General features: G+C 43.9%; 17 protein-coding genes and 1 pseudogene across 54 annotated transcripts; 7 read left to right on the top strand and 11 right to left on the bottom strand.

Annotated features, from left to right (window-relative positions):
• Positions 1-1387: 1387 nt before the first annotated feature.
• Positions 1388-11147, top strand: TMIE (transmembrane inner ear). Of its 3 annotated transcripts, XM_081286890.1 has the most exons (5): positions 2190-2272; positions 3656-3824; positions 6046-6163; positions 9395-9544; positions 9839-11147. In XM_081286890.1, exons 2-5 carry the CDS (start codon positions 3756-3758, stop codon positions 9937-9939), a joined length of 438 nt encoding a protein of 145 aa, XP_081143016.1. In that variant the 5' UTR covers positions 2190-2272; positions 3656-3755; the 3' UTR covers positions 9940-11147. The 3 variants fall into 3 exon arrangements, with proteins under 3 accessions (XP_081143015.1, XP_081143016.1, XP_081143017.1); XM_081286889.1 differs by lacking the exon at positions 3656-3824 and having other exon boundaries at positions 1388-2272; positions 9839-11142; XM_081286891.1 differs by lacking the exons at positions 2190-2272; positions 3656-3824 and adding an exon at positions 3980-4319.
• Positions 11148-12355: 1208 nt separating this feature from the next.
• Positions 12356-16921, bottom strand: PRSS50 (serine protease 50; the record flags this gene model as incomplete). Its single annotated transcript, XM_081283220.1, has 6 exons — positions 12356-12606; positions 13044-13249; positions 13735-14168; positions 14987-15350; positions 16511-16672; positions 16750-16921. The coding sequence occupies 6 exons, from the start codon at positions 16919-16921 to the stop codon at positions 12370-12372; spliced, it is 1575 nt and encodes a 524-aa protein (XP_081139346.1). The 3' UTR covers positions 12356-12369.
• Positions 16922-18637: 1716 nt separating this feature from the next.
• Positions 18638-30823, bottom strand: LOC308643317 (serine protease 46-like; the record flags this gene model as incomplete). The annotated part of the gene is made up of 5 exons (XM_081283214.1): positions 18638-18901; positions 28868-29031; positions 29849-30108; positions 30213-30390; positions 30796-30823. The coding sequence occupies 5 exons, from the start codon at positions 30821-30823 to the stop codon at positions 18638-18640; spliced, it is 894 nt and encodes a 297-aa protein (XP_081139340.1).
• Positions 30824-37501: 6678 nt separating this feature from the next.
• LOC308643316 (ubiquitin-conjugating enzyme E2 variant 1-like) lies at positions 37502-39119 on the bottom strand (the record flags this gene model as incomplete). Its single annotated transcript, XM_081283213.1, has 2 exons — positions 37502-38431; positions 39086-39119. 2 exons carry the CDS (start codon positions 39117-39119, stop codon positions 38100-38102), a joined length of 366 nt encoding a protein of 121 aa, XP_081139339.1. The 3' UTR covers positions 37502-38099.
• A 1312-nt stretch (positions 39120-40431) lies between these two features.
• LOC308643315 (putative serine protease 45) lies at positions 40432-45789 on the bottom strand (the record flags this gene model as incomplete). The annotated part of the gene is made up of 5 exons (XM_081283212.1): positions 40432-40665; positions 40946-41109; positions 41873-42147; positions 42648-42804; positions 45696-45789. The coding sequence occupies 5 exons, from the start codon at positions 45787-45789 to the stop codon at positions 40432-40434; spliced, it is 924 nt and encodes a 307-aa protein (XP_081139338.1).
• A 6264-nt stretch (positions 45790-52053) lies between these two features.
• LOC308645091 (serine protease 43-like) lies at positions 52054-57839 on the bottom strand. 2 transcript variants are annotated; one of them, XM_081287059.1, is made up of 5 exons: positions 57705-57835; positions 57190-57349; positions 55678-55940; positions 54784-54935; positions 52054-52946 (listed from the first exon to the last, which is right to left on the bottom strand). In XM_081287059.1, the coding sequence occupies exons 2-5, from the start codon at positions 57330-57332 to the stop codon at positions 52716-52718; spliced, it is 789 nt and encodes a 262-aa protein (XP_081143185.1). In that variant the 5' UTR covers positions 57333-57349; positions 57705-57835; the 3' UTR covers positions 52054-52715. The 2 variants fall into 2 exon arrangements, with proteins under 2 accessions (XP_081143185.1, XP_081143184.1); XM_081287058.1 differs by having other exon boundaries at positions 57190-57839.
• A 37016-nt stretch (positions 57840-94855) lies between these two features.
• On the bottom strand, positions 94856-103608 carry LOC308643314 (serine protease 42-like). The gene is made up of 5 exons (XM_081283211.1): positions 101628-103608; positions 101370-101526; positions 100682-101057; positions 99779-100105; positions 94856-98225 (listed from the first exon to the last, which is right to left on the bottom strand). Exons 1-5 carry the CDS (start codon positions 101902-101904, stop codon positions 97989-97991), a joined length of 1374 nt encoding a protein of 457 aa, XP_081139337.1. The 5' UTR covers positions 101905-103608; the 3' UTR covers positions 94856-97988.
• A 14884-nt stretch (positions 103609-118492) lies between these two features.
• On the bottom strand, positions 118493-123638 carry MYL3 (myosin light chain 3). The gene is made up of 7 exons (XM_081283057.1): positions 123436-123638; positions 121076-121103; positions 120815-120964; positions 120017-120190; positions 118967-119044; positions 118825-118864; positions 118493-118704 (listed from the first exon to the last, which is right to left on the bottom strand). Exons 1-6 carry the CDS (start codon positions 123568-123570, stop codon positions 118836-118838), a joined length of 594 nt encoding a protein of 197 aa, XP_081139183.1. The 5' UTR covers positions 123571-123638; the 3' UTR covers positions 118493-118704; positions 118825-118835.
• A 17312-nt stretch (positions 123639-140950) lies between these two features.
• On the top strand, positions 140951-161776 carry PTH1R (parathyroid hormone 1 receptor). Of its 4 annotated transcripts, none has more exons than XM_081288570.1 (16): positions 140951-141440; positions 142480-142599; positions 148008-148072; positions 152884-152986; positions 154186-154320; positions 155878-155988; positions 156091-156242; positions 156368-156462; positions 156648-156843; positions 157205-157358; positions 159068-159128; positions 159473-159539; positions 159812-159906; positions 160515-160656; positions 160746-160787; positions 161258-161776. In XM_081288570.1, the coding sequence occupies exons 1-16, from the start codon at positions 141407-141409 to the stop codon at positions 161642-161644; spliced, it is 1959 nt and encodes a 652-aa protein (XP_081144696.1). In that variant the 5' UTR covers positions 140951-141406; the 3' UTR covers positions 161645-161776. The 4 variants fall into 4 exon arrangements, with proteins under 4 accessions (XP_081144696.1, XP_081144697.1, XP_081144698.1 ...); XM_081288571.1 differs by having other exon boundaries at positions 140953-141440; positions 156091-156209; XM_081288572.1 differs by lacking the exon at positions 148008-148072 and having other exon boundaries at positions 140953-141440.
• A 12524-nt stretch (positions 161777-174300) lies between these two features.
• Positions 174301-226226, bottom strand: CCDC12 (coiled-coil domain containing 12). The gene is made up of 7 exons (XM_081285248.1): positions 226070-226226; positions 196120-196187; positions 179916-179995; positions 178555-178616; positions 178299-178333; positions 177454-177530; positions 174301-177362 (listed from the first exon to the last, which is right to left on the bottom strand). Exons 1-7 carry the CDS (start codon positions 226163-226165, stop codon positions 177280-177282), a joined length of 501 nt encoding a protein of 166 aa, XP_081141374.1. The 5' UTR covers positions 226166-226226; the 3' UTR covers positions 174301-177279.
• A 320-nt stretch (positions 226227-226546) lies between these two features.
• On the top strand, positions 226547-258877 carry NBEAL2 (neurobeachin like 2). 3 transcript variants are annotated; one of them, XM_081285236.1, is made up of 54 exons: positions 226579-228767; positions 236285-236373; positions 236441-236569; positions 236679-236760; positions 236856-236980; positions 237162-237244; positions 239640-239725; positions 239823-240105; positions 240253-240359; positions 240831-240911; positions 242364-242447; positions 242853-242951; positions 243394-243995; positions 244079-244211; positions 244298-244417; positions 244646-244967; positions 245128-245210; positions 245319-245411; positions 245621-245795; positions 245919-246052; positions 246400-246559; positions 246883-246985; positions 247104-247257; positions 247353-247511; positions 247677-247836; positions 248000-248085; positions 248255-248770; positions 249336-249514; positions 249607-249766; positions 250151-250288; positions 250385-250735; positions 250821-250970; positions 251100-251257; positions 251392-251516; positions 251596-251731; positions 252231-252391; positions 252478-252794; positions 252911-253006; positions 253354-253478; positions 253566-253706; positions 253852-253982; positions 254098-254207; positions 254312-254429; positions 254656-254753; positions 254829-254945; positions 256609-256698; positions 256784-256893; positions 257050-257222; positions 257339-257433; positions 257639-257743; positions 257828-257986; positions 258083-258231; positions 258558-258693; positions 258768-258877. In XM_081285236.1, the coding sequence occupies exons 1-54, from the start codon at positions 228717-228719 to the stop codon at positions 258867-258869; spliced, it is 8229 nt and encodes a 2742-aa protein (XP_081141362.1). In that variant the 5' UTR covers positions 226579-228716; the 3' UTR covers positions 258870-258877. The 3 variants fall into 3 exon arrangements, 2 of the variants coding, with proteins under 2 accessions (XP_081141362.1, XP_081141363.1); XM_081285237.1 differs by lacking the exon at positions 240831-240911 and having other exon boundaries at positions 226580-228767; XR_014020941.1 differs by lacking the exons at positions 256609-256698; positions 256784-256893; positions 257050-257222; ... (4 more) ...; positions 258558-258693; positions 258768-258877 and having other exon boundaries at positions 226547-228767; positions 254098-254215; positions 254829-254869.
• An 844-nt stretch (positions 258878-259721) lies between these two features.
• On the top strand, positions 259722-262773 carry LOC308643313 (death domain-containing membrane protein NRADD-like; annotated as a pseudogene). The gene is made up of 2 exons: positions 259722-259780; positions 262079-262773. The product of its transcript is annotated as a death domain-containing membrane protein NRADD-like (transcript).
• Positions 262774-265791: 3018 nt separating this feature from the next.
• On the bottom strand, positions 265792-390781 carry SETD2 (SET domain containing 2, histone lysine methyltransferase). Of its 5 annotated transcripts, none has more exons than XM_081285238.1 (21): positions 390452-390769; positions 351740-351755; positions 345312-349675; positions 343430-343561; positions 341430-341558; positions 336396-336519; positions 334851-334928; positions 332588-332685; positions 329003-329129; positions 320591-320725; positions 319729-319848; positions 317685-318347; positions 300957-301005; positions 298505-298688; positions 293528-294197; positions 289854-289988; positions 286942-287081; positions 282433-282544; positions 269689-269769; positions 266966-267067; positions 265792-266631 (listed from the first exon to the last, which is right to left on the bottom strand). In XM_081285238.1, exons 1-21 carry the CDS (start codon positions 390520-390522, stop codon positions 266470-266472), a joined length of 7692 nt encoding a protein of 2563 aa, XP_081141364.1. In that variant the 5' UTR covers positions 390523-390769; the 3' UTR covers positions 265792-266469. The 5 variants fall into 5 exon arrangements, 2 of the variants coding, with proteins under 2 accessions (XP_081141364.1, XP_081141365.1); XM_081285239.1 differs by having other exon boundaries at positions 266623-266757; positions 390452-390770; XR_014020944.1 differs by lacking the exon at positions 265792-266631 and adding an exon at positions 274333-274385 and having other exon boundaries at positions 267011-267067; positions 390452-390771.
• A 118-nt stretch (positions 390782-390899) lies between these two features.
• On the top strand, positions 390900-491058 carry LOC308644299 (uncharacterized protein; the record flags this gene model as incomplete). 18 transcript variants are annotated; one of them, XR_014020953.1, is made up of 6 exons in its annotated part: positions 390921-391038; positions 427089-427161; positions 467004-467104; positions 472763-472859; positions 474376-474414; positions 477577-478175. XR_014020953.1 is itself a non-coding variant. In XM_081285251.1 (4 exons), the coding sequence occupies exons 1-4, from the start codon at positions 390938-390940 to the stop codon at positions 490640-490642; spliced, it is 378 nt and encodes a 125-aa protein (XP_081141377.1). In that variant the 5' UTR covers positions 390921-390937. The 18 variants fall into 18 exon arrangements, 5 of the variants coding, with proteins under 5 accessions (XP_081141379.1, XP_081141377.1, XP_081141378.1 ...); XR_014020950.1 differs by lacking the exon at positions 427089-427161 and having other exon boundaries at positions 390920-391038; XR_014020947.1 differs by lacking the exons at positions 474376-474414; positions 477577-478175 and adding an exon at positions 482018-482153.
• Positions 430933-491126, bottom strand: KIF9 (kinesin family member 9). Of its 5 annotated transcripts, XM_081285241.1 has the most exons (22): positions 490956-491067; positions 489762-490197; positions 481920-482017; positions 479883-480048; positions 478234-478340; positions 475094-475318; positions 463414-463497; positions 463211-463303; positions 462278-462425; positions 461179-461243; positions 457225-457302; positions 451565-451633; positions 450986-451090; positions 449545-449600; positions 448599-448689; positions 447280-447413; positions 445005-445199; positions 442999-443213; positions 440821-440997; positions 440389-440504; positions 439720-439824; positions 430933-431060 (listed from the first exon to the last, which is right to left on the bottom strand). In XM_081285241.1, the coding sequence occupies exons 2-22, from the start codon at positions 489796-489798 to the stop codon at positions 431010-431012; spliced, it is 2415 nt and encodes an 804-aa protein (XP_081141367.1). In that variant the 5' UTR covers positions 489799-490197; positions 490956-491067; the 3' UTR covers positions 430933-431009. The 5 variants fall into 5 exon arrangements, with proteins under 5 accessions (XP_081141367.1, XP_081141370.1, XP_081141368.1 ...); XM_081285244.1 differs by lacking the exon at positions 489762-490197 and having other exon boundaries at positions 481920-482013; positions 490956-491126; XM_081285242.1 differs by lacking the exon at positions 489762-490197 and having other exon boundaries at positions 490956-491076.
• Positions 483212-484451, top strand: LOC308644227 (zinc transporter ZIP1-like). Its single transcript, XM_081285086.1, has one exon. It carries the CDS (start codon positions 483270-483272, stop codon positions 484242-484244), a length of 975 nt encoding a protein of 324 aa, XP_081141212.1. The 5' UTR covers positions 483212-483269; the 3' UTR covers positions 484245-484451.
• A 152-nt stretch (positions 491127-491278) lies between the features above and the next one.
• KLHL18 (kelch like family member 18) lies at positions 491279-544757 on the top strand. Of its 4 annotated transcripts, XR_014020945.1 has the most exons (12): positions 491365-491572; positions 520314-520444; positions 523011-523151; positions 525289-525487; positions 528401-528561; positions 529855-529991; positions 531500-531737; positions 535250-535354; positions 537694-537805; positions 538682-539628; positions 543108-543398; positions 544423-544757. XR_014020945.1 is itself a non-coding variant. In XM_081285245.1 (10 exons), exons 1-10 carry the CDS (start codon positions 491444-491446, stop codon positions 539066-539068), a joined length of 1740 nt encoding a protein of 579 aa, XP_081141371.1. In that variant the 5' UTR covers positions 491279-491443; the 3' UTR covers positions 539069-542261. The 4 variants fall into 4 exon arrangements, 3 of the variants coding, with proteins under 3 accessions (XP_081141371.1, XP_081141372.1, XP_081141373.1); XM_081285245.1 differs by lacking the exons at positions 543108-543398; positions 544423-544757 and having other exon boundaries at positions 491279-491572; positions 538682-542261; XM_081285246.1 differs by lacking the exons at positions 543108-543398; positions 544423-544757 and having other exon boundaries at positions 491279-491572; positions 531515-531737; positions 538682-542260.
• An 8301-nt stretch (positions 544758-553058) lies between these two features.
• On the bottom strand, positions 553059-556460 carry LOC308645517 (15 kDa protein B-like). The gene is made up of 4 exons (XM_081287718.1): positions 556221-556460; positions 555360-555461; positions 554176-554265; positions 553059-553707 (listed from the first exon to the last, which is right to left on the bottom strand). Exons 1-4 carry the CDS (start codon positions 556392-556394, stop codon positions 553579-553581), a joined length of 495 nt encoding a protein of 164 aa, XP_081143844.1. The 5' UTR covers positions 556395-556460; the 3' UTR covers positions 553059-553578.
• Between the last annotated feature and the right edge of the window lie 15524 nt (positions 556461-571984).

Below are 571984 nucleotides of genomic sequence, written 5' to 3'. Positions count from 1 at the left end.
AAAAGAAAGAATGGGGCTGGAATTGTGGCTCAGTGGTAGAGCACTTGCCTGGATTTGATCCTCAGCACCACATATTAAAAAACAAAAAAAGATCCATTTACAACTAAAAAAAATTTTTTTAAAGAAATTTAAAAAAAGAGCTGAGGATGTGACTTGATGATCTAGTGTTACTGGGTTCAATTCCCAGTACAACCCCTGCCCCCTCCCAAAAGCTTTGGAACAAAGGCTTATGAGATAACACACTGTGATAACACAGGTTCCAGACCCTGCAGAGAAGTGGAATCTACAAGGAACAGTGACATCTCTGGGAACAGCAGGACCACACATGATTGTATTCCTGTTCAGATTTCTTTACTGGCTTGCCCTACTTCCTGATGGACAGAGAAAACTGTTAACACCTCTCCCTGAACTGCAAATGCAAATGGGAACCCTGTAAACTGCAGAGAGCTGTGTGTCCCACCAAGGAGAGTGGATTCAGGAGTTCATGTCATCCTGCGATGGGTCTTGCCCTCCATATTTCACAGATGAGGAAACAGAGGCAGGGAAGAGTAATGGTTTGCCCAGTGCCACAGACAGGCTCACTTAATCCGGACCCAATTCAGCGTCTCTGAACCCATGCCCCAAGGGTGACCTCCTTGGCTGACTTTCCCTAGCCTGGCCTGTGGCTGATGGCCTGAAGAAGTGGGGGCCAGAGAGCTGTCACCAGTAATTTGGGCTTCAGAGGAATTCCTGTTTGTTTTGGCCAGGGTTTGCCTGATTTGGGTGGAGTAGCCCAGCCCACTCTGTCCCCCAGACTTTTCACCCATTGTTAAGGGTCTCCTCAATAGGTCCCCTGGGCCAGCTGTCCATTTTCCTGCCTGTCCTGTCATCTACAAGTCCTGATATACATATGTCTGCTGATATACATATCTCTGCTCCCTGCTGAAACTTGTCTTGGAGAATTGGAAACAACCAAAACATCCAAGCATTGGTTGAACCAGGAATTGTTTGGTTTTTATATGGTACACCATATAAGTGACAGCAATAACTCTAATACTAGCATCCTCCATCTATGGCACCCCTAGAGTGAAGCCCCAAGAGGCTCTGGGTGCACATAGTCCCCAGTTGTGAGGGCAGGCCTTGCTGAGGGGAACCAGCCCCCTCTCTCCCCTGGCCTAGGCAGGTCTGCACTGGTGTCCTTGATGATAAGAGATCTGAGCTGCTTCTCCTAGAACCAAGTAGGCAGGAGATAAATAGTAATGGAAAGAAAAAGGAGGAAGGGTGAGGAGGAATCTCCCCACTCCAGGACTCCCTACTCCTCTCCCCCAGGACTCCACAGCTCCTCAGAACCTCCCTCTACCACTGAGTTGTCAGGGCCCAGTGTGGGATCAGAACCAGAGTGCAGTGTGGGCTAACTTCAGTGGGGGGTCAAGGTCAAGGTTTAAAGTCAGAGTCAAGGATCTAGCTGGGGCAGAAGCTGTAAGTCAACCATGGTTAGACAATGGCCCTCCAGCCCTTCCAGGGGTAGCCCACCCTAACTTGTGGGATATAAGGTACTGATTCCTTCCAGAACCTTCCATTGCACCAGCAGCTGGTGGCTCTGACCATGCCATCCCCTGCTCTCCATTCTCTCCTCCAGCTCTGGTGTCCAGGGTGACCAGAGCTGCCTCTGGGCAGGAAGCCAGCCCAGAAAGCCCAGGACATCCCTGAGTGCCTGTCACCATGGCAACATGCCCGCTATGCCCCCCCTAACCCAAGTCCAGTATGGTTTTTTTTTTTTTTTCAAATCAAGAACGTCAGAATGGGAAGGGCCTAGTAGATCAGCAGATTCCTGTCCCTTCCCCTGTCCAGATGGAGAAACTGAGGCCAAATGGGAAAGGGAGGGAACACCTGTTGATTAAGGATGGGCTCCCAGCCTGTTCTCCTCCCTCTCCCCTTCCCCTACACCCGCCACCTCAGGGTCGGGTTGTGGGGTCTGGAGTCTGGTCTCCCCCTCCCTCCTCTCCCCTCCCCTTCACAATGACGGTGCCGGCTGCCGCCCAGGAACCTGATGCCGACGATGAATAAATGATGCCCGGGGTGGCCAGAGCTCGCCGCCAAGGTCCCCAAGCGCCGGCTGTCCAGGGGGCGGTCACCGGGCATCTCCGCGCTGCCACTCGCTCCCGGATCTGCAGCGGAGCACGCGCGGCGGGAGGAGATGGCGGGGCGGCGGCGAGACGCGGGGCCCCTCTGGGCGATGGGCGGCGCCGCGCTGGGCTTTTGCCTCTCGGGGGTCGCCGGGCAGCTGGTGGAGGTGAGGCACAGCATCGCGGAGGGCACGGGTGGCTGTCACCGTGCAGGGATGGGGTGCGGGGTGGTGATTTTATCCATCTCTCTTGCCCTAGGAGACCTGGCCTAATGGGTGGACAGCCCCACCCCGATGGCTGCCAGACTTTGAGGGAGACTCAGCCCTCACTCGGGGGCCCTGGTCTGACGGGAGGTCACTGGCCTCTGATTTCCTGAACATCAGTCTGATAGGGGAGTCTCACTCTAATCTGGGGGATTCCTAATCCAGCTGGGGACACAGCCCTGCCCAGTGTCACAGGGAACACAGCCCTATCTTCCCATCTGTGAACTCCTGGTGTGGGGGGGTGCATGCACCTGGCCCTAGGTTTCCTTGACCTCTAGTCTGGTGGGGCGATTCAGACCCTGAATTTAGGGTATTCTAAAGGAAACAGCCTCTGCTTTAGAGATCCTCCAGGGACTCTTGGGGGAGGCATAGGCTTGAGAAGGAGATGAAGGCATTCCAAGCTGGAGGGTGGTGGCAGCAGGATGAGGAGACCCTCTGTGAGCAGCCATGTACCACCCTAAGCTCAAGAAGGAAGGGGCAGGTAGTGCCCAGGAACTTGGGGATCAGACTGGGTCCTGGTGATAATGGGGAGCTACAGAAGGTTTTGAGGGAGAGCAGGTCATGATGAATTATGGTTTGGAAATAAATTAGAACATATTATGGGAGAGCTGAGAGCACTTGCTGAGATAGCCCAGGAAGAGGAAAGGGGATGGCTGGGGGTGGTTGGTTCAGGAGTCTGGCTGGAGTCTGCAGCCTCTCTGGTCTCCTCTGTACCCCATTCCTGCAGAGCTTGGAAGGGGAGCCAGAAAGGGAGATGGCAAAGCAGATCTAGAATTCTGGAGCTTGAGGCCAGATAGAGAAGACCCAAGATTAGGGAGAGCTAACTCATAGCCAGGGAGGAGGCTAGGGATGGAGCCTGTGCAGACGGGGAAGCCTGGAGGGGACAGAAAGATCAAACACCGGAGGCTGAGAGAGGCCCCTGGGGAAGGACCTGAGGAGGGTGTTAGGGGACAAGATGGGATAGGAAGGACAGGATAGGGATCTGAAAGGACCCGACCTGAATTGGATGATGGTGGGGGGGCATGGGGACAGAGATATGCACCCAGAGCAGCCTGTACCTGCTGCTGATTAGGAGGTATGACCAAGAAGCCTGCTAGAGTCGAGTGTCAGCTCCAGTGTCTCTGTAAGAGGAGCCAGGCTGGCTTGAGCTCCATAAAGCACACCAGGGCCCCTTATCAGCTACCCTAAAGCCCCAGTATCGAAATTGAGCTGGCCAGGGTACAGGCAGAAGGCTGGGGCAGGGCTCAAGTCAGTTCTGAAACAAGGACTCTTCTCCCCCACCTCTAGGAACTCTTCTAACCACTCATCAAAGGAAATTGCATTTGGAATCCATCTGCCTACAACCCAAGCAAAGCCTAGCCTATCCCTCCAGGGAAGCACTTGAGAGATGGGCAGGGCTGAAGTCTATGTCACCACCCACCCCAGCCCTGCAGGCATCACCTCATCAGGCTGGGAGGTGATGAGGGCCTTCAAGCTTCAATTCAGACCCTCAGTAGGGCTTGCCCTGTGGCGATGCCTGGCTATTACCTGCTACCCTCTGCCCAAGACCCCAGTGCAGAGAGTGTAAGCCCAGATCCACCCACATCAAGGCTGGGGTGAGGATATGTGGGAGTTGAGCTCTTCGCTGCCTTGACTCAGAATCTGGGAACTTGACTCTGGCCTTCTGGGTCCTCCAGTCATAGAGCCCAGCCAAGTCAACACATCAGACCTTAGATGCTGGGAACACTGCCATTGCCAAGACCCTGACCCTGATGCCACAGAGATGAGCCTGACCACACCCACACGTGCTCCAGCCACACACGTGCCCTGTACCCACACATGGTCTCCAATTCAAGCATGTGTCTGACCTCATACCTACATCCAGGGGATGATGTGGAGGCGTGGCATCTTCTTGTCATCTTTACCATCAGGTTAGGTAGAGACTTCTGGAACTACCCCACACCAATTACAGGTAGAGAAACTGAGGGCCAGAGGAAAGACAGCCCCCACCTCAGTTCAACCTGGCAAGGGAAAAAAAAAAAAACAACAGGGATCAGGTACAATCTCAGGCCCACAACCTCTGGGTTACCAGAGGATCACAGCCTGCTGATCCTCTCCAAGTGGCTCCCACCCATGCCAAAGGGTGGTGTTCATTAGGCGAGGGAGTACTTGGTTAATGGTAGGTGCCCAATCCACATTTGTGGTTGGGGTTGGGGGAAGAGTCGATGGGTGGTTGAGTGATAGATTGTCTTTCCTTCCCAGAGAACCCAAAGGGACTCCTCAAGTCTGTCTTTATTGGGTTAATCAGGGGACAATATATCACACAGATGTCCCAGAGTCCTCTCTCCCTCTAAGCCATGATCCTTACTCTTGCCCCTCAGCCAAACTGTTGGCAGAGATATGGTCATATATATCCCTTTCTAGTCGGGACAGGTTTTGCTCAGATTGCACAGGGCAGGGCTGTGTTCCCTGGTCACCCAGGACAGAGTCCTATCCCTTTAAGATGCCCAGAGCAGGGTCATCATTAGACACACTGGACAAGGTCATGCCCCCTTAAGATTACACCCAGGGCAGGGTCATATCCTGTAAACACACTGGACAAATTCATATCCCTCAAGACACCCAAGACAGGTCCATGTCCCCTAGACACAAAGGACAAGGTCACATCCCTCAAGACGTTCAGGGCAGGGCCATGTCTTCTAGATATCAAGGACAAAGTCATATCCCTTTAAAACACCCAAGAGAGAACCATGTCCCCTAGACACCCAGGACAAGGTCATGTACCCTCAAGACACCCAGGTGAGGGCCATATCCCCTAGACACACAGGACAAGGTTATGTCCCTTTAAGTCACCTAGGGCAGGGCCATGTCCCCTAGATACCCAGGACAAGATCATGTACCCTCAAGATACCCAGGGCAGGGTCATGTTCCTTAGACACCTGGAAAAGGATCACGTCCACCTGTACTCTGGGATAAGACTGTGTCCTCTAGAAACCCAGGGTAGGGTAGTGTCCCCTAGACCGTAGGGCAGTCATGTCCCCAGACCCTCGGTGCAGGGTGCTGTCACACTGAGAAGATGGGAGGTGACTGGCTGTATTCTGCTAAGCGGTGCTTACATCTTTTGGCCTCCAGGTGTCACTACTGCATTACAGACAATTTACATATCTAGTCCTGTCTGGTGAGCCTTCTGGTTAGTGACTCCCAGTAGCACAGGCAACTGTATGGGGACACCTAGTGGGGACCCTGGTGAGGTGGCAGAGCAGTAGAGAGCCCTGACTCAGCTCCACTGGGAAGACAGGAGAAGGAAGCCAATTCAAAGTGAAATACAGGCCTGGCCTAGGCTCTGGCCTTGGTCCTGAGACCCCAGCTGCCTGTGGGAGGCCTCCAGCTGGATAGTAGGAGGTGCCTGAAGAGGCCTTGAACCTGGCAAGGACAGGCTGGCTGCATTTGTTCCTTTAGGCCTTGGTTTCCCCAAGCATCAACCACCCTCCCACTCCAAGAGCCAGGCACCATAGCCTGGGACTCTGTTCAGTTGTTCTAAGTATGGAATTTCCCACGGTCTAAGGTATTGATGGTGAATATCTAAGACACCTGATTTTAGGGGCTTCTGATATGCATGGGCTGACACCTGGGCCTCTCTTGGCCCCATGCAGTCTATGACTTCTGCCTGGCTCACTCCTCTCTCTCCTGACCCGCAGCCCAGCACGGCACCCCCCAAGCCCAAACCACCCCCACTGACCAAGGAGACGGTGGTGTTCTGGGACATGCGCCTGTGGCACGTGGTGGGCATCTTTTCACTCTTCGTACTGTGCATCAGTGAGTAGCTGCTCCCTGCCCTCTCTACCACAGCACAGTAGGAGCACAGCTTCCCCTGCCCCAGCACCCCAGCCCCTCCAGCACCACCCCTCAGGCTCAGAGCAGCAATTCCGGGCAGTGCAAGCAAGCCAGGCACCCACAGGAGGCCCGGCGTGGTTTCTGGCACCTCCTGATCCACACAAAGTCCCCATGGAGGGCTGACGGGCCAGTGGTGACCCAAAGATTTCTGCTGGACCCAGGGAGGCAGCCACACAGCAATTACGATAATTACAGGGAGCTCCAGTGAATCGAGGACGTGTCATTTTCCCCTATGGCTGGCCTCCTGATGCTTTTCCTGCAGTTTGGCCAGCTTAAAGGGCCCACACCCAGGGGCCCCAGCAAGGCCAACCTCCACAAGAGGTTCCCCAGACGCCTAGCAGATGTGGATCCCAAACTTCAAATCCTGCCTGGTCAAATACCATTTCCCGGAATGACTCACACCCGCCCATCTCTAGTCAAAGCAGGAGACCCTTTCCTCTCCTGGGGTCTGGGCACTTCTTGATGCAAAGTCACAGCCAGAGAGGCTTGGCATGCTCCCTTCAGTCCTTCTCCTGGAATGAGGGTCTGGAACTTGGGAAGGTGGGCAGCAAATTGCATGAAATGCAGGCCAGGTGGGAGAGTGTGCCAGGCACAAAGCAGAATCTGACAGAGGTTCCCAAAGAGCCGATGCATGGGGTAGCAGGTATTTGCAAACAGTAGAGGGAGAGGAAGCCCCCTCCCCCTGCAGACTCATAGAGGAGGGTCCTCTGAGTTGCAGACCAGAGGGAGGCCTGGTGGGTGTTTGCCAGGTGGAACAGCTGGAAAGGCATTCCATGCAGAGGAGATGGTATGAGCAGAGGCTTGTGGAAGCATGGACCCATGCCGGGTCTCAGATAACCCCTATGGGACATCTACTGAGTGCACCCTGGGTGAAGAGACTAAAGCTGCATTTAAGTTCTAGTCAGAGCTTTCCCCAAAGGAGGTCTCTGGAGGGCAGGAGACCATGGAGAGCCCATCCAGATGTGAGGGGCTTCGAGGAAGGCATGACATCTGATTTGCATCTGCTTCTCCTGGCACCAAAATTACCCTCCCGAGAGCAAATATTCTTTCCTCCCTGATCTGAGCAAGCGGCTGCATGTTGCTCCCAGCTGGGCTGAGGATCAGTCAGGCAGCTTAGTAGAGACACCATAGACCAACAGGTGTGCCTGCAGCCTGAGCCCAGGTATCCAGAGAGGGAGACCAAACTTAGCACAAAGAGGCATCTGCCTTGAGGAGGCCCAGGAACAGTAGGTGCAGGTGGAGGGAGCCGCTCTGGGATGCCCCAGAGGGCAGGATAAGAGAACTGTGGAGCCTGGTGAAAAGAAAGTTGTGCAACATCACACTCAAAGAGGCACTAGGACATCAACCACACAGATATCCCCCCCCCCCCGCCAAGCCCAGGTCCTAGAAAGGGTGAGGGAGAGTCCCGAAGGCCCCTGAGCAGAAGATCAGCACATGTTACCCTCCGCTATATAGCTCTCGTGAGTGGTGAGGAAATATCTTCCCTGCTTTCTAGTCTCCTTAGGCCCAGGCAGCTGTTAATGGAGCATGACCTCTAGAACCCCAGAGGGAGAGAGGGTTCTCCCTAGCCCCTAAAATTGTATCCCAAATCCCTGCCTGGGCCCTGGAACTCAACCCAGAGTTCTTCTTCTTTTAAGAGAAGCACCAGACCCAAGCTGGGTGGGGCAGGCCTGGAGAGAAGAGCAGGGTGTGAGGTCCACTTGCCTGCCAGCAACTGGCTGCCAAGTTCCCTCTGAAGCCCCGGCTCCCAGAGCCTGGAACCAGCCTCCATGGAGCCAGAGTGGGGTTGGTCCTGAGGGGTGCCTGGTGGGGTGGCTAGGAAAGGTAGACCAAGCCAGTAGAGTTAAGATGGGGAACCAACAGAGCATGCCCAAAGGGGTCTGAAGAAGACAAGAGCATGGCTCTTTGGGTAGCTCTTTGGGTAAAAAAGTTCTGCTGTCTGCTCAGGTCTACCCATGGAGACCCACTGAGGAGGCCCTCATGCCACAGTTCCTCACCTCCAGTGTATGCCTGGATATTATTGAGCCCCCAATCCATTCATTCAGGAGCCCAGTCCTGTCCCCAGAAACAGACTTTAGGACCATCCCATTTGTTCATCCATTTTGGTTTTTTCCTCTCTCATTCTGTGAGGCTGGGTGAGACCAGCGAGACCACAATATTTAGCTGAAGGGACACTGCCTTGGTTGCACAAGATGACCCCAGAAGGTATTCCAGCCCAGGTTACATAGGTCTGATCCATTTCTCCAAAATGGGCCTGGCTTGTCCTGCCTGGGCCCTTCTATCCCACCCCCACCCCCAGGAGTCTGCCAGGAAGTTCTGTCTGGTCATCTGATTTATAATAGGAACCATTTCCATCCCCTCCCCTGGGGCTGGGGCCAAGGTGGTCAGACTGTGGGGGCCTTACAAAAATAAACTCAGTCCAGCTAGGTCCTGGCAGCCCTCGCCTGCCCTGCCCATCACTAGACAGGCCAGCTCCATGCCCTGACCCAACTGGCGTGGGTGCAGCTGCCCTCAGCCGGAAAACCACTCCTGGAATAACTTGGTCTAAGGTGAACGCCCTGGGCAGGGTCTGGGCCCTCTTACCAGTTCCCTTTCCAGCCAGCAGGGGCCCCACTTCTCCTCAGCGAGGCTGAGGAGGACGCAGCCATGTCCTCAGTGTCTGAGAGAATTCTGGCTCGGCTCTCAGAAGCCTGGGGAGGAAAACCTAGTAGGCACAGGAGGCAGCCCCAAGGCCTGGGATGCAGAGGCAGGATGGGCCATGGCTTGAGTCTCCGTGTAGCCCTGACTTCTCTTCAGCACTCTGTCTAGCCAGAAAGACCCCCAGAACAGACCAACTGCGTAATTTATGGGATCAATACAAAATGAAGTAGCCAAAGCTTCTTGTTCAAAAGTTAAGAATTTGCCGATAGAGCATCAAGCCAAGCATGGGCATTTCTAAGCATGGGCCTCATGTAACTGCATGAAGTCAGCTCTGCTCTGGAGGCCACCTGGGAACCCTGGGCTCTACTGGGCTATTATCATGACGCTGAGCCTCCTGCTAGAGTCTCCTGGGTTAAGACAAGCAAAGGTAGATGGAGGCTGGCCAAAGTTTGGGTACCCCTCTTGGACGTCTGAGGCTCCGCCCCCACCAGGCCTGTTCTCTCCTCCCTACAGTTATCACCTTGTGCTGTGTCTTCAATTGCCGTGTACCACGGACCCGGAAGGAGATTGAAGCCAGGTACCTGCAGCGAAAGGCAGCCAAGATGTACACGGACAAGCTGGAGACGGTGCCGCCCCTCAATGAGCTCACAGAAATCCCTGGAGGTGAGTAGGCCCCAGCCCAGGCCCAGTTGCTACCCCCATCTCCTCAGTGCTCCTGCCTGGAGTCACCCTGACTTCCCTCCACCCACAGTAGGCTCAGGGAGGGGGAGCTGCCCTCTCCCAGAGCACAGAAATTGTTCAGATTGAGATGACTAAAACAAAGAGACCATTCCACAACAGGAGAGGTTCCAAAGGAAGAAGGAAGGACAGGGTGGGGGGAAGGAGGCCCTGGCCCTTCTTCTCAAAGGCGCCCAAGGCCTGGCCTCCCACTGCCACCCCACCTGTTCCCACCTACAGAGGAGAAGAAAAAGAAGAAGAAGGACAGTGTGGACACAGTGGCCATCAAGGTCGAGGAGGATGAGAAGAAAGAGGCCAAGAAGAAGAAAGGAGAGAAATGAGGAGGGTATCCTGGCAGGCCTTGGAGCGCATGCCCAAGTCAGGACCCCTGCATCTTAAAACGCGGAGCTCATACATGGACCACAGAGTCTGTGATCAGATGGGGAAGCTGAGGTCATGGCCACATTCTCATGGCCCAACAGGAGCAGGGATGAGACAACACAGGTGTGGGAACTCCCATCCTGCAGTCCACTCCTTTTCCCCCATCCACAGGGGCACTCTCAGTGGGCTACTGTCCTGCAGATGCAGAGTGGCCTCACTGCTCTCTTTACCTAGCCTGGCCTTTGTCCCCACCCTTTCTGCCAGGGGTAGCGGTGGCTATGAAGAAGTAAAGGGACGTGAGGTTTATTTCCAGGAGGGGACAGCTGAACTGAATGGGTGGGGGAGTGGCTGACTGAGGGCAGGGGGTGGCACTACTGGGGGAGGTGCAGAGCCAGGCAGCAGCCTCCGGGCAAGCAAACTGCCCCAAGCCCGGTAGGGTCCTGACCTGGGGGACTTAGGTGGCCCAGAAGCAGAACCACCCCAGCCCAGCAGATACCAACCTCAGGACCATGGGATCCACTGGTTTTCCACGTGATGGAAATGAGGCTGTTAAGAGGCTCCGTGAAGCCCAGGGGTTCAGCCCCCTCCAGGCTGGGGACTGCAGGGTGGGACAGAGGTGCAGGGGGCTGACTGAGGCCAGTGGGCCAGAGAGCAGGGAAGAAAGCTGGAGCCTCAGCCTAGGGAACCAGGGAACCTGTGAGAAGACCAAGTGGACACTAAGCTATTGTGGGACCCCTTCTTTGCCTATCCATGGTAGGAGGTTTGGGGGCCCCAGGCAATCACAACGAGGTATAACCAGCCTTCCATCTGCCGAGTAGAGCAGCACCCAGCCTCCTCTTTGACCTCGCCCCACTAGAGGAAACATCTCTGACCAGAACACAAGGACCCAAACACCACCTGAGGACTAACTCCTGGGGAAGAGGAGGCACAGATGGCAGCAAACATCAGACTGAGGCTCTCAGAGATGAGCCTGGAGACTAAGGAGACACCCGAGGAGGTTTTGGAGCTGGGCAGCCTGCAGAGAAAGCAGACAGCAGCGATCTGTAAATAAAGCTAAGCGCCTTCTCAGTTGCAGGCTGGCACACTGCCTCCTTCGACGGCCCCTCAGGAGGCCCCTTCCGTGGGGCACCTATGCAGAGGGTGAAAATAGTAGATGGCTCAGGCCAGGCTGAAGTTCCTCCTTAACCCTTCTCCCAGACTGAATCAAGGTGAGATAAAGATGGCCCAGAGGCCAAGGGGGAAGCTGCAGCCACCCAAGCCCACCCCCTTGGGACTGGTGAGGGGAGGTGTTTGCTCCGCCAGGTGCTGGGTTGACAAGGATGCCCCAGTGCTGCTCCACTACACCCTCAGGGCTTTCAATAGGCCTCTGATGGTCTGAGCTTATGCTAGAGAGTCACAGGTCCACGCTCCTGGTCTGGACCAGGTCATCATCCTACAAGGAGGAGAGCAATCCAGGCTGATACAAGTAAGGTGCATGGGGTCTCAGGAGCAGTGAGGGGACAGAGATGGCAGAAGGCTCCCGGGAAGCTGAGCACTCTGCCACCAGATGGCTACATTTAGCTAGCCTCTGCCTTCAGGGCTCAGCTTGTGGGCTTCTCATACATAGGGCTAGCAATGGTCATTCTCCTCATATGGGCCAGGCTGCCCCTGTATGGCAAGGCAATGGAAATCCAGAGGCAGGCATCACTCAAAGTCCCACAGAGCAGCAGCTGGTGAAGCCTGGGGGTCGTGCATTAGCCCTATCTCTGACCTGGGCCTTCTGCCAATCCTTTATGAAAAGGCATGGCATGCTGAAGGGGATAACATCTGATCCCATGGGCACTGGCCCCTGTCTCGAGGCAGGGGACAGGGCTGGAGGGTCAATGCACTATGGGTCTTTAGAACAATGTAAGGGTGTGTTTGGCCAGAAAACAGCCAAAGCCAAGGAGAGCCTGACTCCCACTGCTGTATCACAGGATGAACACCTTCACCTCCAGCCCAGGCAGAGATGCACCCTCACACTAGAGGGGGTACCTAAAGCCCAGTTTTAGCCTGGGCAATGCATTTTTAGGCTTTCCATTGTTTAACCCCAATATCACTGCTCCTGCCCACTTTCTTCGGGGCCACCCTCAAACCTTGGAAGGCAGATCCCTGCGGGCTCTGCACTTGTCAGTACCAATTTCCCAGAGTCTTCAACCCCATACCATCCAGCCCACCTGTGTCCCACTAGAGCAGGCGCAAGATAAGGCCCTCGGAGGCCAGGGAAGAAGAGACATGGAAAAGTGTTTAATAGAGCACCTGTCTCTACTCCACCTTGGGGACTGACAGCTGCACCTGTCCAGGACATTGGGGACATAGAGGGGAGGAAGGGGGCTGGGTGAGGGGGGTGCACCCAGGGGAGCCACGGAGTGTCACAGAGTGGCAAGGAGGCTGAGGGGCAGTGGCAGAACCAGCAGCAGGGCTCTGGAAGGGGCGGGCAGGGCCAGGGACTTCCCCATGAGGCTGTCCCAGATCCAGGCCTGGTAGGCGGAGACTTTCAGGAAGATGGGTGGGGCCTCGCTCTTATTGCAGCCGGGGCCCCAGCTCGTCATTCCCACCAGGTACCACGTGCCCTCCAAAGAGCAGACCAAGGGTTCGCCAGTTGTCTCCTGCAGGGAGGAGTAGAAGGGGGAAGTAAAAAGGGTCAGGGAGGCCAGGCAATGATTGAGAGAGACGGGACCCAGCTCTGGGTCTCGCATACCAGGTCCTCTCCTCAGCCCCCACCAGTGCAACACAGCTGAGAAGTGTTCCAGACTGAGGAACCCTCCTCAAAGGTTTTCATCCCTCACCTCTTAAACACCTGCTATCCACCTCCCCACTCCCCACCCCCTTCTCTCATCTCCATCCCCATCGACCAGGTCCTCCATCTCCATCCTCCACCTGTCCTCCATCCCCCTCCCCCCTACCATCTTCTCATACCCCTTCCCTTCTCCCTGATCACCCTTCCCCTCCTCTCTCTTCTCTGTGCCCCTCAGGTCCTGCCCCCCAACCCCAAGCCTCCTGCCAGTGCCCCTGGGGAGGTTGAGCAAGGGGCAGAGGTGCTCACATAGCAGAAATTCTCTCTGCTGCCATCCTTGACACAAATCATCTGGGAGTTGATGATTTGAACCAGAGAGGGGATTCTGGAGAAGCTGTGGTAGAAGGCATCGCACTCCTTGCTGTTCAGAATGACAACTTCCTTCTCCTGAATTGTCTGGAACTGGGGCCCCGAACCTGTGGGACAGGCCGCTTTCAGGCTGGGTTGCTTTGTTGCTGCCCATTACAACCAGCTCTGTCTCCATCCTCTCTTGGCTCCTTCCCATCCCTTCCCCCTAGTCTTTTCTGTTTGGCACACAGTAGGCACTGAGATTTCCCTGGGCACAGCCCAGCTGCCCCTCTAGCTAGCACTTCCCAAGAGTAGCCAGACCCAGAGACCCTGGAACAGGCTGATCCCACAATCTGGCCTGGCTCCCTGCAGAATCCAGCCCAAGTCCATTAAGAAAGTTCTGTTTACTTTCTGAAATAGAAAAGAACTAGGCCTGAGGGTTCAAAGGCAAACAGCATCCATTGAGGCCCAAGTGGCGGTGATACATTCACTGCCTAGACTCTCAAAGGGGAAGGACACATCAGAAATGAGAACCCAAAGGAAAGTCCCTGGGGCAGTGGGCTCCTTTGAGAAGGTGCCCAAGAAATGTTCATCTGTGGTCTGTACCCAGGTCCTCTCTCACACCCCACCATGGTCTAGGGAGCTGACTCACCATTAGCCTGGGGAGAGCCCCAGCCCGTCACAGTGCAGAGGGAACTTTCCTCCAGCGCATAGTCCAGGCCAGGCAGGCAGATGGGCCTGACATACTTGTTGTACTTGAGCTTCTTCTGAAGCTTGAGGAGGCCAATGTTGTTAGCTTGGCCAATCCAGGACCAGTACCGCTTGGACCGGAACCTTCTGTGCACAATGACCTGGAGCACCAGGATGTTGGAGCTACTGGGCGCAATCTGGTCAATCCACGGACTCCCCACCATCACTGTATAGTTATCATGCCTACAGGAACCATGAAGGGAGCCTGCCATCAGCTCCAGGTACCAGCCCCAGCCTCTAGCCCTGCCACTCTTGCCTTCTGAGCAAATCCAGGCAGGCTGCACACCTGCTTTGAGCCCCCTGAGACCACTCCTCACAACAGATATGAGGAAGGTACTGGGAACATTTTATGGAAGAGAAAACAGGCCCAAAGAAGCCCAGTGATTTGATCAAGGCTGCCCAGCCTAGAAGTGGTAGAGCTGGGATGTGGACCCCGTTTTCTCTGCTTCCAGACTCTGAACTCTTTCCAATACCTATACTGCAGCCTGGCAGGTGACACAGACCCTGTGTAACTGGCTTGGCTTGGCTCCAGGCTGCCTTCTCTGGCACACCCCTTGGAGTCCCTATGATGACCCTGAGACCTGGAGCACGTGTGTCCACTGGTCAGTCTTCACAGAATAGATGGTACCCCCAGGCTGCTCTCCTGGTCCCAGGACCCCAACATACCCACTCTTTCGTCTCCATACCAGCCACACTCCCCTGTGAGTATCTATCCCCTTGCCTGTCTTCCCACTAACTGGGAGGAATGATTCATCGCCTCTCTGCCTCCAGGGCCTGGCTCAGAGGAGTGTCCACTGGTTGATGGAAGGGAGGATCGAACAAGTGGGAGCAAATTGTGGGGGGTGAAAGACCTAGGACCTTCTTCCCATGGAGGAGAGGTAGGAAGCCAGAAAAATGGCCCCTGAGCCTCTATTCCCTGAGGAATGACTGTACAGGAATAAGGGCCCAGGTGAGGGGACACTCCAAAGACTGGCCCCTAGAAAAGATTCTGCAGGACTCAACCCTCACTTGATTGGAACCAGGGTGAGTGAGGGTGAGGCTGGAACTGTGGGTTCCACAAAGAACACTGTCCCCACTAACAAACTGACCAGGCAGATGACCAGGTCCCCAGCACTCCAGTGCCTCTCGACCCACCCGCCTGGGCCCCAACTCACTGAGTCAGGCAGTGGGCCACGGCCAGGACCCATCGGGAGGCAATGAGGGTGCCCGAACAGACATGTATACCATTGGCCCTCACACTGACCATCCATGGCCACCGCCGAGTCATGGCCTCTGGGTCCCTGAGGGTGGGGTCCTGTTCATAGGAGAAGCCACAGACTGAGGAGAAAGAGAGAGCCTGATGAGGAATAGACTTCCCAGCCCCAGCCCGTGCACCTGCCCTCCCCACCACCTCCCCAGGCTCTGACCCACAGTTCTCCTTTTCATATCTCACCTTGGAATAAATGCTATCCATGACGGACTGGGTCTCCAGCCTCAGTACTGCCCAGTTAACCCTCTTCCTGTTCCCGTAGCCAGGTCCTAGAGCACCCCAGCCAACCAGCCTGTTGTACCTCTCAGCCCCAGGCAAATCCTTCAAAATTTATTTGTGTTTCTGCCCACCTTCACCCTTCCTCTACTTTGGCCAAGATGAACCCTCTTCCCTTCTCTGGGGACCCCCTGTTGTGATTCATCCAAAGAAAGGTGAGTAATCCAACAGAAAAACAGGCAGTGTGCATGAAGAGGCACAGCCTGAGGAGCAAAGCCCAGGGGTACAGGAGCACAGGAGCTGCTCAGCCTCTTGATGCCCAAGGAAATGCAGACTGAAGGCACAATGAGGTTCTGCTCACTGCACATGCGCCTGGCAAAAATTAGATATCTGAAACGTTGAGTGTCCCTCAGGATCATTTCCCTAGAATGCTCCCCTACTGCAGGTGGGAGAGCCAATTGCTGCAGCTTATACTTTGGAAAAGTTGTTTTGTTTTAAATTGAAATGAACATATCCAGCATCCAGGAGTCCCACTCCAAATAGATCAGTGGATTGTGAAATCAAGGTAAATGGGCCAGGACCAGCATTTTTATTAAATATGATTTATTTGCAGCACTGGGGATGGAACCCAGGGCTTTGCACATGCTAGTCAAGGCTGCTCCACTGAGTTCCACCCCCCAGTCCTGAGCAGCATTCCTAAAGGATAACACAGGAAAATGACTGTGGGCATGCACTGGACAGAATACTGCATGGTCTCTTTTGGGAGACTTTCTGAGGTGGTTGAAGTGAATGCTCTTAGCCCCAGTTTAAGTATTTCACACATTGTTCTCAGCTAAAGACCACTGCTCAGGGGAACATCTACACGCGTGTCCTGGGACTCCACGGGAAGGCTCACACAGTTCCCCGACCCAAGCTGTGCTTGCAGGCCACTGAGGTCCAGGCTGGGAGCCCAAGTCAGGGTCAGGCTGGGACAGGACTTGGAGCAAGGGTGGGCACCTGCCCCACAGCCAGCTGGTGGCATGGAACCTGGGTGCCTTGCCCCACAGCACCAGCAGGGAGACCTGTGAGGACAGGACCAAAGGTTTGGCCACAGTACTTTCTCAACAAATACTTGCGGAGGAGGTCATTCTGCTCCACTCCTCCTGGTCTCTTCCTCCCCTGTCCCTTGGGCCCCATGGGCCAAAGTTGACCAGCGGGAGCGCACAGTACTCACTCGGCGGCAGCACCTGGGGTTGGGTGCTGGAAGCCGTCGTGCTCTGCGGTGGAAGTTGAGACACGTTCGTGGGGTTGGGGGTGCTGGAGGTGCTGGGGGTGCCCGGGTCGCTCAAGGCACTGGAGAATGGCGCCCCTGGCGGCTCCTCTGCACGTGAGCAGCCTGCGGGGGGAGAGCGGGTGAGAGGCGGCAGGGCGGCCCGCGGCCCGGGGAGCCAGGGGAGACGGAGGTCCCCTCACCCGCCAGTTGCGGCGACAGCAGCTGAAGCAGCAGGAGCAGGAGCAGCGCGCGGAGGTCCTGGGGTTCCTGACAGCCCGCCGCCGTCCACCACCAGGGCTGCATCCCGGATGGCAGCGACGCTCCACGGGCTCCTCTTGCGATGGCGCCCCCAGTCGGCTCGGCAGACACCATCCCCGCGCCGCGACGCACCCCAGGGATCCCTGCCCTGGCTCCCAGTTTTCACCTCCGCCCTCCTCAGACCCTCGCCTGCCTTCCTTGCAGTGCTAGGTTAGAGTCACTCCACCTGACTTCTTGGTGTCCATTGAGATAGAATGCACATCCCTGGGGGTGGCGTCCAGAAGCTCCAAAAGTCTACTTTCCCTCCTGCCTGGTAATTAATTGCAGGGGGCCTTTGCCCTAGGGCAGCACGATTAAGCAGATCCATATGGTTTAAATAGTGATTTTTAAACTGCATCCTTTTTAGCAACTCTTATCTCCTCAGCAAGACTCCTACTTCACAGATTCACCTGTAGAGGAAAGTGACCCAAGTAAAGAGTCCTTCCACAGAAGAGTGACTTTGGCCATTAGATCACAGTGGGAGCACCGTCACTTTGTTGGAATCTGGTAAAGGTTTGGTGGTTCAGTGATGCAGATGGGTAATACCTTTTAAGTAATGCTGGGGATCCCAGAAGCTTTGGTTCAAAGCTATGGGGAAACTCCAGACTAATAGAAGACAAGGTGAAAGCTTGGACTTTCAAGCCAGGACTTTCTACATGTGTCAGGGCCTGCAGACATGGGAGGCACCTGAGCAGCCCGTGCATTGTTCCTGAGGTAGGATAGAAGATCTAAGGACAAGTAGAAAGGGAAGGAAAGAGGGACCGTAGCTTTAAATCTAAAAGCCCCATGAACACCCACCTTCACTCCCCAGGCCTATGCCTCTATTCACATGTCCTGAAATTCCTTTCTATGCTATAAGTCAAGAACCTGTCAGGGCTGAGTGAGGTCCCTTTTTCCCTTCTGGAGACCTCCTCGGATCCCACACTGGTGACACTTCAATCTGAAAAGACAGCGAATGCCCTCTGGTTCCCTGAGGGGAAAGGTGGCTGGCTATTCTGCATGTGAGGCCAGCAGGGTTTGAAGGGCCCCTGCTACCCCACAGGGCACAGGGCTCTCTCCTCTCCTGCTGGCTAGTTTGAGCCAGTTTCCTGCTCTCTGGAGTCTGATGGAGGTTGCTGAAGCAGCTCAGAAACGCACACAATCACTTAACATATTCATCCTACCACACACTCTTCTGTCATCACCCACCCCTGCCAGGGAGGGAGGACCTGGTCAGGTTGTGCAGACCTGTAGGGGGACATAAGGAGTGGGAGAGGCCGGTGGGTTCCAGAGCACTGTCCACAAGCACAGGGGTGTGATCTGGCCACTGTTTCTGGGGAAGAAGCCAGCCTTCATAGGAAGGCCTAAGAGAAAATTCTTCCTATTGACCCAGGGGAGGGCCTCAGGATGGAGGGGTGCTGGGGTGACTAAGCAGTGGTTCCGGCTCCTATGTGGCAGAGGAGGAAACTGCAGCCAAAAGAGGGGAACCATCATGCCAAAGTCACACATTCCAGCATAAGACAGACACGGGATGAGGCTTTCAGGAAAGGCACAGTTTGATAGAGGACAACCAGGCCTGCTACTGGTGAGGAAGGTTCTAGAGGACTCTGGTCAAAGGCAAGAAGAGGCAAACTCAGTGGCTCCAAGTTCAAGAGCATCTTCATTGAACAGCTTTAAAGAAATAGTAGGTCTAGGATTCTTCCCCAAAGTCAATGATGATGTCTTATTCAACTTTTGGTCTCCACTTCTTCCCCAGGGCAGAGTAGAGAAGAGAGAGAGCAGCCGCAGGAGTCTTTATCCTAGAAACACCACTCACAGGAGCCACAGGGAGCCCAAGGAGACCAGCAGGATACAGCCAGTGAGGAAGGGAAAGCTCAGGATGGTTGCGCCATCTCTGATGGTGCTGGCGAACCTCAGGCCAACAACCTGCTTATTGATCCAGCGGGTAAAGTGTGGGGTGCTGGTGTAGATGCCAGGGTAGCGATGGCGCCCACCACATCGATAGCTCCAGCTCACTATCCCCATCTGGATCCAGGTGTTGTTCAATTTGCAAACAAGGGAGCTGCCGGAGTTCTCCTGCAGAGGAAAGAAAAAGAGGCCTGAGATGGTAGCAAGAGGCCCCCTGAGCATGAACTGGAGTAGGCTTGTGCTGTCCCCCAGGATGCAACTTGGCTATGAACCTGCTCTAGGACACATGAGCTCAGCACTGGCCTCTCCATTATCCTTTAGCTTTATCCTGCTAACTCTCTGATCATAACCCCCAGGAGTTTCCCCTTAAGCTCTGGTGGGCCTCCAAAGTGTCCTCATTGACTTTCTTTCCTACAATCCTGCTCACAGAATGAGCTCTTTGAAATGCAAACCCGCTCCCCTCTTTTGTGCAAAAATGGGTGCACAGATAAGGATAATGTTACAAGGATGTATGTCAAAAGATAAGGCCTGTAATTTCTGGTAATGGTGGGTTTCCTAAGATTTTTTAAAATTTTCTTTACATTCTACTATAATGTTGAAAAAAAAACAGCTCTTTTTTTTTAATGTAATGCATACCAAGATTTACTGGACTTAATCTAAAGAAGACTGCATAAAACACTTAAGGAAAAAATAATAAAGATCTGCCTAAGAATATAACAGAAGACCTGCATTAGTGCACAGATATGCCACTCTTCACAGATGAGACAAATGAATGTAAAAAATTGTCAACTCAGAATCTGATTTCTTGTAATATAGAGGACAAGATACCCTAATGGACTTTCTTGCTGGATATCACTAAAACAGTGAGATTTTAAAAAAATGATTATTTTATGCATGTGAGGCCAGCAGGGTTTGAAGGGCCCCTGCTACCTCACAGGGCACAGGGCTCTCTCCTCTCCTGTTGGCTAGTTTGATACATGAATGAGCTGAAAAGAAAGTGAAAACTCTTCAGAGCCCAAAACCCAGAGGGGTCAGTAGAGCCCAGAAGATGGCTTTTGCCCCAAACCCAGTGAGGCTGCACTTCAGTTTCATAGCCTTGTTCTTGGATGCAAGAAAGGCATAAAAGAGAGCCAGGAGGGGTACCTAGGAGGAGAGCTCTTGCAAAAAGCTACACCTCCACAAAGGATTACAGCCTCAGAGGAAGCATGAACTGGAAACTGCTTCTCAGGTGAATGTGGAACTCGGGTTCACACCGTCTGAATGATTCAAAAAACCTAGCTGAGAGGGGATGTCACTAAAAGTCGTTCTGGGCTGGTCATACTCTCAGGCACCTGGCAGAAACAAACAGATTCTGTCGGGAGGAAACTACTCTTCAAGCCACCCCTCAAATAACAGCCTACAGAAGTTCCTGGCTCCTCCAAATACTGCCTAGCACACAAGGAAGCTGAGGCCGGGAGAGCCCTCACCAGCAAGCAGAAAAGCCCAGGCAGTGGGACCCTTCCAGTTGAGACCCAGGAACCGCCACACAGAAGCTGCACACGTCTCTAAGCTGCTGTTTCTTAGGCAATGTGGTTGGTGAATAGATGGTGGTGGTTTTATTCTTTCTTCTCCACACATATTTTAGAAATTTTTTTTTGTTTATATTCTATACAGAGTAACAACAATTAAAAATGATATGTCAATTCTTACGTTAATCCCTAAAAATTAAGCAATTTCAATTGAAATAATAGCAGGAATTTTTTAGAAACTTGACATGTCTGATTCTAAAATGATATTGAAGGATAGTAGTCCATAAAAGACAAAATTTATTTATTTATTTATTTAAATGTGGTGCTGAGGTTGGAACCCAGTGCCCCACACATACAAGGCAAGTGCTCAACCACTGAGCCACAACCCCAGCCTCAGACAGATTTTTTTTCAAAGTTTCTCATTATAGAAACTGGGTAGGATTGTCGTGTAAACATAAAAATATACCCATGGGCCAATGGAGACCCCACAACCTGATGCGCAGGCCTGAGGGGACTTGACGTATATTACAGAAGGTATCATGTCTACTGGAAAGAAGGACTCTGCCGTAGATGGCAGAGAAATTGGCTCATCAGATAGAGAAGGAAAACGAAGTTGGATCCTCCAAAACATGCTCTGGAGGAATTAAAACTCTAAATGTGAAAAATGAAATCGATGAAGCTGAAACATGGGGCCAAGCATGGTGGCGCAGGCCTGTACTCCCAGGGACTCAGGAGACTGAGGCAGGAAGATAGAAAATTGGAGGCTAGACTTGGTATCTTAGCCAGGCCCTCAGCAACTTGGCAAGATCCTGTCTCAAAATAAAAAATAAAAGAGCTGGCAATGTGGCTCAGTGGTAAAGCTCCCCTGGCTTCAATCCCTAGTACCAAAAACAAAAAACAAAGAAAAACCATATGGGGCCTTATCTTGAGGTGAATTATATATAGATATATAGATATATATATATAATTTGGTGCAGGAAAGACACTATATATATGAATGAAGGCTATCTTTGGTGAAGGACACCAAATATCATGGAAGATAGATGATGGATTAAGATGGGGTATTTGCTCTCTGACAACCAGAGGTCAATATCTGGCATATCTAAGGAACTTAAAAATGTCCAGTTGGGAAGAGAGCTACAGGAGAGACAGGGCTCTCGCTGCCAGGAGATACATCTCCCTGGCCTCTGGGTGAGGCAGGGTTCACATCAGAGGAAGGAGATGGGGGTACACGAAGAAGAAATCATTTCTTGAATCAATTAGGACTTTTAATAGGACAGGTATTTAGTAGCTGAGAGTAACTAAAAACTATGAACTCTGCTCAAAATGATGATTGGATGAGAAAGGAAGATTTGACTGTCACTGGGCATGTTGAGGGGGGACTATGATGATTTCAAAGAATAAAACCATTTTCAATGTGAATATACTAACAAATTGAGATTCCTCAAGAAATTAGAAGAGGTGATATGTAGCACAATATCATTTGTGCAAACGATATTGAGCAACAGTATTGTTCAAAGATTCAGACGTCTTCAAGGATGTGTATTGAATATATCTGAGTAGAGAGCCTTTTGAGAGGAAGCTGAAGGAGAAAATCAAGCCTGTAATCATCAAGCCTCCAATTACAGTATGGGGGGTCCTTGCCTGACTGTATGATCCCCTGGACGCTAGGGGCCCAGAGAAAGAGTGAAACCCAGAGAGAATAGTAGAGAGACAGACAGATGGGTGGACATTGTATGTGAATAACCTCCTACCATAGCAAAATAAAACCAGAACTCAGTTAACAAATTATGAACAACCCCATCAGAGGAAAATAAGTTTCAAAAGTATTAAATTACAAACATAATTAAAATCTATAATTAGAATATTGAAACACAAGAACACTACATATTGCAAAGCCACGGGCCTAAAGTGAACAAAGTTTAGCTCTTGTGTAAAATGCATTTTTAAAATTAGAGCATTATCTTTATACAGAGTATTTAGGTTCCTTTTGACTGGAATTTGATTTCAGTCCCCATTCCCCCTCCTCTTCCCTCTTCTCCTCCCTCCCCTAAAATATGTTTAACAAAACAACATATTACCCAAGAATGACTCCTCAAAGAAAGACATGTCTATGTGTTTGTTTTTTTGTTTAATTATTGCGGTGCTAGTACTAGAACCCAGGGCCTTACATATGCTGGGAAAATGTTCTACCACTGAGTTATACCCCTATTCCTTTTCATTGCATGGTCGATAAGTTGTCCAGGTTGGCCTTGAACTTGAGATCCTCCTGCCTCAGCCTCCTGAGTTGCTGGGTCTATGCAGTTTCCCAATCAACTTCTATCCAATATCCAAGGAGATATCCAATTTATTTCATTTCAAATGCTCCTGAACATGGGCAAATATTTTTCAAGTGAAGCTTACATAGCCCTGATACTTTAACTCAAAAAAAAAAAGAGGAATAATTATTTCCTTTATCCACCTTAAAGAAGAGCCAGCTCACTGGAGTAGGGAAAAAAAAAGGTTCTATAGATCATTTGGCATGGATTGATGGACTGTGCTTCTCGGGGCTGCTTGTTTGCTGAGGCCTGACATTATCTCAGGGTCCAGCACACAGTGTCTATTGGATATAGTAAATTAAACCCAGCTATTAGGCTTTTTAGGATGTCAGAAACCTTTTTTTTAATTGATTGTTCAAAACATTACAGAGCTCATGATATATGTCAGAAACCTTAAATGGTCTTACCAAGTGCAATATTAGCTAAGTTAAAGCTGAAAACCTATGCTGTTGTTTCATTGAGACTTCTGGGAATACTTTAAATATTGCCTTAATGTAACAAGAATATGTTTATGCATTTGTTTCTTTATGCATTTTTTCAAATATTAAAACTCTATTTTTATAGCACATATTAGCATATAAGTTTTATTCCAGCCAGGTGAGGTGGCACAAGCCTGTAATCCCAGCAACCCAGGAGGCTGAGGCAGGAGGATTGCAAGTTTGAGGCCAAATTCAGCAACTTAGCAAGGTCCTAAGCAACTTACTGAAACCCTGTCTCAAAATAAAAAGTGCTAGGTATATAGCTCAGTGATTTAGCACCCCTGAGTTTAATACCCAGTACCAAAAAGAAAAAAGAAAAAAAAAAAAGCCTTTATTCCAAGAGGCATTTTTTTTATTTGTAAAAAAAAAAAAAGTTTCCACATAAAGAACAGTATTAGAGGACTAGAGGACTTCTGTCTTTTATGTCCAGGATAATAAGGACTTCAAAGCCAAAAAGTTTAATTCTTAAAATACGTTCTAAAAATGACATTATGAATCTAAATTCAACAGATGAATGAAACTCAAGTACATCATGACCAAGAAAGGGCGATCTTGGAACACAAGGTCAGTGGCGTGATGAATGTGCCCAGAACCTGGGGTTAGAGCAAACAGTCATCTTGAAGGCTGCAGAAAATGTGTTGATAGAGCAGAACATTTACTCCTGAAATAAAGCACCACAGCACAACAGAGAGGAACCGCCCTCTCCTCAACAGATTATATGTCAAATTAGACTATGAAATGCTTTTTGGTAAGGTGTGAGAACACTTCCGTGAAGGTCAGTGATGAGCAAAAGCAAATCTGTGATTCCAGGAGGTTTGGGGGAGAGGTACCCAAAGCAATGAAAAAAGTAAAAAACATAGAAACGTGAAATCACGACTAAATTGCAGGCCCAGAAAGCTCTAGAGGGTCCATTGAAAACTCAAATGTGATTAGAGTTCAGCCAGTTGGGCTCCAGAGTGTTTTTAACAAGGAGGTGTGGGAGCCAGGGTCTAGGAGATGGAAATGGCAGGATGGTTCTGGCTTCATTAAGAACCAGCTATGGACACTGATGTTAATTCACTTTTGAATGTGCGTTTATGTGTTAAAATATAAGATGGCATATTAATCAGCTTTTTGTTACCACAATGAAATACTTGACACAGATTACACCTGAAGAAAATGTGCTTTTTTTTTTTTTAAGCTCACAGTTCTAGAGATTCAAAAGCATGGTGTCTGCATTGACTTAGTTCTGGTGAGGGCCATGGCCAATGGCAGATGGCAATGGTGGAAGTGTATGTCAGGCCAGTGATTACCTCTCAAGCCAGGAAGCAGAAACAGAACCAAGGCTGGTTTGTTCCTCTTTTAACAATCTCTTCAAAGAACTCAAGGGGTTGCATGAGAATTACCTTCCAAAAGAATGTGTTCAATGACCTAAGATCCTGCCATCAGGTCTCACCTCTCAAAGTTTTCACTATCTCCCAATAGCTCCATGCTGTGAACCAAGCCCCCCCAACAGGATGGACCTTGGGGGAACACGGAGTATATCTAAACCACAGTAGGTGACCAGTAGCAGAATGAAATATACATATGTACTTTCTAAACCCCTGAAGAAGTGGATCAGAGGGGGAAAAAATCAACCCAAAATTCAGGATGGGGACAAAACCATAAAACAATCTTCCTGATAAATAGATTAAAGGACAGTCCTCAGGTATTTTGGAAAAAATAGCACCCACTTTTATAAATGCAAGCAACCTACCTAAAATTAAATGACAATGACTCATGGAAGACAACAAAGGTTCTGGAATAGAGTTCTGGACATTGCAATTAGGCAAGAAAAAGAATGAAGAGGCACACATATTGAAAAAAGGAGGCAAATTCAGCATTATTTGCAGATATGTCTCTGGGCCTACAAAATTAATGAAAATCAACTAGATCCAGGAAGGTTGTTCATTACCAAGTAAATACACAAAAAAATTAATACAAAAAATGCAATGAAAAAACATATTGCTCACAATAAGGACATAATATATAATAACTAGAAATAAACTTAAGAAGCAGTTTGCAATAAGTATATGAAAAAGCTATAAACTCTTGCTTTTGGGACATATAGAAAAAAAGTAAAATAAAAAGATAGTTTGCCCTCAATTGATCTATTAATTTCCACAAAAAGTTTCCAAGTGATTTTCTTTTTTATGTTATTCTAAGATTGTTTAATTAGAATGAATATCCAGGTAAGTTCTTTTTTTGTTTGTTTGTTTATCAGGGATTGAAAGCAGGGGAACTTAACCACTGAGCCACATTCTCAGGCCTTTTTTGTATTTTATTTAGAGACAGGGTGTCTCATTGAGTCACTTAGAGCCTAAGTTGCTGAGATTGGCTTTGAACTCGTGATTCTCCTGTCTCAGCCTCCTGAGCCACTGGAATTACAGGCATGCATCAGGGCAACCGACCCAGGTAAATTCTTTAAATGAAGAATAATGAGGGAATCTCTGCCATACCGCAAACAAAAATAATTACAGTATTTTTAAAAAATTGGTGGTGGAATATGGATGAGGCTAAAGGGAAAGAAATGATCAAAATGAGATGTGAATCTAGAATATAATAAAGGGAGCATTTCTAAATTTTACCTAAAAACACTAATGTTCAATGAAAGATGTTTATATAAACTGGCTATCCATTTGGAGAAAAATAAAGCTGGATTCCTTCTCTCAATCTTCCAGATAAATAAAAATTAAAGTATTTAAAGAGATAAATTAGAACGTAATGAAAAAAATGATTACAAAAGGTATTTCTGAGAACAGAAAAAAATAAACTCATCAAAGGAAAAAATGATAAGTAAAAATAAAAATTTATATAATTCCATGGGGGAAAGCCCACATTGAACAAAAAGGGTAAAATATTGTAGAGCATTTTACAAAGGTTGAAACTTCCAGTGCCCAGAGTTTTTTGGTAGCTTTTAATTTTGAAATAATTTGAGACTTACAGAAAAGTCACAAATACACTCTTTTCCCCCTGGTTCACTAATTGTCAATATTTTACCAATATTTGTTTTATAGTGTCTATTCATACGTACATATACATATTCACATAAATATAAATGTTTATGAAGCACTTGAAATTAAGTTGGAAAAAACATGGCTCTTTTGCCATTAATTACTATAGAATATAATATCCAGAGTTTATATAACTCAATAGAAACAAAAGGAATTCAATATAAGAACAGGGGGAAAAGGCAGGTAAAAGTAAAATGGTATGTTGGACAAAGTGATTATTTTATTTGAACTCCCTTTGTCCCTTTAAATTTTATTTAGAAGGAGAGTTTTTTTCCCTGATCCCAGGTGGGTAAAACCAGAAATGTTTGCTCATTATGATTAATGTGATCCTAAGAGCTATGATTATATCATCACATAAACATCTCAATTCGGAAATCAGAACTTCCATTTCCATGTAATAATCACAATGTTGGACTCGATGTAAAGTAAAACTGCTATCTGGGGCTTTGGCCAGAGGGAGGGAGAAGTAAACACTGTGCTCTCCTTTCCCCACCTTCAGCTCCCCTCCTCCCATCCAGTCCTGCTAACCTTGTCTTCTGAACCTGCCAAGGTTAAAGCATCAGGAGAAAGACCTATCATAACCCGAGTCCAACCCTCCCCCCCACCCCCTCACCCATATGATGTAGCCATATAAAAGAAATACTATTCAGTAATTAAGGAGACGAGAATATATTTAAATATATGGACATGGAAAGAAATCCAAGATATATTGCAAGTGAAAATTTAAAAGTTGGGGAATAAAAACTATATACTTAGGTTTTGTTAAAAGTCAAATCCAGGGGCTGGGGTTGTGGCTCAGTGGTAGAGTTCAATCCTCAGCACCACATAAAAATAAATAAATGAAATAAAGGTATTGTGTCCAACTACAACTAAAAAAAAAAGTCAAAACTAGAAAAAAAAACTTATTTAAGATATTTGTGTACAGAGAGTATTATTAAGGATATAAACTAAATAATCTTAAGTTAATAAGTTAATTTTATTTAAGTTAATTAATTAAAGTTAATTTTAAGTTAATTAATTTTCTAGGTAGTTTGATTATAGGAGAGTCTAATTTACATTCATGTGTTTCTTTTTTTAGAAATAAAATGTATGCATTTCTTTCCAAATCACAAAACAAATTTTAAAATAAAAGTGGAGTTGATGGAATCACAACAGTACAAAAATTAAGAGATATATTCAAAGTTCAAATCAAGGGTAATTTCACAATCATAATTACATCAAACACAGAACAAGAATAATTGAACTTTTTTGTTCAAGACAGTATAAAAAAACAACCAAATCACACCCAAGAAAAGCAGACAAATTAATAGAAATGGAAAATAATGAAATGAACATTAAAAAATATAAGTCAAGAAGGTTTGGTATGTTCCACCTAACTGATACTACTATAGAAATAATTTTATGACTACTAGGAATTTATAGAAATCAAAAAAGGCTACATATCAAGATTCATAGCACAAAGCTAAAGCAGTATTTTGAGATAAATTTATAGCCTCGGATACTTGTATTAGAAAGGAAGAAAGAAAGGCCAAAAGTAAATTATTTAGATTAACTCACAAAGTTAGCCCCTGGATCTATAAAAGATTGATGAGAGAGCTTACAGTCAATGCAGGAAATGTTTTTTGGTTTTGCTTTGTTTTGTTTTAGTGACTGCCACTTGGAGAATTGGTAGTCCATGTGAGGAAATAAATGAAAATAGTTCCCTACCCTCCACCATTCACAAGTAATGCCACATGCATTCAAACTGTGGAAACTGAAATTTCCAAACTTTTTGGAACAAAATATAGAATGGAACTCGGGAAAAGGAAGGATTTCTTAAATAAGACACAAAAAAACATAAGCCAGAAAGGTAAATATGATAAAGTTGGCTATCATAGAATCTAAATGGCTTCTCAGCAAAGGACAGCATTAAAAGTGAAAAGACAAATGGAAAGCTAGGCGAAGGTATTTGCTATACATAAAATTAGCATCCAGAATATAAAGCTAAAAAGACAAGAAGAAGCATGTACAAAGTATATGGATAAGCAATTATTAGAAGAGGAATCATGAAGAGTGAATACACAGAAAAATATACAACCACACTAGGAATTGCAGACATGCACAATTGGGGAACCATTTCTCATCCATCATAATGGAAAACACTTTACAGTCTGATAATACCCAAAGCTGGCAAAGATATGGAGCAATGTGACTCAAACACTGCTGAAAGATTATGTATCCTATTCTTTCCAAAGAACCGCTTTGGAAAATAATTTGGCAATCAGAATTAAGATGAAAGTTAATACAACCTATGACCTTCCATGCAAGATGGCAAGATGCATCTCATTGAGAAATTTTGGACTAAATGAGGAGAGTTTGTGATATGAAAGTATTGGAAACCCCCTCAATCTCTTTAAAAAGAAAATGAATAAATTGTGGCCTATTCACAAAAGAGAATACTCTAAAGCTGTTAATTAATGACTTAGGGCTACATTGATCAAGATGGATACACCTCAAAACAATAACTGATTAGAAGATGCCACTCACCGAAGCATGATTTCAGAATGAAGCCATTTATGCAAATCGAACTCTGTAAGCACTTGGCCCAGATCTGGGCATGTGGCTAATGTTCAGAAGCATTAAAATGACCTGAGAAGTACTACCATTATTGCCATCATTGTGGTCGGGGCACCCCAATTTATGGATGGGAAACTGAGGCTCAGTGGAAGGAGGTTTCTATTGAGTCTTCCAGGGCCAGGTGGTGAGGAAGGCTTGACCCCAGAAAACCTCCTCCCTGCCCCATCCACACATTCCACACCTGGCAAGTGTCTGAGCCCAATTCTGAGCTGGCACACAGCATGTCATCCCCAATGAACTGCTTCTGGTCCTTGGAAAGGAGGAACTGGTACCGTTGATTGCAGAAATCATTGTGTATGATCCTGACAGCCACCTCCTGAAGACTATAGGGGGACTTTTGGGCCACTGAGAAGAGAGAGAGAGATCTTGCTTTGTCACCGCCTCAGCTTTTTGGAATATTTCCAGCTCAGAGTTGTCCATGTACACTACTAAGAAGCAGGCCATTTCCTGGGTTGGCAATTTACAAAGGCCTCCGCTTAGAGCCTGATTATTGAAAAGTTCCCAGCTCATAAAGAGCTGGGACATCATTAATGGACATCATTACCCTAGGTACATGTATGATTGCACAAATGGTGTCACTCTACTTTGGGAAAAACCAGAAAAGTCAAAAATTGTGCTCCATTTGTCTACAATGATTTGCAGAGCATTCTGCTGCTCTGTGGCCACCTGATCAGGTGGCACACTCTTGAGCTCAGGTGAGACGCTCCTGAAAGGCAGAACCCCATGAAGGCTCCCAGATATTCAACTTCAGAGAGGACTAACAGGGGTCAGATCTCTGGGAATTTTGGGTGCCTCAAGGTAGTCAGAGCACATATGACTAAAAAGGCCTCCTCAAGGCCTCAAGACCTCCTGAAATCAGGGATCTGAAGACCTGTAGACACAGAACCCCATTCACAGCCAATAATTAACTTCCTTCCATGCTGCAGGGTCAGGACATTATATTGGATTTCGACTGAGGTTCACGCAGGCCCTTGTCTTTTTTGCACTAGAATACTGTGTATGTCTATGTTTCGAGGAGTCGGTGACAGTATGTGGCATAGTAGATGATCAGAAAATGTTAGCAGAAGGTGACTGAATGAATAAAGAAATGAACAAATGAGCCTGTGTTGGGGTTGTGCTCTGCAGGGACAGGTGTCTTGGGACTTCTCTCACCTGCACTCACCTTCATCCTTTAGGCGTCCCCACCCAATGGTCCAGCACATGGAGCCGATGATCAGCTTGAAATGGACAGAAGGGAGGCAGACAGGCTGGACAAGGGGGGACCAGTTGACAGCATCTTTGAGCTTCATGAGGGCAATGTCCTGGGACATAACATTGCTGTAATTTTCATGGATCACAATGCGAGAGACCAGTAACTGGGTGGTGGCATCTGGGCGTTGCTGGACTCCTACTTTCACAGAGTACTTTGTGGGGTCCTTAGATCTGCAGGGCCGGGGTAGGAGGCAGATCGCTGCAGCAAGGCCATGCAAGGTCAGTGAGACTGGGGCTAAGCACAAGGCCACCCAGCCAGACCCCCTGTGACTGACCTCTGCAGGCAGTGTGCAGCTGTGAGGACCCACTGTTGGTGGATGAGGGAGCCACTGCAGATGTACACTCCCAGGAACAGGATGCTCACTTGCCATGGCCACTTGCCCACCTCCACCAGCCTTCCTTTCTCCACCCTGCAGGAAATGTTGGTTTGACCGCAAGTCTGGAACCAGGCCCCTAAAGAAAGAAGTGGAGAGGGGGCAGCGAAGGGCAACCCTCACACCCCTGGATGCAGCTGACTGGGAAAAAAAAAAACAGCTACTGCCACATGCACATGTAGGGAGGGACCTTTCCCATCACCTCAACCAAAGACCAAAATGCTCCACATTATAAAGAAAACCCCTGAACAGTGGGAACTAGACAATGCTTTCAGGGCTTCTTATGAGCCATCACCCCAGGACTCATACATGTCCACATTTCATATGAATAGATGACTGGGGGACTTAAGGGGGAGAAAGACTCATCAGAGGGGTATGCTGTCAACCAGGGGGTAGGTGGTGGGGTACCAGTGAGCAGGGTTGCCTGTCAGTTGTGGCCAAAAAGAAATGGATAGTAATATTGTATTGTAAAACTCCAGCTCACCTTGACCTGGACTACAACCTGGAGGCATGGTCCTTGGGACCATGCAAGAGAGTGAACAGAGACTCTGAACCGAGGGTTTTGAAACTGTCCCGTGACAGAGGTGATGCCCCTCTAGAGAACTCTCAGGGCAAAGATGCCAATAGAGATAGCCCAGTTTCTATTGTTCAGTAGGAGGCTCTGTGCCAGCCACAGAGCTATTCAGTTCTTAACCTTGAGTTTTAGACACTAGCTCCTTGGGGTGCGGGGAGGGAAGATAGAAAGATATGGGCTCAAGCTGATAATCATAAGCTGCTCATACTCATGACCTTGGCTCTATTTGCCTTGAAGAAACTTTTCCACAATAATCCTTTAAATAAAAAAAACTTGTATAATAAACATGCTGAGCTTGCTTGTGGTCGGTCTTACTCCCTTCAGAGGTTGGCTGAACCACCAATCCCCAGCTTTTTCTCTATTTATGTGTCTGTTTGTCTCTTCTCCATCCCCTCACTGCTCGGTCTGGTTATCTCCCTGGAATTAAAGGCCATGCCTGCAGCACTGGCCTATTCCCTTCTTGCTTCTCACTGGCCCCAAGGGGGAGAAGAAGCTGCACTTAACTAGAAATGAGATTGAGGTTTTAAACAGGACTTGCCTGGGCTGATGTTTTTATTTGTTCTTTTTAGGTATAAATGACAGTAGAGTGTATTTTGACATATCGAACATACATGGATCATAACTTCCCATTCTTGTGGTTGTACCTGATGTGGAGTTATGCTGGCTGTGTATTCATATAGGAACACAGGAAAGTTATGTCCCATTCATTAATTCATTCATTCTACTGTCTTTCCTATTCCCGTCTCCCTGGACTGATTTTAAATAACTGAACTTCATAAAGGGTAAGAAAGGGAGAAGGTTTGGAGACACTGATTACAGAAAAATGAAAAGGTTTCTTATTATAGGCTGCTGTCAAGACTGGCTTGGTCAGTGAAATATTACACACCATCACGGACGTCTCACAGAGGCAGGGTGGGACACACTGCACACTCACAAACTGTCGTGGCCTCAGAAAGTCTATTTCCCTGGCCACATGGTATGCAGAGCTGAGCAGAACCACAGGACCCTGCAGCCTCCGCCGAAGCTTGGTTAGCCTCACCTGGAGGAGTCCCAGGTGGTGGAAGGGACAATAATAAACAGACTAGGCTAATAACAAAAGTGACCTGTGCATTTTTAGTGGAAATGTCTACTAGCCCTGCCCCACTGAAATCCCTCAGGGGGGGTCACAAACTGCTATGCTTTGGTGTAATTTGAATGTCCCCTCAATATGTAAAGACTTGGTCCTCACAGTGGCCCTATGGGAGGTGCTGTGGGTCTTTAAGAGGTGGGGCCTTGTGGGAGGTCCTTTGGTCACTGGGGTGTGTTCTCAAAGGAGTCTGAGAGACCCCCACCTGACTCTCTTCTCTCTTTCTCTGCTTCTTGGCTTGAGATGTGAGCACTCACTACTGGGACACTAGCTCCTGGAACAGTCATCTGTCACTCTTGCCAGAGTACAAAGCAATTCTGCCCATCCCACCCTGACAGACCTTGGATTTTGAACCTCCAAAACTTCAAGCTAATTCAACCTCTTCACTTCCTAAGTAGGTCATCTCAGGTATTTCCCTGCAGTAACTCAAAGCTAACTAATACATAGGCCATTGATGTTTGGACTCCTTCATACGGTGTGTACCAGGCTCTTGTCACTAAGGTACATAGACAGTTCCCTTGCCACAGACTTCCACAGTTGGATGCTTTTACCCTTAACCTTCCATAGGAATCTACAGGCACTCCATGAGCCCCCAAGACCACTCCACAGAGTACTGTCTTATCTTACCTGCTTAATGCTCCATTCTTGTCCATGTCCCTTTCCACTGGCTGACCTATTTTCTGTCTCCCACAGGAGAAGCCATGTTTCTGGTCCTTTTCCTACACTATGGTGGTTTTTGACTATACCTATTTTGTCTCCAATTACAGCCTGCCCCAATCAAGACTGCTTCACGTTGGGAGGAAGGTGAGGGCTTCCAGAAGGTTGCTGGTTTCTTTCTCATAAAGTTAAGGCCCAGAGAGCCAGAGTTCTGCAGGAAGAACTTCACCACTTACACAGTGACAGCTCTAGGTAGCAGAGCTGGCCTTTTCCCCAATGCTCCCTGCCCTCAGTAGGCTCCTAGGTCTCAACAAACACCCCCTCCTTAGAACTCTTGTCCAGTACTGAGCTGACCTCCACCTCCATCCCCAAATCCTTATGCAGAATTTGTAGGATCTGGCCTGGAGATGGATGCCAGCACCAAGGACAGAAGACAAATCTGGTGGAGCCATGATGGATTACTTGGGAGTATAAGATGTTACAAATCAAGTTGGTCCCAGGCATAAAACTGCCAGTCCATACATGGCAGAAAGTTACTCAAACAGATCCCATGACAAACCTTGTCCTCCACCTCTCCTTGGAGGTCCAGAGTCAGAAAGAGCAAGGTCACTTTTAAGCAGGACTATGTCATTTCTCACACTCACACTGGTCAACAGAAGGCATGTATTGGCCTTGTCACCTCCATCTCCATAAAGTCAGCCAGCAGACTAAAGTGGTAGTCTCTTAGGATAAGAGTCCAGAAGTTTTCTGTCACTTGTGGTCAAACTTTTCACTTCCAAAGAATCTTTTGAATTCCGGTGTCACCTGAATCCTGGTATTGAATCCTGGCTCCGCCACTCTCAAGCCACAAAGGTCTCTCTCTGGGCCTGGGTTCCCTTCTGTGGAATGGTGTCCCCAGGACACGGGTACTGCCTTATGAGCCATCTCACCAGTGCCGATCTAGAGTAAGTGGACACTCCCTGGGCACCCTGCCATTGTCACAGGTCCTGGTCCTACCAAACAAGCTCATCTGTTCCATGGGTATTCATCTCTTCCTCCATTTTTTTTCCCTTATGTGCTCATGGTCACCCTAAAAGTAGGAACTGGCCCAACATCATATCATATGGCAGGTCCCCATGAGGTCACAGCCCACACCCATCCTCTCAGTCTGCTGAGGATGTACACCTCAGGATATAGACCTAGCAAGGCCCTCCAGGCACGAGGACAACTGACATAGGTGCCCAGGCAGACAGACCTCTTCGGCCTCCATCCACACCCTGAAGCCCTACCTTCCACAAAGGGCAGATTCTCAAGTCGGGCAGAGAACAATGCAGGTCTGATATAACCCCGAAGATTCCCTGGCCCACATGCCATGGCAAGCCGATGTTTGGCCCTTACTGTTTCTTTTGATGGAAAGTGGGGACAAGGAAGGCGGGGCATCCCCATTGTGTGAGGATTCTAGAATTCATGGTTTATTCAGGACAGCAGAACATGGGTTTCTGCCCCAAGGTTGGGCTTATCCAGCTGCAGTAGCGGCGAGACTCTGAGAAGGAGACTGCAAGGCCCTACCAGGGCCATGAGATGATGTTGCTGTCAGGAACCTTCCTGGAATGGTACTGCTGGTGCCCAACACTGAGCCCAGACAGAGCCCCTAACGCAGCTCTCAGCATGACTCTGCTGCCCAGCCTTGGCCTTGACAATACTTGGGAAAGAGCTCTCTACTGGGGCCCAAGCTCAAGACCTTGCTGGTCTCTCCCTTATCCTTTAGCATTATCCTGCAACTCTCTGACCATTACTCTCAGTAGCTTCCCCTTAAGCCCTGGTGGGCCTCCAAAGTGTCCTCATTGACCTTCTTTCCTACAATCCTGCTCATAGAGCGAGCTCTTTGAAATGCAAACCAGTTCCCCTCTTTTTGTGCAAAACTGGTTGCACAAAAAAGAATAATGTTACAAGGACATATGTCAAAAGATAAGGTCTATAATTTCTGGTAAAGGTTGGTTTCCTGGGATTTTTTTTAAAAACTTTCTTTGCATTCTACTATAATGTTGGAGAAAATAGCTCATTTTTTTTAATGTCATGCAAATTTTCTGGATATAATTAATCTAAAGACGAGTTGGGCAAAGAGGTGGGAAACCAGACTAAAGCAATAAAAATAAAAGAAAATTTGAAATAGTCAAAGTCAAAGATTGGTCACCTATGCAATTTGTCAGGGGGCTGGAGATATAGCTCATTTGGTGGAGTGCTTGCCTTGCATGCACAAGGCCCTGGGTTCAATCCTCAGCACCACACACACACACACAAAAAAAAGATTCTAAGCAAAATGGCAACAAATTGAATGCCTAGGATTTTAGGCATTCAAATTTACCTAGGATTACTATTGACCTAGTAGTGTAATTCAGTATGTGAATAAATAAGAACCATAAAATCATGTTAATAGTCCACTGTTGCATCGGCAGGACCCAAGATAGTCTCTGGCACACAGAAGATTCTATTGAATAAATATCTGTGGGCTGGATGAACAAATGAAGTAAAGGCCATCCTGGGTACTCCCAGTATTATCACTGCTATTTTGAATTGTGCTGGAGTTTCAGGCAATAACATAACAAAAAGAAATGAATGGTTTGATTTTCAGAAAGGACAAATAGAACCTGTTACCATTTGAGTTGATTTGATTACTCCCAAATAAGTGAAGAGAACTGCCAGGAGCCATCTGTGCTGTAGGTAAACTGAGCAATGTTGGAGCCAATAGGTAGGAAAGCTTGGTATCAGGAACTCCCAATAGGAAACAGCTGCCTTGAGAATGCCTAGTTCCTGTGGCGTCCTACCAAGCTCACTGCTCAAATTCTAATAGCTCCTGGAGATGGGTGTGGCTTGCCAAAATGCCAATCAACCTGTCTACTATGAGACCACAGGGAGAAGCAAGCACCAAAACAGGACTCCTTCCACTGAAACCTTACCCCTGCCTTTGATGTGCTCCCCCTTAAATAATTGGAGCCTTTTTCAGTTTTCACTTCCAGCTCCTATCAGGACTGGAAGACCCATCAGGCGCTCTGTTTTAAATCTAATTCCTACCTCTTGTCTTTATTTCTTCCTGATTATTTCAGACTTTTTATTTTCCCAGGCAGCTCATATCTCCTGGGCAGAAACCTTCTCTGTTGGGGTGCTGGTCACCTGGATAGAGAGATACCAACTACAAAACTACTGAATTGAAAAGATAGTTTTAGGGGCTGGGATTGTGGCTCAGTGGTAGAGCGCTCGCCTAGCACCTGCGAAGCCCCAGGTTGGATCCTCAGCACCACATAAAAATAATTAAAGATATTGTGTCCACCAGCACTGCAAAAAAGATAATAAAACAGTTCTGCAAGTCAACCAGAAATCAAGATCACTACCTCTAAAAATCCACCAATAGCTTTATAATACCTGACATGTAGAATTGTGCAAAAGGTAATGAGAACAGATATCATTTACAATACAACCAAAATTTGCAATGTACTTAGAAGTAAACTTAATACTTACCCAGATATCCATGAATAAAACTCTAAAACTGCTGAAAAGATAAAAAAGAGCTAAACTAATGGATAAATATATCTCTGGTTAGAAATGATATATATCTCTGTAGAAATGAGAGTTCTCCCCAAAATACTATGTATATTTAATTCCAAACAAATACTAATAGTATATTTTTGAGAAGTGTTCTGCAATTTCATTTTTCTCCACCTTTTTTTAATTGACACATTATGATTATACATATTGATGGGATTTGTTGTTACATATTCATGCATGCACATGCTACAATGATATAATTTGGCCAATATTATCCCCGAGCACTTCCCTCTGCTATATTCCCCACCTCCCACACCTTGGTCCCTTTGATTTTCATAAATCTTCCTATCTTTCTTTTCCTTTTTCCTAAGTATGTACATATGAGAGAAAACATGAACCTTGACCTTCTCAGTTTCATTTATTTTGCTTGTTGTAATGGTCTTTAGTGCTTGCAAATGACATAATTTCATTTTTCTTTATGATTAAATAAAACTTCATTGTGTATATGTACCACATTTTCTTTATCCATTTATCTGTCGATGAAAACCTAGACTGGTTTCATAGTTTTATAGAGTATTCTTTTTTTTTTTTCAGAACACCATGAATTGCCTTTATTTGTTTGCATCAGGTCTCAGCACAGCGGTCCTGAACAGGAAAATTGGGAGGTGCAGCAACATGCCTGGAGGCCAGGCCCCGCCAACGCTGGGAGCTGCTGTGCACACCAGCTTCTCCTCAGTCCCTGCTGAGCACCTGGGAGGCAGCGGCACCAAAACCAGTATCTGCGCTGGGTCCAGGTTCCTCTAGTTCCAGTTGTCAGATTCCACACTGGGCCCGCGGGGATGGCAGGCGCGCCCCACAGGGAGCCCTGTTCACCCTTCTTCACGTCTGAGAGCCACGTCATTACAGGAAAGGGAACAGTCCAGAGGGGCCCTGTGTGCTCACGGGCGTCTCCAGGAGGCCTCCTGCAGGTCTAAACAGAGGGACCCTGAGGGCCGGCAGGCTACCTCACCCTGAGGACTGCCCTGTCCACCTTACAAAGACCTGGGCCAAAGATGCATCGGGTGAGGGTGACAGCAGAGTGGCAGGACCCAGGACCCAAAGCTCATTTCCCGGGCTGGTGGAAAGTGGTCAAACGTGGTTCCAAATGTGGAGGAGGAGGTCAAAGATTTCCAACCTGACCTGATGGCTTCTGGCCAAGCCAGGGGGGAGGTGGAGAGTGCCGGGTGGTGAAGGTGGACAAGGGAGTTGAGGAGGAGGGAAAAAGCAGCACCCCCTCGATCAGGGTGGGGGAGGAGGAAAGCCCAGAATTTCAAAGGGGGCGGAGGGTTACAATCTATGCTTCGGCCAAGGACAGGAGTGGAGGAGAGTGGGGCAGGACAATGGCTTGGAAGGGGCGTCATTTAAGACTTAAGAAAGTAACCAGGGTGCAGGCAAAGCACCCCACACCCAGCAGCAGTCCCCAGGGTGTGACCTGAAATCTTTGCTCTACTCTAGCAAGCCTCTGCTGGAGGGCTGTCCCAGGGCTGGCAGGGCAAGGGGGGAGAAGGCAGAGCCCCCAGGCCAAATCATCAGCAGCAAGGTGATTGTGTGATGTGTCTTTTCACAGTTGAGTTAGATGTGCCCCACCGGTCAGGATGGGAATCAATTTAAATAGACTCTCTTGATCTCAGAAGTTCAACTACACAGACAGTGGTTACACTTGACAGGATGATTTGTTATAGCACAACTTATATATTTCAAATAGACAAAAAATTAGTATCATTTACAGTATCTTAAGATAAATTGCCTTCGAAGGGGAGCTTCCTTTCCAGTACTTTGAGGTCTACAAGATGCATCTAGAAAATTTACTACGGTGGAGAATGAAGACTGCTTAAATCGAATGGGGGAGGGCTGGTGGCGTTGCTTTTGATTAATTGCTGTAACACTGTCCTTCCGGAGGCTGGGGGAGTTTCATATTTTCTTTAGACATCATTAAGCGCCGCAGCTCTTGCAGAACAACTTTGATGCTATATGAATTCTGCCACTTTGCTAGCACTGATATGGCTCTTGGGTCCACCACTCCATTAGAACTATTAACTCCATTCATATTAATTTTTGTTACAAATCTTACAAAGGGGGTTGCTTCTGGGTATTTTGGTCCACATTCTATTTTAAGGCTGTATATTCGGTTTTCATAAATTGTCCGAGCCCGTGGTGGCTGCCATCTTGCGTCGCTGTCGCTCGAAGGCCGGCCCCTTCTTCCTATAGGGTATTCTTAATTGTGCCACTATAAACATGGATATGCATGTGTCACTGTAGTATGATGACTTGAATTCTTTAGGATAAATACTGAGGAGTGGTTTAGCTGTATCACAGGGTAGTTCAATGCCTACTCTTTTGAGGAGACTCCATTACTGATTTCCATAGAGGTTGTGCTAATTTTTATAATCCCACCTACGATGTAAAAGTGTACCTTTTTCTCCACATCCTCTCCAGCATTTATTATTCATATTCGTGGTGACTGCCATTCTGACTAGTGAGAGATGAAATGAAATCTCAGTGTAGTTTTGATTTGCATTTGCCTAATTTTTATATATTTATATATATATATATATATATATATATATATACATATATATATATATATATTTTATATTTTTGTTTACCTTTTGTATTTCTTCCTTTGAGAAGTATCTAATTCATTTGTCCATTTATTAATTGGGTTGATTTTTTCATGTAAAGTTTTTGGAGTTCTTTATTTCATCTAGATATTAATATTCTGTCAGAAGAATAGCTAGTGAAGATTTTCTCCCATTCTGTAACAATTCTTCCCAATTATTAACATTGCTGTGCAGAAGCTTTTTAATTTGATGCCATCCCATTTATTAACTCTTGGCATTGTTTCCTGAGGTTTACGGGTTCTACTGAGAGAGTCGTTGCCTGTGTACATGCTGGAATGTTGACCCTACGTTTTCTTCTAGGAATTGCATAGTTTCTGATCTAATTTCTAGGTCTTTGATCCATTTTGAGTTGATGTTTTGTGCAGGGTGAGAGATAAGGGTCTAATTTCATTCTTCTACATATAATCAGTTTTCCCAGCCATTAATATTTTTAATGGATGTTGGCAAGCTGATTCTAGAGTTTATAATGGAAAAATAGATATTTTATTTAAAAGAAAGAGGAGAATTGTTGCTACAATTTAAGAAAATACAACATAGCTGATGGAAACAGTACAGTTTTAGTCCAGGGGCATATAGGTCAGTAGGAAAATAATAAGAGTTCAAAAATAAATGCATAAATATATTGGGATTTCATTATAAGTGTGGAAATTCAAATCAGTAGGAAAAGGATGGACTATACAAAAAAAATGGTGACAACAAAATCAGTTCTTGGGTTAGAAACAGAGTTAGGTCCCTACCTCACACCATATAGAAAAAGAAATTCTATGATTATTATGATTACTTCTGGGGGCAGAAAACAGAACCAGTGGGGGCCAGATGAGAAAAGAGGAATCTTTATATATAACTCTGAATTTTAAAAATAAATCACAACAAGAATGTATTTATATATTGCTTGAAATATTTTTTTAATAAGAAAAGAACATAGAAGGAAATACATCAAAATGAGAAGAGTATGTATCTCTGTGTGGTGGGACTGGGGAAGGTTTCCTTTCTCTGGGCTTCACTGTATTTCCTAGCTTTCTATGATGAACATATAATACTTTTACAATTAGTTTAAAGAAAACAGGAAGCTGTGTTCAGAGTACTCTCTGTGGATCATTCCTACTGTCAGCCTATAAGGCATGTTTTGACTCTTCCCTTACAGTAATAATACCCACTGTACAGATGAAAGAATGGAGGTTGCAGATCCAGGTCCTTTTCCTATGCTCCAACACTGGAGAGAGACAGCTTCCCATTTGGGAGCTCCCTAGCAGAATTAATTCCAAGAGGCCCTGACCTCCCACCTACTCCCAACCCCCAGGGATGCTCCAGTGAACAGAAAAAAGAACCAGCTCACTTTGCATTAAATTTAAACCCTACTATCTTTGTCCCAGATTCCAGAACCCTCTGGATCATACTCCCCCTTTTTCTCACCCAGGGCTTAGTCATTCACCACGCCCTTCCATGCTGGGATGCCAAAGCAGGACCCAGTTTCCCAGGGGCCACTCTTTCCCTACCCTTGAATATGGACATGTGACCTTGGACCAACCCCCCATCTGTTGCCATCCAGCAGAGGCAAAGCAGGCAGAGGAAGGGGTGAAGTCAGGGGCCCATCAGAGGCCACAGCAGCCAGGACAGGAATAGGAGCCAGGAGGAGCTGCAAGGACCAGTCAGAGTTCCATGGCTCAGTTGCTTCTTGATCCATTGGCTATATTTGGTGACGCGAGCGAACACTCCTGGATTCCGTGTTTGGGTGCAGGCCTTCTCCCAGGACAACACCCCAGCCAGGACCCATCGGCCGTTGACTTCGCAAGCCAATGGTCCCCCAGAATCTCCCTGTAGAGAAGAGAGGAGTGAAGGAGGCTCCTGAACCCCAGGAAACCCAGAGTACCCGCCCTCTGAGTTCTATTTGAGAGCCGTTCTTGCTAATTGGGGCCTCCTTGGGCTCCTCAGTTAGGAACCCAACTCAGAATAGCAGCCAATGTCAAAGTTTCAGGTGAAGGAAGGTGAGAGTAGATCCTGAGAGGGAACTAAGCAAGCCCTATCCCAGGGAACTGGCCCCCACCCAGGAGTTACTAGCAGGAGAGCTGCCAGAACCTGCACCTCCCAAACTCACAGAGCACAAGTTATCTCCATAGTTGGTGGCACAGACCAGATCTCCCTGGACAAGGCGGGAAATTCGGGGGATAACGGAAAGCTTGCGATAAATCTTGTTACATCTCTTGTTGTCCATGATGAACACCTCGGCCTCCTGCAGCTCTGTGGTCAGCGTGGAGTTGGCTGTGGAGGAGCTCAGTTGGGTGAGCAACAACCCTTCACATCACTCAACCTTGACCTCTGCCCAAGATGTTGTCACCTCCAATCTTGAGGCTCAGTCAAGCCATGCCCTGTCACATTTCCATCCCCTCCTTCACTCGGTCCTTCCCCTTGCAGTGTCTACCCTAAGTATAGACCCCTTACCTTCTCAGACTTTGGTTAGGGATTCTCTTCTCTGAACCAAGCTAGCCCTCATTCAAGTTCCAGGGTGGCCACTTATAAGTTGGGACCCCAACCATGTGCCATTACTCTCCAGACTGATAGGTTTGTACCAGCTATTCCCTCTGTCCCCTGACTAACACTTGCTCCTCCTTCAGACATCTCAAGCAGTCCCTCTGCCCAGAGCTCAGCCCAGATCTCCCCAGGTTTTTGTCAGCCTGCTCTCCCTGATTCCATCGCCACACACCATGCACACCACATACTGCTGTGACTCCCTTCCGGGCAGGGCATGCATTTCCAATGGCAGGGGCTGGGTGTGTGTCAGATGCCCAAAGTGTGCCAAGTGAGTGAACGAGGGAGGGAGTGAACTTATGAACCCCTGACCCTGAGTTTCTGTAAGAGGCAGATGATTACACCCAGTCTAGAGAGTGCAACCTGAATGAAGTGGCCATGGAAACCATGACAATGGTCACCATAGGAGACATGGTCCTAACCCATTTAAAGAACTAAGGACCAGAGGTGACAGTCACTTTGACCTCATGCCCCCACCCAACTCCATCCCGCTCACCTAAAAAGCGCTGTTTGACCTGGCCCCAGCCAGTCACCCAGCACTGTGTGCCAATCTTCAGGTTAAAGTTGGGTTCTGGGAGACAGATGGGCTGAACATACTTGCTGAAGGTGACGGGAGTGAGGAGTTGGAGAAGGGCGATATCACCCACGACAAATGTTCGACCCCAGAACTTGGGGTGCACAATGATGTCCCTCACAGGGATCCAGGTGACCTTTTCGTATCTCACTGGGTTCAGCTTGGAAGTACCAAGTACCACTGTGTAGTTTTTGGAGCTGCAGGAGATACAGAGCCCCACTTGGCAGATATCAGTTTCCCAGACTAGTATGTCCCTACCTCTTCCAAGGACCCTCTCCCTTATCAGAAGTCCTGCCTGACTTGCTGTGCTCACTCCACCTTGCCTAATCTACCCTGGAGGTCTCAGAGAGAGGGATCTGCCTGCCTCGTCCTTCTTTATTCAAGTTGACTGAAGATGGCCTGTTCTCTGTGGCATGCTGCAGGTTTGTGGGTATAGATGCCCACATAAATGTATTCCTGTGGGAGGGGGGTTCTGGGTTTTCCTACTTCCCAGCTTAGAATATAATCTTTGTTGCTTGAGATTCCTGCCCCAGTCAGTCCCTGGCTGCCTCTCAGATCCTGAGTATGACACATTCCTGTGCTGGCCACCACTTCCCACTCTTTCCCACCCCCCTCCTTCCACAAAGAAATAAGGAAACTGGGCTGGGTCCATTGTAGCTCTGAATCTCCAGGCCCTAGACCCATAGACAACACTCACCCTTTGATGCAATGGGCAGCAGTCACCACCCATTTGGAGTCAATGAGGGACCCTCCACACACATGCTCACTGTCTATCCGGAGGCTCACCTCCCAGGGCCAATGGCGGGGCTGGTCCGAATCCTGTGTCCACCAGGGTTCACCACAAAGTTCAGAAACTAGCATATCAGAGAGACACAGTGACCACATAGAGGAGGATAAGAATGACCAGAACCAAGAAGCCCTCCAAGGCCAATTTGCATAATGCTGTAAAGTCAGGGGCTTCTTCCCATTTCAGAGAGGGAGACTGAGGGTGAGAGGCAAGTGGCCTGCCCAAAGGCAGTAAGCTAGACAAAGTGACAATGACTGATACAAGCATCAAGAAAGGGACATAGAGAGTTCACAGCAGGAGAGAGATACTGAGATTCAGGAGAGCAACCAGCGCAGGACTTCAAAACAAGGGAGAAACAGAGAAGGAATCCTAAGCAGAGAAATGCATATCCTGAAAAGCTACAAGTTTGCTGCAGTCTTTACACCAAGCAGCCTGGAGCCCACCGAGGTCCCCACTCACAGTTCACACACTAGTTTAATCAGCCAAGATATGTGACTGTGTGAATGAATGTTTGAATGAACACAGATGCAGGAATTCTAAATAAAATATTAGCCAACATCATATTTTGAAAAACAACACTCCTTGATCACATAGGGATTGTCCCTGGAGTGCAAGGATGGTTCCACCCTTGGACAAGTTCCAATGCTTTCTCCACATGAACAATTCTAATGATCTGGAGGGAGAGAGATTTTGTGCTTTTCTCAAGAGACAGAAAAAAAAGGGTGTTTAAACATTCAATGTGTACTTACGACTTGAAAAAAAAACAAAGGAAATTTATAACTTTTGATATGTCAAATACCTATAGGAAACATCGTATACTGTTGAAGAAAGACCAAAAAAAAAAAAAATCTACACTATCAGAAGCCAGGATAAGGAGACTCTGTGAGAAGGGGCAGAGGAAGTAATTTTTGAGAGCCTAAAGGGGATGTCCTGTTCTGCCTTTTAACCTGGCTGGTTGAGGACATAGGTGTGTTCATGGTGATAATTCCTAGATCCAGTCACACTTTGTGCATTTTATTGTATGTACATAATACCTTGCATGAAATCATTTACTTTTAAAATCACTACTATTTCTTTACGCCAGCACCATCACCAAGAAAATACACTCAAAACACATTTTCAGTAGCAAAAAAATTACAAGTACATAGAAATTAACCTAATACCACATAAGACTTGTGCAGTGATAAATTTAAAACTCTAATAAAGGACACAGAAAATAATCAACATAAATGGAGAGATGGTCCTTTCTGTGAAAGAGAATGACTAAGTATTTTAGATATAATTTTCCCAGAATTAATCTATAATTCATTTTCTAAGTTAGAATTGTTAAGACACTTGATAAACTTGTTCTAAAATTGACATAGAAAAATAAAGGTCTGGAAAGAATTCAATCCTTGAAAAATCCCAGTAAAGAAGGGCCTCTGTGCTGGCAGATATTAAGACCCACATGAAAGCCAAAACAACAGGAATGGTATAGTGCTGACACATGGACAGACAGATGGACCAACTCAGGAACTTGATGTAAATGAACAGATCACCATAATCAATGCATAAAGAACCATTGAGTAGGTGGTGTGAAAACTAGCTTACGATGAATGAACTAAGAAAAGATTCCTCATTAATTGCGCTTGAAGACCTAAAGGTAAAGGTAAAACTGTGAAGTTAACAGACTATGTGCCATGGGTGGGAAAGAGTCCTTAAAGCCCCAAAATACAAACCAAGCTGGGCTAGTGGTGCACATCTGTCTCCCTGCTAACTGGGAGGCTGAGCAAGAGGATTGCAAGTTCAAAGCCAACCTGGGCAACTTAGCAATACTCCTTTTCAAAATAAAAATAAAAAGGGGTAGGGATGTAGCTTCATGGTAAAGCACCTCTGAGTTCAATCCCTGGTCTCACACACACACACACACACACACACACACACACACACACACTCCACCAACCATAAAACATAAAACTAACTTGATTACATCAAAATCAAGAAGTTTGGGGGCTGGGGTTGTGGCTCAATGGTAGAGTGCTTGCCTAGCAGGTGTGAGGCACTGGGTTTGAGCCTCAGCTCCACATGAAAATAAGTAAATAAAATAAAAATATTGTGTTTATCTACAACTAAAAATATATTTTTTAAAAAGAGTGGTAGGTCTGGGGCAATATGAACAACTTCATACATTGCTTATTTCCAAATGAAGACATTTTTAATGGGGCTAAATGAGGAAACATGGGGCCAGGGTTGTGGCTCAGGGGTGGAGCACTTGCCTAGCATGCCTGAGGCACTGGATTTGATCCTTGGCACCACATTAAAAATAAACGAACAATAAACAAAAAATACACATGACAGCAATATGTATTGTTATAAGAACACACAAAGAACACATGGAACGTATCAGAAAAAAGTTGGAGAAGGTGAGGAGAAAGGGAATAGGAGTGGCAAATGGGCAGAGCAATTTAATCAATTTAATTTAATCAACCAACCAAACAATCAATAATGAATCAGAGTAGAGCCTGGCAAGACCTGAGACAATGGAGGTTCGTGAATCCAAAGGACAGGAGAAACCCAAGCCTTTGCCCCTGATATATAAGAAAAAAGATAGGAAACCCAAGAGCCAGGCTCTGCAGACAATGCCCCAGGGCCCCAGGGCCCAGGAGGCTCCAGCTGCAACTGCACAGTTTAGAACCCCAAAACACATGGAAAAGTGTAGCCTCCTGGACGTGTCCCCAGAGAGGATGCAGCCTGGTCTGAATTCAAAGACAGTCTGCATTCCCATGGAGTCCCCGTAGATTTTTCCCCTGGATTTTTAAGTCCATATATCCTGGTAGTCACAGGTTGTTCTTTGAAAAGTAGCCCTGCTAGAATATTCTGGTTCCTACCAACCCAGAAATGCTATCAATGTGATGCCCTTCCAAACACATCCCCCAAAGACCTGAAGCTTTTCCTATGGCAGGGGCCCACTGAACTCACCTGGTGTAGTTCTGTCATCTGTGAAACCTGAAGGAGAAAAGATGGCCAGAGATGAAGCAAAAGCTGGTGGCATGATGACAGCCAAGACGTGCATGTTTTCATTAATTAGTTCACTCATGTATTCTCCAAATATTCCCTCATCTCCTGCATGAGCCTAGCTTGGAGGTAGATGGTGGGAACCCATGTGTCACATAGAGCCGGCCCTCCAGGAACACTATGCCCAGCACAGGAGGCAGACCTAAGTACACAATCACTCATGTGAGATCAGAGTGACAGACCCCAGGTGTCAGGTGAGCCCCTGAAGAGGCAGTGGACAAAAGAGACTTCTGAGAGGAGGGGTTACTGGGGCTGGTTTTACAGATGACAAGGCACAGCAGAAATGAAAAAGGGATGAGATTCCTGGCATTGTGGTGTATGCTGCAGATGCCAGAGGATGAAAGCAAGACCTGTGATAGCTAGAGACAGATGATACCAGGAAAGGAGCACAGGAGCCAACCACAGAGGTCCTTGAGCACCTGGCCAAGAAGCTGGTTAAGACCCTCTGGGATGCCAATAAAGGTGTGGCAGTGCCAGGCTTGTAATATAGCCAGGAAGATAAAGGACTGAAAGCTCTAAGATCCTACTGGAGATACTGCAGAACCAGACAAGAGAGGAGCAGCTCTGGAGGAGGAAGTTGGTGTGAGACCAGACATGGAGAGCTGGATGGGAGATTTGGGACTACAGAGTAAGAGAGGCCAGTTTGTAAGGTGAGGCTACTTTGACCCCCCAAGAGTCGAGATGTTTCTAGGTCATTTGGGTGGAGACTTCAGCAAGTGGCATATTGTTTTATGAAGCATTATCACATAAAATGTCAGCTTAGAGCCCAGGGTGAGTTAGTTCACCCAGTGAGCAGTGAACAGGAAAGGAGCAGGGAACTAGAGAGAGCCTTAGGGGATACCCCTATGTCAGGGGTGAGCAGAGCTGGAGGGGGCCTGGGGCAGAGGCTGGGGAGATACAGGGTTAGTCCTGAGGTAGAGGAGAATCAGGAAGCCAAAATAAATAAAGAAAATGAAGGGAGCAGTAAAAAGGTCAGGTTAATAAAGACAAAGGAATGGGCCAAGGATAAGGTGGGATGGAAGCATGAAGCCTAACAGCTTGAGAAGAAGGTGAATTTTAGAATACTCCTTTGAGCGGTTCAGGAACATGCCTGAGTCAAACCAGCAGAATCGAGTGGAACTAGCTACTGGGGAAGAGCAGAGGATGGGGAGCAGGAGGAGAGTGTGAGGCTCCAAAGGTGCTGGAGAGAGGGTGCCCGGGAGGTCAGGACCTTAGTCACAGAGTCCAGACTGGCGGGGTGGGGTGGGGGGAAAGCAGCAGGATGCGGAGGAGTCACAAGACAGAGGTGCTGCGGCGCTGGCGGTCCCAGGAGGCTGGAGGGCAGGTGCGGACCCAGAGAGGAGGCCAGAGAGGACAGGGGTTTCAGATCACTGGGAGCCCCTGCAGAGATCCTGGGAGGGCTAATAGAGGACAAGTGGCCACTGGGCTGGTGTGGGGACAGAGAGTCCCAGATGCCAATATAGATAGCCATCCTGGCAGGACAGGGGCGAGAGGGGCGGAGGGGCGGAGGATGGACCAGAAGGCGTTGCTTTACCGGAGTTTGGCGGTAGCAGAAGCAGCAGCAGCAGGTGGCAACTCAGCAACCAGGACCTCAAGGATCCTCGCCCGGCGGCCATGAGTCCCGGGGCCACCTGACGCCTGCGGGGTTGGCTCAGGCGGGCTGGCTCAAGACAGCGTCTCTGGCGCGTGCTGTGATGCGTCTCTGACTTGTGGTGGCGCTTCAGCACGCGCGCAGCCAACGGCTCCAAAGACAACCTCGGATCCCAGGGTGGCCGGGCCCATGCAAGCATCCCAAGTGGCTCTGAGGGTATGACAGTGCCCACAGAACCTGGCTGGTGAGGGCCCGGACCAGATCCTTGGCACCTCTGCCTACACTAGAGAGTTCCACAATCACTATTGATGTGAGCATCTGGAAAGATGTTAAAAGTACAAGATGGGAGAAAAAATAGTATGACTAGGGAATTAGGGACCATCCTTTTAAGAAAGTGATACATAAGCTGGACCTAAATCAAGGAGTCCTGGGAGAAACCGAGAAAAGAAAGGCATTTTTCCTCGTTTACACACCACCAATAAGATCAGTGTCATTGAAAGAGGTGGTGGTTATGCCAGACCTTATAATAGGGCTTTTTGCAGAAATATGATGTCTTTGGGTCTGCTAGACATGGCAGGGATTGGGAGATGACCACCAAGACTGTTCTTTCCCCATAACCCAGCCTGGCACCTAAGTGTGTCCACACAGGTGAGGTGATATATGCTACTTCCATATCAACAACCAAGAGAAAGTTGCCTTTTCTCACTCTTGTTACCCCAGAGCATTGATTCTCAAAGGTCTCCAGAGCCACAGCGCTTGCCACCTGAGAACATGTTCCAAATGTACATTCTCAGGTGTGGGCTCTACCTACAAAATTGAAAACATGCAGAGAGGAAACAGAAATCAATATTTTAACAAGCCTTCTGGGTTAAAATTCACACAGATAATTACACATTGCTGTATCCATAGTGTTTTTGATAAGATTGGTTTATATAGCTGTTTAGGTTTCTGCCAATATATATAGAAACACAGTACATCAGTGTCATTATTTTACCAGTTCAAGTGAGCTACAGAAAACTTACTTGCCTTTTATATCTCTTTATACTTCTGTTTGTAAAGTCATTATTTTAAACACTTCCTTTACATCAATGTAGAACCATGTCAAACAGTGTATGAGTTTTCTTAAACCACCAAACATAATTTAGAGAACTCGAGAGAAGGAAATGTTATTTTGATTATTCCCCCCTTTCTTTCTGATGTCTCAAATTTCCTTTTATTCTTTCCTTTCTGTTTAGAGAGCTCCTGAGTTTATGGTATTCTTTTATGGTAGAATTGTAGATGACAGGTTCCCTTGGGTTTCCTCAATCTGAGAATCTTCTGATTTCCGTTTAATTGCTACAAGCTGCTTGTCGCTGTGGAGGAATGTGGCTTGACCCTTGTTTCTTCAGTACTTGAAACATTGTGCCACTTAATTCTGTCTCCGTGTTTTCCAATGAGAACTCCACTGTCATCTGAATTAGTTCACCCTGTAGGTAATTTGTTATCCTTCTATTTTTCTTTGTAGGTAGTTTCTTTAATTTTTAAAAGTTGGATTGCCATGTATCTTGTCATAAAGTTCTTTAAGTTTTTTTAAATTCTGTTTGTGTTTGTCCAACATCTTAAACCTGTATGTTTCTGTTTCTTGCCAAATTGGTCATTTACTTGTTTGGCTATTGATTCAGTGTTATCCTCTTTCTGTCTTTCACACTTTGGTAACATGAACATTAGACCTTTTTACATTCTTTCATAGGTCCTCTGTGCATTATTCTCCTCCAATCTATTTTTCAGCTTTTAGATTATACAATTTCTCTTCTCCATCTTACTGTTTACTGATAGTTTTTCCTTTTGAGCTATTCTGAACTTGGGACTCTTCATTGGATTTTTTTACTTTTGTTACAGTATTTTTCACTTATCAATGGTTCTCCTTTCTATCTTATATTCCTTAGCTAAGGTACCAGGGATTGGACGAGGGGCACTTAACCACCAAGTCACATCACCAGCCACTTTTTATATTTTATTTTGAGATAGGGTCTCACTCAGTTGCTTAGGGACTCACTAAGTTGCTGAGGCTGCCTCAGCCTTCTGAGCTGCTGGGATTTCAGGCTCATGCCACTGTGCTTAGCCAGTATTTCTATTTTTTAATTAGAAAAAGTCCCAGAATCCCACAGAAACCAATTCCAATATTCTGTGCTTTCAAGTAGTGTTCAAAAATATCAGTTTGAGCCAGACATAGTGGCACACAGGGAGCCTGAGGCAGGAGAGAACAGCCTCGACAACTTGGTGAGACCCTGTTTCAAAATAAAAAAATATATAAAGGACCGAGGATGTAACTCAGTGGCAGAGCACACTTGCATACAATTGCCAGCACTGAAAACATAAACAATCAGATTTATTCCATACATTGCATTAGGGAAGAAAGACTTCAGCTTGGAACCAAGTTCAATACCAAATACAGAATGATCTGCTGAAAAATTTTTAGCCAAGAGGCAGCGCTAGGGAGTCAGTAGATGGGAAATTACCAAAAGAAACGTGCTTAGATATGAAAAGTAGAGAATTCTTGCTAAACAGGCTCAGCAGGATTCTTTCTACAAATTGGATTCAGCAGGATTCTTTGCTAAAACTAGAGGAGGGCTCAGAGGAAACTGATTAAAGTTTGGTCAAGGAGGGAGTCTTTGTCAATTCTATATTGAAGGATCTATGAATAAATGTTGACCAACTAGATAAGAAAAGCAACTGGGCACGATGGCACACCCCTATAATCACAGAGACTTGTGAGGCTGAGGTGGGAGGATTGCAAGTTTGAGGCTAGCCTCATCAACATAGACCCTGTCTCAAAATAAAAAACACCTGGGGGGATGTGGCTAAGTGGTAGAGCACCTGTGGGTTCAATACTCAATAGGGGGTGGGGGTGAGAGCAAAGACTATTTATTCTAATCTTGCTGTAGGAAAGGAGTCATCTAGATCACTTGCTTTTTGGCAGAGAGTTGAAAACAGAAGAGCAGGAAGGCTATATTGCAGGGGAAAAAAAGAGGCTTCAAGCGTTCCCTTGTTAGAGGTTGTAAGCATGGAAGCTGTAAGGCAGGCTAACTAGAAGTGGTGCATCTTACGTGATTCTGTAAAGATATTTCACTTTCTCTGATTGGTTTTAAGTTGGAAGCAGACACAAAAATTGGTGAAATAGCTTAGGTTCTCCCCACAAAGTTTTTTTGGGGTGCGGGGTTGAGTGTGTTTGTTAATCTGTTCTTCTACCAGGCAAAGATACAGCAGTTGGTCCCCCTTTGCCCCAATTCTATTTGGCATGTAAGGACATCTAGATGTTGTCATCTATAAGAAAAGAGCCTTTACTAGATACCAAACCTGCTTGTAACTTGATCCTGAACTTCCCAGCCTCCAGAACTGTGAAAAGTAAATTCCTGTTGTTTGTAAATTAATTCCATCTATGGTTTTCTGTAGTATAGCAGTATTAGTCAATTTTCAATCTTCTCTGTTCCTATGACAAAATACCTGAAATAAATCAACTTAAAGTAAAAAAAAAATCACACAGATAAAAAATGAACCATAATACTAAGAGTGGGACTATACAATGGAGAAAAGCTACCTGCTGGCCAAGAAAACTGGATTGCTCTTGTAAAAAGAAGTTAAATTTGTTTGGCTAATCCATGAATATCCAGTGGTTTGTTGGGAGTTGGTGCTGTATTCATTAAGAGACAGTGTTTGATGTTTAAGCCTGATCTCCCAGTCCCATCCTTCCTCTGGCAACAATTGGAACTGCCACAGACTGCCCATTGAAATCTGGGGGTGAGACATGGACCCCTGGAAAGACAAAAGGCAGAAGATCAGGACAAAGCTGGTCAGCAGATCAACAGAGAAAATGGGAGACACCAGACCTTATATGAGGTCACCAAACCTGGGTACAATGTTTTGAATCTCTCACCCTACTTCATGTGGGAAATCATTTTTCTGGAAACAAACTCGGATGAGCAGCAAGGGGAAGAACTGAAAAAGGAGGAATATTTGTTATGCTCCAACTTCACTCCGGCTCCCAGTTCCATTCTCTCCTGATCACCTGCCTCTAGCAGAATCTGTGTGACTCAGTTCTAGAGGTTACTGCAGAGATGCTGGAAATGACATAAGGGACCAGGATCTGCTTAGCAAAATCACCCATAAGATGCACATCAGAGCAGGTACTGCCTTACATCTTCTATGGTTAAGAGAAAGAACTTCCTTAGCTACATGGGGGCACAGCTCTCCACAGAGGAGGTTATATATAATCAAACAACCCAAGTGAGCGAAGCTTCAGAACACACAGGACACTATCCAAACATTTATTCAGTTCACATTTAAAATCTCCACACTCAAAACTGTATCAACACAATTCAGGATGCCCCTAATGCAGCCACTAGGGCACAGAAGAAGGACTGCCGTATTAGGATACCCAATGAGACGCCAGTTCCACAGGCTACTCAGTCATAGATGGATCCACTCCGGAGCCGGCCAGCCACAGGCAATTGAGCCAGATGTGGAAGTCCCAGGCCTGACACCTCTTCAGGGACCAGGCAACTACTCTTGCATGCCATCTGACAATGACCGCTCTAGCTGGTGTAGCAAGGAACGTGGGATTGGGTTCTTTGTCTCATGAATTCAAAGAATAAAACCCACAGACACGGGGTGAGAGTAAAGTAACAGGCTTTATTAGAGTAATAGAAAAAAAAAAGTAGAGTTCCCAAAGAGAGAGGAATCCCAAAGAGGAATAATAAAGGGTGGCTATTGTCTAGGGGTTTATATAGATATGTAGGTTTAAGGAAGTCAGCCCCCTGCCCAATCCTGGATAAGACATTCGTGTCCACAAGGTATTTATGCAGGCTTTAGTCCGATCAAAATATCAATCAGGCATTTTTCCTTCTTTGGAGGGGCATGGACCCCTGTCATGTAGGTCCTGATTTAAAAACAGCTTTTTTGTAAGTTAATTAGCAAATACATACAAGTGCTCTTTGTGCTCTGCTACTTAGGAGCATCTCCCTATCCACCCCAACCGTCTCTCTTCCTCCTCACATCTCTGGTGAGACACAGTCTCAAGGAGACCCTGAAACCAGGGTTTCACCGTGATGACTTCTATCCTTTGGCACATATTCTCCAAAGTGTCCCAAGTCATCATGCTCCCCATGACAGGACTGCGGGCACTTGAGCCTCCCTTTCCAACAGGGAGAGCATGGCCCAGGCATGTTAAACTGTGGGTCTCTCGAGAGTCAAAGAGTCTCGCCAGATTTGAAGAAAGGACATTGAGAAGGAAAGGGAGGTTAGAGGAGAGGCCTAGTGGGAGACCCCACAAATAGGAAGGGAGTGGGCCCGGGTGATCATATGGTCACCAGGATTGCCTTGGAAAGCAGAAGATATATGAGCAGCATACAGACTCCCATGGAATATATACCAGAAGCCTGATTTAAAATATCATTGATCCACTTCTTAAACTGGATGATCTCTGTATAAACAGAAGGAAGGACACCGCATTTGTAACCCCAGCTCACGACACCTATCTGGATCCACGTGTTGTTAACTTCACAGGCAAGAGGGCCCCCAGAATCTCCCTGGAGAAAGAAAAACAAACAAACTGCAGGGATAGAAGAGGGTCCTCATCCGACCAGGCAGCACGCCACCCGAGGTTCTGGGGAGACAGACATGCACAGGGCTTCCTTCCCCAGGATCCCCAAAGGCACTGCCAGGCGCAGGTTCTCATATTCTCAGGGGAATATGAGATTTGACTGAAGGAGGTTGATGTGGGAACTTGAACATCCCCTGAGAAGTGCTACTCTTTCCTGGTGACCAGGGAAGAGGACACAAGACACAAAGCCAGCAGGACCTACTACCCCTGCAGTAAACTGACTCACTTTGGGTGCCCTACTCTTCCACTGCTGCTGATCCTTCCTCATGACCCTTGCCAAAACCACCCATGAGCTTGCAGCTACAGGAGAACCCCTGATGGAGAAGACAGCAGGCAGAGCCCACTACAGCTTCAGGCCAATATCAATGCCTATCAGTCAGTCCTTAAAGGAACCTTAAATATTTTGAGGATCACCTCTGCATAAAAAGGGCCAAAATTCTCATCTCTTACCCCCCCCCATTGTTCCCTGATCAAACTCACCTGTCCAATCCCCTCTGTTCATCAGCTCCACTACCTTCCAGACTGGGAAATATCCAGACCCTGCTCTTCAAGTGAAACTCGGCATGTCCTGTCCCAAACCTGCTCCACTAGCCCCACCACCAGTCACCTCCAGAGAAACCCAGGGTCTTCCTCAGCCCCTCCCTCAACACCAGCGCCCTATGATCTTCACCATTCCACCTCAAACACATGTCCTATGGCTCCTTGCTGCCCCATACCCTGCTTGGGATCCAATGGTGATCCCTAGATGATGAAAACTGCTCTTAGACTTCAGTCTAGGCACCACACAACCAAGAAAGTCATTGGCTTAAAAGGCAAATCTGATCACACTCACCCAGGCTCCCTCCCAGTCCTGCCTGAGCCAGGCTAGAATTTGGCCCTGCACCCGGGCTCACTCTACCTCCCCACCCCACCCACTCACCTCTCTGGCCACATCTGCTACCCCATTGCTCTACATGTTTAAATCATCCTTCAACTGAAGATCTGCCCCCAGACCTCTGGGACACTGTACATGCTGAGCCCTCTCCCTACATGAAGACTCTGGGCCTCTCACAGAAGTGACTGGTAGTGGGGACAGTGCAGTAGGTTTGGGAAAAGACATGTGAACTTCTACTTGAAGGGGCGGTTTGGGATGTTTCAGAGTCTTGAAGATAGCAGAGCTGGATGGATGGGGTTGGATACATGGGTTCACAGCAGGGAGAAGTCATCCAGTAAAGGTAAAGACTTTGGCTCTCTCTCTGCACAGGTGATAATGAAATTATTCAGGGTTCTTAGAACTGCTTCTTTATTCATTCCAACAATAAAGCTCTTTCCAATACATGCAAATATGCATCTGATAAGACTAGGCCCAAAAGCCCTCTCCTCAGGAACAAAGCTTGGTGGAGAGGAAAGAACATGGGCCTGGGAGTCATAGAGGTACTCTCAGGACGACCTTGAATTGATGTCCTTGGATCTCCCCTTCCCCATGTGGATAGTAGGCACTGAGTCTGTGTTGCTGGGTCGTGATGTGGGTTAACTGGGATCATTCGGGCTAGCACTCACACTGGCAGGGTGAGTGCTGCATAGGAGAGCTCAACTAGTGAAACACAATGTGAACATCACCCAGCCCACCTTCAGCACCCTAGCAGTGCCCCAGACAGTCAGGGCTGCTCCCTTTTGAAGGAACAGGCCATACCAGCTAAGAGAATCTAGGGAGTCACTCCCTGTGCACCTCCTTATCTTTCAAGGGACACTCAAAAACAGGCAGAAAGGGGCCACATACTGACCCAGCAAGGACTACGCTGCACATCATAATAGCCACAGATCATGCCTTGTCGCACCATGGTGACTGATGTTCTGAAATATCTCTGATACTTCTCATTACAAATCTTCTGGGAAATAATCTTTTGTTCAGCTTCACGAAGCTTTTTTGGCCGCACTAAAGAAACACAATATAGGAGCAAGTGGATCAGCATGACTGGGATAGGACAGGAGCCTTTGGTATACACTCTGGGTGCTCATCAGTTACCCTTCAAAAAAAAAGAGCAGAAATAATGTGCCCTTGGACACAGTAGGGAACTTGGGCCCAGTTTGAGCACTGAGAGGAAGAGAGAAGAGGCCAAATTGAGATAGAAAAGCAAAGGTGAGTCAAGGAAATAGAGAGGCAAGGCTTTATCAGCCTGAGAAATGACAACCATGGCTCCATCACTCTGAGTATCAGTGGTAATGGTGACAGGTATCCTGTACCACTACTTTACCTTCTAGGGCAGGATCTAAGACTCTCAGACAAGCAGTTCAGAAAGATAACAAGTCCAGTCTCATCCTAAATATAGGATATCCTGTACCCTCATTGATGGGGTTGCTCTGGCTTGGCCTATCTCCCTGGGAACAAGAAGCTCAACCCACTAGGTAAAGTCCTTTAAAAACTGCTCAAATTGCCTAGGGAGCTCTTGACTCTAAACTCAAACGTACCCTGGAAAGAACCCACCATACCTGTCACCCATGCCCCCAGGTCTTGACATACCAATCAAAATTCCTAAAACAGTTGTAAAGTATTCACTGTCTACCTATTCTTCACCTTCCTCCCTAACCCACCCATAGAGAATCACTTCCCTAACCCTCCCTGGAGCTTGCATACCAACCCCAAACCACCAGGCTCTGCATCCTGGTGAAAGGCTCACCATTCCTTTCCATGCGGCCCCATCCGGTCACCCAGCACAATGTCTCAGCATTCACTGTGAAAGGCCTTTCAGGCAGGCATATAGGCTGGATGTACGAGGAATAATTCACAGGAGCATCCAACAGAGCAATGGCAATGTCATTAGTCAGTAGTCGAACATTATAATATTGATGAAGAACAATGTCTTTAACTGGAATCACAACTGCGTTGTCATCAAACTCAAACAAATTATTGTGTCCCAGCATCACCGTGTATTCCCTTTGTCTGTGGGGAGAGGACATTGTCTTCACAGAGATCCAGAGGGTCTACACTCCCCATCTACACATTCCAGGTAGTTCCCAGCCTGAACCCAACTTCCTCGGCAAGCTGTCAACCACTCCCTCTCTACAAACCTTACCCCCTCCCACACCCAACCACTGTGGCCAGAGATTCTCCAAGAGTGGTTCCCCAGGCCAGTATCACCTGGAAAACTGATTAAAAAATTAAAAGTTCATATTTATCACTAATTCTAAAACAAAATTTTAAATAAACCAGCTAATTGCTATTAGAAGGCATTTCATCTAAAGTTATTTTAATATGTATCGTAAAAATAATTTCAAACTGAAATATTGCTTTACCAACAGTTAACAATGGAATATGTCTTCTCTGTAATGTCTGGAAATAAGAGCAATTTATTATGAGCTTCTACAGATATTTTTTAAATAGAGCAAACATGTTAAACTTAAAACATGAACAACCCCAATACTTTTCAGTTGATTTTTGTTGTTGTTGTTGTTGTTTTTGGTGGAACTTGGTGTTTGTTTATCACCCATCACTTATTTCTGAGAGTTTTTATTCTATGTGAATATTGTTTCATGTTTGTATGGAAAATTATAGCTAAACATTTCATTGTCCTCAGTCTGCAAAAGAACCACAGTTCTGATTTGTCCTGCTTATAGTCATTAAATCATTTCTTTTACATATATTGCTGTTACTTCTAATTTCCTTAAAGATTCAGTAAATGATGTTTTATGAATCCAGGAAATACATATATTTTTTATTTTGACCTAAATTTGTACAGTCCCACAGAGTGTCATTTTTAATTATAGATATAAAAAGAAATTTCATTGATAGCGGGGAAAACCCAAAAAATATATTCATTTGGAAAAGATCTTTAATTAAAAATTTGATATGAAAAGCACAAGGTGCAGAAGTTTTGGAAACCCTGTAATGGATTACAACAGGTAAAAGTTAAAGAGAATACACTGATATCTTATAGTGTTGTTGCTAAGTAAGATGTACACTCTTTGTTGTATATTGTTTGACAGCCCAGATGTATCTGTTTATTTACTATACAAACTTTGAAGTAAAAGTTACCAATGCTTGAGAAAAAAATCAAATGATCAGGTCTCATCCCAGATTAAATAAAAACCCTGAGGCTGTCATCCTCATTTTCTGATGAGGAGGAAACCTCAGAGATGGGGACAGGACACAGCCTGATTAGGGGCCAAAACCCAAAGACCCAAATACTCACCTACCAAAGACACAGTGGGCAGCAGTGAGCACTAACCGGTTGGTGATGAGGGAGCCTCCACATACATGTCTATTATAGGACTGCAGGCTCACCTGCCAGGGCCACTTCCTCCGTGGGGCTTCACTTCCACCAAATATCCTCATACTTCTTTGCCCACATACTGGATGATTTGGGAAAGAAGGTACTAGAAGTGAAGCCATTGTCCCCCAACCCCATGACCACGACACACAGGTTGCCTAGGTGGATCCACCTGTCACACAAGGCAGGTGGATGTCCTCTCCCTCCCATTTTCTTTTCTTTTTCTTTTTTTTTTTTTTTTTTTTTTTTTTTTTGGTGATGGTGCTGGGGATTGAACCCAGGGCCTTGTGCATGCTAGGCAAGTACTCTATTAACTGAGCTATATCCCAGCCCTCCCTCCCATTTTCAAGACAAGATCTGGCTCCATCCTCCCTAGTCTGGTTGTGTTCCCTTTCAACTCCCAGGCAGGCCTGTATAACCCTGGCACCAGAAGCTACCTGAAGGAAGCACAACTGGAAATGGATTAGAATCCCCATTGGATTGTAAGAATGGTGACACTGTGGGCTCTGAAGTAGCCCCAGATCCTGGAGCCCCTGCTGGGGCTGGAGCTACAGCAGGATGTGGAATCTTTGGGAGTTTCAGGTGTCTGGGAGGAGCTGGGGCCTCTGAGCCTGCCAAGGTCGCTGAGGACTCTTCCTGGGGTCTGTAACCCCTACCTGAGGAAGAAGAGAGCAGCAAGACAGTGCTGGCCAGTCCCCCATCACCCAACCACCACCCGCACCCACCGGGACATCACGGCCTGGCCGCACCCACTGAGGCCTCACTGAGCAGAGGCCCGAGGAGCTGAAGCCAAAACAGGAGGCCGGAGAATGCGTTGCCGCTACTGCGGTTGCTCAGGAACGCCATGGACCTTTCAGCCCTCTGTTGCGCCCCCGCGCGGTGTCGCACTCATTCTCATGCGCGGACCGCGTGCGCAGACCCCTGGGTCCCAAGGCCAGGCCCGGCTCGGCTCACTGGCCCCGCAACCCTGCAACATCCTTCACATGAGAGCGAATCTCAGCGTGTAAATCATTATTGTTTGATTAAAAACACAGCTGCAATCTTTTACATCTCTGCCCACCCACAAATGGAATTCTCTTCCCCACCCTCAATGAATCTGAGCTGGCCTTGTGACTTGCTTTGGACAACAGAATGTGATAGAAGGGAAGCTGGGCACCTCCTGAACTCAGGTGCTAAACATCCTGGTAGCTTCTGCTTTCCCCTACCTGGACACTGACCTGAGGGCACCTGCTCAGCCTAGGGAAGGATGAGAGGACTTTGAAAGAAAACTGAGGCACCCCAACCCATATACCAGGTAACCCCTCATGTTGAAAGGCCATCTGGGACATCCTGGGCCCTAATGAAGCTGCCTCGTGGATGTAGTCTTAGGAATGAGCTCAGACTAGACAGGCAGAATGGCCTAACCAACCTATGATACTATGAGAAGTACCATTGAATCCTGCTACTCACAGGAGTGAAGTTCTACAAAGCCATCATGATGCTGGATGAGCGAATACTGATCCGTTGCTGCCAGCAGCAACACAGGCCTTGGGTTACTCTGAGCTTCTGCTCAAAATGTTCTCATTGACTAGCCTTGTATCACGGGTTCCTCTGTGAAGACACCCCCATTGCTCAAATGCACAATACAGAGGACAGAGATACACACACAGAGGGAGACCAGGAATGTTCTCATCCTCCCAATTCAGTTCTTCCCAATTTATCTCTTTCACAGGGAAGTTGCACCCAGGCATCCATCCCCTTAACTCAGTGTTCTTGTAATGACCACCTCTATTCCCACCTGTGATTTACATGTTATGTGTGACCCAACATCATTGCTTAATTCATATAGAGTAATCCACATTTTTGTAGGAAAGAGTAAAAATGTTAATGATTGTCATAGCAAAACACAACTGAACCAATCAGGGTCACTCTAAGTGAATCTGGGGAATAAATAAAGACAGAAAGTACCTTTTCTTTGGGTTCAGTAACTGCTCCTCAGGGGCAGCTCCCACAAGGCGGGCAAGATAGGCAAGAAAGAGTGAGGAGCATACGCTGAACCCTTTTATTGGGGAGAAGCCATTCAGATGAGGTAAGGGGTCAGGGTTACAAAGGAACAGGTGAGTGTAACTCAACCCCCACGGGTGACACCTACACCTGGAGCCACTCTTCATTGTCTGATCGGGTAACACCCAAGTTACCAGGACCTGGCTCTGCCATGCCAGACTGAAGGCAATAATTGGTCAGAACCCAGTGCATCAGGACTTCAAGGCTTCTGCATCCAGGGCAGCTCCTGACAAATGATAACTTCACACTTGGCATTCTATTCATCCAAGGACCATGCCTGTCTTTTTCTTGGTAACAAATATGCTTATACAAAATTCCTGTCCCCTACATCAAGAAACCCCTTATATTTGCAGACACAGGGTACCCCACATGGAGACATAAACTTTCCAGAGTCAGGGACTTTATTCTGTGGCAGGGGATGTTACACTTGCCTACATATTTGTGCTTTTCCCCCTCCAGTGAAGTAACGTTGATAGGAAAAGGGGGTCAGAGCAATGAGGTGAGAGGGTAGAGAGAAAGGAGTAGGGTGACAGAGGGAGGTAAGCAGGGATCACAAAATGGCAGAGTAGGGGAAAGAGTCACCTCCCACTTGCTCTGCTGTTAGGAATTTGAACAACAGGAATATGGCTTCATAACAAGGTAGGTGTCTAAACAAACCCATTTTCAACCATTATTTATCCATCAGAAATTTGGAGAAGCCCAGAGACTCTGGTATAATGAATGCAGAATATAAGGAAATGCAATGGAACCTGGCAGACAAAAGGGTGCTGTGTCACCCCAAAGGGGCAACACAAAGAGAACATGGACAAATTTGGCACACAAAATGTGCTCCATGTTCCTCAGCTTCTAAGCAAAGACCTGAGGTGGAGATTCAGCTCAAAGAGTTTATGCTAAATCTTGTTCCTAGAGGAACCTTAGCAAATATTTTCACTTGGTCTCAGTCGGTGCTTACTGTGTGACCTAAAGTGCATCTGGCAAATCAGGATCCCCAAACAGTTGTTAAAAAAAAAGTGGATCAGGTGGATTCATTAAAGGAAGCAGAGGGGAGTGCAATCTGCTCTCCCTCCGAGCCCTGTGGTGTGCATAAATCGATAGGGGAAACTGGCCAGGTGGGTATGAATACCCTAGAGACAGGAGAGTGCAACCAATTTCTTTTTTGTGGTAACACAAATGACCAGCTGAAAAGGATCAGGGGAAACTCATCAGGTGGGTAATTACATTCAGAATCAGACACTTGAATATTCATATTTGGGTGGTGAGCAGGCTTCAGGAAACCTGCTGTGCACCACCCACCCAAAGAGGTCTGTCATGATGCCATATGATTAGAACTCTGGGGAGACACTAGAAACCCAGATGCCCAGCTGAGATCAACATCTACTCAGCCCTAGGCATGCAATAATTTAATCCCTCCAGACTACATCCCCAAAGGTCCAAAATGTCATTTAGAGCTTGACCCCAGCAGCCAGAACTTCCAAATAGATCTTTGCACCACTTCTAACCAGCAAGAGCAGTGATCTAAGACATTTGCACAAAATCCCTACAAAAGGTACCTCAGACTTCCATCCCCCTGTACTTGTGAGTAGAGAAACCGACTCTTCCTAGCTACATCAGCAGGCAGAGTGGTAAAAAGAAAAATCCCAAAAGGGAGTTGGGTTTAATACCACTCAGCTCCAAGAGACACAGCCTAAGAACTAAAGGAAAAAAGAACAGTAGGGGATAGGATGTAAATATTCAACTTCATCTAGATCCATGTAAAAATCTAAGTATTTTTAACACAGTTTCTTTTTAATTATTATTATTATTATTATGTTTTAGTTCTTTAATTAAAAATAATTGCTATATTTGATGATTGGCTCATGTACAAACATATACTCATGTTTCTGAGTTTTTTCCCTCCATTTAATAATTTCTGTTAGTATTTTGTTTTGTTTTTTTTTCTAAGAGACAGTCACTATTTTTTTGTTTATTTGTTTCTTTTTGGTATTTTTCTTTTGGTGTTTTTTGGGGGAGACTCTTTATTTTTAATTTTTTTGTTTTGTTGTTTGATGAGGGTTGGTGTAGCTGAGATGTTTAATTACTCTTATCCTCACCTATCCCCCTAATCTCTCTCTCTCTTTTCTATTTCTTCACTTCCTCCTCTGGAGGACCTTCATGCAGGATCTTGCTTCCACTTTATCTCCTCTCACCTTTTTTATTTTTAATAGTTTTTAGTTGTAAATAATACCTTTATTTATTTTTATTTTTTTATTTTTATGTGGTGCTAAGGATTGAACCTAGTGCCTCGCAAGTGCTAGGCAAGCTCTCTACAACCCCATTCCCTCTCCTCACCTTTTGAATATTCCAAACTTCCTTATGCCCTCATACCCCAACTTCTTTACTATTAGTTTCTCCTTTGATTGACCTTTTCTTTAGTGTAGGTCTTCCCTTTGCTGGTTTTCATTTTTTTTTTTCATTTTCCTCCTCATGGAATATTTTGCTGAGAATGTTCTGTAATGCAGGCTTTCTAATTGTGAATTATTTTAACTTGTGGTTATCATGGAAGGTTTCTATTTCATCTTGTAAAGACATTTACCCAACCCAGCACAAAGTAAAGAAAATGCAGCCCCATTAAAATTCCCTTATGTCAATGCAGAAGAAATAATTATCCCAGAAAATGGGTAGAAATACCAACAATGTGAAAAATCAAGGGAATGAGCCACCCCAAATAGCTCACAACACAACTGACCCCACTGATATCAAGAGAAGGAAATGCCAGAAAAAGAATTTAGAATAGTTAATTAAGATAGATAAACTGCTCACTGAAATATAAGGTGGTCTAGGGAATGAACTAGAACTATATAAGAAGTAAAATAACAATTCAATAAAGAGATGGAGATTATGAAGTAAAACCAAACAAATCCTGAAGTGATTCAGTAAATCAAATTAAAAGTTCAGTTGAAAGTATCACCAATAGATTAGACCACTCTGAAGAGATATTCTCAGGCCTTGAAGACAAACTATATCATCTTGAAAATGAAGTCAGTAATATGGAAAAGATGTTTAGTGATCATGGCCAGAGTATTCAAGAAATCAAGGATACCATTAAGAGACCAAATATAAGAATCATTGGCATAGATGAAGGCACCCAAATACAAACTAAAGGAATACACAAGATATTCAATGAAATGATATCAGAAAATATTCCAAACGTCAGCAATAAGATGGAAATCCAAACACAAGAGGTATTTAGAACTCCAAGTGGACAAGATTTTTAAAAGATCCTCTAGAAGACCCATTATAATTAAAATGCCTAATATACAGAACAAGGATAGAATTCCAAAGCCATAAGAGAAAAATGGCAGGTCACATTTAGAGGTAAGCAATTAGAATTTCTACTGATTTCTAACCCCAGACCCCCAAAGCCAGGAGGGCTTGAAATAATATATACCAAACCCTTAAAGACAACAGGTTCCAACCAGGGTTGTTATAACAACAACAACAACAGAAAAAAAACTATCCTTCCAAATTGAATATGAAAATAAAAACTTTCCATGATAAGCAGAAACTAAAAGAATCATAACTACTAAACCAGCACTATCAATGTTATTCAATGAGTTATTTCACACAGAAGAAATTAAATATAAAAATTGTAGCTAGTGTATGGATGAATCTTACTAGAATAGCCAATGGAAGAATAATGAAGTCTGAATGAAGCATCAGAAACAAATCAAAATTACAGGAAATTAAAAAAAAATCTCTCTACACTAACAATGAATGTAAATGGTCTAACCCCTTCAATCAAAAGATATCAATTATAGAAGAATACCTCAGATACAGTAGATTGTCAGTAAATCTTTGTTGAATGAAAATATCATTATCTGCCTAGTGTTATATTGACTGACTACTGCATTTGGATGTCTGAATGTGTTTCTGAAATTTGAACTATTTATGCACAGATTTAAACACGTTCTCCAATAATGATTTATTTGAACTTCATTGAATATAAGAGTCCTATTTTAAGGTATACAATATAATGCAAAAGTATTTTTTTCATCTTTCATAAAACAATTTTAATAAATTCAATCCTTCTTTTATACCCTGTGAAGAAAATGATAACATTTTTGCTGAAAAAGTAAAACTCAAACCAAAATAGAATATCTAAAAAAAAAATAAAGATATATGTTTACAGAATGGATCCAACAACAATACACAATTATATGTTTACAAGTGATTCACCTTACAGACAAAGATAGCCACAGGCTGAAAGTGAAATGATGAGAAAAGGTATGGCATGCAAATGGAGACCAAAAGCAAGCAGGAGTTGCTACTCTCGTAGCTGAAAAATAGATTCCAAGACAAAATTAATCTGAAGAAACAAAGAAAGTCACTTCAAACTAATTATAAATATTTATGCACCTAACAATGGTGTACTTACTACATGAAACAAATCTTACTCAATATAAAGAATTAAAATAACCCCAACACAAAAATACTCAAAGATTTCAACACATCTCTCTTACCAATACATAGGTCATACGGACATAAACTAACTGAAGCCACCTCAAAACTAAAAACTGGGGCTTTGGTTGTGGCTCAGAGGTAGAGTGCTCCCCTAGCACATGCGAGGCCCTGAGTTCGATCTTCAGCACCACATAAAAATAAATAAAGTTATTGTGTCCACCTACAACTAAAAAATAAATATTTTTTAAAAGACTAAAAACTGCTATTAGTCAAATGGATCTAACAGACATCTACAGAATATTTCATCCATAAACAAGTGAATTCACTTTGTTCTCAGCAGCACAAGGAACATTCTCTAAAACAGACCACATTTTAGGACACAAAGCAAGTCTTAGCAAGTACCAAAAAATAGAGAAAATTCCTTGAATCCTATCAGATCAGAATTGAATGAAACTAGAAATCAATAACAAGATAAAAAGCAGAATTATTTTCACATCTGGAGATTAAATAATATACTTTTGAATGAGAAATGGGTCATTGAAGAAATCAGGGAGGAATTAAAAGATTCTGAAGAAATTAAATATAAGAACAAATGTGAACAGGTATACAACATATTAAAATCTTTGGGATAGTATGAAGATGATTCCAAGAGGGAAGTTTATAGCACTGAGTTCCTACATTAAAATAAATAGGAAAATCTGAAATATAATATAGTGTTACACTCCAAGGCCCTAGCAAAGAAAGAATAAACTAATTCCAAAATCAGGAAAAGATGGGCAATAGTTTAGATCAGAGGTGAAATTAATAAAATTTAGGATAAGAAAAAAAATAGTATGAAAGATCAATGCAGCAAATGAAAAATTGGCTCACTGAAAAGATAAACAAGATTGAAAACCCCTTAGCCAAAGTAACCAGAAGAAAGAGAGAAAAGAACCAAATCAACAAAATTCAAGATGAAAGAGAAGATATCAGCACAAACATTTCTGAAATCCAAAGAATCATCAGAAACTATTTTGAAAATTTATATTCCAATAAATAGAAAATCCTAGAAGATATTGACAAATTTCTAGACTGACATACATAACCTGCCCGTATTGAACCATGAGGACACAGAAAACCTTAACAGAACAATACCAAACTATGACGATTTAAACAGCAATTAAAATCTTTCAACAAAGAAAAATCTGGGCCAGATAAATTCTCAGCCCAGTTCTACCAAACTTTTAATGCCAATCATCCACAAATTGTCCCATGAAATAGAAAGGGAAGGAACACTCCCAAATTTATTCTATGAAGCCAGAATTACTCTGATACCAAAATAAGACAAAGGTACATCAAGGAATCACAACCATGGGCCAATATCCTTGAGGAACATAGATGTAAAAATCCTTAATGAAATATTAGCAAACCACATTAAAGAACACATCAAGAAGATAGTATACCATCAACTGGGTTTCATATCAGGAATGCAAGGTTGGTTCAACATATGCAAATCAATAGATGTAATTCATCACATAAATAAATTAAGGACAAGAATCACATGATCAGGCTGGGGTCATAGCTCAGTGGTAAAGTGCTTGTCTAGCATGGGTGAGGCCCTGGGTTCCATCCTCAGCACAACATAAAAAGAAAAAAACAAATAAATAAAATAAAGGTTAAATTCTTCCAAAAAATCACATGGTTATCTCAATAGATGCAGAAAAATTCTTTGACAATTCCAGCACTCATTCATGTATAAAAAAAAAATAAAATAAAAGGAACTTACCTGGGTGGGGGTTGTGGCTCAGAGGTAGAGCACTCACCTAGCATGTATAAGGCACTACATTCGATCCTCAATACCACATAAAAAAAATAAATAAACAAAATAAAGGTATTGGGTCCATATACAATTAAATTAAAAAAAAAAACGGAACTTACCTCAACATTATTAAGGCTCTCTATGACAAACCCAAAGCCAAAATTATACTGAATGGAGAAAAATTAAAAGGTTTTTCTTTAAAACTGAAACAAGGCAAGGATATCTACTCTGACTACTCTTCATCAATATAGTTCTTGAAACTCTAGCCAGAGCAATCAGGCAAGAGAAGGAGATTAAAGTGATACAAATAGGAAATGAAGAAGTCAAATAATATGTTTGCTGATGACATGATCCTATATCTAGATGAACCAAAAAACTCCACCACTTTACAGAAGACTTTTAGACTGATAAACTTAGCAAAGTAGCAGGATACAAGACCAACAGACAAAAATCAATAGCTTTCCTATACTCCAATAATGAATCTGCTGAGAAAGAAATCAGGAAAACTATCTCATGCACAACAACCTCAACAAACTACTTGGGAATAAATCTGAGAAGGTGAAAGACCTATATAGTGAAAACCTATATAGACCTATATAGTGAGGAAAGAAATTAAAGACATTAGAAAATGGAAAGAACTTCCAGGTTCTTAGATAGGCAGAATCAACATTGCCAAAATGACTACATTACCAAAAGTTTTATACAGGTTCAATGCAATCCCCATCAATATACTAATGACATTCTTCACAGAACTAGAAAATACAGTCCTAAAATTTATGTGAAAGAATAAAAGACCCAGAGTAGCCAAAGCAATATTGAGTGATGCAGGAGACATCACAATATGTGGTGTAAAGTTATCCTACAGAGTTATAATACCAAAAATAGCATGGTATTAGCATCAAAACAGACATGAATCCTGATAGAATAGAAGACAGAGAAAAACCCACATAGATACAGTCCTCTGATACTCGACAAAGGTGTAAAACATATGTTAGCTCAGGGGTAAGACAGTCTTTAAACAAATGGTGCTGGGAAAGCTGGGTATCCAATATGTAGAAGAATTAAACAAGATACTTGTCTTTTAACCTGAACAAAAGTCACCTCAAAATGGATCAGACAACTAGGACATAGACCAGAACTTTGCTACTGCTAGAAGAAAACATGAGTTTAACACTCCAACATATTGGTATAGATACCAACTTCCTTAACAAAATGCCTAAAGCTCAAGAAATAAAGCCAAGAATCAATAAGTGGGATGGAATAAAATTAAAAGGGTTTTGCACAGCAAAGGAAACAAGTAAGACTGTGAAGAAACAGCCTACAGAATGGGAGAAAATCCTTGCCAGCTACTATTCCTATGATGTATAAAGAATTCAAAAAAACCTAACTCCCAAAAAAACCAAATGACCCAATCAAGAAATGGGCCAAAGAACTAAACAAACATTTCTCAAAAGAAAAAATGCAAATGGCCAAAAAATACACAAAAATATGTTCAACATCTCTAGCTCAGGAAAATGAAGATTAAAACTATATTGAAATTCCATCTCTCTCCATTTAGAATGGCAATCAAGAATACAAATAATATATGCAGGTGATGATGTGAGAAAAATAGTATACTCACATACTGTTGGTCAACTGCAAATTAATACAACCACTTTGGAAAGCAGTATACAGATTCCTCAAAGGTCTAGGAATGGAACCACTATATGATCCAGCTATCCCACTCCTTGGTATTTATCCAAAATAACTAAAATCAGCATCCTATAGTGATACAGGCACATCAATATTTTTAGCACTGCAATTCATAATATCCAAGTTGTTATGGAAGCAATGCAGATGTCTATCAACTGATGAATGGATAAAGAAAATGTGGCATATATATATACACAATGGAGTTTTACTCAGCCATAAATAAAAATGAAATTATGGCATTTGCTGGTAAATGGATGAAACCAGAGAACATGAAGCTAAGGGAAATAAACCAGATTTACAAAGTTAAGGGTTGAAATACCTAGGAATAAATCTAACCAAGGAGATAAAAGACTTCTACAATGAAAACTATAAAAATTGAACCAAGAAATTGAAGATCTCAGAAGATGAAAAGACCTTCCATAATCATGGATAAGCAGAATTAATATTGTTAAAAAAGCATATTATCAAATGCAATATACAAATACAGTGCAATCCCCATTGAAATAGCAATGATATTCTTCACATAACTAGGAAAAAAATCCTAAAATTCATGTGGAAGAATAAAAGATCCAGCATAGCCAACGCAATTTTAAGCCAAAAGAGGCATCAAATTATACTACAGAGATATAATAACCAAAAACTGGTTGGTATCGGCATAAAAATGGACACATAGACCAAAGGAACAGAATAGAAGACACAGAGATAAACCCATACAAATACAGTTATCTGATCCTTGATGAAGGTGCCAAACACATACAATGGAGAAAATGACAGCCTTTTAAACCAATGGAGCTGGGACAAGTGATCATGTATATTTAGAAGAATGAAACGAGACACTTATCTCTCACCCTGCACAAAAATCAACTCAAAGTGGATCAAAGACCTTGGAATTGGACCAGAAAGTATGCAACTCCTAGAAGAAAATATAGGGTCAACACTCCAGCTTTTAGGCACAGGCAATGACTTTCCCAATAGGACCTCCTAAAGCTCAGGAAATAATATCAAGAGTTAATAAATGGGTCAGCATTAAATTTAAAAGTTTAGAATGGGAGAAAATCTTTGCTAGCTACTCTTCTGACAGAGGATTAATATCTAGAATATATAAAGGGCTCAAAAATCTTTACATCAAAAAATCAATTAACCCAATTAATAATGGGCAAATAAAATAAAGAGACACTTCTCAAAAAAAAAGAAATTCAAAAGGCCAACAAATACATGAAAAAATGTTCAATATCACTAGCAATTAGGGAAATGCAAATCAAAACTACACTGAGATTTCATCTCATATCAGTCACAATGGTAGCCTTCAAGAATACAAATAATAATAAATGCTGGAGAGGATGTAGAGAAAAAGGAATACTTTTACATTATTGGTGGGACTATAAATTAGTACAACCACTATGGAAATTAGTATGGAGGCTCTTCAAAAACTAGGCATGGAACCTCTATATGACCCAGCTACAAAACTTCTCAGTATTTACCCTGAAAAAATAAAATCATCTTTTTATAGTGACACATACATACCTATGTTTATAGCTGCACAATTCACAATAGACAAACTATGGGACCAACCTAGGTGTCCATCAATAGATGAGTGGATAAATAAAATATGGTATATATACACATGGAATTTTACTCAGCCATAAAGAATGAAATTATGTCATTTGCAGGAAAATGGATGGAAATAGCAACAATCATGTTATATGAAATAAGTCAAACTCAAAAAGTTTAGGATCAAAAGTTTTCTCTCATATATGGAGCCTAGAGAGAAGAAAGGAAAACAATGGTGGAGGTGGATTTCCTAAAAATCAAGGGAAGATCAACAGAGAAAAAGGACCAAGGAATGGGAGGCAGCAGGGGGAGGGGAATGCTAAAGAGTGATATTGACCAAAAAATAAATAAAAATAAAGAAATTTCTTTTTATTATAAATTTTTTAAAAGAGTGATATTGGCAAAAATTATGTTATTATATTATGTGCATGAACAAATATGTGATAATTCTATCAATATTTCCAACTATAATGCACCCAAAAATATTGCCAAGGGTTGAATATTTTCTATCATATGCAGAAGCTAGAACAAACTAAGGGGGTGGGGATGGAGGGGAAGGAATCATGAACATCAAAGGGAGCTAAATGGAGTAGAGGAAGAGGATACAGGGTGAAGGAAGAGGGATGGTAAAAGGCAGGAAATGGAGAGTGAAATTGACCAAAGTATGCTACAAACACGTATGAATATCCACGAATTCCACATTTATGTATACCTATAAAGCACCAATTTCTAAAAAACAATAAGTGAATAGAAGGAATTCCAGTATAATACAGGAAGGAGACCAGGGGCGGAGAATGGTGGTGAGGGAAACAGAAATAATAGGGATGAAAATGGAGCAAATTATCTCCCATGCATGTATGATTGTGTCAAAATGAACCCATATGTTATGTATAACTATAATGTACTAAAACATTAAAACTGAAAAAATAAAGAAAAAAGAAGCTATGTAAATATTCTTGTATCCATTCATTCATCCACCCACCAAATAATTCTTGAACATACAATCTGTTCTAGGCCTGGAGCTACGGGATGGAAAGTAGAGCATGACTAGCCAGAAACCCCCGACCTTGAAATATTGGATATTTGGTGGTGGAGACAGAGAAAGGAACAGGGGCCTTTCAAAGTCTGGGGAGCCCAGAAGAAAGCAAGCTTTATTACACAGCCCAGTGCAAAAGGCAATCCTTATATTGGGTCTTAACCAAGGAAGAGAAAGAAAGGAGGGAACAAGAAGCCATACTGGCATCCCCAGCACAGGGAACAACAAAGAATAGACCCAAATACCTCTAACCATGACCTAAGACTTACTGGGTAGAGATGTAACCAGGTGGCATTTGCAGGCAGAATTTTCCAGTTCCAGCCTGCCTAAGGTAGCAGGTGGGGCCCTTGTAAGCTGCCCATTGACACCCTCTGGTAAGTGGGAGTTCTAGCAATGGACAAAGGGTGGGAGGAGGCAAAGGCTGGAGAATGATCCACAGCCAGCCACAAAGCTCACTGGGACAGTAGCCTGGCAATTGAGAAGAGCCTGTGCATGCTCTTGCTCTCTCTCTCTCTCTCTCTCTCTCTCTCTCTCTCTCTCTCTCTTTCTCTCTCTCTCTCTCTCTCACACACACACACACACACACACACACACTCTCACACTCACAGGCACATGTATACACACACACACACACACAGTGAGCCCCTCCTTCCTAGCCTCCTTCCTGTGGGTCCTCTACATGTAAGGCTCAGCCCAAAGGCCATCCTGTCTCTGTACGGCACCCCTGGGACAGGCAGCAAGGAGAGGCCTCAGGGTGTGTGAGTGTGCCACATGCCAGCCTCTGTCCCTCATGCTACTCTACTCCTGACTATAGATCTGCTAATTTCAATGATGAAACTCCAGCCTAAAGAAATGATGTCTTAATCAGTTTTACTGCTAGGATTAAAATACTTGATGAGAACAACTTAGAGGAAGAAAGATTTATTTTGGCTGATGGTTTTAGAGGTTTCAGTCCATGGTCAGCTGACTCCATTGCTTTGGGCCTGTGATGAGACAGAACAACACAGACGAAGGAAAGCTGCTCAGCTCGCGGCAGCCACAAAGGAGACAGACAGAAAGGGGCCAGGGATAAGAAATAGCTCCCAAGGGCACAACCCTAGTGAACTCCTTCCCAACAAGCTCCCAACCCTCCAGTTCCCGATAATGCCTTCAAGTTATCAATACATCGATGTTGTCAGATCTCTGATGATCCAATCATTTCCCAAAAGCTCCCCCTCTATATATTGTTGCATGGGGACAAAGCCCTCCTCATCTGAGTCTTCAAGTCTTTGGGGGATAATTCAGATACAAACCATAATAGATGATGATGTCAGAATCAGGACCACAGACCACTCTGGCTGTCACCTTCCAAAAGATTTCAATGGGGGCAGACAAAATCCTCCTCACTGGCTCTTTCAGAATTTAATGGAAACCAAGAATTTCATATTTACCTAAATGGTGACCCAGTTTTCCACAGAGGTGATATATAATCAAACACCCCAAGTGAATAGAGCTTCAGAACACACAGGGCACAGGCCAAACATTTATTCAGTTCACATCTGAAATCACCAAATTCAAAACTGTCTCAACACAACTTGGGGTGTCCCTGATGAGGCCACTAGGGTACAGAGGACAGGATGCAGACAAGGGTGCACAATGAGGCCCATTCACAGATCTTCCCTGGGGTACAGGGCAACCTACACCAGCCTCAGACAGTTGAGCCAGATGTGCAGTCTCAGGCCTCACCCTTCTGTAGGGACCTGGCAGCACCTCCTTCATTCCTTCTGAATTTTATCCCACAGGCTGGTGTGACACAGTCTCAGGAAGACCCTGAAACCAGGGCCAAGTCTGGTGTTAGTTTCACAGTGATGATATCTCTCCTTTGGCAGATGTTCTCCCAGGTGTCCCTGAGTCATCATGCTCCCCGTGGCAGGCCTGCTGGCTCTCTAGCTGGAATCTGTTCACCTTTCTTTCCATCACACAGAACACACAGGTGCCAAGGCAGGTGAGCACAGCACCAGGCTGGGACACTTTGCAGGCCACAGTCTTCCTGCCAGTCTCCACTGTGGAGCAACCCAAGGGTGAAGGATGCCAACCAGAGTTTGAAGAAAGGACATCGAGAAGGAAAGAGAGGTTGGAGGAGAGGCCTAGTGGGAGACCCACAAAAAGAAGGGGAGTGGGCCCGAGGGATCACATGGTCACCAGGATGGCCTCAGGTAGCAGAAGACATATGAGTAGCATATAGACTCCCATGTGATAAATATGAGAAGCCTGATTTACAGTGAGGTTCAACCACTTCTTAAAATAGATAACCTCTGTGTAAACCGCAGGTAGGAGATCACGACCACACACGCAGCCCCAGCTCACGACACCTATCTGGATCCACGTGTTGTTAACTTCACAGGCAAGAGGGCCCCCAGAATCTCCCTGGAGAAAGAAAAACAAACAAACTGCAGGGATAGAAGAGGTCCTCATCTGACCAGGCAGCACGCCACCCGAGGTTCTGGGGAGACAGACATGCACAGGCTTTCTTCCCCAGGATCCCCAAAGGCACTGCCAGGCGCAGGTTCTCATATTCTCAGGGGAATATGAGATTTGACTGAAGGAGGTTGATGTGGGAAGTTGAACATCCCCTGAGAAGTGCTACTCTTTCCTGGTGTCCAGGGAAGAGGACACAAGACACAAAGCCAGCAGGGCCTACTACCCCTGCAGTAAACTGACTCACTTTGGGTGCCCTACTCTTCCACTGCTGCTGACCCCTTCCTCATGACCCTTGCCAAAACCACCCATGAGCTTGCAGCTACAGGAGAACCCCTGACGGAGAAGACAGCAGGCAGAGCCCACTACAGCTTCAGGCCAATATCAATGCCTATCAGTCAGTCCTTAAAGGAACCTTAAATATTTTGAGGATCACCTCTGCATAAAAAGGGCCAAAATTCTCATCTCTTACCCCCCCCCCATTGTTCCCTGATCAAACTCACCTGTCCAACCCCCTCTGTTCATCAGCTCCACTACCTTCCAGACTGGGAAATATCCAGACCCTGCTCTTCAAGTGAAACTCGGCATGTCCTGTCCCAAACCTGCTCCACTAGCCCCACCACCAGTCACCTCCAGAGAAACCCAGGGTCTTCCTCAGCCCCTCCCTCAACACCAGCGCCCTATGATCTTCACCATTCCACCTCAAACACATGTCCTATGGCTCCTTGCTGCCCCATACCCTGCTTGGGATCCAATGGTGATCCCTAGATGATAAAAACTGCTCTTAGACTTCAGTCTAGGCACCACACAACCAAGAAAGTCACTGACTTAAAAGGCAAATCTGATCACACTCACCCAGGCTCCCTCCCAGTCCTGCCTGAGCCAGGCTAGAACTTGGCCCTGCACCCAGACTCACTCTACTCCCCACCCCACCCACTCACCTCTCTGGCCACATCTGCTACCCCATTGCTCTACATGTTTAAATCATCCTTCAACTGAAGATCTGCCCCCAGACCTCTGGGACACTGTACATGCTGAGCCCTCTCCCTACATGAAGACTCTGGGCCTCTCACAGAAGTGACTGGTAGTGGGGACAGTGCAGTAGGTTTGGGAAAAGCCAGGCTGAGTTACTCTTGGAATGTTTCAGAGTTTTGAAGGTAGCAGAGCTGATGGATAGATAGGGTTGGGTACATGGGTTCACAGCAGGGAAACATCATCCAGTAGAGGTAAAGACTTTGGCCCTCTCTCTGTACAGGTGATAATCAAAATATTCAGGGTTCTTGGAACTTCTTCTTTGTTCATTCCAACAATAAAATTCTTTCCAATACATGAAAATATGTATCTGATAAGACTAGGCCCAAATTCCTCCTCCTCAGGGACAAAGCTTGGTGGAGAGGAAAGAACATGGGCCTGGACAACCTTGAATTGATGTTGTCCTTGGATCCCCCCTTCCCCATATGGATAGTGGGCACTGTGTCTGTGTTGCTGGGTCGTGATGTGGGTTAACTGGGGATCATTTGGGCTAGCGCTCACACTGGCGGGGTGAATGCTGCACAGGAGAGCTCAACTAGTGAAACACAATGTGGACATCACCCAGCCCACCTTCAGCACCCTAGCAGTACCCCAGACAGCCAGGGCTGCTCCCTTTTGAAGGAACAGGCCATACCAGCTAAGAGAATCTAGGGGGTCACTCCCTGTGCACCTCCTTAGTTCAACTAGGAGTGAATAACTTTCTCCTGAGAATAAGAAACTTTTCAGTGGACACTCAACACACAGGCAGAAAGGGGCCACATACTGACCCAGCAAGGACTACGCCATTGCACATCATGATAGCCACAGATCATGCCTTCTCCGACTGTGTATTTAGGTACTCCAAAATAGTCCTCATACCTTTTTCTACAAATCTTCTGGGAAAGTATCTTTTGTTCAGTTTCACGAAGAATCATTGGGTGAACTAAAGAAACACAATTTAGGAGTAAGGGATCAGCACAACTGGGACAGGACAGGAGCCTTTGGTACACACTCTGGGTGCTCATCAGGGTGTTTACACACAGCTGCCCTTAAAAAAAAAATGCCTCCTGGAACCAAAAGGGAACTCAGACCCAGTGTGGACACTGAGAGGAAGCAGCAAAAGCAAAATCAAGACAGAAAAAAATAAAAAATTAAAAAGAAAAAAAAGACTAAGAAATAGGAAAAGCTTTATCATCTTGAGAAATGACAACCAAGTATCAGTGGTAATGGTGAAAGATGTTCTGAACCACTACATCGCCTTCTAGAATAAAGATTCTCAGACAGCTGGTTGGTTCACCTGTACCATCATTGACAGAGTTACTGTCTTGGCTTGACCTATGTCCCTGGGAATAAGAAGCTCAACCCACTAAGTAAAGCGTTTAAAAACCTCTTAAATTGGCTAGCAGCTCTTGACCCCAGACTTAAATGTACCCTGGAAAGAACCCACCATACCTGTCACCCATGCCTCCAGGTCCTGATATACCAATCAAAATTCCTAAAACAGTTGTAAAGTATTCACTGTCTACATATTCTCCACTCTTGTCCCTTACCCACCCACTAGAGAATCACTTCCCAACCCCAAACCACTAGGCTTCCCCGCCTCTGCATCCTGGTGAAAGGCTCACCATTCCTTTCCATGCGGCCCCATCTGGTTACCCAGCACAATGTCTCAGCATTCACTGTGAAAGGTCTTTCAGGCAGGCATATAGGCTGGATGTATGGGGAATAATTCACAGGAAAGGCCAGCAGAGCAATGGCAATGTCATTTGTCAGGTTTTTAATTTCAAAACCTTGATGAGGATAAACATCTTTAACGGGAACCATAACGGCGTTCTCATCAAATTCATTCAACTTATTGTTTCCCAGTATCACCCTGTAATGCGTTTGGCTGTGGGGAAAGGACATGGTCTTCATAGAGATCCAGAGGGTCTACATTCCCTGTCTATACATTCCAGGTGGTTCTTAGCCTGAACCCAATTTCCACTGTGAGCCATCAACCACTCCCCTCTCTACAAACTTTATCCCCTCCCACACCAAAACCACCATGGTCAGAAATTCTCCAAGTGTGGTTTCCAGGCCAGTATCCCTTGAAAAATTATTAGAAATACAAATGCTAAGGTCTCATGCCAGACTGAATAAAAATTCTGGGGCTATTACCTGCTTCTTCTGATGAGGAAGAAACCCCAGAGATGGGGACAGGACACAGCCTGATTAGGGGCTGAAACCCAAAGACCCAAATACTCACCTAAGCACGCAGTAGACAGCAGTGAGCACTAACCGATTGGTGATGAGGGAGCCTCCACATACATGTCTATTATAGGACTGCAGGCTCTCCTGCCAGGGCCACTTCCTCTGTGGGGCTTTCTTTCCACCATATATCCTCATAGTTCTATGCCCACATGCTGGATGATTTGGGAAAGAAGGTACTAAAGTGAAGCCATTGTCCCCCAACCCCATGACCACGACACACAGGTGCCCAGGTGGATCCACCTGTCACACAAGGCAGGTAGATGTCCTCTCCCTCCCACTTTCAAGACAAAATCTGGCTCCATCCTCCCTAGTCTGGTTGTGTTCCCTTTCAACTCCCAGGCAGGCCTGTATAACCCTGGCACCAGAAGCTACCTGAAGGAAGCACAACTGGAAATGGATTAGAATCCCCATTGGATTGTAAGAATGGTGACACTGTGGGCTCTGAAGTAGCCCCAGATCCTGGAGCTCCTGCTGGGGCTGGAGCTGCAGCAGGATGTGGAATCTTTGGGAGTTTCAGGTGTCTGGGAGGAGCTGGGGCCTCTGAGCCTGCCAGGGTCACTGGGGACTCTTCCTGGGGTCTATAACCCCCACCTGAAAAAGAAGAGAGCAGCAGAACAGTGCTGGCAGCTAGTCTGTGTCGCCTCCTGGGCTCCTGCCTGTGCCCCAATACCTGACCGCCACCTGCGCCCACCTGGAGAGCGAGGCCTTGGTTGCAGCACCGGCTGAGGCCCCACTGAGCAGAAGCCCAAGAAGCTGAAGCCACAACAGGAGGCCCAGGAAGGGGATGCCATCGTCACAGTAACTCAGGGACGCCATGGATCTGTCAGCTCTCTGTTGCGCCCCGTGCAGAGGCCTAGTACCTGCCCTTGTGCTTGGGAGCAAAGACTCTCCAAGCATTGCCTGCTGGGTCCCCAGGCTGGGCGGGGCCTCCTGCTGTCCTTCAGATGGGAATGAACCTCAGTGTGTCAAGAAGCCCATCGTTTTCCAATACCATACCCCCACACCTGCCCACCATAGCAGTTTTCCAACTTTCTTTTTAAGGTCTCCTTGCTAAAATAATACCAATATCAATATCAACGATATAAATATGTAGCCAAAATCCATGTACACTGACCATGCATGGAACCACAGTCCAGGTCAGATAAGGAGTTATGCCATCCCCGTGAAACCCTTCTGTGTGCCCTCTGTGAAGCTATTTCCTTCCATTTTCAAAGGTAACCATTCATCTGAACTTTATGGAATTCCTTGTGTTTCTTTCGAGTTCTTGCTTCCTTGGACAATACACTTTGGTTTGACATGACTGTTTTGTATTTTATATACCCGTACACACACTTATGACTGCACTTTTACCCTCAGTCCTTCACACCTCCTCTGTTGAAGACTCCCAGGCTGTTTGTCCCCTCAAGTCTCCCGCAGTCTGAACTTAGTATGTCCCTCTGCCTCCTCTAATTCCTGCAAATCAAGAGTGGCACTCAATCCCTGTCAACATTATAGCAGGTGTCACATTCTATCATTAGGAGACACCATGTCTAGGTGGCCTCCTTTTGTGACATTACAAGCTCTTGAGGATCATGCTTTCATGCACTAGTTCAATTGGGGATTGAAAATAGTGATTTCTTTTTTTTTTTTTTTTTTCGCTGCAAACATTTTAATGATTATTGTTGAGCATACATTTTGGAAATTTTTTACTTCAAACTGCAACATGTTAAATAAATGTTTATAATATACAAAGAAAATACAACCAAACATAAAACTTGCTTTAAGTGTGCCTTGCACCTAAGACCAGTGTTTTCCCCCCTTAATATATCTTTATTTTTGAGTTGCACAGAATTTGATCTTTATAATATGGCATTTAGGAAATAAAAATATACTCCCACCTCAAAGAAATAAAAAGGTTGTGCATGATTATATACCAAACAAAAAGAGAGAACACTGGAATACTCTGATAGTGCAGGCATCATTAAAAAGGAAAAGAAAAAGCTTGAGATGCTCATTAACTCTGTGTTTTAAGGAAGCAATATTTTTGACCAAAAGTAGCTTAAAAGCCAGCAAAACAGATCAGTGATGGCAACTGTAGTGTGTGGGGTATGAAATGACAAACTTTACACAAATACACTGTTAGAAATTTACCAGTGAACACTGAAGATCTGAGAAGCTGCTCTTTGGAACAGTCAAGTAGGACCACCTTATTCCAGTCACATAAGCCCTTGTAAAGCAACACAGTGTTCTGTGCTATGTACTTGCTGGCTGAGTTGTTAAAGGATTGGTTTTATCATTAGCAGCTAACAAACTTATTCCACATGTTCTTAAAGCCTTAATGATGGAAACAAAGGCAAATGTCATTAGCGTGGAGGATCACACACTTCTCTGCACACAAACACAAGAGGCTTCACTAGTATTTTTAAAGTCTCTGATGTCTCCCATTGCACTTCAAACTCAATTGAGATGAAAGCCTTTCTCCATTGTAGCAGCTAGCAAGCGTTCTCTCATGATCTCCTCTGAAGAATTTGAAAATAGTGATTTCATCCTTGTGTCATTTTGTGAAAAACTTTTAAAGATTTTGAGTGTTCACATATTTTAGAGGTTTCAATAATTGCAGTTATTATTGTTCTTGTGGAAGATTAGAGAACATGGCCATAATCTTTTACATCTCTGCCCACCCACAAATGGAATTCTCTTCCCCACCCTCAATGAATCTGAGCTGGCCTTGTGACTTGCTTTGGACAACAGAATGTGATAGAAGGGAAGCTGGGCACCTCCTGAACTCAGGTGCTAAACATCCTGGTAGCTTCTGCTTTCCCCTACCTGGACACTGACCTGAGGGCACCTGCTCAGCCTAGGGAAGGATGAGAGGCCTTTGAAAGAAAACTGAGGCACCCCAACCCATATACCAGGTAACCCCTCATGTTGAAAGGCCATCTGGGACATCCTGGGCCCTAATGAAGCTGCCTCGTGGATGTAGTCTTAGGAATGAGCTCAGACTAGACAGGCAGAATGGCCTAACCAATCTTTGATACTGTGAGAAGTACTGTTGAATCCTGCTACTCACAGGAATGAAGTTCTACAAAGCCATCATGATGCTGGATGAGCGAATACTGATCCGTTGCTACCAGTAGCAACACAGGCCTTGGCATGGGAGCTTCTGCTCAAAATGTTCTCATTGACCAGCCTTGTGTCTCGTGTTCCTCTGTGAAGACACCCTCACTGCATACACTCTAGGAATTCACCAGATTTGTGGCCATCAGGCTCATGCCTGATAAAGCCGCTCCAACATACCTGTTTCCTTTACAAGGCACATTACAGTCTTCTTGCACTTAGGAACACTAAGCAGTATTTCCATAATACATGTGGGGTGCTTTCAAACAGCAAAATTGCCAACAAAAGGCATAAAAGTTTAAAGAATGTGGGGAAAAAAAGATGACAAAAAGGACACTTGTTTACAAAAGCTGAAGAAAGCAACAAAAGCATCACACTCCAATCTCAGCTAGGAGCATGTGCACCATTCAAGTGTTTCCATGGCTCTGTGCACATCCACCATGACCACAAAAACACTGTATTGACTTGGGGCTTCAAAATAAACCTCAGCCAATTAGTGAATTTGAAAATAAGAATCTTTAAATAATGAGGATCAACAAGAATATATTGTGTTTCAAACCACTGAGTTTGGGGTGATCTCTCACACAGCAGTAGATCATTGACATACTTCCTGAAGCTTGAAATCTCCCAGGTAGTATGTGCTACACTGAGTTGCCTAAACACTGATATAGAGTTGTGTGCAAGGTTGATGAGCATGTCCTTGGGAGGTACACTTGTAAGGAGCAAGTGAAACAGAACCGGGCCTTAGAAGTCGAGCTATAAGGCAGTTGCAACTGATCCTACAAGAAGCCTTTCCAATTCATCCTGTATGTAGGGAAGGAGTCCAGGCCTTTCAATCTCTGCATACCAATCACTTATAGGCTGTACTGCAAAGGGATGGCATCTTTAGGGAAAGTTTCGCAGCTGAGCACACTTCTTATGAAATTGCAGCTGTGAGTCAGTATTTGCTGTCCAAGGTAGCAGATGGGCCATCACAGGATGCCCACTGATACCCTCTGGTAAGTGGGAGCTCTAGCAGTGGACAAAGGGTGGGAGGAGGCAAAGGTCTAGAGAATGATCAGCAGCCAGACACAAAGTTCACTGGGACAGTAGCCTGGCAATTGAGAAGAGCCTGGGCATATTCTTGCTCTTCTTTCTCTCTGTCTCTCTCTGTCTCTCTGTCTCTCTGTCTCTCTCTCTCTCTCACACACACACACACACACACACACACACACACTCACACAGGCACATACACACACACACAGTGAGCCCCTCCTTTCTAGCCTCCTTCCTGTGGGTCCTCTGCTCCTAAGGCCCAGCCCAAAGGCCATCCTGTCTCTGTAGGGCACCCCTGGGACAGGCAGCAAGGAGAGGTCCCAGGGTGAGTGTGCCACACACCAGCCTTTGACTCTCATGCTACCCTGCTCCAGACTATAGATCAACAAGAATTTGAAGAAAGGACATTGAGAAGGAAAGGGAGGTCAGAAGAGAGGCCTAGTGGGAGACTCAGAAATAGGAGGGGAGTGGGCCAGGGTAATCAATGAAACTAGGGCCAGTTTCAATGATGAAACTCCAGCCTAAAGAAATGATGTCTTAATCAGTTTTACTGCTAGGATTAAAATATCTGACAAAAACAACTTAGAGGAAGAAAGATTTATTTTGGCTGATGGTTTTAGAGGTTTCAATCCATGGTCAGCTGACTCCATTGCTTTGGGCCTGTGATGAGACAGAACAACACAGACGAAGGAAAGCTGCTCAGCTCGTGGCAGCCACAAAGGAGACAGACAGAAAGGGGCCAGGGATAAGAAATAGCTCCCAAGGGCACAACCCTAGTGAACTCCTTCCCCCAACAAGCTCCCAACTCCTCCAGTTCCCGATAATGCCTTCAAGTTATCAATACATTGATGTTGTCAGATCTCTGATGATCCAATCATTTCCCAAAAGCTCCCCCTCTAAATATTGTTGCATGGAGACAAAGCCCTCCTCATCTGAGTCTTCAAGTCTTTGGGGGATAATTCAGATACAAACCATAAAAGATGATGATGTCAGAATCAGGAACAGAGACCACGGGCCACTGGCTGTAACCACTCATCATTTCAAAGGGGGCAGACAAAATCCTCATTTGGGCTCTTTCAGGATTTAATGGAGACTGAGAATATCATCCTTAGTTAAATAGGGACCCAGTTCTCTACAGAGGAAGTTATATGGAAGCAAACATCCCAAGTAAGCAGAGCTTCAGAACACACAGGAAACTCTCCAACAAACATTTATTCAGTTCACATCTGAAATCTTCACACTCAAAACTGCCTCAACACAACTTGGAGTGTCCCTAATGCAGCCACTAGGGCCCTGAGGAATAGGTGCCAGTCTGGGGTACCCCATGAGGCCTGTGTGCCACAGGCTACCCACTCACAGAGCCACACTGGGTACAGGGAAACCTGTGCCAACTCCAGGCACCAAGCCAGATGCTAAAGTCCCAGGCCTCACACCTCTGCAGGGTCCTGCTAGGGCCTCCTTCACTGCCTCTGCAATCACCTTGCAGGTTGGTATGACAAAGTCTCAGGGAGACCCTGAAACTAGGGCCAGGTTCAGCTTAGCTTCACCGTGATGAATTCTCTCCTTTGGCAGATGTTCTGCAAGGTGTCCCTAAGTCACCACGCTCCCAATGGCAGGTCTGCTGGCCCTCTAGCTAGAATCAGTTCACCCGTATTCCCAGCAGGCACAGGTTGGCTGAGGCAGATGAGCAGAGCACCAGCTGGGACACTTCATAGGCCCCAGTCTCCCTGCTGTGCTCCATGTGGATCTCCTCAGGGGCGATGAATCCCAACCAGAATTTGAAGAAAGGGCATTGAGAAGGAAAGAGAGGTCAGAGGAGAGGCCTAGTGGGAGACTCAAAAACAGGAGGGGAGTGGGCCAGGGTAATCACGGGGTCACCGGGATGACTACACACAGGCTTAACATGAGGAAGTTTGCTGAGTCCAGACAGGAAGCCCGGTTCATTAGAGTAACTATCCAGTCCCTGTAGAAACTAACTTCTGTATATATACCAGGATAGCCAAGGCGACCACAGCCAATGCCCCAGCTCACAATTCCCACTTGGATCCATGTTGTATTATATTCACAGACTAGGGGGCCCCCAGAGTCTCCCTGGAGAAAGAGAAAAGAAACAAATGGCAGAAATGGATTCGATCTACATCAGAGCAGGCTGATGGTACTTCAAGTTACTGGCAAACGGGGCACACCTGTGGTATCCCCAGGCACCTGCCAGCTCCTAGTTTCTGTGAGCATGAGATTTCGGAACTGAATATTTTAACAAATAAAAATTGTCTATCTACTAAAAAATTTGTGCTCCAAAAAAACTATATAAACAAAGATAATGCACCTACTCTGGGACAGAAATGAATAAACTGCTCACCCAAGTGCATTGCATGTCACATAAAAGTGGCTCAAAACATGGAACTTCATATTATAACCTGCTTGATTCACCACCACTACCCCCCCCCCTCCGGCCAGGCAGAATCCACTACTCTCTCCTGAAGGATTATGTCAGGCTAACTCAGGAGAGTCCTGGTGGCTTGTCCTCGCACACCATTAACTTGAATAAGGGTTAATGGAGGAACTAGGGGACCACCCAGGCTCTTTTGCCTGGGGGAAAGAAAACTGTAATGCAGAGCAGCAAGGGGCCCGTGAAACTCACCCGGCAGGAGTCCTTTCCTTCATCATTATAGCCACAGACCGTCCCTTCCTTGGTAAATTGAACTTTAGTTTTTGTCCTTTTCTGAAGCAACTCATTACATTTCTGGTGACGAATAATGTTTAGCTCAGCCTCCTGAAGCTCTTCTGATGCCCTTTCTGAATCTATAGAAAGATAATTTAGGAGTGGATCTGCATGAATGAGACTAGACAGACACAGTGGTACTTACTCTGAGTCTCAATTCAGTGTGTTCACACACAGGCATCCTCTTAGGAACTGGCTATTGTCCCCAGCTGACCCTGGAGGAAATGAGGTCTAACACTGACATGAGTGTAGGATGATGTTAAGATCCAAACCAAAGCAAAAACCGACGTGATTCTGCAATCTGCATTTGGGGTAAAATTGGGGGTTCATAACCCACTTTAATCTAATGTATGAAATATGATATGTCAAGAGCTTTGTAATGTTGTGAACAATCAATTAAAAAAAAAAAAAAACCAAAGCAAAAGTAAAAACAGCCCAGGAGAGGGAAGCCAAAGTCTTGTCAGTCTGAGAAATAACAACCAAACTCTGTCACTCTAAGTATCACCAGGGTGTCCTGTGTATCTATAAAGCAACTTTACTTTCTAGAACAATATCAGATTCTCAGACACATGGTGCCCCAAAGGTACCAAAATCCCAAATGTCAAGGAATAGGAGGTCCTACAAGCCCACTGAGAGTTTCTGGCCTCTTCTCACAAACAGGAAGCTCCTTAGCTATCAAAGCAGATACTTTTGTGGAGGAACAACTAAAATTCAGACAGCTCATCAGTCCCTTACTTAAAATCTACCCTTGAAAGAACCCACCATGCTTGACACCCAAGCCCCCAACTCTTGACAAACCAACAGAAATTCACAAACAGTTGTTAAATTACTCCCTGGCAGCATCTTGTCCCCCCTCCTCCCTTACCCACCTAGTACAAAATCTACCTCCCTGTCCCTCCCTTTAGCTTGCAGACCAACACCAAGCTGCCAGGTATCCTCCTCCTGGGCCTAAGGTTGTTGTAGTCCTGCTTTACAATCTCACCTAGCTCGCTTAGCTTGCCCCATCCGGTGACCCAGCACAAGGTATCAGTTTCTACCAAGAAAGACTTTTCAGGGATGCATACAGGCTGAATGTGTGTGGAGTAATTCACAGGGAAGGCCAGCATAGCAAGTGCAATGTCATGTTCGATGATTCCAAGAGGAGAGTAATACTGGTGGATGACAATGTCTTTGACTGGGATCTCGACTGACGTTGGGGCTTGATGTTTCAGGTCTTTGTCTCCCAGCTTCACTGTGTATTCCAGATGGCTACGGAGAGATCCTGAAGGGTCTACACACACACTTCCCTTCCACACAGTCCAGGTACTTCCCAGCCTGACCCCATCCTTGCGGGCCAGCCATCTGCCACTCCCTCCCTCCAAACCACATTCCCTCCCCAACCCTTGACCACTCTAGCCAGCAGTACTCCAAGTGTGGTCACCAGAATAGTATCACCTGTCCACGTGTCAGAATCGCAAATCCTCAGGTCTCATCCAGAATAAATAAAAAACTATGGAGGCTCTCACCCCATCCCCCTTTTCAGATGAGGAAGAGGAAACTCTTGGTGGAGGACAAGACTAGCTCCAGGTCACACAGCCCGATCAGGAGCCCAAGCCTCTGGGCCCCACTCACTCACCCAAATATGCAGTGGGCTGCAGTAAGCACAAACTGATTGGAGATGAGGGAGCCTCCGCATATGTGTTGATTATTGATCTGCAGGCTCACCTGCCAGGGCCACCTTGTCCGCACGGCTGGCCTTCCACCAACTATCCTCATAGACCTGTGGCCACATGCTGGAGCAGATCAGTGAAGGGAGGGCTGAGAGTAAAACCTGAGCCAGAACCTCAAACCCGGAGGAGCAAGCCACGTCCCTCAGACCCCAGGGCAGGTCCACATCCCTGAGACTCCTTGGGGAATGGCTGTGTCCCCTCAGATCTCAAAGGCAGGCTGGGTAGCTCAGAGCCCGCACCCAGCACCCGGGGACCACAGTTCCTGCATCCTCCTCCTGGACCGCAGGGGTCCTGATCACTGGGGCCAGGCAGTCTCTGCGTCAGGGTGTGGCCGAGAAGTCACCTGATGGGAATTCAGTCGTCCTGGAGGAATCACGGTCACCTGAACTAACCACCATAACTGTGGGCCCCGTGGCCACGGGCGGGGTCAGCAGCATCTTGTCGGTGGGCGCAGGGGACTCCGAGGGGTCGTCAGGGTCGGAGGGGTCGGAGGGCGCGGAGGCCGAGCGGGCCTCGCCAAGCCGTGGCTGCAGGAGCAGGAGCCAGGCCCACAGGCCCAGGAAGCCGCCCCTGAGCGCCATGGTGCGCCAGCCCTGACGCGCCCCCTCGCGGCCGCACCGACTGCCGGTGGCGGGAAACGGCCCCGCGCCCGCGAGGCGAGGCGGTGGCGGCGACGACGGGCGAGGACCCCGCCAAGGGAGTGTGGCTTCCTGGGTTTCCCCTGCCCTCCTTCCCGCCAGGACCGAGGGGCCGGCGCTGCTAGAGTGGTCGTCCTCGAGGGAGACCGCCGACTCAGGCCGCGCTCCCGACGCCCCGCCCCGTCCACGGGGGCAACGCCGGCCGCAGGGGCGACGCCGCGCCCTCGCGTCCCGCCTCGCGCTGCGGACTCCCGCGCTGCTGGCCTGAGCCCAGGCCCCCGGGAGCGCGGCTCGGGAACCCCCCCCCCCCGTCCTTACCCTGGGTTCCCGCAGAGATCGCCACGGCCGCCCCAGCAGAGCAAGAGGCTGGGGTCCGGCTAGGGCCGCCCGCGATCGCCCGCCCCGACTCGGTGAACCCCTCCACAGAAAGGCTGCGCTTCCCACCCCCAGCCGCCCGGTTAGCCAGCCCCCGCCACCTTCTCCGTCGTGGATATCCACGAGGAAAAACGGCTCAGGATCGTTAGCAGATGGCAAATTAAAACCACACTCAACATGGCACTGCCCGCCTTTCCGATTGGCAAAACTGAGGAACGGTAACAACCCCAGACACTGACACGGATGCAGAGAGGTTGGGTCTCTCGTACGTGGTGGTACAAATGTGAAATATTCCAGCCAGTCTGGGAAACACATGGAACGGTTCCTCGTAAAACAAAATATGCAATTATATACGATCCAGTCATTATACTCCCGGGTCTCTGTAAGGATTTCTGCTCACGCACAAACCCATTAGGCTGTACAAATGTTTATAGTCGACCTCTGGAATCACCCAGTACTAGTCACCCTTGCCTCCCAAGGAGGTATGCATTCTAATCCCTGGGATCTGTGAATGTCACCCCACGTGGACAGCAGAATGTGGTTCGATTAAAACTCTTTGAGATGGAAGGACTATCTGGATTATCCAAGTGGGCCCACCATAATCAGAGGCTTTCTTAGGTGAGGAAAGCCAGAGAATCCAAGTCAGAGAAAGGTGCGATGCCAGAAGCAGAGAAGAAAGAGATTTGAGGATGTTTCACTGCTGGCTTTGAAAATAGAAGGGACCACAAGCTCACTTGAGTCTGTTCATGCTGAAAAAAAAAAAACAAACTTTCACACATGATTAACATATTCATGGGACATATATCTAGACATCAGCACAGTAAGAAAGACAAAAATCATTTTGGTACAGAAGTTTATAAAGATATTGACCTTTCTATTGTTTTAGAATCAGGACTAGATAGGGTACCCCTGTTACTTTTTGTTTTATTTCTTGAGTCAGTTTTTCCTCCTGACTATGCTATATAAAAATTATCAGCCACTAGAAGCAAGGCAGAATGTCGGGTTTTGTTTTTGCAATCCTTCCTTGTCGCGAAGATCTTCCATTAAGGCAGATTTGACCAATAGAGTTGCTTAGCAATTCTCTGATTCAGTATCATTAATTCAATATGTTCTGTTATTCTAAATAGCACAGGAATTTATAGTTTATTAACATAGGATAACAAGAGGGGCCATTTAATACATCAAGAATTCCATGGTAGAATGCAAAATTTGGCCATGATGCTTTATAGCTCCTCCTATCAAAAGATGGAGTCAGGTACCGATTATAGTTACACACACTTGTAATCCCAGTGACTTTGGAGGCTGAGGCAAGAAGATCACAAGTTCAAAGCCATCAACAATGAGGTCCTAAGCAATTTAGCAAGACCCTGTCTCAATAAAACAGAAAAGGGCTGGGCATGTACCTCCGTGGTAAAGTGCCCCTGGGTTCAATCCCCAGTAACAAAAGAGAGAGAAGAGGTTGGGGGGGGGGGGCCAGGTTGTGGTAGAAGCAGCCTTGTCAATTGGGCTATAATGCCCTGGCAAGTCCCACGGTGCTAGAGTTTGTTGTGGTGAATCAAATTGCTGTAAGGAGTTTCTGATATGTCCCAACTCAGGCCCATGGTAATAGATCTCTGCAGTTCTAGAGCAAGACCATACTCTCTGCAGTAAAGGAACTGTACACTCTGAAAAACAACTCCTGGCACTCTACTGAACCATCAAAGAAGCCATGTGCCAGATTATAGGACATTAAGTGACTAAGAGATGGATACTTCTTATCATAAAGTCATATTTAGTCAGACTTGCAAAATCATAAATTCAATTGGACAAAACAGCCATCAGTCATTCAATGGAAGTGATATATTTGGAATTGGAACATGACAGGTCTTGAAAACACAAGTAAATTACATATAAATATAGACTAGCTGGGTGAGGTGGCAAACGCCTGTAAATCCAGTGGCTCAGGAGGCTGAGGCAGGAGGATCAAGAATTCAAAGCCAGCCTCAGCAAAAGTGATGCACTAAGCAACTCAGACCCTGTCTCTAAATAAAATACAAAATAGATCTGGGGATGTGGCTCAGTGATTGAGTGCCCCTGAGTTCAATCCCTGGTACCAAAAAAAAAAAAAAAAAAAACCAAAGATATGAGCTAGATTCTCCCCTATATCACCTATTTTGTTGCACTGAAATATATACATGTAGATATTTCTCATAAAATGATCCTTGTAAAAATTGTGAATTTTATTAATGTTCCTTTAATCTACTTCTATTCAGTATTTCATGTGAGGAGCTAGTAAATAGGCATAAACACTCTGCTATAATATGATGTTGACTTAAGAAAACACGTTGTGATTGAGTCTTAAGGTCAACTATCAGGGGATATCATTTTATCCAGAACATCATTTTTACTTAAAAGGAATGGCTAATAATCAAACTAGTCATTTACACTTGAGTATTTGGCAGACATTTTCTCAAAAATAAACAAGGTTAGAATCTGAAACTTTAAGAGAAATAATTGACAATATTTGTTGTCAATTATTACAATTCAATTTTTCAAGAGAAAATTTGAATTTTGGAAAGTTTGTATTTGCTACCATGAACTCAACAACTTTCCAACAATTAAAGGCTTCTGAAAGTAGTTGCCTGGACCTCATGTTCCTGTTCGGACACCAGTTGCAGCAACCTGCACAACTGTTATTCGGAAACCAGATGAGGGGCTGTGGGGGATGAAGAAAAGAGACATAGAAAAAGCTGAGGTCAGGTGGGCACTAACCTCTGATGGAGGAGCAGTGACCCAGAGGTGGCTCAGCACGTTTATTATATCAGTTTCATCAAAAGGTTATCTGTGGGAAAGTTTCTACAAAGCAGGCAGTCTGAAGGACGCAGGATTGGTGAGACATCGGGGTTATCTTGTTATGCTTAGAATTCTCTATCCCGGAAGCTCGTGCCTGAGCTCAAGGTCTGAACTTGACAGCTCTGTGCTTTTGCAAGGAGCCTCCTCAGGTCAGCCTCACCATACCAACTGGGCCATCTTGACCTGCACCTTTGCACAGGATGTTCCCAGCCCAACACAACCACAAGGCAATTAGAGGCCATGATTCAAATCACCACTCTCCATAAACAGTGGTGGTCATATTAACGAGTGTGATTCCTTTTTATATTGTATAATGAAATGTCAAAATACAGAAAAATCTGCATAACTATGTGAACCAATATTTTCCAGTGGTTTTACAAAGTGGGTAAAAGATCCATTCAGAATGGAAGATGGACCGATGAGTTTCAACGTAATAAGTACAAAAAGTGGGGCTGTGGTTGTGGCTCAGCTGTAGAGCACTTGCCTAGCATGTGTGAGGCGCTGGGTTCGATCCTCAGCACCTCATAAAAAATAAATAAATAAAATAAAGGTATTGTGTCCAACTACAACTAATAATAAGTACAAAAAGATTTGGTACAGGGCTGGGGATGTGGCTCAAGCCGTAGCACGCTCGCCTGGCGCATGTGGCCTGGGTTCAATCCTCAGCACCACATACAAACAAAGATGTTGTGTCCGCCGAAAACTAAAAAATAAATATTAAAAAAATTCTCTCTCTCTCTCTCTCTCTCTCTCTCTCTCTCTCTCTCTAAAAAAAAAATGACAAAAAGATTTGGTACAGTGTAAGTAATAAAAGGACACAGTGGTGCACGCCTGTAATCCCAGCCTCAGTAACTTAGCAAGGCCCTATGAAACTCAGTGAGACCCAGTCTCTAAATAAAAATATAAAAGAGGGCTGGGGTTGTGGCTCAGTGATTAAACACCTCTGGGTTCAATCCCTGGTACATAAAAAAAAAAAAAAAGGACATCTACAATTACTGTTAAAAGCTTTTAAAATACTAACCTTCCTAGCTGTATATCTATGTGAAGCTGGGTTTTCTTACATACTTCAACCAAAATAATAATTAAATGCAGAAGAGAATGATATTCCAGCTGTCCTCTATTAAGCCTGACATTACAGAAATTTGAGAAACTGTAAAACAATACTATTCTGCACAACAAAGTTTTCTTTTGGAAAAATACAGCTTTTTTCATAAAAAGTTATGTTGTTTGTCTGAGTTGACTTATTATTTTTATTTTAAGTAAGTAATAAAATATATTTTAATATGTTTTAATTTCTAATGCAGTAAATACTGGGAGATATAAACACATAAACCAGACTCTAGGATCCTCAGTCATTTTTGAGAGTATAAGATAATCCTGAAATCAAAAAGTTCGAGAACTTCTTTTCTGTTGTGCTTTTTATCTCTTTACTGTGATTTTTCACACCTATCTTTATTTCCTTCCTCTGTTTTATTTGGGAATAATTTTCTTTTTCTAGCTTTTTCAAGTGGAAGGTTGGATAATGAACTTAAAATCATTGTTTTCCCAAATATACCTTTAAAGTTATAAATTTCCATCTTGAGCACTATGTTAGCTACATCCCACAAAATTTAATGTTATAATTTCTTTATAATTTGATGCAAATATTTTCTAATTTCCCTTTGATTGAAAGGGTTCTTTCAAAATATATTAATTTCCACCAGGCACAGTGGCCCATGCCTGTAATCCCAGTTTGCTAAGGCAAGAAAATCCCAAGTTCAAAGCCAGCCTCAGCAATGGCAAGGCACTAAGCCACTCAGTGAGACCCTGTCTCTAATACAAAATAGGGCTGGGGATGTGGCTCAGTGGTCAAGTGCCCCTGAGTTCAATTCCTGGTACTCCCCCCACAAAAAAGAAATATATTAATTTCTTTATATTTTGAGATATCTCTGTTATTTATTTCATTCCATTGTTGTTGGAAAACACACTCAATGATTTCAATCACTTCACCTTTATTAATACATGTTTTATGGCTCAAGATATAATCTTTCTTGGTGAATTTCTACATGAGCTTGAAAGGATAGTGCTGCTCAGGTCTTCAATATCCTTTCCCATTTAAAAAAAAAAAATTAGTTGTCGATGGACCTTTATTTTATTTATTTATTTATTTATGTGGTGCTGAGGATTGAACACAGTGCCTCACACATGCCAGGCAAGAACTCTACCACTAAGCCACAATCCCAGACCTCCTTTTTTTTTTTTTTTTTTTTTTTGTCTACTTATTCTACCAATGATTGAGACAGGTGTGTTGAAATCTCCCATTGTGATTATGAATTTGTATCTTTTTACTTTCAATGCTTCAGAGATGTTAAAACTATGTCATTAGGATTGTGTCTTCTTGAGAAATTATACCTTTCATGATTATGAAACATTCCACTTTACTTATGGCTATCTTCCTTTTCCTGAGTTCTACTTTTAATATACACGTTATAGCTTTCTTATCATTTACATTGTGTATGTTTTTCCTCTTATTTTTAACTTCATCATGCTTTATACTTCAAGTACATTCCTGGTCTTTCTTTTTGCAGTCTAAAAATCTTTGAATTAAACCATTCAGACCCTTTACAGTTAATGTAATTATTGATGTGGTTGAATTTAAATCTACCATCTTGCCATTTGTCCTCTGATTGGTTCTATATTCCATCTTTTCACTTTTCCTTCCATAGCTTGGATTAACTATTAGAATTCCATTCATTCACCACCACTGGCTTATTAGACACATCTCGTTATTTTTTAGTGGTTGCTGTAGTGTTTTTAATAGATATTTAACTTATCATAATTTACTTTTAAATAATATTACATCATTTCACTTATGATGTGATTTAAAATTTTTTTTAAAAAACAGCCTTTAATGTTTTAATGAAGTTACCATTTCTGAAGCACATCATTTCTTTGCAATGGTCTAAGATTCCCTCTGGTATCTTTTACTTCAACCTGAAAAACTTCCTTTAATGTTGCTTGAAGTCCGGGAAGGGATTTGCTGAGCTTTTGTTAATAAAAGTCTTCCTTCACTTTCATTTTTGGAAGATATTTTAACTTGATAATGGAATTCTACATTGACTTTTTCCTTTCAATATTTGAAGATGATGCTCTATTGTCTTCTGACTTGCCCTACTCATGAAGAGAGGTCTATAACATTTAATATGTCCTTTTTCTAGTTAATTTTAACTCATCACTGAGTTTTGAATAGTAATTCAATTATTAATGTTCAGTGGTGTGGTTTTCTTTGTGTTTAGCTTGCTTGGGATTCATTCATTCAGTGCTTCTTGAATGCTGACTTAGTTTTTATCAAATTTGTAAAATTCTCATTGTTTCTTCAATTTTGTTTTGTGTTTTGTTTGTTTGTTTTGCTCCCCCTATCTTCTTCTTTATTCTGAACTCTAATTGTTCATGGGTCAGATCATTTCCTATTGGCCTACAGATCAAATTACCAGACCAAATTGCTTTGTCTGTGCTTCAGAATGGTTTCTATCACCTGTGCCTTCAATTTTACTAATACTTTATTCTTTGGTGTCTAATCTGTGGTTAAACTAATCCAGTTTACTTTTCACTTCAGATGTTGTAGCTTTTAGTTCTAACAATTCCATTTGGATCTCTTTTTTAAACTTCTCCCCTAATTATGTTCATTTTTTAAAAAATTTCTTAAGCAAATTTAGTGACAGGTATTTTTAAATCTTTGCCTACTAATTTTATCATAACTGTCATTCTGTATATGTTTCTACTGACTTTTCTGTTACAGGTCATAATTTTCTGCCTTTTCACATTTCTAAAAATACTTAATGAATGCTCAACACTGTAAATGTTACATTATTGACTATTTGAATTATATCATCTGTCTTTAAAATTTGGTATCCATGTAAGTTACTTGTAGTTTACCTTCATCCATCTGGGATTTTTTTTTTTTTTTTTTTTTTTTGGTTTTGGTTTTGTCTTTGCAGTGCTGGGAATCAAACCCAGGGCTTCTGAGCATGCTAGAAAAGCTCTTTACCACTGAGCCACACCCCAGCCCCAATTGAGGCTATTTTTCAAGTTTGTTAGATGAGCCCAAAGCAGCCTTTACATTAGGGCTGTCTATATTAAGGCTTGAGCTTTGCCAGGTCTCTACTGATGGCCCAAGTACTCAGTGAGGGTCCTCCTCTCTGGTCAGATTAAACTTGAGTGTCTCCCAGTACCACATGAGTGCGGAGAATCATTCAGCTTACAGCTCTCTGACATTGGTTTTTTCCCAACCTTCTGGAAATTTCTCTTTCACTGTGTATCTCTATCCCAGGCAGCAGGGAATGGCAAACATTCTCCATACAGAACCAGATAGTAAATATTTTAGGCTTGCAGGCCACACATGGTATCACATATGGTGTCAGGGAAAGCTGGTGGAGACAGTGCCTGCATCACACATATTCTTTTTTTCTTTAATAATCCTTTTTAAAATGTGTAATTCATTTTTATTGAAGGCCTATTCAAAAATAGACTCATGAATTGGCCCCAAAACCATAGTTTGCGAATCCCTCCTCTACAGTATTCTGACCTGCCTCATCCTCTGGAACTCCAATCTCTGTCTCCTTAACTTAGTGACATTACTCAGTGCTGGATGGGTTTCCCTCCCTGTGCCATCTGAAAATTGTCCCCCACATAGGAAGCTAATATCATTACAGGTCTCGCCTCACCTGCTTCCCTGCTTCCTGGGATCATAGTCCTAGACTATCTATTGTCCTGACGTCTAAAAAGTTATTTATTTTGTCCAGTTTTCTAATTGTTTATAATAGGAAAGCCAATTCTATACTGGATGTTCCTTCATGGCCCTACCACCATTTTGAATTTTTTAAAAATTAAATAACAGAATAACACTTGTACTGATTTCTACATCTCCTGGTGTCCTGAAAATGCTCACATTATCTCCTTTTTTGTTTAAAGAACTGTCTAACCCAAAGACTGGAGTTATCCCTACTTTTTTGAAAATCCCTAATCCAGTCTGGTGATGAAGCTGGAAATCAGCATCTCCTTGGCAACTTCCTTCTCTTCCTCCCCCATCCCCTGACACCCCCCTCCCCCATCCTACTGTGGACAGTCACTTAGAAATGTAGGAAAGCAAAGAGAGGGGGGATTTGGGATTTGGACCTTTCCTTCTTTCTCATTTCTTTTTTGGCTACTCAAGACATAGGTACTTGGTAGTTTGCAGATCACATTTTTACTTTGCAACTGGTAACCCACAGAACTTAAATGTGCCTGAAAGGTAAAGGCAGATTTTAAAGCTCCTGCTGCTGACCTCTGGAAGAAGCCTGAAAGGCTACTGAGTGAAGACAGTGCCTACATCAAAGAAGTCATGAAGAACCAATGTGTGCTGAGGGTCAGTCCCTCAAAAGCATTAAGTCCTCCACTCTTCTCCTAACAGAGACAATCTAAATGGAGAGGATTTGGCTTCTTTCTCTCAACATAATGTGTTTGAATTTCATCCACGTAATTGTGTATATCAGGAGTTTCTTTTTCTTTTTTTTTTTTTTGTTTTTAAAAATGAAGAATAAAATTTTATCATTTTTTATTGTTGAGTAGTATTCCATTGTTTACCATTCAATTATTGAAAGACATTGGAGTTATTTCTAAGATTCTGGTTATTATAAATATTTATATGTAAGTTTTTGGTGGACATTGTTGCCCCATTTTTCCAGTCTGTGACTTTTATTCCCATTTTCTTAACAGTAGCTTTTGAGAGCAGATTTTAATTTTGGTGAAATCCAATACACACTTCTTTTTTTTTTTTTAACCTCACATTGTCCACACTTCTTGTGACCTATGTTAAGTTTCTTTGACTCCATGAGGACCATAGATATTTTTCTTCTAGAAATTTGATAGATTAAGGTTTTACATTTAGTTCTACAATTAATTTTGAGTTAGTTTTTCTAAACAATGCAAGGTAAAGACAAAGGCTCGTTTTTCTAGAACCATTTATTTTTTTATTTTCCATGATGCTAGTGACTGTACCCAGGGCCTTACTGGCAAGTGCTCTACCCCTGGCCTATACTCCCAGCCCTTAGCACTATTTATTAAAAAGATCATCGGTCCCCTCACTGAGTTACCTCAGGTTGAAATTCATTGGTCATATCCGTGTACCTCTATCTAGTCTCCTCCTGTGCCAATGATCTGTATTTCTGCTTTTATGCCAATACAACCTTGTCTCATTATATCTCTATAATAAGTCTTGAAATCCACTAGTTCTTCATGTTGGTTATTGTAGGTCCTTTGATTTCCATACTCATTTTAGAATCAGCTTATCCATTTCTATTAAAAAAAAACAAACAACTCCAGCCTGAAAAACATAAAGAAATTTGGAGGCATAACACTACCAAATTTCAAGACTAACTTTAAAGCTTTAGTGGCTGGGACAGTGACAAATTGGTAGAAGAGTATAAAAATGGGTTGGGAACTGAATAGAGTCTGGAAATAGGTGCTAATATACATTGTCAATTGGTAGTAAAAATAAAGGCACTTTGAACAAACATAAAAGACATGGAAAAAATATACCTGGATCCTCTTCTCATGACATAAACAAAAATTAATCTGCTGATCAGAAACCTAAAACTATAAAGCTTATAGGAGACAAACAGAAGAAAAATCTTTGCTATCACCAGTTCAGAAAGTGAACAAATTAGCTGGGTACAGTGGCACATGCTGCAGTCCCAGCAACTTAGGAGGCTGAGGCTAGAGGCTGAGAAGTCCAAAGCCAACCTCAGCAACTTAGTGAGGCCCTAAGCAACTTAGTGAGACCCTGTCCCTAAATACAAAAACTTAAAAAGGGCTGGGGACGTGGCTCAGAGATTAAGAGCCCTGGGTTCAATCCCTGGGAATGAAAGAAAGAAAAAGAGAAAGGAAAGGGAGGGAAAGGAAGAAAGGAAAGAAAGAGGAGGGGAGGGGAGAGAAGAAGAGAGGGAAGAAAGAAAAGAAAGTGAACAAATTAGACTTAGGACTTTTAAAAAAAAACAGATACAACATTCTTTCATTTTATTTTATTTATTCATTTTTATGTGGTGCCAAGGATCTAACCCAGTGCCTTACACATGCTAGGCAAGTGCTCTACCACTGAGCCACCACCCCAGTCCTGGACTTAGGACTTTAATCTGAAGAATACTTATGAATTGGCAATAAAAAGATAAGCAACCCAATTTAAATGGGCAAAAGAAAAGACACTTCACAAAAGAAGATACAAGGGGCTGGGTTTGTGGTTTAATGATAGAGCACCTGCCTAGTGTGTGTAAGGCACTGGGTTTGATTCTTAGCACCGCATGTCCACTGACAGGTAAAAAAATATTTTAAAAAGAAGAAGAAGAAGAAGAAGATACGAAAGTAATCAATGGCACATGAAAAGGTGCCCAATGTCATAAATGACAGGGAAATGCAAATTCAAACCTCAGTGAGCTACCACTTCCTCTTATTAAAACTGAGCAAATAAAAGTACTAATGAGGACATGGGTCAACTGGAGCTCTCATTTATTGCTGACAGGAGTCTAAAATGGTCCAACCAATTTGGAAAACTCTTTGGAAATTTCTAAACAAGTTAAACATGTTATCTACTCTATGGACAAGTTCCACCATCAGGTTTCTTCCCAAAAGAAGTGAAAACATGTACACCAAAAGTCTAGTGCTGGGAGCTGGGGCTGGGGCTCAGGGGTACAGCGCTTGCCTCGCATGCCTGAGGCACTGGGTTCGATCCTCAGCACCTTGTAAAAAATAAATAAATAAAATAAAGGCATGCTGTCCATGGACAACTACAAAAACAAATTTTTTAAAAGGAATGAACTAATGGTACATGTAACAATAGGGATGAATCTCAAAATACACGGAAGGTAAGAAGACAGACTCTCCGATTCCATTTGTATGAGATGGACAACATGGGAATCTAGTCTGAGAATCATCAGAACAGTGGCTCTTTCTGGGAGGAGATGACAAAAGGGCACATCTTGGAGCGATGGAAATATTCTCTATCTTGATCTGGAGGATATGGGGTGGGGTACTGTGCATTTGACTATGTACAAACTATACCTTGGTAAAGAAAATAAAAATATAGAAATACATTGAGTTAATATAATCATTTATTAACTTAAGATTTTAACCTTATCGATTTTTAAAAAATGTATAGATAAGGAAACAATGAAATGGGGAAATAGAAAAAAGAATCGAGTCTAAATAATAACTGGAAAAATCTACATTCACAACAATCCAGAAATAAAGCTCCATATATCCAACTGAGTAGCTGTAATGAGATTTTTCTATGAGTAACTGAGACTCAATATGACAGTGACTTAATGAAAAGTGAAGCTTATTTCTCTGTTGGATAAGGGCTGCAGGGTCATCCCTACAAATACCAGGAAGCCAAATTCCTTCTGAATTGCTGTCTCATACGCATAGCATGTACCTCCTATCCCAAGACAGCTGCTCAAGCTCCAGGTACCACATATACAATCAAGCCAGAAAAGAAGGGATAAATAACAAGCAATTTGGCCTCCTTTCAAAAATATTTCCCAGAATTCATAACAACACTTCTGTTTATATGTACTTAGCCATAACATGTACCATGCATGAATGTGAGGAAGATATAGAAATATGTCTTTATTTTGATCATCTATGTGCCCAGGAGGAGAGGAAGGAAAGATATCAGAGGAAATGATCATCAGTCTCTTGAGCCAGCAGATACCATAAGCACCCTGATCTATCACTTCCCTCAGCCTCAGCCCTTTGTTTTCCCTAAGGCCTGACCAACCCACTGGGGGCTCAAGGCTTTAAACATATGGGGGAGAAGCAGAAATCAGGTACAGTTTGGGATGTAACTCCCTGATCTCCCTCTCGCTTACCATCTCTCACTTCCTGCTTTCCAGAGCCAACAAAGAGCAAACTCCACTACAAAGCTCCATGCAGAAATGCTGATGGCTACGAGCAGCACCACAGCAGAACCCAACTGGCTAAAACCATCTGTCCAACACACGTGGGTGCAGGCAGGGGCCGCTCCTCTCACTCTATGATCTAACAAGAATCACAACATCTTCCTAAGTTTCCCATGAGAAACGTTCTTTGCAGGGTCCCCACACCCCAGGCCAGTACAGCAGCAGAACACACACAGCAGTCTTCAAACATTTATTGAGTTCACATCTGAAATCTCCACACTCAAAACTGCCTCAACACAACTTGGAATGTCCCCCAATGCAGCCACTAGGGCCCTGAGGAAGAGGTGCCAGTCTGGAGTGCCCCGTGGGGCCTGTGTGCCACAGGCTACCCACTCACAGAGCCACACTGGGTACAGGGAAACCTGTGCCAACTCCAGGCACCAAGCCAGATGCTAAAGTCCCAGGCCTCACACCTCTGCAGGGACCTGCTAGGGCCTCCTTCACTGCCTCTGCAATCACCTTGCAGGTTGGTGTGACAAAGTCCCAGGGAGACCCTGAAACTAGGGCCAGGTTCAGCTTCCTTCACCGTGATGAATTCTCTCCTTTGGTAGATGTTCTCCAAGGTGTCCCTGAGTCACCACGCTCCGAGTGGCAGGCCTGCTGGCCCTCTAGCTAGAATCAGTTCATCCATATTCCCAGCAGGTGGGTCAGGCATAGGTTGGTTGAGGCAGGTGAGCAGAGCACCAGGCTGGAACACCTTGCAGGCCCCAGTCCCCTGCCAGGCTCCACTGTGGGGCTCCCAGGGGCAAGTGATTCCAACCAGAATTTGAAGAAAAGGCATTGAGCTTGGCATGGTGGCTCATGCCTAAAATCCCAGCAAATCAGGAGGCTGAAGTAGGAGGATCTCCAGTTCAAAGCCAGCCTCAGCAAAAGCGGGGTGCTAAGCAACTCAGTGAGACTAAATGAAATACAAAATAAGGCTTGGGGATGTGGCTCAGTGGTCAAGTGCCCCTGAGTTCAATCCCGGTACCAAAAATAAATAAATAAAATAAAGGGCATTGAAAAGGCAAAGGAGATTGGAGGCCTAATGGGAGACCCAGAAATAGGAAGGGAATGGGCCAGGGTGATCATAGAGTCACCAGGATGCCCACAGGCAGCGTAAGACACTCCAGTAGAATGAGGAACATCACCGAATACAAAGGAACAGCCTGGTTCACCGTTGCAACCACCCACTTGCTGTAGAAGCTGAGATAAGTGTAAACTCCAGGAAAGTCTGAGTGACCACAGGCAACGCCCCAGCTCACAATCCCCACCTGGATCCATGTCTCATTAAACTCACAGCTCATGGGGCCCCCAGAGTCTCCCTGGGGAAAGATAAAGAAACAAACTGCAGGAATGGAATTGACGTCAGTGTAGGCGATCAGCACAGCAAGGTGCCAGGGAGACAGACACATAGGGCTTCCCTGGTCACCCCACAGGCCCTGCCCAGGCCAGGCTTCTGTGAACATGAGAACTGTATATGGAAATATGGAAATTGAAAAGTTATTATGGCCATTTCCCAAACCTCAGTGGTCGTTAAACATTTTGAATATCACCTCTGCACTGCAGCCCCCAAATCCTTATACTGAACTTGGAGTTTCTTTGAAACTGTTGACCTATGTAGCAAACTCCCCCTAGTCCACTCACATCCCATACATATTCCAACTCCAGCACAAGTCAACGTGTCCTGAACCAAACCTGCTCCACTAGCCCCACCACCAGTCACCTCCAGAGAAACCCAGGGTCTTCCTCAGCCCCTCCCTCAACACCAGCGCCCTATGATCTTCACCATTCCACCTCAAACACATGTCCTATGGCTCCTTGCTGCCCCATACCCTGCTTGGGATCCAATGGTGATCCCTAGATGATGAAAACTGCTCTTAGACTTCAGTCTAGGCACCACACAACCAAGAAAGTCACTGACTTAAAAGGAAAATCTGATCACACTCACCCAGGCTCCCTCCCAGTCCTGCCTGAGCCAGGCTAGAACTTGGCCCTGCACCCAGACTCACTCTACCTCCCCACCCCACCCACTCACCTCTCTGGCCACATCTGCTACCCCATTGCTCTACATGTTTAAATCATCCTTCAACTGAAGATCTGCCCCCAGACCTCTGGGACACTGTACATGCTGAGCCCTCTCCCTACATGAAGACTCTGGGCCTCTCACAGAAGTGACTGGTAGTGGGGAACAGTGGAGTAGGTTTGGGAAAAAGCCAGGCTGAGTTACTCTTGGAATGTTTCAGAGTTTTGAAGGTAGCAGAGCTGATGGATGGATGGGGTTGGGTACATGAGTTCACAGAAGGGAGAAATCATTCAGTAGAGGTAAGGACTTTGGCCCTCTCTCTGCACAGGTGATAAACAAAATATTCAGGGTTCTTGGAACTTCTTCTTTGTTCATTCCAAGGGTAAAGTTCTTTCCAATACATGCAAATATGCATCTGATAAGACTAGGCCCAAATTCTTCCTCCTCAGGGACAAAGCTTGGTGGAGAGGGAAGAACACAGGCCTGGGAGAGGTACTCCCAGGATGACCGTGAATTGATGTCCTTGGATCTCCCCTTCCCCATATGGATAGTGGGCACTGTGTCTGTGTTGCTGGGTCGTGATGTGGGTTAACTGGGATCATTTGGGCTAGCGCTCACACTGGCGGGGTAAGTGCTGCACAGGAGAGCTCAACTAGTGAAACACAATGTGGACATCACCCAGCCCACCTTCAGCACCCTAGCAGTGCCCCAGAGAGTGAGGATTGCTTCCTTTTTAAGAAACAGGCCAGACCAGCTAAGGGAATCTAGGGGGTCACTCCCTGTGCACCTCCTTAGCTCAACTAGGGGTAAATGGAGGAGGCACAAATATGAGGAAAGGGCGTGCAAACTTACCTGACAAGCATCCTTTCCTTTTTCGGTATCACCACATATCATCCCTTTCAAGACCAGATCCCTTTTAGATGACAAGGCTGTCTGTATCTTCTCATTACATTCTTGGTAAAGGATGATTTGTTGGTCCACTTCCTGTAGAATCTCTGTTGAATTTATGTCCGCTAATGAAGAAGATAAGCAGAGTGTGAATCTGTACAAGTCAATAGTAAGCCCCCTGCATCCAGTCTGACCCTGGAAGACAGTAGGACAGTTTGTATTGTCCCCATTTGACACAGGAGGGATCTGAGGCCCAAAGGTGACACAGGGAAGGGTAAAAGGCAAAACCAAGATAGGAAAAGGAAGAATATTTCAGAAGGGGGAGAGGCAAGTCCTTAGTATCCTGAGAAATGACAACCAAGCATCTGTCACTCTTGAGTTTTGATAGTAATGGTGACAGGGTGTCCTTAGCATCAGTAAATCAACTTCACATTTTAGGGGAGGATCACAGGCTCTTGGACAGGTAGCATGTCACAGGTACCAAATCCAGCCTCTTCCCATGGATAGGAAGCTGTACAGCCTCAGGTCCAGAACAGGAATCTCAGGCTCTGCATACACTTCAAGAGACAAGAAGCTCCCTATCCTAAAGACAGCTATTCTCAATGAGAAGCAGCTCTGACTGGCAGACAGTTCATCACCCCCTGGGCAGAAATCCTCTCTGGAGAGAACACCATGTATCTGGTTATCTCCTTTTGAGGAAAAAAAACAAACAAACACAAAAATCCCTCAAACCAGCTCACCATGTGCCCCCAAAATCTGCATAAGGAGCAACTCCTGGCTGAGCAACTCCAATTCCCAGGCAAAGTGACTTTCCTAAATTTCTTGATCACCCAAGCCATTCAGGACCCATTACCTTGACTGCTCTTAAACTGCAATCCCTTTACCTCCCTGTCTTTCCTTCTCTTTGGCCTTCATTTCTGTTTCAAGGATAAGACTGCTTCTCCTCTCTCCCCAGTTTGCTTCTGATCTGGAAGTCTTACCTTCTTGTTTTGTTTTGCCCCACCCAGTCACCCAGCACTTGGTCCCAGTTTGCACATGGAAAAGCTCAGAAGGGACGCAGATAGGGTGGATAGTAGAGGTAAAATTCACAGGGTAGAGGAGGCGAAGAAGGGCAATGTCATTTATAACCGTTGCAGCTGTTCTGAACTTAGGGTGGACAATGATGTTCCGGATGGGGATCACCAGACTTGTCTTTTGTGTACTGAGACGCCGATCTCCCATCTTCACGCTGTACTGCAAATGACTGTGGGAGAGAGGACATGCTCCTCACCCTGGGAAGCGTCCCTCCTGCCCTTCCCATCCCAGATGGTTCCCAGCATGACCCCAACCTTCCTCGCCACTCTCCCCAACACCCCATCTCTAGCACCAAATCGTCTCATTTTGGGTCTCCCTCCAAATCCTCTTAAGTACCTTCAGTAAAGAGAGGGCAGTACAGAAACTTTCCCCTTTCCACCAAATGTGTTTTTGTTTTACCAGTTCGCCAGGGTGGTGGGCCAAGGGTGTTGGAGGAGAGCAGGGCCGCCTGCAGGACCCCACATCTCCATCTGCCCCTCACCTTATGATGCAGTGCGCGGCGGTCAGCACCCACTGCGCGGTGATGAGAGAGCCTCCGCACACGTGCTCCTCCCTGATGCGCACGCTCACCTGCCAGGGCCACTTCCCCTCTTCGGCGTTAAAGCCTCCAACAATCTTCAGGAAGGGGCGGCCACACACTAGACCAGGATATGCAGGAAGAAGGACTGGAAGAGTCAGGTCCCACCTGCGAGCCCGTGCCCGGCGACCCCTGCGTCCCAGTGCTCCGTAGCCGGCTCACCTGGGGCGTGCTCACCCGAGGAGAACGCCAGCAGGTGCGGCAGCACCCCGATCGGGCCGTGCGTGGGAGCCACCTGGGTGCGAGTCTGCATGGACCGGGCGTCTGTGTGCGCCACCGACTCCCCTGTAGGCCCCTCCTGCCCGCTGGACCCGGAAACCTCGCCGCTCGTGGGCCCAGAGGACGTGAGGGGCACGGCGGATGCGTAGGCCTCGCCGAGCTGCAGCTGCAGGAGCAGGAGCCAGGCCAGCAGGCCCAGGCAGCCGCCCCGGGACGCCATGGTGCGCGAGCCCTGCGGCGCCCCCTCGCGGCCGGGTTGGCTGCCGATGGCGACCGTGGGGCGCACGCGGCGGCAGGCGGCGGGCTAGGACCACGACATGGGGGTGTGGCTTCCTGAGTTTCCCTCGACCTCACTCCGTCTGGACTGAGGGGCAGGCGCTGCTGGGGTGGCAGTCCTCAATGGAGACCGCTGCCTAGGGTCGCGCTCCAGACGTCCAGCCTGGATTCTTGTAGTTGACATATGGTCCCCAGGGAGGCAGTGTTGAGATGGTGGAACCTCGAAAAGGTGGGGCCTAGAGGACGTGCTTAGCTCATTGAGGGTGCTTCTCTTGGAAAGGATTAGTGTAGCTCTCATAGGACCCCAGTTAGTTCACATGATAATTTATTTTAAAAATAACCTGGCCCTGAAGTTTCTCTGGCTTCCTGTCACCATATGATTCCACCCTCTTGCACATGTTTCCCACCATGATGCAATCTGCTGTGTTGTGATATAATCGCCAGAAGGCCCTCATCAGAGCTGAGCAGATACTAGCACTATGATCTTGAACCTCCAGATCTGTGAGATGAATATCCTTCCTTTACAAAGTACCCAGCCCCCGGGTATTTTGTTATAGTAATAGAAAATAGACTAATACAGCAAGTGAAAAGACAAATGGATACCATCCCCCTTCCCTGTGACCACTCATAAGCTACTCATTTCACTCCAACTGTAGCAGGCTGCCATCCTCAGATCTAGTGCAGTGGCACAAATATTGTGCCCAGAATGATAGGCAAGCTGAAAAGATTAGTGCTCTGCAGCTCTGTCTGAGGTGACTGAATTTATTTGAAAGAAGAGGGTTAGGATTAGTTCACACTAAAGGTATTGCTTAAAACAATAGAGGTCTTATTGGTGAGCAATACAGAGCTCTGTGATACTAGCAGGGAAAAAAAAAAGTGAAATAGCAACCTGCCATTAGCTTAACAAAGTGGAAGAAACCACCAAGAAAATTTCTCCTATGCTCACATTTAGCTTTAAGGGCCTGTGCATGCACTAGGCTGCACCAAATCAGGAACAGAAAGTGGAGTCTATTTAAATGCATTTCCCAAGCCACACAGATATCTGCAAAAGGCAGAAACTTTCCTGGTTCAATGGACTGAAGTACAACCTTTCACCAAAAAGCTACTCTGACCTAGGGGTGACTCCTAGTAAGCCAGGATTAGAAATAAAATCACACTCATCCCTAATGTACTGAAAGGCTGTGCACAAGCCCAAGGCTATGTCTTCCCAGGAGCAAATGCATGGGGACCGTCTAAGCCACTAGTTCCTGGCTGAACTTGTGAGGAAATAGTAAATTCCAAAGGCTGTGAAAGCAGAATTCATGCTGCACATATATCCAATGACCAATAGTGAAAATAAAACTGACTAGAGGCAAGCATCCACCAATGAGTGGCTTACACTCACCCATAAATTAACTCGGGAATGCCAGGGTAGAACATTAAAATAAGCACAAGGAGGGGTCGGGTCTGAGCTGGGATATTAGAGACTGAAAATTGACAGGAAAATAGATAACACAGAAATATTTCACCCAAGACACTAAACAAATAAGCAAATGACCAAACAAACAACAATATAAGTCAGCAGGGAGGAGGGCAGAAATCACTGTCTGAATTTGCTACAATATATTATCTAAGATGCCTTCTTTTCCATTAAAAAATATGTGTGTGTGTGTGTGTGTGTGTGTGTGTGTGTGTGTGTGTATATATATATATTTAAAACAGGTAAAGAAATAGGAAATTTTACCAATTCACAAGGGAAATATTGCTGGTAAAGAATCTGTCTTTGAGGGGTCCAGTATACTGGGCATAGTAGATAAAGACTTCAAAACAGCTATTTCAAGTACATTAAAAGAGCAGGGTGTGGTGGCACCTGCCTGCAATCCCAGCAGCTCAGCTCTGGATGCTGAGTCAGGAGGATTCAGAGTTCAAAGCCAGCCTCAGTCACTTAGCAAGACACTAGAGCAACTTACAGAGATCCTGTCTCAAAAATATAAAAAAGGATTGGGGATGTGGCTCAATGGTTAATCATACCTGGATTCAATTCTTGGTGTAAAATATATATATATATGTTAAAAGAACTAAATAAAAGCATATTTAAATGATTAATAGAGGGGCTGGGGATGTGGCTCAAGCGGTAGCGCGCTCGCCTGGCATGCGTGCGGCCAGGGTTCGATCCTCAGCACCACATACAAAAACAAAGATGTTGTGTCCACCGAAAACTAATAAAATAAAATTAAAAATTCTTTCTTTCTTTCTCTCTCTCTCTCTCTCTCTCTCTCTCCTCTCTCTCTTTAAAAAAATTAATTAAAAATTAAAAAAATAAATGATTAATAGAAAGTATGCTAACAACAAAATCAAAGAATACATAAATGGAGAAAATTTTAAAAGAACCAATTTAAAAACCTTTATAAAACCAACTGGATGCCAGGCACAGTGGCACCTCCCTGTAATTCCAGCTGCTCTGGAGGCTGAGGCAGAATTGCAAATTCAAGGTCAGCCTCAGAAATTTAGCAAAACTCCATCTAAAGGAAAGAAGGTCAATCTGGGGATATAGCTCAATGGTAGAGCACTTGCCTAGCATGTAGGAGACCTGGATTCAATCCCCAGTACTGGGGGTGGAAATGGTGACCAGAAGGCAGTGGCAACTTATTCAAAATGCTGAAAGAAAAAACTGCCAATCCAGAATGTTATATCCAGTAAAGTTGTTTTTCAAAAATGAAGATGATGAAAGTGGAATCATTCATTACTCCCATCTTTACAAAAATACAAAGGATTAACAGAAAACATAATGAACAATTTATATCAATATGTGGACAACTTAGATGAGATGGAAAAATTCCTAGAAGCATAATCTATCAAAACTGAATCAAAAAAAAAAAATAGAAGCCAGGCTCTTGGCACACACCTGTAATCCCAGTGGCTCAGAGGATGAGGCAGGAGGATCAAGAGTTCAAAGCCAGAGCTGGGGTTATAGCTCAGCAGTAGAGTGCTTACCTCATACATGTGAGGCACTGGGTTTGATCCTCAGCACCATATAAAAATAAATATTTTTTTTAAAAGAGATCAACACCAGCCTCAGCAAAAGCAAGGTACTAAGCAACTCAGTGAAAATCTGTCTCTAAATAAAATACAAAATAGGGCTGGGGATGTGGCTCAGTGGTTGAGTGCCCCTGAGTTCAATCCCTAGTACACACCCACCCATCCCCCCAAAATAAAAACATAGAAATTCAATCTTGGTAGGTTGTTTAGGGTCCAGGAATTTATCTGTTTCTTCTGGATTATCCCATTTAGGGGCATATAATTGTTCATAATAGTCTGGTAGGGATGTAAAATGGGACAGCAGCTGTGGAAAAGTGTGGTGGCTGATCATGAAGAATTCCCATAGGCTCCAGGAGTCCCACTGCAAGGCATATACCCAGAAGAATCGAAAATAGGGATTCAATCAGACACCAGACACCTGTGTTCACCTCCCTAAAACCTGTGAATATATTACCTTACATTGTAAAGGAAGCTTTGCAGGTGTGATTAAGGATCTTGAGATGGGGATAGCACTCTGGATTATCTAGCCACTTGAGCCCTGCAAAAGGGAGATTCTTTCCTGACTCTAAGCAGAGGGAGATGTAGCTACAGAAGAAGGATCGTAGAGGTGCAATGTTGCTGACTTTGAAGGTGGAAGAAGGGGCCATGAGCCGAGGAATGCAGGTGACCTCTAGAAACTGTGAAAAGCCAGGAAACATTCTCCTTTGGACCGCCAAGAGACTCATTTTGGACTTGTGACCAAAAGAACTGTAGGAGACTAACTGTGTTGTTTTGAGCCACTAAGTAGTAATTTCTTATAGATATTGTCATACTGAAGAAAATACTGAAGCAATTAAAATAATACAATAGAGCAAACCTGTCCTGAAATGGAATGATCTGGAAGACACACAATTAAGTAAAAAATGAAAAATGATAAACGATGTGCAAAGTGTGATCCCATTTGGACAGCAGCAAACTCATGTTATATTCATAAATATGTATCTATACCTGGGACCCAGTGATTGGCAGGTGTCTTAGGTGGTTGCTGCCCAAGCAGAGATTCCTCCTTCTATAACTACTTGCCTCCCTTAGGTGCTCACAGATCTCTGAGAGGCCCAGGGTATTTCCAGATCCACCCCATCATTGCCTAATTGTAGAGATACTGTTGGGTCAGGAAGAGCAGGTGACCCAGTGTCAGCTGGGAGATTCAGGAGACATTTATGGGGACCTCAGAAGAAGAGACTTTCTCATTCTTCTCAAAAAGCTTCTATCAGAAATATCCCATCCTCCATTCTTCTGAGAGCAAATGGAAATAGATGGGCTCACTGGGGTGGTGCAGATTTTCCTGCAAGCTCACAGGGGCTAGACTATAACCATATTGATCCCCAGGAAGACACGGCACAGAGAGGTGGAATAGACATCCTGGGTTACCTACCTGCCCCCCTGGACAGCCCTGGGACAATCATCCACCTGTCTCTTTTACTCTCAGAGCCACCTGACATCAGCATTTTGTTCCTTGTGACAGAACATCTTCTGATGGACACAGACATCCACTCCATTTCCCCTTGTTGGAGCCTATGTGTGGCCCTCTGAGTCCCCACACCCACATCAAGGCTCAGTCAGGCAGTCAGGGGCCTAAGCCTCTGCCCCTGATCCTGGGGAAGCCTTTAGGCTCTTTTGAAAACTGAAACTCTCACTTTATGAGAGAAGGGAAGGAAAGGGAAGAGAAGAGATGGGAAGGGAAGAAAAAAAGGAGTGAGAAGGGAAAGAAGAGAATCAGAAAGAGAAAGGATTTGCTGGGTAGAAAGCAGGGGGGGGGATAGGAGGAGGAGAGCAGGGGAAGGAGGAGTGGGGAACAGAGGGGAGAGGCAGCTGATGAAGAGAGAGTGGGGAGGCAAGGAGGAGGAGTACCCAGGGAAAGAAAGGAAGAGGCTGAGTTATATATGAGCCGGAAGACACAAAATACATCACTTGCAGAAGATACAACCTCCTTCTAAATCAAATGCAAATGAACCACTCCCAAATTATTAATAAACTGAGAGGGTTGGGAGAAAAGATCAATGTACAAAATCAAACTTAATCCTTGAAAGCAATAACGATTTAGAGAAAAAAAAAAATCCAGCAATCAGTATGAGGCCTTGTGCCATCTAGCTGGACTTCTCTGACAGCTCTCCTTGCTCTAAAGTCCCCACCCACACTGGCCTCCTTGATAGGCCTGCCCCCAGGCCTTTGCACTGGCTCTTTCCTTTGACCCCAGATATTCATGAAAGTAATTTCCTCACCTCCTGGGTCTGTACCAGAATTTGTAAACTTTGTGTCTGTAAAAAGCCAGATGATAGTAAAAAAGGCTTTGTGAGTCAAGAGACAAAATTACAACTGTCATGGAGGTACTTATATACCAAGAGAGAAAACAAATTTCCACAAAACTTTTACTGATGGGATTCAAAATATAATAAGAACCGAGTTTTTTTGTTGTTGTTGTTGATATTGTTGTTGCTGCTGTTTTTGAAATACAAGCCTACTAAGGAGAAAATGGAATTCTTTTAGGGTAAAGAATGGAATTCTTTTTTGTTTGTTTGTCTTCTTTGCTCATAACTGTATTCCCAGCTCCTGGAACATGTCTGGCACATAGTAGGTACTCAACAAACATCTGCTGGCTGAGTGAATGAGTGGAGGGGTGAATGTTTGGAGATGGAGCCTTAATGCCTATAAGTGCTTAGACCACTGCCTGGCACACACCAGTGCTCCCTGTTAGCCACCGTTATTGTTGTGGTTGTTACACAGGCATCTGGAAGGAGAAGGCACCCAGAGTGCATAATCTTTCAGCCACAGGCCTCCCTGCCTGTTGCCTCCCTTCCCCTGCACTTTGCTCCTCCCCTGGCTCCTGGCTCCTGGTCTCCACCCTTCCCCCTGGACCCTGCGCTCCCCTCTGGTGGTCTCAGTCTTGGTCCCTACTATTGAACCAGCTCTCGGCCTCTCACTCCCCGCAGTACCTCAGCAGAGTCTCCCCCGGACACCCAAGATTCCTCGGATCTGACTGCCTTTGTCCGCTCGGTTCCAGTCTATCCCCAACCCCACCCCTTAGCTCGTACTAAGGACGCTAGACTGCCTGTGCTCCGCCTAAGTATCCCTCTTCTGGAAAGCCTTCCCTCACACTCCCCAGCCTCTGGGTGCCCGCAGTCCCCACGTGGATCCCTGACTGAGCACCATCATTCTCCTGGGACATCCCGTTCTCGCTACCCGCTCCCAACAGGGGACAAGTCCCCTTCCCCTACTTCTCCCTCCCCGCCCTATCCCTGAAGCCGGGGACTGATCTCTGGCTCCTCAGCTCCCGGGAGCCCTCTTCTGCTGCTTCCTGGAAATGTTTCTGGGGTCGGTCTACTTTCCTCACACTGGTCTCTCCCTCATCTGCACAGTCGCCCCATCCTACAGTGCAGGGAATAGTGACAGGATGAAGCAGTTCGCCAGGACCACAGGAGGCAGGAGCAGGACCTGAATCCAGAAGGAGCTGGCGCAAGGTACGCACAGCAGGCAGACGGACCCAGTTAGGGACGAGGCAGCCGCTGAGCTGGGACTGGAAACCGGAGCCCTCCTCCCTGCCATGGGCTCTGCGAGGCCGGGCGCCAGGGGCTCGCACGGAGCCTCCCGCCCCCTGGCGTGGCCAGCCGCGTCCCCATGAGGTCAGCACGGCCGGCGATTTCGGGAAAATACCAGCTTCTTATTGAAAACAGGCGGCGGTCAGGCCACGCTGCTTGCCCAGTGAAGCTGGGATGTTTGTTCCAAGAGAGTCTAGAGCGGGCACTGCCGGAGCCCATGGCAGAAGCTGGGGCCATCATACCGGGCCAAGCGTCCCGCGACTTGCGAGAGGGCTCCCGAGGCTCGGGGACCGACCTCACTCGCACACGAGGCAGCTACCGGGAGGCAGGCGTAGTGACTGCGACATCCACAGCTGCCCCCGCCAGGACAGAACTCAGGCAGCGGGCAGGCCTAAGCACACACCCGCGACACCGTTGGGCGCCCCTCCCAGGGTGGACAGCCCCAACTGGCCCACCCCGAGCGCCCAGCTCGCCCCCACCCGAGACTCGGGAAGCCCCAGGGCGCGAGCGCTGCTGCCGCCTGCATCTGGAGCGAGTTAGGGCGAGGCCCGGGGCGGCGCTGAGCTCACCCGCCTGCCCCGCTGCGGTTTCCACGCGGCGGCAAAGGCGACAGAACCCAGAAGCGCCCGAACTAGGGCGCGGCAGCTGCCCTGCCTTGTGGCGTGAGCGGGAAGACGGAGGTGTGTGTCGCTGGCCCGGGCCCAGTCAAGCTGAGCCCTTCGAACCAGTCGCCAGCATATCACTGGTGTCACGTGGGTTGTGGCTTGCAAAGGTGCCATGTGTCCCAGGGGCGAAGCACTGTGCGTGTGTGCTAAACCGGCGCGCGCACCTCCTCCAGCACATTCTCCTCATTTTGGCAGGGAAGGGCTGGTCAGGTGCACAAGGCTGGGCTTAGGCCCTGTGCCTCTGCCTGGATGCAGAAATTCTGGGTCAGCTCAGGTGTCCAGCAATACCCAGGACCCACCTCTGCTGACACACATAGACTCTTCCTGGTTACTGCCCCCACTGGACCCTGCACTCCCAACTCAAGGACTCTGTCCACCATGAGATCACACTGAGTTCTTGGACAACAGTGAGATATGGAGACATACCTGGATACAAATTCACACATGGAGGCACACCCACAAGTGAAGCATTTCTATTCTAGTAATCTGAGTTGGCAGAAAGATTGCAAAGTGGTGGCAAGTCTTGGGAAGTCCTCTTGGTAAGATGCCTCCTACCCCTGCCAGGGCCAGGGAAGGACAGGAGCTGGATGTCACTGAACCTCACATATTAGGGCCCAGCTTCTTGCAAAAGGTCCAAAGGGTGCTGCCCAGCCAAGGGGGGGGGGTGTAATATGCACAAAGTGTGGGGAGCTGGGCAGCGCCTCTGGGTATCCTGCCCACCCGGCCCATAGGTCAGTCTTTACTTTGGGCCCTCACTTCAGGGTCCTATTGTCCAAACTTTGGGTAGATGTGGCCCAGCTGCACTAGAGACCCTGGGGAGGCAGCCATGACCATCCAGCACCCAGCCTTTCTGCTTAAGCTCAAAGACTTGAGCTCTCCACCTCCACAGCCAATCCATGGATCTGAGACAACCATCTTACAGGATGGAGTCCACCGCCATTTCTCACCTGCCCCTGGGGCCCAAAGCACACAATCGCAGAGGGTTAGTGGTGCTGATCTTGCTAGGAACTCTGGTCCTTTTGTGAGCCCTTGTCTTCCACCTGCCCTAACCAGGCCACCACAAGGTACATAAACTGTGAAAGGGTGTTCATTCACAGTAGCCACAGGAGTCCTCAGCCCCCAAGATACTGGGGCAAGCTGGGTGAGGGATTTTTTAAAAAAAAAATGGAATGGCTATGGTTTGCATAACCAGAGCTTCCAAATTACTTAGCAAAACTTGTTTGCTTTTTAATTAACATGTGCTTGAAAAACAATGGTTTTAATTAAAGTGGGTGGGGAGAGAAGGGATGATGCGGGGGTAGAATATTTCAAACAGTTCCAAGACCTGGGCCAGACTTCTTAAAAATAAAGTGGGAGTCTTGCTCCAAGCCTGCTAGGAAATGAGAATCCTTGGGGGACCCCCAGGAACAGTCCCACCTGCCTCTGCCTCCTCAAGCTCCCTTACTGAGACTTTGCTCTTTTGCTGACCGCTCCACCAATCACTCATTCACTGTCCCCCAGCTGCTCTGGGGAGGCTGGTCTTTCAGAAAGCTTTCCTAGGAGCAGGTGAATAGGGTCCCACAGGCAGATAAGGGAAAGTGAAAACCTGAGCCCAGGGGGCTTGCTGGGGAAATATTGTTTCCTTGGAAGAGAGGGAAGGTATCCCATAAAACCATGGAAAAGTCAGGGACTGGTGGACAGAAGGGCAGAGCTGGACCTGGGATCCACTGGTGCCCCAGGGAGACTGGGGCAGGGGGGCTGAGCTGAGACCAGAGATATAAGGGTGGAATGGAGGGTGATCCCACAGAGGAAGAGGGGTTTGTGAAGAATTGGCCAAAGGAAGGGGAAGGTGCTCCAGGCCTCAGGGTTGCCCCTGAGAGGCTTGGGCATGGCTGCAGGCTCCCTCCCTCCAGCAGGGGGCAGTGTTGGCCCCATCATCCTATGCCGAGGAGGCACCAGTTATACTCATTAAGAACTTATGGAAAGTGAGGAGGAGAGGGTTCCTCACAGTCCAGTCACCCTTCTCCTCTTTCTGGCCTCTTGGGGCCAGAGTCAGCACCAGGGTCAGATGTCAACACAGGTTTGAGACAGCATGGACTCCTTCACCAGTGCAGATGGAGAGCTAGCTGAGAGGGGGTCTTTGAGAATTGAGGGCAGCCCCTGGGGTCGGGTCAGATGGCCCAGAACCCCCAGCTCCCAGCAGTTCAATTGAGGACCCTGTTTCTCATTAGGAGCCTCTCTGCTTCCCCCATCCCACACCCCCACATGAAACGTGCCTCCCTGTACTTAATTCATTACACCAGCCGGGTGGGAGGCCCAGAGGGTGGGGGTTATTTTTCCCCTGAGCTCAGACATTCCTTGCTTTATTATTCTCCACATTTCAAAGCAGCTGTCGCCTCCCCCAGCCGCCCCCAGCCCAAAGCTCAGAGTCCAGAAGGGGCCTCTCCTGGGCCCACAACATCAGAATCTCCAACACCTCCGATCCAGCCCAGCAGGAAAACTGAGGCCAGAGATGGAGGGGGTCTCAACCCACAGGGACATCCCCCAACAGTCTTCACTTGAATTTATCCCCACCCTGATATGGCCTCACTCACCCTCCCATCACATGCCTCCCTTGCTTCTATTCACCCGGCTCTGCTCCACTTTCCACACAGGGGAACTCAGTGGCCCTGTATGATACACAGCCAACCCTTGCTTCCCTCTCCTGGAGTGGATACTAGGGCAATTCTCGGGGTCTGTGTACTGCTCTGGGCCCTAGTACACTGAGCCCTCAATGAGTCAGTGGTCTTACAAAGGGCAAGGTCCATTCTGGAGCAAAGGATCACCCTAAAAATGGCAGGGCTGGAGAAAGCTAGTGGACCATCAAAAAGCCAGGTGAATGAAAAACAGTTCTAGGGTCTCGGTTGCAGAGAACTGGGGAGGCCCTAGCTGGGATGCTTCAACTATGCCAGAGAATTGTCTATATACAGCTGCCTCAACAGGGGATGAGATCTCTCTTGCTAGGGGCATTCAAGCAAGCAGCAACTTGGTCAAACTGGCCCTGGCAAAGAGGCTGGTACAGGTGTCTGAGGCCCCTTCCTGCCCAACTTTTAGGTCAAAGTCTGGGGCTGGCAGACACCATACCCCCTCCAGATATACAGAATTGGGAGTTCCTCCTCATTCATTCAGGGGCAGCTGGATACCTCTGGAAACACAGACCAAGGCACACAGAAGACCTAGGAGTTCAGCCAAGGTATTTTCCCACTGGCTCACAGTATCCTGACACCTGGCAGAGGACCAGGAATGTAATAAATGTGTGACCATCATGTCCTGATAAATTTAGTGGGTCTGACCGGGAGACTATTTAGAGATTTGGAACTAGAGGCAGCCTTCAGGAGAAGCTAGGAGAGGGACTGTGACCCCAAGGGCCACAAAAGCAGGAGCCCAGATGGGGCAGGCAGACTGGGGATGCTAAGTCTAGTGGTCACTCTCGACGCAACACTCTGGGACCATCTTGCCCCAGCAACCCTACAGCCAGCCGTCTCCACCTAGGAATGGGGCTTAATGACAGCATTACCATGTGCCCAGGAAAGTAAGGGTCACTCTATGATGTGGTCCTGGAGGGTTCGTGGAATCCCCAGCCATTGTGGGGGCCCAGGGCCTGCCCACACCTCTACTCTCCAGAAGGATCCCCAGGAACTCCCTTATCATGAGGAAGTCACCCTCTAGGGGATGGCCTCCACAGAGCCTGAGGTCCTAAGAGGGAGCAGACACCAGCTGACCCTCAGCTGACCCTGAGTATAGAGCTGTCCCAGCCTAGAGCCGTGGTAACTGGCCATGTCACCCTCTTGGAGGCTCCCAGCCCCTCCACTCAGCTGGGCCATGTAGCATGTTGGTCTGAGCATCCTCCTCTCTCCCTGGTCTAGAAAACACTGAACATTTGCCTTCCTGTCACAGCAGCCACCAACCCGTCCCCTGTCTTACAACTAGGGATAAGAAGCCACTGCTGTTGCCTTCCCCACCTCCAGCTATAGGTCCCAGAGGTGGGAACAGTCATGGGCAACCATCAGTTCAAGGACACTCAGAATCTCAGGGTCCCAATACTCTTTTGAGGGAAGCTGAGGCATCTTTTCCTGTGTGCCATGCCCCACATATCCCTGACCACACCTGCAACCTGCAGGAGCTCACCTTCACTGCCCTGCCCAGTCCCTGCCTCCAACTGATAAGACTAGACCTCTGGTAAAGTAATAGTCAGCCCCTGATGGCTACATTATCGATGGAGGATGGATGGATGGATGGATGGATGGATGGATGGATGGATGGTGGGTGAGTGGATTGATTCCACTTTGGCCCTAAAATGGATCTGCCCCAGTTGAGGGTCTCTATCCAATTTCCTCAAAATGTAAAGACTGACTTGTAAGGTTTTGTTTTGCCAAGTAAAGACTTAGAAAATAGTAGCTACCAGCTACCATCACCATTGTTTTGTTAACAAAAGGATATTCTTGAGACAAAAAAAAGTTGGGGGGAGGTAGGATATGATCTTGGATGAAAGACAGACCTTGATACATAAAACTGAGCTTCCTGGAAAAGACACAACATAGGACTTTTTTCTCTCATGAAAACTTTCTCAGGTATTGCGATAGGTTGGACCCAGAAGCTGGGGGACACCAAGTGCTTCCCATTCTCCACCAGAGCCAAGAACCCCTTCTGCAGCCTTTCTGGATGGCAACCCCACTCCAGAGAAGGTGCTCACAACTTCTTCCCGCTGGTTCAGGACAGGGGTGGGGATGTCATTCTGGAGCACCGTTAAAGGGTTTCTGAGCCTTTCATGGGACAGAGGGAAAGAGACAAGGATTGGGGTGATACGGCAGAGGACCTAAGGGGAAGAGAGACAGAGGCTTTCAGAGCCAGGGCACAGGAGTGGCGAGCAAAGACAGACACTTGTATTCAGCTGCACAAAGGTATGAAGATCAAGAAGTTGACCAGAGCTAAGCTTTCCCAGGAGACACCATCTCTGCCTTCTCTGGATTCCCAGTTTCCAGCTGCCCACCCCCAGCCCCACCCGCCCTCCAGAAGGGGTCCAACTCACCCATTCTCACAGAGGTCTAAGTGGATATGTGAGATACCTGGACCTGTAGACCAGAAAAGGAGAGAGTTTGAAAGACAAGGTGGAACCTTAGACTCCCCCAGCCAGGCAGGGGGCCTGTGTGACATTCCAGGCCCTTCTCTGTCCAAGAGGGAGGCTCTGGGCCCTAGATGCTAAGACTGGAGGGGGGCCTGCTGGGCGGTCGGGCCTGGGGGAACCCTGTGTGCACAGACACACACACTCCACATTCCAGTAGTGCTCCGTCAGCATTTGGGCAAACCAGGATTGTGTGGCTTTGGGAGGGCGGAGAACAAATAACCCCCAAATTTGGGAGAAGGCGGAACTGGGGCTGGTTGGAAGGGACTTAGGAGAAGCCTAGGGAGCCACTTCTGTGCCGGGTCATGGGTTCAAGGCCTGGTTCTCCTGCTACTCTCTGAGGTGACTGGGTCAGCATTCCTGAGGGTTGTGACTCTCTTCCCAGGCAGGCTCATCCTTACCCCTCCCCACATTCCCTGCCACCACCCAAGGCCTCAGGATCAACAGTACAGCACAGCAGATGTGCCCCCAAGCACCCCCTAATGTCTGCAGCACGAGGGGCTATGTATCAAATTCCTTGGGCCCCTCTTCCCCCCTCCCCAATTTCATACATTCCTCTGTCTGGACCCTTTTCCTCCACACCCTGATCTCATTTAAGGCCTTCAGCTTTCTGTCAGCCCCTCTGCTGCTGAGTGCTTTGGGTCCTATAGTCCAATTTCTCACACCTGCAGTCTGATTTTTTTTTTCTTTCTTGAAACCTAGTAAAAAAAAAAAAAAAATTATCCAATATCCAATTACTTCAAAACCCCACCAGATTTTATTCTGTTTCAACCTGAATTTCTGGCTTTCTTATACCACCCCCGTCCATACGATCTAATCCATGTCCCCCTAGTGACCTCAGAGTCCCTGGGGATGGTGTCTGGAAGAACACAGGATGTTGGAAGGCTGCCAAGAGTGATGGGTGGCCATACAGGACATCAGAGCAGCAGAGGAATGATTTGTTCTGGATCTGTCACAGGCCCAGCTCCCACAATATTTTTGTCTTTTGAGTTTAAGTTCCAGACCCCAAACCTCTGCCCTAAAAACCATTCTGAGGATCTACTGCAATATCTTTTCCCCACGATGTCACTGGACCTTCTAAGGTTCTGCAATTTCAGAGGGACTGTGGAGCTCTGTCTGGGGTTCTGAGACTTAACTCTGCCCTCAGTCCATCGCCCTCAGCCTCCTAAGGATTGGAGAGGCAGGCAGCTATTCCCGCCACCATAGAGCGAGCTCAGAGATTAGGTCCAGGCCAGATGAGCAAAGTGAGACAGAGACCTCAGATCAGACCTCAGCCTCATGGGGCATATGACCTGGCACTTGAGGCCTGGAGGGGACCACGCTGGGAGGACAAACCCTTTACCCCTTCCTATCGCGTTCCACCAGCAGCAGGGCCACAGGCTGGACCACCCTGCTTGAGGGGGGAGCTGGGACCTGTGTTTATGCAACTGTGGGGAGGCCACAGCCTGGCTGGCAGTGCCGCCCGCCCAGCACCAGGGCTGACTCAGCAGAGACCCCCAGCATGGACACACTTAGACAAGCCCGCAGACCCACAGACACGCTCACTCATGCACACACAGCGGCAAACACACATGTACAGATGCACAGACAAATGGGCACAAGTGCACTTACACACTCACAGACACACACACACACACACAAAGTGTGAACACAAGCTCATTCACAGTCATGGACACACACGCATGCTTGTAGACGGGCACATGCAGACACCCAAGAACACAGAAATGCACGTAATCTCCCTGGTCAGGCATATGGGGGATGCCGAGCAAGGAGGAGGCTCACCTGTGCAGCTGAGTGCCACCTCAGGTGAGCCTGCCTGGGAAGAGCTGCCTCCCTGTCCACCCTGGCTCAAATACCCACAGCCAATGACCCAAGTTTAGGAATGACACGTGGTCAGTACAGCCACATAGAACATGTAAAGGGCCCCAGAGGGGCAATGTGGCCATGGCAGGAATAGAGACACATTCTAAGTAGAGCTGTGCCTCAAAAAGTGGGACCAAACAGCGTGAGCCAGGGCTCATCAGATCCAGTCGTCCCGGTCCTGCCCCCACCTGTCACCTCCATCCTGTCCCCTCCTCATCTCCATAAGACTAGAGGGGTGGGGAAGGCACAGTGTCCTGGGGGTCCTCCAGGATGCTCCCTTCCACTACCAAGCCAAGGTGAGTAAGCTGATAGCTCCCAGGAACAGGGGAGTCTGCAAGATGGAGAGATCTTTGGAGTCAGGCAGGCATCCTTGACTGAGCAGGACACATGCGCCCTGGGATCTGAGATAGATGTGAACTTGAAGGTTCTTGCCTAGTGATGACTTGGAGCACCCCTACGATCCCTGCTCAGGACTTCAGCTCACAGTCAGCATCCCCAGAAAGAAAATTCTGGGACAACCCAAATCCCATCCATGCTGTAGCATGTGTCAGAATTCTTCCTCTTTAAGGCTGAATACTATTCCATCGCACATATATACTACATTTTGCTTATCTATTCATCTACTGATAGACATTAGGTTGTTTCCATCTTTGGGCTATTGTCAATAACACTACTATGAACATCAGTGTACAAATACCTATTCGAGACCCTATTTTCAATTATTTGGGGTATATACTCAGAAGTGGAATTACTGTGTCATATGGTCACTCTATTTTTTATCCTACCATGCTCTTCCATGGTTGCTGCACCATCTTGCATTCCTACCAATAATGCACAAGGGCTCCAGTTTCTCCACATCCTCACCAACATTTGAAATTTTCTACTGTTGTTGTTATTGTTGTTTTTATAGCCGCCAACCTAATGGGTGGGAAGTGGCATCACCAATAGTTTTTGTTTGTTTCTTGGTTGGTGAATTGGTACCAGGGATTGAACCCAGGGGTGCTCTACCACTGAGCTACCTCCCCAGCCCTTTTTTATTATTTTATCTAGAGACAGGTTCTTGCTGAGTTGCTTAGGGCCTCACTAAGTTGCTGAGGCTGGCTTTGAACAATCCTCCTGCCTCAGCCTTGAGAACAACTGGAATTACAGATGTGCCCCTCCAAGCCCTGCCTCACCTTGCCCTCACGATTGCTGACACTGGGCAGTTTTGCATGTGTTTATTGACCATTTACAAATCTTCTTTATAGGAATGTCATTCCAGCCTTTTGCTCAGTTTTTTTTTTAAAGAATTTTTAATATCTATTTTTTAGTTCTCGGCGGACACAACATCTTTGTTGGTATGTGGTGCTGAGGATCGAACCCGGGCCGCACGCATGCCAGGCGAGCACGCTACAGCTTGAGCCACATCCCCAGCCCTTGCTCAGTTTTTAATCAGGTTGTTTGGGTTTTTGTTAGTTGTTGTTGATTTACAGGACTCTTTTTAATTCCTGTCCTTTAAGTCTTTGTCCAACTATTACCTTCTCAGATAACCCCTGACCCCATGACCTCATTATGTCAACCACCTCCCAGCTTTCTCCCTCAGGCTCCGCCAGACGCACACTCCCCAGCCCCTTCCCTAAGTTCCTCTTCAGCTTTCCTCACTATTTGACACTGCTGTGTTCCCAGTGCCTGGGAAAGAGCCTGGCACACAGCAGGTGCACAATAAATGCTGAGGGGATAAAAGCAGGGAATTAGAGCCTCCTGTGACACACTCACCCTCTGTATACACATTCTTCACACAAACTCAATCCTGACACACTCACACACACACAGACTTCCCACACCACCCTGAGGCAGCCCAGGGACAAAGTGAGCCCCTACCCTGCCACCCATTCCCAATGTGTCTCAGGCAAGGCCATTCCCTGCGCTGGGCCTCAGCTTGCCCCCTTTTAACATGGGAAGTTCTGGGCCTAATTTTTTTAATTCCTGTTTTCTCAGACTCCCAGTGTCAGGCTCCCAGTGACAGCCTTGTGCTAGGGGCCGCAGCATGGCTGCCATCTCCAGAGGCCGGTGGGAGGGCAAGAGCAAAGGAAGGAGACTGGAACTCCTCTAGTTCAACCCTGGTCCCACCCCACTGTTGGTGGCCCTTAGAATAGACCAAAGTCAATCAGAGGGCCGCTGAGAGGAAAGAGGGTAGGAGGGATGGAGGGAAGGAGAAGCAGGAGAAGGGAAGGAAAGAGGGAGGAAGGAAAGGGGAGCGGGAGGGAAAAAGAAAGGAAAAGAAGAAAGAAGGAAAGGAGGAAGTCATTTATTTATAAGGCTCTGGATGGAGACAGAATGCAGTCACAAGGAGCACAGCCCCAGGCAGAGATGACAACCACGCAGAGATCTGAGGGCTTGTGCGGGAGCCTTGGTCCACTCCCCTCCTTCCCACAGCTCCAGGCCACTGGTGTCAGCATCTCTACAGGAGATGAGACATCCCCAGCTCGCCCTCCCTGGGCTCCCTGACAACAAAGACAGCCACAGGTTACAGAGGAGGGGCCCACGGAGGCGGCACTTGCCAACCGAGTACTGCTAGAGTGGGGAGGGGCAGCCGGAGGTGTGGAAGGGAGCAGGGGTCTCACCTGTGGGAGGCTCAGCTGGCCATGATATGCTTCACAAATGCTGGAAAGGGGAAAGTGATTAACAGTTCAGCCCTGGGCAGCCAGGTGGAGCTGGGTCCTTGGGCTCCCCCTCCCAGAACACCCGCTGCCCAGCTGTGCCCACCTTCATAGTTGATGCAGCCATTGGAGTCCTCTTGCCCAGCCATCAATTTCTCCACCTCATCCTCTGTCAGCCTCTCCCCTGGGAGGGCGGGAAGCTGAGTTAGCATCTTCCGGAAGTGTGATGGGGGAGGAGGGGACTCACCGAATCCCCCTGGATGGTGGGTCTGCCTCTCTGGAATTCCCACAGCCAGCATTGCTCACAAGGCCACGGCTACCACCCCCACCTTTGAGGTCTGAGCACAAGTGACAAGAAGGGCAGGGCCTGGGGTGGGTCCCTGGTGACTTCTCCAAGTCCAGGCACCTTGGTGTATAAATGACCATGTATACTATTCTCTGTCCCCACTAGGCTGACAGGGGCTCTCTCTATAAGAGAGGAGACCAGTCTCCCCCCCCCCCACATACACACCTTGAGGCTAATGGAAGGACTCATGGGGCAGAGCTGGACTTTGGGGGATGATTGTGAGGGGGACCAAGACACCACCTACTGCTCCACAAACAAGTCACTGCAGCTTCCCTGCTCCCCAGCCTCCCCTGGTACCTCCACCTCCCCTTACACACACACACACACACACACACACACACACACACAATCCCAGACAACAGCACAGGACTGAACACAGCAAGCACTCAATAAATGTTTGCTGCAGAAAAAAGTCAGTCTGAGGAGAAGGGGAGGGTCCCACCATCCAGGCACCTGATTTTGGGGGTGAGTGGAGATGCACAGGACCCACAGAGGCCACAGAGGATGCCCCGGGCAGTCCATCCAGGAAGCAGACATGTGACCTTGACCTTCTTGGCCATTTAGAACATTGAACACCAGCACCAAGTTGACCCCGCTGACCTCCAGCCCTGCCCTGTCCCCAGAGCTGTTCCCATCTCCCTTCAGTTCTGTGAGCGGCACCAATATGCATTCCATATTCCCTGTCTAAATGGCATTTCTGTCACCTGCCACTGAGAGACTATCTCCATTTCACAGATGAGATGCGGACCCAGCAAACGCCAGACTCAGGATGCCCCTGGAGAAGGAGCCAGGTGGGGAAGCTGCCCTCACCCAGTGTGGCCAGCACGTGGCGGAGCTCGGCACCCATGACAGTGCCGTTACCCTCCTTGTCGAAGACCCGCAGCCCCTCCACGAAGTCCTCATACGTGCCCGTGTCCTTATTCTTGGATATGTGCTGGAGCATGGGCAGGAACGTTTCAAAATCCATCATCTTGTTATTAAGCTCTGCAGAGAGATGACCCCAAGTCCCCGGTTAGAGGGATGGGATGGGGACATCCTTCTCCTGTGCCTTTTAATGAGAAGCCATCACCTTTACACAGTTCCCAAAGCATCTACACTAGTTTGCCATTTATAAAGCATGTCACCACCACAAGGCACTTTACAGTCTACCGAGAAAAGCAGTTTGTACATCCTTTGCTGTTCACAGGACAGTCTGCTTCCCTGCACAATCATAGTGGGCTCTGTCCTTGGTTAAAGTCATTTTCTTATGGACCTCACCCTCCCCACTATCTGTGTTGGGTCAGCAACAGCTGGGCCAATCAGAGGCCTTCTCTGGACCTGTGAAGGCCTGGGTTTCATTCTTCCTGGGAACGAAGTAAGCAGCCTAGGTGGTCAGTCCCCAGTGACCAGGACTGGCCAATCAACATGGGGCCAGATGGTCCAGCAAACCATCCTGCTTGTCGCCCTGCCAACACAGCCCCACATCCAGCCACCATGTCCTCATCTGAATGATGGGAGGAATGACAAGGCAGGGCCGGGAGGTTCACTGCAGCCCCACCCACTGATGGCAACCCACCCTTCAGAATCCCCTGGGACTAGCATTGTGGGCTCCTGGACAGGGTGCACTACCTTCTTGTTTTGGCTTCCCCAGGACACGGAGCACCTCGGCTTGTGTGGGGTTCTGGCCCAGCGCCCGCAGGACATCCCCACACTGCCCGTAAGTGATCTTCATCTCACCCTTGGGTGTGCGGTCAAACAGCATGAAGGCTTCCTTGAACTCTGCAGAAGAGGGCAGTGAGCTGTGGGCTCTTCAAGGGGAGCCCACCCCACTCCCCCACATCACTGCGGGACCCTCACAACAGGGAGCCCTGGGCTCAAGAGCCTGCTCACCTTCAATCTGCTCCGGCGTGAACTCGATCTGAAAAGAGGCCCCAAAGACTCAATTCCTGGCTCAAGGGGTGGGGCCAGGCCTCCTCCTGGTCACTCCTGACCAGCCCAGGCCCCAGGCCCTTTCTGTTCTAGGTTTTCCCTATTCTAACATCCCAGACTCTACCACCCAAAACCTCCTGTTGTCTACCTTGACATCCACCTCCCTCCCAACCCCTCCCTTCCTGTCCCGTATGAAGGCCTTGGGTCTGTGGGTACCAGATCCTGATGCCCGGTGGGCCGAAGTTAGAGGGTAACTAGGAGGGGGCTTCCTAGCATCCCAAGGCCTCAGCCCACTGTGGGCCTTACCTGGTACCCTGGTTCTAGACAAATGTGCCTAAAGCCACAGGTCTGACTTTGCCTGGGGCCCTGTGGGCAAGATGGTCAACATGAATGACATGGAAGTTTGGAGAAACAAAGTGGTAAAAGTGAGGCTGCAGGCACAGTGTGTCAACGTGGAATTCACACGTGTGTGTCTGAATGTGTCTACTCTTTACAGAGTCCACTGGGTCCCTCAAGGCTGGGTGCTGTCATTCACAGGGCCCCACCTATACCTGTGTCACATGTCCTGTCTGTGGGCCTCAAGGAGGCTCTCCTACTTCAGTACAGCCTGCGGCCAGGGCTGTGCTGCTGAGTATTTGCTGAAACCACTTTGAGGCCACCCTGAGGTCAGGAGGCCTCCTGGGACCCAGTGTCCCCCTCCTCACCTGATACCAGATCTATTTTTATCACTGCAGTCACTCTCCCCAAAGTCAAGGTCACATCAGGAAAGGAGCTTGGGGGAAGGGGACATGACTGGCACCTCTCTCAATGCCACTCCCTCAGAGCCCCACCAACCTCCATAGTGCATGCCAGTGCCGAGGGACACCCTATCCCTTCCACCCTGCATGGTTGTCCTTCCTGGTTTTTGCCTCAACTCAGTGTTGGGAAGAACAATTTGTCACTTCCCCTGAGAGCTCTCTCCACAAGGAAACCTGGTACAATTCGTTTCCCTGGCAAAGGCTGTGCCCTTCACTGGCCAGCTGGGTTGAGGAGAAGGGGGACACATGAGGGACCTCATCATCACCACCTCTCAGAGCCTGGTGAGCCTGGACAATTTTACCATGGGTCCCCAGGTGCTCAGAGCCTCACCAGGGGGCCTGCAGGATGCAAGCCTGGGCCCTGCAGGTGGCAGGGGGACAGGGAGCTAACTGAGGGGTGCCTGTGCACCAAACAGCTCCCAGCAGCCCCTGAAAAGGGGGCTTATCATCCCATTTCACAGTCGAGGAAACCAAACCTCTGCGTAGGAAAGGAGCTTATCTCCTAAGGCATAGCAGACTTTGGGTTTGAGCCTGTGTCTGCAGGGACAGAGGTTGGTGTCTCTGGGCAGGCTCATGGCCAGGAGGAGGATCTGTACAGATGAGGGCAGATCTTGCTGAACTTGCAGGAATGGGGAGGGCCCCTCAGGAGGCAGCTGGGGCAGCAGTGGCTGCTGGCCAGCCAAGAACGGAGAGCAGGCAGGACGCCGCGCGTGCTGCTATGCGGATGCCACAGGTGGGAGTCATGGTTCGTCCTCCAAGTTTAGACTCTGGGAGAGACTTCCCAGCCAGGAAGGGCTCCTGGGGCCACTGATCTGAGCTCCACAATCAGCTTCCTGCATCGCTTATTCAGTCTGTGCCTTGATTTCCCCACCTTCAAGCTGAGGCCCAAGAGGGCTCCATCAGCTCTGGGCTCAGAAGTCTTGATAGCGGGGCTGGGTTGTAGCTTAGTGGTTGAGCACTTGCCTCACATGCATGAGGCACTGGGTTCGATCCTCAGTACCACATAAAATAAATAAATAAAACAAAGATTTAAAAAAGAAGTCTTGATAGGGGTGATCCTGGACAGAGTCCTCACTAGCCATCGCTCTCCATTCCGTCCACCCTAGGGGGTTTGGCATGGACTTGGGACACCCCAGCCAGACAAGGCAGACCCCCTCCCCCCGTCTGGCTCTAGGATTTGAGGGCTGAAGAGGGTTAGTTGGCACCAAGGTTCCCCAAGGAAAGGGAGAGTGAGCTTCCAGAACCACTGAAAAGGTGTTTCTTTCAAACCCCAGGCCAGACTCCATTCTTAGAGTGCCCAGGTTCTCAGTAGCACCAGGGAAGTCCTACATGATATCGCCCATTTCTCCTGCTGTCACCCTCCCAATACCTGAAGCAGGCAGGGCTTGTCCGACCTCAGCATAGACATTCCCAGCTTCCGCTCAGTGCTCACTTCCAGAGCTTGGCCTGACCCTGGAGTAGATCCACTGTGGGATCTACTCATCTCCTCAGCCCCTCCTACCTCAACCCAGTACCCACACCCACCTTGATCTTGGAGGCATCGAATTCAACCTCCTTGGGGCGTTCGGGCTCGGGTGCAGGTGCAGGTGCGGGAGCTGCAGCTGCTTTAGGGGCTGCCTTGGCATCATCCTTCTTGGGCTCTGGCTTTTTGGGGGCCATGGGAGCTGCAAGCACAGAGAGGGACGTGAGAGAAGAACGCAGAGAGCAGGGTAGGTGAGTGTCCTGTGCCCAGGCCTTTATCCTGCGGTGGACACCTCATGACCCCAGCCCCTCCCCCGCCATGCACAATAGGGACAGGGCCATAAAAGGACATTGGCTCAGCTCAGGGGCTATTTTGGGGCCTGGAGAGGGCATTGTTCAGGCCCAGAAAGGGTGGGGGGAAAGGGAGGGCTCTCATTCCTCCCAATCACCTGTTGGGGAGAGGGAGGGTGAGTGGGGGCAGTCGGATGCCACTGCTCAGCACAGGCTTATGCACACCACCAGGGCCCTGCTGCCCCTCAGCAGGTCAATAAATTGAACAGGTGTAGAAAGTTGGATGGTGCATGCTGAGTACTGTTGGGGGCAGGAAGCCTGGGTTACCCCAGGACACCTCTGGAGTTAACTTCCCATCTGGGCAGGGAATCCCCTGTGTCAGTGTGTCTGTCTCTGTGTAGGGGAAGGGTCTGTGTGTGGCAGGGGGTCTCTGCACATCTGTGTGAGTCACCTGGGTGTCTCTGTGTGGTGGGATCTCTGCACACTGTGTACGTCTGGCAGGAGGCGGGGGTCTGTGTATCTGTGTTCTGTCTCGGTGGGTCTGTTTCTGGGTGTCTGTACGCATGTGTGTCTGTGTGGACCTGTGTGAGTGTGTGTGGGTGTTGCCTCTGTGTTTGTGTCGGGGTGCTTACTTGTGCCTGTGTGTGTCTGGTCATGGCAGGCAGCTGCAGCCCTGGCTATAGGTGCAAGTGTCTCCAGGCAGACCCAGTGCCAACAGAATGGCTGTCTCAAGGGCCATTTCCTCAGGCCAGTTCAACAGTCTCCCTCCTAGGTGTCTGTGCCTGGCCCTGAAGTCAGTTTCCCAGGTCTTACCCCTGGCTTCTCACTGCCCTCCCTGAGCAAGACCCAGTCTCCTACCTTTGCCTACATACCTCAGGGCTCAGCTCCCTGCCTGATCATAGTTCCCACTATGCCCTCTGCCTGGGGCCCTTGGCCCCTCCTTTGTTTGGCACTTGCAACACTCAGCCCCACCACCCCCTTTCCAGGAAGTTTTATATTTCCCTCTGCCCAGGATTTTGGTAGAGAATCGGTATCTCTGAAGGACCCCAAGATGTTGGGCAGGGTTTGTCCCAGCCCAAGACACTCATCTCAGTTCCTACCCTTCCATGCCCACTCCCAGCTCCCACCCCCCAAGGCTTATTCTAGAGTGCACAGTCCTTGGAACTAACCTTTGGTGCTCAGCCCTCAGCAAATGGCGGTGACAGAACACACCCTATTCTGGGCCACCATTTGGGGAGGTAGGGAGGCTGAGGTGGCATAAGGCCTTTCCAGAGAGAGGGGACATCTTGCAAACACATTGGGCTCTGTTCCCTGCCCAGTGTCTGTGCCTGGGGGGTAGGAAGAGGGTGTTCCTGGTTATTTTTAAGTGCCTAGAGCCTTTGATAGAAACTTCAGAGGCAGTGTCCCCACCCCCAGGCCCCGAGAGACTTCCCAAGTGTGGAGGGGGGGGGGGTAGCTCAAGCCTGAGAGGGGGACACATCAGGGCCTCTACCTGGGATACCCCACCATCTTCCTGCAGGGCCTGGGTCCCAGTCATCCTGTCACTCGGCCTTACTATGAAGGATCAACAGTCCAGGACTGGGTCCCTCTCTCCCCCACCCCCGGCTGGAGCACATTCCTGCCTTCATCTGGAGGGCAGAACACCCCACATCTGGAAATCTGACAACATCCGGGGTTGGGGGGGCAAGTTTTTCACTTTTCTTCCAGATGTTTGGCAACACTATTGAGAAAGAAGAGGTGGGGGGAGAGGGTCTGCAGAGACATCCAGAAATACCACAAAAGGAGAAGACAGCCTTAGGGGGGCTACAGAGACGGACCCCTGGGCCCCATGGCCTGTGCCTGCTCACCCTCAGGAGAGTTGAGTCTGGACATCCCACAGTGGCCCCAGCCACTCACAGGAAATCAAAAAAAAAAAAAAAAAAAAAAAACACTACCCAATTCCCTTTCATTCATCAGGGCAAAACCAAGGCCCAGGAGAGAAGACATATGCACAGGATCACCCAGACACCCTCCGCCCCCCCTGCACATTTCTTTCATCCTCACACAACTGTCATCCCTTGGAAACCACCCAATACTGACTCAGCCAGGGGTGATTGACATGAGCATCCTGGCCCAGCTTCCAGGTCTGTAGACCAGGTGGACAGGCTATCCAGCCAGAGCCTTGTAGTGCCACCCAGAGGAGGGTGGTAGGAGGGAAAGTGTGTCTTGGTCCCCTTCCTTATACACGGGACAGGCATGCTCCTGCAATGGGGACAGAGTGTACAGAGCCATCCCATTTCCTCACCAGGGCTCAGAGGGAGGCTGGGCTAGGCCTCTGTCTGAGTGACTCTTGGACTCTCCTGTGAGCTCCTGGAGCAACAGTGCCCCAGGCGTCCCCAGGGGACCACACTCAAATCAATAGCAGATGCCTGGCTCCTAGCAGGGGCTGCTAATGCCTTCCCAGGGTCTGACCCCTCTGCTTCCAGCAAGATTGGTTATCAGAAGCCAGCAGAAAGATTATGAATGGGCAGGTGGGCAGGCAGGGCCTGGCCCTGACCCCTCTCTTCCAGGTCCCAGACTGAGCTTCTAGGAATATCAGCTTAGCAAGCAAGATTCTGGCAAAGCCCAAGAGGCTTAGAGAGCTCCCCAAACTCTGATGTCTGAGCTGTGACCAAGTCAGATGCATATCCCTCTCTGGGGGCAGCCAACTTACCTCCCTCTGTCCCCAGACAAGGGGAACACAGTGAAAGATATAGGCCCTGATTTCTGAGGGCCCCATGTGTTGAGGCAGGAGAGCCCTAGCCACATGGGCTGCCTTCCAGGTTCTTCCCAGCCCACCCTCATCCACCCCCAGGGACTTTGCACAGGCTGCTCCCCTCTCCCGTCCCCATACAAATGCCTGGGACTCTGGCCTCTGCTCCTTGTCACTTTCTGGTCTCATGGAGATGTCTACTCCTATGAGGAGCCTGCCTGCTGCCTCTGCCCTGTCTCTCTCCTGACTCCGTATCCATGCACACCCTAAAATCAGCTTGTTTTTGTTCTCCTATCTCCCAGATGTGTCCTCCCTCCCATGAATGGTAACTGTCACAGCAGAAATCTTCCCTCTTGCACACACAGCCATATATCCCCAGAATCCGATACACAGTAGGCATTTAATCAAGGTTGGCTGAACAAATGTCCCAAGTTTCTCAGTTTGCCCACCTCTCAGAGAGTGATAAAAACCCCTTTCCCTTGGAGCTGGGGATGTGGCTCAAGCGGTAGTGCACTCGCCTGGCATGCGTGCGGCCCAGGTTCGATCCTCAGCACCACATACAAACAAAGATGTTGTGTCCACCGAGAACTAAAAAATAAATATTAAAAAATTCTCTCTCTCTCTCTCTCTCTCTTTAAAAAAAAAAAAAAAAAAAAAAAAAAAAAAAAAAACCCTTTCCCAAACCTACCTCTGCAGTAGGGTGAGGGGAAATGGAATCTGCCAAACAACTGACTGGAGCTCTGGTGACTGCAGAGGGCCCCTCAGGACAGTAATGCAGACAGCAGTTGCCCCCAAGACCTCCAGCCATCTCCTCCTGCCCACCCCAATTCACATTTATTCCTTATGCTACTCTCCCATCCACCGCTGAGACTCCTTAACAGCCTGAAAGGAGTAAGGGTGAGCCCCCCACACATTAACATAAGCAGAAACTTGACCATAATGGCTGGCCAGCAGGGGGCGTAGAAGGGGTGGGAACTGCTCTTTAGTTTCTGAACCCCAAACCTGGAATCTGGAAGCCCCAACACTGTCCCCAGACTCAGACCTCACAATCTAAACCCTACATTTGGAACCCAAAATCCAGAGACCAGGACTAGACTCTGAGCACTCCGACCCTGAATCCATAGTCTAGACCCCAGGGCCCAGACACCCCAGGGCCCAGGATTTCTTTTTTTTCTTTCTTTCTTTTTTCTTGCAGTGCTGGGGATTGAGTCTAGTGGCACTCTACCACTGAGCTACAACCCCAGTTATTTTTTTTTAAATTTTGAGACAGAGTCTCCTTAAATTGCCCAGATTGGTGTCAAATTTACACTCCACCTGCCTCAGCAGCCTCCAAAGTCATTGGGATCACAGGCTAATACTACTGGGCCCAGTCTGGACCCAGGATTCTAAACCTAGACCCTAGATCCAGGTCTCAAGATCCAGGACCCAGAACTTTGAACTCTAGGACTGTAACCCCAAACAAAACCCTAGACATGCACGCCTGTAATCCCAGCAGCTGGAGAGTCTGAGGCAGGAGGATTGCAAATTCAAAGCAAGCCTTAGCAACTTAGGAGGCCCTAAGCAACTTAGAAAGACCCTGTCTCTAAATAATTTTTTTTTTTCGGAAAGGATTGGAATGATGTGACTCAGTGCAGCACCTCTGTGTTCAATTCCTGGTACCAAAAAAAAAAAAAAAAAAAAAAGACCCAGAACTCAGGTCAGGGCTGGTGGCTTTCCAGAATGGCCCTGCCTGTTGCCCCGTGTGGACAAGGGTGGGGCAAAAGACAGAATAAACTCTTGGCCAACAACGGTGGTGGGTGCTTGGCAGACATCCCTGGTAGTGTTCAGGAATGTCCCTTGTCCCATCAGAGCCAGTTTGAGGAGTTTAGAGTATGGTGACACGTGGAGGGAGGGGGAGAGCGGGGAGGCCTGGTTATCCCGTGGACCCCAGAGCCAGAGGCAGGGAATGAGGGTCAGGCACCCACGTGCCCTTGTACCCCAGGCCGCAGGCTCCGCAGGCTGCCCTGGCCCGCCCCAGCCCGCCTCTCCTGGCCCATAGCCTCTGGGCTGGGACATAGTCCCACACTTCCCGGAGGAGTCGAGAACGCGGCCTGGGCCAGACCCAGAGCCTTAGAAGTAGGTCAAATGTTGCCATGCAGCAGGTCCTGGGGACCCTGTCCTGGTGCAGACAGACCGCCGGGTTGCTGCTCACCCTCAGAGACACATGCATGTAACCAGAGATGTGAAGTTGCCACCACATGCTACCCAGAGTTTTCTAGGTCCCTTCCTAGCTATACAGACCAGGCACGTGGCCCCAGTGGGGGCAAGAGCTTCTAGCAACTCTCACTAGAGGTGTCACGAGGCAGACATAAAGACCACGAGGAGATGAATATCTGCATCATCTCACAAGGCCTTGGGTGAAAGTCTGACTCCAAGGTGGACTTCCCAGAAGGGCTGTTCTGCCACCAACAGGATGTGGCCGCTTCCCGGAGGCAGAGCCCCAGGCCATGAAAGCTGGGAAAGAGCGCCTAAGGGGAAGGAGGAAGACTCCCCAGGCTCTGTGACCCAGGACAGTCCCTGTTCCTCCTGGGCCTCAGTTTCCCCATCTGTACAATGGTCAGTGGTGGGGCAATATGGATGATGGGTTCAGAGGACAGTCTCTGCCCCCACGTCCCAGCCCATCCTCACTGCCCCCACACCACACACAGACAACTCTGTCCTCGGGCAGGCCAAACACAACTCCCAGGCCCCTCCCTCTGCCCACTGTGCTGACGGGGACCAGATGCTCCAACCTTGTGGTTCTAGGGGTGGGGGTGGCAGGGCTCAGCGGGCTGGCAGGCAAGCCCTGGGTTTGGCCCAGGGACCTATAATCAGCTCCTGCCCCTCTGATCCCGGCCCAGGACTGACGCTTGGGGCTGTGGTGTCCTGGCCGGCTGTGGCCACGGCCGCTATATTTGGGAGCCCAATTCAGCATGAAGGAGGGCTGGGCGGGCAGGAGCCTCCAGGACCTAGGGCCTCATGGGGGACATTATGGGGACAGGACTTGGTCCATATGGAAGAGGGCACAGCCTCGCCTTCAGGGGGACAGTTTTTCTCAGGGTCCTGGCTTGGGGGTCACCCGCTGTGCCCTACATAGCTAGCCTAAGTGGGGGAGACAGAAAATGTGTCTGAGAAGACTGAACCTCTTATTTGCTCCAAAGAGTCAGAACATAAGTGGGGCCGTGCATCTGAGTGAATAAGAAGGACAGGGGGCTGTCGAGAATAAATGGAGCAGATAAAAGACCATTAAGGGGTCAGGCTTAGGATAGAAGGGACGAGGGGGTACCAGAATGTTTGCCAAGGCAACCAAGAAGAAGACTGGTATTGGGGTCAGAGGAAATAGAATGGGGTGTAGCCTCAAGCCCCAGCTCCCCAGGCCTGCCTGCTGGTCCAGCTTCCGGACAAGAGCCCAGCCCCTCCCCCCAGCATGGCCTGTGGCCTCCCTGACTGCCCTGGACATTCCCTGCCACTGGGCCAAACCCTGTACTCTCCCACCAGCAGTCTCCCAAAGAGCAAATATTTATTGTCCTTGGAAGAAAAAAAAGAGTCCCCTTTTAGGATCAGGGTCTGGGAGCTGCTATTGAGGTTTGCAGGGGCTCAGTAGTGGCCTGAGATGACCAGAACCCCCCCCCCCCCGGGACAGGCGGACAGAGGAGAGAGGAGAATGCTCTTTGTGAGCTGGTTTTGGAGGAGTGAGCCTGTGGCATCCCAGGCTGCTGTGCTGGAGCTCTGCCCAGCTCTGGACCCTGGGCCATGCTCTTCCCTCCCCTTGCCTCCATTTCCCCAAGGTTTCCCCAGGGTCTAAGTGTTTACAGACGCGGCTCATGAGGTGTGAATGTGTGTGTGATTGCATGGTGTGTGTGGTCTATGTGTGTGCAACCATGGGCCTGAGGGTGGGGCCACATGTGTGATTGCGTGGGAGCCTGTAGTCTTGGGTGTTTACATGTGTCACCATGGGCACGAGGCTATGACCACGCGTGGGTATAAGCATGCCTAGGTGCTCCAGGCCAGCTCTGCGTGCGTGTCTGCCCGTGAGCCTGTCGTCTGTTGGCATGGGCGGGGTGGGGGCATGTGGACACAACCTCTGTTGAATGCCCAATTCAGTCAAAAATGCAAGTAAATTTAGCAGAGGAAAAAAAAAAACCCGTCAGTCAGACGAGGAGTCTGAATTGAGTGGTTGTTTGACTGGATGGACCAACTGTCTCAGGCAAACAGTTCACGCTGGCTGGGAGGAGGAACCGGCTCTCCAGGGCCGTCATGGGGAAACTGGAGACAGCATCTTTGACCATGGCAGAGACTGAGACAGAGCAGGAGGACAGAGAGAGCTCTAGAGACATGGGGACAGACCAGGAGACAGGCGAAGAGAGGGTTATTGAGGTGGGGCAGGGACAGAGGTCATCCAGGGAAGGATGAGTCTAAGTACACGTGTGCATGCACAGGATCCTGTCACCTCTGAGCTCAGCTCCCACAGGGTATAAGGCAAATTCATTTTCACCTCTCTCTAGCTCTCAAGCCATCTGGCGGACAAGGAGTGGGTACCTGAAAAGGCTGCAGAAAGATAGACATGCACAGCCGTGACCAGGGCACAGCAATGAGAAAGAAGTTGGTACAGGGGACCCGGATGACAGTGATGGAGGTGACAAGGAGGAAACAGTGGTGATGTCAGCAGAGAGGCAGTGCTGAATGGGAGGGCCTCACTCTCCCCCTACAAACCCCACCTAGCTCTGGTGGCCCCACCAGACCCAGGGCTGTCCCTGCTCTGCCCCACCCAGCACCAGCTGTGGCCTTGCCTCAAGTGGCCACACAGAAACCCTCTGTGGTACAGGGTGTGGACTTTGCATTGAAGATGGCCCAAACACCCAGCCAGGAATAGTTAGGGTCAATTTCGGTACCTGTCCATTGGGGTATTTCTATATCTAGCTGCCCACCTGGTGTGGTTATGCCTGAAATGCACTCAGACACACACAGAGGATCCCCAGGCAGGCTAACCTGCCCCCACCGTGTGTCTGTGTCTGTCTGCAGATATCCGGCGGTCCCAGGATACTCCCCACTCCACAACTGCCAGCCCTGCCTGTCCCATTCTGCCATCCCTGAGGCCGACAAGAATCATTCATGAGTGTGTGTGCGTGTGTGCATACTCAGGAACCCTGACCCATAAGGTCAAGGGCCAGGAGCAGGATCACTCCTGCCCACATACCTCTACATACCTCCTCCCAGCTAGATAGGTGCCTTAGCATGCATGTTCACACACCTGTGCACACACCCCCATACCTTTGCATACACATACTTCTGCATGCATATGTGTATATATATATATATATATATACACACACACTTGCCTTTGCATACACATACGCGCGCGCGCACACACACACACACACACACACACACACACCCCTAATGCTCCACACCCTGGAGCTCTCAAGTATAGAAAGGACTGTTATTGGGAACAGGCACTGGGAAGAAGGAGCAAAGCTAAAGACACCCCACCAGACCTGCCTGGTGAAGGCTAAGCATGTGTGTGCAGCGAGCACGTGCATGCTTGTGTGTGTATGTGTGTGTACGTGCATGTCAAGGTGTTTGAGGCCTTTCTACTGTCTCCTCCCACACAGCTTTGGAGGCTCCCCACCATTCACAGAAGGGGAAATAGAGGCCCATGCAGAGCAGCTGGGCTGGGGAGGTCAGCGTCCCTGGGTTTGGGGCTCCCAAGTCTCCACATCTGTGTTATTCTTGGCACATCCAGGCCAGATAAGGATGGGGTCAGAGCTTGGCTCTCGTGGGAAAGCACTCTCTGGAAGGCTCCCGACCCATTCCTTTCCCATATCTTAGACCCCAGGGCAAGCAGAGGGAAGGCCAAAGGGAAAGAGGGATGGCTGGAGGGCAGGCAAGTTCTCATCAGGCCAGCCTTGAGGGCTACAGGGAGCCCACAGCAGATTCAGAGACACAGGTGCTCAGGCATGGGGTGCAAGCTCATGGGTCAGCCCAGAAACATGCAAGTGCCAGGTCAGAAAACCTCCAGGCAGATGAGAAGGAGCCAGACCAGGCACCCCGCTCTCCATAGCACGTAAACTGAAACACTGCTCTAAGAGATTCATGGAATTCTGGAGCCAGGGCTGAGGTCAGGGGCTCTCAGGTTGGGAGCTGGGTTAGGTGGAGTAACCATTTTCCAGTGACAATTTGAATGTCAGAAGACACTGAAGCACCAATGCCCCGACCTTTGCCCCCTGCCCAGGTTTCAGTGAAAGACAGAGTCATGTCAATAGGCAGACAATGGACTGACATTCTGCACAAACAAAGGGCTCATACCAGGCTGCAGATAAGCTGGGGAGGACTGGGAAATTCCTGTACCCCCCCCCCAGAGCGTTGTCTAATAATGAGCCCCACCCATCCGAAGGAGGGCTCTGCCTTCAGGAGACCTGTGAGATGCATTGAGCAGGGGATATCATAGGGCCCAGAGAAACCCCTTCCCCATCCTACCACCAACTAGCATGCCCATAGCCTCCTCCCATTGTAAATGCTATTCAGGAAAACATCATGGTTATCAGGAGCTTCTGCAAACCCAGGGCCAGAGAGAGAGCCAGAGAGAGAACATGCCAATCTTCCCACTCCCATTGTCCCACTGAGGGAACAGCCCTAGTGACAACTGGGCTGGGTTGGGCTGGGATGGGAGACTAAGGTGAATCCTCCCTGCAACCCCTGGCCTCCCAGGCATCTTGTTCCAGCTGAAGGTTGAGCTAGAATTGCTCCAGTTCTGCCCTTGAGCTGTCCGGTGATTTTCTAAGAATTCCCCATCAGGTAAAGTCAATCTCACGGGGCTCTAGAAGAAGAACTTTTCAACAGTAAAATGTCAGGGACTTGTCAGAATACTAAGGAGTCCTGAGATCCTGGGATCTGCCTTCTTATGAAGAAACAGGATCAGAGGGGAGGGCTCAGTGGTAGAATGCGCTTAGGGTTTCAGAGGACCTGGGTTTGATTCCTAGCACCACAAAAGTAATAAATCTCCTAAGAATCGGGAGTCCAAGGTCTCACCCTGCTGAGAGTTGAGGGCTGCAGACCCAGGAAACCTTCAGAAGGGAAGAACATCTGAAGGGCATTCAAGAGCTGCCTAGGCTGAGATGGGAAGAGCAAGCCAGACCCGAGCAGGGCAAGGGCAGAGGCCCACATCTCAGGGAGGACTCAAAGAATGGGAACACAGGGCAACAGGGCATATCTGCCTCACCCCGCTGGGGTCTCCATGCCTGGTCCAGCACACTGGAAGTGCAAGAGTGTTTAGGGAATGAGCAACCCGATCCAGGGAACTTCAGGAGCCACAGGAGGCAGGACTGGATTTTTAGAAGGGTTCCTCTCTCTCCCTTGCCTCTCCTTTGTCTGCTAGGTCATCATTTCCCCTCCCTCCTCTGTGGTTTTGCTTGACTTGGAAGACTGATATAGAGCCATCCTGGATCCAGCTCTGCTCATTGAGATGGAGCCACCCATGCACGGCAAAGATGTTACCTGTAGGGACAGGATGTGCTTTATGGTTTGGGAAGCCAGGGCTGCGGTTCCATACCTCTGTGTCCCCATCCTGACTCAGGAAACCAGGGAAGGAAAGGAGTGCAGTAGAGCTGGGAGATGCCTAGGCCCAGGAGAACGTGACTGATTCCAGGAAATGGGGCTTTTCACCCACTCCTGAAGGAGGCAGAGGGACCCCAGGGATATAGCAGTGGACAGAGCAGGAAGGAGTTGGACGTGTGACTTTGGGCAGCATCCTGCCTTGGCTGAGCCTGGCCAGGGGACTGCCAATATCTCTTCCAGCTTCAAGAAGGTTTCTGAACTAGGTATAGCCACCCTCCTGTTTTTGCTGGAATCTCCTACCAAGCAGTCACCTACCTGTCCCCAGCAAGGGCCCTTCAGCCTCTTTCACAGCTGACAGGAAACTCAGAGGGCATGGACCATAAGAAGGCCTGGGGACTTGGTCTATATGAGGGGGTGACCTCTGGCATGCTGATACCCTCTCTAGACATAGCCTTACACATGCACTTTTTTAAACCTTTCTGAAGTGCTACCTTTCTCTGGCCAGTTCAGCCAGTGTCCTCTGGGCCAGGCTGTGCTAGTCTGTATAGCCAGGCAGAAACAGCCCTGATCCTGGCCCCAGAGATGTTCCCAGAATCCATCTAGCTAATGTCCACTGAGGCACTCAAGTTGAGAGGAAACTGAGGCTCAGGTGTCCTTAAATGGCCCAGCATGACTAAGGACCACCCACATACAGGATACCTCCAAGCCAAACAGACCAGAGTGTCAAGACTAGGGTTCCTCATCTGAGGTCTCAGGGTCACAGACCCCAGTTAGGACCCAGTGTCTGAGTTAACCCCCTCCCCACCACCCCCTCCTTCCTGGTCCCCTCCTCCCTTCAAACCACAGGACCCAGCGGCCTCTGGAACTCGTGCCCAGGACATTGGTGATATTTTGAGTTTAAGAAAACTTTGCAGTCGGCAGGAGCTCTTAAAGGTTATAAATAGCAGCTGCGGGAGCCCATGCCGGGAGAGGCGGAAACACGTGTCAAACACGCCTGGGAGGGGGGTATTCCGAGGCCTAGACCCCCCCTCCCACACACACTAGAGACCCACCAGGCTTCTGGGCATTTTACAACCAGTGGAGCGGGAAGTCACACCCCACCAGGAAGGCGTCTGGGAAGCGAGACCCGCTTCTAGCCCCCACCAGGGTCCCCAGCGGCTGGCCAGGTTGCCCAGGACATGTGGGGCCACTGCTGAAAGGGGATCTGAGTGGGAGCTTTCTCTTACCCCTCTGCTGCCATGCAGGGATCCCCTCGGAGCTGACCAACAGGGAATCTCAGGGCTGAGAGGGCACTGCAGAGTGTCCACTCTAACCCCAGGAAGCAGCTGGAGGACCTGAGGACCAGGATGGAAAGAGGGTTAATTCAAAGTCATGGGAGAGTGGGGCAGGAGTCAAAGCCCTAAGCCACAATTCTTCCACCAAATGCTGCTGCAGCCCCCCTTCCATTCAGAGGGGACCGTCACTCACATAAAGTATGACTGGTGGACTGTAAAGGACCCAACCCTGGGATAAGCAAGCTCTAGGGCCTCATCCCTCACAATCTAACCAATCCCAGCCTTTCTGCCTCCAAAAAGATTGACTGAAGTGAGGAGAAAGAGAGGGCTAGAGAGGAAGGGGGACGCCACTTACTCCAGTGGTGTGCAAGGTTGGATGGTCAACAACCCAAGGGAGGGCATGGGATCGCAACAAGGAAGTAGGTGGTTGGGAACATTGAAGGCCCTGTGATTTGGGGATGTGCCTTTGACAGCTTAGTCTGAGGGGACCTAGTTCTGACTTAGGAGAAAACAGTGATGAAGGCCCCTGGCCACTGACGGAACATTTCGACCTCCATCACCTCCCTGAGTCTTCCCATCAGCTCCTCTGTGTGCATGAGGCAGGAATCAATACTCCAACACAGAATGTAAAAACCAAAGCCAATCTGAGCCTCCCACCCACCAACCCCAGTCCTTCCCCACTCATGCCTCACCTGCTGTCCATGGTCCCCATTAGGTCTGGGGTCGGGGGTGTGGAAGCCAGGCTTGGCGTCCAGGAGCTGTGAGCCTCAGGGAGCCCCAAAGGGTTATAGGGCTCCCAATGAATGAAAGCCTGTTGAGCTCCAAGGGGGCCCAGCCCAGGTAAACATGGCTGGGTCTGAGCAGCCATTCTCCCCCTGACTCTTTCCCCAGGACCGAGGACCAACACATGACTTCCTGTCCCCAGGGCTGAAGGCTGGCCTCGCCCCTCAAAGCCCTAGGCTGGGGCCCACTGGAGGGACACGAACTGTACTAGCAGCCCCCATGCTTAAGGGGAGAGAGGCCCTCAGGTTTTCAGATTCAAAGATCTGCCTGTATCTAAGATAGCAGTGCTTGGGCACTTTAAGGAGCCCATTAGAATCTCAAATTGCCCATCTGTTAATGTCTGATCAGAAACTGAGGCAATGGGCAGGAAGAGGTCCAGCTCACAGCCTCACAGGTCAGGGCAGAAAGAGGCCCCAGTTTCCTGCTCCCTGACCAGTGAGAATGGGGATGGTGGGAAGAGTGGGACAGGGCACATGGATTAAGGAGGAGGGAAAGGCTTCAGGAGTGAAGGGTCAGGGCTGCAGGGAAGTTTAACAGAGGCCGGGGAGCCCTTCCTCTTTTGGATCTGACTGCCCACTGACCCTTAAAATGGAAACCTGGTCCCCTACCGGCCCTGGCCACAGAATGGACAATGCATCCCAGGACGTAGGATGCCCCTGTAATACACATTTTGAAGTAACCTTGGGCAGCAGCCTTGTGAATGATCCATTCTGCTCACTGAGCCTGTTTCCCCTACCCAGAGACCAGGTATTAAACAGCTCCCTGCCTCCCTTTCTAGTTTGTGAACCAAAAGATACACTGAAAACTATAATGTGTGGTACCCTCCCCAGGACCCTGGAAGACCTGGGAAGAGGTGGCTCCTGGGGTTGGGGACCCTAGGGACATATCCCAATGGAAAAGGGGTGTTTTAGGGCCAGCCACCTCCCATGCTGGGCACTGGAGGCTAGGCCTGGAATGTGCTGAGCAGCAGCTGCCATGTGAATCATTATACCTCATCAGGCTGAGCCTGAAACTTGCAGACACAAACCAGTTCAAGCCAGGCTCAGGCAGAAGGGCCGCCTCCAGCCAGGGTCGCTGGGCCCAGGGACCCTGGGCTGAGGTTTCCAGGATTTGGTAGGGTTTCTTTCTCCTTGTCAACATCCTCATAATCAGCATCCAGCACTGGCTCTGCCACAGCCCATTCTATAGACCCTCAGAAGAATGTCATCCTGTCCATAGTCCCCAGCCTCAGTGTACAAGCAAGACATGAGCATGAGAGGCATAGTAACATGGGGGCAGACAGAGAGAGTTTCCTGTAGCTGTACACCAGAAACCCACATTCCAGTGAAAAAGGAATCAGATACAGGGGCTACAGGGGTCAGGACGAGGACTGGGATGAAATAAGTTTCCCCACATCTCTCCTAACCACTGGAGGACTTTTCTGGTCTCAGTTTTCCTGTCTAGGATGTGGGAATGAACCAGACTTAGGCCCCATCTGAATCCTCAGGGTGACTTAAACTTGAACAAAATCATACCCAATGCTGGCCTGGTATATTAAGATGTAGAAAGGGCCAGAAGGGTCAGACAGGGACACAGGGACAGACAAAAGAAGAGTTAATCCGAGACAGAGAGTTGGCAGGGCAAGAAAAGGATCACTGAGGCACATACTCACCTGAGAGACTGAGGTGTCCTGGGTGCCTGGAAGGCATACCCATGAGGGTTGTGGGGAGGGCCCAGCCCAGGGCTTCAGAACATTGCAATGCTTGGGGTCTGGGACAAAGTCCTGGGCCACTGCAGGGCTTGGTAAAAAATAATTAATTTTTCTTTTCAAGCAAAAGCTCTGACTCAGAGCTTTTCCTATCCCCAACGGCCACATCCTCACTCAGGCTTGGACCTGAGAAGCTGCTTGAGAGGGATCCATGGCCTCCCCATGGCTGACGTGAGTCTCCTGTGCAGCTTCAGGCCTGATCTGGAAGGCCTGCAGACTCCAGGTAAGTGGGGACCAAGGGAGCTTCAGGGGCCTGCGAACAGCTAAGAGAAACAAGGTTGTAGTTCCCCATGGGGTGAGCATTTGCACCCCTGTGTGATGCCATGGAGCAGACAAGGTCTGCTCTTGTGGACACATGTCTGTAGGTCTGGTATGGTGACAGTGGGGGCCATGACCATGAGATCAGTCAGAGAGGAAGCCATACCTCCAGCTGCTTTAGGAGTATTCCCTGACAGAATCTGCTGGTCCCTATGCCCCATCCTCCCTCCCTTTGCTTTCCAGAGAGGTGGGAAATCCAGGCCCCTGCTGTAAGGGGAGGGGGCTGCCATCCAGCTGCTCTGCAAGGCTCCAGTGATTCTGCTGAGTGGGGGGTGTTTATGAGCAGCTGAAATGGCTGTAAAAGTGGCACCTCGCTTCACTTATGGCCTGGCCATCCCCTCCCCTACTGGCCCCTTGCCTTGAAAATCTTCCAGAGGGGCCTGGAACCCAAGAGAGGTCTGGGGTTGAGGCCTGGGTGAAGGCTCAGTCTGAGGTCAGGGTTCAACCAGGGGTTAGGGATCAGACTGGGATAAGGATTTGGTCTGGGGTCAGGGTTCATCATGGGCGTAAAGCCCAATCTGACAGCAAGGCTAATCTTAGGATACAAGTGACTTTGGGGCCAGGGTTGGGATGAAGGATCAGAAGCGTGTGATGTCTCAGAAACAGATGTAGACGTTTTATCTCAGAGAGCTCCCAGTGAGGCCAGGCTGCAGCCCTCAGAGAGCTGAGACTCTGTCTTTCCTGTTCAAGTCTGGTGCCCACCCTGGCCCCAGGTCTGTATACCTTGGCCAGAGCCTTACTCACAGTGGCGGCTGGCTGCAGAGGCCTGTCAGCCTGGGGCTGCTGTACTAGCAAGGGGTGGAGCCAAAGCCCCTGCTCTAGTTCTGAGCTTTAGTGACTGCCATGGCTTCTCCTGCTAGGCCCCAGCTTAGGGATCATTGAGAGGGACTCGGACCCACACCCCAGTCCTAGCCAGGCTTTTCCACATCCCATTGAAACTGACCTGAAACTAACCAGAAACTGACCCTGGGGCCTTGCCTGTCAAAGAGGTTAAGGCTGGCTCTGCCAGGTGCTGGGGTGCTACCAGTTAATGTGTGACACCCCCACCCCCATGGTGGCAGTTTAACCAGAGGCCTGGGGGTGAATTAGTGGGACAGCGGCCACACACACAGCTGTGGAATGTCCAGCAGAGAACTCTGGGGTTAGGCTCATAAGTTAAGGCTAGGAAAATGTCCTTTAAGACTTAGAGCCCATCATACACTTTTCTGTAAGTCTGTCCACAGCCCACCCTGACCCTCCCAAGTGCAAACATTATTTGTTGCAAGTGTCAAGCTTTCTGGTATTAGATCTGAGAAGGATTCAGCCCCATCACCCCCTAGGTTCACCTCTTGACCTTTCTGATCCCTCCATGAATGTTCTTTTGTTATTATCAAGGGAAGACAGTGGGAGGTCAGTGGTCATAGAACTCTAAAACTCAGAGTCACTCAGACAGGGGCATAAAGCTGAGACCATCGAAACATAACTCTTAAGAACCATGAGTATTCACTCTGGACACTTGGACCTTGGTCCCCAGTCCCAAGGAGCCCACACTCCAAAGGAGGCAGAAACCACAGCTCCCCAGCAATGGAGGATATGGAGACGCAAGGAGGGAGGGGTATCAATGGATGGGGTATCAAGGGTGAGGAGCAGGATCCTGACAGAGGAAACAGTAAGGCAAAAGTGGATGGATGCAGGGAGAAGGCCAGAAGTCCAGTGGACAGTTACTGCTGGGGAGAGTCATCTTTGGAGGAAAATGTCTCAAACAGCAGAGTCCTTGAATGCCAGAACAAGACACTCTGGGCCGTAGGTACAGAAGGGGGCTGCAGCCAAAGAGATGTTTTAGGAGACAACTGTGAGCCTGATCCTGGAGAGGGGTTGGCTGAACTGGATTCTAGCAGCCTGAGGGCTTGGGCTGTAAGGCTCCTTTACATGGATAGGAGGGACCATCCTTGAGATGCAGAGCAGGTTTGGGGGCTCCCAGGAGCTCATTTCCACAGAATAGCTATGGAGAGTACCTGATGCCATGCATCTTCAGTAAAAAATTAAAAGGGCCCATTTTACAGATGAGGAAACAGGTCCAGACAACAGGACACAACAGTTGGTAAATGGGCAAGAGTAGGCTGCCACTTGGCCCATGATATTTTCCAGGGCACCATATTTAGTTTAACTTCCTCCGGACATTCCCAACCCCTTCCTCTGCCTGACCTTCCCCATCTGGTACCTAAGAGGTGGTAGGCTTGGGGTTCACGGTCCCCTCCTCTTAAAACTCAGGGGTTCCTTTCCAAGCACAAAGCACAGACCCTTTGCACTCTTCCCAACCTTCCCCATGTTGAGGGTCCCCAGGGGACTCCAGCGGGGTAGCAAGCATTTGGGGGTGGGCAGGGGGAAGGGAAGGGAAATTTGAGGGTGGGTGTCGGGACTGAATCCCAGGTTTTGAAGCCTCAAGCCACCCGGGCTGGGTGAGGCACGGAGATGGAGAGGCCCAGCCACAAGCTGAATGGGTCTAGACTTGAAGAAGGCAGGAGAGATACCCGGCAGAGAGGGAGCAGGACGTAGGCTCGAGACCCCGGCAGGGACAGCAGCAGGTCTAGGGGCCGGCAGACCTACGGACGAGGACTGGGACCTAGGATGGAGAGAGGTGGGAGAAGCAAGGGCGGGGCGGGACCGGAGGGCGTTGGCGGCCAAGCCAGGTTTGGGGCTGGCGGCCGAGCAGCCTCCCCAGGGTCCCCGACCCAGCCAGAACCAGGGCCCCAAGGGCGCTTAGATAGCGCCGCGGCCGGAGGCGCGCAGAGTACTGGGCGGCCTCCCCAGGGAATCCTCTGGTGACGAGGGCCTGCTTTGAGGCTGAGGGTTCCTATTCAACAGCCCGGGCTGGGCGATCGGGGTGGGATGGGGAAACGTGCTTTCCCGAAGGAGAAAATGAAGCGGCCGCAGCGTCCCGGGCTGGGTTCTCAGGTCCTGATGTCAGCTGCCCAGACCCTGTCCCCCACCTCCCCGACAACGGTCATCCCGCCGCTGCACGACCCCGGGTCCGGCCTCCGGAGGGCAGCTGGCTCCGCTCTGTCCCTCCGTACACCGCTTTGGAGGCGATAGAAGGGGTGGGGGAGGAGGCCCAGGGAAGGCGCGGGGGAGGGAAGAGGCGCCCGGGCCGCAAGGGAGGGGGAGCGGCAGACGCCGAGGCGAGGGACGCGCGGCGGGCGGCGGCTGCGAACAGCGGCCGGGCGGGGGGCGCTGGAGGCCAGGCCGGCCAGGGGGGGATCCCGAGAGCTCCATGAAGTTCCCCCGGGGCCGCGGACGGGGCGCTGGCTTAGGGAGGCTGTCGGGGGAGCCCCGACACCCATGGCAAGGCGGGGGCCGCGGCGGCGCGCTCGGAGTAAGTCGGGGCCGGGGGCCGGAGCTCAGGGGAGGAGGCCGGAATTAGGCAGGGGTGACTCCCGGCCTGGCCAGATGGCCAGGCTGCTCTGTCTCGGAGTCGGTCGGCGGCGCCTCCACGGAGCCCGAGGGAGCCGCCAGCCCCGCGCCGCTCAGCTCGGTGGCTTTTTTGGAAACTTGCAAATGTTTTCGTAGAGAAAGAAGGGGGAGGGGAGGGAGCGAGCGAGGGAGTGACCGAAACAGAGCTTGGGGCCGCTGGAAGACCGGAGGCCAAGGCCGGGGGAGCTGGAGACGGACTGACAGACAGGCTGACAGAGCGTCGGGGCCGCAGGCGCGCTCTTGCCGCGCGGGCGCAGGCGGGACTCGGACCGAGGATGGGGAGGGGGTGCGCGAGGCGGCGGACTGGGGATGAGGATCTGAGGGTGCCGAAGGACCCAGGGGCCGGGAGCTGGAGGTCAGAACACCGGAGGGCTCAGTGTCGTTGCAAACTTGGGATCGCGTCCCCGAGCTGCACGCCCCGCGCGGCTCAAAACTCGGCCCCTGCCCCGCCCCAATTCCCCTACTGCAGACCGCCGCGGAGCTAAAAATAACAGCCCTGTTCGCCCCCCGCAGACCGCGACCCCGACCCCTCCCCCGCCCCTCCCCCACTGGGCGTGGGGCGAAGCCACAGCTCCCAGTTTCCCCAAAGGGAAAAAAAAAGAAAGAAAGAAAGAAAGAAAAGGCGGCGCGGGAGGGGGACGAGGGGCGGGCCGGGGGCGGGGGGCCCGGCCATATGGATGTGATTTCTCCGCTCCGAGGCAGACGGGCCGCTCCGCAGCGCTCGGCGCCCGCCCGCCGCCCGCCGGCCTCAGGCTGCCTCCTCCCTCCTTCCCTCCCTCCCTCCCTCTCTCCTTTGCGCTCGCTCACTCGCTCGCCCTTGGCGCATGGGCCCCGCGCCGGGCCCCGGGGCCTCGGGCCGCCCGGACGCCGGGGTCCCCTAGGCCGGGACGTGGGCGGGGCGGCCCGGCCTGACGCTGCTCTGCACCCCCAACCACCCCCAGGGCCCGCGGCGGCTGCCCCGAGGGACGCGGCCCTAGGCGGTGGCGATGGGGGCCGCCCGGATCGCACCCGGTCTGGCGCTGCTGCTCTGCTGCCCGGTGCTCAGCTCCGCATACGCACTGGTAAGTCCCTTGCTAGCCGCCCTCCAGGACAGGAGTCTAGGAGTTGCTCTGGTATCGCTGGGGAGGGTCTATAGCACCGAGACTTGGGTGCTTCCAGTATCCTTAACTTTAGATGGGGCTCGTCTCTGACCCAGGATCCTGGGTTCCTGTTCTCTCAGGAATGTCTGGACCGTGGGTTTCATATGCCTGAAGTCTCCCTATTTCTGAAGCCAGCGTTTGGGGTCCCGGTCTGGAAATTTGTGGTTGGGGTTTCCCTGTGAGCACACATTTTAGTTGTCTCCCTGGAAGGTGACAGTGTGATCCAGCAAAAAGCTCAGTGTGATCAGAGCTTTGGCTCTGGATGTGGCGTTCCACAATCTGCTTTGAGGGCCTGTTTCCTGCGAGTTTTGCATGCAATCCTGGATAGCTGTGGATCTGAGGTCAGAATCACCCAAGCAAGCGGTAGGATTTAGGGCCCTTCTCCAGCTCTCACTATCATACCCTTACACACAAGCACAAACACATGTCCAGCTTTACCCAGAGTGGAAGCTGTTTGCCCAGGGAGGTGGGTGTGGTGTGTCATGGAGGTTCACTAAAAGAGACTGGCTTCACCATACACTCCTGCAGGAGAAATTGTTTTAGGGGGACTCTGGTAAGTGAGGAGACCCCTGGGAAAATTCTGCATTCCCCTAAGAGTGGAGACCAGGAGACAGCATGGTAGAGACAGCTGGAGAGATGGGGCTGGGGGGGGGGGGAGAGACGGACAGACAAAGGGGAGTGGGGATGAGAGCTCCCCAGTGCAAGGGGGTTAGACAGACCCAGAACAGATACAAATAGGGAGACAGTCCAGGCAGACAGCCCACCCAAGACACTAAAGGGGATCACCACCTCATCCAGGGGCCAAACTCTGGGGCAATTTCCAGGGAAGGGGAAATGTTCCATCCCCTCACTCATATCCCCCAGCAGCACCGTCCCAGGAGATCAGCCCATTTCTGAGGAAGCTGTAGGCTTGTGTGCCTGACTTTAAGGCCTCTGCTGCCCACTCCCACCAGCCCCCATCAGGGCCCAGGTTGGGGCATTTGCCTTCTCTTAGAGGCTAGAAGGCAGCAGTCTCCTCTGTCTGACTAGCAATAGCTCTGTACCTTGCAGGAGCTCTAAGATTCCTCCAGCTCTGCCTGATGTCTATGTGACCTTAGGCTATCCTTCTCTACTCCTCAATTGCCCCATCTGTAAAAAGAGGGCAATTTTTTTTTACAATTTTTTACCTAGCATTGCCCTAATCTGAGGTAGTTCTCAGCACTCCCCATTTACTGGTACTTATGCCCTCACAATATGGTTCTAGCAGACCCTCAAAGCCAAAGACTTTGCCTCATACAAGGATCTGTAGATTGGGAGACTGAGGTTAGGAGGAACTGAGCACCCTGGGCAGAGGTTCTCCAAGCACTGGCAAAACACCAAGGGACAGAGCCATTTCCCCAACCTTCCCTCAGTGAGTTCTGTGTGTGTACGTATGCATGCACAGAGTTGACAGGGTAATGAGCGAGTGGGTCCTGAGAGTATACCTGTGTGTTGGACAGAGCAGGGCCCTAAGGGACTCTGGGCATGTTCTTCATCTGAGTCTGTGGAATTGTGTGTATCTGTGTTCAGTGGCTGAAGCTGTGGCTCTGCATATGACTTGCAGAAGCACAGTTGTGTGTGTGTCATGAAAACATGTGCACCCAGGTCTAATACTGTTTTCTTATTTGTGTTTAACAAATGCTTCTGTACTTTCTACTTGCCAGATGCTGTTCTAAGCACTTTACACATATTAACTATTTTAATCGTCCCAATAACTCTCTGAGGAAAATACTATCCCTATTTTTTAACTAACCAAATTACACAACCACTGTGACCATTATTTATCTCATGCTAACTAAGTGCTAAGCCCTGTGCCTCTATATGTGTGGTGATAAGGGTCTCCAGGGCCCCATACTACTCTGTTGGGAAGCTGAAGTATATGCAAAGAATTTTCCTGGCTTTGCTGGACATAGCACATGCTTATAATCCCAGCAATTTGAGAAGCTTGAGGCAGGAAGATTGCAAGTTCAAGGCTAGCGTTGGCAACTTAGCGAGACCCTGTCTCAAAATAAAAAAGGGCTTAGACCTGTCCTAAGACTGATGATAAGATAGAAGAGATGCCCATGGAGTCTGACTGAGATATGGTTAGGGTATGAGTTTATTGGACCCGCACTGATTCAGAGCATGGGAATGTGGTCCAAAATCCAGAGATGCAGCCTACCCACCCTCCACCAAAGTCCTGTGGGCCCCCTGGGCTCAACCAGAGCCAACAAGAGGCTAGCAGCCTGCCAGCTCCCTCTCCTGAGCCTGCGGGCTACTGTTCCATCCAGATCTGTACTGGCTCCCCCAAACTCACCCACCTCAGTGTCACCCATACCTGTATGCTACCTGCCCAACCAGCATCAAGAGCAAGCCCACTTCTCCAGTGATCTTGGTTAAGGGGCCAAAGAGCTTCCAATTGGGAGAATACTAACTGCAGCCATTCTCTATTGGTCCATCTTGTTCCTTACAAGGCAAAGTAGCAGGTGGTTGAGAGGACTGAAGTTTAGAGGAAGGGATAGGTCCATAGATAGTGAAAAGGAAGCAAAGGGTGGTCTTGCCTTTGGGGATGCCTCATCATAAGGACACTCTCAGCACACATGCATGCAGAGAAGAAACAGCAGTGGGAGAGGCACATGTGCAGCATGGGGTCAGGCTTTGAGTATGAAATGTGACTCCAGATAGGTAGAACTCCGGAGGGACTGGTGTGGCCTCACAGCCTAGGAGTGCAGGATCGCTCCCAGTCTGCCCAAGGTACTTGCTTTAGACAAGAAAGAACCAAGATGTACTGAGCAATGACTGTCTCCATATTCTGAGCTAAAAACAGTCATGTATGTTCTCATTGCATCTGTCTGCCCAGCCATTTTACAGGAGAGGGCACTGAGATTTACTAGTGGGTCTGGAAGAGGTGGGATTTGAACCCAGGTCTTCAGACTTCTGCATTGAGCTCCTTCCTACAAAGCAGGGAGAGAGCTGCTCCTGGCAGGAGATCCTCACTCCCCGCAAGTGCAGCTCATGAGTTTTCTTTCTTTTTCTCTTCCTTTATTTTTTTTTAATGAAATACTTGTATTATTTTACTTTTAAAACATTTTATAATGAAGACATACATATGTTCTTTCTTATTATACAGACTAAATAAGAATCCTCCATTACCCCTTCTACTTCTGGGAAAGTCCTCCGTACCTCTTTCCCTGTGCTTCCAAACAATACCGCTTATGTACATATAAAGGAGAGAGCTTTGTCCTGTTGTTTTCTGTTTGGTTGATTGTTTTAAATAAATGGTATCAGTTTTTAGATAGGGCTCTATCATATGAATTTTACTACTTTAAGGTGTATCTTGAAGATCTTCAGTAAGAAAATATAAATCTATCTTTTTAAGTGCTGCAAAGTTTTCCAAAATGCGACATGCCTAGGAATGTTCATTTAGATTGTTTCTCTGTAGTTGTTCTGTGTGCATGTGCAAACATGTGTCTGTGTGCATCAGATAGAGAGATAGAGAGCGAGAGAGAGGTGTTCCCGACCATGCAGAAAAGCTCCTTGAAGTACCCTCTTGGGTCCCTATGTGACTACTTCCCAGCGGGATATTTCTGGATTTCCTACTGTCTTTGCCGGATCTGAGAACAAGCACATTTTTTAATCTTAATGGAAATGGCCAAATTGCTCTCTGAAAAGCTTGTGCCAGTTTATAGTCACCAAGACAAGAGTGGGAGGGCCCCCTCGCTATACCCTCCGTCTCAGGATATTAGGAGGGTCTTTTGCTGCACCTCTACACTTTATTTATCCCCCTGCCCAGGATAGAAATCAAAGCCAACAGAGAGAGGGTTAATATGAATAATTTATTGCATTCAATCATATAATAAGGTAGTTACCCCTTAGGCAGAGTAGCCTCACGTCTGCATTTTGATAGGTGAAAGTGGTGTGTCTTGTCATTTTAATTTACTGATTGCCAGTGATTTTTGAACTCTCCACTTTTTTATTATTCATCTTCTTGGAGAGCTTGCTCAGAGCCATTACCCGTCTTTCTATGGGTTATTTATCCTGTTTGTATTGATTTGTTGGAGCTTTTTATATCACCTGCCCTTAAATATATGCTCTGCCTCCCCGCTCCCCAGCTCCCAGAACTGCCTGTGGACAGAGCAGTAGGAGGGGGGCCGAGCCCTCCCGGGAACTTGGGTTTTCTTCGGAATGTTTTAATGAGGCGTCAAGCGGCTCCCCCCAGATTCCTGTTGTGGGCCTTCTGGGGACACTCCCTGGTCCAGCCGCCACATCAGGAAAGCAGCTATTTTAGAGAGAGCCCCAGAAAATATAAAAGGTAGGGTGGGATTTTTGCAGAAATTGTCTGCAGAATACCAGGTAACGAAGAGAGGATGCAAAGTTTTGCTTAAGTCCACCAAAGACATTGGCGACTTCCTGACCCTTGAGAATCCCAACTCTGTGGCTAGCCTTGTGCCCAAAGATGGGATCCCATTCTGCTAACTAGGCTGGAGGAAGGCTAGGCCATACCATCCTTCTGAGCCTTGGTTCTCCAGGCCAGGTAGAGGCTGCCTGTGAAGATCCACCATATCCTAGCAGCCAACTCCACCATCCCAGGCTCCATTCCACTGCCTGCCCCAAAGGCGGCCACGTTGGCTGGCTGGGATAAGAGGCTGTCACAGTGCCTCCCCTCCCCAACCCCTCCCAGCCCCAAACACAGGCAGCCTGTTCAGGAAGGCCTTGGAAAGGGGGAGGAAAAGTCAGCACTTGTCAGCAGTGGTGGGATGAGGAGTCCGTCCCAGCCTGCTTGGGCCAGCCAGACAGAGGGCAGTGAGGGAGCAATCCCTAGCCAGCTGGCATGGCATACGTGGAGGGGTGCCAGCACAGGTCCCAGTAGTGGACCTGGAGGAGGGGTGCAGGAAGGCCACGAGGTCACCAGAGAGTCTCCTATTAGCCAAGATTTTCTCCTGACTGCTGGGACCATTAACCTCTTCTCCATTAACACTAGGCAGGACCCAACTGTCCTCTGCCCAATTAGAGTCCACCTCCACTGCTGAATTACCTCTGTAGAGTTCGCAAAAAGAGACTTACTTGATGCAGCAAAGGATGCAATCCGAAAGGAGTCTAGAAAGATGATATGATATTGTGGCTGGTGCCAGGGGACGCATGTGGCTAGATATTTCCTCTTTTCTTTTCCTTCCTCCAGGGCTGCTGCTTCAGTGTAAAGTGCACCTTAGCTCCATTCCTGACCCTCCTCTCTTCCTGACTATTCTCTTGGCTTCAGTGTCTCAGTGTCACCTTTTGTAAAATGGGATGGGGTGCAAGGTAACAGAGATATGAGTCTGTGTTTCCATCTCCAGGGGCAGTGGCAGGTGCCACCAGACAGAGAGGCCACATCCTACACCAGGCAGATCTTTTTCCAAGGGTGAGCAAGGAAGCAAAGCACCCTTTCCCAGGGGAGGGGGCGGGGCAGGCAGGCTGATCCAGGTAAGACGATGACAGGACCCAAGAAGTCATCTTCAGGAGAACAGCAGGCAATAGAAAATGATCCTTGTGGGGCTGGGGATGTGGCTCAAGCGGTAGGGCGCTCGCCTGGCATGCGTGCGGCCCGCGTTCGATCCTCAGCACCATATACCAACAAAGATGTTGTGTCTGCCGAGAACTAAAAAAAAATAAATAAATATTAAAAATTCTCTCTCTCTCTCTCTCTCTCTCTCTCTCTCTCTCTCTCTCCTCTCTCACTCTCTCACTCTTTCTTTAAAAAAAAAGAAAAGAAAATGACCCTTGTCCAGAGGCAGCCTTGTCAGAGCTGAAGAAGAGTCCCATTTATTTCCTCCTTCATGTGTATTTGGAGGGGAGAATTATCACACGCCTGATTCTCAGACAGCAAACGTGTAGAATTTAGCAGGTTGAGAGGAAGTGAGAAGAGTAGCCCTCCTTTGGATGATGGTGTGAACTGGGCTCTCTCTAACATCACAATCACCAGCCTCAACATGCTACCCACTGCCTTGACCTCCACCCGCTCTGCCACTATCACTGCCATCTCCAGCTCTGATGCCTTCCTCAGTAGGGTCTCCCTGTGAGCTGAGTTGGAAGGAACAGCTTGCCCATGGGCACAGAATGGATGTGAGGCTGGGTATTAGGAGAGGTGATAGTGAGCACCTCGATGAAAAAGACAAAACACACCCTTGACCACATGTGCTCCGTTGCTTGGACAGCAGCTTCTGTGTTTGTAAACAATGGACCAACTTCCAGCCCCCACCTGTACCCTGCCTGAAACCTCATAAACACTGGCTGTCTTCCACCCTGTTCTGCCAGCTCAGGGCTAAGATTGGGTCATGTCACCCCTGCATGTTCACAAATTTTGTATAGGCACATATGCACACAGAAAGGCTCCATGTTGGAAGGCTGAATGGAGAAGATACCCTACCGTGGGGAGCATAGAAGCTCAGCCCCATGATGGGGAGTCACCTCTCCCCTACTCCAAGACCACAGAGGGGGTAGGGAAGATGCAGGACCCCTGGTGCAAGGGCTGGGTGGCCCCATCAGTGGTGAGTGTGGACTAAGTGACCCCTGGCAAAGACTCAGCCCCCAGTCCCTCAGTCCTTGCCCCTGAGACCAAAGATGTGCAGACTCTGGATCTAAGAGGCTGCAAGTCTGAGTCCTCCATACCTGGAGCTGAGCCAGCCAGCACTCTTCCAGTGGAGGTGACTGGTTAGGGGAAGGGAATGGCAGGCAGGGGGAATGCCAGGCTGAGAGGAGAGTCACCAGTATCAGCATTTTCGCCCTCACCCCCAAGTGATAAGGCTACCTCAGGTAGGACAGAGGCAGAAGAGGCACCCTTCAAGGTCAAACTTGAGGGGGTCTGGCAGTGACTTTCAATCCTAGTGTAAGTCCAGGCGGATCCAGAAATGCAGGGAATTATTGGGATGTTCTTATACCCCAAAAGCTAGCCAGGTGCACCTTATCTAGCACAATCTCCAAAATTCCATGACCCCAGTTCTCCCTGAGACCTCACAACTAATCTACCTGTTGTTGTGTCCCCCTGGACTCAGTCACCCACACAGTCACACCCATCACCCAGGGTCCCTGGCCTCAAGGTACCCATGTTGCCTGGGAGGGATGACTCTATGGTGCTGCTGGTAACAGTAGCAAGAATAGCAACCAGCTTTTTTGAGCCCTACCCCTGCCCAGGCTTTCCATGAAGTACCTCATTTAATCCTCACCACTGCCCTATTATTATCCTGAACTTACAGGAAAGCTGAAGCATGGGGGTTAAGCAACTTTGCCAAAAACACACAGCTAGGTGATGGAGGAGATGGGATTTGAGCTCCAATGCTGGGGGCAGAATCTCCCCAGATGAGGGGAGGGTGTAGCTGGAAGGAGGAGGTTGGGGGGACATTCTAAGCAGGGAACTGCGTTCTATGGCACCTGCTGTGAATCCCACTTCCTCTCCCTGAGAAAGTGCTTTCTTGACCCGCATTGTTACTGCAGTGACTGCTCTGCCTTGATCGGGTGAAAGAGAAATGGGTCCTAAAGCTCAGAGAGGCCGGGGGCAGTTTAGGGGCCATGGGGTGTGAAAGTGCACACCCTTCCCTCTCCTGGACACAAGACTCTTGAAAAGGGGCTGTGTGGCCTGCTGGCCATGGAGAGGGTGGAGCTGAAGCAGCAGGTGGATGTTGAGCAGACCCTTGAGCCTGCGGGAAGGTGCATTGATCAGTTAATGGTCATCAGTCTGCCAAACAGTTGGCCAGTTTTCACCCCACGATTGCCTTCCCCTAGGCTAGGCCACCATCTGTAACCCCCAGTCACCTCAGTGGGCTTGTCACTTTGCTGAGAGGCTGGTGTGTCAGCAAGTCCTCAAGAACTGATGGGAGCTTTGGTCAGCTGCTCAGGTGCTCCATTAACCAGGAAACCATGGGGGCATTCTCTGCTTGTCTTGGTGGGCAGAAGGGGAAGGGATAACAAAGAGATGGACATGGGGAGGGAATGAGGACAAGAGGATGGCAAAGGTGGAATGGACAGTAGGTGTGGACAGGAGGTAATGTTGTAACGTTGATGATGGTGTCGTCTTTGGTGGTACTAGCAGTGTTGGTGATGAGGTAGATGGTGGTCATGGTAGAGGTGGTAGCAATAGTGCTTTGGTGGATATGGTGATGCAATGATACCAGTTGATGTACTGATGGTGGTAGTGGAGGTTACATCAGTAGTAGTACTAGTATTCATGGTGGTAATGGTGCTGCCAGTGGTGTTGGTGGTGGTGGTGATGGGGAGGGTGGATATCGATGGAGATATGATTAGGAATGATGAAAATGGTAGCAAATGAGTACTGTAACAAGGATCAGAACTTTCAGCAGTCTGAATTCTCAATATCAGAGGCACAAGGAGTGTTTCAGGTTAGTCTCAAATCCCCTGGATTCTGGCAAGTCCCATCACCTTGCCCTGGTCTGTTCAACCATGACTGTAGTGGGCAGAGCAGGGAGGATAGAGAAGTTGTGAGGCCAGCAGCCAGCACAGGGGAATATGCTCCCGCCCTTCCTGGGGGCCCATGAGCATTGGGTCCACATGAGATCCGAGTGTCTCCTTCAAACTCCAAAGACATGGAGAAGCCAAGACCTGAATATTAAAGAACAATCCACACGTGGACCTTGCCCACAAACACATGTACACATGCATGTTCCAGACACTTCAGACCACTCCCAAATTGACATGCTGGGCAATCCCCACGTGAGAACTCACAGAAAGGAGGCTCACACCGGCCAGACAGCATGTGTGCGGCCACTTCCATGCGCACGCGCAAAGATGCACACGCTCCTGCACTAAGTGAAACCAGCAGAGCCCGAGCCCTGTGGAGCCAATTGGAGACTCCTTGGCCTGGAAGCTCTCGCTGCTGCCGCCAAGAGACGCGGTCAATTAACTTCTCCCTGCAGCCAGGCTCCCTGACCCGGCCCGCCGCCCCCATCCGCTGGGCCCGCCCCTTCCAAGTCCCTTTCCCAACCCGCCTCCTTCCTTCCCGGGCTCCTGGTTCTCCCGCCCGCACCCCTCTGCTCACACTGAGGGGCCGGCCCGCTGTGAAGTGTGTGAGGGGCTGCAGCTCTGCAGGCTGAGGCTGTGCTCTGTAGAGTCTAAAGGGACGTAGCTTTTTGGGGGGGTGGGGGTGGGGAGGAATGGCCCTCAGTGGTCATGACCCTGCCCTGATGCCCTGTGGTCTGAGGAGATCGGTCCCAAACTTGGAGCTGGGATGTCCAAGAGCATCCTGACCCCATCTCTGGGGCAGTGGTCTCAGGGGATGCACTAACCCCTGTGAGTCACACTCATGGGAATGCTGGGCTGCTCCTGGGCATGCTGGGCTCACCCTCTGAATCTCTTCCTCCCAAATCAGAGAGCAGAAGTTCAGACCTTCCCACCAGGTACCTGCCCCAGGTGCAACCCACCCTACTCCCGGATGTTCCCTTTTCCTTCCTTAAAATCATGCCAGTGAGTTCCAGTGGGTGTGCATGTGGAGGGAAGGGAAAGAAGAACATTCCAGAAGAGAGGACAGCAACAGCAACATCCTGTGTCCATCTTAAAACATAGGGACAGCTTGATGAAGGGAGCTTCTACAGGATGAAGGGGAGTCACGCAATGTGGCAGTCCTGCACAGGCCACTTGCCAACAATTCCTCCATCTTCTCCCTCTTGAGACCCTAAGCATGGAGGGGGGAGGGCTCTCAGCCTTCACTGGGGAAAGAGTACTAACTGGGATGCTGGGCCAGGATGGAAACTGGTGACTCCCAAGGTCTCCTAGAGCCCCAGAACTTGAAGGAATCCAAGCTAGGGTTGTCTCACCAGAGTTCACACTCCTTATCCAACTCTCCCCACCCCCAGTCCCTGTTCAGATCCCAGAAGGCCATCAGGTCCTATGAGGATCCATCCTGGGACATTCCATCCATTCCCATGCTCCCAGGGGAATGGATGAGACAGATTTTCAGTGGATGCAGCCTGCAGGGTTACTGGTGGACAGGCAGGGGATAGCCCTCACCCTTTCCCTCTGATGGGGCAATCCCCAGCCCTCAGTGCCCCAGCTTTCCATCTGTAAAATGGAAGCTACATATGACAGATTTCCCACAAGTGCCGGCTTTCCACATTCCTTCTAGAGCAAGGACCTTTGGAAAGGGGGACCCTCTGGAGGGTGGGATGGCCCTGGACCTGCTGCTGCCCAGCAGTGCTACCTGTCATCTGACCCTTGGGTTGGCAGGTGGACGCGGATGACGTCTTCACCAAAGAGGAACAGATCTTCCTGCTGCACCGTGCCCAGGCTCAGTGTGACAAGCTGCTCAAGGAAGTCCTGCGGACTGCAGGTGGGGATAGGACTGCATGAAGATGGGGGCCAAGGATGCAGAGGTGGTGACAGGGTTGAAGGTGTTGGGCAGGGGTAAGCCCTGTGAAAGTCAGCGGGCCAAAGTGAGGACCAGAAGTGGAGTGGGTCAGGCCCAGGTTAAGTCAGCAAGCTCAGGAGGTCCTCAGCTTGTCAGAAGTCCTGAGCTCCAGTCCCCATGCTGCCCTGCCAGCCCTCAGACCTGCAGGCATCCTTGCCCCCACACATTCCTTCAAAAAGAAGGGGTGAAAAGAGCCTTTGGCAGGATGGACCCAGAATTTCGTGGGCCTCCTCTTTCAAGTTGTGGTAGGGTGTTGTGAAGGCAGTTGAAGGACAGATTGCCCCTGGGGGGGGGGGTTTGATCTGCTCAGGCAAGCCAGGATCAGAGCTCTGGCTAGCATACCAGTTCCCAGTAGGGTGGGCTGGGATGCTTCCTGAAGGGAAAAGCTGTCCAAGCCAAGTCCAGAAGGATGGGTAGGTCTTTGAAAGAGGCCACCCGAGCAGAGAGCAAGACAGAGGACCCCAGGGTGGGGAGAACTGAGGGTCCATGGGACCAAATGGGAAGGGGCCAGAGAGATAGGGGTGAGTATCTATGACTCAGCCAGCTAAGGTCATTGGCTGGGTAGAGGGCATCTGATCTGAGAAGGTAAGCTGCAAACTCCTCATTCAGATATCCTAGGGCAGAGGATGGGGGAGAGGGATTTGTCTTTCCATTCCTGACAAACTGCACCCCTTGCTTATGTCCTCCTCACCACCAGCCTCCTCCCCTGCACAGCATTTTGCCCTGATTTTGACTTCATTTTCCCCAAGTACAGGATTCCTCCTCAGGGGTTCTAGTTTTACCGTGCGCCCCCTGGTGGTCCCTGTGTTCCTGGGTGTCTCTGACTCATGCCTGCCTTTGACTCCTGGGTAGGAGGTTACCACCTCTGCTCCTTGTGATCCCACGTGGCATTCACTCCCATTTGAACCCTTGCTGACCAGCTCTCTGTCCTCATTTCTTCTCCACCTGACAAATACTTTGCAGTTTATGAAAGATTCCCTTGCCCTTGTCTCAAGAATTTGGGTATCAGTAGACTAGGGAGGGGACAGCTCCTATTGTACAATGGGTGACCTGAGGCAGGGGATACCCAAAATCTGCTGTTGGAGCACAGTTAACAGCTGTAATGACCCTGGTTTCTCCAGCCAACATAATGGAATCAGATAAGGGATGGACATCCGCATCCACATCAGGGAAGCCCAGGAAAGAGAAGGCATCTGAGAAGCTCTACCCTGAGTCCAAGGAGGACAAGGAGGTGGCCACTGGCAGCAGGCGCCGAGGTATGTCTGTGCTCCTATGCATCCTCCTGACATCGGCTTGGTCCTATCTGCCCCGCTGCTCTTCCCCTTCCATGTGAGTTCATGTGGAAAATAAAAGGCCCAGCTCCCTCCCCAGGAAAACAGGGCAGAAGGTGTATGGAGATGGACCAAGGGACAGCATGAGGAGCAGGCAGCTGAGCTGGAGGGACTCAGGACCCAGGGAGATGTGCATGGCAAAGGACTCATCCAACACCACCCCAAGAGTGGACCCAGGGCTGCAGCCCCACCCAGGGAGTGAAAGAGAAAAGGTGGAGAATCCTAGGAGATTAGAGAGGCGAGAGAGAAAGACCAGGAGGCAAGAAAAAAGGTCTAGGAGTCCATGTGAAGATACAGGGACATACATACTGGGGAGGGCCAGAAAACAGAGCAAGAGAGTAGAGCAGCCTCCAAGGCGTGAGGCAGAGACAGTGGGAGAAGGAGGGGAGAAAAGAGGGAGGGAGAAGCAGGGCTGTGTAGTCCCTCAGGGAGGTGAGGAGAGACAAACACAGAGCCCAGGCTGTGGCCACAGGGCCAGTTAGAACCGGCCGGGTGGGCAGTGGATTCCAGATGGGCCACATCTGGGAGCCTGTGGTCACCCTGTGGCTCCCCTGGGACCAGAGGGAATTGTGGGCCTGGCTGGGTGGGGCTGGGAATATGGCGCCCAGGACAGAGAGCCTTTCACCAAGTTGGGCGGGTCCAGCCGTCAAGGCAGCCTTCCAGGGAGGCTAGAGAGTCCTGTGGTTGGAGCTCTACAGGGGGAGAGAAGGAGGCTGTGAGCTGGGTGTGGAATGTGGAAGATCCACAGGCTGTGGACCCTCCACGGTCACTTAGCATCTCAGTAGTGAGGCCAAGACTCCAAAATAGGACATGTCACCTTGCTTCAGATCTCGCCATTAATACTTGGATTTGGTGGATCGTGGCCCCTCATGAGTGGCGTGGGTGTCTCATAGCAGACACTTGGGGTCGACGTAGATGGTGGTAGAAGCATGGACTGCTATGGTCAACCCTAACTTCCCAATAAGAAAACAGAAATGTAGAGAATGGAGACACCTGCGTGAGGTCGGTAATACTTTAGAAGTTTAGCTGGCACTAGAAAGAAGACTTCCTTCCTTCTGTCCATGGTCCCTGGCAAAAGGTCACATAATGAGCCTACCAGCTGAGGGAAAGTTAGTCTGAGAACTGCCCTTCTTCAGGTACACCTGAAATGTGGGGCCAGGAGCAGAGTCTAACCTGGGTCCCACGGGGGGCAAGGTCCTGTGTCATATGACCTCAGCAAGTCACCCATTTCTCTTGGCCTTTTCCAGACCATCTGGAAAATGGGGCCAGTGCCAGCACCTACATCATAGGGCTGTAGTAAATTCTGAGGCTAGGTGAATTTAGGGTACAGCAAGAAGACTCCATATATTCTCTCCAGAATGTTCCAAGTCTGAAGTTTCTGATCCTGAGGCACATTTGTCCTGGTGGGAACCAACAATAGGTGTGTTCATCTCCTTGAGTTTTAACCTTAGTGTTCCTTACCCTGTCTGTCTCTGGGTACAGGGCGCCCCTGCCTGCCTGAGTGGGACTACATCGTATGCTGGCCCCTGGGGGCACCAGGTGAGGTGGTAGCTGTGCCTTGTCCCGACTACATTTATGACTTCAATCACAAAGGTAAGGCTGGCTAGGGATGTGGACCACAGGGATATCAGGGCTTGGAGCTCAGGGCCTTATTGGCTCTAGACCTTCTGCCCTGACCTTTTCGCGGACCCACAGGCCATGCCTACAGGCGCTGCGACCGAAATGGGAGCTGGGAAGTGGTGCCTGGGCATAATCGAACATGGGCCAACTATAGCGAGTGCCTCAAGTTCATGACCAATGAGACTCGAGAGCGGGTGCGAATCTTCCCCCTGACCAACTTGACACCAGTAAGGCCGCCCCGGCCCCACTGGTGACCCCTGACCTCACCCCGACGCCTGACCTTGACTCCTCCAGCAATTTTTACCCTCCTGCTCACCCTGAGCCCCCTTTCTCTCTCTCCCCACCTGCACAGGAGGTATTTGACCGCCTGGGCATGATCTACACCGTGGGCTACTCCATGTCCCTGGCCTCCCTCACCGTGGCTGTGCTGATCCTGGCCTATTTTAGGTGCGCGGGGCGACGGCGTGGGCGTGGTCCAGGGTGGGGCCGGGCTTCGGGGATCTGCGTCTCCCTTATCCCTCTCATCTCACGCCTCCACTGCGGGATGCCCCTACCTACCTCACACCGCCCAGCTTTCTCCCTCCACCGTGCATCCCTGTGCCCCCACCCACGGTGATGTCGCACGCCCGCAGGCGGCTGCACTGCACACGCAACTACATTCATATGCACATGTTCCTGTCCTTCATGCTGCGCGCTGCGAGCATCTTCGTCAAGGACGCAGTGCTCTACTCCGGCTTCACGCTCGACGAGGCCGAGCGCCTCACCGAGGAAGAGCTGCACATCATCGCCCAGGCGCCCCCGCCACCCGCCGCCGCGGCCGTCGGCTACGTGAGTGCCCCGTGAGGCCCACGCCCGCGCCGCCACTGGCTTCGTGGGAGCCCGCCCTGCCCGGCCCTTTCCTAGCTGCCACCCCTAGCATTGGGTCATTCAAACCCACTTCACAGGGACCCTCGCGCCACTCAGTTCCGCTTCCAGCCCTATCGCCACGGGCTTCGAGTGCCCCTCTGGCCTCGGCCCAGGACACCAGCTACTCCACCTTGTCACCTTTACCCCAGCTGCACCCTGCCCCTTCCTGGCTTGCTTGGCTGTATCACTTGTCCCACGCACCAGCCCTGCTCCTGCTTTCCCTTCCCAAACCCCACCCCAAGCCCCTGATGCAGGGTCTGGCTAATACCAGCTGGTCTCCTAGGCGGGCTGCCGGGTGGCTGTGACCTTCTTCCTTTACTTCCTGGCCACCAACTACTACTGGATTCTGGTGGAGGGGCTGTACCTGCACAGCCTCATCTTCATGGCCTTCTTCTCAGAGAAGAAGTACCTGTGGGGCTTCACAGTCTTCGGCTGGGGTACGCAGGGCAGGCCAGGGAAGGTGGGCAGGGTGAGAGGGCACCCCAGAGGGTAAGGCACCCACACAGCATGTCCTGTCCCTGATGGGGGCAGTAGGTGGGAGCCCTGACAACCCTTCTATGACTGACCCCATTCCAGGCTCAGGGAACAGAACTGGACAGGGGTCAGAGTTCATCTGGTGTTGGCTCACCTAGGGTCAGATTTACCTGGGGTTGAGGCTCAGCCCAGAAGAGGGGGAAGGGGAACTCTCAAGTCAAGATTCAGTTTATAGCCAGGTGTAGTGGCTCAATTCTGTAATCCGGAAGCTGAAGCAGGAAAATTGCAAGTTCCAGACCAGCCTGGGCAATTTAGCAAGACTGTATCTCAAAATAAAACCAAAAGGGCTGTGGCTATTGTTCAGTGGCAGAGCACTTGTTTGTCTCACGTGTACAAGACCCAAGGTCCAATCTCCAGTATTGGGGGATTAAAAAAAAAAAAGATTTGGCTTGGGATCAGAGTAGGATCTTGGATCAGAGGTCAGCATGGGCCTCAAGTTGGAGTCTGGAGCTACTTTCTACCCTGAGCCTGGTGGTCAGGGCCAGCATTTGTTACCCTGCCAAATCCTCCACCAGGAGATGGGGTCCATGATCCAGAGCCACAGACCCAACAGCTGAGCATCAACACCTGGGCTTCAGCAGCCCCTTCACAAAACAAGACTCTGAGTGAGACTCTGCACTCCTCCCAGCCCCCCACAGGCTCTGGGATCCGGTTACCGATAATTATCCATTATTGTTGGCAGCTCCAGAGCTTGGCTGGGCTCTGGGGCGACTGGCCAGACTGCAGAGGGGTGGGCCGGGTGGCTGGAGCCCTCCCCACACCAGAGGCTCTCAGGTCAATAGACACAGTCTCCCTGCTCCTTGGCACACATTCTACCCCTGACCTCACCATGGTAAGCCCCTGAGCTGGGGAGACCTGGGTCTGGTCTCAGGAACTAGGAGATGTCTAGGTGAGCTGGAAACACCTGGATTAAGGAGCACACAGAACCCTGCAACCTAGGAATGTCACAGCTTTTTCTGACTATAAACCCAGATTGTGTCCTATCCCTTTAAGGGTGCACCAGGCCTAGAATCAAGTTGAGGGAGGAGGGATCAGGCTCCTTGTCCAGAGGCGAAGTTCACTCAGAGCTTCCTTTGTCATCTGAGCTGACCGAGACCAGGACATCTGGAGGCTCTCCTGTGGCCTCTACCTAGCCCGGAGGTCAACTCTTAGCCCATCTAACCTCATCCATGAGGGCTAGGACCTCACAAACCAGGTTGGGAGGGTCAGGAGTTCTGTCCTAGGTGTTGGGACAGAAAAATATTGGTCACAGTCTCCCTCCCTGTGGGAGCTCCAAGCCTAGAGCCATGTGCTTCAGGGGATGGGAAAAAAGAATGGGCTAGGCATGGATAAGCTGGTCATACCTTATCATTTCACCATGTGCCCACCAGGCCTGCACAGGTACAAGTAGGAGACTCAGAACCAAGATGGGGCAGAGGGCCGAGCTGGGTCCCCAGGGCTGGAGCCCCAAGGGGATGCTGTTAGGGCAGCAGGTGCTGGAGTGTGGTTCTGTCATCAAGCAGCCTTTGTGCCTAGGGTGAGGGGTCAGGACAGCAAGGAAGTAAGCTGGGGGTCATGAGTGCTGAGGGCCCCATCCATAGCCCCTCACACAGTGCCACCTCTGTGCCCACAGGTTTGCCTGCCGTCTTCGTGGCTGTATGGGTTGGTGTCAGAGCTACCCTGGCCAACACTGGGTAGGTTCCGCTGGATACAGGGGCCAGGGGTGCTGACACAGGCCAGGAAACACCCCTGGTTCCCTCCTCCTCCTCTGCAAAGCATACAAGGAGTCCTCCTGAACCCTGACCCTAAGTGGCCCCAGCGTTAGTTCTCAGACCACTTCCAGCCAGGAATCCCCCAGGATCACAAGAGATTACTTCCAAAGAGGCCTATAAAAGTGGCTTCAGGCCTAGCCACATGCAACACCCCTGTCCTGTGCCCTTGACAGTTGGTATCAGAATAAGCCAACCCTGAGGCCTTTATGGGCAGGTTGAGAATGGGTGCAGGAGGGGCTAGGGGCTAATGCCTCAACTTTCTTCAGGTGCTGGGACTTGAGCTCTGGACACAAGAAGTGGATCATCCAGGTGCCCATCCTGGCCTCTGTAGTGGTGAGCAGGGATGGGTGGTATTGTGGGCACTGTCCCCAGTGACCAACCCCTGACAGGGACATATGGAGGCTTCCTTGGACTCAGAGACCTAAGCCCCAAAGGCCTGAGGACCAACTGATCCCTACTCCAGTCGAGATGGGAAAACTGAGGGCCCAAAGAGCCACCACAGATGCAGTGGCAGAGCAGAGCCTGTGGCAGGGCCGTGGGTCGGAGAGTCCTTGCCCCACCCTGCTAGGGTGCAGTCTCCAGATGCAGCTCCCTCCCTCCCACAGCTCAACTTCATCCTCTTCATCAACATCATCCGGGTGCTTGCCACAAAGTTGCGGGAGACCAATGCTGGCCGGTGTGACACACGGCAGCAATACCGGTGAGCCTTGCCCACTGCATGGGGTAGAGTTTAGGGTCTGTTTATACAAGGAAAGTCAGAGACCCCGTGAAGGAGCCCATTTCAAGGGAAGGATCGAGCTCCTGACCCCCTGGCTGACCCCACCCACTGTCCCACCCCAGGCCCTGGCCTGCCTAGCGGTGATGGGTCCCGCCCTGCCAGATCCGGCTTGGTAGTAAGCCCTGCACTAGAGCTGGGCTCTGTGAGCATCAGCCAAACCCAGACCTCCCTTCGAAGTGTATGTTGCAGGGAGCTCAAGGACCTAATGGGCATTGGTTGGCCCCAAGAGGACAGCAGCTTACTTGAAGCTTGAAGCTTGGGCTGGGGATGGGAGTGAGTTCATGCCAGCAGAGGGATCAGAACTTGCAAAGGGTCCAGAAACAGGGAACTCTAGGACACCTTCCAGAACCAAGGAGCCCTAGTAACACTGCCTCCTGACGGTAGCCATCCCGAGTGAATTGTGTTGTTTTCCCACAGTGGCCAGTGCCTTGGGCCCCTTGGTAGCTTCTGGGGCCTGACTGGCAGAGCGGGGGTGGCAGTGCTTGCTGAGGGGAAGGGTCGTGACCTGACCTTCCTGGTCCTCCTGCCAGGAAGCTGCTCAAGTCCACCCTGGTGCTCATGCCACTGTTTGGCGTGCACTACACCGTCTTCATGGCCTTGCCTTACACGGAGGTCTCAGGGACGCTCTGGCAAATCCAGATGCACTACGAGATGCTCTTCAACTCCTTCCAGGTGTGCAGCCCTACCCAAGGCCCATGGGGGAGGGAGGAAGCCTGGTGGGGGAGGGAGGTGGCCCTGATCCCACACTCTTCTCCCCACAGGGATTTTTTGTCGCCATCATATACTGTTTCTGCAATGGTGAGGTAAGCAGGAGGCAGCGCTGGGGCGGGGCAGGGCGACGGGGAGCGCTCGGGGTTCCTCAAGTCTCAGCCCCCCAGTCTTCTGCACTGTTCTTTGCTCCTCTAAGAGCTTCCCTGAGAACATTCTGAAGGCAGAGAGGTCTTTTCAGATGATTCAGGCCTAGAATATGCTAGGATTTGTGGGTTTTTGGATTTCTGCTACAGCCAAATGTCTTCCCAGCCCCACGGGTGAATTCTCTGTAACAGAAGGGCACAGTCACGTTTGGGTCCATTTGATCCCTGTGGACTCTGAGTGTGCTAGTCAGCTGCAGTCAAGCCATGTTCTGAGGATGGTGGGATTTGATTTGGCCTTGGAATTATCTAGTAGTCCCCTGTTCATTCAGTGCTGGCTAGGTGTTACAGAGGCAGGGACAGGGGTCATGTATCAAAGGGCTTAAGGGCACACCTAACTGACACCTTTCTACTGCCCAAAGGTACAGGCTGAGATCAAGAAATCTTGGAGCCGCTGGACACTGGCACTGGACTTCAAACGCAAGGCACGCAGCGGGAGCAGCAGCTACAGCTACGGTCCCATGGTGTCTCACACGAGTGTGACCAACGTAGGTCCCCGCACAGGACTCGGTCTGCCCCTCAGTCCCCGCCTGCTACCTGCCGCCACCACCAATGGCCACTCCCAGCTGCCTGGCCATGCCAAGCCAGGGGCCCCAGTCCTTGAGACCCTCGATACCACACCTACTGTCACGGCAGCTCCCAAGGAGGACGGATTCCTCAATGGCTCTTGCTCAGGCCTGGACGAGGAGGCCTCTGGGCCTGAGCGGCCACCCCCACTGCTGCAGGAGGAGTGGGAGACAGTTATGTGACTGGGCACCAGGGCTTGGACCCTGTGGACATGGGTGGATGGACAGATGGACCAAGAGAACAGTGGTTGCCCATTCAGGGCTGGGCCAGGAGGAAAACACGGGGGGAAAAGGTAAAAAAAAAAAAAAAAGGAAAAGGAAGAGGTGTGTGGCTTCCTGTGGCCTGAACTAGAGATTCACTCCAAGAGGGAGGGGGCTGGGAGCCATGGGGAAATACTAGGGGCACTCACTCCCAGAGTAGGGGAAAGGCAAGGAACCCCAAATAGTCCTTGAGTCTCATCACCTGAGGAGGAGGAAGGATCTGAAGACACTTCTCTCAAGGACCAGAAAGGCTCAAGTTTTCAGGGACCACACACAGCACAGCTGGACCTGTGTAGGAATGGGCTGAGCCTTCCCCTGACATTGTTGCCACTTCAGCTGCTTCCACAACTCGTACCCAGGCCCATAGGAAGCCCAGGCACCTCCAACCCAGCTCCTCTGCCTGCTGGCCTCTAGTCATTGCCCCCACCCACCCCAGGAAGACAGCAGATCCCTCAGGTCCCTGGCCACACCTTCAAGCCTATGGCCCTGCCTCTAAATGAACCTTTTCTGGCTGTCTGGTGTCCACTCAGGGAGCCCTACCGTGCATGAGCCCCAGACCCTACACTGGAGCTGACATGCCTCCAGCAAGCAGACAGAGGCCAGACGGAAAGCCAGGGCAAGCAAGTGAGAGGTAGACCAGGGACTGTGGGGAGTTAAGAGTCTGAGCCCAGAGGGCTGGGTGGGGTGGATGCATCCACCCACTATGTACTCAGGATAGTCACTAATATACCCACCTGACATCTCCCACCACCTCATTTGCCCCCTGGACCTGGCCCACCCCTGCCTCAGACCTCGTTGCTTCTGTCCATGGACCTACCATCCAGGAGTACTCTCACCTCCCATAGCCTGACACCCATCCACTGGTGGCAAGGTGAGGGTCATGTGGTCTAAGACATCAAGCTTGAGGTGGTGGGTGGTATGGACATATGCTGAGCAACGTCATACCTGGCCCTCCTGCTCAATGGCAGGCAGGGCAAACAACCACAGGCCTAATGTATCCATGTAGCTCTATAAGGTGTGATCTCGGAATGATAGGAGAGGGGCATGGGCCAGGTTCTGAAGGGCCACTGAGCCATACTGAGCATCAAGTATTCCTGCAGATACGGGGAGCCACTGGAAGTTCTAGAGAGAGAACAACAAGGTCGGAGCCACAGTTTAGAGTTCCCACTCCGATGTGGAGGCCAGAGAAGGCTGCATAGAGGTCAGAGGAGAGGTAGCCTGGTAGGAGGCAGGTGGCTGGTGGCCAGGTGAAGCGATGGTGATGGGAGCCTTCATCACGAAGAACTCTGGATAGGATTGTTCTTCCTCTTTGAACAAAATGCCCCTTGGAATCCCTGGGCCAGGGGCAATCCTCCCAAATGGAATGGGACACCTACCATATCCAGTTGGCTCTCCGTGCTTAGATATTTGCACCTAACAGGGCCAGGTCTCCCCTTCAGATGGGGCACCATTCTCCCGACTGGATGTCCAGGACAGGACTGGACCTCTCACATCAGACCCAGATTCTGGGCCAGGTCTTCTACCTCGGACTTGGATTCCCTGGGGCCTGGCTGGCCTTTACTCAGAGAGGCCCCTGAGCCCCACTTAGGCTGTCCAGGTGTTGGCAGAGGAAGTGGGAGCCCTCAGCAGGACTGGCACACCATCAGGACCTTGTTTGCCTTGAGCAGTGGCTGGAGCCAGGTGGTCACTTCTCCTTTGAAGGCCCCACAGCCCAGCCAAGCCACAAGGAACACGTAAACACCAGCAGAGCCGACTGGTGGGCACGCAGGGAGGAGGGTGCAGAGACCCCCACACCTCAGCCCCTTAGTACAGTGTCTGGGACCTCACAGATTTCTCTGGACTCCAAATCTCCCCAGAGAGGTGGCCAGTTCAGCTCCCACCTGTCTTGGGCATGTGGACAGCCCCGCTTCTCTCTGGCCCATCTCCCCCTGCTCAGGTTGAGAGAAGGACTCCCGAAGGCCTGGAAAGAAAGCACCTTCAGGGGACTCCTGGGCATCTCTCGAACACATGCCCAACCTCAAGGGGGTGTTGAGGGAGTCCATAGTTCTCAGTTCAGAGTGCAGTCTTGGAGATCCAGAGCTATCAAAGGAGGCTCACCCTTGCAAGCCTTTCAAGAACAGGACTGAGATGGGCCCCGCACAACCTAGAGTGCACAGGTCCACACTCTTCAGCCCTCACCTGGCGAGGTGGACAGAGGGACTGTAGACAGAAAGAAAGAGGGCTGAGTTCTTTGGAGGTTTGGGAGGGACATTCCCTGGGGCTCTGAGAGGATCCTGGCTCTGCTCTAGGTAATTAGAAGAGAGGTCAGCATTGGGCAGAGTGGTACACACTGTAATCCCAGCTGTGTGGGAGACTGAGGCAGGAAGATTGCAAGTTTGAGACCAGCCTTGGCAACTTAGCAATGGCTGGAGCCACGTGGTCACCTCACTCTCTTAGCAAAGCCCTATCTCAAAAAAGAGGAGGTGGGGAAGGACTGGAGATGTAGCTCAGTAGTAAAGCACCCCTGGTTTCAATCTCAGTATAAAAACAAACAAAAAAAAAACGGTCTAAAGAGGTCTAGCCGGGGTAACAACTTGGGAGTTTTGGATATGGGACTTGTGTGCAGCTTGAGCACATGGCTTCCTGCCCCCATGCCTCTTTAGCTGACTCTAGGAGAATGACCCCAGCCTATCATGGCCTACTGAAACAAGCCTTAGGAGGGGGGCTGGTTCAAGTGGACAAGAGGACAGAGGAGGAAGGGGCTTCAGAGCCCAGCAGGGACCTAGGCCCAGGCTGACTCAGGGTATGCACTATGTGACCCTGGGCATGCTACCTACTCTCTCTGAGCCTCAGCCTCTACTTGGAGGTCAGGTGCTGCTCATATCTCCTGACCCGAGTGGTCTCAGTACCCACCTTACTCCCCAATAAGTCTGCCTGATCAGGAAACTCACCCTTCCCTTGGGCAGATTTGAGACTCTCAGGCTCCAAGGCCAAGACAACCCCAGGTTCTCTCCTTCTTCAGCATCACGCCCATGGCAGGCAGTGGAGACCAAGTAGTGGCGGGTGTGGATTATGGGCTGATTCTCTTCATCCAGGGGCTATGGTCAGTCATCCCCAAGATGATTCAGCAGGAAAGGGGACAGGATCTGGAGGCTGAAGACCAGGACTCAGTCTCCCTTTCTGGCCTTGGTATTCCAAAGGTGGGGTTATGAGGCCTCTTCATAGTCCTTCACTTACTATGCATCTTCAGGCCCTGCCCTTACTCTCAGCCTTGGGTTTTGGGGGGCTGATTGCAAGGCCTTGTGGGTTCCACCAGGTCTCCCAGCATGGTGACTAGACAGAACCACTGGGGGTGGGGGCGTGATCGTGGCTCTGGTGGGGAGCTCTGCAGACGGGACCCTGGGGTTCCTGCTGGCTTTGCTTCTCAGTGACAGAGAAGAGGGGTCACAGCTGGGAGGAGGATGAATTCTTAACCACCCCAAGCCTTCTTCTCAGCTCCTATGGGCCCAGGGCCTAGCACACAAGGCCCTCTCTCCCTGTCACATTATGCTTTTGTCAGCCCAAAACAACTTGTCCCAGCATCCTCCAGCATTTGTAAGTCAGGGGATAATGTTGGCACAGGCCCCCTCTGGTCCTTGCCCGAAGGCCACAGTATCACACTACCTTCCCCCAACAAGCTCACTTACATCAGCAAGACAGTGCCATGTGTTGGCTTCAATGTGTTTATGTCTGTGTGTACGTACCTGTATTTGTGTCTGTGGTTCTATTTGTCTGTATACCTGTGTTGGTGTGTTTATATGTGCATCTGTATATGTCCATGTTTTTATCACCTGTATCTTGTGTTTGTATGTGACTGTGTATGTACCAGTGTGTCTATTTTTGTTTGTATGTGTCTCTGTGTACGTATGTCTATTTGTGTGTGTGTGACTGTGTGTGGACCCGTGGTCTGCGAATGCCGCCTGTGGGTGGAATTTGGCTCACAGGCATGTTTGGTTTGGCCCTCACAGTATTTTCAACATCTTGAGCCAACATTTAAAAATCAGGATATTTCACATAAAAATTCAGCTTTCCAGCTTCTCTTAAAAATTCAGAAGCTCTGGCAACCCTAAGCCTGTGCTCCCATGAGGCCACTCTCCTCCTGAGCGGTGTAGAGCTGGCCGCATCCTCCCACCTTCTATGACCTTGAAGATGGCTAAGGCTGGAACCCCAGAGAATGTGGTCACAACTGGATGTGCGCCTGCCTTTTCATCAGGGAGTGTGTATGAAGGCATGCATGCGCACACTGAGATGTGTGTGAATGTGTGAAGTCAGTTTGCACATGAAGCAAATCCAAGTGTTAGTATGTGTGTCAGTGTTCACATGTGTGGTGTGTGTGAAGCCCGCAGAGGGAACGTGTCTAAAGGTATGCATGGGGGGGGTGTGGCCATACTCATGGCCATGTGGAGTGTGTGGGCCACAGTGGTCTGGCATGCTCTGCACAGGGGCCTCTTCCGGTCTTTGAGGGGGAATCGGATTCCCGGCTTCTGGCTGGGCTGCCTTGTGGGATTTATTTCTGTCTCAGTGCCCATCAGAGGCCTGAGTAATGGGAACATTTAAAGAAAACCAGTAAATACATACAGAAGAGGCAGGCTGGCCGGGAAACTCTGCCCAGCTCACAGCTGCCAGAGGCCAAGGCCAGGCCTGAACTCAGGGAAAAAAGTAGCCCAAGAATCCAGCATGGCACCCCCACGTGCTCGGTGGATCCCTCCCTTCTTCCCATCCAGGCCATCTGGGGGTTGAGCCCTGATACCCCATCTATGGGTCCCTGGGTCAACAATGGCATCTTAAGAACTTGCTCCAAGTAGCAGGTGTTTAGGGCAGGTTTAGGGGATGCCACCTCAGGTTGGTCCCAGCCACGATGCAGTGGCGGCATGTCTCTGCACACATGCTTCCCAAACACTGCTCAGGGAGGTGTCTGTAGTGACCCAACAGGGTAAGACCTGTCCTCAGGGTTGGGAGAGCCTTAGAGGCACCTCACCCAGACCTAGTGCACAGCAAGAGAGCCTGAACCTACTGTCCCCAGGACATGCCACCACTGTTCTGGGTTTCAGGTGACTGAGTCATCTCGGGTGAACTGTCCCTTAACGGTGGTCACAGGTCATCAGGAGAGAGGAGTGCTTCATGTTGTGGGTGAGGCGCTGTGCTCAAGATCTGCCAGTCCAGGCAATGGGAACTCAGAGGCGGTTTTGCTGACTGACCCACGCTCCCCTTCAGTCAGTGTCTCCTGCTGCCCCCCAGCGGCCATGTGGGGAAGATGCGAAAATAAAGGCCAAGACGTCCAGAGTCTGGTCCATGCTGTCTCCTGGCTTAGCGTCTCTTAGGGCTACCGGTATGCTCAGCCAAATGGTTCTGGGGGAAGTGTCTTTCAGACTGATCTGAGGAAGGGGCTGGGCTGCCTGGGAGATCAGCTCCTGAAAGGCAGAGTCTTCATCAGATTCACAGCTGTGTTGTCAGCTCCGGAGTCAGTACCCAGCACAAGGCAGGCACTCAGGAAGCCTGGGATCAATGACCCACTCCCCCAGCTCCTTTGCGTGTGGCCAGGGTTGCAGCAGGCCCTGGACACAGCTCAGAGTCCTGTAGAGAGGCCACCTGCAGACGCATCTCACAGGATGGAGCCTTGAACACGGTGAACAGCAGCACAGGGACCCCGCGAGGGCTTGGGCTGTAGAGTTTTCCCTCCTAATTTCAGGAAATTTGGTGGTCAATCCCACCAAATCCACCATCCCTTTCTCCTGGCAGATGCCTGCCTGGCTCCTGGAGGCCTGTTCTTGTAATTCTCTCCTCCTCCTCCTCCTCTGTGCACAAAGGCAGTACTCTATCAGTGAGCTAAACCCGATTCCTTCCTGTCAGCCTTCTTTCTGTCTCTCTAAGCCTGGGTTTGGGTCCAACAGCCCATTCTCCTGTCCTGTGCTGGGGAAGGGGAACCAAGCTGTTAAGATCTCAGGGCTGGGGTTCAGTGGTAGAGCACTTGCCCAGAACATTGAGAGGCACTGGGTTCAATCCTCCGACTACATAAAAATAAATAAAATAAAGGTATTGTGTCCACCTACAACTAAAAGAAATTAAAAAAAAAAAAATCTCAGGCCTGACATCTCTCCCCAAAGAAGCCACATGTCTTGGAGAACTCCAAGCAGGAGGAACTTGGAATATCAATACTTTGTTTCTTTTCATTGGGGCTGTCCCAGAGAAACACCCAGTAAGATGGACAGCAGCAGGCACATAGGGCTCCAACCACAGAGCTTCTCACTGGTCCATCTCCTCAAGCCCTGTGACAAAGAGGCTGCTGGGGCCTGTATCCCTGCTCATCTCTCTCCAGCCAAGCCCAGAACCTACTGTAAACCACTCAGAACTAATGCCCACTTGTGATCCAGACTCTGTTCCGTTCTTAAACACAAAAAGCACACTTTAAAAATATACTTTTTAACATGTTGTTTTAGTTGTAACTGTGCACAAAACACCTGATAGTCACCTTAAAAACAGGTAAGGTTTATTTTGGCTCATAGCTTAAGATGTCCCAGCTATGATCAGTTGACCCTGTTGCTTTCTCTGGGCTTGTGGAAAAGCAGGGTATCATTAAACTGTTCACTTCATCTGGGAAATGAGAAGAGGAGGGGTCATGGCTCTAGTATCTCCTTTCAGGGCAAGCCCCTGATGGCCCCACCTCCTAAAGTTCCCCAACATCCTAGTAGTACCACAGGCTGGGAACCAGCCTTCAGCGCATAGGCCTTTTTTTTTTTTTTTTTTTAAAGAGAGAGTGAGAGAGGAGTGAGAGAGAGAGAGAGAGAGAGAGAGAGAGAGAGAGAGAGAGAGAATTTTTAATATTTATTTTTTAGTTCTCGGCGGACACAACATCTTTGTTGGTATGTGGTGCTGAGGATCGAACTCGGGCCGCACGCATGCCAGGTGAGCGCGCTACCGCTTGAGCCATATCCCCAGCCCAGCGCATAGGCCTTTAAAGGAAATTTAAGATTCAAGGGCTAGTGATGTTGCTCAGGGTAGAACACTTGCCTGGTATTCATGGGGTTCTGGGTTTGATCTCCAGCAAAAGACACACACAGAGTAAAACACGTTTTATAGCTTTCTTTGCTTGATGTTTATGTTTTGTAAATCTTTATTTTGAAATACAGATTCACAGGAAGTCAAAAAAGTAATACAGAGAGGTCCGGTATAATATTCACCAATTTCACCCATGGTACATGTTCCATCGCTACAGGACAGTATCAAACCAGGAATCTGACGTTGGTAGTATGTGTATGTGGTTCAGTTCCACTTTAACATGAAAGCAGATTGGTCTAATCTTCACCACAACCAAGATACAGAACTATTCTATCACCATAGTTACACTACTCCAAGATCTCCTTAGAGTTTCCTTCACTTTATAGTCACACCTGGTCCCCACCATCCCTCACCTCTGGCAATTACTAATCATCTCCATTTTATAATAATGTCATTTCAAGAATGTCAAAGACACACACACACACACACACACACACACACACACACACACACACACACATATATATATATATATATATATATATATATATATATATATATAGTATGTGACCATTTGATACCCATCTTTTTTTTCCAGCCTTGAGATCCATCCAAACTGTCACATGTATCAATACCTTGTTCCTTTACATTGCTGACTAGTATTCCATGATGAAGATGTTCCATAGTTACCTAATTAAGGACATTTTCTCCCTAGCTTATGGCAACTACAAATAAAGCTGTCATAAACACTTCTGCTCATGTTTTTGTGTAAACACCTGTTTTTCTCTGGATAATTGTATAGGAAGAACAATTGCTGGGTAATATGGTAAGCATTTCTTTTGGAGGGGTGATGAGTACTGGGGGTTGAACACAGGAGTGCTTTACCACTGAGGCATATCCCCACTCCCTTTTTAATTTACTTTGAAAGAGAGCCTTGCTAAGTCGCTCAGGGCCTTGCTTGCTGAAGCCTTGAACTTAAGATCCTCCTGCCTCAGTCTCCTGAGCTGCTGGAATTACAGGTGTGTGCCTATGTGCCTGGCAGTTTGTTTGTTTGCTTTTTAAAGAAACTGCCACAGTATTTTCCAAACTGGCCATACCATTTTACAAGCCCCCCCCAACAAGAGATCTTTCCACATTCTTGCCAGCATTTGCTATCATCACTCTTTAACTGTTTAAATGGGCATGTAATGAAATTGTGATCTTAATTTGCACGTCCTTATGTATTCTATATATGAGTTCTTTAAAGATATGTGGTTTGCAAATATATATTTTTTTCAGTCTGTACCTTTTCTTTTCATTCTCTTAACAGGGTCTTTGTTGAGCAAAAGCTTTTAAGTTGAACTCATCAATTTTTCCTTTATGGATTATGCTTTTGAAGGTTCTTTCCTTTGTCCTCCTCTCCTCTTTCTTTTGTAGTACTGGGAATTGAACCCAGGGGTGCTCTACTACTGAGCCACACCCCCAGCCCTTTTTATTTTTTTGAGACAGGGTCTAAGTTGCTCATGTTGGCCCCAATTTTGCAATCCTCCTGCCTTAGCCTCCTTAGTAGCTGGGATTATTGGTGTGCACAGCCACACCCTCTCCTTTGTTTTCTTCTAAAACTTCTATGTTTTACTTTTAAATCTGTTATACTTCATTTTTTGAAGAAGGCCAGAGGTTTATGCATTTATATTTTACTCATCGATTGCAATTACTCCAGCACCATTTGTTGAATAGACTATCTCTCCCCTGTTGAATTTGTTTTGCACGTTTGCCAAATTTCAGTTGGCTGGGCTTGGGTATTCTGTTGCATTGATCTGTCTGCCTGTCCTTCCACCAATACTACAGTTTTGACTACTGCAGCTGTATAATAAATCTTGAAATGGGCAGAGTGATTCCTTCTGCTTTATTCCTGTTAAAAAACTGCTTAACTATTAAATCCTCTGCTTCTCCATAAACAATAATCTTGCCTATATCCAGAAAAAGTCTTTTTGACAGAACTCACACATGGATGAAGGGACAGCAACTCTGGAGATTCCTCAGAAAACCTGGAATGGAACCACCATTTGACGCAGTTATCTCACTCCTCAGCACATACCCAAAGGACTTAAAATCAGCATACTGTAGTGACACTTCCACATCAATGTTTATGGAAACTCAATTCACAATAGCTAAGCTATGAAACCAACCTAGGTACCCTTCAATAGACAAATGGATAAAGAAAATGTGGTATATATACAGAATGGAATATTACTCAGCCACAAAAAGGAAATTTTGGCATTTGCCAGTAAATGGATAGAACTGAAGACTATCATGCAAAGCGAAATAAGCCAATCCCCAAAAACCAAAGTTTAATTGTTCTCTTTGATATACAGATGCTCACAATAAGGGGTGGGAGGGAAGAATAGAAGTTCACTGGATTAGACAAAGGGGAATGAAGGAAAAGGAGAGGGGATGGGAACAGGAAAGATAGTAGAATGAATCAGACAAAATTTCCTATGTTCATGTATGAATATATGACCAATGTTAACTCCACATCATATACAACCACAGGAATGGGAAATTATACTACATGTATGTATATAATTTGTCAAATTACATTCCACTGTCATGTATACCTAAAAATAATAAAATATAAAAATAAATAAAGAAAAGATCAGTGTGGAGTAAACAGTATCAAAGCCTGTAAGTATCTTTGCCCTTCTTATAATAACTGAGTACATTTAGATTTCCTCAGTACTTAAGATTTTGTCTTCTGGTATCTACTGCTGATGGTAAGTAAAACTCATTCCTTTGTATATAATCTGTCCTTTTGAGGTTTTACATGTAGCTTGTAGACCACTGTAGTCAAATAGCAAATGTAGTAAAACTGTTCTTAAAACAAAAAACAAAACAAAACAAAAACAAAAAACCCGGATGCGATATACAGTATATATAAGAGTATATGAAAATGAGTGTTTACAGAGTAAAAATGAATTTCCATCACTCAACCCAAGAAAAAGAACATATCAACACCTCAGAGGGGCCCTCTCCAGAGCTGACTTGGCCAGAGGCTGGCAGCCACCATTTTGCTCTTCTGTGGACTCCACCTTCCATGCCTGCATCCTTAGAGTGCATTGTCTCACTCTTGTTAGCATCACTCAAATGGCTCCTTCTCTATTTCTTGCCTGTTTAGCCTCCTCCAAGATCTACCCACGTTGTTTCACGTGGTTATAGCTCAAGTATCTATGACCACATGCTGTTTCTGATTTTGTGTGTGCTACATGAGTGATGCTAAAAGCATTCCTGGTCCTCTCCTGGTCTGCACATGCTCAACACTTCCAAAGTGGTCACATCCCATTTAACATTGCCCTGCGAGGCGGGTGAGACCCCCAGTGTAGCTAAGAGCGCTTTTGTCTGAAAGTCTCCCTTGCCTCACAAGGCTCTGGCCACCTCTGCTTTCTTTTGAGGATGCTGTGCTTCATAGAGTTTTCTCTGTCCCTTTACTTTCAATCTTGCTGTTCAGGTTTAGGTTCTCTTCTGAATGGTATCAAACTGAGCTTTAAAAAGCGGTCTACTGGGGGCTGGGGATGTGGCTCAAGCGGTAGCGCACTCGCCTGGCATGCGTGCAACCCGGGTTCGATCCTCAGCACCACATACCAACAAAGATGTTGTGTCCGCCGAGAACTAAAAAATAAATCTTAAAAAAATTTCTCTCTCTCTCTCCTCTTTCACTCTCTCTTAAAAAAAAAAAAAGTTTTGATGGGATGGCCATTCTGGAGGACCAGATGTCCAGGAATTCCCAAGAAAGAAAAGAGGCCACTCTGCCCGGCAGGGATGGACTGCCGGGGTAGGGAAGGGGATTCTTTGAACATAAATAATTAAAAAAAAAAAAAAAAGAAAGAAAAGAAAAAAAAAGCGGTCTACTACATTAACTACTCAGCAAGGCCACTACTGTGGGAGCAAATATTTATTTATTTATTTATTTTTATTTACTTTTTAGTTGTAGTTGGATACAATATCTTTATTTTATTTTTATGTGGTGTTGAGGATCGAACCCAGGGCCTCACATGGGCTAGGCAAGCCCTCTACTCTAAGCCACTAAATCCCAGCCCTAAATATTTATTTTAAGACACTGAATTTTGCAGTAATCTGTATGTAGCGATTGATGATTAATACTATAATATCTTTGGATTCATTTACTCATCCTAATTCTACCTTTTATCTCTTTACTTTCCTTTGGATAACTACTTTATTCCTAAAAAACCCAAAAAAACAAACAAAAAAACAAAGCTTAAAGTAATCCACTCTGTTCCTTTTAGGTTACCTTAAAAATGTTAATCTACTTGTGTACCAGAGTCTTATCCCTCTTCCTGCATGAGCCTTTTTTTTTTTTTTTTTTTTTTGCCGTACTGGGAATGGAATCCAGGGCCTAGCTCATGGCAGGCAAGTACTCCAACCACTAAGCTGCAATTCTAGCCCTCCTGTGTAAGCTTCCTAGAGGCTGCAGCCCCAATCACCTCCCCTCTGGACTTACATACGATCATCACAACATATTTTTATTTATAAGATCAATGCCTATTTAAATTTCTACCTTCTTTTCCTTCATTCCTTCTCATATTTTAGACTGTCCGTCTGTGACTGCTATCCTTTCAGCCTGAAGACATCCTTAAGAATTTTGTTGTTGTTGTTTTTAAAGGAGAAAGCTTACTTGTTTCATTAAAAAAAAAAAGTTTGATAATACTCAAACCATACAATTCACTCGCTTAAAGTGTGTAATTCAACAGGTTCTAGCATATTCAGAGATTTATGCAACCATTATCACACTTTTAGAACATTTTCATTATCCTAAAGTAGATTTTGTTAGTGAAGAGAGTCTGCTGGTGACACAATCCTTGGCTTTGTCTGTCTAAATGCATCTTGTAAGACACTTCTCTGGGTATGGTTGGTGATCTTCTTTCATTTTTGTTAACAGGAAGTGTCATGAGCGTGAATACTGGTTGTAGCTGAACATTGGCTTGAAAGACACATCTGTGCTCTTTGATTTTAAGATCTATTTTGGGTTTTTTTGTTCTACAATTTTATTACGATGAAACTACAGACATGGTAGTTTAAAATATGTCAAATACTTAGACTGTCCTGTGGGAACCAGAGCTGGGGTGTGGCTCAGTAGAAGAGTATGTACAGAGCATGCACCAAGTCCCCTGGGTTCCATCCTCAGCACTGCTGGAAAAAAAGAGAGGTGGGGAGGGGGAGGAAGGGAGACAGAGACTTAATTCTCACTTCAAGTATGGGCTGGACATAGTGACTTACTTCTAACAAATAGGATGTAGCTGAATTCACTTCTAATATGGGTCATAATGAGGCTCCAAAGCTCCCTTCTGTTTTCTCCCTTGATCTCCACTCTGGGAAAGTCAGCTGTGGTGTCAAAAGAACACTCAGCAAACCCTCTGGAGAGGCCCATGTGGCAGGAAATTGAGGCCACCAGTCCAAAGCCATGTGAGTGAGCTGCTAGGGAAGCACAACCTCTAGCACCAGTCAAGCGTTCAGACGACCGAGACCACATAGGAGACCCCAAGTTAGAACTGCTCAGCAAGGCCACTACTGTGGGAGTAAATATTTATTTTAAGACACTGAATTTTGCAGTAATCTATATGTAGCAATTGATGATTAATATAGGTACAAAAATTTTTAAGTAAACTTGCTGAGTTAGAATAAATATACAAGTAAACACAATGAATATTCATAAAGTAAAAATACCTGATTAATCACCGTTCAAATCAAGAACATGTGAATATAGTTTTGTTTCTTTTTATTGTCCTGCTTGAGATTTGTTGGTCTTCTGGAATCTGTGGATTAGTAATTTTCAAAGGCTCTAGAAAGTTCTCACTCGTTGTTTCCAATTTTGTCTCCACCCCACTTGTGGGTTTCTTCTCTCTGAACTCCAATCCCATGTTATGCTGGATCTTCTCACTTTATTCTCCATGTCTCTCAGCCTCTTGTTTCATACTACTGATCTTTTTATCTTGCTGGGCTGCATTCTGGAAGACTCCAAATCCATGATACTAGAAGCAGATGTGGTTGGCCACTGCTCCTTCAACTACCTTCTTTTTCTGATTTTCTTTTCCTGAAACCTCTGTCGGCTACAAAACATCCATCAGTATAGCAAGGCTCTCAATCTGCCTCCATGTTACCTCTTTACTTCCCATTGTTACCTTCAATCTATCTCCTTAGCTTTACCTTCCAATTTATTAATCGCTTTTTTGACTACAAGTTACAATTTAGTTCTCCTAGGAAGTTCACTTTATTATTAATTTTTATAATAATGTATATTAAACTGAGGGGTGCTCTACCAGGGAGCTACATCCCCAGGCCTTCTTATTTTTTATTTTGAGACAAGGTCTCACTAAGTTCCCAGACTAGCCTCCAACTTGTGATCCTCCTGCTTCAGTCCACCAAGTAGCATAGATCACAGGCACATGCCACCACACTAGCCTGGATTCTTATTTTAATATCCACTTTCTTCATTTCCAAGATTTCTAGTCAGTTACATTTAATGCCTGTTCTTGACTTACTGGGGTCCTCCTTTATCTCTCTGTTGATACAGCAAATGCTTTTAGGATATAACTTTTATCCATTTCCTGGGATATAAATCCTCCCACTTTTGGGGTTGTTGGCTATTCTTTAAGGCACTGCATTGTCTCATGTGTTTTGTCTTTTACTTTCTTTCTTTAAAAATTTTTTTCTTCGGTAATGGAGATTAAACCCAGGGACACTCTCCCTACCACTGAGTATCCCCTTCACTTTTCATTTTTTATTTTGAGGAGTCTCACTAAGTAGCTGAGGCTGGTCTTGAATTTGTGATCCTCCTGTTTCAGCCTCCCAAGCTGCTGGGATTACAGATGTGCTACTGAGCCTGGCTATTTTTGTTGAATGTTTGTCATGCATGGCAGGTTTTGTTTTTCTTTCCTTATATAAGGGTAGTTTTTCTGTCAGGGAACCTAGAGTCAAAAACTCAGAAGCATCCTGTTCATCAGCTCTCTGGGTTCTTATGTTGTGGAATGACCCAACTCCTATTTCAGAACTGGTGCTGAGTGGGAGCTCAGTTCCCAGCCACCAGGTGTCTGAGTCCTTCCACTGCCATACACAAGCATCCTATTTCCAAATGCAATCCCAGGAGGTGTGGGGAGTCTTGTCACCCTTATTCCTAGGAAAGGCCAGATCCAATCCTGACAACTACAGGCATGTTTCATCCCTGTAACTTGTGGGAATCAGAGTCCTGGCTTTGGTCTTGTCGCACTGCTCAGTGAAGGAACTGGCCACCTACCCCTTCAGCCCTTGCTCATAGCTGCACATTTTTATTTTCTTCTACACAGGAATTACCTTCTGAGAGTAGAAGCACAATTTTAATTTAAAGGATTTTACTTATTATATGGGTGTGCTGGTCTGTATGTTTACACACACACCCTACCTCCATGACCCAAGTCTTCAGCACTGTCTGCCAGAGCTGGGCCACTGTGTATCTGGAATGCAGCATAAAGAGAAGAAGCCACACTAGATGATTTAGAGCAGGAGCAGGAGGCTCAAGGGGAAGCTCTTAGGAAACTCAAGGGTGCAACAACTCTAGAGGTGAGGTAGTTTCAGTTGGCCACTGGTACCTGGAGTCTGAACTGATGCGGCCAGGCAGTTCTAACTAAGAGCTCCCAGCAGTGGCAACAGCCCTCAAGCCAAGACCTCAGGGCCCAAGATCACACCTGAACCCAGCCTACCACATCACAGTCCATAGAAGAATGGACCTTCTCACTCATATAGGGCCCTGTCCTAGGGAGAGCCATGGTTTAGCTTTGTTAGAGCAGGGAGAGAAGCTGCTGAGGGCTGCGCAGAGTAAGGGAAATTAGTGCTGGGCCTTAAACATGGAGTGGCCCTGCATGGAAATTTATAGGGCTCAATCTCATCCTTCTCTTTCTCACACTTTGAAGGGACCTATAGAAATTAGGGAGGGAGCCTCTCCAGCCATACTGCAAACTATTGCAAGGCCTCGGCCTTGGGAAGTCTTAGAAGAACTCTCAGACCCTGTCTCTGTCATCCAGGGGTTTTAAGAAGACACCACTGACCATAGCCTGGGCCAGGCCTTGGACCCACAAGGTCAACCCCAGGTCTTTCTCACGTAGCCCTCTCCATAAGCCCAGCTGGACACAGGGGTAATTCATATCAAGTGCCACCTCTGAGGCCACCATGTATTAGAGCCCAAACCTACAGTACCACAGGACCCAAGAAACATTTGACAGGTTTCTACCATATAAAGGGGTTTACTTGTCTCTATTTACAGACATTTTCTAAAAGTTTGGAATACATACATATGTACAAACATAGGCATGTCCCACAGCAGTTGCTGGCTCTGTCCTATTCCAGTGGTAGGAACCCTCAGGAGACAAGGAGCTGGCGACATCCCATGGAGGTTTGCACTCGATGGGGCTGATCAGTTCTGAGGAAGACCTGGATGTGATGGTAACCCAGCCCCCACCCCTGCCCAAGAGCATCCACCTACAGGACACCTGGTGGGCAGATGGGGTACGAGGCACACTTCAGTCAGAATCACAGGCCTCTTGTTCAGTGGTGGCATCCACTGCAGAAGCCAGGTTGTCCTCCTGGCCTTTCAGCCTCTCACCTGGAGGAAGAGAAGATAGGCAGGGGTAAAGGCTCCTGTGCTTGGGCTGCCACCCAGAGGGTAGGACCCGGCCTGCCAGGGCTGTACTTACGGATCAGCTCGGCGATGGCCCTCTGGGTACGCTTTTCAAGCTTTTCTAGCTTCTTGGCCACGTCTCTCTTGAGGTCCCTGGAGCAGGAGGTGAGAAAGCGGGGAGGCTGATGACAGGCTGGTGTGGCTCTGGGCCCTCACCCCTCCTGCAGCTCTCTGGCATAAGGAATCACACTCAGTTGCCTGAGGGGACTTCCCTGGAGAGCAGACCAAGATGTTCCCTTCTATTCCTCCCTGTGCCTTTGAAACTCATTTACTCATCATTCTCTGTCCCACTGACGTGGGGGGACTAGTGACATGGGATGGAGCCAGGGGTGGATGTTTCCTTAGGGATCCTCTAGGTCCTATGGTTGCCATCAAGAAGTGACTTGCTCTGGCTGCTGTGGGCCCTGCTCCTCCCCCAGCAGCAGGTGACCGACTCCTCACCCGAACTCAGCCAGCTCTCTTGCACTCCATCCCATTTCACAGATGAGGAAAGTAGGGCCAGAGGGAAACAGGGATAAGACACCTGTGTCTGCTCTTCTTTCCATCCCCTCTACCCGGTAGTCTCCTGAATGGGAAGATTGGCCTTGCTCAGATGGCACCTTTTAGAGCAGGGTGGGCTCTTACCCATTCAGAACAGCTTCCTGAGGGGACTTCTGTTCTCCTACCTAAGACCCTCTTTAATTTAATGATCTTTCCCATCATTCTTGCTTCTCAGTACTTATTTCCCACTAATTATCTTGTATGGTTGTGTCTGCACTGTCTGCCCCCTGTTGGGAGGGTAGGCAGGGCTCAGCCCAAGGACAAGGCCTGGCACCAAGGTCCCACAGTGGGTCTGTACCAGGCTGTATGAACAACACTCACCAGTCAGGCTTCCGGGGTGCCAGATTGGCCAGGTCCTGGGGAGGGAGGAAACACTCATCAGGGTTGGAGGCTCACGCAATCCCAGGGGGAGAGGGAAGATGGGGTCTAGAGTTAGAGAAATGGGAAAAAGGAAAGGAGGAAGTAGTGGGGACAAGGAGAGTTGGGTTGTGGAAAGGGAAAAAAGAAATGAAGAGGAAGAAGGGGGACAGACGGAAGGAAAGTGGGACACAGGAGCAGCGAGGTTTCAGGCACCCACCACTTCTTCAATGACGGGCTCTGGCTTGGCAGCCTCCAGCTGCTCCTTCACCTTCTCTTCCACTAGAGGGTGCAAGACAACAAGATGAGACTGTTGGAGTGGTGCTGTCACCAAGCATGATGCCTGGACGCTTCAGAGGAGACAAAGGCTTCTTGCTCCCGCCTCTCCCCTGAGCCCCCAACACTCCAGAGGTAAAGCCCCTGTAAAGGCAGCTCTGGAGGGGTGGCCTGGACTTGCCAGGATGAGGCCAATCACCATGGGGTGAGAAAGGGCAGGCAGGAGGCTGCTGGCTAGAATTATCAGGGTCTAGATCTCCAATCAGGAAGCACGGATGCTAATCTTGACTCCAGTCTCTCCACTGTGAGTGGGCAGACTGCCTGGATATGTAGAAAGTATGGTTTTGTGAAGGGTCCTGCTTTCCCCATAACCCCGGGGCTCCTGGACTCTGAGGGTGTCCTCTGGATCTTGGCCTGGCCAGAGCCACGGGTGGCTTTTCTTCCCATTCCGTCCCATATGTGTGCTGACAAACACCCCTGGCTCCACCAAGGTGTTGCTAGCAAAGTAGGCCCTGGATGGTCCCCTCTGGGAACAGAAGTCAGCATACTAACAACAATGGGCTCTGTAGGCTGCCTCCAGCCCCATCATCAGAAGCCCCATAAATGGCCTCTCTGCTCTTCTGCCTCACCATCCTCCAGCCACTGATAGGAGTCTGAAGTGGCCTCCTGATCCTGAGGCATGGAGTCAGTTCCTTGTGCTTTCTTCTGTTCTGCCTTTTGGCTCCCTGCCCTGACTCTGCCACTGCCCCAACATGTGGGGCCCCAAATCACGGAGCAAATCTCCTGGGAAGAGTCTAGAGCTCAGGGAGGTAGGGAGGGAAGCAGACTTGGAGTGAATGAATGGGAAATACTTGACCTTTTTATAACTATATCTATTAATTCATTACTTGTACAATTAAAAGTTGATAACAAAAATAAAGAATAAAATCTGACTCCAAGGCAGGACTGGCACTCTGTGGCATGTGCATGTGGATGGCCAGAAGCTCCTGGTTGCTATGCTGGGCTGTTCCCATCCTCTGAGTTGCTGGCCTGCTGCTAGGATGCCTGATGGTCGGCCCCTCCTCAGGGCTCACAGGACTCATCACCTGCCTGCTACATCCAAGCACCCAGGGCCACTTCTACTTCTCATCCCAGGAGTCCCAAGAGTCTGCAACCCCTCTGGGCCCTCCCACAGGTCCCTAGCAGGCAACAGAGGACTCTGGAGATCCAACTCCTGCCTGGCACTGCCTATTATCCTTTAAAGGAGGGCAACACCTGCTAAGGACAATGTCACAGTGCAGAGCTGGAGAGAGGATGCTCACCTACCTGCCACTGGTTTGGCCTGGGGCACCCTCCTCCTCTTCAGGTCCTCATCCTCTGGGACATAATTCCGCAGCCTGAGCTCCCTACAAGAGTAGAGAGAAAAAGCAGCTGAGACAAGTGTGAGACAGCCTCACTGACCTCACACGACTTGCAAGTCAAAATGTGACAGACCCATGCAGGCTGTCTACTTCCTGGATTTCCTATGATCCCTAGAGATGGCCGGGTGAAGAGGGAAATCACAGGATTGAATCATCATTGAGGCAGGTCCCTCAGCCCCTCATGTGCCACTCAGCAGCTGGACTGGCTGCTCTGCAAAGGCCCTGCCTGCCTGTAGGAGGAGTGTTCTCCAGAGCTGGGCCAGGATGTTGGTGAGCAGTCACTGGCTTTGTCTCTGGCATTCTCTCATTTGACAGTTAAGGGAACCCAGAAGCAGAGACTATCACTATCACTATCACTATCATGAGACTATCACTATCATGAGATCACATAACAGAGATAGCACTATGAGACCTTGAGACCAAGGCTAAGCATGACTTCCAGCCAGAGCTCTGGAGCTAAGTTATTCCTAAAAGAGTAGTACCCCCAAGCCTGGCCCCCTCTTCAGAGCCTTTGTGTCCTGGGCCAAAGTCACATAGTCCTTCAATCATTAGTAGACAGGGTCTGGGTGCACTGGGCCAAAGGCACATGGCAGTGAGTGACAAGTGCAAGCCGCATTTCCAGAGGAGTGTGAATGTGTAAGGATTCTAGGAGGAGGTGACATCTAGGCCTGAGGCTATGGTGGACAGGGCCAAGGCACAAAATACACAAGAGGCTGACCCCTCCCTCTACAATGTGGGGAATGGCTTGTGAAGGCTGTGGGAACAGGTGTGAGCACATGCAACACTGGGCAAGCCACAATCTGCCTGGACAGTCCTGAGACCTGAGCTGCACCAGTCTTCAGAATGCTCCCAGGACAGGCCACAAGTCTTGTGAGGAGGAGGACACCCTAGGCCAGAATCACAGAGGGAGTTGCGGCCAGCACTATCATTTTTTGTTCTTGTCTCAGTCTCCTCAAAGAGGGTGGGTTGTTCCAGGAGTTCACTGGGGGCCTCTCTGGTTCATCAAACCCCAGACACACATGCACAGACTGAAGGGGGGCCCTTGATTATTCTGCAGGACAGTAAGCTAAGTGCTCTTGGGGCTGCTGGGATTCATAAAGCAAGAAAAAATCTGGACATACCTCTAGTTCCTGGGAGGTGCAGAAGTAGCACCCCACCCTCTTTACCTCTCTTAGGTCCTTGACCACTGGCCCTTCAGAAGGTCCTGGGAAGGAAACCATTTCTCAAAGGAGGCCTCCCATAGTTCATCCCCTATAAGCCTTCTGTCTGGGCCAGGCAAGGGTGCCTCTTTCAACCCCGGGAGGGAAGGCAAACTTTTCCAAAGCCAGAGGCGAGGTAGCTGATGGCTAAGGCCACACAGCCACACTAGCAAGCAAGTGACAATACTCTGAACTTGGATCTCTACGTGGGAGATGCAGAAGGTCCAAGGGGCTCAGGGCCTGGGGCTGCACTGAACCTCTGTGCAGAGAGTGAGAGGTATGGACAAAGTCCACTCCACATAATACTCCTAATGTCCGCTTCTTCCAAGGAGCAGGGATGCCCCACCCTGCCTCAGGCATAGGGGTAAACATCAGGTCACTGAGGCACTGAGAAAGTGGGGCATGATTTGGTGCAATGACTTTTGTCCAAAACAGGGTGGGGAGAAAAGAGGAAGAGAAACTGGGTGTGGGAAGAAAACTGCAGGGATTACTAAGAAAAAAAAAAAAAGAAAGAAAGAAAAAACTGGTTCCAAGGTTCTGTGAGAAATCAGTAGCAGAAAAGTCCAGCAGTGACAAGTACCCAGGCCTCTAGCCCCACTCTGCTGCCCATGGCTTCAGAAGATTAGCTGGAAGTGGGGAGGGAGGACCCAGCAGCACAAACATGGAGGCCAGAGCAGGAGAGGCAGCCTGCTGCTCAACACCCACCTCCGCCCCTAGAGCTGAGTACTGGTTAAGCTGTCAAGGACACCTGCATCCCTATCTCTGTGGGACAGCCCCATCCTGGGCCTCAGTTGCCACATCTGTCAAATGGAGGCTATACTGGGTACGACCAGCTCGATCAAGCTGGGTTCAAGACGTCACCTGACTCATTCTTTGAGAGGCAATCAAGAGTGTTCCATTCGTAAAGTCCAATTAACTGTCCCTGCCTTCCTGCCAAAGGGCAGAAATCTCTGGGAAAGAAGCACTGGGTTCTGCTCAGCAATCTGGTCTTTCTAAAACAGGCCCAAGATTTAAACCCTTCCACAGCAATTCAACAAATCTTACAACAGATATATTTGAAACATCTGCTTATTAGCCTTGGAGAAGCACCAAGACAACAAAGATTTCAAGGGCTGCAAACCCAGAGATAAGGGAAGTGCAGCAACATGGGCCTGATGTCCGCACCTCTTTCCCCTTGAACCATCTGTCAATTTATAAGCAGTGAATGAAAGGCTGAGTTTCCTGTAATCTCACGGGGATGAAGAGAAAAAAATGCTTTTAGGGTAGCCAAGGGACCCCGACACATCCACCCCTTCCTAAGAGCAGGGTGAAACTGAAACAGACCACCCTTCCCAAAGGCTGAAATAGCTGTGTGCCACACAGTTTGTGACACCTGCCCTTTGGAAGACAGGGTTGGTGTTGGTGAGAGGATGTTTCTCTATTGGTCCTAAAAGGGGGGCAGGATACCTCCCCCTGTCAGAAGGTAGAAAACATCCTCTCTGGAGAAAAGTAAATTACCCAGAACCTAAAATCATTCCTAGACTTTTTTGTACACAATTTAATGAAATCTATGGGGGGGAAAAAAAAAACCTTCTGGAAACTAAAAATTAATCAAATGAAAAATCTATAACTGAAAACTGTAACAAAAAATTTGAATTAAAAAAAGGGCTTAATAGCAGTTTGGATACAACTAAACAAAGAATAGAGAACTTCAAGATATGCCAGAAAATATCCAGACTGAGGCACAGAGGAATAAAGTTGGAAAATAGAGAAAAAACATGAGATATATGAAATATGACAAAATATCTACACATTTCTAGAGCACCAGAAGTAACGTTCAGAGATATGACCGAGAAGTTTACGGAATTAATGAAAAAATCGTGTAGGATTAGTGAAAGAATTTGAAAGGGTAAAGTTTCTAAGCTGGAAAGCTTGAATTAAAATGTAAAAGATTAGGTATTATTAAGTTCCTCTGTTACACCCAGATTCCTGAGATAGTTAAGACAACGCCCTACTGGCCATTCAGCCTAGGGCCCTGTGCAGTTTGTCACAGGGCCCGAACCAATCAGTTTGAATGTGTACCCAGTTTAGAAGTGACCAATCACCCCTGCCCAGCCTGTTCCCGCCAATGAATGGACTAATCATGTATCAGAGTTGTTGTTCAATTTTCCCGCGCCTCATGATGATTTGTTCTGATGTATGCAAAGCCCCCCACCCTCTCCAAAAAGTGTACTTAAGCTCTGCTTGACCTCTGCTCTGGGCTCTGGGCTGCTCTCCCTTCTTGAGTGAGCACAGAGCCCCAGTGTGCTGGAACGGATCCCTAATAAATCCCCCTTGCCATTGCATGGAGCTAGTCTCGTGTGGTCTCTCCTTCTCCGACGTTTCACCGGACCCTTACAAATTAATCACCAAACCATAAAGAAAACCATGCACCCCAAAGAAAAAGCATTCGGAGGCAAATCACTGCTAAACTACTAAAAACCAAGAAAGAGAAACAAAGATATCCAATGTCCAAAGACAAAATTAAACTGATAGCTGACTTCTGAACCTAAAGTATGGAAACCTTAAGACAACAGATCTACATCTAGAAGTCTGGAAAGAAAATGCCATGACAGAATTCTAAAACTAGTTAAAAAGCCTTCAAGAGAAAGACTTCTCTAGAAAAGTTACAAGTATTAGTCATCAGAGGATCTGTTAGTCCAGAAATACTAAGGAATACTCTGGGCTGAAGGAATTAAGCTTAGGTAAAAGCAGGACCTACAGGAAGAAATGAAAAACATCAGAGAGGGGAATTATGTAGGTAAATCTAAATGGATACTGACTGTATAAAATCATAATAAAAATTTGCAGGATTTAACATATAGAAACAATAGCACAAAAGGCAGAAAGAACAGCAAACAGTATCTAAGTATTCTGAGGCCTAGCACTATATGGAAAATGGTAAAAGTACTATTACTTTTCAGGCTTTTAAGGATGTATATTGTCATCCCTATGTTAACTATTAAAAGAAAGATAAAGGAAAACATAGCAAATTAACAGAGGAGGAAATGGAATGACTAAAAATTTGAAACTAAAAAGACCAGAACTGAGATTAAAAAAAAGGAAAGTCAAGAAACAAACAAAACAGCGAGACAGTGTTCACACAGAGCAGGCCCAGGGTACTATTGGCTGGGGGCCGGGGGCTCCCCTTCACAGGGGCTGGAACTGCCACTGCTCTTAGAGACAGGGCAGGGTATGAGCTCATGGTGCCAGCCAGACCAGGTGGCTGCCCACACCCACTCAGCAGTCACTGGCATCTGGAAGTCATTCTTCTGTGGGCTACTGGAGTCAAATGCTGGTTCTGCTATCTCCACTTCAGAATGAGACTGTTGGGGGAGGAGGTGCTGAAGACCTGCATTTGCAACAGGATTTCCAGGGTTCAAATCCTGGCTTCGAATGCTTTAGAGACATGGGCAGGATCACTGGCACCCATATGGAAAACAAGGCTATCTGTCTTTCAAGAGGTTATGTGGGGGTGACAGAGCAGTGTCAGAGGTCTTATCTCCTAGGGGTATTACCTTCCCAAACCTACACTACTGGCCCCAGAAGGCCCTTCTCAGTCCTAAAGGGCTCCACCTGCTGGGACAGGGACACAGCAGACCCACATTCCAGGATGGGTCAGCCCACAGACAAAAACCTTTGTGTGTATCAGTGAATAAGCCACCCAGCACACAAAGGCATAACCTGCCAAGGCCCCTCAAAACCCCTCATGTAGCAGGGTTAACTGAGCAGATAGAAAGAGGGCTTTGTGTGGCCTACAGGGTGGCATGGATATACCTATTTCTGCATACTGTGTACGGATGGGCAAGGCTGTCCAGGACACTCCACCAGCAGTTGAGGCCCAGCCAAAGAAAAGCCTCCTTCTTCCTTTCTCCCTACCTGCCATCCCAATCTATGTGATCCCCACAAACTTGGTGTCAGTTACTAATGAGACCTGGAAACTGGGCCAGTCAGGAGCCTGGCTTATCTTACTCATCTCTGCAGCCCTTTCTGTTCAGAGCTAGGTGCAGAGCAAACCTGGACTGAAGCCAGGGGAAGAGAAAACAATCCAACACCAAGGGCCCTTCCTATGCCTGAGGCACTGAGTAGGCAAAGTGTTACAGGAAATGTGGGATGATCCTCAGAGTCCCAGCTCTCAAGGAGCTGAAGGCAAAGTGTGGGAGAGAGCTAGGCCAGAAGAGAGCCCCAACCCTGTTCCAAGGCTACAGAGCAAACCTGGGTCCTGTGCTAAGTGCTTTGGAGGACATAGACACCACAGCCTCTTCCTGGAGTTAACTCTTTCCTAACAGAAGAACAACATACCTTGCAAACTCTGGCTATTTGCCAACAAAAGAATGCCATATAGCCAAAGGGACAACTTTATGCTTTATAACCTTTTTTTTTTTTTTTTTTTTTTTGGTACGGAGGATTAAACCCAGGGACACTTAACCACCGAACCAAATCTCCAGCCCCTTTTATTTTTGACACAGGGTCTCACCAAGTTGCTGAGACTGGCTTCAAACTTGTGATACTCCAGCCTCAGCCTCCCAAGTTGCTGGGTTTAGAGGAGTGCACCGCACTGGGCTAATCTTTATGAACTTATGTGGAGTAAACGCTAGGATGATATTATAGATTGAGAAAAGCCAGGTGAGGAACAATATAACATGCTATCCTGTGTACAAACAAGCCGTGGAGGAGGGTTTGCATATTTCTGTACAGGTGACCTATAGAAGAATCCAAGAATCTGGCCCTAAAGATGGTCACCCAACTGGGAAGTTGAGAGTGGAGGAAGAATTTTAATACCTTTTGAATTCTCAACTACATGAATGCCTCACATACTCTAAAATAAAATAAAATGTATAAAGATGTGCTCAAATAGCTGTAGCCATTAGGTGGAGCATTATAAAACCACTAAAAATAACGTTTGCAAAGGATGGTAGTTTTTTGTTTTGTTTTGAGATGGGTTTTGCTGTTTTGTCCAGGTTTGCCTCAAACTGCTGGGCTCAAGTGATCCTCCTGCCTCAGACTCACAAATAACTAGGATTACACCATAGCATCCAGCAACACAAAGAATTATTCTGAACAAGTAACAGAAAATGCACAGGAAAACAAAATGCTGACAGTGATTATCTCAAAAGGTGATTTTTACTTGATTTTCTGTAAATTTCCAGAGTTTCTAATGTAATCAGGATTCCAACCAAGTGGACAAAAGAAAACACTTCTTCACAAGGTCCTGATCCTACAGACTACTCACTTGGCCAAAGTGCCCCAGGTCACTGCTGGAACCAGTTCTATCTGCTACATATTTCAGTGCCCTTTGGGGTCCAAGGGCCAGCTTGCAGCACTGTGTACAGCCCCTTCCCAACATCCTCACCAGCCCTCTCCTGTGTACCCTGAGACTCCTGCTCTCTCCATACATGTCTTGGGTGGCTATATGTCCATCTTTCAGGCTCTGCCCTACAAGTTAGTGGAGACCCAACTCCAGCACCCAGCACAGGCCAGCCTGAGGCTGAACAAAAGAATTCAGGGGACACTTGAGGAAGAGCTTTACTGGTAGTGTAGGGCTCATAGAGCTTCTTAATGACTTAGGAAGACAGCAGGACACAAGCAAAGAAGTTGTGCCCTGCAGACGCAGAGGACAGGAATGTGTATGGGATGGAGTAACCACTCCTGAGTGACTTCCACAGTCTTTATGGTAAAGCAATAGGACAATGTCAAAGTTCTTACTCTACTGAGTCTCTTCCCCCCCACCCCCCATATCTATCTATCTCTCTCTTTCTCTCTCTCTCTCTCTCTCTCTCTCTCTCTCTTTCGGTACTAGAGATTGAACCCAGGGATGTTTGATCACTGAGTTATATCCTCAGCCCTTTTTATTTTTTATTTTGAGATAGGGCCTTGCTAAGTTGCTGAGGCTAACCTTTAAGCTGCAATCCCTCTGCCTCAGCCTCCAGAGTTGCTGGGATTACAAGTATGTGTGGCTCTACTGAGTCTCTCTGTAAAAGGAGGAAACCACTTCCTCAACTCTGCTTCCTCCCTAGGTGTCCTGTGCTGAGCAGGCATGGTGACCACTAAGATGTCTTCCTCAAGGTCAGCTGCAGAGGCCCCACATGTGGGCTGGCCAGGAAGGTTCAGGGGCAATCATCTATTTCTATGTGCCCCTGAAGGGAAGTGGCTGGAGAAAGGTGATGTTCTCTGTAAACTATAAAATCCAGAAGTAGAATTCTAGACTACTGAAGTGAAGGAAATTATGTATCTGACCCAACCTCATAACTGTCAAACAGGCTCATTGGGGTCTGGCCCACTTCACTCATTCATGCTTCCCGTCTTTACTACTGGCATTAGCCTCTCTTCTCTCCCGACAAATCTTGAGGTCACTGCACACTCACCTCCCCTGCCATGGTCTATGTATGGGCCACTGTGGGTACAGGAGAGAGCAGGAAGCTCAGGGTGCACGGGAGAGGGCTGGTGAGGATGTTGGGAAGGGGCTGTACACAGTGCTGCAAGCTGGCCCTTGGACCCCAAAGGGCACTGAAATATGTAGCAGATAGAACTGGTTCCAGCAGTGACCTGGGGCACTTTGGCCAAGTGAGTAGTCTGTAGGATCAAGGACCTTGTGAAGAAGTGTTTTCTTTTGTCCACTTGGTTGGTTGGAATCCTGATTACATTAGAAAATCTGGAAATTTACAGAAAATCAAGTAAAAATCACTTTTAGAGATAATCACTGTTACCATTTCTTTTTTATGTGCATTTTCTGTTGCTTGTTTAGAATAATCCTTTGTTTTTCTGAGCACTGTGGTGCAATCCCAGTTATTTGTGAGACTGAGGTAGGAAGATCACTTGAGCCCAGGAGAGAGGAGAAAGAGGAGAGAAAACAAAGTAACAAACCCCAGGGAAGGTGAGGCCAAGGATAAGACTGTAGGGTTCTAGAGGCCAAGTACTGGTCAGAGAGATCAGTGACTCTGACCATAGAAGGCTTTTTAATGTTCGAAGACATAGGAGCTTCTAGGAAACAGAAACACATCCCCAGTGTAAATAAATAACAAAGCCTCAGGCTGGGGATATAGCTCAGTTGGTAGAATGCTTGCCTCACATGCACAAGGCCCTGGGTTCAATTCTCAGCACCACCAAAACAAAACTGCCCCCAAACTTGCTGGTTACTACCAATGGCCTGACTCTAGAGAACCACAAAAACCAGGGGAAAGGTGACCATCTCAAATGGCATGCAGACTGCTCCAGGCAGTGATCTGGCTGTTTCTTTCAAGACTCTTAAACTGTTCAAACCCCTTGACCCAGTAATCCTGCTCTGGGGAGATTATTCCATTAAACTGCAACAAAACAGGAAAAAGCAGAACAAAACTTTCTATAAGCAAATGCTTCAGGCAGCATTAAGGAGCAACAATCTTAGGGAGACCCCTCCGGATGCTCTTCAGGCAAGGTTGTGAGAGTAGGTTACCTGCAACCCTTCCAGAGGGGGTGACAGGCTCAGGACAATGCAACCATGTCTGGCTGTGAGGACTGAAAAAATATAAGATCAGGAGAGAAGAGAGATGCTGGGAAGAATAAGGTCACAGAGGAATGTTTATGCTTGGCAGTTGCTTAACACTTTCCTTTCACACAATGTTAAATGATTGACTTAATAATCAATGAAACTTTTAAGCAGTCCACTGGCTTCCCTACTCGTGGGCAGAGGAGACTGTCTTCCAGTTGTCCCCAGTAAGGCTACTCTAGCCCCACTCATGACAGAGGACAGGTACAGGGCAACAAAAGCTGCAGCCCACATTGGGCTGATTGTGCAGAGAGGAAACAGGTTAACTGAAGCACAAGAACTGACTGTGTGCAGTAGACTCTCATCACAGCCCAAGGGGGTGGACAGAGGTTCCTTGGCACCCCATGGCAAAACCCTCTTCAAAGGGTTTTGAAAAGAGGGTAGGAGTATAGAGGGTAGGAGGGTTGTGGCTCAGGGGTAGAGCACTTGCCTAGTACATGTGAGGTACTGGGTTTGATTCTCAGCACCACCTAAAAATAAATAAAATAAAGGCATTCTGTCCATCTATAACAACAATTAACTAATTAACTAAAAGGGCTGAAGATGTGGCTCAGTGGTTAACCCCCCCAGTTTAATCCCCAGTAACCACTCCCTTTCCCCAAACACTGTGTGTGTGTGTGTGTGTGTATATATAAAACATCAATTTAAATTTAAAAAGAAAAAGGTTTATGAGGTGAATCCCAAAGGGTTCACAGTTGAGAGTTGGGCTGGCAACACTGGCCATTCCAAGCCCAGAAGGTGGGAGGTACAGGGAGAGGCCCACCCACCCCACAAAACACTAGAAGAGCATGGTGCTCAATGCCAGGCTGCTTTGGCTTGCAAACTGCCAGCCCTGCTGCCGCCTGCTGGACACACTCCTCTTTTCTTCATAGCTACCTGGCATCCCTGAGCCTGGCCAAGAGGACATGGAGGACAGAGGCACCACTCCATGTGGGGGTAGCACTAAGGGTAAAGAAGGTAGAGCAGAACCATGCCTGGCGAGGGAGCTCACAGACAGGAACAGCTCTTCTCCCTGTGTGAAACAGGAGGCCAGATGAGCTCACTGTTCCCACCCTGGCTATCCAGCAGATAGGAATCAGGGAGGGGCCAGTACCAGCTCTACTCTCTTTTCATTGATTTCATCTGCCTGAACTATGGTGTCCTCACCTATAAATGTAGACTATATCCAGCGGCATGAAGACTTCAGGAGATGGCTTTGGAGGCACTGAATGCCATGACACATGAGATATCATGACTTTTTCATGCAGAAGGAACCCACCTGTGTTCCCCTCTTCCTCCTCCTCTCAGAAGGGATGCACAGGGTGCTGGTCACACCATGAGCTGGCCTCACCTTCTTCCCTAAACCAGTCCTTTTTTCCCTCTACTCTACTATCTTTCTGCTTTTAGATTTTTTTTTCTTTTTGATTAGTGTCCTGTGGATATATACAATGGTAAGATTCACTGTGGTATATTCATGTAAATACACAGAAAAGTTAGGTTAGATTCCTCTGTTCTTCCCATATCCTGTCTTTTCTCCATTCCCCTCGGTCACCTTCATCCAGCCCACCAGTCTTCCTTCTTTATTGATGGCCACCCCCACCCCTACTTTCCCCTTTTTTCTCTCTTTTTTTTTTCCTCCTTATTTTGGACTAACTTCCACATATCAATGAAAAAACTTGACCTTTGGCTTTCTAAGTCTGGCTTATTTCACTTAGTCTCCATTTCCACCCATTCACCAGCAAATACCAACATTTCATTCTTCTCTATGGCTAAGTAACTCCATTGTGTATATATGCCACCATGACCAGTCCTTTCTTGATTCATTCTCCCACATTCCTGAGAATGGGCCTATTCCCGAGAAACAGGATCAGGAAGAACAGGGCACTGCTGGTCTCTGTGCTGCTTTTCAGTGAAAAAAAGGTGCCATGACCCATCCCACTGCCAGTGACTAGGACATCAGAGGCGTGGAGCTAGGCGGAGATAACTCAGGAGGTGGGGATGGGAGCTGCCCTGGTGGTCACTAGAATGGTGCAACTAAGTTATTATCAAGCTGATGTCATGGATCTGCAACACACCCTGGTGTGGACACCATCCCTGGGGCCTCACCCGCTGAGGCAAGAAGGCCTGGCATTTGCCAGACTAAAGGTTTTGGGCACCAGCCAGGACTGGGCCTCAGCTGGGTGGGACCGCTCTCCACAAGATGGTCATGCAGACGTCAAGTTGGGGAACAGGTTTTCCATCCCTGAAGAAGGAAGGCCAATGGCCTAGTTTCTTTTGCAATATAGGACACCTACCCCAAAGTGAACCAATGTCCCCAATGGTGACTGAGTATTCCAGCCTGGTGTAGACCTGGATCTAAAGTCACACGGAGGCGGTAGTTGGGGATGGGGGCTGAGGATTTAGGACTTGCTTGTTCAGGCACTTAATAAGACTTGCTCCCCTTCTTCCCACCTGCCAGCCCCACCCAACAGTCTGTCCACAAGGTAGGGCATCTAGTCACCTATTGGTGACTTGCCATCAGGAAGTGACTGAGGGTTTAAAAGCAAAATCAACTGAGAAGAATGCTCCTTCCTGTGGGTCAGCTTTCCAGGGCACCTCTTCTTATCTAAGCAATAAGCAGGGGGCTAGGGAGGTGCCTTAGAGACAATCATCTATGCCCAGGCACAGTTAGCCACAGGTGGCTAGGATGGGAAGGTTTAGCCCAGAGAAGCAAGGGCTACTCTGGGGATGGAGGCACAGCCTTCCTTCCCGCAGAGGCTGGCCTGGGCTCACTGACCTCCTGGGGCTTATCCCCACTGGCTGGGGGTTTTGCTTTTTAGTTTATCCTTGGAGAAAAAAAAAATTATCGGAAGGTATTTTGATGTATAGATTCAATGCAATTCTAATAAAAATTCTAGCGCGCGCACACACACACACACACATACACATTAACAAGATGACTATAAAATGTGTAAGAAAAGGTAAAAGAACCAGAACAGCCAAATAATTTTGGAAAATGTCTCCTTGGGCAGTGGGGAAGAGTAGGGGTGACTTCAGCATGGCTGGTGAGGGGTGAGTCCTTCACACATCATATGGGGGAACAAACAGGTTTTCCATTCCTGAAGAAGGCAGGCCTGCTCCAGTCCTGCTTGATACTCCTACTTCCTCAGTAATACCTTCCAGCCTCACAGTGTTTCTGTCTAGATAACAGAATCTGTAAAATGAGGCCACTTAGTTTACTTCCAACACCATCTAATGTTCCCATTCATTCATTTCTTGATTACCTGTGTTTACTCCTACTTCCATCCATCTTGCTGTTTCCCAAAATACTTCCTACTTAAAATCAGCACAGGTTTTATGTGTAAACTCACCTGTTAAAGGTGAGTCCTGAGCCCTTGAATTCTCTCAGAGGGTCCCAGTGTCATCCTTCTGCTCAGAGCACCAGAACTGGCTGAGAAAGCAGGTATGGCATTTGTTCCACATGAGGTGAACCGAATTTTATTTTTCTTCCCATTTTTCAGTGAAGATATTGAAGCTGACTGAGACAATATGATTTTCTCAGGGTCAGAGAGAGCTAATAACTGGCAGGGCGTAGGCTCAAACCTGGGAGCCATTTCCAAATCCTGAGCTTGCTCCATCTGTCTAGTTCCAACCATTTCAGTGCCTGCTGTTGAATCAAGAATTGCCTCAACATTTATTTCCCTAAGTCCCCAAGCAGGGAAAAAAAGTGCATGATTAACTGCTGAAACAAGAATTGTCTCAACATTTATTTCCCTAGGTCCCCAAGGGGAGAAAAAAGTATATAATCAACTAGCTATGCCAATCAATGGAACTAGCCACCAGCCAGGGGTCTGTATACTGCCTAAAGGCCACTAGACTTCTGCAAGGAATGCCAAGCCATCTAGAGGGTCACTGGAGCAGGCTGATCTTGCTTCCAGTCAGCTGACCAACTCTCACAGGCAGCAGGCCCCTGGGATCACCCAGTGGTTGAAGTTCAAAGCTCGGTGGCAGTGTGGGATGGAACAGCTCAGGGAGGAACCTGGGTCAGGGCATAAGAAACATTGGGAAGAAAGGATGGAGAGTGCCCTCCTCCACTGTGGGGCACTGGGTCAGGAGAGCAGAAGAGATAATCAGCTTGGGCCCCACTCTCCCTCAGTGTCACTCCTGAGATAGGCCCCCAAGGACACTATGCAAGGCTGTGGTTGGGGTTTATAAGCGGGACCAGGGGGTTGGAGTTACCTGTTTGTGCCTCTCTAATAAAAGACTGCAGCACCCCACTTCCTCATTGAAGTTTCAGACTTCTGGGCCTTTGCTACCCATCCTCCAGATTCTAGACCTAATTCAAGAGGCATGTTTTCCATGAGGCCCTATGCTGTTTCCCTCAGTCAAAGGCAGCCTGCAGTGGGCACTACATTCCTTGGGAAGATTCAGAAATGCTGGTGCCTATGGGGCTTCCACCTGCTGCCTAGGCTGATCTGAACTGAAATGGGCTATTCTCAACTCCTAGGAGCCCAGGAAGCCAAGATGCTCACTAGTCTCTGGCCTTCAAAGTCATTCCTTCAGCAAAGCTGGAAGGTCACTCCTTTCTCCTCAGTGGCAAAGGGAACTGTGGCAAGGGCTGTGGCCTGGGAGCCCTCTGGGGTCCACTGCCAATCCACGAGCAAACTACCAAAGTCCCTTTCCAGTTCAGATGAGGAAAGGGGACCTGTCCCTGTACTGAACACAGCTTTTGTAGCACCCTGTTCTTCCTGGAAAGCCCAAGTCCTGGACCCTGCAGCTCAGGGTCAAACCCAATGGGTCTGGCCTCATATTACAAAGACCAAGACTCAGGGTTCTTCTGGGAGCTATACATGTAAGCATATCTCCTTGCTGAGACTGGACTTCTTGGCAACCAAGGAAGTGACTGAGTAGTGGGCCCTATGAGGTAGAGAAGCCTACCTGCTCCTCTAGAGGGCCAGCCCTGAAGCCAAGCTCCTGATTACCAGTTCCAGACCCATTCCACCACTCTACTACCTCAAAAGCGGCCAGATTAGAGAAAAGTGGAAGAACACACAATGGGTTGAAGCAGAACCCAATCCAATGTCCAGCATGCTTGATTCCTGGGCTAATGTCAGAAAGGGACAGGGGTCCTGCTCTGATGTGGCCTTGCAGGGTCAGGAGGGATCTCAGAGGAGTCTTGTGTTCCACCACAAATGACCTGTTAAGACCTAGCAAATGAGGACTGAGGGTGTGGCTCAGTGGCTGAGTGCTTGCCCAGCAAGGTCCTGGGTTTGATCCCCAGCATTGCAAAAAAAAAAAAAAAAAAAAAAAAAAAAAAGCGTGTGTGTAAAATAAAACCACACATCACACATCACAAAGTCCCCTGATCCTATTTCCTCCCTGCTTCTCAGCACTAATCTGAAATCATTTCTCCCCATCATGTTTACACTCTGCTTTTGCTTTCTTCTAGCACATGACATCTTAACATTTTCTGTTGTCAACAGTCTGCGTCCCTTTAGAGAACACCAGCTCCCTGAGGGTAGGAATTGTCCATGGCTGCCTCCCAGAAGCCTACATTGGTACCCCACAAAGAGCAGATGACCAATGAAGTTGGTGTTGACCAAGTACAGGCATGTAATATCATTTTGTTTCCCAATTTTATAGAGATGCTCTTGCACTGTAGGTCTCAATTCTGAAACCTGTTTTCTCCTTCATTCAACACCATGTTGAGACTCAACAACGTGTTCCAACATTCAAGTATTCTACTGTCTGACCCACCCACCACTCACTCCTCTTTTCTCAGCAAAGAGTAGGAGAATCAGAAAAGACCACCCAGAACATCAAAGACAGCCCAGGAACTGGAACTCTGGGCTCTATTCAGCAACACAGAACCTAAGAACAGGCCAGAAGAAAACCAAAGGGCCTCTAAGTAGTCCCCAAAGAGCAGAAAGAATTGTGTAGGCACCCACTGGAGTCATTTAAGTCTGGGGTCACCTGGAAAAGGAGAACTACTTGGCTTTTACCTTTCCATCACCAGCTGAGGACCCTCAGGGGGTTAGGGTGCAACAAAAAGCACAGAGCCCAGTGCCAGGGACCCAATCTCCCATCAGCACCACGAGCCTCTCAGAATAGAGATGTCATCATGTCTAAACCCATGTGAGGTGGCAAGAACCCTGCAGGGCTACCCAGAGGCTGCTGTGAAAGCAGTTTGTAACTGGAGTGAGATCTGCTCCTGATCAAGGAGGCAGAGATGAGGCCTGCTCTTGGGGAGGTTTCTTCATGCTGCTGAAGACAGCAAAGGGTTGTGGCATTAGGAAGGTCTGCTCTAGTGTCCCTGTCCAGATTTCCCAGGGAAGCTCTTCCTCTTTTCTAACTGTCCCTCCCCAAAGCACAGCCCACTGCACCAAGATCTATTCCTCCCATCAGCAGACACCACCACAGGTCCTGTGCCTGAAGGAAGCTGCCCAGGGCAGAAGCAACCAAGGACCCTTGTCCATGAAGATGCAGTTTGATCACAGGCAAACTGTCCCAGTTCAGTGTTGGGCATGACATGGAGAGTGTGAGCCCTCTGAGACTTCAGGTGTGTGGATTCTACTTAGGCATAAAGGCTATTCTTACCTCACAACAATCCATCCAGCCCCACATGCTGGATGGATCCTGCAAATTATTCCCAAGTAGTAGTAGTAGTAGTAGTAGTATTGGCAGTGCTAGAAATTGAACCATGCTAGGCTAGTGCTCTGTCACTGAGCCACACCCCCAGCCCTCCCCAAAATTTTTTTATGCAAAGCAGCAACAGTAGCTCTGTAGAGGGCATAGCCCTTAGGACTGGGAATGTGTGGGGTGGATCTTGTGCCTGCCACATGAGGAAGAGTGTTCTAGCCCCTCACATGGGCTGTGCTGAGGCAACTTAAGTTAACTCAACCAGAGGACTACATTTGACAAAGATAAATAAATGAACTGCTGAGGGAGCACAGCCCAAGAGAAGTCAAAAAGCAGCTTTTGAGCTGAGCTCCAACTGGAAACCAAGCTGTCAAGGGTGGAAGAGAGATAAGAAGGAAGGAGTCCCAGGGTGAGAGGGCAGTGTGAACAGACGAGTGGACACACTGCTGTTCAGGAAATGGCCGGTGGCCAGAAGAGGCTGGAAAAGGCCACAAGGCCCAGGCAGAGCTTCCCACATTTTGCATGTGACGTGGAACACAAAAGATGAGTGAAAAGACAGTGTGAGGTCAGGGGAAAAAAGCCAGTGGCAAAGAGCCAGACACCAAGTGGGGGAAAGGAGGCAGGGAAGGCCCAACTAGTGAGAGGCTTGAGGAGGGAGTTGGGGCAGGGCTCTGAAACAGGGCTGGAAGGAAAGAGACTCAGCGAGCAACAGGTGCTGGCGAAGAGAGCAGGGCAGGGAACAGCATGACGGGATCTGCACGCAGTGCTACCTGTGCTTTTCGCCTTCCTCCTCTTCTTCTCTGAGTTGCTTGGTCTTTGGCTCCCCATCTTCTTTGTCCTGAAAAGAAAGGGAGAACACCATCTGCTCAGATGAATGTTCCTACTTTCAGTCTAGACCACCTGGGCGGCCAGTGAAGAACAGGACATCTCAGGAGTAAGGCACTAAGTCTAGAGAAGTCAACTCAGTCCTCCAGCACCTGATGGACACAATGCTGGAGCTTCACTTTCCACCCTTCACTGCCTGGATAGAATTTAAAGTCTACAACCCTATGGGGCTCAAGTGGTAGCGCGTTCGCCTGGCATGCATGAGGCACTGGGTTCGATTCTCAGCACCACATAAAAGATATTGTATCCACCTAAAACTAAAAAATAAAATAAAATCTACAACCCTAGCCCAGGCCCAGGTACACAGTAACCCTCAAGACCAAAGAAGAGGGTCCGGATATAAGCACTCCTGAGATAGCAGAGACTGGAGGTCACCAGCAACCTCTCCAGAAATACCCATCTGGTTCCCTTGAGGAGTCACATAGCTCAGACCAGGACCAGGTTTGTAACAAGACTCACTGCCCAGGCCTGAAGTGTACCCAGAGAGACAAAGGCAAGGGAAATTCATTTGAAGATTATGTGGGAAAAATGTCTTCCAAATCTGATTCTTCTGGGGGTATAGCTCAGTGGCCTAGCATGTGTGAGCTCTGGGTTCGATCCCTAGCACTGGGAAAAAAAAAAAAAAAAAAAAAAAAAAAAACACACACACAAAATCAGTCTGAGTCTTCTGCCTTCCTCTATCTAATTTTTTTCTTTTTTTTTTTTTAATTTGTAGATGGACCCAATACATTTATTTATTTATTTTTTTAAAGAGAGAGTGAGAGAATTTTTTAATATTTATTTTTTAGTTCTCGGTAGACACAACATCTTTGTTGGTATGTGGTGCTGAGGATCGAACCCGGGCCGCATGGATGCCAGGCGAGCGCGCTACCACTTGAGCCACATCCCCAGCCCCCCAATACATTTATTTTATTTATTTATATGTGGTGCTCAGGATCAAACCCAGTGCCTCATATATGTTAGGCAAGCATTCTACCACTGAGCTATAACCCCGCCCCTCTTTTCTTTTTTGAGACAGGGTTTCACTATGATGCCAGGCTGGTCTTGAACTTGTAGGCTCAAGTGATCCTCCTGCTTCAACCTCTGAGAAGCTGGGACTAAAGGTGTGTACCACTGAACCCAGCTCTTCATAGTTTGTCTAGAGAAGTTGTATTTATCTTAACCTTGACACAGTATGCTTGTGCTGCAGGTGCCCTGAGGGCCACAACAGAAGGAAACTGCCATGCCGCTCCCCCTTCAGAAGAAAAAAGTCCCTAGCCTTTCCTGCTCTGTTATTACTGCTATTAGATCAGCCTGCCCTGTGGACAAACCAGAACACTGGCCAGAACCCTGTGTGATCAGCCCCACCAGTATGTGTGAGTACTCATATCCATGTGGACACACTACACGCCCAGGGCCCGACCAAGAAACCCTGAATGCCAGGGTCAGCCCCCTGGAAGGTGTCAAAGCTCACTTCGTCTGACTTGCTAGAGCAGTGTTTTGAGAAGACACCTGGAAGCTCCTTGCATTAGCAACTGCTCTGATGATATTAGGTGACCTGCAATGACACACAAATCCATATAAAACAGCTGCCTGGAGAGACTCTCCTAGAAGTTTGTGTCTGCCACTGACAACTGCCTCCCTGGGAGTGTACCAAAAAGTGCACAAATCACTTTTTGGTGGTGTTCATGGTGGAGACCTTGAGGGTGGTGACCGGACCCCACCTTTCCGGGCCATACAACCTACAGGGAAGGAGACCAGACGAGAGGCCTAGTCCAGAGAAAGGCTTCCGGAACGGGAACACATCTTTTCAACCAGGGCAGCTCCACTCATGGGAATAAGACAGCAAGAACAAATAACTGAACAACTGACAGCAGCCATGTGAGAGGTTAACACAGTTCTCAAGGGATGGGTGAAGGACTGTCTCTGGAGGGATGCCAAGATCTGGGTGTCACAGGATGGGGAGGGAGGAGCAGGAGGGACATTCCCAGTGGGGAACACACCTTGAGCAAAGGCAGAGTGAGCACTGCTGCGGTAGCAGAGGGGAAGGTGAAAGTGTAAGGTTGTCAAGGCAGGTAGGGCTGATCACAAAGAGCTCCGGCCAGTATTCTAAGGGAGAGAGAAGGGACCAGGAAGGGCCTGCTGACATCTGCCAGGCTGGGGGACAGGCAGAACCTGGGGATGGCCCGAGAGGAGAAGAGTGGAGCACAAATGTAACAGGGAAACAAGTTAGTGTTCTCCAAGTGGCTCGCAGACTGCCAGGTCCTGGATGGGCTTCCACAGAGGCCCAGCTGACACATGAGCCCCTCTCTGAGTAAAGGCTCCCAAAGGAAGCAAGCTGAGAGCCTGGACATTCAAACAAAAGTTTCCCCACTGCCAGCCCGAGGACTCCCTGAAGGCTAGAGGCACTGTCTCAGGGGAAAGGGTGACACCTGCCCTTGGCAAGTAAGTTAGGGACAGAACAGCAGAAAGGACTCCACTCTGCCACAGCGGATAGGTGAGCAAGGTCCCCAACTCCAAAGAAAGGCTTCTTTAAAAGCTCTGTGCACCTGGCAGAACAGGGAGAAGGCTGGGGAGGATCATCCTCTGGGAGGAGTACTCCACCAATACCATGCCCTTCCCGCCCTGGGCAAGGTCAAACAGTCAAACTGCTGCCATGGCTTATGGAGTCCCAGGGACACTCAAGTGCCTTGGCAAAGGCCAGGGTATTCACAATAAATGAGAAAACATCCAAGTATGTAAATGACATTTTAAAACATCACCCAGCTTGCTGGCGGGTAGGAAGCAGCACTGCTCTGCAGACAGTACTATGAGGTTAAGGAAGACCCCTGCCTGGGATGCTGATCAGAACAGGGGATTAAGGCAGAGAAAGACACATCATGGCAAGAGCAGGGAATAGGCCACGAATATGGGGGATGAGGTGGAGAAGGTACTGCAGCCTTCCTGTTAAATGGTGATTCTCAGCTAGGATAATGAGCATTCACAAGATGGAAAATCACTTTGGGGCGATCCTGGCCTGGGCCATGAGGCATGGTGTCCCCCTCACCTTCATCTGGGAAGCTGGGAGGAGATGCACACCAGCCCCAATGCCCACCCCAGTCTAAAGCCTCAAAGAGCTCAGAACTAGAGGGCTCACAGGATCACCTGCTCCAGTTCCTCAATTCAAACCATGGGGAAACCCACGAAATGGCTGTCAGGCAAAGAAAAAAAAAAAAAAAAGATTTGTCCAAGGTCACAGAATCTATCTTTGGTTGCTGTAGGTCTGGCTAAAGGTCCTCCTGGTCCTGGCCCTGTGTTCTTGCCCATCAAGAGTGACATAGAGTTTCTAAAAGTGGTTCTGACCTCAGCTGCCTTTCCTGTGCTCCTCTTGTGGTTCAGATCTGGCCAAGAGAATGCAGACCCAGCCACAACCAGTGCAAGCCCAGGTCGAGGCCCTAAGACAGTCAGCAGAAGAGCAGGCAGAACCTTAGGTACCCCATGTCCCAGGGATCTAGAGACACCACACCCATCCCAAGGTCCTTAAATCAGACTCAGTGCCTAACCTCTCCCTCCACACACCCTTCCCAAACCTCTCCATTTTTCTCCCTCCTTCCCAATCTCCATTCTTTATTTCTTCCCCCTCTCCTCCCAGCCTCCTCAGGTCTTCACAACAACCAAGCCTCTAGCCACTCCCCTCCACCCTAGCCTCCCGGCCCTCTCCTCTGGAGAATGCAGCTGCCTCCTGTACTTCCCCCTAAGTCTTTTCTGCCTGCTCCATGTACATCACCAGAACTGATCAGGTCACACTGCCTCAGCTCAAAGCTCTTGCTGGCTCTCCACACCCGCTGGACAACAGCCATTCCCCTCGGCCTGGCCCCAAGAGGTAGTTTCCAAGGTCCCTCCACCTGTCCCATACTCTGTTCATTCTGGTTGCTATCCAGAACACGTTGACACCCAACCTTTTATTTCAAAGCCTGACATGTCCACTATCATAACTCCAAAGAAAGTTCACTCGTCAGTCTTAGAGATCAGCTCAAAGGCAGCCTCTTAGAGGTAGCCCTCTGAGATTCCTGAGTAAAGGGCCCTCTCACTCTTCTGGGCCCTGACCCTAGGCCCAGGACACAAGCCAGTGGCCATTCCTATTCACATTTTCAGACCTTAATGCCCTTTCCCAGGTCCATCTCAGTGCAGGCCATCTCCTGGGGCATCTCAAGACCCAGTCCAAAGCCTGGACTAGACAACTCCCATCAACTCAGTGCCAACTCAACTATTCTCTCCAGCAACTCCAAAGACTCAAACTCTCAGGAAAGCTGATGGCCAGAGGGCAGGAGAGCCATGGCCTAGATGGGGCCTTCCCCAGTCTGTTTGCTGATTCCACATCTGACCTCACATCCTTTCCTCAACTTCCCCAGAGCTTGCAGGAAAAAGGAGCCTCTGCAGCAGGACTTCAGGAGGTCTCACAAATTCCCCACCTCAAACAGAACCTGTTTCCTAACATCGGACATCCTTTTACCAAGGACAAAACTATTAAAAGTAAATTAGAGTTGAACCAGTCAAAGTGGCACATACCCATAGTCCCAGCATTCAGGAGGCTAAGGCAGGAGAATCGCTTGAGCCAGGAATTCCAGGTCAGCCTGGGCAACATAGCAAGACCCTGCTCCTTAAAAATAAATATATAAATACCAATAATGGAGTTGTTGAGCTGGGGATGTAGCTCAGTGGCACAGGGCATGCTTGGCATGCTTAAGGCCCTCGGTTTAATCCCCAGTGTCAAAATAAAATAATAAATTTAGAGTTGTGTGGGACTGGTATTTATTTCTCCTTAAATATTCATTCAATAAGCCAGGCAGTATGGCGTACACCTGTAATCCCAGCAGCTCAAGCAGGAGGATTCTGAGTTCAAAGCCACAAATAGGACTGGGGATGTGGCTCAGTGGTCGAGTGCCCCTGAGTTCAATCCCTGGTACCAAAAAAAAAAAAAAAGTTCAATAAGACTTTAGTGATGCCATCTTGGCCTTAAAAGTTTTCTCTGTGAGAAGATTTTAGATATAGGACTAAACAGATTTTCTGTTTCTTATTGAGTCAGCATTAATTTGTGTCTTTCAAGGAACATGTATTTCACCTACTGAATTTGCTGGCATAAAGTGATTTACATTATTCCCTTACTACCCTTTTAGTGTCCGCGAGAACTGTGGCAATGTCCACTGATGGTGATAATTTGTGTTGTTTTCTTTCTTTTTTTTTTAAATACTTGAATTACTTCTCAAGTTCCATTTATATATTTATGTGGTGCTGAGGATCGAACTCAGTGCCTCAAGCATGCTAGGCAAGCACTCTACCACTGAGCCACAACCCCAGCCCTTTTGTTGTTTTCTTTATCGAACAGCTACTAGAGCTTCAATCATCTTGGGACACCTTAACTCTTCAGACTTGATATTTTAGCTGTGGGTTTGCTCCTCATTCTCCTCTTTCTGGATGGAGCCCTAACTAGCTGAGTACCCCTGTCCCAGGATGGTACAGAAGTGAGGGGCAGCATAAATCCACATTGCTGCCTGAATGGAGGGCCACTATCAAAAGCTTGATCATCAACCAGACAGATATGCAGGAGAGGGAGGGAGGGAAAAGGGAGGTTACTATGTTGTCTCCTGCTGTCACTTCCCCCAGATTAACACTAAGGCATCTCTTCCCTAGACTCAGGCCCTCAAGGATCTCCTGAGTACTCAAAGAAGCAGACTTAGAAAATGTAATTCTGAACTGGGTATGGCAGTGCACACCTGTAACCCCAGCAACTCAAGAGGCTGAGGCAGGAGGAGTACAAGTTGCTAGCCTGGGCAACTCAGAGAATAAAACAGGGTTGGGGATGCAGCAGTGGTAGGGCACAGCTGCATTTAATCCCCAGTACCACACACAAAACCAAAAACCAAACAAACAAAAAAACCATCCGTGCCATGAGTGGTGAGGAAAGCTTTATGGGGTGTTGGCACAGGATAGGTGTTATCAGGGGAAAAAGGTGACCCTTAAACCAATTCTAGATGTGGTTACCAGGTGGCTAAAGAAAAGAGAACTTTCCTGAGAGTGGTAACTACCTGGCAAAGACACAAGAGCAGAGCAAGGGCATGGTCACGGTCTGCAGAGCAGACCCACGTGGCTGGCCCAGCCAGGACTGGCCTGGGTCAGAAGAGCCCCAAATCCTTCCCGGGGCTTTACTCTAGTGCTGCAGGGGGCAGAGCCTAGCAAGTAGGCCACTCTGAAAGGACACTCAGGCAGTCTACCTGCTGAGTGGCACTGATTCACAGGAGGATAAAGACCAGGATGAAGCAGGATTTCCACTCCTGCCTGGACTTGCCCCAACCTGCCACTGTTTGTGGGTGTGTGGAGGGTGGAGAGGGTTTAAGTGAGGGCTGGGAACTATGCTCAGGGCAGTTATGCCAAAGCTGAAGGGCCTGAGTTGAGGGGACGAGGGTAAGTCCCTCCTTCACTGGTACAATTCCCAAAGACTTAGCTTTTAGTTGTTGCCTGGGACTCTCTCCTTTCTAGAAAGGGATAAGAGAGGCAGCAAAAAGTTACGAGAGAGACATTCCAACAGCAGATCTAACCTCCTCCAACCTTTAGCCCATTCCCGAAGCAGCTATACCCAACTGGGAATACTTTGCAATGCCCAGATGGACATGCCTCACTGCACAGGCCTGCTGTCACTTCCATGGGAATCAACCCTCTGCACAACAGTCAAGAGAACACAAGACCTCAAGCCCTAGTCTCCTAAGAAAAGGTCAAAGTTTGAGCCTTTCCAAGTCTAATTTGAGCTTAGGGTGAGGAGAAATCAAGATGGGTATCCAGTGCCTAAGGATGGGGCAGGAAGGGACTGGCAATGCTGGGGCAACCTGGCAGGTCCTATATTTTCACCCTGTTGCCATTCTCAGGATCAGGGCAGCCCCATGCTGGGGTGGAGGGATTTCCTGTCTAGGTGGCAGCACTGGGAGCTGTGTTCCAAGAGCACTCAGTGGGTAGGGCAGCTACCAGGAGACTGACTCACTGCAGATGGAATGATAAGCCCTAGGCTGAACGTACCACACCTGGGACCAGAAACTAAAAGTTTCTTAATGGCCAGAAATAGGAGAGCGAGGCTTTGATTCTGCTGGGCAGGTGCGATTCCATTGGGCTATAGTGCTCCTCACTCTGGGTTCCCTGAATTCAACTTGCTGAGTGTCCACTGTGTACTGACCAGACCATAAGATCCTTGGGGGCAGGCACTAATCTAACCCATCTGTATCCACAGTCCTGACCCAGATTATCAGGAATTGTACCTTCACTGGTACAATGTGGTAGAGTGCATGTGCCTAGGGAAAGTCCTGGCTCCATTCCATCCTGGCTGTGTGGCCTTGGGCAGGCCGTACCACCTGGATGGCCTTGGTTTCTACATCTATGCAAATAAGAGCAATCACAGTGACATCATAGCATTATTACAGGAGGAAATGTTGAGGGATGAACGAGAAGAGCCTGCAGCTTAGGTAGATAGGTAGCAGTGTCTGAGGGGCAGGGAGAATCAGGTTGGGGCAGACAGAAAAGGGCCACAGAAAGGCAGCAGGGCCGTGGGCCCACTCGTGACAGACAATCCTGACAGACAATCCTGCGAGCAGACAGAGCTGCTTCTTAACACCTGCGTCATCAAGATACCAGAAGTGTTAGACGATGTGAGGGGGGGAGACAGGTCACTGACTCCTTGTTCAGAGCACTGCCAAGAGCCAGGCTCAGAAAGTGTGGCAGGGGAAGCTGCAGACCATTACCCTAGAGTGTAGAGCCAGCTAAAAGCCACAGCTCTCCTATGGCTGCAGCCATCCCCTAGAGCAGAGGAAGAACAAAGGGCAGTGAGGAAGCTGGAGATAAGGACTGGAGATAAGAGTGGAACCAGGTCAGGCAGTGGGGAACAAGGCTGTGGGGAGACAGGGAGGAGTCAGCAACTTGGGTCCTGCCAGTGACTCACTGGGAGAAGGCAAGCTCCTTTGACAAAAGAGGTGGCAGTGCAAAGTGGACAAAGAGAAAGGGTGTGGCAGCTTTGAGGCAGACTAGAGTTGCCAGGGCCTGCCAAGACGTCCTTGGCAGTAGAAAAGAGGCCCCCCCTTTGTAAATGAGAGGCACAGTTGGTCCCATCGTCCAGACCCCATCTTAAGGCCAGGGCAATGGCACGCAGAGCCCAGGGCAGCTCCTCACTGGCCCATCACACAGCTGCAAGTCAGAGGAGTGTGGGGAGCTGGCCCCAGGCCAAGTCTAGTCCTATTATTGCCACAAATACAACTGGGAAACCAGCCATAAGTGCTCCATGGAGGTGGCAGCTGATAACTCCGCCAGAAGATTTTTTTTTGTTTAATTAGCCCACAAATATTGACTGGTCCCCGTCGTGCTAGGTACTGTAACACGGGTTACTGAGGATAGAAAGAACAAATCAGCACGAGCACCAAGTGGTGGTGGGAGGCTATGATTCCCCTGGGCAGACTGTGATCCCACTGAGCTGTAGTGCTCCTCACTCTGTTCATAGCAGGGTAGGGATCCCCTCACCTGGATGCCTGGATGACTCACTCCATGGTTAGACACAGTTCAGGTGCAAGAAGGTGCAGTTTTCTAGAGTAAGAATCTAGAGCTTTTCAGATTCTCAAGGGTGGATGGTGATCTAAAGGGGAAAGGGACAGTAACAAAATCACTTAGGAGAGCTGGGATTGTAGGTAGCTCAGTGGTAGAGCACTTGCCTAGCATGTGTGAGGCACTGGGTTAGATTCTCAGCACCACATATTAAAAAAAAAAAAAAAAGCACAGTGTAATCCCAGCAGCTAGGGAGGCTGAGACAGGAGGATCACAAATTTCGGCAACAGTGAGGCACTAAGCAACTCAGTGAGATCCTGTCTCTAAATAAAATACAAAATAGGGCTGGGGATATGGCTCAGTGGTTGAGTGCCCCTGAGTTCAATCCCTAGTACCTTCCTCCCCCAAAAAAGCACTCAGGAAGGGTGGTGGCTTTTAAGGTGGCTGGGGAAGGATTTCCAAAGTCACCTGCCCTGCCTCTTCAAGGGTGAATGGGAATGGGGACACAAGGTGGATGTGGAAGGACAGCATAGGGAACTCCTAGTTCGAGGCCCCTCCCATTGCCTGGGGCTTCACCCCCACCAGTTTCAACAAGAAATAACCCTGTAGAAGGTCATGCAGAGAGCTGAGCAAAAACCAGTCTCGCTCCTTTCCTTCACATGCAGCCAGACTAGGCCAGTTCCTCTGGGTGCCCAGTTGCTCCAAGATGCTCCAAACTCCCCCGCCCCAGACTCCCTGGAGGAAGCACTGTGGTATGCAGGAAGCCCAGGCAGCAGGCCCGGAACAGCAGGGACAGGTAAATCATGATGCCATGCTTACCTGTGATGGGGTCCTGCCTCTCAAGCTGCCTCCTCCCCCGTTGAGGTGGAGTTGGTGCAACTTCAATAGGGGTGTTTGATATTAAAATAAGGCAGTCTAGGTCCCCATCTGGTGCAAGACCATACCTGATGCCCACAGTGGGAAACAGACTATTGGCATTCTGGGATGTTCCAAGTCCAGTTGTTAAACAGTAAGGGGCCTGACTCAAACCCTGGTTCTTGATGCATCCCTCTCAGGAAACCAGAATTTGTCTGTTACACTCCCAGCCTCGACTCAAAAAAGCCCAAGAAAGCAAACAGTCAACTGTTCCTTGCTGCCACACACTCCAGGAGCCACAACAGGTTTAGAAGTACCCAGGTGCCTGGGTCCTGATCCATGCTGGAATATGGAAGTATCATTTACTGTTAGACCAATCAGAAAAGAAGCTGATCTACACTTGCCACTGCTTAAATGTGGTAACATTCATATGAATGGAATGCATTATCCTTTTCGGATAGTGCTTTCCTGTGGGGCCAAATTTCTACAGATGGTTCACTATTAATCTTTAAAAATGAGGCTTAAACAAAAACAGCCTCAGTGTCCAATCTTGGATGAATGATTGAAGAAAATGTGGCATGTGTATTCACACACATGTGCACACATGCACAATAGACTGTTATTTGGCCCTGAAAAAGGAGGAAATTCTGTCACTTAAAACAACATGGATGAACACACAGGACATTATGCAAAATGAAATAAACCTGGCACAGAAAGAAACAATGCATAACCTCACTTATATGTGAAATTGAAAAGCATTAAACTCATAGAAACTGGCGGTTACCAGAAGAAGGGGAAAATGAACAGGGAAAGGGAAGATGCTGACCAAAGGGCATAAAGTTCCAAACACACAAGAGTGAGATCTGTGCAGTCACTAATAATATAGATTTCAAAATTGCCAAAAAAGCATTTTTAAACATTTGCATCATCAAAAAATGGTATGCCAGAGGTGATCGATATATTAATTAGCTTGACAATGGTGTTTTGTTGTTGTTACTGGTAATTGACCAAGGGTGCCTGACCACTGAGTTACATCCCAGCCCTTTTTTATTTTAAGACAGGGGTCTTGCTACATTGCCAAGGCTGGCCTCAAACTTGTGATCCTCCTGCCTTGGCCTCCCAAGCTGCTGGGATTATAGGCATGCACCATCACACCCAGCTTTGATTTAATCTTTCTATAATGCATATAATGTGACATCAAAATATCACACTATACTCCATAGATACAATTTTATTATTTGTCAACAATACTTTTTTAAGATTTCAAGAGAATTTTATTTTTTCAAGTACATACATTTTAATGAGTGACAGAGTGCTCACAAGACAATTGGTTTTGAAACAATTCTGAATTATAATAATGGTGATGGTTACTGATCATTCCACTTTTTTAGGGTAATTCTGCCAACAGGAGATGGATTCCATTCTATCTCCATCTGTGTAGTTAAAAACACCCATGCAACAAGGCAGAAAGTGGTTCCACTAGCTAGCACTGTAATGCCATGTTTGTCACAAAAATCTGGTGTTTTATGTGGCTTTGTCTTGCCATAATTTGCTGAATTCTCTGAATCTTGAGACTACTGAGTGCATATCTGGCCAACGGAAACATCATGAAGGTATGTCAGGATTGCAGTTGGTTGCAGTTACTGGTCTTAAATTAGTTGCAAAGAGACCTGACAATGACACTGAAGCCCAGACCCAGATGCTCTCCTCAGAATGTTCTAGATTCAGCTTACAACGGTGTAAAAGAGGGCAAAAAAAGAAGATGGTGGACCTGCAACTCTGGTTTGTCTGTTTTTAACAATACTTGTTTTTTTGTTTTTTTGTTTTTTAATGATACTCAAATTAAGAATGAGTCCCTCAGGAATGAGTGATAAGAGGCCCCAGGCTGGAAGAAGAGATAGCACATCTGTGAGGATTCTGCAGGGAAGCCACAGAATTTGTAATTAATTTGTAAACCCATCACAAACCTCCAGGACAGCTGAAAGATGGTCAGTGGGTTTTGGCACTCTCCCTAGCCATTTTTAACAGAAAGGTATTCTTCCCATGACTTCTAATGATAACCACCCCAAACACTTGTCTTTACCTGAATTTACCTGATATTTGTCATCAGTCTTCCTTCTAGACTGAAAGGTCTTGAGAGGCCTATCCACCATTGTTCCCCTGTAGGTGGCACACAACAGCAGTTGGGCCAAAACTGAATAAACAACCAGGAGAGACAGGAGACTCGAATCAATTCCCCATCTTTTTTTTTTTTTTTTTTTTTAAGAGAGAGAGAGAGAAGAGAGAATTTTTTTTATATTTATTTTTCAGTTTTTGGTGGACACAACATCTTTATTTTTATTTTATGTGGTGCTGAGGATTGAACCCAGTGCCCCACCCATGCCAGGCAAGTGCGCCACCACTTGAGCCACATCTCCAGCCCTCAATTCCTCATCTTACAGGATGGAGCCTCTTGTCTGAGCCTCCCACTGTCAGACCATTTTAATGACAGCATTAACTATCATTAGCCTTGTTGCATGGGTGAGGCACTGAGGCTTGGTTATATCTAACTCAGGACTATGCAAGTCATGAAGGTATGACAGGATTGGGTGAAGCTCAACAGCGTGGGAACAGAGACCATTAGAAGCCCCCAGTTCCACACATCCGTTCATTTATCCTTTAGCTATCTTTTCTCCCCTCTCCTCCAACAATTGTTTCTCTCCTGCAAAATTAACCCTACCCACTTCTTGGGCATGTGGTAGGGATAAAATCTAACTAAGATCCACAAAATTGGAAGATATCCTATTATCCTATTGGAAGGTGAGCTCTGGGGAGACCTGGACCCAGCTGTCATTCATTTCAGTTCTACTGTATTTCCTACAGTATCAGCTATCCTTTTTCTTAAGGGTTAACAATATGCCAGGCAAGTGATTATTCAACTAACTGAACAACACTGACATTATTGAATATAATCAACATTATTCAATGACTGTTGTCAACATTAGCCTTTCTGCTTTCACAGATGAGAAAAATGGAGGAGCAGTTTAATTAAGTAATCCATCTAGAGTCATAAAGCCCGGGGTTGCCAGGACCCAAATGGTATAGCAGGTCCTTCAAACCTCGGCTATTTCCCTCTAGAACCCCCACTTTGCTCTGGCCTGTCCCCTGCCCCCACCTGGCACACTCACGCATCTACAACCTTTCACAAGGGTAGAATCACTCTTGAAATGAGGTGAGTTAAGAGATATAAAGGCTACCATTTATTACAAGGATAGGTATTACCAGCCAACACCACAGCCCTGCAGGACCACATCAAATTCCTAACATCTACATCATGCCATGGCTTACCCTAAAATGCCTAGTCCTTGCCCAATGCACAGGTGTCAAAGCTCCCTAGATCTTACCTGAACAGCAGACTTGTGGAAACCTGACATCACAATCCCACGAAGTTCATCTTGTTGATTGATATTGCCAAGCTACAGGCTTTCAAACAAGCCCCAAAGGGCAAGTCTGCTCTTCCCTGAAAAAACTGCAGCCCAAATACTCCTAAATCCTTGTGCCTATCTAGCTGCTTCTGGGTCTTCTCATTTGGCAGACAAAAAAGTGACTAAAGCCAATCTGTTGCCCTCAGAGAGCTGGATGGAGGAAGATTAAAGGGGAGGCGGGGAAGGGACAATCACCACACAGCAAGCACCACAGGTGCCTTGGCAATCCAAGCACAGGGGAATGTGGAGCCTGTGTCCACTTGGAGAGCAAGTGAGCCACCAAGTAGGGAAGAGAGAACATCCAGGCCAAATGGGCAGGGCAGGGAGTGCTGGGATCACTGGAAGGAACAGGTGATGAAGATAAGCCCTGCATCCAAGAGGAGAGAGTAAGACGACATTTACCCCACAAGCACTGAGAAACCAGCAAGAGCCAGATGTAGTGGGATGCAGCAGTTGAAGAGGGAGGAAAGGTAGGGCGGTGGCAACAATGTGACTAGATATATTTATAAAGATCATTTAGCTAGGGCCAGAAAGGAAAATGCAAAGGTCATTGGTTGAAGCCACTGAAAGAACAAGCCGGATGTGGGTTAGGAAAGCTACCTTCATACCCCAAAGACAGCAGAGGGCAGCTGCCTCTGAATCTTTCTGGAGGGACAGCCCCTTCCAGCTTAACAGCATCATGTACTGCTAGTAATTAGTTCACACTGCAACAATGTGCCCACCAGGAGTCTGACCCCCACAACTACCTGTGGATCAGATATCATCATCCTATTCAACCAGGTTCAAGAAAACTAAGAGACTTAACAAATGGCTCACAGCTAATAAAAGATGGATGAGCATGTAAAGTGAGGTTTCCTGTCTGCATCACGCTTTCAAATAAACAGCCACAGTTTTGCTTTCTGCACAACTGCCAGAGATATGTGACCATGTCCATTCTTAGACCAAATGAGAAATAAATAATTTTTACATATGTATGTATATGTATAAATATATATATGGATGTGTGTATATGTGTGTGTATGTATATGTGTGTGTATATATATATTTAAAAACCCACAGTTGGTAGCGCTGCAAAGGCTCAGAAATCATCTAGTGCAGGGTGAACTATATCCAACCACAGCGCCCACCAAACCAGAATCTTCCCAGGTAAGATCTGGGAATCTGAAGGTTCAGTGGGCAGCCTAATTCAGGGTCATGACTCTAACACATGACCCAGTTGAAGAGCCTCTCAGAGCACATCCCTCTTCTTCAAGGTGGTAACCCAGAGGAGGAAGTGACAGCTGCCTGAGGGCTACTGTGGTTCAGAATAGACTCTGGACATAGAGCTGCAGGGAAACACACATAACGCATTTATCCAGAAGGCCAGAGGTAAAGTGTGCAGCAAGAGAATGGGAGAAGCTAGTGCAAGACCTCAGGCCTCTGGACCTCAAGTTGACTGGTCTGCCACTTTACCACATCACCTGGAGTGATGCAGGAGACGGACTAAAGTCTGGGTTCCCCAAGTCTTCCTGTGGGCTGTTCAGTGACTGAGCCCTGCTTCGCTTGGGAAGGCTCCACATTGAGCTTTGTGGGAAGAAGGGCCTACTGTACTACCAAAACCAAAGGTGTCCAACACTCACTTTCCCAGCCTGCCTTGCGGCAGGAAGGTGACTCTGGCATTATTGCTCCATCTCAGGATGGTGGGGGTGAGGTGGGGGCTGGCTTCTTTATGAAGGCAGCTGCAGAAAGGCTGATTAGAATCTGATCCCAGGGCACAGAGGCGGCAAAGCAAGCTTCAATGCCCAGCACTTAAGACGGTAATGGTCTCCTCACTGAGCAACTTTTCAGTTTTTCCATGAATGCTGGGCTTCTTTCTAGCCAGGTACCTCCAAGGCTGGCTGTCTTTTTAAAAAAAACAAACAAACACACAGTGCTTTGTTTTCTTCAAAAATCAACCCAAATGGATTTCTGTTGCTAGCAACTAACTGCCTAGGCTACGTGTGGCCAGTGATAGTAGTAGCCTAATAATGTGTGCAGCAGTTTGTAGGGGTCAAAGTTCTTATCTTTTACAGTTTGTCCAATCATAGGGAGACCCTGGGAGATGCAGGAAGAGAAAAGATCCCAAACCCACTCTGCAAATGGTGAAGCCAGGACTCAGGATGATAAGTGCTCTGTAAGCCGGTCCAAATAGGCTCCCCACATCTAACCACCACAAAGGCCAATTGCTGATGCAAGTGAGCCAAAGCCCTCATCTGACCTTGGGGCCATCTTTCCATTCCCTGCATTGCAATACAAACTGAGCTTTTATGAAATGTACTGGGCCCCAAAATGAGGCACAAGTTTGAAAAGCAAAATTCTTTACAAGTCAATTTTCAGATAAATCAGAGTTTTACAGAATAGCAAAGTCTGCTGAAGATCCTAGGAAACCAGAAGCTATTTTAACCTCTGATCAGCTGCTTCTCAAAGTATCACAGTCTGAGAAGTAAAGGTAAGACAGCTGCCTCCTCTCTGGTGTGATCCACAAGTGATAATATCCTAATTAAAATCCAAATTTAAACTACGAATCAGAGCTGGCACATTTATTTGTGGGGGAAAACACTGCTTAAACAAGGTCTTATAATCCTCACCTACACACACTTCTTTGGAAAACAAAGCACTTTTTTTTTCTTCTTGCAGTGCTGCAGATGAAACCCAGGGCTTCACACATGCTAGGTGAGCAATCTACCACTGAGCTACATCCCTAGACCAAAACAAAGCTTTTTTTTTTTTTTTTTTTAAGCCTATGTGCTCAGCTGAAAGGTTGATAAAGCAAAGTCACATGTACCTGTTGTGGAACTGCAGGTGAGTTATTTGGTTTCTCAGAGGTTCAGTTTCTTCAACTGCAAAGTGACATTAAGCAAGGGACTATATATGTTGTGACAGCTCTGCAATGTGGCCAGGTGAATAAGTCCTTGGTCAGGGGCTCACCACCTTCATGACAATAGAGGCTGAGGTTCCTGCCTGTGTCTTCAGGGTGATGCCCTCCCACCCCCTGCAGGATTATATATCAGATCCTCCCATTCATGCCTCATTCCTTCAATCAGAGCAGCAGTGTCATCCAGAGAAAGACCCAACCCCTCCCTGGCCACAGTCAGAGGGCAGACCTTCTTGCATGCATAGAATAAAAGTCCAAGCAAGACAAGGCAAGCACTATGTGCAGGGGCCAGGGAGGAGGAAGGAGCTTCTAGGGCCCATCTTCCTGAATTCAGACCCTTTCCACTCCTGCCTGTTCTGCTCTTCCTCTGCATAAAAATCCCTCCTCCTCTTCCATGCCCTGTACTCAATCTATCCTTAATTATTTTCCCTGCATCTCTACCAGGCCAGATTCCATGAGTGTCACAGTTTGGACACAGAGTCCACAAGAGGACATGATCCACATGCCAACCAAAGAGAAGAAGTGGGGTACATGCAACCATACTGGGTTCAGAAGCCCCCAGTCCATGCAGCCACTGCATGCAAGTGTCATAACCAGCAAGTCCTCCCTCCAGGACATGACATCCCTCCACTGTGTGGGCAGCATATTGTATTATAACTGATGGTACAGAGGCCAGCCTCACCTCACTCAAGGCAAGAGCCAGCCAGCCTCACTGACTTCATTCCCCAAGCCCAGTGCACAGTGGTACTCAACAGTAACAGTGATGACAGCCCCATGCCTGGCAGATGAGAGCCTCGGGAGAATACTCGAACGCTCACTCTCACTCCCTAGGTAGGAGGAGGCTGCCTGTGTCTTGGACCCAGAGCAGGAAAGCCTGGCCCACACAGCAAACACAGGTACTTTTTTTTTTTTTTTAGGATCCAAATTACCTGGCAAGAAATCTAGCAGATGCCCTGCCCTAAAAACAATGGGAGCGGAGAGACTGGGGTTGTGGCCCAGTGGTGGAGCTCTTGCCTAGCACGGGCAAGGCCCTGGGTTCAATCCTCAGCACCACTAAAAATAAATAAAATAAAGATATTGTGTCCAACTACAAAATAAAAATAAAAAATAAATAAAACAATGAGAGGGGACGGGGGCTAACCTTAAAAGGACAAAAGTGTTTTGCCCCATCCCTCACATTTTCTCTAGACAGAGCAGCTCTTCAGAACACTGAATCAAAACAGCCCCGGAGTGTAGATTTTACTCCCCACAGTGAGTCGTCACCACAGCAACTGTTCTTCCTCTTGGAACTCTGTCAAGAGTACAAGCTGTTGCTTCTCTCCAAAACAAAACCGGGGAAAAGCTAGGGCTCTAGGGTCAAGGGTAGGGCCCTGCAGGAGGAGGGCCGCACATGATAGAAGCACAGCGGTCTCCACTGGAGTCTCCCAGACTGTCTAGTCCCTCCCAGCTGCTTAGGGAGTGGGTGGAAGGGTTGTAGCTATGGAGGTGGGGGTGTTGGGGTGTGTAGGTGTGAGTTGTGGGTAGCGTGGGGTGTTGGGGTATATGAGAAGTGAGTATGAAAGGAGTGGAAGGCATGTGTGGGGAGGACTTTGGTGATGGGGTTGCGAGAGTTCTGTCATGTTGTGAAGTTGGGGGAGCAGGAGGAGATGTAGGGTGCATTGTCTGCAAGGAGGAGGATGTGGGGAGTATGCTGGTGTATGTTCATGTGTACATACATGCATTAGAGGTGGGCTGGGGCTATGGTGTTGTACTGTTGGAGGTGTGTGGGAAGTATGTGGGTGCAGGTTGTGGGGAGGTGTTCCTAAGGAGCCCAAGATAAAACATGGAACACATCTCTCCTGGCAACAATGAATTACATGAAGTGCATTTAAATTCCGTATTATAGTTCTCAGTGTCCATTCGAGAGATCAACCAAATCCTGGTCAAATCATGTACAGGGTTCCACAGAAAACCACCACCTAAACATGCTGCCCATGTATGAAACAACTGACCTAGAAGCAGCTGTTTGAGGCAGCTCATCTTTCACGTCAGAACATCTGTGATCAGCTGGTTCACAACATGGACAGAGTCTGGATGGCAGGTCCAGAAGGCAGCCCTGAAGTCCTGGCTTGGCAGTTCCTGCTCTCCCTTGAGTCTAAGGTAAGTCCTCCTATTGGTGCACAAAGCCCAGGGGGCTCAGAATCATGGGATGCAGTATACCCAGTACTGCATCACCTCTGTGTGGCACCTTGGACATGACTGAATGTTTTATTAAAATAATCCTCAGGGGGCTGGGGATGTGGCTCAAGTGGTAGCGCGCTCGCCTGGCATGCGTGCGGCCCGGGTTCGATCCTCAGCACCACATACAAACAAAGATGTTGTATCCTCCGAAAACTAAAAAAATAAATAAATATTTTTTTAAAAAATAATAATCCTCAGGCTGGGCACAATGGGCACACCTATAATCCCAGTGGTGTTAAGCAACTCAGTGAGACCCTCTCTAAATAAAACATAAAATAGGGATGTGGCTCCATGGTCGAGTGCCCCTTAGTTCAATCCCCAATACCAAAATAACAATAATAATATTTTCAAAGTTGTCCCTGCCTTTAAAGAGCTGCTTATCTACTCAGGCTGGCATGAACTGAGGCTTAGTAACATTTAAAAAAAATTAGCAGCTGCTATTACTACTGTTATTATCATAACTGTGATTATTATCAAGGTGTTGGGGGAGGTTAATAGCACTATCAAAAACACTGCATGCCAGCCATTTACAAGGAGATCATCTTCCTAAAAAAATGAATGCCAAATAATAAATACTGCTGAGTCACTGGTATCTATATATAGGGAAAAAAAAAGAATCTCAACACTACCTCATACCACACAAAAGTAAATATATTCTAGATAGTTTAGAGATGTAAAGGTTAAAGGTAAAATAATAACAGTTCTAGAATATACCATGAGAAAATATCACCATGACCTGGGTATAAACAATTTCTTTTAAAAGGGCTACAAAATATATTAGGTAGCTGAAAATAATAAATTGGACTACATTTAATAACTTCTGTTCATCAAAGAATGCAATTAAGCTAAGCCTATAATCCTAGTGACTCTAGAGGCTTAAGCAGGAGGATCCCAAGTTCAAGGCCAGTTTTGGCAACTTAGCAAGATCCTATCTCAAAAAATAAAAGGGCGGGGGGATGCAACTCAGTGGTACAGTGTCCCTGAGTTCAATCCTCAGTACCACAAAAAAAGAAAAAAAAAGGAGGGGGGTACAATTGAAGCATGAAGGTCAACACCCAGAGCAGAAGACAGTTGTTGCAATGCAAATGAACAAAAGATTCAAAGAATTTGTAGAAATCAAGGGTCAAAAATAAAAGTCAGTCAAATCCAATAAAAAAGAGGAGGACAAAAGACTTGACCAGGCACTTCACACAAACATGAAAAGATATTCAACTTTGTTATTTAGGAAAGGAAATGCAAGTTTAAACCACAAAGGGATACCACTACACCTCGCCAGCACAGCCTACATGAAAGAGACCAACCACACCAAGGACTAGAGAGGAAGTCTCACACACTGCTGGTAGGAGTATGAAAGTCTATTGCCATTTTGGAAAACTGGCAGGATCTATCCTCTATATGCCCTGTAACCTAGTAATTCCACTCCCAGGCATAGAGCTAACAGGTATGTGTACATGTGTTCACCAACACACTTATGTACAAGACTGGGAACAGCACCATAATCCGTAACAGCTCCAGTCTAAAGACCCAGAGTGGAATGAATATTGTAACAAGAATGAGCTGATGCATGCCATCCCCAACAACTCACAAGTATAATGATGGATGAAAGAACATAAGACCACAAATTGTATGACACCATTTGAGTACAGTTCAAAGGTCAGAAAAGTCAACATGCAGTGCTAGAGGTTACTATGTGTGTAAGCACCTGGATGGGAGCAGAAAAGGTACCGAGGGATGCTATCATGTTTTTTAATCTGAGTAACTGACCCACACAGTGATCTGTGTTCACTTTATAGATATATAACCTCCTGATTTGTATACTTTTCACTATGTATAATATAATTTAATTAAAAGTGGCACTGTAGCTGGACGTGGTGGCTCACACCTATAATCCCATCAAGCTCAGAAGGCTGAAGCAGAAGGATGGAGAGTTCAAAGCCAGCCTCAGCAACTTAGTGAGGTCCTTGGTAATTCAGCAAGACCCTGTCTCTAAATAAAATATTAAAAAGGGCTGGGGATGTGGCTCAATGGTAAAGTGTCCCTGAGTTTAATCCCCAGTACCAAAAAAAAAAAAAAGAGGCCAGCTTGGGCAATTTAGTAAAACTCTATCTCAAATAAAAAATTAACAAAAAGATCAGGCACAGTGGCACCCGAGTTCAAAGCCAGCCTCCCCAAAAGTGAGATGCAAGCAACTCAGTGAGACCCTGTCTCTAAATAAAATACAAAATAGGGCTGGGGCTATGGCTCAATACACAAGTGCCCCTGAGTTCCATCCCCAGTACTCAATAATAAATAAATAAACAAAAAAGAAGTGTGAATGTAGTTCAGTGATAGAGCTGAGTACTGGCTCAATTCCCAGTAACTAACACACAAACACATACATAGTTCTTTTTAATCCAGGAGGCTGAGGCAGGAGGATGACAAATTAAAGGCCATCCTGGGAAACTTAGTGAGATTGTATAAAATTTTTTTAAAAATAAATAAAGGGTTGGGGTGTAACTCAGTGGTTTGATCATGAACACTGCAAAAAATAAGGAATAAAAAATTCTTTTAAAATGTTAAAAAATGGGGCTGGGGATGTGGCTCAAGCGGTAGCGCGCTCGCCTGGCATGCGTGCGGCCCGGGTTCGATCCTCAGCACCACATACCAACAAAGATGTTGTGTCCGCCGAAAACTAAAAATAAATAAATATTAAAAAATTCTCTCTCTCTCTCTCTCTCTCTCTCTCTCTCTCTCTCTCTCTCTCTCTCCCCCCCTTCACTCTCTCTTTAAAAAAAAATAAATAAATAAAAAATAAAATGTTAAAAAACGTAAGCCCACCTAGAAACCAAGACAAAATTGTTAAAATCTAAAATGAGAACTAACTCACTCTAGAAGACTCCAAGAAAAAAGTTCTCCAAAGAGGAGCCTCTCTCTCTCCCAGGGACCCCAAGAACACCCAAGAGACAGTAGCTTGGACACTGCCATAGCCCTCCAAGCTCCAGGAGATAGGGAGAAAACAACAGAGGGAGTCACCATCAAAGTCACATAAATTCTTTTGTTGCAAAAGCTAATAGAAAGAATAAAAACCTGTTTGAACTTCAAGATTCCTTTGTGTTCCAATTCCTTGTCCCTCCCTCATGAATGAGGCCTTGGGACATGCTGAAAAACCACAGAAATTACCCAAAGGGGAGACCACAGGGGGAACAGCTGTGCCAATAGCACAGCTAAAAAGAGGGACATTGTCTCACTACTGTCTAAAAGCTCTTCTCCTACATGGAGGCTGCTCCAGCCAGCAAGGCTCCAAAGGCCACTCACCTGCCTCAGTACAGGTCCTGCCCTTAGAAACTCAGAAAGAGACATCCTTCGTGGAGGCAAGCTATTTCCTCCCAGTATATCAAAACAAGCCAAGGGAAGGCCCACTCTGTTCCCCATAGTCCACAGCAGAGCCCTTCAACATAGCTTCAGCTGGGGCCAACACCAATTCCACCTCAAAGGAAGAGTGGCCACGGAACTCAGCCAGGAAGTAGGCTCCCCATACCCATCTCAAGGAAGGGAAGAAGGGTCAGAGGATGGGAGGTAAGTCCTGTGTGACTCTACACCAGCTCTTGCTCTTTGGATCTCAGCTGTCCCATCCTTAAAATAAAGAGGGCCCCACCAGCAGCAAAACAAGACTAAGGTGAAAAAACAAATGCACATTAGCACACTTCCCATCTCCCAACTCCCTTCTGCACACATGGTCTTACTTCATCTTCACCCTGGTGTAGATGCTACTATGGCCATCTCCCAGTTGAGGAAGTATAAGCCCAGGGACATGAGACCTACTTATGCATGCATGGACCCAGGGTTAGCAGAGTAGAAGGGCAAGGGGCAAAAGCAATCTGTCCAGACAATCTCTAGTACAGGGAACCATGAGCAAATAAGGCAGTCTGATCAGAGGCAGAGCAGCCCATGTGGAAGTGGCATAGCCCTGGCGTCTGCCCTTGTAGGCAGGGGAACAGAGCAGCAATCCGAAGACCTGGAGATAAATCACTTTTGGGCCCCAGCAGGAAGACTGCCAGCATCACAATAGGGGGTGAAGCCTGAGCCAGGCCACAGGCAGTGTTTTGATGTGTGCTACCCCTCTTGAGAGGACCAGAGAGTCTCATAGTTGGGGTCCAATGAGGCCTTAAAGCAGCAGGAGAGGGGCTGAGGCTGGGGCTCAGCGGTAGCGCACTTGCCTGGCATGTGTGAGGCACTGGGTTCAATTCTCAGCACCGCATATATATAAATAAGTAAGTAAGTAAGTAAAGGTCTATCAACAACTTGAAAAAAAAAAAAAAAAAGGCAGCAGGAGAAAGAAGGTTCCATTCTCAGTGGGGTTATGGTGACTATGCTGCACCTAAATCTGGCTGGCCCCAATGACTCCTTCTCTTCCACATACTCTGAGACAGCCAGATCAAACTCACCCACCACCTCATCTTGCCAAAACCCATTCCCAGTCCTTACCTAGCTTCTCTCAGCCCTACTGCCCCATACCAAGTGTCTTCTCTTCAGCTCCTCCTAAATGCCCACAGGATGAGTGAGCCTCAGAGCACTGACCCCTCATTATGTCTCTATTCTCTAAGTTTTATTCCCAAAAGGCTTCATCTAGTCCCAGGGTTTCAAATCCTGCCTTTTCAAGTACCTATCCTATTTAAGTATCTATCTCTAGGCCAGATGCCTTCATCTGTCTCCACTCAGATGCCTGGTAGTCATCTCAGACCATTAAAGCCAGACTCCTAGTTTCCCTTTCAAAACCACTCTCCCTTGTACTTCATCATCTTGGAACAGGAACCTCCATCATCTCCACAGTCCATCTGTCAGGACATCTTATAACCCTGTCCATATACCTTTGCCCCAACACCTGAGCCTCCTACCTCCCCAGTCAGCCACAGCAAGGTGCATCACCTGGGCTGCAGCCTCCAAAGGCTCCCCATCACCCTTAGAGTGAAGGCCATCCTCTGTGGTCCCCAAGGTTCCACTGGCCCTCTCCAACTTCACCCCCCTCCCTATCTTTATTGCTGACTCTACTCCTGCCCCTGCGGGAATTCTTTCTGCCCCTCAAACAAGCCAACTAAATTCTTGCTCAGTTCATAATATTCCTCCCTAGATCTTGGCATCTCACCCCTCCACCCCCACTTCTGCTTCAAATCTCCCACTCAGAGAGGTCTGTCCAGCCTATGGCAGCTGTGCAACTCCCTCTCAACATGTCCCCTAGTTTCTGACATTGTATTCTCTGTCCACCTGTACACTGTCTGCCTACCCCTCCCACACATGGCTTGAGACAGGAAGGCAGTCTTATTCACAGCTGTATTTCCAGGGTCTGGCACATAGCTGGTATTCAATAAATACCTGTTTGGTGGCTGGGTGCTATGGGGATGGGCAGCTATCCTGCTCCAGGGAAAGGAGGTGTCCTACATACAGTGAGAGAACGTCAGGGAGTGGTCAGAGATTCCCAGAAAAATGCAGTCTTGGGATCACCTAGGAGAATGCTGGGTTTCTTGAGTATATACTAAGACCAGGGCAGGAGGTATGGAGAAGAGCCAGAAGAGGGACTGCAAATTGTCTTCCTGGATGATCCTGACACACACATAGGTCTGAGAATCTCTGACTCATCCAATACCTTCGTTTCACACAAGTGATGACTCCAATCGAAGTTTCAACACTGGCTCATCAACAGGTGTCTGTGTGGGAAGCCCCAAACTTGCCACCCACAAGGTTTTATCTCTCACTGTCTCCAAGATTGGGGTCTGGAGTCTAGGCAGAGAAGATCAGCCTTAACAAGAATGGGGAGTACATAACCCCATCTTGGCTGGGGCTCTGTAAATCTATTTTCATCTTGATGTAACACTCTACCCTAAAAATGAACTCCACCTTCAAAAAAGTAGCAGGGTCCAGGAGAATGAACTCTGCTTCCTTCAAATTCAGGCCAGCTCCACCCTCTGTGAGCCCCCAGTCCTTCTCACTTTTGAGAGGATGAGAAAGAGAAGACAGACATCCATGTTTACAAGAGGCCTGTGCAAAAGCCCTTGTTCCAGCCTTGTCACAGCATCATTATTTCTCAGCTACTGATGAGGTCAGAAGCTGTTATCTTGATTCTATAGACAATGAGAGGAGACTCAGAGCTTTAAAGACTTGCTCCAGGTCCCACAGATATGAATAAAGCTAAGATTTACACCAGATTTGTTGATTACAAAAGCTACACTATTTCCACTGTAGCACCAGGCCTACCCTTCCACCAGCAGCCTGATGGCAAAGAGGCCCCTTCCTGGGGCTGCTTATTCCCAAGCATCTGGAGGTGAAGGGTGGAGAGGGACACAAGGCCAGACCCTAAGATACACTCTAGAGTTAACAACAACCGAAAGTATCACTGCAGGAGGGTCCTTCAGACCCAGGTTTCCTAATCTGTTAAACAGGGATGAATCAATAACTACCTCAAAGGGCTGCTTCCGGGATTCAACAACTAGGGAGATTTTGCCACAAACTGCCATGCAAATATGACTGCTAACCTGTAAAAGGCTGTCAATGCAGGGTGCAGTGACCTCCTTAGCTAACTTTGTGACAGGGCAGTTAGGTGTGGGATGTGGCCATGGAGGGTGGAGGCAGAGGCAATTTCCGCTTTTTTTGTTTTACTGAGGATTGAACCCAGGGGTGCTCTATCACTGAACTAAATTCCTAGCCCTTTTTATTTTTTTGAGACAGGGTCTCACTAAGTTGGCCAGACTTGCCTAGAACTTGTGATCCTCCTGCCTCAGCCTCCTGACAAGTTCTGGGGTTACAAGCATGTGCCACCAAGTCTGGCCAGAAGCAACTTCCTGAGGGATGGGCAGGACAAGCCTGACTCCTCATCCAGCATAGGCTCTTCTCCACTATCTCCTTCCCTCTCACTGCTTCCCTCCATACCTTCTTCAACACTTACTGACTCCACCCACTGGCTCCTTCTTTTGCCCCACCCCCTACACTGGCCAGTGACCCTCTCTGGTACCTCCAAGTCAGTAGTATACCCCCTACTTTGGCATTGTTCCCATTCTCCAACTCCTGAATGTGCAAATTACATCTACAGCACTCTTCACTCCACAGATACACATGCACAGAAGTCCTGGAACCAGCATTTCCCAGAGGTACCTACCATGAAGACAGAACTTCTAAGTCCTCTGCCCAAACCAAGCTCCCAAGGCTGGTCTGAATGGCCTTATGGGTTTCTTTTTTTTCTTTTTCTTTTTTTTTTTTGAGAGTGAGAGAGGAGAGAGAGAGAGAGAGAGAGAGAGAGAGAGAGAGAGAATTTTTAATATTTTTATTTTTTTACTTCTCGGCGGACACAACATCTTTGTTGGTATGTGGTGCTGAGGATCGAACCCGGGCCGCACGCATGCCAGGCGGGCGCGCTACCGCTTGAGCCACATCCCCAGCCCTTATGGGTTTCTATATCCACCCTCTCCCTCTTAACTCTGAATAATGGGATGAAGGTAGAAAGACAGGTTTTTGTTTTTGTTTTTTTAAAGATTTTTTAATTTTAGTTGTAGATGGACACAATATCTTTATTTATTTATTTACTTTTATGTGGTGCTGAGTATCAAACCAAGTACCAAGTGCCCCACACATGCGAAGCAAGTGCTCTACCACTGAGCCACAACCCCAGCCCTAAGACACAGTTTCTTAAGAGTTAGGCTAGTAATCCCAGACACTAGGGAGGCTAATACAGGAGGATCCCGAGTTTAAAACCAGCCTCAGCAATTTAGCAAGGCCCTAGGCAACTCAGCGAGTCTCTAAATAAAATACAAAAAAGGGCTGGGGATGTGGCTCAGTAGTTAAGTGCCCCTAAGTTATCCTTGATACCAAAAAAAAAAAAAAAAAAAAAAGGAGTTGGGCTAGGAGGAGCAGGTCCTCAGAGGTGTACTGCCCAATAAGGTAGCCACAAGTTACATGTGGCCGTTTAAGCGTAAATTAAATAAAATATCACATCAGCCACATTTCAAGGGCTCAAAAGTCACAAGTGGCTTGAGGCGACAGAACAGGACAGTATAGATTACAGAAAACCATCACTGCACAAAATTCTATTGCATAGTCCTGTTCTATTCACTTCCTGGTTAAAAAAAAAAAAAAAAACAGTAATTGCTGCTAACAACCATAGCTCAGTCCAAGATCACACCCAACTCTTAAGGTGCTGGTCAGTCAGCCAGTCTGTCTCTCCATCTCAGGGCAGCAAGAGAAAGCCAATTCAAGCCAACTGTTCTGGAAAGCTAACAGCCAAGGGCAAGTATTTGTGTCAAGTTAATCACCTATGAGAGCCTCCATTTGACTGTTGAAGAAGAAAGAAGTCAAAGGAGGACAAAGTAGCCATACACTACCCTGCTGAGAGCATAGAGATACCACAGAGCACCATTCACACAGCCTTGAACTGCTCACCTGCTCCTCAGCTTGGAATTTCTGGAAGAATGTCAAGAGAAGAGGTTCAAATACAATACAGCAAAGTATGCCCAGGCTGGATATCCTCCTAGCTGGAAACCCTGACTCTTGTAGAACTTGGACACCAAAGCACCCAGACCAGTGCTTTCAGACTCTGCCCTAATTACTCCCCAGCGCTTGTTGTCAAACCCTATGGAGCAGCTCCATTGTCACCCCTGTACCCCTGAATGTTCCCACCTATGAAAGCTCTCCTGGAACACTCTCATTTTCCAGCTCCTTCAACATACTCTCCCTCCTGCCCACTCTTGGGCTCAGTTCAAGTTCCAAGCTGCCTTTCCATGAAATTTTCCTGACTCCACCTGGCTTTCCTAGGCAATGAGTCCCAGCTGTACAGTCTAACACTGTATGCCATCTTTCCACCTGTCCAGCAGGGCTAGCTGATCACAGGACACTTTCTCAAGCAGTGTTGTGTCCTGTACGGAACCCTTCCCTCAGGGGGACCTATATAGGCTGGAACCCAGAGACCCCATTTCCCATCCAAGATCTTGGCATCCCAGCACCTCTGAGCCTCTTGCCTTACCCCCTCAAAAACCAGTCCTGTTGAGTGAGCTGACAAGGAAGTGCTTTGCAAAATACAGAGCCGTGACCTATTACTATAGAGCTTTATGCTGAATAATATATGGAAACAGTGCAACCCCTAATCTTTTCTCTCTTCACCTGCCCCCATCTCAGGACTCTGATTCATCCATAATACCACTAATTAGGATTTTACAGTCTGGTGTGGGGTGAGAAGATAAAACTGTGAGAAACCAACCCCATGCTGAAATCCTGAGGCCTCCAGCAAAATCAGGCGTGCAGAACTCAATGAGGAGCTTGCCACTGGGTGCTAGGGGACCAGCAAGAAGTAATCCCCATAGGACAAATAGATACAGACCAAGAAAGAGTTTAACCCTGGAGTCTTTTGTCATATCAAAGGACTTAACTAAAATCGTAGAGCACTTCCTTTCTAAAGGAGAAGACTCCTGGGAGCTTATCTGCTGGCAGCAGACAGTTCATACTTCCTTTTCAGTCTCCTCACTTACGTGTTCTGCAAGAAGACACTATGGGATGGAAAACTAACTCAAAGTAATATAGATGCTTGCCTATCTTTTCCCCCACACATTTACCCTAATAAAAAGCCATTCAAGGCTGGGGATATATTTCAGTGGAAGAACATTTGCCTGGTATATGAAAGACCCTGGGTTCAATCCCCAGCAACGACCAAAAAAAAAAAAAAAAGTCACCCAAGAACTGAGGAGATTAAATATGACAGCAAAAGCACAGAAAGCACAGACAACAAAATCGTAACAAACTGGACTCCATCAAGAAAAAAAAAAAAAAAAAAAACTTTTGCGTACCAAAGGACATTACCATGAGAATAAAAAGACAACCCAAAGAATGGGAAAATATATTAGCAAATTCTCTATGTAATTATTAAAAGTTTAACATATCAAACACATAAACATCTCAACTACAACTAAGCAACAAAAAGACAACTCAATTAAAAACATGGTCCAGGGCAAGGGATGTAGCCCAGTGATATAGTGCTTGCCTAGCATGAATGAGGCCCAGGGTTCAATCCCCAGAACCTCCCCCACCGCCCCCACACTCATGCACAAAAGGAATTAGATTATTTTAATTAACACACATAACAACATGGATAAACCTTGAAGACACTTATGCTAAGTGAAAAAATACTGTTTGATTCAACCTATGGGATACATAAGAGTAATCAAAATCATAAAGACAATGGTGATTGCTAGAGGTTGAAAGGAAGGAGGGATGATGAGTTACTGTTTAACATGTGGAGTTTCTATTGGAATGATGAAAAAGTTATGCAAATAGATTGAAGTATGGTTACATTAATGCCACTGAATGGTACACTTAGAATAACCCAAATTATAAACTTCTTTTTTTTTTCAGTGCTGAGGATCAAACCCAGTGCCTCACACGTTCCAGACCAGCCCTCTTCCACTGAGCTACAACCCTAGCCCTCGTGTAGTCTTTAAATGCAGGGAAAAAATTAACAAGCCTTTTTCCAGCCCATTGAGAATTCCTCCTTAAAGGCCAGTTCTGAGGGCCTGGTACACCTTTTCCATGGCAATGTGCTCTGAGAATGGCATCGTGCCCCTTGTATTCAGACCTCAAACCAGGTCCCAATAACCTGAGCCCTAAACCAAACAAACAGCCCCTGTAGACTATGCAACTGTTTGAAAGGCTGTGTCTTGAGCTTCTTGGGCCAGTCTGTTTAGGGGACAACTGTCTGATGGGTTCCATGGACTGCCAACAAAAGCAGAAGCCAATCTGGCTAGCTTTCACTCTCTATTACTTCCTCTTTCGCTTTCCCACAGGACACAGACAGCTATACAGAAAGAAAAAAGAGGCCCCACTGGCGGCCAGCTTGGTCCTTGTTTTCCCCCAGGCAGATTTCGATATTTAAAATTCTTTGTACTTACAGTAAAAGACAAAGTTTTTTGCCCATACAACAAGTGAACCATCAACCTTACACTCTATAATCTCTCGAGCCCTTTCATACAAATTATCCCATTAGATCGCAAAACAACCCAATGAGAATGAAAAGAGGATGTTTTCCCCCACTGCAGACATGAAAAAAGCCTGGCCTCGAATCTGAAGCAATCTGTTCCAAGCCCCACAGCCTCAAGTGACAGGGCCCACGCCTGCACACAAGCAGTGAATTTCAGAGTTCTCCTACCTCTCCACTACTTTGGAAAGAAGTAAAAATAAATTCAGACCATTTTGGTGGCAAAGGAAAACACGGGAAATGCTTCTGAATCTGGCTCTTTCCCTGCAGTCCACCCTTTTTTTTTTTTTTTTTTTTTTTGGTACCAGCGATTGAACTCAGGAGCACCCAACCACTGAGCCACAGCTCCCAGACCTATTTTGTATTTTATTTAGAGACAAGGTCTCACTGAGTTGCTTAGCAACTCGCCATTGCTGAGACTGACTTTGAACTCGCGATCCTCCTGCCTCAGCCTCCCAAGCTGCTGGGATTACGGGCGTGCGATACGGCGCCCGGCTCCTGATATCTTTTCCTCGGGATTTTTGCACTCAACGTCTCCTGCGGCCCTGTTCAAGGTGCGCAGAAGTGTCTACCTAATGCAAGAACTCCCGCGTGCGAGTGAAAAGTAGGCCCGGCCAGGGAAAAATCATGCCTAACCCAACAACCGACTGAAACCAGCAGCGACCGAACAACCACCGACCGGCAGGTAGCAGCTACAGCTACACACAGCCCAGCTGCCTCCACACCCGCCCCGGAACTGCCCAGCACCGGGGCGGTACAGTCTCCCCACGCATGCGCCAGTATCCGCGCAGGCGCGCCTCCCAGCTGCCGTCCCCTAGTCCCCAGCTCTTCCGTGTGGACCCCGGACTCGGGCTGCCTCGACTACAGCCTCATTCCACGTCCCTCACCTTGCGTCCTGTTTTCTCCCGTAGGGCCTTGAGCCGTTCCTTCCTCTTCAGCGCCTCTTCCTCTAGGCGGCCCACACCGGCCGCAGCAGCCGCCATCCTGCCTTCGACCCCTCCTTTCTCCCTACGTCACGCAGGTCGGGCAGTGGATAAAAGTCTCACGGCCAAACCGAGAACGAGAATGGGAGACAGGAAACCCCAAGAACCAATCAGTGTTGACTTGTTGCAGGAGGGCCCGCCCTCTAACCTCGCCGCGCCAGTGAGGAGCAGGCAAAAAAAAAAAAAAAGGTCCTGGGGTGTTAAGGCTCGATTTGTCTACCGCTACACAGTGAGAAAGCATCGAGTCAGACCTGAGAGAATAGATCGCATCGATCGCTCTGGTCTCACCTAAGCACTAAACACACCTTATTCACTCCCTGCGGGCCTCTTGTAATACCCAGCCATCCTTTCAAGAAAGCTTCCTTATCCTTCTACCCCATCCCTCTCTAACAGTAGTCTTCCTATCCCTCCTCTAGAGCTGTCTATGGCTCGCCCGGATCAAGTGCGTTTAAGCTCTTCTGTCTGTTCTCAGTTCGAAACTGGCACAGTGCTGAACCTGACTATGTGTTTTTTTTCCCCTTCTGAACTCACAGGTGATTTCCTCTCATCCCCATTTCTTCTAGAGCGGCAAAGTACTCAGGATCGGCTACCGTCTCTGAAGAAAAGCAAACGCCAACCTGGGCCAAATGAGCCCAAAGGAACAGTTTCCCAACTCCAGTTAGGAAGAATTGCTTTGGCCTTGAGTGCAACAGGTGGTCACAAGATGCATGGCACCCTAGCTGCCAGGATCTTTTCTGCATCAATCAGAGCACGTTAATAACAGAACACCTGGGCTGAAGTCGAGTTCTTCTGTCTATGTGGAGTCTCCAAAGTCACACCCACACCCCTTCCCAGAGAACAACTAGCCTTTAAGGCTGTTCCCTGCCTGGGACCTCCTAGGCTATCCACAAATGGACACTCACTCCTCCCCTTCCAACCCACTTCAGAGGCCCAACTGCCACAGACCTCCGATCCAGCTCAGTTGCCCTCTTGACCTCACTAACCTGGTTCTCTCTAGGCCTTCTCCCCCACTGCAGGTGACATGTCCCGCCAGAAACCAGCTCATGGGTTGTAGGTGCTCAGGAAATGTCAACTCAGAAGCAGGATGGATGGGGCAGGAGAAAAGGACAGACTGAAGGGGCCAAACAAGAAGCCAAGGAAGACAAAACAGTACAGGGATGGGGAAAAGGTTTGTCTTCTCTTGGACACCCAAGGTCTAGGGAACTCAAGATCAGTCAATCCTAGGAACCATGGCACCTCTCTGGGGCTGGCAAATTTCCTCCCAGTTCCAACAAGCGGCCTGACCCTTGCCCAACATCAGGGTCCCCCTCAGTTCACAGGCAGGCTAGGGACAGGGAAAGGGACACAGGAGTGATGATGGCAATCAATTAGGCTTAGGTCCTAGGTCCCTATCCCTGTGATCCTCATTTGGCCTTAGTTTCTCCACTTGTAAACCAGTCATGAGTCACCCACCTCATGAGGTTAAAGGTGAAAAAGATGATTGATTGCAGAATAATCCCTGTAATCCCAGCGACTCAGGAGACTGAGACAAGAGGATGAGGCCAGCCTTAGCAATTTAGAGACCCACTGTCTCAAAATATAAACAAATGAACAAACAAACAAACAAATTAAATAAATAAGGCTGGGGATGTAGCTCAGTGATAGAGCATTCCTGGATTCAATCCCCAGTATCTTCCCCCTACCCCCAAAGTGCAAAGGATGTAAAGGAAGTGCTGGGCTCTGGTTTGGGGAGTGCCTCCACTGGGAGCATCTGGGAAGGCTTCCTAGAGGAGGGAGGGAACTCATGGGGATCATTAAAACCACTCTGGGATCAGCCCAACGGAAGGGCACCACTCTCCTGGGGGTATTTCAGGCTCCTCCTGCTGTTTGCTCCCGGATCCTCCCGCTCCACACACAGCCGGAGCTCAAAAGTTGTATTTAGATCTTCCCATAAAGAGCTTATAACAGCATCTGGCACGTGGTCACTACAAGTGGTCATCAAGGAGGTGGTTATTGTTATTTGTTGAATGACCCTGGCAGTTCCCTCGCTGCCCATAGCCCCTTCCTTGAATGGCGGTAATTCCAAACTAGGCGGGATGCTTAGCGGGCGAACTCAGACCCAAAGTAAGCCTGGTAGCCCCGCTGCCTGCCCTGATCCGGAAGGTTCAGAACGACCCTTCCAGTAGCGCCGGTGGGGCGCGGCCTGCGAGGGCGGGGCAGCGGGGCGACTCCTGGGCCGCCCTGACCTCAGGCTCCTCCTCTCGCCGGGCTCCCCGCCCTTTGCACGGTCCCGGGAGAGGCGGGGTGGCGGTGTCCGCGGAGGCGGCGGCGCTGGCGGCAGCAAAGTGCAGGAAGCCGGGTGGCGGCCGTCCGGGATGAGATGGAGGAGGAGCTGTAGACTTAGAGGCTGAAAGCGGCGAGGGCCGGAGCCGCGGACTTCCCCCAGCAGTCCCGCGCCGCTCCGCCCAGGAGTGACGCCCTCCGCCCATGGGCCTGGCCGGAGGCAACCGGCGGGCGGCGCGGAGGAGGAGGCGACAGGTGGCGCGCTGCAGGGGCAGAGCCGGGTCAGGCCATGGCCGCCTCGGAGCGGCTCTACGAGTTGTGGCTGCTCTACTACGCGCAGGTGAGCCCGCCCCGCGCCCGCTGTGCCCCCAGCTCCGCGCACCCGGTGCCTGCTGCACCTGCGCCCGGCTCTGCCTGGGCCACGAACAGGCACGCGCGCCGGGTGTGCTCCAGCCCAGCACACGTGTGTGCCAGGCCTCAGGCACTTATATCGAGGGACAGCGCTAGCGGCCGCCTCTAGTGTCCGGACACATCCCCCTTTTATAGGTGGGGAAATTGAGGCCGGGAAAGAACAAGAGACTGGCCAGACCGAAAGAGGGAGGGGAACTCAGTTTGCATGTGGACTGCCTCGCCTGCAAGTGAAGCCGGGTGGGTTGGTCGTGCCCAACAACGAGTCTGAGTGGGCTGGGGGGATCTTGGCAGGTGCAGTGGGGGAAGATGTGCTCCTACTACAGGTCTGACTTGAGTCACCTCAGACTCCCCTAGAGAAGTGGCAGTGGTGAGCTTCCCAGGCCTTGAGGTAGCCCCACCCCACTTCCATTCTGGGGTGGGAGGCTGGTGGAGAGGTTGAGGCCAGAGAGGATGTTTACAAGGAATAGAGAGAAGCTCTTTCCCTCTGACCTTCCTCACTGGTTTCAGGAACTACCTAAGGTGGCCTCAGAATGTGATCAGAATGACTCTGACCTGTTGTCCCCCAAACTCGGTCGCACACATAATCACCCACTTTTCTTTTGCATTTACAGCAGGGAGAGATGCCAGGGTGCTGCCTCCCTGCACCTGCCAGGCATGTGCTTCTGGCTCAGGTGTGCCCTGGGCACAATGGACCATTGTATGCCCATGAGCAGCTTCTCACTGGGGGGAAGTTCTTGCTCAAATCACCTAGCCCTCTGTGAAAAGGCTAGCCAGTGGTCTCCCAGGGACCTAGAGTACAAGCCATAAGGACCACAGCCTTTTTGGTTCACTCAGGTTGTGAAAGGTCCAAGCCCCTGGCAGGAGGCAGTGCATGGAATAGAGTCTCTCTTGGTGTGACCCACGCCAAGTTCTTTGCAATTCTAAGCCTCTACTTCCCTGTTTGTAGAATTGACAGAGCCCTGACCTCAGGAGCTGCCTGGACTTTGTAGAGGGATAGCCCCTCAGACTGGTTCAGGCCAGAGTAGGCTTCTACTTTCCTGGCTCCAAGGGGTCCCCTTGCTCTAGCCTGAGGGAAACCTGCCCATAGCCTTTCTTTCTCCAATTGTCCTATGGCCTTGGGCTGGTTTGGGGTCCTCAAATGAAGGAGGCTTAAACCAGCGATGAGTCTGAGAGATGTTAATGATGGATGGGTCTTCCAGCTGGGTGGCTGGCTGCTGGGGTGTCTTGGTAAAGCTTCCAGGACTGTACCTCCATCCTGCATGGTTGCCTCCAGATGCCCCTTCTATCTGAGTAATGCATATGGTCACCCCCTATCCCCTCAGGAGGTGCTTAGCCCTCATGTCTGTGCTGGATCTCCCATCTCCCCCAGCTCCTCACCTTACAGGCCCAGGCTGCCTGGTGGTAGTCTAGGAAGCCTGGGCAGGCAGGGGGCAGCTTGGGGCCAGGCAAACAAATCCAGGATGTGCGAGCTTACTCGGGAGCTGGGTGGGGCCAGGCAGCCTGGAGAGAGGAAGCCTGGCGGGGCTCCCCCAATGCCTTCCTGCCTGACTGCTCCTGCTTCAGGAACAGGGTTCCACCCCTCTGTGCTGGGCTCCCAGGAAGGGATAGCACTGCCCTGCAACTTTGAACCCTGCTAGGGAACCTATTGTGTGTGTGCTTGGGGAAGGGGGAGTGTAAGGTAAGGTGTGGATCTGATGGAGGGTGTTAAGAGACCCTCTATCAGTCAGCCACCACCCAGCCAGCAACACCTGTGCCCTCTCCCTTCAGCAGTGAGAGCTGACACCAGCTGGCAAACCTGTTTCCCCAGTTGTGGATCTGGGTGAGGACAGAGCGGGGAGTGCCCCTCTTCCTGCCCTTCCTCTTCTCTTAAGGACCCCAAGTTTAGACCCGCCTCCCCTCACTTCTGTGGGCCCTGCTCTTCTGAGACTGAAGGAGAGAGGGGGGAGGACCAAAGTGACCCTAGACCTCATACAGTTGGAGCTCCTCAAGGCCCTGGTGGGGAATCCAAGGTCATCAGAAAAGTTCCTGAAGAGGTTTAGTCTGTGGGTAGGAAACCCCAGGTGGGTCTTCACCTGGGACACCATAGGCCGTTTCCACATTGGGGTCTTTTTTAACTCTCATTATGCCTGGTACTCCACTGCTTTCCAGCTCCTGTATGTGGTAGGTGCTTCTGGCTGTTAGCTGAATGACCAGATGAAGGGGTAGGCCCCATGGTAGTGATCAATCAAGGAAGTCATCCTAGAGAAGGCTTTCTTCGGGGGCTTTTGGGATGGAAGGGACAGGAATAGCAGGAACAAGCACATGGCAATGAAAATGCAAGCAGCAAGTTGTCGGGAATGGGGTCATGGCAGAGGTGACCCAGGAGGCCTGGTGGATAGGTGGGAGCATATCCAGGGATTCCCCAGGGAGGGCACAGCTTGAAGAGTGTGAGAGGCTAGGGGACTGGGACAGCACCTGACAGGCTGGCAGTTGGGCAGCATGTAAAAGTTAATGCAGAATAGAATGCAAATAAGCAGTCCCTTTTAAGGCCGAACAGTAATGAGTGTTGTTCAACAGCCCCCAACCCCTAGTGAAAGGGTTTAGGGACACTCAGGATCACAAAGATCAGGATGGGACAAACACTCAGGTTACAGGTGGGGAGCCCAGGCTAAATTTTCCAGTTACACCATTGAGGACTCAAAGGGTTGGAGGAGGTCAGACCAGAGCTGGAGGTGACCTTGCCCTGCCCACCCTCCCCTGAGTCCCTTATCCCTGGCCCGTGAACTCTACTGCCTCATGGAAATCTAACCAGGGCCTCTGCTCCCTCTAGGTCCTTAACTGGTTCCTATTTCTTCCCATGCCTCAGTTTACCTTCTTGAAATAGGCAAAGGGGTGTCATGAAAGTCTCCGAGGTGCTTGGTTCCTTTACACCTCGGAGGGGAAATGAGTTTCTTCCTTCCAGCCTCTATTTCCAAGGCAACTGAAGGGAGAGGGATGGAGCCCAGGGTTGGGGGAGGGGCTGGTAATCCCTGGTGTTGTTATGACAACTGGGGAGCTGATGGGAGAGTGTGGGGTCCCCATGGAAACAGGGTCAGTTACTATGGGGACCCTGGAAGGAAGTTCCCAGTTTCCATAGTGATGAGACAAGGGGATGGTTAAACCTTGAAGGGTGTTATGGAGACCAGAAGGCCCACCCTTCCCCTCTGTTTAGTATCCTTTTTCCAGGTAAGGGCTAGAGACTGACTCACTACCCAGACACTGGAACCATTCCCAGTTGTCTCTGTCCCTGTCAAAAGGTCCATCTTCCTGTTTCAGCTCATGGTCTGAGGTCCTCCAGGTCTGACTCCCAGAAGCCACCTTTGGCTTGACATTGGCCTCCTTCTCTTGATGCTACATGGGGGATTCCCTACCTTAAGACGCCATCCTGAACAGAACCCACCACACCTGCCTCATTTCTGCTCTTCTGTCCCTGGAGATAGGGTACTATCACTCAGGCAGCTCTGAGTGGGAGGAACTACCCATCATTGAACTATAATTTACCCTACCTATTCTGAGCTCTTCCCTGAGGTCCATCAGCATACTCTGCCTCACCTGCGTAGGGCAGCAAATTGGAGAGCAGCCCAGAAGTCCTCAACTCTGTCAATGAGCCAAGGTCTGCCTCTTGATTGCACTCTCAGAGGGAGGTGGGCAGGGTTGCTTTGGAATGCCAGGAACTTGGGCAGGCCAGAGTCCTTGGATTGGAGCTCCCATCACGTCACCCTCACCTTGATCCTGGGTGGATGTGGCTACCCACTGAGCAAAGGGATCATTTTTAAAAAGTACTAAAGGGCCAGACATGATGGTGCACTTCTGTAATCCCAGCTCCTTGGGAGGCTGAAACAGAAGGATACCAAGTTCGAGGCCAGTCTGGACACCTGAGTGACACCTTATCTCAAAGTAGATAAATAAATAAAAAGGGCAGGGGATGTAGCTCAGTGGTAGAGCACCCTGGATTCAATCCCCAGGACTGTAAAAATAGTTAAATAAACAGGCAGTGGAGGCTCAGAGGTTGACATTAACAAGCTGCTAACCACAATTCTGTTGGTAACCCCAACCTCTGAAGCAAAGCACATATAGTACTGTAAGGGTGGGAAGAGCCAGTAATGCCCTTGGGCTGGAACATGCAGCAGGTCTGGGGTGCCAAGGCTGGAGAGGCTGGGGACTTGCTCTAAATATGGAGCTGGAGCCAGGGTGGTGACTGGCTGATTGGGCAGGGTGACTGATGTCTACTAGAGGCCCTCTGCATGCTGGGCCTCTAGTAGCCCCACCCACGCCTCCATGCCACAGCAGCCTGCCCTCAGGCCTCCCAAGCTCTCAAGAGCCCCTCACTCCCAGAACTCTTTGCATGTGCTCAGGGCTAGTTGGGCATGTGTCACTGCTTAGCAGATTAAGATCTTTATAGGGATGATCATTAGTACTTGTCCTCTCCCATACCTATAGCCTTCTCCCCTGCCACAGGGCCCTGGTACCATTTAATTCCTGGGCTCAAGGGCCCTGAGGTGCTCTTAAGCAGGTGTTGTTCCTCACCTGCCCCCCAGGGGTTGAGGCCCTAGCCTAGTCCTGTTGGGTAAGAGGCTGATCTAGCCCTATACCTGTTCATGCTCTGAGCAAGAAAGGGTAGGAGGAGCCAACGGGGCATAGACCCATTGAAGAAAGGCCTGGAGAGCCCAAGCACACAGCCACCCTTTTCAGGCTCTGGACGCCCTCACCTGCAGCACTCCTAGCATGCTGTGCCCCCTTGGCCTGCTCTGTCTCTGGTCCTGGCTCTGCAGGGATTTCCATACCCTCAAGCATTACAGCCTCAAGCCCAGATCAGAGTTGGCCTGAGGCATCCCAGGAAGAAAAGGTGAGAACTAGAGAAGTGAGTTAGGCAGCTTCTTCCCTCTTCTACATGTTAGAGACCTCCTCGTGCCCCCTCCAGAGCCCATGAAGGCTGCCTTGAGCACCCCAGTTCCGAACCCATACCAGTTCTCACCTACTGGAAGTTTACAGGACTGGACAAGCTTGGAGGGTGTGGTTCCAAGGGACAGAAAACAGGAGTGTGCAGAGTGCAAGAGACCCACCCAGGTCTGGGAAGGCCAATCCAGGCGATGACCCTGAGGAAGGTGGGTGGTTTCTGCTTAGGAACTAAAAGCCCAAGTCACAGTGGCAGTTGAGTGTGGGGTGGGCAAGCCCTGGACAGGAAGATATATAAGTCACAGAGGAGAAGCAGCAGAGAGGGTGGAGAAGCAGGCCCTGGGCTCCCTAGGGCCCTGGCATGCCAGGTTTAGAGTAAAGCCTTTATACTGTGGGTGGGGTGCAGGATGGAATTTAGGTTTTCAGGTGCTCAGCTCAGCTCAGCTGTTACTGACAAAAGGCCCATATTTTGGACCAGAGATGACTAGTTTGATTGGGATGGTTTGGAGTAGAAATGACAGTATGGGGACATTTTTGAAGGCAGACGAGGGTCTAGGAAGCCACAGAGGTAGGGGTCATATGGTCAGCTTGTGTAGGCTGCCTAGCCACCAAGAGTAGACCTAGTCTAGAACCAAGGCCCAGCTTTCAGCATCTTCAGAGGTGTAGTTGAAACTAAGGTGGTGGATCTCCTCTGTGCTTCCTATTTTCCTACCTGTGATGAGAGGATTCAGAAGGGATGGTCCAGGAGTCCTGGCCTCTGGTGTTTGAGGATCTGGGCATTTTGTCTCCTTGCTGATTGGCGGGGAGGGAGGCTGTCAGCAACAGAGAGTGGAGAGGCCAACAATTAATTGACCAACAAAAAAAGGTCACAGTGTTGGGCAGAGTCCAGGTGGTGTAGCCAGGCATTTGAGGGGTTAAAAGTATGGGTGAGTTCCTCATATGGTCCCTGGGCCTTAGGACCAGGTCATAATGGTATGGGTCTGCTCCTGGTGGCCATGGTCCTCCCTAAGTTGTCATGGCTTTGGATTGGTGCACAAGAGTGCACAAGGAAGGTGTCCAACTGCAGAGTGGCTGGCTGTTTGATCTCAGTTTTTTGTGGGCCTGCTCCAGGTCTGCTGTGGGTCATGCAGGCCTGTCTGTATGGTATGGGGGCCACAGGGAGCAAAACCCAGCAATTCATCCAAAGGTAATTTGGGAGGTTCAAAAGTGTGAGGTACATGACCCCTGAGAACAGTTTCAGGCTGGCTGGGTGCCGATGTGTATCTGGCCCCTTCCTCCCTGTCCAGTCCAGTCCTTGTCGTGCCTTTCTGACTCTAGGAAAGGAGGTTGCTTTGGGGGCTCAACTGGGGCCAGCAGTGGGGAAGGAGGGGCTCAGGTAAGGTGCCCACCCATATCCATCCCTGAGCATTTCTGGGTGTGGATTTAGATTAGGGCTAGGCTATGATTTACTCATCTGTCCCCTGAGGAGAGAAACCTGCAGAGTCCAGGTGGTGTAGCCAGGGCATTTGAGGGGTTAAAAGTACAGGTGAGTTCCTCATATGGTCTCTGGGCCTTAGGACCAGGTCAGGGAGATGTTGGTGCTTTGAATGAAGGGCACACTAAAATCAGGGAAGAACCCTCTTCCAGGTAGGAGCTCTTCCAAGCCACACCTCACAGACCCCACAAAACTGTCTCTGGCCTGCAAGCTCCACCCAAGGCAGGTGGCCCCGCCCCTTTGTGCTTCAGGTCCCACCCCCAGCGCCTGCCAGGTCTCTTGCTGGGCCTAGGGTGCCCTGGCCCCCCCACATCCCTGCGGTCTGCTGGGAGGAAGCGGCCCCCTTCCCCCACCGTGACTTTGCGCTTCCTGCCCCAGCCGGGGCGGGAGGATCCGTTTCCCGTTCACACCAAAAGTTTCCCTGGTGGCGCCCAGACTTGGGCTCAAGTGCTGCCCCTTTTGCTCATGGAACAAGCTCTGGGGCCCGGGGTTCAGGTAACCCAGAGGGTGGATAGAGGACCCAGGCAATGGTAGGAGCTGTGGCAAGGATGCTGATCTGTCGGTGGGGGTGTGCCTGTGCCTAGGTGCCTGTTCAACAGTGCACCTGAGTCCTGGCATCCACAGTCCAGGAGGGTTTCCTGGAAGTGGTGGCTGTGGAGCTGGGAGAAGGTGGCAGGAGAGGACCCAGCCCAAGGCTCTGAGTAAGAGACATGCGTGGGAGACCTTTTTCGGCACCAGCACCGCCACAGCCACACCCCACTTAAGCCCCTCCCCTGCCTGTGTCAGGCCGGGCAGGGTCTTCCAGGGGTAGAGCAGAGACTGGGAGGGAGGGCTGAGAGACACAAATGGGGTCTTGGAAGAGTGGTTAATTGTACCAAAGTCCTCTGATGCTGACCTTGTCCTTCCTTTTCCCCCCAACCTCACTCCTTTTCTCCACCCCTACTGCTCTGCCTGTAATCCCTGTACATCCCCCATGTCCACTTCCTTGACCTCATCCCTCCCCTGTCCACTGCTTGTGTTTGCCACCCACCATGCCCTGCCTGAACTCCTGCCTGCAGAAGGACCTGGGCTACTTGCAGCAATGGCTGAAGGCCTTTGTGGGAGCCTTCGAGAAGAGCATCTCACTGTCCTCCCTGGAACCACGAAGGTGAGGACAGGGTCAGGACAGGGAGGATGAGGTGTCTGGCCACCCCAGTGACACTCCTTACCCATAGGCCAGAGGAAGCAGGGGCAGAGGTCCCCCTACTGCCACTAGATGCCCTGCATGTGCTGGCCGAGCAGCTGGACCAGAGGGACCTGGAGCAAGCCCTGCTGTTGCTTAAGCTTTTCATCATTCTCTGCAGGTAGTCCCTCCCTGGTGTCCACCCCAAGTGGGCAGTGGCATGGGAGTGTGGGCCAGAGGGAGCGGGGGTCATATGCATCGGTGGACCTCTCCAATTCTTTCCACCCCAGGAATCTGGAAAATGTGGAGGCAGGCTGGGGCCAGGTGCTGGGGCCCCCAGTGCTGGTGCTGCTGACCGGGCTAGTGGCTGAGGTGAGATGGGCTCCCTGAGGTGGAATGGAGATAGACAGTAGCTGTGGCTAGAGCAGAGTTAACCTCCCTCTATCCTCTCTCTCCCACACTGACAGCTCAAAGGACCCCCATCACCACAGGAGGGCCGTGGGACCCAGCTGGAGAATGTAGCCCTTCATGCCCTTCTCCTCTGTGAGGGTCTCTTTGACCCCTATCAGACCTGGCGACGCCAGCACAGTGGGTGAGACCCAGCCCTTAGGCAGGGGATGCAGAGAGGCTGGGCAAAGGATGGGGGCTTTTGGCTATGGCAGAGGTGTTCAGGTGGGAATGGGCCTGTGCATAGGCTGGTGGAGGATGACAGAGAAGGGGTGAGAGCCAGGCGAAGGGACCCAAGCGTCTGGCCTCACCTCCTGTTCTTCCAGAGAAATCATCAGCTCAAAGGAGAAGAGCAAATACAAGTTCCCTCCTGCGGCTTTGCCCTGTGAATTCAGCGCCTTCTTCCAAGGTCAGGCCCCACCCCTGCCCCACTTAGTCTTGCCCCCAAACCCAGGCCCCTTCCTGCAGTTCCCTAACCCCAGACAGGACAGGAACTACTCAGGGGTAACTGCAGGCAGGCCTGGGAAACCCACAGGCGTTTGAATGGGCCTCCAGAGGCCACGTAGGAGTTCAGGGTTGAGAGAGAACATGCCTGAGCAAAATGTCTTTCCTTGGTTGGAATCAGTGGGGTTGACTTGTCCCCTGGATTTCCCATCCTCCTTCCTCTTCTGGACCCTTCTGTGTCCTTTCAGCCACTTATACCCTGACTCAGGATCACCAGAACACTCCCTAGCCCGGTCCCTTTGTCCCTGTAGCCTTTTCCCATTCTCCACCCCTGCTCAAGATGGGGCCACACTAGCCATTTCCACCTTTTAGAGGAGCTGGTGCCCAGGATACCTCCAGCCACCCATTCTCCCTGGTAACCTCCTCTCCTGGGTCCCCTCTCATCTCCTTGCATTGGAGGGAGACTGGCAGGGACTTGAGATGGGCTCAGAATGTAAAGTGACCTGGACAGAGTAGGCAGGGCTATGAGAAGGTGGTGACCTTTTCGGGTTTTAAGTATCTTCTCTGTGCTGCCTGTGGAGCTGACCAGGATCTGGAGTGGGGTGCCATAGGTCCAGGAGGGGAGGTGTCCTGACAGAGTTCCCTGCAGTCGTTTTCCCACATACTCTGCTTTTTTTTTTGGTACTGGGGATTGAACCCAGGAATGCTCTACCACTCAGCAGCCTTTTTATTTTGAGACAGGGTCTTGCTAAGTTGCTTAGGGCTTCACTAAGTTGTTGAGGCTGGCCGTAACTTGCCATTCTCCTGCCTTAGCCTCACGGGTTGCTGGGATTACAGGTGTGCACCACTATGCCTGGTCCACACCCTTTTCTTCAAACAAACTAGCTTTGGCCCACCATCTTAGACCCATCTGTGGTAGTTGATGCCCTTGAGATTTGATCCTGTTTCTCCTCAAAGCCCCCTTTTTTTTTGGTACCAGGGATTGAACCCAGGGGCACTCAACCACTGAGCCACATTCCCAACCCTATTGTAATTTTTTATTTAGAAACAGGGTCTCACTGAATTGCTTAGGGACTTGCTAAATTGCAGAGGCTGGCTTTGAACTCGCCATCCTCCTGTCTCAATGAGTCACTGGAATTACAGGCGTGCACCATCGGCCCAGCTCCCCACAGCCTTTCTTTCCATCCCTTCTCCCTCTCTGCTCTCCAGCCCTACTCCTGTCACCTCATCCCTAGACTGTACCCAGTTACGCCACCACAGGATCTTTGCCCACCCTGTGGTCTCTTCCTTCACTGGCCAACTGCATTCTCAGGCCTTGCCTCAAAAGCTCTGTCCCCAGAGTTTGGGGACAGAGCTTTTGAGGCAAGTGGTGAATGCCTATAATCCCAGCAACCTGGGAGGCTGAGGTAGAAGGATGGCAAGGTGAGGCCAGCCTCAGCAATTTAGTGAGGCACTAAGCAACTTAGCAAAATCCTGTCTCAATATAAAAAATAAAAATGGCTGTGGATGTAGCTCAGTGTAAGTACCCCTGGGTTCAATGCCTAGTACTCCCCCAAAAGAAGCTCTGTCCCCAGGGAGACTTCCACCCTATCCCACCTGAATCATGCCCAGCCCCCACACTACCATGTGACCCAGGGCTGGTCCCTTCTGCTATCTGGTTTTGGTGCACAGCCTGGCATCCTGTCCAGCTTTGGTGGAGCTGGGCCAGGTGGGCTCCCATATACAAGACTGTGAAAGCCCCTAGAAGTCCCCAGTGGGGATAAGGTGGGGGGAGGGGGAGTCATCCATATAGTAGATACTTTAGGGTCCCTAAAACAGGGCCTGGGAAGTTCCGCCTGTCACAGGGACGGAAGGAGCAGGAGATTTACATCTGAGAAATTGAACCCTAGGTCACACAGGGAAGCAGAGGGGTTATATGATCACCCTGGGGACCCTATTTGGGGTTTAATGATCTGGAGAGTTGACTAGCCACTCCAGCAGGACTGTATGCCTTCCAAGAAATGCTATGTCTCTCCCAGCCCCCCTGGCATGGAGCCATGACTTTTTTGAGCCCCTAGAACAAAGTGAAATCTCCTTCTATTTTTTTTAATATTTATTTTTTTAGTTGTAGTTGGACACAATGCCTTTATTTCACTTATTTATTTATACATGGTGCTGAGGATTGAACCCAGGGTCCCTCACATGCCAGGCGAGCGCTGTACCATTGAGCCACAACCCCAGCCCCGAAATCTTCTAAATGGGGCTCTTGCTTGCTCCAGCTCCTACCCCATCACCCCTTGCCAGGACACCCATCTCTTGTGCAGTCCCCTGGCCCACAGCCCTGCAACTATGGTGACATTGTCCTGTCCTGCCCACCTCAGAGAGCCTGCAGGATGCAGACCACTTGCCTCCTAAGCTGCTTTTGCGGCTCATCCACCTCTTTGGCGCTGTCCTTGCAGGAGGAAAGGTAGGCCGGGAGATGAGCTTATGGGCCGGGGGTGGCTGTCTTGGCCTCACTGCTCTGTGGGCCCCTGCTCACTGCCCATCTCTGCCTTCACCTGCAGGAGAACGGGCAGATGGCTGTGAGTGCTGGCTCAGTGCAGGGCCTGCTGGGTGTTGTTCATGGCTGCAGCAATGGGCCAGCCCAGGACCCCTGCCTAGTGCGACTGGCGCTGAAGGCACTGGTGGGTGCTGTACATGTCCTGCATGCCAGCCGCACACCCCCCCGAGGGCCAGAGCTCCGTGCCCTGCTGGAGGGCTACTTTCGTGTCCTTAATGCTGGCTGGCCTGCTAGTTCAAACTCAGGCTCCGAAGAGGCCCTTGTAACCCTGCGGGTCAACATGCTCGGTGTGTATGGGCTCCCAAGCTCGTGGAGAGGGCGGCAAGAGGGGAAGGCCCACGTGATGATGGAAAGGCTGGACTGGGTAGCATGGGGAAGAAAGTTTAAATTTGCTTGGAGGAGTTGGGTAGGGCCTGACCTTGACCTTTGAACAGATGCCATCCCCATGATGCTGGCCTGTGAGGATCGGCCAGTGCTGCAGGCTACCTTCCTCAGCAACAATTGCTTTGAGCACCTCATTCGCCTGATCCAGAACAGCAAGGTAGGGGGCGCCTAGGCCGGGGGTGGAGGGGCTGGAACCCAGAGGCAGGGGAATCATGTGGAGGTGCCAGGTTGCTGTTAAGGCCTGTACTCAGTGGGAGGGACTAGGCATGGACAAGCCTGTCCTTCTGGGCCTGTACAGGGCTGAGTCTGAAGTTCAGGATGGCTCTGTATCACACAGAAGGGGAGTGTAATGGGAAAGAGGGGAATGTTATGTGGGCTAGAGGGGGATCAGTTGCCTTTGGATATAGTGTCTGTCCTATTCATCTTCCCTTGCCTCTGCTCATCAGAGCAGGCCATGGTGGCTCAGTCCCACTCTTCCCTAGTGCCTAGGGGGACACTTTGCTTGGGACTCAGGGTGTCATTTCCCTCTGGGGCATAGCCCTGGCAGCTGCCCCAGTCCTGCTCTAACCCTACCTCTCCCATCTTCCTCCTCTTTTCTCCTTTGCCTCTTCCACCCTCCTCCACACAGCTGTACCTGCAGGCCCGGGCGCCCCCTGAGGGGGACAGTGACCTGGCTACCTGGTTACTGACCGAGCCCGATGTCCAGAAGGTACCACCCTGGGACTGACTAGCTGAGGGACCACTGCCCTGGGCTCCCTCTTGAGCCTTTCCTGTGCTACAGCAGGGTGGCAAATAGACGTATATGAGGCCTAGCAGAGGGGGTGGATCCCCTATGTTGTCTCACTCTCTTCCAAGCCCCATGCGGGAGGTTAGAGCAGGATATTGCATATTACCCACCTGGTATTAGAATTGGGAGCTGGGGTGTGGCTATGCCAAGCTGGAAGGAACCTTCGAAACTCTCAACCACCCACCCTGATTTCTCAGAAGGGGAAACAGAAGCCCCAGTGCTTAGGGATTTGACTGTAGTCTTCACAGAAGAGGAGGTCCCCCATAAGAAGCCACTTCTTTCTGTGGATCCTTATACTTAGGGTAAACAGGGCACTGGGTGTTCTCTAGCTTCTTATGATATGTTCCAACCCTCATTTTGCATGAGGGCTACAAGAAGCTGGGATTACAGAGCTGCACCACCATGCCCACCATCATTTATTTATTTATCTCTCTATTTATTTATTTATTGTGGTGCTGGGGGTTGAATTCAAGGCCTTGCAAGACATGCTGGGCAAGCATTCTGCCACAGAACTATATCTCCAGTCCACCTCTCATGTATTCATATAGATATAGAAACAGGCCTGGAAAGGGAAAGAATGTTGTCTGAGATCATTCCTAGCAGATTATTTTGTTTGATTGTGTTGGTGGTACTAGGGATTGAACTCAGGGCTTTGCACATCCTAAGTAAGTGCACTACCACTGAGCTCCGTTCCCTGAGATCACACTTGGGAAATTGGGCAGATCTGGGACCAAAGGACCCTACAGGGCCAGAATATGGTTTAGCATTTGCTGACAAACTCTCTAAGCCCTCTCAACTCCTCACCCCAGAAGTGGGGCAAGGGGAGTGAGCAGCATGCCTCTTTGGCTCTCAGATTCAGCCAGTTTGAGCCAGTATCCCCACGTGGGTCTAGGAGACAGGGGACCGGGTAGGATTTAAAGGTCTCGAAGGTTCTCTTGATTCTGACATGCTGTGATTGATTGTTCCTTTATTCCCAACCCCCTTCAATCATCATGGGTGATGGGGCACTTGCTGGCCTGCTTGCATATGCGTGTCTAGGTTGGGTGGGGATGTGTGGAGGCTGGGGCCCCTAAGACCACCAGGGAACAGGAAGGGGAGTGCAGAGAAAATGTCCCAGTTAGGCCCTTCCCAACCTTGTTTTCTTCCTAGCTTTTGTCAGAGCAGGTCTTGCTGAGCTGCTCAAAGAGGGTCCAGGTTCAAGGTAGGGTCACAACAGCAGGGTTAAATAGAGGGCCTGGTTCCCAGCCAGGGTCACTGATCCAACACATGCTATGTATCTGGGGGTGCCTAGCCCTGCACCCCTTTTACTGCAGGGTGCCGCCAGCCGTGACACCCTGACTACTGCCTCTGCTGACTGCCCCTCCCCATCCCAAGGTACTGGATCAGGATACAGATGCCATTGCAGTCCATGTAGTCAGAGTGTTGACCTGTATCATGAGTGGCTCCCCCTCAGCCAAGGTAAGGATGCTTCAGCCCAGCTGCAGTCAAGGTACCAGATACAGTTAAGTGACTACATGTCCCCAGAACAGACCTGCTCCCTGGAGCAAAGTAAGTGAGCTGAGAAGATTCTGCCTGGCCCTTGGGCGAGCTTAGCTCACTAGGCAGGTATGGTCATCAGTCTTCCCTGGGAGTTGGACATTCTGGATCAGGGCTGGATGGGGAAAAGGATTCTTGTGGGCTGACCACCATCTGCAGGCTTCTGAGATGGTTCTATGCCTCCCAATCCCTCTTCTGCCCCTTGTCCCAGACAACATAGTGACCAGGCAGAGCCAGGCAAGGGAGCCCTGACAGTGCCCCTAGAAGGGTGTGTTCACTCTGGGGCCTGTGTGTATGCTCACTTCCTTCCTATATTGCGCTCCGCAGGAGGTGTTCAAGGAACGCATTGGCTACCTGCACCTGCAGGAGGTCCTGCAGAGCCACGGGCCCCCCACCCAGCGGTTGTTGCAAGAGCTGCTTAACATGGTAAGGGCAGGGCTTGGATCCAGAGTCCCAAAGGCAGCCAGGACTGAGTCACAAATGGGGAGGTCTCCACCCTGGAGGACTGTTGACTATAGTTGGTACACTGTATGACTTGTGGCCCAGCTATGCTCATCAGTGTCCCTGGGGTAAGGATTCTGGACTGTGGGGCCCTGGAAATTGCTGCATGTTGGCCGGCCCCAGGATGGTCCTAGGAATGTGCAGGTTGGGGCTCCGCCTACCCAGGCTACAAACTGAGGCTTGGAGGTTGACAGTGCTGAAGGATTGCTATTAGTGGTCTTGGTCATCTGTGTACCCATGACTGTGAGCAGGATGGTGTAGCACATGTGGCTTATTCATGCTGTAGGCAATTAATTGAGACAGGAAGTCCCACACTTGGCAGGGTGCCACAGTTGACCAGCGACTGTCACATTCTCTCCACCCACAGGCTGTGGAGGGTGACCACACCATATGCCCGCCTCCACCAATCCGCAATGAGCAACCGTTGCTGGTGCTGATGCAATGGCTGCCATCACTGCCCACAGCTGAACTGCGGCTCTTTCTAGCTCAACGCCTCTGGTGGCTCTGTAACAGCTGTGCTACCAGCCGTGCCACCTGTGTGCAGGCAGGCCTGGTGGGCTACCTGCTGGAGACACTCAACACAGGAATAGCCCTGGAGGCCCGGTGTCAGGAGCAACTGTTGGCGCTGCTACAAGCACTGGGCCGTGTGTCAATAAGGCCCTTGGAGCTACGTCGCCTGCTGCGCCCCCCATCAGAGCTGGACTCAGGGCCAGGTGGAGCTGAGGCTGGGAAGGCTCGACATGCAGGTGCCATCATTCGAGCCCTCTCAGGCATGGCCCGGCACCAGGGTCCTGCACGTGCACTGTGCTACTTTGACCTCACACCCAGCATGGCAGGCATCATGGTGCCCTCTGTACAGCGATGGCCAGGACCTGCCTTTACCTTCCATGCCTGGCTCTGTCTACACCCCTCGGATGCAGTGCCTGCCCCAGCTCCCACCCGGCCACTCCAGCGAAAGCAGCTGTACAGGTAGGTGACTACCACGGGCCAGGACCCATTGCCAAGGTGAACGAGCTGGAAGACATGGGTGTAACCAACTTGCCTGCCCCCAGCTTTTTCACCAGCAGCGGCTCAGGGTTTGAGGCCTTCTTCACGGCAGCTGGGACCCTGGTGGTGGCTGTGTGCACACGGAAGGAGTACTTGACCATGAGCTTGCCCGAAGTGTCCTTCGCCGACTCTACCTGGGTGAGTCCCCACCCTTTTCACATGGCCCAGTGGGGAGGGGGATACCAAGTCCCAAGTGTGGCTTGACATTTTGGCTTCTGTTCTAGCATTGTATCACCATCATCCATGTGCCTGGGCGCCGACCCTTCAGCCAGAACCTGGTCCATGTCTACAAAGATGGCCATCTGGTCAAAACAGCACTCCTTCGCTGCCCCTCCCTCAGTGAGGTGTGCCAGGCAGGGTTTGGGGAAGCCTTGGGCCCATGAGGGAACCCGGAGTGCTGTGGATGGGGTGGAGCCTAGAGCCTTGTGTGTCCTCCACTCTGCCTCCCTCTCGGCCTCAGACTTCAGCTTCTGGGATCTGTGTAGTCTTGGGGATCACTGTGAGAATTTGGATGTAGTTGGAGCCTCAGGCTTTGCTGTGACCTGACCAGTTCCCCAACCCTGGCCCCGCAGCCTTTCTCCTCCTGTTGTATCGGCTCTGCTGGGCACCGCACAACGACCACCACCACGGGGCTTCCCACGCCACCAGTCCATGCTGCCCTGGCTCATGCTCACCCCTCCCTCACCCGCTCCCAGTCCGTCCCAGCCTCCGTAGCGCTGGGCTGGGGGTCCGGGCTGGTGGCCCCCCTGCAGGAGGGCAGCATCAGCTCCACCCTTGCAGGCACCCAGGACACTCGATGGGGCAGCCCCACATCCCTGGAGGGTGAGCTGGGGGCTGTGGCCATCTTCCATGAAGCGCTGCAGGCAGCCACCCTGAGAGTCCTATGTGCTCTAGGTAGGTAGCTCTTTCTGCCTGGTCCCAGCCCCTGTCCTGAGCTAGGGCACAAAAGGTTTCTCTGGGGGTCTGTCTTCTGGTTGGGCAGGGAAGAGGCAGGCTCTGGATGTAGTTTGGCCAGAGGCCCAGTGAGGTCTGAAGACTTCCCCTTGCTCCTCAGGGCCCAATGAGCCGGCTCCCTTCAAGCCTGAGGGTGATCTGCACGAGCTGGGCGCCAAGTTGCTCCTCCATTACTCACCTCAGGTATTTGGGGTGGTTGGCTCAACAGTGTTACCTTCCCTTGGTTCCTTCCCTCTGTCTGTCACCCCTTCCTCTATCTGACCCTTGCCACCTGCTCATCTGCTCTTCCAGGCCTGTAAGAATAACATCTGTCTGGACCTGTCCCCTAGCCATGCGCTGGATGGCCGCTTGACAGGCCACAGGGTGCAGACATGGGACGTGAAGGTGCGTGTGCATGTGTGGGTAGTGTGTGCAACAAGCAGGAGTAGGGCCCGGTGTGAAAAGGTGTTCTGGGGAGCAGCTCTGGGCCTTGGCAGGATTTTGGGAAACTGACTCAAGCGAGCTGGCTGGGATCCAGGCTCCTAGGCTGGATGGTGGGGTGGATCAGGGCAGGATGCTGGGAACCACTCTCTCACTGTTGTCCCCTCTCCCAGGATGTGGTGAATTGTATTGGGGGCATGGGTGCCTTGCTACCCCTGCTAGAGCAAGTGGCTCTGCAGCCCCAAGAGGCTGAGGCAGGTCCAGCCGAAACATATGACCTACTGGGGCCTGAACTGACCTCTGGTCACAACACTCAAGGCCTACTTCTCCCTCTGGGCAAGTCTTCAGGTAAGCATCCTTGGGGCCTGGCTTGCAGGAGAGAATCTGGCACAATGAAGAGTTGGAGCTTGAGGTCTCATGGTCACTGGTAGGCCCTTGACCCACATCTGTTTCCTCCTTGGTGGCCGGCAGAGGAGCGGATGGAGAAGAACCCAGTGGCAGCCTTTCTGCTGATGCTGAGGAACTTCTTGCAGGCCCACACTGTGAACCAGGAGAGCCTGGTGCAGTGCCAGGGGCCTGCCATCATCGGGGCCCTCCTGCGCAAGGTGAGGCCTGGTGGGGCAGGTGGGGTGTGTCTCTGCCTGTCTGAACAAAGGAGCTGGGTGGGGGACCAAAAGGCAGAACTTCCTGAAAGAGTGGCATTTGAGTGGAGCCCAAACAGCTGGGTGGGGTTAGGCTGAGAGGATATGGGGAAAGGGCAGCCCAGACTGGGGCTGGACAGTGCACAGCAGGCTGGGAGCTGCACTACAGCCAGGGGACACTGGAGAGTTTTGAGCAGGGATGGTCGTGTTGATGTCCATCACGCTTGTGCTGAGAAGGGTGGAACCTCAGTGGCTGGGACAGCAGGCAGGCAAAGCTTGACATCTTAGGCCAACTCCTTCTCCCACCCCAGGTCCCCAGCTGGGCCATGGACATGAATGTGCTCATGTCTGCCCAGCTACTGATGGAGCAGGTGGCATCTGAGAACAGTGGGCCTCTCCTGTACCTGCTCTATCAGCATTTGCTCTTCAACTTTCACCCCTGGACTCTCAGTGACTTTGCTGTGCGCCTTGGTAGGTATGGGAACCTGGGTGAGTGGTCAGTGACAGGGCAGGTGGGAGACAAGAAGTTATATAACCCTTACATGTATGAAAACATCACAGTGGATTCCACCATCATGGTCATCCACCAGAATGGGGTCTGAACTAGAATAAGATATATTCCACGCTTATATAATTATATCAAAATGGATTCTACTATCATGTATAACTAAAAAGAACCAATAAAACAAAGAAGTTATAACCATGTCTGGGTGATCTGAGGGGACATAAGTTCTGGCAGGGGCATGGCTCTGTCCTGGAGAATCGCAAAGGACCCACTGTTGACACCCACTCAGGCCACATTCAGTACATGTCCAGCATCATCCGTGAGCACAGACAGAAATTGCGGAAGAAGTATGGGGTCCAGTTCATCCTCGACGCTCTGCGCACCCACTACAGGTGAGGCTGTTGGGACCAGGTAGACAGTAGGGGTCCCACATTGCAGCCTCTAGCTCTGGGGACAGGACAGTGTGCTACCTCAGCTCACCTACTCACTCTGACATTCCGGACCCGCCAGCCCGCAGCGGGAGCGCCCCCTTGCGGCTGACGACCTGCGCACAGTGCAAACCTCCCTCCTGGGCCTGGCGCGGGAGTTTCTGGTACGCAGCTTCTCTGCTGAGGATGTGCATGTCCTACTGAATTTTTTGGCAGCTGTGGGTGATGATGGCCAGGTAGGCTGAAGGTTGATGAGGCTGAGGCTTTGGGTAAGGGTGGTGTGTGGACCATGTGAGAGGCCCAGACCAGAGTGAGACTTTGTACCCCCAAGGTGATAGGCACACTGGATCTGCTGCTGGCCCTGCTTCAGGGCTCCCCAGCACAGGAGTCCTTGGCTGTCTTCCTATTGGAGCCAGGGAACCTTGAGGTGCTGCTGGCACTGCTGGTGCGACCAAGGTCACTGCCCCTGCTGCCTGACCGAGTGTGCAAGGTACACCCAACCCACCCCGAATCCTGGCTGGGGTCCTGGGAGGCCTGTGCCATTGGGTGAAGCTGCCTTCACAGGCCTCTCCTGGAGCCACACACTTGCACAGTGACTTCCTCTACTATGGTAAGTCCTTTCCTATGATGACGGCCCCCAACGGTCCCCACACAGATCCTGCGCAGACTGCAACAGAATGAGCGGTTACCTGAGAAGAGCCGCCAGCGACTGCGATTGCAGGAGAGTGGTCTGCAGGGCCTCATTGCCTGCCTGCCAGAGGGAACTATCTGCCCCCAGCTCTGCCAAGGCCTCTATAAGCTATTACTGGGGGCAGGTATGATCTGATTGGGGCTGAGAGGCGGGGCAGACGGAGGGGGTGACGTGTACCGGGAAAACAGGGCTTGGTGGGAAGAGGGAGGGTCAGCATAGGGACCAGGACTGAGGGCAACCCCTCTTGCTGGAGTCAGTCCCTCAGGCCCCTCTGACCATCCCTCCAGATAGCCTGAACCTCTCAGATCTATTAGCTGTGGTACAGCTGTCCCTCCAAGCTGACCTCAGTGTCCGTCTAGACATCTGTCGCCAGGTGAGTAAGAGGTAAAAACTTGTGGGCAGAGGGGTGCCTTTCACCCTCTGGACCTCATTTTACCTATCTATCATAACGGGTTTCTGGAGGCCTCACTACAAAGGCCCGGGAACAAGGGCCTAGGGGCAGATGGTCAAATGACCTTACTTTCTGTGTCCTGGCCCTTCAGCTCTTCCACCTCATCTATGGACAGCCAGATGTAGTGCGACTGCTGGCCCGACAAGCCGGGTGGCAGGATGTCCTGACCCGGCTGTATGTCCTGGAAGCTACCACAGCTGGTGGCCCCTCTCCCTTTCCCCCAGAGCTTCCTACCTCCCCAGAGCCAGTCCTGCCACTGCCACCCACTGAGTCACCTGCTGAGCCTGGGGATGTCTTCCTACCATCCGAGGGCCCTTGCCCTGACTCTGATGCCTTTTATCATGCTCTTTCCCCCTTCTCCACGCCCTTTGACCTGGGCCTGGAACGGGCCAGTGTGGGATCGAGCAACACTGCTGGTGGTGGCAGCAGCAGTGGGACAGTTACTCCAGCCAGCCAACCTGGCACACCTTCCCCACTGGATGGGCCACGGCCCTTCCCCACTGCCCCTGGCCGCCATAGCTCCAGTCTCTCCAATGTGCTGGAGGATGGCAGCCTCCCAGAGCCCACTGTCAGTGGGGATGACACCTCTAACACCAGCAACCCTCAGGTGAGGTGGGCCCACCTCTTCTGCCTTATGGGACCCCAGGAAGGGAACCTCTGGAATAGGGATGTAGTGCAGCTTCTCCACAGGCACTGCCCTGTCTGATAGCAGGGCTGTAACTGCCTGGTGTGATGCCCAAAGCTGCCCCTTGTAGCTCTCCTTTGCAGCTGTGTCCCAAGGTGTTCTGGATCAGGGCAAGCCAGAGTAGGGGACACCAGCCAGGTTTTGGAGGGACCCTCAGGAGAGCCAAGTGCAACACAGCTACAAGGGTGCTGACTTGTGCTTCTGGATTTTGGGCTGAGCCTCAGGTCATCTGATAGAGTTCTTCCGGAGAATTCTAAGACAGGTCTTGAAGAGTGTGAATGTCTAGTGATACCTTGGCTTCCTGGTCAGAATTCAGGCAGTAGCTGGGGCCCCTACACCATTCTCCAGACCCTTAGTGCCAGGCTAGCTGCTAGCTGAGTGTTCTGCCTCCTGCCATTCCCACTAGTGGGTAGACAAGGGATGCTGAGGTGGTGGGGGGTCATCCTGAGCCCTCTCCTCTTGCCCACTTTACCCTCCTGTGCCATAGCAAACCCCCGAAGAGGAGCTGTGTAATCTGCTCACCAACGTGCTGTTCTCAGTGACGTGGAGGGGCGTGGAGGGCAGCGACGAGGCTGCCTGGAGGGAGCGTGGCCAGGTCTTCTCAGTGCTCACTCAGCTGGGGGCCTCAGCCACGCTTGTGCGCCCACCAGATTGCATCAAGCGCAGGTGAGAGGGCAACTTGGGCTGGCAAGGGGTCTCCTGGGCCCTGGGCCAAGGGAGGCAGTCAGGTAAACACCCAAATCCCTTGCCTACTCCAGCCTCCTGGAGATGATGCTGGAGTCAGCTCTGACCGACATTAAGGAAGCTCCCCCCGGGTTCCTGGTCAGCCTCACCCAGCAAGCGCTCTGGCTACTGCGCCTGCTGCAGGACTTCCTGTGTGCTGAGGGCCATGGTAATCAGGAACTATGGAGTGAGAAGGTATGACCACTCAAAGGGGTGTCGACCTGCAGGCTTCTGATTTGGGAGGTAGATACTACATGAGGGTATCCCTGGTGCATTGGCGTGGAAGTCTGAGCGTGGTCTTGCCCGGTGCACAAACTTTAACTTGCACTCTCCCCTTGGATTGCTGGTCTTATATGGTGACATCTATCTGGCATATGTTGTGTGTGGCCAGGTGTGGTGGTACATGCCTGTAATCCCAGTAACTTAGGATGCTAAGACAGGAGGATTGCAAGTTCGAGCCTTGGCAGCTTAGTAAAATAAAAAAAATATAAAGGGACAGGGATGTAGTTAAGTGGTACAATTCACCTGGGTTCAATCCCTAATACCAATCCCACCAAACCCCCAAAACACGTGTGATAGCTCTTTGAAGGTGTGTGTAACCTGCTCGATCGCCTGGGAGCCTGGCCACACCTGGCCAACAGTGCAGCTGATCTTCGTGAGATGGCACAGATTGGCCTTCGTCTTGTGCTTGGCTACATCCTGTTGGAGGACCCACAGGTGAGCATGGGCATGAGCAATGTGGGAAGGGTAGGTGACAATGTGGAGAGCCCTGAGGGTAGCGGGGTGCCACCCTCACCACTGTTGTGCCTACAGCTGCATGCCCAAGCCTATGTGAAGCTGCACACCCTACTGCAGACTGCAGTGCCAGCCCGGCGTGAGGAGGCCTGCTATGTGCTCTCCAAACTGGAGGCTGCCCTTGGCCGGGCACTGAGCACCTCTTCTTCCGAGACAGCCACTGAGCCCGCATCTGCAGCCATTGCAGCCTCTGAGCGCTGCTCGTGGCTGGTGCCTCTGGTGCGCACGCTGCTGGACCGTGCCTATGAGCCACTGGGGCTCCAGTGGGGGCTACCCTCCCTGCCCCCCACCAACGGCAGCCCCACCTTCTTCGAGGACTTCCAGGCTTTTTGTGCCACTCCTGAATGGCGCCACTTCATCGACAAGCAGGTGCCTGGAGGTGGGGACTCAGGGGTAGGAATGGGATCCAGGGCATACATTGAACACAGGTTTCTTCTCTGTGCCAATCTTGCAGGTGCAGCCCATCATGTCACAGTTTGAAATGGACACCTATGCCAAGAGCCATGACCTTATGTCAGGCTTCTGGAATGCCTGCTATGACACACTCATGAGCAATGGGCAGCGGCGCCAGCGGGAGCGCACCCATAGTCGAAGAACCTTCCAGGTGTGCTGCCCAGGCTTGGGGTGGGAAGTTGCCCTACGCATGTGCCCAGGGGAGAACTGACAAGACAGGGTGGGGAAAATGGGGGCAGGTGAAACAGCAGTGGTGGGACGGAGCCGTTCCCACCCACAGAATCTGGTGCTGGAGCCTGTACAGCGGAGGGCACGCCTCGAGGGACTGCGCTATGTGGCAATGCTGAAGCAACAGGCAGCCCAGCACTCCACAGCCCTGCTGCACTGGGGGGCTTTGTGGCGCCAGCTCTCCAGCCCCTGTGGGGCCTGGGCACTAAGGTGGGCTAGGCTCAGGGTGGAGGGGCAGGGCTTGGTGGGGAAGGACCATCCTGGAGCCTTTGGTGTGGGGCCTGGGAGGGATGGGGGTCTACAGCCTTCTGCTCACCCATGACTACCATGGGATACATCTGCAGGAATCCCCCACCCCCTCACTGGAAGCTGTCCAGCGCTGAGACGTATTCACGCATGCGTCTAAAGCTGGTGCCCAACCATCACTTCGACCCTCACCTGGAAGCCAGTGCCCTACGCGACAATCTGGGTGAGAGTGTGCTGCATTGGGTCCACCATCTGTTTCCCTTCCTGCCTTGCTCTGGCTGAGTATGCTTGGCCTCTTGCAGGTGAGGCCCCCCTGACACCCACCGAGGAGGCCCCACTGCCTCTGGCAGTAACCAAAGAGGCCAAAGTTGGCACCCCAACAGAAGAGCTACAGGAAGACCAGCTAGGAGAGGACGAGTTGGCTGTGCTGGAGACCCTGTGAGTGGGTGGGCTGTGAGCTGGCCCAGAGTCCCTAGATATGTGACTGGGTGGTGAGCAAGGCATCTGCTCCAGGGTGTGTGTGCCTGCTATAGGACAGACTCCTTGAGTCCATGTCCCCTTCTGCTCTCCAACTTTAGTTCCTTGAAGGATGGTCCAAAATCAGTTTCGACTGCTCAAAGTAGATTTTTAATAGCAGGGCCACCCAGAGCAGGGCTGAGAAACATGAACGAGAGTGGGATGGGGCCCTGGGAGTGGTCAGGGGCTGTGGCAGGGGAAGCAGGGAATGAGAATTGATGTCCTGGCAAGATATTTAGAAGCCCTGGTGTGTGTAATGGCGGGGGGTGGGGTAGGGGGATAAGCATAACAGTGGTCCTCTCTCCTTCTGGGAGGCACAAATATATGTACCTCACGTCTCTGCCACTTGGAGAGTGTGGCTCTTGGGCTAGTTGGGGAGGAGGAGCCAGAGCCTCCAGCTGAGGTGGGTGTCGGCCTCCAGGATGGAAGCAACAGAACTGGATGAGCAGCGAGAGAAGCTGGTGCTGTCGGCCGAGTGCCAACTGGTCACCGTTGTGGCTGTGGTCCCAGGACTGCTGGAGGTCACCACACAGCATGTGTACTTCTATGATGGCAGTACTGAGCGTGTGGAAACTGAGGAGGGTGCGTCCTGATGGAGAAGGTTGTTGGGATGGCAGGGAGTGGCCAATGCCAGACTCCCGTGCCTACGTCTGCTGTTGGTCCTGCAGGCATTGGCCATGATTTCCGGCGCCCTCTGGCCCAGCTGCGTGAGGTCCATCTGCGGCGCTTCAACTTGCGCCGTTCAGCGCTTGAACTGTTCTTCATCGATCAGTCCAACTACTTCCTCAACTTCCCATGCAAGGTGGCTGGGACCTCAGCCTCATCACCTTGCCAGCCTCCCAGGCCCCAGCCCTGCCCCATCCCACCTCATACCCAGGTTCGGAACCAAGTGTACTCGTGGCTCCTGCGTCTGCGGCCACCTACCCAAGGCTACCTAAGCAGCCGCTCCCCCCAGGAGATGCTGCGTGCCTCAGGCCTTACCCAGGTGTGAGCTCTGAGTGTGCTGCGTGATGGGGGGGAAGATGTGAGGTCAGGACCCTGAGAGTAAAGGGAGTGCCGGATAGCCCTGCAGCTCACCTCTTGCCTTCCCCTGCTCCCTAGAAATGGGTACAGCGTGAGATATCCAACTTCGAATACTTGATGCAACTCAACACCATTGCGGGGCGCACGTACAACGACCTGTCTCAGTACCCTGTGGTGAGGGCCCTACTCTGCACTCCCCCATCCCTCAGGTCCAACAGCCCTGAGTGTAGGCACCTGCTAGTGGGCTGAGCTCGTGAGCTTGGTCCTGAGTAGGTATGCCTCTGACCAAGACCTGGCCCCTGTTCCCTGCCAGCCCTCACATTCTCTAGTCCTCTCCCCATCCCACTTGGCTACTGTTCTCCATGAAAGGAGTGTCTATCATAGATAGTCTGCTCCCCTATAGTCCTCCAAGTGGTACCCCAGCCTGCTGTGCTCATCTTCCTGAGGGGCAATGGCAGGGCAGGATGGGCAGACAAACCATCAGGGCCCTCATACAGCTCCTTTCCTGGGTGGGCGGCCAGTTCCCCTGGGTCTTGCAGGACTATGTGTCCCCAACCCTGGACCTCAGCAACCCGGCCGTCTTCCGGGACCTGTCCAAACCCATCGGTGTGGTGAACCCCAAGCATGCCCAGCTCGTGAGGGAGAAGTGAGCATGTGGGCAGGGCAGGGCTCAGTGGGGTGGGAATGGGGAAGAGGAGAGTTTCTGATGAACACCCTCAACCTGTGGCCCCAGATATGAGAGCTTTGAGGACCCAGCTGGCACAATCGACAAGTTCCACTATGGCACCCACTACTCCAATGCAGCAGGCGTGATGCACTACCTCATCCGTGTGGAACCCTTCACCTCCCTGCATGTCCAGCTGCAGAGTGGCCGGTGCGCCAGGGCTGGTGGGGAGGCAGACAAAGGGAGGAGGCAGATCCTCTTGGCATCCTGGGCCTGCCTCTGTCCCCTTCTTCCCTGAGGCTACACCTCCTCTCTCCCTCCCCTCACCTCACCTCGGCCCATGCTCCTCTGCCAGCTTCGACTGCTCTGACCGGCAGTTCCACTCCGTGGCCGCAGCCTGGCAGGCACGCCTGGAGAGCCCTATGGATGTGAAGGAGCTCATCCCAGAGTTCTACTACTTTCCTGACTTCCTGGAAAATCAGAATGGTAGCACACAAGGCCCTGGCCCTGGGAGTGGGGTTCAGGGAATTGAGAACACAGACTGGGATGGCCAAGGATGGTGAGGATGTGCAGGGATACAGCTGACCTGGTCTTCTGCCAGGCTTTGACCTGGGCTGTCTCCAGCTGACCAATGAGAAGGTGGGCGATGTGGTGCTGCCCCCATGGGCCAGCTCTCCTGAGGACTTCATCCAGCAGCACCGCCGGGCTCTGGTGAGGAGGTGACCACACATAGGCTGGTGGTAGCCGAGGTTGAGGGCCATGGTGGGATGTCGGCCATCCCTAGTCCTAGACTGACTGTCCATTCCCCTCACCAGGAGTCAGAGTATGTGTCTGCCCACCTACATGAATGGATCGATCTCATCTTTGGCTACAAGCAGCGGGGGCCAGCCGCTGAGGAGGCCCTCAATGTCTTCTATTACTGCACCTATGAGGGTGGGTAGCAGGTTACACACAAGTTGGGGCCTCACAGTGACAGGGGAATGAAGAGGCAGATCCTCTTGGCATCCTGGGCCTGCCTTTGTCCCCCTTCTTCCCTGAGGCTACACCTCCTCCCTCCCTCCCCTCACCTCACCTTGGCCCATGCCCCTCTGATAGTTTCGACTACTCAAAGTAGTCCTGACTGCTCTAAGTAGTCCTGACTGCTCCGTCTCCCTCCTAGGGGCTGTAGACCTGGACCATGTGGCAGATGAGCGGGAACGGAAAGCTCTAGAGGGTATTATCAGCAACTTTGGACAGACTCCCTGTCAGCTGCTAAAGGTGAGATCAGATTGGGGGTGGGGGGACATGGTCAAGGATCCCATGCCATGGTATTAACCGGCCACTTGTCCACAGGAACCACACCCAGCCCGGCTCTCAGCTGAGGAAGCAGCTCATCGCCTTGCACGCCTGGACACTAACTCACCAAGCATCTTCCAGCACCTGGACCAGCTCAAGGCCTTCTTTGCAGAGGTGAGAAGAGGGTAGGGTCCCAGCTTCCCATTGTGTGAAACAGGTTTAACTCCAGTCCTTACCAACCTCTTGGGGCAGATAGGAATATTAAATTAATAGCACCTTAAAAAATGAACTGAATGTGGAAGGGGCCTGGGGGTAGGTGAGCGTGCGTTCTTCCTTCCACTCCCAGTCCCTTTCAGAATTATCTAAAAGCCTCGAGGAAGTCAGAACAAAGGGAATCTGGCCTTTGACAGCATCCTCCTATGTTGCTTCCAGACATAGGTCTGTTTCTTTTTCCATCACTGGTCTAGGGGGACATGGAGCAATGGGGTGGGAAGACCAAGGTAGAGACCAAGCTTGATGCTTTGAAATCATCTTCTGTGCCATCCCCACTTCTCACTTATGTTCTGAGATGCCTGCCTGCCTGCCTGCCTGCCAGTCCCTCATGCCTATTTCTTGGAGGGATCTCTACATCTATGACACCTAGTCTGTGATCCCTGGGGACTGTGCGCAAGGGAGTAGGTTGTATAGTCAACTGGCACTTGGCACCATCACCAGCCCTGTGTTATTATTTTCTCTTTTTTTCTTTTTTGGTGGTGCTGAGGATCAAACTCAGGTCCTCACATGTCTAGGCAAGCACTCTACCACTGAGCCACAGCCTCAGCCCACATTTTTTTTTTTTTTTTTTTTTTGGGTGGTGCTGGGGATTGAATCCAGGGCCTTATGCATGTGAGGCAAGCACTCTACCAATTGAACTATATCCCCTGCACCTGCTCCTTTTTTCTTGGTACTGGTATTGGCATTTTACCACAGAGCTATATCCCCAGCTCTTTTTATTTATTTTCCACCAAATTTTTGTATTGAAGCATTACAGTTGTATGTAATGGTGGGATCTGTTTTACATATTAGTATATGCACACAATAAAACAATATAATTTGGCCAATATCACTCCCTAGCACTTTCTCCCTTCATCTTCTCCTTCCACCCCCAGCCCCTTTCCTCTATTCTGCTGACCTCCTTTTGTTTTTCATAAGATACCCTAACACCCCACAATCTTGCTTTTCCTTTTTCTTCTCTCTAGCTTGCACATATGAGAGAAAACATATAACCCTTGACCTTCTGAGTTTGGCTTATTTCACGTAACGTGATGGTTTCAAGTTCTATAATTTTCCTATAAATTATATAATCTCAGTTTTCTTTATGGCTGCATAAAACTCGATTGTGTATACATACCACAACTTCTTTATCCATTCATCTGTTGATGGACACTTAGGCTGCTTCCACAGTTTGGCTACTGTGAATTGTGATGCTGTAAACATGGGTACTTTAAATCTTTAGGATAAATACCGAGAAATTGTATAACTGGATCATATGGTGTTTCCATTCCTAGTCTTTGGAGGAACTCCCATATTGATTTCCATAATGGTTGTACTAATTTATAATCCCATGATCAGTGTAAAAGTATTCCTTTTTCTCCACATCTTCTCCAGCATTTATTATGGTTTATATAGTTTTTACTTTTTATTTTAAGACAGGGCTTACTAAGTTGCTGAGGCTGACCTTGAACTTGAGATCCTCCTATCTCAGACTCCCTAGTTAATGGGATTACAGGTGTGCACCACTACACCTGGTTTCTTTTTTCCCTTTTTATTTTCTCTCATCCTGCATTTTTTCCTGTAGGTTGTCAGTGATGGCATTCCCCTGGTGCTAGCCCTGGTCCCCCACCGGCAGCCCCACTCCTTCATCACCCAGGGCTCCCCAGACCTGTTGGTAAGTTTTGGGGTCAGGGACAATGGTCGGGGCAGGGCCTCTCTGACTTTGCCCCCAAATCACCTCTGCCTTCTCCTACCTGCAGGTGACTGTGAGTGCCAATGGGCTGTTGGGCACCCACAACTGGTTGCCTTATGACCGAAACATAAACAACTACTTCAGCTTCAGCAAAGATCCCACCATGGGCAACCCCAAGTAGGACATAAGGCTGTGGGTGGAGGTGGGCTGTACTAATGCCCTGTACCCCAAGTCATCTCCCCACCCAAGTAGGATGTAGACCAGCTGCAAAGGGGCAATCTGGCCCAAATCCCTGAGGCCTGGGCTCACCTACCCACCTCCTCATTGGGTTAGGACACAGAGACTGCTGAGTGGCCCGTGGGTGCCAGGCAGTGGAGTGAATGGGCAAGCACTGGCAGTGGCTCCTGATGGAAGACTGCTCTTCAGTGGTGGCTACTGGGATGGCAGCCTTCGAGTGACTGCACTGCCCCGTGGCAAGCTGCTGAACCAGCTCAGCCGCCATCTTGGTATGAGTAGCCTAGGATTGGGGAGAATAAGAGAAGCAAGTGTGGGGTGGGTTCTGAGGCTGGCCAGGGAAAGTGTGACTACTCTGTTTTGCCAATGTTCTCCCATTCCCATGCAGATATAGTGACCTGCCTTGCACTGGACACTTGTGGCATCTACCTCATCTCAGGCTCCAGGGATACCACGTGCATGGTGTGGCGGCTCCTGCAGCAGGTAGGCACGTGGGCAGCCCTGTGGGACTCCTGTGGTCCAGACCTACACCCATCTGCTCTTTAGGGAGTTCTAGTGAACTTCCTTCTACAACTTGAGCAAGTCAGGGTACCATGATCCTACAGCTGGCCTTGGATAAGACCTTCATTTTCCTGAGCCTCAGCCTTCTCATCCAAGGGCCAATCCTAAACCACCTGACTCCCCACAGGGTGGCCTTTCACCAAAGCCTGTGCAGGTCCTCTACGGACATGAGGCTGCAGTGAGCTGTGTGGCCATCAGCACAGAACTTGACATGGCTGTGTCTGGATCTGAGGTATGTGTGTACGTGTGCTCCAGGGAGGCACATCTCCTAGAGTCCAGAAACCTAAGCCTTGCACCCTAAGCTGCCTTTCTGCAGGATGGAACTGTGATCATCCATACCATTCGCCGGGGCCAGTTTGTGGCAGCACTACGACCTCCAGGTGCCACATTGCCTGGACCTGTGTCTCACCTGGCACTGGGGTCTGAAGGCCAGATTGTGGTACAGAGCTCAGCATGGGAACGTCCTGGTGCCCAGGTATGAAGAAGGGGAGCCCAGCAAAGATAGTGGTGCATTTGAGATAGTAGGTATCTGAGATGGTGGTTAGTTGCTGATATTCTCTGCTTCCTCTAGGTCACCTATTCATTGCACTTGTACTCAGTGAATGGAAGACTGCGAGCTTCACTGCCCCTGACAGAGCAGCCTACAGCCCTGGCAGTGACAGAGGACTTTGTTTTGCTGGGCACAGCCCAATGTGCCCTACACATCCTCCACATGAACAAGTGAGCCCCACCATATGCAAATTCATGGCCCCCACCGAGATGGTCATTGGCAGATGGTTATAGGGGGTGCCCCCTGTAGACCCATGTATGGTACATGCCTGTGTGTGCATTTTTCTATGTGTGCTACCTGTTCTCTCATTCCTCGTGGAAAGCTCTTTCTCTGGGCCTCCCTCAGCCACACAGTTGTGGGAGCTCCCTTTATGTAAAAAGGTTTCAATTTAGCTATCCTTAAAATGAGGACACAGAGAGTATATGAAATGAGACATCCACTGGCTGGGTGTAAAACCCCCTTTGTGAATTCCTTTATATGCTTTCCCTCTCTCCAGACTGCTCCCTGCAGCGCCTCCCCTGCCCATGAAGGTACCCATCCGCAGTATTGCTGTCACCAAAGAGCTCAGCCATGTGCTGGTGGGCCTGGAGGATGGCAAGCTGATCGTGGTGGGAGCGGGGCAGCCCTCTGAGGTGAGGATAGGGTTGAGGGGCGGGGCTCCAATGGGCGAGGAGGGGCTCACCCACCCTGCCTTTACTTGCACCAGGTGCGCAGCAGCCAGTTTGCACGGAGGCTGTGGCGGTCTTCTCGGCGTATTTCCCAGGTGTCCTCAGGAGAAACCGAGTACAACCCTGGCGAGGCACACTGAAACCCAGCTGCTACCTAGGACTCCGCCCTGTTGCCTGCCCAGGAGGCCCCCCCTTGGCTCCGCCTAGGAATTGCAGCCCGGGGAGGGAGCGGAGGGCTCCGCCGCTCAGGGACTGGCAGTGGGACTGGCTCTGGGAGACTCCGCCCTCACCCTCCCTTGCTGGCTGAGGGACCCTGCGCGCAGCGCCGCCTTTGGCCCAGCAGCACTTTTGCACAGTCTGGGGCAGGGGCTGCGGCTCCTGACCCCCCCTCACCGTTCCCCGAAGAGCACAGGACCGCTCGTGGCCTTAATCCCCAAAGGCGGCCCTGCTCGTCCCTTCTCAGCAATAAACTTGGCCTAGTTTTGTAGCTTTCGTCTCTGAGTGTGCGTGTGCCCCCGTGTCAGGGGGCTGTGGCTCAGGTCCCTGATAGCTATCTTCCGGCCTGATCCAGCCTGGCTCTCCCCTCCCTGTTCTGACATCCGCTGACCTAGCCTCACTTTCCCCAGCCGGCCGTCCCTGTCCCTTGCGTCCACGGCACCCTCATCCTCAGTTTGCCTTTGTATGCCATTCGCCAGCTCCAGCACTTCCTGTGCCCTCCGACTGGACTGTCCCCTTGGCCTGCCCTTACTGTAGTTGTCTCTACCCCTCAGGCCAGAGCTTGGCCTCTCTGGGTACTCTCCACTGTCTTTCCGCAGCCCAGGTGCGTGTATTCAGAACCTGTATGTGGGGTGGGGGACAGTTCCACTCAGGCCAGGAAGGTGGGGCTGTCTGTGTCTTAGGCAGTAGGAGGGACCCAGGATTGCTGGTCCCTTAACCTCCATCCTGAGGTGGGCCTGTGCTGGGCTGTGTGTGGTAGAATAGGTAGTGTGGGTATGGGGGTTTGTTACATTGTTTGTGAGTACCTTGTGGACTTTAAGAGGCTGGTGGGGAAGTGAGAGAGGTTCTAATCTGGAGGCCCAGGGTAGTTGGGAGGATGCCAAGCCTGTCTGCTGCTCTGCCATGTTCGCAGGCTCATCCACCAAAAAGGATTCTGAAAGGGGCCCCCATGTGGAAAATGGTAGAACCTTACGCACTGGATTGCCGACTTAGCCTTGTCACCCGCACAAGGCAGGGCAGACCCTCCAATTATGCAGCGGTGGATATTGCGAACTTGGAGGACCTTCCCCTAAGTCTCTTCAGACTTCCTCTAAACAAGATCTCTTCCACCACTGCCCTTCCAGAAGACCCTGGGGCTTTGTTCCCTAGATCTCAGGAAGTCGGTCCCAGCAGATTCAGCCTTTCAGGCCTTCTTAGATAACCTGATGAGAAAGGGCCACAGGGAAACTAGGCCCACACACCCTATGCTTCTGTTGAGTTCACCAAAGTATCTTTCCATCCAATCCCTGGTCAGGAAAGGGCTGGACAGTGATCCTTCAAGACAGAGTAGGCTGAACAATCACCACAGGAAGTTCTCCTGCCTTGGAACCTTAAGGTGTTAGGTTCCTGTGCCCATGCCAAGATGTCTGGGTGTGAGCCTCCTACTGGCCAGTCCCTTCGGTCTTGATCTGGCTGAGATGGGGTCAGAGGGCATGTAACATTCCCCCTCCCCCATGGTGCTGGGGATGGGAAACCAGGGCCTTGTGCATGCTAAGCAATGCTCTACACCGAGCTACATCCTCAGCCCTAGTATGTCTCCTTTATCTTCCCCTACCATCTCTGGGCTCAGACCAGAGATAGGGTGGTTTCTCATCTGGAGTGATCCAGAAGAGGGAGACAGGCTACTCCAAGGGCCTTTCTGATATCAAATCTAGGGATTTTCCCATATACCTGCACACAACCCTCTCTGGACTCAAGAGAAGCAGCCTTCCAGAGACCTGGCCTTGGTGCTGCCCACAACACTCCAACCCCAACAACACAGGTCCAGGGAGCACTGCCAACTGAAAAGAGCTATGCTTCACAACTCCAGGCATAGCAAAGGCATGGCCAATGTAGTAGGTAAGCATCCCTTGACCGAAGCTTAGGCACTGGGCAGGCTGGATGGTACCCTAGCTGGGTAGGTCACACAAGCACACCATTCCTTGTCTCCTATCTGTACTGGGTTGCCGGGATCACTGGCCTCTAGGCAGAAGAGAACACCACTATTTACTTCCCTTCCAGTTCCACTTTATTCTGCAATAATCTACAAGACCTGTTGTGCAGAGGCTCCTGTGGGGACCAACATGAATCCATATGCTCTTTCAGACCAGACTAGTTAAAGCAGACAGGATACAGTTTAGTCATGGTAGGCAGACAGAGGTGGAACAACTAGAGCCAGAAAAGAGATCAAGGAAGGACTCCAGAGTAGATTTGTGTCAGAACAGCAAGAGGCGGAGTGTGTAAACTTGAGAGAGCAGTCTCAGGTGGCAAACAAAGGGAGGCTGAAGATGAGAGTGAAAAAAGGTCCTGTCAACTCAATGCCATACTATGAGTTTGGGCTCTATTTTATAACTTATACACACACACACACACACACACATATAGATATATTTTTTGGGGGGTGGGTACCAGAGACTGAACTTGGCCACTCGACTACTGAACCACACCCCCAGCCCTATTTTGTATTTTAGAGACAAGATCTCACTGAGTTGCTCAGCACCTCCCCTGTTGCTGAGGCTGGCTTTGAACTCAAGATTCTCTTGTCTCACTTTCCAAGTCGCTGGGATTACAGGCATGTACCACCATGCCAGGCTCTTAAAATGTATATATATTTTTAGTTGTCAATGTACCTTTATTTTATTTATTTATATGTGGTGCTGAGACTCGAACCCAGTGTCCTACACATGCTAGGCAACAGCTCTGAGCTATGACCCCAGCCCTGGGCTCTATATTTTAAGGATTATTGTTTTCAGACCTTTTTGACATCAAGACCTAGGTGAAGCTGCCCAGGAACCCTAGCCTTGGATCCTCGCCACTGACCCTATTTTTCCTTTCCTCCACAGATAAGACCCTGAGAGGTCAGGACAGTGAAGGATTATAGGTAGGAATTGGGGAAGCCTTGGCCCCTAATACCTCCTCCTTATTCCCCACTGAGGCTCAAAGGGCATCAGGCAGCATCATCCCTATCTACTATGCCCTTCTGGCCACTGTGGTCCTCAGTCTGCTTGCCTAAGTGATCTTCAAGTGATAGGTGGTTTGGGAACTGACCTGTGGCATCCCCTTCTATCTTGGTGAAGGAGGGAACAGGTTGGTAATCATCCCCTACTCCTCATAGCTGGCACTCATATAAGCAAAGACAGCAGCTGGCCAAAGCTCGAACTGCAGAGCTGGTGGGCTTCGACAGGGACCAGAGGCATGGCCATAACAGTATCTTCCTGGACTCTCCCAGTGGTCTGGAGTCCTGTGCCACCAATCAGGGTGAGCCCTTTTCTCACAGTCCTTTAGGCCTGTCTAATGCTGTTCCACCACCTGCCCATATGACCCTCATGACAGAACCACATCCTGACTTTGGCTGCCAGCTTTACCTTCATCTCCCTTAGTAGAGCAGGAAGAAGTGGAGCAGCTCCTGGAGGTGTGAAGCGAACCTGACAAGGGCTGGAAAGGCCTAGCAGGCTGCTGGGCTACCAGGCTGAGGCTGTGGAGATCACAGCCCAGGGCCAAGTGCCAGCCTATACTTTACTGAGGGACTGGGCTGTCCAAGTAGGCAGCAGAACTACCCTCAGGGTGCTAGAGGATGTGCTGGCTGCCATGGGCCATGAAGATGTGGTCCGGGTCCTGGGTCCCCCAGCTGAGGGCTGCTCTGTGCTCCCCACCACCCCACCACTTCATGCCTTCACCTTCATGGGCTACCTAATGTTGCTGGCTTCCATCTGCTCTGTTCTGGGGGGACAGAGCAGCCATTCACTTCCCCTCACCCTACCTTTCAGGACAGGGACCGGGTTGTAGGGGAGCAGGCAGTGGGAAAGTGGTTGGTCCAGCCCTCTCAATCCCCACTCCGCCTTCCTTTTTGTAGCCTCAGCTGTTTTTTCTACTTTTGTATCCTTGATTAAAGACAACTTAGGAATTTTGAGTTGGCTTTGGTTCCTTGGGCCTGTGAGACAGTTGAGTGGCTATGAGGGAGAGGCCCAGTAAAGAGCTGGGGCAGCCTCTAGAATTAAGAGGACCTTCTCTAAGCAGCAACTGGGAATGGTAGACAGGGAACTCCCATAAAAGATGCATGGACTGGAATCCACACCCGGCATCTGCCTTTACTGGTTGTGTCATGTTGAATCACCTATTTTATCTTGCTAATTCTGAGCTTCCTTAGCTGAAGGCACATCTAGTAGGTCCCCACAAACCCTAAGTCCCAAGTTGGCACCGAAGGACCTCGAGTTTATTTTCTTGATTTGTGCTGTAACCACCTGCAAGGGAAGGGTGAAGGTCTTCCTGACTAGACAGGAGGCAAAAGTCACAAGAGTCAGGCTGGTCCTAGGGATCTAGTTTTCAAGGATCTCAGGTCACCTCCAGAGAAGAAAAAGGCAGACAGGGCTCCATATAAGACCTGAACTCCATTCAAGAGATGGAGTTCCAAATAGGCTTCCACAGAAGCTCATGTGGCTTCTACACAAGTGGGCAGGCAGGCTCACACCTGAGGGGCAGTTCAGGACAGGCCTGCCCTCACATGCCCACCCTGCATGGAGGAGCAGGTAGGTTAGTTATTGTACCACCTGAGTGGGAGATGGGGAAACTTTAGAAGACAAGCCTTGCCTAGAAAGAGACAATGGCTAACATCCTGGCATTCACCAAAATCAGAGGGCTTCAGATCAATCCAAACTCACTGAGGAGATTTGGGATCCAGATGTGGTCCAGTGGGACCCAAGATGGATCCTGTCCTCTTGCTGAACTGATATGGCTGGGACTGGCTGCTTTGTGAATACCAAATTAAGAGTGCTACTGCTTTTCCTCTTAAAGTTTACCAGGGCTACATAACACTCTGTCTTTCCCTTAAAAAAAAAAAAAAGGAAGGGCAGCATGTTTTATAGTCACCTTCATTCTGAAGTGATGCCAGAGCAAAAACTGAAAAAAGATTCAGACTAGTGTGCTAGAGACATCACATCCTACTTTAGTATGGAGACAGTCACAGGGCTGAGGAGGATTGGGTCAGGAATCACTAAAATTCTGCATTGAAGCAGAGTGCAATAGCCTCAGCAATTAAGCAAAAACCTATCTCAAAAAAAAAAAAAAAAAAAAAAAAGCTGGGGGATGCAGCTCAGTGATAAAGCACCCCTGTTTTCAATTCCCAGTACAAAAACCAAAAAACCCAAACAAACAAAAAACTGAGTCTCACGAACAAGTGCTAGATTAACTGGCATGTCTTATCCCAACCTAGGGATTTGAGCTAGAAGGAGCGTTGGGAAAGAGGGAATTTTTTTTTTTTTAAATCAAAAAAGAAGTAGGGGCTGGGGTTATGGCTCAGTGGTAGAGCGCTCACCTAGCATGTATGAGGCCCTGGGTTCAATCCTCAACACCACATATAAATAGAGGTATTTCGTGTGCAACTACAAAAAAAAAAAAAAAAATATATATATATATATATATATATATTTTTTTTTTTTTTTTTTTAAAAGAGGTAAAACTTAAAATTCCTTTTCAAAGAGATTTCATCAACAGCTCCCTGGCCACCAGGAAAATCTGAAACCTGGAGAGCCTCAAGTCAAAACCATGAGTTTGACTTGGTTATGAGTGGCAGTGCATATGGGTGCACCCTTGTAGTGTGAACCAACCCGAGAGAGAAATACTTCCTTTTTATATGTTGCAAGTACTTGAACTGACACATTCTTTGTGAGACTCAACTAGAAAATGTTAAAAGAGGGTTGACAGTAAATTATGGTGCATCCATTTTACATAATCATGTGCTTTAAACATTTTGAAGACTGTGATATCATGGGAAAACTCTTTGAATGTACATGAGATGATTTAATCTTGAGATGATTTAAAGTCATCCTCTCAGAAGGATGTATGTGTGTTATATGTAAATACTATGTCGTTTTATTTAGGGTTCTTGAGCATCCACAGACTTTGGTACCCATGGTGTCCTGCAACCAACCCTCCACAGATACTGAGGGACGACTGTATTAAGGATTTTCTGTCCTTGTTTAGTAATTAGTGATTCCTTTAATACTAGAATTTAAAGAAGTTATTGATTCTTCCTGAGCCTTAGTTTCCTCACCAACAGTGCCAATTTCTGTGCCTCAGGTTGTAAAGATTGAATGAGCACAACCTGAGCTCCAAAGTTCTCAGCACAATACCTAGCAGGCAATGAGTACTTTAATTTCTGTTGGTTTCATCCACAATATGACAAGCCACAGTACTGTTGCAGTGAGCAGAATAAACATAATGAGGAACAGCCCCTTTGTAGAGATGGGCCCTCGTCTGGCTACAAGCTCTAGACCCTCCTCACTGCTCAGACAACTGGTCATCAAAAGAAAGGGGCTGCCATTCAAGCCCTGTATCTGCTCCCCACAATCTGTGCACTGTACCCCTTCCAAGTACACCTCTGGTGTCTAAGCCCAATGTCAGAGGACAAAGTGGGAAGTCAGGGAACCCAAAGATCAGATGAGCATTCCATTGGGCTGGGAGAAATCATGTCTTCAGAGGGAAGAGGTCCAAGGCCTTTCTCCAGCCAGGAAAAAGACATATTTACCTTTCTCTTGACTGACCCTCAATTGGAAAGAAGCCCAGCATCAGTGAGGCTTTAAGTCAGTTCCTCTACTCTGGAAAGCCTAAACAAGTTGACCTAACACAGATGCAGCGAGAAGTTCCAAAACTCACATGTGTCAGTCATCAGGCAAATGTCTACTATAGTTGTAGTGGGACTTATGAGAAACAAGGCCTGTAATAAAACCTGGCAGCAAGGATTAATCTTGGACTTCACATACCACTGGCTGCTACATCCCCTCTCTATTTCCAGTGACAGCACTCACTACACACAAACATGCTAGATTAACCTTTAGGGAACACACATGCCAAGTTCTTTAATTGATTTTATTTTTTACATAAAAAGTTCAGTAAAAATTGGATAAAGTAAAGTGATTTTTAAGCAGTAAATCAATCTTATCAACATAGCACAAGGCTAGCCAAAACCACAAGGCAGCCTGCTCTGGAATATTTACATGATAACAAATTAAACCTTGCAGGAGAACTTAAAACCGTCCTTACAAAGTCTTCCTGTGATCCTAGCACATAGAGGCTAAAAGCAAAACAAAAACCAAACAAAAACCAGGAAAGAACAAATTATTTTCAATATTTTCACATATACATTAAAATATAATACAGATCGTGAGGGGAAGGGTCGTGGGTGGGGATGCGCATGGGTCTGTGCGCTGACAGCACCGCCAAGGAGGAGACCCAGGTTTGAAAGTGGGGTCAGGTCTGGCCAGAGCCTTCCCTAAGCCATTGCCTCTGACAGCCTCTAACTACACCCCATTAGCTCACGACTAGGGGTCACTTGTAGATGGAGCTTGTTTTTGTAGCTTTCAGTTGACAGTTGCAGTTCGAATTCCTCAGGGTGATGTGTCACCAGTAGCTCAGCTCTGACAGTGGGGTGGGGCAAATAGGCCCACAGGATTTCCACTTCCCAGAGTCTGCCCTACCTGATCACCTATCCTCCCACCCTGGCCCCATAAGTCACTCTAATTCAGTGTCCTCTTTGGGTTTGTAAACAGCCCCAAACTTCTGCATGTACTTCTTAATGTACTCCTTGGTTTTGTGTTTCACATTCTCATTGCACTCCAGGTCCTCAGGGTTCTTACAGTACTTCAGCTCCTTATTCATAACGCCATGAGTCAGCTGTCCAGGGCATAGGAAGAGAGACCAAGCCACCATCAGAGTGGGAATGAGTTGAGGGGGTGGGTAACCCAGCCTGCTGCTTCCAGGCCTCTCTCACTGAGACTAGGAAGTCAACAAGGGTAGGTGCTAGAGTCAGAGAGGAAAAGCTTAGTTTCACAAGTTTCTTAAAGAACTCTTGGTTTTAAGTAAAGTGCTCCCTTTCCCAAACCTTCCCTCCCATTTCTGTGTCCCTGGCATCTAGCAATTAAAACCACGCTTTCTATGATGAAGAGAAGCATCTTATATGGTACACAGTATGCCAAGAACACCGATAAACCAGAAGAAGGGGGAATACCTTGCGAGCTAGGTGTTTGAAATCCTCAGTCGTGGTGATTCTGCCCACTTTGCAGTCAGGTTTCCGGTAAGGGTTCAGGCACTGAACGATGAACTGAGACATCTGCAGGTATAGGAAAGGGAACACACTGTTCAACAGTACAGAAAGAACAGGGAGTTGTGCTAAGGTAATAAAAAAGGTAATAAGTACCCTATGCAGTGGTGCACACCTATATTCTCAGCAACTCAGGAGGTGGAGAAAGGAGGATACAAGTTTAAGGCCAGATTCTGCAATTTAGTTAAGACCCTGTCTCAAAACAAAAAATATAAAGGACTGGAGATATAACTCAGTAGTAAGTAAAGCACCTCTGGGTTCAATCAGAAGGAAGAAAAGAAGAGAGGGATAAAGGTGGATTAGAGAGAGGAGAGAAGACAGCACCCAATCCTTCCCTTTTCTTCTCTCAGGTTGTCTGATTTGGACAACAGAATACCAGTAAGCCAATAAGATGTAAGAGAAAATTATCTTGGCTCAGCCCCGAGAGGGAAAGAGCTCCCTTGGATGAACTAAGAAAGGCTCACTAAGAACAGCAGCTGGAGGAACCCAGCAGCAGGGCTCTCACAGCAACCCTAGGTTTCAGCCAACAAACTGTGTCCTCAGCATAAAGCAACACAGGGAGTGCAGAGCCAAGCAGGCATTTCAGAGCTACTAGGCAGCTCTTGGACTCCAAGAACTAGAGGCACTTTGTCCTTGAAGGTTACTTAAAGTCTGTACATGTTATACTTCATCTGAATCATACTGCCTATGTGAAACAGGTAGAAACACAGCATGACCATTGGAGGAAGACAGCTGGCAGGACCCTTTTCATTCCATCACTTCCAGTGTCCTACCTGGGTCATCTCTAATGGGTTGGTCCTAACCAGTGGTTCTGAAAGACCACCCCAGGTCTTCTTGAGAAGTACTTATGGTATAAGTTCACAGGAGACAAATGGAACAAATGGTCAGTGATAGCTACTTCATCAGGAAGCATCCTAAGCAGGGTTTACCCATCCCTGAAACTCAGCTTTCTGATGATCAAAGAACAGGGATGGACCACAAGATAGGCACTAAATAAAGAACTGTTGATTGACTGAGCTAAAACACCACTGACAGTATGGAACTAAGTTCTATTTCTGGGGAAACCTTTAAACAAAGAAAGAGGTGACAGACAGATACATAGAGAGTGTGTCTCTCTCATCACGGTGCCAGGCTGGCCTTGAACTTCTGGGCTTAGACAATCCTCCTGCCTCAGCCTCCTGAATAGCTAGTACTACAAGTGTACACCACCTATGCCTAACTGAATAAGCCTTTTATTTTGCAATAATGGGGACTGAATCAGGGGCACTCTGCCATTAAGTGACATCCTCAGCCCTTTTGTTTAAATTTTGAGACAAAGTGTTGCTAAGTTGCTGAGGCTGACCTCAAAGATCCTTCTGCCTTAACCTCCCAAGTAGCTAGGATTACAGGTGTACCACAATGCTCAGCTAGATAAACCTTTTATTCAATTTTGTTTCCCTCCTGCGGTTGCCTGGCCTCTGTACTATACCCCCGTCAGTCCAATCCTCAAATATAGTCAAGGATTTAAATACCCGTTACTTAAACTATTGCCAATAGTTTCCACAGATACATAGCCACTATGAAGAGTCAGCATAATACCACCCATCCTCATTTCCAACATCACTCATTTGCCCTGTGCTACAGTCCTGGAAGAGATGTTGCTTTCTTTTGCCTCTGTACATTCTTCTGCCTAAAGTTATAGTCCTTCTTGATCCATACAACCAATTCCACCCTCCCCTATTCAAGAGTCCTTCCTGAAATCCTGAACAGTGGCCTCTAATTCTGTCATGGCACACTCTTCACATAGCTGCTGTTACTTATTTGTAGGTCCTTTTCTCCACACACCATGACCCCCTCCATGAATAAAGACTGGAGTTTAGAATCTGGATTCCTAGAGGCAGGTGAGTTTAGTGTCCTGATGACTAAGAACACTGCCAATAGCATAAAGAGGAGCTGCTTTCTCTCAATCTCTCGAAGAACAGGTAGCCACCAAATGAGAGATGAAAGAAAGAACACTGGAATTTGAGCCAGAAGACCTGAGTTCAAATTTTCCATCAAGAACTTGCCTGCTCTTGGGCTGGGGTTGTGGCTCAGTGGTAGAGCACTTCCCTAGCATGTGTAAGGCACTGGGTTCCATCCTCAGCACATTTAAAAAATTAATTAATTAATTAAAGGTATTGGGGGTGGGGTGGGGGGAGCTGCCTTGGTGCCAAGGTGCTTGAGGTGGAGGTAATGGCCCTAAAAAAAAAAAAAAGAAAAAGAAAGAAAGAAAAGAAAAGAAAGAACGAACTTGCCTGCTCTAGTACTTAAGAGCTCTTGTTATGGAGATAAAAAGTTGTAAAGGGCCATATCAATGAATAACTACACAATCAATCACCGAAGGGAATACATAGTCAGGCAGCCTAACACTTAATAGAATTTTCCTTTGTCCAAGTAAAATGGGTAATGTGGTTTGCAGAGGAACTCTGGCCAATAAGAACTCAGGCCAATAAGAGATGATTGAAGAGTTCTTAATGGAAAAAACACCACTTCAGCAAGACACAGTAGCTAATAACCCTATGTGCTTGTCCATCTTGGGGGGCAAGGGAGATGTATATACCTAAGACAGAAAGGAAAGGACTGAGGCTTAAGCCTCATCTACCAAACCTTACCTCTTTTCTGAACACTTCTTTGCTCTTCTTAGCCAGCTCACTAGAGGTGTCTGCTTCTGCTGTCTTGGGCTTTTTCGATGTCTAGAAATAGAAAACACAACAGCGCTAATGTGAGATGTCAGTTTAATGATGCCCTATGGTCCCAGAACCCTTTTTTCTCTTCCCCCTTTTGGGTTACCTGACTCTTTGAATTAAGATTCATTTTAGAAGTCCTGTCTTAGGGGAATGGCCTGGAGTCCACTTGACTGCTATGTTTCAAATTTTGTCATCTGGCTCTAGAATCAACTTTCAATCCTCTACCCTAAGTCAAAGTAATCCTTGATGTACTTTATATTTCCAGTTGTTTCAGAATCACTCTCTTTGCAGAACATGCTGTACGGACTTCAGCTCTCCACATTGTCAAGTGAGGCCCAGTTTAAAGGAGCTTAACCTTTCTTGGCTCTGGTATTCTAGGGTTCCAGGACAAAGGCAAATACTCTGTACTGAAAACCCTTGGTACTCATCACTTTCCTCTGAAGGCAGAGTTGGCTGGACTATAAAAGACAATCTTAGCATGCAGGAGAGGATCCTTGGAGATTGGTACCTTTAGTTCAAGAATGGAAACACTAAAGCATCATTGTGATATTGGGGGGTGAGGGTGGGGCAATGGGAGATGAGAGTCATTCAAGTCAATTAACAAAGGAATAGATGCTATGACACAATATATTTTGGGCCAAGATGGCACGATGATGATAAACCCAGAAACACTCCCTTGCAGCACTGCTAGAGGATAGGCTGCCAAGTTCCCCCTAACCAGATACTGCCAAGAGTTCGTGATGGGCTAGCAGCTTTGGCATTCAGAACATCTGCCATGCAGGCCATCTCCTCAAACCTTTCTCACCATTAGCCATTAAGCCCCTTCCCAATAAATGTGCTTTTCTGTGGAAAAGAATAAGAACATTCATTTTGCCTTTGAATACAAGTTACTTTGGAAGGATCCAACAGCTACAGCTGGTATTATAGGTACTTCATGCTTTTGCTAGGGAACCAGAGCAGAGAAACTTTTATTAGACTCCCCAACCAATCCCCCATTGGCCTTTCTGTCTATTCCTGTCATTTCCATAAACAGTATGAAGAAGCTGCCCAATTCTCTCTGTTCTGGAGTGGTTCCCAAGCAAAGTGACACTCCCTTGGCTTTGGGCTGCTACAAATCAGCTTTCTCTGATTTGCTATATAAGTTTTACACATTTTCTGTCTTTCGACTTATTTTCTATGGTGATGGGATACTGGAGATGTTTAGGTTTGGGAGATAAGGTACAAACAACATACAGATACTATTTCTGTTTTCTGGAAATTAAAAACAACTCACTGGTAATTCTATTTTCAAATGTTTGAGATTTAAATTTTTTTTTTCAATTGTAGAAAGTGTAGGTGTGTTCTACAATAAGACCTAAAGTAGCAAGGCATCAAGAATTATCTGAAGCCAGGCATGGTGGCTCATGCCTGTAATTCCAGTAGCTTAGGAGGCTGAGATAGGAATTTCTCAAGTTCAAGGCCAGTCTCAGCAACTCAGTGAGGCCCTATGCAATTTGGTGAGACCCTGTCCCAAAAAATAAAGAGGGCTGGCGATGTGGCTCAGTTGGTTAGTGCCACTGGGTTCAATTTCAGGTTACCCCTACCTCCTAAAAAAGAATTATGTGAAAAAGACAAGGAAACTTAAAAATTTCACCTGCTATTCTACTATAGATCTCAGTCATGAGTAGCAACAGCAAGAAGTACAGAGAGGGCCTTTAGGTGTAACAACTAGCTCAGAGTTCCTCATCCTATGGAAAAGGCCAGAGGCTCAGGGAGGGCACTGTCTACACAGGAATGTCCTGCTTTCCTTTGAATAGGATGTCTTCAGAAAGCTAGATAAATCCAATACAGATTTACTAGATTTCTAATTTAATCCCTGACTTGGTGAAATTGGGGTGAACTTTAAAAACAGTTATAGAACACTATCCACTGAGCTCTGTCAGGAAAAGGCCCCTCTACTGGGCCTTTTGAATGCTAAACAATTACGATTGAGAAAGGAAAAGTTGGGCTGGGGATGTGGCTCAAGCGGTAGCGCGCTCGCCTGGCATGTGTGCGGCCCAGGTTCGATCCTCAGCACCACATACAAACAAAGATGTTGTGTCCGCCAAAAACTAAAAAATAAATATTAAAATTTTCTCTCTCTCTCTCTCCCTCTCTCTCTCACTCTATCTTTAAAAAAAAAAAAAAAAAGAGAGAGAGAAAGGAAAAGTTCATATGAAGGAAGCCTAAACTTCCATCATGGAAATCATGAACAACAACAACAAAAAAATCCTGAACCAAAATGAAGTTTTCCTGGGAGTACTGAAATTCATGAACCCCATTCTTCTTGGCCTGTCGTCTGTAAATGGCATGAGAAACAGTTTCAGAATACTTTGCCAAGCCCAGGAGCCGAGTTGGTGTCAGAGCTGAGGATAGCACTAGTTACTGACATGGAAAACCTTGGGACTGCCCCAAGCATTTTTTAGCATTTCTAACAATAAAACTAAGTGGTGTTATTCATCTCTCCAAAAGCCTATTGCCCATGAAAAATCTTTTAGCACCAGAAAAGACATGAGACTGGACCAATGGTCCCTAACATGTAACAGGATAATTCATAGGTATCTGCCTGTATAGCAAGTTGCCTCACTGAGATTTAAGAAAACCACCACATAGCAGGGTGGGACTCTGATACATGAAAAAGCAAAGTGTTCCCATGACCTCAGCAGTAACTAATTTGCCTTTTCTCCATGTTGGCTCATTTGGGGCCACTAGTCAGTGTAACATTTTTTGTGGGAGCCTACAGAAGCAGTGGCCAGAAGGGAGCACACAGTGAAATGAGCACGCAAAAGGGTCTGGCAAAAAGCCAAAGCCTACTGCTTTTAGAAACTGATGCTGCTTCTTCATTTGGGTACATTTGGATTCCCTGAAAATCTGGTCTTAAAGTGAATCTTAAGTCTTTGTGACTTAGATGGCAATGGCCTTAAGCTTACTGGGTGGCTCTGGTGCCCATGTGCACACTGTGTAATACAACAAATACAAACTCCATCCTTAATCACACACACAGACACAACTAGATCACAAAGTCCATGTGCCCTAAAACTGAGGAGTATGGCCTATTCTAGAAATGGGTCCCAACAAGAGAGAGAATATACTCAGCTAATGTTTCTCTCTCCCTGAATTAATTAATTAAAAAAAAATTTATTTGTTTTAATTAGTTACACGTGACAGTTCAATTTTCCCTGAATTTAATTAAATACTTTTTGGAGCATGAAACCTAAAGGATTACTTAATGAGGAATTATATCTTTTGGGACAGCACACATCCAGAAGGAGGAGCTGAGCCATTAGAAACACTACAGATACAATTCAACCTAAATTCTGAGACACAGAAATCTGAATGTATATTAATTAAAAGGTTAAGAAAGATGATACTTGGGCTGGGGATGTGGCTCAAGTGGTAGCGTGCTTGACTGGCATGCGCGGGGCGCTGGGTTTGATCCTCAGCACCACATAAAAATAAAATAAAGATGTTGTGTCCACCGAAAACTAAAAAATATTAAAAAAATTCTCTCTCTCTCTAAAAAAAAAGATGATATTGAAAATATATTGCTTTGGAGTTGCATAGTAAAATTCTATTTCACTGAGTGCTTCTAGATAAATTAAGGTGCAGCTGAAAACTTTGTTCAAAAAAAAAGGTAGGGAGTGGTGAGAGTACTAGAATAGGAGCAAAAGATTTCTAAAATAAATTCTAACAATAGTATTTCCAAAGTCTGGATTACACATAGGCTCCCATTTGCTTCATTCAGAAGGAAGCAGAGTTACAGAAACTCAGGAACTAAAGTTTTTTAAAAGACATTACTAGTAGCTGATATGGTGGAATATATGGTGGAATATGTGGTGGAATGACTTGGGAGTTCTGAGGAAGGGGGATCACAAATTCAAGGCCAGCCTCAGCAACTTAGTGAGGCCTTGTCTCAAAATAAAAAATAAAAGAGCTGAGGATGTGGCTCATTGGTTAAGCCCCAATCCTCAGTATCGCCAAAAGAAAAGGAAAGGGGACAAAAAAAAAAAAAAAAATGGATGGGAGGTAGCTTAGCCTAGCTCAGTGGTAGTGCTTGCCTCAGCATGCATAAAAACCTGGTTCAATCCCCACTAATAGCAGTGCACACATTACTAGGAACCAGCGGGCCTCCTACTCTGTGTATCTTGCCTAAGAGTATTGCAGACCTAGGATTTCTCTCTGGTTCCCCAACTGATGAACAGGTTATCCTGACTGAGCAACACAATCATAGAGATCTGCACTCTGGCTCTGACAATCCCCCCTCAAATGTGATTTCTTAGTTCTTCATGACTAGTAAGTGATTTCTATGAAATTATTTTGCAAACTGACCTGACTCCAAAAATGGGATCATCAACTGAAAGAACTCTTGGCCCTGATCCCACCCTCTGCAACTCTCTCAATCCAACACTCTACAATAATTATTTTACTATAACATAGAGAACACTAGTATACCTCATAACTGTTAATTTTAAGCCAGGAGATAGCTGCTCTCAATTGTGCAGTCAGCAATGATTAAGGTTTGAGGTTCTCAAAAAGAAGATTTGAACTCACCACAGGATGGATGATGGAAGAGAGTACAAGATGACCAGGAGTAGGGAACAATACTGGAGGAAAACAGAGAAGGAAGGCTCTCACAGATGCTTAGCCTCATTATCAAAAGCTTCTACCACCACCCAGCGTTCTTCAAAGGATTCTCTATCCACTGCATACCTTCCCTTGGTCATTCCATATGCTTCTATGTTTCCAATAAGCACTAATTTACTGTTGACCCAAACCTAGATTTGACGATCTACCAGCTTTTACTATTCTGAATCTCACAGGGAGCTCAAATTCTATACTGAACTTTTCTCCACCTCCTCCTATTCTTTCCTTCATTTCCTAGAATGAACAGTGGGTTGGTTGCTTCCCGCCCTGCCCCCCTCAACCAGGGGTGCTTAACCATGGAGCTACATCTCTCTTTTTATTTTGTATTCTGAGACAGAGTCTCACTAAGCTGCTTAGGGTCTTGCTAAATTGTTGAGGTTGGCTTTGAACTTTCAATCCTTCTTCAGCCTTCCAAGCTGCTGTGATTACAAGCATGCACTGGGCAAACAGTCAGATCTTACTCATGCAAGCTAAAAATGAGGGTTGTGGGTATCCTTGCTTTTTTCTTACCCACTAGTTTGCTAAGTGCTGAATATTGCCTTCTCAAATGTCTTTGCCTGGTTCCCCAATATCTCTACTCTTGAGTTCCACACTTTGCCTGAACCATTATAAGACTCTTCAATCTGATCTTCCTGTCACTGACCGTTTTTCAAATGGGCTTGTTTCACACACAATCGACTGACTCCCCCCACTAAAAGTATTCATTGGCTCCAAGTACCTATCTAATAATCACATTAGTAGGACAGTAAAACCTCAGAAAATTTAAATCTGACTTACTTTTCCATTTGTGGAGTGGGTGGTCCTAGTGATAGAACCCAGAGCCTCACACATGCTAGGCAAGCATTCTCCCACTGAATTATAACCTAAGCCTTACTTGTTCACCACCCTATATACAAACTCTCACCATGACAAATTATTTTCATTGTTTTCTATATATACTCTGTACTGTTCTGATTTTATGCCTTTGCAAAAACTGCTTTATGTATCTCAAATGCTCAAACCTATTAATTTAACAATAGATAAAACTGTGCTTTTTGTAACATCTCTGATGCATCTTCTTACACTATGATCACTATGTTCCTAAAACATTTTGTGTATACTGTGGCAATTACCCCACTGTATCCTTTTAGATCTGTTTTTAGCTAAACTTCCTGAAAACCAGGATCCAGTTTTAATCTCTTTCAATCTGTAATACCTCACACGAGGTCTGTGAATTAATGAAAACTTACAAACTTACTCTGTACTTTCAAGGGTATTCCTAAGTGAAGGTCCTAAAGATGAAAAATATGGGACATAAATACCTTCCCCAAAGACATCTTTCTTCTGTTTACTGAAATGTTAGCTCAATGAATGCAATTGTGAAGTGTTAAGAAGGACAGATGCAAATAAGTTCTAGCTATCCAAGTCCAATTGGGACTGTGGAAGAGACTATGGTTTAGAAAGAGACCCAAAGACCAATAGCCCAAACCTTTGCCTTGTGCTTTAGGGCAAGGTCAGGCAGAAGATCAAAGCTCATTTGTTTCTCTATCTGCTTTCTTTACCAAAGGGTTAACAATAAAGAATAGAAGACTTTGGTTTGGATTTTTTCATTAGAAATACAAGAAAAGGTAAAAATGACAAATCACAGATAAAAAGTCTAAGAAACTAAGATAGTTTTTTGCAATGTCCAGATAATTTTTTGCAAGAAGCACATTGACACTTAAGGAGTTTTAACCTTAGGTAACTTTCTGTACAGCCACTACCCCCACCAACACAAAACCATCCCGTACAGATCCTTTGTGTACTGCTAATAGTAACATATAATAGTGCAGCTATTTTGGAAAACTTAAAATTTCTTAAAAAGCTGAACATAATTTTATCCAATGACTCAGCAATTCTACTTCTAGGTATTTACCTAATAGAAGTGAAAATATGTGTTCAAAGAGTTATGAAAATGTTCATTCATGTAACATTATTTATTAATTTATTTATTATTAACAGTCAAATAGCAGAAACAACACAAATTATACCAACTGATAAATGGATAAACAAAATGTTATACATATTTATAACAGAATAGTATTCACTCATAAAAGGAATGAAATCCTGATACATACTATACCAAAGATGAATCTTGAAAACATGCTAAATAAGTCAGTCATAAAAGACTACATACTGTATGATTTCATTTATATAAAATGTCCACAAAAGGCAAATTTATCAAGAAAGAAAGTAATTGGTGGTTGGACTAAAGTGGGAACTAACCAAATGAATATGAGATCTTATTGGGAGGATTAAAATGTTCTAAAACCAAACTGTGGTAATGTTTGAATAATTTGTGATTTTATTAAAAGTCATTGAATTATAAACCCAAAACAATTAGGTTTGATGCAAAGTATATTATACCTCAATAAAGTTACTGGTTCCCCCCCCCCCCTTTTTCTTTACTTCTCTCAAAAGCCCTGCCATAGGGCTGGGGTTGGGGCTGAGGGGTAAAGTGCTTCCCTGGCACATGTTAGGCACTATATGTGAATAATATACATATAGAGATGATAGACAGACAGATAGATAGATACTGGTGAATACATGCCATTATACATTTATCAAAACCCACAGAATGTACAATACCAATTGTGAATCCTAATATTAATTATAGTCTTTGGTGCTAATTATGTATAAGTACAGGTTCATCAAATTTAACAACTGTACTTCTCTGGTACTAGAAGTTGCTATGCATGTGCAGTAGTAGGGGTATATGGGAACACCACAGTCTCTTTTCTTTCTTCCTTTGATCTACTTTCTGCTCAGTTTGGCTGTGCCACAATAGAACTAAATATTAAGACTATTTTTTTTAAAGAAGTAAGCTAAATAACTTTTTCAGACAAACAAAAACAGAAAATTCATCACCAGTAAATCAGAAATACTAGAACTATTAGAGGGAATTCTTCAGGCTAAAGGAAAATAATTCCAGATGGAAACGCAATTGTACATGACACAAAAATAACAATAGATATTTCTCATGAAGTTTTAAAAATTTCTTTAACAGTTAACAGACTCTGTGTGTGGTACTGGGGATTTAACACAAGGTCTAATGCATGCTAACCTGTGCTACAATTAAGGTACACCCCTAGCCTCATTAACAAACTTTAAAGCTGAAAACAGTAATATATTCTGGGGTTCATAACATAAAAAATAAAATTAAGTTTATACCATAAGTAATAAAAAAAAGTGGCATATGATACAACGGTAGGCTACAATGAGATAAATACACATATTGTAAATCTTAGGTCTCATAATACCTTTGCATTCTTAAAACATTGAGGAACCCCAAAAAGCTTTTATTCATGAGAAATATCAAACTAATAGTATTTTGCTTTCTATTTTCTTAATAGCTATATAAAACATATCGACTTTAAGCCTAATTCTGGGCTTGACTTTGATACATTTAGATATGTTGTAAATGAGAACAATTTTTCACAGAATGCTAATTACCACACCCACATTATTTTCCCATGGCTGTCACTGTGAATATTCTGTCACTTTAGTGCACTCAGCCTTTCTAGAATTTGTGAACTCATTTATTATCACTAACTCTAGGGCATGTTAGAAACTATATTCTTGCCTATAACATGTTACTTTTTGTATGTACGGATGTATAGACAGATGCACACACAATGAATCAGTGAAGGAAATTAGACCCAGTCCCCATAAATAGGGCATTAAGCAGCTGGCCTGGTCTACTGTTTGTCTTCAGAAAATGACTGCTGAATGATATAGTTACACAGTGCTAACTGTGCTTCAATTCTGTTAACTTTCTAGGCTCTCCTCTTACCAAACAGGATACCATTTCATTCAATCCTTCATTTTTTGCCTAGAAGTCTTAGAACAGTGCTTTAAAAACTTTTAGTTTTCACAATTCTGTTAAAACAAACAAACAAACAAAAAAACAGCAAACAATGATTAGCTGGGCACATGGCATACACCTGGAATCTCCAGCTACTTAGGAGGCTAAAATAGGAGGATTGCAAATCTGAGGCCAGCATAGGCAATTTAGCAAGATTGTTTTAAATTAAAATAAAAAAGGACTGGAGTAGATTGCTTGCCTCGAATGTGCAAGACCTGGGTTCAATCCCCAATAACACAAATAAATAAAGAATAAAATAAAAAAGTATTTTAACCCCCAAAAGTAAGTTTCTATGGAAAGGTGTTACAGAAAATGCACAAGAAAAATATCAGATAATCTTTAGATCCTAGAACAAAACTCCCTGGGTCCATGCTAGGGCTGGCCAGATAGGAGTCTCAAAAGGAAAAGCTTCAAGAAGATAAACTCTTATTATTCAGAGCCTAATTTACACATTACCCCCTCAAGTTTTCTTCAATTTCCTTTTAATATTGCATCTTCCCCCTCTATAAATGCCTCTAGCCCTTAAGAGTCAAAACCGTAATTAACCACTAAACCATATAATAATATATACTTTCAATCTTACTGTTATGGTATAGATCCTAAATGTTCCCCAAACACCATGAGTTGAAGGTTTGGTCACCAGTTGATGATATTGTCAGGAGGCAGGGTCTAATTGGAAGAAGTTAGGTCACTGGGGAGTATGCCCTTCAAGAGTATGCTGGGAACCAGCTGCTTCCTCTCTCTTTAGCTTCCTAGCCACTATGATATGAACAGCTTTGCTCTACCACGTGCTTTCCACCATGATATTATACCTTGCCACAGGCCCAAAACAATGGGGTTAAGTGATCATAAACTAAAACCTATAAACACCATGAGCCAAAATAATTTTTTTCCCTTTTAAGATTTTTATCGGAGGTATTTGCAACAGAAAGTTGACTAACGCACTTACCATCCTATAGGCCCTAAGAGCAATAATCTTGTCGCATACTGCTTTTGTATCCCCAGGTTTCGGTGTTTATGTTAAATAGGAACTCAAATGTCTGATAAGTAACCAAAATGTAAAAAAAAAAAAAAAAAAAAAGAGTGGGATTAATCTCATGTCTGTATGAGTTGAAATGTGGTTTTGGATCCAAAGTTAAAGTTAGTAGACAATGATTAAAGCATTGTGTTTTGGTTGTTAATACTTCCAATATTCTACCCCCCAAATACACATGCACCCACAGAAACAGGACAGAGATCAGATAAATATACCATATACATACTCTGAGGAGTATGGATATAGTAAGGTTTTAAGTCTATACTTCTCTTAATAGTCAATCACAAATAGTAAGTACTAATTTAGTCTTAAATGTGTATGAGAATTGCCTAGGGACTTTAGATTCTGATCTAGGAGGAAGTATGAATTAGGATTGGGATTCTGCAGTTTTTTTTTTTCTTTTTTCTTTTTTTTTTTCTTTCTTTTTGGATTCTGCAGTTTTAATATGTGCTTCTGGGCACTGAATAGATTCATTGTGAAGTCCTTAACTCCAATTAGTTCAATTTCTATAGTCTACCACCACCAGAGTTTTTAAAATGCAAAGTCAGATCGTGTTACCAAACTACTTTAAGGATTTGCCATTACTTAGAAACTGAGAATGGAATTCTAATTGCTTAGAATGGCATGTAAGGCTGCTCTTTTACTTGGCTGCTACTGCTACTACTACCACTATTTTTTTGTTTTATATTTTGTTATATTTTTTGGTACTAGGGATTAAACCTAGGAGTGCTTTGTGACAGGCACAGTGAGTGGCACCCACCTGAAATCCCAGTGACCTGGGAGGGTGAGGCAGAATTGTAAGTTTGATGCCAGCCTCAGCAACTTAGCAAAGCCCTAAGCAACTTAGTAAAACCCTGTCACAAAATAAAAACAAAACAAAATAAAAGGAGCTGGGGAAGTGGCTCAGTGGTAAAGCACCTCAGGGTTCAATTCATAGCATATATATATATATAAAAAAAGAACCTACTTGTGCCTCACCACTGAGCTATATTTTTTCTTCAGAGATAGGGTCTCACTAAGTCAACCAAGTCTGGCCTGGAATTTGCAATCCTCCTGCCTCAGCCTACCGAAAGCTAGAATTAGAGGTGTGCATCACTATACCCAGTTTTGGCTTCTATTTCTCAGTTCCTACTTTGTGTTTGACAGTTTTGATGAGCTAGATTTTCATACAAAAAAAAAAAAAAAGGCTTTCCTCTGAACATTAAATAAGCAATAGTAGACTTTATGCCTACTTTTCATTTGCTTTGAAAGGCCTAACTTAGTAGACACACATCAAACCAAAAGACTGAATCATAATTAATGAAGTACCCATGAACTACCTTGGCTTTACGCAGGAGATATGGTCTCCAATGTGACCATCTCTGGCCCCAGAGCTCAGCTAAACTGTTGCACCACAAATTTCAGTCCCTATTTTTTTAAAAAGATATAGCTAACATAGCTATAGAAGTATGGAAAGAGGAAACTGTATATTGTGTTTATCTGTTTTATTTTTGTGGTGCTGGGAATTGAACCTAGGGCCTCAACATTCTAGATAAGAGCTCTACGACTGACCCATATCTCCAGGCCTTGTTTGTTTATAAGTTTATACATCATTTAAATGGCAATTGCTTAGTAGTCCTGGACATATTCTAAAATAATTCAAGAACACATGGTAGCACAACAGCTGGAGAGAAGCAGCTATGTGATTTAAGTGAATCATTTGAAATCTTATCAAGTTCCATGTGGATTTAACTTAATTGTGTATATTTTTTGGCAAATATCCAGTACACGGTAAAGAAAGAAAAACCATTCCTCCAAAAGTTGATACAAAAGAAAGTATGAATCTGCTTCTATTTTACTTATCTTTCATTCCAGCTCTTTCTTCCCTCTTCCACCTATCCCTACTAATTTAATTAAATGCCTCTTCTTATTTTGAAAATAAAATACTATTATTCAATAGATTTTATAACACAGAAAAATACGGTCTCATTCAAGATACCTCTTCCAACCAGGCGCGGTGGCACATGCCTATTATCCCAGCGGCTCAGGAGGCTGAGATGGGAGGACTGAGAGTTTAAAGCCAGCCTTAGTAACAGTGAGCGCTAAGCAACTCAGTGAAACCCTATCTCTAATAAAATAGATAACTGGGCTGGGGATGTGGCTCAGTGGTTGAGTGCCCTTGTTCAATCCCTGGTATCAAAAAAAAAAAAAAAAAAAAAAAAAAAAGATACCTCTTCCTTGGAGTCAGTTGAATCTTATTATTAAGTGAAAAGAATAAAGAGTTGGTTTAATTCAGTCATGGAATATTTGATTTATATGACTTCTAATGCCAATTACTGTCTTGTCAGAGGTGGAGATGAGAAAGTTTTCTTTCCTGCTTTGTTCTAGTATTTTCATGGTAAATTATTTGTACTTCAAATCTTAAAGGGGGTGGGGGCAGCATTATATTGCTTTGGTGAGTTTTTAAAATGTAACCAGTTTGGGGCTGGGGTTGTGTCTCAGCCTAGCACACATGAAGCACTGAGTTCGATCCTCAGCACCACATAAAAATGAAATAAAGATATTAAAAAAATGTAATTAGTTTAACTTCATTCTAGATTCAACAATGTCAAAATAGAAAATCATTAAATCATACCATCCATGTAAGTAAACATTCAGTTTAAAGAGCCAAAACACATGTGGAAAGAAACCATCTATCCATCCATCTCACCATCAAGAAAAATATAGTAGATCTACATGAACTAAAAAGTTAGGATATGCTAAAAGAAGTTATAAAAGCATGAATATTATGACTGCCTTAGGGCTTCTCTTGTTGTCACTCTTTGCCTTCTGTTACTATTATTAATGCCATATAACACATTTTCATGATTGGTCTATTCAAAACTCTTTGCGCGCGCGTGCGCGCACACACACACACACACACACACACACACACAAACATATCCCTTAAATGAGTAAGTAGCTAGCACGCATCTGAGTCCTTCAAAGCTAAAAATAAAAAAGGGAGGGGACTTTCACATATTTTTTAGAATAAGGGAAAAAAAAGAAATCCAATAGCCATGTGATCTTGGCTCTCAAATAGTCAGAAACATATGTAAGCCACACTCACCTTCATGGGGTTTTCATCATATGTTGGGGTTCCCAGGTCCATCTCAGCTTCATGCTCAAGGCTGGCATCATCTCCTGGGCTTTCCCAAGTAGGAGGATCCCACTGAGTCTGCCTAGAAGGAGGTAATAACAGCCATGACGTCATGGCTAGAAAACAGAGTACCTCAGCATAGGCATCTCTGTTCATATATACATAAAATAGAAATGCAATAGGATGCAAAACAAGTCAGCACCATGAGATTGAGACAATTCTGATATCTTACCATCAGTAATGATTCTAGCTGTTTAGCTTATCCTATTTCTGTGGAAAATAATATGTCTAACATTGGCTAAGTGTTGAAGACAGCAATAAAGGCAAACATGTTGTGGGCCACTCATGTATTGGTTTGTTTTTGGAACTGGAGATTGAACCCAAGGGCACTTTACCACTAAGCTACATCCCTAGTATCCCCAGTCCTTTTTAAATTTGAGACAATGTCCTGTTAAATTGCTTAGACTGGCCTTGAACTTACAATCCTCTTGCCTCAGGCTCCTGAGTCACTGGGATTACAGTCCTGTCACCTCATCCAGATCTCACCTGACTCTTCATTTCTGGAAATAGGATTTAGCAAATCCTAAAGAATACACAAAGTAGGTATGCCTATGATACCCCTCTGCAGGGAAAGCTATCAAGAGTGCTTATACCTAATATGTACCTTGAGCAAAACAAAATAAATCAGAACACAACCCTCAAAACCCTTGATCATGTGAGAAACCTGTTCCTAGCTTTGAGTCTTCTTGTTTGTAGTTTAATGACTGACGGTGTAAAAAAGGTATACAGGTTAAAAACTTGTGTCCTCTGCTAAGAATATTCAACTGACTGGAAAAAGACTCAGTTGGCTCTGTTAACTCAAAGAATGTTTATAGTCGTTTTGAAAATAAGCAGGCAAAGATTTTAAGCTAGATCTATAGGATAAAAATTGGAAGAAAGGACATTCACATTCAGGAGTCTGAAGCCCACTGTCACAGGTAATGTTATAAGGGTAGTCATTTCAATTATCAAAAGCCTCAAAGAAGGTATCAAACCAATCTGGCAGGTCAGTAACGTCATTATAGTTTTCTGTTTTCCTACCACACCAATCTTTAATCAGCAACACTAAACACATTTGATATAAAACACTTTTAATGATGATTTTGAGAAGAGGCTTACATCTGATCTATGGAACTTCTTTTAAAAATAGTTAAGATGTTTACTGTAATAGGCTCGTCATTAAGGTGCATGACTGCAATTCCAGCAACAGGAGGAATTCCAGTGAAACCAGCCTTGGCAACTTAGCAAGACCCCATGTCAAAATAACAGATAAAGGGATTGGGGATGTAGCTCAGTAGTAGAATGTTCCTAGGTTCAAACTCCAGTCTCTCTCTCTCTCACTCACACACACACACACACATGCAAAAAAAAAAAAAAAAAAAAAAAAAAAAAAAAACCCAAAACACAACTACTACTGTAATAAATGAACCATAAGCAGCTATGTGTTTTACTGTGGAAACTGAAAAGATATACATATATATAAAAATTCTCTTCTTAGTTGCTAGATAAGGTGAACCTACGGGGTGGGGGGGAAGTACACTGTAAATAAGAAATACAACCCTTTTCATTTTTATTTATTTATTTATTTTTTAGTTGTAGGTGGACACAATACCTTTTTTTATTTGTATGTGGTGCTGAGGTTTGAACCCAGTGCCTTCCACATGTGAGGTGAGCACTCTACCACTGAGCTACAGGCCCAGCCCCCTTTTTCAATTTTTAAAGAATGATAGTATGTTAAAAGCTTTCTTTGGTTTTGAAAAACAAAGTTCTAGTTAAATTTGCAAGCAATAACTTTTAAAACCATTACAAGTGAGAACATAAGGAAGGCTCATTTTATAAAGATATTTTAATGGGATTAATGAACACTTTTCTAAGCAGTAAGCACAAAGGGAAAACATGCAACCAAATGAAACATTTAAACTTCTTTATAAGACATTACAAACAAAAACATTTGTAATATCCTTAATTAAGAGAAAAAACAATGTGGACAGAAAACGAGCAAATGTCCCAAACAACTCATAAAAGATGCAAATTGCCAATAATCTAATAAAGATGATCCCATTTCAATAAGAGTTGGAAATAAAATTATTTCTCACGTATTAAAGTTACAAAATGAAGAGGTGTCATAAGGAAGATGGCACTTTTGTACTTTTTTTGTGGGAGTCTAAATTTGTACCAATTGCTTCTAAAAATGGTAAATGGACAAAATTCCTCAATGTAAAATGTGCACCTAATTTGCCTAATAATCCCAACTTTTAAAAATCTACTCAGAGGGATGGAACTGGGGCTCATAGTAGAGCACCTGCCTCGCACACATGAGGCCCTGGGTTCGATCCTCAGCACCACATAAAAATAAATAAATAAAGATATTGAGGAGGAGGGAGGAGGGAGGAGGAGGAGGAAGGAGGAGGAGGAAGGAGGAGGAGGAAGGAGGAGGAGGAGAACAACCACCACCACCACCACCACCACCTACTCAGGGCTGGTCAGGTAGCTCAATGGAAGGGTGCTTCCCTATCATGTGTGAGAACTGGAAAAAAAAAATCTATGAGAAGTAGTAGTAAGATTAGTATTCGTAAGGATGTCCAACGCTAGAGTAACATAAAAAATGTGAAGATCTACCAATCAGAGTGGGTTAAATAAAATTTGGTATAGTTATATACCAAATATAAAATTAAGCAGGAGTTAGCAAACATTTTTTTAATAAATAATATATCAGAGTGACAAAGTATCTTTGATGTTCTGGGCCATAAGGTCTCTGTCACAACTACTCAATTCTGCAACTATAATGTGAATGCAGCCATAGATAATTCCTAAGCAAAGGAATGTGGCTGTATTGTAGAAATAAATAAAATAAAGGTCTATCAATACTAAAAAAAATTAAAGGAAAAAAAAACCACTGGGCAAGATTTGCAGACACTGCAACAAAGTACAAGTAAGCATATAATGTAATTCTTTTTTGGGGGGTGGGGGGTGGAAGAGAGTTATTTATACTTATGTGGTGCTGAGGATCAAACCCAGTGCCTCACATGTACAAGGCAAGCACTCCACCACTGAGCCACAACCCTAGCTCTAATGTAGTTCTTTTTGAACTTTTTGTTTTGAGACAGAGTCTCACTAAGTTGTCCAAGCTGACCTCAAACTTGTGATTCTCTTGCTTCAGGCACCAGAATCACTGGGATAATAGGCACGTACCATCATGTCTAGTTAATAACATATCTATATATTAGTTGATAAAAAGTTCTGGAAAATAGATTAGTAAATACAGGCTTGAGGCATTGGGTTTGATACTCAGTACCATATAAAATAAAGACATTGTGTCCACCTATAACTAAAAAAAAAATATTTAAAAAAATAGATTAGTAAATAAAGCAGACTATAAAACATGCATCATAACAATTATCATAAGATTATATATCAATAAAAAAAGCTCAGAGACCTACATAAAGATATATACCTAAAGAGATTGGGGGGGGTGGGTGCTGCTGGGAATAGAACCCAAGGCTTCAGAAATGCTAGGTACACCCTCTACCAAGAAGCTACACCCAAGCCCTGTCCAAAGATATTTAAAGGGGTTATCTCTGGGTAGTAGTCTAATACTTTAGCTCCTTCTTAATACTCTGTATCTGTTTAAATAAGCCTAATATATTTGAAAATATATATATGAGTTGTCAAACTATGGCCCATGGATCAAAGCTATTCTACCACTCTACCACCTGTTTCTATAAAGTTTACTGGAACATAGTCATACCCATATACATATATTGTCTACAACTGCTTATACAACATCAGCAGAATTGAGTAATTATGACAGTAATAAAGACTAGGCATGGTCGCATATGCCTATAATCCAGTGACTCAGGAGGCTGAAGTAGAAAGATCACAAATTCAAGGCCCTAAGCAACTTAGTGAGACCCTGTCTCAAAATCAAAAATAACAAAGGGGCTAAGAATGTGGCTCAGTGGTTAAAAATTCCTGGATTCAATCCCTGGTAACCAAAAAGAATTACTTGGACAGTAAAGCTTAAATATCTTCTGGCCTTTACAGAGAGGTTTTGCTCATGATCCCTGATAGGTATAATTTTAGATGAAGTCACTACCATTTTTTAAAACCCCTTAGTTTTCTCCAAAAGAGCCTTACACATTAAAAGTGTATCAAGGGCTGGGGTTGTGGCTCAGTGATAGAGCACTTGCCTAGCACCTTCAAGGCCCTGGGTTCTATCCTCAGTACCACATAAAAATAAACAAAACTATTGAAAAAAAAGAAAAAGTGTATCAAAAACAAAGGCTAAAATCTAAGGTCTGACATACATTTTAAAACATGATTCTATTAATTCACTAGCCTTCCAGCACAATGGGCAGCCAATAATAGAGCTCCCTTATTGTGACAGCTTCATCGAATAAGAATAAGCAGATTTGGGGATACCCATATAGCCTCTCTTACCTTGTGATCACATGGTAGTAATAAATTTTCCCTTCTGGATCTCGGGCCGTCTTCCAGTTGGGAGGTAAGACAATGGTTTTTGGTTTGGGAGGAGACGGGGGTGGCAGATCCAGCAGATTATTTGTCACAACCATTTCAGGCTAAAAACACACACGTTTTTGATCAGTGACATCACTTTCAAATTGGTTCAATCATATAAAATAGCCCACTTAAGTAATATAAAAGATGTATATATAGTTCCTCTTTTTTAAAAAAAAAAAGGGCAAAAGAAAGGTGCAAACAGGGAAATGGATAAAGATACTACATATTAAGAGCTTCAGGTATTTATCAGAACCGGCAGTAGTTCCAAGTTCACCACGTCTAAGATATCACATTAAAAAATATTTAGCAGCTTATCATCTAGAACAGTATTTTCCAACTTAAATAGGATTTTAGATAGACTTCCATATTCAAAACTGATTAGCTGAATAGGCTTTTAGATAGACCTTCATCTTCAAAACAGAAACAAAAAAACAGTCTGAAAAGCAAATATTTATCCATTATGTTTTTTCTGTAGGTCTGAAATTTTATAACTATATTTTCAAAATATTTTTAAAATCTTTTTTTAATTTTTAAATATTTATTTTTTAGTTGTAGTTGGACACAATACTCCTATTTTATTTATTTATTTTTATGTGGGGCTGAGGATCAAACCTAGGGCCTTACCTGTACTAGGAGAGCGCTCTACCACTGAGCCACAACCCCAGCCCCCTGTTTTTAAAATCTTTTTTTTTTTCTTTTTTGAGAATTTATTTATTTATTTGTTCAGTTTTCGGCGGACACCACATCTTTGTTTGTATGTGGTGCTGAGGATCGAACCCGGGCCGCACGCATGCCAGGCGAGCACCCTACCGCTTGAGCCACATCCCCAGCCCCTGTTTTTAAAATCTTAATGCTGTATTTTGAAAAACATAAAAACATTATAATCACTGTAATGGAACTGAAGTGTTTCCCAAAAATTCGTATGTTGAAACCCTAACCCCACTCAGACTGTATTTGGAATATGTACAAAACAAGGATGTTCAAAGACCTACGTTTCCTTCAAAGTGACACATTTTATTTGAGTATGAGGTCTCTGGTTCCATCTTTAACTGCTGGAACAAAGATAAAGCTGAAAAAAATTATTATTCATTAATTGGCTTACATGAAAGAAACAACAAAGTATATATAATTCATGTGGTGTTTATATTAGTCTTCTGGGGCTACTATATATAGCAAAATACCACAAACTGAGTAGCATAAACAACAGAGACTAATTTTCTCCCAGTTCCGGAGACTGGAAGTCCAGGATCAAAGTCTCTCTGTTTGGCTTGTACATGGCTGCCTTCTTGCAGTGTCCTCACATATTTTTTTTTCTAGAAGCATCCTCTGTTTTAACTTTCTCTTCTTGTATAAACACCCAGTCCTACTGTATTATAGGTCCCTACCCTTATGACCTTATTGAACCTTAAATAACTCATTAAAGGCCTTATTTCCAAATACAGTCAACAATGAATTATAGGGAAACACTTTAGTCCATTACAGTGATTATAAGGTTTTTATGTTTTTCAAAATACAGCATTAAGATCTTAAAAGCATAGTTAAAAATTTCAGACCTGAAAAAAAAAAGTACAGAAAAAAAAACATAATGCATAAATATTAACATGCTATCACATTTGCTTTTCGATATTTTGTTTTTGTTTTGAAGATAGAGGTCTATCTAAAAGCCCATTCAGGTAATCAGCAGGGTACAATATTTAGTACTGTTTTTTTTTTTTTTTTTTAAGTTGAAAACAGTGCCACTTCAGAATTTTCAAATCATTTGGTACTTACGAAATTACTAATTCTTCTTCCACTTGAAAACAATTCTTTTCCTCACCCAATTCTAAAACATTTTATCTGTACCTTCCATAACACTAAACTCTTGACTACTTTTAACCTTATACGTTATGACTATCATCTTTATTTGGAATGTCAGCTTATAAGAACAGAAATGAAATTTTCATATTTAAAATGTTTAGAAGGGCCCAATTCAGAGAAAGTACTCAAATACCTCCTGTAAGTACTCTCTGCATTACTCTCCAATTGCTTCACATACAATTATTTTTATTCCATCTCGGCTAACTATGGTTTAAAGTCACCATTATTTGCCAGATTGCTAAAAGAACCTTCCCCAGAACTATCAAGTGTTCTGAATTTGCTAATTTGATCATGTTACTCTTCTGTTTAGTCTTTCAATTGCTTCCCAGGCCAGCCTCTTATTTCCCATTTTATCCCCAAACAATAATACTTCAAGATTTCACCAAAATTGTTGATATATATTGTAAACTATCAAAAGGTTCTTTAATTATACAACATATACAGTGAAATATGCCACACAATTCTAAACCCCAGCCTAGTTCATGGTGCCTCCATGGATTATTATCATATTCTAGTACTCAGTAAGTGCCAATAGGTAGACAGTCCAGAAAAAATTCATCAAGGATTAAAAATACAACATAAGTCATGGTAAATAACAAAAAGAATCCTAGGAGATTATGTATATGTATATGTATGTGTGTATCAATACAAATTTCACAGAATTTTTTAAAAAGTTTTTTTTGACAGAATGGTTGAGTGCATACTCTTAGGAAAATCAAGTGAAATTGGTGACTACATAAAATAAAATACAAAGAATAAGGTGAAAACAGAGGGCAGGGGGAGCAGGAGGAGGGGGAGGGAGAGAGGGGGAGGGGAGAGGAGAGGGAGGGGGAGGAGGGGAGAAGGAGAGGGGAGTGGGAGGAGGGGGAGGAGGGGAGGAGGGAAGGGAGGGGGAGAAGAAGACAACAAATGACAATTTCAAAAAGGCAAGGTAGACAGCCAATGAGAGTTTTAGCAACTGAAATATTCCTTACTGGTTGTAAGGGCTGAGGCTGCCCTGGTGTAACTATTGTAGTCACGGCTGCAGCTGGCTGTACCACCACTCCTTGTGGGTGAGCTGTGAAAATCTGCTGTCCCTGGATATACTGAAGACTTGTCTGGGCATAACTCTAAAGATAAAATGAAGAAATTATAAATTTATACTTCTCTAATAAAGCAAAGAAATAACTGACTTCCAAGTTGTCATGATCTTTTTTGAGGGGCACAGGGCTTGAACCTTGGGGCACTTAACCACTGAGCCACATCCCAACCCTTTTCATTTTTAAGAACATTTTATTTAGAGGCAGTACCTTGCTGCGTTACTTGAGCCTCACTAAGTTGCTAAGGCTGGCTTTATAGCATGCACCACTGAGCCCAGCTCATGCATACATTTAAAAAAAAACTTTTCTTGTGTATATTGGGTTCAAATGTGTAAAACAATCTTTTGTTGCAAACACAAGAGTGTCTTTTTGAATATAAATCCCTATTCATTTACTTTGATTTCATTTTATTATATGAAACAGAAAACTTTTTTTTGCTCATATCCAATTTTTTCACTTTCAAATGAGACTAGAGTGATGAAGCTCTACTCCTGTGATATTCAAGAAAAAGCTCCACGTTGCTCTTTGCAGAAAGCCTTTTTGCAGACAACTAGTAATAACAGGTTGTTATGACTAGATATGGCTAAAAGGATTGATTCCTAGAATAGGAAGTAAGATGATGATCAAATTTTAAGCTAGTTTTTGTTGTTATTTTTTGTAGTCTATTATATAAACTATTATTAATGACAGCAGAATTTAATGCACCTAAAAATTCATACCATACAATGATTTATATAGTACATTAGGATGAAGAAAGCCATTTCACACACATTATTTCATTTAGCTCACACATATTCATTTCGGATCAGAATTGTATAAGAAATAAGTGCCAAGTCTATGATTTAAACCTACTCTATGATTATTTTTCAATCATAGAAATCCTGCTTAAAAAATAAGTGACAAGAAGTTTGAAAAATAACTTTGCTGTATTAAGAGGTGGTGAGTGTCAAGGAGTTTAATGGATACACATTCTGTGTTTAAGAGTAGATTTTAAACCTATGTACTGAGATTCTACCAGGTAAAATGATTCAGAAGCATTAATTGATAAGTAATAGAAAACATAATAATTTTAAATGATATCAGTAAAAAAAAAACCCAAAGGTAGTGTCAGAAGACCAATGAAGTTACCTAAAAGGATTCTGAGTTAGTAATTTGTGTGTGTGTGCGGATTAAAAAACTGGCCTCCTGCTCTCTAGCACTGGGTTACATTTCCAATCCCCAGACAAATAGGTCCCCTTCTTCTTTTAATTGATAAATTTCACTAAATTTCTCCTGCCTCAGCCCCCTGAGTGTTGGGATTACAGACATGTGCCACTGAGCTGGGCTGTATGAATAATTTTTGAGAGGACACAGAAAAAAGGAAAAGAATAATACTTGATGCAGTATACTGGAATAGCTTAATCTACATAAAAAATAAACCATATCCAATGTTACAGCAGAATTATCAACAGAATAATATTACAAGCCCGGGAAGAAAAGTACATATTTACTCTTTCATTAGAATGAATTGCTTTCATTTTAAGGTATTTAACATAAGATCGAAAATCTTTTTTATATATCTTATAGAAACAGTTATCCCCCACCTAATTCTTATCCCACAGTCTAGGAACTTGTCAAACCAAAAAACACTTAACAACACTTGATGTATATCCCAATGATAATTAGAAGTCAGTGCAAAAGGGGTACTACCAGCAAAGATTATTAAACAACGTTTTAAAAGTTAAAAAGTATAACCTAGCCAGGTGTGTTGTCATGCACATCTATAATCCCAGCAACACAGGGGACTGAGGCAGGTGCATCACATATTCTGGGTATCTCAAAATTTAAAAAATAATAAAAAAAAAAAGGACAAGGGATATAGTTCAATGGTGAAGCACCCCTGGGTTTAATTCCCATTACAGGGGAAAGGGAGAATTTGTCTTACATGATCAGATAGTTAAGCAGGGCTCATCATGCAGACATTTTAATTTTAAAGAGTATTGATTACTGTAAAGATATGGTTTCTTTAGCATAAAGACTGGCTCCCAGTGTTAGCTATGAAACAACTTCTAAACTGAAATGATATTATCTAGCTTGGTCATCATGCCCTGAATTTACGAGAAGAGGCTCCAAATTCTACCTGTTTCTAAAATGCAAAAGATATGTTTAAAGGATGACAATTTACCATCAGGAATAAAACAGGAAAATAATTCCCAAAGGAAATGGCAAAAGATATTAATATCAGTGATTGAACTAGTAATCACACAACATTGCAATCATTAATAGATATGTTGTTGTTTTTGTACTAAGAATTTTACCCAGGTATGCTTTATCACTGAGCTACATCCCTATCCCTTTTTATTTTGAGATAGGATCTCACTAAATGGCTAAGGCTGGCCTTGAACTTGCAATCCTCCTGTTTCAGCCTCCTGAGTCACCAGAATTCAAGTATGTATCACCATACCCAGCAGGAGATACATTGTTAATGAACATTTTTTAGGGATCTATTATTTTATCTCTCTCTATTCAAGCTAGTTAATAATCATATGCTAACATCAAAACCAATAATAGTGATATCTACTTTTAAGTACTTATTAGGTTTATATAAACCAAAAAGGGGAAACTGGTTTGCAGTCCAAATGGAATACTACAGAAGATGTATATAATTTGTAAGACATATATAAATATCATGTATTTGTTGAATTTATTTGCTGGCAAAAATCCTGCAGCAAATGGTCTTGCCTGTTCAAACACCTTGAAATTACATAAAAACTTATTTTTCAAATATAAATCCAGCTAGAAATATTTTTAAATGTGATTTAAAATGTTTAAAATGTGAATTACAAAAGAAAACAAAGTTTAGTATGTTGTAGAAGGAAAAATCTCATTGTTCTACCCTACTTCTGGGGGGGAAGTCACTTTTATTATATTTGAATCACTTCACTGTGTAATGTAAAAAATTATAGTCTAAGCACTCAATTTTTTGAGATTATTTATAACTTTTTAAGAATAGGCCACTTATTAATATCTCAAAACCACTATAATTATATGACACCTTGGTTAAAACTGAGCTTTTACGCTGATGTGAGTATGTTAAAAAATGAGAAAATCACTTTCTGATTACACATTTGCTCCAAATGTCATACTCATGATGTACAGATAACTGAAGCTCTAGCCGAGAGCCTGACTGAAATTTCATGGAAGATTCTGATCTAGAACCACCCAGTTAAATTACTTCTGAATTCCTGACCCATAGAAACTGTAAGATAGTAATAATTAGTTGTTGTCTTACATTTTGGAGCAATATTTTGCATAACAATAATTAATATATAATGTGTGTGTGTGTGTGTGTGTGCATGCAATAATCAATATATATCATTGCTCTAGAGACTGGTGTTATATATAGCTCAGAGGTACAGCACTTGCCCTAGCATGCATCAGGCCCTAAAACTGATCTCTAGCACTGGAAAAAAAAAATAAAGATCTATATCCATAAGCAATCAATGGCAGGATTTCTCCCCTTGTACCAGATTTAATTAACATCCTATAACAAACTGTAAGACAGAAATAAAGGTTCCAGAATTAGTTACCTGTACAATTGGTGGAGTTGTCTGTGAATAAGGAGATGTCACACCATAGACAGTTGGACATGTCTGTCCTTGATAATATATGGTTGCTTGAGATTGTGCAGGAGAGTACTGCTGTTGTACACTGACAGATTGTTGGTTTGAATCCCAAACACTATAATTCTGTCCCTGGACTGGGCCTGGAGCTGGTACTGGCATGACAGCAACAGTGGAGTCCTGGTGTACCACACCATCACTCTGAGCCACATACTGTGAACTGGAAACTTCCACAGGGGCTGCTGCATGTGGTACCACTGGCACTGGTGGAGGGGCAGCAAGGGGTTCTGTAGAATGTCCCACCAAGGGCTGAGCATGATCATAAGGAGCAGGAGAACACACAGGTTCCATGCTGGGTGTAGGCAGGAGCACCTTTCCAGCATTAGGGTTGCTGGGATCCACATATGCCTGCATGGGATAACCTGGTGGATAGCCAGCAAAGGGGTGATGAGGGGCATTATAGCCAAGAGAGTCATAGGGCAGCGGCGATGTCATTCCCAGGTTCTGCATCTGCTGCTGTTGTTTCTGAGCCTCCCGCTGAGCCACCTCTTGTTCAAACAGCTTCCGGCGTTCCTCTGTAGAAAGTTTATTACGGTCTTTAATTCGTACTTTCTTTTTAGAAGTTGGTGTATCATATCTAGAATGAAAAAATAAGAGGAAGACAAAGTTATTCACTAAATTGTGGACGTAATCAAAGCATTATTAGATATTATGCCATTCATTATTCAACCACCAACCATAACAACTCCATTTGGCACTGGTTAAAAATCGTATTCAAAATTAGTTAAGGAGTGTTGCACACAAAACCTCAAGAAAATCAATACTTAAATGAAAATAACTTCATCTCTATTCTTAGATCTTAGAACTCCAAATTAAAGATACCTAATAGCAGCCTATTCTTCTTTATGGGTGCAGACTATTCTAAAACAACAAATTCTGAAATTTAAAAGAAAAACATAACTGTAATGAGCCAAGAAACAATCCAATACTCATTCAATTCAGGGTCCCTCAGGTCCAAAGTATGGTGAAGCAGGAGATTAGCTCTAAAGAGAATTAGTAACTTGGAAGATAAACCTCATATTCAGAAAGTTTAATGAATTCTAATCAGATAAAAGAAGAAATAGTCATATAACATTCAGTACAACACCCAAAACAAAATATCAGATTATTTTGAAGTATAATAACAATTAGATAATAAATTTCACAAAAGCAGTAAAGGAAGCCAGGAGGCCAAAGAATAGTGTCAACTGTGAAGACCAGGATACGGCCCCAATATTCACAGCTGCAGAAATGCTAAAATAATCCCAATGCCTATCAACTGATAAAATTTATAAACCTCTCAACAATGGACTACTACTTAGACACACAACAACAGGGGTGACCTAAATGAACAATATGGTGAATAAAAGAAGGCAGATGAAATGCTATATATTATAAAATACCACATAAATGACATTCTGGAAAACAAAAAACTAGAGGGTTAGAAAGCAGATGGGGAATTAGGGATGTGGGAGGGACTAACTAACTACAAAGGGGCATAGGCAATCTTTTTTCTTTTATTGGTTGTTCACAACATTACAAAGCTCTTGACATATCATATTTCATACATTAGATTGAAGTGGGTTATGAACTCCCAATTTTACCCCAAATGCAGATTGCAGAATCACGTCGGTTACACATCCACAATTTTACATAATGCCCTATTAGTAATTGGCAATCTTTTGAGGTGATGAAAGTGTTCTGTATCATGACTGGTGATGATTACATAATGTGAGTTTATTTGACAAAAATCACTGAATTCACTTACAAGGGTCAATCTTTCTTGGAGGGCAGGGGATGGTACTGGGATTGAACCAAGTCCTTTTTGTTTTTTTATTCTGAAACAGGGTTTTGGAATTTGTGATCCTCCTGCCTCAGTGTCCCTAGTAGTTGAGATTACTTTCATGTGCTACTGTATGCTATTACAATAGTGAAACTTACAGGAATTTATACCTACTAATAAAATAAAGCTGGTTTTTAAAAACGAGGGTGAGCAGTACAAACAACAAACAAAAGAGAGAGAGAGAGAGAGACTTTTTAAGTACCCATGTTAAGGATATTGATTAATTTTAGATTTTTATTAAACTGAAACACCAGTTAAAGAATTGCCACAATATATTTAAAAAACTATAATCAGTTATAAAATTATCAGATACAGGCTGAAAGAAAAAGGGAAAAAAGATATCAGTTAAATCCCTACCAAAAGGAGACAGTATGCTTCTATTCTATTAATATCAAACAAAAGAGAATTTAAAACAGACTAAAAACAAGTATAAATAAAATTAAAAACTGGTATCATACAGTCAATAAATGATAAGTTAGAAGTTTAGCCAAAAAAAAAAATTAAACACACATTGGAAATAAAAATGGAAATCAGAAGAGAATCCACTCAAATTAAGAATTTTATGAAAGCCTAATAAACCTAAAAAAAGGAAACAAATTTAAGAAGGAAATTAATTCAAGATAAAAAATATATTATTCTGTGATTTGTATTGCTAGCAAAACACAACAAGGTATAAAGATTAGAAAGAAAAAAGAAAAATTCCAATAATATGAAGTGTTGACATACAAAGATTAAAGAGGTAGGAGATAAACCCCACACAAATTATTGAAATTAGTTAAGTTCTGTATGGTCACCAGTATGTGAAAGTAAATTGAGTATCTAAATACCACTAGTAAACCAAAAAGCTAACAAAAAATTAAGATTCCTAGAAAGAAATATACCACAAATATATGTAAGTCTTTTTTGAGAAAATTATACATTTAATTAAAGAAAACCTTTATTAAAAACATTAACGAGGGGGCTGGGATTGTGGCTCACAGGGAGAGAGCTCACCTTGCATGCATGACAGGCACTGGGTTCAATCCTCAGCACCACATAAAAATAAAATAAAGATATTGTGTCCAACTACAACTAAAAAATATATATAAAAAATATTAAAGAAGGGCTAGGGCTGTAGCTCAGTAGCAGAGCACTTGCCTCACATGTGTAAGCCACTGGGTTCAATCCTCAGTACCATATAAAAATAAGCAAATAAATAGGGGCATTCTGTCCACCTACAACTACAAAAAAATCAAAAAATAAATTAAATAGTATAGAAGCTGGGAACAGTGGCATATGCCTGTAATTCTAGTGGCTCAGGAGGCTAAGGCAGGAGGGTCTCAAGTTCAAAGCCAGTCTCAGCAACTTAGCAAGGCCCTGAGCAACTTCGGAAGACCCTGTCTCAAAATTTTTTTAAAAGGGCTGGGGATGTGGCTCTGTGATTGAGTATCCCTAGGTTCAATTCCCAGTTCCAAATAAACAAATAAGTATTAAAGAAGACCTAACCAGACAGAGATAGGAATATTCAAAATTGTAATTATGTCAAGTCTCCATAGAATTCTTCCCTTTTTTAATTTTTAATTTTGTTTAAGGCATAGAGCAACAAGCAGATTCTAAGGAAGAGTAAAAGTTTGAGCAAAAACAAGATATCCTAGAAGAAAATCAAGAAGGTCTGGGTAGAAAGATTGACCTGCTTTGTACTAAGACTTCGCATAAGTGAGAGTCATTAAGAGCCAAGAAACAGATATATGTGAAAACTTGCTGGAGTGAGGCAGGACTGCACATAGTGAAAAAAGGATGGGCTTTCACAGAAAACAGAAATATCCAAAAGCAAATGACAAGATATTCATCCTAGTACTTGCTTTGGCAGCACACATACTAAAATTGGAATGATACAGAGAATACTAGCATGGCCCCTGTGCAAGGATGACACGCAAATTCATGAAGCATTCCATATTTCAATCTATTTAGTAATTAGGGGAATATAAATTCAAATCACAGTGAGCCACTGTGAGCCCAAATTAAGACTTCTGGCAGCTATAGTATATGAAAATCATATGTCAGAATTTTAAAAAGAAAATTCAATTTAAAAAAGAGAATTTCTCTGGAATAACTGTTTTCTAGACCTCAATGGATGGTTATGTGCTTTGTTTCTCTACCAGTACAAGAGTCTCTGGCATTTTTTTCTTATTATTTTAAAATTTTTATTTATTTATTTTGGTACTAGGGATTAAATCCATGGGCACTTAACAATTAACACTAAGCTACATTCCCACTCCTTTTTATTTTTTCTAGAGAAGGACTCTGGAATGCACTTTTTTTTTCCCCTCTGATATTTTCAAATCAGTATTTTGATTGGTATGGCACGAGAGTCAGTAGAAAATCAAGTCCTAACTTTTTCTTTCATTTTATTTTTTGGTACAAGGGGTGCTTAACCACTGAGTCACATCCCCAGCCCTTTATTTTTTATTTTTTTTTTAATTTTTTTTTTTTTAGTTTTTGGTGGCACAACAAACATCTTTATTTGTACGTGGTGCTGAGGATCAAACCCAGGGCTGTGTGCATGCCAGGCGAGCACGCTACCACTTGAGCCACATCCCCAGCCCCCCCAGCCCTTTATTGAGACAGGGTCTTGCTAAATTGCTAAGGCCGGCTCAAACTTGCAATCCTCCCTGCCTCAGTCTCCCAAGTTGCTGGGATCACAGGCATGCGCCACAGTGCCTGGCAAAGTCCTGACTTCTGAAGAATTGCTATTGCTTTAGAAGCATACCTCTTACCAACTTTCATTTCCCTTAAAAAAAAAAAAAAAAAAAAGCTTTGGCTCTCTACATGGCATTTAAATATGTGTCAAACAGAAACTTTTCAAGTACCAACTCTACTAACTTTTTACATCTGTTATTACAAACAAGATAATCTGTCTTCAGATTTATATCAGTAAAATTTTATACTCATTCATCAAGAGAAAGTACTAATTCCAAAAGCCATTGGGTCCAAAGTAATAAGCAGATTTGGAGGGATGACTGCATTTGACTTGGGTACTTTCTGTCTTGCCCCCAAAACGAGAAAAAACTCATGTCACTTACCTGTCATCTGGCCTTTTTGTTCCCCGCTCATAGGCAGAAGAGGGTGGTGAGAGGGAGCCCCTTCGTTTCCTTTTCTCTTTATTTTGAGTTTGCTTATCTGGGTCTCTCTCTCTTGACCTGTTAGGAGTCTTTGGGGCAGCTGTTTGATCTCTAAAGCCAACAGCATCCCTTCCTCGTTCAGTTACTAAGAGAAAAAAGGTTTTCAAAAAGTTTACTTGGTAAACTTTATAAAAGTACATCAACTGTATAAATTTTTTTTATAAAAGTACAGCAACAGTATAATTAAACTTGTATATAATAAACAGACCTATCGACCCTTCCCTTATCTACCTAATACTGAATTTGGATGAGACAAAAGTCTTATGTGTTCACTGCACTTAACTCTCTTCCATGAATGCCTTTTTCTTCTTTTCCCCACAAAAGACTCAGTCCAAGTCTTCAACATGTCTAACATTCAGTGAGTACATGCATGCAAAATGTCCCTGTTACCTTTAGCAAGACAGTGTGCTTGTCAGCTTAAAATGTAAAAAGCCTACAACTGGCCCTATAACACTCTATATTTATAATTTATAGAAAAGAAGCCTGACATGCTTAGCATAAGTTTAACTAACTTTTTAAAAAAGGTTATTAGACAACTCTTTATGAACTACAATTAAAATATTTCAGACATAGGTGCTAACTTAAGAAGTTATCAAAGCCAAATGGGCACATCCACAAAGCAAAGATAACAGCTTCCCATTCCAAGTTGATAATATTAAGCTTCTTCATTGTTTCCTTTATCTAGAATGGTTCATGCTCTATCTTCACTTTCTAAATTCCATGACTGTTGTTTCTCAACATTGAGTACTATTTTTCATTAACCATGCCTACTAGTTTCTCACCTTTCTCAGTCAATCTGACCACTGAACATTTCAGACACAACTGAACACTCTCAATACAAACTGACTGCTATTACACACGATTGCTCTGTGTCTGTATTATTATCAGACTGTGTTGTTGTTCTTCTTCGCCCCACCCCCAAACAATTGGGGATTGAACCCAAGGGTGCTCTACTAAGCTGTTATACCCCCAGTCCTTTCTATTTTATTCTGAGAGTGTGTACCACATTTTGTTTATCCATTTTTCTGTTGGTAGAATTTGAGTTGTTTCCACTCCTGACTATTAATAATAAATTATACATAATGTCACACGAATGAACATTTATGCACAAGCCTTTGGACATATTTTCATTTCTCTTAGGTAAATTCCTGGAAGTGGAATTGCAGGGTCACATGATAAAGTTATTCTGACTTCTGCCTTAGAATATGTGAGACAGAGAAATCATTCCATTTATTCAGGCTGAATTCCTCATATTATAAAACAAAGATTGAACTACACTATGTATTTCCCAAAATACTTCACAATTCTTCTGAATTTTAAGGGTTCTAAGCTTTAACTGCGTGACATAAAGGGTGGAACCAGGTTTGTATTATATTATAAGCATTTCCTTAAAAATAAGACTGAAATAGGGGATTCCATGTGAGGGAGAGACTGAAGCTACCACATAAAAGCTGTTCCCTGTAAAGATTATAGTTATCCATTAAAGACCTGCCTCTGCTTCTCCTACAGGACCATACCACACTAGATATTTGCAAACTATTGGGGGAAAACTTTCATAGGTATTTGTTTCATCCGTGTTGCCAATGGTTTCAACTCAGTGAGTCTAGAGAAGCAGGCTCTGATAATCAAATCTATAGCATGCCACTTGTTTTGCCAACCAATATTGCCTAGAGCCCTAAGTAGAGGTTAATGAACAAAGTAGTAGGATTTTAAAATATACAAAAGATAACAATAAACAAACAAAATACCATTCACAATGGCTTCATAACACTATTTATGGACCAGTGCTAGAGGAATTCAAGAAATCAATGATTGAGCTCATTACTTTACTCCCCCAGAAAGGTTCTACGAGATATAACTAAGTGGTAAAAAACAGAAACCAGACTCCCACAGCTTTCCTGTTATCTGTTATGTAACAATGATTCTCAACCTTTTTGTGACTCCCCTAGAAGTCTCAAAACATTTTGAGCTTTCCCCAGGAAAGTAAATATACACATCAGATTTTGTGTAAAAATATCTAAAACTAAACATTCTTTCTCAGGTCTCTAGGAGTACAGGTTTAAGAATGAACCTTTAGAGAAACAATGAACAGATAAAAGATACTGAAAGACCATGACTTACTTTCAGAACAGTATCAACACACACACAGGCAGTATCAGGGAAATCTCCTTTGGCAAAAAGTCATTAAGAAAGAATAAAAGTTCAAGTTTCTAAATTTTAAATATTTAATTTATTTAATTTTTATGTATTGTCTGGTTTCAAAAACAAAAAAGCTTAAGTACTTATCAGTTACCCTTGCATATACTGAAAGAATATTTGTAAAGTCATACATAGAGTATCTCTGAATACCTACCTGTACTGTCCTTTTCAGTTTGACTTTTCTTTGGAATTCGATATACCTCCTGCAAAAAAATAAACCCAAACAAGGTTGATTAGTCTGGGGAGAAAGTGGTGATTGCTTTGTAACTAATTTCATATGACAAAGAAATGGGAAGGAACAGGTTGGTTTTTAATTATTCTCCAAAATTTGACTTATATTTGGCTTCAAATAAAAATAGATCCTGGCCCCTTAGAAACAAAAATATGTAGCACACAATATTTATATTTTACATCTACCAGGTTTGTATGATTTCACCAGCAAAGTAGCAGACTTAGTGACAGGGGCATTTCTGCAAGAACACACTTCCTGAGAATTCTAATTTCTACATGCCTTCTGCATATGCATTCCTACATAAAAATCAAAACAGTTACTTTATTGTATGTTCTCTCACCTACCATCCCTACTTTAGAAAGAAAAGAGTAGCAATAACCTAATTACATAAAAATATTTCAGAAAAAAACCATGATAAAGACAATTCCTGCCATACAGACTATTTTTCTATAAATACACAATCCACTTCACTAACAGCCAAATGTGACATCTACTTTCACAATGTTATTATTACAAAAAATAGAAAAGGTAAGTATTAAATTACTAATGCTCCTGAAATGGCATCCAATACTGTACCAAAGTTGATCTTGAGAAATGTAAACTATTTTTTTAAGACTGGAGGTACCTTTTCTTGCTGTGTGGTTCTAAAGCCTAGAACCCGCTTTGTTGCTCTGACAATTCCATATTATTCTAGACCATCAAGTAATGCTTGGGCACAACATGTTACTACCCTACTTGGATATCCAAGTAGGGTAATAACAGGTAAGGTAATGCCAAGTAGGGTAATGACAAACTCACACATCTTCTCAAAGGTACATAACATAATATTGTCCTTTTCACAGTAGTCTTGTAATATTAACTACACTTAAGAGACCTGGTGATTCATTTTGGGGAATGTACTCCCCAAAAATTAAAGAACTCCTTCCCTCACATTATCATTGGTTCTAGCAATATTTGTGGAAAATGAGAAATAATCCATGTCACACAACTAAGGAAAGGTCAAGATACAATTTTCAATTTCTTTTGAAAATGACAAAAATGGACCATACAGATAAGAATGCAAATTCTTAAAAATTTCCAAAATTTTATGTATACTGACAAATTACCTAATAGACAATGATTGTTACAAATTACTTGTGCACTTCTCTGTTTGCCTGCATGATTCTAAACATTTTAAAATGTATTATCTTATTTGCGCTTCAAAACAACCCTATGAGGTAACTACTGGAGATTGAATCCAGGGCCCCACACATGCTAGGTGAGTGCTCTACCACTGTGCTACATCCCTAGCATTTTCTAACTTTGAGACAGGGTTTTGCTAAATTGCCCAAGCTAGCCTCCAACTTGCAATCTTCTACTTCAGCCTCCCAAGTAGCGTGGGATTGTGTAAGATATGAAGAGTGTTCATTACAAATGTCTGAAGTAATATATTGTACAGCCCTTAAGTTGGGGACCCATTCTGTGGTGGCAGAAAATGTGCCATAAGAAATGCTTCTCGGGCTGGGGATGTGGCTCAAGCGGTAGCGCACTCGCCTGGCATGCGTGTGGCCCGGGTTCGATCCTCAGCACCACATACCAACAAAGATGTTGTGTCCGCCGAGAACTAAGAAATAAATATTAAAAATTCTCTCTCTCTCTCTCTTTAAAAAAAAATAAATTAAATTAAAAAAAAAAAAAAAAAGGAATGCTTCTCAAAAATTCTTCTAACCAGGCATGGTGGCACATTCCTGTAATCAAAGTGGCTTGGTTGGCTGAGATAGAAGGATCACAAGTTCAAAGCCAGCCTAAGCAATTTAGCAAGGCCCTAAGCAACTTAGCTAGACCCTGTCTTAAAAAGGGCTGGGGACATAGCTTAGTGGTTAAGCCCCTGGGTTCAATCCTCAGCACTTAATAAATAAATAAAAATTCTTACTTCAAAAATTTAGATCAAGGCTGGGGATATGGCTCAGTGTTAAACATGAGGTCCCATGTCAATGCCCAACACCACCACTCTGCAAAAAATTTTAGATCATCTACTAAGCCAAAAATGTACTTTGATGTTCACAAAATAAATGATTACTACTGACTACACACTATGTGCCTAACAATATTTTGGGGAACCCAAACCATTAGAGAGGCTAATGTGATTGATCCTCCTCATTATAAAGTCAAAGTTGGATACAAAATTTAAGCTAGAAACTTATTATCTAGGAGATTAAAGCTCTGAAAATCCAACTGGAGTTTTCCAAAGGTAAGTATTAAATCACCAATGCTATCACTAATAATATTAGTGTTAGCTTGAGTGCTATGGATGTCTATTAGGAATAATGTCACACCCACAGACCAGATTCCACTGTAGAAAATGATTATCTGAGTTGGCTCCATTCACAGTAATCTTCAATGTACAATCACTCAACTATCATCCTCTTATTTCTTTAGTGTCTAGGTGCTGCTCCCAATTAACACGTAAACTCTCTTCCTCTCCCTCCCACCCTCCATATACACTCAAGCTATAATTGTTACAAGCCAAGACTGCCTTATTCTTTGCTATATCTCTGGAACTGAGAAAAGTGCCTGGCAGATAATCCATATACTCTGTGACTAGTGAAATGGACCAACAAGTGAAATTCTACTTCTGTTGTATAGAAATTACCCATAATGCTATATAAACTCAAAGTATTACACATACCCCATGCCTGAAAAGAACATCAGAGGCCTCCCTTATAACAAAAATGTTCTGTACTATACTTCCAGGGTCAGGGTAATAAATGAGCCTCTGCAACATGTTTAAAACAGCTTCCTTTGACCAATCTCTCCCCTTTAGTCAAAGACTCAAAATAAATCTTTGGATTATTTGATACACACAGAATCAATGATAAGATTACATAACACCAATGCATCCAATATTCTCTATTAAAATATGAAAATGTGAGTGAAGATGTTTTTAATATGTGGACATAAAAAGAGCATGAGTTCTATGATGGCTACCTGTGGAAACTGGACTTACTTATCTATGCAACAAAGATTTGAGTATCAACTATGTGCTAAATATATTAAGACTCTGCTATATGTTGGATGTTTGAGATAAATACTACCTGCCATCAAGGAGTTTGTAGACTAACAATCAGAATGTCTGAGAGCGATTACTCTGTCCCAGGTCCTATATATTCTCATATACTCTTATTTATTTATTTTTTTTGGTACTAATGTTTGAACCCAGGGACATATAACCACTGAGCCACATCCCCAGACCTTTTTAGTATTTTATTTAGAGACAGGGTCTCAATGAATTGCTTAGGGCCTCACTAAGTTGCTAATGCTGGCTTTGAACTAGCGATCCTCCGGCCTTGGCCTCCTGGGCCACTGGGATTATAGATGTGTGCCACCGTGCACAGCTCTCATATACTCTTATTATTATATCTACAATACATAGAAAACAGGATAAGAGAGGTAAAGTAATTATCCTAGCAATGAGTTATATACTGGACCTAAGACCCATGACTAGATTTGTCCAAAGCACACACTCTTAACCAGTTCTTCTATTCCCTCACAAACACTAAGAAAACAGAGAAAGTAAATATGCATTATCTTATGATAGGTATGTATAAAACAATTAAGAGAAATGTAACAGAGGGATACAAAAGCTGATTTACACCTTTGGAGTGAGGACTAGAAAACATGACCTAAAGAAGTAGATATTTGTGTTGTCTTAAAGGATCAGTAGGAAATGTTCACAAGAAGAGATGAAAAATAAAACACAATATAGAAATACACATACTTATCCCAACTCCACTCTGAAATCCTGTAAAATAGCAGTGGAAGAATAAAAAAAGTACAAACCCATATGTAGATCTAAGACTATTAATTATATACAGGTAGTGAATGTACAGGTAATTTAAAATTTTTTGCCTAACTCACACATTTTCTGAATCTTTTTCTTCTTTCTCATGATTCTGAGCAGAGAAGAATAAATTTTGGATTATATGGATAGAAAAAAAGAAGATTAAGAGTCTCTCTGAAAGCAGAACACAAAGTAAATTGGAAAAATGGGAGATTAAAAATGAAAATTAGGGGGTCTGGAGTTGTGGCTTAGTGGTAGAGTGCTCTTCTAGCATGTCCCAGGGTTTGGGTTTGAGGTTTGAGGCCTTGGGTTTGATCTTCAGCACCACATTAAAATAAATAAATAAATAAAGGTATTATGTCCACCTACAACTAAAAAAAATGTGTGTGTATGTTTATGTAAATGAAATTAAAGGATTGCTACAAAAAGTTCTACATCTTTTATGAGAAATTTCAGAAAGTGAAAGAAAACTGAGAGAAAGAAAGTATCAAAAAAAATTTCAAGAAAATTGCTTAGAGACCTCAGAGATCCTACTACAACAAATCAAAATAGTATCAGACTTCAACAGTAAGACACTGTAAGCTAGAAAATAATGCAACAATAACTTTTTTTTTTTTTAACCCAGGGCCTCCTTCATGCTAACTACATGCTTTACCACAGAGCTACAGAGCTATGTATCTCATAATTGTCAACAGTGTGTACTGTACCATGCTAGAAGACTTAACCACTCTGAATGATGGGAAAACTCTGGAAAAGTAAATGTAAATGAATTATCCAGCCCATATTAATAACACATACAAGTACCAAAATTCAACAACTGGACATTTAAGAGAAAGAAAGCTTTGAAAGTTTCTTTTAAAACAACACTATCAAAAAATATGAAGAAGGTATTCAAAGCTATCATAATTTTGGAAATAATCTTCCAACAAAACTATCCCTAAGAGAAAAGCTTAGTTATCTGAAAACTGTATTTTCAGATATTGCTATAGTTAGCGTTAGTAATTTTAACTAAAAGAGATAAATGTTTTGAATGTGGCTTAAAACAAAAAGGTAAAGCTATTATTCAACTGAATATTTTAAAATGAAGAACCAGCTTGTGAGATAAGTTTTGGTTTTGTTTTTTTGTTTGTTTGTACATACCAGGGACTGAACACAGGGGTGTTCAACCACTGCTCAACCCTATCCCTTTTTTTATATTTTATTTAGAGACAGAGTATCACTAAATTGCAGAGGCTGGCTTTGAACTCACAATCCTCCCGCCTCAGCCTCCTAAACCACTGGGATTGAACTCACAATCCTCCTGCCTCAGCCTCCTAAACTACCGGGATTACAGGTAAACATCACCGTGCCTGGTTTGAAAGAAGATTTTGAGGTTGAATCTGAACAGCAACTGCAGGACAGAGCCCACAGAAAGCTGAAAATATACATGTGAAATACAAGAAATAGGCTAAATCAAGAGACCTACAATTTGGGCAAGTCTTAAAAAAACAATGCCTTACATTGTGGTACTATAGGAGATTGCCAAGAGAGAAGGTATAGAGAGAAAAGTAGGCAGAGAGGAAAGTCTTTATAGTTGATTCATATTAGTTTCTGTTTCTCAAACACTTGAACATGTTATATACTACTAATGTGGAATGTTTTCTTATAGCAGCCTCAAAAAGCACTCACTGAAAAGTTCATTAAAGCAATGTAGGACTTTTTAAAGACGTAAAAAATGAGCTGCTAGAAATTTATGAAACAACTTATAAGAAATCTTTTTTTGAGAGCTGGGATATAGCTCTGGTATAGTGCTTGCCTAGTACACACAAGGCCCTGGAAAGGAAAAAATGTAAACACTGATTTAGACTATTCCTGAGCTAAACACACTTAGGAGAATAAAATAATTTACAATGAGAGTAAAATAACTTTTCTACTTTTTATCATACAGATGATCAGATTATCTGTTGTATAATAAAATATTTATTTTGAATGCAGTGCCTCTTTCACAGCTTGAAGAGCAGTCAAAAACCAATAGGAGAGGATAAAGAGAGAAAATATGAAAGCAGAAGCCAGGTGTGGGGTGCTTGCCTCTAATCACTGAGACTTGGAGGCTGAGGTAGGAGGATTAAAAATCAAGGCCAGTTTTAGCAACACAAGTTAGACCCTAACTCTAAATAAAATACAAAATAGGGCTTGGGGATGTGGCTCCGTGGTCAAATGCCCCTGAGTTCAATCCTCAGTACCTTCCCCTATCCGCCCCCAAAACCAAAAAGCTGAATAAGCTGTCAGGTTTGGTTTTTTTTTTTTTTTTCCTTTTTTAAAGGCAAAATATATATGCTTACTATGCAAAAATCATTTCTGGAAGACTACACAAGAAATTAGTTGTATTAACTGCCCCTAAGGAAAATGACAGGAGATGTGGATGGGAAAGAAACATTTAACTGTAGGCCTTCTAAATTTTATATCATGAGCAGAAATGGCCTACCTTAAAAAACTAAAAATGAAAAAGGCGGGGCTGAGGTCGTGGCTCAGCAGTAGCTGGATTCGATCCTCAGCACCACATAAAAATAAAGGTATTGTGTCTAACTAAAATATTTTAAAAAAAAGGCATAGTGTCAAGACTCTTGTACATTGAGTGTATTCCAGGTGAAGACCTGGCTACTCATGAAGCAACTTCTAAATGCTATTCTTCAGTAAGTGCCATATCTTTAAAAAAAGAAAAAAAGAAAGAAAAGAAAAAAGACCTCGCAGTTCACTATTATTCAGTTTAAACTTGTTCTCCCACCCTTTGTTTTGTTTTTGTACCAGGGATTGAACCCAGATGCACTCAAACCACTGAATCACATCCCTAACCCTTTTGTGTTTTGAGACTGGGTCTTAGTAAATTGCTTAGAGCCCTGCTAAATTGCTGAGGCTGCTCTGTCCTGCCTCAGCCTCCAGAGCTGCTGGGATTACAGGTGAGCATCACCACACCTGGCTTAGTCTTGCTCATCTTAATTACAATTCAAAGAATCTCTCTTAGCAATGTTTTTATTCCACACACATCTATCTGGTGGGTGTAGTCTAAGGCTGAAGCATGAAAGTCAACCTAACACAATTCCTACTTTCAAGGCCTCCCATGTCTAGTAGCAGAAAAAGGAAAGTACTTTCATGCAAAACAGTAACCAATGATGAATTACTAAGGTCTTCATTAAATGTTTCTCCAATTTCAGATTTCTATTTTCTAGACAAATTAAATCCACAACTAAGATTTCTCCTCAACATTTCAAAATCATCATAGCCCTCAAAGCAACTTCCCCAAAGTTACATGTTACACTAGTTAGGCCAACCTAAAGTTAAGAGTAGGAGGGGCTGGGTATTTATAGTTCAGTAGTAGAGTGCTTGCCTACTTGAGGCACTTGGTTCAATCCTCAGCACCACATAAAAAAATAAAAAAATAAAAAAATTAAAAAAACAAAGTAAAGATATTGTATCCATCTTAAAAAAAAAAAAATCTTTGGAAAAAAAAAGAGTAGGAGCCCTGCTGATGTCCAAACCATTCAGAAAACACTTTTTGGACCACAGTTCATCCTCTCCCATTACACACACACACACACACACACACACTCTCTCTCTCTCTTCTCCTGTTAGAAAAGTTGCTCATATTATTGACCCTCACCCCAGAAAGACCCACAATCTTGCATGTGATTTCAGAAGTTAAAAAAATCTCTTGATGTTCAATTACATATCACGGGTTGAAAATTTCTGCAGCTTTAAAGGAAAAAAAAAACATATCAACAAAACACTAAAATGGCTCCTAGAGGTACAGGATAAAGTTTCTAAATGGCAAGTGTAATGTAAAAAGACTACATAAGCTGCCTACTATGGACAAAGAAATCACTCTTATTTGGGTCAGAAAAAGGAGTAGAAAAATACAGAATTTAAATTAGAATACCTGAGTCAATTTTCAGATGTCATTCAAAAACTAAGTCACAGCATCATGAGCTTGTTTGTTTATAATACATAGTGATAAAAATACCACGGGGTGGGGGTGAGGGGATGGTGACACATGCTTATAATCCCAGCAACTCAGGAGGCTGAGGTAGGAAGATGTCAAGTTAGAGGCCAGCCTCAGCAACTTAATGAGACCATGTCTCCAAAAACAAACAAACAACCCCCCCACACCCTCCACCACCTATTTCACAGGGTTGAAAAGATTACATGACACACAAATATTTTCTGACCACCTATCAAACACATAATACACTAAGGACTCAAAAAGTGTGGTACCATGGGAAGAGATGGACTTTCCTCACTTTTCCAATCAAATACTTATAAAGTGTCAAACTACAAACCAGGCTCATCATGGCACCTAGGAAGTAGAATACTGGGAAGACTTGAGTGGCCAAGACAGAAGTTGTCTCTGTCTTCATTCAATTTACTATTGTGGAATGTTTTTTGCTAAGATTAAAAAGATGTTATGAGGGCATATAAAAAGAGAGTAAATGCTGTTGTACTCTACTTCTCTTCAGATTTCATAAATCTTTCATTGTTTGCAAAAAATTTCCATGGAGAAGAACAACTTAAGTTTTTAACTAATTTTTTTAGGCTGTCTTTTGGCATAACAAAAACAAAACAAAACAAAACAAAAAAACCCTAGAAACAAAAATTGTAAAAGTGGGAAAACAAGCAGATACTTTATTTTAGAAGAGGTATCATTTTCCTAGGGGAAAGGATGAAAGTCAAATGAGAAGAGACATCTAAAACAGAAGAGTGTTTTTATGAATCAGTGTGAGTTTATGTGTGTGTGTTATGTGTGCATTAGCAGAAGATAACCGCTACTAAACTAGAATGGCTTGAGGTGATAATGCAGAAATAAATGGAGATCAGACTATGCCATGGCATGTAAGCCATATTAAGAAAAACAAATTGAATTTTAACAGTATAACAGGGAATTGTTTAAAAAATTTAAAAATGACATTGACATAAATAGTTATATTTCCCAAAGACTACCCTAGTTACGGAATCTAGCACAGATTGAAGTAAAAAAACATAGTAATCACTATCATTAAGAGGTGACTTATTATTATAACCATTGCTACTACAAAGGTACCAGTTAAAATGTAGATATGAGGTGTCCCCAAAAGTTCATGTGAGACAACACAAGAAAGTTTAGAAGTAAAATGATTGAGTGGGGTGCAATGGTAATCCCAGTGACTCCGGAGGCTGAGGCAGGAGGATTGCAAGTCCAAGACCAATCTCTAACAATTTAGCAAGGCCCCAAGGACTTAACAAGAAACTATCTCAAAATAAAAAAGGGCCAGGGATATGGATAAGCAACTCTGCTTTCAACCCTCAGGGTTCTCACCCTACCCCACCAAAAAAGAAAGGAAATGATTGGGTTGAGTCTTAGTGCCTTAATCTCAATAGGGATTCAAATGGGTGGAAACTGTAGGCAGGCAGGGTATGACTAGAGGAGGTGTCTCTCACCCGGGACAAAATATGATTGGCCATATCCTGAACTGCTTTCCTCCTCCACACCCTTCCACCATACTGTCCTGCCACATCTGAGGTATGGAGTTGGCTGTCTATGGACTCAGACCTCTGAAAATAAACTGTTCCTCCATAAAATTGTTCTCCTTACGTCTTTTGGTTACAGCAGTGAAAAGCTGACTATAACATTTTAATAATAAAATTCTTAGTACAAAGAGTAAGAAATGGCTCCTGTCCTTGATGATCTCATGATTTAGGAAGAGAAAACAAGCATCTCAGCAAATAATTTTAGTAATCTATTAGATTACTATACTGTACAGAAAAGGACAAAGCAAAATTAAAGAATGATCTGCAACCATAAGTCTAAGTAAAGGAAGAAAGCAGGAAGATATTCCAAGCAAAGAGAATAATATGTTCAAGGACATGGAGAAGTGAATAATATGAGCAGATATGATTCATGCATTGAGTATGTAAGAAAAATTGTTGGGAAAGAAGGTTAAACAGACACAGAAGTAGTTCCCATACTACAAAGGCTTTGTTCTTTGAGTAATGGGGTATGTCTGTAATGCTGCTAAATATTCTTATTAATCACTTACATGTTGCTAAAAGTTAATGCTAGGGGCTGGGGTTGTGGCTCAGTGGTAGAGCACTTGCCTCACATGTGTGAGTCACTGGGTTTAATTCTCAGCACTACATCTAAATAAATGAATAAAATAACTAAAAAATATTTTTTTAAAAAGTTAATGCTGTAGAAGAATGAAAGATAGCTGAAGTGGGAGAAAAAATGGGTGCAAGGACAAATAGGAGGGTGCTACAAGAGTCTAAGCAAAAAATAACAGGATCTTGAATTAAAAGTGGTAAAGAAGATATGATATGGCCTATTACAAAAAGGAAGAAATGGTCCCTGCCCTTTTAAGATTTCATGGTTTAGGAAGAAAAAACAAGTGTCTAAGCAATAATATATAAGACAAAAGAAATATCAGGTGCTCCAAAAATAAACCTTTTAAGGGACAGTCAAAAGAGAAAGAATAAATGAGATCACAGAAGAAAGCACAAAGGATTCAGAAGAGGATATAGTTTCAGATTAATAGGAGAAAATGTAAAGTGGCCATATTCTGTACATATAGACACACATATTTTAATACAGCCTTCTCAAGTCCCAGAAGCACCATCACCAGTAGCAATGATGATCTAGAATCCAGCTATTAATTTCAAAATATCATTTCTCAGCACAAGGAACCACAGTGTCTCAGAGAAATGGCTAATGGTCTGAGAAGGGCAAGTACAAGATAAACCTACAATAGCATATACCGTGATAGAAGTTTAAAAAAAACAAGACGTCAAAAAGACACACAAGCCAATTTGACAGGGTTTCCACTGGCCAAATATGGGACAATTTAAGCATCAAATAATGGAATTAATGGATAATAATCTAGTGAATAAAACAAGAGTACATGAATCTACATTAACACAAATCAATGAATAAACAATTGTTTGTAAAGCCCTTGCTTACTCTTAAAAAGAATGCTAACCAATCAACAGAAAAAAAAAAAAAGTTTAATGGATTAGAAAACTCATTTATCAATCAACACAGTGATTCAGGCATAACTCTGGATGTTGAACATAACTGACTATTTTGATGAAAAACAGAATTCACATATTTTCAAAATTGCTCATGTGTGATGTTTTTTCATTATAAAAGGAGAAGGAATAATTTTACATTGGAGAAGTCAAACAATACCTTGACCAAGGTGTACAATGCCAGGAATGGGATAAATCAATTATCATATGAAGAACACTACGGACAAAAACATATCATCTGAATTAAAAAAAAAAAACACTTCAGACAAACCCAAAATGAGGGATAATCCACAAAATTTTATATATATATATATATATATATATATATATATATATATATATATATATATTTTTTTTTTTTTTTTAAAGGCTAAGTATATAAAAGACAAAGGAAGATTAAGAACTATTCCTGGGGTGGGGTTGTGGCTCAGTGGAGGAGAGCTCACTTAGCACCTGTGAGGCACTGGCTTTGATCCTGACCACCACATAAAAATAAAATAAAGGTATTGTGTCTGTCTACAACTAAAACAAAAGAAAGAAAAAGAAACTATTCCAGATTAATAATACTTAAAAAGATATAACTCAATGTTATGTTGCTCCCACACTAGATTCTTGGTCAGAAAAAAAAATTACTATTTTTGATATAAAGGGCATTATATGAACAACTGGCATAATTTGAATGAAATTTGTTGATTAGACGATAGTACTATATTGCTATAATTTTCTGACTTTGGTAAATATACTAAAGTCACACAAGAGAATGTCTTCATTTTTAGGAAATGCAAACTGTTTAGGGATTATGGGACATTATATCTGTAGTTTACTCAGAAAAAAAACGATAAAGAAAATCTGGCAATATGTTAACACTGGGGAACCTGAACAAAAAGTTTAGAGGAATATTTAGCCCAATTTTCTCTATATTTCTCACTAGAATTGTATGTAGAATACATACTGAATATTATTCTCAGTGTTTTCAGTCTGAAATTATATTAGAATTAAAAGGTCTCTTCTAAACTAGAAATCCTTTTTTTATAACAAATATCATTCTCTCACATCTCAGATAGTTCTACATCCAAATCATTTAAAGTAACTTTTCCTAAACAAAGTCAGAAGTTTTAAAAAGCCTAACTAAACGGGCAATAGAAACATGATTATTATGTATTTATGGAAACAGAATTAAGAGCTCACCCAAAAGAGTAAAGTGAAAATGACTTCATTCAAAACCAGAATATTTACAGATGCCAGATTCAGTACTTTATCATTTAGATCAGGTGTTGGCAAACTTTTTCTGTGAAGGACAAGATAGTAAATATTATAGGTTTTGTGAGCCATTTCATCTTTGTGGCAACTACTCAACTCTTATCGCCACAGTGTAAAAGCAGCCAAAAGACAATAAATAAATGATGAGTATGGCTGGGTTTCAAAAACACTTCATAAAATAGGCAGTAAGGCATATTTGGTCAATCCCTAATTTAGACGAAAATATTTTATCTGATAACAAATGGACCTCTAGAGAGTTTTAGAACATTTCTGCCTTCTACCAAATTTTTAATGCATCAGTATCTAAAACAGCATTTTTTGGAGGACAAGTCTAAATTTATTTTTAAAAAAACAGGATAAGTAATATTGATCCTCATTGATATAGAATAATCTTTTACTATACTGAGAACTTTGAAATTTATCACAGAAATCCAGGACATGTAACTTCATTTTCAATGTTGCACAGACTTTACATAGTGATGGAGTGAAATTCCAAGCAATGACTCAAAACTTTTCACTTTTGATTAACTGTTTTATTTTAGCTTTCTGTAGGGAGTTTAATGCTTAGATTTCTAGGCAAATACTGCATTTTATAATTAAAGATATGTCTAGATAAAGATGAATAGAAGAAGAACATGAATAGCCAATAAGAAGAGCTTAACTTATCATGCATAGGGAATGCTGTCCCTAAATTATCTAAATCCAGGTACAAAAAAGAACTACCCAGATTTCATTATAAGGAGAGTTGAATATCCTATATTCTAGGTATTTATAACAGAAGCTCTGGAATAACTAATTACTACAATCTTTTGATATTTAACAGCAATTGAAATCGCCAAATTCATGAGAACCTTACCTCCTCTTCATATGATCCAAATGAATGAAGATTTTCCAGTCAAGTTATAATTAGTCATCACTTGAAATCAGCTGTTTTGCCTTGTGAAATCTAGGCTATATTTTCAGCATGAGGGATAATGTACAACAACTCCTTTTGCAAACAGAAATTATGTACATGTCCCTGCTGAAAATGTAGCCTGGTAAATTTGCACATGAAAATGAATACATGCTCATAAGTAACAATGTGCTAGGTGATGTTTCTGGTTTAGGTCTACTTTAGGAGTCAAAGTGTGTAAGCCTTGTGGAGTCAAGGCAGTGGTCCTGTGTATATAGGTATAGAAAAAGTAGCTCACTTAATCCTTTCTCGCCAGAAGTAGGGATTTTCCCGGAACGACATCCATTGTCGGCAATGGACGCACCAAAATAACGCCGGCGCCAGTGAGTTAACCACCTCTGTCCTCTTTTCACCTATTATATTTTTCATGCATCATCCAACTTCCCAACCATCTTCCTGTTTCTTCAGAGAATGCACGCTAGGTTCTCGTTTTTCTTCAGCACGAAGTTGGAAATGGAGTTGAGAAAAGGAGACACATGGTCAGCTGGTGATGTTAACAAGCTCCTTGCTGCCCTGAGAAGCTAGATGGAAATGGTTCAAGTTACAAGGGGATCATCATCAGATCTGGGAGGACAAAGAGTAATTCATGAAGCTTCATTCCCTTCCCTCCCACCCTCTTTCATTTATTGATGATCCCTATTATAGTCTGCCTTCACAGCAAAACCAAGTATTAAGGAAATGGGAAGTAATTGCTTTCAGTTCTTCACTCCATCCAGGGTAGAGAAGCCAAGTGGAGCACATGTTCAGCAATGTTATGGTGGCCCCAGGTCAGGCAGACTTGGAGTGGCTAATATAACCACAATCTCAAATCAATGTTTTTTAGTATGATCTTGAAATTAAGTACCAGCAACTAATATACTGCTTGGCAACAGGTGCTTAATAAAGGTTGGTTGAATAAGACATTTTCTTTTCAGCCAATGTCTACTTGAACACATAGGTGGAAGTCAGACAGAAGTAGTTAACTCTTTCAATGCCGGGATAGTACAGATGTACAGTAATCACATTAGGTCAATGTGTTTCACTAAGACATATTCAAATTTATGGGTTCCTGAGATCAGACTACTACTTAAATGCAATCTAAAGTATCTTTTTTCAAAGGACAACCATAATCAGAGTTTAGAAATCAAAGCCAGAATAAATGTTAATTAGAATGATAGAAGAATTAAGAACCAATGTGTAACACAGCACCAATTGGTAACAAAACATCACCACTCACAGTCAAGTAAAGACAGTTTCTCAGTAATGCAATTCCAGAACAAACTAGTTTGAAGAAAGGAGAATTTTATTTAATGGTTCCCTTGATGCTAAAAATAAGGATAAACCCAAAGTATGAAGAAGAATATATTTTAAGTATAAATAAAAATTTAAACCTCAAGTCAAAGGGATCATAAACTTACTTATTACTGTAAAACTGTTTTGATCTCTCAGATAAAAGTGGGGAGGATAAGAAGAAGGGGAAGAAACAATTTGTAGGACTGAAAAATGTACCTCCAGAATGAGTTTAAATTATCCCAATTACATCTAATCAGGTTAAATATATCCTAGAGAATAATTCACACCATTATAATTACAGAAACAACCTATTACAGAGAGAAACAAAAATATTTGCTTTTTACAGAGTCTACGAAGACAGGTTTATGATGATTGTACCTCAGCTATTTAAAAATTTTAGGTCACCCAGAGATTCCCCAAGCAAAAAATTGTCTACAAACTCCCCACCATTCACTTTCCTTCTACATAACTATGGCTATAGGGTGGTACACATCTATAATCCTAGTTAATTTGGAGGTTAAGGCAGGAGGATTCCAAGTTTGAGGCCAGCCCTGGAAACTTAGTAAGACCCTGTTTCAAAATAAAAAATTATAAGGTCAGGGGATGTAGCTTAGTGGTAGAGCACCCCCAGGTTCAATCGTAGTAGAGTAAATCATCTTATATACTTGTCTCCATCACTACTTCTATTACTAAGCTACAGTTAAAATTCAGGTTCCACCGGCAACCTCCAAACACAAGAGAGACTTCTTTTAGGGATCTCTGGGCTGTCACAAAGCAAGATTTAAGTAAAGGTCCACCAAGTGACCATCCTGACATCTCTTTTAACTAAATGAAATTCTCATACCTGTAGTTCACACACTGTTTCATAAGCAGACTTACTATGAACGCTTCCTTTTATATTTATAAAAAGATGAACGTGATGAAAGAGTAACATGAGTAAGAGCGCAAATCAGCAAATAAAAGCTGAAACCACACCAGACTTAAAGGGTCTCAATGTAGGAAATAGGAAGCACCGTATACAATCAATAAACTATTTTGTTCAGTGTAAGATCAGTTCCAGTTTCATCAGGTCAAATCACAGTATACCTAATGAGGTGAGTTTCGTAGGTTCATCTTGCTGCAAATAAACCTGGATTGCTGGTTTATCTGACCATTTCACCTTGGGCAGAAGAAAAGAGGAACAGAAAAACAGAAAGGTAGAAAGTAACCTGTTCCCACAGGGTCCTCAAGGCCTACAGATTACTTAACACCAAAATGTTACCATGCTTCTCATATGCTCAGCTTGTTATACACTCTTGTGTTTATACAAGACTCAGATGGGGATTTTGGCAAAGCAAACCCTGTACATCTTACTACGCTCTTTTAACAAAAGATTATGCATGTATTAGCCATAAGGGTTCCAGACCTTTCTATTTTTCTTTAAGATAACATCTTTTTCCCAAAGAAACAGGCATTAAAAAGTAGGTCTAGCTGGGCATGATAATACACATCTATAATCCCAACAACTCAGGAAGCTAAAGAAGACTTATGAGCTCAAAGCCAGGTTTGGCAACTTAGTGAAGTCTTAAGCAACTTAGCAAGACCCTGTCTCAAAAAATTAAAAAAGGGCTGGGGATATAACTCAGTGGTTAAGTACCTCTGGGTTCAATCCCTGTACCAAAAAAATAAAAAATAAAAAGGTCTATTTCAGAAACCATGGAAATAATTAAACATCAACTAGCTCCTTAAAGTTGTTTTCTAAAATAAAAATTCATGTTCATTTTTGATGAAAAGTTGCTAAATTTCTTTGGTTTTCCAATAAATTTTAATTCTTAATTAGTTTTAATTTTTTTCATTTCAAATAGATTTCAAATAAAATCACAAGTTTGTTACTCAAGTGGTTATTATTTTTTTTAATATTTATTTTTTAGGTGTAGATGGACACAACACAATGCCTTTATTTTTATGTGGTGCCGAGGATCAAACCTGGGCCCCACCCATGCTAGGCGAGCGCTCCACCACTGAGTCACAATTCCAGCCCCTACTCAAGTGATTATTAATTTTGCTTTTCATGTAAAGAGCATTTGAATGACTTAAGAAACTAATGTGATATGCTTTTAATGAGGGAAAAGGGGGAACTTCTATATTGGCTGCTATGACTCCTGCCAAGACTTAAATGATAGTTCAGACACATTTATCATTAGCTGATAGTAAGAGAGATGTATTCCAATTTTTAGAAATATACTTGAATAGAAAAGTAGACAATTCAACTTAAGTTTACAGAACTCCATAACTAAATAATTCAAGTTAAAGTGAACATAAACTGTATTCTTACCTTCAAATCTTTCCAACTGTCCAGTAGTTTGGTGGCCAAATCACTTATATCCACTGTTTTATCTGGTTGTTCTTGGCTCCTCTCACTCTCCACATCAGACACACCCTCCTCTTCATCTTGGGATGGTGTTTCTTCTGCAATAGGTTCTTCTAGTTTTGAACCATTACTCTCTTTGAGCTCTATCTCAGTGTCAGCCTCTGGTTCAGATGTGCATAGCTTACTGGCCTCCACGGTGGTTTCACTCTCTACTTTGGACTCAAGCAGCTGTTGTGGTAGTAGCTGTTGTGATTGCAACTCTTCTTCATCCTCTACAGTGACATTTTCTAATTGATCAAGGTCCTCTTTGCCATCCTTGCCTTCTAGCTCACTGGTTGCGTCAGAGATTGCACTGTCCATGCTATTTTCACTTATAATTTTAAGTCTGCGAAACATGAGTTTCTTGGGAGTGTCTGTGTCAGCTTCTGTGCTCAGCTTGGTGGAAGGATCAGGTGTATTCAGTGGTGTATGAGCACGTGATGTATTCTCACTAGAATACCCATCTCCTTCACTCAGCTGAGGTACAGCAGTCTTTGTCTGAGACCAACGTTGAATAATTGGAAGTACTTTGCTTTCCTCCAACATATTTTTAGTAGGAATGGGCAAATGTTCCAAAGTCTTTATAATCTGATTAAACATAATTAAAAAAAATCATATCACTTTGTACAGATGACCTTTCAAACCTCTGGATGGGACTCAGCTATTTCTGCAGGAGTACTACATTTTTGTAGTCTTACTAAATTAAGATGTTAACTCTCTGTAAACATAGATGACTTTAACATAACTATTTAAGATAATACTATTTTTCTTTAGAAAGGAAGGAAAACTATTTAATTAAGTCTAATCCACAAGAATAAAATGCAGAGAAGATGAGTACTCACAACATTAAATGGGACTGAATAATATTCTCACCAGTAGTTCCCAAACCTATGTAGCTTTTTAAAAAAATATATACACCACTAATCTTAACCCGAATATTGTTTTTTATCAAGTTCCCCAACTGACTGTAATAGAGGCTTAGGAAACATGTAACAACATATATTTAAATGATGTCTCACATTACTTCCTCAACCTTTGCTGATAAATAGCTGTCTAGCAGGAAGAGACACTCTCTTCAATCGCAGACACATCCCCCATTCTGAAATCCAAGAATTTCTACCAAAGTACTCTCTAATGTAGTTCTACAGAAACCCCAGGGAAGAAGGATGGAGGCAAGAATAATTACCTTGTTGTTTTTTGGTTCTAAAAGTGTTTTATTAAATAGATGATCAGAAATTATGATTTTTAAAAAACAATGCATCAAATTAGAAATTTCATGGAAGGTGTAAAAACTACAACTCCACTAAACAATACTACTAATCAATCTTACTTTAGATCTTTTAATAGACTTATTTGCTTCTCAGAATGTCCTTATTCTTGTAATCCAGAATTTAGCTCTTCACCATTTTCTCAGAACCCCAGAATGAAAGTTGTATATCATTTCCCATCATTTAAAACTATGATCTTAGCAACAAACTGATCATTCACTTAACTACAGTATCATATCTTGTTGTTATAGTTCCCAGGTACATAGTACCAAACTTTAAGTAGATATCACAGGGAAAATCAGAGGGCAAACTCACAAACTAGCAAGAAATATGAAAGGTTATGGTTTGAGAAATGATATGAGGGTAATAATTTTTATTAATTAATGCCAATGGTAAATATAGTACGAAATTCATAATCCCTGATGTTACCACATATCCTTAACCTGAGCAATCAATATGACAGTTTTAAGAAATAAGCAAGTTGGATGCAGTGGTGTATATCTATAATCTCAGGGACTAAAGAGGCTGAGTGAGGCAGGAGGATCACAAGTTCAAGACCAACCTCAGCACCTCAGTGAGACCTTGCCTCAAAATAAAAAGTAAAATGGACTAGGGGTGTAGCTCAGTGGTACAGTATCCCTTGGTTTAATCTTCAGTACTGGAAAAAAAAAAAAAAAAAGGCAGGATAAATGTAAACTGACCTCTTCTTGGAGTTTCTGGTTACTTTCCCGGCCATCACCAAGCTCTGCCATCCAAATCCACAATAAAGACAGCCCATGACGTTCCAGAAAAGACTTCAGGCAGGACTGTGAGTGTGTGTTCTTTTATGGTGAAAGAGAGGAGGATGCAAGATAATGGGGAGGCAATACCAAAGAGAGTATTAAAGAAGGCCATGGAGAGGACAAAAGAGTTCATTCATATTCATAAAACACACACATACACACACAACAGAAATATACAACTAACAAATGCTTTAAAGTAAAGGAGTACATTTTTTTTCCTGATATGTAAAATGTATGCCTTTCTGATAGAAAACCTGGAATTACCTAAAAAGTAGGAAATTATAAAAGATCATTTATGATGAAATTCAAGTATGAATGACTAAGGAAAAAATTGTCATCTACTATTTTTACTGAAAAAACAAAACCACAAAAATTAGTCCTTAAATCATTTTCTTTTTTCTCTTTCAGGTGCTTTCTTTTGTTATTTAAAAAAAAAAATCATTCTTTTTTATCATTGGATTTCTTATGGCATACTTAATAAACTAGAATAAATGAGATTATTGTTAAAATTTCTTGCTTTGAGATCATATACTAAAAATAACTAGAATAGGAGTAATGTGGGGATTGTGCCATGAAAAAGTAAGAAAGTGCCATGAAGAAAAGAGAAAGCTCTACTAGTAATATTAAACTCTTCAGTCATTTTTAAGAGTATAAGGTTTCAAAGTCATACAAAACTTACAAATCCATTTTAAAAAATAAGACTATTTTCATTAGCTGGATTATAGTTTAAATGTTTCACCCAAATTCAGAAATAAATAGTAAATTAATATTAAGTGTTCACCTGAATGAGCTCAAGGCAGGTAAGTTTCTGCTCCAAAGTTTCAATTCGAACCATTAATCGTGATAAACTGAGTACCTGGTTTTTGTCAGAGAGACCTTCACCATTTTCCATCAATGCTTCTAGCTCTCCATCTACCTACCACAGCAAAGAAAAATATCTGGTTATTTGAAAAAATAAAACAAAACAAACAAACAAACAAAAAAACCCCTCGATAACTTAACAATAAAACTACCTGAAAATATGCTCAGTTTCACCAGTAATTAGGAAAATGAAAGTAAGACCACAGTAGGAAATATTATTAGACTAGGGAGGGGAAAAAAATTTGATACTACCAAGTCAAAAAGTGATGAAAATCTAAATTGGTAAGACCAATCTGAAATGCATTTCATTCACCCATCAGATATGTATCAAGAAATGCAGGTAATGAGATCTGGGATTTGATTTAGATTAAAAATAAAGATTTAAGATCTTAATAAAAATAAGCTCTGCAGAGATTTTTATAACTGATATGAAAATGTAGACTATGCAAATTATTGCAATGAACTTTTACACTTGTAAATATGAAATAATCTTAGTCACTTTTAATTATAAAAATCTGGGCTGGGGATGTGACTCAAGCGGTAGCACGCTCGCCTGGCATGCATGCGGCCCAGGTTCGATCCTCAGCACCACATACCAACAAAGATGTTGTGTCCGCCGAAAACTGAAAAATAAATATTGAAAAACTCTCTCTCTCTCCTCTCTCACTCTCTCTTAAAAAAAAATAATAATAATAATTATAAAAATCTCATGTTCTTTTATAGAACACTTTAAAAGTATAAGGAATAAAATCATCCATGTGCTGATACACCTGATAATTCTTTGACATATTATTTTACAACCATTTTTCTAGGAGTATTTACACTGGCCTATAATTTTGTATCATGGTTTTATATATAAAGACATAGGCATGTTCTTATAAAATTAAAAACATTTGAAGAACTGATTTTTTAATGTGTGCATATTTTTTCAATGGTACTGAAAGAGCATGAGTTAGGGGAGAAAGTACCAGCTATACATAGGTATGACTCTCAGCTCAGGCAATAATTGGCTTTGGACCTAGATTAATCCTTTTACCTATGCAAAAATTTACCCATGATATAACTATTAACCTATGTGAAATAAGACAGCAATATCACTTCTGCAGATTTTAATATATTTATATAAAATATACTTAAACCATTCATCACTATGCCAAGTACTTAATATATACTAAATAATCATATAATTCATATACCATATTTTAGCACTTTCATATTGTGAGAAAATATTAAATTTTTCTTTGCTATGAAAAATATAATTAAGTCAAATATAATTTTAGGTGCAGGAGAATTTACAATAAAACCAGACAGGAAAAAAAACTGCCAAATTATACTAGATGAAAAGTACTATAGGAAAAAAAAAACATATTAGTTGGAAAAATATTTGTATCCCCTTGGCTCAACAATTCCTCTTTAAAAGAAAAGAGCCACAGATGCATATGAAAGCTCACTGAAGCAACATTCATAATAGCAAAACACTGCCAATAATATGTGGCCTGATTGAATATAAACTGGTGTTTTCACTCAATGGACTATAATTCCTCAATGAAAGAAATCAAGTGCATCCAAATGCAACAATATCCACTGATCTTGTAAAAAGGTGAGCTTCAGAAGATTACATGCTAATATTAAACCATTTTTGTGCATCTTGAAATATGCATTTTGGGGATAAATACATAGAGAATTGATTTTTAAAAAAGCAAAGGAGTGAGACACAATTACAAGTGGTCAACTTTGAGGGGCTACACAAGGAAAAAGAAGCAGAAATGTTCACAAAGGTTTACTTCCAAACTATGCTTTGTAATCTACATATATTCATTGGGCACTTCAGATTTAAATATTACGCTTAAATAACAGTGACAGTTGGGTGTGGTGGTAAATGCCTATAACCCCAGCTATTTGGGAAGCTGAGATACCAGGATCCTGGTCTGAAAAACTTAAAGACTCTGACTCAAAGTGAAAAATAAAAAGGATTAGGAATGTAGTTCAGTGGTAGAACACACCTGGATTCAACTCCCTAAATAAATAAATAAATTTATATTTACTAAAATAATTTTATTTATGGTTCACCACCTCCCCAAAAGCACCTGTGATAACTAAAAGTAAACATAAAAATGTAAGAAGAATTAGGATATATTTTAATAAATTATTAATATTGAAAACATACATATATGCACAAGTATATAGCACTTGAAAACTTATTCAGTTAAATATTAATCAGTACAAGATAGCATTTATTCTTTAAGACAGATGGACAGATGGTCTCCAACTTATGATGGGGCTAGGTCCAGATAAATCCATCATAAGTTCAAAACATCGTTCAGTCAATAATGTATTTCATACACCTTACCTACTGAATTTCATACCTTAGGATATAGTATACTATAGAGTATCAGTTGTTTATCCTCATGATTAAGTGGCTGACTAGGAGCTGTGGCTTGCTATAGGTGCCCAGCATCAGAAGAGTATAGAATTGTATATCACTAGCTGCCAGAAGAGATCAAAGTCGAAAAATTGTTAAGTTGAAATATCATTAAGCTGGGGACCATCTGTAATTAATATTTTTGCCCATGAACTATCTTTAAGGAATTCAAGAACTACTTTACATACTTTTTGATGAAATAGACCATATATACATATATATAAAATATATAAATATATACATATATATATATACACACACATACACACACTGTATTAGCAAACAAATAGATTTAATAAAACAGTAAGTGAGCAACACCTGTATATATAACTATTACCCAGCTCAAGACAAAAACAAAAACTGGAATACTGTCAGCATTCCATAAATGCTCCATGCATCCTTCTAAGTTAGAACACCTCTCCTTCCTATGCTATAGAAATAATTTATTTTGCATGTATGAATATGTAACAACAGGGGCTGGGGTTAAAGCTCAGCAGTAGAGAGCTTGCCTTGCACATATGAGAGACATTGGATTCATTCCTCAGCACCACATAAAAAATAAATAAATAAAATAAACATATTGAGTTCATCTTTAAAAACTCTTTTTTAAAAAGAATATGTTGCAACAAATCCCACAACTATATAATTATAATGCACCAATTAAAAAAGATATAATTTATCTTAACTTTTTAGGTGAAAGTTCTTTAATTTCTTTATAGATTTACTACTATAGGTTTCTTTCACTCAACCTTATGATTTAAGAATCATCCATGTTGTAGCATGCAGCCATTTTCATGACTATTTTTTCCATTATATAATTATAGTATAATTTATCCATTTCTAATGTTAAATGTTTCTAATGTTAATGATTCAAACTTTTCTGATATTCTAAGCCATGCTGCTATGATTTCTGATGGATATTATATCTTCTCTTTGGTTACACACCCAATGAGTACAAATTCTGGCTCAATATGGTACTCGTACTTTCACCTTTTAGTAAATAATACTGAAGTGTTTTCACCCACCACAAGCAGTGTATGAGATCGCCTGTCAAACTTATGCATGATAAAACTTAATTTCTATCAATCTGGCAAGTGTGTAAACAGTACTTTTAATTTGTACTCCCTTACTAATAAGGTTGAACATATTTCCATATTTACTGGCTATTCAGATTAGTGAAGTATCTGAGGAAATTGTCTATTTTTCTTATGTTAGTTGTTTTTTCTTACTGATTAGTAGGGACTCTAATATGTGTATTCCGGACATCTGCTGAAAGCAAATATTTCCTCTCCTTCATATGGCTTGTCACCATCTTTATTATATAAATCAGTAATTAATTTGTTTCATAAACAACATAACAGAGACTAAGGGAAGTTTAAAAATATCTCATTTGCAATTTCAAACTACAAGCAACAAATGACATTGGGTCATAATAGACTTATACTTTCAGCAAGTAAGTATTTAAACACCTAGTGTGTGACATACCTAACAGGATAATCGTGTTGTAAAAGAATTTATAGTTTTGTTAAGGACCTATATATGGGTACATTTATAAGGGCAATTTTTTTTTTTTTTTTTTGTACTGAGGATTGAACCCAGGATGCTTAACCACTGAGCCACATCCCCAGCCCTTTTTTATATTTTATTTAGTGACAGGGTCTGAGTTGCTAAATTCCTCGCTACGTTGCCTAGGCTGGCTCTGAACTCGTGATCCTCCTGCCTCAGCCTCCTGAGCCACCGGGATTACAGGCGTGCGCCACCACACCTGGCTAGGGCAAAGTTTTTTTGTTTTTTTTTAAATGCTTACCAATCAAGAATACATGGGGGGATTCAGACTATTATAATGCAATCATTACTCAAACATTTTTGTTAATATTTTTATACATGCAAAACTATATTCAAACTACTGCTATCTTGTCCTTTCCATGGCTTTTTTTTTTTAAACTAAATCTTTTTTTTTTTAAATACCTTTATTCTATTTATCCATTTGTATGTGGTGCTGAGGATTGAACCCAGGGCCTCACACGTGCTAAGCAAGCACTCTACTGCTGAGCTATAGCCCCAGCCCCCTTTCCAAGGCTTTATCAAGAGATGCTATTTATATAATTTTGCTCAACTGAAACTGCAGAATTCAAAATCTAGACAAACAACAGGGAATTTCAGCAGGAAATAACCCAAGTAAAATTAAACTAGTATTAAAATCTTTATTAAAGTTAAGGTCAAATGATCTTTTACATCATTCTAAGAACCTAGGTTCTTTCTGGGTAATTTCTCTATGACAGCAAAGGTTTACCCAAAATATTCATTCTTTGAACAGAGTAACTTCAAATTCACATGTGGAGTAACCTATGATTACTGGATACAATTTATATCTAATTCAGTTCATAAGCACCAAAGCCTATCCTGAAATGGACACACCATTACCAGCATATAAACAAAGAAACCAATCACTGGAATACCTAGATCCGAGTTCTCTGGAGTTGTCCTTAAATCTTGTCAAGGCCTCAGTAAGCTAACTGATAAAAGTAATAATGGGTATAGTATTGCCTATGAATCATAACACTACATGACCGATTCCTACCAAAAAGAAAACAGTTTTTAAAATGTGTTTATTATATAAGTTCTGAAAACAGAAAACAGCCACTGGAAAGTTCTTATGAAGATGCGAACTAAGGTCATGTCTAATGACTATTTTACAGCTATTGTGGTAAACTGTCAATCACATGAAACTAGAGTTAACAACAAAAGCAATCTTTATGGAACTTAAAGAAAAAATTCCTGAAATAGTCAAATCAAGAAGGCTAAGTAAGAAGCTAGGCATGGTGGCATTCTCCTATAATTCAGTGGTTCAAGAGGCTGAGACAGGAGGATCAAGAGTTCAAAGTCAGCCTCAGCAAAAGCAAGGTGCTAAGCAATTCAAGGAGATCCTGTCTCTAAATAAAATACAAATTAGGGTTGGGGATGTTGCTCAGTGGTCAAGTGCATCTGAGTTCAATCCTCAGTAAACCACCCTCTCCTCCCCCGCCCCCCCCCCCAAAAAAAAGAAGGCTAAGGACACCACAGTGATTATACATCTTTTTCCCCATTGTTAAGGATCACTGAACCCAGGGTGTTGGTCATGCAAGGCAAGAACTCTACCAATGAGCCATATCTCTAGCCCCCATATATCTCTGGCCCCCATGTGTATATCTTATTTAAAAAACATGCAAAAGAGACATAAACATTCACTGCTGCACTGGAAAATTGGAAACATGTGTCCATCAGTAAAATATGTAAATAAATTGTTAAACAATGAAAAACTTTATGGCAATTACAAATAGGGGTTACTCAGGAGGCTGAGGCAGAAGGATGACAGCCTAGACAACTTAGTAACACCAAGTTTCAAAAAAAAAAAATTTTTTTTAAAGGGCTGGGCACATACTTTCATGAAGTGCTTGCCTAGCAAGTTCAATCCCTGGGTTCAATCACCAGTACCAATAAATAAGTAACTATTATTTATATATGTATGTAATTTTTATCTATCTGTATCAATATTGATCAAATCCAAAAATAAGAGTAAAAACAAAATGTGGATATATATTATGAATATATATACACACACATTTTTAAAAAATATTTGTTTTTTAGTTATAGTTGGACACAATACCTTTATTTTATTTATTTATTTTTATGTGGTGCTAAGGATTGAACCCAGGGCCTCACACATGCTAGGTGAGCACTCTACCACTGAGCCACAACCCCAGCCCCAGTGCTTTATCATTTCTAAAAAACTCTGCAACTCAATATATTTTAAAACACAGAAATACTGACTAATATGGACACAGTTTTCTCAGAGGCGAGAAGCAATGGGATTGTTCTCTAGTCAACTACACTGTAGCGTAATAGTTAAGATCAGAGACATGAGGTGATCTTATAAACTCCACGCTTCAGTGTCTCATCTGTGAAAGGGGGAAAATGACCATATCTAATTTAAGAGTTAATTAAATGAGTCAATGAGTCAAGTACCTGGCATATAGCTATACCGTATATGCTCTCTAAAAAGAAAACTGAAGTAAACACAATACTCAAAAAAACATTTGTGGGCTGGGGTTGTAGCTCAGTGGAAGTGTGCTTGCCTAGCATGTGTGAGGCACTGGGTTTGATTCTTAGTACCACATATGAACAAATAAAATAAAGGTCCATCAACAACCAAAAACAAAAAATAAAAAAACATTTGTTCATCTTAGGTGGTAAAAAATATGGGTATTTGTCATATACTGTCCTTTTCTGCATTTTTAAGTAGCCCTTTCCAATGTTTTGTGCTAACCATATCTTCTTATAGAATTCAGACATTTTATAATTCCCTCAAGTTAATTTGCACTTACTGACATCATTTCTTACTCATCATACTCGTGCTTTATCTCCATATCTACACAAATAAAATTGTCATTTATAATTCTTAACAGTATTGGTTTCTCCAAAATCCAAGAATGAGTCAATTTCATGAGAAACATTGCTGACTAATGCCCTAAACTCTATCCCCTGCACAGCCCTTCAACCAAGATTCATACATTTGGGGATCAGCCTTTAAAATATACTTCCCCCTTTTTTTTTTTTAATGGACCCAGTCAGGTATACAAAGATTATACTTTTTTAAGAAAACAGGGCTCTAGTAAAGGGGTCCTCAAAATAAAAAAAAGAAGAAGCTGTGTGCAGGGGCATGCACCTGTAATCCCAGTGGCTTGGGAGGCTATGGCAGGAGGATCCCGAGTTCAAAGCCAGTCTCAGCAATTTAGAGGGGTACTAAGCAAGTCAGTGAGACCCTGTCTCTAATAAAATACAAAAAAGGGCTAGGGATATGGCTCAGTGGTTAAGTATCCTTAGGTTCAATCCTCAGTACCTGCTCCCCCTGCCTACCCTCCCCCCCAAAAAAGAAGATGGTAATTTGGGGTTTTATGATTTTGTTTTCATTTTATTTTGAAACAAGGTCTATGTTGCCCAGGCTGGACTGGAACTGGTGATCCTCTAGCTTCAATCTCCCAAACAGCTGGGATTATAGATCATGTCCAGGGCAGAAGGAGAAGTCTTTAAAAACAATTCAAAGTCCTTGTCCCAGTTGAGAGTCCTTTTAGTAATACGATACTATCCTCACTCATCAGGCGAGACAGGTGTGTTTAAAAAAAAAATAGGAGGGGGAAAAAATATCAACTACTGTTTCATTAAATGAAAAGACCATCTGAGAAAATTCCTTTCTTGGGTTGTCTATTCCACTGGGTATAGTGGTTCATGCTTATAATTCCAGTTACTCAGGAGGCTGAAGCAGGAGGATTGCTTAAGCCCAGAAGTACAAGGCAAGCCTGGGCAACATACAAGTCTCTCATCTCAAAAAAATAAATAAATAAATAAAGTTTAGGGCTGGGGTGTAGAGCTCAGTGGTACAGCACTTGCCTAGCATGTATGAGGCACTGGGTTCAATTCTTAACACCACGTATAAATAAATAAATAAAGGCCCATCAATAATTAAAATAATGTTAAAAAAAGAAGTTTAGAGTTCCAAACAGATGACAAGTGTATAATAAATAATTAGAAATACATACTAGACTTAAAAATAGAGTCCTACACAGAATATGATAGGACAGTATATAACAGAAGAGAAAAGACAAATATTTTATTTGTACTGAATTTTACAGGTTCTGAATATCTATTAGCTCTGGTATTTTCAAGATTACTTCAATAGTTCTCAGTTCCCAACTCTAATCTCTAAGAATCTGAAATAAAAATTAGTCAATCACGCCTCTTATCTAGTAATATCTCTTTTGATCCTGGATTTCTCAGTAAAGTAGTATGATTTTTTTAAACTTCAATCAGAAAAGCTATTTATCTTCTTAAAAATTTTTACTATGAAAGTTGAAGGAAAGATGGAACACTTACTGAATCCTTCTTACGAGATCGTTCCTTCTTCATTTTCCCTCCTGCCGCTCTGATGCTAACTCTGTTTTCTCCTCCCAGATAACCCCGGCAATTAGCTGACCCACAGAAACATTTCTGAGCTTCTTTGCTGTTCAAAGAGCACAGGAAAGAAGTCAGTTATGTTGAAGTAAACGGTATAAAAATGTCAACAATATAACAATTACATATAAGAATCATACAAGTCTAAAGGAAATTAAAACAAAGAGAAAAAATGGTTAGTTTTAAGATACTCCAACAAACTTGCTACTAACATAAGTGCCTAAAACTAGCTCTTAAAAATATTCATTCTTGGGGCTGGAGTTTGGCTCAGTGGTAGAGTGCTCGCCTGGCATGTGTGAGGCCCTGGGTTCCATCCTTAGCACTGCATATGAATAAAAAGATCCACTGACAACTAAAAATTATTTTTTAAAAAATTCATTCTTCTTCCAGTCTTCTTTTACTTGTTACACAAAACTAGGCAACAAGTTAAAGTGTGATTTCTCCATTTAAAGAGAATACTAATTTTTGAAAATAAGAAATCATACATATTTGGGCTAAGAACAAAATTGCTTATATAGCTAGGCAACTATAACAAATGTAAATGTTTAATTGGCACATAAAACAAATAAAATGGATTATTAAACCAAGTATAAAATGATTACATGATACTCAAAAAGGAAATACTTCATCATTAAAAGTTATTACCATATAAGAATGATACACTGTAATAACAAGTACAATAATCAATTGTAACCATGGAGGTAAGAAAGAGTGATAGAAAAGAACACAGATGCAAGTCTATAGGCTTGGGCAGAAACTACCTATGCAACTGAAGACAACATAAAGGAGTATCCAAAAAGTAAACTGACTTTAGTATAAGACCTTAACAATTAGAGACACAAAAAATAAATTATTCAATAAATCAAGTAGGGATTTACAAAGATCACCTAATGTCCAGTTTCCTTTTCCTCAAAGAGATAGACAATACAAGTACAGAGGGAAAAAACAGAGTCCTACACAGAATATAATAGGACAGTATATGACAAAAGAAGCAGACAGTTAGAATAGAAAATGGCCATCTGGCATTTGTCCTGGTTTATAATCAAATAATCAGTTGCAGAGTTCACTAAGTTCTAAAACATGAAGCATGAAATATCTGAAGGAATATCTGAAACAACTTCACCATGAGAGTAGCAATTATTGAAACCAAATTGGACAGAGTAATTAAATTTTTTTCATATGGTAGCACTAAAAGGACTAAATATGAAAAAAAATTCTCCAAGGGGCTGGGGATATAGCTCAGTTGGTAGAGTGCTTGCCTCGCATGCACAAATCCCTGAGTTCAATCTCCACCACCAAAACAAACAAAAAACATCTCCAGTTGTGTCTATTTTAGTATAAAAACTAGAAGCTACCAACTTACACAGGTATAATGGGAGGGGGGTTTAATAGAGTTTTGTACCTTATTTGAAATTTCTACCCTTTTAACTATTGGTTTCTTAATAATCAGAAATCATCTTGTGCAAGGCACAGCCCTCAAAACCCAGAGAAGAAAAAAAACTGAAGACAAAAGGAAACAATTGTAATATCAGCCTTTCGGGATGTATATCTAGATATTAAGAACATTTTCTAAAAACATTCTAAAAACAACCATAATATCATTATAAAATAACCATAATATCCTTAATAACATCAAATATCCATTAGGTATTCAAATTTTCCCTATTATCTCAAATACCTTTTAACTAATTTATCCCAAACATCATAATTGTGTCACTCTCTTTTTCTTGTGAATTATTTAAAAAGCCAAGCCATTTGTTCTACAATTTTCCAAAGTCCGTATTTTGATAGATACATCTCGTAGTTCCCATTTCCTGTATTTTTCTACAAATATGTAAGTTAGAACTAGAGATCTAATTCAGAGGCAAAATTTCTTTTAGTAAAACAATTTCACATTTAGCACTGTGTCCTTTCATCAAGAGACACAAAAAACTAAGCCATAGTGGCACATGCCTACAATTCCTGTAACTCAGAAGGCTAAGGCAGGAAGATCACAAGTTCAAACTCAGACTCAGTGAGCAAGATCCTCAGCAACTTCTGTTTCAAAACAAAAAACAGGAACTGGGGGATGTAGCTCAAAGGTAAAGCACACTTGGGTTCAATCCCCAGTACCAAAATTAAATAAATAAATAAAGGCACAATTAGTAGAGTCTGTGTTTGATATTGGTAGCCACTGATAATGACTATGCTGATCTATTAATTTGTTTAGGTGTTACAAAAAATTATTATACTGTTCTTAATTCAATAACTAGAGAACATCTATAAAAGGCAAGATAAATGCTTGACTCTTCTCTCTACTATTTTTATTTATTAGACTATTTAAATTTTTTATTTTTTGCAATACTGGAGATGGAAACCAGGGTCCTGTGCATGCTAGGCAAAGGCTCTACCATTGAGCTACATCCCAAACCCTTTTTATTTTGAGACAAGATCTTGCCTTGAACCTGTGATCTTTCTGCCTCAACCTTCCAAATCACTTGGACTACAGATATGAGCCAACACACCCAACTCCCTCTTTTATTATTTTTTTAGTATTTATTTTTTAGTTGTAATTGGACACAATACCTTTATTTATTTATTTTTATGTTGTGCTGAGGATCAAACCCAGGGCCATGCACTTGCTAGGCGAGCGCTCCACTCCACCACTGAGCCACAACCCCAGCCTGTCCCACTTTTATTTTTAAACTAGTTTTCAAAGTCATGAATTAGTTCTTTCAATTATGACTAACTGTAGTTGCTTTTTGGTTTTTTTTTTTTTTGTGTGTGTGTGTGTGGTGCTGGGGATTGAACCCAGGGCCTTGTGCATGTGAGGTGAGCACTCTACCAACTGAGCTATATCCCCAGTCCACTGCATTTTTTTAAATACTGTTAAAACTTGTGGATTTTATATGTTTCAAACTTAGTTATTATCCTTGAAATATTAAATAAGAACTTCCCCACTTTAGTGTTAGTGGGATCCTTTGCTACTGCCTCAGTTACTGTTTTGAATAGACCAAAAAAAAATTTTTTTTAAAGTTCTGGATGAACGCAATACCTTTATATAATTTATTTATTTTTATGTGGTGCTGAGAATTTAACCCAGTGCCTCATCTGGGCTAGGCAAGTGCCTATCACTGAGCTACACCCCAACACTCAAAAAAAATTAATTTTAAGAGTAGAATATGGTTTAGGTAAAACATGATTAGTCATCAGTTGATAATTATTAAAGCTGAATTATGTATACATAGGTCATATACAAACACAGACTTGGCATTTCTATAATGATAAAGGTTTTTTTTTAACATAAATAAGACAGCATGAAGTTCAAAGAAAATTATACAGTTCCCGTAAAATAACCCTTAACGGACAGAAGTGGGAAAAAACAACCCAAAATCAAAACAGTATACTTATATATAAATTGATACTAAATATAACTTGTAATAATTCACATGAAAGTTTTAAATCTCTCTATCTAAATAGCCTATTTTCCCATCAGAAGCAGCAAAATAGAGCAGAAACAATACTTACCCATATCTTTGGAACTGATAGTCAAATGTTAACTCTGAGCCGGAAGTAACCAGTTTGGTGGTAAAAAACCCAACCCTCAGTTGTCCATTCACAGTCCACTGAGATGTTGTTTTGAAAAGAAAAGAAATCAGTAACCAATTAGTCTCTGTTTATATGTTTGTGTGTGTTTGTGTATGTGTGACAGAGAGGGGAGGGAGGGAGGGAGGGAGGGAGGGAGGGAGAGAGAGAGAGAGAGAGAGAGAGAGAGAGAGAGAGAGAGAGAGATATGGAGGATATACGAAGATTATTTGTCATCTGGCTTAATTATGCATGTGACTCTTTTAGGCAACAAAGGTTTTTGACAAATAGCAAATGAGAAATTCACCCTCCCCACTCCCCCACACACATACCTCTTATTTTATAATATGGTCATTAAACCCAGGGGCACTCCAACACTGAGCTATATCACCAGCCCTTTTTACTTTTAATTCTGAAACAGGTCTCATTAAGTTGCCCAGGATGTCTTCCAACTTGCAATCTTCCTGCCTGAGCCTCATGAGTATATGCCGCTGCACCAAGCAAGGAATCTTTTTTTTTCCTTAAATAAACTAACTTTAAGAATTACTCTTGTTTAATGAACTACCAGACGAATATATCTATAATCTGTGTCTAATAAAAGTAACTGCTAATTGATATATCATGTACATGTACTAACATGTAACAAATTTCACCATTATGTACAACTATAATGCACTAATTAAAAAAAGAAAAAAGAAAACTAAAGTAATTGCTACTTCAACTTATCTTAACTCACATTTCCATACATAAAGATTCACATATTTTGAAAACAGGCAAATAGAGGATGCTTGGTGTCACTGAGTATCACAAGAAAATCTCTATTAATATGCTAAAAGTAACCATGTTCTAAGTTAAGATAGGTCATGGAAATTGAGAAACACTGACATTAAAAGTTTAATTTCAAGCTGGGGATATAGCTCAGTTGGTAGAGTGCTTGCCTCACACGCACAAGGCCCTAGGTGCAATCCCCAGCACCACAATAAATAAATAAATAAAAGTTTGATTTTATGAAGCAACAAAAAGGCCAGCATCAGAACAATTCTTGAATTGATAAAAGTCAGAATTAAAATGGGGGTAGACAATTAAAATTGCTAAAATAGGGGGGAAAATGTGGGGGCAGACACACAGAAAGTAGACCTTATAGTAGTCCCAGGTAAGTATGTCAAAAAATATACAACTCCATTCTAGACCATCTGTACATGTTACTGATGAAAAACCCAGACTTGAAGAGATTAAGGGACAGTGGAAATCTCACAGCTAAACATATGGCTGTCAGTTCTGGCAGAACTAGAACCATAACTTAGGTTAAATGATTCCAGACTGGGCCCTTCTGTTACATGGATTGGCTCTTAGAAGAGCCATATATAACATCTATTAGTACACAGATCAAAGAATAAAAACCGTCCAGGAGTCAAAAGCATTATTTTAACATGAGAGGAAACCAATGATAATGGGTCCATAGCTCAATGATATTTATTTATCTGGGGGAGTGGACCCACAGCCTTCTTAACCTAAAACTTGTAATCTCTCTCAAATTTGGCTTTTTAGACCCTAGTGAGTACCATTAAAATAGTTACATCTGGCACCTGGATAACACCTTTTTAAAGAATCCAAATATAACAGTGCATAATGGACTTATTAAAATTAAAATTTAGTTTTGTACTTTGGCACCTTTGAAGTAATATCTAAAATAATTATGGGCAAGGAAACAATCAAATGCTGAGTTCTTGGGTCAGATTCTGGATCAAAAAAATAACAGCTGTCAAAATTTCAATGAGGTCTTTTGATTAGTTAATAGTGTACCCTGGATAACCATTGTATTATATCTATTACATATGACATTAACATTTAGGGAAGCTAGGTAAGGAGTGGCATAAGAGTACACACTGTACTATTTTGGCAATGCTGTGTTTCTATAAATCTAAACTTATTGGAAAATGAAATTTAAAAGTGGAGAAAAAATGATAAAAAGTAAAATTCACAGTGGGCTGGGGATCTAGCTCAGTTGGTAGATGTTTGCCTAGCATGCACAAGGGCCTGGGTTCAATCCCCAGAACCACAAACACACACACACACACACACACACACACACACACACACACACACACAGTAAAATTCATGAATACCTTTAATATAAAATCTAAAATTAATAGTCAGAACAACAACCTTGAATAAGTATCCCAAATCAAAATCTATTTCAACTTACTTTTTGGGTTTCACAGTTTGGTTCACAGCTGTGATTCATGAAACGAGAGCAATTTCCTTTCTGAGTAGCATCTATTATCTGGGGAAAGAAAGACAAGTGAAGAGTTTTTAAAAATGAGACCTCAAGGGGATGAGGTTGTAGCTCAGGGACTGAGTGCTTGTCTCAGATGCGTAAGGCACTGGGTTCGATCCTTAGCACCAAATAAATTAATTAATTTAAAAAATAAAGATATCGTATCCATCTACAACTAAATATATATAAAGATGCCTCAAAATAGGCATGCCTTTTACAAAAAGAAAGTATTATAGGGAAATTTAAGATATACACATGTGGTCTCTTGCCCCCTACCTTGCTTTTAGAGAAAACTCTCATACTATTTTACACATTTATTACACATAATATTTATTTGCTTCTTTTGAAAGATCAGCTAACTATAAACATTTAATGGATAGGCAAAATTGTCTCCATATCTGCCAATGTCTCGCCCAAATTTTTAGCTATTGCTTATATTCTACTACATTCCAATCTCACTTTATATGTGTAATGCTTCTTTCTAAAGTTTGTGCTTATGACCCAGTACAGTATTAAAACTTGAGTGTGTATCCAAATCCCTTGAAGAGTGCAAAAAATTTGCTGGGTCCAACCTTTAATGTTATATTAAGACAGTGTAGGGGCAGGTTCTTAAAGTTTGCAGTACCACATTGAATATAAAAAGGAAGATATGAGGATCTAGCTAAACTCCATTAAGCCAGACTTTAAAGAGATTTATAAAGGGGCTGGGGATGTGGCTCAAGCGGTAGCGTGCTCGCCTAGCATGCGTGTGGCCCAGGTTCGATCCTCAGCACCACATACAAACAAAGATGTTGTGTCCACCGAAAACTATAAATAAATAAATATTAAAACTTAAAAAAGAGATTTATAAAATGCAAAACATATCCATTTCTTGATTAAAAAAAAAATTAAGTGTTTTTTCAAAACACTATGTTATCTGTATCAACATGTAATGGGCTTAATTATTGTTACTTTTAAATGGATTAATAAATATTTTTAAATGTCGCAGTTTTAACTTTTTCGGGGTGGGAGGTGGGTACCAGAGATTGAACTCAGGGGCATTCGACCACTGAGCCACATCCCCAGCCCTATTTTGCACTTTATTTTTAGAGACAGGGTCTCACTGAGCTGCTTAGTATCTCGATTTGAACTCGGGATCCTCCTGCCTCAGCATCCCAAGTTGCTGGGATTATAGGCATATGCCACAGCGCCTGGCTCAGTTTTAACTTTTAATATGATAAGAACTGATTACCCACATAAACCAAGACATTTGGGGTGTCATCCATAATTTTTAATAGTTATAATATGGAGCATGCATATTACTGTTTATGAATAAATGAAAATACCTCCTTCTCCCATTCTTTTTGAAAAGAAACAAACTATATAGTGTCTGGTCCTTATTTTTCTCACTTAAATATGAGTCAGTGTAAAAGATCCCATCAAACCCAACAATTTACAGATCTATTTCAAAGCAAACACATCTATGTTGCATACCTCATCATTCTTCAGGGCCATGAAATAGTAGTGAATGTTTTTGTTTCGTGCATATTCCTTCACCCGAGCTTTAAACTCCTTATGATCAAGAACCTCTCCACAATATTCCAGGACAAAGGTATTCCTACAAAGCAAAGAAAATAGTACTTTCCTGTCTAGAACATATTTGGAAAACATATATCCAGGAAAAATTACAAATTTAAAGAAATAATACAAAATAAATAAATTTGATATTATACAAACTGAAATATGTATAAGAATCTGCCATCTGACCAAGCTTAATTTTCTCATTCCTAATACTTTTCAATAAAAGTCCATTCTAATAACCTTTTATATTTTATGTGTACTTTCAAAATGCATATCCTTTCTCTAACAAGATATTAAAGTGAATATTTGGACTGGATAGAGCACTTGCCTAGCTCATTTGAGGTCCCCAGTTCAACATTTCCCAGAACTACTAAAAAGAAAAAAGAAAAAATATTTTTTCTTTTTTGTTTTGTTTTGTATTTTATTAGAGACAGGGTCTCACTGAGTTGCTTAGTGCCTCACTATTGCTGAGGCTGGCTCTGAACTAGCAATTCTCCTGTCGCAGCCTTTCAAGCTGCTAGGATTATAGGCATGTGCCACTGCGCCCATCAGAAAGAAAGAAAAATTATTTTTCCAAGTTCAAGAATAATTTATAGGACTGGGGATGTGGCTCAGTGGTAGAGCACTTGTCTAGCATGTATGAGGCACTGGGTTAGATTCTCAGCACCACATAAAAATGAATAAATAAAATAAAGGTACTGTGTCCATCTACAACTAAAAAAAAGAAAGAATGATTTACAATATTATGAAAACAATGATTCACATCTGGGAAACAGATCTGAAGAAATTTGTAGGCACTGAAAATTAGAGGCTTTTTCTCCTAGAGAAAAGAGTCAGTTAAGTATAGCAATACTTCTGCCGTCTTTACTCTCAAAATTGTCTAATGATGTTAAAGATCAGATTTAGGTTCTATCTGGGTGGCTGACCTCACTGCCCTGTGGATAATACATACAAGGAATTTGCACAAAACAGCTGTCTAAAATGGCAATGGAGAAGTCTTATTTGTGCACAAAGATAATCCTAAGAATAACCCAAATACTCCCTCCATTTGTTTTCATACAAGAAAACTATGATAGATTAGGGGCAACTGTTTTAAATAAATAAATATGTAAATAAACAAATGAACTATCCCGAAAGGACATAAAGCAGCAGCAGTTATGCTTCTGGTCTTGGATTTAGCCCACAACAGACCCACTATGGTTGTCTGCCTCTATTATGAACAAAGTTGCAGAAATTTTACAACTACCTCCACTGACAGTATATTAAGTAGCAACATTTTATGCAATTAACAATCTAAAACCATTCAAAAAGTATCACATTCAAGTCTGCACTACTACACCTTGCATGTTTTAGAACTATGATTATATATGAATAGTCATTGAGAAAAAGCCTGGAATAAAGACTGAGAAGATTGTGCCTCAGCATCTTTTCACTCTTGTAGAAATGAAATGTTCAAAGCCTATGGCACCAATGGTCCGAATAAATGATGACTACTACGAGGAGTTGACACCTAAGAATACTGAAGAAATTAATAAACTCAAAAGCTGGCAAAATTCCAAAAACTGGGCTAAGGAGGAGAGATTCTCTTGTGAGCCTGACCTCTTTGAACACACCTGCATTTGGTATCCAAGTAGTCCTTTTATTTAGATTCAACTGTAAAGATCACTGGAGATAAAAATATGAACCTCCTGCCTACATTAAAAAAAAAAAAAAAAAAAAAAAACTAGCAATCTTAGCTGGGTTGTGATGGAAACACACTTTTAATCCCAGCTATTCAAGAGGCTGAAGCAGGAGGATCAGAAATTTGAAGGCCAGCCCCAGCGATGTAGCTACTCTTAAAAAAAAAAAAAAAAAAAAAAAAAGACGGGAACATAGATAGCTCACATGTACAATGTCCTAGTTCAACCCCCAGTACTGCAAAAAACAAATACACACCTGTCCTCTAAAGTACATTCCAAGGTCTCTCTAGCACTTTTCAGTAATTATGATTAATCTCTGGTATCTTTTATTTACCTACATAATCTTTTGTTGGTTATTTTACCTATTTATTCTGTATTGAAGATAATAAATTTTCAGACTCAGCCCTCCTTTATTCTCTAAATGTTCATTTTCACCATGACTTCAACTTTTGACTCTGTATAGACAAATGTTTTACAATGCTTTGCCTCAAGTTTTGACCAAAATAGCTTGCCTAGAAAATTTTTTTTTTTTTAAAGAGAGAGCAAGAGAGATAGAGAATTTTAATATTTATTTTTTTTTAGTTCTCGGCGGACACAACATCTTTGTTGGTATGTGGTGCTGAGGATCGAACCCGGGCCGCACGCATGCCAGGCGAGCGCGCTACCACTTGAGCCACATCCCCAGCCCTTGCCTAGAAAATTTTAACCCCTCAAAATAAACATGCCCTAAGTTTAACCAAAGAGATTTTTTTTAATATAAATCATTTGTATTTGTTTATAACATCTAATATAATGAATATACTTAAAGAGGAGTTAATTTGGCCAACTGAAAAAAATTAAGTCTTCTTAATTTGGAAAAATAAAGTAGTTAAAACGAGAGTAAAAAATAACCACATAAAAAAGCAAAGTCAAAAACAGGATTAGAGCTGGATACAGTAGTGTGTGCCTGTAATCCCAGCAATTTGGAAGGCTAACACAGAAGAGGACAGTAAATTTGAGACCAGCCTCAGCAACTTGGCAAGACCCCGTCTCAAAATTTAAAAAAGGGGAGGAGGGCTTGAGTATTGGGAGCCAATCTGGACAGAAGCTATGTGCACACCTTTAAGTCCTGAGTAAAGGGGTACTGAAGAATTATTGCACCCCTCAATACACTGGGCTTTACCTCAGCTTGGAAGGTGTGGCTCCAGGAGTGGATGTCACCTGATGGGGTTGAATTACCTGTTCCTTTGCCCTTTTGGGAATAGAATGTTCCATGGAACCTCCCCTTGTGTGTCCCCTATATAAGAATAAAGAATTCCAGTGGCTTTCTCTCTTTCCACAGAAGCCTAAGGTCACAGAGCCATCTCCTGATTTTGAAAAGGTCCTTCTGTGTGTTTGTGTGCTTTCTTAGCCATTTTCTTAAATTACTGGAAGAGTATGATTTTGTGAACCCAGCATAGGTTGCCAGCTCAGATAGTGATGGCTAAGGATGTAGCTCAGTAGTAGAGTGCCTCTGGATTCAACACCCAGTACCAAAAACCCAAATGGATTAAAAAAAAAATTAGATATTTGTATAACTGTGCAGCAACCCATCACAAACATTCTTAGGTCTCAGTAATAAAAATCTAATTACTCATGGCTAAACCTAAAAAAAAAAAATCAAATTATTATCTTTATAACCAATACTTAAATTTACCTTTCTAGGGCTGGGGTTGTACTCAGCGGAAGAGCACTTGCCTAGCATGTGTGAGGCATTGGGTTTGATTCTCAACACCACATATAAGTAAATAAAATAAAGATCCATTGACAACCAAAAAAAATTTTTTCATGAACAATATTTTTAAAAATTTGCCTTTCTAACCCCAGAAATTTATCAACTTGTAATTAATGTAGAATGATGACAAAACCTGAAGCATTTCAATGTTTAATTCTCCAGTTCTAGGACTAGTCCCTTCCCTTGAGAAATAGAAAATGACACATCACAGGCTACCTTGGAATTGTGATAAATCTGGAACTTCATAGGTTAAAAATATTCTATTATTCCCTTCTCTACTACCAAATTCTTATACCTGTACTTGATCATTTAAAGTTCACAGATGCCATGACATAAGTATTATACCAATTTCACATAAGAAATTGTAGAGAAGTTAGATGATCTGCCTACCCAAGGTCATAAAGCTCAATTTACAGCCTAGGATTCAAACCTCACCTTAAAAACTACTTTCCCCCTTAAGTTACAAAGATGCTCCCTTTCATTATATTGAAATATTTAGTACTCTCACTTTTATTTTTAAAAAAATTTAAATATCAGAACCTGACTATAATGGCCGACTTGAATTGTCAACTTGATTGGATTAAGAGGCATTAAGAGGCTTGCAGGTATGTCAAGGAATGAGAGGTATGTGGGACAACCAACTGAAATGGAGACCCTCCCTAAGCGTGGGCAGCACTATCCAATAGGATGATAGTGTGGATGGAACAAAAGTAGGAAGAACATGGAAATAACAGATGCAGGCTCCATTGTTCTTGACCAGGTTTTTAATTGATGCTGCAATTAAATCTTCAATCTGAGGATATTGGACTCTTGCTTCTTTATTCTTCCAAAGCAGATTCTTTAGAAGCTTTCAGTCTCAGACTAGGGTAGCAGTAGCCTAGCACACATTGATACCTCTTATTCTGGGGCTTCAGCTTCTAGGACTACGCAGCTATTTCTTCCATCTCTCCAGCCTACAGAAGGCCATTGTGGACTATCTAGCTTCTGGTCGTAAGCCAACCTAAGTCCCTCTTTTATAATTATACTTTCTGTTGATTCCTGTTGTACACAGGACCTTGCATATGCTAGGCAAGTGCTCTATCACTGCACCACATCCCCAGCCCCTACACTGATATTCTTCAGATATTCTCAACTCTTATCCCAATTTGGTTTTATATATACCAATAGATTTTGTCCCAACTCCTTTTCATAGAGGAGATTCATAAGATCTTGGGTGTCTACAAGAAGTAACGGCCTGGAATTAAAGGAAACATAGCTATCTTGACAAGAAAAAGACATGCTTAGTCCAAATGTCCCCAGTGACAAAATCTCTCCTTGGATATATAGACAGAAGGATGTTTTTTATTACTGTTTTCCTAGAAATCAATTTTAAAAAACAAAAAAGTAGCTATCAAATGGTCATTCTGCACAATAATCATTATTTAACCTTAGTGCAATAGAAAAATTATTTTATTACAAAATTTCTAGGCTTAACAACCCAAAAATGAAGTAAAAGGTGATTAAAACAGAACTTACGAAGGAAGATCTTTGGCAGCTCTTAAGCCCCAGCCTTTCTTTTCTGTAAGTATGACTTCCACATCTGCATGCTGTTTTCTCTGAAACCGTCTATTGGAACAGTAATCCCCATTTGGGCACCTAGAAGAACTGAAATAAGAAACAGGTGAAAAATCAATTTTTTTTTCAGCACTAGGAATTAAACTCAGTGCTCTACCACTAAGCTACATTCCCAGTTCTTTTTACTTTGAGACAGTATTTCATTAAGTCATCCATGCTGCCATGAACTGGAAATTCTTCTGCCTCATCATTCCAACTTGCCTGGATTATAGGTACCACACTTAATGCAAAATTAATTATTTCAAAAGCATATTTTTGCTAGAATGTGTTACAAAACTACGTACATCTACATCTTTATGACACAATACTTACATGTATGATTAACCCCCAAGTAAGCCTTTCTCTATAATTCTTCCCATCACAAAGATATTCTTTAGAATTCATTGTCAACATTGTTAGTTAAATAAGTACATCCACAATCTAGTTTTGTAATTTGGTCATCATGAAACAGTACAGAATACATTTTTAGGCTGCATGGAAGTTTGCAGGTCACTGACAACTATGCGGAGCTAACTTATTTTCTGTAAGTACACGTTTCCTTATATTCTACTCCAGTCACCATTAATTTGGTCTTTTGAATACAACTAACTATTTGATCTACATTTGAGTGAAACCAAGTCATTATTAAACAGACTCATTCAGGGTAAATGCAATAATATACAAGGCTCTTCTCCAATGCATACTGGAGTAAAAATAAAATCAAACATTCACTAAAATCTTAATATTCCCAAACCAATAGATATAAAGGCTTTTAATGACAATTAAGATACAGGGCTGGGGATGTAACTCAGTGGTAGAGTACTTGCCTAGCATGCACAAGGCATTAGATTCAAAACTCAGTACTGAAAAAAGAAAAAAATATATAAATTGCCATTTCTAATATAGTATTATTTATTGCAAAACTAGCAGTAAATAATAATTTTATAGATGCTGAAAGGATGAGGATTTATTTTAAAGTGAGGTAGTAAAGCTTTCAGCCGATCCCAGCAGCTCGAGAGGTTGAGGCAGGAGGACTGAAAGCTAGCTTCAGCAAAAAGCAAGGTGCTAAGCAACTCAGTGAGACCCTATCTCTAAGTAAAATACAAAAAAGAGCTGGGGATGTGGCTCAGTGGTTGAGTGCCCCAAGTTCAATCCTCAGTACCAAAAAAGAATTAAAGCAGAATCTCTATAATACACAGAATATGGGTAGATAACAGACAGCTAAAGATACAACTGTCCCTGCCTATGTGCGGAAATAGAAAAAAAGGCCAACCTGGGAAAAAGAGAATAAAATGGCTATGGGTAACTGACCAAAAAGTAGTTTGCCAGAGCCTGAAAATGCAAGTCAATGAAGGAAAACAAAGCTAAATTTGAACCTAATCCTAAAGAAAACAGAAATACTAAAAGTTTGAGTATGGGAATAACATGAAGAAATTCTAATAACTATACGTGTCCATCTACAACATACACGTAAGATTTTATTTCTATGCATAAAAAGAGAAAAACATCTGCTTATGTCAGAATAGGCATTAATTTTTTTCTGGGAAGACTCCAAACAAAGAGACTGAGGTTTGAGAGAGGAAGACATTTAACTTTATGAATTTCTGAAACATTGGGGTTTTATCTCATTTTTAGTGAAAGCTAAAAAATACCAACAATTCTTCCCAGTACACAAACATTACAAGAGAAAAGAGGAGACTGAATATAAATTAGTATTAGTATATTTGGCATTAGTAACAGGACTGTTTTACAGAGCACTTAAAATGTGCCAGGTACTATAATCTAATACAAAACACAGGGGAGATTTTCATCCACGGATAGAAAAAAAAGTCAAACTTTACTCCTCACTGATAATTATTTTTAACATTTACACACATTCAATAGAAAAGTTGAGTAAAAGCAGAGCATTTTAATTTACTTACCATTCAATCATGAGGAGACGATTAAGACAATCTTCCCCACATGCTATTTCACCTTGAGCTCTTTCATCTTTGGAAAGAGGTGTACACTCACACTGCATTCGTTTAATATCCCGATGGGATTTATTCTTCTTTCTATTGGTTAAAGTTTCATAAAACTGGTTAAATAAATCTGGAGATAATATAAGTAATCAAATATGTGCTCTCTCTCATTAGTTTCCCATTTAATGATTTCCATAAGTGAATCTTTCAAAAGGAAGAAAACTTCTAGTCACTATCACCTGAAATATTAAAAGCTCTTAAGAACTGTGTTGCAAAAAAACATGATAGAGGCAACCTTAACCTTAGCAGATGAGAGGACAGAATGAGTTCAAGTCTATCATTTTGGAACACATCCTTATTTCCTAGTCCAAATCAGCTTAGTCCCAGATTCTAAGCAATTTTAAATGTTAAAGTCATATATGGAAAAATTGTGAGTTTCAAATAATAATATAGGTGGTTAATTAAAATTTAAGAACCAAATTTCATGGGTTGAATAAATGATAGTTATAATACAAGACTGAGGGGAAAAAGGAGCTACTAAATAAGTTGTTTTTGGCTTTTGTTTGTTTTGCAGTCCTGAGGACTGAGACCAGGATCCTGCACATGCCAGTAAATGCTCTATCACTGAGCTATATTGCCCAGCCCTAAGAGCTTTTAATTAAGAGTTTTGAGGCTGGTGTTGCATGCCTGTAATCCCAGCAACTCAGATGTTGAGGCAGGAGGATCTCAAGATTGAGGTCACCCTTCAGCAACTTAGTGACACCCTGTCTAAAAATAAAGTTTTTAAAAGGGATGAGGATGTAGCTCAGTGGGAGAGTGCCTGTGGGTTCAATCCCCACTACTCCATTTAAAAAAAAAAAAAAATTAGGTATTAGCTTTAACTCAACCAAACCTTTCAAGTGAACCCTTCGGTAGGTACTATCACTTTTGTATAAATTTGTTTAAAAGAAAACTGTATGGCTTTTTTTAAATGAAATATGACTATACAATAATTAAGATAAGGCTAGGTTTAGTACCAGCTACTTGGGAAGATGGCTCAAATCCAGGAGTTTAGGGTCAGTTTGGGCAACACAAGACTACATCTCAAAATTAAAAAAAAAAAAAAAAAGAAAATGATTATGGGGCTGGGGCTCAGCAGTAAAGTGCTCACCTAGCATATGTGAGGCGCTGGGTTTGATCCTCAGCACCACATAAAAATAAATAAATAAAACAAAGGTACTGTGTCCAATTACAACAACAAAAACTTTTAAAAATTTGTAAATAATTTAAAAAAGAAAAGATGATGATAAAGGTTTCAGAGGCAGCTTTCTCAATGTAGACAAACTTATTTCAAAGGAGAAAACAACTTCAAATTTGATTGTTTAAATTTGGTTACTGACAAATTTAACCTATTAAGAATGCGTTAAAACAACTGACAAAAATTTCTGTTGCGATCTAGTTCTAGTTTTATAAAGTACCTAAACATGCTTCACCATGCACATTTTGGGAAAATAAAAAAATCCAACATTACCAAGTTTTTATTTTCTAAGAGCAGATTATTTTGCTGGGGTTTTATTTCATGTCACACTTTCACTTGTAAAAGAAATTAAAGAAAAATTGAGCTAGCCTACATTATACCTTTAGAACCAAAGAAATGATGAAAGAAATAAATGAAGACATTTCCTTTCCTAAGAGGGAAAATAAAACTGGGGAAAGGAATCTGTATTAGAAAATCCAAAGAGTTTTTGTAAAAATACTTTTATCACACAAACTCTACTTCACTTAGTCTGAATTGTTGGAAAATTAATTTTTTTAACAAAAAAAATAAACTAAAATTTGTCAGACAAGAATTAACTAGGCTCACCTTTCTGTTAAATAAACATTTTCTTCAATAAGATCAAAGTAGCAAGGCATCTTCCCCTGCTTGGCACACTCTTTCCATCGCTGTGGGTCCCTAAAGTCATCCATGACACAGGAAGGCCCGATCAGCGCTGAGCCTAGGGGCACTGATGTCTCTCCCTGATCCATCTCCACTCTAACTTTCTTTCTGTCCTGAAGCTCACTATCACTTTCAGAATCACTCTCCAATTCCTGCCTCCGTTTTTTAGGAGGCCCTCTATCTTTGATATCAATTTTTTCCAAGTTTTTTGAAAAATCTTTCCTTTCATTCACAGATAAAGAGTCCTTAATAGAATTGCTGCTTATTTCAGGTGCTTGCACTGACCCTTTGTCCTTATGAAGGGACAGAAGGTATTTATTGGACTGACTTAAAAAGTGGGATCCACCTCGTTGATCCCAACTGTCCTCCTCTTCACGGTCATCTGTTAGGGAATCTGGTACCTGTCCTTGAATTCGATCATAAGCAACCCCAGTTCCAGGAGGTCTACCTGCTGATCTTGGATCCCAGTAGCCATTGCCTTGCCAGTAACCACTACACTGCTCTACACTTTGCTGATACCTGTGTGCACCACAGGCTCCATAGCTGCTATCAGGCTGCTGATATGTGGTAGTAGGCTTTTCTTGTTGAGAGAAGTCCCATCCTAGATTTCTGAGCTCTTCTGATGAGTGTAAGCCATCCATGCGGGAGATCTCACAAGAGGAAGAAAAACTCAACTCTGTTTTTCCCAGTCTACTGTCTGGCCTGTTAGGGAAAGTAGTCTGTTGCCAAGATTTACTTGGGACATCTTCAAAATCATCAGAAGAATAAACAGGCAGGTCATCTTGTTGCCTGGAAGATGTTTTGGCTTTTACTGCTTCCTCTAAATTTGGGCGACCTAGAGGGTCAGATTTCACATCTGTATGACTTGTACTATCAACACCATCACTCTGAGGATGAGCAATTTCAGGCAGGTGATTATCTACTTGTTTTCTGCTGGACTGTGTAAAAGAAATTTCTAGATTCTTCTCTATTCCTTTATGAAGAAAAAACTTATCAGTTTGAGGACAGCCTTTACTTGCTATACTCTCAAATTTTTCCTCATATGAATGTCTCCTTGACTCCATTCTCTCATCTTCCCAGTGGTCAGAATAGTGTTTGTAACTTTGACTACTCCGAGAAGAACAAGGACTTGTTTCTTCCATGGGCAAAGTAGAATTCTTTGGCACAACCACAACAGACTGGAGACGGTTTCTTGGAATACTGCTATCATCAGAGTCTGTATCTTCTGAATCACTCTCATCACTTGAACCTTCAGAAGAACCAGAATAATCTTCATGGACAGTAGACACAATTTCTGGCGCATGACCACTACTGTCACACTTTAAGGAATAAGTTACTCCATCACTGTCTTCCATGGTTAAATTCAAATCGCAAGATGAAAATACAACTTCAGAGTCATCAGAAGTATGCACATGTCCTCTATCTCCTTCTTCATCTAAAGAGATTTCTGGTCTCTCTCTCCTATCAAGCAATATGGAACTCCCTTCTTCTTGAGCCTCTTGCAAACATTTCCCTGATAACCCATTATTATGCCTGTTTTCCCAGGAAGCAAATCCCTTTCCTGAATCAGGAAGGCCACTACCTACGTCTTCTATTGTTTCTTTTCCTGCATGCTTTAAAAATTCTGTGTTTTTTTTACTCTTCAGTACTGCATCAAGAATTGGAGATGTATTCTCACCACACTGCAAGAGAGTTAAACTGTCCACTTTTATTCCTAGTGGAAGACTCTGAAGAGATGAAGCAATACCTGAACTCCCTATAGGTTCACATAAATCATCAAAATGATTAACAGAAGCTGAACTAGTGCTACCAACACTCTGCTTATATTCTTCACATGCAAATTTTGAGTGATCTGACAGATTTCTATTATCACATACAACTGTTTTTGATTCCAAATGCACATTCTTAAAGCTATTTGAAGAAATCTTCATAACTGAAGGATCAATATTTTCAGCTTCAGAGTAACACAAAGAAGGGTTACTCTCATTTGTGGTAGAATATCTATCTGAATCTTTGGTTTTGCAGCAAGAAACTCTCATATCAACTGGTTCTTTAACTGTTTTAGAATAATCTGTAGTCATAACTGGCAAAGACATGAGTTTATCATGGTGTGGTGACACTAGAGGTTCTGTTTCTTTAAAAGGACTTTTTGACTTACTATGCTGCATGCAAGTATCATCCAAGTCTTTTTCCTTGCATTTACTAATATTCTGAAATCCATTTGATGAAAACAAGCATGTTTTGACCAAAGGGGATACCTCTGATCCAGTCACACTATCATCAGAAGTCATCAAAATAACATCAGTTTTAGAAGTGCAAAATGTTGCCGAATCAGATTCTGCCCCAGGAGATCCATTTATATTTAATTCAATGGGACAAAAACTTCTTATCTGATCATTCTTCATTTTAGATAAAGAGTCCAATTCTTTAATACTATCATGGCTATCATGTCCTATAAATTCAGACTTAAAAATAGGTGATTCATCTAGCTTTTTAAAAGCAGGTGAATCATTTAATCGATTTGATGGAGATGGACACCCAGTCTTTTCTCTTTCAGAAATTTTATTTATAGTTCTTAATTCATTACCTTTTGAACAAGGAGTATGTAAACTAAAAGTATGAGACTGTTTGCTTTCTTCATTTAATTCTGTACAACAGAAAGAATTTTTAAATTTATCAGACTTGGGTATAGGTTTTGAAAGGGCAGATTTATAACGGGAAGCACTATAATCGTGCTTGGAATATGATGACCCCCGCCGGAATCCCAATTCACTGGGAGAACAACATCTTTTTATTGCTTCACTTTCTGAAGTCCTTTTGGATTCTCTTTCTAGTTTTGAAGAATACTTTCCTCTTCTCTCAATCTCTACATAAGAGGTCTCAGTTTTGCAGTCCCGATCAGATTTAGAATAGGATGATGATGTCCTTAGGTCTCTGTAAGAGGAGGAATGAGATGACGTGCGCCTTGAGTAGGACTTCTTATATTCATCTTCAGAGTCAGAACTTTCTCGTGCCCGGTTATCTATATATGGCCGAGAATAGCGTGTTCTCTCTCGATATGGGGAACTCCTGTGATAGCGGCGATCAGAGTCATAATAATGAGATCGTTCTGACCGGGAATAGGATAAACTAGTTCTAGAGCCCCTCTCAGATCTAGAACGAGATCTGCTGCGCCTTCGCTCTCTTTCTGATCTACATCGGGAAGACATATACCGAGTATCTCTTTCAAGTTTTGAGTAGCTAAAATATTTATCATCTCTTTCTGTTTTAGATCGTGAAGATTTCCCTAACTCCTCACTTTTTGAAGGTGCTGAGCTCTTTTTTAAATCTCTTTCCTTTTCAATGCTTGCTGAAATTTTTAAATCATGTGATCTTTGACTTGAGGAAGTCCGTACAGAATCTTCGTCAGATTCTGAGCCAAGAAATGTGCCTTCAAATTGTGAAGATTTCTTCTTAGAACTTGGTTTTTTAACACTCAGACTAATCTTAGAACTATCTGGAATTTCTTCTTCCTTCCCAATATGGGAATCTTCTTTTTGTGAGGGAATATCTGCTTGCTCGTTCAAATTTTGAATTATGTGTTCTTCTGAACTATTAGATACAGTGTCCTGCTTAGTATCCACTTCCAAAGATTCTGGTACAATTGTAACTGGTGGTTCTTTCGGAGCTCTAACTGCTACATCTACTGGTAAGGATACTGGTGCTGTCACTGGAACTGTTACTGATATATGTGGCAAGGCCATTGGCTCTATCATTGGTGCTGGTGGTGAGGGTGTTGTAGCTTGGGGCGGTGGTGGAGGTGGAGGTGGAGATGAAGGTGGTGAGTCTACAGTTGTTGATTCTGCTATGATTGCTGGTAAATGTACTGTGGGAGGAGATGGAGATGCTGCAGCTGTAGTAGTAGTCAGTGGTGGCCTGGATGTTACATGAAGCAGGTGTTTCTTAAAATGAATTTTGCCCAATTCCACTCTTGATTTTGGTGGGGAAGATTCTTCTGTAGTAGATAATGTGTCTCCAATGTCCATTTTACTTTTAGGAGTTGAATCTACTTGAAGAGGTGTAGCTGGGGAATTTGGAGTATCATTTTGCTTTTCATTGCCAAGTGCTGTGAGAAATCTATTCTGCAAAGTTTTTTTTGTAAGGCTGAAGCTGAATGAAACCTTCTGTCGTCCCTGTTCCTCCAAATTAACTTTTGTCTTGGTGCCTTTGGGCAAAAATCGACTAGAAGCAACACCTTTGAACATTGGTCCTTTGATGAAACCTGGTTTTTGCACATTTTCAATTTTTGCCTATAAATGGAAAAAAAACCCAAACAATTATTAACAAACAGTATTACTATTAAATGGCTAGCGCTGCAGTTTAAATGTTTATGAAAGACTTTTACGGCTTAACAAGACCCTGTCTTTTGTTGAGGGTCTTGCTAAATTGCCAAGGCTGGCCTTGAACTTGTGATCCTCCTGCTTTACCTCCCAAGTCACTAGGATTACAGGCATTGCACTACCACACCTAGCATTCAGATAATGTCTTAAAAAACAAAATAAATAACAAGTAGAATGAATTTCACTATGATACAGATGGGGGAGCGGGTACTAGTGATTGAACCCAGGGATGCTTAATTACTGAGCCACATTCCCAGCTCTTTTTATTTTTCATTTTGAGACAGAGTCTTGCTGAATTGCTGAGGGCCTCACTAAAGTTACTGAGGCTGGCTTTGAACTTGTGATCCTCCTGCCTCAGCCTCCCTAATTGCTGGGATTGCAGGCATGCACTACCGTACTTCGCTGATACAGATTATTTTTAAAACTCCTTATTATGGAAATTTTCAAACATATTCAAATGTGTAGAGAACAGTATACTAAACCACTAAGAACCCACTCCCAGCTTTAATAATTAACACATATTTTTTCCATTCTTGTTTTCTCTTACGTAAAGCATTTCAATCAATTTTTCAGATAACATTTTTCAGCTAACATTTTCAACAAGAATTTTTTAAAACCCACTGTGTATTTAAAGGACATATACACAAAGAGCAGTAGGTAATATCTCAGTACTCAAAACAGTTTGTTCTTGTGTTATATCTGAAAAGAAAGAATAGAGGAGAGCAATAAAATCAATGGTCTGATATCATACAGATTCAGTTAGGTGTGTAGAAAAAGACAGACCTATAGCCGGGTGTAGTGACACATGCCTGTAATCCCAGTGGCTGGTGAGGCTGAGGCAGGAGGATCAAAGCCAGCCTCAACAATGGCAAGGCGCTAAGGCACTCAGTGAGAACCTGTCTCTAAATAAAATACAAAATAGGGCTAGGGATATAGCTCAGTGGTCAAGCACCCCAGAGTTCAATCCCCAGTACCCCGCCCCCTGCAAAAAAAATCCACAGACTTATAATCCACTCTTTAGGGAATACTGATTCAATAACTCTGAGGTAAAGCAAGAAAGTCTGGGACATTTTTGCTTTCTTTGAGGGCAAGTGGGTACAGGAGGTATAGACAATAAGCACCAAAAGCAATTCTGATAAACTTTCCAGGTTTGGGAAACCACCAATACAGAGCAACTTCCCACCTCATTCATTTTATAGATGAGGTAATAAGCAAAAGAGGACCAGGCCTTCTGTTTTCCTGGAAATCACTCTGCCCTGGTGCACTGCCACATTCTCTGCCTGGTCTACACATGCTTAGGCGATGCCATTTTATAGAATGGTAATGCTGTATGAGCAACAATGTATAATATACCAAATAAGACTTCTCCCTCCACTATTTGCCAAACCACCAAAGGAAATGGTGTGACTTAGAAGCTAAAAGATATAACTTAGGTTGTAGAAAGAACATATGAAAAGTCTACAGCAACAAACTCAAGCCTAAATTGATGATGAGGTGCATGCCATTCTGCAAAAGTTTCCTAATTGATGTTCCTTAATCAACTTTGGTTATTTAAGAGAATAATTTTCTCCTTCAACATGGTGAAATATGAAATCAGTATTCAAAAGTATATAGTAACCATTCAATTGGGAAAGTAAGAATTTCCACATATCATAAAGCAGTGGTTTTCAAATGCTTTTAAGAAACAGAATCCACTTTTCAAATTAAATCTCACATTAAAGCTCAATAAATATAAAACAGACAAAACTGTCTCTAGAGCTTCCAGCCTCCTCTACCTTTCCTAAAGAAAGCTCTTGAAACTCTAAAGTTTAAAACCCATTTTCTTGTGTTATACAACATTCCTCAATGTGATAACTGTAGCCTAATTCAAAATAAAAGCTAAAGCTTTAAAATGTTTTCAGCTTTTACCCAATCTCTGAAATGTACTTAGAAGTCAATCCCATATCACTGAACAACTGGTTAAATTATACTTACCTCATTTTCTTCTTCTCTATTTCCATTCAGCCAAGAAAACATGAAAAAAAAGAAGAAATATATATAAATACATAAAACTGATTGAAATGAAAGTTGTTTTTATTAAAATTGTATATGTGGTACCTACAGATATATTCTATATAGACTGTCTATTCCTTCATCACCTCAATCACATTTAGTTTAACAAATATTCATTCAAAATAATACCATGCACTGTGCTATTCAAGGATGAATAAAATAGAATCCCTGCCATTAAGACGCTTACGTTGCAAAATGTAATTGTGTTTCGGAAGCAATTCCAATATAATGCAGCAAATACACAGATAGAAATATGAACAGTGTAGCAGCAAAGAGCAAAATAAGCCACTTAGTTTAATGGAGGATAGGAATGCAAAGAATCTTTCCTAAAGAGATTAGTTTTTGAAGAACATATTTGTGGGGAGATCTCAAGCAGATAGAGATCTCAGGCAAAGGTCCAGAGACTGAAAAATACACTATGAACAAGAAAATTTAAAATAGTTCAGTATTACCTGAGTATACGGTATAACATGGAAAGAAGCCAACAATTAAATGGAATAAGGGGCAGTCAAGTCAAGAGGTCAGGTTTCTTATTAAGAAGAATTGTATTTTACCTATGGATCACTGGTTCTCAATCTCTTATTGGTAACTATTAAATAGTCCTTTTGCTAAATGCAAGATATATATTGTGTTCCATAACACAGTACATCTGCTCCATATACCACAGTGCCTGGCTCTGTGAGCCCAATTATGTTCTAACAAAGGTAACCACACAGTATTCTGACTGTGAAGAACTGAATACCACAAGTCTGGGGTATAAGAGTGCACCAAGGCATGTTAGGGTACTCTGTACCTGTAGGAAAGGGACGCTACAAAAAGACATGATAGCTAGACTTGCATTTTAAGCAGGTTGCTCTGTAGACTGTGTGGCAAGACTCAAGTACAACAATTTGTTTTAAATGTTCCTTAAAAGAAATACAAAAAAATCCTCTCCCCAAATGTAGGCCTAACACCATAATTCCCTCAGTTCATGCACCAGTGTTAACAGTAGTCAAAACCAAGTTATGAGCTCTATTTGTGTACAATGTGTCAAAATGCATTCTGTTGTCATGTACAACTAATCAGAACAGCAAAACAACAACAAAAAGTTATGAGCCAGATAGGGTGGAACACACCTGTAATCCCAGCAGCTCAAGGCTGAAGCAAGAGGCCAGCCTGAACAACTTAGTAAGACCTTATCTCTAAATAAAATTACAAAGGTCTGGGGATATAGCTCAGTGGCAGAGTGTACATGGGTTCAATCCCCAATACTTTGTGGGGGGGACTATTAATGAAGGGTGGGAGGGGATGGCAATATATGGATAAGATCTGAAGCAATGCCAGGATTAAAAATTTCTTTCTATTCCAAAACCACTAAAAATCTCATGGATGTAAATATCAGACTCAATGTACTTGATTCTATGATGTGTTTCCCCTATAAAACACCTCCACGGGATGCATAATACTATCAATAGCATTATATTTTTTTAATATTTATTTATTTATTAGTTATTGGCGGACACAACATCTTTGTTTGTATGTGGTGCTGGAGGATCGAACCCGGGCCGCACGCATGCCAGGCAAGCGCGCTACCGCTTGAGCCACATCCCCAGCCCCTGCATTATACTTTGATAGAATATTTTTCCGTGCCTAGTATTTCATAAATAATCATGCCATATAACCTTTGGCACATTAGATTTGGTTTAAATTAATATCATTTGAAATTTTTTCAAAAATTATGTCCAAGCATACACTTGTCTGCATGGTATAATTGAAGTGCTAGAAATACCAAGGTGACCAGAACTCAACCCTAAGCCTCAGCAGTTCTATTTTAGCAGGCACATGAAAAGAATAATCCTGACGAACAGTAATAAAAATCATTACATGGTAAAGGGATAAAGAAACATTACAAATTTTTAAGACTGGGTGAAGGGAATGAAGGTTCATTTCAAATTTCACAGCAATAGAAAAAAAAAAAAATTTCACAGCATTGCTTGACAGAAGGCCAGACAGGGTCTGGGGTTGTGGTCGGTGGCAGAGTACTTGCCTAGCATGTGTGAAGCACTGGGTTCAATCCTTAGCACTACATAAAAATAAGCAAAAAATAAAATAAAGACATACTGACCCCATCTACAACCACACACACACACACACACACACACACACACAAATTTTAAAGGCCATTTTCCAGGGTTGGAGCTATATAGCATTTGCCTAGCATGTGTAAGGCACTGGGTTTGATCCTTAGCACCACATAAAAATAATAAACAAAGTAAGACATTCTGTCCATCTACAACTACAAAAAAAATTTTTTTAAGAAGGCCATTTTTCAGGGCTGGGGTTATGGCTCAGAGGTAGAGCGCTCACCTAGCATGTGTGAGCCACTGGGTTTGATCCTCAGCAACACATAAAATAAAATAAAGGTATTGTGTCCACCTACAACTAAAAAAATAAATGTTTTTTTTAAAGGCCATTTTCCAGAACCTGATAATAAAGTATAATAAAAATAATAAAACACAATTAGAAAATTAGTGGGGTCTAAATTTCTCATTAAAAGTATCTAACGTTAATAGAGAAAAATGGAATTATAAAAAAGCAAAAGTCCACAATCCGACCCATCCAGAGAGAGAAAACTGCTATTAACTTTGTGTACGAAGCTTTCTCCCATGGGTGTATGGTTTTTATGTATGAAGATCTTTTTAATAAGTAATCATACCATACAAACAATTCTGTATTTTGTTTTCTTCTCTCATCATAAACAGTCAGTGAGCAAACAATGTGGGTAGATCACAGGAAAAGTATGAAATCACTTTTAAAAAACTGAGGAAGGCTGGGAGTGGTGGTGCACACCTTACAGGGCTTTAGAGGCTGAGGGTGGAGGATTGAGAGTTCAAAGCTAGTCTCAGCCAACTCAATGAGACCCTGTCTCTAAATAAAATATAAAAAAGGCTGGAGATGTGGTTAAACAACCCTGGGTTCAGTCCCCTCCCCCACTAAAAAAAAAAATCAAGGGAGTACTTTAGAGAGAAGGAGATATACATATGTGGAGAATATTTAAGATACAGTTGAGTTTCAGAATAAAAGCTAGGCACAATGGCATGTGCTTGTAGCCCCAGCTACTCAGGAGGCTGAGGCAAGAGTATCACTTGAGTCCAGTTCAAGTCCAGTCTGGGGAACATAACAAGACTCAATCTCAAAACAAACAAAATAAAGCAAGCAATATTCTTTCTGGTCACTTTTTCTCTGACATCATCAGTTGAAAGTTGGGGGGACTAGTCAGTGAAATATCTGGAGAAAATTCATACTTGGGGAATAGAAATGTAAGTAAACTATCATCTTCAATGTGGCCACTCGAAGTTGGTCATCACCAATTAATAGCTGAAGTAGAATATGTGTGCCAATGAGCTCTGTTAACACTATTAAGCTATCAGAGAGGGAAAAACTGGTGAATTAATCTTATAAAATGGGTGGAACAAAAAGGATAAAAGACAAGGGGTTGAGAGAATTGAAGATATTCCCAAGAACATTAAATTGACTTATCCAAAGGTAATAGGGAAATACATGAAACTCTGAAAGAAGCTGATGAAGTGAAGGGAACAGTGTAAGGGCAAGCTATCAGTGGCTTCAAAGAGTAGATTTGGTGAACATCAAAAAGAAGAGAGGTTGAAGGATTGAATGGTTATCAGAACAGTATTTTGAGTTGGAATAAACTTCAAGGAGATGAAAAGACCTAAGTATGATCATGAAAGTAGATTCCTGCACCAAAAAGGCAAGAAGCTTTTGACAAAATTTAATGGAATTGTGAGGTCACAATAACAAGAATCAGCCACAAATGTGCTTAACATAAGAATCTGCTCTGTTAAATAATGTCAGGCAGGATAAAGAGCAAAGAATAGGGTTTTTGAGGTAAAGCTGATGAAGCAAAAGTATGAGAGCTAGAATATTAAACTTCCCATATCTCCTACCAATAAATAAGGAGGTGCATGAAAACAAGCATTTATTTAACTATCATGAGACAATGCTAAAATAGCTTTATTTATTTAATTAATTTATTTATTTTTGAAAAGTTATTACAGGGCTGGAGTTGTGGCTCAGTGATAGACTCTCGCCATGTATGAGGCACAGTGTCCAATTCTCAGCACTGCATAAAAATAAATGAATAAAGTAAAGGTTCATCAACATCTAAAAAATATTTTTAAAAAGCACCTTGCTGAAAAAACGAAATAGTAAAATCTGATTAATTCTATCAACATGAAGATAATCTCTATTAGGTCATAGGCCCTTATGAAACAGGAATTATATAAGCATTTCCATCATGACAAGCTCAAGGAATGACATGACTATTAAAAATTAACTAACCAGGGCTGGGTTTGTGACTCAGTGGTAGAGCGCTTGCCCTGCATGCATGAGGCATTGGGTTCGATCCTTAGCACTACATAAGTAAATAAAATAAAGGTATTGTGTCCTGCAACTAAAAAAAAAGTTAAAAAAAAATCAATCTCTCAGGCTACAGCATCAAATGTAAAATTTCTAAAAGGGAGCCCTGGATAATAAGAAATCTGGTCATAAACAAATAAATTGAATAAAGGGATCTATTCTGAAGACCATGTCTCAAAAGAAGTGATGAAAGTTAATTTACTATAGAAATAAAGATGACTTACAGGACCATAATGGTTTATTTCAAAATATCATAAAGTTTAGAAGATGAATATTCTTATTTTACAAAGTTCCAAAATTCAAAACTGTGACCAAAATAAATTACAGAATGACAGCTTTTAGCTAATTTTAAGTTAGAACACTTAAAATTAATTTTCTTTATTTGAAAAATACATATGCCCAAGGGGAAATTTTGAAATACAGAATATAAAAATTAGGTCTCCCAACCTGCCTATTCTTCAAAAAATTTTATGTGCATATAAGAACATATTAACTTTCAAGAGAGAAAATGATCACATTAAGTACAAACATCTTTCTGCATCTTTTTTCTTTTTCTCTACTTTAAGTCTTAGATATCGGGCTGGGGATGTGGCTCAAGCGGTAGCGCGCTCGCCTGGCATGCGTGCGGCCCGGGTTCGATTTTCAGCACCACATACCAACAAAGATGTTGTGTCCGCCGAGAACTAAAAAATAAATATTAAAAATTCTCTCTCTCTCTCTCTCCCCCTCCCTCCCTCCCTCTCTCTCCCCTCTCTCTCACTCTCTCTTAAAAAAAAAAAAAGTCTTAGATATTAAGATATATCTGCACAGACGCTGAGGCAGGAGGATCATAAAGTCAAGGCCAGCCTCAACAACTAAGTGAGACCCTGTCTCAAAATAAACAATAAAAAAGGCTGGGGATGCAGCTTAGTAGTAAATTTCCCCTGGGTTCAATATCCAGTTAAAAAAATAGAAAAACTCAGCATAATCTAAAGCTCTACCAACATCATAGCTTCTCATGTTTTTAAGTTACTTGTATTTTCTTTTCCTGGGAAATGCCTTTTCAAGTCCTTTACCAATTGATTATATATTGGGTTGCTAGTCATTCTGATTTTTAAAAACTGTGTGTCACTGTATAGGGAAAGCACTTAAGTTTCTTTGCTATCAGAAACCTGGATAGGGCTGGGGATGTGGCTCAAGCGGCAGCGCGCTCGCCTGGCATGCGTGCGGCCCGGGTTCGATCCTCAGCACCACATACCAACAAAGATGTTGTGTCCGCCGAGAACTAAAAAATAAATATTAAAAATTCTCTCTCTCTCTCTCTCTCCTCTCTCACTCTCTTTAAAAAAAAAAAAAAAAAGAACAGTGACTTTAAAAACTAAAATTGGTTTATCAAAATTTATTTCATGAGGAAGGGATGGAGAGAAGATGGTTAATAGGTACAGGATGGAGTTGAATAGGATAACCTAATATTCTATAGCACAGTAAAATAACTATGGTCAACAACAATTACATGAGTATTTCAAAATAGCTAGTAGAGCCAGGTGTAGTGGCGCAAGCCTGTTATTCCAGCAACTCTGGAGGTTGAAACAGGAAGATTACAAATTCCAGGCCAGTCTTGGACAAATTAGCAAGACCCTGTCTCAAAATAAAAATTAAAAAAGGTTGGAAAGATACTTAGAGATAAAGTGCCCCTGGGTTCAATCCCCAATACAGGGGCGGAGGGTGGGGAATACTAGCAGACAGAATTTTGAATGTTCCCAGAACCCAAGAAATGATAATATATCTGAGGTGTCAGATATACCAATTACCCTGACCTAATAATTAAATATTTTATACATGTATTGAAATGCCATAAATTTATACAATTATTATGTGCCAGTGAAATATAAAAACACATTGGGGAAAAAAAAGATTATGAAAAACTGCCTTTAGGCACTGAACTCCAAAATATGAACCCAAATATATATCTTCCCATGTTATAAAGTAAAATAAATAAAAATTAAAATTCCTTGCAATGGAAATTTCAACACAAAACTGGTCAAAATAATTTTAAAGGTCTTATGAGTTACAAAATAGTATCAGTATTAATTTCCTGAATTTGATAATTATAACAGTGATTACACAAGAAACTGTTGTTTGTAAGAAATACACATTGGAGAACATAGAAGTAAAGAGTCTATGTCTGGGGCTGGGGATGTGGCTCAAGCAGTAGCACGCTCCCCTGGAATGCGTGCGGCCCGGGTTCGATCCTCAGCACCACATACAAAGATGTTGTGTCCGCCGAGAACTAAAAAATAAATATTAAAAAATTTTCTCTCTCTCTCTCTTTCTCTCACTCTCTCTTTAAAAAAAAAAAAAGAGAGAGAGAGTCTATGTCTGGAACTTTCAATATTTCAGAGTCCTGCTTCTTGCCCCCACCGCCACATCCAGGGCAGAAACTCAGGGACTTGCAGGTGCTAGGCAAGCGCTCTGCCTCCAAATCTAACCCCTGGAACTTTCAATATTTCAGAAAGAAACTCAAAACATACGTATAAAGAGGGAATGAGGGCTGGGGATGTGGCTCAAGTGGTAGCGCGCTCGCCTGGCATGCGTGCGGCCCGGGTTCGATTCCCAGCACCACATACAAACAAAGATGTTGTGCCCGCCGAAAATTAAAAAATAAAGATTAAAAAATTCTCTCTCTCTCTCTCTCTTTAAAAAACAAAGAGGGAATGATAAACATAGTAAAATATTCACATTTGGTCAATTTGGATAAAGGATATATAATAAATCTTTTTGGGGGACTAAAAGGTCCTGGGGATAGAACCCAAAAGCACTTTATTCCTAGGCTACATTCCCAGCCCCGCTCCCCACAATTTTTTTTGCTCCCCACAATTTTTTTTTTTTAATTAAAAGTGATCTTACTAAGTTGCCCAGGCTGGTTTTGAACTTTTGGTCCTCCTGCCTCAGCCTCCTGAGTTGCTGGGATTACAGGCATACACCACTGGGCCCAGTTTTTAATAATTATTTTTTAAACCTGAAGATAATCAAATGCAAAAAACTGTTTTAAATATTCAGACTCCCCAATCCTTAAGACCATGTGGACCTTTGAGGATCTTAAAGCCTCAACTGGTAGAAAATTACATCAAATCTCTCTAAAATCATATTCTGGTAGGCACTGATAAGAATATGCCACATAAAAACTAGACCCTATAATGGAGTATGTGATTGCAGAAGGCAGGATCTTATGAAAAGAAAACCTAAGAGGTAAGACAGGAGTCCCCAGGGCCAAAAAGAAAAAAAAAAAATGGTGGTTAGTAATAAAAGGAAGCCTAACCCAGACCTAAACTCTGGTACTCTGAGCTCCCTAGAAAAAAGATGCTTATTGCCCCCTGCCCCAAGAAAGAGAATCATGGAGAAATTCTGGCAGAGAATTCTTCTCTATTACATTATTAGAATTGAAATGAAATCCCATAACTCCTGCCTTCCCACCTACCACAACTCACTCCCACCTACCACAACTCACGTCTTGTTCCCATTTTAGGTTTCTAAATCCTTGACCTAAAAGCATGTGAAGAAAAAAATGGAATAAAAAGTTCAAAAAATTAAACTGCCTTAATGATATGAAAATAGACATCAGGCAGAAAGACTTCAAAATTATATATTTTTTGTCATAAATGGTCAAATCTATCTAGCTCTCTGCTTGTCCTATGGTCATACACATTTGCAGCAAACATTTTCTAAAAAGGAAAAAACTAAATTAATCCTTTTAACTTCAAATTATTTTTCTTACTACTCTTCATTCCTCCCCTCCACCTTCCTTCCTCTCTCCCAACCTCCTCATATCACTCCTACATCCATCTTAATCCAAAGACCAGTTTCATTTCACTTTAAGTCATTCAACAGTTATCTGAATGCCTACCATGTACTCAACACTATACAGCCTGCCTTTCCCTATTCCTCTTCTTACCATGCTCTATACTAAAACCAAACTCCTCTATTCCTACAACATAAACTTCTCTTTCTCTGCTTTTTATAGTTCAAGTTACAAAAAGACAAAGGCAACATTTTGTCCAAAATGTATAATCTCTCTTGGGCCTAACATTCCCATTCCTATTACAAATTCTCACTACTTTTTAAATCAAAGAAACTCCTTAACAAGAGTACCACATTTTACCAGACGCAATGGTGCACGCCTGTAAATCCATTGGCTTACCTGTAATCCTAGTGGCTCAGGAGGCTGAGAGGGGAGGATCATGAGTTTAAAGCCAGCCTCAGCAAAAATGAGGCACTAAGCAACTCAGTGAGACCCTGTCTCTAAATAAAATACAAAACAGGGCTGGGGATGTGGCTCAGTGGTCAACTGCCCCCGAGTTCAATCCCCAGTACGTCCCCCATCCCATATTTTAGTTTTTACCTTCAAGCAATTCTCAAAAGAAAAGAGGGAATACCTCAAAACTGACTTAAAAAACAATAAGCCACAGAGGTCATAAATTAATTTGTAACATTTGCCATGTTCTCATTCCAAGAAATAGGATCCATGAAGACAAGTGAATTAATACAATGAAGAGAAATATGTATTTATGTGGACAATAAAGCCATGAGAACTACACTGCTTTTATCAAAGGCCTTGAAAGTTTAGGTAAGCACTCTGGGACAAGTATGTTAACCTGAACTAGTGTGTGTGGATTTGTAAACACAAGCCCTACTTCTCACTTGCTTTAAGTCCACATTCATCAAATATAAAGTGCCTACTAATAGATTCATATACAGCAATTAAGCTAGGGGAAAAAAATAACAATTTGATAATAAAAACAAATGTTCTGCTATATAGACATGTGTCAAAATAGCAGTTCTTTCTCCCAATGTCATACCTATATTCTTTTTTTTCTGAAATATTTTTTTAGTTGTAGGTGGACACAGTGCCTTTATTTATTTACTTTTATGTGGTGCTAAGGATTGAACTCAGCGCCTCACACATGCTAGGTGAGCATTCTATAGCTGAGCCACAACCCCAACCACTAAACTATTCTTATTATAAAAATAAAAAACTATTCTTTTTTATTTATAAGTAAATATTTATTTATTTATTTATTTATTTTTATGTGAAGATGGACAGAACACAATGCCTTTATTTTTATGTGGTGCTGAGGATCAAACCCAGGTCCCGCCTGTGAGCACTCTACCGCTGAGCCACAATCCCAGCCCAAAAAACTATTCTTATAGTAATAGTCTATAGGTATAGTTGAAACTTGTTTTAATGCAGGATGTCTTTTTTAAAAAGAGTAGATAAAGCTAACTCTTTCTTTAAACAAGAAATCACTTTTAATCACTACAGAATTCCAGAGTCAATGGGGAAAGGTAAGAATATCATCTCAAATGTTAACAATTATATTTATACCTAAAATCTGTTTCTAAATTTGTCTTCCAAATTAATTTGCAAGAATATTTGCATAGGGCTGGGGTTGTGGCTCAGTCGTACAGCGCTTGCCTAGCACACCTGTGAGGCACTGGGTTTGATCCCTAGCACCATATAAAAACAAATAAAATAAAGGTATTGTGTCCACCTACAAATTAAAAAAAAAATTTAAAGAACATTTACAGAAAACGTTGTAAGAGTAAACTTTTCCTAAAACCCATAAATTGGGATGTATGGTGATCTAATCTGAACACTTTGGGGCCCAGTGTTAAAGATTACTGTATATAACTGAATTACATTACTTTTGTTCACTATTTTGAATTCACCTCTTAAATTATCCATTTTCTTTTCCTCATTATCAAATAACCTTCAGAAGATTTTACACACACACACACACACACACACACACAAATTCATCTTTAGTACTAGTTAATGAATCACAATAGAAAGAACTAAGGCTAAGATTTTAGTTACCTGACCACATTGTCCTCTACTCCCAATTACTAAACCACCACTATAGCAACTAACACACAACGGTTTTGTTTTTCAGTTACTGGGTTTAAATGCTTTACATACATTTAGCTCATTTGATCCTAAAGCCTACAAATGGTATAAGTTTTTTTATTACCATTGAATCAATGAAGAAACCTAAGGTCACAGCTAGTTAAGTTTCAGAATCAAGTTACGTGAAGCCTCTATTTAAAGAGGCCTTGCTCTTTAAATCAAATATATATTAAATATTACACAGAATTGAGAACAAAAGGTTAAAAGGTTCAGAGATACAGATTTTGACTCAATATACCAGTAAATACACCTGCCTAACAATAGAGGGATGGATTGACAGCCTGGGGGGAAATAAAGTAGGGAAAGTATGCAAAACAGAGTTCTGATGATCCTGAGCCGGTGTCACTCCTAAACTAGATATACGAAATCACTGTTTTGGGTTTTTTTTCCAATTTAGGACAGATTCTTTTATGAAGAAGATACCTATAAAGTATCCTAAAGCCAATGTGGAATATAAAGAACTATGAGAGATAAAATTTTGACCCCACTTTAAATTTATTTTAGATAATAAAGATACTCATCCACATACATGGTATCATTATAGTTGCCAAGTAATCAGTTCAACAAATGCAAACAGAGTCTGAGGGAAATGGTTTATTACAATCAGACTGAAGGATGGACACTCATTTAGTTACTGTTTACACTATATCTTGTACTTGACCAGACTGAGTACTTATGCTAGTCTTCCAGTCCTACTCTTGCTTAACTACATTACACAGGAACATAAAAACAGGCGATGGTCAACTCTTTCATGCAAATTAGCTCTTAAAAACTTATCTACAAAGTAAAAACTATGAAATAAAACCTATGATGTGATTTAAACCTAAATATTTGACAAATGTAAAGTCTCTCTCTCTCTCTTTTTTAGTGTTGAGGATTTAACCCAGTGGCATTCTACCACTGAGCTACACCCCCCAGCCATTTTTATTTTTTGAGACAGGTTTCACTAAGTTGTCCAGGCTGGCCTTGAACTTGTGAACCTCCTGCTTTAGCCTCCCAAGTGCCCGAGATTATAGGTTTTTACCACTGCATCTGGCAGGTTTCTCTTTTATATAAAGATAATAATTCTAGATTTCTTCATAAATACCTTGTTTGGAGTTGATATTAAAAATACTTCTGCAAATAATTTCATCCTTCCATGTTTACCAAAGCAGTTTTTTCTGTTATTAAATAAAGAAATGTAAATATATACATGAGCAACTTTCTATTTTAGCAACATAATACAGAAAATTTAAAAAAGTTTCTAACATAATAAAATTACCAGCAGACTAAAATCAAAACACACCAAAAGGGCTGGGGATGTGGCTCAAGCGGTAGCACGCTCGCCTGGCATGCGTGCGGCCCGGGTTCGATCCTCAGCACCACATACCAACAAAGATGTTGTGTCCGCCGAGAACTAAAAAAAAATATATTAAAAAAAAATTTCTCTCTCTCTCTCTCTCTCTCTTCTCTCACTCTCTTTAAAAAAAAAAAAAAAAAAAAAAACACACCAAAAGCCAGTCACAGTGGTATACCCCTGTAATCCGAGCAGCTCTGGGGGCTGAGGCAGGAGGATCACAAGTTCAAAACCAGCTTCAGCAGAAGCAAGGCACTAAGCAACTCAGTGAGACCCTGTCTCTAAATAAAATACAAAATAGAGCTGGGGATATGGCTCAGTGGTCAAGTGCCTGAGTTCAATCCCTAGTAACTCCCACCCCCCGCCCCCCCAAACACACACACACACACACACACACACACACACACACACCAAAGAGCAATGAAATTCAGTTATCTTGAAAAACAAAAGTTTAACTGCAATAAAAATGGTCAGCATTGGCTTTGGAATCTGTGCTTAGAACAGACTTCAGAAATTAAGTTTCTTGCAGAGTACACTGGGGATCGCACCTATTGAGCAGGTCTAGAAAGCACTGTATTCCTGAGCCCCAGCATGGAGAGCCTAAAGAGGCAGGCAAGTAAAGTATGGCCAGAAGAATATGGTGCTGCAGCTGCTGAGCATCATCACTTCCTGCTGCCCTACATCATCCTCAAGAAGAAATGGGCTGTTTGTCCTGACATGTAACCCCCAGAGCCCTTGTGATCCAGAACCAAGACCTACCCAGCCCCCTAAACAGTGCTCCCAACTTCAGATCCTCAGATGTGTAACAAGCAACCAGCCCAAGAGAGAGCCACATTTATGCCGGAAGTCAGTAACACCTGATCCCAAGGAAAAGCAGGCGAGTGACTTAAGACTGGGTTCAGGCTGAACACTGACAGCATAAGACTACTCTGAAGGGCAATGTCTTCTCTAACCAGAAGGACCCATTCAAAAGCCAGTTTGAAAACTTTAACCAGGCCAACACTAGAGGAATCCTCAAGTCTGAGGACTGGGCTCCATCATCTGTGACATCAAGTACTCTGAGCTCCCCTACCACAACAGGGCTACATTAATGGCTCATCACCAGCTGCACATCATCACAGACTCCCTCAGGAAAGCTGTGAGCCAAGAAGGAGGACTATGAGCTGGGACAACAGAAACTCCTAAGAACTTGATGCTGCAAACATTGCCCTGAACTTTTCCCCTCTTTACTTCTTTGGGGACTGTTCCCATTACCCACCTCTGGAGCTTACATACGGTTCTGGGTTCGTTTTCTACCCTTCCAAACAATCACACCCCTGCCCTTTTTTTGTTTTTTAAAGATAAAGGAAAATGAAAATGGTGTTCCCCACCCCTCCCTGTATCTATGTGCCAAGCTTTGCCCTTTGTTTCCTGTTTCCATTTACCCACTAATGTGTGTTTCTACACTACCTTACCACTGAGCCATAAGACAAACATATAGGAAGAAGCAAAGTCTATAGAACAGTCTTTGTAAGGGATTGAAATGAACACTGTTTGGGGGTACATTGAGGAATCAATATTTCTGGCTTTATGAGGGCTCTTAAATTTTGTCTGAAAAAAAAGGCCAGCATTTATTTTCTGATTTCTGTGAAGAGTTTAATCTTTTTTTTTTTAATTTTTCTTTTAGCTATAGATGGAAACAATACCTTTACTTTATTTATTTATGTGGTGCTGAGGATCGAACCCAGCGCCTCACACGTGCAAGGCAAGCACTCTACCACTGAGCTACAATCCCAGCCCTAATCTTTTAAAACTGCAATTAATGTTAAGAGCATAAAAATGTTTCAAGTTAGCCAGGTACAGTGGCATATACCTGTAATCTCAGCTATTGGAAGGCAGAAGAATAAAAAATCCCACATTATACTATATGCCCTGCTTCAAAATAAAACAGAAAGGGACTGGGTAGATGTAGCTCAGTGGTGGATCACTTGCCTAGCATGTGCAAGAACCTAGATTTTCAAAGTCAACTAACACAAGGACAAGTAGGACAACTGCTATTTCATGCCTTTGGGAGAAAGAAAGACCTGAAACACTTATTCTTATAAGGCAAAACCAATGTTAATACAGGATATTATGAATTACAGTACACTGAATATACAAACTTTAACCATTTCATACAGGAAAATAAAGTTATCCATATGCTAATAAAAGACTGGAAAAAAGCGTAAATTTTCATCAAAAAACTGGCTGAATAACCTTGTAAATCCATCCAATGAAGAAGTAGGCAGCTTCAAAAAATAATGAAGAGGGACTGTGGCTCAACAGTACAGTGCTCACCCAACACTTGTGAGGCCCTGGGTTCAAGCCTAAGCAGCAAATAAAAAATAAATAAATAGGGGCTGGGGTTGTGGCTCAATGGTAACATGCTTGCCTAGCATGCATGAGGCACTGCGTTTGGTTCTCAGCACCACATACAAATAAATAAAATAAAGGTCCATCAACAACTATATATCATACACACACACACACACACACACACACACACATATTTAATAATAAATATATAAAATAAACATTGTGTAAAAAAAAAGTAATGAAGATCTCTGGAATCATGTCCAAAATGTATAAAGTGGGTGGGGGGGAAACACAGTACATTAAGTATGCTACTTTTTGTATAAGGGGGTGGGAGTAAGACCACACATGCTTATATTTTCAAAATGGAAAAATCAAAGACAAAAATGATACATAATGGTTACATACTAAAGAAAATGGCAAGGGGAGAACAGGGATGAAAGAATGTTCAAAGACATATGACTTTCATTGCACTGACTTTGGAATCATGTAAAATGTGTTTTTTAGGAGAAAGAATAATTTCTAAAAATTAAAATCAAACTATTAAAACTGTGTATCAATGCCAGATGGTGATGCACACCTGTAATCTCAAACTCAGGAGGCTGAGATTAGAAGATCCAAGTTCAAAGCCAGCCTCAGCAAAATCGAGGTACTAAGCAATTCAATGAGACCCTGTCTCTAAATAAAATACAAAACAGGGCTGGGGAATGTGGCTCAGTGGTCAATTGCCCCCAAGTTCAATCCCTGGTAACCCCCTCCACCCCCAAAATGTATCAAGTTGCATGACCACATTTATAAAAGTAAAGTTAAGGTAAAATAAAAAAGAAAAGGTAAAATAAAACTTTTTGAAAAAAAAATTTTTTTAGTTGTAGATGGACATAATACCTTTATTTTATTTATTTATTTGTATGTGATGCTAAGGATTGCACCTAGTGCCTCACACATACTATGTAAGTGCTCTACAACCACAGCCCACAAAACTTTTTTAATTTTTGTTGTTGTTTTTATTGTTGTAGATGCCTTCGTTTTGTTTATTTTTATGTGGTGCTAAGGACAGAACCCAATGCCACTGAGCTTTAGCCCCAGCCCCACAAAACTGCTTTTGATACACATCACTTGTGTAGGAACATGCCCTAGAGGCAAAAAAAAAAAAAAAAAAAAGACATCTTAAGCTCTATTTGGTACTTTTAACTGTTATAATATTGGTATTATTAAATAAAGCATATAAATTATTCCATTAATGTCATTAAGAACTAAGATTTTCAGTATAAAAGATACAGAATTTTTAAAAATAAAAACCACATACTTAAACATGCATTGGAAAAATCACTATGAACTCCAAGTTTTTCTTAAAAAAAAAAAAAAAATACACATATCCTAACTCTGTTGAGCAAAATGGCCTAAAAGCACACAACCAAGTAGCAAAGAAAAGCATTAGTAGTTGGGGCTGGGGATGTGGCTCAAGCGGTAGTGTGCTCGCCTGGCATGCGTGCGGCCCAGGTTTGATCCTCAGCACCACATACAAACACAGATGTTGTGTCTGCTGAAAACTAAAAACTAAATATTAAAAAAAATTCTCTCTCTCTCAAAAAAAAAAAACAAAAAAACTGTAGTCTCTAAATACCTTTTCTACTAAAGGAATCCAAGTCTCATAAGAAAATGTTTGATTCCAGGACTGAGGTAGAAACACACAGGTAAATTGGGATCAATGAAGTTATCAAAAGTTTACTAGAATTGTGAAAAAGGACACAGAAGCCAGTCTGAACATCTTTCACTGGTCAAAGATGAAGCAATTGAGCAATAAGAACAAACATGAATGTAATATATCTAAACAGCAAATATATAGACACAAATTCATAATAAGTTCATTTTGATCCTTTATAGAGGTTAGACGTCAACAAGACACCACCTCATCATCTGAAAACTGACAAAAAATCCAGTATGCTTCCTACCTTTTGTGTAAGAATGGTATTTCTGGACAAATAGTTGGTAACAGTACTTCTTTACAGAAGAATTTCAGCTGATAATAAATGCAGAAAGAATATAAATAATGAAATTAGAAAAAAATACTACTTTGTGACTCTTATGGAATAATGGAATTAGCAACAATCATCTATAGAAGCTAAAACCCACAGAGGAAAGTTACTTGAGGAACTCTGTAATGTATATATCAGGTTAACTCTGTTAGAACCCATCAATCAATTCTGACATCAGTAAAAAAAATAAATAAATAAATAAATAATTTGATATGTGCCTGCTAAGAAGAAGGCAATAGATAAACAATAAATTGGGGGATTTGATAGAACTATTACTTTGCAAAAAGTATGAAGGAAAGAAAAACATGTTGAAGGACAACCACATGAATGCATACAGGCAATACCTGGTATTAAGGGACTATCGCGGATTAAGAGAAATTGCAGCTCTGATGATAACAGATTATCATCAGATAATCAAATAGAAATATTAAGAAATAATTGTCAATGGCACTAAATATAACAATGGAACTATGGTTCCTTTAAAAACAAACAAACCTTTATCTCTTAAAGATACATATCAAAGTATTTAAGTATGAAAAGATAGGCTATCTGGGGTGCTTTAACATTTCAATAGGCTGGGAATGGTGGCACACTTCCCAGCAACTAGGAAGGCTGAGGCAGGAGGATTGCAAATTCAAAGCCAGTCTCAGCAACTTAGAAAAGCCCTAAGCAACTTAGTGAGACCCCGTCTCAAAATAAAAAATAAGGGGCTAGGGTTGTGGCTCAGTGGTAGAGTGCTCGCCTAGCACATGTGAGGCACTGGATTCAAACCTCAGCACCACATAAAAATGAAATAAAGATATTATGCCCATCTACAACTAAAAAATAAATATTAAAAAAATAAATAAATAGAGCTGGATATGTGGCTCAGTGGTTGAGCACTCCCGAGTTCAATCACTAGTACCCCAAACTACACAAATATTTCAGTAAAACCTGGTTCAGTAGTGCACCCTATAATACCAGAATCACAAATCCAAGACTACCCTGGGCCATTCAGTAAAACCCTGTCTCAAATGCAAAAAAATAAATAAATATAAAAGGTTGGGGATATAGCTCAGTAATGCAATAAATAAATAAAATTCAGTGATAACAAAAAATGGGGACTAGATAAACAGACAAAACCAAAATAGCAAAATGTTCATTTTTGTTAAGTCAGATGAGAATATTGAAGAGGGGATATCTTTCTTATAACATTCTCTTTTGTTTATGTTTGAAAATTTCCATAATAAAAACTGCAGTATTTGAAAGAGGATAACAAACCCCCAAACAAGAATAAACGACATGAGGGAAGACCATATGTGCACATGCAAAAGAAAGGGAAGGTAGTCATAAGTACACTAGTAAAACCTTTGTATCCTTGTTGTCATCTAATTACCCACCTACCTCCATATTCCCCCAAATCAGGGCTTACTCACCTTGTTGTAGCTGACCAGTAATCCCCTGACCCAAACAGAAGTAATCACCAAGATTCAGCCATCTGATTTAGACTTTATTTCAAATTTTGTAAGAATGTCACTCACCAACAAAATAGTAACCAAAAAAAAAAAAAAAACAGCTATGTAACCACAAAGAACCTGATGCTATGACAGAAAATATTTTCTATAAAATTAACTTTTGTCAAATAACATCAATATGCAGTTTTGCTTCAGCATATTTAATTTGAAAAGACTCAAGGTAAGAAACCTAGGTGGGGGTGGGGGAACCTCTCAACAACAGAAGAAATAAAACTATTTTGTTGCCAGGTGTGGTGGCACGTTCCTATAATTCCACCTAATTGGGAGACTGACTGAGGCAGAAGTATTACAAGCTCAAGATCAATCTTGACAACTTTAGTGAGTTGTCAAAATAAAATATAAAAGTAAAAGGGCTGGGGCTGGGGATGTGGCTCAAGCGGCAGCGCGCTCACCTGGCATGCGTGCGGCCCGGGTTCGATCCTCAGCACCACATACCAACAAAGATGTTGTGTCCGCCGAGAACTAAAAAATAAATATTAAAAATTCTCTCTCTCTCTCCGCCCCCTCACTCTCTCTTTAAAAAAAAAAAAAAAGTAAAAGGGCTGGGACTGGGGTTGTGGCTCAGCGGTAGAGCGCTCACCCAGCACGTGAGAGGCGCTGCATTCAATCCTCAGCGCCACATAACAATAAATAAAATAAAATTCATTTTCCATCCATTTACCAGTGTTTTAAGATAAGGCACAAAGTGCTAAATTTTTATTTCCTATGAAAATTATCCTTTGTGTTCCTAAGAGAAACAAAAATGAAGGAGTATTTTGTATATCATTTTGCAGATTAAAAACCTGGTTCAGATTTCCACTTCCAGATATCAAATTTCACCTAAAAGAAAACAAAAGCTATAAGAACTGATATCTGATCTACTACTGATCTTTTTCATTTCTGCAAGTTTCCTTGTTGCTAATTACTAATGATATATAATTACATATAAGGCTAAATGATCTATAAAACAACATTGTATGAGAATTTTCTTTCTTTTTTCCTTTGGTGGTGGTATGGGCAATTGAACCCAGGGGCACAGGCAAATGCTACACACTCAGCAGTCTATCTCATTTGTTTGTTTGTTTTTAATCTCAAAAATCAAGATATATTACACCAGAATTTAAGAAAATGCATCTGGTTCACTGTCCTACCTGTCCAGTCCCTAAGTACTTCAATCACAGAAGGAGTTAAATAGAGTCAACAGCTCACTGGAGGATACCAAATCTTATGCTCTATGACAAAAACTATTACAAGCGGACAAAGCAGAAACATATCACTTACAGAAACAACAAAGCGTAAAATAAAAAGACTACAGTTTCAAATTAACCATGGTAGCTAACTTATCCATCTACACAGATGAGAGAACTGAAAATCAAAACTAACAATTTGTAGTGGGCTTGTTGGCACACGCCTATAATCCCAGCAGCTCAGCAGGCTGAGGCCAGAGGATCATGAATTCAAATCCAGCCTCAGCAACTTAACAAGGCCCCAAGCAATTCAGCAACTCTTATCTGTAAATAAAATATAAAAAAGGGCTAGGGATGTGGCTCAGTGGTTAAGTGTCCCTGGAGGATAGGGGAGGAAGAAAAAAAAAAAAAAAAACCTGACAATCTGTGCTCTCAAAACACCAGATGAGGAAATACCCTGGTACAATATACAAGTGAAGTAACAAAGGCTGGAAAATCAAACTGCAATTTGAATACCAAGTCCAACATTTTTTAAACTAAGTAACCAAGAGAAATGGAAGCCAAAGAATTCATCTATAAAAATGAAGTAGTAATACTATATTTAGTTCAAAGAGAAGATGATTATTTAGTCAAAATCCTTCATACAGCACATAGTTAATGCTCAATAAATAGGAGCTGTAGCAATTAAATTACATATTGTAAGAGTCTTTGATCATAACAGTCTCCACTTTTAGAATATAAGCTCACAATAGCTAGGCACTGGATCATTTTTACATCCCCAGAGTCTCGGCATTAATTTGAATAAATAAGGAATATGGAGGTGGAAGTAGAAGACGAGAGTCAAAGAAGTTACATACAAGTTTCTTTTTTATGGTGGGGGGGACACTGGGGATTGAACTCAGGAACACTCAACCACTGAACCACATCCCTAGCCCTATTTTTTTTTTTTTTTAAATGACAGGGTCTCAGCAAGTTGCTTAATGCCTCGCTTTTGCTAAGGCTGGCTTTGAACTCTGGATCCTCCTATCTCAGCCTCCTGGGCAGTGGGGATTGCAGGTGTGCGCCACCTGGCCTGGCACAATTTTCTTATTTCAAAAGGACTGCTACAATTTAGATCTAGAATGTCTCCCAAAACCCCATAAGTTAAAAGGCTTGGTTCCTAGTTTGGCAGTACTGGGAGGTGGTAAAAATTGAGAGGTGGGACCTAGTAGGAAGTTTCAGGAGGGTCACTGGGGATGTACTCTTGAAGGGCATTGTGGGACCCCAGTTCCTTCTTCCTCGTTTTTCATGGTCTAGCCATGAAGTGAACAATTTTGCCTGGGGCAGCCACTCTGATGTGCTGATTCACTACAAGGCAAGAATCAATAGTACCAATAGATGATGGGCTGAAACCTCCCAACTATGAGCCTAAATAAACTTAAAAGTTATGTCAGGTATTTGTTACAGTATTAGAAAGCTGAGGAATACAATGATGATGATTAAGTACTCTCTCCTGTTAATCCACAGCTACTCTGCTTACCCTAGTATCAGCTATAGAGAAGAGTATCTCTTTGGCATCTTATTGCTCCCATAGATATGTTCACTATTGCTACCTATAAACTCTGTTCTATCTAAATCATGAAGTTTAAGGCTTAGGAGCACTATTAAACTTGGGTCTACCCATCACCCAGACACTGCATGTAATTATAAGATAAAAGTAGCAAAAGAAGCAGGACTTTCTCATCTATATGTAGCATGAGAAAAGGAATAAAATAAAAAATAAGCCAGATGTACTGGCACACACCTGTAATCCCAAAGGCTAGGGAGGCTGAGGCAGGAAGAAGGGTTCAAAGCCAGCCTCAGCAAAAGAGAGTTGCTAAGCAACTCAGTGAGACCCTGTCTCTAAATAAAATACAAAATGGGGCTGGGGATGTGGCTCAGTGGTTGAGTGCCCCTGGGTTCAATTCCTTCCCCCCCCCCCAAAAAAAAATAAACAAATAATAAACTACTTCTCTCTTATTTATTTATTTTTTTTAATATTTATTTTTAGTTCTCGGCAGACACATCTTTGTTGGTATGTGGTGCTGAGGATCGAACCTGGGCCGCACGCATGCCAGGCGAGGGCGCTACCGCTTGAGCCACATCCCCAGCCCTACTTCTCTCTTATTTAAAAAAAAAAAAAAGTTACCACATAAATAATTCAGGTTTCCCTTAATATATGGAATGCCAATGAAAGAACACCTGAGTTTCAAATGGAATTAAAAATTCCTGGAAGCTCATTTCCATAAAGATTTCAGACTATTTAAAAGAAAGCTGACCAGACAAAAGGAACAATCTGGATGGTCCATTTCCACAACATACCTTTTGCTGAGAAGACATTTGGGCTTCTAATCCTCTAGCATACACATTCATTCATAACTTCAAAGGAAAAGAACCAATAGAGGTAAGGAATTCCCTGAACCATTATATACGCATGTCAAGATTAATTCTGAAGATCCCTTGAAAAATAAGTAACTCAGAATACAGTAACCTAGTTGTTTATGAATGACAGCTCTTCTAAATGTTATTCCTTACCACTATTAAAAAGTTAGTCTTTTGGGCTGGGGACATAGCTCAGTTGGTAGATAGCTCAGTTGGTAGAGAACCTGCCTCTCATGCACAAGGCCCTGGGTTCAATCCCCAGCACTACAAGAAAAAAAAAAAAACAACTCTAATTGCTAAGCACAGTAGCACACACCTTAAATCTAGCAGCTCAGCAGGCGGAGACAGGAAGATCATGAGTTCAAAGACAGCCTTACCAACTTAGCAAGGCCCTGAGCCTTAATAAGACCCCATCTCAAAATAAAAAAGGGTAGGGGACATGGTTTAGCACCACTGGGTTCTATACCTGGTACCAAAAAATAACACTAAGTCTTTGATAAATTGGTAAAGGGCTTAGTTTTGTTTTGGTACTGAGGTGCTCTACCTCCCCAGCCCTTTGTTTATTATTTTAAGATAGGATCTTGCTAAGTTGCCCAGGATGGCCTTGAACTTTAGATCCTCCTGCCACAGTATCCTGAGTTGCTGGGATTTCAGTGTACACCACCACACTTGGATGGTAAATTGGTAAATGAAATCTTCATTCAAGTTCTGATATTGTTACCAAAATAGCCGGTGAGCATAACCTGAACTTTGACTCCCTTATATGTAAGATGAGAGTCACTATATCTTCAAACCTTTAAAATTACAGCATGGTAAGTCGAATAAGTTAAGGGTGGTAAAAGTGGGAGCCAGAGGAATGAGAAGTCATTAATTAGTATAGTATTGAGAACCCTCTACACTAGACACCATTCATGCTGCTCAGAAATTGACACTGGGCAGCAACCACAGAGGAGTCTAGCTAGAAATGGGCATAGAGACAATTTTCCCTATATATCTTCCCCTATAATGTAGTCCTAGAATATCCTTTACCATTTGCCTACCCCTCTTTAGCCTAACTCCAGTTATTCCAGACTAAGTTCATACTTCTGGGCATTCCTCCCCAATCTATTCTACAGTCTGAGTTAGATGTCCCTGCCACAGCACATTGTGTTTACTTCTCTTTTTTTGGTACAGGAGATTGAACCTAAGGGCACTCAACCAATGAGCCACATTCCCAGTCATTTTCTATATTTTATTTAGAGACAGGATCTCACTGACTTGCTTAGGGCCTTGCTAAGTTGCTGAGGTTGGCTTTGAACTTGCAACTTCCTGCCTCACCCTCTTGAGCGACTGGAACTACAGGTGTGCACCACCATGCCCAGCACATTGTGTTTACTTCCTTATCTTTATCTTATCTTTAGATATTTGAGGGCTGGGGATGTGGCTCAAGCTATAGCGCGTTTGCCTGGCGCTCGCCTGGCATTCGTGCGACCCGGGTTTGATCCTCAGCACCACATACAAACAAAGATGTTGTGTCCACCGAAAACTAAAAGATAAATATTAAAATTCTCTCTCTTAAAAAAAAAAGGGGGGGGGCTGGGGATGTGGCTCAAGTGGTAGCACGCTTGCCTGGCATGCATGCGGCCCGGGTTCGATCCTCAGCACCACATACAAAGATGTTGTGTCCGCCAAAAAACTAAAACATAAATATTAAAAAAAAAATTCTCTCTCTCTAAAAAAAAAAAGATATTTGATAAATGTTAGCTGAATAAATTAATAGTCAAGAGTTCAACCTCAGCTAGTTTTTCAACAAAAAGGCTCAATTATAATGAAAGAGCTTATATATAACTGTGTAATTGCCTCATATAGTTTAATATTCAGAAAACTGAAAAATTTTGTGTATTAGGTATAAAAAGCACTGACTTTTTATACCTAATACACAAAATTTCACCTTCATGAAATCCCCAACTTTGATCAGAAAAACAAAAGCCTCAATCTCCGAGTAACATTTTCTACCACTTTTCAGTTTTAAAAGACAAAAGACTTAGTGCCTCTCATTTTACATATAAGGGAGGAAAAGGAGGCCCAAACAAGTTAAGGCTCCACTCACTAGTTTGGTAACAATGCCAGAACTTATAAGACTAACTTTTTAATGATATTAAGGACTAACATTTAGAAGAGCTGCCATTCATAAACAACTAGATTACTGTATTCTGAGCCACTTCTTTTCCATGCTGCTGATAATGACTCAATTTGGAGAGTTCAGGGAATTCCTTACCTTCATTGGTTCTTTTCCTCTGACCTTATGAACGTGTATGCTAGAGGATTAGAAGCCCAAATGTCTTCTCAGAAGACATCCAGCTTTTTCCCTTTGTCTGTTCAGCTTTCTTAAATAGTCTGAAATTTTCCTTGGAAATGAGCTTCCAAATCGTCTTTTTAATATTTATTTTTTAGAAGTAGTTGGACACAATATCTTTATTTTGTTTATTTATTTTTATGTGATGCTGAGGATCAAACCCAGGGCCTTGCACATGCTAGACAAGAGCTCTACCTCTAAGCCACAATCTCAGCCTCCCAAATAGTCTTTTGATATATATAAAAACTTCCCTTGATTCATTACCTTATCCAAGGTTCCTCACTTTCTTTTGGACCCTCGTATTTATAAAGAGAAAGGTGAGACTACTGATGTAAAGAATTTGGATAGAAAATCCACAGAACAAAGGTAAAGTACAGTTTAACTTTAAATGATTATCCATTCTAAAAAACCACAAATACAAAAAAACTGAAAAGGCTGGCAACAAGGAGGACTAATTTATCACAAAACACAATGAGCTGTCCTACCTATGGTAGCACTCATGCTTTTTTTTGGTTTTGGATGGGTTTTTTCCCATGTGGACTTTTATTTGATATTGTTAACTTATTGATATTTTCTTCATTTTTTATGTTTTATTTGTTCTTTTTAGATATACATGACAATACACTGTATTTTGACATACATGGATCATACTCTTTGAGTTCACCTTCATGAAATCCCCAAATTTGATCAGTTCGTCCCTGTTGGGACCAGAAGGGCATAAAAAGTACACTGAGGCCAGACACAGTGGCACATTATCTGTAATCCCAGCTACACAGGAGACTAAGGCAGGAGGATCACAAGTGTGAAGCCTGCAGGGGCAACTCAGACCCTGTTTCAAATTTTTAAAAAATTTTAAGTCTGGGGGAGGGAAGAGTTGTACTAGGGATGGAGTCAGTGGTAAAATGCTTGCCTGGCTTACATGGTTTGATACCCAGTACCATTAAAAAAAAAAAAAAAAAAGGGCACTGAGCACCACCATCACTGCCACCAGCCCAATACAAACCACTCAATTTCCTGACCAGGATCCTCTGTTAAAATCTAACAGTTATTTAAGAATGTCTTAACAATATGGGGGGCTGGGGTTGTGGCTTAGCAGTAGAGCACTCGCCTAGCATGTGCGAGGTCCTAGGATCCTCAGCACCACATAAAAATAAATAAAATAAAGGTACTGTGTCCAACTATAAAAAAATACATATTTTTAAAAAGAATGTCTTAATAATAAGCAGCAGCAATTATTAACACTGCTACTGGTAGACTAACATTCACTCTATCAGGAAACTAGAATGATAATTACAAAGAATCGTGTGTGTGTATTTTTTTTTTCCTGGTGGTTCTGAGGATTGAACCCAGGGCCCTGTACATGAGAGGCAAGCACTCTACCTGCTAAGCTATATCCCTAGCCCCCCATATTATTTACTTCTAATATTTACTAAGCACATACCATTTACTACATACTATGTACCCAGCTGCTAGTTACTAGGATTCCTCTAATTAAAAGACTAATATATTCTATAACATATTCATCATGGTCTCTGAATTTTCTATATGGATCTACAAAATTCCCTAGGTCCACAACAAAACTAAACAAGTCTAAATTGTATAAGAAAATGGATGAATGCTAAGCTAGCTAAGCTCCAATGAAACGTTAGGCTTTCTTAAATGTTTTTTTTATTAAGCATCAAATCATTTTTAAAATTGGAAAATTAAGGGCTGCGACTATAACTCTGTGGTAGAGCACTTGCACTGGGGATTGTAGAAGCATACATGTATACAAACGTATCTTTTATGTTTGTAAACCCAGCTACTTAGAAGGCTGAGACAGGAGGATCAAAAGTTTGAGGCCAACCTGGGTAACTTAGCCAGACTCTGACTCAAATACAATTTAAAAAAAAAAAAAAAAAAAAAAGGTGGGAATATAGCTCAGTAGTAGAGCATTTGCCTAGCATTCACAAGGCCCTGGGTTCAATCCCTAGTACCATAGGGGGGGAAAATATATATATATACACACACACACATACGTATACACACCCACACACATACTTACACACACATACCCATACACACACACACACATACATATACATATATATACACACACACATAGAATATTTATAAATATACAAAAAAGTAGTAATGATGAAAATTAAAAATTTAAAGCTAAGGACTAACAGAAAATTTTGCAGCAAACATATGCACAGCTGAAAAAAATATCCTATCATAGGTTCTAACTTCTGTTCCCAATTTCATAACTTATCGACATTGTCATTATCTTCTCTCATAAGAAAGAAAAGTATTCCAAGAAAAAATAACACTAAGTACTTCTTTTTGATTTTTTGTTTTGTTTTGGTACTGGGAATTGAACTCAGGGGCACTTGACCACTAAGCCACATCCCCAGCCCTATTCTGTATTTTATTTAGAGACAGGGTCTCATCGTTGCTTAGCACCTCTTTTTTGCTGAGGCTGGCTTTGAACTTATCCTCCTGCCTCAGCCTCCGGAGCCACTGGGATTACAGGCATGTGCCACCACACCAAGCAAGTCTCATTGTCTCCCTTATGCACCTGAGCGATACTGTATATTGGGGAAATTCTTTATATTCAACTACCACTTTTTGACATGTTCACCTAAAGCTAGTGACATTATACAAGCTGCCAAAAAGACTGTACAAACTATACTGTTTGCTGAGTTTTTGTACAATAAAGTTCTAGATTTTTTTTTCTGGTTTCATTTTTTAATGGACATGGTAAACAAGCTTAAAGACTGTACCTATTATGATTATCTTGAGGAAAACCTTTTTCACCTATTTTTAATAGGATATTTTATTGTACATCAAGCAAATTCACCTCTTCACTATAAATAATTATTTTTATCTATAAAAATGTGTGTGGGGAGGGAGTATTTGTTCTTTTTAAATATAAATGACAGGCTGGGTGGGTGAGATGGTGTACACCAGTGTGTGTGTGTATATGTGTGTGTGTGAAACAGTTACTATAATTTTTAACTACATTTTCAGCAGAGAAGCAGTACCACAATTTTTTTTTTAATTGTAGATGGACACATGCCTTTATTTATCTTTTTATGTTGTGCTGAGGATGGAACCCAGGGCCCCACACATGCTAGGCAAGCACTCTACCACTGAGCTACAGCCCCAGCCCTGGAAGCCATATTTTTAACCAGGCAATTTTTAAAAATCTGTGTGTGTGCTCAAGACCAAAATGAATGAATTTCCATAAAAAGAATTTTTGCAGCCATCTATATTACGGATGAAAAATAATGTTTGCTCTACTTTTTTTTTTTTTTTTTTGTACTAGGGATTTTGCTGAGCTATCTCTCCAGCCCTTTTTATTTCTGAGACATTGTCTCTCTAAGCTGTGGAGGGCCTCACTAAGTTATGAGGCTAGCCTCAAACTTGTAATCCTCCTATCTTGGCCTCCAAATCACTGGGATTACAGGTGTGCCCCACCATGCTCAGCACATTGGACTTTAGATTCACACAAAACTTATAAAAATTTTAAATCTGGCATCACCTGCCTATTCAAATAGAGTACATAATTAATTAATTATTCACCAATAAGCCGAAAACCAGACAAAAAGACTGTTAAGTTAGACTATCGTTGTAAGTTAGACTATGTTCTATGTTCAAAATGTAAGTTAGACTATGGTTCATAAAGAGCTAATCATGAAGTAAATATTGGTGATTACTATATAGCCATCCCAAAAGAGAGAGTCCAACTGTACTTGGCAGGAAACTGGGCAGTAGGAAGAGCTATAGTCAGAAACCACCACTTGCTCCAGATTCTTGCAAGTCCACAGTAATGCTTCCAGTATGCAAACTTTCCAGCAACCTTTCAATATAATCACACACTTAACAACACCCACACAATCCCAAAGATATTTCACTAGCAAGATGTTAGCATCTGACAGAAAAAGCATTCTAAACAAAAAAAAAAAAAAAAAAAAAAAAATCTATGAAGATCCTGACCAACCCAAGATCTCCATTTAAGTTGTTCAACTGGAATATACTGAAGTAACTATTGGACTAACCAAAATACATAAATAAACTACTAAATTAAATATAAAGTACATTATACATGAATCCCAAAGCTAAAGTAGCCAAATACAACATTTTATTAACATATGACAAAAATTGCACAAGGCAACTGCCTCACATTGAATCCATAAAAGTAGATTTCCAAATATGTCACATGAAAAAAAAAAAACAATCCTACTGACTTGTCTTAGCATTACTGGCTAGCTTTCAACTAACTATTTTATATCCCATAAATACCTCTTTAAAATAAACAAGGACCTAATCAAAATAGGGCGGGGATTATAGTTATCTTTTAACTCACCAGCACCTACAGAACAAATAGAAATAAATATGGGATTCAAAATAAACTGAACAAAATTCCCCAAACACCATCATGAATAACTAGCTATACTTGCTTTGTGGAAAAATATTTGAAAGGAGACAGCTTCCACATAACAAAATATGTCCTAAGGCCCTTTTAAACTATTTGACATAACCAGACAACTTAAGAAATAAAGCAACTTAATATAGTTCATCCATAGTATAGAATATTGCTCAATTGTTAAAAAGATGAGCACATCTTACATATAAATTGAAACATGTAGATGAACAGTATATAGAAACAAAACAGAAAGATGTGCAATAGTACAAATACACTTTTGTAAAAAGAAAATAAAGAACAAGGGAAAAGTACACACTAAATTGTTTCTAGTGGTTATCTCTTGGATGTGGGATTTAAAGAGGTGAAGCAGGGAAGAGGTATTTAGGGAAGATTTTTACTTTTTCTTCTATAAATACATCTACATCATCTAAATCTTTTCCAAGGGGCTGGGAATGTGGCTCAAGCGGTAGCGCGCTCGCCCGGCATGCGTGCAGCCTGGGTTCAATCCTCAGCACCACATACAAAGATGTTGTGTCTGCCAAAAACTAAGAAATAAATATTAAAAAATTCTCTTTTAAATAAATAAATAAATATTTTCCAATAAGAATTTATTATTGTGGCGATTAAAAAAAAAGAAATCATGTTAAACACACTACCAGATTTTTTGTTATTGTTTTTAAACTATCACATCTGCATTTAGTATATAAAGTACCTCCAGAGCTTGAATATAAATAGTCATCCTCAAGAGACTGAAAAAGACAACTAGGAGGGCTAAGGATGTAACTCAGAGGTAGAGTGCTTGCCTAGCATGAATGATGCCCTTGGTTTGATCCCTGGCACAGCAAAAGAAACAAAAAAGAAAAAAAGACTAAAAGACATGGCAATTAAATACAATGTGTAATTCTAGATTGAAAAAGAGGACACTTTTGGCACAATTAGAAAAATTTAAATCTGAACTGTTTATTTGGTAACAGTATGTTATAAATGTTAAGTTGCCTAAAGTAGTTATCTAAGAGAATGCTTGTTTTTGGGTAATACTGTGGAATATTTTGATAAGGATCATGATGTGTCTCAAACAGCTCAGCCAAAAATAAATTTAAATTTTTTTTTTTACAGGGAAACATAATGCAAATGTGACAAAATTTCAGTAACCAATTAATCTAGGTTAAAAGAATATGGGAATTCACCAAGTGTGGTTATGCATGCTTGTAACCCCAGCAACTTAAGAGGCTAAGGCAGGAAGATCCCAAGTTCCAGGCCAGTCTCAGTTGCTTGGCAAGGTCCCAAGTAAATTCAGCAAGACCCTGTCTCAAAAATAAATAAATGTATATTTATACATATGTGTGTGTGTGTGTGTGTGTGTGTGTGTGTGTGTGTAGAAATTCATTATATTATTCTGAAACTTCCTTTACGTTTGAAATTTCTTTCAAAATACACAGATTTTAGACAGGTGCAGTGGCATACACCTAGAATCCCAGCGGCTTGGGAAGCTGAGACAGGAGGATCACAAGTTCAAAGCCAGCCTCAACAACTGCGAGGCACTAAGCAACTCAGTGAGACCCTGTATCACTGAAGGTATACAACACATATAAAATACAAAATAGGGCTGGGGACGAGGCTCAGTGTCTGAGTGCCCCTGAGTTCAATCCCTGACACATGCCCCCAACCCCCCCCAAAAAAATACACAGATTTTTTTTTTTAAGAGTGGATGCTCAAGATGAAAAGATCTACCTTGCTCTTGGATAGGCAGAATTTATATTTTCTAAATGACCATACTACCAAAAGCACTATTCAAATTTAATGCGATTCTGATCAAAATCCCAATGGCATTCCTCATGGAAATAGAAAAAGCAATTATGAAATTCATCTGAAAAATAAGAGACCCAGAACAACTAAAGCAATCCTTAGCAGGAAGAGTGAAGCAGGTAGTATCACTATACCAGACCTTAAACTACAGTATAAAGCAATAGTAACAAAAACAGCATGGTATTGGCACCAAAACAGGTTGGTACAGAATAGAGGACGCAGAGACTAATCCACAAAATTACAATTATCTTATATTAAACAAAGGTGCCAAAAACATACATTGGAGAAAAGATAACCTCAACAAATGGAGCTGGGAAAACTGGAAATCCATATGTAACAAAATGAAATTAAAACCCTATCTCTCACCATGCACAAAATTCAACTCAAAGTGGATCAAGGACCTAAAAATTAAACCAGAGACCTTGTGTCTAATAGAAGAAAAAGTAAGCCCTAATCTTCATCATGTTGGATTAGGCCCCAACTTCCTTAATAAGACTCCTATAGTGCTAGAATTAAAATCAAGAATCAATAAATGGGATGGATTCAAGCTAAAAAGTTTCTTTTCAGGGCTGGGTTTGTGGCTCAGTGGTAGCACACTTGTCTAGCATGTGATGCACTGGGTTCGATTCTCAGCGCCACATACAAATAAATAAAGGTCCATCAACTACTAAAAAATATTTTTAAAAAAAGTTTCTTTTCAGCAAAAGAAACAATCTGTCAGGTGAACAGAGAGCCTGCATCTTGGGAGCAAATTTTTACCCCCCACACATCAGACAGAGCACTAGGGTATATAAAGAACTCAAAAACCTGAACATCAAAAAAACCAAATAACCCAATCAATAAATGGGCCAAGGACCTAAACAGACACTTCTCAGAAGAGGATATACAATCAATCAACAAATACATGAAAAAATGTTCATCATCTCTAGCAATTAGAGAAATACAAATCAAAACTACCCTAAAATTTCATCTCACTCCCATCAGAATGGCAGCTATTATGAATACAAACAACAATAAGTGTTGGTGAGGATGTGGGGGAAAAGGTACACTCATACACTGCTGGTGGGACTGCAAATTGGTGCAGCCAATGTGGAAAGCAGTATGGAGATTTCTTGGAAAACTGGGAATAAAGCCACCATTTGACCCAGCTATCCCTCTCCTCAGTCTATACCCAAAGGACTTAAAAATAGCAGGTACACAACCACATCCATGTTTATGGCAGCACAATTCACAATAGCTAACCGGTGGAAACAACCTAGATGCCCTGCAGTAGATAAATGGATTAAAAAAATGGCATATATACACAATGGAACATTATTCAGTGATAAAAGGGAATAAAATCAGGGGCATTTGCAGGTAAATGTATGGAGTTGGAGAAGATAATGCTAGGTGAAGTTAGCCAATCCCAAAAAAAAAAAACAAATGCCAAATGTTTTATCTGATATAAGGAGACTGATTCACAGTGGGGTACATAGGGGCACCATGGGAGGAACAGAGGAACTCTAGGTAGGACAGAGGGGTAGGGAGGGGGCATGGGGTTAGAAAAGATGGTGGAATGTAGGCTGGGAGTGTGGCTCAGTGGTAGAGCATTTGCCTAGCATGCATGAGGCATGGGTTCGATCCTCAGCACCAAATAAATGTAAAATAAAGATATTGTGTCCACCTAAAACTAAATAATATTTTTTTAAAAAAATATGGTGGAATGTGATAGACCTCATTATCCAAAGTACATGTATGAAGACATGAATTGGTGTGAATATACTTTGTATACAACCAGATATATGAATTGTAATGCATTCCTCGGTCATATGTAAAAAAAATTAATAAAATAAAAAAAAATAATGGATGCTCTCAGAAAAATAAGAATTCTAAATCTGATTTTTGGTAACTATAGGTATAAATGTCTTGCTTCATTTCCAATATGAACTCACTTTCAGGGCCTTACATTAATAGCTTAGTGTGTTATAAAATATGGTACTTGATAGTTCTCTTGGATGAATTAACAGAAATGATAAAGCTGCTTAACTTTGGATTCTCTAATTCAGGCTGGCCATTATTTGCTATCCAACATGACTATTCTAGCCTCTCCTCAAAAACTGACAAGATTCATGGAACAGTGAGTATTAGGGTTTAAAAAAAAAAAGTTATTACAAACATCTGTTAAAGAATATTGTGCTGGAGCTACAGCTCAGTGGTAGAGTGCTTGCCTAGCATGTGTGAGACACTGGGTTCAATTCTCAGCACACATAAATAAATAATTAAAATAAAGGTCCATCAACAACTAATAAAATAAGTTATACTGTGTGCAGTGGCACACTCCTATCTATAATCCCAGCAACTTGGGAAGTTGAGACAGGAGGATCACAAGTTCAAAGCCAGTCTTAGCAACTTAGCAAGACCCTGTCTCAAAACAAAACATAAAAGAGGCTGGGGATGTGGCTCAGTGGTTAAGGGCCCCTGGATTCAATCCCTGGTACCAAAAAAAAAAAAAAGGGTGGGGGTGTCCAAGGGACGTGGCTCAATGGTAGAGGGCTTGCCCTGCATGGGTGAGGCACTGGATTTGATCCTTAGCACCCCATAAAAAAATATGAATACTGGGGCTGGGGTTGTGGCTCAGTGGCAGAGTGCCTGCCTCCCACGTGTGAGGCACTGGGTTTGATCCTCAGCACATTAAAAAGAGATGGACAAATAAAATGAGGATATTGTGTCCATGTATAACTGGAAGGATATTTTTTAAATAAATATGGCTGGGATTGTAGCTCAGCGGCAGAGCACTTGCCTCGCAAGCATGAGGCACTGGTTTGATCCTCGGCACCACATAAAAGTAAATAAAATAAAGGTATTGTGTCCATCGATAACTAAAAAAAAATTCTGAAAATATATAAATAAATAAAAGGTATTGTGTCCATCTACAACTTAAAAAAAAAAAAGAGTCCCAAAGCATTTAAGTGTCCAGAAAAGGAATAGATGAAGTCAATTAGTCACTACAGAGAAAAGCAGCAGAGAAGACTGGATAATGCCAAAGTCCTAATAAATCTAAGAAAGTATAACTTTTAAAAAGATAACTTTACATGTATAAAATATGGCTTGGCCATTTCTTAGGAAAACACAACTGTATCAACAGTTGCTTGATACTTTTCTTAAGACATAATGTGTCAATAGAATGAAAACAATCTGTTGGAAATTTAGAAAAGACAAGAACAAACAAGGACATACCAAAGAACGATACCCTATCCTAAGCACTAGGATAGTTTATTAGACTTTCCAAACTTAAGTACCCCAGTAGCCCAAAAAGAGTACCCACATTCAATGGATCCAAACCTTAATCACTAGAAAGCTATACACTGTTCTTTATAAAACAACAAAAATTCTGCTTCATATACTGGCTACAAAGCTACTAAGGCTCTTCTACAGAATTTGGTGACCACATTATGTTACTTTCTCTCAGCTGGTTTCCTATAGCATCTCCATCTTCTATGACAAACAATGATAAGTTGACTCTCCTCACTGCTTCATATTTTAAACATGTTGAAATATTTTTCACAGTTAACAACTTTCTTTTTACTAAATTCGCCATGCCTTTACATGGTAGTACCTTTTAAGTACTATTCTTTCTAGCCAAATCTTTCCATTCAATACAAAAAAAAAAAAAAAAAAAACAGTGTCCTAATTCTTAAATTTTCAAAAAACCCTTTGCAGAGGATATTATTATGATCCCCACTTTGTAGATAAAGATACCAAGGCACAGAGTAATTAAGAAACTTTTAGCTGGAAATGGTGGCACACGCCAGTAATCCCAGCAGCTTAGAAGGTTGAGACAAGAGAATTGAGAGTTCAAAACCAGCCTCAGCAAAAGCAAGGCACTAAGCAACTCAGTGAGACCCTTCTCTAAAACAAACCCCAAAAACCTACCAGACAAGTCTCCATAATGGCTCTACAAAGCTCTAAAATAAAAAATAGGACTGGGGTTGTGGCTCAATGGTCAAGTGCCCTAGAGTCCAACCCCCTCTATCAAAAAAAAAAAAAAAAAAAAAAACAAACTTTTGCCAAACATGGTGGGGCATGCCTATAATCTCAGATACTTGAGAGGCTAAGGCAGAAAGATCATAAGTTTGGGGTCTGCCTGGGCAATTTAGTAAGACCCTGTCTCAAAATAAAAATAAAAAGGGCTGGGAATGTAGCTCAGTGGTAGAGTAATCCTGGATTCAATCACCAGTATTGCAAAGAGAAAAAGAAACTTGCCCAAGTTCACAAAACTATTAAAAAAAAAAAAAAAAAAAAAGGTGAGATTCTAAATCAGGAATTCTGACTCCAGAGCCCAGGGTTTTAACTTTTTTTTTTTTTTAGCATGGTGGTGATGGGTGGGGGGAGAAGACCCTCAACTATTTTGGCAGTCTAATTAAGCTTATGGTCTAATTTTTGGCAGTCTAATTAAGCTTTTCAGTCTAATTCTTTTAAATGTATTAGATAAAGTATATATCTGGCATGTGTGCGGCAGGTTCGATCCTCAGCACCACATACCAACAAAGATGTTGTGTCCCCGAGAACTAAAAAATAAATATTAAAAATTCTCTCTCTCTCTCCTCTCTCTCTCTTAAAAAAAAATTATATGAGGTAAAAAAACTGGGAAGTGTGAAATAGTAACATATGTTTCTTAAAAATCTAGAGGTATAGCTAATATGCACTGTAATTTTGATATAGAGATGAACATAAATATTTTGAGATATCTATAATAATCAATTAAAATATGTGATTTGTATTGGTACCAAAATCACAGATACTGTTACTAGCTAGTACTTTAATTCATTGCTTATATAATTGAAAGAAATGCTAACTTCTAATTAGAGGTTACTGAAAAGGTAATTTTTCTCATGATGTGATCTGTGTTAACAGTTTTACACTGGATACTAACACAATCTTAACACTGGAGTTTCAAAGGACCTTGGTCCTTTTCTTTCTACAATGAATCCCTTGATCTCATCTAGGCTTATGGCTTTAAATACTACCCAAGTCAATAACTATAAAATTTATCATCAATCCAGACCTTTCCCCCAAATTCTAAACTTAGATATCTATCAATTCAACCCAAATGTCTAACACTGAATTACTGATCTAGTCTCCATACTTGCTCTTTACACAGCCATTCATTCCTATCTTAATGAATGGCAAATTTCTAACTGCTCAGATAAAAACCCTACAAGCATCCTCAGGTCCTCACACTACATATGATCTATCAACAAATCATACCAGTTTGATTTTCAAAATATATTCATAATCCAACCATTTTTCACCATTCTTCTTTTACCATATTGGTACAAGTCAGCCCTTGTCTGGATTACTAGCTTCCTAAAAAATCTTCAAGCTTCCACTGTTGTTCCTCTGGACAATGAAGTGTTCCTTCTAAAACTGAAAGCAGACTGTTTAAATTTCCCAGCAGCCCAGCACAGTGGTTCACATCTTCAGTCCCAGTTACTTGGGGGCTGAGGAGAATCACTTGAGCCTTGGCATCTGAGGCCAGTCTGGACAAAAACACAGTGAGAGATTCCATCTCAAAAAACAAACCCCAAAAACCTACCAGACAAGTCTCCATAATGGCTCTACAAAGCTCTACAAAATCTGCACCGCACAATCCTCAGTACCTCCAAAAAAAGAAAGAAATCTGTACCCCACCCCATCATGACCCAGTTCAATATTATTCTTTATTGACCATTCCATTCTAGCCATACCGGGAAGAACTCAGAGGTCTGCCTCAACACTTTAGAACCATTCCCTCTGCTTTAAATGCTTTCTCTCCAGATACTAACATGGCTATGTCACCTTTAAGCCTTTGCCTAAAAATATTAGTCTATATAATATTAATTCTATATAATTTACTGTTTATCATTCCTCCTTAAACCCCACAAGGGAAAAAATTTTTTTAAATATATATATATATATATATATATACACACACACACACACACACACACACACACACCCACCAACCACCCCTACTATGGTTACTTTTAGCACAGACAAGCATATTAAAAAAATGGTGGTGCACGCACACCTGTAATCCCAGAGGTGGGAGGCTGAGGCATGAGGATCACAAGTTCAAAGCCAGCCTCAGCAACTTAAGCGAGGCTCTAAGACTATGTCTCTAAACAAAATATAAAAATGGGCTAGGGATATGGCTTAGTGGGTGAGTGCCCCTGGGTTCAATCCCAGTACCAAAAAAAAAAAAAAACAGCTTTTGTGTCACTGTTAAGTACTTGTCTATCTCCCTCATTAGAAAAGGTCCTTGAAGAGTAGTAACCTGATCTAATTTACAGTGTCCTCAACACCTGTCTTTGCCCTATATTAGACACCTAATGCACAGATACTTAAGTGATTATAGCCATTTTCACCTGAAACACAATGTCCTCTATGGTGCAGGAAAAGCCAGGACTTACAGTTGTGTCTGATAAAGAGTTAAGTACAAGACAAATACAAAATATCAGGCCCCAACTGCAACTTCAATCAAACTGAATTTACATTTTTCACCTCAAACTTCTTTATACATCTATCAACCATTTCAAATGACCTGAAGTCTAAAAGGGGCATTTGGTCATTCACTCTCTCAACCATGTTACCCCCACCACCACTTAAGCCCACCTAACCTTTTCATGCTCAACTTAAATACTACCTCTTAATATTCCCTGATGACCCTTGCTAGAAGCACTTACATGTGCCACATTATGTGGCAAACACTTCTCATGCATTATCTCATTCAATCCTCCCAGAAGTCCTAGTAAGTTGCTACCATTAGGATAATTACTTCCAAGATGAGAAAACCCAAACTCAGAGAGATGAAGTAACCTGTCCAAATGTTTAAACCAAGGTCTGACTCTGAAATCCATTTCTTTAACCCTGTACTGTGTGCTTCCTTTCTCTCTCCAGCATTATAAACACTAACTAGTTCATATATACTTCCGTATAGGGTTTGCTGTCACTTCACTTCTCATTTTCTTGGCAAGGCTTCATTTTCTTCATCTGTAAGAGAGGCAATATTGTTCAGAATGCCTATCAAAATCTCCTCTAGTCCTTAAAATGTTATGAAAGAAAACATTTTATAATTCTTTACAGATGCTCATACAGGTTAATAAACAAAAGAAAAAAACTACATAAGAACTTATTTAGTCACTATTAGAAATCCGAGGTAGAGCCAGAAAAAAAAATCAGTAAAACTAAAAACTCCAAGACTTGTTAAAATAATCACCTTGATTCCTTCCCCACCTGTGTCCAAAAATGCACTTCTGAGTCCACCTTCCTGCATATTATAAAAAAATTGTTTTCCCCCAAGAAGTGAAAGGATGTGTTCCTTAAAGCTTCTGAACTTCACCAAACAACCTGGCAAAAGGAACTGAAAACAGGCACTTTGCCCATTCAGAGGCTAGCGTGTTACTTCTTACAGGACAAGAGCTCAATCAGCGTTTATCAATTTTTTACAGAATTTTTTGAGAATTTACAGTCTCAACCAAAAACCTACAACATGAGCTTGGTAACTGGACTAACTGTGCAGTACAACAAAACAATCTAATTAAAATAATGTTAACCCATGGCCAAGAACCCACAAAAGGGCAAACTTAATATTGCAAGTAAGAGTTGGTTTTGTTTTAGAAAAGCAACATAATGATTTCTCTTTTTGTGCAGAGAGGGCCAACACCCCAACAGAATCTTTTTGTGTTGTAATCAAACCTAAGAACTATCAAGCAAGGTCCAGATATTTCCAGGCCAAGGTGAAAAAATTTGTCATCGGGTTCAAAAAACCACCACAGCAAAGGTAAGGTAAAATGTATCAAAAGAACAAATCTCTAGGATCATTCCGGCCATAAAAGTTTGACAGTTTCACTTGCAACCCTACTGCATTAACTTTGAAACGAATTGTATATTTTTAAGTGTAGACTTTACCACCAGTAATGGAGTTTGAGAATGGCTTCTCAAAACAATGGTCTTGTGAGGGCTTAACGAAATAACTGACTCCAGGCTCTGGAGTAAAGCTTTCTGAGTTATCAGGAAATAGCAGCGGATACAGCCCTCAAAAGAAATGTAAAACTGTCCTAGACTGGAAAAGTACTATTGGGCAAAACTGTATTTGGGTTTACTAGCACTGTCTTCTTCAGAGAATCCTCAAATGATCGCTGGCGTTTTCACTATCTTCACATGAAGTAAAAGTCACCCATTTAGGTAAGAGGTTCCTGTTACCAAAGACATAAGAGTGTCCGAAAGTGTGCAAAAACCATAACGTGCAGAAAAATGCATTCCCTCAGAGGACTTTCATTTTCAGGTGGAAAAACAAACCCGGTGTCATCTCAACAACGGGACCACACAAACCTCGCCACCATTACAAAATCCGGGCTCCCAAGGTGCGGAATGCGCAGCCGGAAGCACTACGAGGCCAGGATCGAGTTCCCAGGGGGGAAAAAACGGAGCCCGAGAGCGCAGCGCGGGCCCTTTGCGGCCCGGGCCGGGCGGCGCGCGCTAGGCCCTTCCGGTCGGGGCTCGACCGCCGGTAGGCCGGCTGCGGGCAGAGCTTCCACCCAAGCCCGGGGATTCTCGGCCTACCTCGCCGCGCCCTCCCGCCGGCCTCGGCCGCAGCCGCCCTGCGACCCGGCTGCCGGGCTCTAGTGGGGCCTAGGCCCACTCCCCCGCCGGGCGGACGCGGCAGCGGCCTCCGGCCGGCCGCCCCTCCCCCACCGCCGCCCAACGGCCGCCGCGACGCGAGCAGTGGCGCCCACGCCGGGCCGACCGCCCGCCGCCGCGACAGACGGGGCCCGAGGCGCGGCGCGGGGTGCTCTCACCAGCCGCGCGAGCAGCGAGGCCCGTTACTCCTCGCGACGCCCGCCCCACTGCCCGTCAGGACGCACCCGACTCCGGCCAAGGCGGCCCACGACCGCGGAGGCCGCGGAGCCGAGACTTACTCAGGGGTCGGGTGCTCAGGGTCGTAGAAATCCCCCATCTTCGGAGGCGGCCGCGGCGGCAGCTGCTTCATCGGGAGCGGCTGGAGGCGGCGACGCGAGCCCCCTCCCCGCGGCAGGCAGCGCGGGGGAGGGGAGGAGGCCGCTAGTGCGACCGCGGCGGCGGCGGCAGGGCCCGCGTCGCTGGCTCGCTCGCTCGCTCGCTCCCTCCCGCCGGCGCCCGCCCGCCGCTCTCTCCCTCGCACACTCACCCGGAGCGACGCGCACCCCGCCCGCCCGCAGCCTCGCAGCCCGGCCCCTTAAAGAGACACGCACGGGCCGCTCTCCGCCGCCAGTCGGCGCGCCCGTGGCTGCGAAGGGTCCGGGCGGGGCGGGGTGCGGCCAGCGGCCCGCTAGCCTGCCCTCGGCGTCCGCGGACAATAAGCCCCGAGCGAGTGCCAGAGGTTTGTACCCGAGATGCAGGGGCGGCACCGCCACTCCCCCTCGACGATGTCGGGGAACGGCCTGAGCCAGCAGCACACCAGCCTTGCGGTCCGAAGGCCGGAGTCGGCAGCGGCGCCGGGAGCCGATCCCGGGCCTCCGGCTCTGAGGTAAAGTGGCAGCCGCGCCTCCCGGGCCTCTCTCCTTTATTTCTCCTCCCTTTCTCTCCCCGCTGCCTCTTCATTTCGCTCTTCAGTCGCGCGGAAGCGGAGCTGGGCCGGGGTGTACTCTAACCCCGGCTTGGGAGACCACCCCCATCCAGCTCCCGCTGGGTTTCTGCTCCACCGCCCGCTGGGAGCGGCGTCCCTACCACCTCCAACCTCCACCTACGCACGGCAGTGTCCACCGCCCCAAGGGGACAGCTTCTGCCTGTTCTTGAGGCCTGGGGGCTATGTTCTTGGTGGGGAGGGGAGGTTATTAATCACTTTCCTGCAAAAATGGCAAGATGAGATGAAGTAGGGTAACTTGAAAGGGCTACGGGATTTTAGTCGGTTTTGGAAGAAGCAAGAATGCATAAATCGCTTAACTAAACTTTCAGAACGTTGACGATTTTATAGCAGTTGATCATTTTGAAAGTGATGATTCAAAGGGTCAACTCTTTTGTGGGTTTTCTGGGAGGGGGGAGTTTCCCCCCACTAATTTTGAATTTTACTAACAAACCAATGGGTGGAGGTATGTGCCATAATTACTGAAATGTGATGTAAAAGAATAGACAGGCTTCACTAAGCAACTTTTTAAAATATATTCTTTACATGGGTGTGGCCACAGTGTCTAGTAGTTTCTTATTTAGGGATTCTTGGCTCCCTCCCAACCCTCCACTCCCCCACCCCGCAAACCTCCTACCTCCATACCTTTATGCACTCCATCACTTCCCCCTAGATTTTAATCTTTCATGGTCTCTGTTCGGTTTTGTTGTTGTTGTTGTTGTTTGTTTTTAGTTGTAGATAGATGGACACAATACCTTTATTTTATTTAGTTATTTTTATGTGGTGCTGAGGATGGAACCCAGTGCCTCACATGTGCTAGGCAAGTGCTCTACCACTGAGCCACAACCCCAGCCACCATGGTCCCTTCTTTTTGGACTACAAATGTTACTAATTTCCCTGTTTTGTTTTGTTTTTTAATTTTTTTTAATATTTTATTTACATTTTAGTTTTCAGCAGACACAACATCTTTGTATGTGGTGCTGAGGATTGAACCCGGGCCGCTCGCCTGGCATGGCGAGCGCGCTACCACTTGAGCCACATCCCCAGCCCCTGTTTTGTTTTTTTTTTTTAATAGCAGTTGATCATTTTGAAATTGATCATTGTAAGGTAGGAATGTTGATGCAGACAGGTCCTCTCACTGTTGTGAGGGTTAAATGAGATATTCGCAAAACTCTAAACCAATTTTTCAGTCACCCTAATGTACTGGGTAAGAACTAGCTCTGTCTGGCTTTGTGTATGCCAGCCAATTTCTAGCCATATCACGTTGGAGGTGGTTGCTTCTCCTGCTTCCAGTGCCTGACCTGTAAAATGGGGGTATCATTCACTGCACAGAGATTGTGGTGAACATGCTTGCCACTCACTGAGTAAGTGCCTAGTAAATGATAGGCACTTACTCAGACTTTGAAAGAATAGCTTGAGGACCAGTGCTTTAGATGCCACATAGGCCATTGAGAACCATTAGACACTGGACAGATAGGAAAGGGCTATTTAAGGTGGAGGTGGCTGAAACAATGTCAGCTGAGGTACTTCTCACCTCAGCTGAGATAAATGAGAAGAAAGCAGTCAGGTACAGGTTTACTACTTACTTAATAACCACGTTTGTAGGTCTCTTGATGGCGTTCATCTGGTCAGTACCCAATGCAGTAAACATGTCAAATCAGAGATCAGTGGGAAATTCTTAGCCCAAAATATAAATCGGTGATCAGGGTTTTTATATTGACTTTCCCATGATTAGACTAGGGTTTCTTTGGACTCTTATTTTTAAGAGAAAGAAAATTCGGGGCTGGGATTATGGCTCAGTGGTATAGAGTGCTTGCTTAGTTAAAAAAAAAGAAAGATAGAAAATGGATCTTCAGAACACATAGTTGGGTCTGGCCTCCTGATCAAAGCTGTGGAATAATTTAGTTTTTAGCATTACTAGATGCTGATTATCCTCTGCTTGCTTACGTAAAGGCTTTTGCAAAGGCATTTAAAGGAAAAACGTCCGAAAGCCCCAACATGAAACATAAGAGACATTCTATTCCCAATTAAAATCCATAAAAATCACTATCTTTGGAATCTATTCCTTGCTGTTATTGATCCTAGTTTGTTCTTTGCTCCCCTAATATTCCTTTGCATAGAAGAACAGTCTGTTTCATATTCCAAAATGCATTTTTCTTTATTTGGTCTAACAATTAGTTTTTACTAAAGTTTTATATACATATTAACCATAGCATCATGAACACAAGTAGATGCAGCCTAGCATAAAAATAGAAATATGATTTGTGTGTCTTTCAGTAGGAAAAACAGTTATATACATTTTTTTAAAGAGAGAGAATTTTTTAAATATCTTTTTTTAAAGAGAGAATTTTAATATTTATTTTTTTTAAAGAGAGAGAGAGAGAGAGAATTTTAATATTTATTTATTTTGGCGGATACAACAACTTTGTTTGTATGTGGTGCTGAGGATCGAACCCGGGCCACACGCACGCCAGGCGAGAGCGCTGCCGCTTGAGCCACATCCCCAGCCCTAATATTTATTTTTTAGTTTTCATCAGACACAACATGTTTATTTGTATGTGATGCTGAAGATCGAACCCAGGCCGCATGCATGCCAGGCGAGAGTGCTACCGCTTGAGCCACATCCCCAGCCCTATACAGTTTTTAATAGCAATTTACTGCTTAGTTTTAAAAGATTATCATTTATTCTATTGTAACAAACCAATTTCTTAATGTTAATTTAAAATATAGTGGGAAAGATGGTTTTTCAAAATAAAGTATTAATCTAGAAATTAAGGTTTTGAGCAAGTGATTTAAATGTTTACTTTCTCCTCTGTAGCATAGAAATATATGGAGAGCATGAAACAAGATAATCTGAGAAAGGATCTAGTCCATGCAAACTAATAGCTGTGCAATATAAAAAAAAATTAGCTACCTTAAAAATTTATATAGATATATAAAGCTTAATATAATTGAAAGTTACTTTAGATTTAATCATTGTACAGAATTAAAGGCAGCATAGCTTAGAATAGTGGTTATTTTAATTTTCATACAAATCCAAAACATTCCTTGGCCCTGGAATTACTTGTCATTTAATTGCAATTCATAGTCAGAAGTTCCTAAAGTCTTCACAGTGGATTTTTCTGATGAGACTTGACTGTTGGAGTTGGCTAACAAGTTGCTGACATCCAGGCAGGCATTCTCTTCTGTAAAGTCGTCTTCATAAGCCCCTACAAGCCAGCCATTTCACTGGGCTTGAAAATGCTGATTCAAAATACACACTTTAACCCTCAAATATACAAGAATGTTACTAGGTAATTCAATATGTGTTACTTTGTTTTCCTTACAGTTCTCAGACATTCAGAGAAGTGATTACAGAGTATGTTTGCTTTTCATTTTGGGGTTTTTTATGATTTTATTTATTTATTTATTTTCATTACAATTTGAATCTTGGCACCCTTGGAGAGAACTTATTGCCTCAGGACCTTCTCACTGCATCTTCCTCCACCACGTCCGCAGACTTGTCTCTCAGTAGAGGATGACAGTGCTCAAAATTATCCCAGTTTCAGAGATAAATAAACCAGTGATTGCAGAAGTTAACGTATATAATCTTAGAGCACATGACTAAAGAGTGGTGAAACTAGGATTTGAACTGATTTACCTGATTCAAGATATTTTTAGACAAAATATCTGGAGTTTACCACTAAAGAAAAAATAACTCCTGGGCTAGGGCTGTGGCTCAGTGGTAGAGTGCTTGCCTCGCAGTTATGAAGCACTGGGTTCAATCCTCAGTACCACATAAAAACAAATAAAACAAAATGGTATTGTGTCTATCTACAACTAAAAACATTTTTTTAAAAAATAACTATTGGGGGGGCTGGGGATGTGGCTCAAGCGGTAGCGCGCTCGCCTCGCATGCGTGCGGCCCGGGTTCGATCCTCAGCACCACATACAAACAAAGTTGTTGTGTCCACCGAGAACTAAAAAATAAATATTAAAAATTCTCTCTCTCTCTCTCTCTCTCTCTCTCTCTCTCTCTCTCTCTCTCTCTCTCTCTCTCTCTCTCTCCTCTCTCACTCTCTCTTAAAAAAAAAAAAAAAAAAAAAAACCATTAGGGCTGGGGATGTGGCTCAAGCGGTAGCGCGCTCCCCTGGCATGCGTGCGGCCCGGGTTGGAACCTCAGCACCACATACCAACAAAGATGTGTCCGCCGAGAACTAAGAAATAAATATTAAAAATTCTCTCTCTCTCTCTCTCTCTCTCTCTCTCTCTCTCTCTCTCTCTCTCTCTCTCTCTCTCTCTCTCTCTCTCCCTCTCTCTCTCTCCCTCTCCTCTCCTCTCTCACTCTCTCTTTAAAAAAAAATTTAAAAATAAAAATAAAAAAATAACTATTAATACGAGAAGGAATGATGTGCAAAGAAATTGGTAAATAAGTGTTTAAAACTATCATACATTGTAATATTATTACATAATTTTCCAGGTTAATAAAGTCAAGAAAAATAGAACTAATATCTACACAACAAAGTCATATAATTTGGAAGTAGGATATAGGATATTGAAGTTTTCCAAGCTATTTGTATTAATTAGGATGAGGGAAAATATGTTAACTTTAATCTTTATTAAAGTAGTATTTATTATTTTAAATGTAAAGCTTAATGGGGGGGGCTGGGGATGTGGCTCAAGCGGTAGCGCGCTCGCCTGGCATGCGTGCGGCCCGGGTTCGATCCTCAGCACCACATACCAACAAAGATGTTGTGTCCCCCGAGAACTAAGAAATAAATATTAAAAATTCTCTCTCTCTCTGTCTCCCTCTCTCCCTCCCTCCCTCCTCTCTCACTCTCTCTTTAAAAAAAAAAAAAAAAAAAAGCTTAATGGGGATATAGCTCAGTTGGTAGAGTGCTTGCACAAGGCCCTAGATTCAACCCCAGCACCATACACACAAAAAAATAAATAAATGTAAAGCTTAAAACATAATAGGGTAATTACTAAAAGAGTACATAATTTTCAAATTAATAGTGGAAGAAAGTAGAATAAAAATAGCAAAAAAATGTACAATATGAAGGTAGAAAAACAAATAGAAATCACAAAATAATAGGGTAAAAATAAGTGTAAATAGTTCAGTAATTACAGTAAATATAAACCCTTCAGTGTAAAACAATGTAAAATAGACAAGAAAATAAAATTCAGCTTTATGCTATTTGTGTAACTTTTTAAATTTTTTTTTGCATTTTTGGGCAATTTGAGAAAGTAAAAGAAATAATACATAAAGTTTACTGAGGGCAAAACTTCCATCAAATTTGAGAAATACAGAGGTTTTAATGTAACATCATGCATTCACACAGGATCATCTATCAGAGGGGCTCAGCAAATCTCAGGTGTCTCAAGGGTCTAAGGAAGGTGACTAAGGCAGCCTTAGGTCATCTGGCCCAAAGTGTATTGAATTCACCTCCAATAGCAATAGTAGCTCTGTGGACCATGGTAAGCTGATGCTCAGAAGGTTCTCTGCAGACAGAAGCCTTGAGACTTGGAGGTTGTGCCCAAGTGAGAGGCTGTGGATTTGGGTGTCAGTCAGCCTCCTTCCATAGAGTCTATCCTTCCATAGAGTCTAGCCTGTGATTCCAGCCTAGGTTGCAGGACTTCAGTGAAGGATTGGCCCCACCTCAGGATGCTCTGTGCTCTTGGAGAGTGATTATTTTTTGAGGATTCTCAGCCAAGAATTGGTTGGAAAGCAGGCCACAGGACTCAAAGCTGTCCCAGGAGCGCTTACACCCGTGGAGATAGTAAAGGAGTACCCCAGATGCTGTGTCTGCTGAGCTCAAGGCTGGCAGAGTCTGGGGCCTCTGCCTCCTCTACAGAATCATCAGCCTGCCAAACACTACTGGAGAGTGCTGCACCATTGCATTATTCTCACAGCAGGTGACATCAAGAATCTGAGATATATGACATATTTTTAAAAACAAGAACATTGGAGCTGAAGGTTTAGCTCAGTGGTAGAGTGCTTGCTTAGCATGTATAAGGTCCTAGGTTTGATCCTGAGCTCTACAAAAGAAGGAAAAAAAAAAAAATCCAAGAACCACAAAGAGAATGAAAGGATAGAAAAAGATGTCAAGCTAATATAATAGTATTTGTAGTTATGTTAATTTTAGACAAACTAAAAGAAAACAAAAGTTACTAAATTGATGAAAAGTTGAGGACACAGGGCTCTTAGAATTCTAAACATACATATACCAAATTATATGTCTCAAAAAATTAAAAAGCGGGGCTGGGGATGTGGCTCAAGCGGTAGCGCGCTCGCCTGGCATGCGTGCGGCCCGGGTTCGATCCTCAGCACCACATACCAACAAAGATGTTGTGTCTGCCGGAAAAACTAGAAATTAAATATTAAAAAAAAAATTCTCTCTCTCACTCTCTCTCCTCTCTCTCTTTAAAAAAAAAAAAAATTAAAAAGCTAAATTTGACAGAACCACAAGGGGAAATTGATAAGTTTACCACTGTAGTAGAAATTTTTAACACACCTTAATATAACAGATTTTGTAACAAGAATCAGAAAATAGCCGGGCCCAGTGGCATGTACTTATAATCCCAGCAGTTTGGGAGGCTGAGAAAGGAGGATCACAAAGTCAAAAAGCCAGCCTCAGCAACTTAGCAAGACCTTAAGCTACTTAACAAGACCTTATCTCAAAATAAAAAACAAAAAGGGCAGCTGGGTGCCATGGCACACACTTGAAATCCCAGCAACTCAGGAGGATCACAAGTTCAAAGCCAGCCTCAGCAAAAGCAAGGTGCTAAGCAACTCAATGAGACCCTGACTATAAATAAAATTCAAAATAGGGCCGGGATGTGGTTCAATGCCTATTGCTCCTGAGTTCAATCCCGGTACCCACCCCCCAAAAAAAAAGGCTAAGCACCCTTGAGTTTAATCCTCAGTACCAAAAAAAAAAAACCTCAGAAAATATGAACAACATATTTAAGTTGAACTTTGACGTATATAAGTGTTACACTCAACAGAGAATTCATGTCCTTCTGATTCACATGTAGAATGTTTATATAAATTAACCACATATGTTAAGTTTTTGTCAGTGACCAAAACAGCAGACAAGACCAACTTAGAGGAGGAAAAGTTTATTTGGAGCTCATAATGTCAGAGATTCAGTTCATGATTCACTGGCTCCATCACTTTGTGCCTAAGATGATGGCTGAACATCATGGCAGAAGAATATGGCAGAGGGAAGGTGCTCCACTGCGGGAGAGCCAGGAGGCAGAACAGGAGGAGCCAGGGACAAAATATAGAATTCCTAAGGCAAACCCCCAGTAACCCACTAACTTCAGTCATGCCCTATCTATAGTTATCACCCGATAGTTCATTCAAAGTATTAATCCATCAAATGGATCAATTCCCTAATTAAGTTTCAGTTAGGAGCCTTTGGAGACACCTTATCTGCAAACCATAGTGCCACATTTAAATTCAGATAGTAAAATTCTAACAAAGATGTTAAATAGGCCACATTCGCTGACCACCATGCAGTTAAGTTAGAAGTCATTAAATGAGGGAGGAAGAAAAAAAATGGAAACTTGAAAGTATGCCTTGAAAATAACTCATTGGTTTAAAAAAAATGAGAGCTAGGCATGGTGGCACATGCCTATAATATTAGCTGTCCTGGAAGCTGAGGCAGGAGGACAGCAAGTTCAAGGCAAGAATGGACTGTAGATGTAACTCTGTGGTAGTGTACTTACCTATTATATGCAAGGTCCTGGGTTCATTTCCAGTACTGTCCAAAAAAAAAAAAAAAATCATGATAAGAATCACAAAATAACTAGAACCATTTAATAATGACATAACTAGCAAAACTTTAGAAGTATCTGATGCAAAAAAAAAAAGAGGGAAATTTAGAGCTTTAAATGCTTATGTTATAGGAGAAAAATAAAGAATGAAAATTAAGAAACTAAAGTAGGAATAAATAATAAAGATGAGGGCTGGGGATGTGGCTCAAGCGGTAGTGCGCTCGCCCGGCATGCGTGCTGCCCGGGTTCGATCCTCAGCACCACATACAAACAAAGTTGTTGTGTCCGCCGAGAACTGAAAAATAAATATTAAAAAAAAATTCTCTCTCTCTCTAAAAAAAATAATAATAATAATAATAAAGATGAAAGTATATAATTAATGGAAGAATAGAAGGCATACAATGGAAGTGCCACACAAAGCCAGAAGTTGATTTTTTTAAAAAAGACCAGGAGATGGGGTTGTGGCTCAGTGGTAGCACACTTGGCTGGCATGTGTGAGGCCCTGAATTCGATCCTCAGCACTGCATATAAATAAGTAAGTAATAGGAGGGGGAGTTCCGGCAATAAAGGAGTTCCTGTTTGAACCTAAAAAAAAAAAAAATAATAAGTAAGTAATAAAGGTTCATTGACAACCAAAAATTGGAAAAAAAAAAAAAAACCTGTCTAACTTCTTATAAATTGGAGGGAGAAAAAAACTATGGAAACTGAAGAGATTATAGAATTAACAATTCTGAGCAATTTTGTCCCCAAAATTTTGAAGATTTGGGTCAACATAGATAACTTTCTAAGAAAATACAAATTAGCAAAATTGACTCAATGAAAAATAGAAGCCAAACATGGTGGCGCACATCTGTAATCCCAACACTTTGGGAGGCTGAGGCAGGAAGATTGTAAATTCAAAGCCAACATTAGCAACTTAGCAAGGCCCTAAACAACTCAACAAAGACTCTATCTTGAAATTAAAAATAAAAAGGGATGGGGATGTGGCTCAGTGACTGAGTACCCCTGGGTTCAATCCCTAGTACCAAAAAACTACAAGAAAGAAAGAAAAATAGAAAACTTATTTTGTCCTTGAGCCATTCAAAAGTGAAACAGTAGGAGGAAAGATAAATGGACAGTCAGACCCAGACAAGCAAAGATAGGACAGGAAAGGAAATTACAAGCCATTCTTATTCTTGAAGAAAGATTCAGTGATCTTGAACAAAATGTTTAAGCAAATTTGTGAAAAAGGTAATAAACATGATTAAGTTGAATTTATTTCAAGAATGTAAGATTGAGTGCAACATTGCAAATCTTTTCATATAATTCACCATACTAACAAATTAAGGTGGTATGGCAGGCAAAATAATGGCTCCCAAAAAATTGACTTCCTGGGCTGGGGATGTGGCTCAAGTGGTAGTGTGTTCACCTAGCATGTGTGAGGCACTGGGTTCAATTCTCAGCACCACATAAAAATAAAGATATGTGTCCACCTAAAACTAAAAAAAAAAAAATATTAAAAAAATTGATTTCCTGGTGCTGGGATTGTGACTCAGTAGTAGAGCGCTTGCCTAGTATGTGTGAGGCACTGGGTTTGATCCTCAGCACCACGTAAAAAATAAGTAAATAGAATAAAGTCACTATGTCCAAATACAAAAAAAATATTTAGAAAAAAATTGACTTCCTATTGCTTGGAACCTGTGATTATGTGTCAAAAAAAAAAATGGATATGGGATGGAGACATTGTCCTGGATTATCAGGGTGGACCCAATCTAATCACTAATCCTCTGCCTTCCTCTTTCAAATCACTAATCCTCTGCCTTCCTCTTCCAATAAAATTGGAAGAGGAAGGCAGAGGATTAGTCTGAGAGACAAGTATGACAAGGACTTAACCTGCCTGTTCCTGACAGAAAATGGAAGGAGGAGACTCTGAGCCAAGGAATGTGGCAGCCTCTTCAAGATGAGAATGACACTGTTTATAACCAGCACAAAAAGGAGGACTGCAAACCGGGCACCATGGCATACACTGTAATTCCAGTGACTCAGGAAGCTGAAGTAGGAAGATTGCAAGTTTGAGGCCTGCCTTAGCAACTTAGCAAGACCCCATTTCAAAATAAATAAAAAGGGCTGTGGAAGTATTTCATTGGTAGCACACCCCTGGGTTCAATCTCCAGTATATATGTATGTATGTATGTATAAATATTCTTAATTTTAAGAAAAGAGAAAAAAAAAAAAAAAAACCTCAACAAATCTTACCTTGCCAGGCACAGTGGCTAACACTGTAATCTCAGTGGCTAGGGAGGCTGAGGGAGGAGGATCTTGAGTTCAAGATCAGCCTCAGCAAAAGTGAGAAGCTAAAATAGGGTTGGGGATATAGCTCAGTGGTCAAGTACCCCTGAGTAGTTCAATCCCCGTTACCAAAAATATATATATTAGGGCTGGAGATATAACTCAGTTGGTAAAATGCTCATCTCACATACACAAGGTCCTGGTTTCAATCCTCAGAATTAAAAAAAAAAAAAAAAAGAGCATATCTACCACAAACCTAGAACACACACACCATGGTGAAATAAAATATTTCCTTCAAAATTGAAACATACTTATTTTTTTTTTTAAAGAGAGAGTGAGAGAGGGGAGAGAGAGAGAGAAATTTTTTTTATTTATTTTTTTTTAGTTCTCGGCGGACACAACATCTTTGTTGGTATGTGGTGCTGAGGATCGAACCCGGCCGCACACATGCCAGGCCAGCGCGCTACCGCTTGAGCCACATCCCCAGCCCCGAAACATACTTATTATCACCATTTCTATTCAACATTATACTTAAGTATTAGCCAGGAAAATAAAAAAAAAGAAAGAAAGAAATAAAACCCATAAGAAATGAAAAGGGCATTGTTATTTTTTACAGGTAATATAATTCTGTACTTAGAAAACCCAAAATAATTTACAGGATAATATTTAGAATTAACGACGAGTCATCACATTTGCCAGGTAGCAAAGTGCATTTCCTTAGTCCAAGAGTAAGAAATTAGAAGGTACAGGTAAATAAAGTGTACTATTTATAAAAGCAACCAAAATAGTGGAGCTGAAACCATTGCTTATCTGGAGAAAAAATATAAATGAACCCTTCCTGTTATACCCACAACTCAATTCTAGATGAATTAAAAGGCAAAACTCGAAAGGCTTAGAACAAAATGTAGAATAATATACTCTTTAGGATATGCTCTGGTGATACGGGAAAAAAAATCTTAAAACTCAAAATACAAATCAAAGAAAGCAAAATTAAGTTCCCTTGAAACTTTGGTCATCAAAACACAGGAAGAGCCTGACATGATAGTGCAAGCCTGAAATCCCTGCAATTTGGGAAGCTGAGGCAGGAGAATTGCAAGTTCAAGGTCAGCCTCAGCAATTTAACAAGGTCCTAAGCAACTTAGTGAGACCCTATTTCAAAATTAGAAAATAAAAGGAGCTGGGGGTGTAGCTTGGTGATAAAGTGCCCCTGGGTTCAATTCCCAGTACCAAAATAAGAAGCAGCCAAGCATGGTGACACTTGCCTGTAATCTGAGCAGCTTGGGAAACTGAAGCAGGAGGATCTCAAATTCAAGGCCAACCTGGGCAATTTAGTGAGACCCTGTCTCAAAATAAAATGAAAATGACTGGGATGTAACTCAGTAGCAAAGTGCCCCAGGTATTCAACTCTCAGTACAAAACACACACAGAAAGTAAAAAGAAATATCAAACTAAAATGAAAGCTCTGCAACACAAATAATGAGTCTTTTTTTTTTTTTTTTTAAGTTTCTAGAACCATACGATACAGAGTACTTTGAAATGCAACTTGGCCAAATGAAGAGTGTGGTAAGTATAAAATACCAGATTTCAAAGAGTTAGTACAAAAATAAAATTTGGTGGCAGGGGGAGTACTGGAGTACATACCCAATCCTTTTTATTTTTTATTTTGAGACAGGGTCTTACTAAATTGCTAAGATTCTCACTAAGTTACTGAGGCTGGATTCTCCTGCCTTAGCCGCCCTACTTGCTGGAATAGTTTTTCAGAAATTTTTTTTCTCTTTTTTTTTTTTTTGAGAGAGAGAATTTTAATATTTATTTTTTAGTTTTCAGCGGACACAACATCTTTGTTTGTATGTGGTGCTGAGGATCGAACCCCGGCCGCATGCATGCCAGGCAGCGCGTTACCGCTTGAGCCACATCCCCAGCCCAATTTTTTTTCTCTTATAGAGGAAAAGGAAACACCCAGAAGGCTTCAGAGACAGATACTAAGTCCTATTTCTTAAATGAGGCGGTAAGTAGATAAGTTTTTGTTTTGTTGTTCTTTCTACCTGTTTCTAATTCTGTATTCTATTTCTGAAGTTCTGTGTCACAGAAATAAAAGCACTTTCACGTGGTCTAAAAGTACAAAAGTATTAATTGTATCATTTGTAGTGGAAGAAATAAAATGAATATTCATAAATAAGGGAATGGTGAATACTTCCATATCAAAAGTTATTGTGTGGGGCTGGGGATGTGGCTCAAGTAGTAACGTGCTGGCCTGGCGTGCGTGCGGCCTGGGTTCGATCCTCAGCACCACATACAAACAAAGATGTTGTGTCCGCCAATAACTAAAAAATAAATATTAAAAAATTCTCTCTCTCAAAAAAAAGGAGAGTGGAAATGCACATCATTTAAAAAAAAAAAAGAGTTATTGTGTGGGCTGGAGTTGTAGCTCAGTGGAAGAGCACTTGCCTAGCATGTGTGAGGCACTGGGTTCTTTTCTCAGCACCACATACAAATAAATACCATAAAGGCCCATCAACATCTAAAAAATATTTTTTTAAAAAAGAGTTATTGTGCTATCATTAAAAAGAATGAATTCTGCTGGGCAGAGTTGCACATGCCTGTAATCCCAGTGGCTCAGGAGGCTGAGCCAGGAGGATCTCGAGTTCAAAGCCAGCCTCAGGAAAAAGCAAGGCACTAGGCAACTCAGTGAGACCAAAGGGCTGAAGGCGTGGCTCCATGCTCAAGAGCCCCTCCTGAGTTCAATCCCTGGTACCAAAAAAAAAAAAAAAAAAAAGAAAAGAAAAGAATTCTTACTATTCTAGATATTCTAGAGACATTTCCAAGAGGTTTGGAGTTTTGTCAAATGAAAAGAGCCAAGATTGGGCTGGGGATGTGGCTCAAGCGGTAGCGGGCTCGCCTGGCATGCGTGCAGCCCGGGTTCGATCCTCAGCACCACATACAAAGATGTTGTGTCTGCTGAGAACTAAAAATAAATATTAAAAAAAAAAATTCTCTCTCTCTCTCTCTCTCTCTCTCTCTCTCTCTCTCTCTCTCTCTCTCTCTCTCCCTCTCTCTCCCTCCCTCCCTCCCTCCCTCCCCCTCTCTCCCTCTCTCACTCTGTCTTTAAAAAAAAAAATTAAAAAAATTCTCTCTCTCTTCTCTCACTCTCTCTTAAAAAAAAAAAAAAAGAAAAAGAAAAGAGCCAAGATGCTTAAACATAAATACAAATGTACATATATACACAAATATACATGCATATATTTATCTAATTTATATGGAGCAAGATATGAGTTGATATATTTCATTTAACTGAGTTATCTTGATTTGGAAGTTGAAAAAAATGAAAAAAGAAAAGAAAAATTACTACCACTACACCCCAGTAAATGTATTGTGATCCCATATTATGTAAAACTACAGATATTAGTGTGTATTTAGATATCTATTAAGAGACGAGTGTGAAAATAGAGTTGGGTCTACTTATTGATACAGATTAATTACAATCTAATCTTCAATTCTATGGATTCAGTTGAAAAAAGTCCCAGAGTGGGGCTGGAGTTGTGACTCAGTGGTAGAGCACTTGCCTAGCATGTGTGAGGCACTAGGTTCAATTCTCAGCACCACATATAAATAAATGGTAAGATAAAGGTCCATCAATATCTAAAAAACAAAATTTAAAAATAAAGTACTAGAGTACTGGAACTTTGTTAAACTAAAAACCACATGTATGCATATTAAGGCAATTACGGTGTAAGTAAATCTTACAGTGAGAAAGATGCCAAAGATATACATTAATTGTCATTTTGTCTGATGATCTGGGTATGAGGAATGAAAGAAAGAAAGCAATTAGAGATGAATCCTACAGGTTTGGCCTGAACAACTGAGGTGGATTGTTTGAGGCTTAAGGAGACAAAGGGGGACATGGGTTAATATTTTTTTGAACGCATAGGTTAGAGAATGTTCCAAACACTCAAAAGGAAATAAGTTCATTTATACCAGTTAGTGAATAATTCAAAATACAGTGAGCCAGGTGCAGTTGGTACATGCCTGTAAGCCCAGCCACTTGGGAGGCTGAGGCAGGAGGATTGCAAATTCAAAGCCAGGCCCAGCAACTTGGTTCTCAATATATATTTTAAAAACAAGGGGTGGAGCTAGGGTTGTGGCTCAGTGGTAGAGTGCTAGCCTAACATGCATAAGGCTCTGGGTTCAATCCTCAGCACCACTTAAAAAGAAAAGACATTGTATCCCCCTTAAACTAAAAAATAAATATTAAAAAAAAGTGGGATCTGGGGATATGGCTCACTGGTTAAGCACCCCTGTGTTCAATCCCTGGAATCAAAAAAATAAAATACAAGTCAGGACTTGGAGGCATATTCATGGGGACATATCTATTTTGGAGTCCTGAATACACAGTTGGTATTTAAAGCTATAGGGTGCAGACACAATGTATGTAATCCCAGTAACTTGGGAGGCTGAGGCAGGAGGATTGTGCAACTTAGTGAGGCCCTAAGCAACTTAGAACCTGTCTCAAAAAATAAAAAGGGCTGGGGCTGGGATTGTGGCTAGCAGTACAGCGCTCAGCTAGCACGTACAAGGCCCTGGGTTCAATCCTCAGCACCAAATAAAAATAAATAAATAAAATAAAGGTATTGTGCCAACTACAACTAAAAAATAAATATTAAAAAATTTTGGGGCTGGAGATGTGGCTCAAGCGGTAGCGCGCTCACTTGGCATGCGTGCGGCCCGGGTTCGATCCTCAGCACCACATACAAACAAAGATGTTGTGTCCGCTGAAAACTAAAAAATAAATTTAAAAAAAATTTAAAAAAAATTTTTTTAAATAAAAAGGGCTGAGGATGTGACTCAGTGCCCCTAGGTTTAATCCCCAGTAAAAAAAAAAAAAAAAAAAAGGAAATGTATAGGACTGTGTGAAATCTCCTAAAGGGAAAGTGTAATTAGAGAAGAAAAAGGGAAGGCAAAAGGACAGGGCCCAGGAAAGATTGGTCATTTGGGGACACCAGTGTTTAAAGGTTATAAAGAACGATAAGCCAGCAAAAGGACAAAGGTGATGTTAAAAACAAATAGGAAAGTGTGTTCTTTTAGGCCTTGAGAATAAGCTTTCAAATGAAAGAACAAATTCAGAAGCAATATGATGACAGCTACTTCACAGATTTATCATTGTATTATTTATTGTTGTGTGGTAAAATAGTGCCTTAAAACAAAAACAGTCATTAATTGTGCTCACATTTTCATTCTGTGAAGGTGTGGCTCTGCTCCACATGGCATCAGCTGGGGACATGCTATTAAAGGCTAAGAGATCTGTTGCCATGGTGGCACATTCATGTTGCTGGCAAGTTGTTGCAGGCTAATGGCTGGCAAGGGTGAGAACCAGGGTCTTTGGTTCCTCTTATTTGGCCTCTCCATGTGGCCTGGGCTTTTTCATTGCATATGGCTTGTTCTAACAATGAACCTCCCAAGAAAGAGAGCCATGTGGAAACTATATTGCCTTTTATGACCTAGCGTTGGAAGTCTCATAGCTTTTACTCACACTGTTTTGGTTGAAACAATCACATGATGATCCAAGTTCAGAGATATGAACATGAACTACACGTCCTAATGGAGAGTGGCAGGGTTCTGGAAAAGTACTTGGAATAGGAAATGTTGCTATTTGGGGAAACTATCTACACAATTCTGTTCAGAGATGATAACCACAGTGAGCTGTCTAGAGATATCTGCACACAAATTTATTCACAATATATTAGAAATTTTGCAAAAAAAATACATGATCATAGGCTGGGGTTATGGCTCAGTGGTAGAACACTTGCTTTGCATGTGTGAGGCACTGGGTTCAATCCTCAGCATCACATAAATAAATAAATTAAATAAAGGTATTGTATCCATCTACAACTAAAATTTTTTTAAAAAAGTATGATCATGATTTCATGCAGTACCTCAAAGAGTTCCATAAGTATATATTTCATAATTTAGGGGAAAAGTTGGGCATGGTGGCACACTCCTATAATCCCAGTGGCTTGGGAGACTGAAGCAGGAACATCTCAAGTTCAAAGCCAGCCTCAGCAATTTAGTGAGGCCATAAGCAACTTAGTGAGACCCTGTCTCAAAATAAAATATAAAAAGGACTAGAGATATGGCTCAACGGTTAAGCATCCCTGGGTTCAATCCCCAGTACCAAAAAATAATAATGGGGTAAAACCTGTGTTATGAATTAGTCATAGATTAAGCAGATCATTATTTAATGTTAAGTGATTGTAATCCTGAGTAGCTGGGATTAAAGATGTGTACCACCATGCCTGACAGAAATTTTCTTTAATATTAAAATGTTTATCAGAAAATTACAGCAAGGCTAGGGATGTAGCTCAATGAGAGAGTGCTTGGCTAGCAATGTGCAAGGCCCTAGGTTCAATCCCTAGTACCATGAAAAAAAAAAGAGAAAGGAAGGAAGGTAGAAAAGAGCAGTAAATGTCATCATTAATGACAGAACATCAGGAAGTTTCCCATTAAAATCAAAATAAGTACACTGCTAGAGGGGTTAGCAGTTTAATTAAAACCAATAAATAGTACACAGGAAGGGGGAAATTACTTGCCTGTGATCCCAGCAACTTGGGAGGTTGAAATAGGAGGATCAGAAATTCAAGGCTAGCCTCAACGATTTAGCAAGACCCAATCTCAAAATTAAAAATATAAAGGGCGTGGGCTATGTAGCTCAGTGGTAAAGCATCCCTAGGTTCAATCCTCAGTTGGATTTAAGACTAGCTTATATTAAAAAAAAAAATTGTTTCAGGAACCAATGACCTCCATTAAGTAAGATGGTACACTAGAAGGATTTATAAGACTTAATAGATTATAGGAAAAGATACTTAGTAAGAACAATATGACAAAGATGTACACTGGGAAGTCAGACATAGTCTTCTAAGGCTTCCCCTCTTTGTAGCAGCAAACTACAAGGACACATGTGAAATGTCTCTGCCAAGGAAGCCAACGGTCCAAGGGTATGAAGAAGCCTTTACTTAAAGTCAATCATGTAAGTAACTATTCTGGCCTGAAACCAGGACCCCAAAAGAGAAATGAGGCACATCATCAATCTTGATGATGTGCAAAACAATCCTGATAAGCTGATACAGCATCATCTATTGTTCTGGGCCCATAAAACATCAGTAAAACAAGAACATTCTGGGGGAAATGGGGAAATGTGGTCAAAGGGTACAAATTTTCAGTTAGAATGTGAATAAATTCTAAAGATCTAATGTACAGCATGGTGGCTATAGTTAATGTGTTGTGTACTTGAAATTTGTTAAGAGAATAGAGCTTAAGTGTTCTCGTCATGCACACATAAAGTTAACTGTGAAGTGATGGATATGTTAGTCCATGGAATCCTTTCACAATATGTATACATATCGAAGCATTACATTGTGCACCTTAAATATATGCAATTTTGGTCAATCATACTTCAATAAAGCAGGGAGAAGGGACAATCTTAAGGCTATATTCCCAGGGGTTTGCCAAGGGTCAAAAGAATTTCAGGCAGGCACCTCTAGAGATTTGCAAACAGATGTTATACTAATTCTTTCCTCACAAAAAAGAACAGCTTTCCCTAATATTAATGAATTTTAAATTGTACTAGAGAATCCCATTCATAATGACAAAAAGAATTATAAACTTAGTAAGAAATGATTAATTCCTATGTTAAGAAAACTGTTAAAAGAGGGGCTAGGGGGCTGGGGATGTGGCTCAAGCGGTAGCGCGCTCGCCTGGCAAGCGTGTGGCCAGGGTTCGATCTTTAGCACCACATACAAAGATGTTATGTCCGACGAAAACTAAGAAATATTAAAAATTCTCTTTCAAAAAAAAAGAGACCCTCATTGCTATACAAAATTACATATAAGAGGTTGTGAGGGGAATGGGAAAATAAACAAGGAGAAAAATTAATTACAGTAGATGGGGTAGAGAGAGAAGATGTGAGGGAAGGGGAGGGGGGATAGTAGGGGATAGGAAAGGTAGCAGAATACAACAGTTACTAATAGGGCATTATGTAAAATTGTGGATGTGTAACCGATGTGATTCTGCAATCTGCATTTGGGGTAAAATTGGGAGTTCATAACCCACTTCAATCTAATGTATGAAATATGATATGTCAAGAGCTTTGTAATGTTGTGAACAACCAATAAAAAAAAAAAGAAAAGTAAAGGAGAATCCCTTTAAAAAAAAAAAAAAAGAGGGGCTAGGGTTATGGCTCAGTTGGTAGAGTGCTTTTCTAGCACATGTGAGGCACTGGGTTCAATCCTCAGCACCACATTAAAAACCTGTTAAGTGGGGCTGGGGATGTGGCTCAAGTGGTAGCGTGCTCGCCTAGCATGCGTGCGGCCCGGGTTCGATCCTCAGCACCACATACAAACAAAGATGTTGTGTCCGCCGATAACTAAAAAATAAATATTAAAAAATTCTCTCACTATCTCTTTAAAAAAAAAAAACCTGTTAAGTGGCGCACAACTGTAATCCTAGCACCTCATGATGCCAAAGTATGGGGATCACTAGTTCAAAGTCAGCCTCAGCAACTTGGTGAGGCCCTAAGCAACTCAGTGTCCCTGTCTCTAAATAAAATACAAAAAAAGGGCTGGGGATGTGGCTCAGTGGTTAAGTGCCCTATAACAACAATAATAACTCCAATAATAACAACAACAAAAACTGTTAAGACATAGAAAAATGGGGCTGGGGTTGTGGCTCAGTGGTAGTGCACTTGCCTAGCATGTGTGAGGCACTGGGTTTAATTCTCAGCACCACATATAAATAAATAAAGGTTCGTTGACAACTAAAAATATTTTTTTAAAAAAAAGACATAGAGGGGCTGGGGATGTGGCTCAAGCGGTAGCGTGCTCACCTGGCATACGTGCGGCCCGGGTTCGATCCTCAGCACCACATACCAACAAAGATGTTGTGTCCACCGAGAACTAAAAAATAAATATTAAAAATTCTCTCTCTCTCCTCTCTCACTCTCTCTTTAAAAAAAAAAAAAAAAAGACATAGAAAAATGTCCAGATGTGTGGTGCATACCTGTAATCTCAGCAACTCAGCAGGCTGAGACAGGAGGATTGCAAATTCGAGGCCAACCTCAGCAACTTGGAGACCCTGTTTAAAAATTAGAAGAGGGCTGGGAGATGGCTCAGTGTTTAAGTGCCCCTGGGTTCAATCCCAGTACCAAAAAATTAAGAAACAAAAAGACATGGGAGCCAACTATGATAGCACATCGGGGAGGCTGAGGCAGGAGGATCACAAGTTCAAGGCCAGCCTTAGCAACTTAGCAAGACTCTATTCAAAATAAACTATAAAAAAGAGCTGGGGACATGGCATAGTGATTAAGTGCCCCTGGGTTCAATCCCTAGTACCAAGAAAAAAAAATGGGAAAATGTATATTTGTACCTAAATGAAAGAAAATGCTGATTTTCCATACATTTTGAGGGGAAAGGGGAAAAAAAACAAGGGAGAGAATTAAACAACAGCAGATGGGATAGAGAGGGAAAATGAGAGGGAAGGGGAGGGGGGATAGTAGGGGATAGGAAAGGTAGCAGAATACAACAGTCATTAATATGGTATTATGTAAAAATGTGGATGTGTAACCGATGTGATTCTGCAACTTGTATTTGGGGTAAAAAAGGGGAGTTCACAACCCACTTGAATCAAACGTATGGAAGATGATATGTCATGAGCTTTGTAATGTTTTGAACAACCAATAAAAAAATAAAATAAAATAAAAAAGAAAATGCTGATTTTGGTTATTGATCAAGATGAAATAGATAGGTCCTGGATGTGGCTCAAGTGGTAGCGCGCTCGCCTGGCATGCGTGCGGCCCGGGTTCGATCCTCAGCACCACGTACAGACAAAGATGTTGTGTCCGCCGAAAACTAAAAAATAAATATTAAAAAAATTCTCTCTCTCTCTCTCTCTCTCTCTCTCTCTCTCTCTCTCTCTCTTTAAAAAAAAGATGAAATAGATACACATTCCTTTTTCAAAGACAATATGTATATACATATAATAAAACATAAGCCAAAATAACTGAAAAGCAAAGAAGGTTAACTGGCAAGAGACCTTGATACCACAGGATAACACAGTGCAAAATATTCTTTTTTTTTTCTTCTTTTTACCTCATATACTGTAAGCTGGTAGCTGGAGAAAAGCTATCAGGAAATATACCCCAAAGAAGCCCAAGAAAATCCTGTTCTTTCCAGCCAAATAACAAAATAAGAGCGTTCCGGCAAGGGAAAATCCTTTTGGATAATAAAATCATGGCTCCTCTCTACTGCTGTCAGCAAAGTCTGAAGTGGTAGAGTGCTCTCATGGCATGTGTGAGAGCCTAGAGTTCTGCCCTCATTCAGCTGTCATAAGGCACCCCTCCTCAACCTCCTTGGGACAGTATCAGAGATGACTAGGTGGGGACCCAAGGTTTTTCATCCCTGCCTGGTCATAATGAGACCCCTCTAAGTATCAGTGGAGGCCTCATGGGGATTCTGGACTTCAACTCCCAACCAACAGTAAAGATAGCTTTCCCTTTCTCCTCTAGTGTCAGAGAAGGCTCTGTGTGAAGATGAAATTTTCACACCATCCAATGGTAATTATACCCTGTCATGGTATAATTGCAGGACCTAGCAAGGTCTTCTATAGTGGGAGACCAGAAACACCATTTCCACCCAGCATTAACAAAGCTCCCCTCCTCTCCCCTCCTGTGTGTCAAAGAAGCTCAAATGAGGGAATTGTGAGAACAACCATTCCTTCCTAAGGCAATGCCCCCAGTGACCTAATCACCTTCCACTACATGATTACAGATTCTACTACCCTCTCAATACTACCACATTGGGAACAACCTTCCAACATACGAACCCTTGGGGAACACACTCAAACCATATCTAAACCATAGCAGCTCTCAAACTTAAAATGTTTACTACTTAATCCACGTGAAGTAAAGGATTGCCAAATCTATTTCTAGAGAACACAGAAATTGATTATTATGTATTTTAATGAAATTCATCATATCTTATAAATTTATATTAAATAGAACTATATTCAGATTAAATGATTATTATATACATAGACATTTTCAAGAATTTACAAAAGAGATACCAGAATAAGTCACAGGATAATATATTATATATATATATATATATATATATATATATATATATATATATATATATAAATGTGTTTTTTTTTAAAGAGAGAGAAAGAGAATTTTTAATATTTATTTTTTAGCTTTCGGTGGACACAACATCTTTGTATGTGGTGCTGAGGATCGAACCCGGGCTGCACGCATGCCAGGTGAGCGTGCTACCGCTTGAGCCACATTCCCAGCCCTATATGTATAAATGTGAATTGTCTTTCTACATAGTAGCAATGAACAATTAGAAAAATCAATTAAAGCAAAATATCATTTACAATAAAACCAAAAACATTTCTTGAAATATTTATATATAAATCTAACAAAATATATAATACCTGAAACTTTATAAAGAGATTTATTTAGTTCACAGTTTTAGCAATTTGAGAGTACAGTGCTGGGGCTGGGGATGTGGCTCAAGCGGTAGCGCGCTCGCCTGGCATGCGTGCGGCCCGGGTTCGATCCTCAGCACCACATACCAACAAAGATATTGTGTCCACTGAGAACTAAAAAAAAATAAATATTAAAAAAAATTCTCTCTCTCTCTCTCTCTCTCTCTCCCTCCTCTCTCACTCTCTCTTTAAAAAAAAAAAAAAGAGAGTACAGTGCTGGCATCTTTTTGGCTCTAGTGAATGCTGCCTTGGCTATATCACAACATGGTAGGTGGCAACACAGTGGGAACACATGCAAGAAGGAGAGATTATACAGCGAGAGACAGTAAGCCAGAGACAGATTCAGAGACCAAAACAACCTTGCTCTTCTGAGAACTCCTTCTGTGAAACCAATATTAATCCCTTTTGAGAAATGGTGCCCCCCAATGATCTTCCACCAGGCACCAACACTTAAAGATTTTATCACTTCTCAGTGCCACCACACTGGGGACCAAACCTCCAAATCATGTACCTTTGGTGGACAAACAACATCCAAACTATAAAAATAGGTGCAGTGTGCACAAACTTTTACAAAAAATCAGGACTATTTCCCAATAGGTCAGCACTGCTCTATTACTAAAAATAAAGATACTACAAGAAAAATAAAAATTACTTCAATATTCCTCATGAACATAAATACAAATATCTTTAAGCAAAATTTTGGAAAATTTAATGCATCAATAAGATTTTATAACCAAGTTGATTTTATCCCAGAAAAGCAGAATTGGCTTAACATTCAAAACTTTTAAAAAAACCTAACAGCAAAACATAAATTATAAAAATTTTAGGGGCCAGGTTGTGACTCAGTGGAAGAGTGCTTGCCTAGCATGCGTGAGGCACTAGGTTCAATCCCTGGCACCACATAAAAAAATAAAAAAAAAATAGAAGAAACGTATGAAAAAATCTTCACAACATTGGATTTGTCAATGATTTCTTGGATATGACACCAAAAGTACAGGTAGCAAAATAACAGACCCAGCTGAAGTTATAGCTAAGTGGTAGAGCACTTGCCTAGCACACATAAGGCACTGGATTTTATCTTCAGCACCACATAAAAATAAATAAGTAAAATAAAGACATTGTGTCCATCTACAACTAAAAAAACATAAAAAAAATAACAAAGACAAACTGAAAATTTTTCTGCATCAAATGACATTATCAAAATAATCAATAGGCAGATTGAGACTGTTGGTCCCTGGATCTATTCTACTATTCCCTGACATCCAATCCTTGGCTGGAGAGAACCACAAGGCAACAATGATGTCTGCTCTTCAGCGAAGAGAAGTCATATGACATCAAAGACACTGGTTAATGTCTTCAAAGATGTATAAAATGGTGTGTAAGCACCTGAAAAATTCTTTTCAAGAACTTGTAGATGAAGAATTGAAGTTTAAGAGTAAACTTAATTAAGTCAAGCGGAAAAAAAAAATTAGGCATCTTCCTAGTGGAGATATTAAAGAAACCTCCAGGGTTGGGGATGTGGCTCAAGCGGTAATGCGCTCGCCTGGCATGCGTGCGGCCCGGGTTCGATCCTCAGCACCACATACAGACAAAGATGTTGTGTCCGCCAAATACTAAAAAATAAATATTAAAATTCTCTCTCTCCCTCTCTCTCCTCTCTCTCACTTTCTTAAAAAAAAAAAGAAAAGAAAAAAGAAACCTCCATTAGTGAACATATTGCTGAAATCCTGGTCAACCATTACAGGTCAAATTGTGCAGTGGAGGTTGACATGAAAGTCCTGAAAAAATTGGACTGAGATGCTCCTTCATGAAATCAAAGAAAATAAATATAAAAAGATTAAGAAAGAAGAGGATGATGATGAGGAAACCCATGAAGAACAGTCAAGTGATGATGACGATGATAATGTTGATGATGATGATAATTAAAAAGAAAAAAACCTTTCCAACAAAAATAAATACTGAAAATATTTGCCCTTAATACTCTTTTATGGAATGTGGAGACTAATATGAAATTTATGTTTTTGATCCTGATCTTTATTTTCTATTCTACATATTCTTTTTATTTCTCTAATAAAACATTTCTGAGCTAATTATGTTTTGTTAGAGTAAAACTTATAGAAAGATCAATAGAGGAAAGGAAGCAGGGTATGGACAGCTGGAAGGAGAAGAGGAGATAGTGGGGTCTGAATTAGAACAAAATCTATTCCATTCTTGTGTGGTTATGTCAAAATGAACTCTAATGAGGAGCATCTCAGCCATGTGTCTAAAAAGAAGCAATTAAAAAAGAGGTATTAGAATTATGGTGTTGTCAGATAAAATTTTAAGTCATATAAAGTCATTTCATTTGATGAAAATGAAATATTCAAGTATCTATAAAAGATTTGTCTTATACTTGCTAAGAAAAAAATAAATACGATTGCAATATAGAACTGGGAAAAAATCAATAGGCAGCCCACAGAATGGAAGAAAATATTTTCAAACCACATATTTGACAAAAGATTAATATCCAAAGTATATAGAAAACTCCTAAAACTCAACAACAAAAATAAACAGTCTGATTCAAATGTGGCAAAAGACATTTCTCCAGAACCACAAATGACCAATAAGCACATTAAAGGATGTACAACATTACTAATCATTACTAAACATTACTAATGTTTTTGGTTTTATTGTAAATGATATTTTTCTTTAATTGATTAGTAAATGCAAATTAAAGTTACAATGAGATACAGCCTCACATCCATTAGTCTGGTGTTATTGTCTGAATGTTGTGCCAAATTCTTTTTTTTTTTAATATTTATTTATTCTTTTAGTTTTCGGCGGACACAACATCTTTATTTGTATGTGGTGCTGAGGATCGAACCCGAGCCGCACGCATGCCAGGCGAGCGCGCTACCGCTTGAGCCACATCCCCAGCCCGTGCCAAATTCTTAAGTTGGAAATCAATGTCCAATATGATAGTAGTAAGAGGTGTAGTACTTGGGGAATTAATTATGTGGAACCCTCATGAACAGGATTAGTGTCCTAATAATAGAGATTGAATAGAACCAGCTTGAAAGTACTTTGATGATGGGAACAGTGCTAAGGGAAGAGGAAGTACCTCTCTCTTCTGAGGCATTGGTAAAGCAGTCAATAGATAAGCTGAACCCCAAATAATGAATAGTTACTCATCTCATAAAAAAAAGAGACAGATGAAGGCATTTCCAGGCAATGAACCTCAGCCCCATGGGTGAGTTTGTTAGTAGCTTTGGGACCATACTGAAAGCCAAGAGAAGTATTCCCTCCTGTTCTCTCAGATAACCAAACCTCTGGTCAGTTAGCTTTATGTGCTAAGATCTAAATACTTCAGTGCCTTAAAATGGGCTTTCAATAATGAAGCAGCAGTTAACCAAGGTAGATATTAAGATGAAAAACTACCTGAGATTATTTTTAAATACACACTCCTATGAGAATGTTGACTCACCTGACATGTCTGGCTTTTTGCAGTTTGTACTGTGGTGTAACATCACAACTGTCCTCAGGAGAGATCTTCCCTGGAATACTTTTTCACAAGTTTGGAGTAGCTATTTAGTCCTTTGCAAATTCATGAAGAATGAGGAATTCAGTGACAATAGAGTTGGGTTTCTTGGTGAAATGACAATGACAGCTTTTTTCTGAAAAGTATACTGGTTAAGTTGAACATTGTAAAATTTTCAAAAAATTGGAAACATGATTCATACAAATGTAACATGAATACATGCTGAATATTTATTAAGATTAAAAATGGAAACAGTAATTTTGGCTCAGTGGTAGAGTACTCTCTCGTGGCATATGTGAAGCACTGGGTTCAATCCTCAGTGCCACATAAAAATAAATAAATAAAACAAAGGTATTATGTCCATCTACAACTAAAAATTTTAAAAAATAAAAGGGCTGGGATAGGGCTGGGTCTATAGCTTAGTAGCAGAGCACTTGCCTAGCACGTGTGAGGCACTGTGTTCGATCCTTGGCACCACATAAAAATAAACAAAATAAAAGCATTGTGTCCATCTACAACTACAATTTTTTTAAAGGATTGGCTGGAGTATAGCTTAGTGGTAGAGTACCTTAGGATCAATCCCCTGTATTGAAGAAAAAAAAAAAAAGTGGAACATCCTATGTGTTTGGATAGGGGAACATATGTGGCTTTCTCTCCTTGGTCCTAAATTGCAAGTGGGGAAAAAATCAGGGAAGCTGTCAGTTATTAATCAAGTCCTGGCTATTTGGGGCTTATTGTTACATGGGTTATTGTTTGGCTACCTGGATTGATTGCTAAAGATAAAGGTCAGATTTTCTACAAGTCTGACTTGTAGATAGTAGTCAGGTTATTGTAGATAATGAGTTGGTTTCCTAGACTGGTGGCTGCAAATTATGAATCAGAGGCCATAGTCTAGCCATTGTCCATTTGTGTATTCAGTCCCTCAATGTTAAAAATGTGCTTGAACTCAGAGATTTTGGTTTTTGTTGCTATTTTCTGTTTTAAAGATGGTCTCATTATATTGACCAGGCTGGTTTGGAATTCATGCATTTCAGACTGAAGAGAAAGGCCTAATGCTCCCTAAGATGTGCTTTTTAAATTTTTCTTTCTTCTGTCTTTGACAGCTGTGGCTGCCCCAAACTCCTCAGTCACTAGATTTTTGCTTTGACTGAGGAAGCTTGAGTGATGAGTCTATGCCAAATGACTCTGCCCCATAGTCTCTCTGGACAACTCCACCCCACTGCAGCCATTTCAGCTGTACCCAATCCAGTTAGCAAAGAGTCCCTCCCCTCCCCATGACTGAAGAGAAAGCTTGGGGTTAGCTGACAGGATACTGTGTTTGCATAAATTTGTTTTTTTTTTTTTTTTTTTTTTTTTTTTGTCTACATTACCCATTCCCATACTCTTATCAGAACAGTCTGTATACTGCTTCCCCTTATGCTGCAGCATGAGACCTAATAAAGCCTCTTTTGGATGGTAATATGTTGCCTATTCATGTCTTCTATCTTGAGTAGAACAGACTGAACTGGTTGCACTTAAAGCTAGTAACACTGAGGGCAGCTAGCAGCCATAGAATGGTGGGGAGCAACAGAGAGCTGCTGGAAGCTGTTAGTTCCAGCTTCTGGAATAGCTGGTAGTTGCTGGCTCCAACTGCTAGAAGAAGAGCAGGGAAGGTTCCTGACACTAAGAGCTGAAAGCTGCTGACATTCAAAGCCAAGAGCTGCTATCTGTGATTTCTATCTGAATTGAGCAAAAGAACCTCTCTACAGATTGGTAATAGGCTCAAGTGATACTCCTGCAGATTGGTAATAGGCTCAAGTGATACTCCTGCCTCAGCCTCTGAAGTAATGTGTATGCCATCATGCCCAAATAAAATGTTAAACTTAAAACTTGGCTACTGTTGGGTATGGTGGTGCATACCTGTAATCCAGGCAGCTCTGGAGGCTGAGGCAGGAGTGACCACAACTTCAAAGCCAGCCTCAGCAATTTAGCAAAACCCTAAGCAACTTAGAAAGTCCCTGTCTCAAAAAATATAAAAGGGCTGGAGATATGGCTCAGTGGTTGTGATTAAATTAAAGAGCCTCTGGGTTCAATCCCTGGTACCAAAACAAAAAATTTGGCTATCAAATTTTGTAGTGTGTGTTCTAGGGACTAAACCCAGGGCTTCATACTTGCTAGGCACATGCTCTAAAACTGAGCTATGCCACCAGCCCACAAATTTTATATATATATAATTTTTTAGTTGTAGATGAACACAATACCTTTATTTTATTTATGTGGTGCTGACAGTCAAACCCTCAGCAAGCACTCTACCACTGAGCCAAAACCCCAGCCAACCCCCAAATTTTTAATTAAATAATAATAGTTAAGTTTTGCATCTGAACAAAAGTGCTTATGAAACATCTTTGGTATACACAATTTAAATATTTATCCAAATGTGGTGGCACATGCCTATAATCCCAGTGACTGGGGAGGATGAGGCAGGAAGATTGCAAGTTTAAGACCAGTTTCAGCAACTCAGTGAGACTATCAGCAATTTAGGAAGAACCTCAGCAATTTAGTAAAACCTTGTCTCAACATTTAAAAAATAAAAAGGGTGGGGCTAGGGTTGTGCTCAGTGACAGAGCGCTTGCCTTGCATGTGTGAGGCACTGGGTTCAATCCTCAGCACCACATAAAAATAAATAAAAAATACATTGTGCTCATGTATAACTGAAAAAATATTTTTTAAAAAATAAATAAAAATAAAAAGGGGGTCTAGGAATGTAGCTCAGTGGCAAAGTGCTCCTGGTGCAAAAAAAAAAAAAATTAAAGATATTCCCAAATTTTATCCTACATATTGTGTCAAGTGTAAGTTCAGGCACCAGTAAAAGGAGGCAGATTAAAAGCTGCTGAACAAAGCTTTATTGAGATTCGCTCCGGGCAGGCCCTCCAGTCCAACAGAGCAGGTCTGGGGGGAATCGGGCCCAGGCTCAGCCAGATTGGAATTTTATTGGGTTTAGGGCAGGGAAGAGAGGGCTTGGGACAGGAACGGGAGGTTTTTAGAGTCCCTTGTCCTTCTGGGGTTGGTCGGGGGATCTTGCTGAGATCCATGTCCTTCCAGGATTGGTCAGGAGACCCTGCTGATTGACAGGTGGTTATGAAGGACCATAACTGCTTGACTGTCAGCACATGATAGGTTGTTCTCTGGTCAGGTGGGTTGTCTGGTGCTTTGTTCCCTTAGCCACCTCAAACCAACCTAACATCAAGTATGTACAAATATATATATTTTTAAGGTTTTGGGGATACACCACCTAATTGTTCTCCAGAGAACATGAGCCAATTTATCAACAAATAATATCCATTTATCTGTTATTAAAAGATAATTTTTCAAAGTTATAATCATGATTGTCATACATATATAAAATGAAAATGTGTCAAAGATTTTATTCTACTCATTAATGAGGGAGCCAATAAGATTTTACAGGTTCAAAGGAGAATTTAAAATATCTTATTTATAAAGATCAGGAGTACTGAAATAGATCTACAAATACTGTTTTTTGTTGTTGTGTTTTTTTTTTAATTGAGAGAATTTTTTAATATTTATTTTTCAGTTTTCGGTGGACACAACATCTTTATTTTATTTTTATGTGGTGCTGAGGATCGAACCCAGTGCCCGGCGCATGCCAGGTAAGCACGGTTACTGCTTGAGCTACATCCCCAGCCCCACAAATGTTTTTTATCAGGAGTGATGGGTGGAGAAACATAATTTGCATGTCTACTGATAAGTACATTTGCATTTCTATCTATTATCTATGGTTTCCTGGGCTGTAATTTAGCTCAATCCTGCTGGGAAGGATCTATTATATACCACCCAGGCTTCAGGGATAAAGCCCTTGCAGAAGGACCTGGGTTCCACCCTGAGCACTAGGATTTAAAAAAAAAAAAAAAAAGACTTCCAATCTCCAATCTTTTGTTCTATTTCAAAGTCTTTCACAATTTTTCTGTACAGTTGGGCAAACTTTTCTTCTGTAAATATCTTTATTTTATTCTAGTAGTATTAAGAATTGAACCCAAACACCTTCGTCCCTTTTTTGAGACATGGTCTCACCAAGCTGCTGAGAGTTTCCCTAAATTGCTGAGACAGGCCTTGAACTTTCAATCCTACTACCTCAGAGTTGCTGGGATTACAGGCGTGGGCTATGTGCTTGGCAAATCTTTATATTTAAAGTAAGCTGTACTTTTGTTAAAAAGAAAAGCCTAAGCAACTGGAAAAATAGCGACCCACAAAAAAAGTCAGCTATTTCTGAACATAGGGCCCACATATATCTAGAAAGTAGCTATATTTTACCTAGAGAAACTTTTGTCTTTTGATTCCATTGTTATTTTTAGTATTTTACCAGCCATAAAAATATTTTAATCAGCTCATATGAACTATGAAAATTGTGTGTATGGTGTTGGGAATGGATGCCAGGGCATCTCATGGTAGGCAAGCACTCTACACCTGAGCTATATTCCCCATGTCCAACAATGATAATTTTTTGTTGTTGTTGTACCAAGGATTGACCCAGAAATACCTAACCATGAGTCCTCCTCAGCTTTTTTTTTTTTGACAGGGTCTTGCTAAATTACTCTAGATAAATTGCTAATAACTGCCTCAGCCTCCTGTGTTGTTTGGATTATGTGCCACGGTGCCAGGCAACAATGATAAATTTAATCAAGAAATGATTTTCTTGAGCAGGCTTTATTAAGCTTGTTTAATCCCTCCATAAATTTTTCACACATTTTAAATGTTCATTTAAAATGTATTTAGTGGGCTGGGGTTGTGGTTCAGTGGTAGAGTGCTCACCTAGCATGGGCAAGGTACTGCATTTGATCCTCAGCACCACATAAAGATAAATAAAGAAAGGTGCCCAACTAGAACTAAAAAAAAAAAAAAAAATTATTTTTTTTTAAAAGAGAGAGTGAGAGAGGAGAGAGAGAGAGAGAGAGAGAGAGAGAGAGAGAGAATTTTTTAATATTTATTATTTTTTAGTTCTCGGCGGACACAACATCTTTGTTGGTATGTGGTGCTGAGGATCGAACCCGGGCCGCACGTGCGCCAGGCGAGCGCGCTACTGCTTGAGCCACATCCCCAGTCCAAAAAAATTATTTAAAAAATAAATAAAAAATAAAATGTATTTTGTAGGGCTCAGTGACATACTCCATGCCTATAATCCCAGTGATTATGGAGGCTGAGGCAGGAGGATTACAAGTTCCAAGCCAGCCTAAGCAAGTAAGTGAGGTCCTAAGCAACTTAGGGAGATCATTCAAAATAAAAATGGCTGGGATGGGGCTGAGGTTGTGGCTCAGTGGTAGAGCACTCACCTAGCATGTGTGAGGCCCTGGGTTCTATCTACATAAAGATAAATAAAGTTATTGTGACCATCTACAACTTCAATATATTAAAAAAGAAAAAAAATGGCTGGGATGTAGCTCAGTGGTAAAACACCAGTGGGTTCAATCTCCAATATGGTGGGTGGGGGGGATAAAAAGAAAGAAGTATTTAAAAATAATATTTTAGGGGTTGGGGATGTGGCTCAAGCGGTAGCGCGCTCGCCTGGCATGCGTGCGGCCCGGGTTCGATCCTTAGCACCACATACCAACAAAGATGTTGTGTCCGCTGAAAACTAAAAAATAAATATTAAAAAAAAATAAAAAAATAAAAATAATATTTTAAAAAATTATTTTAAAATTATTTTATTGAAGTTATTTTTTTTAATATTTATTTTTTAGTTGTAGTTGGACACAATATTTTTATTTTTGTGTGGTACTGAGAATTGAACCCAGGGCCTCGCACATGCTAGGTGAGTGCTCTACCACTGAGCCACAACCCTAGCCCATTGAAGTTATTTTTATTAGCAATTTTTAGATATTTAAATATTGGAATCTTAGGTTGAGGCTGTAGCTTGGTGGTAGAGTGCTTACCTAGCAGGTCCAAGGTCCTGGGTTCTATCAGTACCACAAAAAGGAAAGAAAAAAAGTTTTTTGTAAAAAATGTTACTAATTAAAGATTTTGTCAACACAAATTTTACTTTGTATCCTTTATCTCTATGAAGTCTAGATTTTGCTAGCCTCAGTGCATGCCTATAATCCTAGCTACTGAGAATACTGAGGTCAGACTGGACAGTTTAATGAGACCCTATTTCAAAATAAAAAAAGGGCTGGGAGTGAGCTCAGTGATAGAGAGCACTTACCTAGTATGCACAAGATCCTGGATTTGATCCCTACCACTTAAAAAAATTCATTATCTCAGGTCATAATTTTATTATATCTTGGTGTTATGATAAAGATTTTATTTGTTAATTTTTAGACAGAACAGTTTACCATGTTCACTTTTCCGTCATAAACAGTTTTATTTTATGTCAGCTATATTTAACAAGTCTTTTCCTAGATCAGCTTTAGAATTTAGTTTTACATTGGCAAATGATATCAATGTCTGAAACTTCAAATCAGCCCTTCTGTATTCTTCCAATTACTTTATGTGCCAAATATTTGCTTTCCTATGGTACTTTATGGACAAAGAGGAAAGAATGTTTTCAGAGTCAAACCTTCAAGAACAAAGACATGCATTTAGGTTTATGAGTCCTGATCATTCATCCATCTACCCTTTCATTCACCCATCCATCCATGTATCTATCCATGCATGCATGCATGCATGCATTAATCTGTGTACCCATTCATTAATCTACTCAAGGGGTTCTCAACCATGGGGCAGTTATACCCCCCCCCCAGGGGACATATAAAAATGTCTGGAGACATTGTTAGGGTATCACAATGGGGGATGTTACTGGCATCTCTGAGATAAAGGTCAGAAGAACTGTTAAGTGTCCTACATTATACTAGACAGCCCCAACAACAATTAAGTGACTTAAAATGTCAATATTACCTAGGTTAAGAACCCCAACTGGGACTGGGGTTGTAGCTCAGGTAGAGTACTTTCCTAGCACATGTGAGGCATGGGGTTCGATCCTCAGTACCACATAAAAATAAATAAATAAAAGTATTATGTCCATCTGCAACTAAAAAAAAATCACTGTGCTGGGGTTGCATCTATAGCTAATAAAATATTAAAAGAAAAATAAAAAATAAAGGTCCATGAACCTTTTAAATAAAGAACTCCCAATGTGCCACATCCAATCACCTACACCCATTCTTCTAAATGTTTATAGAACACTTATAACAATGTCTCTCAGTCTTGACTGAAAGAATCAACTATGGAGTGTGTAAAACATTCAAGTGCTCAGTTATCAACAAGGAATATTCAGAGTTTCATAATCAAACTATGGAAGTTTGTGAATTGAACATTTATCAGTAGAGAAATTTCTGTGCTTGTTTCTGAGAGAAATGGGATGTGTATTTAAGATTAATTAGCATAATCATATTAATTCCTGAAACAAACAAATGTCTAGGTCTTCTTCTACCAGGGGATCTCAGTTCAGTCTGCCCATTAGAGCCACTAGGGAAGCTTTAAAAAATATTGATGCCTAGGCCCCAGGTTTAATTGGTCTAGGATGTGGCTGAGGCATGAGGATTTTACAAAAGCAACTTGCATGATTATGATATGTACCAGGGTTAAGAACAGCTGTCAGAGCTCAAAAATGCACTTTTTTTTTTTAAATATGGAAAAAGGTATACAAATTAGTGTGCACAGGGGGAAATCATAGCATGGGAGTTATACGCAAAGCATGGGTCTCCTTCCCTTTTTCTCTTTTTTTTTTTTTTCTTGTGCATATACACAACACGTGTTTCTTTTTTTTTTTTTTCTGTATTCAGAGTCCAATATTCAGATAAGGTTTGGTGTAAGAACATGCCCTTGAATTCTTTTTTAATTATATGTATGTGTATAGGTGAGTGATGGGGAGAGGGAATTGATCTAGAAGCCCAAATGCCCAGGATCACAGGATGGTTGAACATCTTAACCCTTCTCTTGCCACCAGTACTTTTTTAGGAGAGTGGCATTGGCTAGAGACCATGAGCCCTATTATAGCTAATTAGACATCTTTACTAATATTAGAATGGCCAAACAGATGGTCACAAAGTTCAGATGAAAAGATTGAAAGAATTGCAAACAACTAAGCACCATAATATCCCTCTCGCTAATGTCCCTCAATAGTTTAGTAGATCCTGGTTTATGTCAGACTTTAGAAACACATATACAGAATCACAAAATTTAGATTTTGAAGGAACATAGAGGCATTCAAGCCCTTTCCTCCTGGTTTGAGAGTTCCTCTTTCATGAGCTTTGACTGGCTGTTCCTCTTTCATGAGCTTTGGCTGTCAAGACACAAGTTGCATCCTCCAGAATCTGGGAGCCCAGTTTGCTGCAAGACCATCCATTCCAGGGTTGGAAAACTCCCATTTTTTCCTCCTGAAATGACAAAAAAACCCTTTGGATTTTTCATCTCAGATCGAATGTCCCTAGTTTCTTTGAATATTCCTTGCTAGACAGTTTTCAGAGCCTCCTGTGCTGAGGGTCACCTTCCCCTGGAGTATGTGCCCACATTGCCTCCACACCCTGTTATGACATTCTAAGTGTAACCAGAAAAGTGGACTATTGCTTCCCTGATCCAGGACACCTGATTTCCATTAACACTGTCCAGGATAGCACTGAGCACATTTTTAACAGCTACCTCACTCTATTAAAATTACCTTTTGGTCCTAAAGAGTCATCACAGTGAGCATTAATTGGAAAGAGATAATGTCAGCCCAAATGCTGCCTTTCCAGGTCCCAAATCCATTTGGTGAGGTGGAAATTGAAGCTGAGTATTGATCTAGGTGATGTGTGTTATATGCATTTGAGCTCACCACCTATCTGACATTAATGCTGGGCACATTCACATTTTTTCTTTTTTTATACCTTTATTTATTTTCATGTGGTACTGAGGATTGAACCCAGGGCCTCACACATGCTAGGAGAGCACTCTACCACTGGAGCCCCAGCCCCAGCCCTCATTCGCATTTTCTTATTGTTACTGTCATGGCTATTACAGTTGGTTGAGGAGACCCACTATGAATTTGATGTAAATTAGTTCCTTCACTTCACAGAGCCCCATGCTTCTTTTTTGGCGGGGGGGGGGGGGGGGTTGGGGGGGGCGGGTACCAGGGAATGAACTCAGGGGCACTCAATCATTAAGCCATATCCCCAGTCCCTATTTTGTATTTTATTTAGAGACAGGGTCTTACTGAGTTGCTTAGCACCTCACTTTTGCTGAGGCTGGCTTTGAACTCTCTATCCTCCTGCCTCAGCCTCCCGAGCTGCTAAGACTGTTTTAAAATATCTTTAATTAATTAATTTAGTTTTATGTGGTGCTGGGGATTAAACCCAAGACCTCGCCCATGCTAGGCAAGCGCTCTACCACTGAGCCACAACCCCAGCGCCCCCAAGCTGCTAGGATCCCAGGTATGCACCACCATTGCCCAGCCCCATGATTCTTTTATCAGAAATTAGGCAGAGAATTTGGACAACTCACCCAAGGTCCCATGTAAGATATAGAGTCCCTATCTAAACTCCGATGTCTTTGTCCCAAAGCCCATGCTCTACCCCAATTTTGTAATGCTTCAGAAAATTATGGTACAATGACTACAAGTCAAGTTCACAGTAATACTCTCTAGGTCCAGCTGGTGGATTGGAACCTCCATTTGATGATGGAAGAAATAGCAACAGAGTTATCTGAGCCCTTTAGATTAAAGACAGTGGAACAGAGAGGGGCTCTCCAGAATTCAAGTCCCACCTTAATATCTCAAGAGTTTTAGATAGTAGAACAGAGGGAAATCTCTCCAGAATTCATGTCATCTTGAACATCAGACCTTTAGAAAGAAACCTTGGGTGCCATACTCTGTCAACCTTATCCTTTCCACTGTATGATTATGAAACATATTATTAATGATATATAACATTTTAAAATGACTATTTTTAAATATTTTAAGATGTTATTTCCTTGACAATCCTACTAACAATATATCAACTATTTTTTTCCTTTGGCTCTATTTGTGTGTGAGTTTGGATTTATACTGTAAAGTCCTGGGAAATACTGGAGAAATGCCTCAGAGTTGGCCCACCCAAGGGGACAGGAGGTAGGGGGACTCCTCCATTGACTCCTAAGCAAGGGTTAGTGGTTGAAGGGTGCTCCAAACGGTGTTAACTTCCTGATATTTGGGCCTACCCTGAAGCAAGTGAGCACTCATGTTTAGAAAACCTTCTTATAGAAAATTGTAGATGCTTTCAGTAGGAAACCTTTAGCAGACATGGCAAACGTAAGGGATTGTGGTCAAGGCATGATAGCATCTGCTACAAAAGGTGACATGTAGGCAAACACTTGAAGTGAGACAGTGCATCACATGGATATCTAGAGGTAGAATGTTTCAGGAAGAGAGAATATCTATATAAAGGCCTTGAGGCAGAAGCTGCCTGGCAGTCTGAGGAACAGAGAGGAGGCCAATGTGACTGGAATAAAGTGAGCAAGATGGAGAGTAGAAAAGATGATGGCAGAGAGTCATAGCAGGCAAGATAATGTAGGGCTTTGTGAGCTATTTTAAGAACATGGCTGGGGGTGGGGGTTGGGGTTGTGGCTCAGCTGTAGAGCGCTTGCTTGCCTAGCACGGGTGAGGCCCTGAGTTCGATCCTCAGCACCACCTAAAAAATATATTTTTTAAAAAAGGAACATGGCTTTTACCATGACAGAAATAGGGAGTCATGGGGCTGGGTTGTGGCTCAGTGGTACATCTAGCACGTGCAAGGCCCTGGGTTCAATCCTCAGCACCACATAAAAATAAATAAAAGGTATTGTGTCCAACTATAACTAAAAAAATAATTTTTTAAAATTGGGAGTCATTAAAAATTTGAGAAGTGTGATATGATCTAACATATTTCAAAAGGATCAACCAGGCTGCTGCTCTGGAAGCTGGAAGACAGGAAACTGATGCAAGAGATGATAAAGTCCTAGATCAGGTAGGTCAGAAGTGGTAAGTGGTTAGCTTTTGAATGTAGCAACAAGGTAAAGTCTGTTGAATTTCTTGACACATTCAATGTGGAGTGTGAGAGAAAGAGGGAAGTGAAGTACAAAATTAATGATTTTAGCCTAAGTAACTGACCTGAGATAAGGGTTTTATGGGTAGAATATGTTTAGGGGGACAATTATGCATTCTGGATTATTTATTGCAGTGCTGGGGATCAAATCCAAGACCTTGTGCATTCTAGAAAAGTACTCTAGAATGTACCACTCTAAAAAAGTACCATTGAGCCACACCCCAGGCATTCATGCATGTTTGGACACACTGATTTGTAGATGTCCATTACACATTCAAGTGGGAATATCAAGTTAGCAGTTGGCTATATAAATTTGGAGTTTAGGAGTGTGGTCTACACCAGATATATAAAATTTAGAGTTGGAATAGAGATGTTTAAAGCCATAAGACTGGATGAGATCACTGAGTGGTCTATTGCCACTATATACTGGATCTTCTCCCTCTGTCCACCTACATCTCTTATCTACACTTTCAATTTTCCACTACTCTGTCCCACTATGCTGATTTCTCAGCAATTTCCTCAGATCTAGCTTCCAGGATACTAATTCTCTCTTTTACTGTTTCTAGTGTGTCATTTTAATTTATAGGCCATTTTTTCATTCTTAGTATTTCTGCTTTTTTAAAAAAATCAGAACTTTTTAGCCTTTTTTCTTTTTACTTTATTTAAAACATCTAATACATACATATATTATCTTTTCCCAGTTATTTACGTGAAGACTGACACTACTTTCAATGTGCCTCCAACATGGTAGTTTGTTTCTCTGTGTGTTTATTCTTTGAAGCTTTTATACATGTATGTTCATTCCCCACTCCTGGGATTGGACCCAGGGCTTTGTGCATACTAGCCAAGCACTCTACCACTAAGCTATACCAGAAGCCCAATTTTATTTCAAGTATCTCAGGCTTACCTGGAAGTTGTTATCTTTCTGCTTCAACCTCCTAAGTATCTGGAATTATAGGTGTGTACCACCATGCCACAGTGAAACTAGAGCTTTGTCTGTGGGAATGCTGTATGGCTCAGGAAAGGGCATATACAGTAGATTTTTTAATTTGGTTCTTCTAAGTATTTCAGGGTTATCCCTAGCCTGGGGATAATTTTCATGCTAATTCCTCAGCCTGGTGGTTTGTGGCCCACACAGTGTAAGTTTGAATCTCAAATCATGGTTGCATACTCTCACGGAACTTGTTCCCTTGCATTTCTGTAAAAATTCCTTTTTCTCTGTACCAGTGAGGGAACTTTTTATAGCTTAACTCTTCATAAGGATGAAGTCTTTAGGGTACCATCTTTATGCAGGGAGTCTGAGTTCCAACTTCCTATCTGGCATGGATCAATGTCTTATTTCTCATACTTGCTTGGACATTAATTCTCAAGTCCAACAATCCATTCACACACTTTATCCCAGTCCTTACCATTTTAGTTTTCAGTTTCCTTTTCTCCAGCTCCTGGCAGTTCCTTCTTTACTGCAAATTAATTTTGCATTTCAAAAAATGTTATATTTTATCCAGCCTCTCTGTTTGCAGAAGAAATATGTTCAAGTTATCTCAGGTATCTCATTGATAGAACTGGAAATCACGGTTGATTTGGATGGTCATATGAACTTAGGAGGAACTATTTTCTGGAATGATATGCCCATGTGACAGGCCCATTTCATTCACATAATGCCCTCCACCTTCTTGTCATATTGTAAGCATTGGCTTCTCTTGAGAGTTTTTAGGATGGTAATCTACTGGGTACCATCAATTTTATTCCTATGACTGTGCCTGCCCTGATGATTATTTGCTTCAGTTGTGCCAGTACTGACCAAAGAAGCCTATGTGATAAAAGAATTAGAAACAAATGTTTCACCATCCAGGATCAACTGCCATTACAAAGACCCAAACTGACCTGGCCAAAGAACTTCAGGGCTGGCTGTCCAAGGGTTCTGGTGGACAGGAGGTCTAGCAGGACCAGGCCATTCCATCCACTTATGGGAAGTGAAGGGAAGAGAGATCAGAAATACCACAAACATCTGCTTCCCATGGCCTCAACAAGATATATCCCCTTTTTACTATGTCCCATTTCCTGAGAAGCCCCCAAAAATCTAGAAACCCCAAACAAGTCCTTGTAATGGTAAGGACAGCCAGGAAGGGAAGGAATTAGAATCCTCTGCCCAGAATCTCTGAAACCTTTTTCAGGACTCATTATCGTCCAGTGAAAGAGAAAGTGAGTGGGAAAGAGTGCAGGGATCTCAAAGAAAGACTTTCTGCTTTCTCTTTAACAAAACCCACATCCTTTGCTGGATGGGCTGAAGAGCAGAATGGTAGGGTCAGATGGTAGATGCCATTCAGCTGAACCTCCCACCACAAACAGCCCCCTTGCCAGATGGCCCACTACTGTGGGCTTTCACTTCATGCCAGGACTGCTGTCACTTTAAGCCTCTTCTTATCTTGAGATGACAATCTGCCTTTCAGCCATTTCTATCTTTTGGTGAAATGTCTGCTCCTATGCCTCCATTCTACATTTGGAGACCACACAAATCAAATCCCCTTGCTTCCCTTGTACCTGGCACACCCCCTGGGATGCTGTCACATTTCTCTCTTCCAGGTAAGAAGACTCGGTTAACTCCTTCTTTCCTCATAAAAAGTGGCCCTAGAGCCAGATACCACCCACCAGACGTTATCTCTCATGTCCTCACAGGTGACCAGATCCTCCTCTCCCATTGTTGGCCCCAGTCATAGCAGCACCAAGGGGTATTCAGGAACCACTCACAGAATATACTCAAATGCTGAGCCCTTGAGCCACAAGAACAGAAGTGGATGTAAGAGGAAAGATTCCAAGAAGCTAAAACTTCTTATTCCATTGAGAATTTCCCAGCCCAGAGGTGCATCAGCCATCCTGGAAGCCCTGAGACACCCTGAGTCTCAATTTTTTCTCTGAGCAAAGAACTCTTTGGAAATATAATGAGGGGCACCAGCCATACCTGAGAACTGGACTGGACAGTAATGTCTTTTCTTTCCTATTCAGCCCTGCCAGTGTGATGATCCCTGTTTCTATCCAGGGAATCCTGGCCACTTTTACTTGTATTTATCTGGGTCACAGGGGGACAGAGAGAGACCTTGACACCTAGCCCACACATGTGCTGGTAACACACCAAGGGCATGTCTCCCAGAAGCTGTTCACTCACTTCCAGTCACATGGACCAAGATCTGCCTCATTCCTTCCTGGGACCACTGGCTAGAACAGGTTCTCTCCTGGTTGCCAAGGAAGGAGGGTCTCCCCCTGCATCCACTGGCTCAACAACATAGAAAGGATGCCCTTATAGAACTTATGGTCTGAGGGAACTATGAGACCAAGGCCAAGCTTGCCCCAGGATCTCCATCCAGTAAAGGAAAGGGGCTAACCAGAGGGATAAATCCCACCAGGAGGAAACTGGCTGAGCTATGTTTTTGCTTTCCTACTGTACACTCAGTTCCAAGCCCACCTGTACAGAGGGAAGATATCCTTTCACACAGGAAATAAAACAAATTTCTTCAATGAGCATTAGAAGTCCAAACTAGAAAGTAATTTTATACTGTTCCTGCATATAAGACAGTAAATTAAAACCCAAAGGGTTCTGTGGAGTTGAGCAGGTTGTCCTTTGGACGATACCCTTCCTAGTAGGCAGGCCATTATGTGTTCTCTGTGGTGGGTCACAGACTTGGAGCAAAGTGGTTGAAGCTCTCAGAAGATGGTTTTGCAGCTCCACTAAAGCAGGTTGGAATTGAAGGAACTTCAAGCTACTGGCAACAAGACTACTTTTTATGTGTCTGCTGGAGGCCCATTATGGTTTTCAAGTAATTATGCTGGACAAAGAAAAAAGAAAACAGGAAATCAGGAGGTGTGGACTTAACAGGGATTCTAAAACTATGTCACTCACATTCACCTCATCATTCTTCCTGCAAACTTCACTGTTTCTGGATAAGGATTCCCTATGAATAGCACCAATTTTATGAGAAATAACATTACACTCAAACACTTTCATTCTTTCATCCTAAAGAAAATATGTAAAATTGCATTAAAATGATCTGCAGGAGGGCTAGGGTTGTGGCTCAGCGGTAGAGTGCTCGCCTTGCACGTGCAAGACCCTGGGTTCAATCCTCAGCACCACATACAAAAATAAATAAGTGAAATAAAGGTGTTGTGTCCAACTACAACTAAAAAAAAAAAAATGATCTGCAGGTGCTGGGTGCGGTGGTGCATGCCTATAATCCCAGCGGCTCGGGAGGCTGAGGTAGGAGGATCGAGAGTTCAAAACCAGCCTCAGCAATGACAAGGCTTGCTAAGCAAACTCAGTGAAAGCCCGTCTCTAAATAAAATAAAAAATAGGGCTGGGGATGTGGCTCAGTGGTTGAGTGCCCCTGAGTTCAATCCCTGATACAAAGTTTCAGGGACCTATTTGAAAGGTTTTTTTTTTAACAGAATGGTTCAAAAGGAAAAGAGGATTCTGTCTCTAGAGGAGTCAAAGTCAAGGAACTCTGAAAGGCCTTCCCTCTATAACTGCAATCACATAAATGTTCACATATTCTACTCTTTTACTGCATTGCTCTGCTTTTAGAAAGCAGGTGGGAAAAATGAGCTGAAACAGAAAGAGTGGGCAGTTAGTAAGTACATGTTAAAACCAGCTTGGAATATGGAGCCAAATCCTAAGTTCTCGCACAAGGCAGAAGAATGAACCCACAATTCTAGATTCTTGATGGGGTTAAAATGTCCTGGGCTGGTGAGCATATGCTCCCTTGCTAATCGCAAGAAACAAGAACAAACCCTTTCAGAATTTCGACATATGTGCTCTGGACTCCTAGAGCTTAAGTTCAATAAAACATTAACTCATGATTTATTACTTATTTATTGGTACTGGGGACTTATTTATTTGTTTGTTTATTGGTACTGGTGATAAATCCAGGGGCATCTTACCACTGAGCTATATCCCTTTTGATTTTTTTATTTTGAGACAGAGTCTCACATAATTGCTTAGGGTCTCATTAAGGTACTGAGACTGGCCTTGAACTTGCAATGAATTCAAGATTTAAACACACACACACACACACACACACACACACAATTATGGAAGAAACTCAGTAAAACAGGAAACAAATTTTGATCCTGAAAAAAATCTGATCTCATGTGTATGTGTGTGTATGTTGAATATATACACACACACATATATAGTGTAACTATACATTACATAGAGTTACTATACTATATATGGAGTTATTATATAGTAATTAACTATATATAGTAACTATAACTATATATATAGTAGCTATAGTTACTTATAGTAACTATAGTTATATAGTCATATATAGTAACTATAAACATAGTAACTATAATTATAATACTGTGTATATTTAACTATGTTATAGTTACTATATACTATATATAGTGTAACTATAGTATAGTTACTATATATATAAAACTATATAACTATAGTTACTATATAGCTATATTTACTACATAACTATACATATAACTATATAACTATATATATACACAGTATAACTGGTTCAGTTATATAAAAATGGCCAATACGAAGAGTTCTCCTAGAAATAGAGGAATAGAAGTTTGACCTGTAGAAACACATGGTTTCTCTATTTAATGATTTAGAATTTAAATTTTTTTTGAAGGTTTGAAAGAAAATAATAAAAGAGCAATGTTTGAGCTAGGCATGGTGGTGCATTCCTGTAATCCCAGCAACTCAGGAGGCTGAGGCAGAGGATCAAAAGTTCAAAGCCAGCTTCAGCAACTTAGCAAGACCCTGCCTCAAAATAAAAAATGAGCAAGGTGTGGTGGCTCATACCTATAATACCAGTGACTTGAGAGGCTGAAGCAGGAGGATTACAAGTTCAAAGCCAGCCTCAGCAACGGTGAGGCGCTAAACAACTCAGTGAGACCCTGTCTCTAAATAAAATACAAAATAGGGCTGGGGATGTGGCTCAGTGGTTGAGTGCTCCTGAGTTCAATCCCTATAAGAAAAGAAAAGAAAAGAGACGAGACAGACAAGATGAGAAAGAAAGAAGGAAAGAAAGAAATTTTAAAAAGAGCTGGGGATGTAGCTTAGTGGTAGAACGCCTCAGTTAAATCGCCAGTACCCAAAACAAACAAACATAAAAGTGTCCCCTCCCCACCAAAAAAAAAAAAAAAAAGAAAAAATGCAAAATTTATCTACGATATCAAGAGAGAAACTCATGATGGTAATCATGCAAATTGTTTTTATTCATATTTTCTATGATCTTAAAATAACTTATGCTAGTTAAAGAAAGTTAATTTACATAAAGCAATAAAATTTTTGAAGCTCTTTCTCCAAAGTCATTGATATATTATCCTCTTATATATTCAGGATGACCTCAACCAGTTGACCAAAATTAGTCACCATAACTTAATCCCCTCCCAAAGGCTTCACCTCTTAATACCATCATCACGGTAGTTATATTTCAATACATGAATTTTGGAGTGACACCAACATTCAGCTCATAGCACAAATTTTGTCTTTCTTAGCTTCTGGATTTGGTAGCTTGACTAGAAAGCCCTTCCTCCAATTGAGTTCATTCTCTCCATTAAGGTGACATCTTCACTGATGACTATGAGGAACTGAAGCTCAAAGAGGATTGAGTAAATGGGGGTTGTTATATGAAGGTCCCCCAGAGCTGCAATTCTCAGGATATCCTATGTCATATACACAAATAACAGGGGTCTTGTTAGGATGCAGATTCTAAAGTAGTAAGTCATGGAACAAAGCAAATTCATGTGCCTCCTGATACAATATACCAAGAAAAATATAATTTTTGTTAACACTTGCTAAAAGTACATAACTGAAGTTGAGATACATTTTACCAAACACTTGACTGTATTTTTAAAAAATATCAAGATAATGAAATAGAAGGAAAGACTGGGGAATTGTTCTATATTTGAGAAGACATTGCAACAAAATGTAATATGTAATCTTAGATTGGATCTTGGACCAAAGGAAGAGGGGAAAATAGTTGTCAAGGACATTTTTGGAATAGTCAAAAATTAAAAATAGCCAAGTGTGGTGAAATATATCTGTAGTCCTGGCTACTTGGGAAGCTGTGGTAGTAGGGTTCTAAGTTGTCTATCTCAAAATAAAAGGGTTGGGGGTATAACTCAGAGGAAGAGAACGTCTGCCTCACATGTGTGAAGCTCTGGGTTCAACCTCCAATATCACAAAAAAAGTTGAGTATGGGTTTTGGATTAAATAATATTATTGCTTTACTGTTTATTTTCCTGATTTTGATTATTTCATCATTATAATTTAAGAGAATGTCCTTGTTTAAGACATGAACACTGAAACATTTATGAGTTAAGAAAAAGCAGTGCATGACATGTTCTGAAATTCATTGTGGTTGCACATATTTGTGAAGATACTAAAAACTACTGAGTTGTACAATTTTGAGGGTGAAATATATGGTATTATATATCAAAAAAGTTATTATTTTTAAAGAGCAAGAAATAAGGTGTGGGCTGGGGCTATAGCTTCAGTGGCAGAGCGCTTGCCTGGCATGTGTGAGGCACTGGGTTTGATCCTTAGAACCACATAAAAAATAAATAAATAAAGGCATTCCGTCCATCTACAACTACAAAAAAAAAGAATTTAAAAAAAAGAAATGAGTTTATAACACATGACCAAGCATATTTGAAGGAGAATCAAATAGAATTTTTAGACACAGCTGATTAGACACAGCTGAGAAGGGTATTAATAAACTGGAACAGGAATCTAAAGAAGTTACCCAATTACAGCATAGAGAGATGAGGAGCTAGAAGAAACTAGAGAGATTTTTAAGAGAGAGAGAGGACAGAATGAGAATGCCTAAAATATATCTAATGGAGAGAAAAGGAAGGTAACTCCAATATCCCATCATGATGGAAAAAAAAAGACTCAATGAACTAAGAACAGAAGAGAACATCTGCAACCTAATAAAGGCAGATCCTAAGACAGACCCTCTAAGAATGCTACTCAAAGTGTGGCCCTAGTCTATCATCCTGGGCATCATCTGAGAATTTATTAGAAATGCAGAATTTCAAGTCCCATTCTAGACTTAGTATATCAGAACCTGCATCCTAACAAGATCCCTGTGATTTGTGTATATGACCTAGGATGAGAATTACAGCTCTGGGGGACCTTCATATAACAACCCCCAATTACTCAATCCTCTTTGAATGGGCTTCAGCTCCTCATAGTCATCAGTGAAGATGTCACCTAAATGGAAAGAATGAACTCAATTGGAGGAAGGGCTTTCTAGTCAAGCTACCAAATCCAGAAGCTAAGAAAGACAAAATTTGTGCTATGAACTGAATGTTGGTGTCACTCCAAAATTCATGTGTTGAAATATAACTACCATGATGATGGTATTAAGAGGTGAAGCCTGGGCTGGGGATGTGGCTCAAGCGGTAAGGGCGCTCGCTTGGCATGCGCGCGGCCTGGGTTCGATCCTCAGCACCACATACCAACAAAGATGTTGTGTCCGCCGAGAACTAAAAAATAAATATTAAAAAAATTCTCACTCTCTCTTTAAAAAAAAAAAAAAAAAGAGGTGAAGTTTGGGAGGGGATTAAGTCATGGAGACTCTGATCTTATGGATGGGATTAGTGCCCTTTTAAGAGGCCTGAGAGAGTTTGTTAGACCTTTGTCTTTCTACCATGTAAGTTGCCACACACTAGAAGGTGCCATCCTTAAGCAGAGAGCCCTCACCAGACACTTAGACTGCTGAACCCTTGATCTTGGGCTTCTTAGCCTAAGATCTGTGAACAATTTCTGGCTTTTTTATAAATTACCCAGTGTAATATATTTTTTTATGGCAGCTCAAATAAGATGCTCAATGTAATAAAATCAATAAAAAAATAACAAAAAAGTAAAGTCAAAAGACAAACAACAAATAGAAAAAAGTAGTTGCAATTCATACAAAAATATAACTAATCTAATATATAACAAATTCCTACAATTAAGAAATAAAAGAATAAAGTTTATAGCATCTGCTGGTAAATGGATGGAAATGAAGAGTGTCATTCTAAGTGAAATAAGCTAGAGTCAGAAAATCAAGGGTTAAATGTTTCGCTCCTATGTGGAAGCTAGAGTAAAATAAGGGAAAAAAGAAGGAGGGAGTGGGATCAGATATCATAACAATATAGGGAATATCAGTAGAGTTATAGGAAGACATATGGAGGTAGGAGGGACAGGAAAGGAGAAAATACAGAATGGATTTAACAAAAATCATGTTATGTACATATATAAATATACCACAGTAATTCCACCTTTATGTATATGTAGAAAGCACCAATCAAAAATAACTAAAGAGGGGCCTGGGGATGTGGCTCAAGCGGTAGCGTGCTTGCCTTGCATGCGTGTGGCCCGGGTTCGATCCTCAGCACCACAAAGAAAGATGTCCACCGAAAACTAAAAACTAAATATTAAAATTTTCTCTCTCTCTCTCTCTCTCAAAAATAAAAAATAACTAAACAGCTTGGCACGGTGGCATAAGCTTGTAATCCTAACATCTTGGGAGGCTGAGGCAGGAGGATCACAGGTTCAAAGCCAGCCTCAGCAAAAGTGAGTCGCTAAACAACTATAGGGCTGGGGATGTGACTTAGTGGTCAGGTTCCCCTGAGTGTAATCCCCAATACTCTAAAACCTTAAAGATTAAAGGAAGATCAGTAAAGTAGAGGAAGGAAACGAGGAGGGAAAAAGGAAGGGAAAGGTCAGGGAATGGGAATTAGAATGCAATAATCAAAATCCATACAGGTATGATTTTGTCAAAATAAACCCAACTACTGTGTATAACTATCATGCTTTAAAAAAAAGAATAGGGGCTGGGGATGTGGCTCAAGCGGTAGCGCGCTCGCCTGGCGTGCGTGCGGCCCGGGTTCGATCCTCAGCACCACATACAAACAAAGATGTTGTGTACGCTGAGAACTAAGAAAAAATAAATAAATATTAAAAAATTCTCTCTCTCTGTCCCCCTCTCTCTCACTCTCTCTTTAAAAAAAAAAAAAAGAAGAAATAGAAACCTTACAACCAATAGAAAAACAAGCAAAAGGGGCTGGGGATGTAGCTTAGTGGTAGAGTGCTTGCCTAGCATGTGTGAAGCCCTGAGTTCAATCCCCAGTATTGCAAAAAATAAATAAATAAAAGAAAAACAAGCAAAAATTTGATTAGTTTGTAAGAAAAAATTTTTTAAAAAATTAAAATGGTGCTTCAACATTAAAAGAGGTTCGTTTATAGTAAGAGAAACACAAAGCAACACTGAGAAAATTTTTCACCCTTCAGATTGGAAAACAATACAAAAATGGTATACCATTTATTGTGAGCATCCTATAGGCTGATGTAAGGGTACAGATGGGTTTAACTCTAGGCAGGCAATTTGGCAGACCCATCAAAAATACAAATGAACTTTTAACCAAGAAATTCACTTCTACAAAATTGCTTTTCATGTATAGTCACACATATGTGTAAACCCACATTTGTAAGAGCTCAGCTATACTTGTATTAGTAAAGAGTATCACAAACAAAATAAAAAGAGGGCCTGGGTTTAATTGCCAGCACCACAAAGTGAAAAAAAAAATTAAAAAAAGAACTGTTAACTCTTAAATGTTCATTAATATTAGTTGGGTTAAACCTTTTGAGGCTGGCCGCGGTGGCACATGCCTGTAATCCCAGTCACTTAGAGGCTGAGTCCAGACTCGGCAAGCTCAAGGCCAATCTCAGCAACTCAGTAAGACACTGTGTCTGAACAAAAAATAAAAAGGATTGGAGATGTAGCTCAGTGGTAGAATGCCCATGGATTAAATCCCAGTACTAAAAGAAAATATTTGATACATCCTCATAGGTTGACGTGGAATGATCTTTAGAATGTATTGCTAAATAGGAAAAGCAAGTTTCTCCTGTCAGAGAGTCAATGGGAGTTTAAAAGATGTGCTTGTATTTTATGTTTTTGTTTGTTTGTTTTCCAGTACTGGGGATTGAACTCATGCATGCTAGGCAAATGCCCTACCACTGAGCTACTCCAGGCCCTTTCTGTTTTTATTTTATTTTAATTATTATTTTTTATTTTTTAAATTTTTTAATTTTTGCAGTATTGGGGATTAAACCCAGGGGTGCTTAACCACTCATTCACATTTATTTTTATTTTGAGACAGGGTCTCACTAAGTTGCCAAGGTGGCCCGAAACTTGGGATCCTCCTCCTCAGTCTCCCAAGTAGCTGGCATGTACCACTACATCCAGCTAAAAATTATTACTATTATTATTATTATTATTATTTTTTGCAGGGCTAGGAATTGAACCCACATCCTTGCACTTCCAGGCAAGTTTTCTACCACTGAGCTGCACCCCAATGCTTTTTTTTCATTTTCGGTACCGGGGATTGAACTCAGGAGTGCTTACCCACTGAGCCACATCCCCAGCCCCATTTTGTATTTTATTTAGAGACAGGGTCTCACTGAGTTGCTTAGAGCCTTGCTTTTGCTGAGACTGGTTTTGACCTCTTGATCTTCCTGTCTCAGTCTCCCAAAATGCTGGGATTACAGGCATGTGCCTCTGCGCCCAGCTCCTCCAACTCATGCTTTTTTTTTTTTTTTTTTTTTTTTTTAGTTGTAGACAGACACAATATCTTTATCTTATTTATTTTATGTGGTGCTGAGAATTGAATCTAGTGCTCACGTGTGAGAGGCAAGTGCTCTACCACTGAGCCACAATCTCAACCCCCCACCTATGCTTTTTTAAAGTTTAAAACACCCAAATGAATCACCTATTAAAACGTAAATAAATAACTACAAAAAAATATTGTGTTTTTTTTTGTTGTTGTTGTTGTTGGTGTTGTTTGTGACAGGGTCTTGCTATGTTGACCATGCAGACCTTGAATCCCTGGGCTCAAGTGATCAGCCTCCTGGTTTGTAAAAATATAAAGAATGTGCTCATTTGGGTAGGGATCCCATGTGCATCTGCCACAATGTATACAAATTGCCTCTGGACATAGAAGGGTACATGGCATTCTGGCTTGAGGCTGGGCCTTGGCAGAGTGGAGATCCTCTGCTCCAGCCCAACCTGCTCAGGAAGAAGAGTCACAGGCCCAACCTAAGGCTGAGACCATGTCTACCTGTGCGTTGGCTGAGTGTGATCTTCTGTCCTCTGCCACTTGCACAAAGTGGCCTGCCCTTGGAGAGGTCTTCAGGGGAGTGGCCTCAGGGGATCTCTGGATCTTGTCTTCAGTTGTGAACCACCCACAGGATGGCTCGCCATGTCCAGGTCTGGCAATGGTCTATGGTCTAGCCCTGTCTTCTATGGTCTAGCCCTGTCCCTGTCTTCAGCTTCAGAAGACACTCTTGACTGAGAGCAACTCTGATCTCTCTGGGTAGGCACCATTCCTCTCCTGAAGCTCTAAAGTAGGAAGTGTGATTTTGGGTGCCCTAGTAATGAGGTCCCTGAAGACACCCCACCCTTCCTACAGACAAGTTACCTTCTGTTCTGTCTTGATTTTGGCATTGTAGAAGGAGATGGCATCAGGTCCCTCAGGTAGCACTGTCTGCTGAAGCTGAGCAAATTTGTCCTGGTCATCTTCTCCCTGGAGGAGGCCCAATATAGTAGAGTGCCTTCAGCCTGGCATTGTCAGAATCATCCCTGGCAGGGCCTGTGGTAGGTATCAAGAGAGTCCCCTTTCTGGGTTTGAAAGCCCCACCCAGGAATCTCACAACCCTGTAGCATCCTCACAGACCCCCCTGTAACTGCCACCTGGGCATGATGAGTCGCCCTAGAGGGCAGTAATAAGAATGGTGTTTCTGGGCTGGAGCTGGAGCTCAGTAGCAGAGCACATGCCTAGCATGCGTGAGGCACTGGGTTTGATCCTTAGCACCACACACACACACAAAATAAACAAAACAAATATATTCTGTCCATCTACAACTACAAAAATATTTTTAAATAAGAAATTTTAAAAATAAAAAAAAAAGAATGGTGTTTCTTTCTGTCCCCATTCCTCAATAACTGAGAAGAGACCTGTCTGCCTCCTGTCTGGGACAGCCATGAAAGAAGCTATTGAGCCCTGCATACTGCCATTCACGGAGAGTACAGACACTACCATTCCCCAGTTCGGTCATTGTCATACCATGCCCCTACACTGTGTACTCACCAGAGACACGATCCTGCTGACAGGCACCATGCCTGGCCGGATACTGCTGCCCAGCTTCAGTGCTACCTGCATATCCTCAGGGATGACAAAGGACTCATTGTACCAGATATCAAATTCTGTGAGGAGGTGGAAGATAGCACTGTGAGGTGAGGTGTGGGAGCCCCCGAGGAAGCAGGTAAAGGCTGCATGCAACAAGGTATTTTGTTCTCAATGCAGACTCAGTTTCATACACTTCCTGCTCCAGGGTCTCACCCTGTCTTCATCTCCATCTCTAGCCCTCAAGGACCTGGGAACCACATTCCTGAAGCCCCTCCCAGCCCTGCCTGGGTCAGCAAGCAGCTCTGAGATCTTCTGATTTTCAGAATTTGGGTTGGGACCTTACACTGAGCCTCCCAACCTTGAGCAGTTACCTAACCCTTCTAAGTTGCGCACCCATGAGCAGGCGGTGGCGACACTGGTCCACCAGGTGTTGGCAGTACTGAATCTCAGCCCTGAGGTCACGCAGATCCTGGTACTCGCTTCGATACTGCTTCTTGAGGTCTTTGAGCTTCAGGATCAGCAAGAATTCCTCTTCATCAATGATCATCAGCCCCTTGTTCTCATACTCACCTGCAGGGTGATGGAGTAGGTCAGGGAATGAGAGGGCATCCACCTGGCATTGGCAGGGGGGTGGGGGCAGGTATCCAAGAAAGAAGGAAAAACGCTGGCAAATCATTTTAGGATGAAAGGAAGGGGTGTGCAGAGGATATGGCCTATGCACCATGCTTATTTAAACTTCATCAGCTAAAAATATTCAGTAGTTCTTCTATTAACCAAATACTTATTTTTCTTGCAAATGATGTATGTGAACTTTCATCACTGGCTAGTACCATAAGGCATTTGGACAAGGTTCCTTATTAATAACAACGGATGTAAAACTGCTTTGGGGAAGAAAGAGAAAAAAAACTTTTTTTGATACAAAAATTTTAAAGATTTAAAAAAATATATATCTTTAGTTGTCAATGGACCTTTATTTTATTTATTTATATGCAGTGCTGAGAATTAAACCCAGTGCCTCACATATGCTAAGCAAGTGCTCTACCACTGAGCTACCACCCCAGCCCAAAAAGATATTTTAAAATATTGTTTATTTCTTCTTCATTTCAGCCTTTGAAATGTCCATTTTAAAGTACACTTAGGAGGGGCTGGAGTTGTGGCTCAGAGGTTGAGTGCTCACCTAGCATGTGTGGGGCACTGGGTTCGATCCTCAGCACCATATAAAAATAAAATAAAGGTATTGTGTCCACCTATAATTAAAAGCAAATAAGTAAAATTTTTTTTTAAAAAGTACACTTAGGAGTAAATGATATGTCAGTATAGCATGCAGGCATTTTACTTTAAATGTGCAAATACATGATAAGAAGCTGTATGTTCAAAGGTATAAGCAGAGGGAACAAAGAAATGTTTGCTGGTCCTGTAAGACCTTCATCATGTTCTCTTCCTGAGGTTCTATGTGAGGGAGTGTTTGGAGTCACCAGCACTATTCCTTCAGATTCCCAGGTGTTTGGAGGGCTCTGCCCTTTGGAATAGCATGTCGGTTGGTCTGTGGGGTATGAGTGGACTGGCTCCAAGACTTTGAAAATAAAGTTATTCTCTGAGAAATAAATAAGTAAAGGGTACTCCCTGATGGTGAGATGACTCATCTGGCCTGCAGGAATAAATCATGTGACATTAAGAGATCACTCACGAAAACTGGTGTGGAACCAGTTTGTAATTTAGCTATAAGAAGATGAAGAGATGGATCCAGGAAAGTGAGTAATGGTGGCCTCTGAACCCCTTCTCAGAGTCAGGGTGGTCCCTCTTTAACATGCAGGGTTTGGATCCTGCTCTATATCTCCTGTACAGAAACACTGGCTGGGGGCCTGGGGATCCACACTTGACAATCGCTTGCAGATGAGTCTTCTGCATAACCAAGCTTGGCCACAGTGAGGGTGTAGGCAGGGACAAGGGCACTGAGTCAGGGCAACCAGATAAGCACTGTCTCCATGCAGAGGTTTCTACCCTCTGATTTTTGGGCAACATGTCATCTGCCCTAGGAAACAAGACTGCCAAACCAGCACAGATGTCAGGGGTTCAGCATAGGGAACGGTTTTCCTGACAGTGAGTTCCTTGGCCCTCTGGCATTCACATTCTCATTTCCCTCCTCAGTTTTCTATGGTCCCTACCAGCATCCTTGATGCAATCTGACTCCCCAGGACAGTGAAGAGACCCCAGCAAGGCCCAAGGACCTTGTAAGGGGTCACCAGCTACCTATATCCTGAGGACACCTTTGCAGGACCAAGGGCCAGATTCTTCATGGACAGCAGCATTTTTCAGATGGAAGGCCTACCATCTGTCTGAGATAATGCAGTAATGGGGACAGATAGAGACTGGCCAACAGGGAAAGACTCTGTGGTCCCTAAGGAACTGACCAGAGCCAAGCCATGTGACCCAAGAGTGAAGGCTCCATCCAGTGCCCTCTGCTATCCCTCCCCAATCTGGTCCTCTAGTGCCCAAGGTTGCCCCATTTGACATGGGATAACTCTAAGACCCCACAACCATCTTCCCTGCCATCTTTCCCATCACATTTACCTTGCTTCTCCCGTAGTGACTTCTGGAAGTTTAGCGCTTCTTTGGTCACGTCAATCTCCCGCTTGATGACATTGATGCGCTGTGTGGTCTCGCTGGCCCTTTTCCTCCGCTCATTCAAGATGGACTTGTTTTCTTTGAAGATGCGGTTGATCTCACTTCCTCGCTCATTCTTAAAGTCCTCAAAGGCCATCAGTTTGGAGGGTGGGGTGGTAGGCCTGGGGTCAAAGGGGGAGGCCAGGGAGAAGTAAGAAATTGGGCAGCTACCTAAGAAGCACGAGGCACTCCATATTTATTCCCTGTGGCTTCTGTGGGTAGGAGGCAAAAGTTCTAGGCACCACCTTCCCCAGATGGGAGCCAAACTATGTAGCAATCATTCCCTAATTTGTTTTACTCAGCACACAAGGGTGCATGCCTATCACAGAAATTAAGGAAAGTAAGGATAAGAAACAGACAACACAACCACTTACTACCTATTAGCAACCACACCTCAATATGTCTCTTGGGATTTCTTTTATATATTTTAAAATGGCTGAGGCCAATGCAGTATATATAATTTTACATCTTTTTCACCAAAGCATCTTTTATACTATTAAAAACTCTTTGAAAATTCTAGTTTTAAGATGAAATGTTGATGTGGGGGGAAATAGATGGATATTGGCATCTTACTTGGCACTGCAAAAAAAAAAAAGAGGGCTAGACACAAGATGAAATAAGTATATAGATGTTAATTATAGAATTAAGAGAGTGCTCAGTGTGTGGCTATTCACTAATTCTTCAAGTTCTTGGAATGTTTGGAAATGGGCATAGGCTGAGGAAAAAGTTCTTCATGCACATCCTTGAACACTCCAAAGACAGAAATAATTTAATGTCTTTTCCCTAATGTGGCCTACTGCAGGTGTTTCAAACACATTTTATTTTTGCTTTTTAAATTAATAATGCTTGGGGCTGGGGATGTGGCTCAAGCGGTAGCACGTTCGCCTGGCATGCGTGCGGCCCGGGTTCGATTCTCAGCACCACATACAAACAAAGATGTTGTGTCCGCCGAGAACTAAAAAATAAATATTAAAAATTCTCTCTCTCCTCTCTCACTCTCTCTTAAAAAAAAGTTATTGACTTTATCTTCCATAAAAAAAATAAATTAATTAATAATGCCATGAACTTTTTTTGCATGAATATTATCCATATCTCTATTTCCTTAGAAGAGATTCCTAAAAACTCAATTACTGACTCACCAAGGAGGTGGATGAAGGAAAAGGAAGAAGTTATACTCTTATACCTTGACATTTAGTATATTTTGAATGTACTATTTATGTAAAAGATATTTAACTTTATTTAAATAATTGCTACATGGAGAGTCTGAAATGATTTAATTGTGCATCTTGGATGACTCCTGAGGTTGAATCTTTCTTTCTTTTTTGGTCCTGGGGATTTAACCCAGGGGTGTTTTACCACTGAGTTACACCACTAGCCCTTTTTTATTTAGAGACAAGGACTCACCAAGTTACTTAGGGACTTGCTAAGTTGCTGAGGCTAGCCTCAAAGTCATGATCCTCCTGCCTCAGCTTCCCAAGTCACTGGAATTACAGTTGTGCACCACTGTGTCCAGCCTAAGTTTCTTCTTTCTGGACTTGCTCCTAGTCTGGGCCAGTATTCCCTATTTTATTTCTCTCTCTCTCTCTCCCCTCCTTTTTTTTTTTTTTTTTTTTTTGGTACCAGGGATTGGATTCAGGGGCACTCGACCACTGAGCCACATCCCCAGTCCTATTTTGTGTTTTATATTTTATTTAGAGACAGGGTCTCACTGAGTTGCTTAGTACCTCTCTTTTACTGAGGCTGGCTTTGAAGTCACGATCCTCTTGTCTCAGTCTCCCCAGCCCCTGGGATTACAGGCATGTGCCACCACATCTGGCTTTTATTTCTCTTTTTTTATCTGAAGACACTATGTATTGAGGATCACATTCTGATTTGAGTTTATCTGGTACAGGAGTTGTCCTTTAGATGATTACCTGAGTGGGCGTGATTCTTCCTTCGGGGAGTCTGAGGGAAGGGGCTCAATGCTGGAAGTTTCCCGATCCCTCGAAAGCACGTCTTTGACATCCCCATCCTTAGAGGATGGGACTAGCTGGGTCTTGGAGGTAGAAATCATATCTAGGTCCTTGCCACTCACAGGGCTGCTAGCACCTTCCTTTCTTGCTGATGAGCTGGAGGAAGAAGCAAAGAAACCCCAGGGCTCAGTCATGGGCAGTAAGGTAACTCAGGCATGGAGGTGTGACCTTTCTCAGCCCTCACTCCACCAGGCATCCACCTCACTCAGCTCCTTTTTTTTTTTTTCTTCTTGGAGTTGGCATTGGATAGAGCCCAGGACCTTGTGCATGCTAGGCAGGCATTCTGCCACGCCAGCTCTTATCCTAATTATGTCCCAAGGACAAAGAGTATGACCCTAAGCCATGCAGACAGGGAAGAGAAGGAGAGCATTTTTCTCCTTTTATCAGAATGAGGATTCCCTCAGCAATCCCAGCAGGACACACCTAGGAAGAACAGGTTGTCTTTGTTATGGTTTAGATCTGTAATATTCCCCCTAAAGCTCAAGTGTTGAAGCTTTGTCCCCAAGATAGCAATGCTCATGTTTGTCTGGCATGCACAAGGCCCTGGGTTCAATCCCCAGCACCTCAAAGCAATGCTCAGAGATGGGGCCTTCAGAAGGTGATTGGATCTTGAGGGCTCTAACCTCATCACAGGATTAATCTATTGATGGGATTCACAATTCACTGAGCTATTGGGAGGTGCTAAAAACTTAGGAGGGAGTAGGTCCTTGGAGGCATCATCTCAGGGTCTACATTTATCCCCAGCACTTCCTCTGTCTCTCATTCTTTGCTTCCCAACAGCCATGATATAAGCAGCTCTGTCCTGCCAATGCTCCCTGACAGGATGTTCTGCCTCACCACAGGCCCAGAACAATGGGGCCAAGTGACCATGAAATGAAACCTTAAGCCAAAATAAGTCTCTCCTCGTTTAAGGTGTTTATCTCAGATATTTTGCTCCAGTGACAGAAAGCTGACTGACACACTCTCCATGGGCTTCAAATCATGTGAACCTGTGGGGCGGACTGCAAGCTCTCAGAAACCACTATGCCCTGGGAAGAAACCCCATCAGACCTGTCTGTGGACCAATGGCAAATCAGGACATGTCTGCCCTGTGGCTCTGACCAGTCCTTGATCTGTGCTTCCCACCTGCATCAGTGCCCATACCAGCTCCCAGAAAAATAGCCATCCTCCCTCTCCAAGTGATGGCACTTCATGTGCCTTCCCTTCAGGAGCAGCACATCTGAGCAGGACTCTGCTGGCAAGAGCAGGCCCTGGCTCACTCCACGATTTCCTCCTCTTCTTGTAACAAGTGTTGCTTAGAAAATCAAGCCAATGCATGTTATTGTACCAATTACTGAACAGAGAAAGCTGGGACATGATTGCTCCTCCTAAAGGGGCAGGTAGTGGCCAGGGTCATTGGCATCCTCTGCTACATGACTCCTGTCCTACATGTGACATTTTTCTACAATCCACATTAGCCCATGTGCATGGACTATACTCACTCACTTATCTTCACAATGCCCTCAATGACTTTGATGTTATTATTTATTATTCTCATTTTAAGGATGAGGAAACAGAGACATAGATGGGTTCTCATACCTCTTATTCAAGGTGATTCCTAGGTTCTAAGAAGCCCAGAGTGGGAGGTGAGGCCAGACATCACTCTGAAGTCTGTACTCCTGTCTCCTGCTACACAGCCCAGCCTGGACATAGCATATTAAGTGGACCTAAACAATTTTCCTACCTTGTACTTACAAATGAGTCTTGCCTGAAAGGTGAACTGGAGACTTAAGTGATTTTTACAGTGGAAGCACTCTGTTGAAGTGGTGCTGGGGGGACCACAGGAAGTACCAGAGGGCATGGGCTCTGTATGCTGGCTGAGATCCTCTCCCCAACTTTATTACTCCACAATGGTATGATATGGGGAAGTGAATTCTCCCCTTGAGCCCCAGTTTCCTCATTAGTAAAACAGATATTAATTTCTACCTCTCGGGGTTGCTTTGAAGGTTTGAGGTGACACTTGTATTATGGCTGGTTCCAAACTGGTCCCAACCTGAGCCCCAAGGATATACTAGCATTGACAGTAGTATATCCATTGTGACTACCCAGTAGCTGAGGTACCAGGGTAGGGGAAGACACAGCTTTTACCCACCAAGTAGGCCAGGTGCTAAGCAAGAAGAGCGGGAAGAGCACTCACCTGGGCAGATCCTTGACTGTCTTCTTGGACTTGGATTTCTTCCCAGGTTTGGTAGAGAAAGGGGCAACTCCAAGTCCAAAGCCTTGTCCATCAGGCTCACCTACTAGGTGGCCATTAACATCAATAATCCCTGCCTGAACAGAAAGGTCAGCCAAAGGGTCTGGGTTAGACTGAAAGTTTGGGTCCCTCATCAACACAAGTGTATATGGCCCAAGGCTTGGGATGGGTATGTTCACTCCATAAACCAAGACTTGGCTGTTGCTGATGCCAGTCTGTTCTCAACAGGGCTATCCCTGACCACCCTAATGAATGTTTACTTTCCATATCAAAGCACTGACTAATCCATCCCTGAGGATTGTTGGGAGCTGCCCTGGATGCAGACACCTTTAAGTCCTGATGCATCAGGGTTCTGAACAATTATTGCCTTCAGTCTGGGAGGGTAGTGCCAGGTTGCAGTAACTTGGGCATTACCGAGGTGTGGCTCCAAGAGTAGTCGTCACCTGCTGGGGTTGAGTTATACTCACTGTTCCTTTGTTATCCTACCCCTTTGCCCTTTTGGGGATAGACTGTTCCATGGAACCTTCCCTTGTGTGTCCCCTAGATAAGTATAAAGAATTCCAGTGGCTTTCTCTCTTTCCATGGACCCTTAAGGTTGGAGAGACATCATGGATTTTGAAGGACCCTTAAGGTTGGAGAGATGTCATGGATTTTGAAAAGTACTTCTGTGTGTTTGTGTGCTTTTTTTTTTTTTATCATTTTCTTAAGTTATTGGAATAGTCAGATTTTGTGAATCCAGCATTAGGTCGCCAGCTAGGATAGATGGCGATGGAGGATCTTCTTCTTCTTTTTTTTTTTTTTTTTTTTTTTGTGGTACTAGGAAACAACTCATGGGCACCTTTAACACTGAGCTATATTTCCAGTCCTTTTTCGATTTTATTTTATTTTATTTTAAGACAGGGTTTCACTAGGTTGCTAAGGCTGGTCTCAAATTTGAGATCTGTCTGCCTCAGCCTCTTGAGTCACTGTGATTACAGATGTGTGCCACCATGCCCAGCTCATTCCTGAGGATCTTAACACCTATTGCCAACCTAATTCCAGGAATTGGTCTTGTTTATTATTAGCCACTTCTATAAATTATCTCCAATTTATAGAAGTCATTTTCAATGCAAAAGTGGTTTATTCTTGCATATTCTGGTGTTACCTTCCCTGTGGCAATCCTAGCTCTGGGTTAATACATGATATGTGCTGCTTCTATAAAGGTTAGACTGAAGATGGAAAATTGGAGGTAAGTACTTTCAGCAAGAGGTACCTGTGCTTACCTTCTGGACAGCAGAAATTGTTGCAAAGTCATTCTTGTCTATAAGAGTGTACTTCCTACGTAAGGCTGCCTCCACTTCCTGTTCCTGTTGGCTTGGGAAAGAAAGTGAGAGAATATAGTGGTTATGCTGAATAAGCTCAGGCATGAACCAAGTACTGGGATTAGAGGTTGTTTGGATGAAATCCCATGTATGTGATAAGGGTAACCCCTATCATCATGAGCCAGAGCACAAAGCAGACAAAAGGGCTCATCTTCTCTCTACAATTCACATAGCATTATCCAGCTCCAAAACCTGAACAGGCCACCCTTTGCACCAAATGCATCTGCTCCAAGATGACACTTAATAAAGGCTTTAAGCCTGACCGGGGATCATGCTGACTCAGAGGTTCTATCTTGAACAGGCCCCTCAGAATCATGTGACCAGCTTCTGTGACATCAGCCAGTATGAGCTACTCAGGCTGTGGGTATAACTGTACCCAAATAAACTATAAATGCCTCTTGAGGTTGGGTATGAGAAAGATTCATGATCCCTGATTTGGGCACATTTAGGGCTAGCACTCCATAAGACTTCCTGTCTAAATAATGAACTCAATAAACTGGGACCTGGGCATCCCCAAACACTGCTCTGGCTCCTCTTATGGGAGAAAGAAGGGGATGTTCTTGGAGGCAGGTTCCCAGACCACAGGAAATGAAAATGGTAGCCTGACTCAAGCAGTAGCGCACTCGCCTGGCATGCGTGCGACCCGGGTTCGATCCTCAGCACCACATACCAACAAAGATGTTGTGTCCGCCAAGAACTAAAAAATAAATATTAAAAAAATTCTCTCTCTCTCTCTCTCTCTCTCTCTCTCTCTCTCTCTCTCTCCTCTCTCACTCTCTCTTTAAAAAAGAAAAAAGAAAATGGTAGCCTGAAATGAGAATGTGGGGGCCATAAAGAAGTCCCTCACCTCAGAACCACCCGGAACTGGTTGAATACCTCCTGGATCTGTCTGAGGTTGATTATCTGGAGGGAAGTGAACAAGGCAGAAGTTAGATCATGGGTACACAAAGGGACTAAGCTGTGGTTATGTTAGCAGAGAAATCTGGATCCCTTAGCTGACTCCAGACCATCTTGTTTTGAAAATGGGTCATCTGCAAACAGCCTCTCAGTAAAGTGGTAGTCAAGCCCTCCTCAAGATCAGAGAAACACCTGATTAATAGCTTTAAGACTAAATATTTGCTAAATCTATAAAAACCACTTTTTTAAGTGAAGATCTCTATAAAATCTAAGCAGAGATCTTTGGTTCTTGAAAACATTTTCTAAGAAAGAAACTTTAATAAAATTTAATCAACTTTCTCCTGTTTCCAAAAGGTTCAGCCTGCCATCTTCAGATGGACCCCATTAACAAACATTTAGGTGTGGGCACATCTGTGGCTGGAGAAAGGTCACTAGCTTCCCTCCTGGCATTAATGCTTATGGCATTACCCCTGATCAAAAGCTAGTTTGAGAATGTCCCTGCCAGGCATACTAGTACACATCTGCAGGCTGAGGCAGGAAGATCTCAGGGTCGAGGTCAGCCTCAGCAACTTAGCGAGACCCTGTTTCAAAATAAAAAATGAAAAAGGGGCTGGGAATGCAGCTCAGTGGTAAAGTATCCCTAGGTTCAATACCCAGTACCAAAACAAAACAAATAAACAAAGAAAAAAATATAAGAATGGCCCTGCTGAGAAAGCCATAAGAGCCCAACCCTCAGATGTCCCAGACTTGCCTCTTGCAAACTGCCAACACTAACAGCTGGGGAGCAGGGGAAGATAGGGGCCTATGTGGCTCCCTGGTGAGGGTTTGATGGCCTGCACTGTAAGAACAGGATGTATTTTCCCCCGAGAGCCCTTCCTTGTGTATCTGCTGTTTTTCCTTGGCCCTTTCCAACATGGGCCCTGGGAGTCCTCCTTGTAGACAACCAGTCTTACTGCCATGCTTTATCAATTTCATTTCACCAGGCACTGGCAAGCACCTGAGGGGCAGCAGCTCAGTTAACCACAGCTCAGTTTCCCTCCTCACTATGCACATGGGCCCACTGAAGTATCTGACAGTCATTTAGGCAGGAGACAGCTGAGCCGGAATTCCATCCAGGCAGCCTGGCTCCAGGGCCTATGCTTACACCCCCGAGACAGACCACCTCCCGTACATTGTGTGTTTAAGAGCACACTCTGTGGAGCCCCATAGCCTTGAAACCCTCAACACTGAAGCTGAGGCTATGATGGGTTGAAGGGGACCAGCATGACATTCCCAGCCCACTACATCCATTTAGTGTCAGGTTCTAAAGCCAGCAGAGCACATAGCAGGTGTGCCTAGGACAGGGAGGCCCAAGCCAACTGAGCATGGTGTCCTATAAATGGGCTCCTTACGTCAATCTCGTCCAGTGTCCCTTCCAGGTACCTCCGCACCTGGGAGTTGATCTCAGCAATCTGGATTTCATCCATGGGGTCATAGGTCACAATGTTGCGGTTGGCCTTGAAGGAAGAAGAACATGTGGTAGGTAAATAGTTAGGACTTGAGCCCAAATAGGAGTAGCAGGGGTCATTCTGAGAACCAAAGTTGGAGACTGGGCACATCCCCTAGATGCCAAAGCTGGTCCTATTTGCTTCACCATCTGGTTCTCACAGAGGGCCAAGTGCTTGGGATAGAGAAAGGTAATGGATGGGGTGAGGGAAGGAAAGACCACTGGACTTGAAGCCTGATGCTCCAGAATGTTCTACTGGCTAAATCTCGGTAGACCACAAAATGGGATAAGTTGCCTCTGCTTTGAAGACCCTCAGGACCATGAACATCAGCTCAGGTAGGACCTCACCCTACCCTCTCCCTCATAACCCCTGCTGCTGCCCCTTCCCCTCCACCTAATCTGTCCCACTTCCCCTGAGCTTGACCCATATGTTGTATGCCCCTGGCCCCAGGCCCTCTAGCATCCTTTGCCTGCAACCCCTTACCAGGCTGTCATGGATGGCTAGCTCCTGCTTGAGCAATACTAGCTCCTTCTCCAGGTTCTTGACCATTCGCTGCCAGGGAAACATAAAAGAAAGGGAGATCATCAGAGAAGCCACCCTCCCTCTTCCACACAATTCCTTATTCTGTGCCCAGACATCCTGGCAATCCCCAGGGTTTATGCTCAGTTTCTAGGCCATTCCTTCCCTGCTGGTGACCCTTTCCCAACAAGAATGAGTAGGGTTTGAGAGGCATTAGTGCTCCCCTTGCCTTTGCCTTATCCAACAGAGTAAACTGAGAACAGAGAGAACACAGGCCACAGTTCCACCTCACACCCTGACTCCCCAGGGCCCCAGGCTTTTCCTAATCACCCAGCATTATAGCCCTTTCACTGCAGCCCACCGGCTCCAGGATGCTTGCTATGCATCCTTAGCCTTGCCAACCACTGCATGAACCTGTTACCATTCGCCAGTAATGATCACTTCTGTGGTGCACGCCTATAATCCCGGTGGCTCGGGAGGCTGAGGCAGGAGGATCGCAAGTTCAAAGCCTCAGCAACTGCAAGGCACCAAGCAACTCAGTGAGACCCTGTCTCTAAATAAAATACAAACTAGGGGTGGGGACATGGCTCAGTGGTTGAATGCCCCTGAGTTCAATCCCTGATACCCACTCCCGCCAAAAAATACTAATAATTATTACTTCCGTCACTTCTAATTTTTTGCCGCCGTAAGAACGTCTTTGTGCTAATATTTCTGTGTCCTTATAGATTTCTGTAAGATAACAGTGATCTGTGCAGTTCTGTGTAATCTGCTCCCATTATCCCTTTTCTACTGCTCTCTCCTGGCCTACTCTATTCTCACCAAATTGGTGTACTCATGCCTGTGCATGCCTACTCCTCTGCCGAGGGATGCTTTTCTCCCATGTATTTCCATGATTCACTCCAAAACCTCCTTAAAATCTTTCTTCAAAAGCTTCTCAATTAGATGTACCAGTCAACTTTTTAAAAATTGCAGTCTCCTACCCATCTCCACACCACTCTTTTTTAAAAATTTTTTTTAGTTGTAGATGAACACAATATCTTTGTTTGGTTTTTTTATACCTTTATTTTATTTACTTATTTTTATGTGGTGCTGAGGATCAAACCTAGGGCCTCAAAAGCACTAGGCGAGTGCTCTACCACTGAGCCACAATCCTAGCCCTATTTATTTTTTTTATGTGGTGCTGTGGATTGAACACAGTGCTTCACACATGCGAGGTAAGCGCTCAACCACTGAACTACAACCCCAACCCTCTTACCACTGTTTTTAAAAATTTTACTCTAAAAAAAATCTCACTCTATTTTCATAGCGCATATTACCTTCCAACATACTCTCAACCAGTGCTGTCTAACAGAACCTTCAGTAATGATGAAAATGTTCTCTGTGTTGTCTATTAGACACTTGAAACGTGGCCAGTGTGACTGAAGAAACGAATTTCTCAACGTTACGGAATACCACATGAGTAGGGGTTACTGCATTGGACATGAAGCTCTATTTTTTTAATTTGATGCTGGGAATCAGATCCAGGGTCTTGCACATGCTAAGCAGGTGCTCTACCACTGAGCACCACTCTCCAGTCCTAGAACTTACCTATTTATTGTGCTTATTATTATCTATTTCTTCTACTTCCAATGGACTCTAAGTGCTATGGTTTGGATCTTAAATATCTCCCAAAGGCCCATGTGTTAAAGGCTTGGTCCCCAGGGTGGTGCTATTGGGAAATGGTGGAACTTTTTAAGAGGTAGGGCCTCGTAGGAGGTCTTCAGGTCATTGAGAGCTTGCAATTGGAGGGGATATGAGGACCCTGGCTCCTTTGGCCTTCTTTCCTGCTTCCTGGCCATGACATTTGAGAATGCTCCATCATGCCCCTCCCACCCTAATGTGCTGTTTCACCCCAGGCCCAAAGCAAGGGAGCCAATAGACCCTGGATGGGAACCTCTAAAAGTATAAGCCAAAATAAACTTTTCTCTTTTTTATTATCTCAGGTATTTTCTTTCTTTCTTTTTCTATTTTTGGTACTGGGGTATTGAACCTAGGGGTGCTCTACTGCTGAGCTACATCTGCAGATCTTTATTATTTTTTATTTTGAGAATGAATTTTGCTAAGTTGTTAGGTCCTCGCTAAGTTGCTGAGGGTGCCCTCAAACTTGCAATCCTCCTACCTCAGCCTCCCAAGTTGCTGGTATTAACAGTTGTGCACTAAGAAAATACCCAGCTCAGGTATTTTCTTAGAGTGATGGAAAGCTGACTAACACAGTAAGCTCAGGCAGAAATTGTTATTTTGGTTCATGCAGCTCTGTGTCCCAAATGCTTCAAAGAGTACTGGCACAATAGTAAAGACTCCATTCACAGATTTAGGCTCAAGTGGAGAAATGACAACAGAGGCAGAATTATTAAGTCATTTACATCATTTGATAGATATTACCTGAATGTCTTTCATAAAAGATGTTGAGAACCTTCACTGTGAACAGGGTTTTCTTTTGTTGTCACAAAGTGGCCACTGGAGGGAGCCCCTGACACCTGGATCCTGGGACTAGTGACCAGTTCACAGCCCCACTGGCTTTCTTAATATAGTCCTCATCCAGCCAGATCATCTGGGTACTGAGGTCCACCAGTCACTGTGCCCTCACCTAGCAAGGGGCACCAGACATCTGGCATTAAGGTGGCTCTATGACAATTCTGGCACAAAACCTGAGGCTCAAGGTACGTGATCAGAGTTCAAACTTTGGCCCAGTCCCTTAGGAAGTCCCATGTAGGTCTCTTTCAGGCATGGATTTCCTGTGTGTTCAACAGGAGAGGCTTGGTGGCCAGCCCCAATTATCCCCATGCCCTCTTCCCAGCTCTGGAAAATGCATTATGCCCCAGGTAAGGAACGTCTGGCTGAGCTGTTGGGACCTCTAGCTGGATGACAGTTCAGTGTGGCACACCTTGGGTCAATCAGAGGATGGTATGGGGAAATGAGCCATCTACTCCCATGAGGCACCAGCATCTGACTCACACTATGAGAACTCATGAGATGTTTCTTCTAAGACCTGGTAGGCACAAAAGCCTTTTCTACTTCCTGGAAACAGGGGAGGAACAGCAGACCCCACAGATCAGGGTCTAGCAGCACTTCCTGGCTGACCGACTCCTTTATTACACCAGGAACATTTTTGGGGGGATAGAAAAATGCCTTGGAGGGGCTGGGGATATGGCTCAAGTGGAAGTGCGCTTGCCTGGGATGCGCGAGGAACTAGGTTCGATTCTCAGCACCACATAAAAATAAAATAAAGGTATTGTGTCCACCTAAAACTAAAAAATAATAAAATATTTTTTTTTTAAAGAGAGAGGAAAGGGAGAGGGGGAGAGAGAGAAAGAGAGAGAGAGAGAGAGAGAGAGAGAGAGAGAGAGAGAGAGAGAGAGAGAGAGAATTTATTTATTTATTTATTTTAGTTCTCGGCGGACACAACATCTTTGTTTGCATGTGGTGCTGAGGATCGAACCCGGGCCGCACGCATGCCAGGCGAGCGCACTACCGCTTGAGCCACATCCCCAGCCCTAAAATATTTTTTTTAAAAAAGAAAAATGCCTTGGAAATGGCACAAACTCATATAAGTTCCCTGATGCCTAGGCATTTCTATCTCAAATGTAATAGAATAATTCAGAGTTCTGCTTCAATCCTACACCAGGATGCTGGGTAACTTTCAGGACAGACACCTTCTCCATTTTGATTACACTGCAACCTAAGGGGTTTTTTTTTCTTTTTTTTCCTCTTGGCAGAAACACTGAGCTTGTCTCTGTTGTCTGTTTATGCCTGAGGCTCATACCACCTCGGAGATTCACAGACTGACAGAGTAGGATGGTCACCAGATAGCATCAGTCTAACCTCCATGTTCACAGAAGATTCTGAGGCTCAGAGAGTCTGAGCAGCTTACTACAGAAAGCTGGAGGCAGAAGTAGACTAGGAACCCAATCCCCCAACTCACAGCCAGCCCCACCAGCCAAGGAAATTCTGCAGAAGCTATTCCAACCCCTGGAAAACAGGCATGATACTGAAAAAAGTGCTACAAATACCTAGAAATACTGGTTGCAGGTGGCAACCAAATAAAGAAAACATCAAGCCTACAGGAAAGAATGCCAATGAAACCTGGGTGGCCACCCCAAATCTAACTTTGATAGTATGGTACTATAGAGGCTCCAGTTTGTTTGTTTGTTTTCCAGATAAATGTGAAGCCCCTGCATACCCCACTCCATGTCTACTCCCCTACCACCCCAGGGGAACCTCTGGCCTCAGGTGGTCTTTCATTTCCATGCATCTTCTCTTCTACTGCACACATATATCCATTGATGATAACTGACATCATTCTGCATGTTTTTACACTTAGTGTAAATAATATATGCTGGCATTTGATCCACTTTAATCCTCAAGTTGTTTTCTCACATGATGTTTACTCATGCTGGTAACTCTAGCTCTGGCTTCCTCATTCTATAACATTTGAGTTCCTCTCCTGTGAAAGGTACTGATTGCTGGGTGCAGTGGTGTACTCCTATAATCCCAGTGAATCGGGAGGCTGAGGCAGGAAGATAGCAAGTTTGAGGGCAGCCTCAGCAACTTTGTGAGGCCCTAAGCAACTTGCTGAGGCCCTGTCTCTAAATAAAAATAAAAAGAGAGATGGGGATGTGGCTCAATAGTTATAGTAGTAAAGCAGGTTCAATCCTTGGTACCAAAAAAGAAAGAAAAAAGAAAAGAAAGGGTACTGGTGGTGTTTCTAACCTTTCATTATAATAATAAGCACTGTGAGCACCATTCTTGGGAGTATCTCTAGACTATATATTAGAAGTGACACTGTTACTCTGTTGACAGGAGAGTGCTAGCTAATATTTATGGAACATTTTTCTCCATGACAGCACTGGGCTAAGAAGCTTGTACACATTTACTGATTCTTCACAAGATCTCTTTTGAGAGTGGAATTCTATTATTTCTCCAGGACGGTCCAGCCCAGGGGTCCAGTTCTTAACTACTATGCCAGTGGTTCTCAAAGCATAGCCCCCAGAGCAGCAGCAGCCAAAGCTTCACCACTTGGGAACTTATTAGAAATGCAAATCCTCAGGTCCCAACCCAGACAGACTAAATCAGAAACTCTGGGAATGGATCCAGAACCCACAGTTCAGCAGGCTGGCCAGGTGATTCTGATGGCTGGGCAAGTTTGAGAACCACTACCTCAAACCATGAGTTAGTTCTACAGTGCCATGGGACTGTCCTTTTCTTCAGGATTTAAAACCTGGAAAGTTTAACTGGTTTGTCATGAGCTTAGGGTCCCTGCCTCCAAAAACTATGATTCTGCAGGCATCTTAAAAGAAAGCCAAATTATCAGTAAATGTGTTTTTGCTTTATCAGATGTTGTCAAAATGCTCCCTAAATGATTATATAAATTCATTCTGACTAGAAATGGGGAAAAAAGTCTAGAAAAAATCATTTTGCCTTATCATAAAAATTCCAATTTTTGCTAGTATGAGGATGTAACATTTTAATTTGCATTTTCTGGTTAAAGGCTTGTGTGGTTTCCTGCCTCAGCCAAAGATACACACACAGAGGCAAACCCACCCACATCTTCCCACAGTGGCAAGAGCCTACAAGCCCCTTAGTACCTCAGCATTGTACTTTTCGTTGATGGCAGGCTCAGTGGTGACCAGCTTCATCCTGCTGGCAAATCGCAGTGAGGATAACTGAAAAACAGACCAGGCAGATGGATGTCAGATGGCTTCCCACTCAAGTGAGACCCCAAGAAAGCTGCCTTACTCAGAGACCCTGGCTGCCTTATTCAGAGACCTCTCCTGTTTCTTCAGGCACCTTGTTAACTGGTGTTGGTTCTCTTCCCTCAGGAAACCTTGGCTGGAAGGGTGTTTGAGGGGTAGGACTGGGGGTCAGCAGGAGAGTGCCTGCTTAGCATGTACCAGGGCCTGGATTCAATCCCCAGAATAAAAAAATAATATAAAAAAAAATAAAAAGGGTTAGCTGGGCACAGTGGCACACACCTGTAATGCCAGCAAGTCTGAGGCAGGAGGATCGGGAGTTCAAAGCCAGCCTCAGCAAAAGCGAGGTGCTAAGCAACTCAGTGAGACCCTATCTCTAAATAAAATATAAAAAAGGGCTGGGGATGTGGCTCAGTGGTTAAGCACCCCTGAGTTCAATCCCTGGTACCAATAAAATAAAATAAAAATAAAAAAATAAAAGTGTTCCCCAGTGGAATAGGGAATATAATAGGGAGAGCAGGAAGTTGACAGAGAGTACATAATGCAGCCTGGTCCTCAGTTTATACACTACAGGGATGCTACTTAGTGGTAAAGCCAAAAATCTAACTCAGCAGAGTTTAAACTGTGTGTGTGCCCGTGTACTGGTTGGCTTCTGTCTTTGGAAAACAGTGGGTGGAGATATTTGTAAAATGAACAAAAGGAGACCACTGTGAAAGGTGAACCCTAAACAGAAACCGGCTCCACATGCCTCCTAAGCCCACCAGGTTCCACCAGAATCCCTCTGGAGGGGCAGCCAGCCAGGGGTAATTATGAAAGGAGACTTATGAGGTGGCCACGTGAGCAGGTATTTTGGAAATGGCCCAGATGCTATCTATGCCCCACTGCACGATGTCAGATGAGGGCTGGAGTGCTCCTTCTTGGCAGAAAGGAGCAGACAGAAGCACCAGGAAGCAGACATGGAGATTCCAGCCTCATCCCATGCTGGGCTGACTGTCGCCAAGGGGGCCTTGAAATAAGGAAGGTTTGGAAAGGGGATGGGTTGCGTCAAGGAAGTGGTCCCTCAAGGAAGAACTGAAAGGATTCTTCCTTGGCTGTCGGGTCTGGTAGTTAAGAACTCTCCCACTCACCACTTGTGTGACCTCAGATAGATCTCCCCTCTTCCTTGTAAAGTGAAGGGAGCCCTGCCTTGTAGAATCCCTGGGAGGCTTAGTGGCAAAGTATACAATGTCAGCCCTCAGAAGTCCCTATTGTGAGAGATGGTATTCTGTGAAGGGCCAAATCAGACCCTCCTATTCTAAGCACAGCAGCCAAGTGTAGTCATGACTCCATTGCTGTGGTTACACACACACACACATACACACACACACAATGACGGTGCACAAAGTAACACAATCCATGCCAGAAACATTTTTTTTACAGTATTTGTTGCTGTTTAATCCCCAAAATACAATTAGGACAGAATTAGCTTTAAAAAATCTATTAAAAAATTTAATAGAAAACTTTGCTATGGATTTAATCTTACCCACTTTGCATTAAATTTGCCTTTAGAAATCAAAACATTATGGCTCTCATTCTTAAATTAAATGACCAAAAAATGTTAGAAATTCCAAAGAAGTTCTGAGAACAATTATGGTTTAAAACAATAAAATTTAAATATTAAAAAAATGGCCTAAAATTTTTCTCCATAGTTTCTTCTTTTGTTATTCTTCTATTGGAACAAGCAAATCTGCAATACCAAAATATTTGTTAAACATAAGGGTCACAGTTATTAAAAAATTATTTCTTCTAAATTTCAAATTTATCCACTGTTAGTCATCTAATTAGAGAAAACAATGAACACTAATTTTAAATTTAATTCTTCACAATATGCTTGGTAGAAACATTTTATAGTTTTAAAACATTTGTAGAAGAGAATGATTAGTTTCCACACCCTCATATATCTTTGTCCCAAACACCAGAGGCCCTCCCTATAGGTCTGTGGGCTCTCCTGGATAGAGACCCTGACTGGTGGGGCATTAGGCCCTGTAGGTACCAGGAGAGGTGCTTCCTGTGCTGTGGAAAGGGGGCTTCCACTGTCATGGAGAGCATGTGCAGAAGTATGTATGTGGGGTGCTGGGGAATGGAGCCCAGGTTTCACGAATGCCAGGCTCTACCACGGAGCCCAACCCCAGCCCAGAGGACGTCTTTCTTAATGAGGCATCCAAGAGACCCGTTTTTTATGACTCCCCTTGGGGTTTCACCATGCTTTGTTATGAGATGAGACCAAGAGATGCCTGTAGCCTTCCTCTGGGGATGCACCTGCACGTCAGCTGGAGCTCCTTGCCCCAGCCTCCCAAGTCCCAGGGCACTGGATTCATGGCAGGTGTACTCCCCCTGGAAGTTAGGACTGTACCTAGTGAACACCACTTGGAGGCCCTGCAGGTATGCATTGCCCCATAGCATCCTGTTTCACCTAAATGAAAAGGGTTGCCTTAAGTATCCACACTTTTTTTTCCCCTGTACTGAGGATTGAACCCAGGGGTGCTCTACTACTGAGTTACACCTGCTAGTCATTTTATTTTGAGATAGGATCTTCCTAAGTTGCCCAGGATGGCCTTGAACTTGTGATCCTCCTGCCTCAGCCTCCTTAGTCACTGGAAATACAGGTATGTGCCACAGCATCCAACCGAATATTCACACTTGTAGAGTAACGTATCTAGTGATGGCCTTCCAGACCTGTCTTATTTATGAGAGGCTCTTCAAAGGAGAGGAGGAACCCCAGCCTGGAGGGGTCCAACTGTGTGAACTCACCTGAGTCACTATGTTGGACCTTATTTCTGCCTCTGGTTCCCAAGAGCCTCTCCCTTCCCCTGCTCACATGGGTCATGCCACTGGGTTAATCTTCATGAAGCCACAGCTCTTCCCTACTCAAACCCTGTGGTGGCTCCAGCCACTTACAGGAGAATAGCCAAGTGCTCAGCCTGGTGACCAGGTCCCATTCAGTCTTGCAAATTTTCTTTCTCTCCTTCCTGAGCCCTCCTCTGCAGGAGCCAGATGTTCCTGGCATGGGTCACACCTTCAGTCCCACTGTTACCTCTGCCAGGAATGCCTCTGCTCATCCTATCACCAATCCTTAAACGCCAGCCAGTTCAGTGCCAATAGCTTCAGGAAAAGTCCCCCTTCTTTCTTCCCTGGACTCCTCTACAGGGATCCTCCATCTTGGCCTTTCGCATTACTTAGGGCCATGGTTTCTTTCTTCCTGGGCTGGGAACTCTTAAGCTCAAAGCCAGAGTGATATGACTCATCTCTACCAAGCTGATCCCTGTTTACCACTGGTACATGGCAGGTCTTAATACCTATCTTAGAAGTATAGCCTGGAACACTGTAGTGTTTTCAAGATGTTCAAATATGTGTGATCATAAAGAACAATCAACTGTCCTTCTCAATCCAAATTCAGAGGAGCAGCCCCCTCAGGAGGCATTTGTCTTCCCTCCTTTGATAATCTCTCCTGCCTAGCCAGCCTCCCACCTTGTCCTCTTCCTCAACACAGTTCAGTGCTTGGTGTTTGGATCCCTGCCTGAGCCCCTCAGGGAAATTTTGGCTCAGACTCCTCCCTGGGATCCTTGATAATGACTATGGCTAGTGTGGCAGCTGAGCCAATCAGGAGCCAGTTTTACCCAGTTCTGGCACTCATGAAGAGGGACTCCAGTCTAGTTGCACGGACTTTTTTTTTTTTTTAGATGTCAATGGACCTTTATTTTATTTATTTATATGTGGTGCTAAGGATCAAACCCAGTGCCTCAAAACATGCTAGGCAAGTGCTCTACCACTGAGCCACAACCCCAGCCTGCAGTGGCTGTCTTTACGTACCGTTTCTTCCAACTGGGCGGCTTCTCCATAGATGTTTGTCACAAGGACCATATTGCAGTTTCCCCCTGTAGAAAGACACAGAAGGGCATGAATCATGTGGATCTTCTGCTAGGAGACTTCCTTGGGGCTGGTGGGGTTCTGTTATGGACTGCATGTTTGTATCTCCACAAAATTCATATGTTGAAGCCCTAATCCTCAAAGTCCAATCTCCAAGTACCTGTGTGACAGTATTTGGAGGTAGGGACTTTGGGAGATAATTAGATTTAGAAGAGGTGGGGCTACTATATCGGGATTATTGTTCTTATAAGAAAAGAGATTAGAACACTCTGTGTGAAGATGTAGCCAGAAGGTGGCCATTTGTAAGCCAAGAAGAGGACCCTGATCAGGAATCAAATAAGCCAGCACCTTGATCTTCCAGCCTCTAAAACTATGAGAAATATGTTTATTGTTTAAATTACTCAGTTTATGGTATTTTGTTTTATCAGCCCAAACTAAGAGTCAGATAAGACAACCTAAGCCTGTATAATGCTGAGGGACAGAAAGAGGCCATCAGATGTACCTAAAAGAGGAGCCAAGAGAGAACAGTAGACAGCAGTGGGCAGGGGAAGGGGACAGGGTCAGGATAGAGGGTGTGAGCCAGGGTTCCACTCAGGACATCACTCACCTAACAATCAGAAAACAGTGACTGTGTCCTTAGGCCCAACACAAAGGCCTGAGGACCATGGGAATGACAAGACATAGGTCCCACTGCTCTGCCCAGGCGGCTGCAAGGGGAAGGAAGGACATGATGGGTGAGGTCCTCACCCTGGTCTTTGAGACCATGAAAGATTCTGGTTTAGGAACAAGGGAAAAGGACAAGGTATTCCCAGCAGAGGCAAAATCTTAAGTAAAGGTTCTGAGAAGTGAATCGCAATGGCATGTGCTGGATGCAAGAGGGTTTGATTCTGCTTTTTCAGGTGTGTCTAAAGTCACGGTGAGAGGGCTGTGGGTAAGTTCATGCCCCTGTGAGGGAGCAGTTCTAAAATCCACAGTGAGATGTGCCAGGCCTGCCCTCCCTGGGACACAAATCCTCCTTTCTGGGCACCAATCACATTCTCACCTAAGGAGTCCTTCAGGGCATGAGTGAGCTTGCACTGTCGGAAAGGGATGTGGTCCCGCTTATGGTCCCCAAGGGCAATGATGGCTTGCTCCAGGAAAGACAGCGACTTGTTGATGTAGGTGGCTTCCTTCAGAACTCGACCCTCAGACTACAAAGCAAAGGCAGTTCTACTTGAGAGGGAATGGCTAAGAATGGCTGCCCTCTACACACTAAGAATGGCTGCCCTCCTGGTTTGGGGTGATACTGCATGTTAACAGGCAGGCTAAAACCTCCTTCCCAGAACCAGGGTCTTCCCTCAATGTTGTGGAGTTGTATTCCATCTGGGGCTAATAATGGTAATACTCAGGAACTTAAGACAACATTCATGTGAATGTTCACAAAAAATATGAATACTTACATGAATATTCATATAAATAATTCAAAGATTTGCACTAACATAAATGCACATGGGAATACTTATACAGAGAGCCAAGCAAGTAACCTTGTGAGCATTCACACAAACACCAATACAAAGCAACATGTGAATACGCATGTGGAATACTCTTGTGAATACTTGTGTTAATACACTCATATGAATATTTACTCAAAATGTAATACTCATGCAGACACTCATGTAAATATTTATATTCATACATAGAGAAACACTATACTAAAATGGAGTGTTTACTGAGCCAGGCACCTTGCTAATAATTTAGGGGCTATCATTTCATTTAAGGTTCAGAAAAATCCCATGGAGCCGAATTACCCCTCTGTAGCAGCCATTCCACCTGTACTAATTCTGTTCCTCCAGCAAGCAGATGGATGTGCTGTACTTCACCTGGCTCAGGACCATGCCCTTATATCCCAGTGAGGGACAGTCCATATGCACAGGCACTGGGCCAGACACAGGTCCCACGTCTGGCTGAAAAGGAACCTCTTGCTCCTCTCACTTACCCCAGACTTCCCCAGCCTCTCTGAGCCTGCCAGATCCACCAAGTTAATTTTGGAAGTAACATACTTTTCATCTGATAAGGTCCGGGAATGCGCCTACAAAAAACATCCAAACAGAAGTTTGATGGTCCCAGGGAGGAGCATCTGACCAGACAGTTCCCAGGGGAATTGACTGCCCTTCCCAAGCTATTCAGAGGTGCACCCACCTCCATGTAGATGGTGAAAATGCAGTGTGACCTGGATGAGTTTTTGTTCATCGTGTGGGAAGCTATAATCCTGTTGGTCTCTCCCTGAAGAGGAAGGGAAACGTACACATACTGAAAAGTGAAAATAACAAGGCATTCCAATAACTCTTTCAATTATACCAATAGCTACACAAGTGATCTCATATCACTGTAATCAGTTGGGACTTCCAGAAAAACCTCTTTTATAAACTAGTAAAAAGGAGAGAAATTGGAGTCTAGACCTATACTTTTACCTGTGCTAGAGATGTGCAAATTGGTATTGCTCTCTGAAAAGCAAGGTGACAATAAGAATCAAGAGCCTTAAAATGGGGGCTGGAGGCTGGGCGCAGTGGTGCACACCTATAATCCCAGCAGCTCTGGAGGTGGAGGCAGGAGGATCGGGAGTTCAAAGCCAGCCTCAGCAATTTTAGCAAGATGCTAAGCAACTCAGTGAGACCCTGTCTCCAATAAAATACAAAATAGGGCTGGAGATGTGGCTCAGTGGTCAAGTTCCCCTAAGTTAAATCCCTGGTACCCCCCCAACAAAAAAATGGGGGCTGGAATTGTAGCTCAGTGGTACAGCATTTGCCTAGCATGTGTGAGGTACTGGGTTTGAGCCTTAGCACCACATAAAATAAATAAATAAAATAAAGGTACTGTGTCCATTTACAACTGAAAAAAAAAAAGAGCCTTAAAATGTTCATGAATATTGAATTGGAATCAACCTGCACATCCAACAATCAGAGATCAATCAGTACAATAGAATATTAGGCATTCAGGAAAATGCTAACACGTTTTTTAATACCTGAGAAATGCAGAGTCTAAAATCACACTATGGTATGATCTAAAGGATACAAAAACATTTACAGACAAAATAAGAAGAATTTGCTACCAAGATGTTAAAAATAGGGCTGGGGTTATAGCTCAGTGGTAGAGTGCTTGCCTAGCACATATGAGGCAATGGGTTGGATTCCCAGCACCATATAAAAATAAATAAAATAAAGATATTGTGTCCATCTACAACTTTTTTTTTTTTTTTTAGTACCGGGATTAAACTAAGGGGCATTCAACCACTGAGCCACATCCCAGCCCTTTTTTTGTATTTTATTTAGAGACATGGTCTCATTGAATTGCTTAGGGCCTCCTAAATTGCTGATGCTGGCTTTGAATTTGTGATCCTTCTGCCTCAGCCTCCTGAGCAGCTGGGATTATAGGTGTATGCCACCATGCCTAGCTCTAAAAAAAATTTCAAAAAAGATGTTAAAAATAGTTGTTTTGGGGTTTATAGTCGAGTTGGGGTTTATAGGATTTTTTCCCTACCATTTGTATTTCATATTTTTTACAGTAAACATGTATTACATGATCTATTTTTATTCATGGTTTTACTCTCTATGGTTTCAGTTACCTATAGTCAACTGAGGTCTGAAAATATTAAATAGAAAATTCCAGAAATAAACTATTCACAAGTTTTAAATAACTTTTATTATAGTGTATCACTATAATTGTTTTGTTTTATTATTAGTGATTGTTAACTAATCACTTGTTGTACCTAATCTATAAATTAAATAAATTTATAAATTATCATAGGTCTATTTGGATAAGAAAAACACATAGTGTATATAGGGTTCAGTACTATCTGAGTTTTCAGATATCCACTGGGGGGTCTTGGAATGTATCTCTAATGCATAAAGGGGTACTACTGTACTTCTTAAATATAGGAAAAATAAGTAATTTAGGTGTGTGTGTGTGCGCGCGCGCGCGCACGTGCGTGCGGTAAACATGTATGTGTTTGTTACCAGGGATTGAATCCAGGGGCACTTAACCACTGAGCCACATCCCCAGCACTTTTTTATATTTTATTAAAGACAGGGTCTCATTGAGTTGCTTTGGTCCTCATTAAGTTTCTGAGGCTGGCTTTGCACTTGTGATCCTCCTGCCTCAGCCACCCTCAAGTTACTGGGATTATAGGCATAAGCCACTGAGCCTGGCAATAATTTATATTTTTAAAGGGACAGTCAGCCCTTATCCTTAATTCATAGGATTGGACACTAAAACCAGAATACATTTACAAGGGGATATAATAGCAGAAATGGTTGTATTTAGAGAAAAAAAACTCCTTACAGAATGAATTCCTGTCTCCTAAAAGACACCTGAGAAGTGAACAAGCCCCAAGCAGTGCTGCCATGGGCATCTGGGGAGAGGGGCTTTCCCCTGTTGAGGAGTGAGTCTGGTGGACCCCTATGGCAATGCATCTTCTGTTTACCTTTTGTACAAATCCAGTGACATTGGCTTATTTCACCTTTATTTGTCAGGCCCCTTCTTCTCAAGTACACTTTTCCCCTTAACTTCCTGGCTCTTATTTAGCAAAGGGCCAGAGAAAGTACCATTTCCTCCATGCAGAGTCTTCTGCTGACTGACCCTGCCCTGCATCCACTGGGGTGACTGTCATTCCTGGAATAGGGCTCACACTGTGCTATAGTTGTTGTAGGTTTTTCCCACTCTCTTGCCCATCTCAGAGTGAGCTTCTTTAGGCCTTGCATTTGTCCTGTCACCACCAGAGCTCAGCAAGGACATGGTCCTGGAAGGCATCAAGGTTTGAGGAAATTATTGCTATTAACAAAGTGCCTATATTTATGTCTACATCCAGTGAGTGCTAGAGCAACGTTAATCATACACGGAGCAGCATCCACTGAGACCTATTGTGTAAAAGGCACTGCAGTGAGTGTTCAGGGTGCCCGGTCCTGATTCTCAGAACCTTTTGAGATAAGTACTATCAGTATCTACACTACAACAGATGAGCAAAGTAAGATTACGAGACTATGAGAGATTAATGATTTGCTCACAACTAGCCTTTATAGCTGTAAAGAAACCTAAACTTAAGCCCAGGTTCCCTAATTCCAAGTTCTATATACTTGTTGTACTGTATTTTAGCCCCAAACAAGACAGAGGCTTCTATTTTTGGCAATATAATAGACTAAATATCTAGAAATCCTCCTGCCAAATACATGAAGGTGATGGGCAGTTTAAGACTACTTTTGAATAACTGCCTGAGAAAGCAAGAAACTTCCTTTTGAATAACTGCCAGGGACCAGACTCAAAGCAGGAATCTAAGGATTATAAGCAAGAACCAAGATTCTTACTGCCCTGGGCACCTGCAGACTGTTACTGATAGACAGTCCTCTCTGTACATCTCCCTGTTGTGCTGAGGTAGGAAACTGAGATGTTTCCTTTTCTTCTACAGCCCTTTGCTCTTCACATTCTAGGAGAGGAAGACCTGGAACCTACCAACCCAAGCCATCTGTTCCCACTCAAAGGGTGATAAAATCTTTCTTTCTCAGAACTAAGTTTTTACATTCCAGGATCAAGATCTTATCTTTTTCCAAGAGAGAATTTGTTCATATTCCAGAGTAAAAGCAGACTGGGGGTAAAGCACATGCTTAGCAGGAAGGAGGCACCTGGGGTTCAATCTCTAGCACAAGGGAGGCACTGCCCCCCCACAACACACACAAACAAAACAACCTTCCCTTTGCCTCAACTTCCTGATTTATTTTGTTTTGTGTTTGCTTTTGCAGTGCATGGGAAACAAACCCAGGAACTTCACAAGTGTTCTACCATTGGGCTACCAGCCCTATCCCAACTTCCATCTCTCCAAGTATGTCCATGGTTTACTATGGTATGTGTATTCCCTTAGAGCACTCTATCATTCTCCCCCTCCAAAAGTCATTCTTCTTTGGAGAATCTCTGATTATTTGACTTCTTTTTTAGATTAACAAAGGGAATCAAAACATGAGAAATGAATAAAATTCTCTCAAAAATAACTAGTAGGGTTAAAAAAGAACAAAATAAAACTTTTAATTTTAAACCATATTTAAGTTTATTAAGCAATTTTCTTTTTTGGGGCTAAGGATTGAACCCATGATCTTACAAATATCAGACAAGCACTCTACTACTGAGCTATACCCCCAGGCCCTGTTAAACATATTTTTTAAAGTATTATAAAATGTTTAACTTTCATTACATTCAAGGTTTATACTGCTCCCCAAATTTGCATATAACTAAACTTTCAAATCTGCTAACACCCAATGAAGTGATTTCAGTCTGAATTTTAAGGCATAAATTTCTTCTTGCAAATTTTTCTTGACATGTCCTAAGACAGAATAGAATTTTTGGAAATGAGAAAATATAGTACCTGATCCTAAAGAGAAGATTAGATATTAATCTACTGAAGAGAGAACTAGGAAACTAGAAAATAAATCTGAAGGGATTACCAAGAAAGAATCACAGAGAGACAAAAGAATAGATAACAAGAAAAAGACATGTGGCTGGGTGCAATGAAACATGTCTGAGATAAAACAAAAAGGGCTGGGGATATAGCTCAGTGGGAGAGTGCTTGCCTAACATGTGAGGCCCTGGGTTCAATTTCCAGTATCACAAAAAAAAAAAAAAAAAAAAAAAAAAGAGAGAGAAAGAGAGAGAAAGAGATATGAAGGATAAAGTAAGAAGACAAGTGTACCTAATCAGAATTCCAGGAGATAACTAAGATAAAAATGGACACTGACACTCAAAAGAATTATTGCTGAGATCTTTTCTGTGATAGGAAAGACATGAATCCACAGCTTCATGAAGCATAACAAATTGCAAGGAGGACACTTTAAAAACCTGCACGGGTGCCAGGTGCAGTGGTGCATGCCTGTAATCCCAGCAGCTTGGGAGTCTGAAACAGAAAGATCATGAGTTCAAAGCCAGCCTTGGCAACGGCAAGGTGCTAAGCAACTCTAAGCAACTCAGTGAGACCCAGTCTCTAAATAAAATACAAAATAGGGCTGGGGATGTGGCTTAGTTGTCAAGTGCCTCTGAGTTCAATCCCCAGTACCCCTCAACAAAACAAAACCTGCACAATACCTTCATCAGAGGGAAACTACCTAATGCCAAAGATCTGAATGCTGCCAGGAAGAAAAGAGAAATTGCTCACAAAGGAACAGCAGGTAGACTAAAAGCTGGCTTCTCAAGAGCACCTATGGAAGCTGAAGAAAGGGAAATACCACCTTCAAAATGATGAGGAAAAAAATAAGTCTCAAAATCTATGCCTTTCAATGAGGATGAGTTCTATCTCCAATAACAGCAGACTACATTATATAGACAAATCCTCCTATAAAAAAGGTGCTTGATAAAAATAACCCTAACATCATCTTTAAAATGTGAAAGCTGACAAGTTGGTAGAAAACTGACAGGGTTAATTCTGGGAGAATCCTGTTCCCAGAGAAGTAATGATAGGATCAGAGCACTAAGGTTGTTTTTTGTCCTAAGGATATTTGTCCATACTAGAAAACCTCAACAACAGCTTCACTGGGTAAGGGGAAAAAACAATCAAAGCCTGCACTTGGCCCAAGAAGAAGAATCATAGAGAAGACCTCCAACCAATCCAAACACATATACATTAAGCTGACACTCCAAAGACTCTACCCTCCGGGCAAGAGAGAAATCAAACAATCTACCCCAACAGTCAACTCTACAATAATATGGAGAAGCATTTTATAAATGGACAAAGAAGAAAGGGGAAAGAAAAGCAATAAATAAATAAACCTCCCCTGAGAAGTTGTGGCCCAGTCCGGTGGGCCAGAGAACCTAAAGCTAAGGTAGTCCCTGGATGATATTGTCCCCACAGGCTCTGATAGAAGCAAATTCAAAATCTCTCTTTGGAATGCACATTCTTCTTAGGCCAGTGGGAAATTTCCACAAATAATTTTCCAATAGCAATAACTAGCACACAAAGATAAATAGGCATACAAGAAAATAAGAAATTGTAAAAGTGGGGTAGAGGTTGTGGCTCAGTGATAGAGCGTTTATCTAGCACATGAGAGGCCCTGGGTTCGATCCTCAGCACCACATAAAAGTAAATAAATAAAATAAAGGTATTGGGTACAACTACAACTAAAAATAAATATTAAAAAAATTGTAGGGCTGAGGCTATAGCTCAGTGGCAGAGCACTTACCTAGCATGTGTGAGGCACTGGGTTCAAACCTTAGCACCACATACAAAAATAAATAAAGGCATGCTGCTCATCTATAACTATAAAAAAAAATGTAGGGGCTGGGATTATGGCTCAGTGGCAGAGCGTTCACCTAGTGCGTGTGAGGCCTAGGTTCGATCCTCTGCACCACATAAAAATAAATAAAATAAAGGTATTATGTCCAACTACAACTAAAAAATAAATATTAAAAAAAAACTGTAAAAGTGAATAAGTGGAAAATCCTACAGACTTCAGTCACTGAAAATATCAAAAATTAAATAATTATATTTACCATGTTTAAATAAATAAACAAAAAAAGAAATAACAAGTTTAAAATTATCTTTATGTGAGAAAATTATATAGACATAAATAAAGACATATGATCTTATAAAGACATAGCACTTTTGAACTAAATAAAACTCCTAGAAACAAACCCTACCCACAATATCCAAAATTAAAAACTTAGTGGATATGATTGACAGCAGATTAGACAAGAAGAAGACAGAATTAGTTAACTAAAAGCAAGATCACAAAGTTATCAAAAATGCATCATAGCCAGACATGGTGGTATATGACTATAATCCCAGTGACTCAGGAGGTTAGCACAAGGAGATTGATCACAAGTTCCAGGCCAGCCTCTGAAACTTAGTGAGACCTTGTCTCAAAATAAAAAGGACTGGGGATGTAGCTCAGTGGTACAGTACCTCTGGGTTCAATCCCTAGTATTGTGTGTGGTGGGGGGGTCAGACAAAATGATAGAAAAAATGGAGTGAGAGCCGTAGAGGATTGGTGTGAGGTCTTATGTTAGAATTAAGAAGAATATGAATAAGAGAATGAAAAAAATTTTATTGAACAGAGAAAGGCTGAAAAATTTCCCCCAAATAATAAAAATTAACAATACACAGGTTCAGGAGAACCAATAAATTCCTAATATGACAAAAAAAAAAGTTTTTACAAATCACATCATTTATAGTGAGACTGCAGGAAAAAAAAAAAAGCTAAAATAAACTTTTTAAAGCAACCACACACAAAAATTACTTTTTTTGTGTTGCTCACAAGAATGTATCTAACAAACTGGGCATGGTGGTGCATACCAAAAATGCTAGCAGCTTGGGAGACTGAGGCAGGAGGATCATAAGAAACCCTGGCTTAAAATAAAAAATAAAAAGGGCTGAGGATAGAGCTCAGTGGTAAAGTGCCCTGGAGATTCAATCTCCACCTGGAGATTTAAAAAAGCATCTCACAGCTCTTCTTCCATAAGGAGCAAAACTTACTGAGCCCCTCAGCTGCTAGGCTCTGAAATCTACCACCATGTTTTCATGGAAGCCATGTGTTATTGCCAATCAACTGTGCCTCTGTATACAGCCCCATCTCCTTGATCTTGTAGCTTGCTTCTAAACCACAGACTATGATAAAGGTGAAGAGATTTGCTGATTTAAAATAAATCAAAAGGAGATTATCCTGGGAAGACCTGACCTAATCAGGAGAGCCTTGAAAAACTTTCTGCAATTGACCTTGAGGAAGAAAGTCGCTATATCTTGAGGGTCCTAGGAAGACCCCAATGAAAAAGCCACATGACAATCAACTGTGAGCAGACTCTTGGAGCTGTGGACAGCCACCAGTTTACACCAATGGGATCTCAGTTCTAGAACTTCATGGAAATGAATTCTGCCCACAGCCATATAAGCTCAGAAGAGGACCCTAAAAAACAAAAAGCCCAGTCAATAACACCTTGATGAGACCCTGCAAAGGACCTATCCTTGCTAAACCTAGGCACCTGATCCACAGAAACTGTGAGATGATAAATGTGGTGTTTTTTTTTTTTTTTTTTTTTTTTTTTTGGTACTGGGCATTGAACTCAGGGCCACTCAACAACTGAGCCACATCCCCAGCCCTGTTTTGGATTTTATTTAGAGACAGGGTCTCACTGAGTTGCTTAGTACCTCTCTTTTGCTGAGGCTGGCTTTGAACTTGCGATTCTCCTGCCTCAGTCTCCCAAGCCGCTGGGATTACAGGCATGCACCACCGCACCCGGCTATGTATGTTATTTTAAGCTATTAATTTTGTGGTCATTTGTTATGCAGCACTAGGAAATCAAAACACTATGCTCTTATGGACTGCTTCCAAGAAAGGACTGAGTGTAACATGAATATTAATATATATCCATTCTTTTGGGGCCAACTTTGGTTCAAGGCCCCCAATAGCCTCGCTGAACATTCCTTATATACATGGCAGTTCTTGCCTTTTGCATGAGAAGAGCTGGAAGATAGTCTGCAGGATCCCTCCAGCCTTACCCTTCCTATTCCTTGACTCAGGGATTTCCCTAATAACATTTTTTGCATATTTAATCCCATCTTGGCATCTGCTTCTTAGAGGATCCAGGCTAACATACTTTCAAGAATGGTAAGTAACCAGGCAGCACAGGCCTGTAATCCCAGTGACTCCAAAGGCTGAGGCACGAGGATCCCAAGTTCAAGGCCAGCCTCAGCAACTTCGTGAGGTCCTAAGCAACTAAGAGAAACCCTGTCTCAAAATTAAAAATAAAAAGGCTGGAGATGTAGCTCTGTGGCAGAGCATCCCTGGGTTCAATCCCCAATTAAAAAAAAAAAAAAGACCAAGCTAATGATTATCTTATTAGTCAAAATGGTGGCTACTTCTAAGGGGTATGAATATGAATTCTTATTCATGTTTAAAAACTTTCCAAAAGTTTTGACCTTTTTAACTTTTATTATAGTCACTGGAAACTTACAGCAAACATCATTCTTCAAAACGAAATGTCAGGAACAACAAGAATGCCCCATTGCTGCCACCAGGGAGGCTTTTTCTTCTTGGTAGACTCAAGGGATTCAGGCATAAATCACCCAGAGGACACTTATGTGACTTTCACTTTTTTTTTTTTTCAAAGCAGTTTTACGGATTATAATAACATATATATAATGTACATATATATGTTTATATATTTATAGTTGTTGATATATATATATAGTTGTTGTATATATATTTATAGTTGTTGATGGACCTTTATTTTACTTATTTATGTGTGACACTGAGAAAAGAACTCAGTGCCTCACACATGCTAGGCAAGCACTCAACCACTGAGCTACAACCCCAGTCCTTATTATAATTTAAAAACCACAAAATCTACTATTTTAACTAAACAATTTGGTGATTTTTCTTAAGTTTACAGAATTGTGCCACCATCATCACCATCCTATTTTAGAAATGCTGCATCATCAACCCCCCAGCTCCCTGGGGCCTATTTGCAATTACTTCCCACTCTCTCCTCAAAGCAACCGCTGTTCTGCTTTCTGTCTTTATAGATGTGACTGTTCTGGACATTTCATGTGAATGAAATCATTTAATAATGTGGTCTTTGTGATTGACTTCTTTCACTCAGCATGTTTGAGGCTTATCCATGTTGTAGTACATATCAGCACTCCGTTTCTTTTTATTGCTAGGTAGTTTTCCATTGTATGGATGGATGTACCACATTTTGTTTATCCATTCACCAGTTGACAGTGTTTTCGTTATTTCCAGCTTTTGGCTATTATGAATAATGCTGCTAGGAACATATGCATATAACTCTTTGAATGTACATATGCTTTCATTTCTTGTGGGTAGATACCTAGGAACAGAATTGCTAAGTCCTGTAATAAAATTCATGTTTAGGATTGGAGATGGGAGCTCAGTGGTAGAGCTCTTGCCTAGCATGTGTGAGCCTTGTGTTCAATTCACCTGTACCACAAACAAAAAAAAAAAAAAACAAACACCCTGATATTTAACTTTTTTGTGGTTTTTGGTTTTTGTCTCATTTAAAATTTTATTTTATTTTTTATATGTTTAACTTTTTTTAGGAAACTGTCAAACTGGCTGTATCATTTCACATTTTCACCAGTAATGTATGAGTTCAAGCCTATATGACTTTTAAAAGAATAACATACACTTTTTTGATTACTGGGGATTGAATCTGGGGAATCCCAGCTTTTTTTTTTTTTTTTTTTTTAAAGAGAGAGAGGAGAGAGAGAGAGAGAGAGAGAGAGAGAGAGAGAGAGAGAGAGAGAGAGAGAATTTTTAATATTTATTTATTTTTTTAGTTCTCGGCGGACACAACATCTTTGTTGGTATGTGGTGCTGAGGATCGAACCCGGGCCGCACGCATGCCAGGCGAGCGTGCTACCACTTGAGCCACATCCCCAGCCCTCCCAGCTTTTTTTCGTGTTTTATTTTGAGACAGAACTTCACTAGGGTGCTAAGGCTGGCCTCAAATTTGTGATTCTGGGCCCAGAATGGTGGAGCTTGTCTGTAGTCCTACTGGCTCAGGAGCCTGAGGCAGTAGGATCCTGAGTTCAAAGCCAGCCTCAGCAACTTAGAGAAGCGCTAAGCAATTCAGTGATACCCGGTCTCTAAATAAAATACAAAATAGGCCTGGGGCACTGGGGTTGTAGCTTACTTATAGAGTACTCGTCTCACATGTGGAAGGCACTGGGTTTGATCCTTAGCGCTACATAAAAATAAAACAGAGGTATAATGTCCATCTACAACTAAAAAGAAAATTTTAAAAAACAATAACAAATAAGGGCTAGGGGGCTGGGACTGTAGCTCAGTGATAGAGTGCCCGCCTCGCACATGTGAAGCACTGGGTTCGATCCTCAGCACCACATAAAAATAAATAAAGATAGTGTCCAACTATAACTAAAAAAAATTAAAAAAAAAAAAAGGGGCTAGGAATGTGGCTCAGTGGTTAAGTGCCACTGAGTTCAATCCCGGGTACCAAAAAAAAAAAAAAAAAAAATTGTGATCCTTGGGGCTGGGGGTGTGGCATGTGTGAGGCCTTGGGTTCAATCCTCAGCACCACATAAAATAAAATACATAAATTAAATAAAGGTGTTGTGTCCATCTACAACTTAAAAGAAAATTGTGATCGTCCTTTCAGGTGAGCACCACCCTGTCTGGCTGTAAGAGCATTTTTATAGTAAGAATTTTGTTTGTTTTCTAGTCCTGAGAACTGAACTTAGGGACTCAAACATGCTAGGCAAGCATTCTACCACTGACCTACATTCCTAGCCCTTATTTTGAGTCTGGGTCTATGTTGTCCAGGCTGGTATAGAACTTGCAATCCTCCTGCCTCAGCCTCCCAAAGTCACTGGGATTACAGGTGTGGGCCACTGCACCTGGCTTTATTTATATTTTTATTTTAAGACATAGTCTAAGTTGCCCAGGATGGCCTTGAACTTATGATCCTTGTACCTCAACCTCCCAAGTATCTGGGATTACAGGTATTCACCACCATGCCTAGCTGAAAATGTTTATCCTTATTTTTTCTATGTTATAAGGGCTCACAATTTAATGTTAACTAAAGAGAAAGACAGGGTGAGAGAGAAAACACAAATAATTTCAACTCTGTAAAGAAAAAAAACTGCCCCAGGAAAAAAGGCTGGAAGGAAATAAACTAAAATATACACTACTGTTGCCTTAAGGGAATAAGTTTATAAGTTAACTTTTTTATTCATATTATTTAGTTCTGACTGGATTTGCATATATTAATATATTTATTTTCAAAATAAGTAGAAAACTAAAGATGGAGGAGGGAGGGAGTGGGAGGGAAAGGTTGGCCAGGAAAGGAAAGGAGCCCTTTGACTTGATCATCTCACCTCAAAAAGGAGACTAAATGCATCCTCCTCCTGACTTGTGAGGTGGACTGACAAGCCCTTAATGAAGACCCCCTGAGGATTTTCCACAATGGTCATTGGTGTGACTGAAGGTCCAACATAGGGCAGAGTAGACAGGAGATCAAACAGGCTCTCATTATAGATTTCCAAGTAGGAAACACGCACAGTGATGGCATGTGTGGGGCGCTCTTCGATCATCTTAAAAACCTAGATGGGAGATTGGACAGCAGTCACCAAGGGCAGATCTCCAAGAGCCAGGGTTGCTCTTACCTCAGGAGAGAAGATCAAGAAGTATAAGACAATTCTTGTCCTCAAGGAATTCATCATAATCTAACTGGCATGATGTTCATCATCAATAATTATTATGATTAGTCCAATGGGTGATATTAATTATCATCTTATAGTTGTTTGAAGCATGACTTCCTGATTGGCTAACCCTCATCTAGTCACAAGAAGTAGAGGCATGATGAGTGAAAAAGATTCTGAAGTGAAGATCTCTTACATATGGTATTCTCCATATCTACACACCTCTTTTGTATCTATTATTCAATTTCATCCTCACAAATCCCCTGTGGGAGGCAGGCAAGAGCAATTCCCATTCATGGAAAGTTCCATGCATTAAAATTTTCCATAGTCACTCTGATAATAGGGATAGAGGCAAAGCCAGAATTCAGCTTCCTTAATTCCTAATATCCTTCCCAGCATGACTTTGGACTAGTCTTTTCCCCCTGTTAAGTTTCTTTTCTTTCTTTCTTTTTTTTTTTGGTTGGGGATTAAGCCCAGGGCCTCGTACATGCTAGGCAAGCACTCCATTACTGAGCTACACCCTCAGTCACAGTACCTTAATTTTTTTCCTTGTTAAATAGAGAATTGGGCTGATAATCCTCAAGTCTCACTTTTTCTAAGAGGTTAGACTTGAGATGTCCAAAATGATAGATAGTAACCACAGATGGCTGTTGTACACTTGAAATGTTGCTAATGCAAATGAATTTAATTTAAAATTTTATGTAAATTAAATTTTAAAACTTATTTCATTTATCAGTAAACTTTTAAGTATGTTTGTAACAACTTTAGTATGTAAATCTACTTTTTCTTTTTTTTTTTGGATTAAACCCAGGGGTGCTTAACCACTGAGCCCTTTTTATTTCTTTTTATTTTGAGACAAGATCTCTAAGATTAAAAAAAACTCACTAAATTCCTGGAGCTGGCCTTGTACTTGCTTCCTGCCCCACTGAGATTATAGACAATGCCACCACACTCAGCTAAATCTACTTTTTCAACTCAAAATTTTACAAAATGTGAATACAGGTATTTCTGACTAATACTAAGTGCCTAAATTGAAATGTACTCCCCAAGTATAAAATATACATCAAATTTCAAAGACTTATTAATAGAAAAATAATGTGAACTATTTCAATAACTTTTATACTAATTACATTTGGAAATTATATTTTGAATATACCAAGTTAAGTTATATTGCTAAAATTAAGCCAAGAATGGTGACACTTGCATGTAATCCCAAGCAATTTGGGAGGGTGAGACAAGAAGATTGCAGGTTTAAGGCCAGCCTTTGGAATTTAACAAGATCTTGTCTCAAGATAAAAAACAAAAAGGGGTGGGGATGTAGCTCAGTAGTAAAGACCCTCTGGGTTCCATCCCCAGTACAATATAAAAAAATTATATTGTTAAAATTATTTTCACACTAGGCATAGTTGGCACACATATTGGTACTCCCAGCTACTCAGGAGGCTGATGCAGGAGGATCACAAAGTCAAGGCCAACCTGGGCAACTTAGGGAGACCCCTCTCTGAAAATAAAATTAAAAAGGGCTGGGTGTCATATTCCATGACTAAAACTTAAGGTCACTCCAGGTGAACCTGGCTGGCACGAAATAATCACACAGAGACAGAGAAATACTTTTCCTTTGGGTGTTACGATGGCTCCTCTTACCTTAGGGGTCCGTGAAAAGACAGAGAGAGGAGCATGTGCTGAACCCTTTTATTGGGGAGAAGCCATTCAATTGAGGCAAGGGGTCAGGTTTCAGGGGGTTGAGTCTAGTTTCGTGATGTCAGCTGTCAGCAGACTGACATCTAGGAAGGCCATGACCATCTCATGAGCCGTGTGGGGATCATAAGCAGAGCGAGGCCCACCTAAACAGAGGGGCAACGTCGGTTCAGTCCACTTTGTGCACTCAGTGCTCATAGTTCACACACACACAGCCCATGGCTGGCTTGCCACATCTCCACGTTCTCATCACTCAAGGCTAAAGGGTACTTGATTCCTATGTGGCAACTCCCAACTGCTGGGGATATAGTTCAACAGTACAGTGCTTTCCTACATGTGTGAGGCCCTGGGTTCAAACCCCAATATCCCCCAAATAAGTAAAATTTCACCTATTTATTTTTTAAATGTAGCTACTAGAAAACTCAAAATTGCATATGTGACTTACATGATATTTCTATTAGGTGGCACTGGACTATACAACTGAAGACTGAGATGCTGAGATACCGAAGCTTTAGATGGTTTATATACTAGGATATCTATACTTCTCATAGGACAAGGCTGTCAAACCACAAGATGCTTTAGTGGGAAGGTTTTTTGCTTCCTCCTCCAAACATAGTCTTCACAGAACCCAGGCTAGCAGGCCCCAAAGGAAGGCCTTTATGCCCTGTCTTCAGTCATACTTCACTAAGCCATAGTTGACACAGTTTTGAAAGCTCAGGTCATGGTTCACTTCTTGTCTTTGCTCTTTAAAGGCAATGTTGGGTAAAGAAGCCAAAGCCGGCCAGTAAAGTATCTCTGAAAGAGCCCACATTATACTAGTTAAAACAAGGAAGGACTTTCAAATCCTTAATTATAGAATCACAAACTATTGGAACATGCCTGCTCCCTCTTTTACAAATGAGGAAACAGTGTGGGTGTTTGAGCCTCAGGTCTCCTGAGGCCTCTACCCCCGCCCCCCCCCCATGTGAATTTATTCTGTCTATAGTACTGGTACCAGTACTGGCTGCAACTCCTCTGAGGGCCAGATCCCATTATTTCTATTAGCTGATCTGAAATTGTCAGCATCTATGGCAGAGAGGGGACCTATGTGACATCCCACCCATGGGCCCACTCTCTACCTGCTGCAGAGCACGAGGGAGGATCCCCCGGTGCTTGTAATTCTCAGTGGCCCCCGTCATGGTGTATGTCTTGCCAGCTCCCGTCTGCCCATAACACATAATGGTACCTGCAAACATTTCAGAACACATCTCAGTGACATCCAGGAAAATAATTCTAAGGACAGTTCTCCCATTCCCCAGCATATCTAGTGCCAAGCAGAACCCTTGTATGAAGGTAGCCAGTGGGAATTGGCCAAAGACATTAGGAATTCCACCATGGAGGAGGATGGGCAAGCAAAGGAGTAGTAAAACTGGTGACACATAAACAGTCAAAACATGGGTATCTGCCCTGAATTTGTAGTCCACCTAGTGCTCTAATGTTGTCTGCACCAAGAGATGTTCTGGGCCTAGAGAGGGAGAGAGGGAGCTTCTAGTCCTAGAGCTTCTGAGAACAGGGAGTTTCAGGGAAGTGAAGAGTGGGAACTTTTACTTAAAAGATGAGGAAGGGAACAGGAGCATTAGACTCTCCTCCTTCTCTTGCAAGGTCATGAACTGCTTGGGTCTGGGTCTGGCAAGAGTCATCAACTTATCCATAAAAACAAAAAAGGCTTTTAAAATCTCCAGGAAGAGAGAGAGTAGAAAGGGCATTTCCTGTCAACATTTGCAGATGTGCACAGGACAAAGAGAGCTCCTAGTTAGTCCAAGGTCACTTCCAAAAATGGACCATCATTACTGGTCCCTGATCTGGTTCCACTGAATGCCCTGAAAGACTTTTCATTTGTACTTTTCACATCCTTTAGGTCTAGCATCACCACCAGGCTCTGAGACATGAACTACGTAGTCACCCTGGGCTCCCATTTGGCTTGATCCCATCCCAAAGACTGCTTCTGGGTGTTTACACAGCAGACCTGACAGAGCAAGCACTCTACCACTGAGCTACACCACTGATCCCATGTTTTAAGATCAATAAACTTAGACTGAATAAGTTTTTAAAACATTCTTAATAAAGCTGTTTTTACTTTATTGAGAAAAATCAATCACTGATGAAGCTTTCAGGGATAATATGAATAATTCTATACTGGAATATGAACAGTAAAGGGATTACAATAAGTTAGAATAAATGGAAATAGTTTCCAGCAGGTAGCTAAGAGAAAAATGTTTAGACTTCATCAAATTGATCATAAAGACATATTGTCCAACTAACATTTTAACAGGATAATAGTTGAACCTCTACAACCTATAAAAAGCCAGGGTCTTCTAATCATCCTATCAAGGTAGGGTAGTGGGTCAGGCATGCCCACAATGTCATCAAGCAAATAGGAAGTTTTCCACTATTAAGAACATGGAGACAGGGGCTGGGGATGTGGCTCAAGCAGTAGCGCGCTCGCCTGGCATGTGTGCGGCCTGGGTTCGATCCTCAGCACCACATACAAACAAAGATGTTGTGTCTGCCGAAAACTAAAAAATAAATATTAAAAAATTCTCTCTCTCTCTCTCTCTCTCTCTAAAAAAAAAAAGTTAAAAAAAAAGAACATGGAAACAGGAAAATGAGCCTACAAATGTTAGTGAGTTTATGTTTTATTTTATTCACCATAAAATACTTGTATGTCTTCCTTCAGAAAGTGATCCTCAGGTTCTTAGGTAAAACAACAATTAATTAATTTAATTACCATTATAGCCATCAAGGGCTTGAGAAACCACATCCTTTGCGACTGTCTCATACACCAAGTCCTGAGAGGCATCATGGAGAACCCCATCCAGCTTGAATGACCAGTCTGTTTGCTGGTTATTGACAACTCCTTTCCGGATATCTTTTTTCAAGTGAATATCAATGCTCTAGGAAAACAGAGAGAAAGGAAGGGGGTGAGGGGTAGATGGAGAGGGGGGAATGGGAGAGAAAGAAGGAAGGAAATTATATGTCAGTTACAAAAAAGCCACTGATACCAAAGGCCTGACCTGGAGAAAAACGAGGAAGCAATCTCATTTTGAGGTTGCTAATGAACTTTAGGATGAGCAGGGACTCCCATATAGATGAGATTCTAGATGAACAATTTGGTGTAGAAGAAGGAAGCACCTGCAGGGAGGCCATATCACCCTGTGAAGGAAGATCAGAAGACATGCACTTCCTAGTTTCTGTGTCTCTCATCCTAGTTTACAGGGTGTGGCTGTTTGGCTCCCCCATCTATGAAATGGAGTCAAACCAATTTATCATGTTCTTAGTAAACAAGACTTAGACATATCCTACAAGTATAGGAGGCCTTGAATTAGGTCAGAGGGAATAGTGAGCTTGGTGACAGAAGCCTGGGCTTGAGCCCTGTCACTGGTTAAAAGTGGTAAGGTCTCCCTCAGCTCTGCATTGTGGTAAGCACCTATTTCTACATATATACCAAAGCCCAACGTGAGTAATGATGAGGTAGCCACAGAAAAGGCTCTGGGCCTCCCAGACACCGTCAGTCACTCACTGGTATTAGAGTAAACTGAAGGTGCCCAGCCTACTTGTAATCAAGATTTTTAGATGTATGTATCTTCATTGCAGCCACAGTGGCAGCAGCTGGCTTAGGAACATACTGGGTAAGGTCAATGCCTCTTAAGATTCCAAGCTTCTTAATGGGAATTCTGATGTAAACATTATCTTGCTGAAATTATATACTGGCTGTTCTAATCCAAAAGCTAAGACCTGGCCATGCAGAGAAAAACCAAGACCAAGAAGACAGGTTTGGTTCATACATATATAAAATGCTCTGTGCTTCTATGTTCATTGAAAACATGTACTGTAGGGCACATTAAAAATATTTATATTTTAGTTATAGTTGGACACAATATCTTTATTTCACTTATTTATTTTTATGTGGTGCTAAGGATCGAACCCAGGGTCTCACACAGGCGAGGCAAGTGCTCTACCACTGAGCCACAACCTCAGCCCCTATAGGGCACATTTTAAAATGCCACATTTGAGCTCTTTTTTGAGTGCTAGAACCTTAAAGTCTTGAGCAGATTGCCCTTGAATTCTTCTTTTAAAAAATGTCTCAATGCTGGCCAGATGGACCTGTACATGTTTTCACATCTAATACTCTCATGCTGTTCTAGGCCTGTCAAAGGCTTCAGAAAGATTCTTAGGACAGTGGTGAAGGTACAGGGTGAATAAATCTTCAGTACTCATGATAAGAGTCTCCCCTACTGCTTGGATAAATTTAACAATAATCAACTCAAAACAACACTCTTTTTTTTTTTTTAGTACCAGCGATCAAACCCAGGGGTGCTTAATCACTGAGCCAAATTCTCCAGCCCTTAGTTGTTTGTTTGTTTGTTTTTTTAAATTTGTATTTTGAGACAGGGTCTTGCTAAGTTGCTAAGGCTAGCCTCAAACTTGTGACCTTCCTGCCTCAGCCTGCCTAGTCGCTGCAATTACAGATATGTGCCCCCATGCCTGCTTCAACTCAATGCATTCTTACTATACCCCTGAGAAATTATATAATGGAAGAATGCAGGGTAAACTTCTTAAAAGTAAAACTGTTAATAAAGGACAATTAAAGATGGGAACCTCATGAACTTTCTCATTTAATTTCAATGTTGAGGGCGTGGTTTGGATTTGATGGATCAATTCTGTCCTGGTCCCTAAATAGTTGTTGGAAATAGGATCCCACTGTAGTGAGGTAGAACAGAGATAGAAGGACCCAGGAAGGCAAAGGCAAACACATTCTACTTACTTTATTGTCATCTCCATATCTGATCATTTCATGAGCAAAGTCATCAGTGGGTTTGACACGAACAAATGCATGAACCTTTTTTCTGGTACCCATCCTAGCTAAAGAGAAGAGGACAATGAAATTTTCAGTAGTCATCATCAAATAACAACTAGAGGAGTCATTCATTTAAGAAGATCCAAAGAGAGTGACCTGTAGCCCATTTTTCCCTATCCCCCTGAGAGCCAATCTTCCTTTTCACCTCTGCCTTTCAATGCTCTCTGGATAGTGCACGGCTCAACAGGTATGTGTACTTCCTGCTTTGAAGGCTGCTTCATCATTTTCTACCACTGACCCAAAAGAGACTGAAATACAAAGAAGAAAGAATATTCCCTTTAGTTGGCCTATTCTAAGCTGTTGTTTCTAGAAATATTCTGCATAAGATGAGTCTCCTTATGCTTTGCCTCATCTATTATATGCTTGTTATGAAATTCACTAAAAGTAGTTTTTCTTTTTGTAGTACTGGGAACTGAACCAGGAGTACTGGTTCAGTAATATGCCAATTATTTCTATTTTTTATTTTGAGAAGAACTTACTAAGTTGCCCAGGCTGCCACTGAACTTGCCATCCACCAGCCTCAGCCTCCAGAGTCACCGGAATTACAGATATGCACAACCACACCCTAGTTTTGTTTTTTTCATTAACATACCTTTCGGGCTGGGGATGTGGCTCAGTGGTAGAGTGTTTGCCTAGCATGTGTGAGGCACTGGGTTTGATCCCCAGTATCATATAAAAATAAATAAATAAAGGTATTATGTCCATCTACAACTAAATATTTTTTTAAAAAATATACCTTGGGCTGGGGTTGTGGCCTAGTGGTAAAGCACCACATATGAATAAATGAATAAAATAAAGGTCTATCAACAATTAAAAAAAACATTTAAAAAATATACCTTGCTTAGGATGCAGCATCCCCTCTACATCTATCAGACTAGCTGGATCAAATTAAGGATACTTCTATGACTAAATGCCCTAGAAGTATACTTAAGCTATTCCATAATCAAACAGTCCATTGAGAGAAAAACCATAGTCCCCTACCTCCTTTTCCTCTCCTAAAACCTAACTACATTCTCATCAATTTCCTTCAGGTAGCCACACATATCTATCTTCCTTCATTTATATTATGACAATTATTATACGTAGAATACAATATTAAACATTTGATGTGGCTGTATGGAATAAGATGGAAGCTTACAGATGAAAGTGATAGTCATTTAGATAAATGTTCCATAATAGAAAAGACCTTCTTGGAGTGTACATCATGTCGTGAGACCCTCGCGAGGTCTGAGAGTCATTGGAACTATCACAACCGCCATGGGGCCCTGGGGAGAGCCAGAGCTCCTGGTGTGGCGCCCAGAGGCAGTGGCTTCGGAGCCCTCGGTGCCTGTGGGGCTAGAGGTGAAGTTGGGGGCCCTGGTGCTGCTGCTGGTGCTCACCCTCCTCTGCAGTCTGGTACCTATCTGTGTGCTGCGCCAGCCGGGAGCTAACCATGAAACCTCTGCTTCACGCCAGAAAGTCCTGAGTCTAGTAAGCTGCTTCGCAGGAGGTGTATTCTTGGCCACCTGTCTCCTGGACCTGTTGCCTGACTACCTAGCTGCCATAGATGAGGCACTGGCGGCACTGCATATGACGCTCCAATTTCCCCTGCAAGAGTTCATCCTGGCCATGGGCTTCTTCCTAGTCCTGGTGATGGAGCAGATCATGCTGGCTTACAAGGAGCAGTCAGGGCCACCACATCGGGAGGAGACAAGAGCTCTGCTGGGAACAGTGAATGGTGGGCCCCAGCATTGGCATGATGGGCCAGGGGTTCCACAGGCTAGTGGAGCCCTGGCAGCCCCCTCAGCCCTGCGTGCCTGTGTGCTGGTCTTTTCCCTGGCCCTGCACTCAGTTTTTGAGGGGCTGGCAGTGGGGCTGCAGAGAGACCGGGTTCAGGCCATGGAACTGTGCCTGGCTCTGCTGCTCCACAAGGGTATCCTGGCAGTCAGCCTGTCCCTGCGGCTGCTGCAGAGCCACCTACGAGTGCAGGTGGTGGTTGGCTGTGGAATCCTCTTCTCATGCATGACACCTCTGGGCATTGGGCTGGGTGCAGCTCTGGCAGAGTCTGCTGGGCCTCTGCACCAGCTGGCTCAGTCTGTGCTGGAGGGTATGGCGGCTGGCACCTTCCTCTATATCACCTTCCTGGAAATCCTGCCCCAGGAGCTGGCCACTTCTGAACAGAGAATCCTCAAGGTCATTCTGCTCCTAGCAGGCTTTGCTCTTCTCACTGGTCTGCTCTTTGTCCAAATCTAGGGGACTTCAAGAAAGGGGCAGGGGAAGTTAACTACCAGGTGCCCTTGTCTTCCCTCCTCTCCCCCGGTGTGTAAGGAATAGGAAGGAATGGGGACAGGAGGTATTGAGGACCAAAGAGTTCTCTGGAAGGTAGGGATGTAGCCTTTGGAACTATGACTAATGAGAGGGAAGTGGGCAGAGAAGAGGCTGGCCTAAGGAACAAGATATGGCCCAGTCACTAGAGACATGATCAGGGGATATTAGGATTGGGACAGACCCTGATTGCTAGATCAGAAGTCTGACACTACAAATAGGGATAAGCTGACACTGGGAATGCTGGCGACAGGCACCCAGCTACTGTGTAATAAAGGTAGGGAGAGGTTCAGGGTCAGTGTCCTGTTGGCTCAAGCTCATTTCAGCGCTCTGCTGCTAGGAGTGGATCCTTCCTACTTTTCTTACCTCCTACTTTCATATCTTTCTCCTTCCCTTCCTCCAGTGGACTAGTGCCAAATGGTCTCTCCCTGCCAGTTTTGATAACTTCTCTGGCCTCTCCAGCTCCAATCACTCCTCTATTTTTAAAGTGCCAAACAAATCCTTTCCCTCTTTCTCAAAGCACAGTGATGTGGCACGGGGTCCTACCCAGCACCTCAGTGGAGGAGACCTACTTGCTCTTAATTTTGGTTCCAGAATCTGGTGTGGGGCAGAAATATTTGCTGGAATGGATTGGGTGAGGGGAGAGCTGCGGCCACCTAGTAGCTGCTGCACCCTAAGGATACATACATGGTCATGGTGCCTCATGCCCAATGATAAACACTGAGCTGCCAAAACTTTTTTTATACCTGAGGAGCCCAAGGGAGAATGGTTATTTGGGGGGATGGGGGGACTGAGCATAGGGCCATATTCTGTAGAATCTATTTTACTAACTGACCTGTTTTGGGACATGTTACCCAAATAAAAAAATGTTTCTATACAAAAAAAAAAAAAAAAAAGAAAAGACCTTCTTAAAGAGGTAAGGGCCACAAACACCATAAATAGGTAAGCAAACTCAAGGTGCCCAATTAAAATATATTCTTGTAAAACCTTTTAAATAACGGATTGCAAAATCCTTTAAATGATAACTAAGAAATCTCATATCTTTTTGGAGACTAGTATTATGAGTCAAATCACACTTGGCCCTCTCCTGGGAGTGCCTGCAAAAAAATATTTAATACTAATTAGACAGTAAGTTTTGGTTCTAACACTGACATTCAATGGAGAAACAGAGGGTGATTAAATAGAGGTGATAATTATGCTGTTTTTCCTTTTTGTGTACTATAATTGAACCTAGGGCCTCATATATGCTAGGCAAGTGCTATATCACTGAGCTACATTCCCTGTATTTTATTTCCCTTTATCTTATTTTACTTTATTTAGACAGAGTCTTCCTAGGTTGCCCAGGCTGGCCTTGAACCTCAGCCTCCTGAGTAGCTGGAGTTACAAGCATGCATGATCAGACCCAACCAATTGCACTGATTTTTATTGCTTTAAGGATTTTAAAAATCTGACCAGCTTTTCAGGTGTCTCATTATATATAATGATGATAATATCTTTTTTTGTTTGTTTTGTTTTCCCAGAAATACTTAATTAATTAACTACTGAGCCACATCCCCAGTCTTATATTTTGTGAGACAGGGTCTTGTTAAGTTTCTTAGGATCTTGTTAAATTGCTGAGGCAGTCTTCAACTTGCAATCCTCCTGTCTCAGCCTCCCCATCACAGGGATTACAGGCGTTCACCACCATGCCTGGTGATAAAGTCTTACACACTGAGAGAAAATGCCAAGAGCGCTAAGAAACTAAGTAAAATTCTATCTGTGAGAATCATCAGTTTTGTTAAATCTAGGTAATATCAAAAATATGATAAAAATCTATGAGCTGGGTGTGGTGGTGCATCCGGGTAATCCCAGCAGGATGCAGGAGCACCACAAGTTTGAGACTGGCCTCAGCAATTTAGCAAGACCCTCAGCACCTTGTAAAACTGTAGTGGCATCCCCTTCTTCATAGAAAATCTTAAATTAAGCCTCTCCAAAAATCATTACCATAATTGACTTTAGGACTATCAGCAAAAGAATCTACAAAAGAGTTCAATGTAGTTAAGCTTCCTATTTCCTGTTGCTTTCTCTTACTTGGCCAGAGGCCAGAAAGAGATCAGCAGTCCAAGTGCTGAACACCCCTTTACTAGTTTTTCACAATTAGGGACTATCTAGTATTTTGTAAGATATATAATAGATTATAAAAGTTTTCAGGGGGGAAGTGTTTGCAAATGCAAAGTGTGATAAGAAAGATTCTTTAACAAGGCCTCTGGTCTGGGGCTGCAGCTTCAGAGATGTTTACATTTCAAAGAGAAGAGGTTACTAATTGGGCTCCATGGTAACAGCTGGCAGGGGGAGGTAAGAAAGGGGAGAAGAAGCTCTACCCTTCTCAGGTGCTGACCTTGAAGGGTTAACTTGCCCAGAACAGAGAAAGAAAAGCTGCTTATGTGTGAACTTCTGCAGATTGTGAACTTCCCAACCCCTCCCCCTACACACTGGGTTTAAAGTTCTGAAACTGCTTGAACTCGGGGTTCAGGGGGATTGATTGGTTACAGTGAAAGCTTTTCCCTCTGAACCTGGCTGCAGCCAAATAAATCTGCTTCCTGCTAATTCTTTGGTGTTTGACCTCGTCTGTTCCTACAAGACCATGTCTGAAAATAAAAAACAAAAAGGACTGGAGGTGTAGCTCAGTGGTATCGCGCTCCTGGGTCCAATCCTAATAACGTCTATGAGAATACACTGAATGAATAACATCATTGTTCAAAACTATTGGGAAAAAATACAAAATACAGTTTTAAATTCTTCTAAAATGGAAGATTTCTAGTTTTTTTTACATATAAATATATCTTATTTCCTTTTTTTCCCCCCCTGGTAATGGGGATTGAGCCCAGGAGTGGTCTACCATTGAGCTACTTCCTCCTCTTTTACTTTTTATTTTGAGATAGAGTCTCACTAAGTTACTCAGGCTAGCCTTGAATTTGCAATCTTCCTGCCTCAACCTCTAGAGTCTCTGGGATTTCAGGTGTGCACCATTGTGCCCAGCTACATATAAATTTCATATAAATTTTCCTAAAATCAATCTAACCTTTTTTATCTGCCCCCCCCCACACTCAGAACTTGATAATATCACTATGTAGTTTATAGTCATGTAGTCCTAAGATAGGGCTCTCAAATTTCAATAATTTCACTTTTACAGAACCATGAATATAAAGAAAAAAATGTTAAAAGTCCATTTGGGGGCTGGGGATGTGGCTCAAGCAGTAACGCACTCGCCTAGTATGCGCAGGGCACTGGGTTCCTCAGCACCACATAAAAATAAAGATGTTGTGTCCTACGAAAACTGAAAAATAAATATTAAAAAATTCTCTCTCTCTCTTTAAAAAAAAGTCCATTTGGAATTAATATTCTAATTTGAATGGACAAGAGGCCCAAAGGGCAGGATGTTTGTTGCATCACACACTTGTCTTTTGATCTCTCCATCAGGATTGGATCAATTCAATAAGGAATGTGACTTTTGCCCCTAAAATCCTGTACTTTCAAGGGGGAGGATAGAGTTGAAGCTAAAGAAAACTCCTGGAAACACTTTTAAATAGGACAATCATAGGCTGGGGGTGTAGCTCAGTAGAACACTTGTCAATAGCATGTACAAGACCATGAGTTTGATCCTGAACCCTGCAGCGGGGGGAAAAAAAGGAAATTGCTAAATTTATAAGAAGTTAGAGAAACACGAAGCATAGGAACCTGACTCAATTTCAACCTTCAATTTGGAAAATGGAAAAAAAAAAAAATATATATATATATATATATATATGGAGAAATAGCTTGTTTGTACCTGCAAAGTACTTTAACAAAATGATATGATATTCAGTATTTTTAAAAATTTTTCTTTTAGTTGTAAATGGACACAATACCTTTATTTTGTTTATTTTTATTTGGTACTGAGGATTGAACCCAGTGCCTCACATGTGAGAAGCAAACGCTCTACCACTTTGCCACAACCCCAGCCCCTGATATCCAATATTTAAAAAAAAACAAAACTAATATTTAAGGCCTTTCAGTTTTTTTTAAAAAAGCTCCCAGGCACAACAGGGATTTCTTTGTGTGTATATTTTTAAGTTCTATTTAGTTTTTTAAATATCTTTATTTATTTGTTTTTTATGTGATGCTGAGGATCGAAACCCAGTGCTTCACATGCAAGGCATGCACTCTACCACTGAGCTACAGCCCCAGCCCAGGGATTTCTTTTTTTCAATTACAATTAATTGTTTTTTTAAGCACATTAAAAAATAGTAATATTTTACACAGGAGTTACCTAACAAAAATTTTTCTATTAAAATATTAATGTCCTTCCACATTTCTAGACACAACTTACGATGATCAGTTTTCTCTTAAAATTATATGAACTATCATCAAATGGCATTAAGTGTCCCTGCAGAAGCAAGTTAAATAGAGATAGGTGCTCCTCTTTCAGCTCACATTTTTTTTAAAGAGAGAGAGAGAGAGAGAGAATTTTTTTTTTTTTAGTTCTCGGTGGACACAACATCTTTGTTGGTATGTGGTGCTGAGGATCGAACCCGGGCCGCACGCATGCCAGGCGAGCGCGCTACCGCTTGAGCCACATCCCCAGCCCCAGCTCACATTTTTGATGATGGGGGCAAAATAAAACCCTGACCTATTATGAGTCTTTCAGCTGTCAAATCAAGTAGCAAACATAGTACTTACATATTTGCCTACTATAGAGTATGTATATACTTCCTACATTCCTCAATTCATTATTTCATGATCTTCTTTTCCTAGCCACTATGGGGTCATTCAGACTTTTTGATTTTTAGAAAATTAATCTGAAAGATATTGAGGTGAGCAAAGAAAATGGCTTGTCCAAATTGTCATATTTGTCTTTAAAATTTAGCTCTAGAAATAAAAAAGCCACCAATAACTCTAACCCAAAGTCCTACCAGAAAACTGAAGAGAGTATCTCATTTTCTATTTCACTTCAATCTATGCTATGGGAAATTAGGAGTAAAGCAAATATTCTATTTCTAAAGCTCTGGGAACAACTCCCCCACACTAGACCCAAGGGCCCATCCTCCTTCCCAGGGAAGTTCAGGTACCATTCAGGATGCTCTTTAAAAGGGACAGAAAAGAAGCAGGGGAGCTCTGGGACCTGCTGCCCAGGCCTCCCTCCCTGAAGCCCCTGCCACCAACAGCAAGGGGTAGCACAAGCCAGCACAAAGTAAACCCAGGACCTGCCTCTTTTCTGCCATGAAATTGCTAACATGCACATGCACATGCAACCAGCCTGTCCATGTTCCCAAGGTCTCCTGATGCTCATGTTATGGCTCCAAGCATGTCATGAGCCATACCCGCCTGCAATAAGCCTTCCCTATGATCTACACCTCTACTGTGTGCTTGCTATTCAGCAGCCCCTCAATACCCAAACATTGGGGGCCCCATGCCATTTGCACTTACTAAAATACTGCTTGTTACTGTTCTTACGCCGCTTCATTTGTGTGGATTTCAGCTCCCAAATTACAAGCTGCTTGAGAGCAAGGAATGTGCCTTTTATCTCTTTAGAATCCCCCTACAATATCCAGAACAGTGCTCAGTGCATAGCAGGTGCTCAAGAAATGGTGGTTGGTGGTGATGGTCGTGGCTGGAAGTCAGAGGATAGGTGAATCTCCATGTGTGGGTCCATCTTCAGTCACTACTAAGAGAGTCTCAAGGCACAGATGATGTGACTCCCCTTCCAAACCACATCCAGTACTCTGACCCCTCAGTTGTTCTTCAGGATACTTGCTTTCTAGGTTTATTTCAGAGGCCCTCAACATACTCCATTTTAGTAGTGTCCTTATCCCTCAGAGCTTTGTGAGGAATACCCCTCTCTTTGGAACACCATCCTTAACACCTGTGAAATAAAGTGAATCTGAGTGGCCAACAGCAGACCTCCAAATTGAGAGATTCACTGTTTCCTCATTTGTTTTAGGGGTGGCAATGAAAGGAATTGCCACCCACAGCTCTCGAAGGCTTGACAGGAGATGAGGGAGTATCTGGTGTGATGGCTGGTACACAGGCAGTCCCTATTTTCTGGCGCTCTTGCACAAACCAGGGGCAGAGGCTACAACAGCATCTGAACCCCAAACATAGGGTCCAACCTGGCCTTGGGCTGGAGACAAGACCAGCATGTAGGCAAAAGTAGCCTTTCTCTTTTTTCTCACCTAACTTGTAGGAGCCCCATGAGGAGTGTGGGTGGCAGTGGGCCTTGGGCCCATTCCTCTCTTTCTCTGGAGCGGTTTCCTCATCTGCAAAGCGCAGGACTCAGACTGATGATCCCCAAGGTCACTCCAGTTTGAAAACTAACGAGTGCAGAAGAGTCCAGAAGACCCCTGGCACCCCTGCCTCACGCCCTCTATGTCTGGAGCACGACGTGGGATCCTCACGGAACCAGGGGATATTAGCCCCGAAGGTCCTAAATCGCTGCCAGAATAAAAAGGACCCCCTGAAGCCGCGTGCCTTCCTCTGCCAGAGTTTCACAAACTAGCAAGCCAAGCCGGGAACTCCGGGATAGAGTGGTGCTGGGAATTCAGCCACTGCCAGCGGCCAGGACGCACAACCCCATCGGGCCTCCCTTCTCCCTAATCCCACTGTCGCGCGGCCCCTGCTCACCGCTCCCGAGGCAGCGGCACTCGCCCAGTGCGACCGCTGCCGACTGCAGAGACCCAAGCTCTGCACGCGATTTGGACACGCCAAGAGCTGCTGCCGGGCTGTGTATAAAGTCGCCATAGCAACGGGTCGCGTCGGGGATTCCGGAAGTATCGTGGGGTGGTGGCGGAAATGAAGTGCACAGCACTAGGTCGAGGATACAGGTAAGGTCAGGACAGAATCGAAAAACAGGAGATGTGGCCTATGATTCTAGGAAGACTGCAACAGCTGCATGCGCAAAGCCGGGTTCGAGGTAGCGGGGAAACGAGGGCTGTGTATGAACCAGGAAGCGGGGCTGCAGGTCTTCCGGCGCAGAAGAATTTGCGATTACGGCGGCCGCGCAGGCCCGTCCCATTCCGGCTCAGCGTTCCTAGCTGCGGTCGGTGTGTGCCCCGCCCTGGTTAGTGTGGAGCCGGCCGGCCAGGCCTGCGCAGTTGCTGCGGTGGGGGAAGATGGTGGAGGACGGTGCGGAGGAGCTTGAGGACTTGGTGCACTTCTCCGTGTCGGAGTTGCCTAGTCGCGGCTACGGCGTCATGGAGGAGATCCGGCGACAGGGCAAGCTGTGCGACGTGACGCTCAAGGTGCTGCGGGATGGGCGGCGGCTGGCTGAGAGGAAAGGGGTCGAGCGGGAAGAAAAGAGGGACGGGTGACAGGAGAAGGGAGGTCGAGCAGGCAGAGGGGTGGAGAGAAGAGAGTGGAGGGAGACCCGTCGTAGGGAGAGAGGTGCCGAGTGGGAGAGGGGTATTAAGGCCAAGTTGGGCGCGGAAGAGGGACAGCTTTCAGCCGTTGGAAGGAAAGGTTGAGAGGTGCGCCGCCGAGGCCCTCAGACTGGGAGACACCGAAGTGCCCGCCTCCTTTTTCTGTCACACAGACCAGAGAAAATGTACTTACAGCTTCTCTTGGGAGTAAGGGGCGGTGTCCGGCTCCACATTTGGGTGGATACCACTGAAGCATCTTCTTGTGCACATAGAGATTTCTTTGTGCCGCTCGAAGTTGACTGTGCTTTCGTATAGAGGTGAAGGCTTCTCCTTAGGTGTCATTGCTTGTCCTTGATTGTTAGAATCTTTGAGGTGAGCAGATGTCCTCTCACACTGGAAGACCCCCCCACCACCACCACCATCACCAAAAGGTCTATTTTAACCACCCTTCCTACCAGCAGTCACAAAAACCAGCCCCCCCCCCCCATTGCTTGAGTCTTTTCCTGCGGAGAGACATGCTGTGCTGCTTCTTGAGCAAGCTGCTGAGCCATGTGGAACCCTCCAGGTGGGGAGATGGTGCTGTCATTAGTGTTCCCTATTAGACTTTAGCTGGAAGGCTCTCAGCATCTGAGTGACCTTCTTGTTTAAAAAACAAACAAACAAAACAAAACTATGCAGAGATCTTTTTGCTTTTATTTTCTACATGGTTAAGGAAACCTTGCTTCTTCCTTAACCAGCTACCCTGCTGGAGAGGGTAAAGTAGGATAGTTAAGAGTTTGGCTTTGGTGACAGGAGGATTTGGATTAAAATCCCAGTTGTAACCTTGGACAAGTTATTTATTCTCTCTAAGCCTCAGTCTTCCAAATGTAAAAATAGGTAAGGTTCCTAATTCTCCATGTTAGTGGGAGGATTAAATGGGAAATTTTGTGGTATTCTTTGCCTTATTCCTGTCCAAGTTCTTCAGTGGTGCTATCAGGTAGGGCCTGTAGAATAATGGACCTGCCTTTTCACTGTGTGAAAGGGGACTTGGGTCTCTCCTTTTCATCCCTTTAATCCCCTCCTGAAGGAAATGATTTTCCAGGAGAGGAATACAGTGGCCTGAGAAAGGGGCAGGATCTTCTTAGGTGAGAAAGAGGAGCCAAGAGGATTAAGAAAACTGAGCTGGACTAATGGAAGCAGAGGAAGTAAAAATAAATGAGAGATTTTTGTCCACAGAAATAAATGTGAGAGATGTGGAGATTTGTAAACAGAAGAATGATCTAGTTGTGGAAGTAACATTTGGTGTGAATAGAGACTGGTGAAAAGCAGTAATAAGGAGGGATTTTTGGATTTAGATATAAGGTGTAATGGTGAATTAAGGGACGCTTTTGAAACACAGAGAAGCAAAAAGGGCATGACAGAGTGGAATGGTCACAGATATTTCTACATAAAATAGTGACTTTCATTTCTACTTTAATAAAAATATCAAATATAGTAGATTTATAGCAAAAAAATACCTGTATGACTTTTTTTTTTCAATTAAAATGCTTTCTGTTCATTCAAAGGGACAAGTAAATCATTCAGATGTAGTACCATGTGAGTGTCAGTCTGAATTACTGTTTCAAGGGCATAAGGACCAGTGTATAGGCCTAGGCTAGAGCTGGTCAGAACTGTAAAGACCAATCTCTTCTATAAGGCCTGAGAAGTGTTTCAGTGACTGTAGGGCCAGGAAAAAGGCCAAGCATACCAGGTTCTGCTGCATTTCACTGCCCTCTACAAAAACTGTGCTGTGAAACTTGTTTGTCACCCCCCCCCACACACACACACACACAGGAAATATAGTCTTTCCTCAAATTTCTGGCAATTCCGGATTGTTTTTCAGATAAACAGGCACTGAAAAGTTTTTTGGTATGTGATGACTTGTTGACTAGTGGGCCTCCCTTAGGGCAATGGATCTCAAACTTTAGCAGGCATCAGAATTCCTTGTTGGCCTTGTAAAAACTCTGGGTTTTGGAGTTCACCCCTGAATTCTGATTCATAGGTCTGGCATGGGCCCAAGAAGATACATTTCTGTCATGTTCTCCAGTGGTGCTGTCAGGTAGGGCCTGTAGGATAATGGACCTGCCTTTTCACTGGAATGTGTTCAGACTTCTCAGTCTTCTAGGTGTCCTCCTAGATGATATAAATCTGGTTGTTATCATTCCAGGAGTCTTGTGTGAAAGGGGACTTGGGTCTCTCCTTTTTGTATGGCAGACTTTGAGTCAGTCCCCCTAAATGGTGCCATTTCCTTATTTTCAATGGTGTCCCAGTTACACAAGTCTGGAGTCACTAGTTCATCCTGTTTAGAGAGTAAATCTCCAGTCTTCTGCTAGGGCAGTGACAGAGTGTTGCCTGGTGGAGGGGACCAGTACTGCCTGTTTTGGGCTCTTCCTTATGACACACCTTCAAAAGAAACTGGCAGCTCCAGTGGTTGAATTTGCAGTGGCTTTACATCTGCATTACTCAGAATTCTCCATCTAAGTCAGTTATTACTCATTTTTTAAAAAATTTTATTTATTTACTTATTTTTTTAGTTCTCAGCAGACACAACATCTTTGTTTGTTTGTGGTGCTGAGGATCGAACCCGGGCCGCACGCATGCCAGGCGAGCGCGCTACCGCTTGAGCTACATCCCCAGCCCCAGTTATTACTCATTTGTCTGCTTTTCATCTTCTAAATTTTTTTATTTTTTGGGGGGTGGGATGGGGATGGGGGTTGAACCCAGATGTACTCTACTGCTGAGCTACATTCCCAGCCCTTTTTATTTTTATTTTAAAAATTTTTTTGTAGTTGTAGAAGACAGCATGCCTTTATTTGTTTATTTATTTATTTTTTAATACAGTGCTAAGGATCGAACCCATTGCCTCACACGTGCTAGGCAAGTGCTCTGCCACTGAGCTACAGCCCCAGCCCTTTATTTTAAATTTTGAGACTGAGTCTCATTAAGTTGCCCAGGCTGACTTCAAACTTGTGATCCTCCTGACTTAGCCACCCAAGTTACTAGGATAACAGATGCGTGCCACCACACTTGACCATTTTCTAAAATTTTGTAGATTTTTCTTATCTGTTTCTCTGCTTCTTTTTCCTTGGGAGCTTCAGTTTGTTTGTTTTGTTTTGTTTGTTTGTTTATTTGTTTTGGTGTTTTGGTTTTTTTTTTTTTTTTTTTTTTTTTGTACCAGGAATTGAAGCCAGGGGCATTTAATCACTGAGCCACATCTGCAGCTCCTTTTATTATAGAGACAGGGTCTTGGTGAGTTGCTTAAGACCCTGCTAAGTTGCTGAGGCTGGCTTTGAACTCATTATCCTGCCTCAGCCTCCCAAGCAGCTGGGATTACAGGCATGCGCCACTGCACCCAGCTTGCTTAACTGTTTCTTGAACATTAGTATGAGAGGCAGGATGATGCAGACTTTGGAGCCAGACTACCTGGTTTTGAATGCTGGCTCTGCTACTTCTTAGTTGTGAAAACCTGAACCCAAGTTCTTTAAATGCTAATGATTCAGTTTCTTCATCCTTAAAATGGGGATCATCACCTACCTGAGTAGTGAGGATTCTATTAGTTAACATAATGAAACACTTCAAATAATCATGTAGTAAATACTTAGTAAGTAGTAGATTTTGTTGGGGGTACTGAGGATTGATCTACTTAGGGGCACTCAACCAATGAGCCACATCCTCAGCCCTATTTTTTTTTTTTTTTTTGTATTTTATTCAGAGACAAGGTCTCACTGAGTTGCGTAGCACCTCACCATTGCTGAGGCTGGCTTTGAACTCATAATCCTCCTGTTTCAGCTTCCCAAGCCAATGGGTTTATAGGTGTGTGCCACCGTGACCAGGAATTGAGTCCAAGGGTGCTCTCATCCTCAGTCCTTTTTGGTGGGGGCAGAGAGACAGGGTCTCACTAAGTCACCCTGGCTGGTCTCAAACTTGATGTCCTCCTGCCTCAGCCTTCAGAGTTGCTGGAATTACAGGTATGCACCACCAGCCAGTCAATAATAATTTTTTCTTAAGAGACAGGGTCTCATGGGGCTGGGGATGTGGCTCAAGCGGTAGCGCGCTCGCCTGGCATGCGTGCGGCCCGGGTTCGATCCTCAGCACCACATACCAACAAAGATGTTGTGTCCGCTGAGAACTAAAAAAATAAATAAATATTAAAATTCTCTCTCTCTCTCTCTCTCTCTCTCTCTCTCCTCTCTCACTCTCTCTTTAAAAAAAAAAAAAAAAAGAGACAAGGTCTCACTATGTTCTGCAGACTGGCCCCAAACTCCTGGGCTCAAGTGACCCTCCTGCCTTAGTTTTCCCAAGTAGCTGGAACTACAGGTGTCCATCACCATTCCTGACTTTTTAATAATTTAATGAAGTTTCTAGAGGGAGTGGAGATAAATGTGTATGTTCAATCTGCCATTTTGAATTGATTTTTAGTGCCTGAAAAATTTTGGCTGATTTTATCTGAACAGAATGTTCATTGCCTTAAAAAAGTTTGCAGACCACTTTATACTTTAGTAGCTTACATTTTAAATGTCAGAGTCTAAGCCAGAAGGGGAAGGAACTTGTTCAAGGTCACAATTTGGATTACACAGAAATAGAGATAGACTCTAGTCTCTGAGTGCAGGATGAACTGTTCTTTCATACTTTCTTGTTATCTCATTTGTGACAGTGACTGAACTGATTTCAGGGGCTATCATGTGAATTTGAATTAATCTCCCTCCATTCACTATACTCATGCTTAGCAACATATCATTTTTACTAGTTTTCCAAGATTTAGAGAGAGTGTGAAAGTGAACATTTGCAGACAAACCACATTCTCAAAATTCACTGCCAACACTTGAACCTAGACTTGATTTTTTTTAAAATATTTGAAATTTAAATACCCAGCAAACCTATTGAATAGTTAAGCAGAGGCATGACAAAAAAAGAGTAATACATTAGTTTTTTTTTTTTTAATCACATTCTGTATCTGTGGTAATCTGAGTCTGTTATCAGGAAAAAAAAAAAAAAAACCATGGTCCTTTATCTTAAAGATTAGGAGGATAGTAGTGCAAGAATCCTTGGCAAACTTGCATCAGGCTTGGTCTAGATAGAGAGGCTTGTATCCATGGAGGTTCTCATCCCCTCTTTCCATTTCATCTCTTTTTCCTCTGGGCTAACAGAAGCCCAAGGCTCAGGCAGCATCTGTTAGGTTCATCTGTGTCCAACTAGTTGGACAGACTTCCCAGATTCAAGGCGATCTGTAGCCACCAGGTTTTTGTGTTTTTTTCCCACTCAACTTAACTCCCTTCCTTTTTCTATTTTTGTGAGAGCAGAATGGGAGCAGGATGATGTCACCAGACCTCTTCAAATTATTCACAAACTTGTAATAAACTTAGAAGAGAGAGGAGATGTGTCTGTGTGTGTGTGTATACACACACACATTCTTTGTTTTGCGACCACTGCTAAATGGTTCCTGAAAGATCTACTGCCATCAATCTTCTCAGCATTTCTCCAAGGTCCTGCTGAGGTTTTTGAGCCAGGATCTGAGAATTTACCTCCAGAAGGAAAAGAATAGTATTAGAATAGTTTCTAATCCACTAAATCCAGGTACAGAATTTTCACATAAACTGGTTTCAAGAACTGCTCATTTGAGTCTAGAGTCTTGCCCAATTTGTTTTCACAACTGGCCTTGTGATGAAAGAATAGGTGGAGAAGGATGTAAGGAAATGAAATAAGGACTTGTTGATGCATGCCATTTTTGTTGTGTGTACTATAGTGAGTTAGTTACACAGGGATAATTATAGAGCTAGAGTAATCATATTAAAAGTAGCCTGTAGAGGTCCTCTATCAAAGCCACTCGTTGAGAAGGTTAAAAAAAAAAAACAAAAACCTGAGGCTTAGAGCTATTAAAGGATTTGCCCAAGGTACAAAGCTATATTTGATATTTGCTGAGATCCAACACAGCTGTTTTCATATTTGTGGAAGTAATGCTTTTATATCCTCTGTCACATTACTCACCTGCTCTGCTAATGGTATGAAGCAGAGCAGGGAACAGGACATCTTTAGTGTCATCTTTGAGCCTGGAGGGCAGTGATGGGTATGGTTTTAGCTAAGAAGAGAATGCAGACCACTATTATACTTTAGTAGCTTGCATTTTATTTATTTATTTTTAAAATTTATTCATTTTTATGTGGTGCTGAGGATCGAACCCAGGGCCTCATGCATGCAAGATAAGCGCTCTACCACTGAGCTATAACCCCAGTCCCAGTAGCTTGCATTTTAAATATCGGGGTCTAAGTCAGAAGGGGAAGGCACTTGTTCAAGGTCACAATTTGGATTACACAGAAATAGGGATAGACTCTAGTCTCTGACTACAGGGTCAACTGTTCTTTCATACTTTCTTGTTACCTCATCTGTTCATGACAGTGACTGAACAGTATTGTCTGTTAGTCTTCTACACATGACTTCTTGATACCTTTTGATTTTTGAAGTGACATTATATTGGAAAACTCATGCTTCTGAATACTTGCTTGTTCATTTCTGGGATTTACTACTGATTTTTCTCATGTTATTATGTTCATCTTCAGCCTTATCTTTTGGTAATGAGCAGTTAGAGTGGAGAGGAAAGATATGCTCCTTAAGGAGCAAAGCACTTGTGATGTGAACTTCATATTCATAAAAATTCAGCTTTGATCTCTTTCTTATTCAAATTATATTGTGGTTAATGCTGTTAAATTTGGACACTGATTAGGTGGATAAGAGAGCTTAATGCTGCCTCACATATGGGTGAGGAGAGAGTTGAAGATGCAGGCTGGGAAATCTGTTACTAGCAGAGCCACATTCATGAGCTCACCCTTGGGCTTGGCTAGGTGAATGTGAAAAGCCTGTGTTTGGGGATGCTTCTTACATAGACAATTCCTTTATTGTTTTGTTCATGAGATTCCTTTGCTTGCCCTTTAGTTTAGCGTTATAGAAAAGGAGACCACATTGTTTTTCTATAGGTGTTATTTCTAGCTACTGCTAAATTACAAGCACAACATTACCTTCCTACTAGGCATCTTGATGCCATTTTGGCATGGCACCAGCCAAATTCCCTGTGGTTAGCTTAGGATGACCTTAGGAAGAAATCCTTTAACTTTACTAGTGTGTTGAGAGAATTCTTGTTAACCCTGTAGGAAAAGATCCTTGTGCAGCCAACAAGTTGCTTTTTTCAGTCTTTTTTTATAGGATTTTTTTTTTAACAGAGAGAGAGAGAGAATTTTTTTAATATTTATTTTTTAGTTTTCAGCAGACACAACATCTTTGTTTGTATGTGGTGCTGAGGATCGAACCCGGGCCGCACGCAAGCATGCCGGGCAAGCGCACTACAGCTTGAGCCACATCCCCAGCCCCATTTTTTCAGGTTTTCTCTGATCTTGTTCTCCTACTCTTAGCAGCTTCACATTTCACTTTGGTCAGTGGAACACTGAAGATCTGGATACAACAGTGAGCAGAGTATGCCACATCTTTGTGAATGTGAGCTTACATTCTAGTGGGGCAGCAGACAATAAACAGATAGAAAACTTCCGCTGTGATAAGTGCTATGAAGAAAAATAAAGCTGGATAACGGGCCCCAGAGTGCTATTTTTTTTTAGTTTTCATCGGACACAACATCTTTGTTTGTATGTGGTGCTGAGGATCAAACCCAGGCCGCACGCATGCCAGGCGAGCATGCTACCGCTTGAGCCACATCCCCAGCCCTCTGTCTGGTTCTTGAAGGAAATTCTGTGTAGAGTGAAAGTCAAAGGTTACAGACTTGTCAGGGGAGCAGCTGTTGGTGGTTTTATTTTATTTTATTTTTTTAAATTTCTTTATTTATTTACTTATTTGTTTTTATGTGGTCCTCAGGATCAAACCTAGGGTCTCACACCTGCGAGGCAAGTGCTCTACCACTTAGCTACAGCCCCAGCCCTCTTGGTGGTTTTAAAAAGTAAAACTCATCTTTTTTTCCCTGTCTATGAACTAGTCCTATAAGTCATCAAGATCTCTTGGAGTAGTGGGAATGCAGGAACGGCAGGTGGTGGGTAATTTTTTATAGGATTTAGGAAAGGACTGCTGATTTAACTAAATCTCTGATTATTCTAAGCTGCTCATAGAAATCTGTTGCTGTCCCTGCTGTCTCAGACTCAAGAGGGAGGCACTTAAGGATTCCTGTTATTTTTTTTTTTCTTTATATATTTTTTAGTTGTAGATGGACACAATACCTTTATTTTGTTTGTTTGTTTTTATGTGGTGCTGAGGATCGAACCAAGTGCCTTCACATGTGCAAAGCAAGGGCTCTACCGCTGAGCCCCAGCCCCAGCCCAAGGATTCCTGTTATTGATAGCCACTTTGGATCGACTTTTCTAGGATAGCAAATTGAGTATTTGCTATTCAGTGCTAGGAGCCACAAGCAAATATACGATGTATGGCACCTTTGGTTGTAAAGTGACGCCAGCTAGCCACTGAGATGATTATGTTAAGATTTACATTCATATGGAAATTGGACTCCCGCTGTTCACCTTGGCCTGCTACCGGATTCATGTTACGGGACTCTTGGAGAGTTCCCATTGGTTGGGGAAGGATAGTAGGAGGGAATTCCGGGGGAGGTTCGGGGGACCCCCGGTTCCGGGGAACGCGGGGTTCCGGTGGTGGCCCGTTCGGGGAGGACCGGGTTTGGCTTGCCAGCGCCTACAGAGTATTGGCGGCTTTTTCAAAATAAAGTTTTGTTCCTGCTTGAGTGGCTCGTGATTCTGTGCCCAGCCAAGACTGCGGCATTTCCGCCCTCTGCCCTTCTCCCCTAGTTGACTACTCATGATCTCCTACATCAGCTGGCTTTCTCTTCATGACCTGTGTTCTCCTTTTTTGGGTCTTTCCCCTAGTTCTTTGGCTTGGAATATATACTTTGATGCTGGACACAGTCCTCTACATGCTTCAGGGCTTCTTTTGTGTTTTCTCAAGGGGAGATAAATGATCAAACACTCCTCTTCTGTTCTCCTTAAGCACTTTGCATTTGTATCTGTTTAACATTGTCTTTCACAAGTTTATACACCTGTCTCCCTGCCAGCCTATGTATTTCGCAGAGGCACATGCCCTGTTCTGTCACATTGGAGGGTTGTGTGAAGTTTCACCTCTCTGAGTACTGTTTTCTCAATGTTCCTCAAGGTGTAGTTAATCACTCCCTCTTCTCTTGTAGCATAATGGCTTATTTCTCTCAGTGCTTGGCAGCCTGTTTGAAATGTAGAATTTCAGGCCCTCCTGAACTAGAATCTGGTGCTTCTTACATAGTGTGCACACAAAGGTTTGATGAACATTGCCTTAGCATTGTGTTCCCCTTACCACTATTCCCTGTTCCCCTTACCACTGTGTTCAGACACAGTGTATATGTGTTTTTCTTCCCCTCTTAAGAATGAACTCATGAAGCATGTGAACCATGTTTTATTTAGTATAGTTCTTGGCATGTTTCAGGTGCTCAAAGTTGTTTGTTGTTTGCTGAATGACCTGAAAGGGCTGAGATGTTTCTTCAGTCAGTCTACTGTAGAAGTGCATGTAATTCTGCATGGTGCTTTGCTCTGTGCATGGGATTCCCTGCTATGGATAGGACTCAGTTTCTTTGGTGTTTATAAATTGGTGGGTGAGATTGATACTTATCAGTTTATAATGAGACAAAGCAGAGTGTGATACATTCTATAACAGCAGGTATCACCAGGGCCTAAGGGACCTTACACCAAAAGAATGACAGTTACATTTCAGAGGGTTTGTGACTGCTTTGGAAAGGATGGCATTTGATTGGTATCTTACAGGATGAGTAGGACTTTGACAGATAGAGATAATGGGAAGAAGCATTCCAGGCTAGTAGAAAATCTATTCAAAGGCCCAGGAATGAAAATAACATGGTTTCTCAAGGAAGAAAGACATGGAGGAACAAGGTGGAAGGTGAGAAGGTGAGATTGGAAATGTGGGTTGAATGCAAACTGTGAACTTGAATTTTTATGGTGAGCAGTTTGAACTGGTAAAAAAACAAAAAAAACAAAAAAACATCTCAAATCCCTTGTTGGTACAATTCACTGTTCATTGATTCCTGAGGATTCTGCTCTCCCATCTTCCTCCCCCTTGTCCCATTCTATGTTGCTGAATATGGATGGTGGGCAGTGGGGGAGGATTTGGAAGGGGTGGGTACAGGCCTAAATGTTTTAACCAGCTCTTTATGTGGGATTATTTGCCACAGAGCTTTTTTTAGTGTTAACTGGTTAGCCACTTCCTTTTTTAACCCCCTTCCTGACACTTACGCAGTGGGGCCCCCTGAAGCAGAGACCAAAACCCCATCAGTAGAGGGTTTAGACAGTGTGCTTTAAAATACTATCAAAACCTCAGAATGACCCTGGTATATTTTATTATACTTGCCATCAGTTTCCCGGCCCTACAGGTTTGTGAGGACTGATCATTTCTGCTCATGGATGGATGAGCATACCTCTGTCTATATTCTGGAATGGCAGGCAATCCATCAACATTTAAGGGGAAAGGTTACCTGCCCCCATTTCCTTACATGCCACCTTGTTAGAAACCCACCTAAGCAAGGTAAGTAGTGTAGCTTGTTCATTTCTATTTATTCATTTCTACTTACCTGGAAATCAAGCCCTCCACAAGTTGGCCCTAAGCCTCACCACCTTTTTCTTGAAACTTTTACTTCAGCTGACAAATTTCCTGTGCTTTGCCTCCTTTGAATTCCCACAATGACAGTTCCACTAGTCCTGAACTAGAAGGTCAACAGTTAAAAAAAAAAAAAAGAGGTAAAATTAATCAGAAGTTTTATGACTTTTGTGACTTGTTTATCCTCAGATGCAGGACCAACAGGCTTTGGGATTCATTAAGTACACTTTTGCATGAGGTGCTTTGTTAAGGGCTTGGATACAACCTGCCTCTCTGTGGGAAGAGTATTCAGCCTGAGAGAAGGAAATTCATTGGTGATGACATAATGTGTGCAGTAATGGAGTCTTGAGCAAGAAGGGGAGGGCTGCCTGCCTGGAAGTCAGAGAGGTCCTTCAGAGGAGGCAGCATTTGAGCTGGATCTTGAAGGATAAGGAATATAATTCACTGGGCAGAAAAATGGGGCATAAGGTTACAAGCAGAGGAATAGGGCAGTTTGGGGGATTGCCAGCACCTTAGAAGAGAGGCATGGAGGGGGATAAAACTGGGTGAAGTAGATTAGGACCAGCTTGGAGTTTGACCTGGCTTGTAAAAAAGTTAGGGACCCCAAAATAACAGGGACTGAAATGACTAGACTCAATTGTATGTGGTGTTGACTCATTCAGAAGCTTCATTTGTTCAACAAATATTGAGTGTGAATTGCCAGAGTGTTCCAAGAAAAGTGAAGCATACAAAGATTGCTCCCTTGATGGAACTCCTGCTTCATTAAGAATAGATGAATTGGTTCTATTAGGCTACCACCATTTGCTTTTGTCCAGGTTACCAGTGACCTCCTTGATATAGTTATTCTATGATCACAAAGTTCTTCCCTGTCAAACCTTCTTACTTTCTGGAGACCGCGTTTTGTTTTTGTTTGTTTGGTTTCTTTATTGAGATGGGGTTTCAATAAAAAAAAAAAAAAACTATAGTCTTATATACCAGTACTATATTATACTAATGTATATTACTATTAAAATATAGCATATTCTTTTGAGATGATGATTTCAGATTCCTCGGCTCAAATGATTCTCCTGCCTCAGCCTTCCAAGTCGCTGGGACTACAGGTGTGCATCATCACACTTGGCTTTGTGTATTCTTCATCTCTCATTTTTGATAATATTATATAAATGGAATAATAGAGTATATGACCTTTTATGATTAATTTTTTTTACTCAGCATAATGCCTTTTAAGTGCTTCTAAGTTATTGTGTGTGTTGATTAGTTTTCTCTTTCATATTTCTAAGTAGATTTATCTCTGAGATAAATGTCTAGTGATATTTTGCTGTTTCAAAAATATAGTATATTTTTAGTATTAGAATAAATTGCTGTTTTCCAAAATGCCTATACATAGATTCCTACAGCCATGTATGAGTGTGATAGTTAATTTTATGTGTCAACTTGGATAGACTGTAGTGCCCAGTTGTTTGGTAAAACACCAGTCTAGATACTGTTGTGAAGGTATTTTTTTTAGATGTGATTGATAATTTTTCTTTTTAAGTGTTGAGGACTGAACCCAGAGCCTCGAGCATGCTAGGTAAGCACTGTACCACTGAGCTACATCCCAAGCTCTGTAATTAGCATTTAATTAGTAGATGTTGAGAAAACTGATTATCCTCCATAATGTGGGTCAGTCTTATCGGTTTAAAGTCTTAAGAGTAAAAACTGAAGTTTCCTGAATTAGCAATTCTGCCTCAAGATAGCAGAGAGGTCTGGGATGTCATTTAGTGTCAGAGTGCCTGCTCAGAATGTGTGAGGCCCTAGCTTCAATCCCCAGCACCATGTGGAAAAAAAAAAAGTTGATCTTTGGCCTGGGGTATAGCTCAGTGAAAGAGTGCTTGCCCGTCCAGCATGAAGCCCCAAGTTCTGTTTCTGGTATCACAAAAGAAAAAAAAAATTCTAAGAAAGAAACCTGCCTGAATTTCCTGCCTGCTTTCCTGCCCTGCATAATTCACACTCAAAACTGTGAAGTCAAATCTTATCTAAATCTCTGGCCTGCCAGCCCACTACAGGTTTTGGGTTTACTAATCCCTACAATCTCATGAGCCAATTGCTCAATTCCCTCTCCCTCTGGCTGTATATTAGTTCTATTTTTGGAAAACTATAATACAACGACTGACCCAGTTCTTTTGCTTCCTCATCTGCATTTAGTATTGTCACTGTTTTTTTATTTGGAGCATTCATTTGAATGTGTAGTAATAGCTCATGATTAGAATTTGCATTGTTTAATGAGTAATGATGCTGAACATTTTTACATGTTTACTTTACATCTATATAACATATTTGATGAAATAGCTCTTCATGTCTTTTCCCTTTTTCTCACTTTTTTTTGTTTTGTTTTGTTTTTTTGGTTTTTCTTTTTTTTTTTTTTTTGCTTTGTTTTTGCTGTGTTGGGGGTTGAACCGAGGATCCTGTACACCCAGGGCAAGTATTCTGACCCTGAGCTACTTCCCTACCCTTCAATTGACTTTTTATATGTATTTTTATTTATTTTAGTTGTTGATGGACCTTTATTTTATTTATTTATATGTGGTGCTGAGAATCAAACCCGGTGCCTCACACATGCTAAGCAAGTACTCTGCCACTGAGCCACAATCCCAGCTCCCCTACAATTGATTCTTGTATGTCGCTCTTGTATCCTGTAACCTTGTTGAACTTATTTACTAGTTCTAGGGTTTTATTGTTTTATTTATTTATTTATCTATTTATTTATCTATCTATTTATTTATTTATTTTGGTGGTGCTAGGGATTGAACTCAGGGCTTTGTGCATGCTAGGAAGCTCTCTACCAACTGAACTATTTCCCTAGCCCCTGTTTTTGTTTTTGATTTCTAGATTGTTTTGCCTTTTCTTTTCTTTTTTTTTTTCTTTCAGTACTGGGGATCAAATCCAGGGCCTCATGCATGCAAGTACTCTACCATTGAGCTAGAGTCAATAAAATCAACAAACCTCTAGCAAAACTGACAAAAAAAAAAAAAAGACATAAATCACCAGTATAAAAAGGAAATAGCAGGTATAATAATCATAAAAGGATAAAAGAGAATAGCATGAACAACTCTACCCACATGAATTGATGACAACTTTGATATAATGGATCAATTTCTTAAAATGACAACTTAGGATTTATTTGGTCCCCAGCACTGCAAAAAAAAAAATCAATTTACATATGTGTATACACATGCATAATATAACACACACACACACACACACACACACACACACACACAAGACTGGGGATATAGCCCATTTGGATCCCAGGGCTCAGAGCAAAAAAAAAAAAAAAAGAACAAGAAAACTCACAACAGCCACACTCCTATAATCCCAGCCATTTAGTCAGCCTAGGCAATTTAGCAAGACCCTGTCTCAAAAATAAAATTTTTTATAAAATATAGCTCAGTGGTAGAGCGCCTCTGGGTTCATTCCCCAGTACCACCAAAAAATAAAACTAAAAAGGACATGTATGTACATATGTGTATATACATTTAATAGATAATAATGAACTTAAAATTTACTATACCTATTTTGTATATGTAAGAAAAACTTGAAGGAAATGAATAGGAAATCATAATGCCTTATGCTTAGTCTTTGATATCCTTTTCTGAATTTAGGCTAGAGAACCTATAGTCCATTTGACTATAATCTCTCTGTTTTGTTTTTGCAATACTGGGGTTTGAACTCGGCCTCCCACATGTCAAGCAAGCGCTATACCACTGAGCTACACCCCCAGCCACATTTTGACTATAATCTTTAATGAAACTGCCATCTTTTTTGTAGAGTTATTTTCACAGAGAACTGTTGATTTGGGGGACTGCTAACTTTTGAGTTTTTTCAGAGATTATTAAGAAAAGTGGGTATTTTAATTTTAACAAATCCTTGCTGAGGTGGTTAGTTAATGTACATGACCCTTATTATCCTCAAGGGTTTGAGATCCACTAGTTGAAAAATAACAGACAACTACAGCATTTTGGACTAAGCTTTTACCTCTCAAATGTAGAATAAACTTACCTGTCTAACATCTGAATAAGATTTGGTTATGAACAGAGGGCTAAGCTGAGCTAGTTTTGTGCTTGGTGTTTGCTGAAATAGGTAGAGGATTAGTTGATACTTGAGGTAGGAAAACAGTTCAAGGATTCCTCATTCTGGCTACTTCCTATATTTCTTTCTTCTTTTTTTGGTACTCGGGATTGAACACAGGAGTGCTCAACACTGAGTTACATCTTCAGCCTCTTTTGTTTTTTTGAGACAGGATCTTGCTGACTGGCACAGGCTGTCTTTGAATTTGGCAGTCCTCCTGCCTCTGCCTCCCAAGTAGCTAGGATTTACCTCCTACATTTCTGTCGGACAAGACTGCATTATTTTCTGGGGTTAGTTAGCACTTAAATTTCATGGGAGGTGGAGAAAAAGAACAATTGTGTATCTATGGTTAAGAAACCAAAGTTTAACAAAAAGGCACATTGGTGGTGGCACAGTCCTGTACTGGCCATTTATGGCTCTGTTGTGAATGCCTCTATTTCAGGCTCAGCTTACTTGCTTTTACAAAGGAGCAAGCAATTTGTATGGGACACAGTTCATTTCAGTTTTGAATTCTACAATCTGTGGACAGTTCATGCTAGTCAGCAAGGCGAGTCTGGGAACACCAGCAGAAAATTAGATATGATGCAGGCTAGAGGAGGGAGTCGTGGATAAGGATCAGCACCTTCTCCTTTCTAGAGAATGTGTTCACTTCCCTCTTCACAGTATTTGTTCCTTGGGTCTCTAGAGCAGAAGTCAGCAAACTCTTTCTATAAAAGGGCAGATAGTAATTATTTTTGTCTTTGTGGACCGTTGGTTTCTGTCACAGCTACTCAGTTTTAACATTGTATGGGCATGTCTGTGTTCTAATAAAACTTCATATATGTACATTCAGATTTGAATTTCATATAATTTTCACATCATAACTATTAATATACTTTGAATCTCCCCCAACTATTCAAAAATGTGAACAATTCTTAACTCATGGGCCATACTAAAATAAGAAGCTGGACAGATTTGGCCCACGATTCCTCTAAAGTCTTAGAAATAACCTCTATAAAATTCTAAATTTGCAGATATCCCTTTTATTTATTTACCAAGTACTAATTTAGTATTTAGTATATGCCATGCATGTCTTAAATGACTTGCAGATGTTGGCTGACTTAATCCTCACAATAACTCATAGGGTTATTTTTTGTTTTCCCTATTTTTCAAATTAATAAGTTAAAGGCAGAGAGAAGTTAAGTAACTGGCTCAGGGTTACACAGCTGGTAAATAATCTAGATCTAGATTTGAACCTGAGTAGTTTGTCTCCAGAATACCCGTTCGTGACTGCATGATCAGTGTGATTCTGCAACCTGTACACTCAGAAAAATGAGAAATTATATCTCATCTGATTCAAATGTATGATATGTCAAGATCATTGTACTGTCATGTGTATCTGATTTTTTAAAGTAGGCCAGACTTCAGCTAAAGCCCCGTACTCTTTTTTTTTTTTTTTTTAAGAGAGAGAGAGAGAATTTTATTTTTTAGTTTTTGGCAGACATAACATCTTTGGTTTTTTTTTTGTTTGTTTGTTTTGTTTTTTGTTTTTTTTTATGTGGTGCTGAGGATCAAACCTGGGCCGCATGCATGCCAGGCGAGCGAGCTACTGCTTGAGCCATATCCCCAGCCCATGTGTATCTAATTAAAACAAGTTAAATTAAATTAAATTAACACCCATTAAAAAAAAAAGAATACCTGTTCTTATTCTCCTTGATGCTCTTTCTTAAATTTTTTATACTTACCACCAAACACAGTGGCCCATGCCTGTAATCCCAGCAACTAGGGCAGCAGAGGCAAGAGGATTAGAAGTTCAAGGCCAGCCTCAGCAATTTAACTGCCTCAAAATAATAAAAAGAACTGGGGATATAACTCAGTGGTAGAGCACCCCTGAGTTGAATTCCTCATACCTAAATAAATAAATAAATAAATAAATAAATCATAATGACTATGGAGCCTAAAGGAATTTTAAGGAATAGGTCATCCCTTCTGTTCTATTTATTTATTTTATTTCATTTGAGACAGGGTCTCCTTTGTTGTTCAGTTTGGTTTTGAATTCCTAAGCTGAAGTGAAACTTCCTTCTCCCACCAAGTAACAGGGACTATGGTACTTACTTCCAAACCCAGATCATTACTTTTCCATTTTATGGACTCATTTTTATGCACCAACTTCATAGCATTTATGACTCAATTTTATGCTTCAGTAAAATGATAGTTTATTATGCATTTTCAGCCTCCTTTATGACTGCATAAAAGCTTAGTCTTAGCCCCACTAATCCCAAGGGATTCTGTCTGTACAGCCTGGGCACTTAACTATTTGTTTTATTTATGTTAGTTGTGAGTTCCTTGAAAGTAGAAGCAATTGTGTCAACATGTTTTCCATCAAAGCAAAATGTATTCTGGATGTATCTTTTGCTTTCTTTGCAAACACCTCTATCAGATTACTCCCAACTCAGATTTTACCCGACTGCTCTTCCTGTTTGAATACACAGCTGGTTGAATATTGAGCCACCTGCATGTGACAGGAACAGAATTTGTGGTGTCACACTGCATTCTCCCTGTTGATCCAAAGATACCACCAGGGCAAGGCTGGAATGAAATATTTCCAGTCCTTTCAAGCAAAGAAATGGGAAGGGGTGTGTGTGTGTGTGTGTGTGTGTGTGTGTGTGTGAGAGGGGGGGGGGAGGGAGAGAGAGGGAGGGAGAAGGAGAGGGGATGAGGAGGGAGAACAAGTCAAAACTGAGGCAGACAATGAAGTATTCCAGATTTCTGGTTCCTTTTGTTTGCTCAAAGTCTTAAACTGTACTAACCAGAGGGACCTCAGAGCACCTCTGATGCAGGGGTTCCCATGCCACAGGGAATCCCTAGAATTATAACCCTCAAACCAATCCACATTTGTACCAATCTGTCAGCTAGATAAATATTTTTATGTGCATGTACAGTTACTTTTCAAAGATATATGGGTGCTACCACAGTAGAAATCAAGAGCTTTCCTAAATTCAAGTTGGGCTATTGTCATTAGCAGAACTACTGTCTTTTGAGAAACCTGGTTCAGTTAAAGCCCCTTATTTTGCAGATGAACAAACTGAGGCTCAGGGGTAGGGAAGAAATTTACGCAAGTCAAACAGAAAGGTAACAGCTGGCTTGGAAACTGGTGCAAGTTTGTCACATAACATATAGCTTGTGCTCTTGTCTCCTAAGATGGGCACAGCATAAAGAGATTGGCAAGTATTTTGATCTGTAAGGCTATGCTGTGTTTTCTAATATTGTCTAATAGAGTGATTAATTGAATAATATTTACCAGTATTCAGTGCTTCTTTTGAGAATCTCAAAAGTTTTTTCCTATTCTTTGCATGCCCCAATCAGTAATAATCTGTATTCTAACCTGGAAATCTGAGGCATGGTAAAATTGGACAGATTGCTTTTAACTATAATAGAGCTACACCTAAAATTCAGAGTTTTACCAGATACAGTGGCACACACCTGTAATCCCACTGATTAGGGAGGCTGAAGCAAGAGGATTACAAGTTTAAAGTCAGCCTCAGCAACCTAAGTAACTTGGCGAGACCCTGTCTCAAAATTTTAAAAATAAATAAATAAGTAAAAGGACTGAGGATGTAGCTCAGTGGTTAGTTGAGTTCAATCCTTGATACCAAGATAAATAAATAAATAAAATAATAATTATTATTATTATTATTATTCAGAGTTTTAATCTCTATACCTCATCAGGCTGAACTTGTATTTCAGTTATTTATGTCTTAGTCTTTGATGGTTGACACTCCTAGTTGAATGTAACAAAAACTTTTTTGTTAAGTCTCTGCTAAGTTCCTATCATTATGCTAGGTATTTTCATATATATCATTTAATGAGACCAAAATTGCAATTCTGAGGTCCCTCTTAGAAAAAGCTAAGTAGCTGCAGCGTGCTCCAGAGCCCATTCATCCAGTCATTTATTCATCCATTCACCATTATGAAGCACCTCTGTTTGTCAGGTTTGCAACAAGCTTTGAGTCACATCCTGTTATTTGCCAAATTACAGATGTATGCTTCCAAACAAGACCCAGGGTTGGCAGCAACATAAACTTGGTCTGCACAGGACAACAGTTTTTTCCTATTGACTCTTAAGGAAATTGGGGTGGCCTGGTGATTTGGTTCATATTGATCATTCTAGACTTTTATATTTGATCTTCTCAAAAACTCCTGAGAGGTCAAATAAGTAGGAATGATCTCATTTTATAAGTTTGCTAGCCAACTTGGAGGAGGCCTGCCTGAGGTAGCCACGCTGATGGAGCCTTCTAATGCTAGTATTTATGCCACAGTGCTATTCCTGCACTCTTCCCTACTTCCAGAGTCCTCCCTGCTTCTCTTCCCATACCCTTTCTTCCTTTCTGTATCTCTTTCTGTGTCACCTTCACAGGTTCATCTTCTGCTATGTGACCTTCAGATGCTGGAGTTCTTCAAGAATCATAATCCAAGACTCCTCACACTTCAAGCTCTCCCCCTAAGTGATCTCCTCCTGTCAACACTGATGATTGTCAAAAGTGTCGATTGAATCCAGATTCAACTTTGTGTTCCAGACTTACCCATCCTGTTCCTGCATGGTATTCTCTACTTGGATGTCTCCTACTCAGTGTCAGCTTTCAAAACTTTACTGGTTGACTACCATTGACTTTGTCCTTCTATGTGTATGGCACCCCCATGTATCAAGTCACAGGTCATAGTGAGTCTAAGTTCAGCACCTTTCTTGAGTCTGACCTCTTTTCCTTTCCCAACTCCACCAGCACCATCCAGGCTGAGCTCTTCTGTTTTCCTTCTCGACTGGGCAGTGGGCTTCTTGGCCTTGCTCCTTGCAGGCACTCTGCCCTTCCACTTCATGCTCCACCTCCACAGAGTGGCCTAATAAACTTGGAATTCCTTCCTTAATATTGTTCCCTGGTTTTCTAACATCTAACAGTAAGGTGTAGAAATTTTTAGTTGCCTTTTCGTTTTCTTCAACTTCATATCATAGCACTCTTCCTTTCATATCTGTACTAGAATTACAGAGGCCACTTTAACATTTATCAAAGTAATAGTTTGTTCATGATTTTAAAAGCCAAGTATAGTGGGATTACAACACATGTACACTTAAGTTTCCCATCTACTTTTAGGACCTAATCTCCCTCCCTTTCATATAACTCCACCAACTCTTTTAATTTCCCAAACAACATTGGTGACAAATATTAAAGGTACATGGGCTTAATAAGAAACAAATATGGAGGAAGCCTGTGGGGCGCAGGCATACTTCTGTCTCTGTCTTTAGCTTATACTATGCAGAGCCTTGCTGAAAAAGAGGTTCTGATATCTACCTTTTGTAGAACCAGTCACATGAATACTGAGTCTTTGCTGTGGTTTTAGTGGAAGTGGTTTGGTCTTCTCTATTTGAATTGATTTTTTTTTTCTTGGAAGCAAATTCAGGGGTATTGTACATACCAAAGGAGTTCTATGACTACCCCTAATTTGCTATGTAGTTGCTATTCATTGCAGATCATCTCACAGTGTTTAAATGGTGGGCACTGATAGTTATGATGCCTAAGTGATGGAGTGGCCATGGGCACTTGGCGTCTGTTGTACACGCAGGGAGATCTGATGTCCTGATCCAGCCTCACAGCTCTCAAGTGTGTTCATGAGTTTAGCTCTTTCAGAGTGCTTCATGTACATCAGATTCGTTTCTTTCCATCCTGTCTTGAACTTTGAACCTGACTCTTTCAAATAGTTTAAATTTACTGTCTGAATCCATTTCATTGATAATACTTTATAAGATGTTTTGTTTTGGAGGTAGGTATGTAACGAAGCAGGTTTAAAGGTAGGGATATGTGCCAAATGGTTTTCTGACAAACCAGTTATGTGTTTCTTATTGATTTTTTTCACTAAATTCTGTTGTATCAGTTCACATTTCTTTGCCATCTTACAGATTGGGAAGAGGGAGGATTTGAAATAACAGTGTATAATTCCTGATAAGTGGAAGAGTAGTCTTTGCATGAGTCTATGTACTTCTAGGTATTAATAATAGGGAACCTGCTTGCCCTCTTACAAAGCCATAGTTTATATTTTTTTTTAAAAAAAAAAGAGAGACAGAGAGAGAATTTTAATATTTATTTATTTTTTTAGTTCTTGGCGGACACAACATCTTTGTTGGTATGTGGTGCTGAGGATCGAACCGGGCCGCACGCATGCCAGGCGAGCACGCTACCGCTTGAGCCACATCCCCAGCCCTAGTTTACAATTTTACATCTGTAAAAAATATATATTTTTATTTCCTTCTTGCTTTGTATGTACTTTCTTCCTTTTCTTTCTTTCTTTTTTTTTTCTTTTTTGTTTTTAAACAGTACCAAAGGTGAATCCAGGGCCTTTCACATGCTAGGCAAGCACTCTACCACCAAGCTATATTCCCAACCCTTTTTATTTTGATACAGCGTTTTATCAAGTTGCCCAAGCTAGCCTCAAACTTGCAATTCTCCTGCCTCAGCCTCCCAAGAAGGTAGGATTATAGGCATGCAGCCAAAAAGCCCAACTTGTCCCCCTAACCCCTACTTAATGACCATTTTGAGTTAATTATAGAGTCACATTCAGTGGTAAGGCATAATACAAGGAAGTAACATGCACCTTTTACCCATTTTTCTCCCAGTGGTAGTATCTTGCGAAACTCTTGGGTCAGAGGAACTGAAAGTATAATATCATCACTGAGATATTGATACTGATGAAATCTACCGATTTATTCAGATTTCCTTAGTTTTAATCATTTATGTATATGTATGTGTTTAATTCTACACAGTTTAATCATATATGTAGGTATTTTATTCTTTTTTTAATATTTTTATTTTTTTTTACTTGTAGTTGGACACAATACCTTTGTTTTATTTATTTATTTTTATGTGCTGCTGAGGATCAAACCCAGGGTCTTGTACGTGCTAGACAAGCGCTCTACTGCTGAGCCACAACCCCAGCCCTAGGTATTTTATTCTTATTTTAAAGTTTTATTGTTTCTGTTTTTGTTTTTTGCTGTGTGCCTTGTTGGTGCATATCTGTAATCTCAGCAACTTGGGAAACTGAGGCAGGAGAATAACCAGTTCAAGGCCAGCCTGGGCAACATAACAAGACTCTGTCTAAAAATAAAAAGGGTTAAAAATTTAAAAAAAATAAAAATAAAAAGGGTTGGAATTTAGCTCTGTGGTAGAGAACTCCTGCATTCAGAAAAATAAAAATAAAAAATAAATTTTTAGGGCTGGGGATGTGGCTCAAGTGGTAGCGCGCTCGCCTGGCATGCGTGCGGCCCGGGTTCGATCCTCAGCACCACATACCAACAAAGATGTTGTGTCTGCCGAGAATTAAAAAATAAATATTAAAAATTCTCTCTCTCTCTCTCTCTCTCTCTCTCTCTCCCACTCTCTCTAAAATAAATAAATAAATAAATAAATTTTTAAATATTTTAATTGCTTGAGAACTGAAGCTGTGAGAAAAGATGTTAGCTACTAGATCATCCTCGAACTCTCAAACTTAATTTCTTCTCCTTCACATAATACTACTTGACTTTGGGCAAGCTACTGCATTTCCAAATCTTAGTTTCCTCTTCTATAAAATATGACTCACAGTAGCTACCTACTCTAGAGGGTTGCTATGAAGACTAAAATGGTAAAATGTGTACAAGAGGTACTTGGCATAGTCTATGGCATATAAAAAGATCACAATAAATGGTTATCTCATTATTTTAAGTAACATTTTTTTAATTAAGATTACAGGTGAGAGTATTTGGATTTTTAAAAGCTTTTCACAAAAGTGTAGTCACAGGATAGTAGAATTGGAAGATCCTTTGACTGGTCACATAGTTTTAGAACCAGTTCAGGAACACCCTAATCATTCTTAGGTGGTAGGTTCTTACTCTTTATGATAAACTAAAATCTGTCTCCTTTTAACTTCTAGATTTGCCCCCATCCTTCTAGGATTTTATTTTATTTATTTTTTATTTTTTTATTGGTTGTTCAAAAATTACAAAGCTCTTGACATATCATATTTCATACATTAGATTCAAGTGGGTTATGAACTCCCATTTTTACCCCAAATACAGATTGCAGAATCACATCGGTTACACATTCACATTTTTACATAATGCCATATTAGTAACTGTTGTATTCTGCTACCTTTCCTATCCTCTACTATCCCCCTCCCCTCCCCTCCCATCTTCTCTCTCTCTACCCCATCTACTGTAATTCATTTCTCTCCTTGTTTTTTTCCCATTCCCCTCACAACCTCTTATATGTAATTTTGTATAACAATGAGGGTCTCCTTCCATTTCCATGCAATTTCCCTTTTCTCTCCCTTTCCCTCCCACCTCATGTCTCTGTTTAATGTTAATCTTTTCCTCCTGATCTTCCTCCCTGCTCTGTTCTTAGTTGCTCTCATTATATCAAAGAAGACATTTGGCATTTGTTTTTTAGGGATTGGCTAGCTTCACTTAGCATAATCTGCTCTAGTGCCATCCATTTCCCTGCAAATTCCATGATTTTGTCATTTTTTAGTGCTGTGTAATACTCCATTGTGTATAAATGCCACATTTTTTTTATCCATTCATCTATTGAAGGGCATCTGGGTTGGTTCCACAGTCTAGCTATTGTGAATTGTGCTGCTATGAACATCGATGTGGCAGTATCCCTGTAGCATGCTCTTTTAAGGTCTTCAGAGAATAGTCTGAGAAGGGCAATAGCTGGGTCAAATGGTGGTTCCATTCCCAGCTTTCCCAGGAATCTCCATACTGCTTTCCAAATTGGCCGCACTAATTTGCAGTCCCACCAGCAATGTACAAGAGTACCCTTTTCCCCACATCCTCGCCAGCACTTGTTGTTGTTTGACTTCATAATGGCTGCCAATCTTACTGGAGTGAGATGGTATCTTAGGGTGGTTTTGAAAAACGATGGTTATCCTTCTAGGATTGGAGGACAACCATCATGTCCCCTTCAGCCATTCCTTATAAGATAGGTTTCCAGACCCTTCCGTAGCTTGGTCTAACTAAGAAGAAAGAGGATTTGTATTTCAGAATCCTAGAGTACCTCCAGATTAGGAAACACCAGATACTGAAAACAGGAACAGAAGTTGAACATCTATATTAAAAGCAGTTAGAGGCCGATAGCCCTCTCAGGAGGCAGGAGTTTTAGTCTTAGACATTGAACCTGAGGCTCTGAATGTAGGCTACCACACAGGAGGTTGAGAGGGGAAGCAAAACTGAAAGCAGGACTTTAAGATAAAGTTCTAAATAGTGAATGGTAGCACCATCCCCTTTGTCACCCAGTTTCTAGAATATCTGCTGCAGGTATTCTCATACAAGAGATTGGAAAAGATACTAATATTTCCAGGGGTCTCCAACAGAAGGTCAGACCTTGTCTGATCATCCTAATGTGAAGCCCACAAATTGACAAGTGTATCCACCTACACAGAGCTTTCAAACATCTTTAAAAGTATCAACAGATAGCCAAGTGTCACTAGGCATCGAAAGAAACCTCTAACAAAGGTTAGTTCAAAACAGATGGACAAGAAAATAATTCAAAGGAAACAGTAAAAGCAGGATGGAAAAGAAGGGAAAACATTTACTATATAATATACTAACAGAAAATCTCACATTGATAGACAAACAAGATTCTTTAAAAAAAAAAGGAACATTACAAAAATAAGAAAGACTTCTTGAAAGTTAAAAATATATATGAGAAAAACTACAACCCAGAATGATTGCAAGATAAAGAAGTTCCTAAATAATAGAGTAAAGGAAAGAGATGGAAAATAGGCAAGAACAGTTCAGAAAACGATAGGATTATTCCAAGAGATCCAACACTTGGCTAATAGAAGTTTAGGACAAGAAAATAAAGACAATAGAGGAGAGTAAATTATCAAAGAAGCTATATGAAAATATTTTCCCAGAACTGAAATAATATCTATAGATTAATAGAGCACAATATATGGGGGGGGGTGGACAGCAAGGTACAATACTTGTGAAATTTCAGAACTCCAAGAATAGAAAGTTCTAAAAGCTTCTAGAGAGAATACTCAGGGTTAGTATTCAGAACGGTATTAGATATACAAAAGCAACAAATTTAAGTCACCTTCAAAATTCTTACAGAAAACTGGGGCATGGTGGCTCACATCTGTAATCCCAGTGGTTCGGGTGGCTGAAACAGGAGGATTACAAGTTCAAAGCCAGCCTCAGCAACAGTGAAGTGCGAAACAACTCAGTGAAACCCTCTCTAAATAAAATACAATACAAAATAGGGCTGGGGATGTGGCTCAGTGGTTGAGTGCCCCTGAGTTCAATCTCTTTTACCAAAAGAAAAAAATTCCTAGTTCAAATTTTTTTTGACCAATAGACTGTCACCCAAGATGAAGGGTAGCAAAGACATTCTTAGACAAACTGTGCATATAACCCCTACAAGAAGACCCTGTCCTCCAGAATAGGTAAATAAATAAGGAAGGGAAGTGAAGAGGATCCAGGAAACTGGGGCTCCATTACAGGTTAGGAAAAGGAAACCCCCAGGAGGAGGAAGTTCTAGCAGAGAAGTCTCTAGAAATAGACAACTAACTGATAGAGTATCCAGTTGAACAAATAAAGAGGAGTTCACTAAGAGGGAAAATCATATCATACAGAAAAAGAAATATAGTCATGGTTCACAACTTGGCTTGATGAAAAATAATATTCAGACCTAATCACCTCTTAATTTAATCAAAGTTTGACCTAATTATAATTGGAAAGATAGAGTTTGTTGGATAGTATATAAAGAGGATGTCAGAACAGACTCTTAATATTCCATAACAGCAATTAAACTAGCAATGTAATTTTGCTGCATAACAATTACCAAAACTTAATGACATAAAACAACAGGTATTGATTACCTCAAAGTTTCCCTAAAGAATACAGAAACTGAGGCTGGGATTCTGGCTCAGTGGCAGAGCGCTTACCTGCACATATGGAGGCACTGGGTTCGATCCTCAGCACCACATAAAAATAAATAAAATAAAGGTATCATGTCCATCTACAACTAAAAAGTTATTTTAAAAAATACAGAAACCATTTAGAGGTCTCTCATGAGGTTATAGTCCAGACATCAGTCACAGCTGAAGTCATCTGAGGCTTGACTGGCTAGAGGCTCTAATTCCAAGCTCAGATAGGTGGCTGGAGGAGGAGGCTTTAGTTCCTCTTCATAGGGCCCTCCGCTTAGGCTGTGTAGTCCAGCTTCCTTTGGAGTAAGTGACCCAGGAGAGACATTAAGAGGAATTTCAGTTTCCTTTTTCAACTTACTCATTTTTTTTTTTTTTTAGTTGTCATTGGACCTTTATTTACTTTTATGTGGTGCTAAGAATCAAACTCAGAGCCTTACACATGCTAGGCAAGCGCTCTACCATTGTGCTACAACCCCAGCCTACTCAACCTACTCTTGAAGATCACTTCTGCTGTATTCTATTAGTTACATACACTAACCATGATGCATTGTGGGAAAGAACTGCATAAGAATGTGAATACCTAGAGGCAGTGTCATTGGAGGCTATTTGGAGCTGGCTGCCACAGGAGATATCTTTAAGTGAAAATTCAAGAAGTAACATTTTGGCATATTATTTAGAAAGGTGAAACTAAATCCCAGAAGAAGGAAGTTCCTGGGAGCAGGATTCAGGAGTGGACTCAGACTGCTATTTTTCATTATGTATCTTCTAGAGCAACTTTGAGAAATGTATTATTGTATTATTGTGATTTTTTAAAAAATTACAATAGAATCCCTAAGCATGTATCCCCAGCAAGGTAGTAAGATTAGTACCTGAAGAACTAATAGAATTTGAGTCTGATAAGGATCCTTTGGCATTTGCAAGATTGTGTTTATGATCTTGAAGGGCTGTTTACAGATAATAAGATAATAATTAAGTCAAAGAAGACATAGTGATGGCCAGGCATGGTGGCTCATGCCTGTTATCCCAGCAGCTTGGGAGGCTGAGGGAGGAGGATCGCAAGTTCAGAGCCAGCCTCAGGAACTTAGGGAGGCCCTAAGCAACTTAGTGAGATCCTGTCTCAAAATTAAAAATCAAGAAAAAGGGCTAGGGGGGCTGAGATTGGGGCTCAGCAGTAGAGCGCCCGCCTAGCACAGGCCGGACCTGGGTTCGATCCTCAGCACCACATAAAAATAAAGGCATTGTATTGTGTCCATATACACCTAAAAAATAAATATTTAAAAAAAAAAAAAGAAAAAGGGCTGGGGATGTGACTCAGTAGTTAAGCACTTCTGGATTCAATCCCTAGTACCAAAAAATAAAAATAAAAACAAGAAAAGGAAGAGGAAGATGATAACATAATGATGGAACTTGAACTGGAATCCTTGAGTAAATGTGACGGAGATGAGCATCAAGTAGTGAGATGCCCTGGCATTTCTGTAACATGGAACCTGAGAAAAGTGGGATGGAAATGCTGTTTTGCTGTTTCTAGAGAACAGAAAGTTCTTAAGTGGAAATGTTTATATAGCTTGGAGCTATAAATGGTAAAGCTTATTGAAGGGAATAGCCTTTTGGCAGATAGTTGTGAAACACTTTATAGAATTCTTCAGGCATGTGTCTGTTAGTGTTTGTTACAAATTGGGAGAGAGAGTTGGCTTCTGTCCCTTTGGGCTATACAGATCACTGACCTGTCTGCAACACAGTTCATTCCTGCTGGCTGCTATCAGAGTTATTTTTTTTTTTTTTAAAGAGAGAGGGAGAGAGAGAGAATTTTAATATTTATTTTTTAGTTCTCGGCGGACACAACATCTTTGTTGGTATGTGGTGCTGAGGATCGAACCCGGGCCACACGCATGCCAGGCGAGCGCGCTACCGCTTGAGCCACATCCCCAGCCCCAGAGTTATTTTTTGCAGAGGTGCTGTGGACTGTTCCTTGTCTACCACAGCCTGCTTGGTGCCCCAGCACCCCCTACCCACCCACCACCGCCAACTTTTGAGCCTATGGTGCATCATGCTCTGTCATTGGTCTTCACAAACAGCCCCTATTCAAGTCTGGTCTCATTTCTCCTCATCTCTACCTCCACTATATATTTACTTTTATTGAAGAACATACTGTTAGGAGCTCCAGTGTTCTTGGACAGTTTGTGTATTCTCTCTGCCACCTCCTTCTGCCTCCTCCTCTTTCACCTTCCCCTCCTCCTCTTCCTCCTCCTCCTCCTTCTTCTATTTTTGGTACTAGGGGAACTGAACCATTGAGCCATATCCCCAGTCCATTTTTTTTATTTGTTGAGACAGGGTCTTGCTAAGTTGCTTAGGGCCTTACTAATTGCTGAGACTGGCTTTGAACTTGTGATCCTCCTGCCTCAGCCTCCCAGGTCACTGGGGTTACAGGTGTGTGCCACCATACCTAGCATCCATCTTCCTTCCAATAAAACTGAGGTTGCGATTAGCATTGAAGGAGTCAGGTATTTGAGTTGGTTGAGGAGTTGAGAGGGATACACTGGAGAATGCCATTAAAGTAAAAACTTATCACTGGAAGCATTCAGGCTTACATTTTTAATCATTTAACACCTCATTAAAATGCATTGTTGGTTTGGGGTTGTGGCTCAGAGGTTGAGCGCTTGCCTACCATGCATGAGGCACTGGGTTTGATCCTTAGCACCACATAAAAATAAAATAAAGTTACTGTGTCCATCTATAACTAAAAAAATAAGTATTTTTTAAATGAATTGTTTACATTCTTCTACTGTATGTTGAATTTAAAATATTTCCAGGTCTTCATCATAAACCTTGATTGTGATGCAATGGGCAAAGGGGTAAGCTGTGGGAGGGCCAAATTGGGATTTTATGTTTGCATTCCTCAATATGTCTTTGTATTTTATTTTGCCCACAGATCGGGGACCACAAATTCAGTGCTCACCGGATCGTCTTAGCAGCCTCCATCCCGTACTTCCATGCTATGTTTACAAATGATATGATGGAGTGCAAGCAGGATGAGATTGTAATGCAAGGAATGGATCCAAGGTATTAAATCCTGCTATTAGGATTTTTTTTTTCCTCATATATTTCAACCAGATATTTCATTGATCTGGTTCACCATTAGGATTTACCAGCTGCTTTCCAGGCACAATTTTACCCTATGCTTGGGACCATTTGAGGACCTGTATCATATAACAGGATATGGTATCTAAGAACGCATCTTCATACAGATAATAGATGATTAGTAAACACATTAGAATCTCAGCCAGTGGCTTGAGACAGAATTCAAATGAAGGGAATTTTAAGGAAATACTTTTTCCCTCCTCCTTTATTGCCTTTAATGTGTTGCTGAGTCCACCCCAAGGGCAGATTTTTTTTTTTTTAATGTGGTACTGAGGATTAGAACCCAGGGCCTTGTGCATGCAAGACATGCACTCTGCCAACTGAGCTATATCCCCAGTCCCCATGAAGGAGTTTTGATGTTATTTTTACTCTACTATTAAAGTCCAAGATATTTTTATAAGTTGGGGCTGGATATCAGTTTGATAGTGTATTACTCTCTATACTTTTTTGAGCTAACTATTTATTAGCTGGCAAAATAATTCTTCCAATAAATATCTTCATTTACTTTCCTTCTCGGTATTCTAGAAAAGTATTCATTAAAACTTTCTACAATGATGGAAATGGTCTTTTTGTGCTGTCCAAAATGGTAGCCACTGGCCACAGATGGCTGTTGAGCTCTTGAAATGTGACTAGTAAGACAGAGGAACTGAATTTTAAATTTGATTTTAATTTAAGTAGTCATGTGTAATGACTATTGTATTGGACAATAGGTCTAGAATATGGCAGAATTTTATGGTTATTTGATGGATCAAAAAATTAAAGCCCCAGCCCAAGGTTATCCCATTAGCTAGTAACATATGATTATATGTTACCTCATCTCTTAATCTTAATAGTGGTGAGACCTAGGGAAAGGGAATCTAGGAGAAAGTGTGTCACCTCTGGATGATTGGGGATAATCTGTACCTACTGCAAGACAGGAATCTCAGGCCACTACTAGTAAGGAAAGACAGCAGTGGGTCTCCAGGGCAGTTGTGCACTCTTCTCTGAGGTCTGTGTCTGAACAAGCCATGCTGAGTTCTGTGTACATCCAAGTGCTTCATCAACAGAAACTGACTGAGCATCTATGGTATGCACAGTTTGAGGCAAGTACATAAATGGTATGGCTGGGAGTGAACATGGTATAAGAAAAGTAAAGCAGAGTACAGGTTAATGAATGATGGGTGGAGTCATTTCAGAGCGACCAGGTGGTAGGGTGATATTTGATCCAAGACCTTAACTGAGGTAAGAAAATGAGCCAAATGGGAGAACAGCCCTCCAAACAAAAGGAGCAGCCAGTGCAAAAGATCTGAGGTGAGAGTGTGTACAGGTTGTTGGAACAGAGCACAAAAGGAAAAGAGTAGGGGCTGGGGATGTGGCTCAAGCAGTAGCGCGCTCGCCTGGCATGCACGGGGCGCTGGGTTCGATCCTCAGCACCACATAAAAATAAAATAAAGATGCTGTGTCTGCCAAAAACTGAAAAATAAATATTTTTTTTTTTTTAAAAAAGGAAAAGAGTAGAAGGTAATGAGGTCAGAGAGATAGAGAGGGGTCAGAACTCATCCAGCCCTATGGCTGAATTTAACTTTGATTCTCAGTGTGAACTGGAGGCAAATAAATAAATAAATACATTGAAGTCTCATTCTAGAAATTTACCTCCAAACAATAATAATAATCTAAAACATAATGGCAATGAGACAGTAACCACTATGATGCCTACCAGTAACGGCAATTAATTGTAGCACATTTCCAATGTTGAAATATCATATAGCAGCTACCAAAAATAATAAACATGAAGCCAGCATAGCAATATAAGAAAGGGTTTGATAAGTATTTTATGATTATAGCCATATAATTTGTGCATATAGGTAAACAGAGACTGAAAACAAACTTTGAAACGGTCACCGTTGACATTTTCAATAGTGAGTTTGTGAATAATTTTCTTTTTTTAAAAATTTTAATCAATTAATTAAATTTTTTTTTTAAAGAGTGAGAGAGGAGAGAGAGAGAGAAAGAATTTTTAATATTTATTTTTTAGTTCTCGGCGGACATAACATCTTTGTTGGTATGTGGTGCTGAGGATCGAACCCGGGCCGCATGCATGCCAGGCGAGCGCGCTACCGCTTGAGCCACATCCCCAGCTCCAATTAATTTATTTTTAATTGTAGATGGACACAATATTTTTTATTCATTTATTTTTCTGTGGTGCTGAGAATCTATCCCAGTGCCTCACGCTTGCAAGGCAAGTGCTCTACCACTGAGCTACCACCCTAACCTAGATAATTTTTCTGCAGTAAAATTATTTGAACAATGAAGACAGCTAAGTAAAGCGAGTCTTTGGCTGTGTTGAAGTAGTTATTTCACTTAGAGTCTCAAAGGACATGGGTAAATGGATTTTTACACAGGGCACATCTGTTGTCCAGGTAGTCAGATCAGTTCATTAGGCTGGAGTCACCTGTGGGACAATACTCCTCTCTGAAGAACTTCTCATGGCTTTCCTTCTTTCCTTTAGTGCCCTGGAGGCTCTGATCAACTTTGCTTATAACGGCAACCTTGCCATTGACCAGCAAAATGTCCAGTCATTGCTCATGGGAGCAAGTTTCCTGCAGCTGCAAAGCATCAAAGACGCCTGCTGCACATTCCTCAGAGAACGGTGAGGTGGTGTAGTGGGGAGCATGGTCATCCCCTTTCTAAAATCCCTGCCAGTTTGCTGTCCTTGGTGCATATAGCATTTATGAAGTGGGTGAAGTGAGAGAGAAGGTTACTCTGCAGAGATGACAGTTCTTGAAATCACTACCAAACAGTGCCCACCTCTTTGAGATCAGCCTTTGCAGAACACAGTTTGCCGTGTCTGCCCTCTCCCTTGTTGTGACATGTTCCTCTTTTCATCTTCCCTCTCCAATATGATCAACATGGAAATTAGCTAATTTAGCTAATTTTCTCACTAAACTAATTCATTCATTATTATTCCATAACCATCTCCATCTTTGTTTGGCTACTTCCTCCTCCTTAAATTTCTTAAACTTCCTGCCTTCCCTTTTAGGCTCTTTAGAGCCCACCCACATTTCACCTCCTATAATTCTCTGTCTCCCTTCATCTACTGGGAGCAATCATTATAATTTTTTTTTAGGATAAAGACCATGGATCATTTCCCTGCTCATTTCTGGTGCTTGGCAATGGGCTTCATGGTTCTCCCTTGACCTTGTAACATAACAAATAAGAAGGCTTTTTCTCTCCCCTCTCAGGAGGCTGAGCAGCCTCGTCATAAGGTAAAGGTCTTTTAACCACCAGAGGTTTGAGGGTGAGGGTTAATTCTAGGCCACATACACACAGGGTGGAACTGAAAGAGCATCTCTCTGCATGTTGCTCTCCTAGGCCAGCCTTCACCTGAGCCTCCTCTGATCACCGGGTCCCTTGCCTTAAGACCAGTATTCCTTCTGCCTCAGCTCTGCCATTTTGAACCTCATCACCTGTTAGAGCTGACCTCCCCTTCCCTATTCCTACTCTACCAACTCAAGTGGCTGCTATGTGGACCCAACCTGCTGTCCTCATTTTGTCTGTGTGGTACTCACAAGCATGTGTGCTTTTAGTCATGATAACTGGTAGTGATGCCTCACATATAGGGGCATTCATCTGCTAGGTGAAAGGTGAATGTTTTCAATGGTACCATATCTGGTTTTGTAGATGGAGACTTAATAGTGACAGTGTAGCTCCAGAGCCAGGCTTGTGCCTGCCTTGGGATGACTTCTGGGTCAGGCTGGAGGAGTACATGGGGATATGTAGGATACAACTATCTTTCCTATTCATTTCTTTCTTTTTTTTAATATTTTTTTTTTAGTTGTAGGTGGATACAATACCTTTATTTTATTTTTATGTGGTGCTGAGGATTGAATCCAGTGCCTTCCACATACATGTGAGGCGAGAACTCTACCACAGAGCCACAGCCCCAGCCCTTTCCTATTCATTTCTATGTTTAAGGACACAGACCAGTTTTCAAGTTCTTCAAGTTCCCATAAAACTTGAAGAACGGTTTGTTCTTGAAGGATTAAGTTGGCTGTTCTCACAGCTTTGCCAAGGGACAACAGCACCACCTAGGGGCTTTCAAGGTCTTCACTTTCAACAGTGAATTCAGACACTAGTAGACACTAAAAGATGCTGAACGGTGATTATAGGCGAGTACAGGCCTAGTGATCTGTGTCCAGGTGGAATGGGCTCTTGGGAAGTCTTGTGCAGTAACTGTCAGAGAAGGGGGCAGGAGAGCCATGTGCTGGGAAACCCGTCTGCCACATACAGCTGCTGCTGTTCCTGGTTGACGGTCTAGAGCATTACCCTACCTCTGGTCACCAAGAAAAGGCCCTGAAGTTGTAGAATGAGTTTAAACCATGGGGAGAGATGATGCTTCTAACATTGGGATTCTTTTTTTAGACAGACAAAGTTTCTGTGGACCTAACTCTTCAGAGAACTGAAGAGTTACGTCCACAGAGCCTTTGTCTGTCTACAACTTCAGGGCCTTCTCTGATAGTTACCTCACAAGACTTCCCGAGAGCCCATTCCACCTTGAAGCAGATCACCAGGTCCAAGAAGCAAAGGCCTTTGAGGATAATCCATCTTTATTTTATACTTTTGATGTTGAGTACCAGAGAGGTGCACCTGGTGTCACAAGGGGTTTCCAATAAAATTGAGGCCAAATTTTTTTTTATTCTGTACCTCTACCCAGAACCACCCTTAGAATAATCAAACATTCTTCTTGCCTCTGGTTTTTTTCTTTTCATCTGTTCTTATGCCAAAAGGCTTCACCCAAAAAATTGCCTGGGTGTGCGCCAGTTTGCAGAGACAATGATGTGTGCCGTGCTGTATGACGCAGCCAACAGCTTCATCCACCAGCACTTTGTGGAGGTGTCCATGTCGGAAGAGTTCCTAGCCCTGCCCTTGGAGGATGTGCTCGAGCTCCTGTCCCGGGATGAGCTGAATGTAAAGTCAGAGGAACAGGTCGGTGACACAGTGGCAGTTTGCACAGGTTACACAGTGGATGCTCTTCTTTCCATCAGTGTTTTCTGTTATTTTCTTTCTCACAAAATTAAGATCATGACATATAGACAGATAGTTTTATTATAAGTATTTTTCATGAAAATTTTTCGCATATTTTAGTGTCTAAATAATATTCTGTTTATTTTATCAACCCCACTTTCTTCCCTTATTCTTGGGTATTTGGGCTATTTTCAGTATTTACTATCAGAAATGATATTGCCATGAACTGGATATAATAAGCTTAGATAATTTTGTGAAAGAGTATTATTCTGAGGAAGAGGATAACATTGTGGCAGTCAGGAGAGGTTTGTTTTTCTTAAGGTGGAAGAAATTACTACATACTTGACTCTGATGGGACTTTTCCAGAAGAGACAAGAACAGGTAGAGAAATGGAAGAATAGTTACTAGGTGATATTTTAGAGTGAAAAGAGACAGAGTTTAGGGCAAGGAATGTGTATTTGATAGGAGCACTGCCATCCACACCCAGATGCAGGGAGGAGAGGTTGGGGTGCACACACCCAGGTACAGCAGAGGGAGATGCTTTTTTTTTTTGAGATGCTGCTTCTTATTGGCATTCTCTTCTGAGGAAGGTGAGGAGAGATGAAAGGATATGAAGCAGTCTTCTATGGGAGAGTAAATGGACACTGCCAGGCAGATGAAGAGGGCTTGATAGGAAGCATTTTTTTAATTTTATTATTATTTTGGGGGGTACTGAGGATTGAACCCAGAGATGCTTTACCACTGAGCCACATCTCCAGCCTTTTTCTTATTTTAAGATGCGGTCTCACTAAGTTGCTAAGGCTGGCCTTGAACTTGCAATCCTCCTGCTTCAGTCTCCTATGCCACTGGAATTAAAGGTGTGCACCACTACACCTGGTGATAGGAAGCAGTTTTGTGGGGTTGGGGATATAGCTCAGTTGGTAGAGTGCTTGCAAAAGGCCCTGGGTTCAATCTCCAGCATCACAAAAAAAAAAAAAAAAAAAAAAACCAAAAAAAAAAAAACAAGAAGAAGCAGCAGCAGCAGCAGATTTGGGGCTATAGCTGTAGCCCAGTGGCAAAGCACTTGCCTACCATGCACAAGGCACTGGGTTTGATTCTCAGCACCACATAAAAATTAACAAAGAAAATAAAGGCATTTTGTTTATCTACAAATACCAAAAAAAATTAATTAAAAAAAGAAAAAGAAGCAAATTTATAGTAAAATTTTTAAAATAAACTGATCAGCTCCATTGTGTGGTCAGCCACATGTACTGATATCAGTACAGAACAGGGTTGAGTTGAACTTGAAGAACTAGATCTTACTGGGTTAGAGATCTTTTTTTCCAGATGAGTGTAACTGAGAGAGGAATGTGGCATGAGAATTGGGGGCACCTACATAATAACCCATGGAGCCCATGCTGGTGGAGAGACAAGGAAATAGGCTAGATATGGGGAGCTGAGAAGGAGGTAGGGGAACAGTGTCAAAGACTGATGGGAGTCAATTCCTGAACTGAAGGGTTGAGGTGGTGATTAGTGCTCATTTACTTGAAACTGTGGAAGACAGGAAGCTCTTGATAAAACCAGTTATAGTCCTCAGGGAAGGTGAGGCTATTGGCAGAGAGAGGTTCGGGCAACCACAGGATCCTCCAAGGACAAAGTAGACAGATCTTATTGGAATGGTTCAGGAAAACTAAAATGAGAACATAGGGTGTTGGTAGCCAGAGAGGAACAAAAGACAATGCTTTCTGTTCCTGAGGCATTGTGCAAGTTGCCTTAAGAGAATGATGAGTAGCTGTCATATCTGGGTACAGGGTGGGGAGGGCTGGCAGTGAAGGGCATTGAGTGTGAGAATAAGGAGTTTGGACCTGGCCCTGCAGGCACCAAGATCTTCACTGCCGAAAGGCCTCTGTCTTTGGTCAATAGAGAAGTCTAACCAAAGGCCAAGCCCCTTGGGATATTTGATTGAATATCAAATATTGACGTGGCCTTGACGTGGCCTGCCGTGGAGCTGGGCTTCACCAGGAGCCCCAAGTCTGGGAGGAAAACTGTTGCATGTTAGGCACAACTTATCTAATTTCCTGAATGTCTAAGAGTCCTTGACTCCTGGATATTAATTAGTGATTGGAAGTGACCCCTGGGTTTGGCAGTATGGGCACCATCATTTAGAAGGGAAGAGTGGAGCCTTATTCCAAGAATAGGATATTCTCTCCCTAGCTCTTCTGCTAATTAGTATGACTGAGGCAGCTCACATTTATTTGAGTGATGCATTGTAAGGGCTCTAAGTTTTTTTTTTTTAACACCTTTATTTTATTTATTTATTTTTATGTGGTGCTGAGGATCGAACCCAAGGTCTCGCTTTACCTCTGAGCCACAACCCAGCCCAGTTTTTAAAGGGAGATAATTTTGTGGCTGGGGCCATTAAGGAAGGACCCTTGGAGAGCATGGATCTCAAGCTAGGCCTTAGAGAAAGGAGAGAAACATTTAGACAAAAAGGAGGAGAGGAGAGGACATTCTAGGAGATGTTCACAGAACAGGGGAATCAGGGCCCAGCTTAGCTAGAGTAGAGGGAGGTGTAGAGGGAGTTTAGAGGGGGTAGGGTACAGGAGCAGCAGGAAAGGAGAGAAACAGGCATTTTGTTGTGATGCAGGAATGAAAATTGTATCATTGACAGTTTGTCATTAGGAAATCATAATGAAATCTAGGAAGCTGTTAGAATAACAGTTTGCATTACAAAAGACTGGGCCAAATAGAGTAGCTGGGAGTTGGAGAAAGAGCAGTAGATTCAGGAGACAACTAGGAGGAAACGTTGATGGGTTTCAGTATAGGAAGTGGAGGGCTTGAGATTGGGGGTAGGGGTGTATCCTCTGAGTTGCTGCCACAACACCCATTCTTTAGGTCTTTGAAGCTGCATTGGCCTGGGTCAGATATGACCGGGAACAGAGGGGGCCCTGCCTGCCAGAGCTGCTGTCCAATATTCGCCTGCCTCTCTGCCGGCCCCAGTTCCTGTCGGATCGAGTGCAGCAAGATGACCTGGTGCGTTGCTGCCACAAATGCAGGTGAGCAAGGGCAGACTTGCACAGGACAATGCTGAGGGTCTATGCAGAGAAGAGGATTTGGCCACCTAGTCCAGCTCAGGGGAGGAAGGATTTGGAGTGTTCTAATTCATGGCACACAGATTGATCTGTCCTCTGTCTAGAATGGAAGAGGAAGTGGAAGGAGCCTGAGTCTTACACTGTGGGCAGAAAAATGTACATGTGAGAGCATCAAGGCAGAAGGGCTTTTCTCCCCTAAATTATCTGAGTATACTCCAGCGTCTTCATCCACTGAGCTCTTGTGAGTGTACAAGCAATCTATACTCCCTGCCCTGGCCCTGCCCGTACTGGTGGTACAAATGGGACTTCCTGCGGCTCTTAACCCTTTCAGTAAATATGGGTCAGTGCACTGTCCTGCTGTGGGTGTAGGCTTTGCATCTAAGTGATGGGTGAGGGGAGGACAAATTACTGGCATGGGACACTTCTGTCCAGAGAAAAGCACTGATGACATGACGTAGTGTATAAAATTAGAGCAGCAGAGAAAAATGTCCATCCTCCAAATTGCTTGTCATACCCACAGCAGTGAATTTTTTTCCTCCTTTGCTGACAAGATTTTTGCACATATACAGCTCTCCTTCATTTTCTCACACCTAGTTGAGATCAACTGGTTCAGGAGAAAGTCAGTGGCTTGGTGCAGATAGTGAGAAGATGTAAAGTAGCTGACACCCTGTGACCAGCAGTCCCAAGAGTGCTGTTGAGGAGTGTGAACAGTGCTGTTGGCAATGCATAGCTATCAAAGTTCTTAGAAGAACAGCATAAACTAGTGTAGAGGGGGTGCTGCAGAAGCAGATTGGAGGCAGGGAAATCCATCCAGAACAGTTGGTGGCTGCAGTCACAGTGCAGGTGAGAGATAATTAATTACAAGGTGTGTGCTGTGGTTCAGTCATGGGATGGAAAGAAAGAGGTAGATCTAGCCAGCATTAGGATGCAGACTGCTTGCTGAGCCTCCCCTAGCCCAGCTGTTTTAGCCAACACCCTGTTTTTCTCAACTCCTCAGTCTATGCTTATTAGAAGACAATTGTTCTGGTTACGCTAGCTGAGGTGAGTTTTATTTGTCTTGCTCCTTCAATTTGAGCATGTCTCAACAGTTGTACATGGCTTCCTGAGATCTCACTTGGATTCTTTGAGACCAAACTTTCCAGAAAACTTCTCTCAGGTTTTCCTGCAGTTGAGGGTGGAGAAGCCAGGCTCAGAAGTGCATCTGTGGACTGAGGGCTGAGGATACCTCCTGTCCTAGCACCTTGCATGTTATTCCAGGGACCTTGTAGATGAAGCGAAGGACTATCACCTCATGCCAGAGCGCCGGCCACACCTACCCGCTTTCAGAACTCGGCCTCGCTGCTGCACATCCATTGCTGGGCTTATCTACGCTGTGGGAGGCCTCAACTCAGCAGGTATCTTGCAACTCCCCTTTGCAGAGCTCTACCTGGGGCTCCATGAAGAAAGAAGTACAGTCAACCTACCTGGCCATTGTGCTTTCTCTCCTTTGTGCTGTTACCTCCCCTGCCCTGACTGATGTAATTGCTCTGTGGTTAGCACTTGTCCTGTATTCATACTATTGAATCCTAATGTCAGTGCTAAGGAGCCTTAAGCTATCCTTGAGGCCTAGCCTCTTCACATTACAGATGAGGAAACTGAGGCCCAGATAACTTTCACTATGTTCACACAAGTTGCTTTGGGCAGAGAAAAGACTAGAAATCAAATGTCCTATTCCCGAAGCATCATGCTTCACTAATACCACATTAGCTATAGCATTTACTCAGCCCTAGCCAGGATACAGAGACCCAGTTTTATAATCAGACTATTCACATTGAGTCAATGGATCTCTGAAGTTAGACTTTGAGAATGTTACCAAGAAAAGGAAGATTATCCAAATATGCTACTCTGCCACTATCAGTAATCCTTCTTACTTTCACCCCTATATATCACCTCCTGTGAAGCACTCACAAGTCTTGTGTTAGTGGCAGCTCTTGTATCATACAGTCAGGTTTTCAGAAATGCCCCATGGGCCCTGTCCTCTTCAGTAAGAGCTGGTGGGCAGTCCTGAGCCATTCTGGTTTTAATTGAAACTTAAAGATGGCTGGGGTTGTGGCTCAGTGGTAGAGCACTTGCCTAGTACATGTGAGGCACTAGATTGGATCCTCAGCACCACATATAAAATAAACAAATAAAGATATTGTATTTATCTACATCTAAAAAAATTAAAATAAAAAAAAAGAAAGCTAAGGAGAGGTGGGTACTAGTCTTCTGCTTGTTAACCATATGACCAAAAGAAGTAAGTTGTTAACTCAGTGAATACTGGAGTGTAGCAAGTACTAAGTGTCCCAAAGCAGCATATACCAAGGAAGGAATTATTTTAATTGATTGTCATAAAAACCTGATCAAAAAGGGTAGAGTTGGAATTATCATTTCTTACTGCTGTGAATATTATTTATTGAGCACTAAGTATATTCTAGAGCCATGCAAGGAACTGTATCTATTCTGTCATGTAGTCTCATGGCAGCTGTGCCATAAATTTCATGTAGGAAACAGAATGGGGACACAAAACAACTTGCCTAGGTTTACTCATCAGGAAGTGAAAGTTGGCATTGGGATCCATGCTCTTCCCTCTGATCATGCCTCCTGAGTTAGAGAAACTGTGTCCAATTGCTTTATCCTTGACTTTAGGCAGGTGATGGTAACTGAAAAGTACTATCTCAATAAAGTAAATGCTTCCTATGTGATTCTGATTTTCCTTAAAGAAAATCAGAGTTTACCATGGCTAAAATTTCTGCATGGGGCACTTGGGCCCTGAGTAATTCTATGGGAAGAGAGCTAATAGAATCAAGTCAACTGTTCCATATAATCAATGCCCAATAGCTATGATCTAAACAAGTGGTCTCATTTGTTTTAATTTGAGTAGCAAATTTTTATGCAGGTGATTCCCTGAATGTGGTGGAAGTATTCGATCCCGTCGCCAATCGCTGGGAGAAGTGCCATCCCATGACAACAGCCCGCAGCCGGGTGGGTGTGGCTGTGGTGAACGGGCTTCTCTATGCCATCGGGGGATATGACGGCCAGCTACGGCTGAGCACTGTGGAGGCCTACAACCCAGAGACGGACACATGGACGAGAGTGGGGAGCATGAATAGCAAGAGAAGGTATTCTGGAAGCCATGTGCAGGCCGAGCACACACACTGAGCATCTGGGGAGCACCATGCTAGACGAACAGGGGCACGTAATAAAGTAAAATACAAGCTTTGGCCTGGGAAGGTCTTGCAGCCAGGCCAGCCTCTGCCGGCACCTCCTGGGAGTGAGCCCCCATCTGCTTAAACATAAAATACCTGCCTTGTCCTTTGAGAAACCTGGGGAAACAAGACATGGACATGTGGAAGTTGTATTGTTATTTAAGTGCCAGATAAGGACTGAAAATATGTATTGTGGAAGATTCAAGGAGGGAGAGAAACTGGACTGGAACATCTGGAAGATTTCAGGGAAGAGGTGGGATTAAAGTTGAAACCTGAAGAATAAGGAGGATTTAACTTTCTTTTTTAAATTTTTTTTATAGAGAGAGTTCTTTTTGGTTAGACACAATACCTTTATTTTGTCTATTTATTTATTTTTATGTGGTGTTGAGGATTGAACCCAGGGCCTCATGCACGCTAGGCGAGTGCTCCACCACTGAGCCACAACCCCAGCCTGGATTTAACTTTCTTAGTGATAAAAGGAAATCCAAAGTGTTTTTCTTTATACTTTCTTTCTCCAAGGACTCTTGCTTCATGTGTGTTCCCGCTGCCCAGGGAATATATGAAACAAAGTAGTGTTTTTTACTTCAGGGTCACAGGTATTGTGGCAAGATGGACCACGTTTTTATGTCACTGAACACATTCTAGCTATTTGTTGCCTGCTCACATTTCCTGAATAACAAGTGGGATTAGAGGATATCCCAGTAGTGCCTGCATTGAGCTTTCTCAGTGCAGAGCTGGTAGGCAGCATTTTTTCTTATGTCAGACATGTGCTCGGGCAGTGAGAAGGCCCATACTGCTCAAGGGATGTCACTGGACAAGTTCTTTTGCTCTTCTGTCCCTGTGAGGTCACTAAAATAAATGAGTGGTTTCACATGGTGCTCTGATGTCTTTCCTCAGAAGACTGACAGGAGACAGGAAAGCAGTCCTAGTCTCTACCCACTTAACCAGAACAGCTATGTATTTACCCCTTTTGCATTTTTTTTTTTTTTGCTTATTTGTTTACATAATTTTTTTTTATTTACCCCTTTTGCATTTTTTTTTTAATATTTTATTTTTTAGTTATCGGCAGACACAACATCTTTGTTGGTATGTGGTGCTGAGGATTGAACCCGGGCCGCACGCATGCCAGGCGAGCGAGCTACCGCTGAGCCACATCTCCAGCCCCACCCCTTTTGCATTTTAAGCTTCCTTGACATAGACCCCGTTTTAAGGGGGGAAGCTACATGAATTTCTTTTAAAGGGACATTTGAAAACCAGTGGACCAGTTTCTCTTTGTTGGTCTTTCTGCTTTGTAATTCTGTGATCTAAGTATTTGCCTCATAGACCCCTTCACCTTTCCATGCCTCAGGGTGTCCACTTGTAAGAGCACGTGACTGGAAAGGAAAAAAGAAATCAAATGACGTATGTGTGATAAGGAAGAAAAGTTAACAAGAAAATCCTTTGCCACATAAAAGTGTAATGGCCATGATACACATGTTCCACATTCAGTAGTATTAGCATGTGACCACAAGCCAGGAGGAATCTTTGTAGCAATTAAAGACCAGATTCACAAAGGGATCGAGTAGGTTCATTTTGGAAGAAAAAAATATGTACATAAGGTCTGCACTTCCCAAGAATGCTTGCACAGTTCCTGTATTCGCACCACCTACCCCCACCTTGATGTTTCCCCGTCTGTCCCTTGGACACTTTGCAACTTTCTTAAGTGGCTTTTTTGCTGTGTCAGTAGTCACTTGGCGTTCCTTGTGTGTCTGTTCTGGGCCACTTCCTTGCTTCAATGTCAGTGAATTTGAAGTGTTGTCTGGGAAGAAAGTCCTCTGGGTATTTCTCTCCTTCACTGTGGTTAATGCCCTGGTATTAGGTTGCAGGGCCCCATTCCACTTCATCCCTTTGAAATTATAGGTTACCTAAAATGTTTCTTGGTCGTTCCTCTCCTAACCTCCCACACAGCTCTCCATCCTGCCAGTTAGCGCAGCCTCCTTTCTGCTCATTTTCCATGCCATTTCTCCGCAGTGTCAGAGCTTTCCTGCAGTAGACTATGCCAGTCCACACAGATCAGCACTTTCCCTTATCTCCTTACACTTGTCTTTACCACTTATTTTGTAGTTAATCTCATACATTCATTCTCATATCACTGTTGAACTCCTGAATTGTTACTTAATTTTTATGTCAGATTCATGTCCGTATCTAGAAGGAATTTGTCATCTTCCTGTAGTCCTTGTCTAAGATAAGTCCCTTTTCTCCTTCAGGCTGGTTCAAAGGGTCTGATACTGTGTCCTTCAAAGGGTCTGATACTGTGTCCCTCAAAGGGACATTATGTGGATCAATTTAATTTGCTGTGTATACTTGAAAGGTATCAGTAACCCTGATGTATTTTATTTTCCTATTTGTTAGACACCCAGATTCATTTTTAGTCATCATGTTTAAAAACAGTGAATCCGGCAGCTTGGCATTTCTCATAAGGCTTGTATAGAGTGGAAAATTATGATTGCACCAGACCACCACCCACCCCGTCTTTAGTGCTAAGAGAGCTTATCAGGTGAGGAGCAGGGAGTTGGGCTTGTGTCATTTAAATCCAAGGCACACCTCTTCCAAGGCAGCCTTGAGAAAAAAAGTCCTATTCCCTAAGCTAGCAGCTCACTTATACTGCAATTTGTGATCCTTGCTTCCTTGCAGGGTGTGGTGAGGATTGGAAATAGCAAGCATGGAGTACCTGACACATGTAATAAATGTACAACAAGCAGAAGCTGAAGCATCACCCACAGAGACAGATTAGAGTCATGCGTGTAAAGAAACACATTTATAGTGAATTGAATGTGAAAAGTCAGAGGTAAAGTGAGAGCCAGTTATGCACAAAACACACAACAAAAATACTATTGAGGGCACACAGATGAATTTGAGGTCTTCCAGAAGGTCCCCACTTGGTGAGAGATGGCAAACAGATTCCTGGCACCCCATCGTGCCAGAACATAAAATCCTTGAGGGTGGGAGCTTCTAAAGCTGGCACCTAAGATGGCGTGCCTTGAGAGTAGCTGCTGATGAGTGAATGAATGGTTGTGACAAGTGCTGTGATAAAGAAGCTACTCTGGGGGCATGGGATGGGGCTGAGGGAGAGTGATTCTGGCTGAGGGATCCAGGACAGCTTTGGAGGAGGGGGAGAGAGGAATTTGACCTGGGCCTCACCTCAGAATGGTGAGCATTTCAAGCAGATTGAGAACTGAAACCAACTGGAAGGGGAGCTAGCCCAGGGCTGCAGGGCATAAGAGGAACTATAGAGCAGCCTCAGTGGCTTCAATTTTACACCTTTACTTAAGCATGTACCTGAGATTTAGGTCTAAAAAGAGTGATAGTTTAATTTCTCAGTGGGCATGAAAGGCTGCTCTATGAAGTCTAAGGCTCATCTTGGGTGACAGCTCTATCTGTTTCAGTGCCATGGGGACAGTTGTGCTGGACGGGCAGATCTACGTCTGTGGAGGCTACGATGGCAACTCTTCCCTCAACTCTGTGGAGACCTACTCACCTGAGACGGACAAGTAAGGATCCCCAACTCCCTGGGGCAACTTGAGCTTACTACACCATTTAAAAATTAGAGCTGCAGTTTTTTATTTAAGCCTCTTGAAGGTAGAAAATGTGGTACTATTTTTTCCCTTTTAGTACTTTGCACATAGTAGTTATGTACTAACCCTTGATTAAATTAATGAATGATTAGATACATTTTTTTAAAGAGAGAGAATTTTTTAATATTTATTTCTTAGTTTTCGGCAGACACAACATTTTTATTTGTATGTGGTGCTGAGGATCGAACCCAGCACCGCGCACATGCCAGGCGAGCAGGCTACTGCTTGAGCCACATCCCCAGCCCAAGATAGATACATTTTTAAAACAATGGTTTTACTAGAAATTGGAAACATTTATTTAATGGTCTGTACCTCTTAGCTAAATCAGCCCATTTTAATGGAAAGGTAGGCAAAAGAGGATAAGAATAGATGAACAGTATAGTATGTTCCAAAGCCAGTAGGGTATGATTTGGAAAAAAGAAGAAAAAAGTTACATAGTTAAATAAACTTGGGAAATGTGGATGTCTTCTATCCCACCAGAATCCTTATCTTTCCATAATCACATTAGCATTGCAAAGGCTCTGGAAAATTCTGTGGTAGAGAACTCTGTTTAATAGGTGTTGTGTAAAACCTGTCGCCATCTTGTGGCATAATTTTGCACAACAGTCTTTGGAAAACACTGACAGGGTTAGCCAGAATTTTTTTATTTCAACATTTGAATCTTCTCATGTAGCAAAACCTAAGCAAATGAGTTGGATAGACCAGTCAGAATGCTTTTAAGCTAATATTCTGTCTCTTAACCAACTTACTAGCTTTGGGCAGCAAGTTTTATGTTCAAGACCCTATAAGTACTAGAGAAATGAAAAGTTGTACTCTGTTTGTATACAAGGGTTGAAATGCATTCTGCTGTCATGTATAACTAATTGGAACCCCCCCCCCAAGGAAAAAAAAAACACTTCCTGGTACTACAAAAAAAAAAAAAAAAAAAGACACTATAAGTAATACCCAGTGTGGTGGGCTGTGGATGCATTGTGATCATCCTACGTGGAGCCCTGAGTTTGAAGCCTTTGGTCCTCTTCTTCCCTGGCTTTGAGGGAAAGGCAAGATGATAGGAATGTCTTCTAAAGTGAGATCTATTATGGATAGACAGTAGGAGGTGCTCATGATGAGCATAGATAGCCAGGGAGACAACAAGAAGAGGCTCAGATACGAATGTGCCCACTATAAGCTGGGTATAGCAGCATATAAGTGTAATCCTAGCAACTCAGGAGACTGAGGCAGGAGAATCACAGGTTCAAGGCCAGCCTCAGGAATTTAGCGAGACCCTGAGCAACTTAGACCCTGTCTCAAAATTAAAAAAAAAAAAAAAAACAGATGGGAATGTGGTAAAGTGCTCAATGGTAAAGTACTCCTGAGTTCAATCCCCAGTACAGGGAAAAAAAGAATGTGTTCACTGTAATCAAGGACAGCAGCAGTTAGGATCTAGGAGTAGGGGTGTGGAGTGTGGAAGAAAGATAGCAGATATGGGTGGTATGTTGTAAGGGTAAAGGGAAGATAGGTGAAGACTATCTGGTAAATAAACACACTAAGAAACTTAGATTATGCCTGAAAGGTGACAATGAGGAGCCACTGGAGGAGCAATTCCCCTGGCTATATGAGTTTTGAGTGGGAAAGGTTGGAAAGCCAATCCATCTAAGAGATTTTTTTTAGTCCAGATTTTTTTGGTCCAAGTAAGGACCAAAACTAGACAGTGACAGTGGAAATGGGGACAACTAATGACCAGGAGACAGACCAGCCAGGACTTAGGGACCACAAGAATGTTGAGGGTGAGGAAAAAAGCCAAATAAATGCTGGGGTTTTATAAATAAAGATATTAGGTAGCTGAAGCTTCCACTAACAGGACCAGTGAGTTCATCAGAGGAGCATCTGTATAGGAAAAACAGTTTGAGATATGCTGATTTTGAGTGTTCATGGTGATGAACAGAGAACTTGGGCTATGGGTTTGAAGCTCAAGTGAGAAGCAGCAGCCAGAGAATCAGCAGAAGTGGTCAGAGAGGCAATAACTGGTAGGGAAAGTTAGCCAGACATGGTGGCACAAGCCTGTAATCCTAGCATCAGCAAGTGGGGAGTCTGAGGGAAGTGGATTCAAAGCCAGCCTGGGTAACTTAGTGAGGCCTTGTCAAAAAAAAAAAATGTGGGGAGATTGTCCAGGGCGCAGGAGACCTAGCACAGTTCATCAAGAACTTGCTAAGCTGTGTTAGGAGGACAGGAAAACTGAATCTCATTCCCTCCTCCTGTTTTGACTTTTTCTGAAGGTGGACAGTGGTGACCTCGATGAGCTCAAACCGCAGTGCTGCTGGGGTTACGATCTTTGAGGGCAGGATATATGTTTCGGGCGGCCATGACGGTTTGCAGATCTTCAACAGTGTGAGTTTGAGCTCCTCCTGGGCTAAGGGCACCTACTCCTTGTATCTTTGAGAGTATTTTGAGGAATATTTCAGCCTTGCCATTGCTGGATAAAACATCACCTAGTGAGGTTTCAGCCTGTGTCATTCATCCTCGGAAATACTTAATTTCTAGAGAGGGAGAGCCAGTGTTCACAAAGGAGGGGTAAAGTGTAGTCACTGCTCTCCCCCAAACCCATTTAGCTGTCTGTGGAATACCGCAAAAGACCTTTTGAAATTTCTACCCAAAGTAAGCATGAATTTGAATAAAGTTGTAACTCTTCTGGATATTTTGTTTGAAATTACAATTATGATTTTTAAAAGCTCAGCAGCAACTGAGTATGGTGGCACACACCTATAATCTGAGCTACGACGACACAGGAAGCTAAGGCAGGAGGACTGCAAGCTCAGAGCCAGCCTCAGCAACCTAGTGAGACCCTGTCTCAAAACAAAAAGGACTGTGCATATAGCTCAGTGGTAAAGGACCCCTGGATTCAATCCCAATACCACCAAAAAAAAATTTTTTTTAAATGCTCAATAGCCATTTAAAAATAGTTCCCTAGAGCCCTCTGGACAGTCCAGAGATTCTGCTCTCATTCCAGCTCTGTCATTACCTAGCAGGGCATCCTTGGATGTACCCAGAAGTCATATTCGGTGATCCTCTCTTACTGCCTCCACATGCCTAAGAGCAGGCACACAGCCAAGGAAGAGCATCAGAGCCAGAGCTTACTGGCCAAGCTCCTTTCCCCAGGATCCCCCAGAGTCTGATTCCACATGGGCCTCTGTGCCCTGCAAGGCCACTTACGGGTCAGGCTTTGTCTCTGACTGTCCTTTACTTGTGCCTCTCTCCCCACTACAGGTGGAGCATTACAACCATCACACAGCCACCTGGCACCCAGCAGCTGGCATGCTTAACAAGCGCTGTCGACATGGCGCTGCCTCCCTGGGAAGCAAGATGTTTGTCTGTGGAGGCTACGATGGCTCTGGCTTCCTCAGCATCACCGAGATGTACAGCTCTGTGGCAGATCAGTGGTGCCTAATGGTACCCATGCACACACGGAGAAGCCGGGTCTCCCTTGTGGCCAGCTGTGGGCGCCTGTATGCTGTAGGGGGCTATGATGGGCAGTCGAACCTAAGCTCAGTGGAGATGTATGACCCAGAGACGGACCGCTGGACATTCATGGCCCCTATGGCATGCCATGAGGGAGGGGTTGGTGTGGGCTGCATCCCTCTTCTCACCATCTAAGACAGAGGATGGGATATGGTGGGGAAGGCACCTGGTACAAACATAGGCGCTTCCTTCCAGGGACAATCCCTCTCAGGAGAGGTTGTGGACCAGAAGATGGGGTAAAATATGAGTTTACCAGAGGTACAGTTTTTACAGGTGCTTTAGTCCTCCCTCACTGTGCAGCCCTTGTGACCCTGAGTCATCAAGACGTACAGCACAGGACAGAAGCCCCTCTGGGTCCCACAGCCAGTGACACAGAACTGCTTTGCTGGTCCACACATCCACAGGCTCCATCCAAGCCCAGCTCGCTCCCATCACAGGTCAGCGAGCCGCCCATTTGCCGAAGGTCTTCCATCTGATGCTCCTCACCTGCTTGTTCTGCCATTTTGTGGCCAGTTTGCCAGGGAAGGCTGCAGCGGCCAGGGCTGTTGAAAACTGTGGGGTCTAGCTGGGAGAGAAAGGACACACCCAAGTGTTCTTATTGCCTGCAATGGTGCAACTGCAGCAGCGTGCTCGTGGCACACAAGCATGCTTCTTCCTCCACCGTAGTGCACCGAGGATTTCATCCTTGTCTCTGGGTAAGCAGGGAGGACAGAAGTCTTTCCCATGTCTAATTTTGGGATTTCAATGAGATCTTTTTCATCTTGCCCAAGAGAATCAGAAGGGAAAATGATACTTGAAAGAAACTGAAAGAAATTTAAACAAAGAAACACTTGAAAGAAACTGGAAATAAGATACCTTTTTTTTTTTTTAAGTGAACAATTTTTTGCAGGAAGAAAATATAAAGACACTAAAGGCAAATATATATTTAAACGGAAAACCGTCAAACTCGAGCATGGCGGTATCTACTCCCATATTCGGATCCCAGGGTCCTGAGGCCTCGTAAAGAAGATGGGGTTCCCTCTGAGCCCCACTGTGTCTGGAATCAGTGCATTCTCAACTGGTCCTAGAGCAAGGTGCTCATGGGGTTTGTCTTCCACACCCACCATCAGAGGACTTTTTTAATTGTAGGCTTAGCGAGTCTGCTGAATTACTGCCACTCTTCTAGGTGGGAGCTCCTGGCTGTCGCCGTAGGCTCCAGATGCCCCTGTGATTATCTCCCACTGCCACCACAGCACTCATTCAGATTCCCCATTCCCACTTACATTCCTTCCTTTTTTGACCAGCAGGAAACGGCATTTCATAGACTCTTACTTGCCCATGTATCATTCTTGTATAATTTTCCTCATTATAATGTTGCTGGGGCACATTACCATTCGTACCTCTAGAACTTAACCAGGGGCTTGCTCCTTCTACCAGCCATGAGCTAGCTTGGTCTGGTAACCTCATCTGCCCTGCCATTCCACTGTTCCACCATCACCTCGCCAGTTCCAGGGGTCTGTCTTCCCTGTATTCCTTGGCAGACCAACCAGCAAGGTGGATCTTTACATTCAAGCAAAGCTGGCTTTATGACATAAAAAAACAAAAGGCTGAAAGAATCTTTTGCTGCTGCAAAGAACAGATTTTATATCTTTTCCTCTAATCTTGGCAAATGACCTCGTGAAAAGACTCTATGCTCCTTCCTCCTACCCCCTGGATGGGACCTTAATGTAGCACAGCAGGACCCAAAAAGGAGGACTTTTTTTGTTACCAGTGCACTGGGCAGTGGGGCTGTCCTTCAACTGCTGCTGCCAAAATCTGGTTTTCTAAAATTCTTCCAGTAAAAGACTAAAAGAGGATACGATTCCTTTTAGCACAAGACTGAGTCTTAGGGTCCCACTCTCCACCTGTTTGGTTTCTTGTCCTCTGCTGCCTTCCTGGAGTGGCCTGGAAGCCTGTTCAGAAAGGCACAGTGTGGAGCTGGGGCTGTCTTCCCACCCCAGGACCATCAGGTTCACCTGTGTGTGCAATCGCCATGTACTCAGAGGGAAGGACCTTTGTTGCCTGCAACTTAGGAGCTAGGCCTCTGCTACAAGCACTTGAAAGTGATGTTTTTATTTTAATAGACTCAACAATCTGGTAGCTGATATAGCCTGGGCTCTTGGGAAGCCCCAGCATTTTTCACTCCCCATTGGTTTGTCTACAGAGGTAGACTCTGAAGGAAGTTGGGGTCTGCATTTCCTGTTAAGAAGAGTGTATCAATGCTCATCTTGTTATGGACCCTTTCGTTTGTGAATTTGAAGCAGCACTGATGAGCCTGGATTGTGAAGAGCTCATCTAGTAGCTGTTGAGTAGGTCTTGCTGGGTCCTCAGGATGCCATTGTGGATGATAGATATTTCCCAGAGTCTGCTGCTCTTGTGGTGGCCTTCCTGAGTCCACTCCCACCTCCTACCGTAGAAGTTGCACTGCACACCTGAGGTCACTGTTTTCCATGTAAGATCAAACAAGTGTTTTGATCTGGGCTCTGAGCACAACTGAGCAAACACTAATTTTTTTACACTCACCCAGTCAGATCCCAAAGGGCTAGTCTGGCTCTTCAGCGTTGGAATCTTTTCAATAGTACCATGAAAAGAAGAGGCACGGCCCAAGGTATTGTGGAAAGGTTTTAACAAGGAGGTAGGGCAGCTGGGTGTGGTGGTGCACACTTGTAATCCCAGCGGCTCGGGAGGCTGAGGCAGAAGGATTGTGAGTTCAAAGCCAGCCTCGGCAACTAAGCAAGGCTCTTAGCAACTCAGCAAAACTCTGTCTCTAAATAAAATATTAAAAAGGGCTGGGGATGTGGCTCAGTGGTTAAGCACCCCTGAGTTCAATCCTCAGTACCCCAAAATAAAGTAGGGAAGATACTCTGCTCAGCGGGCTTGGAGTCTAGCCCACCTCTGAACAGAGGACTATGGCTTTCATTGTCCTTGGACACTTCACCTTGGATGACACCCAGAGCCTCCCCTTCTGGGTCTCACCTGAAATTGTGCCAGATAGGAGCTAAAGACCAGCCTCTTGACTTCTCAACAGAGAGATCTGACTGGGTAGGAGTTCAGTCCCCTCCACCCCAATTTATCATTTCACAGAATATCTTTTATTTATGGAACGCATGTCTTTTGTGTTAAGAAACCAAAGAGAAATAAAGAGAACACACCTAATAGTTTTTGCTCTTTTCTGATTTATTTTTTAACTATTATAAGTAAATCATATTTTTACTGTGATTCAGTGAATAAATATATTGGATAAAATATGAATAGTCTTGTGAAAATAAGGGAAATGCCAGGTGTACATACAGCAAAAGCAGCTTTTGAAAAGATGTCTTTTCAAAAGCTGCTTTTGCTCTGGTGGGGAAACGTAGACTCCATTTGCATGTTGCTGCTGCATCTGTGTTCCTGTCCAGCCCTCCATTGCTCTCAGGTTTCCCCTTCTCTTCACTCAGCTGTCAGAAAACTCCAGAATTCCCCAATGGAACACAGCTGCCCTGTTGACTGCTGGAAACCAATACCTCCAGCTCCTTTTTTATGCTTTTGGGCAGAAGTGCTTGGGTACACACATGAAAGCTGCTGGGACAATTTCAAACCACATATTTATTTCTAGGTCCCTCCTCAGAGGGGGGTTCCCAGCACTCTGAGGTGGTCCAGGTTACTTGGTGATGAGAACTGCTTTTAGCTTCCACTTACCCAAATACAGCCATGTTCCAGATCTGCCTTCCTAAGGTTACATTGTGTTCTCTTTGGTTACACATGTGAGTCATCACTCCTGCTTTTCCAAAAGTCAGCTTGTGGGCTAAGGTGTAACACAGTGGTAGAGCACTTGCCTGGCATGTGCAAGGCCCTGGGTTCCATCCCAAACACTGGGGGTTGAAGGGAATACATATATATATATATATATATATGGAAAGTCAGCTTGTGGTCTGTCTCATCCATTTGGTGATACTCTTGGATGGCAACTTTTTTGGGGGGAGGGTGCTATATCCCACATAGCCCCCATGTTTCACATATAACCACTCAATTCTCACTTGGTCCTCTCAGTAATCCCTAAGAGCAGGGAGCTCCCCCCCCCCCCGCCCTGCCCAGTACTGGGGATTGAACCCATGGGCATTCTACTACTGAGCTACACCTCCAGCCCTTTCTGTTTTTTTTTTTTTTTTTATTTTAGGAGATAGGGTATTGCTAAGTTTCCCAGGCTGGCTTTGAACTTGTGATCCTCCTACCTCAGCCTCCCAAGTTGCTGGAATTACAGATGTGCACCATTGTGCCCACTACACCATTTATTTTAACTGTCAACTAACCTGAGTCATCAGTGGTACTGTCAAGAATTGAGAGCAGATGTTCATACTCAGTCTGGTTCACCTTCAATCCGGAAGCAACAGAATCATCTAGCCTCCAGGTCCAATGTGTGGAAAGCTCAGCCCCTACCATGATGGGCAATGAGCAGAAGATTATAAAAGTGAGTACCTTGTGCTAAATCAGGCAGCCAGATTATCTAAAAGCTCTGTGCTGGGGGAGAAAGGCCAAATGATTATAAAGTATTCCCAGGCCTTTCCACATAAGCAGCAACTCTCTCCACTAGAACCATGGTGAAGAGTAGACTGGTGAGAAGACTCATCTGCTTTTTGTTTGTTTTGTGTTCTGTTCTTTGGACTCTTCTCCTCTCACAACTAGCCTCAGAGCCCACTTCTCTTCACCCCAAAGTCCAGCACTGCTGGTTTTCATAATAATATAACAGTACACAACCAAAAAATTTATGCAATATTAATCCAGTTATCTTAGAATTATCCCAAGTATGTGGTAAAGAGATGTTTTTCTCATTAACACGACTAGTTCAGTTCCCCCAGTGAATTCTCTTTTTCTAGTTTTACAGTTCATATAAACCTAAATTCCATTTCATGGCAGAAGGGACACCACAATATGTCACTTCTTTCCACAAAGCCTCCCTAAAACTATCCTTCAAGGTCTCAGTTTAGGTGTTGTCCCTGCAACAACAGAGTAGTAGGCTTGTTGTCTCTACGCAGAGGCCTGTTTGCTCGTCTGTTGTATGTGCTAGTCCATGCTTGGTGATCAGCTCCTTGGAAGTCTCCATTATTGTGTGCCTAGCATTGGGCACAAAGAAGAGCCTCAATAACTACTTCTTGGAATATCTACAGACAGTCAAGTATTTCCACATTCCTTGGTCACCACCTCTAGCTTCCTCCATTTCACATCATTGCTTTTCCAGTAGTTTTATTGAGGCATAATTTATAAAGCTTAAAATTCATCCACTTTAAATGTTCACTAATTTTTCATAAATATATAGTTATATAACCATTACCATTTTTAAATGTTTTCAGCATTCCAAGAAGTTCCTGCAGTTAATCCTCTTCCCCACCCCCATCTTCAAGCAATTAGTTTACTTTTTGTCTCTATAAGTTTTCCTTTCCTGTTCATTTTATGTGAATTGATTTGTATGCTATTTTTTTCCTTTTCCTTTTCAGTGTCAGAAATCAAACCCAGGGCCCACCAGGAACCAGTGCATGCTAGGCCAGGCAAGCACTCTACCACTGGACTATATCCCTTGCCCCTTGTTTTGTGTAAATGAATCACAATATGTGATCTTTTGTGTCTGGCTTTCTTTTTATTTATTTATTTATTTATTTTGGTGCTGGGGATCAAACAGAGCCTTGCACATACTAAGCACACACATGCTCCACCATTGATACTGAGCTACAACCCCAGCTTCATATATATATATATATATATATATATATATATATTTTCTTTTGGTATCAAGATTGAATCCAGGGGCATTGAACCACTGAACCATAGCTCTAACCCTTTTATTTATTTATTTTTAATTTTGAGACAGATTCTTGCTAAATTGCTTAGGACCTCACTTAGTTACTGAGGCTAGCTTTGAATTGTAATTCTCCTGCCTCAGCTTCCTGAGCTGCTGAGATTATAAGCATGCACCACTGCGCCCAGCCCAGCTGCATATTTTAGGTTAATGTTTTTGAGGTTCTTTCATGTAGGATGTATCAGTTTGTTCCTTTTATTTTATTTTTGAATTGTATGTCAGTGTATGGATATACCACATTTTATTCATCAATTGATGGATGGTTTCCAATTTGGGGCTATACTGAATAATACTACTGTGAATATTCATGTATAGGTCTTAGTGGACATATGTTTTCATTCCTCTTGGATAGGTTGCTAGGAGAGGAATTGCTGGTTCATATGCTGTTTAACTCTTTGAGAAATTGCTAAACTTTCCCAAAGTGGCTATACCATTTTATATTTCCACCAGCAATGTATAGTTTCCCTGTCCTTGCCAACACTCAGGCCTGTTCTTTGGTTTTTCTTTTTTTCTTCTTTTTGTAGTACTGGAGACTACAAGCAGTGGTGCTTTACCATTGAGCCACATCCCAGCCCTTTTTATTTTTTATTATGATACAGGTTCTCACTAAATTGCCCAACCTGGCCTAGGCTTGTGTGAGCCACCTGCCTCAGGCTCCTGCATAGCTGGCATTAAAACATGGACTACCGTACCCACCCAGCAGGTTTTTGTTTTGTTTTGCAGCGCTGGAAATCAAACCCAGGGAAATCACTCATGCTAAGCATGTGCTCTGTCACCCATCTACACCTCATCCCCTCTTTCTTCTTTAATTATAGCCATTCTAGTGGGGTCAAAATGGCATCTCATTGGGTTTAAATTTGCATTTCTGTTTCAACTAATGATTTTCAGCATCTTTCCATATGCTTGTTAGCTGTGTGTCTTTGATGAAATATCTATTCAAATTGTGCTCATTTTTTTTAAAGAGAGAGAAGAGACAGAATTTTTTTTAATATTTATTTTTCAGTTTTCGGTGAACCCAACATCTTTATTTTATTTTTATGTGGTGCTAAGGATCAAACCCAGCGGCCCGCGCATGCCAGGCGAGCGCATACCAGCCTGTGCTCATTTTTTAAATGGGTCATGTGTCTTATTAATAAGTTGTAAGAATTCTTTATGTATTTTGAATACAAATCATACAAATCCTTTATCAGGGCTATGATTTTATATAGTCTATGTCTTTTATTTTCTTTTTCCTTCCTTCTTTTTTTTAATACTAGAGATTGAACCTAAGGGGGGGCGCTCTATCATTGAGCTATGATGTCCCCAACTCCTTTCACTTTTTCTCCCCCTTTTCATTTTTTTGAGACAGGGTCTTGCTGAATTGCTGAGGTTCTCACTAAACTGCTTAAATTGAACTTGAATTTGTGATGATCTTCCTGCCTCAGCCTCCCACACCTGGCTTATCTTTTCATGTTCTTAATGGTGCCTTTGGTAGGAGGGGTTGGTACTGGAGATTGAACCTGGGAGCATTCTGCCTCTGAGCTACATCCCCAGCCCTTTTTAAAATGTTTACTTTGAGTCAGGATCTTGCAAAATTGCTCAGGTGGGTCTTGAACTTTCCATCTCCCTGCCTCAGTCTCCTGAGTAGCTGGGATTACAAATGTGCACCTCTGGGCCCAATTTGAATTGTGAAAGTTTTCTTTAACTTTGATGAAGTTCAGTTTATCACATTATGCTTTTGTTTGTAATAGCTTAACTTTTTGAAGTTTTATAGTTTCAATCTTACATGTAGATATATGATTTATTTTTAATTATTTTTTGTTTATAGTATAAGGAAGCTCTCTAATCTTTTTATGTGTGAATTTCCATTTGTTATGAAGATTATACTTTCCATTGAATTGCTTTGGTGCCTTTGTCAAAATCAGTTGACCAGAGGTTGGGGTTGTGGCTCAGCGGTAGAGCACTCACCTAGCACATGCAAGATGCTGGGTTCAATCCTCAGCACCACATAAAATAAATAAATAAAATAAAGGTATTGTGTCCAACTACAACTAAAAGAATATTTTTTTAAAAAGTCAGTTGACCCTAAGTATAGGGTCTTGACTCTCATTTCTGTTTTCATTGATCTATATGCCTGTTCATAATTGTGTAATATTGATTACTCTGGCTTTAAATCATAAAGCTGAAGGCTGTCAACTTTGTTCTTTTTCAAAATGATTTTGACTTTTCTAGGTACTTTGATTTCCCACGTAAACTTTATGATCAGCTTGTCAGTTTCTACAGAAAGTCTTTTCTGAGTTTTTTGTGTATTTGTTTATTACAGTGCTGGGGATCAAACCCAGGACTTCACACATGGAAGGCAAATGGTCTACCACTGAACTATACCCCCATCCTCTTGAGGTTTTAATAGATATTGCACTGGAATTTATAGATTAATTTGAGAACTGCCATCTTGACAATATAAAGCCTTCTGTAAACATGGAAATTTTGTCCATTCATCTTTTAAAATTTTTGTGGTGTGTGTGTGTGTGTGTGTATGTATGTGTGTACACTCCTTGGGACCATCTAAATACTTGATCATATCATCTGTTAATAAAGACAATTTTATTTCTTTCTTTCCAATTTGGATATCTTTCATTTTTCCTGCCTTATTCCACTAGACAGAACCTCCTATACAAGGTTGACTGGAAGTAGCAAAAGTTAATATCCTTGAGTTGTTCTTAATCTTGGGGAGGAAAACATTTAGCCCTTCACCATTCACTCTGATGTTAAATTATGGAATTTTCATTCATTACCTTTTTTTTAATACTTATTTTTTTAGTTTTCGGCGGACACAACATTCTTTGTATGTGGTGCTGAGGATCGAACCCGGGCCGCGCACATGCCAGGCGAGCGTGCTACCGCTTGAGCCACATCCCAGCCCCCATTCTTTACCTTTCTCAAGTTGAGAAAGTTTCATACTATTGTTAGTTTTTTGAGAATGGGTGTTAGATTTCATCAGAAGATTTTTCTTCATCTTGGAGGTGATGTGTTTTTTGTCCATTAGCCTGTTCATATAGTTATAACATTAATTAGTTTTCAAGATGTTGATCCAATATTGCATTTCTGAGATGAATCCCACTTAGTTGGGGATTTTTATGATGTTGGATGTGATTTGCTAATATTTTGTGAAGTATTTTTGCATCTGTATTCACAACAGATTTTTTTCTGTAGTTTTCTTGTGATGTCTTTAATTGGTAATGCTAACTTCATTGAATGAGTTGGATGTGTTTCTTTTTCTGTGTGTGTGTATATATGTGTGTGTGCGTGCGCACACACACTATAACCTGTGTTGGGGATTGAACCCAAAGGCACTTTACCACTGTACTACATATTCAACCCTTTTTATTTTTTTTTATTTTGAGACCAAGTCTCTCAAAGTTGCTTAGTGCCTCACTAAGCTACTGAGGCTGGCCTGGAACTTACTATCTTTCTGCCTCAACTTCCTGAGTTGCTAAGATTACAGGCATGTGAAAGTGTTTCTTATCTTATTTCTGTAAGAGTTTTTGAAGGATTTTTTTTTCTAAAATATTTTATGATATTCACCAATGAAGCCACCTGGGTCTCTATCATTGAGATGAGATTTAGAATTTCCGATTCAATTTTTCTATTTGCTTGAAGTCTCCCTGAGAATGGGCACCTGTTTCTCCTAGCAAGTTGGATCCTTACAGTTAGGGAGATTCTTGCCCTACTAGCAGGGATTAAGTTAATCGAGAGCTTGTTTATAAACCCTCACTTTGTTTCTCTCCCTTCTCTGGTACTTATCTTGCTGTTTTCCACTCTTGCCCACTCCACCTTTTTCTTAATTTCCAAATACAAGAAACCTTTGAGTTTATCCCTGGGTTCATATTTCACCCCATATGCTTTCCTTAGATAATATCAGCCTTTCCTGTATGTAAGGGGTCTAAAGTCTTATTTCTGGACCAACAGAGATTCCTATTTTCTCTTAGATATGCCCCACTATAACCTGTTCAAAATGAAAACCTTGACCTTACCCTCAACCCTGATCAACCCTGGTGCTCCCCATCTTCATCATGTAGCTCTTACCTTCCCAATTACTCATTCAGAAACCCAGCAGTGGGTTTTGGAGGGGAGAAAGATGAGAGTCACTGATTTCTTCTTCTTCCTCTCAACAGCTAAGGCATGACTTAGATCTCCGACCCCTATTTTAAATCCAGTTCTCTCCTCTGCTTCCACTCTAGTCCACACCATATCTTTTTTTTAAATTGTAGATGGATAGAACACATTTATCTGTTTTTATTTTTATGTGGTGCCAGAGATTGAACCCAGTGCCTCACACATGCTAGGTAAGTGCTCTACCACTGAGCCACAACCCCAGCCCCAAATCATCATATCTTTCTTAGAACCTGGATTACTACAGTGGTCTCCCTATGTCCACTCTTTCACCCGCTGTAGTCTCTAGTCAGCAGAATAACCAGAGTGGAATTATAAAGTTGCAAATCAAATTATAGCATGCCAAGACCCCTGCAGTGGCTCCCCAGGGCCTCAGGCCCTGTTCATTGGGGATGATTTGGGGGACAGTTGAGACACATATCCCCTAACAGATAGGATGTGTGGCCCCAGGGACAGAGGGTTTGGGGGTACTTAGCCCCTCCATTCCAAGCAGAGTTCTCCCTAATTCTTTGTATAAGATTTGTCTCATCATATCCTCCCAACAGCCTGATTGAAGAGACATTTTATAGATGAACAAACTAAAAGAGGTCTAGACCCATTTAATGTCACTCAACAAATGGCCAAAAAATATCAATAGATAACAAATTGTGATATGTCCAAATTAAGCAATGAAAGAAACAGACTACTGATACAACCACATGGATGAATCATGAAATTATGATGCGCAGTGAGAACAGCCAGGCAGCAGAGTATATGCTGTATGATTCCATTTATAAAACAACTGGGCATGGTGGTGCACACCTGTAATGGCAGCAACTAAGAAGGCTGAAGCAGGAGAATCACAAGTTTGAAGCCAACATGGGCAACTTAATGAGAACCTGTCCCAAAATTCAAAAAATAAATTAAAAGGGCTGGGAATGTAGCTGAGTGGTGAAGTACCCCTGGGGTTAATCCTCAGTACCACACACACACACACACACACACACACACACACACACACACACACAGAGTACACACTGTGTATATGCAAGATATTGAATGTCAAATATGACTCAGAAGCAGCAGAACACTGATTCTCACTATGGCTCCTGGGTCCCCAAGGTCTGCTCTGTCATTTCCCAAGTAGAGGAACCTCTTCTGACCATATGGGGCTTTGGGTCCCAGGGTGGAGGTCTGGCTGGGATGATAAAGTGACCTGTGGGCTCCAAATGCATTGTGTTCTCCATGGTGTGAGGATCAGCTTCTGTGCTGGAGTCTGGGTGTGTGGAACCTGATCACTGGTCCTCTCACATGGGTGAACTTCAAGATTCTTCTTTTGTCATTTGACACAGACATGTGTCTTGATGTTGCATAGTCTTGCTGTTTTGCAGTTTTTAATTCCTCTATGCATATGCACATGCCTACCCCAAACATATCTCCACATATCACATAAACGCAGAAATATGCCTCATAATTCTGCTTTGCTAAACCAAATCCCCACTTTTTACTTTCCTATTGACATTTTCCTTGTTCTCCTGCCATTTTTATCAATAGCCTCCACTTGTTAACACAATATACTATCTTTATTTCTTCCCATGTTCATGCAAACCATCTGTTTATACATGTCTGCATATCCATATTTGAAAGCTTTTTTCCATCTTCTCCATACCTTCTGCCAAGTTCTAATCCATGCATCCATCTATTTATGTATTTATTTATTGGTAATAGGGATTGAACCCACCAGGGGCACTTAACTACTGAGTCACATCCCTAGTCCTCTTTTTTTTTTTTTTTTTTTTGAGACAAGATCTCACTAAATTGCTAAGGTTGACCCCTAATTTGCAATCCTCCTGCCTCAGTCTCCCAAGTCTCTGGGATTACAGGAGTGCACCATCATGCCCAGCTATCCATTTTTAAAACCATGTCATGTCCCAGGGTGTATTTTTCTGCCAGTGAACCTCAGATGAGTTTCTCTTTTTTTCCAGATTTGGGTCATTTGATTTTCTTTCTTTTTTTTTTTTTTTTTTTTAAGATTTATTGCTTTGCTAGCAAAGGAGAAACACAGGGGATTCCTGTCCCCAAAGGCTGTGATTCTCTTTTTTTTTTTTTTAAGAGAGAGTGAGAGAGAGAATTTTTTAATATTTATTTTTCAGTCTTCGGCGGACACAACATCTTTGTTTGTATGTGGTGCTGAGGATTGAACCCGGGCCGCACGCATGACAGGCGAGCGCGCTACCGCTTGAGCCACATCCCCAGCCCCCATTTGATTTTCTTGAAAGATTTTATGGTTTTGTTTTTAACAAATCATTCTTTAAATCCAGTTAGAATTGTTTTCAGCTGTTTTTTATTTATTTATTTTTTCTCCAGGCAGCAATAAACAAGTTAAGCCTCCTCATTTGTTAAAAATCCCCTTTCCATATTTGATGGAACTGCTGTTTTGGATGTATATTCCTTTTTGTATATATTTGACCTGATTCTAGGTTTTCCTGTCCTTTCAGTAGACCCTCTATTACCCCTTCTGGGCCACAGTCACTTTGTCCCAACTCATTCTTTCTCGCAATTTTCTTGCTATTCTTAAACAAATATTCTTCCCTGTAAATTTTAAGATTATTTTTATTCCCTTCAAAAACAAACACTATTAAGAGTCTAGTGGATTCTAATGCATTACATTTATGTATCTTAAGAAAATTGATTTATTCATGATATCAAATCTTATCATTTGTTATGGATCTTTATTTTATTTTATTTTTTGGTGGTGTTGGAGATTAAACCCAAGGTATTGTGTATGCTAAGCATGTGCTCTACCACTGAGCTACATCCCTAGCCCCTAAAGTTTTTTTTGTTTCTTTGTTCTGTTGTTTGTTTTTGTTATTGTCTTGAAATGCTAGGGATTTAACCTAGAGCCAGATTTTTTTTTTTTTTTTAATCAACAAATGCTGAAATTTAGGTATGGAGCTAAAGCAGTGAACAAAACTGATAAAATTCCATACCTCTTAAAGCTTAAATTCAAACAAGCCTTGTTCTTTCTGTGCCCCCTCCCCCACCCCAGATCTTATTTTGTGGCTTTTAATAAAATTGGGCTCTAATTTGGAGCAAAATTTTACTTAATCTTCAAGAAACTAAAGGAAACCTAAACTGGAAGTTTTAGAGCAGGAAAGGATTTGACTTCACATCTGCTGGGCATAACTGACAGTGTTCGTGAAGGACACTGGATTCCAGACTCCAATGAGAACAGGAAACAGGGTTTTATTAAGTTGCCCGTTTTGGCCAGGCATGGTGGTGCACAACTGTAATGTCAGCAACTTGGAAGGCTGAGGCAGGAGGATGGCAAATACCATTTTCTCTACCATGGGGAATAGGGTTGGAAGGTCTCAGCTTATTCTGTTCAGCCCACTTGGTAACACCACTCCAGGTAACTATATGTCGTCTCCCTTATCCCTCCTCTCACCCACCAGTTGGTGTTACCAGGTTTTAGATGGCAAGGGAGTTAGAGTTTGGGCTATAGGCAGCAAACCAATTTCCCCATGAGGAAACCATGACTTGGTTTCCTCACTGAAAGTTGCAGATGATGTGTATAGTTTGTTAAGACAGTACTGAGAACTAAATGAGACACTTATGGAATGTGACATTCAGATAATGATAGCTATTATTATGATTCACAAAGAGGAATCCTTGCTGCCCCCATTATTAAAAATCCAATGTCCCAAGGGGTTCTACACCACAGCCCCTGGAAAGAGAGAGTTTTCATTAAGTCATTTCTATAGCAAAGACTTGCATGCTAGGGGTAGGCTGCAGGAAAATACTGAGAGTGTGACTCCCCATGGACATCCACAGAGAAGTGTCCAGGAGGCACTGATATACAAGTCAGGGTTCAGGGAAAAGTTCTGACAAGCTTTGTGATAAAGTTGGCGGCATAAAGGAAGTAAAGGCAGTTGAGGAGGCTGGAGGCCAACTACTCTGCCTTCCTGGCCCCTCTGTCCTTGTTCTCCATTTCTCTCCATGGATCCTGCCCTGACCTTAGGGATTCCAAATCTCCCTAACCCCCCACCAAGGGCCCAGTTTCACTGATCTCCTCACCCAAGTTCAGCCAGTTCAGTCCAGTCTCTAACAGTTTATTCATTCACTCAGTCATTTATTTATATCAGAAACTTTTCATTGACACCCCCACCCTTTCTTCTCAAGGATGATGTGATCTCCTTGGAAGAGTCTGGATATGTGAAGGGGCATTTGGTTGTCACAGTAACTGGGCAGGAAGCAAGGGTATTAGATGTCTTGCACAAAAGAAACTGCCCTCCCAAGGACACCAGAAGCATCTCATTGAGAAATTCACTCCACAGCCAGCTGGCTGGGAATATAGCAGATAATGCCAACATGGCTTTGAGAATTGTGAGTAAGGGGATGAGGGGAGTCCACTTCTGCCCTGGGAGAGCAGGGAGGCTTCCTGCAAGGGGTAACTTATGAGCTATGCCTTGGAGGTGGGACCTACAGACACAGGAGGGGCAGGAAGTCCAGGCAGAGAGAAGCAGTGTGCAAAGGCGCAGTGCAGTGTTCAGCTCAGGGTTGGGGGTGCTCTGCAAGGGGGCACCCTGGACTGTGCAGGAAGGAGGTGCTGAAGGCAGCAGAGGGAGGTGGAAGAGTGGGATAAGGGAAGCTGTCCTCGCCAGCCTTAGAAATTACTCAGGATGTTGGAGATGATGTCGTACTTGGCTTTCTCATATGCTTCCCTGGCCGCAGGCGGCAGATTGCCCAGGAAATCCTCAGCAGGGTCATCATCAGAACGCGTCACCCTGTTGACCTGCAGGAACGATGCTGGATGGTCACCACCATGACTGTCATGGATCGTCCTCTTTCCTGCCCTGCCCGGGGCCTTCCCTCAAGGCGGGGTAGAGGAGACTGAGGCACCGACGGGGAGCAAGTGATGCTGCTGACGCCCCGGCTCCCACCCGCCGGGCCCAGAGGCCGTGGGCAGGCCTGGGGGAGAATAGGGGAGTTTCGAGGGATCTCCCGGGCGGAGCGCAGGGCCACGACTATCTCTCAGGAAGACGGATCCCTCCTCCTCTCACTCTAGAGCTTGATGGGCCAGAGCAGGATCCCGTTTCCCCGAGGCTCCCTGCGCTGCGCCAGTGGCCCACGTGGCTGCGCCGCGGTGACGGTAGCACCCGGGACAAAGCCAGCCCTGGGGGACGGTGTACCCACAGGGAATCCAGACCGCGGCTTTCCTGTGGTCGGCCCTTGCTGTCCCTGTCACCACCCGATGGCTCACCTGTGTCGGGTTCTTGCAGACCCTGTCGCAGGTAAGGATCAGGAAGCTCACCCTCCGCCTCGAGAATTCTCCTGTGCAAGTTCGCTCCTCCTGCGGCGAGCCGGGCGGGAGCTGTAAGCGTCCAGCCACCCTCCACGACAGCGCCCCTGCCCGGCCCCCAAGGGCGAGCCGCACCCGCGCCAACCCCACGGCTCCAGCCCGTGAGAACCCCAGATATCCTCACACCACAGGCACCAGCCAGAGCAGGAGTGAGGGGCCATCGCTGGGAAGGTCCCAACGGACTAGATGATGCCCATGAAAATAAGGGAAGTCCAGGTACGTTATTAATCGGGAAAAGGCATCCGTGAGTTAGCGTGCCCAGAGGAAACCGTGTTTGTTTAGAATATATGTGTGCATAAAAAAAGATACCGAGGAAGATGCATCAACGGTTAGTGACTGTCCCTGGGTAGTGGAGGTTGCTGATCAGAAATTTTTTAGAATGTGAAGTACCAAAATAAGACTTTAAATGTTGTTTTCCAATTTATTTTTTGTAAAGCAATGGTCTCGGGGCTGGGTTGTGTCTCAGTGGTAGAGCACTTGCCTAGCACGTGCAAGGCCCTGGGTTGGATCCTCAGTACCACATAAATAAAATAAAGATATTGTGTCCAACTACAACTAAAAAAATAAATATTAAAAAAAAAAAAGCAGTGGTCTCCCCTGGCACAGTAAGGAAGGACTGCTTGGCAATAATGTCCTGTGTGGCCTGCCCGTCTCAGCGACTCAGGAGGCTAAGGCAGGAGGATCAAAAGTTCAAAGCCAGCCTCAGCAACTTAGCGAGACCCTGCCTCAAAATGAAATAAAATAAAATAAAAAGGACTAGGGATATGGCTTAGTGGTTAAGCACCCCTGGGGTCAATCCCTCATAGCTTAAATAAATAAGTAAATGCAGTAGTCTCGAGGGGGACTATGATCACACTTTGTTCTTTTTTAGGGTATATTATTGCTTTTGTAATAAGGATTGACAATATATTGGAGGAAAAATAAGCAACAAGGAAAATCTGACTTTGAAAAAGACTTGCACATTCAAAACTTCTGGAAAGGTGGGCAGTTGAGATGCATGGAGGCAGACAGTATCCCCTTTAGCCAAAGAGAGGAGAGGGCCTCTCCCCTTACCCAAGACTGGGAGTTGGAGGGATGAGACTCACCCCTCCTTCACGGAAGGCACATTCTTGTGGCTGGCTCCTTGGGGTGGAAATGCATACTGTCTCTTTAATGGTGAAGTTGAGTGGGATCCTGGAGGTAAAGTTCTAAAGAAACAACAGAAAACTCATGAGCATCTCCCTTTTACAGATGAGGGAATGGAGGCACAGAGAGGTTAAGGTTACATGGTGAAACTGGGACTTAGCATTTGCTACCAAACCTGGGGCTTGTTGAGATTAAATCAGCAGGGGCTGGGATTGTGGCTCAGTGGTAGAGCGCTCACCTCCCACGTGAGAGGCCCTGGGTTTGATCCTCAGCACCACATAAAAATAAATAAATAAATAAAGGTATTGTGTCCAACTACAACTAAAAAATAAATATTAAAAAACACTGAGTTGAGATTAAATCAGCAGATTTAAGGTGTGCAGTCTTTTGAAAAGAAATCCAAAGAATACCACTCACTACCTATATGACCTTCCTACCTTTGCTTCTTAATATCATTGCCTGTGAAATATGAACAAGAACCCCTGCCCTGACCCTCAGCTGCCTGAGAGAGCTAACAACAGCTGAGATGGGAAAGCTGGAAACCCCCAAAGGCCAGACTGGTCCACTTGAAAGGGCTCTCACATTCCCTCAAACCCAGGACCTGACCCCCTGCTGGATGAAACACCAAACTGGCCAGCCAGGCAGTGATCAGGCTGAGATTATAATCTGGTTTTACCTTCAGGTGGAAGAAACATTATAATAATAATAGCTGATGTCAACCACGCACTTTGTGCCTGTGCCAGGCACTCTGCCTGCCCATCAGCCTCATGGGTATATGACCCCTGGTGCTTGCTTCCCAGATAGAGCCCACGGACACTTACCGATGGAGGTGGAATGGCTTCCAGCAGCCGGAAGAGAGGCTTTCCCTGCTGCCCACTATTGTAGATGTTCACAGCCCTGTTGACGATATCCTCATATCTCAGACGGCGATGGGCCTCACAGGACACTATTGCCAAGCCCACCACCAATACAAGTGCCTTCCAGGCCCCTACCATTGTCTCCTCTCTGACACACTGCCACCTTCAGCCCCTTTTAGGTCTTACTCAGGGGCCTTGCCTAAAGGCTTCTGGTAACACATGAGGCTCAGGCCTTCCTGAAAGGGGGGCTAATCCTTTCCTTGGCTAGAAACCAAGTGTTGGGCAATGTTATGAAATACCATTGGCCAAGAGAGGCAAGAAAATTTGGCAACAGCCTATTGCCTAGAGTGATGTGAGAGCCCTGAACTGGAGCAAGGGAACTTTGTGGTGGCTGGACACAGTCCCTTCACTCTGGGCTTTGTACCTCCACCTGTGCCACAAGAGGTCCATTCAGAGAGTCCAGTACAGGACTCTGCTGTCTCTATCTGGTAGATCTGCTTTGATCCCAGAAACAAAGATATTACCCACATGGAACTTGGATTCTATTCCATAATACATCTGCAACTGGATCTTTTTTCCAAGTTAGTAAAACTCTTTTTATTGAGATAAATTTCATGTAGCATAAAAGTCACACATACCCCCTTTTGAGGGAGGGTGCTGAGGATTGAACTCTAGACCCTGTATGTGATGCTTTATAATCCCAGCTCCAGACCTATCCTTTTAAAATGTACAATTCAGAATATTTTCATCACCCTCAAAAGAAACCTTGCACCCATTTGCACTCATTCTCTACTTTTCCCTTCCCTCAGGCTCTGGCAACCACTAGTCTACTTTCTGTCTTTATGATTTACCTACTTAGGGCATTTCATGTAAATGAAATTATACATTACGTGGCATTTTGTTTCTGACTTCTTTTGCTTGGCACAGTTTTTTTGTTTTATTTATGTTGTAGCATATCTGTATGGAGTACTCTTTATTCCTTTTTTTTTTTTTTTTTTTGTACTAGGGTTTGAACCCAGGGGTACTTAACCACTGAGCCACATCCCTAGCCCTTTTTATTTTGAGATAGGATCTTGCTAAGTTGCTTAGGGCCCTGTTAAATTGCTGAGGCTGGCTTCAAACTTGAGATCCTCCTGCCCCAGCCTCCTAAGTCACTAAGATTACAGGAGTATGCCACCATACTCAGTCTCTTTATCCCTTTTTATGGCTGTATAGTATTCCATTGTACAGATATAATACATTGTATTTTCCATTCTTTAGTTGATAGACCTTTGTGTTGTTTTCATGTTTTGGTTATTGTGAATAATGTTGCTATGAATATTTGTGTACAAGGTTTCGGGTGGAGATATTTTCAATTATCTTAGATCTACACCTAGGAGTGGAATTTCTGATATGATAACTCTATGGTTTAACTTTTTTTAGTTGTAGATGGACACAATACCTTTATTTTATTTATTTTTATCTGGTACTGAGGATTGAACCCAGTGCCTCATGTGGGTTAGGCAATCACTCTACCTCGAGCCACATATAACCCCATCCCATGGTTTAACTTTTTAAGGAACTGCCAAACTGCTAAGTTTTCCAAAGAGGCTGTATTATTTTACATTCTTACTAGCAATATGTGAGGATTCCAATACAATCCACATTCCTTGTCAACACTTGTTACTATCTCTTTTTTAAAAAAATAGTTATTCCAGAGGCTGGGGTTGTGGCTCAATGGTAGAGCGCTCACCTAGCATGTGAGAAACGCTGGGTTCAATCCTCAGCACCACATAAAAATAAAATAAAGGTATTGTGTCCAACTACAATTAAAACAAAATATTTTTAAGAATAGTGAAGTTGTATTTCATTGTGGTTTCAATTTGTATTTGTATTTGTATTTTCCTAATGACTAATGAAGGTGACTATCTTTTCATGTGCTTATTGTCCATTTGTATATCTTTGGGGAAAAATATCTACCCCAAGTCCTTTGCATATTTGCTGTTTTAAGAGACGTGATCTCACATTTTCCCAGGCTGGCCTCAAACTCCTGGAGTAAAGTGATCCTCCTGCCTCAGCCTCCTGAGTAGCTGGGACTACAGGTTCATGCCACTGTGACCAGCTTGCACATTTTAAAATTGAGTTATTTGTTATTTTATTGTTGAATTGTCCATAAGTGTTTTCAGATGTTTTGTATTTCCTTGGGAGAGGGAAACTCCAGTAAAATCAAGATTTGGGGTGGCTCGGGCTGTAGCTCATTGGTAAAGCGCTAGCCTAGCATGCACAAGGTCCTGGGTCCAGTCCCAAGAACTGCCAAAAAAAAGTTTTAGATGCTGCATTGTGTATCGTTTAGGGACTTTGCAGACTCTAATGCAGGGTTTCCCACCAATTTGAGAAGCTCACATTATCTCCAGCATTGACAGATGAAGAAAATGAGGCCCCTGAAAGTTAGGAAAGTTGTTCAAGTGACACAGCCAAGACCTGGCTGTAGAATAATGGGAAACTGGGGATCCTAGACTTGGAGGAGAGGAACAACAAGAAGACCTTGATTCTCCTCTTGGTTTCTTTCTTTTCTTTTCCTTCCTCCTGAGTTGCTGAAATCACAGGCATGCACCACTTTGTTTCTGAAAGACAACAAACAAGACAACCAGATTGTTCTATGGCCTTAGAGGACTGGAGCCAGAACCAAAGGTTGGAGAGTCAGGGAGACAGGTCAACAAGAGAGCCCCTGACAGCAGCTGGAGTCACGCATGGTAGAGGCAGCTTGGGAGACACTGAACCATGTCTGGAAAACCAGTTGGCAGGAAAACTGGAGGAGACTGGAGGGGCATCTATTTCCCCTACTTCTTTTTTTTTTAAAAAAGAGAGAAAGAATTTTTAATATTTATTTTTTTAGTTCTCGGCGGACACAACATCTTTGTTGGTATGTGGTGCTGAGGATCGAACCCGGGCCGCATGCATGCCAGGTGAGCGCGCTACCGCTTGAGTCACATCCCCAGCCCTTTCCCCTACTTCTTTTCCCTTCCAATGAGGCTTTGTTGTGGTGTGGATATGAGGTATTATAGGGTTAACTCCTAGGTTAACCAGGAATATTCAGAGATGAATTGATTCGATTATGAGAGCTGCAACCTAATCAGTCCTTTAGGCAGGTGGGGTGTGACTGAGGAGATGGGTCACTGGAGACATGTCCTGGAAGGGTTCATCTTCCTTGTGACCCCTCCCCCTTTCTCTCTCTACTTCCTGCCCCCAAGAGTAGAGAACTTTTTCTCTGCCATTTGCCTTCTGCTATGATGTTCTGCCTTACCTTGGGTCCAGACTAATGGAGTTGGTTGACCTCAAACTGAATTTCTGAGACTGTAACGAAATAAATTTTCCTCTGTCTAAGTTGTTCTTGTCAGGTATTTTGTCATAGCAATGAAAACCTAACTTACACAGGCCCCGATTTCCTTTTGAGGATCTGCATGGTTCTGAGTGGAATATTTGACTTAGTCTAAGCCAACCAGTGCCTGCCATCTCACCACTATACCATTGGTTCAGGGTGGACATGTGATTAACCTGGTCTGATTAGAATACATCTCAAAACTTTTGGCAAGAATACAAGGCTTTCTTTCCTTCCAGACTACATGAGACAAAGAGGATACCTTGTGGTATGAGATGGGCCACTCTTAGGATGAGGTCAACATCACAGAAGGCAGAGGGAGAAAGAAGCAGATTCTTGTCATCACTGAGCTGCTGGGTCACACCTTGCCTGAAGGTGGAGGGCCTCCAGGTTTACTGTCTAAACTAATTTGTGTGAGCTTTTCTGTTACTTGCAACACAAACTTGTAATAAATGTAGGACTCAAGCATCTGATAGCCAGATGTTATCTTTATAATTGTATCAAACCTTAAGACTATATAACATGTCCAAAGGCTTGAGACTGGAAGGCAGCAGAGTTAGCCTTGGGGGCTGAGGTGGGAGGCTCTCAAGTGGATGAAATTTTTTTTTTTTTTTTTTGGCAGGGGGATGTACCAGGGGCACTCAACTACTGCCCTACATTCCCAGGCCTATTTTGTATTTTATTTAGAGACAGGGTTTCACTGAGTTGCTTAGCACCTCTCTTTTGCTGAGGCTGGCTTTGAACTTGCAACCTTCCTATCTTAGCCTCCTGAGCCACTGGAATTACAGGCGTGTGCCATTGCACGTGGATTTTTTTAACTAATATTTTCTTTAGTTGTTGATGGACCTTTATTATTTATTTATTTCTATGCCAAGAATCAAGCCCAATGGCTCACACATGCTAGGCAAGCGCTCCACCATTGAGCCACAACCCCAACCCGTGTGTGTGTGTGTGTGTGTGTTTTATTTCATTTTTATTTTTTTGGACAGATAAGCTTTAGGAATATGAGTTCAGATGATCAAATTCTGATAGCTACATAAAAATCTTTCAATAACTTGTGTTTCATAATCAACCCAGAGCCGTTTCAGAGTACAGCTGTGTGAGCCTTGCCTCAGTTTCAGGGTCCTATTACGATGTCCAGGTTCAAATCCCACCTCTGCCACTTTCTCACTGCTTTTTAATCAATCTCTCTGTGATTCGGTTTTCTTGCCTGTAAAGCAAAGAAAAGCTGATATGGGTGGAGACCCTGTGCCAACTTGTGAGGCAGAGGGAGCCTCAGGTGTTTTGGCTTTTACTGCAGCACAGCCAAGACCCCTAGCAAACACCAGTGCCCGCCTCTGCCAAACACAGAGAAGGGGGCCATCATTAACCCGATTTTGCAGATGAGGACACTAAAGCACCAGCAGGTTATGAATCAGGTTCAGATCCAGAGCTGGCAAGTGGGGATGATGCGATTTCAACCCGAGTTAGAGTTATCTACTGCAGCACGTTCCCTTCAGAGGAGAGGCTGGGGGCTGGTCTTGGGGTCTAGTGGCTGAGAGATGAGCTTCCAGGGGTAAGGACAGGATTCCAGGTGTCCATCAGGAAGTTCCTCCAAGACCTGCCTCCACTGGGGCCAGGTTTAGGACAGTGGATGTCCTAAACACTGGGAATTAGAACTCCCTCCCACACCCAGGGAAGTCCTCTACCTGTGGGAGGCAAGAGATGCTGTTCAAGTGAGTGGTCCCTCCACCGGTACATGTGCCCCTGTGCTCTATACAAGCTCAAAAGAGAGACCTGGGTCTCTTCCTAAATGTCCCCATGACTCCCACACCTCTCTTGAAAAGATGACTGGAGCTACACCTTTCATAAGGGCTGGAATTGTGAAGAAAGGACCCCCCACCACCCCCTGTCCAGCAGTGGGCCCTTGTGAAAGCCCCTATCTTTCTCAGGCGTCAGCTTTCCATTGCTGTATTGGGTTGGTCAGGAGATGGGCACAGATCCCAGAGCCCTTGCTCAAGTGGCCTATGTAAGTTGAGTGGGATGAAGAAAGTGGCTGTGGCCACATTGGTCCTATGGGGACACACACCTGATGTTCCAAAACCCAGATTGTGGAACACAAGTTGCTCCACTACCCAAGGGGCATGTGCAAGTTGAGTCAGGTGGAGAAAGAAGTTGTGGCCACATCGGTCCCCATGGAGACACACACCTCTTGTTCCAAAACCAGCACTGTGGACACCAGTTACTTCACTACCCCAGGCACAGAGACCTTGGTGGCATCTGAGAGTACCCAAGCCTGACCCTAACCCGGACCCAATGGGTTTGGCTCTCCCATGGGGATGCTGGCCAGAATATAGGGTCTCCCTACAAGGGCCAGATGTCTCAAAAGTTCTGTCACACTTGTCTGTGCTATTGCCCACTGCCCAGCAACAGGCAATCTGGGAGGGTAAGCTTGACAGTCCTGAAAGGCCCCTGGAGTCCCTCTATATCAATGGCTTGAATTGGGGAATTTGTTCTAGGTAGGAAACGGGTAAATCCACCATTGTTCCCTTTCCCTTCACAGATACTGGTCCAATGGGGTCACCTACCCAAGAATTAAAACTATCCCTAAACAAACAAATAAACAACAACACCCCCCCCCAAAAAAAAACCCTCCAAAACCCATAATTCAAATCTGCTGGACTTTGGTGCAGCCAAAGGCCCCCAGGATTGTGGCTGTGTTGTGGCAAAACTATGGTTTTGGGGTCATCTGCTGGCAAGTGCCCCGGGAGCCTGGGAGCCATTTTTTTTTAATATGCATATTTTTTAGTTGTAGGTAGACATAATACCTTTATTTTATTTATTTATATGTGGTACTGATGATCGAACCCAGGGCTTCACACATGCTATGCAAGCGCTGTACATACAGCTAAGCCACAACCCCAGCCCCAGGGAGCAGTTTTCACTCTGGGGATGGACTTCAAAGGTCTTTGACCTGTTCCTTATTTGCAAATATTCCATGTGTTGGAGCCTTTTGGCAGGAGAAAGTGTCCAGTGCTATGAGGTCTCTGGAGGGGCAGGACCTCCTAGAGGGAGAGGCTGTGCTGCAAGGCCCAGTAGCCTCTCTTTGCTGCCCTGATGGAGCAGGTTCCCAACTGTTTGGGGCCTGTGGGAGAGGGCTACCTTCCAAACTCCAGGAACCCAGATGGTAGTTGGGAGGTGCTCCTGCTCTGGCTCCCACTCTGCCAGCTCTGAGACCAGGAGAGCTCCCTCTCCTCCTGTCTTCTTTCTCCTGCCAAGCCACACCTGAAAGGAAAGTGAGACTGAGACCAGGCAGAGATCCACACCAAGGTTTATTTGTCAAAGCTAACAAATAAAGGCCATCCCTCTATAGAGAGGAGAGAGGCCCCCAGATGTTCGGGGCTCAGCTTTTGTGGGGTAGGGGTTTGGAGCTGGAGCTGTGGCGCTGTGGGAGAGGCTGGGGGTGCTTGCGTCAGAGCTGGGCAGGTGGGACTAGCTTGGGATTGGCTTAGGTCGATGGCACCATGGGCTTTCCAGAGTCCAGGGGTCATGTTCTTCTGGGATTGGCTTAGGGTTATGGTACCATGGGGTAGGTCACTAATGGGTGGGGGGAGTTTGGGTAAGAGGAAGTACAGGGAAGTGAAACTTAACATTTAAGATGATGCTCAGATGTTAAATCAAGACCCTATAACACCTCTCTTTTGGTTCTTCTTCAGAGCGCCCCACCTACCTTTTTGTAAATGTTTTTTGTTTGTTTGTTTGTTTGTTTGTTTTGTGGTTCTGGGGATTGGACCCAGGGCCTTGCACATGCTAGGCAAACACTCTACCTGCTTGTTTCCTGTTTGGGCTGTGATGATCATTCTCCTGTACATACCTCCTGGTGTTTGTGGGCGAGACTCCTTGCTGGGCAAAAAGACAGCCCTGTGCTGGTCACAGCGATAAATAGTGATGATTTGACTAGACAATACCAGTTTCCAAAGTGGTGGCACCCATATACAATCCCAGCTGTGGCAGATCAGAGTTCCTGTTGCTCCACATCCTCACTAACACCTCAACATTATCATTTTGTGCGTGCATTATGAGAGCTTTATTTTTGGAATTTCATTTGGATCATGAAAGTAATTCATACCCATCACGGACTATATGCAACACATACTATTGACTGGTGTATACTCACCATCTGAAGATGGCCTTTCAGTATAGTGTGTTTGCATTTTTTTGGGGGGGGGTGGTTACTGATGAAGAGGGACATTTTTCCATGTGATTTTTAGCTATTCCTGTAAGTTCCTGTCCAAATTGTATGCCTCTTCTTCTATTGTGCTGTCTTTCTTGAGAATTCATGAGAATTTTAAAAAATATTTTTATTTCTAGTTGTAAATGGACACAATATCTTTGTTTTTATTTATTTATTTGTATGTGGTGCTGAGGATTGAAACCAGGGCCTCATGTATGTGAGGCAAGTGCTCTACCAGAACTAACTACAACGCCAGCCCTTTTTTTTTTTTTTTGTATTCTTAAGTTTTAGGTGAACACAATATCTTCATTTTATATTTATGTCGTGCTGAGGATCGAACCCAGTGCCTCGTGCATGCTAGGTGAGCACTATACCTTGAGCCACAACACCAGCCCCATGAGACTTCTTTATATATTCTAGATGATAATCTTTCTTTGATTGTGACTTAGCAATATCTTTTTCCAATTTGTCTTTGTGTGTTCACTTTCTTTACAGTGTCTTGTTTTTCTTTTCACTTTTAATTCTGACATAATTTCAGACTTACACAGAAAAGTTACATAAATAGTGCAAGAGTTCCATCATACCCTTTACCCAAATTCTCCAAATGTTGACACTTTACATTTGTCCCTCCCTCTTTCACTCTAAATGTATAACACACACACCCTGCTGAGCCCCAAGCCACTTGAGAAGAACAGAACCTTTTAACTCCTAAATACTTCTGTGTCTATTTCCTAAAAACAAGACCATTCCCCTACATTGAAAAGTACCTCTGGACAATAATGAAAATCAGAAAATTAACAGTGATATGCTACCATTATCCAATCTGCAGGCCTTATTCAGATATTATCAATTTTCCTAGCAATGTCCTTTGAAGCAAAAGAAAATCCCATGTCATGAGCAGTCATGGTGGCATATGTTTATAAGCTCAGCTATTTGGGAGGCTGGGAAAAATTCTAGACCAGCCTGGGCAACTTAGCAAGGCCCTGTTTCAAAAAAAAAAAAGCTAGGGATGTAGCTCATTGGTAGATAGAGTACACCCCTGCTTTCAATCCCCAGTACTGCAAAAAAAAAAAAAATTCCATATTATGTTTTATATTCTTTTTGTTGTCTGTTTAGTACTTCTTTGTGTTTCAGAACATGGAATTTTGAAATTTTTTGGAGATTACAGACTAATTATGTCGTAGAATGTCCTTCAGTTTACATTTGTCTAATGTTGTTTCATAATTACTTTAAGATTAAGAGCATCTGGGCTAGGGCTGTAGCTCAGAGATCGTGCCTAACATGTGTGAAGCACTGGGTTCAATCCTCAGCACCACATAAAAATAAATAAAATAAAGGTATTGTGTCCATCTACAACTAAAAACAATAATCAATTGAAAATTTAAAAAAATTAAGAGCATTATACCAGAAGGCATATGATGTAGATTTATCTCATTAATGATACTAAATATCATCATTTAGCTAAGACACATTGCTGGTGATATTAAGTCTCATCACTTGGCTAAGCCAAGGTTTGCCAGGTGTCTCCATACACAGTTTCTCCTTTTCCCTTTGTAACTAATAAGTGCCCTGTGGGGAGATACTGCAGGACTGGGCAATCACCCTCTACTTTACTTCTCAAATGCACTGATTTTTACGTCCATTATTAATTATGCCTGAATTATTAAAATGCTTGCCAAATATTGATTTTCTAATGTCATCTATCTGTTGGCTTCTTACAGTGGAGAAGGCTTTTACCCTCACTTATTTATTTATACCTATGTAAATTCATATATTTTTTTATTCAATGGGTTATAATCTCTTTCTATCCTTATTTTATTTTAATACTCAAATTGTCCCAGAGTTGGCAGGTAGGAGCCTCTTTAAGCTAGCACCTGTATTTTATGTCTTTTGCTCACTGGAATTTCTTTATTTTTTTAAATATTTTTATTAGTTGTTGATTAATTTTTTTTTTTTTTTTTTTTTTTTTTTTTGGTACTGGGATTGAACCCAGGGCCTTGTGCATGCAAGGCAAGCACTCTACCATCTGGGCTATATCCCCAGTCCCCTGACTAATTTTTTTTAATATTTTATTTTTTAGTTATAGTTGGATGCAACACCTTTATTTAATTTAATTTTTTTATGTGGTGCTAAGGATCGAACCCAGGTCCTTGTAGGTGATAGGCAAGCACTCTACCATTGAGCCACAACCCCAACCCAGTTGTTGATGAATTTTTAAATTTTATTTATTTATTGGTATGTGGTGCTGAGAATCAAACCCAGTGCCTCACACATGCTAGGCAAGCGCTCTACCATTGAACCATAATCCCAGCCCTCACTGGGATTTCTTTCTTTTTTTTTTTTTTTTTAGAGAGAGTGAGAGAGGAGAGAGAGAGAGAGAGAGAGAGAGAGAGAGAGAGAGAGAGAGAGAGAGAGAGAGAGAATTTTTAATATTTATTTTTTAGTTTTCGGCAGACACAACATCTTTGTTGGTATGTGGTGCTGAGGATGGAACCCGGGCCGCACGCATGCCAGGCGAGCGCGCTACCGCTTGAGCCACATCCCCTGCCCCACTGGGATTTCTTAATACAAATTAAGTTTAATTTATTGATCTTCCATCACTACTGGTGCTTGGTTTTGTTTTTTTGTTTTGTTTCGTTTTTTAATTTGGTTATGGTTATTGTTGTTTTTTGTCTTGTTGAAGAAATCCTTCCTTCCTGGAGTTGATAGTCTCCTATATCTTCTTCTAAAAATTATAAATATATGTCTTTCTCATTTTGGTCCCTAATCTACTGGAATTAAGTTTTTGTGTTAACTTTTTATTGAACAACACAACATACACACACACACAAAAAAAAAATTGTTCAGAATAAGTGTGCAGTTTGTTTTCTTTTCCTGAAGGAAACAAACTCCTGTAACCAGTGCTAACCAAGAACCGGAACATTCTCAGAATCCCCCCAAAGTCCTCTATGTATCCCATTTCCAATCTCTTCTCTGCTTCCAGCCCCAAGGATGACCATTCTCCTGATGAGAACGGTGATGCACCCCTGCAGTCCCAGCATTTCTGGAGGTTGAGACAGGAGGAATGAAAGTCTGAGGCCAGCCTCAGCAATTTAGTGAAAACCTTAGCAACTTAGTGAGAACTCCCCCAACTAAATAAATAAATAAATAAGGGCTGGGGATGTGATTCAGTGGTAAAGCGCACCTGGGTTCAATTCCTGGCACCAAAAAACAAAACAAAAATCTAAACTACTCTCCTGACTTCAAACACTACTGGAAACATAGCATGAGGTATGACTCTATACCAGTGAGGGCTTCCCAGAGAAACAGAGCCAACAGGAGATAGAGATTTGTTTTAAGGAAATGGCTCTTATGACTGTGGGGGTTGGCTAGTCCAAAGTGTACATGGCAGATTGACAGGTTAGAAACTTGAGTCTGAGTTGCTGTCACAGACTTAAGGCAAAAGTTCTTTTCTTTTTTTGTAAGTTGTAGATGGGCACAAAACCTTTATTTTATTTTTTATGTTTATGTGGTGCTAAGGATTGAACCTAGTGCCTCACTACAGGCTCGACAAGCACTCTACCACTGACCAATAACCCCAGCTCCACAAAAATTCTTATAAAGTTACCAGTCAATGCATATTAGGATCCACCTAAATCCAGAACGATCACATCTTAATTTCACATCTGCAAAGACCTATTTCCAAATAATGTCACATTCACAGATACTGAGGGTAACAGGGTACGCCTTCAATATATTTTTGGGTGAAAACTCAATCCAAAAGAGACTCCACTTTATTTTTTGTCTCATATAGATGGGTGACTGGTTGGCCTGAGTCACTTATTCAGTAGCCTTTCCTTTCCTCTGGAATCTACGTGGTGGATGTCCTAGGTTTGTTTCTAGGTTCTCTCTTCCATTTGGATGGTCTAATTAATGTTGCATTCTTGAGCAAATAACCACACTGAATAAATACCCAATTACTAGGATTTCTAACAAGTCTGGATATCTGGTGGGATAGGACTTCTATTTTTTTTTTCTTTTTTCTTTTTTAAGGCTGTCTAGTCTTTTCTAAGGCCTTTGCTTTTCCATATATATTTGGAAAATATGTCAATTTTCCCCCACCCTCAAAAAAAGGTTTGGTGGGAATTGTACTGAACCTATGGACTACACTCATCTTCCTGGAAGCCTTCCTTCCTCACCAGCCCTCTCAGTCACTCTGGGTTCACACTACCCCGACCCACTTCTGTGGAGGTGGCCTGGCCTCCTTGGCCAGTTTGAGCACATCAAACCCTTCTACCCCATCCTGTCGAGAAATGTACTATCCTGAAGTCCCTTCATATGTTTCTGGGTGTCCACATCCCAGACTTCACTGTGAAGATGCTGAAGGCTGAATCCAAGTGGTGCAGTTCTCCACCCTCCACACACTCTCCCAGAACCCAGAACGGTGTCATAGGAATCTGAAATCCTTGGTGGGCCCTTTCTTCTTGTCCCCTCCTTAGTCTATCCATACAGCAGCGTGTGTGACCATTTATAAAGCTTAAGTCAGACCATATTTCTGGTTCTGTTATGAACTTTCTTTATGGTCTCCCAACTTGTCCAAAGAAAAACCCACGACCTCAATATGCAATATGCAACCTTCTTTCCCTCTCCCAGTGCTTCTCTGACCTCACCTCCTGCTGTTCTCCACAGGCACTCAGCCTCAGCCACTCTGGCTTCCTGCTTGTTCTTCAGGCATGCTAGATATAGTCCTGGCTTGGCGCCTTTGCATCTGCGGCTCTCTTTCTGAAATATGCTTCCCCTAGCTATGCCCCTAGCTTGCTCCTTCGCTTCCTTCACAGTAAGTATCTTCAAAGTGAAGCCTCCCTTGATTACCTGATATAAAATTGCAAATTTTTCTTCCTCCCAAAACTCCTCTCCCTGTTCTGTTTTTTTCTTTTTACCATAGCAGGTGTTGCCATCTAACAGACTGTTTTTTTTATTTTTTATTTATTTTTTTATTTTTAATTTTTTTCGTAGTTGTAGATAGCATGCCTTTATTTTGTTTGTTTTTATGTGGTGCTAGGGACCAAACCCAGTGCCTTACACATGCTAGGCAGGCATTCTGCCATGGAGCTATGATCCCAGCCCCTAACATGCTCCTTCTCTCCTCCTCCTCCTCCTCCTCATTATTATTATATTTATTTATTTATATGTGGTGCTGAGAATTGAACCCAGCACCTCATATATGCTAGGCAAGTGCTCCGCCACTGAGCCACAACCTGAGCCCACATACTGTTCTTTATGGTTGATATACATCTCCCCTTGCTAGAATGTGACCTTACTAGGGTGAACCCCTCACCCGTTTTGTAGGACACCATTTGTAGGACACTGTGGGTGTTCAGAAAATATTTGCTGAATAAGTGAACGTAAGGGACCCATGCTCAGCCCAGTCTCTTATATTCACTTGCTGGAAGACTTTAGGTGATCTCCTCCCCAAGCTCAGGCTGTTTCCACATGGGTAACACAGGAAAGAGTGTGTGTGTGTGTGTGTGTGTGTGTGTGTGTATCTTTGAAGACCCATGCAGCTCTGCTGACTGAGATGGAGAGGTTGTCTTAAGGCAAATGTCAGGAGACCTGGGTAAATTAGGTGTTTGCTGCCCCCTTGTGATGAAGCTGACTCTTCTCCAGTACCATTGAAGCTATGCTTCCTGTAACTCCCAACTGTGCTGGAGAAATATGTGTTAGGAGGGCACCCCCACCCCAAACCCTGTTCCCCCAGAGACATACTTTCTGCTGTCCCACTGTTGCTGTCCCATCCTGGCCTCAGTATTCAAGACCTATGAAGGTATTTGATGTTTTTCACACCAATCACCCTTCGTGTAACTGAAACCTTATTATGTGAATTTTGCATCCCACCCCATTCCTATGTTGAAGTCATAATCTCCAGTACTGTATTTGGAGACAAAGGGAGATCTGAAGACACATGGAGATGATTATTGACAAGCCAAGGCAAAAGGCCTCAGAAGAAACCAACTCTGCAAACAGCTTGACCTTGAACTTCCAGCCTTCAGAGTTGTGTGAAAATAAACACGTTAAGCCACTTACTCTGTGGAACTTTATTGGGGCAACTCTAGAAAACTGATACACCTGGAACTCACAGGTTGTCTGCTGTAGCTCAACCCCAGAAACACCAAGTGGGGCCAGGTGTTTCCATTCTAGAGGATTGAGGATCAAGGAAGGAGACAATCATTGCCACCCAAAGTTGTCACTCTGGGAAGCTCAGAAGCTCAATCTGCCTGGCTGCTCAGAATCCCAGAACCTGGCCAGAGCTCCCTTTTGTACCTAGCCTGCATGTCTTCTGGATGTCTTGAAAGGCATATTTATAGGCTCCTACCCTGCTTCTCTTCCTGTTCTGGCTCATACTGACCTGCAACTGCTTAAATCTGACCTCTTGCTGGCTTCATGTTTGGGGGCTACACTGTGTTCTGTGGCTAAGCTTCTGCCTCTTTGCTTAGCAACACTAGCTCCTACTCCTCAGTCTGCTCTGGACCCAGCTTCTATACCTGGGTCTTGCAGTTCTATATCAACCCTATACCTGACTGCTACCTTACCATCAGAGAGCCTTAAGGGAAGCCATTTTACACTTCTGCATTTCCTTTACTATAAATTGTGTTGGGTAGTTTTGAAGGGTGTGGGACTTGTCCTTAATTCCTCCACCTCTGACAAAGTGACCTCAAGATGGTCTTCTAGAAATAAGATACTTTTAAGATGATAAAATTTTCTTTTTCCTTAAGAAAAAATTGTCTGATCTTTTGTACTTTACAAAATTTTTAGTTTGTAGATGGACACATTGTTTTTTATGTGGTGCTAAGGATTGAACCCAGTGAGCCCCAGCCCCAGCCCAATTTGTGCTTTATTTTTTAGTTTAAAGTTTTTTTTAGTTTAAATATTTTTTAGTAGTTGGACATAAGACCTTTATTTATTTATTTTTAAAGAGAGAGTGATAGAGGAGATAATTTTTTTTTAAAGAGAGAGTGAGTGAGAGAGAGAGAGAGAGAGAGAATTTCTAATATTTATTTTTTAGTTCTCGGCGGACACAACATCTTTGTTGGTATGTGGTGCTGAGGATCGAACCCGGGCCGCACACATGCCAGGCAAGCACCGCTACCGCTTGAGCCACATCCCCAGCCCCCTTTATTTATTTTTATGTGGTGCTGAGGATCGAAACCAGGGCCTCCAACGTGCAAGGTGAGTGCTCTACCATTGAGCCACAACCCCAGCTGTACTTTATTTTTAAATGTGGCAACACATACATTTTAACTTATTTCCCCCTTCAGCTGTGGGGATGGAATTCAGGGCCTTGAACTTGCTAGACGAATGCTCTACCATTGGTCTTCATCTTGTCCCAATTTTAACCATTTTTAAGTACAGCCCAGTGGCATTAAGCCTATTCATATTGGTGTGTAACCATCATGATCAGCAATCTCCAGAATGTTTTCATCATCTCATAATAAAACTGTATCCATTTACAGTTGTTTTTAAAACATAACTCTCCATTCTCCCCCATTCCCAACCCTCTGGCAACTAGCATCCAACTTTCTGGTTTCGTGAATTCCAATACACCAAGTACCTGGTATAAGTGGAATCATAAAGAATATCTGTTCTTCTGTGACTACCTTATTTCGCTTAGTATATCAGAAATTCCTTCTTTGTATGGCTGAATAGTATCCACTGTATGTATAACTGAGTTGGTTTATCTATTCATCTGTTGCTGGACATTTGAGTTGTTTCCATCTTTTGGTTATAGTAAATAACGCTGCCATGAATATTGGTGTGCTTTTTTTCTTTCCTGTTTGCTCTATGTCCAGCTGGCATGAAGGTAGGCCCTTGACTGAGTGTTGAAAGGCTCTGGTTTCACTGCAAAGGAGACCTGGACCCTGCTTTGGAGTTGAAGCCTGCTTTATGAGTCCACATCTTACATTCGTGGTCTGCTCCACATTTCCTCTGAAGGTATCTATCTCCAGCTTCACAGACCTGAAGCCGACCATGTCAAACAGGACGGCAGCCACCAACTACACAGGCTAGGGACTTGGAGATTATCTTTTGACATCCTCCTTCCCCTTAAATCCATCCACGCCTAGTTCTGATCATTTTATCGCCAAAATAGTCCTCACATGTTTTTCAAAGTGGGCACAAAGT

The sequence above is a fragment of the Spermophilus citellus genome (genome assembly GCF_964194105.1).
Source record: "Spermophilus citellus genome assembly, chromosome: 3".
In the NCBI taxonomy this organism is placed as follows: Eukaryota; Metazoa; Chordata; class Mammalia; order Rodentia; family Sciuridae; genus Spermophilus; species Spermophilus citellus.
The sequence above is the reverse complement of the archived record's forward strand: the minus strand, read 5'-3'. Positions and strand labels throughout refer to the sequence as shown.

Coding starts and splice junctions, on each gene's coding strand:
- LOC308645517 (XM_081287718.1), bottom strand. CDS start 556,394: ATGGTAGGGGCCTGGAAGGCACTTGTATTGGTGGTGGGCTTGGCAATA. Junction 555,462..556,220: donor AAGCCATTCCACCTCCATCG/GTAAGTGTCCGT, acceptor TTGTTTCTTTAG/AACTTTACCTCCAGGATCCC. Junction 554,266..555,359: donor GTGCCTTCCGTGAAGGAGGG/GTGAGTCTCATC, acceptor GGCTCGCCGCAG/GAGGAGCGAACTTGCACAGG.
- PTH1R (XM_081288570.1), top strand. CDS start 141,407: ATGGCAAGGCGGGGGCCGCGGCGGCGCGCTCGGA. Junction 156,243..156,367: donor CCCTGACCAACTTGACACCA/GTAAGGCCGCCC, acceptor CCACCTGCACAG/GAGGTATTTGACCGCCTGGG. Junction 160,657..160,745: donor TGCTCTTCAACTCCTTCCAG/GTGTGCAGCCCT, acceptor TTCTCCCCACAG/GGATTTTTTGTCGCCATCAT.
- TMIE (XM_081286889.1), top strand. CDS start 2,177: ATGGCGGGGCGGCGGCGAGACGCGGGGCCCCTCTGGGCGATGGGCGGC. Junction 6,164..9,394: donor ACTCTTCGTACTGTGCATCA/GTGAGTAGCTGC, acceptor TCCTCCCTACAG/TTATCACCTTGTGCTGTGTC. Junction 9,545..9,838: donor GCTCACAGAAATCCCTGGAG/GTGAGTAGGCCC, acceptor TCCCACCTACAG/AGGAGAAGAAAAAGAAGAAG.
- CCDC12 (XM_081285248.1), bottom strand. CDS start 226,165: ATGGCGGCTGCTGCGGCCGGTGTGGGCCGCCTAGAGGAAGAGGCGCTG. Junction 177,531..178,298: donor GCACCCCGGAAGCCTGACTG/GTGAGTGTTGTT, acceptor CTCCTGCTCCAG/GGACCTCAAGAGAGACGTGG. Junction 177,363..177,453: donor GGCCATCGCCGAGCTGATCC/GTAAGTACAGCC, acceptor CTCTTCCTCCAG/GTGAGAGGCTGAAAGGCCAG.
- LOC308645091 (XM_081287058.1), bottom strand. CDS start 57,389: ATGGCTTCACTTCTAGTACCTTCTTTCCCAAATCATCCAGTATGTGGG. Junction 55,941..57,189: donor GCCCACTGTGTCTTTGGTAG/GTGAGTATTTGG, acceptor CTCTCCCCACAG/ACAAAGGGAATACACGGTGA. Junction 54,936..55,677: donor GGGCCGCATGGAAAGGAATG/GTGAGCCTTTCA, acceptor GTGTTTCTTTAG/TGCGGCCAAAAAAGCTTCGT.
- MYL3 (XM_081283057.1), bottom strand. CDS start 123,570: ATGGCCCCCAAAAAGCCAGAGCCCAAGAAGGATGATGCCAAGGCAGCC. Junction 121,104..123,435: donor TCGATGCCTCCAAGATCAAG/GTGGGTGTGGGT, acceptor GCCTCTTTTCAG/ATCGAGTTCACGCCGGAGCA. Junction 119,045..120,016: donor CCACGTGCTGGCCACACTGG/GTGAGGGCAGCT, acceptor CCGCCCTCCCAG/GGGAGAGGCTGACAGAGGAT.
- NBEAL2 (XM_081285236.1), top strand. CDS start 228,717: ATGGCCGCCTCGGAGCGGCTCTACGAGTTGTGGCTGCTCTACTACGCG. Junction 245,211..245,318: donor TCCTCCATTACTCACCTCAG/GTATTTGGGGTG, acceptor CTGCTCTTCCAG/GCCTGTAAGAATAACATCTG. Junction 253,707..253,851: donor GTCCAGCTGCAGAGTGGCCG/GTGCGCCAGGGC, acceptor CTCCTCTGCCAG/CTTCGACTGCTCTGACCGGC.
- LOC308643314 (XM_081283211.1), bottom strand. CDS start 101,904: ATGGCGTCCCGGGGCGGCTGCCTGGGCCTGCTGGCCTGGCTCCTGCTC. Junction 101,058..101,369: donor GCCGCGCACTGCATCATAAG/GTGAGGGGCAGA, acceptor TCTCTCCCACAG/TCATTTGCAGTACAGCGTGA. Junction 100,106..100,681: donor GAGGTAAAGGGATTGCAGTT/TAAGAGCAGTCA, acceptor CCTTTTCCTATC/TTGGTTTTGCCTTTTACCCT.
- KLHL18 (XM_081285245.1), top strand. CDS start 491,444: ATGGTGGAGGACGGTGCGGAGGAGCTTGAGGACTTGGTGCACTTCTCC. Junction 528,562..529,854: donor CGTTGCTGCCACAAATGCAG/GTGAGCAAGGGC, acceptor ATGTTATTCCAG/GGACCTTGTAGATGAAGCGA. Junction 535,355..537,693: donor TACTCACCTGAGACGGACAA/GTAAGGATCCCC, acceptor CTTTTTCTGAAG/GTGGACAGTGGTGACCTCGA.
- SETD2 (XM_081285238.1), bottom strand. CDS start 390,522: ATGAAGCAGCTGCCGCCGCGGCCGCCTCCGAAGATGGGGGATTTCTAC. Junction 336,520..341,429: donor GCTGCCAAAGATCTTCCTTC/GTAAGTTCTGTT, acceptor TTTGCTTTGTAG/GAATACCTTTGTCCTGGAAT. Junction 334,929..336,395: donor TGGCCCTGAAGAATGATGAG/GTATGCAACATA, acceptor TTCTTTCCCCAG/ATAATAGATGCTACTCAGAA.
- LOC308644227 (XM_081285086.1), top strand. CDS start 483,270: ATGGGGCCCTGGGGAGAGCCAGAGCTCCTGGTGTGGCGCCCAGAGGCA.
- KIF9 (XM_081285241.1), bottom strand. CDS start 489,798: ATGAAGCGGCGTAAGAACAGTAACAAGCAGTATTTTA. Junction 457,303..461,178: donor CCGCCCAGTTGGAAGAAACG/GTACGTAAAGAC, acceptor TCTGTTTTTCAG/TTATCCTCACTGCGATTTGC. Junction 439,825..440,388: donor TCAGCAGGATCGTGTCTCTG/GTGAGTACACAG, acceptor GGCCTCCTCCAG/GGAGAAGATGACCAGGACAA.